Genomic DNA, 453,255 nt, shown 5'->3' on the forward strand with positions numbered 1-453,255 from the left:
AAAAATACATTTTTGCAAATTGCATAAAGTTCCGGATCGCTTATGAGGTTGCAAATTTGTAAATGCATCAGAATAGATGTTTTTGAAGTTTGCAACTAAGTTTCAAAACTTTTGTAATTATGCCGAGACCACCTTACTCGAATAAATGATCACGAATTAAAAAGAATTATAAATAAACATGTTCCGGTCAACGTAAAAGGTTGCAAATTTATACAATCGTTCGGTATATTTTCCGATATATCAGTCAAATTTGCAGAATTTTTGGAACGTTTTCCTACAGTTTAATAAAGAAAAATATTAATTTTTAATAACAACAAAATGTTCCGTACACTTAAATTGGTTGCAAATTTGACACGTGATGTAAAATAATATATTTAACACCACTCCAACTTTGCAGAACTTTTGGAATTTTGGTCTCAAGAACTGAGCAAATTATCATTTATTGCATTTTAACAATGTTCCGGACCGCAGAACAGGTTGCAAAATTTTATAGTTTGTTTTCATACCATTCCCGACCTTACATCAAAATTTGAAAACTTTTGGAATTATAATGAATTAATTGTCTTGACTGACTGGACTATTGGTCATACTTCTTCTTTTCCTTTCTAACATTGCTTATTAAATTATTGATCTTTTTCACAACTGTTTCTTTGTTCGCATCTGGCTCAATTTCTCTCAATTTTTCTATGAGTAATTTATAAGCAGCTTCTTTTTTGTCTCGATTATAGTAATCTTTGTTCTTAATTTGCCAAAGAGATGGATGACTTTTATAAATTTCGATAAAATCTTCAAGGACTTTTTCAGTTGAATTTGGTGGCGCCATTTTGAATTGCTGTATCACGTGGCAATACGATGCGAGCGACGAGACAATCGTCCGAAAGAAACACTAGAAAACAACTGACGTGACCTGCGCTGACCAGGCGACCGGAGTGCACGCACACACGCAAAGGTAACACCGTACGGCGTCACTCGAAAGAATCGATTTTCGATCTTGCGCCGGTCGTCTGCGCAGGCTCAAAAAACTGCACAGGTCTATTCCCACACACATTCCGGTCTACCTGCGCAGGCATACTTGCTCAGGTGGAACTTTCCGGCAGAACGTAGCGTGTATGGACGGCATAAGGAAATCACTAAAATTTAACAAACTACTAACAAATACCAACATTAGAATGCAAAATTAAGGTTATGGAAATAAAGGTTTTATTATTATTATGTTCTTTAGTTTGTTTAATAGAATTTCATGGCTGACTGTATCGAACGCTAAGTTATAAGAATACCAAGAGCTTTTCGTCTATATTATTTTTATTTTGCTACGAGATCGAAGGTGGCAGATAATGTATCGGACATTGGTCTAAAGTCATACTGTCTCGGATACAAGAAACTAATAGAATTTAGATAGGTTTTAAGTCGATTATAAATAATTTTCTCAAAAATTTTGGACATTACTGTTAGCACGGAGATAGGACGATAGTTACTGGGATCTGATTTTAGTCCAGATTTGTAAATAGGAGTCACCTTGGCTAATTTGAGAGACTTGGGGAAGCTTCCACTTTTTATACAGGTTTATACAGTTCATCGATTATATAAATATTAATCGGTTTTTTCCTTGGTTATTTGCCAATGAATTACAAAATAAACAACAGAAATAGTAAGTTCTTATATATAATCAAAACAAATTAAAATTTTAGAACATACAAAATAATAAAAGGTTCAAATATATAGGAAATTGAAACTTATAGACAATTTATTTAAAAACAAGGTTTTACATACCGGAATATTCCATATAATAACTTTGTTCGTTTCATAAATACGAGTACTTAAGCAAACTAAAAGAAATAGAACTCAGTCTTTATGTCTTTGGTAGCATATTTCGTCATAAAGTCCCACTGTCTTGATTTCCAATGTCCCAAAATATTTTAAATATCATTGATCGAGTATCTTCCGATATTTTTTCATAACATTTCTTTCTACACGTTGTAGGCGTTTGGTCGGTCGATGGACTACGTCCGGCCTGAATTCGTAAAGCTTTTGCGTCAGTGCGTCCGCCATTTTGTCAGCTTCGTTGGTGCCCGGAGGTACTTCGAGTATCTGGGTTTCCGTGGCTACTTCTCGAAATATAACAGAGGTCAAGCCAACCTCGCTGAACGCCGACAGGCGTTTGATCTGGCTTTTTCACTTACGCCAAGATCTGCTCGTATTTCAGGCCAGTCAAATGTGGCAAAACTTTGTAAAACGAGTGATATTTTGCCGGGATTGCATGTGATCTACACATATCATTGAGATATTTGTACTTGTTATAAAGAATAGGTATACATTCCCTGTTCATAAATCAACAAAAGTCTTAGGCTCTTCCCCGTTCTTCATATTTGTATTCAATACGGTCGTAGACATTTGCATTAACTTTTACTTCACGGATTTGTGTCCACCTCATCATCTGATTAGTCGTGTCCTTGGTCTAGTTCGTATTGTCCAGAAATCCTTTGAAATTATTTTATTTTTTTTTTTTTTTTTTTTTTTTTTTTTTTTTTTTTTTTTTTTTTTTTTTTTTTTTTTTTTTTTTCGGTTGGAAAATCCTCAATGGAGTCCCTCCGCCCCGGGGGAAAGGCGAAGGGGACTGTCAGACTCTTACTGACTAAAAACCAACCCGTGTCCTCAAAGTACCCGTGCGTCGGAAGGGCGGGTATCGCCGAAGCATTCGTCACTACCCCCCGACGGGTATTGGCTCGCCAGATGGTCAGGCGGGCCCCGTCACTCACTGCGGCTGTCACCCCGGCCGCAGGACTCCACTATGAGGCGCGCGCGCGGAACACGACGCCGCCGCCTCGAGGCCTGCTGCTGATCGGACGACGAGACGCCCCGAGTCTGTCGTCCGCAGGCCACGCCCTAGGGTGGTCGAAGGTCGGCAACCCTACGACGCCCAGTACGTCTGCTACGGGAGGGGAGAGAGGAGGCAGCCTCTCTCTCCCTTTCCGCCGCCTCCTTTGAGAGCATCACGTCCTCGCAGAAAATGGCGACGGCACTCCACCCTGCCTCGCTCCGTAACATCGTTGAAACGACAGTCGGAAGCGAGAGGTTTCCCGCAGCACCTACGGCCGCGACGAGGTCACGGCGCTGCTCAGCCCATGCTGGGCACTCCGCCAACGTGTGCAACGCCGTATCGTCGCGACAATCGCCACAATGGTGGCACTGGGACGTCGGCTCCCGGCCTATGCGACACAGGTACTTCCCGAAGCACCCGTGCCCGGTGAGCACCTGCGTCAGCCGGAAGCCGAGGGCGCCGTGGCTCCTGTTGAGCCACTCCTTCAAAACGGGCCTCACCGCCGCTACGGCGGCGGCTTGCCCTGTCGTGGGTTGCGCTAAGCGCGCGTGCCACTCCGCCACTAAGACCTGGCGAAGCTCTGCCCTGCGTGCCTCGATCTGTCGAGGCACCAGGCGCTCACCCCGCTCGACCGCCTCCGCGCGCCACCAATAGAGCGACGCGAGGAGCTTTGCCTCGAGGTCCCAGGGCGGGGAACCGGCTAGGAGGCTCGCTGCCTCGAAGGAGATCGTACGGTATCCCCTTATCATCCTGACGGCCATCGCGCGCTGCGGTCTTCTCAGCACGGCGACGTTGTTTGCCGTCAGGGCATCCGCCCACACTGGCGCGGCGTATAGCGCCATCGACCGTACGACCCCCGTGTAGAGCCTCCTGCACGAGGAGTTGGGTCCCCCCAGGTTGGGCACCAAGCGCGAGAGCGCTGAGGCGGCGCCCAACAACCGGGGGGCGAGCCGTGTAAAGTGCGGCCCGAAGTTCCACCGACTGTCGAGGACGAGTCCTAGGTATTTCATCGTCGACTCTACAGCTATGGATACCCCTCCTACGATGATGCTGGAACCGGGAGGCGGTTTCGTCCTCGGCCCGTGAAAACACAGGGCCTCCGACTTGTGCAATGCCACCTCCAAGCCCAGCCGCCGGATCCTACCCACGACGTGCGCGACACCAGCAGTCGCGCGTATGGCCGCCTGCCGGTACGACTTCCCACGCGCTGTGACGAGCGTGTCGTCGGCGTAACAAATGACGCCGACGCCGTGGAGAAACGCACCGCGCAGAGCCCAGTCGTACCCCACGTTCCACAGGAGTGGTCCCAGAACGGAACCCTGCGGAACGCCGCACGACGTCTCTCTCCGACCCCATCCTTCTCGACCCGGGTACACGACCGCTCGGTCCGACAGGTAAGCCGCGACCACGCGTCGGAGGTAGTGCGGCACTCCATGGTATCGGAGTGCCTCCCTGATGGTACTCCAAGGGAAGGTGTTGAAAGCGTTGGCGATGTCTAGCGACACCGCCAAGACCACCTCACCCCGGGCGACTGCCTCCTCCGCGAGGACCTTCACGCGCATGATCGCGTCCACCGTCGAGCGCCCCTGGCGGAAACCGAATTGGTTATTTGCCAAATCCGGCCCCACCCTGGTCATGTGCTGAACGAGGCGACTGGCGATGATTCGCTCGAGGATCTTACACACCTCGTCCAGCAACACGATCGGTCTGTACGCAGATGGTGAGTCTGCAGGTCGCCCCTCCTTCTTTATCAAGACCAGCTTTCCGGTCTTCCACCGGCTCGGAAACTGGCCTCGTTCCAGACAGGCGCTCAAGAGCCCTGATAGTCGCGGCCCTAAGTGTCTCATGGCGAGGACCCATGCGCGACCTGGAATGCCGTCGGGGCCTGGGGCGGTGTTCCTGATGCGAGCCGCTGCGACTCTCAGCTCCACCAGGGTCACCTCTGGCACTTCGTCGTCGTCTTCGTCGTCGTCGTCGTCGTCGGGCATGTTCCGAGGCGGAACCATAGCCGGTGGTGTGTGCTCCGGTGTTGATGGAAACAATGCACTCACTACCTCCTCCAGCAGCTGTGGCTGAAGACTCCGGGACAATGGGGGGGCCCACTGGCGCAACTTGCCCCTCACCATCAGGTAGGGGCGTCCCCATGGATCTAGGTCCAGAGTCCCCAGCAGTTCTCCGTTGGCCTGGGCCTTGGCCCGGACGATGGCCAGCTGGAGTGCACTCTTCGCCTCACGGTAGTGAGCGTATAGCTCCGCCTCTTCACGATCTTGATCGGCCGCCGCTGTAAAGGGGCGGCGGCGTCTTCTTCGTCGTCGGCACCTTGTGTACCAGCGTCGCACCCGAACGCAGACGATGCGCAGCTGCGCAATCGACTGCGCCCACCAGTACACTTGGCGCCTAGATGGTAGCGGCCGGACTCGGGGCATGCCAGCGTCGCAGATGTGCGACATGCTCTCCCGGAACCACTCCGCCTCCTCGTCGATGTTGGCAGGCCTGCCTGGAGAATCCAGCCAGGCCTTGACGATTGAGGCCTCCAGGAGAGCCTCCCTGTCCAGCCGTTTTATGGCCCAACGCGGACCGTCTCCGACACCTGCCGAGGCCGGGGCTAGAACCGGCCGAATCGAGGTCTGGGCGGAGACGCTAAACCTGATGTATCGGTGGTCGGATAGCGTCTCGACGTCCTCCAGCACGTTCCAGTCGAGGACGGTGCGCGCGAGAGCGGGGCTAGCGAACGTGAGGTCCACTATTGACCCACCCCGCTGCCGCACGCAAGTCTGCACCGAACCTCGATTCAGGAGGAGCAGGCCCTGCTCGACCGCCCACTCCTCTACTAACTCGCCTCGCGCGTCCGTGGACGGGGAACCCCAAGCTGTAGACTTGGCGTTGAAGTCCCCCAGGACGAGCACGGGACGAGGGCGGCTACGACAGACGACCGTGCCCAACTCCAGGGTGATACTCTCGAGATCTGCGAGAGAAAGGCTGGGGGCGAAATATACCCCCACGACCACTATATCACCCCAGACTGCCGCGATATAGCCCCGCCCTCGGGTGACGGCCTCGAAGGGAAGGATGTCGGCGCCGGATCTCAGAATGAGCGCCACCGAGCGGTTATTGTCGCACACCCAGTCATCCCTGGGTGGCACAAAGTACGGCTCGGCGACGGCAGCCACGTCGATGGACCACTGCACCATGCTCTGGAGTAAGAGATCCTGAGCCCTGGCGCAGTGGTTTATATTGGCTTGGAGAAGACGACGTAGAGCCATTAAATAGTGTCCATGGCCGTCGCCTCCTCCCCAGTCCTCGGCTGATCTTGTGCCGTCGTAGCCGGTGGGTGAACCGGCTGCGAGGAGCTGGTTGCTTTCTTTTTCTTCTTCCTTGTCTTCTGGGTCGCAGTCGGCGGATGAGCCGGCTGTGCCCTGGCAGTAGGTCTCGCGCAGGCCTTCGACCCGATCTGATGGTCGGCTGGCTTGTTAGATGCCGCACAGATGACGCAGTGCGGCGTTTTGGCACAGCAAGTGCCAGCCTTGTGACCGGGTTGACCGCAGCGGAAGCAGATTTGGCTGCGGTCCACCCCAGCGGTGCACCGTGCCCCCACATGTCCTCCTTCTAGGCAGCGGTAGCACCGGTAGGGCTTAGGCGGCAAGAGCGCGACCTGCGCCGAGACCCACCCGACCAGAAGTCTCCCGTCCTTCAGTTGTTTCGCCGCCGCTACGGGACAACTTACGTGTGCGGTCCCGAGACCGGAGACCCCCCGACGTATCGTGCCCACCTTGACCTGGTCCGGCGGGCATCCTCCGGTCTTGGAGATGGCGGCGACGACCTCATCCACCGTCACCGAGTCGTCCAGGCCTGAGATGCGCAAAACCACGCATTTGGTAGGCCTGGACACTCGGACGTCGTCCGATCCTAAGGACGCCCTGAACTTCTCTGCTAGGGCGTCTGCTTTGGGACCACTGGTGGTCCCCGAGATCTCCAATAGGCGACCCCCGGTGGCAGTCGTTTTGCACCGGAGGCCTGTTATGCCGAGATCACTGAGATTGATCTCGGCTTTCGCCTTGGCCAAGATGCCAGCGTACGAGAGACCCCGCTCCTCCGCCCCCGGCTGCAGAGTGAGAGCCACTGCAGTAGAGCGGGGGGTCTTGAGCCTCGCAGCCTGGCGCTTTGCCGCCGCTTGCTCCTTCTGGCGCGCCTTCTTGGATTTTTTGGCGGCGCCCGCAACCGTCCACTCCGCCTCAGGTCTTTTTGAGGGGTTGCGCGTCTCGTCCGCGTCTCGTCTCGCTTGTGCCGGTTGGGCGGCACGGGGCGCTGCGGCTCGGGTCACGCCTGCCTTCTTGGCCGCTTTGTCTCTCTTTTTGGGTTTTGTAACAGCCGCTTGTGCCGGTTGGGCGGCACGGGGCGCTGCGGCCTGGGCCGCATATGTCGGCGGCGCCGGTGCGCTGCGTTGGTCTGCAGCTAGGGGGGGACGTAGGATCCTCCCCTCGAGCACCGAGAAACGGGCGTTGAAGCTCGCCATCTCCTGACGGATCAGGCGAGTCAACTCCGTCTCCTGCGACGACTGCTGCAGAGCGGTTGCGGCGTGTCCAGGCCCACCTCCCGCCTGAGGTGTTCGCGGCGGAAGTTGGCCATCTCAGCCTTGAGCTCGTCGTGTTCCCTCCTGAGGACATCCACCTGTGCTGCGAGCTTGGTGTTTTGGGCTCGCAGCAACGCCGTCTCCTCCGTATTGGTGCGGGTGAGAAGCACCTGGGCGCATTCCAGTATAGAGGCCGTGGCCTCTTTGAGCGCCTTCTGACTGCAGCCGCTGAGTCCCTTGGACACCTTGCCCACCCTTCTGATGGCCGCAACCGCGTCGGTCACCTTTCGGTTAAGGTCAGAGGCAGGGAGCTCCTCTGCCTCGACAGAGTCTATCGACTCCGACAGGGGGGTGGCTCTCCCTTCTACCACCCTCTTTGTCAGAACCGCGATCTGCCGCTCGTCCTCCTTGAGTTTGTCGACGGCTGCTGCGGCCTTCGTTGCAGCCGCAGCCTCTCGCCTGGAAAGGCCGATACCGGCATATTTGCCGGTAGTAGCGGGCCTACCTCTTCCCTTCTTCTCGGAGTCACTCAGTGCTGAGTCCGACCCCGAGTCAACATCCTCTCTCGCGCGTTTGCGTGAGCGTTTGGTGTTATCGCTCACCGCGCTCGCCACACTCATACGACTCGACACGCTGTCGGTATCCGACAGCGCGCCCATCCTCTCCAGTCGTACCACTGGTATTTTCATAGCAAAATCGGTGTCCGTTGTGCATGCTGTTTTATCATCGGAAAAGATCGGTCGTGCGACTTTGTCCCCCTCAGATTTCGATCTGGGACTGCCCGATCCGTGAAGCGGATCGGGGAGGGATTGGCACCCTCCTGAGGAATTATTTTTTGTAGTAGCACTCATTTTTAAAAAAATTTTGCCGGGGCTGCCGGCAGGAAGAAGGAAGGATAGGAGGAGGAAGGAATAAGGATGTGGAAGGGTGGGAAAGGAAATGCAGTCGGGACCGAAATACCCTTCGGCCATGCATCCCATCGCGCTGCGAGGCCACTTGGGATTGGGTGGTTTTTTATCTTAGAGGTGTCCTTCCTCTGGGGCCGGGCGGTTAAGCCAAGCCCCCCGACGGCGGCATTGAATCATGCCTCCGTCCGTTGTTCGGCCAACCCGACTCAGCGGACCCGCCGAAAAGGTTTGCTCCCCCGTAAATGAGGAGACAAACGAATAACTGAATCCCGCTTAGATGCGCCTGCAACCAAGCGGGTGCGGTCGCGTCTCGACCCCACTACAGAAGTAGAAAGAATTAAAATTTACAATAAAAAAAATTTACAAAGAAAAAATGAACAAACAAAACAAACAAACAAAACAAACGGACAAAACGGATCAGATGAAAAAAGAATACGGAAAACAAATCAAATAAATAGAAGAGAAAAAACCAAACAAATAAAACAACAGAAAATAAAATTAACAAACGAAAAACTCCCCCTACTTTGCCACGAAGCCGCTCCACAGTTCACTCTGTTAAAAGAGATGTACCGGGAGCGACCCCTGACCCGCCGCGTCAGTCTTAGCCGTGGCCGGCGAGCAAGCTCAAGCCGGCCCCGTTGCCCAGGGTACGCCACGAGGAGGCGACTGACATATACCCCATTTTTTATAACCTAACATAACCTAACCTAACGCACTAAACAATTCTACTCACCCGGAACATATACATATAATTTTCTGTTCGCTAACTATAATTGAAAGAATTACAGCGGTAACGCCCATTAATCTAGTTTTGAGTGAGCCCTAATTTAAAGAATTTGTGGATTGTTGTAACTCCAAATTATTTTGCAGCAAGAAGATATAAAGCAAATACTAACCGATTCCGGTTCTGCCCTGCGTAGTTGTCTGACCAAAATCTGAATTCCTTCACCCCCTTTCAGCGTTCTATTTTATGAAATCATATTAACAGCTAGAAACTCATTCGCCTTTTAAGCAATAGTCTCATGCCATATATATATATAGGACTTGTTCGCTTAACGCTTCAATTTTGTCCGCCTTTTTAAGGGCTCGAGCTATTTTCTTGTGCTTTAAAACTTGTGCTTGATATTCTTAAAACCTTCGCTTTCTTCTTCATTTTAAAACTGGTTATTGTTGAACACATGACAAATGGCGCAACGATCCTTTTTTGGCCTGAGTGAGTTTACAATTTGCTTCATCATGTCATCGATTACTCTGTGCTTGTGTTCATATTTTTCCCTTTTATCTTCTTCGATAGTTATTTCCCAAAAAAAATTGTCTTTAGTTAATTCCATGTGCTGATTATAATTTTTTAGTATTATAGGACAATCTACTTCAGTGTATTCTTTTTGTTTCTTGCAGCACCGTCAAACCTTTTTAATGAGTTGTTGTCCAACAAAAGACGACGTTAAAACTACGGGCTTTTTATCATACCACATTGCTGTGCCAACTTCTGTTCGATCTATATCAGCTACCCATTCTTCTGAATAGCCCCGTTCTGTTTTAGTACCCTTATATATATTTATATTTTAGTGCCGTATCATAGATATATTATATAATTTCCTTCCAGACGTATTATTATTTTATTAAATATATTTAGCAAGCGGCTTGTAAATTGTAGATAAATTTCAACAATTTCCCTATCCTGTTGGTCACTTGGTTATAATAATTACTAGCAAACCCGGCGAACTCCGTTTCACCACCAGAGTGCTTCGTTTTTTGTAACGTTTGGTCTGGGGATTAAAAGATGAAGAAAACATTTTTTTTTGTTATATATTTGAAAAGGAAAAAAAATATTTTATTTCACAACAGTAATGAATTCATTTCGATTACAAAAATGAAGTGTATTGAACTTATCTAAGTAAAAAATGAACGTGAATCCAAAGTAAATACTGAATCGAAGCGTTATACGTGTCCGCAAATTATCCGTTTCATTGAAGTGCTCTTTGGTAAACCACATTTTTTGTTTTTTGGTCTGATGTTAACACAAACAAAGCGGATGGTTTCCCAACTCGTGAACACGCAACGTGCTGCCCATGTAAAAAACAATGATTTTCTAAATTTATCCCGCAAACACTAAGGTGCTCCCTATACCTACAATAACATTGTACAATATATTTAATTGCACAATAAGATTGAATTGCGTTTTGAATCCAAACGCTCAATTATATTGCCCAATTTTAAGAACTTCGGAAATTGTGCAATGTTTTTGTGTTCAGTCGGAAAATAGTTTGATCCAAGCAACATGTCCGCACAAGATTTAGCTGCAGCTGTACTATTATTGCTTGTGGCTAAGCGTAAACGTAAACGAACACGTCGTTGGTCGAAAGATTGGTACTTGAAAAGGCCAAAATACACTCACGAAAATCTCTTAAAAGTCTTGATGTTAACTGAGGAAAATGACTTCAAGAATTATGTACGACTGGATTTGGAACAGTTTCAAGAGCTACTAAAATTGGTTGCGCCATTGATTGAGAAAAAAAATACAAACATGAGGGAAGCAATACCACCTTTTCAACGGCTTTCAATAACATTACGGTATCTAGCCACTGGGAATACTCTAGAAGATTTAAAGTTTCACAGTGCTATTTCCCCACAAAGTCTTTCCCTAATAATTATGGAAACCTGCGATGCCATAATAAAGGTTTTGAATAAATTAATCAAGGTAAGTAAAGATCATCTTTTTATTTATTAATTAAACTTTATATATTGAGACATGTCTTTATCATCATTTTCTTGTTGAGAATTGTCCATGTTCTGCCGATTATCTTGTTGGGAGTAGTACACGTTCTGCTGGTAATGTGGCAATTCCTCAGATGGAAGTTCAGAATTTTGCTGTGGAGAATAGTTATTGTAATTTGGTGGAGTTGGCGTGGATATGATGTATGTCGGAGATGGAGTTATTGTTGGAGTATTTATCTGCTGGTAATGTGGCAGCTCCTTAGGTGAAGGTGCAGAATTTAGCTGTTGATTTATAAAATAGCGAGGCGATGGCGTGCTGCTGTAATTTGTTGGAGTTGGCGTGGATCTGGTATATGACGGAGATTGAGTTATTGTTAATGTTGGAGTATTTATTTTAACCGAATTGCGATGTAAAAGACCTAACTGTCTTTCCATGAGAATGGCAGCAATAGCACTCTTAGCAAAGATTTGTTGTGTTGGTTCCATTTTCTTTAAATCTGCAGCACAAGACAAAGCCCAGTTTTCATATTCATCCGGTTTCTGTCTTAGACGCTCAGCTGCCAACTGCATAAGGTCATCTTCAGGTTTTCTCTTTAATTTTTTATCTTTTCTCATCGGAACTGCATAGGATGTAGATGCCACTTCATCAGCATCAATGGTTGAACTATTTTCCTGAAAAAATAAACAATTTGTTATTTTGTTTTCAGCTACCACAAACTGCCGAGGAATGGAAACAAGTTGCCAAGGATTTTGAGAGCCAGTGGAATGCTCCTCATGTAATCGGTGCTATAGATGGCAAGCACGTGGACATAAAGAAACCTCCTGGTTCTGGATCATACTACTATAACTACAAAAAAACATTCAGTATTGTGTTAATGGCGGTTGTAAATGCTAACTACGAGTTCATTATGGTTGATATAGGGACTAATGGGCGCGTATCAGATGGGGGTGTGCTGCAGAATACAACATTTGGACAGCAATTAAAAAATAACGCTTTAAATATTCCACCACCTGAATTGTTGCCTGGAAGTTTCCGAAAACTTCCATATTTTTTTGTTGGAGATGATGCCTTTCCAATGTCTCAAAATTTACTGAAACCTTATAGCCAAACTGGATTAACAAAAGAAAAACGTATATATAACTATCGAATATCGCGAGCTAGAAGGATGGTTGAAAGTGTTTTCGGTATACTAGCTACTCGTTTTGGAGTATTTCAAAGAGCATTTCCTTTTGATCCTACAAAAGTAAGAAAAATTGTTTTGACTTGTTGTTATCTACACAATTTTTTGAGGAAATCCCGTTCCTACTTATCTCCATAATTAATGTTTCGTGAAGACCACGAATCAGCAATAATACACCCACCATCTAAAGAAGTATTTCAGTTGAAACCATTGGAAAACATCAATAAAAAAAATTCACTGAATATCGCAAAACAAGCACGGGACAAATACAATGAATTTTGTAACAATGAAGGTGCAGTTCCCTGGCAAGAGAAAATGGTTAATTAAACATACCTACAACTCTATATATTAAAAAATATATAATTAAATACTAGGACCTAAATAAATATGTAAACGTATTCATTAAAATAAAATTAATTAAAACTTACTTGTGTATCATTGTTATCTAAACTAGAATGTACAGTGTGTCCTCCCGGACTACGTACAGTAGACTCAGCATCCATACTAGACTGTGAATCCGATGCGGTTTCCTGATCTTGTAAAAAAACCATTTCATTATAATACCATAAAGTAGGTTGGTATATGTCGTCTGCACTAGATCCAGATTTCATCGACTGAAGGTGTTTCTTGAGTTCCTTTCGGTAATTTGTTCTCAAAGAGTTGAATTTCTTCTTCACGTCATCTTTGCTTGCCTTTGGAAACATCTCTTTATATTTAGACAACAATGTTTCGTAATCAACTTTTTTTTTATCACGGTTATGATATTCTTTGCTCTTGACATTCCACAAAGACGGCAATTCTCTATACAATTGTATGCATTCCACGATAAACTCCCTTTCCTTCACTTTCGTATTGTCTTGTTCGGCCATCTTTGGGATGCGAGCGTGTGCGTGTTCTCTTCTCCTTGCCCCGACGAAACACAGACTAAAAAATATTGCGCAATATTGACCCTATACGATGCAATGGAAAAATATGGTGCAATAAAAATTAAACTCGCTCAAACTTTCGTTCAATCATTGCGCAATCTTCAATATTAGCCCTAGACGATTAATTATATTGCACAATTTACAATATTGCGCAAAAAAATGGATCGTTTAGGGGACGCCTTAGACAATATATTTGGATGCACTAAAATTATGACTTGTTTGAAACAATGTTTTTATAAACTAAAAAAAAATAGAAAAATCTTAATTAATTAACAATAAAATCAAGTTTAGTCAGTCTTATGACATTGAGGACATAAAATAAAAAAAAAAAACAAAAATGGCAATAATTCTATCAAAAAAAAAAGATAATACTAAAATCACTAATCTTCAACAGCCAAACAACTAGAGCAAGTGGGTACTACATGATCAAGACAAAAATTTTTATATTTATGACAATTTAACCTTGTTTTTCGGTTTTTTTGCCAACCAAATTCAAAGCAACGACCATTCCTCGAAGGACCAGCTACTCCAGGCACATCATCGAGCTTCAAAATTTCTGTCAGTCTTTGTCTCAATGATCGTTACAAATTCAACTGCGTCTGTCGTTCTTTTATAAGTGGTTCAATTAGACTCATAGCCAATTTTTCAATGAATTGACGACGTAAAAGTTTTGAAGTTGGATTATTAGCTGTATGTATCACTTGACTGTTTATAGTACTGACGTTCAGCATAGCTTAAAATACCACCATAGGCCAACGTCTCGTTGCTCGAGCACAGTTGTAATTAGCACACAGACGATCTACGACATCGACTCCACCCTTTGTCTTATTTTAACTCAAAATGATATCAGGTTTTATATCATTTTGAGTTACAATGAGCACAGTACTAATCAGAAGACCGTTTTTTCCGGTTTTTGGAACATAAGAAACCAGAACCATATTGTCACGAAAACCAAACATACACTATGATGTACTTCACTCTTCGACCACGCAATTTATTGAACTCCGGGGGAATTTCCGTTTTGTTCTTTCTGATTGTTCCAACCATTGTTAGGCCGTTCTGAAGTAACGCAGTAGCCAAGGATATACTAGTGTACCAATAATTAGTTGTGACATTTCGGCCAGTATTGAAAATGGGTTCGCATAATCTTTGGACAACAGCTTGGCCAGAATTATCAAGATGAAATGGACCTTCCGTTGACTGTTTTCCGGGATAGATTTCCATACTAAACGTATAAAACATTTTAGCGTCGCAGAGAGCCTTAATTTTGATACCATAGCGGTTTGGTAGCCATCTACTGTTACAAAAGCAGACAAAGTATAATTATCCTTACAATTTTTGACAAATATTTCTCTGATATGGCAAAGCTCAATTGCTTTTCTTTGCTGCCTTGTTGTATAGTCATCAAACCTCAAAACTCGCAGAAGAAATTTAAACCTCTGAGCAGACATAGAAAGCCAAATATTTCAATGGCTCCACCATCCGTCCGAAGCGACTCTTCAACATTCAGATGATTAGATTTTTTTACTTCGGGTAATAGAATCAAACCCATGAAGCATTGTACCTCTTTGACGTTAGTGGGCCTCGCATACGTCTCTCGGTTATATTTATGTTTCACTGTGTCGATGTATTGATTAGTATACTTTACAATAATATCGATTATATTGTTGTCAAAGTAGTGTTTCCAAATTGCGAGAGGTTCTTTCTTACCGGCAATAATCCGCTTCGGTCTTGGTAACTGAGTTATAATATTGACTCTTCTAGTACGGACAGATTGACGTTGGGGCACCTTACTCCATCTCGTTGATTTATACTTTCCCAAATAGAACAATGAGTTTTCATTAACTGAATATTCGTGGTCACTCAAATCTTCTTTGCTCTCCGAATTTAGTATTTGATCTGGTTCGAAATTTTCCTGTTCTTAGGAAGCGACTTAACTTCCAGATTCACTCCGAACGAGTGGGTCTTAAAATAAATATGGATAAGACGAAGATTATGTCGAACATCCATGTTGTGCCCACTCCCATAAAAATCGGTGAATTTACTCGGAGTTTCTCTGCGAGATCGAATCAGAAATGAGGAGATCCGCAGAAGAACTAAAGTCACCGACATAGCCCGAAGAATTGCCACACTTAAGTGGCAGTGGGCGGGGCACATTGCTCAAAGAACCGATGGCCGATGGGGCCGACGAGGCCATTCTCGAATGGCGACCATGGACCGGAAGACGCAGCGTGGGTAGGCCCCACAAGGCCCCCACAAGGTGGTCCGACGACCTGGTGAAGGTTGCGGGCTGCACAGGACCGGTCGTTGTGGTGATCTTTGGGGGAGGCCTATGTCCAGGAGTGGACGTCTTTCGGCTGACATGAATGAATGAATCTTAAAGGCTTGTATTTTGAACGTATAATTAAGTATTTATCAGGTATGAGTAAGAAAATGCTTAAAACAATTTCTATTTTTATTTTATATTTTATTTTAAAAAGTGGATTCTAAGTTGGGTCTGTTTTTTGTAAAAAGTAAAATAATTATTTTTTAATGCAAGTGTTCTATTAAGTTATAAGCAAGATTCATTTTTATTTACTTGTTATTAATAATGACTCATTTAGTATTTAGTCTGTTCATGATTCATTTAGTAAAACACATTACGAGATTCAGTGTCAGTTCAGTGTCAGTTTATTCAAAATGGCAGATCTTGAATGAACATAATATTGGCCTTTTTTCAATTATTTAAAAGAAATAAATACATTATATATCAATGTTTTATTGCAGCATCATCGATAAGCAAGATAAAAGTAACAAATTTATTTATAGGTTTTATAAATCAACATAAAATAATTAGGTTCAACTTAAGGAACAAAATCGCGATAAAGTAAAAACAAAAAGATCTAAGAAACTTACTTTTATATAATACAATAAAGCAATGTCTTGCAAATTTAGTTAACACATTCAATGCCACGTTTCCGGCGAGATTCTTATCTCAAATGCACTTTATTGTAAGAAACGTATCAGTGTGGCCAGATGATTTGAGTTTTTGTATTAGTAGTAATTAAGTGTTATGCATTATTTTGATAACAATTATAACAATGCGATACGGTTTTCTTAAAAAAAAATCAAAATCACGGCGCCGTGTACTTGGCCCACAGAGGTGTTGGTGGCCAGTTACACGGCTCCGTGTAATTACATTTATTTTTTACTTTATGGAATTATAATTATATACGATATTAAAAATAAAACCAAAATGTATAATTAAAAGAAATTTAATCAAAACACACATTATTGGGAAAAGTAACGAAAAATATAAATAAACTGAAAATAAGGGTTATATAAAACAAAAAAAACAATGAAATCATGTTAAAGGAACATAGTAAACGTAATTGTAATTGAGAATCATTATCAACTTAATTAAAATAAATCAATCAAACTAAAATAAAATAAAAAACTAAATAACTAAATGAACTTTAAATAAACATGTGCTTAATATGATTATGCTTGACTAAAACAAGAACTTAAAATAAACATAATGTGCCTCATATCACCATAAGTTTAATTTAAAAAAAAAAACACATTAAAATATAAGAAATCAACAAAAGGATAAACTTAAATATTCGGTGCACATCAACTACTAAAAAAAACGAAGGTTATAAATGAACTTTAAAGAAACACTCTATGCAAAATCCTGGACTTCCAACGCAGCTTTTGCATTCGTACAAAGTGGCAACTCTATTTTTCTTTTCTTTGCAACTTTTACACTCTTTTTACCTCTGTGATAGTTCTAATCTTATTACCTTCTTTTTTTTGTCGCATCTTTACGTTTTCGATTTTCGTAAGTGTATGTCTAAGAGACAGTTTTTCAGCTGTTTGTGGTGGTTTTGGTAATAATTTTTCTAAAATATGCATACGAAAATCATAAAAATTAACTTTGGTATTATTACTAAATTTATTATACAAATAAAAAGCATTACTAACACTCATCTGTAGTGTATGGATAAAAATCTTTTTGTACCACCTCATAGTTTTCCTTTCGCAAGGATAGTAGGAAACCATTTGATCCTGCAAATCAACACCAGACATAAATTTATTATAGTGTATAATTGCTGCTGGCTTCACAATAACATTTCGTCTTTTATCGGTGACTTCCATCATTTCGTTGTCATGCTCTGTTGATATATACAGTACGTATCGCTTGTCCCTCCATTTGCCGATATGTACACCATTTAAAAATAATGATTTATTTTCTCCTTTACGGAGTGTAACCGTAGCGAGATCTATCGGATTACCTTTTCGATTTTTATTTAAGGTACCAGTGCAGTAAGTTTGACGATCTAATAATTTTGTAGCCAAATCATATGAATTATAGTAATTGTCCATATAGACGCTGTGTCCTGAGTCCAATTTGTCTTCAAGTAACTTCAGTACAATTTTTTGAGTATGTCCTATGCCGGATGTATCATCCCCTGCACCACCATAGATTTGAAATTTTAGTACGGTACCCTCTGGTTCTGCAAGTACGTACAATTTGATTCCGTATTTGTGCCGCTTATTTTTAATATATTGCCTAAACTGTAAGCGTCCACGCCATAGCACCATCGATTCATCTAGCGACAATTGTTTGCCCGGATAATAAATTTCATTCATTTTTTTATTAAAGTGGTCTACTATAGGACGAATTTTAGCCAGTCGGTCTTCAGTAGATATTTCAGAGGAAAAATGAAGACAACGTAATATCAACATGAAGCGATTGCGTGACATAAATTGCGCAAAGCAAGGAATATTAAAAAGCCAATGCTTTTTCCAATAATCACTTAATCTATTCAGTCGAATAGTGCCTTTGTGCAAGACTAATCCAAGAAATGTTAATAGCTCAGCTCTTGTTAACTCTTTCCAGGCTGTTATTCTAGAGTATTTTTTGACACCTGGAGCCTGTAGTACACGATTGGCATTGACATTAGTTTCACGCACTATCAAATCTAGAATATTATCATCTAATAGTAAGCGGAATGTCTCAAATGGATCAGATGGAGCTGGCACTAACAATTCTTGGGATTTGGTGAACTCTATGATATTCATCCTCCCATCTGTACTCCAAAGAGATGTAGCTCCACTTTCAGATGGTACTTCGTCTGGTCTTACAACTGTAGATTGCGAGAATAATGACGAATGTGCATTTTCGTTTAACGGTAACCTTTGTGGCAAATCTTCACAAGGAAAATTAAACGAAGGGGCATCGGACATTAACATGGATACAGATGGAGTTGCTGAAGTATTCAGTAAATTGTCAGGTATGTGAGGTAGTTCTCCATAAACTTCTAAGATAGAAGGGGAGGTAGCCATTTGGTAATCTGGAGATACTTCTTGAGTAAGTTTCTCTTTATTGCGTTCTTCTCTATCACATAATAATAAATTGTTTACTTGCTCTGAACTCTTCTGACATTCTGGCGGCTGAAGTTTGTCTCTTCTATTACGGCGCCTAGTTTCAAAAATACTATCATCACTGTTATCGCTACCTTCTTGTCTTTCTTGTCCAATTTCGAAACGGGTTTAGACCGGATATTTTTGTCCGATCTTCACTCGAGAGGGGAAACACCGGATTTCAGCTTACCGAGATGGTAGATCTCTGTTTATCAGCTCTATCGGTTAATCACTACATAAAACTTAGTATTTGCGTAAAATAATACCAAATTAAGCTAGATCATTATACCAAATATGAATTAATATAAACGAAGGTGAAAGACCGGACAGACATATTTTGTGAAACTTACCTTGTTTTCTCTATCCACGCGTAGTACATATGGGCGCTCGGCCGTGCTGCCATCTAGTTTCAATGTATGTAACAAATCAAAACTATATACATGTGCGTTCGCCGTGCTGCCATCTGTTGTCAATATAAGTAACAAATCGAATAAAACTTATAATCTGTAAAGCGACATCTATCAGCTAATTTGGGACTTAATAATACAGGAAATATTATTATCTACTCTTCTACTCTTAGCAATAAAGTAAGTAAAATGAAGAATAATAAATTGTAATTTATATTTTAGAATCAATCTTAGATAATACTAAGTTATATTTCTTATTTTGGAATGTAGAATGTATCAAGCAAATCATTAACATTTGTTTTGTACCTATGGCGTTGAGCCTATGATTTCCGGACAGATTTATTATAATAAGTAAGGAATTAAATAAATTAAGATTTAATAGAAGTTTTGGTTAAGGCAATTATTAACTAATACTGTTTAAATAATTTAGAAATATAAATATGATCTATTTTTGTCATAAAATTTGTTTTAATAATTTTGAAATATAAATATGATTTCTTTTTATCAAGAAATGTGTAAATTTGATTAGTCCGGTATATTTTTAATATAGATAGTGATAAATAATTAAGCTAATTACAATATATTTCGATTTTTAATTAAGATCAAAAATAATTTTATATTATTTTTTTATTATTATAAGCCATTAATAGTAATTATGTTTGTAACAAAATAAATATGGTCTTGTTGTTGATATTAAAAAAAGGATGTAATAGTTTAGTTAGTAAAAAAGTATGTTCAGGCGGGCATTCCTAGGACAATTGTATAACGATCCACTATTGATCTTATTAAATTTGTTAATGAAAAGGTGTTTCTCTGCATTTTCCAAATGAATCCCGGGGAGAATTCTGGCGAAACGCCGACACACGTCCACTTTGTCGGAGCGACTGGCGGTAAGGTAACTGCGGGGCGGGGCAGAACATAATGACGTGGCGCACAATGTGGCTAGCATTCAAAAATATTGCCGTATATAACGGAAATTTGATTTCGAAGTTCTTACCCCATCGACGATCTTACCCCAACGCACCTTAAAAAAAAATCATAAAAAAATTAACACTAAATGTTTTTTTTTTGTAGTACTAAATATAAATAAAAATATTTTAAGTTTAATTAAATCAGTTTTATTTTTTAATCATTTTCGAATAACAGTCGAAAGCAATACAAATAATTCTAATATCCTATCTATTTTTATGAGATTTATGATTAAACCTATTATGATTAACCTTTGATTCACCAATGATTCAACCAAATCGAATTGACAATATTTTTTTCTAGTAAATATTTAGATGTTTTTTTTTTAAATTGAATATATATTTTTTTCTTTGTGAACCAATATTAATAAAACGAACAAATATTACGCTATATGTTACCCCACGGTCACTACACTACAGATTTCGAACACTTACGATTTTATTATATAAATAGATCATTAAACTTTTATAAAATGTTAAAAATTGGTATGTTTTAATATTTAGTATAAGAACTAATTGTAGTATAATAATATAAATAAAATAAAAAAAAGGTTAAAACCAACTGTCTATTTTATTGACAATTCTTGTATTAATTAAATCTATGTATACGAATATTATAAAATCACAAAACTTATCCAAAACTTTTCTGAAAGTAATAATTCTTTAAACTGTTTCGTAGTAATCATTTCTCTCTTTAATATCTCTCCTTATCAGTCATATTTCTCTTATAATCAACAATACGTAAAAAAAAAAAAATCTTGTACTTTTAAATCTTACACAAATACCAAAAAACTTACTAATTTCTTTACGAGTATACTCTTAATGCTGGGGCCACACTAACGAGAAATGCCATTAATTATTGCGATAACCGGCGTTAACAGTAGGTGTAGCCACTATTTAACGCGATAATTTGACAACGGCATTAACATTACCGTTTGGCGTTAGGCGATAGCTCAAGTGGCGGTACATCAAAGAAACTAACGCGAGGATTAATGCGATGAAACGGTCACACTACATACTGTCAAGTGTCCGTCGTGAGCGCAACACGATGGCACATGCTTACTTTCGCACATGTTTCCTAAGCACGTTTTTGTTTTTAAATATCTACTATGGCTATGGAGTGGAGTAATGAGAAAGTAATTACATTTCTGGAGATTTTGCAAACGGAACCATGTTTGTGGGATCCAAAACTTAAGAGTTTCAAGAATCGTGGAATGCAAAGTGATGCTTGACGACAAATAATGGAATCATTACCTTTTAAAACAAGTATTGAAGAAATGAAAAAGAAGAAGGGAAATCTAATGGGTTATTATAGAACCCATTTAAACAGAATTAAAAAGTCCTTGAAGTCTGGAGCTGGTAAAGATGAAGTGTACACAACTAATTGGTTTGCATTCGAAACGATGGATAATTTCCTGCGAGGAGTATATGATAGTAGCCGGACATTAAATACTGAGGTAAGTAATTAAATTAGTCAGTAGGTACCAAGTGGGGTTTTAGGTTATAGCGATAGTTTATTCGTATTCATATTTATTTATTTATTTATTTATTTATTCGAATTACCAACAGAGATAATAATAACAATTACAAGAAAATATTAATAATATTTAAGGAAATAACTAATTATACCTCTAATTATAGGTACTTACGACGTGCGTAGTAGGTAAATAAGTTGTATGTGACAATATTAAATAAACCCTTAAATAAATAAAGAAATTATTATTAAATAAATAATTTCATTTGTGTTCAATTCTAATCATATGGTTTAATTATTATTTATTTATAATTGTTTAAAAAATGTATTGTATTTCTTATTTTTAATTATTATGCTTATGTTTAATTCATATTTTCAATAATTACATTGTGTAATATGATAATGCATGGTGAGACTACCTGTAAGTAATAGAACTTTTGCCTTGATAATTTTGAAATGTAATTTTTTATTTTGGATGTGATATTATATCTACTTTTGGTTGTCCTAATGATAATAAAATAAAATAAAAACCCTTAATTCACCACGTCACTAAAAATCACACTAATCACCACCATGAGTCCCTGGGACTCATATTTTGGTTTTTCGAATAAAACATGTGTTTAAATTGTTACTCATCTTTTAAAATTACTTTGTCCTGTGTGACTGTTATATCTGTCCGTCTGTTACTAATTTAAATATAAATATTCTTTCAGACACACGACGACAATATGGCTCAAGAAAGAAGTGAGGTAAAGTGTTATGGAAATAACAATAATCCTCAATTATCTATGAACACAGAAGAAGTTTCGCAAAATATACAAGAAGACAATGGATCTCGTCCAAGAGAAAATAAATATCTGCCTAGAAATTTCCTGTATTATTTGATTGTATTTCTTTGCAGACCCTACATGGTGCAAATCTTTTAAAGCATTTAAGAAAATACCACGAGAAGGAATTTAATGAAGTTTTATTGCAAACTAATGAAAATTACATTTCGGTTAAGAAACCAAAATTAAGTATGCAAGATAAATTACTTCAAGAGTGCACAAATTTAGTGACAGTTCACGGACGTCCACTGACGATAATAGATGACCAAGCATTTCAGAATATAATATCTCTAATACCAAATATTAATGTTTCAATCAACTCACAAAACGTACGAAATACCCTCAAAGATACTGCTGAATAATTACGTTCAAATTTAGCTAATGAGATGAGAAATTTACCCATATGCCTCAAAGTAGATATAGCATCATTGTCGAATCGTAGTTTTATGGGAGTAAATGCTCAGTTTATTAAGAATGGACAAATTATACTAAAAAATCTTGCAGTAATTGAACTATTTAAACGACATACTTCTGAACATTTAAAAGAAAAATTGATTTACATATTGCGGCGTTTTAGAATACACAACAAACAGATTTATTGTATCACTACAGACAATGGTGCCAACCTATTAAAAATGAGTAAATTATTTGCGGCCGAAGCTAATCAGATGGAAGATGAAAATAATTATTCTGAAGGAGGCGATATCTATAGCAGTTCTAGCCAATTACATAATAATGAGAACACTGATTCTGAATCGGACGCAGATGACGTCAATCATATAAATGAAAATTCTTTTAATGACCAAATTGTACAATCTATAATTAATTTTCAATTTAACATTGTTGATGATGAGGATAACCTCCCCATTGCAGTAGTCAGATGCGCGGCCCATACACTACAACTCGCAATGCAAGATGCTTGTAATGATAATGCAATACAAAGTTTAATAACTAATGCCCGAGACATAGTAAAACGGCTTAGAACACCAACATTCACTATGATTTTAAAAGAAAAAAGGAAGAAGAAACCTACATTAAATTGCTCCACGAGATGGTATTCTACGATAGATATGGTTGAAAGTATTTTAAGCCTAAGAGATATATGTGCAACAAGTGAGCTCCTATACTTACCCGATGAGACCTGGAATGATCTTGATTCATTTTTAAAATCTATGCTTCCAGGAAGAAAGCAAACTAAAATTTTGCAAAAACAACAGCTAACCATGGGTGATTTTTATATCGAATGGATGAAATGTATATTTGAACTTCAAAAAATTAACACTCCGTTATCTAGACAGGTTATTTGTCATATGAAACACAGACAAAGTGTCTTGTTTGACAATAATGCTTTCATAAGTGTTCTCTTTTTAGACCCTAGAGTTAATTCTACTCTCACAGATGAACAGCAAAGTATTGCACAAACAAATTTAATAAATTTAAATACCCAGAAAATTATCTTTAAATGTTTCTTCAAGAGTGGAAATGGAAAATATGTCATGTACCTCAAATAACATTCAAGATGCAGGTTCAAGTACAGATTTGGAGGATTACCTAAATGATAGCTATATTGAGAAACATGTTCATAATATTTCAACTCTAGTTAGAAGAAGCGATCCAACTGGCGAAATAATAAATACTCTTAAGGCATCATTTAAAGTATTTTTAGAAGAACCACTTCTTAAGTCGTCGGAAAGTGTTTTGAAATTTTGGGATTAAAAACAGGTCATATATCCACAACTTTATCAATTAGCGCGTGTTGCATTGAGTGCACCAGCAACGCAAGTTAGTGAGGAACGGCTTTTTTCGGCATTAAAGTTCATAGTTTCCGATTTGAGAATGAATTTAAAAGACGATATAATAGAAGATATTTTATTTGTGCGTTGTTACAAATTATATAAAGCATAAAGTACAATTAAATTAAAATTGCAATTTTACATTAACATTTGAAATTTAGACGAATAGCAGTAACCTCAATTTATAGAACAGCTGATATTTTTTACGACTAAGTACTACGGTCTGTCAATTTATTTCAGAGATTTTGTTAGAACTTTACAATAATAGTTTAAAACGAAAAATATTTTATTAACCCTTAAATTGGCAGTGTATGTACTGGCATACATTAACTTTGTAAAAATATTTGACATAGTATAATAAAAATGTCTGTGTCACAAATCATTTTAATTCATTGCAATACTAATTATTTTTATAAGGAAAAATAAAACACGTCTCTGGCAACACTTATTTTGACATTCGGTCTCGAAAATGGCGGCCCGGCGTAGCTCATCTGTGTTGACTAAGGTATTTATATTATTTTAACTTGGTTTGACATGGTTTGTGGTGTTTTTATGAACTATATTTTATGCATAACAGTATAATCGAATGGATTTGATATGTTTTTGTGTATGGTGACTTTGTGTTTTGAGTTTATTTTGGTCGGTAAACTGATGTATGCTGTGGCATACATTGCCAAATTCGTAATGAAAGACCCTTCGTTTTATCTGTATGACACAGCATACATTGCCAAGTTTGTAATGAAATGCTTTATTTGTAATTTGCAAGATACCGCATGTATTTGTGATTTGGGATTGCTTTTTATTTTTGGTTGAAGCATGTTTTTTTGTTTCTTTGTTGCCAGCAAACGCTACTAACTCGAGGTGGTAGAATATTAGCTCTTGTGCCTGCTGAAAATGCACCCTCTGACGATAGCGAGCGCTCAGATGTCGAAGAGGAATTTCGTGTACGCACCCCGCTTTCTTCATTTTCTTCTCCAGCACCTTCTATTCATTCTTCCTTGGAAAGACTAAACATTGTAGATGATGACGAACATTACAACAGCGACAATGTTCCACTTACGCCTATTTTTCAAACAGTATATTCAGGTCCGTCTTTAGAACCAAATTGCAATAAAGTACCGGTGCTGAGTGATATTCCGTCACTCCCAACAACTCCTCTTACTCCAGTAAATCCACCAAATCCAAAAACCAGATCCCGACGTCGTCAGCCCACCGTTCCTGTCCTGAAAAGACCGAGACTAATGAAAAAATTTACTTTGAACTATCAGTGGAAAAAAGCCGTTTTTCGACACAGAGCTATTATAGAAGAAGACTCCAATTATACAGATGTTCCGGATATATCAGCGATGGATTATTTTTATAAATTTTTTTCGCCAGAAATTCTAACAGATATCGTAGAGCAAACAAATTCTTACTCAATAGGAAACACTGGACGTTCACTTGGTTTGACGGAAGATGAGCTTCGCGATTTTCTAGCCATACATATTATAATGGGGGTCGTGAATATGCCAGCATATACGGACTTTTGGAGTTTACGATACAGGTATAACTTAGTAGCAGATTTGATGACACTAAAACGATATCAACAAATACGTCGCAATTTGCACTTCGTTGACAATAATATACAGGATTCCGACCGATATTACAAAGTGAGGCCATTTGTGCAGAAAGTAAGACAAAATTGTCTAGCACAGGAAAATGAACGGAAGTTTAGTATAGACGAGATGATGATTCCGTATAAAGGAACCAAAGCTGGAAAACGCCGTCAATATATGAAGGACAAACCCAACAAGTGGGGTTTCAAAAATTATGTCCGCGCCGGAGTCTCAGGCATGGTATATGATTTTCTTCTTTATGGTGGCGAAGATACATTCAGATTTTACACGTTTTCAGATAAGGAAGTTTCTATAGGTTTCGGAGGACGAATTGTAATCGCTTTATGTCAAAGCATAAAATTCAAACCGGCTTTTGTTTTCTGTGACAATTTTTTTTCCTGCCCTGAGCTGTTTTACATTCTACGCGAAGAATACGGTATATTTGGTTTGGGGACTATAAGAAACAATAGACTTAGAGGAGCAGAAAAAGTGTTGCCTTCAGAGAAAGAGATGAAAAAGAAGCCTAGAGGAAGTTATTCACAAGTAGTGTGCAACAAAAATAGATTATCGGTAGTGAGATGGAACGATAACAAACCTGTTACCCTAATTAGTTCATATGTAGGCGTAGAACCTGTCGAAAAAATGAAAAGATACTGTAAGGAGACAAAAAGCAAAATCGATGTCGACTGTCCCCAAATAGTCAAGGAGTATAATAAACATATGGGGGGAGTCGACTTAGCCGACATGCTTATATCTCTCTATAAAACACCATTTAAAAGTAGGCGTTGGTACATAGGTATTTTTGTTCAAATACTTGACATATGCATAAATAATGCCTGGCTTTTATATAGGCGGGATCAAGCTCAATCAAGCAAGCAATATATACCTCTAAAAGATTTTAGGTACGAAATATACGAAGGCCTGAAAAAATTTGGTCGTGCTGATAAAAATGACAAAGCCAGAAAAGGTGTGCCATCAGCTAACCCAGTGGAATCGTTACGATACGATGCCATTGGTCATTTTATGATAATGACCACTCAAGGCAGGTGCAAGCTATGTCAGAAGCTTACCACTGTATTGTGCATGAAATGCAAAGTGCGGCTATGTTTCGTAACAGGGAAGAATCCCAGAAACTGTCAATTATATTACCATGTAAAGGCGTAAATTAGTCATTTCAGTTCAATAAACGTTTATACTATTATTATCTTTTGTATTTTTTTTGCTATTCCTGCTCCTGGATAAACTCCCGTCGAAATTTCATAAGTTTTAGGACTCACTTCCGTCGGTATTTCATTAGTCACTGCACTTGGCAATGTATATCCCAGCATACACGACTTTGATCCCTTGGTTTTCTATTCACTTGGCAATGTATGCTGTGTCATACATGAGTTTTCAGGAAAACTGAAACGCAAAGATATTTTTCGTATTTTTTTGTAATGCCTTAAAACGTCTTAAACCCGATTTCAATAAAAAAAATCGGTTTATGTAAAAAAAAAAAATTCTGCCAAATTAAGGGTTAATAAATTTATATATGCATTTTTCTTTCTATAAAACACTAATTTTGCGTTAATTTATTTTTAATCAATTTATTTAATTAGTAACTTGAATATTGATTGTTAAAATCTAAATAAAAACGAGTGAAGCCGCAAAAACCTAGTTATAAAAAAAAGATATATTTTTTTAGATAAAACTCACGAAACTTTCTTATGTTTTTAGTGTTAAATTTTCTTATTAAATTGTCCTTTATATATATATATAAGGTCATGGGTTTTTCAAGCATTAAACAATTTGATTCATCTAAAAAATAGAGTTTAATTTTGTTAATAACAAATAAATTTTACAATACAAATGGCTAACTAAAATACAAACCTAAAAAATAGAGAATCGACAATTGCAATGTTAATGCTTTATTTCTTCCTTAAAGAGAACTGGAATTGTCCTTTCCACTCTTAACTGAACTAAAATACTAATTAATAAAAAAAAACGTTTATCACTAAGTTTAAAATGAATATTTTAAATTAATTGACACTTCTTATGTCATTAAAAAATATTATATGGTTTTTTACTGAGACGGCCTCCTTCGACTCAACTGCCAACACTCGAATGTAATCACAAAGCTTACATCTCCCCCCTTCGAAATATAAATGAGAAAATTTATATTTCCTCTTAAGTAATATTTAGCTGTGAAAACTAAAAATCAGTATGCATAGGGATAAGCTTTGTGACATGATATAGTCCAGTTGATCTTGTTCCACGACCAGTATTTATTTTAAAAACCGAATCCGATATTTTTTCTTCTATTTCAAATGGGCCAATTCTAATTTCATCCATCTTTTTTTTGTTTAATTTGTTCCCATAGTCAACATATACCATATCTCCTTTTTTAAAATCATATTGTAATCTATTCTTGGCAAATAAAGTTTTATTATAGTCATGCGATTTTATTGACCTTTGGAGTGCTATTTTCCTGTCTTCTTCCAAACTTTTTGTTAATAACTGTTTTTCTTTTAATTCATGTGGTAACAAGTCTGTAGATTCCCCAGATAACAAATATTTAGGAGAAAATCCTGTTACAGAATGGTCTGTTTCATTATATCTGTTTCTACATTCTTCAGCTATTTTTGACCAATTTCTTTTTCCTTTTGATTCATTCATTTTGCATCTTATTTTGTTTACAATAGTCTGATTTAGCCTTTCGTTTAAACCATTTGAGAACGGTGCATCTACCGCAGTAAATATTAATTGAATGTTTCGGTTCTTAAGATAATTTTTGAATTCAATCGAATTAAAAGCTGGATATTGATCAGAAAGTAAGATGTCTATTGTTTCTTCTTTAGGAATTTTTTCTATGAGTTTAATGAAGTCTCGAGCGTGTTGATTCTTAGATATATAATCTTAGATATATTTCATAGAGTATATGCATATCTAGTAAAGTGGTCAACTAGTAGATGTAAATACTTTTTTGTTGATCTTTGCCCACCAAATCCTCCTATTGTGTCCAGTGACATTATTTGAAAGGGTTTATTAGCTGGGCCCAATTGCGATATAAAGCCATACTTTTTATTTAACCTTGTTTTATTTTTTATACAAGTCTCACAGTTTTTGCATATATATTTGATATTTTCTGATAGATTCGGTGCAGTATAAAAGCGTTTTATTTTAGATTCTGTTTGATTTATTCCAGTATGACAATATTTTTCATGGGTTTTTTTTATTATAATTTTACTGTAATTTTCACTTAGAAGTATTTTTTTATTACTTTTACCACTTTTTTTATAGTAAATTCCATCTTCTAACACAATGTTCTTTTCATGTTCTTTTATTTGCAAATTTTTTGCTTGATCACATTTTATGTCATGAATATCAATAATATTAACCGTCCTTAAATTATCTTCATTATTAGCATCTATGTCCAACACTGGGTTTCTGCTGAGACAATCTGCTTCTGTATTATTTTTTCCTGGGAAATATTTTATTTCACAATTATATTGTGACAGATAATATGACATATCGCCTAATTCATCATCAGGTCTGTTTCTTACATTTAACTTCTCTAAGGGTTTGTGATCTGTATAGACAGTAAAATAGTTTCCAATCAACCAATGTTGCCAAAATTTTATACTCTCTTTTATGGCTAAGCATTCCAAAAATATAGCTTTTTTATTTCTTTGTGATTCATTTATTTTTTTAGAAAAATATGCTACCGGTTTTTCTTCGCCATTGTGTTGAATTTGTTTTAAAACTGCTCCTATTCCTACGGCACTGGCATCTGTATAGATAAGTATTGGTGCTTGTGGATTATAAATAGCTAGTATTGGTTTGGAACACAAATAATCTTTAATTTTCTGAAATGCATCCTCACATTGTTGTGTCCAATTAAATATCTGATCTTTTCTCAGTAATTTATGTAAAGGGTCAAGAACGATTGAAACATTTGGAATGTATTTTCCATAAAAATTAATTTTTCCTAAAAATTGTCGTATTTGTTTTCTATTTTGAGGAGCAGGAAAATCTTTAATTGATTTTAAATTGTCTTTTAGAGGTGTAATCGTATTCTTTTGTAATATATGGCCTAAATACTTAACAGAATCACTTGCAAATTTGCATTTTGTAAATTTCAACCTGAAACCCTCTTCTTGAATAGCATCCAACAATTTTTTTAAGTGTGTGATATGTTCATCAAATGATTTAGAAAAAACCAGTATGTCATCAATAAAATTCACTGCAAACCCCGACAGGTCATTTTTTCTTATAATATTTCCCAAAATTCTTTGAAATATGGCCGTTGATGTTTTAAGGCCAAAGGGTAAACAAGTCCACTGGTAATGGCCTTCCTGTGTTACAAAACCAGTTTTGTATTTGTCTGAAATTTTTAATGGAATAGACCAAAAAGCTGAATTTATATCTAGAGTTGTAAAATAATTACAATTTATTGTTTTTGTTATTAAGTCTTCTATTAGGGGAAATGGTTGCGATTGAGGTATGATTAATTTATTTAAATCTCTGAAGTCTATGCATAATCTACTTTTTTTTCCTTCATCCCTTTTAAAAGCTAAGGTCACAGGTGCCCCAAACGGACTGTATGATTCTTCAATCAATCCATGTTTTAACAGTTGTGAGATTTGATTTTCTATCTCTAGCTTGTCTTGAACTGAACATCTATATGGTCTTTTATAACAATATTTTTCAACTTGTAAATCTATACACGCTTCATAGTTCTTCACTTTTCCAGTGTCAAATTTATTTTTTGCAAAGATATCAGTGTAACTATCCAATAATATGTTTATCTGTTTTCTTTGATCAGTATTTAAGTGTTCTGTATCTATATTAAATTTATTTGTATCTATACCTTCATTAAAGTTTACAGCATATTCTTTTTCTTCTATATATATTCCCATATTTTTAGTTTGTTCGTCTTCAAAATTATTCTTATTTCTTATTTTGAAATTGTCTGTTTTTTGTATTTGGATATTTAAATTCTCATCATGAGTCAACCCAAATTTATGTATTGAATCTAATCCTAGTATTAAATCATACTCAAAATATTCATTTTCATAGATAAATGCATTTATTTTAATCTTCTTATGCAATAACTCCGCATCTAACGTAATCAATCCTTTTGTTTTGCCCCCTCCACTTATTGTTTTTATCGTGTTATAAAAATAATTTGGTTTCATATTCGTCACCTGAACTAGTTTTGAATTTATTAATGTTATTTGTGAACCAGGGTCATACAGTCCCTTGGCTTCTAATGTATTATTTAATGTCACTATAATCTCAATAAGTGGAGGAAATTTTAGTTTTTTGGATCTTCATTACTCAGTTCAACTTTTAATATTGAATTAGAATTAAGGTTTTTATCATCTGTTGTTTTTTTTTCATAGTTATACCAGCAAACACTCTCTGGATGAGATCTATTCATTTTTCCTTTATTTTCACAAATCCTGCATGATTTTTTTTCAGTTTGTTTTATTTCTTGTTTATTGTATTTATTCGCAGTGTTTAAGTTCTTCTTTATGTCGTTTTTTCTTGTTAAACTTTCTAATCCTCTTATGCTGTTAAATAAGTCATTCACTTCTTTAAGGTTTTCTCTGTCTATTCTATCCGTTACAAAGTTTGGTAGACCGGTGGCAATCAAATATATTAAAGTTGGTATATCTATTGATTTGTTTATTTCTAACAACAGTCTCTCCTTTTTTAGAGCGTATTCTAAGATTGATCCTTGTATATATTTAAAGTTCATAGCGTACCTTATTGGTGACCAACCTTTATCAGCAAATGTTTCACTCAAACTTTTCTTCCATACAGACCAATCTGAATCTATAGTATGTTTAATAATCATTGAGCTGTACCAATCTACACAACTATCTTCCAATAGCAATCTTAGAATTTCTATTTTTTGTATATCTGTATCTATTTGTAATCGTGCACATTCATTTTCAAAATTATCTAACCATTGTTTAACATTTGTTGTATTTTTTGAAAACTTCTCTATTGAAAATTCTGATATTAATCTCATCTTATTTTCTGGTTTTTTCAACAATATTGTTTCTGTTGTTAAAGACTCATTTCTTTGTTCTATTTTTTCAAGTAAAAACCCATCAAACTGTAAGTTGTCATCATCTAAATATGTTGATTTCATTTCCTTAGTTAATGTTATCCATACCTGTCTCTTATCGTGCCTTTTTTGAAGAGATTTTTTTATTTTGTCAAATATTTCATGCTTTATTATTTCTTTGTGTAGATGCACTGGTTGGTACTCTCTAGGCACAATATAAGTTTGGTTGTGTATATCCGTAATGGAGGTTATGGCATAAATACTTGTCTTATTATCGTCTGGTTTGGCTTTTATAATAAATTCAAATCTTAATTTCTCCATTACGTAAGTGCAAAAGAAATAATTTTTCCTTTTTTTTTACATGTAAATAAATTGTCGATTTATAAGGTCATGGGTTTTTCAAGCATTAAACAATTTGATTCATCTAAAAAATAGAGTTTAATTTTGTTAATAACAAATAAATTTTACAATACAAATGGCTAACTAAAATACAAACCTAAAAAATAGAGAATCGACAATTGCAATGTTCATGCTTTATTTCTTCCTTAAAGAGAACTGGAATTGTCCTTTCCACTCTTAACTGAACTAAAATACTAATTAATAAAAAAAAACGTTTATCACTAAGTTTAAAATGAATATTTTAAATTAATTGACACTTCTTATGTCATTAAAAAATATTATATGGTTTTTTACTGAGACGGCCTCCTTCGACTCAACTGCCAACACTCGAATGTAATCACAAAGCTTACATATATATATCTTTAATATATGTTAATTCACCCTATGTTATCATATTTTTATCCATTGTAGTAAATCACTCAATATAAAAGACAGATTTTTGTTTACTCGGGGTTTACAGTTGCTAAGTAAAATAACTAAAAATTAGAAAATAAATTAAAAAATAATGTCTTTCTTCATATTTTTTCAACTAACTTTGTTTTAAGTCAATCTTAGTTGATTATTGAAAACATGTAAGTGTAATAAAACTGAATGTTACATTACATTAGGTAACAACTTTATTTATAATTATTGATAAATTATTTAAAAGCCACTAAAAGTTGTGTTCATTTAAAATAATAAAAAATTAATTAGCCGCCTAGCTTCCGTCTTTTATTTATTTTAATCCCGAGCAATGGTTGATCAGTTAATAATGAAAATAATAATATAATAATTCTTCTAATTGATTCGAATCGATTACAGTGTGTAGCTTACATTATTTCTGTGACCGTTAACTCTATTTGATTTGTATGGTAATTTTTCAACTCATTTAAAAAGTTTAGTATTTTGATGTAGCATCTTGTTCTCATACATGGGTATGGGTATTTGAGCTCTTCAGTTAGTAATTGGACAAAGTATTCATTTCTTCTATCGTCACAGATGTTAGTACAACATTCAGGCTTAAATATTTGGACGCTGAAACGTGTTTTATTCTTATTTTTCTCTTCTGTATTGGATCTCGGAGGCCGTAACAACGATGGGGATATTGGGCGATTAATTGCTTCCGGGTCCATTCTATCAGGAGAAATAATTCGCTTCATTCCTAAATTTCAAAAGACATAGATATGTCAGTTAATTCTCATATTGTTCCCGCAGAATCATGTAGGTTTGTAGTAATTGTATAATTAGATAGAATAAAAGTTCGATAAAAACAATTGGACCTTAGACGTTAAACTATGCTACTTCTTATTGCAACAATTATTTTGTTCGGTAAAAAGTTTTTTTTTTATTATTTAGTTTAGAATAACATACAAGTACATTTTTTTACTTTTTTCATGTTTTCTGATTAGTTAGATTAAAAAAACTAGTGTTCGTCCTGCGTTTTCTTTTAATTCAGTATTAAATATTTGTATTGCTATGGTATCTATATTTGATTTAGTTATTTGAAAAATTGTTTGCAAAAGAAATATTAATAAGGTACCAATACGTCATATAACATTAGGATCGCGCGGAACTAATTAACGTTAACACGTTCACTGCCAACGCGGTCAGTGCTGACCGTCAGTGAAGTTTCCCTTTAGGCCTATTAAAAATCATAAATCTGTTTAAAATTTACTAAATTGTTTTTTTGCTTATATGCTTTTATCTTTTACTCAAATGTTACTTGGTTGTAACAAAAATCAATTTGAGTTATTATTTATGAAAATAATTAACGTCAGGCAACATTGACCGACGCGACCTATAGAGAGAAAAAAACGGGTTTCCGTTAAAGGGGGCCGCGCGGGTCGCGGTGTCGGGTAGCCGTTCGCACTCCTCCGTGTTCGTTTGCGCTTGCAGTTGCCGTCCGTATCTTGAGTAAAGACGCCGTGTTGTGCTATTACATTTAATTAACATACGTTACTATTACAGCGAATTAATTGAATTTCAAAAGTATTTGTTATTTTTATCACTATGGATGAATTCGAAGATTTTGAGATTACGCAAGATTTCCTTACACAAATTAACAACATAGAAATCGATCTTCTCAATAAAACTTTAAACCTAAGCATCAGTGATGATGAAGAACATATTCCTCCCAATCGTATGAAAAATAGGCGTTTGCGGATCATGTCTACAAGTGAGGGTAGTGAAGCCGAAATTAATGCCGCAATCCAAGATTTACAAGCTACTTCATCGTCTAAGTGGACAGATCCGAAAGGTAATCAACGAAATATAATTCCCTTTACTGAATGTTGTGGCATGCCGGTTTCTATTCGCACTTCAATGATTGATAAATCTCCAGCTGATTTTTATGCACTTTTGGTGACAGATAGCCTTTTACAAAAAATCGTTGAATGTACTAACGCTTTCGCAATAACTAAGATAAGTAACACTGCTGAAGTTTCGAAAAATGCAAGAATACGCTTATGGTCTGAAACTAATCTTTCTGAGATAAAAAAATTTTTTAGCTTGATTTTGTACATGGGTTTGGTAAAGCTTCCTAAACTTGCTGATTATTGGTCTACGGATGAAATCTTTGGCCAAAATTTTCCTCGATCTGTAATGTCTAGAAATAGGTTTGAGCTGCTTTTAAAAATGATCCACTTTTCCCAAGATGACGATAATAACAAATCGAACCGACTTCACCGCGTTCAACACTTACTGGATATATTGAATGACAATTTCAAAAGAAATTTTATTCCCGGTCAAGACATATGTGTCGATGAAAGTATGGTTCCGTTTCGAGGACGCTTGCTATTTCGCCAGTATAATAAGCAAAAACGTCATAAGTACGGGATAAAACTTTTCAAACTGTGTAGCCTACCTGGTTATACATTTAAAATAAATATATATGCTGGTAAACAAAGCGAAGAAGTGAATGTCACGCCTCAAAGAGTTATAATGAACCTTTGCCAGGACTTACTTAATAAAGGATATTTGTTATACACAGATAACTGGTACACAAGTGTACCCTTAGCCAGAGAGCTCCTGGAAAATGAAACACACTTAATCGGAACATTACGAAAAAATAGAAAGCATTTTCCTAAGGTTGTTGTTTCTACGAAGCTGAAAAAAGGTCAATTTATAGCGAAAGAAAGTGAGGATGGGATAACTATTCTACGATGGAAAGATAAACGAGATGTGTTGGTACTTTCCACGAAACATTCAACACGTTTTGTTTCCGTTACTAAAAATAATAAAACTACGATGAAACCGGCTATTGTTGTGGATTATAACAAGGCAAAAGGAGCAGTGGATTTGGCAGATCAAATGGCAGCATATCAAACACCATTAAGGAAGTCCGTAAAATGGTATAAGAAACTGGCATTTGATCTCATTTTGAATGTCGCAATGGTAAACGCTTTAATATTGTATAAAAGCGTCACAAATAAGTCCATACCTATAGTAGATTTTAGAAAAGAAATACTAAAGAGTTTTATGTCAAAACCTTCAATACCCAGAGCACCTTCGGGCCGAACGACAAGAAGAAAGCACGTTCTTGAGAAAAAGGCAGGACCTTCTTTGAAGGTGCGTCGGTCTTGTGTAGAATGTTACAAGAAACATGTGTCTACATTTGGACGTGTAATAGCCAGAAACAAGACCAAAAAAGTACCTACTTTTTGTAATGCTTGCCCAGAGAAACCATTTCTATGTGTTGAGTGTTTTGCCAACGTTCATATATAATTTTTTTGGTATTTTTCATTACTGTTCCTTTTTATATAGCTATTTGATATCGTTGTTATCTACCAAAATGTTAAAAAAAGTTTTAGTTTTTATTGAGTTTAATTTTTAGAAAAATAAACGTTTTGTTTTTTGTGTTATTTTCATTAAATTTGTTTGTATGGTAATTGTTGTTTTTTTTTCTAAGTTCCTAAATTTTTCAAAAACCAACTTGATATGTAAAAGCTAGAGGGCCATGCGGGTCAATTAACATGATATTTAGTTTGACAGCACTGCCTGCCGGCCTGTAAGAACGTAACGAAAACCGTCGTAAAATGCGGTCAGCACTGACTGACGCGGCTTGAACTGAAAGTCTATATGTCAACCACCACTGACCGACACGGCCTGAACAGGAAACTGCGTTTTTTTTCTCGGCAGAGAACGTGTTAAGTAATCGCGAACGATTTTTTAATAAGTAAAGTTATCAAGTTGAACGAAACGATAGGTATTTGAAATTATCTCCTAACAAAATATGTACTTACGAAAAACTTCTATCTCCAGTAAAAAAACAGACATATAGGATATTGAAAACGGTTGTTAACTACGTAACGAGTATAGCTAAAGATTTTATTATAATTTAGAAAATTTACAAAAATTTTTTAAATTATTTTAAACAAACTCAGAGCTGGTCACTAGTAACATGTAAAAAGATATTTGATTATCTTACCTACGATATTACGAGTTGCTTAAGTCAAATCTTGTCTCAGTTAAATTGCTGCGCTGACGATCACAAATTACGATATTGCTTTAGACACGACGCTCGAAAAAAAAAACGAAAAAGAGAGTAAACAGTATTGAGTAAAAGAGATGGCATAGAACAATAAATAATAACGATATTATTTTTAATAACGATATTTTAGAAACGTTTAATTTAGAAAGGTATCGTAACGTAATTTTAACATAATATACGTTTCAACGAATAGTTCTATGGCATTAGGTTGGCACCCCTGTCTGTCAACATCACTGACACGAGAAGGCGCTTTCGCAGATTTTGTTTAATTTTACTTGATTTTCGACTGCAATCATGCCCAAAACTTTGAAGAGTGGTGAAAGAAGAATCGTGTTAAAGGTGAAGGACTTTTGTGAACGAGAAAAACGTAATGAAGCCCCATTAATTCCTTTAAGATGTGTTCAGGCTCGTGTCGCCGCCATTACAGGTCAGTTATGGTCATTATAATCATATCAGAACCAGGAACATCTGAATTGTCACTAAATTCATCATCTGTATCTGTGACGGACATTATTAACGATGAGTCCATTATATTGTCAATATGGATGTCACGATCCCAATCAGACATAATGTCCCTTTTTATTTTATTCACAACCTTCGACCAGTCTTCAGGCTGAACTTTGTTGATGGCGTCTTGTAATAGGGCCAACATCTTATTTGCCGTAAATGGCGGCGATGTATTATTTCTTACGGTGTGACCTTGAATAATGTGGGTAGCTCCTTTCTTTTATAATAACCATAAATATGATTTCTTATAGCAGCCTTAGCAAAATCATCTAAATCTGTGATTGGCTTCACTTTAGTCCGCTTTTTGTTGGGTGACGATAATTTATTTTCAGACATCCCATCTTGGCCAATTTTCTCACGTGTTATACGTGAAACAGTATTGCGGCCAATATGAAGAGCTTCAGCTACTCGGTCAACAACTTGATTCAATGGTAACAACGCTCCATTATTTTGTTGTTCTCTTTCAAAATAGTCTCGGAGGTGAACAACAAGCTCCCTGGCCTGACTACCCAAAACAGTTTTTTTTGTATGCTTAGGCATGGTAAAAACAACAAACTCAACAAACTTTAACAAATAAAGAACAAACTAATACAAGTAACAATTTAACAAAAATGAAAACAAACAATGAAATAGCAATAAATGTGTGTCACATACAAGGCGCGACTTTCGTACTGACAGCATCGCACGAGTAAACAAAATGGCCGTCGCACCGACGCGTCATAGAGCAAAAATGTTGCCATTAACCAAAGAATTGAATGGAATTGAGCAAAAATGTTGTTACGAAAAAAAATCATAAACCCGATTTTAACCCCTTACCGCATCGCGGATCATATATGAACCAAGCCATATTTTCATGAATATCTTCATTTAGAAAATAAAAACAGTAGTTTTGTGTATAGCGTAACAAATATGTTCCATTCCTCTGTCATAATAATATGAACACCGCCTCATTCAACATCGACGAACAGGTTGCCACTTGAGCGCGTCGGTTTCTGCTAGTTGAAAATTCCGAAAAAAATATAAAATCCCTATACTATTTGCGCTGTAGCTTGGTGCGGGTGACATTTGCCTATATGACGTTGATATCTGTCAGTACCATATGACTAGTGATGTTGCGTAATTCATTTTTATCACTAACGATACTCGCAGTATAAATAATATAGTACTTATATAAAATAATTAACCCCTTACCGCATGAATTATTAAAGAGATGAAATAAATTTTTTTTTTTTGCAAAAAAGTGTTTATTTAACCTTACATTATGAGATCAAATTGAGAAAAAAAATTATTTACTAATATTATAAAAGTTATTAACCGACGCCATATATGTCTTCGTATGCAGTCGAACTAATATTTAGTCGGTCATATATGGCTTCGTATGCAATTAGAAAAAATACAGTTATGCTTCGTGAAATTCTTTATAACAATTGCGTTTATCATTATAACATAAAAACACATTACATTTTTCACATAATGTGAAGGAACGAAACTTGGAACAATATTGGCATAGTTGACGGCTGTTCTTCTTCCAAATTGGGTAATGGCTAATCCCATCAGACCGTATAGAATCCAAGGGAATATCCTGATGTCTGGCAGGAATTCTTCGTGGTTTTTTCACGGGTGCTGGCGAGTCAGGTAAAGTGAAGGGAGTGCCGCCCCGGCTGGATGTTGGTGTTCCCAAGTAGCTTGAGGGACGGCCACGTTTTTTGGTAATAAGAGCTTTCCCTGACTTTCGCATATGCTCTGAAACGGCTAATTTGAAATAATACAGAGGCATGTAGGATGAGTCTGTATTGATTCGGCGCCATAACAGCCAAGCATTTACAAGGGACATGTCCACCATGTGAAAAAAAATCCTTTTGTACCACTGACGAGACCGCAAATGGATTCTATAATAACCTAGCATGGAATCAAGTAAATCAACTCCTCCCATATGTTGGTTGTAGACATCGACAGCTTGGGGAGAAGGTATGTCAACATACTTTTTTTCATGCCGAACATAACGCCGTTTTGTTGTAGTTGGCTCGCTTCCAACGTAGGCAGACAGAAGATTCACGTTCTTGTTATCAAACCAGGAAACCAGACTTAACTTTACTTTATTTATGACTGCTACCTTTTCTGCCATGCTGCCACGACCTTGCTTCTTCAGTTCCTTTTCTGTAGGCATATTTGAGTTCGGCACACGATTGAGTCTCACAGTTCCTAAGGGAAGTAAACCGTTTTGGTAAAGATATACTTGAAGATTTGGGCTATTAAACCAATTATCAAAACAAATCTTGTAGTTCTGATGTCGTGGAACTGTGGATGTCAACCGAGTTACCACATTTGAGCTAACGCCAAGATCTGGCGCATCTGAAGGGTATGAATTGCTCTGGTCTCCAGCAAAGATGTCGAAGTCATAGCTAAAGCCGCTAACGCCGCTCAGGACTTGGTTTTTGTAGCCCCATTTGTGTGGTTTAGCTGGGTTATACTGTTTTAATTCATGACGACATTTGGTAGGGATTATTTGTTCGTCAACGGCTAAAAACTCTTCTTTAGGGACTAACAACAAACGCGCACGAATCATATCCAATAAGGGCCGAATTTTAAACAATTTATCATGGCCATCTTCACCACGAGGTACAAATGTCTCATTATTATTAAAATGTAAAAATATTTTGATAGATTCGAATCTGTTACACGTCATTATTTCATAAACCTGCAACTGACCTACTTCTTTTGACCAATACCTCCTCGTTGCCGGTAACTTCACACAGGACATAAAGATGATGATACCTATAAATTTTTCTATTTCTTCTTTTGTGATCATTGCTGGTTTGTTAATATTATCTTGAATAGACTTAAGGTTAGACTGCTCAGTTATAAAATTAATCATATCAGCTGTAAACAAGAACTCGAAAACGTCTGCAGGGGAATTCAGTTGTTTTATCGTATCCGGTAAATCTGTGTCACCCCTAAATTTAAAATTGTTGACATCGTAAGCTGGCATTTTCCCTTTTTTCCAAACTACCCTTTTATTTTTTGCAGCTTTTATTTTGGATTTGGAAGTAGTTGCAGATTGTAAACTATTCAACGGCACGTCATCTTCTTCAGAAAAATCAGATTCAGACTCGGGTATGATAATGTTTCTTTTTGGAGGTAAACGAATTGATTTACGATCACAATTATCATCACAATCGGAATCTATTTCATCATCACTCACGTTCCCATCACCAGGAATAGTATTTACATGCTTAGTAGTGCCATAGAAGCGTGCTGGATCCATTTCTGAAATAAGCAATAAAAGTAACCTTGAATGCATACGAAGCCACATATGACGGTAAAAGTTTTGAGCGGAATGCATACGAAGCCAAATATGGCAGGTTTGAAAAAAAGCAAAAAAATACACAAATGAAGTAAAAATCAGCTAAAAGAAATGATTTGCCTTATTTTAGAAAGTAAAGAGAATGTAGAAATATTTTTTTTCATGGCTTTACTCACCTTTTTTGTATTTATTTTCTAATTACAAAATGACACTTTTTTCCATGGGCCCGACCCGTCGTACGCGCTGAACATAACCTTCAATATATTTGACAGATGTCATTTGCAACGTGCAAATTAATTGCGTTCCGTTTCACGATAAAATGCTGGTTCAGATATAAGTTAGTTTTTTATTATAATGTTTATAGTTTGCCTATAAAAAAATCATGAACTTCGTCGTCCAAATATGGTTTCGCATGCAGTAAGGGGATAAAATACTCATAAACATCTCTGAAAACTAAATATTATGCAAATTATCTCTTATTATCACTAAACTCTAATCAGTCCTGGTCATAAAATAAATCATGAAATAAAATATGAATAATAAAGTTAATGTAAAACTTTAGAAAAGTAACAACTTAAAAATAAAAAATAGTTCGAAACAAATTACAAATTTTGGAATTAATTTTTTTGGTACATATTAAATAGCATCTGCCTCTAAGTCTTCGATGGTATTTATTATTAGCTTCGTCGCTAGAACGATCGTCCACGCTTATATCATCCTCATCATCATTGTTGTTCACTTCACTATAACAAACATGGCACACGTAATGATCTATTATTATGTCTTCTGGTACATGTTCTTGGTGTTTTTGAGGAACAAATTTGACGTGAAATATCGAAGAGCATATATCACAACATAAACGATTGCTCGTTTTCGTTGGTTTTGAACATATTTTGCAGGTATTTGTACTTTCCTTCATTTTCTTTCTACCTGACTTTACATTATTTTATTTTTTCATTTTGTATTTTTAGTTTGATTTCTGATATAAAGAAAAAGAAACAAAGAAAAAGGTACTGGGTTAATCCTTATTTGCAAACTCGAGATGAGACTAAAGGTCATAGCTCATTAGAGCCACCCGGCACCCATTCCGCACCGCCTCGTCGCACGGCGTCCACTCGTTGTCGACAGGTGGTCCAAGGGTGGACACCGTGTTATCACCAATAAACGTCGTGCGGTCAACCATTGGACCTCGCATCGTCACCCAGTGGACCCCGCGCTGGCCGCTGGTGGACCCCGCGTGGTCTACGACTGGAGACCGGTTAGTCCACGAATTTTCGCTTAGTCTGTTAACAATTGGCACTACGTCTACACGTGTGCTTCATAATGTTAAATTTTACAAACCGTGAATTGGCACTCATAGCTGTAGCGCTTGATGCAGAAGAATTAAAGACCCAAGAGAAAAAGGAAAGCTTATTGGGTGCACGAAATGTTTAAACAAAGAAAAAGAGAGGGTGAATATTGGACAGCTCGTAGGCATTTGCTAGCCGACGAGAAAAAATTTTATTCCTACTATCATATGCCGCAATGTGTGTTTTATAACATACTGTCTCGTATTGAACACTCCATATCTAAGCAAAATACAAGATACAGAGAAGCGATCACACCCGAAGAGAAATTGGCTGTGACTTTAAAGTAAGTAAATAAAGTTATTACGTTATTTTTTTTACCTCGTGGTATGATCCATGTGTTATTTTAATAACAATTTAGTTTTGGACCGGTATATATATTATGTAAGTATGTATGTGTGTATAAGTAAAACAATGTAAGAGTCGCCCTGTAGCTTCAGCGGTACGTTTCCGTATATTAGCCAAAGGACTCAAATCGCAATTATCCATATTGTTCGCTTTCATAAAATTATACTCTTCTTGAAGTAAGTGGTACACGCGGGCAATAATGGTGCGTCCCTGCAAATAGTAGTAAAGTTACATATTGGTAACTACAACAATATCAAAAAACAAGTATAAAAATAAAAAAACTTACCTCGCTATGAATTGTTTTACGTTTTCTTTCACATTTGAGGTTTGACATGCTGACCATACTTAGTGAACAATAGCGACGCGGAAACAATAAGGACAAGTTACCCGAGCGAAGGCTCAGAGCGCTTGTAGACGTCCGTTTTTTTCACCGGATTACGGACCGTCAATAAACGGCTATCCTTGTATACATATTATTTTTTTTACCGGATGAATGTTATTTCCTTGGAGTGCCGTCTATATGCGTTAGTTTTGAACTGGTAGTCAGAGATTACACACGTGTGAAATGTCGAATAATAAGAAAAAAAATCTCGTATTGGCCTACTATTTGTATAAGAAGAAACTAAAAGAAATAAAAAAAAGTAAAAGGTCATCGTGGGTGCATCCTATATTATTGGAAAGGGAAGAATATGGTGCATTTCATACTCTTTTTAGGCAGTTGGAAGAAGATGAAACTAAATTTTACAATTATTTTCGGATGAAGAAAGAAACCTTTCAGCTATTACTAACAGTCATATATGATAAAATAAGTCACGAGGACACTGACATGCGTAAATCTATTACTCCGGCGGAGAGATTAGCCGTTACGCTAAGGTATGTTAAAGACATTTTCAATTTCAAATTATAGAAAAGGGGAATATTATTGTAATACGATTAGTATTTAAGAAGCTAAAAGGCAAAACTAACAATTACCTGTATTAATTAAAACAAAATTAGTAGGTAGTAATTGTATTATTATACTCAAAAAAGAAATTAAGGAGTTTTAGAAAAATCGAAATCGTATTCAGGCGATGTGATTGAACTTAATTCAGTAACAATTGAAGATTGGGAATCATCTTGCTGCATCAGTTCTTGAGGCTTAAGTTGGTATTCATAGGGCATCCTGGATGTCGATGGAATGGGTTGTGTTGGCTGATATTCATGTATCCTGTAGTCGGGTGTAGCCGTAGTGTAGCCTCGATTAATATTGTAATTGTAAGTTTGCTGCTGCATGGACGCTTCATTTCTCCGAGTTAAATTTCTCATAACTTTAATGACTTCATATTTAAATTCTAGATAATCGTCGTCACTATACTTGTCTACAATTTGAGCAATACCTTTGAAAAAACACATACTCTTGCTCTTGTCTTCATCTTCAACAGATTTAATTAAAGTAAGCATTTGTCGATCAACTTCGCTACAATCTGTCTTTCTCTTCTTGCTTGTTTTTGTTCTATCGGTAGTATTGGCTGGTGCGCTAGGTTCATTATTGGTTTGTGAGTCAGTTTCTTTGTTGTGAGATTGTGTGACGGTTTTTTCTGATGTTATACTTGCTTCCGTTGTTCGGCGAGTCATAATTTTACACAAAAAGAGCATTTGATCGTAGAATTTCTATTTTCGTAGACTTTTTGCACCAGAGCCGGATTTACAATCCTTAACTTTTTTGTGATATTTCATCCAGTTATCTCTTGCATTGTTCCATTTTTTTATGATATCTTTGCCTAAAAAAGAAAAATTTGTTACAGATATTTAGCTTCAGGGAACACATTTAGTGATCTACATTACAGTTTCAGAATGGATATAAAAACTATCAGCTGTATTGTACAAGAAGTATGTGAAGCATTGTGGGAAACCCATTCCCCAATTTATATGAAACTACCATCGGAAGACGAATGGTTAACAATAGCAAAAAATTTCGAGACGAATGCAAATTTTCCTCATTGCTTGGGAGCCATTGACGGCAAACATATTCGAATCATCAAGCCAGAAGAAAGTGGATCAATGTTTTTCAATTACAAGCACTATTTCTCAATAGTATTAATGGCTGTGGTAGACACAAATTATAATTTTGTTTTTATTGATGTTGGAGCCTACGGCAAAGAATGCGATTCAGCGGTATTTAAAGAAACAGAATTTTGGAAAAGAATAGTAGACGATAAATTAAATATTCCTCCACCTAAGCAGTTGCCAGGTGAAGAAAGTGAGTTACCTTATGTATTTGTTGCTGATGAAGCTTTCGCTTTACATCAACACGTACTTCGTCCTTATGGTGGGCATCAACTTGACGCAATAAAAAAGTTTTCAATTATCGTCTCACGAGATTATTTCATGAAGTAAGGGGCGGTAAGCTGGCAGGATAATTACATTTAAACAAGCTTATATATTTAAAACATGAACATGAAACATCATTGTTAATATAATATATGTTTAAATAAATAAATAAATAAGTGGTAGGTATATACCGAGTTGTTTTTTTTTTTATCCTGTGGTAAATCAGTTCCATAGATTTCCACCAATTCTTCCCAAGCTTTTTGCCGTAAGTTTCTCTCAGAGTATTCCGTAGATTTTGTATTCCATATTGCCGGCCTATTCTGTATTTCAATTAGAAATTCATTGCGTCCGTTTTTAGCGCGTCAGTAGGTAGGTAAACACGTGCGTTGTCAGTGGCGGGCGGTCGACCGCAAACTACTAACCGCGTAGTGGGTATAGCAACCGTCCGGATGACCGTCAGTCGGGCCGCAGTGCTGAGAGCGACCGCAACGGTTGAGCGGCAGCCGCATGACAGTCCGTATAAATACTAATTTTTCATACATGTTTTTTATTGCGGTATATATGCCCGAAATGCACGTATCCTTGTCGTTCTTACGACAAAAAATGTATTTTCCATCTCTTTTTTTCTTTTTTCTAACCTTCAAATATTAGAATATTAGAAAAATAAATATTAATAAATCAAAGTATATTGCTTACTTACATGTGGTATGAGATCCCTTGTGTTTTATTAACTTTGGTATCGTAATTGGTACACTTTCTAAATACACACGATGGCATTTTGGATAGTTATTACTTATTACGTAGGAGCGCAAAACGTATCACTCGTTTTCGTGTGCGACACAGACTAAAGGCAATACTTCTCAATTAAGACGTTTTCTAGTCTTAATATTTTGCGCGTTAACTAATAATCGACTAAAATTTCAATTTTCGTACTAACAAAAGAACGGCTAAAGAATCAATTACCGGTCGTTTTCGTATAATATAAGTATAAAATTCCCCTCGTTTTCCCCGCATAGTGACAATCCCCACACCAATCCCCGATGATGAATGAATCAAGTTGTGACATGACAAGCATGGATGGCACCAAGTGGAGCACCTTTCATCAGCAGTGGATTGTCCCGTTTCCTCCGAAATATCATCGTCGGTGGAACAAAAGTGCCACCTGCACTCATACATATCACACAAGTGATCGTTGATCCACGTTGTGCTGACGACACGGTTCCTATTTAGTTCCTATTAAACTTAATTTAATAAACCCAATTATAAACTTTAGGAAGATTATTACTCATTTAGAAAGTAACGATTTATATGTTGTTAATTTATATCAAATATAATACGTAAGACCACAGATTAAAAAGAAAAACATAATACAACCAAAAAAAGAATTACGGCGTCGATACACAGTCGAGCAACCTCTCGTTCTTAATTTGAATAAACCATAAATTGAAAATATTTTTTAATTCTTAGAGTATTCTATAACTATATAAATAAAATATTTTAATTATGTTTTTTTCTAATTTCAAAATAAGTATTATCTATACTTAAAATATAAGTAAAAATATAAATATAAGGTCTCTTCTCCTCCATTATTAATAAAAAATCAACATCATTAAGTTTCAAAATATACATTTCTTTATATTTTTTTTTCGAAATTCGAACACAATTTCTTATGCCTGTTTGTTAATCAGAGTTCGGTTTTCGTGATCTCGCAAATTTTGCAATCAATTTCAAAATAATTTTTGATGAGCTAGAACTTTCAATAAAATTGCAAAATTTTAGGTCTATCTTCATAACAGCTACATAAATTTGCCGAGTACTATTCCTGTTGTTTTACTGTACTGCATATTAAATTACATGAAATATAAATTCTCATGTATTTTAAGGACATCTACAGGATAAAACGTGGATTTCTTACTATGTTACTAATTGCATGGATCGAACCCCTTTTTGTTTTCAATTTCACAAGTATTTTTATAGTTATGACAATTTTTCTTAATTTAAATAATTTTGTTAGTTTTTTTTACTGGCTCTATTGAAATCGACGTGAACATTGACAAATATGTGCAAAAAGAACTAATAATAATGTCACTCTCACTGTCAACCGTCAGTATATATATCAACATTCAACAATCACCGAACAGTTAATTCTAAAGTAAATAAGATATCAATAGTGAACCATCTTACTCGATTCACAAAAAAATTTAATAACGTGTCGTAAATTTTATAAGTCATCGTGTGGTATATGTCTAGTAGAAGTTTTCTTTTTAAATAATTACTTAGAGAAATAAAAATGACTCAAGCTCGGCTTGCCTCCTGTATTCCATTGCCTTTGGAGCATAAAGTGCTAGTCACCGTGATCGAAAAAGCCAAAGATTGGGCGTTAATGCATGGTGTCGGTATGAGAGATAAGAAGCACTTTACCAAAGATGCAATACAGGTAAGTTTTATTTGAAGATAATCTAAAAATTTTGATAAAAACAATTGTTTTTAAGCATGTGCATACACAAACAAGTAAAAAAAAATCTCAGGATTATATTTATATTTTTCAGTATTAAAACAATACAACAAACCTTTAATTCCACAAAATTCAGTGATTTGAATTTCATATCTATGAATTAAATAAGCTTATTAAACATATAAAATTTAAATAAAAAAATAGTTTCGATAGCTTGGTAATTATAATTGTTATTGAGAAACTAGTACATACTTAAAAGAGATCTACCTCAAGTAATTATTATATAATGTGTATTTACAGCAGGATTTTCCAGATATTGATTTTATTCATAACCAACCAACTAAATATAAGCACAAATGAACACAAAGAAAGATGAATAGATAATGTTTATATTTATTTTAAGAAGTTCAACAATATTAAGGTTATAGATAACTATAGCGTACACTGTAGAACTAAAGCATGATGGCTTTATCGTTAGTGATCTTGGTACCTAATTCAAATTTTAAAAAAGGTCAAATCAGAAAAATGACCTCTGAATTTAACATACCTTATTTGCGTTTAAAATTAAACTTGTGCTCAGCAGTAAAGGAAAAGATAATAAAGAAATCTATATGTATCAGACAAATTACTGGTATATGTAGATCATCAACACTCAGAAGGTGATGGTGCATTTTCTACCTTTGAGATATTTACAGCTTCTTATTATTCAGCAGGCCCTAAGAATAAGTAGTAATATTATAATGATTAAATACTCTATCTCAAACCAAGAAAATGAAATAAGTATTACAAACAATGCCATCTTTTTACAGCTGTTCAAATATGTGGTCTTATAGCAATAAGCAATTTCTAAATATTGCTTCAAACAAATGAAAAGGTAGTCAGCATAGTTATAAAGATACTAGTCATCATCCCCCGCATAGTTATAAAGATACTAGTCATCATCTGTGGTTTTAGGTGTGTTTTAGGGGTTGATTGTCAAGTGCTAGGCATATAAAAGTAGCTAATGTCCTTCATTGGGACAAGCTTGCTTCTTAATAAATTTTATCAATTCGGTTCAGTGGCTTACACAAACATAGATAGAGTTACGTCACTTTTATAATATTATAGTATATGTGTGCCCACAAAGCACACAAATATATATGTATGTAATAAATTAATGTGTACATATAACAAAACAATTAGACATTATATCATATAATATTTATTATTTGTCATAGTACAATAATAAATAAAGAGTAATTGCTGTATTCAAAAACAATTAATCCTGTCTTAATAATAAAATGAATGTAGGTTGTTTGTTAAACTTTAATACCTTACTCAACTGATCTTGAAATTTTACATACATATTTTTAGGGGTACAGATAAAGAACTAAGTTAACAGCTGACGCCCCCCCCCCCCACATGCGGTCGAAACGATGGACGGAAATTATTGGTTTATATATAAGTTCATATATAATGAGTGCCTTAATATTAATGTCTTTGTTTGTGGCAGTTTTATGTTCTATTTTTAAAATAATCAATATGTATTTGAGCTCGTGTGAACTGACCACGTGTGCCATGGCTGTATGTGGCGTCATTTAAAAAATCGCGTTGCGTATTTACAGTTTAAGATATTGTATCTGTAACAAATTGAGTATTTTCGAAATTATAAATATTTTCGCAAGCCAATAAAGACTCAACCGTAACGGTTGAAATTCGAAATGGTGGCGGCCTAAGGCTTGGGCAATGTGGGCCGCTGTCCAAGGCGAAATTCTGTTCGTCCTCGCGATTAAAGGGTTCTCACGTTACCCTTAAAGGGGCCTCTAAAGTTAAGGGTTACTAGTGTTTTATAAGTTAACCTCAGATTTGAAAAGTTAAAAATTGGAATAAAAGATCCTGTAAGTACGAACGCATTATCAAAAATGTATCTTTCGTATTTTAAGTGCGATTACATATAATATGTTGGTATATTTTTAAATTGTTATTAAAAAATGGATATCCACGATTACTAGAGCCCTGGAATGATACGGTCAATGCGGACTGATATAGATCACAATATGTTAATAAGATCAAGATTAGGAGCACGCTTTCGCCGTAGATAAAAATAGATAAAAACATAACAAATAGCAATAAAATAGTAAAGGTTTTACTTGAAAAAAAGCATAAAACCGCTTATAATACGAGTCGAAAGTTTGTAAAAGCTCATTTAGGAAAAACATTATCACACAGGAAAAATAAACAATGAAATTGGTGAGATGCTGTAAGAGAAGTTCTAAGAAAAAATCATTTAGTATAAAGTAAAAGTGATCGTTGTTAAATGCATTCCTAAAATCCAAAAGAACTGGTTGTAAGCTTATTCTTCGTGAATATGCACATATCATTACTCCTTATAATGAAAGTTTTGTTATGATCGGGACAGAATTTAGATTAGACCGAGTGATAACTGTTGACGAACAAGGCATTCTAGTTTAGAAAGTATTTGGATTGGAATGGACACGGATCAACAGTTTTACGTACTTTTCGAAACACAGAAATATTAATACTGCTTACTGCAAGATTCGGATTTGTCATAAAGAATTTGTCCAAAGAAATACATGTTTGTTTTTAAATAAACTTGATGGTATTCAAATTATTAATGTCGAGCGCATTATTGGATATAAAGAGACTAAGCAGATTATTGTTTCGATTTCGAATGCTTTTGTACATATGGAGATTTAATTCGGAATTGTCGTTTTTTGAATTTGGACGTGATAGGATTTACTCTTGCTATAAATACTTTAAGATCAATCAGTTAGGGTACAGAAAAATGTTAACACTGCTTTCCTAAGAGCTTATAGTAAAACTGAGTAAATAACAAATTATATACGTCAAGATCAAATGAAATAGGCTCTAGAACAGTTCTGCAATATATTTTTAGGGCATATTCCAAAAATCATTAGATTCCTTCAAAATTGGTTTGCATTAGTATTAATAACATGTCATAAAAAATAAATGAAATAATGATTATGCTAAGAAATTGCAATGATAACCTTTTCTTTAAATGAGTTACTATATCACGTGTTATTTTTTTTTAATCATATAGTATTATTTCAGATAGCACCATTTGTTCTCCTGCCATCACCCTTTCCACGAACAGAATTCAACAAAGCCATCGAACTACAACCTATCTTAAATGAACTGATGCATAAGGTAAAAGTAAAACTGAAATTGTTAGTCTATATTTATATATTTTGCATTTTTCCTTAATTGCATATTACATAATGCTCCATTTTAATGTCTGGATATACAAAATATAATACTAAAGACCTAAATACTGTATTTACTTGGTTAGTTTGATATATAATGAATATATTGATTTTGGTGAAATAATTTTAGAGATTTTATTTTGGAACTAGCCGTATACTCGATGGGGTATTAACTCATAAACATGAGCCTTATTTGCCGATTTGTGGCCTAAAAAATGACGAACTTCAACATTTAAAACGCCATTTCTGCGAACCCATAATGTACATCATAGATTATTCAAGCTCTCGGCCAATATCACGTGAAATGTCTTTCAAATGTTGTTTATTTTTCTTTATTCATCTTGAGGTTGGAATAAGGTCGTCTCCACTTGTATATAGCCTATTCCAATAGGAGGGGGTCAGGGGTGAAAATAAATAAATCTTTGTTTACATATTCAATGCGATTGATTGATTTACGCTTGCACGAAACCTTACCACCAAATTAAGCTATTATTTCATCCGTTTACTAATTACAGGTTGCACATGATGACGATTTTCTTGAGCACACCCTGCAGAACACTCTCCAAGTCGACGAGTTCACGGCAAAACTATTCGAAATATGGGTCAAGGTCAAAGACGAAGGCATAACACAGGTGAAAAATCTCTACAGATCATTACTTTATCATGTAACTTGAAATTTAGAAAAAAAAAAATGTTTGAATTGCCATCGTTCTATTTTTGGGTTGTTTTGAAGATTAAGTTTGCAATTTTTATTTAACATTCGCTATTTTATCTTCAGACACAAGTTAGTTATTGTTTTATTCTGTATATTGAAGGGATGATACTATCTATTGTTCACTACACAGATGAGAGACAGGTAGAAAGAGATGGCAATAATTTTAATCCTGTGGAGAAGCATACGATAATGTCTTCTTTATGTTTGAATACAAATGAAATACATTAAGATACATGTCTAGAGATAAAGTCTTTACTCATAGTATCACAATGGAATTTGGCGCAATATGTTTTTTTATAAGTATTCGAATATTGAATTGAATTTATTTTAATTAAATATACATATCTTGCCCATGCTATGTTATGTATTAAGGGTTTTATTTATAATAGAAAGAATAAGTTTGTCGGGAGGGTATTTGGATAAAATTGGTGTCTGTCCGGCGTAGCCGATATCACTAGGGATGCTGAGGTCAGACATCATGCTGGAGTCAAGGTGTCCGCACACAGAGAACCAATGTGCGAAACACACGCCATATTGTTCATGGAAACAAGTGGAGATCAACAGTATTGCGTCCGGTTTCGGCCATCTTGGGCCAGTGTCGCGAGAGATTCAGAGGTAGCCACGTCATAAAACTCGTTGAATTTACAATGGAAACCAGCTTTCGTGGTATGTGCCTAAAATAAATGGATGCTTTTGAAATCTGGTTATCCATGTCCTCATGTTACCGAGTTTTATCACTTTATGCTGTTTAAGAGCACTTCGTTCGAAACTTCGTATTAAGGATCGTACACACTGGCACGAGCAAGCGGATTAAGCCACGCCCACAGTATTATTGTCTCGCTTCGTTGCACAGGTGTGGCCGTTGTTTTATATATAATGCCACGCTTACATTTTGCTTGATCAGAGGTGTGTTCGATCCTTTATCTATAAATTACTTTAAAAACAAAAAGTAAAAGATCTTAGTTTGAACGAATTGTTCAATTTAACTGAATGTTTAAATCGGTTGACATTAATTAATTAACCAGCCATATTTAATGTAAATTGACAGCAAACTAAATAATAGCAATAGTGAAATATAAACAAAAGGGTTTCAAATATATTAGAAGTAATAATAATGTTTGAAAAATAACCTTAAAATGATTATGGTTGAAAATTTATAGAGCAGTTAAAAATTATTAAAGCTGACTGAATTGTACCTTGATACAATACATTACTAAACGCTGATTAAAAAAAAATGTAATTTGTAACCCATTTGTTAATGTAGACTGTATATAAAATATCAGCTTATAATGTATGCAGTTGTTAGATCTTATATTTAAATAGCATCAGCATTAATAAAATTCATTTAAAGATTTTTGAATAATTTTAGTACTGTAAAAATAAACTTTCATTGGTGGTAAGTGGTTAATGGTCAACCACTTTATGGTAAGTGATCTGTGGATTGTCACCTGGTGGTCAGTGATTCATAGATATTAACGATTGTTAGTTTGTAACTAAGTTATTATGTTTTATGTGTTTTTAATTACACTGACTCGTCGATTTTTTACACGTGAACGAACTTATACATGATATTACAATTTTATTAGCGTATAAATGTATTTGGGTGGTTCAGGCTTACTACCACCAGAAAATATATGGTACCATATTCGTCACCACTCTAAGTAATTTTTAATTTTTCGTATTGTTTTATTTAATATACATAAATATAGTAATTTTTATTATTATATATTTTTGTCTATGTAAGTAAATAAATTCTTACGTAATATCATAGTGTACTAAATGCTATAGTGAGTCAACTTCTTGGTCGTGCTGTAAAATGCTGATAGCAAATTAAATATGTTCAAAGTACAAGGGTTGATATGATATTTTTAGTATGTGCGGTTATTATTAAAATTGGATAAGACGGCATCGCGACATGATCAAATATTTTCAGTACCAACTTATCAGTTTTTGAAGCACGGGATTGTTAAGGCGTTTTATAAACTTAAGGTGCTTTAACTTTCTCGATCAAACCTAATATATTTTATTAATCCGACCTTGGTTCGACTTTGAGATTCTGACATCCCTAAGTGACTAAGACAGTGTCGGCGTAAAGCCCGGCGTTGCTTTCAATTCGTTTATGGATTCAGAATCTTTGTAGATAAAAAGTGTCGCCGGCGGTACTAATTTGAAGGATACAGAATTAGGGAATTGCAAACTGAAATTAACACCTTTCGGATCGGCTAGCTCTAGCTCAGTGATTGACCACTTTGGGAATCATTGAGCCAAACTTGTCCAAACTTGCGTATTCGATATTACGTACAATTTCGTGTACAGATTGCAAAGCGCTATCCGCCCGCCCATTTTTTTTTCTCTTCTTCTTCATCAGTTTGAGAGAATCACTAACAAATTCATAGATTTTACTTGCTGAAAAACTCGTAGGGTTACTAAGGATAGAATTAAAATCACCAATATAAAACAAATTTAAATTTAGTTCATATTTTAGTGTTGTCCACGAGAAAAATAAGTTTGGGAACTACTGCTCTAGCTACAGTAACGGCATTCCGACAACCCTTGCTTTAGATGTTTCGATATATACATTTATATATACACCTAAGACATGCAACTCCTTACCGCCACGCTCCATAATTTCGTTGACCTATCAATCGGCCGAGTTGACTCACGAGTAGTATTTATTGTTACGCTAGTTATAAAGATCCGTTATGTATTGTTCGTTGATGTTACGGGTTTTATGTTATTGACAATTTACTTTGACAATCGACAATTGTTCTCTCCGACAAAATGGGATGTTAATCATTTAAAATTCACGTTGATGGCTTACAAATATTGAAATGTGTGTTGTTAAGAATGATTTTATTTTCATTGCTTTAATACTCAACTTTGGAATATAGGCTTTCTTTTGTTTTTTTGAATTTGTATCAGTTATTAGTTTCTTACGCAGTTTAGCGACGTTTGAGGGGTGATGGGCAGGTGTTAGATATATAAATACAAAGTACTACTGTTTGCCAGTGTATATAGTGAGGGAACCCAGGACCTGTTGGTAAAATTACATATTATAATAGATATTATATTTCAAATTGATAATCATTTAATAATTCCATAATTCTAATATTTACTGGAACATCACTTACCGGCGCTGTGTCCGTGGTCACGTATGACCTTTAACTGATTCCAGTGACAGGAGTTGAGGTAAATAGACAGCTTTGACCTTGATCTGAAAATAAATCATTGGTCGAGATCTTTTATAATCTATGGTATTAGCTGTGGATTAGTGAAAACGACATTTGGAATGACAGCAAGGTTTTTATCGGAACTTTGGAAGTAAAATCAAATTGAGTATAACTTGTTTCGTGAAATTAGTACACATTAAGAACTATTCGCATGGATTATTTAAATCTAAGTTTTCTTTATCTTTACTCCTGCCATTGAAATGATGAATGTTGAAGTTTAAATTAAGAGTAACATGACACGCTATACTAAGTTAGACCAAAATTCATCAATAAGTCACACCTTAAGAGGAACTGTTGGGCAAAAGCATCTTGCCTTTAACGAACAGTAGGACAATGGTGTTACTATTATTTTTTTGTTTAATCGCAATGGTGTAAATATTTATTTAATATCTATAATCCTCGCTGCTTTTCTCACGCCGGTTCCTCGCAGATCTGAAGTATTTATTTTAAAAATAAAATGGTGGAAGGTTTTAACAATGAATAATTAATAAATTGTAATGCTTATATTGAATAACGATTTTGTAAGTATTAGATACGACGTTTAATAATTGGACAAAATTGTGGTGAACTTGCAGTCGCTCAGCCTCGGCCTCTTCCGCTCGGACTATCTCTTGCAGTATCCCGAAGGAAACAAGATAAAACAAGTGGAGTTTAACACGGTGGCATCGAGTTTTGGCGCCATCTCGTCGAATCTCCCCGACATGTCTCGGTACCGGCGCTGCGTAGTGATGGGCTAAAATCTTCATCGATTTCATAGTAAATTCGTAACACAGACCAAATATAGTGAACTGCTTTTGTTTGGACGGAAAATATTTAATATAAATTAGATTAGAAATGAAAAACGGAATTTATGTCTACTGCCAATGAAATTGAGGTGGTGCTCCCACCTCCTACCACCAATCTAAATTGGTTAATTAATAAATTTTATAGCCAAATATATGTCCTCTTCGTTAGAGGGATGATTTTTTTATTTTTTATTATTGTGACGTTTGTCTGTCATGCTTTAATTTTTAAGTATTGAGAATATTTTTTTACAAAGGGTTTACTACTATTCAGTCTTAAAAATTAAATTAAGCGTGACATTTCGACCGTACCGTTCTCTATCGCACGTCACATAACGAATTCATCTGCAAATAAAAGAATATTATTTTAATACAATTAGGAATCAGATGCAGTTCATTGTATTTGTTTTTTTTTTTATTTATTTTTTTCAATAAAGGTCTTAACCCATCACGGAGCAGCCATGATATCAGTCAACATCTCTCATGTGACTGCTTATGCATATGCACGCTGTACATTCATGTCCCTCACTGCTTGTATTCTATTGTCTATGCACGCTTCGCTTTGCTTCTTATTCGCACTGAATGTTTCAACACGTACCATTTATTATTTATCTATGATATATGCTATACGAAGTTTATAATGTTTGAAAAAAGAATAAGTTGTTTTGTATATAAAAAAAAAAAGTTTTGCGTGCATGTATTTAAAGCGTAGTTTGATCACTTGAGAGATGTTCCCTGACATTTGTCGGTTTTTAATAATAAAAAAATATTTTAAAAAAAATACATTTTGATATTTAATCATTTATTTCCAATTTTGTCCACTTATAAACGGCTTAGGGTACACATCTTTCAAATTGCATACCATCTCATATGAACATGCACTTATGGATTTTATATGATAAAAAAAAAGAAACTCTATTGACAGAATAATGTCGTAGTTATTCTTGAAAGTAGACTTTTTCATAAAGAGAAAGTTTTTGTTTATTACTACAGACTACACACACACACACACACAATGTTTTTTTTTTTAATTTTACATATTATGTTATGTGGCAAAGGAGCCAACTTAGTATATATTTATTATTTATTTAATAGTCAGTAAACAATCTCAAACTTTTAGGTGCATGAAGGATAAGTTACGTTTTTTTTTTAAACGAAGACGTACGTTTACTAATGTTGGGTTTTCAAAATTTTTGAATACGAACAAGAAAATGGTGTGCTTGTGGAATCATTGTTACGCTTGGGAAATATTCTAACAATGTTGCCTTATATTTTCATTCACATATCTTCATTCATGTTAGTGTTGATTTAAAATAAAAAAAATATTAAGCTTTCCTAATTAAAGCATGTAAATGGGTCTTACATAATAACTCCTGATTTTATATATATATAATAATTTGAGATTACATCAGGTAAAATAAAGTGACCATAGGCCCTCCTCCAATAAAACTACATGTGAGGATTCCCTAAGGTCTTGGGACCTCTAATCGAGCTCAGCGAGCCTTAGGCTTACACTACTACAAATATAAAGAGTTAGAAAATTTATAATAAATAATTTGGACACTATGATTGTGTAATTCTAATTATAAACAATTAAAGCAATTATGTTTTTTTTTAATTGCACTTAGAGACAGTAGTAGATAAACTCACTTTCTTTTTTTTAGCCGATTTTAAAGAGGCGGTTGACTATCCATATATATGATATTTTACTACTAAATATTCCAATTTCAAATATGTTAAATGTATTAAATGTTTATACGTAGTAGGTACGTTACGGTTAGACGTAGGTAACTCTGTTTTACCTTTGCATTAGTTCCCTGTATTACATATTTTGTTCATCCAATGATATTCATTAATACATTTTTTTTTTATATATGTATGTATGTTTCGTCAGATAAACAAAAATTCAACTATAGCACAGATGATGTGAGAGAAAAGTTTACTTTTTTTTTTTAAAGAATCTAAATTTATTGAAATAACAAGGAATACTGAAATACACTAAATGCACTAATTATGCGTTTGTTTAAGATTAAATTAATGAGTCATTCATTTCATTACTATTGTAGTATATAATATAGATAAATATAGCGACAGAGTATTTATTTAAACTTTTTTTCTTGTATATAATGTACAGCATGTTATTCTTTAATTTCTCTATTTCAAATAATGAATTAATTAAAAGTACCCTACTATGGTACAGCCATTTGTATTTTGTCAACGATGAAAATATTTAGAAATACATAATACCTGTTTTAATTACAAATTATGCGAATATGTGTTCAAAATAGGCAAGCATCATTTTTTATAGCTTTTGTCTATGAAAATGTACTGAATCGAAAAATATTCTATATCCTTGTGTATCTGACCCGTAATTGATCTAAACTTGTAGTATATGACGTCACAAAACAACCGCCATGTTGTTTTTTTTAAGTGATGAATATTAATAATATAATTCCGAATTTAGATGGCTTGTTCCATATTTGGGCATTTATTGAGTAACTTTTACTAATTTGTTTTTTGAATAGAGAAAATTTGAAAATAGAATAATATTATTAGCATGTGTAGTGGCATGTGTTAGTCTTGTATTATTTAAAAAAAAAAAATTAACGTTCGAATACCTGTATGGAAAATAATATGTATGTTTATTGTCTTTGTCAATGTATAAATGGTTCTTTTTTATATTATTTTCCACCAGGAGTATTATTGTAGTGGTTTTTTTTTAATAAATTGTTTATTTTTCAGCTACATTCTTCGTCAATTGGGACATGGTGATCTTATTAAAAATGTAAGTGTTATGCTTTTTTTAAATTATTATTTAAAAAATCAATTATTTGAACTTGTCATTTATGATAGAATTTAATTAATGTTAATATACTTAATTGTACACCACAACCTTAAAATACAGAAATCTTAGGACTAATCTCAGAAAAAAAAATAATAGAAATAATACTACAAAAAAATAAAAAAAAAAATTTAAAAAAAATTTGATGTCTTGTAATAATTATGAACTGTAATAATAATTAATAAATATTATAGTAATTTATGTTTTTAATTTGTTTATAATTTGCCAGTTTGCTAACCTAGTAGACTGTCAAATAAGACACACGATGCTGGATAGTGGTAAGAGCTTATAACCGCCCATAGACATGTGAACTGTGAGAAATATTAACCATTACTTACAAAACGCCACCAATTTTGGGAACTGAGATGTTTTTTCATTGGCTTCCAATCGAAACACAATGATATTAAGTAGGTAATGCTGCTGATGTTTGGCGGTAGTTAATTATTTTTTAATTATATAGGTAGGACTAGAAAATGAGCCGCCTGATGGTAAGTGGTCACCACCGTCCATAGACAATGGCGCTGTAACAAATATTAACCATTCCTTACATCACCAATGCGCCACCAACCTTGGGAAATAAGATGTTATGCCTTATGTCTGTAGTTACACTGGCTCACTCACCCTTCAAATCGGAACGCAACTATACTGAGTACTGCTGTTTGGCGGTAGAATATCTGATGAGTGGGTGGTACCTAACCAGACGGGCTTGCACAAAGTTAATTATAAACGAATTAAATTTTATATTTATCACTTTTTCTCATTCGGTTTCGAGTCGCATTTAAAAGAACAAGCTATGCAATGTGATATCATTATATATTTATACATATGTTACTTTCAGATGCCCGAAAACCGTGCATTATCGGGTCTGTGTTCTGGCATAATCGAAGCGTACGATTTATTCGGCGTACCATCCGCTATTGTACTATTCGTGGTCGAAGAGGTCTCGTACAATATATGCGACCAAAGATTTCACGAATTCGAAATATCCGAAAAAAGGCCTGATATCATGGTAAGTTTTTTTTTAAACTTGTGTAATTTCAGGAGTTTAGGATGACAAAATAAAATCACGTTTTATAATAATTCTCCAACAAATATATTTTTCAATAACTTCCAATCATCTCATTATTTCTCGTGACAGTTCAAAATTTAAAAAAGAAAGAAGTATGTATATGTATTTGTGCCAGTCTTAAATAGTGTGCCAAATAAAATAGTATTAATTATATTTTAACAAATTATTAAACAATTATTTATAACAATAATTTTATATGTACATAATAATGTAAAATAAATAGTTTCGATTATAATCGTTATATATATAATAATGTGATATAATTAATTACGACATCCCGTGACGTAACACCGTATACACCTAGGGCTAGTAGCTAACACTTGTATAATTTCATAACGTATGATGACGATGTTCATGGCGTGATTTTGGGTTATATAATTAAACATATATTATATGTGTTGAGTTGAGACGGCCCAGTAGTTAGACTTTCCTAAGCGGGTCGAGGATGTCGGGTTCAGACAGGGCACACTCAACTTAATTTTCACGTGCCCCTACGTGTATTGAATGAAGAACTGCAATTTATATATGAACCAAGTGCAGCAGTGTGGTGATTTGGACTCGTGCTCGTCAATTTTCGAACAGCGTTTAAGAACACAGATGAGTTTTGAAAGAAATTGTTGTCTGGAGCTGAAATTTTTTGGTTAAGCTTTAAAATACACATTAAATAAACATGTTGTTTATAAAATACTGGCTAACCATACAATTACACTATAAAATAAAATTAATGAAACAGTGAAACTATATACCTTGATGAAAACGATAGGGGTTAAATATTTATCAATTGTTTTCAGATTTATAGAAAAACTCTCAATGAAATATTCGAAGAGACGACGCTGAATGATAAAAAACAACTTATGCTGTAAGTATCTGGCGGTATTCATTTACCTATATACTACTATAGTCTACTATAGACTACTATAGTCGAGACCTGCGGCTTTGCTCGTGTTTTATAGGCTAGTGATCAGGTGCTAGGAATACAAAAAGAAACCTCTATCCTTCCTTGGGCTTTATTTATACCAAAATTTATTTTACACAGATTTTAGTCCAGGTTCACATAATGCACTCTTTATTTACATTTCTTTTACATACGTTACAGGGAAGGTTATCCAGTGGCCGTCGTCTACTACAGGTCGGGCTACGAACCGGCTCAGTATCCCTCCTCCAAGGAATGGGACGCGAGGTTACGCGTCGAGAGATCGTCGTAAGTAGAGATAGCATCCGTTACCTCGCGAGTGTCGAGCCGGTCACCGGACGAGAGTAATTAATGTCCGTGGCGCCGTACCGTGGCAGGGCCGTGAAGTGTCCGTCGATCCACTACCAGCTGGCCGGCACGAAGAAGGTGCAGCAGGCGCTGGCGGCGCCCGGCGCGCTGGAGCAGTTCGTGCGCGCCGAGCTGTGCGCGCGCGTGCGCGACATCTTCACCGGCCTCTACTCGCTCGACTTCGACGAGAGCGGCGAGCGCGCCGTCGACATGGCGCTCGAGGACGCCGAGAGGTGCGCGCTTCGATCCTTACCTACAAAGACCATTTTTTTTAATGGCATAATTTATAATCATTGATTTCATACGGTGACAGTGAATCTAATTACGACACTCGAAAACGCCAGGAGGCGATCGTCTCGCTCCCGAGGCGAGTATCGGTATCGCTAAATAAATAAATTTTAAGTAAATACCCCGCTTTTGGAAAATTTAAGCTTTTTTGGAATCCGTTCGATCATACTCGTTAAAGAATAAAGTTAAACGAGCAAATGACCGAAACGAAACATGCGTAAAGTGGCGTCGTGGCGCAGGTTCGTGCTGAAGCCGCAGCGCGAGGGCGGCGGCAACAACCTGTACGGCGCCGACGTGCGCGCCGCGCTGCTGCGCATGCGCCGCGCGCGCGAGCGCGCCGCCTACGTGCTCATGGAGCGCATCGTGCCGCCCACCGTAACGATGCTACTCGATGATAAATTTCATTCGGTTACTTGCCAGCAACGAACTAAAGTTATTCCATGATTCCAGGTGGCGGGGTACGTGGTGCGACCCGGGGGGGCCGTGCCGCCGCCGGTCACTGACCTCGTGTCCGAGTTGGGCATCTTCGGAGTTATCATTGGGTCAGTCGTTTTGATCACTTGTTTTTTTTTAAATTAGTGCCACTCGGGAACGACAGAGCTATCATCGGTAACCCCCCACCCCGCTCATTCTTAAATTAAACCGAAGTCTGTGTCTCGGTCACTATTAACAATAAATCTATAAACTAAAGATGGTAGATTTCATAAAGGAAAACGTTACCGTTGAAAGTATTTATTAGCTCAGGAAATACTTAAAGCTACTCGAGAGAATGTTGAAATGAAAGATTTATTTTCCAATTTTCATAAGAATAAATCTGACATTTAAACATTAATTTGTATTTTTTATGTTCGATTTCATATCAGTCATCCCATTAAGCTGAAACCTTGACCCGTAGATCCTAGCAGTAGCGTAATAAGCTAGCCTTAGACCAGTAGTTCCCAAACTTATTTTTCTCGTGGACCACCTATTGGCATGTGTCCGTAACCACAGTTTGAGAGAAACACTAAAATATGAATTAAATTTAAATTTGTTTAATATTGATGCTTTTAATTCTATCCTTGGATGCAATTAAAATCTATTAATTTGTTAGTGATTCTCTCAAACCGACGAAGAAAAAAAAATACATATTATCTGCTTAGTTAGGTACTTAAAATGTAGGTAGGCCCTTATAAAAACTATGCTTACATTTTTGCTCTTTACTATAAAAAGCAGATAAATTTTCATGGACCCTCATTAACTTCTTATGGACCCTCATTTTTTATTCACGTCTACGTGGTCTACGTAGTCCCAGCAAGTCTCCCGTGGACCCCTGGGGGTCCACCTGGACCACTTTGGGAATTACTTAATACATATACATACTGCAGGACCAGAGACAAAATATACTGCAACCGTCAAGCGGGACACATGCTGCGAACCAAGCTAGCGGATGCTAACGAAGGCGGAGTCGCCGCTGGACTCGGGGCTCTCGACTCGCCGTACCTACTCGATGCATAAATTATACACTCGTAATTATTATATAAATATAAACATAAAAATTGCAAAATAAAAAAAATGGAAATGTTATTCAAATTTTAATTGTAATAAAATAAATATATTATAAATGTATCTGGAAAAAATATCGAGTCGTCAATTTAAAATAAAATTGGTGATTCGGTTTCGAAAATAAATATTAAAAATTATTCCCGTTTGTTGCCATTGCAAAAATATAAATAAAACTTACTTCAAACCAAACAAAGACAATTATGTAATTCAATTAATAATATATATGGCAATAAGATAAATTTGAAATATCTATTGGGGAGGAAGTATTAAAAGATAATATTTTTAGTTCGTCTTTGTTCTACAATCGTTATGATGTCACAATTTCTATTGCAATATTTTGTTTCCTATTACACTTAAAATCAAATAAAAAAAAATTAAATGCAATATTTATTAATAAATAATAGCAGGCAACATAAATATGTACTTAGCAAATTATTTTTGTATTTAATTGTTGTTTAGGGAGTGTATAGTTAAACAATGCTGTCCTCTTCTTTCGAATATCAAATCAACGATACAGAAAGAGACAACAGTGTTTAACTAACGCTAAATGACGTTTATAAGAAAGGCCGTTAGTATTTAACATTCCAATGTGTATCAATAAATGACTATAAAATATAAACGAAGACAAAATTGTAGATCATTCCACGAGTCGAACTCCTAGGGAATAAAATACTCGCACCTCATTGGTCGACGCTTGCCTTGAAATAAGCAAGTCGAATCTGGCTTGTTAAACGATTATATAATGTGTTAACCAATCAGCGCTTAAGGACAATTTCCTTTAGGAGCTCTTGCGTGGAATAAAATTAAGTTCTTGTATTTTATAACCTAACCTGACACACCTAATTAGTTTTAAATGTGTTACCTAATTTCTAATCATAGTGTGTTTATATTAGGACAGTTTTAACCATGTATTTCTTTCACTAACTACTACGTACTAAAACGTACTTAAACTGGTATTTTGGTGCACTATTTGGGCAAGGTTCTGTGCTTGTGCTCACACAGTTAAGGGCAATGTTAGCAACGATATTAGGTACTGAATTTCTGATTTGCATTTCTTTTTATATTACTTACCAATAGCGTTGTGATAATTTTGAGACTTATACTAAATTCAATTTCTCCCAAATATATATGTGTGTGTGTGTTATAATTTTTGTTATGACTTGTTTTATAAAAATATTAAAAAATTCGCTCAGTCAACTTTCAAATATTGTATTTTATAAATAATATACACTATGGCAGTGATTATCTGCGGTGCTATTTGTAAAACTAAATAAACATTATTTTGTAAATTTTATAATGGAATATATAAATGCTGACGAATATTTGTTTTATTTTAATTTTAATGTTTAGGCCAATCTTAATCCAGAGTGCACGGGATGCAAACAACCCGGGCGCGCAATGGGATCCGCGTTTCGTTGATGTCGGTTAAGTCCTGAATCATCGGAATTGGACAAATATTTTTTGGGGGGAGTGGAAATCGGCTGACTTTTTGCATCCGGCCGCTTTCTATACTTATGACGAGACTGAGAATGTGGCTTTAAACTCATTTACATTCACTCAGGAAAGGGTCATTGCCTTTTTATGCGATAATACAGCAATAATTCTACTAACTTATTATGTTAATGATACGTTCCCGATTCGATTCAGAATTAACATCGACTATTCGTCACAAAAAATTGCCTCAGTTTAATCGTAGCTGAGGACCATTACCCATTTCTACTTAATTACTTATAACTCTATTGCAATCATAAGAGGAGAAAAGCCAAATAAAAAACATTTGACAGATTTTTGATTTGACAAATTGACGCGATCTCATTGGTCGAGAGCTTGATTAATCTATGATATTCACTATGGATTGCGAAAAAAATGGAATTTTGAACTTTGACGAAACTGTTATCGGAATTTTGGTAAAATTAAAGTGGATATAAGTAATCAAGTGTAATAGTGTTGTATTATAAATAAAGATATAGTCATTAACTATTGTAGTGCACAATATAGCCGAACTATAAGCAAGTAAATCTAAGGTTTGTTTATCTTTTTTCCTACTTTCATTGGAATAGGCTTTATGTATATATATGGGTTAAGATATGATCCCATTTATTTAACTTTGATCGAACTGCAATTGGATCGTTGTTAGTATAAATAGGACCCCGCATCTGTCAGGAAATTCTACTAACGTTTAATAGTTTATATTTCTCTAGACAAGTAGAGAAAAGGTCATATATCGCTCTAAATACAAATGACCGGTCAACCTAACACCATTTTTTTTGTGATTGACGTAGTTGTCAAATATTTCGTCACGCTAGCATACGAAAGCGATCCTGTGACGCCCGCCAAAGAGACGGAGAGGGTGCCTGATTTTATATACCTAGGGCATTCCGGTGTACATGTGGATAAACGCGTAACGCGTTTTTCCAGTGAGAAAAAAAAAGTTGGTACCAAATTACCAAAAAAAAAGTTGGTACCAGATAGCAGATTGAAATCCAGGCGCATAAGTTATCATCATAATATGCACTTATGACTCGTACGGCATTAAGTTAGGAATTTAAGATTAAAAATAAGTAATATAAAAGATTTTTTAAGTAATTATATTGTTTTATTCACAACTACTATACAGATTGAATATTTTAAATACATTCAGTATACTTGGGCACTTTGTTCTTGAACAGTTGGCCAGAGTCGTTCCTGCCGTAGCCCTCCACGTACTGAAAATCTGGATGATCGAAGATAACCTAAAAAAAAATATTATTATTAAAAACTAATATTATTCGAGAGTGCTGATTGTAATAATCATTAAGATCCTTGTTTTATGTTGACCAATCTTGAAGTATTTTCTCTTGTACGACTCATTACATATCCTTTCATCAAACAATAACAATACTTCGTATTACTGTGTTCCAGTTTGAAGGATGAGTTAGTCAGTGTGACAACAGACAAGTAATGTCTTAGAGAAAATTACAGTCAAACAACATCTGCCTTTAACATAGCTAGGTGACGAGCCAGTTTTTATCTGATAAGTGTTCAGATAATGTATTAGCTAGTAGATGTCCTCTATAGCTATAAAAATATCACTACTTTTTACATTAAATTTGTACAATTATGATCAGGTTTTTAGTTAAACATTATCATACAATATAATTCAACTGAAAATGTTACAGCAATACCCGATCAATCTATTTCCTCAATTATATTTTACAGGAAAATACATCAACGTTTTTCCAAATTTTTCATATATTAAAGAATGATGATAGATTACTTAGATTTCAACCAATCATACTGTCTCATTTCAAGGTCAAAGTATTTAAATCTTCACTCCTCGTGACATTGAAATCGACTATTACCTTGTCTCTTTCATATCCGTCTTCAGCATCAGTGATCAGTTCGGGCACGTCGTACCGAGGGATGTTGAAGAGGTTCATCAGATAGTTCTTGTTATTGGTGTAAATCATCCTCTTATCAGCCCAATCCACTTCGCGGGGCAGACGCCAGTCCTTCATCTTGGGCTCTTCGCGCTCCGTGTACTGATCGAAGTTGAGACGCTCAATATCTTCAACAACCTGAAAATTTAAGTTAAATTTAAAAAGACTTTAATATAAGTACTTATAAATGTATGAACCTATAATGGCTTATGTTCATGAACATTTGATTTTAATGTCTTTCAACATTAACAGCTTAGCTTATAACATTAATTACTTATGAAACCTATAATTAACAAACACTTGCTTAGTCAATTACTAATCTATCACTAATCTCTTTCTTTCACCACAGGTTTTACAAACGAAAGAAGAAGACAACATTAGTTTAACAAATTTCTTCTTAAAAAACTTATATGTACAGCTCTCAATTGCAATTTAACATACTTCCTTAGTAAGACTGTGACATTATAACTAGTTGCAATTTAAGGAGTTAGCTGTCATTAACTTTTAAACTCAAAGCATTCCACTACTGTAAATATGATACAATAAATACATAATAATACAAAACCAAACTTTCATCATATCATACGAGAGCTGGAATCAACCTAAACCCACATTTACATACTTTAAAGACAAACAATATTAATAGTTGTCATGTACAATGTTATGATTAAAAATGTAGGGTACTTTTTTACTTTGTTAAATAATAAAGTAACATAAGTGGGTGTGTAAAAAATAGTGTGTGACAAAATGAAGCTATAGACGGAATTACATGGTTAATGACAAACTCCTGTGTTTTCTTCGTTCATACGAACATAATAGTGGCGACGTATGGTAAAAGTGATCAAAATGGATAAAAAAGCAATAAGTTTTGACGAGTTTAATCCGGACACGGCTAATTGGGACAATTATATCGAAAGGTTAAAATTCTGTTTCGAAGCAAACGGAATCATCGTGGACAACGTGAAACGTGCTAACTTTTTTACAGTATGTGGTTCACGCGTATACGAAACTTTACTTGCGTTAATTACGCCCAGGAAGGCGATCGATGTGACGTTTACGGAGATAGAAACTATATTGGGCAAACATTATAGTCCGAAACCAAATGAAATATCAATGTCTTTCAAGTTTTACAAACGCGACCAAAAGCGCGGGGAATCAGCATCGTCATACATAGCTGAACTGAGAAAACTAAGCTCCGGGTGTAACTTCAGTGACTTAGAAAGAATGCTACGGGATAGACTGGTGTGTGGAATGTGTGACAGTAGGTTGCAATACGAACTATTAAAACGAGAAAATTTACAATATCAACATGTGGTAGATGCGATGTTGTCATCTGAAAGTGCGGGACGTGACGTTCGAATAATCCAAAGAGCAGCGTCTGCCAGTGTTATTTCAGACCTGCCGACACCCGCCACGACACCCGAAGGCGACGCCCCGGAACCGATGGAAGTTAATGCAGTGCAAATGACACCTAATTTAAGAATGTGTTTTCGTTGTGGTAATCGGCACCCGGGAGAGTGTCGTTTTATTAATGCTGTGTGTAGGTATTGCAAAAAGAGAGGACACATCGTAAAAATTTGCATTAAAAAGAAGAAGTCTACTAACAGAAATGTTCATTACACAGAAGAGTGTGACGACTATTTAAATGGCATTTATAATGTTAAGAGCTCAAGCCGCATCCCGCCATTTGAAGTAGAAGTATTTTTATTCGACATGCCTGTTCGCATGCAAGTGGACACAGGAGCTAGCTTCACCTTAATTAATGAATACACCTGGAATATGCTTTGTAAACATCTGCCGTGTAATACGCTGCAACAAGTTCAGTTATGTCTACGAACATGGAATGAAACTCCAGTACACATACTCGGACGGGTTACAGTACCAGTACAGTATAAGGACATAGAGCAAAGCTTAGATGTTATTGTTGCTAAGGGTAGCGGACCAAATCTTCTTGGGCGTGATTGGTTGGCTCCACTTAATATAAAAATAAATATCAACTTTATTTCCAACGAAGATTTTTTACAAATGGACAGATTAATTACAAAATATGAAGAAGTATTTAAGGACGGACTAGGCAGCTACCGTGGTCAGCCAGTCACTATACATACTAAACCAGGGACAAACCCAAAATTTCTTAAAGCTCGCCCTGTACCATACGCAATCAAAGCGCGAGTGGAAAAAGAAATAGACAGGTTGGAACGAGAAGGAGTTTTGAAGCCTGTATCTTTTTCAGAGTGGGCTACACCGGTAGTACCTATTTTGAAAAAATCTGGTAAAGTTAGACTGTGCTGAGATTATCGTAGTACGGTCAATGAAGCGACAGAATCTGACACTTATCCAATGCCGACGGCTAGTGAAGTTTTTGCGATAATAGCTGGTGGTAAATTTTTTACCACTTTGGATTTAGACCGAGCCTACACGCAGGTATTTGTGGATGATGATACAGCGAAATTGCTTACATTAAACACTTCTAAAGGCCTTTATACGGTACATCGATTAGCCTTTGGGGTTAAAGCCTGCCCCGGAATCTTTCAAAGGTTAATGACTTCGCTACTAGCAGGAATACAAGGAGTAGCAGTGCTGATTGACGATATTATAGTTTGTGGTCGTACAATGTTGGAAATGCAAGAAAGGCTTGACATGGTGCTAAGTAGAATCGAAAAAGCTGGACTTAGATTAAATAAAAATAAATGCAAATTTGCAAAAGAAAGAGTAGAATTTTTAGGTTTTGTTATCGACTCTGAGGGAATTCATCCAGCACCGAGTAAAGTTGAGTCAATATTAAACACTCCGGAACCGAAAAATAAAAAAGAGCTACAAGCATTTCTTGGGCTTTACAATTTCTATGAACGGTTTATCCCACATAAAGCTACAATACTAGAGCCTTTACATAGGTTATTAGATTCATCACGGTCTTGGAAATGGTCGGATTTAGAGCAGAAATCATTCATAACAGCAAAACATTTACTTACTTTTGATTTGACTCTTGTACATTATGATGAAAATAAGCCTTTGATACTCACTTGTGACAGTTCGGAATATGGGGTAGGAGCGGTCCTATCCCATGAAATGGAAGACGGTCAAGAACGACCTATAGCCATGGCATCTCGGACACTGCATTCATATGAACGGCGATATTCACAGCTTGATAAAGAAGCCACCTCTATTATGTTTGGTATCACAAAATTTCACAATTATCTTATGGCTAGGCGTTTCCGCATAGTTACCGACCACAAACCGTTACTTGGTATTTTTGACCCGAAGAAACCAATGCCGAATATGCTTTCACCTCGTTTAACTAGAATTGCCATCGCTTTAACTTCTCATAATTATGAAATCGTATATAAACCGGGATCACAAATCGGTAGTGCGGACAGTTTAAGTAGATGGCCACAACCGGTTCCAGAGCAACCTGAACAGCAATTAAGCGACATTCTTTTAATGGCTGAAGCACCTGAAGATTTTCCCTACGACGTCCAACGTATTGCTTCTGAGACAAAACGAGACAAGACATTATCCCGGGTTATGAACTATATTCAGCGCGGGTGGCCTGATAAACTTAATGATACAGATTTGCGTCCGTTTTGGTTACACCGCACAGAGCTTTCATTACAAGACGATTGTATACTACTGGGTTGTCGTGTGGTAGTACCAGAGTTACTTCGACAGGCGGTGTTAAAAATGTTACATAAAGCACATACTGGAATAGTGCAAACCAAAGCGATAGCTAGGAGCTATGTGTGGTGGCCTTCTCTCAGTGAAGACATCGAAACGTTAATTGGCAGTTGTTCTAAATGTTTAGAAAATCGACACATGCCGTCAAAGAGTAGTCATGAATGGATAACACCTTCAAGACCATGGTCGCGAATACACATGGATTTTGCTGGGCCATTTCATAATAAATATTTTCTTATAATTGTCGATTCGTATTCGAGATGGCCTGAATTGTTTATGGTTAATAACACTACGTCGGCTACAGTTATTCGGCTTTTGAGATCATCATTTTCTACACACGGATTATGCGAAACAATAGTATCGGATAATGGCACATCATTTGTTTCAAATGAAATGAAAAAATTCCTACTTGCTAACAATATTCGACATGTGACCACAGCACCATATCACCCAGCTACTAATGGATTGGCAGAGCGTATGGTGCAAACAATAAAAGATAAACTCAGAAAAATGGATGATTTGGAATGGGAGATAAGAATTCCCAATTTACTATTAACACTTAGAAGTACTTCTTGTACCACAACAAACAAAAGTCCGGCCGAATTGTTAATGAAAAGACGTTTGCGCACATTATTAGATACTTTGCATCCAGACAATATACAACGTAAGAAGACTGAAGAACAAATTACTAAAAATAATGAAAAGAAAAACAGGGAGACTAATGTGGAAGAACAAGTAATGTTTAGAAACTACAACCCCAGTGGCCCAAGATGGCTACCAGGAAAAATTATTGACAAAAGAGGCCCATCAACTTACAGGGTACAGACAAATGATGGTGGAGTAATTACAAGGCATATAGATCAACTAATCAAAAAAAGATCTATTACTACACATCCGGAGAAAGAGGGAAATGTAGTTAAGAGTACACAAAACACGGATAACACAGTACATGAAGAAAATAAGGAAGGAGTAAGAAATAGTCAAGAATTTGATAGAATAATTGAGATACCAGATGCTAGCGAATGGGAAGAGATGTTGGGGATTCCATCTACTTTTTCTGATAGTATAGGAAAAACAAGAAATAAATTAAACTAGCATTCTAAGTTACCATATCAAAGACCCTGAATTAATTAAATCCTATTTATCTAAATTTAATTGAAAAACTTGTTCTTTATGTTAATATATATAACATTGTGTACCAAATTGTGTTGATTCTTAACAGTACTTTTTGTAAATTAAATGTTAATCTTAGGGGGGAGGTATGTTATGTACAATGTTATGATTAAAAATGTAGGGTACTTTTTTACTTTGTTAAATAATAAAGTAACATAAGTGGGTGTGTAAAAAATAGTGTGTGACAAAATGAAGCTATAGACGGAATTACATGGTTAATGACAAACTCCTGTGTTTTCTTCGTTCATACGAACATAATAATAGTAAAGAGTTATTTTCCATTTAGAAAGTTACCATTCACAGGTAAAGCTATTGTAATCATTGCAATTATGTCTACATGGATTAAACTTGTTTGAATGATAATAAAATTACTATTTACATATGCATAAGTCGAACAGCTAAAGAGGTAACAGTCAGACAATGTAATAATATATTGATTTGTCATTAATAGATGTAGTTTGTATTAAAATGAAATATATGAAAATATTTATTTATTCATCTATTCAAATTCAGTTTGTTACTCTTTCACCAACAAAATACTGAACCAATTTTAATGAAGTTCAGTATGAAGCAACATTGAGAACAAGGAAGGATAGGATAGGCTACATTTCTATGCCTAGTAGGTATTAGTAGAATTATCATGTGATAACCCCTAAAATACAATAAAAACTGCGAACGACAACTATTATTCCTATTAATTCCTTCAAATAAATGATAGAAATGGAATTTATACACATAGAACAGTTATGTTAGTACTTGATGAATACTTACCACTTCAACGTCACCACCACCGCTCCAGTCGTATACAAGAAGCTCAGCATGAGTTGCAATGTCTCGGAGATATTTGTTCTTATATTGATGTTCTAATTCAGTCAAAAATGGTTTAGTCAAAGCTTTGCCTTCTATCTCATGCTTGAGGGCACGCTTCTTGATTGATTCTTGTACCTTTTGGTGTAAAATTTTGTGATTACTTATATTTATTTGTAAAGTCTAATCTACCATAATTTGTGTAAATTAAATAGTACAATTATAGTATCAGTGGAAAGTAAGAAACAGCAAAATTGTATTTTTGAGAAATGAAGTTTACTAATGTTACTTAAAACCCTTGTTTGCTGAAAGTGCTATATTGATGCTTTAATTAATTTACTTTGTTTCAATTTTAATATTATATAAAATGTTTGAATGGTCTTAATCGTCTTATCATTAGTAGTCGTTCAATATCTATGAAATTAAAAGATAATCATGTGTTGTACCTTATCCACTGCCATGTCAAGGTAGATTACTAAATGTGGTCTCATCAAGTCCTCGATAGTATTAGCTCTTAGCTCATAGTACACAGACTTGATACCCTTGCTGACATACTTCTGAGCAAACATAGCTTCTAGGAAAATAAAATCAGAGTATGGAGATCTTTCTAGAACAACTCCTTGGCCAGTGTTTAGCAGATGAGTAAGAGCATCGATGTATTGACTATATCTCGCAATATACATCATGATCTGGTAGTTGCCCGCAAGACGGTGATTCGGTGACAGGTTGAAATTTACATGGTCGAAAGTTCTCGTGTCTTCTGGAATGTCCTTGTCGAACATACGAAGGTCGATACCATTTGGCCGGATATAGTGAATGTCCATGTTGGCCTCGGGAAAATGTTTCATGCCGAGATCCTCAGCGAGGCTAGCAGCGAACTGCGTCTTACCCACGGCCACTGGACCTTCGACTACCAAAACTTTGGAATTCTCATCGAACCTGTGTGTGGTTCGGTCTACGATGCTACGTAACCAACCGTAACATTTATTTTCGTAGTCAAACGGAGGGGGTTTTGGTGGTCGGGGACCCAGCGATTCCCGCATGGTTTTACCCATGATGGTCCTGTTCTGGACAAGTGTACATCCTGCGATCTTTCCACCTTGAGGGCTGAACTTTACCAAAGTGGTTCTGATTATAGTCGCCATATTTCTTGGCTAGAAGAAATAAAATATTAACTGCTGATTAAATTTGATTATTATTTAAACGGTTTCAATTAATTTCTTACCTTTAATCAATACATAATAACAAAAATTAATTTAAGAGATGTGACATAACACCTCTGTGAAATTTTTGACATTCGCAAGACACAAATTACGTTCCATATAACAGTTAATCCTGTATTCCTAGTAGTTAATTTAAAATTATTAATAAAAGTAAGCAATTCTAAAAAACTTTAGTAATTAACTTAGTCTAATAATATTAAAAACTTTGCATATTGTACATAAATAATATGATAGAGAAATAATAATCTGGAACTATACTATAATATATTGACATTATTTCACTTTTGACATTTTGACGTTTGATACTTTCCTTTACTCTGTGGTCATTTTATTAAACCATGTGAGAATTATTTAATAACAAAAAGAAACACATTTTGCAACATTTATACTTATAAGTGACGCTAGTTTATATAAACACATAAAATGGAAACCGAAAATATTAACGTCGACGAGTTTCTGCCAGCAAAAAATCCCATCAAATTAAGTAATGTTAAAAAAGTGGTTGCGACGGAATCTGGCGAAGGTATGGAGGTGGAAGAACAAAAAGTAATTAAAAAAAAATCTAAAAAATTTAAATTGAAAAAAGTTAAGAAAAACGCTGAACCAAATGAAAGTAAAATTAATATGAGAAAAGTTGCCGTACCAGCTCACAGGTAACCTCTAAATAATGTTATTTATAGTTCCTTGATTTAAATATTTTTTTCGGAAGTTTAATTTAAATTATATATTGTTAATATTGCTTAGATATCTATAACTGTTCATGTATAAATTTATAACAATAATATTTATTGTATAAAAAAAATACTTATTTAATGTGCATGTATTTTAATAGATATACACCCTTACGAGAAAACTGGTTGAAAATCTTCACACCAATTGTAGAACATTTGTTACTTCAAGTCCGTTTCAACACCAAATCACGTAATGTCGAAATTAGAGTCGGTCCCGAGACTAAAGATGTCGCAAATTTACAGAAAGCTGCTGATTTTGTTAAGGTAAAAAAAACTAAATGTAAAAAAAAGCTTAGAATAATTATAAATATATACATTTTCACACAAAAGAACTAAGACAAGCGGGCCAACTTTATTATCTTCGTATGCATGACAGCAAGCCTTGATACTCATCAAATATCATACTACTTTGCTAGTGTACATGTACTATGTATTGAAATGTTGGCCACTGTTTCTGTGAAACATTCATAAAGCTGAGAAGTCTATCTAGACATAAATAATAAGTAAAGATTACTAGGCAAAACAGAGCCACTATAGAAATTACTTATACAGCTAAAAAGTAACTGAATATAGACATAACAATATATTAGTTCTTGACAATATAGTTAACCTCTTATTTCTATCTCTGTCTATCTCAACCTTCTCCTTAAAAAACATTTTTAATCTATTTGATATTTCAGGCTTTCCTCTATGGTTTTGATGTTGAAGATGCATTGGCCCTTCTGAGATTAGATGACCTCTTTGTTGAATCTTTCGAAATAAAAGACGTCAAAACATTACAAGGGGACCATTTGGGCAGAGCTATCGGAAGATTGGCAGGAAAAGCCGGACGTACAAAGTTTACAATAGAAAACGTAACTAAGACAAGAATAGTGTTGGCAGACTCAAAAATTCACATTTTAGGTAGTTACCAAAATATTGCACTGGCGAGACGAGCTATATGTAATTTGATTATGGGATCACCACCTTCTAAAGTTTATGGTAACTTGAGGAATGTTGCTAAAAGAGTTGCCGAAAGATTTTGAATGTAAATAAAAGTTTATTTATGCATTAAATATTGTTTAATTTATAATTGTTAAATTTTCTATGTAGGTTTGGTCATTAAATTTCATACTATTAATTGAAATAAATTAAAGCCCCTATCACACTAAGTTACAATTAGAAGTCCACTTCTGACATTGCTTACAATATTAAGAGATTAATTTAGTAGCCATATACTATCTTATAATAGATTTTACTGTATTTAATTAAGTAGAATGAGTAAGAAAACATAAAAGAAAAAATAACATAAATGTTAAACAATGTAAGAAAAAGAGTGGTATATTGGCTGGGTTTCTTTGATGCAATTAGGTTGTGTAATAAAACAATGTTCTTTCGATGCTAAATAGCACACTTTTTGTAAATGAAATAAAATTATCGCTTAAGTTCTTAGCTCGAATTTTAATTGTTTTTTTTTACGAAGTATGTATAACCTATGCACCACAAGAGCAGAAAACTAAACAACATTAGACAGCGATTTGAAACGATACCATTGGTCGAATTCCTAAACAATCTATAATATTCATTATGGTTCGCGAATCCGCTATGAATGGCGCTATGAATGACGATTAAGCTGTTATCGTAACTTTAGAAAAGGGGGGTACGAGTTAGTGTCAATAGTCCACTATCGATAGACTATCAATAATTATGGTGTTAGAGATAGTATCGATGGTATTACTTTTAACCTAAACTATCGATAGTAGCAATAGTATTGTCGCTATCGATAGTATTGCTCACGGAGAGCTATCGATACTATCGATAGTATTGATCAATACGATACTATCGATATCCTGAACAGTTTCGAGGTCAACTATCGATAGTCAAACTATCGATAGTTCTGCAACGCTGGTACGAGTAGACCTTAGACGGAAATTTGAAGTTCATATAAGTAGTTTAGTGGAATCGTGTTACATTATTAATAAAGATATAGTAATCGAGAACTTTTACTATAATGCACAATATAGCAGAGCTATTAGCAAATCGCATTTAATATGTAATTAAATCTAAGGTTTGTTGAACTTTACTTCAATTGGAACAGGATATAAATATATATTTTCTATTAATATAGTCTGTATTATACACAGAGTAACCACGAACTTTGAGAAACAATCAAATAAAATGTCAACAAGCAAATACATTAATGTTTTATTATATTATTATAATATACATGGTTATAGTAAAATTATAACAGGATTTTATATTTAAAATGTCGGGGCACCCTCGAAAGCACAAGCCTAGCGTCGTAGCTGAGCGAGGCGAATGTCCAGGGCTCCGCTGCGCTCCACTCGGCGCAGTACACGGAGTCCTCGTGCTGTTCATACGACTGGAGGACACCGTCCTCTAGGCTGAACAGGAATAAAAATTGCTATTTTTTTAAATTATTCATATAATAGAAAAAAAAATTGATCAGTAACAGCTAGCTGTTAGCCCACTGTTGGACAAGGGCATCAAAAGGAAATACTTGAAGCATATTCCATCACGTTACTCTACTGCGGAATAATAAAGAATCACGGCAGAATTTCACCCATGCGGTATGTTGCTATTGAAAAATCAATGTATCTGGCATGATTTAAATGAGGCCACTTTATCTTCACTAAAGTCAATTCCACAAAACTAGCTCCCATAAGAAATTGTTTAACCGCAAGACACTCATTAATTAAAATATTTCTTAGGATTGTCTTAAATGATGGATACGTTTAGCTTATCGGTTGTCACGTCGACCAATGAAATGCGAGTAAAGTTTCCTAGGAGTTCGTGGGATGGTCCGTCCCATGTCCCAGTCCTGTATATTAGATAATTTTATTTTAATCATATCTGATAGAAATAACAGTAAAATAGACACATACACTTGACTGAGTCGCTTGCCCTCATCGTCCATGTCACAGATACTGGCAGCGGCCGTCAGCAAGGCCCTCGCATCAGAACTGCCAGTCAGCAAGAGCTGCTCATGGTAGGTGTTGTATCTCACCGTCCAAACCCTGTTTATTATTAAATATTAACACAATGCACGAATAAGAAAAACTAACTTGGTGGTAGGGCTTGCTGCAGGCTGCCAAAAAGAAATAATCAGTAATGTTGTGTTCCTATTTAAAGGGTGAGTGAGCCAGTGTGTACAGACACATTGGTGATGTGGAGAATGGCTCATACTTGAGTATTTGACCAACGGTCACTATCTACAATAATGTTGGCCTATTTGTCTGTCTGCCTACCTAAAGTATATATAAACGAGCCTTACCAATGAGAGTGATCGGTTCTGCTGAAAATGGGCTCTTTTCCGTTTCTGTAATCCCAAATGTTCAAGGCGGCGTCATCACCTGCACTTGCCAAATGGAATTGTCTGAAAAAATATATAAATATATATATTTTTATACAAAATCCCAAATTAATGGATTAATGGATTAATAATCGATGCGTAAACGTTATTTCGAACTAGTTATTTCTGTATTTGTAATATATCGCGGAGAATTTCGTGAACTTGCAGGAAGAAGGCACGACGACGCACTACACGCATACACATAGTCCGGTCTCAAGGAGAAGAAGCGTCTGTATGCAACCAGTGTTTCGACGATCTTATCTGCCCTCCCAAAGATTTTTAAGACCTTCTGAGGCGCCTCGACGATGTCCAATACTTGACTATTATCAAGGAGGCGCCCCAATGCGTGGTGTTCGAATTCTCACATTATCTGCACGCTAAATTAAGACGGGCCTTCAGATCTAAAGAGTGTTAGAGTTAACGACAAAACATAATAATGGACAGGATCGAAGTCACGGATAAAAATTAGTATAAGAATAATTACTAGCTCTTGTATAAATATATTTTTTTAACCTTGTGATGTGATAGACAGTAATGATTTTATTTTAATTAATTAGATTAAAAAAATAAATTACATTAATAATAATAGTTAATAGTTCGTTACCTGTTAGGATTGAAGTCGATGTCTCTGGCCAATTGTCTATGCGCGTTGTCTATGTTCCAGGAGGACTTAATGCAATCTGTTCTCGTGTCGAAGCATTTTATATGCGTGTCTTGTAATACTGTGAACTATTAAATAATTACTGATTTAAAAAAAAAAACCTAATTAATTTTACGGTTACCCTGGCGCCGTTATTAATTTTTATTTAAGGCAACATAAGGCTTATTTATATTTAATATTATCCATATTAAGTAATTTCACTTGGTGTAAGGGTTTTGTTCTACCAACCATTCATCAGGTATTCTACCGCCAAATAGCAATACTTAGTTTGATGGATCAGTGAACCAGTGTAATTATAGGCACAAGGGACATAAGTTCCCATGGTTGGTAGCACATTAGTGATGTAAGGAATGAAATTATAGTGCCATTGTTTGTGGTATTCTATGGTATCATATCTACCCATATGGACTTTCACAAAGCTCTAACACCAAGTTGAGCTATGTATTGATATTAGTCAAGACAAATGGCTTTATAAGTATAGGTTATATGGTTACATTTTATGACCAAAGTTTATTTTGTTTATGAAGACTTTATATGTGTCTCAAAATTATTTCATTTCATTGTAGTATAACTGCAATTTAAGGTTTTATACATCTATATTACTACTGAATAGAATAAATAGATACTAACTTGACAATGTCCCTGAGGACTCCACTTTCCCCCTGTAAACTTCAACCTGGCTCTCCCCTCCGGCGCAACACTTGTCACTTGAGCTCCGGTATCCACGTCCCGGATACTGACGTAGTTTTCCAGAACGATGCCAACACGATTCAAGTCAGACGGATGCCATTCAGCGCAACGTATTTCTTCCTCTGGTTTCTGTTGAAGATTTTAATCATTAACAAAGTTAATTTTGGTGTTGCTTACGTAAAAAAATAATCATGATATAGATTGTAGTAATCTTTGATTATTTATATCTAGATAGACTGTCGTCGAGAATGCATCTAAAAAATTAGTGGTCTACAGTTGTACACGCACACTAGTAAAGTAGTGTAGTGTATGGCGAGTGTCTAGCGTTGCTGTCACCCACACCAAGATGTGTTTTGAAATATGACACTTTTTCTATCTTGCCTTTTTGTTAAATGGGTGAAGAAAGGATAATTTAATCAAATGGATTATCTTCTGAAAGACAAAACAGCTCAATACCACTTTCTCCTATGTATGTCAACAGTATCACCAACAATTTTAATATATAATGGCAGCATATACTGACGTTTGCAAGATTGTAATTATTGGCGAAAATTGTAATTATTGCCAATTGTTAATGTAGTTAATATAAACTAAATTAATCAATATTAACTAGCGAGTTAGGTACCCAAGAGCTACACCGTTCGATGGACAAACAAAATTATAGCCTCAAACATGGATGATTCCGGGTTGATTGGTTCTCTTACCAATATGTTCAGCAGTGACACATGATGAACATACAAAGAATAGAAAATTGTTGTATATATATTTACCTCTGGTGTTATTGTTTTTAAGATTTCCATATCCTCTGCATTCCTGCCTTGTATTGCATTAAGATCGTCTAAATCTTTCGGTATTACCTGAAATTCATTGATTGAAATTTTATTTTATTTATTTCATCCAAGCAAAGCCAGGTTTTCATCTAGGACATAAGTGGTACCAAATTATGTTATGTGGTATTAAGTACTGCTGTGAGTTAAAAGATTTGTAAGAAAAATAATTATTCAGTTTAAATTCATAATTACCTCTGTGGTTGGAAGTTTAAAGATGGATACTCCCATTGTACATTGACAGGTATCAGGGTCATAGGCATTGTGAGTTGTCATCAAGATGGCTGCATCATGCGGAGAGCAGCGGAGATGCCATATTTCACCAATATCATGTTTAAAAACCTAAAAAAAATGTTATTTTAAATAAGATAAGAATGACCTATAATTATCTCAATGCACGGCTAGGAGTCCTCTGCTCTTAAGACAGTTTGGAGATAATTAAGCAATTCTAAAGGTTTTCATTCATTGTCTTTCTAATCTACAATCTTTCAATTAAGATGGAATGAGAGAATAGAGAAGATGAAAATAAAGGTTATTATTTAATTAATAATCAATCTAGGTCAATCTAAATTACGGGTATAAAAAGTAGGCTATGTCCATCCTGGGGTTCCAAGTTTGCTTCATATCAAATTTCTTCAGGTTCTGTGGTTTAGCCATAAAACCATAACAGACAGTGTTCGTTTTCATATTTATAATATTATTATAAGGTGAACAAGGCTCACTTTCGTATGCAATGCCCCTGTATCTTCTTCCAGCTCCACAACATGTACTTGATTAGTTTCAGGTTTCAAGCTTTGGGTACCAATCAGGAATCTAATGGCATCACTTTCTCCATATTGTGGTGACAGTGCTCTGGTCTGTAAATCGAATCATATTTCCTTTGTAGTGTAGGCTGCTTACAAAACATACAAACACAAAAAAACACATTTCTGTGAGTTCTTTATTTGAAAATATAAAAATGAGCTGTTTGTTTAGTTGGAATTAATTTTATTATGATGTATAATGTACCAGTAAAATATTATAATGAGACTAGACCTGTTATCAATTATTTCGAAGACTTTCTGCTTGCAATCTTGTGTAAAATAATTCTGAGTCGGAAAGCAAGTATCCGCGAAAGAATTGTTTAAGAATAAAGAAATATGTTTAATAAAAACATATTTCTTTATTATAAACAATTACTTAGAACTGGAATCATGGTGCGTACAAGGTAGGTTTTTACTGCGCTAGATTATATTGAAAATATAGTTATTATTATAAATACCTGATGTTCAAGTCCATATATTATTGAATTCCCTTCTTCCATTATCTAAGATTTTTTAATACTATTTATACATACAACCTCTTACTTTTCATTTATTACAATTTTTTAGTAAATATGTTTCTTTTTTTTAATGCTTTGGATGCTGTTAGTAAATTAAAGAAACAGATAAACATTTAAAACAACTTTCCAATGATTTACAACATGTCAATGTCTGTGTCTGAAATCCAATTGTCAAAAATGACAATCAGGCAAATCTAATACGTTAGAGTTGAGGGCTTGCGTTTAAAAATATATATACTAATAAATTTGTATATTATTATGCACAAGCAGCTAAATAAATTATATAATTTATGCAATGTGATAATAATAGTTATAATTCATTTATTTACATTAGAATTATTAACAATAAGGCTTTGACTATATATGGTCTTAACAAATAAAAATTAAAAATAATTACTATACAAATAAAGTTCGCGTGGAACGGTGGCACGAGAGTTAGCAGCATTTCCCCGTTAAATCATAATTCCGATCCTCGAGACAAAAAATAAAACAGCCCTCCTGTCACCAGTGGAGGTAATAGGGCGAGGTCTAATAATATTATATTTATTATATAAGATATGACGACAAATAAATCAAACTTCATTTATTCATGTTTTTATATTTAATGTATGTTAATTAGAATTAAATTAATTGTATATTTATATATTGTTATATTTATTAAAATTGTCTGCACTTATGATTTTATTTCGAATTAAAATGTTTTGAAAATCCACCGTTAAGGTTCTTTACTTTTTTGGTTCTTTGGTTGGTTATATTTCGCCATTCGGGATCTAGGATCTTTTAAAATAAAAATACAATTATTATTCCACTTGTAAGAATAAATAAACGAAAGTATTTATATCAAGAACGCGTTAAGAAACATAAATACGTAATGTTGTAACAAATCTAGTTTTAAGTGTTATTAAATTTCAAGCAACGACACCGTGTTATCGATTTTTTCAAGTGTTTACGGTTTTCCCTGAAGTGCATTTATTGGAAGGCGGCAATTACTAGATAATAATCTCGATTACAGGTGCACTTAAAGTGGTTAAAGAAAATTGCTTACCGATAAACACGCGAAACACTTACTAAGGTGTTATTTTTATAACACCTTTTATGTCTTTTAAGGGTTTTATTGTATCCATCTTGTAGAGTTTTTAGTAGATAGCAGTACTGTTCTGTATGGCCAGTTCCAATCATAACAGGAAAAAAGCCAAATAAACAACATTTGACGGCAAATTATCGCGATATCATTGGTCGAGAGCTTGATTAATCTATGATATACACTATGTATTTGCGGAAAAATGCCGAGAGAGAAATGGCGTAGAAACTGTTATCGGTTTCTTGGAAGTAAAATTAAAGTGGATATAAGTAGTTAAATCTAATAGTGTTGTATTATAAATAAAGGTATTTTAATCATAAACTCTTAGTAGGGCACAATTATAGCTGAGCTTTTAACAAATCGCATGAAATTCGTAAATCAAAGGTTTGTTTATCTTTATTCCTACTTCAATTGGATAGAAAGAACTCAGTACATTGTAATATTCTAGCGTTATTTATGATTGCGATGCTACATTTGTTAGACAAGACGTAAATCTTTACCGATCACTCTGAGTTCATAACCAAGCAAGAACACTTAATTCATGTACTTAATTTGTATTTATCAACTAGTGGTCGGCGGCGAAGGAAAACATCGTGAAGAGGAGATCTGCAATGCGTATAGTAGAGAAGAGAAGTGTGGTAGACTAAGCTCCAAATATTCTCCTCAAAAGGGCAAGGAGGCTTTTATTCTGCAGCGAGATATTAACAGTCTTTTAATTTAGTATATGTACTAGGGTTGGATAGGTAGAGCAGTAGTATGGAGCAGTATTCTCTAAATATAAAAACGTCGTTTTGAATCTGACTCGTGAATGTATGTTGTAAATTGACTTACAGTGCGCTAACACAGGTGCACTATTAATATTCTCTTACTCTCGTAAACCGAAACTTTAAGATAGATTGAAAAAAATGACGTATTATGTTTTAATTTAGCAATAGATAGGCAAATGAGCTTCCTGATGGCAAGTGGACACCGCCGCCAACACCAAAGTATCAACCATTAAGGAACTAAGACGTTAGGTTCCTTGCGCCTTCAGTTACACTGGCTCACTCACCCAAACCAGAACACAACAAAACTATCTGATGAGTGGGTGGTACCTACCCAGTGTCTTCGTGCAAACCCTAACACCAAGTAAAATGCCTCCCATTCCTCTTAAGAACAACACGCTGCTTCAGTGAGGGTGACAATTTCTTTGTGATTGTTTGTTGTTCTATTACTACAATTAATTCTAAAATTATTAACAAAACAATTAAGTTTTAGAAAAACGTTAAATTGTACTGATTTAGTCTGAATAGGTCTTTAGGCATGAATGTAGGTAAAAAGATGTGTTGTGAACATAATGCTGAATGGCTTTTAAGTTGGTACCTACAGCCTTGAATCCATAGTTAGATATAATAAATCAAGTTGAATAACTTGTCGATGCGAATAAATAAATGTTGTATATACATTCTAGCTTTTAAGCGCTTAAAGTATGAATAGTTAAAAATGACCATGTGACGTAATATAGTCGTTAATTTAGTTGACTAATCGTTCGAATCTAATAAGCATCCACAGATTTTCAAATTGATTACAATGAAGATTATAATCTTCGTAATATAATTTTTACAAGCTATTTTAACATTGCATTAATAATTGAATGGACACTCCTGTAGAGGTATTCTGTAAAAAGAAACTCGAAACTCAACGCCTAAAATTCAGAATGTCACATGCGACATTGATTATAATAATTATAAAATGTATTTTAGATATACGTTTCAAAATGTCGAATTTCCTGAAGTCAGTTGTCAACATTTCACGAGTGAGACACGAAGTGAATTCTTACAGAATCGCACTGCTGCACGTCGTCACCTAACCGTATGTCGTCACGATACGCGAACTTGAAATAATAATAATTATAATTAAGATTTTTAGCAACCATATCACTACACTTTTTAGTGTTTACTTGGCTAAACCAACCCTCAGTGACGTGAAAGCCCCCCCCCCAAACGAAAATCCGAGGTCCAATTAATTATAAAAAATTTAGTAAATATTCTTCTGACTGTACTCAAACAGCAACACAATTCAAAGCAGTAATAATTCGCATGTTAACCATACAAACGTAACTAATCAAACACATAATAGATTCTTTGAACTAAACCGGATATACAAGAGATATAGACCGGAATACATAGATAGAGCCGTGAGAACATCCTGGAAAAATATGATTATGTTTAGCAATAATTTGTGACGCATTGGCGCCAACAGATACTTTAATCTACAAACTTTTACTGAGTAAAATAATAAGTAAAACAGTCTGGTAATATGACATTAAGACCTCCTTCGTCTGAGGAGGTTAGATTAGCATTCCACCTCACTTTTCCAACGCGCATTGGTGGTGATTTTGTCATCTAAAACATGCAAGTTTCCGTTTATATTGTTATACTAGCGACCCGCCCCGGCTTCGCACGGGAGCAATGTGGGTAATCCCTAAGAGATAGACATATACCATCGCGGACTTTTTTGAAGACCGTTTTAAGGTGTACTATACTGTAGTACATTATTTTGATCTATCTCGTAGGGTTCAGCCAGCGTTTACAATGTAAGCGCAAAAAATGTATAAATTTACGACAACACATTAGAAACTTTTAAAATTATCAGTGTTACTTAACTATATTGTCTATGTATTATATACAAAAACCTTCCTCTCGAATCACTCCATCTATTAAAAAAAACCGCATCAAAATCCGTTGCGTAGTTTTAAAGATTTAAGCATACAAAGGGACATAGGGACAGAAAAAGCGACTTTGTTTTATACTATGTAAAGGTTATAGCATATTCGGATCTCAAGATGAGCAAACACATTTAAACAACTTTTTTTTATTTATTTATGCTTTGTTGCACCAACACTTAATACAACATTATACCGAAGGATTAACACAAAGAGTTGCATGAATGCAACAGGCGGCCTTATCGCTAAAACAGCGATCTCTTCCAGGCAACCTTTGGGTAGAGGACTGGTTGTAAAACAGTTTAGGGAAGGAGTACAACAATTTTGATAATATAAATAAATACGTACATATAGTATATAATATAATACAAAAAAATAATCAACTATTAAATAAAAAGACAAAGAAACAACGAAAATAATTGCTTATGGATATTAAAGCGACAAATAAAAGCTAATGATTGAGCGCGTATAGCTAAAGGTAATGTACCTATTCCAAAGTCGAGAAGCGTCAACAGTAAAGGACTTAGAATAGCAAGAATTTTTACATCGAATTGAAGCCATATCATTGGTCGAAAATTTAAATAAACTATGATATTTATTCTGGATTCGATTCGAAAATAGCATTCCTGACAGACTTGAAAGTATTGCTTCTGTAGCTATTCTGTAAGAACCTCAAAATCAATGCAGAAAACGATCGTGAAATGTGACATATACGACATAATAATAAGTAAAACATTTAAAGAATAAACTGTAAGTCTATTATGAATATATTTTCACGAGTGACATAAAAAGGGAGTTCCTTTTTTTTACAGAATAGCTCCACTGCTCTACCCATCCAACCCTAGTACATATAGTACATCCAAAACCTTAAAGGCGAGGGAACCGACGGGCGACGACGATATTTATTTAACGCGGGTGTAAACGCTAACCACAGTATACTTCTGTTTACTCACGAAGGCGCCTTATTTACGTTAAATTCTATCGATATCTTATTTACGTTAAATTCTATATATATTAGATTATATCCATAAACAAATATAATCTAATTTGTATAATTTCAGTATTTATTCTTACATTAGGCTCACGCACACTCAGACACTGTAAGCACGAGCGTCTCAAACACACACACCGATAATTTAGCATTGGGGGAAGCGCCTTCTTGAGTGAATAGATCTATAACTAAGAAATATTTAATTACTGCGCATTAGATCACGTTGAAATATCTTAGGAAAATATCAAACAAGTTAGAAAATTATAAATCGTCTATGGGAAAGTCTTATTGTCTTTGATCATAGACTATATCAATCTATGAGTAGGGTCTATGCCGAATACCTTTATAATAATCTATATACATATATATAATAGCGAAATACCAGTCACTGATTAATCACGAAATCCAAAAAATTACGACACCTACAAGTTTAAAATTTGGCAGTAGGTTCCTTATAAGGTGTAGACATCCGCTAAGAATTTTACGAAACTCCATCTCTAAGGGGGTAAAACGCGGGTTGCAAGTTTGGGTTTTATAAATTTCGCGCGGGTAAAGACGCAGTTTCATCTAGTAATTATACACGTATACAATGAATTAGTAATTAAACAAGACTAAAGATTTAATAGTGATAACAATACAAAGATTATTATAAAGTGGATAAGTAAGTGTTTATTTAGCGACTACAATTTTATTAACTACTCGTCAAAGATCTAAGTTCGTGCTGTCGGACAGAACTTGTATTTAAAGCAATGACCGATCTTCAATGCAACATTACGAAGGAAATCAACCAATCACAAACTGATAAAAAATGACATGCACAAATCAAATAATTACATTATATTGTTTCATATTCAGAAACTATTCTGTAAATTTGTAGTGCCACGTGTTTTACCCATGTGTGTGTACAAACACACATTGGAGCGGGTTGGTAGACTACGCTCCAAATATTCTAGTATGGGACCCTTTTGCTAGCATATTTACTAAAATTAAAAATCTAGCAAAATATTTAACAAAATAAATAGTTTCCTTGATAAAGCCCGATAAAGATGTTAGTTATTTCTTACAAATTTGGCGATTTCAAAAATATCTATAGCAATCAGCGTGGGCACGAATGTGTGAGAGAATTTTCGGTTCTTCGGGGGCCCTCAGGATGAGGGCCCTGGGCACATGCCCCGTGCCGTTATTGTAAAGACGGTAATCTTTGTCGTGACTTAGACTTGAACAGAGTTACCTTTCGCATTTATTATATAAATAGGTAACTACTTGAATATATGAAAACTAATCATAGACAATGTATTCATGTTCGCGTATAATCTTATTATGAACGAGTTTCTTTACTAAGTGTTTATTGAGAAATGAAGTGGATGATTTATTTTTGGTATCAAATATGATATATGTTAAGTTAAAAGATGTTTAGAATGTATTATCACTCGAATAAGTTATTTAGGTTATTAAGCCATTGTAATCGTATTCTAAAACTAATTTAAACCAAATTACTTGGTTGTAGGGCTTTGTCTGGGTAGCTACTGGGTATAATATCTGATGAGTGGGTCTCATCAGATATTATACCGCCAAAGAGCAATACTCAGTATTGTTGTGTTCTGGTTATACTGGCTCACTCAAAGTTTTAGCTACAGGCACAAGGGATAACATATCTTAGTTCCCGAGGTTGGTGTCGTATTGGCGATGGAAGGAATGGCTTCTTACAGAGCCATTGTCTATGGGCGATGGTGAACACTTTCCATCAGGTGGCCCATTTGGTCGTCCGCCATCCTATACCTATATGTTATTGATATGCAACACATCTTGGCACGCTTTAGAGGTAATCGATCCATACTCCGTGACAGATTTTTTTAAACGGCAATTATTTTAAATTTAACAAAAGAGACGGTTTGAACGTTTTCTGGAAAATTTCCCATTATAAAATCTTATATAAAAATAAAAAGCGTGGAGTTAATGCTTGTTGACTTCCAGGCAGGATAAATTACATACATATATAATTGTATTTAACTAACATGACTGTATTTTTAGATGTTGAAAAAGAGTAACTACTGAGTTTCTTGCCGGTTCTTCTCGGTAGAATCTACATTCCGAACCGGTGGTAGCTTCACTCAGTATAGTTTGTTAAATGACGATTCAAATGGGCTTGTAAAAGTCTACTTGAATAAAGTATATTTACCTATTTGTTTTTTATTTCTACGCTGATTTGCGTGTGCCTTTTTAGTTAAGGCAATGCAGCGGCATTGCTAGAGATTTATAGTCTATTAAAATCTAAGAAACAATGAAGATAAAAACTTCAGATTTACGTATTCCTTGCGAATGACTAATGGCTCAGCTGTATTGTGCACTACTAAGAGTTCTTGATTAACATATCATTATTTGTAATAGAACACTATTTCACTTAACCACTAACCTATATACCTATATACTTTAATTTTACTTCCAAGGTCAAAACGCTAAGTTTTCGCTAAAACACCAAGAATATCAAAGATTATATTCAATGATATCGCATCAATTAGATATCAAGTGGTGCTTATTATGAGCCGAGATGGCCCAGTGGTTAGAAGGCGTGCATCTTAACCGATGATTTCGGGTTCAAACCCAGGCAGGCACCACTGAAATTTCATGTGCTTAATTTGTGTTTATAATTCATCTCGTGCTCGGCGGTGAAGGAAAACATCGTGAGGAAACCTGCATGTGTCTAATTTCAACGAAATTCAGCCACATGTGTATTCCGCCAACCCGCATTGGAGCAGCGTGGTGGAATATGCTCCAAACCTTCTCCTCAAAGGGAGAGGAGGCCTTTATCCCAGCAGTGGGACATTTACGGGCTGCTTATGTATGTTATGCTTATGTGGTGCTTATTTGGCTTCTACGATTAATATTTATTTCACACAAAAATCATCTTTAAAAACAATTACATGGTTGAACTATGACAAAAGTCTTAATGTATAATAACATGGTTATCAAACGCAACACAGAACAAGTACTGACTATCTTAGCTGGGCTAATTAAAAAATCTGTGTTAAGGATAATCAGTCCTCTCCCCGAAAGTTGAAATAATTAAAACACATCAGAAATATCGCCTCGGTAACTACAAAACTAAAGTAGAGTGTGATATTATTGCATCAATTCGATGTTCAATATTGTTTATTTGGCTTTTGTCCTCTTGTAGTTGTTTGGTAGAATGGTGAATGATCCAGTGTAATTATAGACAAGGGATATAATATAACTTCTTAGTTCCCAAGGTTGGTGGCGTGTTGATTTAAGGAACAGTTCATCATCAGCCCACATTCGTCCACTGCTGGACATAGGCCTCTCAAAATGCACGCCACTGTGGTCTTTCTTCGGCAACTCGCATCAAGCTCCTGCCAGCCGTCTTGCGCAAATCGAACGTAGGGACGCTTAATATTTCTTAAAGCGTCGACGTCTGTAGGCAGTGACTTTACATAATTCAGTCTACCTATTATAGATAAAAATAAAAATATGTATTTGTTATGCAATAGACTGTCATAATCAATAAGATAACGAGTGCTTAAGATTCTTTTACTAAATTCATGAAATTAATTTATTGTGTTTCTTATCAACACGCGTCCTCTGATGATATCTAAACAATACTGCTAGACCGTTGAGAGGCTATTTTAATCTTTTATAGTAGAGGTAGGCGGACGAGCAAATGAGCTACTTGGAGACATTGGCAGTTTAAGAAATATTAAACATCACCCTAGCCAACCAACATTGGGAGTTAAGAGGTCCCATGTGCCAGCTCGATCTCCCTTCAAACCAGAAGACAACATTACTGAGTAATGCTTTTTGACAGTAGAATATCTGATAAGTTGGTGGTACCTACCTACCATTTTGCATAAAATCAATGAATGAAATGAGATGAAATGTTAATGGTGAATTCACATGTGGCAGAATTTAATTGAAATCAGGCACACGATGTTTTCTTTCATCACCGAGCTCGAGATGAATTATAAACAAATATTAAGCTCATGAAAATTCAGCGGTTCAGGCCTGGGTTTGAATCCGCAATCATCGGTTAAGATATACGCGTTCTAACAAGTGGACTATCTCAGTAAATATATATATTACAGTAAATTCCGCCTACAACCTCATTTGTATGTAAAAGGGTCTAAGGTTTTTGGGAGCGTGTGCGTTAATTCAGGCAAAAAGCTTTCTTAAAATATTTTTTTATAGACAGACGTGGCCGTTATATATAACAAATATATGTCGGAGAAGCAGGATGCCGAACAGTTGGGTTCGGGGATTGATCCGACATTTGTAAGACTATGTGGGCGTGCAATGGAGATATTCATAAAATAAAACGTATTTAATATCGTCTACTCACTGTATTCATTGATTCAATAATCGTACACCACAATAATATCAAAGGATTACAATAATTCATCTCGATTAAGAGAAAATGGGTTTGCAAGCAACCATCGCATTCGAGAAGCTTGTCAAAACATAACGACTCGCGTTGCCATGGCACTTACAATTCCATTCGGGGTGACCCGCTCTTATAAGTAAATCAGCCATCAAACATTATTGCCAACTATTCGATTCATTAATTATCCAAATCAACAACTAAAGTAACCACGCTCCGATATATATATGTATTTTTGTAATAATTTTGAGTGAAGTCATATGCGACGACAAGTCCTGAACATAAAATGAGGTTTAAAAGTCCACTAATCCAATTTTAGACGTCTGCATCTGGATCTCAAATCTCGATCGCACGACGCCGCGCCGCGTCAAAAGCTCCGTGCTTTTGGTATTGTTTCGTACACACGATACGATAAAATGTACCAGTGTAAAGATATTATTTTATAATTGAACTACCGTTGTTTCTTTGATGATGATATCCTGATCGATTTTGGTCAATCAAGGGAGAAGAACTAACTACGCAGGATATGTGCACAAGTGTGTGCAATCACACATGCAGACTCATAATCCGATGGGACGTTAAATCTGATACGACCGGAAAGATATTATTAGATTTACTTGGTGATAGGGCTTTGTGCAAGCCCGTCTGGGTAGGTACCACCCACTCATCAGATATTCTACCGCCAAACAGCAGGACTCAGTATTTTTGTACAGGCACAAGGGACGTAGCATCATAGTTCCCAAGATTGGTGGCGCATTGGTGATGTAAGGAATGGGTAATATTTCTTACAACGCCTATGGGCGGCGGCGACCACTTACCATCAGGCGGCCTATTTGCTCGTCCGCCTACCGATATCATAAAAAAGGAAGGATATTATAATAAATTGAAAATAAATTTGCTTTTTGTACTAATTGGATTAATTATATATTTTGGACGGATTATGGAAGTACTAATCACTTGATCGCAGGAACGTCTCTGTAACTTAACAAAAAGCATTTTTATATATTATGTGATATAGACCCTTATGGGCGACTTTAATGGACTAACTTTGGAAGTATAATGGAATGCCAATCGTACCAATATAATAAAATCAAAACATTCTTTATTCTTATAGGTTAGTGAAAGCACTTTTAAACATTTTAAATACAGAGTAGGTATGTCAGTAAAGTAAAATAATATCTAAACATATATAGTAAAAAAGTCATACATACCATACATTCGCAGTGTCCAAGCTCAATATTGAAGTTAAGGTTGACCAAATTAAGCTAAAACGTATTTATTAATGATTTTAGATATTTACTATTTCAATTAAAACATTTAAATTTAATAAATTATCATTACTTAGCTTCGCTTTTAATCTATGTCATGTTTTTTTTTTTTTTTATTTTTTTTTTTTAATTGGAAACTGAAATAGTATATATTTTGTTGTCTAAACAATAAAACTCAAACGATTGTCAAAGCGAACCTTTTTATAAATATATCATTCCTAATTCAAATTTAATTATTGTTAATGTTTTAATAATTATTGTATGTTTTTATTCTATTTAATATATTCGACAATAGCTGTATTATTGTAATATTGTCTTCGTACCGGTTACTGGTCGTATCGTTACGTGTAAAGAAATCTCTAACTTTACTGCGCTTTTTACGACAGTTCTTGGTCTCTTTGGAATGTAACCGTTTAAATTTAGAATTCGCATTTTCCCGCTTTTATTCTTGTTTTTAAACCGACTGGCCAGTCTGTTGCTAGCTGCGGTTTTATATTTTTTTTCGCGAGCCTTTGAAGCCTGCGGCTTTAAACATAAAACTTTGAAAAAGTTTTTAATGAGCGAAAAAATAGAAATACGCGCTAAGAATAAAGAACGTACCGGGAATTTTTATTTTGTCGGCATAAAAGAGGTGTAAACTTCAAATATTGGAATACAGATGTTATTTTTGAATAATGTACATTAACACTCTGACGACGTAAGGTAATATTAATGTTCTCTTGTAATAATAAACAAATTCCTAATCACATTGTAACAGTTCGTTATCGGGTTCCCACAATATTGTAAATATTTGGGTGGCATCGAATTAATAGAGTTCCCTCCTATCCTCCTAGAGATCATTAATAACCACGCCCGCTGTCGGACTTTTTGATTACATTCCGTATTATGCGTTTCGAACTATTAAAATTGTAGATAACGATAACTTAACAACATTAATTTTTCATCTGTCGAAATTCGACTAATGAAATATAGACCGTGTAAGCAGGTTTTAATGAGGGGATGATTAAAAAATGTGCGCGATGGCTGTATGATGATAGCATTGCATTGGTCAGTGGGAATTATAAGCAAAGTAGGATCAGTAGTGATCAGGCCGCGACGGGAGGTGGTCGTGCGACCGGTATAGGATTAAATTATTTTATAGTTTTTTGTGTCGTGATTAATTTAAGGACTTTGTGAAATGAAGTGGGTGGTGATAGCCAGCTTTATCGTGTGTTTGGCGACGTTAAGTAAAGGAAGTGGTAAGTTTTGGGATTTATTGGTACTTTGTGTCATATCCGATTTTAGCTTAATTTTTGTTAAATATATATTTTGTTTTTTTATATATATATTATGTCTCTCGGTAAGATTGTCTGTATACGATATTCCACCCACTTAAAGAACGTTGAACGATATCATTTAATTTTAAAATTAATTTATTTTGAAATATTAGTTTGTAATGCTTTATTAACCATATAGCAAATCTAACTTAATTTTATTTAAAAATATATATTACAATGTTATCTGAATCTAAATATTAATACGTAATTCAAAATGAACACTTTCTTTAGAGTGTTTAGTGTGTTTTTAAAAGTTATGTCATACATTTACCTGACCCTAGAAATGACACCAAAAAAACATCAAATTGAAAATTAAAAAAAAAAACAATAAGCAGACGACAATATCGTTACTAAATATTAATTAAAATCTATAATTATATTAATTTATAAATCTCAAAAAATAAGAAGAAATTGAGATTATAAATACATTTTATTGTTTTAAAACGACTTTTAATTATGTTACAAAAATATTTAAAAAGTTATTATAAGTTAAAATTAAAAATAATTTAATGGCTGCCAAAATTAAAATCTTTGCTTTATAAAAAAAACCTAAGACTAGTTCGGCAAGAAATGCACATTTTAAAATTTTTGAATTAAAGGGAAATGTGAAACAGAGTTTATGTAATGGGAAAAGTACTCTGAGCTTGTATGTCTGTTCAGACTGATATCGGAAATGATTAAATACCGGAAATTCCACAGGGAATTTTATTTACGTAAATGTTTGACGTACTACTTCATCATGAACTAACTTTCGTACATGTATGTAGGTACGTCTATACTGATATTATAAATACGAAAGTCGCTCTTTCTAAACGCACGCTAAACCACTGAACCGATTTAGATGAAACTTTATATGGAGATAGATATCGACTTTTTTTAATTCAGCCCTCGAGAGGATAAACGGATCGATGGGGTTTGTGTGTGTTTCATCTGTCACTCGTGAAATGTTCAAAATTAATTTACAGTGATAAGCAAATCTGATGCGTGTTTCCTTAAATGTTAGAATTGTTACGGTCAATATCGCATAACAACTTTTATTTGTCGGTCAGTTATATGTTCAGCGATGAGATTCGAGTTAGCGCTTACGCCTGTGAGCTCTCTGTGATCGAATCGGCTTTCCTTCTAATTGGATTATCAGTAAAAACGAAAATCTTCAAAGAGTTTCTCCCATAGATTCTTCTACCTTCTGAGGTGTTTATTTCCGAACCAGTCATATTTTATTTACACAATCAATAATTACCTTAGTCTGTTTGAAATAAGGATTTGAATTTTACTTGACTTTATTTAAGATTGTGGAATAAAGATGAAAAAATACTTTTTCCTAACGCGACAAAATCAATTGTCTGTAAGAGAGAATATAGAAAGGGTTGAGGAAAAGAGAACAGTATTTTCACACACACACACACACACACACACACTTGTGGATACTGTTACGTAGTAGGCAAGTATCATAATTGGTCACAATACTCGAAAATCGGTCAAGAGGCCATAAGCTTATAACCTTTTTATTTAAAGTCGCGTTCGTTAATTAGATCGTATTATTTCCGTTGAAAAGATTATTCGTTCTTGTTCTTAAATCGAATGTTTTTTTATTGGATAATTGGAATTTTATTTGTTTGACAATCATAATATTAAAAAATAAATGTGTAAAGTTTGCAAAGAAATAAACACAACTGCCAAACCTTGTCCTTGAAAAGGAGGTTTATAGTTATTTTAAGAAAATCCAGAATGAATGAAATAATAACACAAAACGATGAAATGGTTTATAAATATAGAGTGGAATCATTGAAAAAAAAATGTTTTAAATGTGCGTCTGTGCTCACTGGTGTTAAAAGCGCCATCGTTTAATCGTTTTACTGAGACTGAGAAAAAGGGAACTTGATGTGAGAGCTCAAAGAAAGAAATAACCTAAGGGTCTAAGGTCTACTGCGAGAATGACCGTCGGCTTAGGCTGATGTTGTCGAAATGAATAAGGATATTTTAAATTGAACTGTAGCCTATATAACTTTCATTGGGTGGTAGAGCTTTATGCACGCCTGTCTGAGTACCACCTATTCCTCACATATTCTACCAGCGAACAAAGATGCTAACTATCGTTGTGTTCTGGTTTGACGAGTGAACCAGCCAGGGTAACCAAAGGTACAAGAGACATCTTAGTTTCCAGGGTTAGTGCCGGAGAAGTTATAAGAAATGTTCGATATTTCTTACAGGTGATGGTCAGGCGGCCTACTGCCTACTTATTTAATAAAAAATATATAACTCAATTGACATACTAGCTGAATCTGAAGTTTTGACCACTCAAATAATATAAAACTTTACCTATATCTCACAAACCATCGCCCCACTTTTACCTTCACAAAAGTGGTTAAAAAAAGTAGCCTTTGTCCTTCCCCGACATTAAGCCAAGTTTCATCTAAATCGGTTTAGCTGTTTAAGCTTGAAGTTACTGTATTAGTATAGATTTAATACGGCAGCGCAAAAATATTAAGAGGACGTGATCGTGACTTGGGTTCATTTGTAACGCTTCGACCAGACTTGTGTTATTAATAAATACGAATTCGCTCTGTTATTGTAACTACTCGAATTCGCATTGTTCCACCGAACAGATTGAGTTTAAAATTTTCATATACTGCACTTAGTGTTTGTGCATTGTTTGCAAATATTTTATTTACATATATACGTATATTTGGTATACAATTTTAGAAGCATGTGACGTACATATTAAAGTAATTTGCATTCACGTCATATTCTCGCATAAATGTTTTGTTTGTTAAATAAACAAGGTTTTTCAAGTAAAACTTGTTGAGGGAAATTAGATAATCAGATATTGGACGAGAATTGAGAGTCAATTTCAAGGATACGTCACGCTATGTACATTTCGTTACGTCATAAGAGAAGAATAAAGGAAGATAAAGAGAAATAGAGCTACATATACATTTAAGAATTACTTCTTCTGTCTTCTGTACCGTATGGTACCCTATGGTACTGCGTTTTTATTGTGTACAATCTATGTTCATTAAATAAAATTATAATAAATAAATTAATGAAAATTAATTAAAATTTCACAACATAAATATTACTTAAGCCTTTTTTAAAATAAGGTAAATGTAAAATGGGGATTCGGATTAAATAATGGAATAACTATTTAAAGCCTTCAGACCTCTTTTTTATAAACTCTGATTTTTTGGTGACGTCGCAAACACGCGGCTAATTCTACTACTGCATATGTTACGATACTTTCTCGATTCTATTACGATTCAACTTTAATGGAACTGCAACTTTATCTTTTGTAGTAGAATATCGAAACGGCTAAACAACAACTATTACGTTTCGATTCGATTGCGATAAAGTCTCAATTTGTTAGAATTCTCCCCCAGACACTGTTCGCGAGTGTGTCCGAACCATTAAACGGTATACCGTAATAAAAGTTAATCACGTAGCTGTAAACTCAAATATGAGTTAAACAAATAAAAAAAACCTGATCCTTGTGTTTCCAACCGCAAAAGACTTTAGAAAGTTTTTTTTTTACTTTGGAATCAATTTTTTACCGGTTGATAGTTCCACTTATGATATTGATAAGAAAGTAAATGTATATTTTGTCCCCTTTGCCTTAAAATTTTAGTTTTTTTTTTAAATTCTAGTATGTAACTGGTAGTTGGGTATATTGATGACAGGTGGTCACCGCCGTCCAGTATAAACCATTCATTACATTGTCCATGCGCCACCAATCTTGGGAATGATGATGCTGTCCCTTACGCAAGTTACAATAATATTATCGAAGAGTTAAGCTCAAGCACCTCGTTCCAATGGGCCTTGTAAACCGTAAGCCCTAATCGTGAGTCTTTTTGGACTCTCTCTCAATACTTTAAGCTCACTTTACTCCTCTATGGTCTATGGTTAACAATCAATCAAAATATACTTTATTCAAGTAGGCTTTTACAAGCACTTTTGAATTGCCATTTTAAAAACTGTATTAAGTGAAGCTACCACCGGTTCGGATGTAGATTCTACCGAGAAGAACTGGCAAGAAACTGTGTAGTTAAACTTTTTCAACAATTTAAAATACAAAGTAACTTGTTATTGTCGGTTATGCTTTTATATCGATTCGAATCAAAAACTCTATTATTACGCAATTTTATAACGAAAATTATAATAATGCACTCAAATTATTTTTTTAAATCCTGTGCTGCGACATTTTCTGTTTATTATTTGTAATGTTATCTTTATGACCAAAACAGAACGTTCAGGAACGCCATCTCTAAGCAGCTGGACTATTGTGTATAGATATATTATTATTTTATAGGAGTATTTCGTGTTGATATTATCAGGAAAACAGTCTACTGAAATACATGAAATGAGTTTGAAATAATTACCAAAATTACGCTACTGTAATAATACCTGTAATTAATATTGGGATAAAAGTTTGATTACCAGAATACTTAGAAAATTGTGTCGTTTCACGGTGATACTGTCTCTTTAACTCCCATTTTACTGTACCGATCATTAGTACCTTTAAATGTCATCCTCTAGCTCCAGCGCCATTTAAATTTCATACTTTTAATTCACAATGTATACGTAGAAAGTACATCCGTGTTAAATGGCCGACGTCAGTAATTAAATTCCCCATTAAAACCATCGCAAAAAGGATAATTCTCTCGTCTGTCATGGCATTAATCATTTTATTGTGTTGGATCCTAATTATATTGTTATTGACACGCAGACTTATGTAATTGTCAATGAAAAACTTTAAATGGACATGAAATTACCCGCGTTTTCCGCAAATACGTTATAATATTATGTAATAAAATTATGAAGGCTGCGTACTTTTTAATTGTGTAATGTGCGAAAAAAAATCATAACATAAATAGTTGAAATAAAGTAAATTTTAAATAAGAAAATTTATCTGTTTTTCATTACAATGAACTACAGATAATGAGGATACTAAATTTTCAATCGGAGCTATGGTTTCGGAGATCTACATAATGATATAAATCCTCCTTTCGCAACGTAGATGCTCATGCAGGGAGAAAAGGGAAGGATAACTTCGTTTGAATTTAATGTGTAAGGGCGGAGAACTACTTGCATGTAAGATCATCATATGGTATATCTATACGGGTTCCAATATAAGGTTATTTTTTTTTATAATTTATGTGTTTGCCGACGAAATTGAGCATCATGAGGAAATAAATGTGTCGCATTTTGCGACATATAACCAGGAATTTGTATTCGCTTTGGTATTCGACTTATGAATTTTATGAGTTCGACTGTGTATTCGCATTTGGTGCTTCACTAAAACCTTTCGTACGCTCCGTTTGTTTTGTTTAAAAGTGATGAATATATCAATACTTTTTGGAAATATTTAAGCATAGCGTAGTGTTCGTCTGGTGAAATTATGCATAATACAAATGAATTTCAATGGCATGGTTTAGGGTTTTAACCAACATTCTTGGGAAGAGATCTAACTATTGGGCCATCTGGGCTTACACTGAACTATCTCAGTTTATAAATAACATTATCCAGAGTAAATAAAATACATTATTATTTCGATTTAAACGGTTTATAATTAAATATATATAAACTGCATCGAATAACACCGAACGCTAATGTTTAATGATTAGTAGTCGCATGAATTTACGTCACTATCAAAGGTCAGGGGTCGTGTTCATTCATGTATTCGTATGTATGTATGATAACGTTTATGATGTCACAGATAAAAAAAAAGATATTCAAACAATACATTTCATATTTACGTCGTTTTTCTACGTTATAATTTAAGTTGGAACTCGTTTAAATATCTTATAAAAATAATGTATTTATTTCTGTTTTTAAAATTGGACTCAATTTTTTTCTTTTTAATTTTTAATTGCTATTTTATTTAATATATGACATTCCTATTGTTATATAAAATTGTATTTGACTAATCTAATCCGACGCAGATGTCGGAAAAGAGTAACTACTGAGTTCTTTCGGTGGAATCTTCATTCCGAATCGGTGGTTCTACGTTAAGTACAAATCTGTAATATAACGATTCAAAAGTGCTTACCTATTTGTATAAAGTATATTTTGACTTTGATTTTGAAAAAGCAATTTCATATAAAAAATACATTTTACTACAGCGGAGCTCTGTCACCCTAGTACGTTTTTTTTTTTTCTCGCTGGAAAAACGCTTTACGCGCTTCCCCCACGTGATGGTAAGTGGGGGGGTGTGTGGGACTCCCCGGAGCCCTGGACGCGGAGTGCGCCCAGGTACGCCGGGTTTACCCACTAAAAAACCAGCGGTACCCTCTCCGTCTTTCGGCGGGCGCCACGGGATCGCTTACGCATGCTACCGTGACGGCCCTAGTACTTGATAATGTTATGTGGGTATGATTAGTAAAAACATTTTTAGGGTTTATTTTGCCTATCACACACACTAAGATGTTATGATCTCTTGAGAGGCCAACTGCGCAGGAATAATAGTGCACAGCTGCAAGAGTGTGCGTAGACCCGAGTGCACTTTCACTCATCTAATCAGATAGGATTTATATAATGTATGTATGTATGTGTGTGTATATGTTTCGTTTATCAAATGACGAACTTCGATGAATCAGCAGTCTTTAAGTCTTTACTATCTATATCAGTTATATACTATTTTATATTCTTATAATATACTTTTATAATATCTAATAGATAAATAAATATCGGACAACGGATACATTACTCTGATCCCAATGTAAGTAGCTAAAGCACTTGTGTTATGGAGAATCAGACGTAACGACGGTACAACAAACACCCAGACCCAAGATAACATAGAAAACGAATGAACTTTTTCTACATTGACTCGGCCGCGAATCAAAACCGGGACCTCGGAGTGGCGTACCCATGAAAACCGGTGTACACACTACTTGACCACGGAGGTCGTCTAATATTAAGTCTTTACTATATATTTTTTAAATTATTTTGGTCTAATGTTATTAATATAATTTAATTTCATGACACATGACATCCGAGTGATTCGAGTGGTTTGAACGCAGTACCAATGAATTTTCATGTGTTTAAATTGTGTTGATAATTCATCTCGGGCTCGGGGGGAAAAGAACCCGCGTTGGAGTAGCGTGATAAATTAGCTCCATTCCTTTTGCTCAAAGGGTCTTAGCCCAGCAGTGGGATACTTAAAGGATCTTACTTGACTTAACAATTACTTTTTATTTTACCTTGACCTTATAAACACGTGTTACTAGATGAATCATAACTCAATCCGTACTCATATATAATAAAACTTTATAACTTAGTTGCATACATACATATACATATATATTATATGCTCTATATACTATGTTTTTGAAATATTTTGACTAAGATAGATTCAAACTTTTTTAAAACATAGAAATGCACAAAATCTTATTTAATAAAATTGTACCAATTTTTTTACAAACGAAGTTATAAGTAAGAAGCATTCTTAGAGACACAATATGTGTGTACGTATTCCAAAAATAATATATGTCAGAGAAAATCACCAATATACTCTTTGACCTTATTATTATTAGTGGTCAGTTACGGGCGTCATCAGGATTGAATGCGAGCAGAAAACAAAAGAATTAACTGTTACGTAGAATTTAATTATAGTTTGACTATGTTTAATCACTTCGTAATTATTAATTCACTTTTAAAATACTGCTAAGCATTCTTGCCAACATTCCACATGGTCATGATTTGTAACTTATGTTTAGTAGTATAAATAAACAAACATTTTAACAAAAAAAAAAAAAAAACAGACTAAAAAAAAACACTAATTCAACAGATTAATATGCACTATAACTAAAATTATAATTGCGTAGTCTACTACAACTTAATAATCGACTTACTTTTTCTACTCATAGGTAGGTAGGTTACCTACACATTAAATCTAACTCAACACATACCGATGAATACAAACAATGATCAAAATTTTGCTTTTAGAGTTCTCCTATGTAAAATGAAATGAAAAATATTAGACTACTTAAAAGATGATTTACGATTATATAATGTAGTTACAATTATTGTTATTTTTGGAGTCTGTGTCAGTTACGGGCACGCGCCTCGCCTATCAAGAGAAAGAAGCGTTTTGGAGTCGGTTAAAAATTAAAAGACATCACTGTTACTAGTATTAAACTTCAATCAAACAACTACAATCGATTAAAGAATTCGCGATAACGATCTAATTCAACTAAACAACATTATTTTTTAATAACTTTTCCAATGATCCAGGAAAAAGCATTCTGCCATTCGTATTACGGAATTCCCGCCACAGATTATATAGCTACTACACTATTCCCGCCAAAAACGTTAAGATGGCGCTTCGACCCCGCTCGAGACCTAACCTCTACTTTGATTGGTTGTGATGTATAGTGCAATATAATAATTTTTATTATTTCGATTTAGTTCGATCTTACACGATAATTAATGTAACAATACAAATACAATTTAAAGTGTAATCAATTAACTTTATTGCGTCATTTCCTGATATATATATGTTAGTAAAATTAATATTTACATAAGTATTAAGGGTTTTCAAAAATTAAATAAAAATGTACCTCATTCACGTAAGCTCTTATAAGTACTATTAATCACCGGATTTGAGTGCAGATACTATCAAGAAGAATCGGTAAGAAACTCCGTAGTTAGCTCTTTGACACGATTTAACACCCCTATTGCATCCACTGGTTAAAGGCTGGTACATTTTTAGTTAAAGAAAAAAATCAAAGTATACATTTAAAGTACAAAGGTATCTTAATTAAATACAATTATATATGTGTATAATATATCATGCCTGGAAGTCGACAAGTATTAGCTCCACGCTTTTTTATCATCCTTATAATCTTCTATTAAATAATATGCCTTCTTTACTAATGTATTTTTTACAAATTATTTGAATGTATGAAACGGCAAAGTAAAAAATATCTCCGGAATTTTATTATAAAAATGGATACCAAGAAGGATTTATTGATTTTGCGGAGTCGAAAATTTGGCATTATAAGTTTATCCTTACGTCTCGCGTACATACCATGACTAGCACAGATTCTATGAAAGTGATCAATGTTACTGTGAACATACACAATATTGTTGTAAATATATTTTTGTAAATTATTGACTTTGCAAAAACCATCCCGAAGGGAGTCTTTAGCTCATAGATTATAAATAGACCGGATTGCTCTCTATTGTAAAATAAAAACAAATAAAATCGTAATTACGATTCAACGGGGAACTACATTAATAATCGCCGTCTCGATTATATATAAATTTTTAGTTATTTTAGTATATATTTATAAATAAAATTATACTTATTTTTTTTTTTTAATTATAAATATCCTTATTATACTATAAAGAGTCACTACAATATTCCTCGTTTCAGTTTACAGGAATCACTGACGACTTTCCTCATCACGATACTTGGAATCGAACGAAAAGTACTTCTCTGTAAAATGATATTAATTACAATTGTAACGGGAAATCCCAAAATAAAATATTATCTTCATAATAATTGCCAATGGTGCAGGCTATACGGTAAAAGTCGAAGAATTTTCATTAATAAATCGTTATAATATATATATACATGTATAAAAACATGTATATATATAAAAACAATAAATAGCAATACAGGAATCGAGATGGCGAGCATATATATATGTATATAGTGCCTTTGATCTTGTTTATTTGATTTATATTTTTTTAATAGTAAAAAAGGTCAAAAAATCCTTAACACACCTAAGATTACCGATGTGCCAACCTTGGGAACTAAGATGCTATGTCTCTTGCTCCTGGACTTACACTTGCTCACTCAAAACTGAGTTTTGCGGTTTGAAAGTGGAATATTGGATGTTTGAAAGCCCTAATATCCAAGAAGTCCACTTAGATACACTAAATCTAAACTAATATTATCAAAAGGTAAAATTTGTTCGTTTGTATGTAGCGGGGAATCTCCGGAAAAACTAGTTGTTGTCCGCGGCGTCGATCGCAATTTGAGGGTTGGTCGTAGTAGGTATAAAAAGTAGCCCGTGTCCTTGGGGTTGAAGCTTGAACAACAGATTTCATAAATTTCAGTTCAATTTAGCCGTGAACGAAACAGACAAACAGACAGATACTTTCGCATTTATAATATTTAATAAGTACAGTGGTTTTAGTCGTATATTAACAATTTTTTTTGATTTTCATTGAAACTTTGAACTAGGGTAGAGTTTTTTTGGCATTATTTCTTTAAATATCTACCAGCAAATCAAATTAAATGTTTTTTATTCAAGTAAACTTTAAAACAAAGCGATCTTGAATGGTCAATATTTAGACACTACCACCGTTTTGCAAAGCTGCCTCTAACGAGAAGAAACGGCAACGGCATCTCGCATTGGCAGTTGCTCTTTTCAAATAAACAGATTTACAGCTGCTGTTATTCGCAATTATTGTTCAATCAGTCCTGTGATGGAACCCGCGCCTAAATCCATGCGTTTTTTGCCAAAAAATATTATTTTAATTACTAATAACATTTGTGATTAATTTAGTCGTAATAAATTTGTTAAATGGAAATATATCAAATTATCTTTTCCGGTATATTCTACCTTAAATAAGCGGAAAATACGGTTACAAGTTTTTATAGTAAATTTTATTTCTTGTATTAACAGTATGTATATCAGCTTTTAAGGAATATTTTTGTATATAAACATTATATATCTTTGTAAGAATATAATGTACAAAATGTAGCACGAATTGCATCAGGTAATTGTTAAAAACGACACATGCGGGCGTTATCTAGCATAAAATATGTTATATCTCATAAAAGTCATACATTATGTCAAGGAAAAAACGAGGTAAATAAGCAAACGTATGTATTAACATAACCTGAATCGGTGTACCGTTATATCGAGAGAATTGTGACTTACACGCTTTGCATAAGGATACGGTGCAATGCGGGCCAGAAATATTGGATACAAATTAAACGATATTATTTACGAGTTTTATTTATCTGTGTGACATAACTTAGAGCTTAATTATCTGTTGAAAAATACTTTATTATCTGTGCGTACTTTTAAATATTAATGCAAACGTGTTTTTTTAGTTTGGCCTTATTTCATTTAACAGTGACGCCATATTTGAATTTATTCTTTAATTATTTTTAATTTTTCAAATTCTGTAATGGCTTAAAAAATAAACAAAAATTTATGCCCAAGATATAAGTGCATTCTTGAAATCGGGAAGAGGTAAGAGACAGGCTTTAAGTGTTCCTCGAAGCACAGGATAATAAACACTGTTAATCTCAGATTATGGGAAGGACTGCCAGTTTTATCGTCCATTTGACCGAATATTAGTAATTCCTTTCCAAAAATATGAATCATAGTAACTTCTAATAATCAGGCATTGCCATTATCTTTTTTATTATTTAAAGTCTCTGATTTGTCTAAACGCAACGGCTAATTAGACAAAACGCCCATTGTATTACAAATAATACTTAATCAGTTTTTTTAGTAGACTACCCTACATTTACATCACAAAATATCCTCGCATTGTTTGGACCGTTCTGATATTATTAGGTTATTGTAATATTAATCGTATTATCTACGCCTATTCGACTTTAGTTTTCCACTGATTGTTTTGTAATTTTCTCTGTAAGTGATTTAAATGTAAATCTTTTGAGAAAATAAATGTCTCTAATCGTAGATCGTTTCCTGTATTACTTGCTTGTGGTGTAATAAACGAACGTACGGTGTAATAATGTATAAATAAATCATCATCCTCCTGCCCTTATCCCAATTTTACTTGGGGTCGGCGCAGCATGTCCTCTTCTTCCATACTTCTCTGTCGGACGTCATCTCACAAGTAACATTCTTTCTAACCATATCGTCTTCCACCCAATCCATCCATCGTTTCTTTGTTTGTATAATGTATAAATAAATGAAATTCAAGAAACAGTTATTTTAAATTAAGAACTTACAATCAATAAAAGAGGGCTTAAAAATAGTAATAATCTTGATTATACTAAATATATTTATAAATGTTTTATGTTAATTAAATTCGTTTTAAACGGTAAAAGACTTGACGTAAACTTAACATTAGCATACCTTTATACAAATGCAAAGCCTCTGATATTATCATTTATCGAGATCTAAATGTAACACGTATGTTAATGGAAAGCAAGTTTTCATCCTGTTATTCTAGAACATGATCTTTCACACGGACGGAAGAATATTTTTTATTAAACTATCTTTCGAATATATTTTAGAAAGCTCTTTTAACTTTAAATTAACCATCACATGGTAAGTGGTAATATATTATCACCATAATTATGAGCCTTTTTAATGTCGTAAATATCTGGCTCACTCATTGATCTAAGTCTGTCAATGGAATAATCGGTGAGATGGTGGTGCCCACATACACAAGCACAAATACATACTATGGCGACATGAAGCTTAAATAAATATCCAATAAATAAGTTTTCATTCAAAAATCGTTTAAAGGCGAACCGTGGGAAGAAAGACGTCCAATCATAGACTTGTTATGTTAAAAAAAAAACAAAACGTATTACAATTATTATCTCTGTATTTTTTAATTATCATTAAAAAATGCTGTTGCGTTTAATTTCTGCATTATGACTTGTGTTTATGCTAATAAATCATTCCTGTTTCTTATAATTATTGTTTATGTAATTAGTATATCAATAGACGCTTTGACGGTGGAGGAAGGATTGTTTACGAGGAAACGTCATGAACGAAACCGGACATATATCTTACTGTGATAATCTGTACGCATATACAGGCATTTTTTAGGAACTAAAATATTAAAATAATATCGTTTTGCATCTCTCATTTTAAATTTGGCCCGACAATCATTGTTTCAATATTGACAAATAACCAGTGTTTATTCGTATTTATAAATCATAAGAAAATAATAGATTTTAATTGATACTTTTTTTTTTAATAAATTTTTTAAGTTGCTTTTTTGACTTAGTTTGAAAAAATCTACAAAAAGGTGATAACTCAAAAATGGTTCACTTTTGCATCATGCATATGGGGGTTAATAAAATAAATTATTGCATATAGTCACCCCTATTACCTCCTAACGGGAATACGTCCAATTACCAATAACCCTATAGAAACGAAATCTATATCATTATAGAAGTCATGAAATCGTAGTTTCGAAGTCTATTTGGGAAGTTTTAAGTTTAATATATCTAATAGCGTCGATGTTTATGTGTAGCGATGAGTACCAGGTGCTCTCCTGGATTGTTGATATATCTAGATGGCCAAAGTTGAGAAAGCGTCGATAAGCTCGTCGTCGTCGTCACTTTCGCCGGCGGTTTTTCCGAACCGATACTACTTGGGAACCTTCAAGAAAATAGCATTCGTGAGCCTCCTGCTCGCTTGTCACCTTTACATACATACATTAAAAAACTTACGTACGTTACGTACATTAAAAAAATCTGCTAATTATCCCTTAATGGAAATCGATAGACACAATTTATCTGTTTTCCCTTATTTAAGAACTAAGTATAAATGCTAGCAACACTGTTGTGATGATTTTGGTTAACATATGATTATGTCGTTAAGGCTAACAATTTTTTTTTTATAAATAACGAATGAGATGTTGCTTATATAACTAACTATCCATCCCGGCTTAACCCGGGTAAAATAAGGGTCAAGAAAAATTCTTTTTTTTTTTGGAAAATTTTGAAATTCTTGTCTTTGTTTCACCATAATATGCATGTATTATAAATATAAACCTTCATCTCGAAAAACTCTATTTATTGATGAAAAAAAATAAAATCTGTTGCTTAGTTTAAAAGACCTAAGCGTACAGACGGCAACTTTGTTTTATACTATGTAGAGATAGTATTTACTTTTCTTGGTGGTAGTGCTTTGTGCAAGTCCGTCTGGTTAGGTACCACCCACTCATCACATATTCTACCGCCAAACAGCAGTACTCAGTACTGTTGCGTTCCGGTTTAAGGGTGAGTGAGCCAGTGCAACTACAGGCACAAGGTTCATAACATCTTAGTTCCCGAAGTTGATGGCGCATTGCTGATGTAAGGAATGGTTAATATTTCTTACAGCGCCATTGTCTATGGGCGGTAGCGACCACTCACCATCAGGTGACCTATTTGCTCGTCCGCCTACCGATATCAAAAAAAATTACATCAGTATCCTTATTTTCGATCTAGAAATGCTCAAAATTGTAACCTTTTTTTATGTTTTATATAATTAAGATATAAATGTTTCCAAAATATTAATAAGATAAAGAAGGTTTTACTAAAAGCCATTGTGAAATATGTCGCTGCCCATATTTATTTCATTATACTAAGCATATTTATAAATATAAAAAAAAAGAAATTATAACCTCTTTGGAATAAATAAAAAATATATTCGAATCCATTCAAACATGTATATGTTAATTCTGCTTATCTGTAAAAAATAATCCAGTTTAAACCAGTAATATATATAACAGTCCAGTTAATATCATGTGTATACTTATCTTTGCGAGTTAGTACACTTGTTGAATACAAGATCGGCTTGTTCGAGGGCAATAGCCGACGTTGTCCTCTGCGATGGTATCGTATTACCTGCTTCGACTCTATTTTACTATTTTTGTATAACACATTTGATACATCGTTTCAGGGTTCAACTATCGAATAAGTTACATTTAATTATATATTTATAATTTAATAATTGCCGAACGCTTTTTGTAATGTGTTATATTGGAACGTGTTTTGGAGAAATGTTCCACCCACCAGTAATATATGTATACTAGCTGAACCTTTACCTCTATCTGCGCTAAATTTAAAAGAAACTTTAAAGCATACAAACCTTCATCCCAAATTAACAACCTCGAGAGGTGTTTCATCTATATCGGCTCAGCTGTTACTTTACCATTTATAATATTAGTAGAAATGACTAGTTCACTTTGCCCGTTCGTTAGAGAGTAACCCGTTACCCGTTACCCGCTGAGTTTCTTTCGCCGGTTCTTCTCAGGTCAGGGTATCCCTTTTTCCGAACCGGTGGTAGTGTTTAATTTGACCATCAATAAGTAAGTGTAATGCTTCTATGTTGAATAAATGAATTTGAGTTTGAGTCGTAGGCTTTAGGTATAAAAAGTACCCTATATAATTTCTTGAGGTTCTAGCTTAATAGCTACCAAATTTCTTAAAAATCGGGCTAGCTGTGAAAGCGTGACAATTATACAGCCAGACAGACAAAGTAACATTATATAAATGTAGATGTATTTATTTCATATCGTTGATTTTCTCTTTAAAATCTTAATAACATGTATTAGTGTCTGTGTATTGGAATATTTCTGTACCGCTGGTCCAAAAGGAAAATTACTAAGCCAATATACATAAAACTTATATCAGAACTCGTAACGCGTTTCGCAAAGATTTTATTAGGTATATATTATCATCATACTAGCTGCGCTTCGCAGATTCACTCGCTTTAGAATATCAACGTGACAAGCTTTACTCATTCATATACATACATAAATGAGCCAACTTTAGTGTCTTGGTGTGCGTGACCACCACGCGTGACAACTCGCCAAACGTCACACTACTTTACTAGTGTGCATTGACGGTCTATTACTACAAGTATTTGAAAACGGGATATTTACTATGTTTTTTATTTTTATTTGGTGGAGCTCGATATTTCGACATTATATACGAACGTCTTGTTCACGAGACTGTCTCGTGTGTCTAAATATCCCGTTTTAAATACTTGTAGTAATAAAAATAACCATGTTAATTTAAAATCTTATGTCAACATATAAAAATAATCAAAGGTGACAAGCGAGAATTACATTCTCTTGTGTATATATAAATAAGTAAGTACATTATTTAATAGGATTTTGCCGCATATATGTAGATATATTATGTCTATAGCTATATTTAAGTCTGTTTGTAATATTAAAATAACCGCTTTCTACTAGATGCATAAGCATGTAAACACGGTATGTATACCAAAATAACATTTTTTTTTTAAAAACTGTCTTTCTGTTTGTTATGGCTAATTTCTGGAACGGCTGGACCGATTTTGACGGGACTTTCACTGGCAGGTAACTGATGTAATATGTAATAATGCTTTTATTTTAGAATTATATAAAAAAGTCACGCTGTAATGTCCAAATACTGTACAGTACTGCGCGCAGCCCTCGCGCATGCCACCACTCCGGCGTCACGTTGCGTGCCTCCCACCAACGACTTAATATCACAAAAATTAGTTTATGTTAAATTAAACGCACACACAATAGCTTGTCAACAATAAATAAATACAATAGTCTCTTTTATGTGGTAATCCATTGGTGGATGTCCAAGATTGTTGGTAGGGACTTGACCCTCTGGGATTCTGAAAAAACACACAACATTTTATTTTCTTGAAGTAAAATAAAAAAATTTAAGAGCCTGTATATGTCGTACTACTGGGCTTAGACCTCTCACTTTGAGTAGAAGATTTTGAAGTTTATTCAATCTCGTCGCTCCAATGTGGTTGGTTGGCTAGAATTTCATTGAAACTAAACACGTGCAGGTTTCATCACAATGTTTTCCTCACCACCGAGTACGAGATGAATTTTCAAAATAACATGATATTTCACTGTTGCTTGTCTGGACTTAAACACACAAGCATCGGTTAAAACCTTTTTTTATCTTCATGGAAAAACGCGTTAAGCTTTTCCGCCACGTGGATTAGGGAGGGGAGAAGGGGGGGGGTATATGGTACTTGCCGGTGCCTAGGACGCCGACTGCACCCAGCTACACTGGAATACTACTACTACCACTAAAAAACTAGCGGTACCGTCTCTGCTACCGTGACAAAATAAATTAAATCATCAGTTAAAACCTAATCTAACCACGCCCTCTTAAGTAGTGTAATATTATGAATAATAAATCTCACGGAAAAACTAACCTTAGTCTTAAAATTAACCGTAGTCTTAAATTTAAAATAGCTCAAGTAAAGGTCAATGAATAAGCTTATATTACGTTTGACCTTGATGTATAAAATTGATCATATTAATTGTTATACGAGCGTCGGATCGTGTTTAGTTTCACGAACTAGTAAATTGAAACCAAAGGATTATATAAATATGTATATATAATCTATTACAATCGAAGAAGCCGTTGTATTACTATTAAGTTTATCGTCTTATTAAACAACTAATTGCACCGTTATACGTCATCATAACAATACACATGTATTTGCATAAGATTTATTAACGTTAAGGCCTTAACTACATAGAAATAAGAACAAAAAATAGATACTATTGGTCATTATTAAACTATTATTACTATAACAGAGATCTCCGGCATGGATATCTTTTATAGCCTTCTGGAATTGTGTCAAATATAAAAGAACTTATCGAAGACAATGAGATTTAAACTATTTATTCTAGTAGGTACAGTACATATATTTTGAAAAGTTTAATTTGAAATTGTGGACCTTGATTTCCTATGTGCGTTCCGCCGCCATCTTGAAAAGAGGGTTTTTTTTTTTCAATAACTCGGCTGTTCGTCGTGTTATAAGAATTATGATAACATTTTTGTTACTTCATTTACGCTATAATTTAGGTTCTATACATATTTATTACAAGTTAAGCTTTTCTAAGCCCTCCTTACTACGTATTCGAAAATCAGATATATCAGTTCATTTGATAATGATTGTAAAAACATCATGAAGAAAACTCTTTATTTTTAAAGAAAACCTCCTCAAACTAAGAAGAACCAAACGTAACCTATCACTTGTAACACATACATAATGACGACGAACGACGACTTAAAATAGTATTTTAAATGCCTAAATGTAATATTTAATACCTTTAATTATAACGTTTAAGTTTGCATGAGGCCTTAAGAGAGATACAAGATTCGTGTAATTTCGATATTCTAAATTTAAATTATAAATACTTTTTTAATGGCCATGTGTATATTTTGAGACAGAAGTTTAGTTTAGTGACTGAGGTCAATGCGCAATTTAATCTGTGGAACATGATAGCGTCAATAATAATTCGCCGCGATTAATCAGACGTCACGTCACATGTCGCCTGTACGCTTACAAAACTGTCTACAATTTTGTGTACCTACCTTATTATATATTGTATAATATGTTTGCATTATTTTAATAGTTAACCTTAGCTTCGTACGGACAAAATAAGGGGGCTACATAAAATGTTTATACTATAGAATGGAACAAAATAAAAGATTGATTATTATTGATGCAGGACCTTCGTATGAAGAACGCCTCATCCAAGTAATATCACAATCGGATGAATAGTTTAGTTAAGTCATAGAGAACAATTATACAAACTTTTCATATTATATTTGTTTATTACTTTATTACACGTGATTTTTAACTGAAGACCACAGACTAAAATTTAGGTAACGAGATATACACACGTATATGCAACCGACTTCATAAACTTCGTCGTTTAAAAACTTCGTCATTATGACCCGATTTGGATTTTTTTTTTTATTTCTTGTGTCCTGATTATTATTATTTTAAAATTTTTAATGATACCAACACTAAGGCTGATAATATACGGAAATGAATTGAATAAATAAAAGTATATGAATTTTTCTATAGACTCGAATTTCATTTCTAATTTATTTTCTCCGAGTGTTATTTGAAGTTGGTTTTAGTGTTGAAATTTTATATTCTTAATTTTACTTATAATTCACCGTATTTCACGTCAGGTAACCTACATGTGTTGGATAAAAATCTACCGTGTATCTTCATCTCTTAGCTGGGAAACGTGGAGTAAGGTTTAGTCATAAAGAGGAGGATGCATTTTTGAATATGGCAGTCAATTTCGGAAACTAATCATCCGAATCTCTTTTACCAATATTTAGAATAAACACAAAAAGATCTTCATAGGCTATAATTAATAATAATTATTATAATTGTCCAATAAAAAAGTAAAAAATAAATAAAAGTTTTTTTTCATGGAGATGAATTCCGCAACATAAGTTGCTGAGAAATACATTTGAAAAGTTGTAGAGTTTAAAAAGAAAAAAAATCAGTCAGCACGACACAGCATTTACACAAATCGCTTAAATGTGACTAAGAGCAGTGCCGGATAAACCACGCAGCAAGAGTAGCAATTGCCACGGGCCCTAAGAGTGACTAAGAGTTATATTATGTCGCGTTTTATAGTATGAATAAAGTTAGTAGAATCTAAACTCCTAAACCGTTCTTTAAATTTTAGTAGACAATATTATTTAATATTTATCTTTTACCCCCTTAAACGTATCGCACGCGTGCGGTATAATCACGCGTGTTGTAACGGGCCTGCGTAAAATACACGTGGTTCGTACAACGTCACAATCATGCTAGTGTGTTTGGTCCCTAATTAAATATCTTATCATTAACATAACATTGCCCTCTAACCTTTAGTACTAATTATTACAGGAATTTGAGTTAATACACCATAATATAATCGCAGCGAGATTATTTACAAATTCTCGTTAAAAACGATTAACCCCTGTCTGACTCACACATCCGGTTTTGTATGAAACTCGAGCTGATTAAAATATACCGTTTAATTATAATTATGGGTAGCAGCTTCGAATTTATATTATATTTATGTTATCGTAGAGTTGATGGTTCAGTGCTGTAGTCACGTAAATCGTAGTCAAAGAGTGCTGGTTCAAATCCTAACAGGAATGATTAAATTAATTTATCTACTATAATTTGCATGAGCCGAGATGGCCCAGTGGTTAGAACGCGTGCATCCTAACCGATGATTTCGGGTTCAAACCCAGGCAGGCGCCACTGAATTTTCATGTGCTTAATTTGTATTTATAATTCATCTCGTTCTCGGCGGTGAAGGAAAACATCGTGTCTAATTTCAACGAAATTCTGCCACATGTGTATTCCGCCAACCCGCATTGGAGCAGCGTGGTGGAATATGCTCCAAACCTTCTCCTCAAAAGGGAGAGGAGGCCTTTAGCCCAGCAGTGGGAAAATTTACAGGCTGTTAATGCTAAAAATGCTAATTTGCATGAATTATACATATATCTAACCTAACCTTAAACATTCTCTTGAATCACTGATGAAAACCGTATTAAATTCAGTTGATTAATTTAAAAGATCAAATCGTACAGACTATGTAGATATTTAATAGTTCAACATGATTCAAAAATGCTAGTAAGAAAATGTATAAAAATATTGCAGCAAATCTGTGCTCTGAATATAAACAACATCTGCAAAAAAAATTAAATCTTTTTGCACATATCTACAGTAACTCCTTTGATCGATAACTATGTCGAGATTAAATAAAAAAAAAAGAACAGTTGAACGGTTTAGCAAGAAGGAATTCGAACTTTAGCACAAAGCACATTATTAAAAAACTGAAAGGCTTCTCATCAAACTTGCTTATCATGAAGCGAGTCACAGAATACCTTGGTCGTTTTTGGTATAAAAAAATGAGACTTTACTATTAAATTTTTTTTTGAATATATTCTATATTTTGTTATGAAATCTTTATAAACATTACTTATATATACTTTAGCAAATCGAATTTACGAATAAACTATTATTTGTCTTCAGTTCAGGGCTTGATAAATTGCCATTAAGAATAGATTTGTAATTTTTTTTTATATTGAAGAGGTGGCAAAGGTAAATCCAGACGAATCCTAAATATAAGAATTTTCTTATCCTTATTAATTAATAATATCAACGTAAGACTTGTTTTTTTTTTATTAGTTCTACTTTCAACTTTTGGAATAACGGTCAACTTATACGCTTAATACAAAAACACATTTACATATAAGTTTTATCGTCATACTTATTTCATAAACCAGCAAACCGCCCCTACTTTGCACATTTGTATTTAATTAATAAAGAAAATTATATGATTTAAATATAATTCATATTCTTTAGCACTCAGTAATAATGTAGATTTATACCAGTGCTTTTTTTATTTGATGATTTGTTTCATAAAAACAAACAAATTTCACCTTTTTATTATATATCGTTATGTTACAGTATTCAAATAAATGTAAATCTATTAGATTTTACTAAGAAACCGGCAACAATTGACCTTAGTTTGTTAATAAAATACAATTAAATTATTTTAGCATGTAACGATTTATTTAACAATTTTTAAATTAAATCTTCTCAGTGGACAACAGCAAAACAATCTGTGCACTGTTCAACTAAAAAAAAAAAAACAAGAAAGGTGTCTTGGAACACGCGTTTGGAAGTCACTATCGTTATATAATCTGTATTCAATAATAGATACAATGGAATAAATTAACAATATTTAAGATTAAAAATTCCGTGTGAAAGACAATAAAAAAAACATACTTTTAATAATATTCTATGAAACCGTATATAATAAAAAGAGAAGGAAAGGTCGTAGAGCTACTTAACGCTTTTTGCTTACGAGACGTTTTCGGACACTACTGCAAACCGAGTAAAAGAACTTCGTTCAAAAAAAAAATAACTTAAATGAATGAGTTCGGGAACGTTAACGAAATATAACGAGCAAATAAAACAACTAGAAACGATATTTTAATTGTCGGACACGTTAATAAATTGGCGGCGAGACAGACGACGCCGTTCTATTTGTGACTTGCAAATTCACAAATACATCCAGACATTTTAGGTTATTAAAGGAAGCCGCGACGACTTCGTTCGAGTATAATTACTGTTTAAAAGACGGAAATAAAAAAATTTAGTCACATTTTTTTGGTACGAAGTTTTACGCGGCTTACAGTCGACACATCGAACTATTTGGTTTCTCTGTCCTTTAAACTTTTGTTTTGTTATTATACGGACTTTTAATGACAACTTTAAATAAATTTATTCATTGTTATTTAATTACTCTTACATTACATTAGCAGCCTGTAAATTTCCCACCGCTGGGCTAAGGCCTCCTCTCCCTTTTAGGATAAGGTTTGGAGCAAATTCCACCACGCTGCTCCAAAGCGTTTTGGTGGAATACACATGTGGCAGAATTTTGTTGAAATTAGACACATGCAGGTTTCCTAACGATAATAAACGATCATAAACACAAATTAAGCACATGAAATTCAGTGGTGCTTGCCTGGGTTTGCACCCGAAATCATCGGCTAAGATGCACGTGTTCTAACAACTGGACCAACTCCAATCTTAATTATTATAAATTAATTATTATATATAAAAATTAAATTAATTATTATTAATTAATTTAATTTTATCCGTTATTGAAAATATTATATATAATATTATATTATATAGTGACAGCAATTTCGTTCCAAACAGGTGACCCACGATTCCTCACGTTTTTTAATCTAAAGTTACTTAAAACTTAAATTACACGAATAAATATAATTTTATATTGCTCAACGTTTACGGCGGTTAAAACGTTTTTAGGGTCATAATTCGATGGTTTATATTATGTCCGAACTTCAGGATTAAATTGTGAATTTATTGACAGATAAACTTCATAAATTTTATGCCTCGGGATTTTAAAGCATGACTTTTGAATTTAGTCAACCTAATAAGTTAATCCACTAAATTAAGGAGGCAGTTTATAATAAGACGATAAATATATTTACTTATATTTTTTATTTTATAACATTTTATAATATATTAGAATGTGTAATTAATTAAAGTGCGACTACGTCAGCTTATCTGGGGTCAATTTACGCTGAATCCAGTAGGAATAAAAGCTTTGTTATTTCATAGTGAATACCTAAACATGTTATTATATATACACGATAACACTCCATTGATAAGTATTTCTTTGAATATGATTATTTAATTTGTACTTTGATGTTATGTTTACTTATTATATTAAGAAATATACACTCTAAGGATGTCTGTATATTACGTGTATGTTCTAGTTTAGTCCGACTTTGTCGGTAAAATAAGGAGGGATTGGAGAGCGTCATGACGTTTAGCTGACTTACCTTTTTTATAGTAGTTTGGCGGACGTGCAAATGGGTCGTTGTCATCGCTGCATATAGTCGTTAGAAATTTCAAACAATGCGCCACCAACCATAGACTGAGGTGCTATGCCTCTGTGCCTGTAGTAACACTGGTATTCATCCTTCAAACCGAAATATAACGATACTAAATATTGGTCTTTGGCGGGTGAATATGTGATAGGTCGCACCTACCTAGATGGGTTCAAATATTATATATTAGCTGTTTAATTATTTACCATCGAATACACAACACATAGATATATGTATTGTTTAGGTAAGCGATGATCGCACGCCACTCTGCCCCAAGCTTTAGTGTCTAAGAATCCCGCGTAATATCATAATTTGTTCCGAGTTTGTTTATCACTATCTAGCCGCCCGTGATATGCGTGAATGCAATTTATTAATATTTAAAATGATATGAATAGATTTAATTTATTTATACCGTATCGGTTCCGTATATTATATACCCAATATTAGTATAGAATAAATTGCCAGTCAGTCCGAAGTTAGGAAGTTGGGAGTAACATTCCCGTGCATCGGAAAGCATGTGAAGTCGTTGTCCCAGCACCAGTTGCATACACACTTGTGGGCTAATATCTCCTCTATTGGTTAGTCATGACAGAAATTCCTTAAGGAGAAAATATATATTATAAATATATATATATTATATATTATATATTCCGTATATTTTATTTTAATTCATATGATATTATTTAACCCGAAAATTAAACTTACAGACGCCATATTTGAATTTGTGTTACGGGGCATTTTATAATTGTAATTATTATTATAAAAAATAGAATAATTTTTTGACTTTAATGTGGGTGCAACGTTAATATGCAACATTAGAGGGAAACGCTTTTGACGCAAGTTTGACTTCTGACTCATATGCTGAAGTTACTTTTTAATTATTTATCAGTAATTCTAATGAGAAAAAATCAAAAAGGGATTACAGATCTAGTCACTCATAAGGGCTCATCCCTCCATCTTAAATTAATATTTTTTTAATAAAATTTACTCAACAAGTAAATATAAATCTAATATGTATTTTTTGCCGTCTTTATTGTATTTTTTTTAATTCAATTTTATTTGTTGTTTTTTTTTATTTTCAAAATTTATTAATTTATGTCATTGAGTTTTTTAATACATAATTTATATCGACAAATTCTAATGTGGTGTCCGACGCCACTTCTCATTTTTTTTATATATAGATATTATTGAAATACTTAAATCCGTGACTCCTATCAAAAATTTTAATTAAAAAAAAATGTATTAACAACTGTTGTATTTAGTATATCGTATGGTATATAAGTACCAAACGTCCAAAAATAACTTTCGTTCAGAAATATTAATAACGAGAATTAAAAACAACGAATCAGCAATGTTTATTCTGATGTACTCTCGTATTCCTGGACTCGTAATCAAATAACAGACAGAATGACAGCTCTAAATTGGTTCGTTTGAGTTGTTCAAGTTAAAATTTTCGACATTCCCGCCGACAAAGCTATCTTAGTAGTCGAGTAATTATCGAGTCAATTGTTGTGGCTATTAATAGAACTGCAATAATTGCGGGGTTAAAGGGCAATTTGAGGACCGTCGAGCCGATCCAACGAATCGTGTCACGTGACTTTTGGCAGCCATCATTGGAAATTGTGGCGGGAAAGGAAACGTCAAACGTTACGCTATGGTTGTGATGCGTTTGAAAATAGTTTACTAAATGAACATATTATAACAATGACAAATTGATTTATTATTTGTTTTTCTATTTATTAAAAAAATAGTATCAAAAAAGTATTAATTACATTATGTTAATTTTTGTTTTTTTTTTGTTTACAGCACTGAGGAGCACGCCACAATCAAATGATGCAGCGTCATCAAAATATACTGCAAGAAGAGGTACTTTATTATTATTAATTTTTTTTTATGGTATGGGCGGATGTGCAACTGGACCAGCTGATCGTAAGTGGTTGCCACCGCCCATAATCAGCGCTGAAGGAATATTAACCATTTCTTACATCATTAATGCGACATTAACCTTGGGACGAAATATGTTATGTATGCCTGTGCTCACTCGGGTGAGTGTAATTAATTTAATTTACTTGGTGAATACTTAGTATTTTTGAGTTCCAGTTTGGAACCCTCCAAAGCCTTACCACCAAGTAAATTAAATTAATTAAATAAAATAAATATCTATCTTTCAGGCCATTACTTCTTTTCTTAAAATCTGGATCTCCATCGCAGCCACCTACCGATTCTAATCTGTATATAAACCATTCCACTTACTATTTGCTGTATATATCTATTTGAAATAATAAGTTTTATATTTAGTAGTCCCCTCAAGTAAAGTTTTTTTTTTATATTAAGGTCAAGTAATTAAAATTTTAGCCAATGAAAGAAAGAATTCGATCAATTCGAAGGCGTTTTTAAAAAATAACTCAACGATATACAATCGCTTAGATCGAACGATACAGGTCCAATTTTGAATTATAATAATAAAATGATTAGATTTAATTAAATAAATTACAATTAATAAGGTTCTATATTGAATAAATATCTTGTATTATCTATTTTAATAATTTCGTGCAACATAAATTACTGAATGTTAGTTAAATGAAACACGGATCCATCCCAAAAAGGATTCCCTTCCAGCGGAACTTACAACACTGGGGCATTCGTGATCATTCGCTTTGAAACTTTTTTGGCTTATGAAAATAAAACATATCTGTTAAATAAATACATTACATAAAGCTAACATCAATTAGTTCAAATTTAAATTGAAGAATTATTGCTTTAAATACAAAATTATTTCTTATTTTGTCTGTTAAGAAACCAAGTATTCTTAACAGACAAAATAAGAAATAATATCAGGAACCAAAAAGGCTTAATAGTTATCATAGTGTTTTTAATTAGTTAATTTATAAATTTGATGATGGTATTTAGGATTGTTATGTTATTTTTTTATTTTTTATATTAATATTTACTTTAATTAAAATTGCATGTCACATTATGTATGGCAGGTTGTTGGCAAAATTTGATGCACAGTTGACAATTGCAAATGCGTTTTGGGTTCATCGTAAGATTTAAAGTTCGCACGTGACATTGGCGAAATAATCTGTGCCTTTTTGGCACAAATAAAATCCACAAAAAAAAAAGATTTAAAGTGGTCGACTCTTTATGATTATTTGCTTCGCAGTAGTTTGTTTTTAAAACTTGTCAGTTAAGGTATCATCACATTGCGTTTATTTGCATCGCAGAACACTTTTAACAACGAAAAAAAACAATCTACAAATTTTTATATCAAATAAATGGCTTAATAAGATATATTGACTATTTAATATAATAATGATTTTGTTTTTCCTATAATACATAATTTAATATTTTTATTTAGTAAATATCAATTTAATAAATAAGGTGTGATGTTAGTGTTGCATGCTGAAACAAACTTTAACCGTTTTGGTACATACATACTGTACGGGGATTTTTATATTATTTGGCATATTAGAATTGTAATTATTATTTAGTATATTTTTAGACTTTATTAAATTCAAATGTCTGGGGGTCAAATTTGGGTGCCACGTTGATATGTAAAATTGGGGAGAAACACTTTTGGCGCAAAGGGTTTTACTTCTGACTCATGTGCTGAAGTTAACTTTTTAATTATTTATCAGTAACGCTAATGAGATAAAGCCAAAAAGGGATTATAGATCTAGTCACATAAAGGTTCGTACTTATAGGGGCTCGACCTTAGGTTAATATTTTTTTAATAAAATCAACTTAAAAAAAATAGCTTAGTTTCACTCACACTAAGACATCTTGTAAGCACATGCGTCACTCACACAACAAATGCGAGCTGATAAAAATTAATTAAAACTAGAGGGGCGCCTCATCCTCAGTGAATATATTGTCTAAGGGTTATTCTATACATAACTACTCTTTTTAATAGTAGCAAAGTACAACTATTTTTTCTGGTAATTTTCATTACTACCGTTGTATTTTGAACCCTCCGAAACTTATTCATCTGATCAGTGTTTAGTATCTTGAAGATTCAAATTATAAGATATTTATAGAATGAATTCAGCTAAAAATTTCGAATTTATAAATCATAATAAGCCATCAAAATCGGTTTAGTCCATCAAAAGTTATGACAGCTTAAAATTCCCGTGAAAACTAATAACGTGCAGAACATACTGAAAAAAAATGAGGATACAACTCAACTTAGCCCTTGATTTACTTTAAGAACCCTTCATTTTTCTAAATTTTATTAAAGACTAGTCGTAGCTCACGTCTTTGCGATTTAGGGGTGGTAGGTCAGGTCATAGTCAGTAACAAAGGCATAAAAAAGCCTATGTTATTCCTGATGGGTCAAACTTGCCTCATACCAAATTTCATACAATTATTTTTAGTCTTGAAAGAATTGGTCAATTTGAATATATTTTTATGGTATATATTAACAATGGTTTGAATTAGGTTAATATTCATTAAATCTTATCTCAAATTCGAAAAAAATAATAATTATACTCCAAAGTTTCATGATAACAGTAAGTACTTTATTAATTTTTTTTTTTTAATTACAGTTTCCAATAAATTACCAGTCGGCTTAGAATGTTTGCCGGGATCAAGATGGAAGAGCAAGTGTAACAGTTGCACCTGTTCTGAAGATGGTCGTCCTGCATGTACTGACATGGCATGTCCTGGTCAAGAGGATGGTAAATAGTTTTATTCATTAGAAAAGGAAGCAATAGGAAATTTATAACGATTACGTTATATAAGCGTTAAGTCATTATCATTGGAGTCTCTAAGGGGACAAATATTGGCCCCAAATATTTCTAATACTATATTATTGATGCAAATTTTGTTGTTAAGGAACGAATACGTTCTCTATTAAAAGCCATTATCTATGGTCATCGCAATTAGTGTAAGCTATTATTCATTGCCATCGAGCTTCTAATCATGGGATCTAAGTCATTACTATTCTTGTGCCTGTAATTATACAATTTAATTGCCGTTAAATGTAAGTGCCCAATGGAACTACATATAATTACTTGTATAGTTAAACGATTACGATAAAAATAGATAACGAATAGACGGATGCGGCGGTCGAGGAAAATATTGCAAAGAGAACGATGGCGAATTTATATTTGAATCTACATTTTAGGGAGGCTGACTGTCAAATGGGCAACCTATTAACCTGTAAGTGGTTACTATTCATACATAGACATTGCAATTGTTATTAACAAATAGGTAACAAGGTAATACGCAACCACGGTTTCTAAAATTTGTTATTCTTTGGACCTTTAACTCGCTCAACTCTAAAGATTGGCACACAGCTACACAATTTATATTGGCAGTAGATATACATCAAAGGAATATCAGCGAAGATGTTATTAAAAATTTTGAAGCAGAATTTAAATAGATTGAAGTAGTTAAATGGAATGTTATATTTAAATAAATATATATTCATCAACAACTATTTGTAGTACATAATACAGCAGAGCTAGTAGCTAATTCCATGGAATATTTAAATCTAAAGTTTGTTTATCTTTATTCCCCCTGCCCTTAGAACATAACATAACATAGGTCGAATGAGCCAAGATGGCTGGTTGATTGATGATTGCGGGTTCAAACCCAGGGAAGCACCACTGAATTTCGAGTGCTTAATTTGTGTTTATAATACATCTCGGCGGTGAAGGAAAACATCGCGAGGAAACCTACATGTATCTAATTTCAACGAAATTCTGCCACATTTGTATCCATCATTGGAGCAGCGTGTGCTCCAAACCTTTTCCTCAAAGGGAGAGGAGGCGTTAGCCCAGCAGTGGGAAATTACAGGCTGTTAATGTGTATGTATAGGTCGAATAACTGCAAAAGTCACTGATAATCTTCATGTAATTCAACACTTACTAAGCCAATAGGGATTTTGGGAGTAACGTGACTCATGTTTAATAATGAGTAATTGCGACAAGTGCAAATGATCACTAATCTCCAGGTGACTTTGAGAGTATTAGCGTTATTTTAAAATACGTATCTTTTCATGACATAAATTTTATCTTTGAATTAATTTAAAAAGTCCTAAAGTCTTTCTTTTAGGCAAATAAAATAAAAATAGTGAATTTAATACCAATAATAATTAATACTAATTAACTAGCAAAAGCTATAGTTAGGTTACCTAATGGTTCGTTAGGCTGCCTTTGGAGTAAATCAAAGGAATGTAATGCCACGCCTGCAGACGTGCTGCGCCACGAGCCGCGACACGGCACGCGCCGCACCTCACGTTTCATAAATATTGTAGACATTTGACGTACTCAACATTTGTGTAACAGTTCCTCTTTTTAAATGAATTATCGTCTTTACAAAAACGTAATAATTTAATTTAACAAAGTTTTCATATCGCAAGTCGGTGAATTGTAAACGGAATTTTAAAATACGAAAATTCGTTAGTATCACTAATCACTATCAAATATCAGCTGTTTCGAGTGCGAACGCGGGTCACTGGAGGTCACGGGCGTTGACGCATTAGTAACGAGCAGTATTCGTTCGATACCGCGACTGGATATAATTTGATACTTTAATTACTTATTAATTATCATTTTTTATTGACCAGTAGCGTCAAATCAAATTTAAAAAAAAATCCTGATTTTTTTTATTTAATGTACAATTATTTACTTTTTCAGAGCCTGAACTGACTTGTTCTCCGGATACGGCGTGGCAAGTCGAATGCAATACTTGTTCTTGTTCATCTGAAGGACATGCAATGTGCACGAAGATGGGCTGCGGGTTATTTATCGGTAATTCTTAAATACACTTTTCTTTCACATGTCCCTGCAATCGGAGGAAATATCGGGGCAGTAGTGTGGGTTGTTTTATAGATACTTCTATTAGATAATAATTTTGATGATGATAAGTATCGAACATACCACATTAAAGTCTATAGTCTGATAAGAACAAGATGAGTTAGGTTGGGTTACTTTTATATCTTCTTACCGCCTAGCGATGAAAAAAAACACTTTGTGCAAGAACGTCTGGGTAGGTACCACTCATCAGATATTCTACCGCCAAACAACAGTACCCAGTATTGTGGTGTTCCGGTTTGAAGGGTGAGTGAGCCAGCGTAACTACAGGCACAAAGGACATAACAGCTCAGTTCCCAAAGTTGGCGGAGCATTGGCGATGTGAGTTATGGTTAATATTTCTTACACCGCCAATGGGCGGTGGTGACCATTTACTACCAGGTGGCAGCACAAGATATAGGTTCAATTGCTACCTCTCTTTTTAAAAAAAAGCGAATTAGTTAGAATTCGTATTATAATCTCGATAAAATTTTCAGTACTGACCAATTTCGGCCACGTAGTTCTCATCGAAAAATCACTAATTGCAGCCAACATAGTACGTATGCTATAGTATACATTCAGCAACTGTATACAGCTTATAATCGGATGGGACGGTAAACCTAAGGACTCAGGCTGAGGACTCAGAACGAGAATGAATCTAACTTTTAAACTTCGAACAGGTTCTGAAAATCACTGGACAGATTTAAATTTTTCTTTTTTTTCTTTCAGCAACCGATTTCAATCCTTCCGGCGATGAAAACGAAGACGATAAATCTGAACTGGTAGGATGTGCTTCTAAAATCATAAAGTATATTATAACATTCAGCACTTTCACACGAATAAATTCTTTTAGCAACCTAACATTGCAGATTTTTTACGGAATAGTTCTGACAAGTTCTGACTACGCTGACTTCGACATTGGTTCATTTTGTTCGAGAAATCAGAATTGCGATACTAATACGGGCCGCTGTTTGCATTTTTGCTAATTATACGCGGTTGATTTAAATAGGGCTGTTTGGTGGTTAGGCTTTGTGCAAACCCGTCTGGGTAGGTACTTATGGTTTCTACCGCCAAGCAGCAATATTTCGTATGGTTGTGTTCCAATTTGAAGGGTGACTGAGCCAGTGTAACTACAGGCACAAGGGGCATAACATCTCAGTTCCCAAAGTTAATGTCGAAGCGCGATTTAAGGAATAGTTAAAATGTATTACATCACCAATGTTTATGGACATTGATGACGTAATAATAACCTTACCAATGAAAACAATGACAGTTTACGAGTACATCTTATGACGGCAATAAAAAACTTGCAATGTACGTTTTCTATAACACGAACTTCGTCTTTTCTAATTTCAAAAGTAAATTAATTATTTTTTCCACATTATTATCATTAATAACAAATACGTAAAACGTAACCAGCAATATTAATAATAAATCTTCATAAACCAGAAAACTTTTTGGATTGGACGTTTAACCATCACTATCAAAAACTTCATATCAAAATAATATCTGGTAAATTTTTGGGATGAAAATGGTAAACTTGATCATTTGTGATTAAAAGCACTTAGGTTGTGGTACGCACATTCGAGTATAAATTAAAGGATAAGTATATATTTTCACTATTAATTGAAATTTTAATTAAATTTTCGGTATAATTACAAATATCCACTTATAAAGTTAATTATGATAAAATGTTTTTCCAAAATTTTAGGGTGGCGACGATGACTCGGATTATTCCGACGATCACGATTTGGTGAAAAGATCGTCCGTTTGTAAACCAAATGCCTTGCTTAAAGCTGATTGTAATTTCTGTCAATGCGCTTCGGATGGTCAGAGCTACTCCTGCACCATAAACGAATGTATGGAGGCTGACGTTAGCGGTGATGTCGAAGTCTTCAAACAGGTTGAGGTGAGAACAAACTTTGATTATATTTTTTAAAGGAATTGTCAATCTAATATACAAAAAATGTATTGCGGAAGATATCATTCTAATCACGAAGTACATAATAAATATTTTGCATAATACCACGTAGGCATATCATTTCTTAATAATGTATATATCATATTAACTACTGCGCTCCAGGATGATAATGAGGAACAGGCGACTACCAAAGTTTGCAAGCCTCGCGGTACTCTTTACATCGGCTGCAACACATGCCGCTGCAACATTGACGGCACCAACTTCACTTGCACCAACAAACCATGTCCTCTGCCAGATGACGTTGAACTGTTCCACGAATTGCGGGTGAGAGATTAATTTATAAATGAAGTTAATGTTCCACTGCTTGGCAAATGCCCTATATATTCACACTTTGCTACTCTAATGCTCAGGGCCGAATTTCGGGACTACCGAGGCATATGCCCTAGGGCCTCCACGAGGGAGGACTATAATTTATGCATAGATATAGCTACTGATCCAAAAAATAAACATATTATTAATAAATCTGACTGACAGAAATGAAAATGTTCGAATTAATTTGTAAAATAATATATAGAAGCCCATGTTGTGCCAGGACCTCCACTCCTTTGCAGCCCCAGGGCCTCCAGACGCTTAAATCCGGACCTGCTAATGCTCTTTGAATAAATTAGTATTCTTTTATTTACATTTAATTCGTCTTTTTGTTACAGGAAATGAAACCGATAGTGCCATAATTTCCAGAAAAAGTTGTCGTCTATCGGAAATTGTATTTTTTATTTAATAAATCAGCTGGATTTCTTTTTGTCTTTCATTGTTCCTGGCATATTTGTTTTATTAAGTTATTTTTAGGAATTTAATCATTTTGTAGGTGTTAAGGTCATCATCGAATAAATCCGTGGTATGTGCCGCTAATCGAATGTTCGTCAAAGATTGTAATACTTGTTGGTGCAATGAAGATGGCACCAGCTATTTTTGTACAAGAAAAGTTTGCATAGCCGAACTGCCCGATGATTTGAATGAAGAAAAGCCAGAGGTAGTTGGTACTTTAAATTTGGAACGCTGTTTCTTTATCGAATTAACGTTCTTTGGATGCTTTACTCTCAACATTTTAGAAGACTTGCTTTTATATCGTCGCGATAAATTAATTGATATCTTTGACATATTAGTGCACATTCACGTAGAAGTTCCGTATTTACAGGATAGTATTTAATGTTTCCGTCGCGAGATGTTACTGGATCTGGAATACTGTCCTATGCGTGTACTCATTCGTAAAACTACGTATATACGAATGAAGTACCGTTACCGAATAAAATGTAAACGATAAAAACTAACCTGTAAAACGGACCAGAATGTGAATTTAGCCTTAAATATTGTCTGTAATAAAGTCCCTTCTATCCAGAATCTACAGGAAATCAAACGCAAATGTAGACCCGATGAGGTGTTTGAGCTAGACTGTAACACGTGCAGATGTTCGCAAGATGGAACGTCATTTTCTTGCACTAGGAAGGCGTGTATGCCCGACGAAAAGGGCAAGGTGTGTTCAGTTTTCTTTACAAGGGATGTTGGCACTTCTCAAGAGATTGAAACGTCCACTACACTACTCGAGAAGTTGATTCATGTTAAGCAAGAATGAGGGTGGAGAGGGACTTTGATTTGCGTTAAGCAGACTATTCTCGCCTAACTCAATCGGTTTTATATCTGAATCAAATAACTCAGGAGTGTCTTAATTTCGACCATTACAACCGTGATAAGTAGTGTAGGGAGCGTTTTATAGTGATACACTATTTATTATTATAATTTTGGTTGTGGATCCTTCTTTAGTTCTATGTTCAATGTATTGAAATAAAGTGTTATTTACTGGTGGTGGTTTTTCTTATTTAGTGTACCATTTTTAGGTCTTCCTGTACATTATTTTAAATAATTTACTCATTAACCAAAGTATCTTTAATATTATTTTCTAGATTAAGTTTACTATAATATATTTTAATAATAATTATTACTAATATTATTGACAGATTGAAATTAAAACTTGTGATTAATTCTTCTCTTCTTTTTATTGCTTAAAGTATTTTCACATGTCCTATTTCTATTTACAGCACGTCTCGTTGAATAGGAGAATCCGAGCGACTTCGCAGGTATTGATAATGTCATCTTATTATTAAATTTACTTAAAACAATAACGCTTAAGCATTTCACAGCTATATTTAAACTTTAAATATTAATTGTTCTTAAATTTTACTTGTTTAATATTTATTGATTTCATAGAATGTTGAACTAAATATATTAAAATTTTATATTTTATTATTCAACTAACCTGTTCAAAGAGTGACACTCTTAGCATACCGCTTAGTTTCCACTCTAAAAATTTAAATATAATATGAATCCAATTATTAGAAATATCAGAAAAAAACAGTGAAATTCAAATGAATCAAAAGGGCTGTTTTTTAAATATATTGGAGAGCTTAGTAAAGCTTAACTTTAAATGGTCGACCTCGATTTCATATACATAGAAAGTCGGCCATCTGGTTCATTTGTATTTTTATATGTATATAATGACCGGACTAAGTGCAATGTCAAAAAATCTAGAAAATATGTCCCAACAAAAGCTGCACAAACCAGATATAACGCGTTTGGTGTTCAGTAGGGGACGCAGAAGGCTTGCCAGCCAGGTCAAGAGTTCAGGATGGACTGCAACAAGTGCCTTTGTAACAACGAGGGACAGGACTACTCCTGCACGCGTATTGACTGTTTGGCCTTGAACAGCAACGGCAATTCTGGTGTTAGAACTAAGAGAGGTAAGATTAAAAAATACGTCAAAGACAACGAATCAATTGAACCACGTAGTGAGGATGGTGATCCATTAATTCTCAACGGATTCAATTGTGAAAGAGTTAATTTTATAGTAGTCAAGCATGTTTGCAGACACACATTCATCGTTTATTCTCCCAATCTTGCCAACAAATGAGACTGAAGAGAACTTCGGACTATCACATTTACGTGCTTCCATGGCATGGGTTAAATATTGACTTCCAAACTTTTAGCTTAGACGATTTCTTGAAGAAATAGGGTGTGTGAATAATTAATAATGAAAGCATTAAAAGGAAAATTTCACTTACTGCAGTTTGATTATAAAATATTTAGTATTCAAAGCAATTAAAGTTACATTCTGATAAGAATTACCCTTTTTAGCATTTATGTTTGTAACCTAGATATGGCTCTTAATCTAGTACAGTCGGTAGTTCTAATTTAAGTGATTTTCAGAAGCGACAACGAATGTAAAGACGGAATGCGAGCCGGGAAGTGTATTTAATCAAGGCTGCAACCTGTGCCGTTGCACGGACGATGGAAATCACGCGACCTGTGCACTAAAACGATGCAAAGAGGACGCCAATGAAACCGACAAGAATTTACCGGGTATACATTAATACGTTTTTTAAATCAGAAATATAAGAAGTCTATGGGATAGACTTATATTGTTTCCCAGAATAATAATTTTAATTTTTCTATTATTAAATTAAATTTTTGCTACTTAGCGAATAAATATATAAATATAAATATTGGACAACATCACATACATTACTCTGATCCCAATGTAAGTAGTTAAAGCACTTGTGTCTATGGAAAATCAGAAGTAACAACGGTACCATAAACACCAGACCCAAGACAACTTAGAAAACGAATTAACTTTTTCTACAACGAATCGGCCGGGAATCGAAACCGGGACTTCGGAGTCGCGTACCCATGAAAACCGGTGTACACGACCACGGAGGTCGTCAAATGTTTTATCATTCACGGACAATGTTGGAGATTGCAATGTAATTCCTTAATTCAAATAAGATCTTCCACATAATTTAAAAACCACAACAGCCCAGAAATATTAAATAGCATATTTTAATAATATGGTGACCTCTCTTGCAGAATCCGACCCAAGTTTCCGTTGCAACCCTGGCGAGCAGTACAAACGCGACTGCAACGACTGCACTTGCTCAGCCGACGGCAAAAGCGTTTTCTGCACACTTCGATTCTGCGACCAGGACTTAGCGCCTACAATATAATCGCAAACAATCAACCCAAACCCAATCTTAGTGTCCCGACAGCTAAAATAGTTCATACTGAATTTTAGCCATACAAAAAAATATACGGTTGAAATGTTCATAACAAGAAATCCATTACAGTATTTAAATGAAAATAAGAATTAAATTTGACTCTGAACAATAAAATTATAAATTTTATTGTATTTCGATTTTTGAATTTCAAAAGGCCTTCGTTAAATCCTTAATTTCATAAGTGTTTAGTTCTAACACAGTTTTGATGTTCTTGTGATTTAAATGAGCTCGGTAAAGTTTTTGAAACGTATCAAAGTGATCTTAGGACATATGATCATTGACGGCTTTTGCATTTTGTTTAAGGGATGAGTTAAACAGTGCTTTGTCTTCTTCTTTCGACTGTGAAATCCACGATGACAGAAAGAGACGAATCAGTGTTTAACTAAACGCCCGCAACACGATGTTCGCTTGTAGAGCCGTAAAGTTTTAAAGTATTTAATTCGTTCACTTAATTTAGTTTTCATAAGTATGTTTTCTTATATTATATAATAAGTTCAGCTAGTTTTGCATTTCAGTAAACACGTAAATATCATTATTGTCATTTAAATAATTAAATCTTTTTATAGTATCAACTGTTTCTTTTTCATTTTATTATTATTCCAAGTGTGATAATTATTCTAGTACTTCACATACGATCACAATTACAGAAATATTGACATGTTCGACATGTTTCCTGCAGGTTTGCGAGTGCAAAATAATACTGCATGTAAAATATTAAAACGATACATTTTTAACAGTGTTGTATTTAGGTAAGATTTAGTGTAAGATTTAAACGGCTCTTTAGGAATTGCCATCGGTAATTTTCATTTCATCAGTAACTGTTATATTGTCTTCGTGTTTTATTCGATGTCATGGTAGTCGTAGAACGAAAATGATATAAAACCTTTTTTTATTGATTTTATTACAAAAATCAGAACTCGTGTCAAATTATTAATATTTAAATTACGAAGTGCAATATTGTTCGATGTCACAGAATCTGAGATCTGGAATTATTTTTGGACTACGAAGATTTTATTCTAAATTATATTGATTAACACTATAGTAATTTAAAATTACTTCTTCCACGGTTTCCATAGCAACCGATTATAATATTTCATGCAAGCCATGTTTAGTATTGTGAGCGTAATGTTCTTGGTTATTTATCATAGGTAGCGAATTATTTTCGGCTTAAAGTAGCTTTTATACTTTAACGTACTCATGTATTAGACAATATACTTTATATGTGTGAATTTAATCACGAAACGAATAAAGAGTTTTGATTTTATGTTTTGTTTTATTATCCCTATTAATACCTTCGGTGTTTTCTTTTGTTAATTGGTTCACAACCATAGTAATAATAATAACAGTAGATTGTAGATGAGTATTTGACAAGTAATAATACAATTTTTATTTGATATAAGAAAGTTAAACTCAAAGTTTTATGTCAAGGAAAATGTAGAATGAGATTTGATTCATTTTACTTTAAAATTAAATGTATTTGTTGTGTAGACTTAGGGGAAAATGTCGCCGCTTTACAGCTGTCCACTGTCGCAGAGACGAGGGAGTTTCTCTGTCCTTTAGTAAATTAGAGGTCTGTATATGTGGGCCCACCAATCAAAAACAAATGAAAGACAAAATAGACTTTATTCAAGTAGGCTTTTATCAACATTTTACAGAACTATATTAAGTAATGCTACCACCGTTATCAAACGCGGATTTAACACACATAACCCCCAAGAAGCTTTTTTTATCATCTATATAATCTTGTTTATCATCTAAATAATCTTGTGTTGAATAATATGCTTTATTTATTAATGTTTTTTATAATATTATTATTGAATTGACAAAGATAAAATTTATCTGTGCAGTTGTATCATAGAACCTTGCCCCAAGAAGGATTTATTAACATTGCGGAGTCGGAAACTTGGCATTATAAGCTTATCCTTACGTCTGGTGCTCATACAATGTTTATCACTGATACCGAACAGCTCTTTACCGTTACCCCAAAGTAATATGCCATATAACATAATACTATGAAAATAACCAAAATATAATAGACTTCAAATATCAACAAATTAGTCTTATCGTTAACATGAAATTTTGTAGTCATTGTTTAGTAGACATCGTTAAATTGATTGATCCAATAAAATTAGCGTATCAAATCTAATTTTAAGAGCAATTATTTTGGGTGATGTTGATTAATAAATGTGAATCATGCGTTGGATATTGATAGCAATATCCATTTTTCTTTTACATTTATGGAAAGTAGGGACTTTACTAAGTGAGTATTATTATGATTTTTCTAAAATAGGATTCCATCATTATTGTTTCGTTTGATATATCATCGACAAACAACGTAAATCATTAATATCATTTAGATAGACTTTATGTACATCAAAAACAAAAAAGGAATCAAAATTAATCCCTGAGGAACGCCCGCTCATTGTTAGCACATACATAGAAGACATTATTTCATTGAGTTAGTTAGGCATTTACGTCACCGATTGAAGTGTTGCTTACACAATATCAAAAAGACATCGCGTATATAATACCTTCCTCACACGCGCCACTCAAGCCACATTTTGTTAATAAATTGGGGATGGGGTAAATTTCAAATTTTTTTGTAACTTTAAACTTAGAATTTGTGTGTACGCTCAAGACAATGTGGTGCATTTTCCCTTTTTTATTTTCAACGAATGTTATAAAAAATATCTTATGTAGTATTATCATCACAGCTTAAAATTTTGTTCTTGATTAGTTGTCGACCTCAGCTAGCCATAAAAACGTACCCTATGTCCTTCCTTAGAGTTTTGGCTTAATTCATATAGAATTTTATCAAATTCTTAAACTAAAAATTAATTACTAAACAATACCCCTAAAAATACAAGTGTGATAATAAAATAATATTTTTTATAGATTTTTAAATAATTTACATGCCTAATGAAATTTGCTAGTAAATTTGCAGAAAAAATGCATACCTACAGCAACAGCGAAAGGACCTTGTCACACGTGCGTTTGTAATTCAGAAGCTGTGTTTGAATGTCACGCTACTTGTCAGATACCGAAAAATGGTGAGCCAATAATAAAAACATTTAAGATACATCCACGATCTTATTTTTTATTAAATCCTTAAGTGATAAACATTTTTTTTTTAATATTTTTCCACAGTGAATCCAAGAAAATCTGTCAAAGACGAATGTCAAACGTATATGATGTATAAATTAGGAGAACTCTTCTGTACGTGTAACTATAATGGAAGATGGATGTCTTATAACTGCAGAGAAACTTTTCAATATCTTCGAACCAATGAAATTATGGCCAAAGATACCTTAAGATCAAATATTACTTGCACGCCTAACGCCTTATTCTTGGTAGATTGTAACGTTTGTCACTGCGATGATTCAGGTATCATAAAATCATCATTATGCACGAAAAGACCATGCTTCGGAGGACACAAAGCTGATTTCTGCAATTTTGGAGATTTCCTTCGAACCAATGAAGAGATATGTATTTGTAGCGATATTAATTACTACATCGACCGACTTTGTGTTAAAGTAGACGGGGAAACAATCCAAGAATTAAATAATTCAAAAATCGATCAAATAATCCAAAATATAAATCCGAACCGTAAAAGTATGACGAATGATACCTGCTTTCCGTATCAAAAATATACAATAGATTGCAACAGCTGCATTTGTGACAGTGAAGGAGAATTATTTTGTACACATAAAATTTGTAAAAGTCAGAAATTAAAATCAAAAACTAAATATAGGGATAATGATTTCTTTAAGTTAACTGAAGTTGAACACGAGAAAGATGATTGCAATCCTGGACAAAAATATAGATTTAAATGCAACACATGTGTTTGTACTCTAAAGAAGACTTTATCTTGTACCACGATGGTTTGTTTAGAGGATTTTAATGATTAACTTATTTTCAACATATTTTCATTCTCATAAACGGTTCAAACGATTAAGAAGCTAAATAAAATACTGACTCCAATTTGGTTTACAGTCATTGTTAAATATAATACGTTTCGTCATTCAATGATCATCGTTTTATTTTTAATGGTACACTTGCCCAATTTTTACAAACATCTTCCACATGTTCCAATTTAAATTCATACTTATTATGTTTTTAAAACTATATCAACCGTTTCAGTTTATTAACGTAATAATCAAATAATGTGCGATAAAAAACTTAAACTGGTTTACATAGTAATAATTATGACGTCATGTCCACGATACGATTTCGGACACGTTAGCCAATATCAAAGAGACTGGTACACTATAGACTACATATTATATAGTGCCCAAATGTGTGTGCATGCAGGTTGCACTCTCTGTTCCCCATCTCTCTTATAACCTGATGCGAGAGCAAAATAATTTCCGAGGAGCGGGAGTGAAAACCAAATTCCGGGCTGAGAATTTCAAGATTGAAAAACCCAACAACGTGTTTATCGGCCCGACCCGGACCCGACCTCAGGATCCCGGTATGCGTTGTCTTATCTAGCCACTTGACCAACGAGGAAGTCGATATATATAGCAATAATTTAACAAAATGATTTTAATGTCTTCATCAGATTTCTGACATCATGTTAGATCCGTTATAGTTACGTAGTTAAAAGTAATAAAATAATACAATTTATTTATTTTCACAAGAGTACGTAAAAATGCATCATTATGATATATGCGCACCAGTCAATAATTATTTATCAATTAAAACCAATTTAAGGGGATTAAAAACATTTCTATTTGTTTTATTTTAATTTCTTCGCCACTAAAAACAACCTTTTTGTATAGGATTCATAGGTATAGGATGAATAGAGCGGGACCCAATATACGCCCTTGCTGAACGCCTCTATTAGAAGTAACAATCATTATGTTGTATTAATTTCAAATCGAACGAATCGATTACAACACGCTTATGATAACAAACCTAGTACATTAATAACTTTCATTTATAGAAATGTCAAACGATCGCTTGTTAGTGTTAGAGAACTGTGATTTATTTTGTATCCAGATACTATTTCTATCAAAGAAGGAATGGAAATAAACAAACCTTACTTATGTAATCAGCACTAGAAACATATCTTAATTAATATATATGTATTTGTTTATGAACACTATTCCACTACTACTAACTACTTATAACCCCTGTAATTTATTTCCAAAGCTCCAATAACAGCTTCGTCGACGTTCAAAACGACATTTTTTCACAAATCCATTATGAATACGATAGATTATATTCAAGGTTTCGACCAATTATATCGCGTCAATTGGATGTCAAATGTTGTTTATTTGGCTTTTGTTGTCTTCTCCTAGCTATAAAGTTTCACTCGTATCCTTTCAGCCGTACTGGCGTGATTGAGTATCAAATAATTTGTACTATTAAAACATAACTTCATGTCTATGTAAAGAGTGGCGTGTTATTGGTCAAAATCAGAATGTCACCACTGCGCCATGTCAACGACAAATCGCTCTATAGTATAGAATATTAAGAAGATTGATATTATTATTAATAACCGTTACTGGAAGGTGTGTAATACTTTGTGGTAGAAATATATGCATAGATTTTTATAGATATACTTAGATAGTTTTAAATATTTATTAATAGGGCACACATCTAAACTAATCACAATGAGTTTGATGTCTTGTTGTGCCTTTATACTTAAGTAAGGTTCTGTTATTTATTTTTAACATAACCTTACGAGATAAAACCTTCATCAATAGTTAGTATGCAATAAAAGAATAAATTAAAAATTAATTTACTGTAGAAATTACTAAACCTCTTATCGTTAACATGGAATTTTGTATCCATAACAGTTAATTAGCTTTAACGTATGAAATTTGTTTGTTTAATTTAACCTTTAGGGCCGTTATTATTGCCAGCGTTTAATCGTTTATTAATAAAAGTGAAATATGTATTGGGTAGTGATAATAATTACAATTCTTCATGTAAATTTGTGCGAAGTAGAGTCTTTATTATGTGAGTTGTATCATTATTATTTTTTACATTCAGTTTTCCATGAATGGCTTGCTCTTATCTAACATTCAATTTTAACCCATAAAATTATTAGGATTTTTTTGTATATATTTTATTTACCTTACTTATATTAGATATGCTAAAGTTTGGACTAGTTGATGTTTATGTTAATCGCACCAGATCTGCTGAACAGATTTTAATGAAACTTGGCGCAAACATAGATTATAATCATTTTATCCCGAGTATATGCCTTAACACTCCCCCCCCTCCCTAAAGCGTGGGCGGAACCCAACGTAATATCACAGTTTATTAATTACATGATAAACACGCTTAATGAAATTTGTCAGCGAATTTCTAAAAACCATGCGTACCTTCAGCATCAGTGATAGGCCCATGTCACAAGTGCTTTTGTAATTTAGAGGACTTGTCAGAGACCGCAAATGGTGAGCCAATATTGCCGTGGTATAACAAAAATGTCGTCAACTGACATCGGAATGATTTTCAACTTTTGATGGCATATGAATAAGAAAAAAAAATCATCAAATTGACATAACGTTTTGGAAATAATTTTATGGTCTTATCATCGATAGGTTTACATTTTTACCGCGTTTTTTGCTCATAAGAACAACATGTATTATAGTAATTTAATATAATGCGAGTAATATTGGTGTGGTGTGGCGACGAGGCCTTTACCGAGCATTGAAACATTTATGGACTCATATTTATTTAAAATTTCCTATGAAAAATGGTTTTCTATTAGGTCCAAAATAAATCCTTTTTTTTATTTCTTAGGTAGGACAGGACAATATGTAACCTGGATGTGTACCACTGCCCATAGACGTGTAAGACATTTACATCGCCAATGCGCCATCAACCTTGAAAATAAGACGATACGTCCCTTATACCTGTAACTACAATGACTTACCCTTCAAACTGGAACATAATAATATGTGTTACTGCTTGGCGCCAGAATATTGTTTTGAAAATGCGAATCCTTATAAAGGCCTACCAAAAGTTATCTATTTTAATTAAAAATACTAATTTTAAACTTGTTTACAGTGAATCTGAGTAAACCTAATAAATACGAATGTCAACCGCATATGACCTATAGATTTGAAGATATCATCTGCACTTGTAACTTTGAAGGAAAATGGATGTCTCATAACTGCAGGGAAACTTTCCAGTACCTTCGACCCATTGGAGTCACGGCCAAAGATACTCTACGATCAAATAAGAGTGGTACGCTTTTTCTTAGTAGATTGTGCCATTTGACATTATCCAGATAACATACACGATACATTTACCGTTGTGGACGAAAAGACCATGCTTCAGAGATCAAAAAGTTGATCTCTCCAAATTTGGACATAAATTTTGAACTAATAATGAATTTATTTGAAGGTGTTTTTTGGAACCAATGAATAAATTTGAATTTGTAGCAGTATCAATTGTAACATCGACATACTTTTTATTGAAGTATTTAAAAAAACAATATAAGATATTCAATTTAAATTAGTTGATTCCAAAGTCTAGCTCATAAAGGTTTTTGTAAAGTAAATTAATTTTGATTTTTTATTGATTCATCGTCTAATCTAAGATAAACTTTTTATGGTAAATCTCTAAACAAGAATGATGTGACAAGTGACAGTACGACATGAAAAAATAAGCTATAAAAAATAAAAATAAAAAGAGGTCGATTATGAATCGATTCTCTAAACGTGCGGACAATGCCTGTGAGTTAAAAGGACTACTTAATAAAGACTTAGCATATTGGATTTTCTTTCATGCTTTATATGATATTCAAGTGTATTTATATATTTATGGATTTAAAATTAACTTTATTATTTTAGCTAAATATTATCAAGTCAAACATAACGAATTGCCAGAGATTCAAAAAGGACAGAGCTGTGTGCCCGGTAAAATATATAAAATGTCCTGCAACACGTGCAGATGCGGAGACAAGGACACCCTTTTGTGTACCAAAATGGCTTGTCTGGAGAGAACGATACTAAAAGGAGTTGGAGATGTTAGAAAATATTATCGATTGAACATAAAAAAGAAAAGATATAACAAATCGAATAAGAAAACAGAGAAAGAAATGCTTAAGAAAAATAAAAACAGTTTACCACAATTGCCCGAAGGCGACTGTGTTCCTGGTAAAATGTACAAGAAAGGTTGTAATAAATGCTTCTGCAACGATCAAAAAGTGGCTGTCTGTACGAAGATTTGCAGAAAAGTATTATCCAGTAAGTATGGTAGTAATTAAGCCTTACTAGTTTAATTAATGTACAGTCATTCATGTCCTCAGCCGTGGTCCTCCTCTGATGAGACTTATTCGAACAAAAAAGTTCTTTGAAAAAATGACTGTGCTGTTTGGGGTCAAAGATGGCGGTTGCAACAGCCAATGTATATTTGTTAAAAAATGCACCTTCCCCAGTGCGGGTTATGTCAACGTCTGCATGGGATCGAGTCGTATGGAATAATTATTATTTATGATTTCATAGATCGTGTAAATGATGAAGAAATCGCTCAAATCGAAACTCGTTCAGCGATAGATATACCACAGTTGCCACACATGGGCACTGAATGTGAGCCTGGAAAAGTATATCGCGTGTCGTGTAATCTTTGCTTCTGTTCACAAGGACATAACCTCCTTTGTACGATGAAATATTGTTTGAATGTGAACGATTATGCGGAACTCCATGCCCACAAACTCACAGGTATCGATAATATTAAGAATATGCCGATTTTGCTAACGGCGATCACTTAAAAGAAACGGTGGTGTTCTGGAACATATTTTAATTAATAATTCAGACACAAAATCAAAGGCTTCACATATTTTTTGAGGCCATTCTTTTGAGAAATGGAAACAATTTTTTTTATAATTTGGAATATGATACGAAGAATCTATACATATAATAAAATTGGATAGTCTGTTTGTAATGTTAAAATAATCGCTTTTTACTAAATGCATATGTATGTATACACGGTACATATATCAAAATAACATTTTATACAATTCTTGTCTATTTGTCTGTTTATTCCGACTAATTTCTAAAACGGCTGGACCGATTTTGACTGAACTTTCACTAACAGATAGCTTATGTAATAAGAATAACTTAGGTTACTTTTATTTTGAAATTATATATAAAATTAAAATAAAGTCACGCTGCAAAGTCCAAATAACTTAAATTCAGGCGGTGCACGAAGTCGCGGACACAGCTAGTAGGAAATAAAACGAATGACTGGTAATATATGTATGATAATTTTTCAGGGCAGCCATGTACAGAGGATTACAATGAACTTTGCAGTGAATGTAAATGTGTAAACAATCGAAGCGAATGTAATGCGATAGACCGATGTACTCCGTCCGACATACAGACATTGTCTTCGACTCGGGCTAAAATAAAATTAACCCTCGATGTCAAGAAGGATACCTGTGAACCTTTAGCGTCTTATAAGTAATTATATTTGTGAATTATCTTTATTTGAAATATTATGTGCATTAAATTAAGAACATCATAATAAAACATGATACTTTGACCTAATATAAGCCATATAGACTTAACGCACCTGTATTTGTAAAAAGATAGATGTGCTGTCTTTTCCTCTCATGGGTCAATGGAACGGCACACCGACAAGACACAAGAGAGGTTAGGTTCAGGACCAACGGGTTTACGTGCTAGCAAATGTGTTTTTATGGTATTTATATTTTTGCATTTTTCGAGTTTTTATATTTTTTTAAAGTATTAATTAATTAATTACACTAGACGGCGCTTTGGCAATGTAAGCAATGTTTAATATCTCTTACAGCGCCAATGTCTATCGGCGGTGGTGATCACCATCAGGTGTATCAATATCATCAATACCATAAAAATGTTTCAGTTTCCCGTATCGTAGATATTAGTATAATAATTACGAAGAAACATATAGCAAGATGTTTTTTTTTGTTTTAGAATCCATTGTAATGATTGCTACTGCCAATCGGACGGTACTTTACGGTGTACTCAGAAAGTCTGTCTAAATTATTCGCAGACAAAGAATTTGCAGGAGAGAGAAACTTATTTGGAAAAACATGGTCTCTAATTTTGTAATCACATATATATAAATAAATTAAATTGATTCAATTAATTAAATTGTCTCTTTTGAATTAAATAATCGAATAAACTGTTTATTAGTAATTATAGATACTAAAAAAACCTAAACTGAACAACGGAAATGAATTGCCATTTAAGAAGCGGATAAACTGAGAAATGGCAACCCCTTCTTTATTTGGAATAGCTTGATTTCAGAATGCAAAGTTCATTCTCATATTATCAATTCGTTAACTATATTTCCCTTTAAAACATATGATTTTTTATATATTTATAATTATGATTCATACTTATTACCACATTTAAAAAAGCCCATCGGTCTTCCTGTACTAGATCACAAAGCTCAATTGATAAAATAGATTTAAAAAAATTGAATACGAACATAAAAATTGAAACACTTAAATCAAACAATATATTAAATCCGAAAACCTGTAAGAATACAGATGAATTATTTGTATATGAATGTGAAAATAAAAATTGAATCGGAGCAGAACATAATAATATTCTTTTAATGAAAAATCAACTCTTTTCATTGGCAATAAAGTTGTAAATTAAATGAGTGTTGTTATATCATGTTTATCAATTAAAACTTGTTAAAATTAAACGTGATCGATATTAAATCTACTGAGCCATATAAGGTCGTTTCCTTTACCAGAACTACTACAAATTAGTTTTACAAGACGATGGTAGGTTTATATTTGTTAGTAATCGTTTTACATTTAAGTAATTTAAATATAATCAATGCTGGTAAGTATATCGTTAACAAATATTTTTCAATTTATATCATATATGTTTATAAATATATATGTCTTTTTTGTATTCATTAGACTCGACGATCTGTGAACGTAATAAGACGTACAAATTTGAAAATATCACATGCATTTGTAACGAAAATGGGGAATGGCCAAATAATCAATGTCGTTTACGTTTCCAAACATTAAAAGCTAATGAGACAAATTGTGAACCGGGTAAACTTATATTTATTGAATGCAATGTTTGTCGATGTGGTAGAAATGGCAAGATTGATAAAGATCAATGTACAAAGCATGAATGTAAAGCTATGGAAAAATCTAGACGTTCTAGTTCTTTAGAGACTAAATGTGAACCAAATAAATGGTATTCGTTTGCTCCTTGCCGAATCTGCTATTGCGTAAATGAACATAGGTTAATATGCAACAATAAAAATGAAGGCACGAAAGTGAAACTTGGTACGTATGCATTAAGTGAATGTGATGATAACCTTATGCAAGACATGAAAGAACTAAAGAACGACAATAAGCCTTTAAGATATGGGGAACAAAGTGAAAACAATGGCCATAAACAAATTAATAAATCCAGCGTTGAATCAGATGAAAATGAATCAGAGACTATTGAAGAAAATAATACGAAATACAACCAATTTACAGCCAACAAAGCTAAGAACAAACGTGTTAAAAATTATAATGATTTATCTGAATCTGAAAAGTCGAAGATAAAAAAACATGAAGTTAGAAAAGTAACCTTAACCGATGCTGATGGGCAGTCTAAGGAGGACGAGAATCTAAGTAAAAATAAAATCTTAAGGTTCAAACTTCCGAATGTATTTGACAATTTGTTGAATTTAGTGTTAAGAAAATCAATGGTATCTCTTAATTCGGGAAATAATTGTAAACCAGGAAGTACAATGAAAGTTGAATGTAATACGTGCTTTTGTTTAACAAACGGTAAAATGCTATGTACGGAAAAAAAATGCCAATAAATGTTACAATATCTTTGTACTCTACATCAGTTCTTGTTTATCTTTTATTTCGCTCGTCATATTTTCGAGTGATCCATCAAGCGGAGATTTACCCAGACTAACGATGTTTAAGGTTTCTCCTCAGGAAACTCTACATTCTTCTCGAGTAACACTCTCCTCTGTATCCGATCTTTCATCGAAAAAATAAGCGTTAGTTTCTTTAGGTTTTGGACGAAACTCTTCATTTTTAACAAAGACTACATTAGGAACAATGATCGTTGAATAAATATTTCATACTGCAGGAATTTCACAAACAAGATCCAAATATTTGCTTAAATTTTCTTTTTCAGCTTTACCGTGATTATCCTCAAGTGGAACACGATATCAACAATTATTGCTTGGCACGCTGCTCGATCCAAAACCATGGGTTCAGGTTTATTGTTTAGGGTCATCTTGGGAATTAAACGAGCACCTCCTAACAAATTCCTTTGATATTTAATATATGTAAATAATCATATATTGACAAAAAAAAAAACAAACAATACCCGCTGAGTTACTTCGCCAGTACTTCTCTGGTCAGAGTTTTCCTTTCCGAACCGGTGGTAGTGTTTAATTTGACAATCAAAAGTAAGTGTAATGCTTCAAAAGTAATTGTAAATAAAGGAATTTGATTTGATTTGAGTGACTTAAATATATCAATCATAAAATAAAGGATAATAAATAAATAATTGATCCAATGAGCAATGTGTATAATAATTTTCATTAATGCATAGAAAACAATGCAGATCAAATTGTTGATGGATGATTTTTGATACTTACTAAATGAAAATGATTTAGATACGATATTACAGTTTTGTTAAATAGACATTTAGATTAGATATTTCACAAACTGTATTTTTAATTCGTCATAATATTTTGATATCTCGTCTCATCAAAGGTTGGTTAAAATACATTACATATAACATTTTTTTTATGACTGTTCTCTTAAATTGACTAATGTTAGGTATGAAACAATAGTATTTTTAATTTAATGCTACGAAAGTAAAATGTTTATATCATTTTATTGCAGATTGCGAAATTAATTAAAAAAGTCTTTTCAATAAAGTCTTTTATTAATCACAAGTCAATTCTTAGTACATTTTAAGCGTGAAATTAATTTTATAGTTATAGGTTTACATTAAAAATATGTTTTTCTATTAGATATTAGAATATGTTCCATGGTGTGCTATTTTTAGTTTCATTATCACATCTTCCTCATAAAATAAATTTACAAAGTAAGTTAATTTAAGCTCGCATTATATTTTTTATGATAACATTTTCTCAAAATCTTTTTCTTTAAGGTGTTTGCGTGCCGAATACGTATTTTGTACTGAACGGTCGTGTTTGCTTCTGCAATTATCAAGGCAGGTGGACTGACGATAATTGCAAAACGATACCACGAAGGCAGTCATGTGAATCCGGTCAAATAATCTGGCAAGGTTGTAAGCAATGTATTTGTAAAAGCAACAGTCAACTTCAATGCACTAGCGCGTATTGTCATAATACGACAAAATCTTCCAGTCAAAGTCTGTCTGAATATAGTCAAAGATGCACGCCTTTTCAATCATACTATGTCAATTGTAGTCTTTGTATTTGTTCAGCATCAGGGATATCGTCTGATGCTAAATGTTCTATTGACAAATCATGTAATGTAGACTCACAGACTGTCGACATCACAACAGTTACCAAAATGAACTGTATGCCCAGCGTCATGTACTTATTTCCATGTGTGCAATGTCTTTGTTCTGAAAATGGTGACTTCGTCGCCGATAAATGCTTAGAGAAATGTCAATTTCAAGCACATCAGAGTAAGTGTATTGCTGGTACACTTTATAGAAATGATTGCAATGTCTGTCGATGTCCAAATAATAGCATACCAAACGAGAAACTTTGTACAAAAGTTAATTGCAATAATTCCAAACGTGTGAACTTTTTGAGAAGCGGTTCAAAACAATGTGTTCCGTATACTTTTACGGCACCTAAATGTCTTTATTGTGACTGTTCAAACGGAACTGTAAATGAAAATTCTTGTCTTGAACTGGATTGCTCTATAACATCTGATTTCAAATATAACACGCAGCTAGGATCGTGCATTACCGGCGAACTGGTCCCTATTTGTATGGAATGTTATTGTTTTAATAATGGACTGACCAATGAAACATATTGTACCAGAAATTGCTCTTATCAAAGTAAATTAAATATTTTGGAAAAAGTTTTGAAAGATGGTCTTATTGACCATAATCTTAAAGATAAGAGGAATGTAAATAATATTGGAGCAAATGGTACTTGTAAGCCTAATCAAATATATTACAAGAATGGCAGTTATTGTATATGTCCAGAGAATAATTACAAAGATGATAAAAATAAACTATGCACTTCTGTCATTGAAAGTTATAATCAAGTATCTCGCATAAAACATCCAGAAAATATGAATTGTGAACCAAATACATTTGTCAATTTTGATTGCAACACGTGTTACTGTTTCAAGAACGGTAAGATTGATCCTAAATGGTGTACGTACGATGACTGTGAAGCTAAACAAAAAATACAAGAGTCACATAAATTACATCCATTTCGAAATTCTGTTGAACACCCGAATGAAACCTGCGTACCCGGATCTATATCAAAAGTTAAGTGCAATTTTTGTATTTGTACGGAAAGCGGTAAATTAGCGGACAGAGCATGCACGAAAAACATTTGTTTTAGCAGCTTCGAATTCATAGATGACAAATTTACATGTGAACCTCTTGCTTATTATGAGGTCGACTGTAATGTTTGCTACTGTCCACACGATGGACTTAAAAATGTTGATAAATGCACAAGTAACAAATGTGAAAAGAGTTTTTTGAGGACCGATAACTGTGTGCCAGGTCAGCTGTTCAGTGATGAATGCAAGGTGTGTGTATGTCCAAGAAACGGCAATAAAGCCGACAAGGTATGCACTAATAGTACATGCGGTACCCTACCGTGGAATACCATTGAACTAACACCTAGCCTCTTGCAAAATCAAGTTCGTGACCCAACAACAAGGAAACTAGACTTATGTTTTCCGGGTGAGGAATTTACAATCGGATGCGATTTTTGTGTATGTCCCGATTTAGGTTTGAAGATTTATGCAACTTGCGAACCTTTACTTTGTGATGAAAAAAGTGATGAAGGAAATATTTCTTCGGATGTCGTTATGAAACCCTTGAAACAATGGGTAAAGTATTAGTTTCCTGTATATATCTATATTTACATGTATATATGTTTTAATTCAAATGTTGATTGGCATTTAGGGTAGTAGTCATAGAGAACTCCAAAGACCTGGAATCAGAGTTCGTAGAGATATCCACGAAGATTGCTTTTCATACAATATCTCGCACAGCGCTGAAAGAAAAGAATGCACGCCTGGATCAATGTACATCATCAGGTATATTAAATAACTTTAAAGAAATATAAAATATATTATTCATATTTAAATATGTAAATATTATATTGACAGTATATTTAAAATTTATAAATAAGGTGTATGCAGTGCATCTGTCCTTATGTCGGCAATATTAACAATTTTTGTCGTCCGCTGCCCAAATCGTTCTACTGTGAAGAGGCTTTCCCTGGATTCAATTACCTGTCAATGGGCCGAAGAAATCAAAAAAATGGTATATCAATATACTCTTATATAAGATGGTCTAGGTAGATGCCAATTTCTCAACACTTACTATACCGCTAAGCATCGATACTTAGTGTTGCTATATTTTAGTTTTGATGGAATAGTTACATAGATACATTGGCAGCATGTAATTTTCCCACTGTGGGGCTTATATCTCTTCTCCCTTTGAGGAGAAGTTTTGAGCATTAGTGATACAAATATTTTTTTTAAAACAAGCGTTTTAGTAATAGGTCGTCATTTAACTAATTCTAAAGAGCCTACTTCATTATCTTGGAGTGCTTGACAGACATGCTTGACACTCGTCAAACATCGTACAACTTTAGCTGTATCTTTACTTTAGTGTGCGTTTACTAGTGGCCAACCGTTGGCCGCTATATTTTCAACGCGTTCTCAGCTTCAACTGTCTATCGAGACATAAATAATCAAAGATCATATATTGCAGTTACAACTGTCACACACGAAGTTGATAATGTTAAAATTGAAGAAACTCAACTAACACTTAAAATAAAACATATAAATCATACGTTACACAAATGTCATAAATCAGGAAAAATGACGGACGAATGTTTTGTGTGCGAATGCGAAAATGAAAATGTAATCATAGAAGAACATTGCTACAAAAGCGACGAAAGGAAATGTGTTAATGCAAAACCGACGTTTTTCGAATGGGAATAGAGTTGAAAATTAAATGATTCTTAAAACAATTTTGTGATTTAATTAAAACTTGGTCAACGTAAACGTGATCGGTATTGTGTTTACTGATTAATATGAACTTGCTTTATTTGTGAGAAATATTTATACTTAAATTATTAATACAAGCGTGGTGGTAATACAAGTGTTTTTAATTTTATATCAGTGTAATTTAAAAATAATTCATGCCAGTGACATGATACATGAATAATATTCCTCATTATTAGTTTTTTGTATTAGCTACGTGCCCCAGTTTCACACGGGTACAATAAGAGTCTGTATACAAACTTTAGATTAAAAAAAAATGAAAAATCCTTGTTTTTCTGGCTATGAAAGTTAAAATTCTAGGCTCTCTTCCATAATATGCTAGTATTATACATTAAAACCTTCTTGAATCACGCTGTTTATTTATGAAAACCGTATTAAAATCCGCTGCGTTGTTTAAGAGATCTATGCGTATGGAGACTTTGCCTTACACTATATAGAGATAATAAAGATTTAAGTTAATTGGTTTTGGCTATAGTTATTAGTAGGCGTTGTTGCTTAAATGTTTACATTACATTACATTAACAGCCTGTAAATTTCCCACTGCTGAGCTAAGGCCTCCTCTCTCTTTGAGGACAAAGTTTGGAGCATATTCCACCACGCTGCTCCAATGCGGGTTGGTGGATATACATATGACAGAATTTCATTGAAATTAGACTCCTGCAGGTTTCCACGCTATGTTTAAGATGCACGCGGCACTGGGCCATCTCGGCATAAATGTTTATCGCTGTATAATATTCGATAGTCAAAAAATTAACCAATCAACCAAAGGCTTGTAGTGCTGTTCGATCAACTATTAAGATACAATAGGTTGCCCGGAATATGACATTAAGCAAATATTGTGATTTCCTATATGTTTGTACAATATTCACATTGACGACATAGTTATTGAAACATCTAAAGCATTCAATAAGATATTGCTCTACCCATTGTACGGTATCCTCTTAGGACGGTTTAACTCCTAAGATTTCAACAAAGTTTTTTCTAAAAAAGTAATCGCCAGGTTATTTATTTTTGTTTCAACTGGTGTACCCCAAGGTTCGTAACTTGGTCCTGTATTATTTAAGATTTTTGTTAACAATTTTACGCCGCGATTTCATAAGTTTGCGGGTTCAAATCATGCAGATCAATAGTGTTGAAACATTTTTGCAGAAAACGGACCTGCACGAACGCCTATAAAAGTTATTTATATTTCAAAGAGATTTTTTTTCGTAGTGACAGTGCCACTGTTGCAAATTTCTGCACAGCATTGTCAAATTCGAAATGATTAATACCGGATGTTGATTTTTAGGCATATCTGGATTGTTAAATCTATTGACAACTTTATTTTTTAATAATCAAGGTCAAGGAAGGCAATGAAACAAAAAAAAACGATGATAAAGGATATCGCAGCCATATGCCAGCCGCTAAAGTGTCAAGTCAGTTGCTTATATACACATAAAATGTATATCTTTTGCAATCTTATCGTGGTTGCTTTATGTAAATCAACTTTAAAATTATCTACTATATTTATTTAGTAAAATATATAAAGGTTTAATTAATACTTTTATGTTGCCATGATTATACCCATTTTATGATTTGCATTAAAGCCTTGAATAAAATCCCAAAAAATATACACCGTTAGTATATAACAAAAACCGATAAGGACCAGTGGAAGAAAACTGCGTTTATTTTAATCTTGGAAGTAAATTATACTTAAATCAATTAAATTTTCATGTATTGACAGAAATTTAATTATTGTTGGCTTTTTACTGTTAATAGGAGGTTTGATTGGATCTTTTCGTTTGTTAGAATCAATTAATAACATCGTTGTTAATTACTAGAGGTAATTTCATACTGTATTACAAAATAAGGTATGAAGTCAAAGTCAACGATTTGGGTAGTGACACTTACTCACAGTTTTTCTGATCAACGTTTGTGTAAAGAGATTTTCTTTAAACGAAAATTAAATATTATTTAGTCTTGCTATGTATTCCTTATTAATTTTACTACTATTCCACTTAACAGGAGTTCTAACATACTCTCATCAAAAACGTGAGTAAACTTTTTGAATTTTTTATAGAAATTTATATATTGTTGTCCGATTTTGTTAGGGTGGTAAGAATTAAATTTTTGATGATTAAAAAATAATCCTGCACCCAACCGTGTATCAGTGTCACCAACAGGGTACAAACCCATTAAAAAAGACAAGGTATTCAAGGAACACATTCAGGTACAGAAGATTTGAAAAAAAAGAACCGAGATGGCCTAGTGGTTAGAACACGTGCATCTTAACCCATGATTTCGGGTTCAAACCCAGGCAGGCACCACTAATTTTCATGTACTTAATTTGTGTTTATAATTCATCTCGTGCTCGGCGGCGAAGGAAAACATCGTGAGGAAACCTGCATGTGTCTAATTTCAACGAAATTCTGCCACATGTGTAATCCACAAACCCGCATTGGAGCAGCGTGGTGGAATATGCTTCAAACCTTCTCCTCAAAGGGAGAGGAGGCCTTAGCCCAGCAGTGGGAAATTTACAGGCTGCTAATGTGTTACGATTTGAATACTATATAATATAAAATACACGATAACAGCGACGTCAGATTTTGTAATTTATTTCTCAGTATTAAGCCAACATGAAAAAATGAATCACCTAACAGCCTATTCCAGTCGAAGCAGGACTAAAGATAAACAAACTTTAGATTTACGTGTTTCATGCGATTTGCTTATAGCTCGTCTATATTGTGCACTACTAAGAGTTTATGATTATATAATATACCTTTATTTATAATATAACACTATTACACTTAACTATTTATATCCTCTTAATTTTAATTTCCAAAATTCCGATAACATTTTCGTCGACGGTCAAAACGGCTTTTTTTCGCAAATCCATGTTGAATATCATAGATTAATCAAGCTCTAGAGTCTAGACCAATGCCATCGCGTCTATTTGCTGTCAAATGTTATTTGTTTGGCTTTTTCTCCCGTTATGATTGGAATAGAGTATAGATCCACGAATATAAAAATACCGACAAAATTTAAGGTAGACTTTAATCGGGTTTAATTCAATAACTTTACTGAAAATAAATTTTGTAAATGAGAATACATATGTAGATGATCAAATTAGATGGTAGCAAGGATACCACTCGTTTTGGTATTTAATCGAATAAATTTTTTAATCGAATAAATTTTGCCAGTGTACCCATGGTGATCGCAGGAAAAAAAAACGGTAATTAAGTTGATGTCGAAGATGCTAAGTATGAATAATCTTCTTCATGACAAATGCATATATGTGCGGCCTTTCATGATCAACCACATGTTCATCCTGAAGTTTAATTCCCTTGATATATTTCAGCGCTCGAAAACAAATTATGGAGTGAAAAATGTAAAAAAAATTCCGTTGTTTTAAACGATTGCAATTGGTGTTGGTGTGATTCTAGACAACGGTATCAATGCAAAGCTCGCGTGTGTGACGAGATCGATATGTTTGGACACTATAATGGTAACAATAATATATATTTATCATTTAAGGAGCCGAGATGGCCCAGTTATTAGAACGCGTGCAAACCCAGACCGGGACCACTGAATTTTCCTGTGCTTAATTTGTGTTTATATTTCATCTCGTGCTCGGCGGTGAAGGAAATCATCGTGAGGAAACCTGCATGTGTCTAATTTCAACGAAATTCTGCCACATGTGTATTCCACCAACACGCATTGAAGCAGCGTGGTGGAATATGCTCCAAACCTTCTCCTCAAAGGGACAGGAGGCCTTAGCCCAGCAGTGAGAAATTTACAGGCTGCTAATAATTATTTATTTAATAACACAGAACTCCAACAGACAAATACGAATTTAGTAGATCGCTTTAAAATATGTCCCCAATTTTTGGAGAATACAACAAAATACATTGATAAATAATGTTGATCTATTGTTTAGAAAGTATGTACATACATTTATATGTATTCCCAGTGTAAAAAAAAATATATCATAAAATAACAAATATTTTTTAAGAAGATTAAAAACCAAATTGACTTACCTTTAAGGGAAAAACTAAATTGGTCGGTGTTGCACATGCGCTTTTTGTACCCTCGACAAAGTTTTATAATGATCCGACGAATAGTTTAGACGTGTAAGTGCAACAAACAAATAACAATAAATTAACTCAGTTTCACATTTAAAATATTAATTGGCATGCCATTAGACGCCAGTAACGTTTACGTTAGTGCCAATAACTGTCAAGTTCAAACGGTAACATACATAATAAGGTATTAAGAACACATTATTTACAGATGCCATTCGGGACATAGATGTAGGAATGGAAGGACGTGGCGCTTGGCGTTCTAAAGCAACGTCCTGCTCACCAGGAGTGCATTACCAACGCGGGAAAGTGCTGTGTGTTTGCGACGAAGACGGCAACTGGCCTAATCCAGTCTGTAAAGCTCTCTTCCTTGTTCTATACGTGGTTAACCTTACAGGAAAAACGAATTTAACAGATTGGGAACCATGCACTCCCACCAAGCTTTACTTTGTCGGTTGCAATGTCTGTTTCTGCCCATATACAGGCTTTTTGGATCCGAAGTTATGTACAAAAAGAGAATGCGATGATTCACCGTATCCGATTCTAGATGTAAAAGAAGGTCCGCCGTTGATATCGGACACCAATGTAACTAATAACAATTTAGAAGTATACGGACCATGTAATGCCGAAATTCAATACAAGCTCGGCTGTATGAAGTGTTTATGCGTCGGTAATAACAAACTCGTATGTGATAACTGTGTGAACGAAAAAAGCCGTGACATAACGTTTACAGATCAACAACCGATAGCTAGAAACAATTATGACAGCTACTGCAATGGAAAGAAAACCGGTGAAATATTCAAGATGAACTGCAACTACTGCCATTGTGATAGAAAACGTAATCTATTTTGCACCGCAAAGAAATGCATCGAACCGCGTGACGTAAAACTAAAATCACAATTCAAAATTGGTGAGGGTGTTCAACTTAGGAATGCGGTTGCACCCCCGGACGACCAGAGCTGCTTATCTGGTACACAGTACAAAAGAGATTGCAACACTTGTAAATGTGTTAAGCTAAGGGGCGGCACTAAAGTTGTTGACTGTACAGTTGAAAATTGCGGCCTGAGAAGTCCGATGGAAATCCAAAAACAGGATTGCGTTGAGAGATCATACTACAAGGTTGATTGCAAACTTTGTTATTGTTATATGGAGGACGATGTAAAGCATCAAGTATGTCAAATGGATGACCAATGTGTCCAAAATCTGGTGTTAAATGAACGGACGAAAGAAACGAAATTGAAATCAGTCGATACCCAAGACGGTTACTGCGAACCGTTGCATGTGTATCGGAATAATTGCAACATGTGCCGCTGTTTATCAGATGGTAAAACGTATATGTGTACGTCTAAAGTTTGTGTCGAGCGTTCGATCGATAATCTACCGGTAGATATAGTCCCGGTACAGATGCCATATAACGCACCCTGTTCTGCGGGGCGTTCTTATAAATTGGATTGTAATGTGTGCTATTGTCTATCAAATGGCAATGCTGTTTGTACCACTAATGATTGTGCTAACGAAGATGTTTAATAATAAACGATACGGTATTACCTACGGCTTTTTTATTGATTTCTTTGCCCACTTTTTGTTATGCTTTCGATACTAGATTAAATTTTCACACTCATTCATCTTCCTGAAATGAGTCGAGAACTCTACGTCTAATTCCCGACAAATAGCCTTAGTGCAATCAGAACTTTTTATAATAATTAAAATATTATAATTTGACTTAAGTCATTTTTTGTGACGAATTAATATTTTATTTAAAAAAAAAATTAACTACTTTCATGGAGCACGACCTCTTCTAAAAAATTGGCAACATAATGAGGCTTTTCGTGTTTTTTTACGAGGAATTAAGAATACAAAAATTAAAGTTTAGAATACAATATATAATGTCAAAGACAATTAAACCTAAGAATGATATTTATTTTAAATAAGTAACACATTTAATTAAGCAATATTTTATTTCCAACAATGTTATTTTTTTAACAATTACGTCTTTTTGGAATTTAATCAGAAAATAATTATTAAATAAATCTTAAAATTAAAAGATTCAATATTCTATAAAAAAAATAAAATTTGTCTCGTTTGTGCTAAAATAATAAAAAATTAAAAAAAGAACAGTATAAATACAATAATTGTGACATTTGAATGATAAAAAAATAATACCAATAATAAAATCAAAATGTTCAATATTTAATACTTTATACATCATATTCGACAAATGTTCATATTCTAAAACAGAATTGTATATTTTCAGATTTGTAAGCTTAATCTGTGATAATTTTAACCATAGCCGGTTCTGATCACAAAGACATGAACAAAACTTGTTCATTGAAATGATTTTGACATTAAATTGGTTTTCACATTGAAATGACTTTGACATTGAATTAACTTTGACATTCTTCGAGACCTTGAATAATATATGACATTAATTATAGATTCGTGAAATAATTGCGTTTTGAACGTCTGCGTCTGCTTTTATTGGAACTTTGGAAGTAAAAATTACTAATGAATATCTCAGCTATATTCTGCTATATATCACTTAACTAATTTCATTTTATTTCCAAAGTTCCGATAACCGATTCGTTGACGTTCAAATCGCCATTTTATCGCAAACCCATACTGAATATTAAAGGTTATTCAAACCAATGGTATCGCGTCAATTTGACGTCAGGTGTTGGGTTTTTCCTCTTGTGGTTAGGATATACTATATGTGTAAGCATGATAGAGCTATATCTTATTGTATTAAAAGAGATAAATCTAAGAGCAAGTTTTGTTGGTGGAATATGCTTTTCCATAGCATAATATATAAATAAAACAATATTTATGTCAGAAATGACTGACATAGATCAGTATTTTCCTATTTCCTATTCTAGAGTTACTTGATTTACAATCTCAGTTTTTTTATTATTAGATCATTCATAATTGGTAAGTCATCTTTAAAGTTTTTGTTGGCATTATTCGCGTATGAATTTGATCTGTCAAAGAATTATGATTCAATGAATGAATGAATCCTTCATTCAATTTGACAGACGCTATTCTGTCAAAACGGATACTGCCAAATTTTCAGTGATGTTTTTTTTTTTACAAATATTTTACTTATCACTTTTAACGATAGCAGTAATACAATGGCTTCTAATTATTTAAATTAAGCAAAGTTATGATAAAAGTTTAATATCTAAGAATATACTGCTTAGTTTTTTGAAGAGTTCTTCTCAAATTGACATTCCATTGAATTGGACCAAGCTTCAAATGTAAAATGACTGTTAAAAAGTGCTTAAAAGAGCTTGAAATTGTATGTAATAGCTCTGAAAGCTCTAATATTTTTGATGAATAATATTTTAAAAGTTTCAAAAGCGAATATTTGTCTTAAAATTCTTGTACAAATATACATTAAGCTGTATTTAAGAATATAGTAATATAATGTTATTGTAAGATATTTAAGCTTTACAGCAAGAATTTCAAAATCGTGCTTTAAGTAGGAAGGAAGGAAGTTGCTTAAGCAGTGAGAATTTTTTTTTAAATCTAACGCTTATAAGACAATGGTGTTGTTTTCACTGACTAAAAACAGTTCAGAACAGAAAACTAAAATATCACTGCGATTCTATTCGAAGTGCTTGAAAATAACATAATTAAAAATCCGTGCCAAAAAAGGTCTGGGCGTGTGAAGATTCAAACACGTATTCTGTGAGAACATACGGGAAAATTCCAAAAAAATGAGATCTTGTTGTTTATATCTGCCTTGTACAAATAATTGATTTGATCTTGAAATTTCTGAAAGTAATATGCGACATTTTCTATCATAAAATTATAACACAAATGTTAAATGATACATGCATCAAAATCGCGTATCACCGTAAGTCGATTTACCAATTCACAAGTGAGATACGAAGTGTGTTCGTACAGAACAGCATTGTTGATGTGTTCCACCGATACTTTGTCAACTTTATCCAAGCTTTAATGAACGCATAGTTTTTAAGTAATGTTTATGGACTGAATTTGCTAACCCTATGTATGAGCGCAATAGGAGTCTCCATAGTATTTTATTTTAACGCTAATTATGAAATTATTTTTTTGAAATATGTCGAATATTCCTCATTAAGACACGTAAGCGCTAATAGGTTATATAATAATAATATGAACAGATCATTTGATAGAATACGGGAACGGAACGGGGCGCCGGACTCGGGCTGGAACCGACGTCGCGGCGGTGCTCAAAAGATTTAGAGAAACAACCAGAAAAGCCACTTTGTCAGTTCATTTGAAGCATTTGTATTGATACAAAATCATTTGTAACGTTTTTTTTTTGGTAAAATAAATATCACTTGTAGTAAAATTAGGCACAAGTATTTTAATTAATTTATTAAAATTGATGTTTTTGTCGTTTTTAGTTCAAAATAAAACGATTATTATTAAAAGGTGAATATTGAGCCTAAAATTGTATACCTTTGCTTATTCGTGGATAATTTGTCTACATTAAAAAAAAAAAACAATCATCCTTTATGTTGACTTAATAATCAAATATTCCCAGCATTTTTTTAAAACATATTTTTTGTATATTTAAACTAGCAAACATGAATGATGTCAACATATTTTTTTGTAACATTGCTATCTAATTCAGTATAACAATCTGCATTCCATCCCTATTCGATATTCAAAATTTCAACACATCCCGCTCATCCAAGTACCAGGCTACCATGAGTTAAGAGAAGACATCATTCGCTTGTCTACAGCACCTGATGAAGGTCGCTCGCCTCGGGAGTTCCCTTAGCCGGGCCGCTCCTACGTACGTGCACGCAGACCGGAGACCGCCCAGGATATCTTTAACAGTCACTTCGACATCTCCTCGGTATTCCACTTCTACTGTTTTTCCTGAAAGTTAACTTATAATTATTGTATTATATTCTCCTTCGTTCCTCTGCTATCCTGATAGCGTAAAAATTGTTTTAGGAGGGGAGATGATAAATGTTCAAGGGTTCAGACGGGGGGGGGGTCAAGAGTTAGTTTAACTTAGTGACTTAATACGTCATACGAGAACCTCACCTTCAGAGGAACGGTAATCCGCAACGCCACCCGAATGTTTCAACATGGCGGTGGAAGAGGACATGCCGTAGAACAGCTTGACCTTCTTCCCGTCGGGCTTGGTGACCACCTCCCCCCCGCATTGGTCGTGTCCGGCGAACATCCCGCCCGCCATCACGAAGTCCGCGCCGGCGCCGAACGCCTTCGCCACGTCGCCCGGGCACGTGCAGCCGCCGTCCTGCGCGCGGGGGGACCATGACTCAGTTTTTTAGTCTTAAGTGGTGACAATTTTTTTTATAAACGCTTAAAAACGTCTTATGTCTATTCTCCGTACTACTATGTATTGATTAGCTATTGTAAGGTTTTTTCATTAATAAACTTATTTTATTTATGTATATATGTATATTAATTTATCAATTTTTACTGACAGTTGTTACGCATACATGGTTTTATTAATTTCATAACATTGCTTGCTTGTTAAAATCTTATGAGTTTTATTTTTTTAGTATTAACTTACCGAAATGATATGTCCTTTGAGTCCATGTGCTGCGTCTGCGCACTCGATGACAGCTGATAGCTGAGGGTATCCCACGCCGGTCTTTATTCGAGTCGTGCAAACCGATCCTGGACCGATTCCCACCTGGAAATATTACATAAAACTTTATTCGTCTGGTATATTGGGTAGGTTCCCACTGGGGTACGCTCAGTGTCAGATCATCCATTAGACAGTCTAGTCCCCATTTCGGTTGGAGACCCCTTCGCTGGTGCTCGAAGGTCTTAAAAAACCAAATATATCAATTATTTGAATATAATGGTAGCATATCTTCGTAATATAATACAATAACATGGAAAATTTAATTAAAAAAAAATATTTTAAGAAGTTAGAAAAGGTTAATAGGGCCCTGAAATTATTAATATGGTTTTGGTGTTGACAGTGTGTTAGACTTACACTAACAACTAAGTAACTAAGAACTAAGAACACAGTTAAAAAATCAACCAACCATTTGATATCTATGTTTGTTCATCAATTTTAACCTTTTCTATAGACCTTTTTTATATAGAGAGCCGAGATGGCCCAGTGGCTAGAACGCGTGCATCTTAACCGATGATTTCGGGTTCAAACCCAGGCAGGCACCACTGAAATTTCATGTGCTTAATTTGTGTTTATAATTCATCTCGTGCTCGGCGGTGAAGGAAAACATCGTGAGGAAACCTGCATGTGTCTAATTTCAACGAAATTCTGCCACATGTGTATTCCGCCAACCCGCATTGGAGCAGCGTGGTGGAATATGCTCCAAACCTTCTCCTCAAAGGGAGAGGAGGCCTTTATTCCAGCAGTGGGACATTTACGGGCTGCTTATGCTATGCTTATGCTATTATATAGACCTTTATTCTACCCATGCGAAGCCATTGATATCATCTGAAATCGAACCGATACCAGTTGTATAGCTAACTAAATACAGATTTGCTACTTTACTTTACTTTTTTTTTATTATTTAATTTACAACATCCACGGGCTCACAGTTGCCGTGCCTTTTTTTTACATTTTACTTTTATTTTTACTAAATATCAGCAGATCTTCGCTGGTCTTCAAGCTTGTCTTCTTGGGAGACGTGGCCCACACTGACTTTTTTTTTCATTTTAAATAATATATACAAAATCTATAATAAATAATATATAATAATATATACGTAATTCTTTTAATGCTATTTACTAAAATCGGCAGCGGGCTCTGCTCCGCGCTCGATACATTTTTGCATTTGCCGTTTGTCAACCGAAACCCGTAGAATATTATAGTTCTTGCAAAACAAATACCATGTTAATATATTAAGGAATAAGAAACGTCTCCAATCGTTTATTATCAAAGAATAAAATCAAATAATAATATAGGAAGTTTAAATAATATGTATGCATTTAAATAAATATCTGTAGACGTGGAACGGAAATCCGGCTTCGGAAATCTCCCGACGTCAGTCAATCTATTCAAAACACCATCGCGCACTAATCGTATAATAATATCAAATTCAATATGTGAAAAACGTGGTAGGAAATCAGGTCGTTAATTATTTTACTTTGAACCCAGTAAAAGTTGTTTTTCAATTGTAGTACATATTTGCTGAAAGATATCAAATTAAAAATTTCATATTTAAATAGCGCGCGAAAACGCTTCTTTACAATATGGTGCTGCAATGGGATCGGTGACGTCACTTGCCTGTATTGTAATCAGTGGCATATAATCCATATACAGTAGGCAAACGAGGTTAACAAGCAAGCGACGTCATCATAAGCCCGACCAATCAAGAGCGTGTTGTGTCACGTGACAAACGTTTAAAAAAATGCATTGTTATTTATGGAGTTTTGAATAAATTAATTATAAATTTACATCTTTCGTTAAAAAATAACCATTTTTAAACTCATAACATATACTGATTACAATAATTGACACTTTATTTTTGGCATTGTCAAATATATTGTCAATTAGTCGCAATTGAATCGAAACGTGTCCGGTATAAAGAATTAGAATAAGTCCCCCCCCCCCCAGTTACGATAAAGTTGAGGTTTATTTTTGACAAAGTTGGATCGAAATATTTATCGTTATGAGCTGAGTTATAAGTTCAGTCCGCCGGCGCCTGATATCAAGTAACTATTTCGTAAAAATTCTGAATCGCACTAACGTTTGGTTCACAGCAATGTATATAGGGTTTAACATTTTTAATATAGAAATGTCAAAAAGAATTTGGGATCAACAGTTCACACGTAGGTTTATACGCACATTGGTCTCAGTGGTTCTAGCAGCGTGGTGATATATGCTCCAAACCTTTTCCTCAAAGGGAGGCCTTAGCCCAGCAGTGGGAAATTTACAGGCTGTTTATGTGTTATGTTTATATTACGTTAAAATTCCGATTACATCATATATACTTAATAGTCTCAAAAGTTCTAATACCTTAATTATATCAGCTCCTGATAATATGAGCTCTTCAACCATCTCCCCAGTGACAACATTGCCAGCCTGAAATAGAAAAAGATAGATAGAAAAATATCAGTCCGTATGTACAATTAACTATTCATAGCTTTGTATATAAGAGAATTTCATAAACGTTATATTTTAAATTACAAATTACCAAAAAAAACTCATAATATATGTGTAAAACTATGTTAAGAATGAATATGCCCTTAATGTTACTACTGAGAAAAATACATTCCTTGTAAGATTACTCTTCAAGCTTATTCTGTAATTACAAGTTAAGTCCATTAGATACTTGAATACAAGTCTCGGCTGTAATATTTAGTAAGTGTTCGGCGAGGGAAACACACGTCGTGAGGTTACCTGTATGTGTCTGAAATCTCATCACATGTATCACCAATCCTCATTGAAGTAGCGTGGACAAGGAAATTTCCCAAGAGTTGAGATATTTGCCCAACTATGAGACTTTTATTAAAAATCAAAATATACTTCATTCAAGTAGCCTTTCACGAGCACTTTTTTAATCGACGTTTGACAAACTATATTAAATGAACTACCACCGGTTCGGAATGTAGATTCTACCGAGAAGAACCGCCAAGAAATTCAGTAGTTATTTTTTTTCATTTATCCTGCCTGAAAGTCAATAAGTATTAGCTCCACGCTTTTTTCGTCTACGTAATCTTGTGCTGAATAATATGCTTCATTTACAAAATTCAGAAACTTACTATAATTGTATGTGTAGGGTATGCCGCGCGAACTTTCCTGAGATACTCAACAAAGTGCTGAGAGTATCCGTTCGCTACATCCAGACAAATGAATTTGAGATCCTTTACATTGTTCAAGATTTCGGAGAGACGTTCGAAGTCCACTTCAGCTGTACCCGAACTCGCCGCTGTGAATAGAACGAAAATGTTCGTCTATTACTACGATATTGTAGTAACATGTTAACAATAGACAGGATAGTCTTGAACGGAAAGTATGGTTTTTGTTTATGTGTGTGTGTGTGTGTGTGTTTTTTTTTATGATATAGGTTGGCAGACGAGCAAATGGGCCACCTGATGATGTAAGAGGTCACCTTCGCCCATAGACAATGGTGCTGTAAGAAATATCAACCTTGGGAACTAAGATGGTACGTCCCTTGTGCCTGTAGTTACATTGGCTCACTCACCCGTCAAACCGGAACACAACAATACTGAGTACTGCTGTTTGGCGGTAGAATATCCGATGAGTTGGTGGTACCTATCCAGATGGGCTTGCACTAAGCCCTACCACCGAATGCACAAAGCCCTACCACCGAGTGTGTGCATTCTACAAGAGATGTCAAGAAGTCGAACGGGTCGAGTCGGCTTTGTCAATGGACATTGTTATTGTTAGTACAGGCCTCGGTCTTTGTAGCTTACACATACAGCTAACCTAGCCGTAACCTTAATTTATAATAAAAACTTACCCATTTGTTCCAAGCATTCAGGATTTTCTTCCGCGAATTTCTTCCATTGTTCCACCGAGTAGTATTTATGGATGCATGTGAATAATCCGTGCTGAAAAAAGTGACAGAAACGATAACCCTTTGTAAGGTTTCATAAATACGTTACTTTAAAACAGTTTACGATCTAATCAAGGAGAAAGTTTGTAGGTTATTATATTCACACACACGCACTCACACACGCAAGGAACCACGCGCGCCCTCACACACATGTACAGTCTCTCTTCTTCGCTCTTAGTCGCTAACCGCTAACTGCAGATTGGTGGATTGATTTTCACAATTTTCTTTCACCGTCCAGCAAGAGTATTAATCTTAGGTTTTTATTATTATTAACTAGTACTATCCACTCTGTTGATTATTCTCATCAAAGTTACTTAAAATGAAATGAATACATTTAAATAATATTATAAGCACTCACACATCAACGAATGTAACTACATAAAGATACGTCCAAACACAATCAAACATTTATAGATAAACGCGTCTGTTTACAGAAACGTACACTTAAACGTACTTACATTTTTCATTGCATATTTTTAAAAGGTTTCAAGTGCTTAGAAAACATCGACGTCACAAAAATAAAATAGTAAAACCGAATGTTTGTCAGTACGAGCTACGACGTCAGCCTACAGTGAAAAACATAACGAAGGTTTAATTTTACAAGCTTCTATTTAACTTGCAACGTTTGTAAACCAATACTTCTATTTTTTTTTCTTGCGTGTGTTACAACTCACACTGTAAAGCCGCGCGAGGTTTTTTACGCGACAGGACGTGGTACTAAAGAACTCTAGTCTATTCCAACCACAAGAGGATTAAAGTCTAAAAAAATAAATTATATTTGACATCGAAGTGACGCGATATCATTGGTCGAGAGAGAGAGAGAGAGAGAGCGAGAGAGACAGAGAGAGAGCGAGAGAGACAGAGAGAGAGAGAGAGAGAGAGAGAGAGAGGGGGGGGCGAGAGCTTGAATAATCTATGATATTTATTATTGAAATATTTGCGAAACTTTGGACTGGCAAAATAGTTAGCTGGAATAGTGTTGTGTATTTTAAATAAAAATATATTACTCAAGAGCTAACAATATAGCAGAACTATTAAAAAATCGTATGGAAAACGTAAATCTAAGGTTTGTTTACGTTCCTTCTTCGATTCGAATAAACTGTATTGAGAAAATTATACTGTGGGCGTTAATTGGTCAAATCTTGCAACCCGAATTAGAATAGCTTCCTTTTATCCTACTGAGTTTAAACTTTACGACGACAATTCTGACAGATCATTACAGTGTCAAGCTTGTCGGTTGTCAAAGGTTTCTTTGAATATATTCTGCTCACCTTTGACAGTTCCTTCGCCATTTCAAAAGTGCCGACGGTGTCCATATTGCTCGCCATAACGGGGACTCCCCGATACGTCTGACCGGAGTTGCGGAATGTTATTTCTCGGTACATGTCCACCTGATGACAATTATATTTATAAATTAAATAAACACAGTTATTATTCTAAGAAGGTTTTATTCGATGTTTACATTCGTGTATAGTTTATACAGTAAAATATATATTGTTTATGCTGAAGTATTATCGGGGGATCAAATCATTAATAAAACGAAGGAAGTGCTTAACGGTTGTCACTGTTCACAACTATAATTTTATTCGATTGCTTTACATGTACTTTTTTTCGAATATTCAGTAGCTATGTGACATGGCCTCTACAGACAGCGTCAGTCGTAGAAGACTGTCGGGTGTTGAGAGCCCACTGAAGGACACAGAGGACGCGTGTCCTAAGGGTGCCTCCCGTGAGGTTAAATCTACGTTATCCGCCAGTATATCATATTTCTGCTCTGAGACCTTGAGGAAAAACAATCTATAGTGCTGCTAAATTTGTAAAAATTGTAATTTTAATCATTAATTAATTAATTACTAATTTTCCTAATTACCTCTTCAATTTAAGCCTAAAGTTCTTGTGAGCTGTTGGGATGTCAATAGTTCGAAAAGTCACCTGGATTAGATCGAACCTGCATAACACACAGTATTGACGATGAATTGCTACTCTTCTATTTTTCTATTCTTCTAAAAATTTGAATCAATAGCGCGATTAATAATTTTGATAATTTATCAATACATATTAAAGATACAGCAGTTTTATGTAGGTGAGGCTACACGAGGCGACAGCTCATCAAATAGGCAACGATCCATGACCCAAATAGTTATAATCTCCCTGATCAGCGTTTTTCGTGTAAGCAGGTCATTAAATTATAGGTTTTTACTTGCTGGTACCACCCACTTATCACTTACTCTACCATCAATTATTATTAGTGTATTCCTGTTGTTTTTTGTCCAGATGAAAAACTATTGAGGTTTTATTTCAATTAAAAATAAGGTCGATGACCTTTGCTTGAATTATATACATATATATTATCAAATCTAACGTTTTTTTTTGTTGTTATTAAAACTTTAATATGCAAAAGATTTGAATGATTATTCTTTGCAAGTCAAACAACCATAAACATTTATTTCGAAAGACAAATTTCTAAAGGTCACAGTTATAAATTCGAAATAAGAATTTTAGCTTTGATCACGCAAAATACGTAACATTTAAGTAACGATTTCTAAGAAATAACGTAAAATTTTCTCAATTGCACATTTCATGCCAACTGGGCTGTTTGCCAAAATGCCTCGAACAATGTTAACTGAATTGTCAGACTCAAGGTTAAAAAAATGTAGGTTACGGAGTCGATAATATTCGAAATATGAAAAAAAAAGTCCCTCGTCATCGGCGACTTTTTATGCCGTTTTTTGTAATCCTAAATATCTATATTTATTCGAATATGATGTAAGATCCAATCGATCCCTATTTAACCTTATAGAAGCGAGGAGTTTCGCAAAAGTAAATATACCTAACGTCATGAAGCAAACTGAATTTTAACTGAATGAATGAAGTCGACGGATTTTCTCAAGCGAGACTAATTCGAGACTAGTAAAGTGCGCAGAATTTATTATAGCGCATAAATGTTTGCGTAAAAACAGATGCACCCTTAATCTCGACAAATCTATCGTGACCGAAGAGTTCAAACGCAGGATCGATGGCTCTCCGTGCTTTCCCAGGAACTGAAATGTCAACACCTTACAAACTTGGGGCTGTAACTGAAATTTTTTCGACGGAAAAACTAAATAACTTATTTTTTATGGCTTAGATAGGCGGTAGCGAAAATGGTTCACCTGATGGTGATCACCACTGTCCATAGAAATGGTGATGTAAGAATCTTCTATACAACATTTACCTTGGAAAATAAGAGTTTTATCCCTTATTCCTGATATTATACTGGCTCACTCATCCTTTAAGCTGCAACACAAATAAAGTAAGTATTGCTGTATAGCGGGGAAATATTTGATACCTATCTATATATATAGAGCCGAGATGGCCCAGTGGTTAGAACGCGTGCATCTTAACCGATGATTTCGGGTTCAAACCCAGGCAGGCACCACTGAATTTTCATGTGCTTAATTTGTGTTTATTATTCATCTCGTGCTCGGCGGTGAAGGAAAACATCGTGAGGAAACCTGAATGTGTCTAATTTCAACGAAATTCTGCCACATGTGTTTTCCACCAACCAACATTGGAGCAGCGTGGTGGAATATGCTCCAAACCTTCTTCTCAAAGGGAGTGGAGGCCTTTAGCCCAGCAGTGGGAAATTTACAGGCTGCTAATGCTAATAAAAATTTGATACCTATCTAGACAGGCTTGCACAAAGCCCTAACACCAAGCTGTTTTAATGTATTTTTAAGTGCCGATTGCAAGTACAATTTGTTTGAAGCCATACAACGCTTTAAACCGCTTTAATATCTTGTAATACACTTAAGTAGCAAATATTCTTACTCGCTTCATTGATTTCTTCTTTAAAGAGATAACTTCCGTTTACGGCTTTGCTCGCGTATGGGGGGCGTGGGGTGTCATGTGTTGGACTTGTCGTTATCTAAACCCCAGACGACATATATGCAAAATGTCATGATATTCATTTGATTAGTTAAAACGGAAGCTCAACAAAGACATTTTAAAATTTATAATGATACTAGCTAACCACCCCGGCTTCACACGGATACAGTAAGCGTATATATTTAATATACCCTTATATAATATATTTACAACTTTTAGATGGAAGAACAAACATTAAAGGAAATCTTGAATTCCTTGATATTCTCGGCTATTATAATTTGCATGTGATGATGACGTCATTTCATACACGGCGGTCCCATCAATCAAAGGAGGTCTCATCATTCAAATCCCAAGGTAGACCAGCAAACTACGCAGGATATATTATAGTGCAAAAGTGTGTGTGTGTGTGTGTGTGTGTGCAAACACAGGTACACTCTCTATTCCCTCAATCTCACAATACGATGGGTTCAAGCGCAGGACCAACGCCTTCACATACTTTCCGAGGCGCGAAAGTGCACACACGTCCAACTTTCATATTCCGGTCTGTTAATAATAATTTTTCGACTGAAATTCTTAATTACATTTTTATTGACCCGATCTGGGATATAAACCCAGATCGGGTTTAGCGATCATATATCAAAGCACTAGACCAACACAGTCAGACTTTGGTTCAGACGCAAGGAAGATAGCATTTCATAGCTATAGATCAAATAAAGTCGTATAGTCCGCACCGGAACACAACACAGTTTGGCGGCAGACTAAGTGGTACCTACCCAAAAGAGCTTGAATTAATCCCTTCCACCAAGTGACCATGCGCATTAAAATCAACGAAAACAAATCCCAAGGTCTTGTAACGCACATATATTTTATATCATTGTATATTATGTAACATGATAGTTTGATGTACAAACTACCTAAGTTAGACGTGTTTATAAACACTAATGTTATCTAGATCGGTGATGTCCTACGTCATCACTAATCACCGTACCGTGAATCATTATCGTAATTTCAATGTGTCATTAATGTTCATACGCGTGTATCTTTCGACATTTTAATGAAGACAGTTATTATATTACTGTTATTAAATACCTAATTGTTACGAGGTTTAGTTTATAATAAATCAAGATATATATAGATTATGAACGGTCGAAAAATTATGAACAGATTCTGTAATTTTTTTTATTTAAAAGTGCTCGATGCTTGGTTATTTAATTCCAATTTTGTTTGTTACCCTTTACGAAAAAGGCAAAGGGTGCACCTGCACTGAATCCCCATACACACGCGTGCGAAGTCGAGAACGGAAACTAGTTAAGTATGTATTGATTAACGTGGTGTTAAATGTAATTAATCAATACTAATATTACAAATGTGAAAGTAACTCTGTCTGTAGGTTGGTCATTCACTACCAAAACACTGAATCAAATTGGATGAAATTTGGTATGAAGCAAGATGAACTCCAAGGAAAGACAGGTTTTCCACCACCAAGCAACTTAGTATTGTTGTGTTCTGGTTTGAAGGGTGAGTAAACCACACTGGCTTGGCAAAATTTTAGCTCCCAAGCTTGGAGGCGCATTGGCGATCTAAGGAATGGTTAATATTTCCAATAGAGCTTATGTCTATGGGCGGTGGTGACTAATACCATCAGGTGGATTATTCTCCAATCCAACTACATAATATATCGCAAAAAAAATTATGCTCTATTATTAGAGTCACACGACGTTAATCAGTGGTTTAACTGCGCACAATAAAACTAAATGCAATTACGCATTGTATAGACCAGTAGTTCCCAAACTTATTTTTCTCGTGGACCACCTATTGGCATGTGTCCGTAACCACAGTTTGAGAGAAACACTAAAATATGAACTAAATTTAAATTTGTTTAATATTGGTGCTTTGTTAGTGAATGAATTTGTTAGTGATTCTCTCAAACAGATGAAGAAGAAAAAAGGTAGGTTTGGCATCAAGTATATATAGTGGTGATCAAGTTCATGTCTGAACAAGCATTGAGCATTGTCGGGCGGATAGCGCACGAAATTGTACGTAATATCGAATACGCAAGTTTGGCCAAGTAACAGTCGCTTGCCTTATTAAAATATTATCTGCTTAGTTAGGTACTTAAAACAATGTTGCTAGGACCTTATAAAAACTATGCTTACATGTTTGCAGATAAATTTTCGTGGACCCCCCTTAACATCTCATGGACCCCCATATTTTATTCACGCCTACGTATACCCCTAGCAAGTCTCCCGTGGACCCCTGGGGGTCCACCACTTTGGGAATCACTGGTATAGACCAATACTCATCCAAAACTCGATCGAAGTTTTAGCCAACAAGACTTGCTTAATAGGATGTATAAAAACCATTATGATATGACGAAGATCCCACCTTACGAGTTACCGACAAATGTGTAATACCACTACTAATGACGTAAGCAAATTAACACCTTGGTTACGTAGGTCGAGCAGAAGCATTACCATAATTTTGCTACATTTACAGCCTTAGGATGGGTCTGATTTTTAGTCCCCCAGCAGCTTCGTCCGCGTGTTAAGGAGAAGAGCAGGTGATAGGTACTCTTTGTTATTTTCTGTATTCTTGGCAAAGTGTATAACTGGATTTATATGTGGTACCAACTCAGGTAGCCTTGTACAAGACCCTACCTTTACAATTACCGTCGTTATCGTCTATAGATTGCTATGATCAACGATATCCACTCACCGTGAATTGTTGCTAAGTAACGCAAAACAATAAACAAGAACTACTTGCACAAGCCTCATTTTATGAATATGAAACAACAGATACCAAATTATTTTCATATATGCTGTTACTATATTCAAGAAACGTTTCGTTTTGCTTACGGGTAGTAAATGTCAAATGAGACGAAATTCAGCGTCTCGATAAAAAACAGTTTCGTTAGTTTGGAAATCACGTGTTTGTTAATAATAACGAATTTAACGGCTCGTAATTCGCAACTCAAAAACGATTGATTATTATGTACAATAACGATTCGTTAAATAACAGTATTCGTAGCCTGCTGCGTAATAACGCGATATCAAAGCAGTGTAATAAATCTTACGAGATTTATGGATTCCATTGATATTCATTGCAAATTTATCTGTATAGTGGATCTATTCAATAAGAGCAATTTCGAAACTCACCGTAACACGATGGTGAAAAGTCAGAAAGTGGTGACTATCCTAACTAATATTATAGTCAAAGTCAAAGTCAAAAATCTTTATTCAATATAGAAGTGTTTACACTTGCTTATTGATAGTCAAAAATCTACCACCGGTTCGGAATTTAACACCTCGGACCTGAGAAGAACCGGCGAAAGAAACTCAGCGGGATATTTCTTTTTTTGTTTTTGTTTATTTTTCGGTTTTGAAGTCTTAACTGCTCGAGGGATCATACTTTAACAAGAGTTCAGATAGGGACATTGAGTACATAATATCTGAAGATTTCGTTGGCAGATTCCCAGTGCGGGGACTCCCGGAACTATTGCGCTTCGAATGCGTTTTAAACTAGTGAAAATGTTTGCTTATTTAAATAGCACGCGTTAGTAATAGTTCGCAATTTGAATGCGTTACGTCGTAATCGCAGGCCCGCCACTTGTCGAATGAAATAAGCCCAAGACTGTTCCCATATCTTTAGTTTACAGTATAAGTGAACGTTGGAGACAATTTGAAAATCGAAGATTTTTTTAATCCTCATTTTAAAAAAGGAATCTTAACATGGCGATTGTATTTGACTTGATAGTCTGATAATACACGTGTGTACTAAAATATTGTCTTCCCTAACCACATACGAAGTGGAAGAACGTCATTTTTATTGTGTGAATACTATTACTAAATCTCTTATTTAAAAAAAAAATGTTTGTATCACGCATTATCAATTTGAAATATTTTGATAACATTTGAATTTCGTCAATATGGCCCAACTAGGGGGTAGGGGTTTTGTGGCAGCCCGCCTGGGTAGGTATCACCCACTCATCATACATTTCAACTCCAAGTAGCAATACTTAGTACTGTTGTGTTCCGATTTGAACGTAGCCAGTGTAACTACAGGCACAAAAGCCATAACATCTTAGTTCCCAAGCTTATTGATGGCTTTGTGACATATTACCAATGTGAATAGGAATTTTGACGACCTCCGTGGTCGAGTAGTGTTTACACCGGTTTTCAAGGGTACCTACGCTACTCAGAGGTCCCGGTTTCGATTCCCGGTCGAGTCCTATGTTGTCTTGGGTCTGGGTGTTTGTGGTACCGTCGTTACTTCTGATTTCCATAACACAAGTGCTTTAGCTACTTACATTGGGATCAGAGTAATGTATGTGATGTTGTCTAATATTTATTATATTTATTATTATTATTATAGGAATAGAAATGATTAATATTACTTAAAAGCCTCTTCCTTTGGTCAGAAGTGAGACACTTAAACTATGCATTTATTTATTTTACATTTAAATAAAATCCAGCTTTATTTGCTTCTGCTATGTAACTGTATTATTGTTGAGTATTTTTGTACTCTGTATTTTTGTTAAGGCCTGATGGACTTGCAAGTTTCTCTGATCGAGATGTTCAAATGAGCGTTATTGTAGAACTGTGTTTGTTAAACTTAATAAAGTTCATTCCATGTGTGACTATGTCCGTTTATCCGAATTTTCGATTATCCGAATCGACCCCGATCCCAATTAATTCGGATAATACGGCATTCTACTGTATATTAACACATTGTTCTGTATATTATTTTGATAATGTTTATTGATAAAAAGAATGCCGTGGGCTAGACACCCTTATCTATAATATTCTAAAACCAAAGATCAATACATAGTATTGACGTGTTCCGGTTTGAAGGGTGAGTGAGAAAGAGTAAATACAGGAAGCGAGTAAGATGTTTGAAATTAGGTCAGACCATACTAGACCAGGCTAGGCTAGTCAGACCAGGCTAGGTATGAAATTAATATACGGCAAAAGGATGAACTGGGTCAATGTGCAAAACAAGATATCAGACCAGAGACAAATATGGGTTTTTTTATGTAATAGGTAAGCGGTCCGGCAAATGGGCCACCTGATGTTAAATGGTCACCACCGTCCATAGACATTGGCGCAGTTAGAAACATCAACCATCCCTTACCACAATACCTTCAAACATAACAAATAAATTAATTATCTTTTACTCGTAAAACGCAGTAAGTGCACTAGTTAATGTACGCTTCTTGAGTTAGGTAGATAAATTAAATCAAATTGAAATCATTTAAAATGAAAGCATTACAGTAATTTATTAATCAAATAAAATACTACCACCACGAGAAGAAGATATTCTCACCAGAGAAGAACCGGAGAAAAAACTCAGCGATTTCATTAGTTACAACAAATATCATCTAGAAATGTTAATACTTAATTGAACGTCTAGGTTAGCCAAGATGCTTCAGGATTTTCAACGAGGCCTCCCTGTACCTACTGCTACCATTTACCTACTATAAGAAATTCACGTTTATTACGTGAAAGATTATTAATACGATAACATTTGCAATCTGTATTATTTTTCATTTATGATCAGAAAGTTAACGGGAAAATGGTAAATTGACCACGTGATGTATTGATCACAACGTCCAGTATGTTTTCTTCCAACCGATATTTTATTTAACCCGTCTGTACGTACCACCTACTCATCGGACATTCTGCCGCCAAGCAGCAATACTTGGTATTGTTGTATTCCAGTTTTAAGGGTGAGTGAGCCGGTGTAACTTGTGTAAACACAAGGGACATTTTTTTTTATGGCATTGTTTGGCGGACGAGCATATGGGCCACCTGATGGTAAGTAGTCACCACCGCCCATAGACAAAGGCGCTGTAAGAAATATTAACCATTCCTTACATCACCTATGTGCCACCAACCTTGGGAACTAAGATGTTATGTCCCTTGTGCCTGTGATTACACTGGCTCACTCACCCTTCTAACCGGAACACGACATTACAGTGTACTGTTATTTGGCGGTAGAATATCTGATGAGTGGGTGGTGCCTACCCAGACGGGCTTGCACAAAGCCCTACCACCAAATAAAGACATAATCTTAGTTCTTAGGTTGGTGGCGCATTGGCGATGTAAGATTCATATCCAATATATTCTACACCTACCTACATATATCATAAAAAAAAAAAAAAAACAAAAACAATGACTGTATTCAAACACTTTCTGATATCACGATTTCTTCTGTGAGTTTCAAGACATTTTTCATACAATAGCAATTACCGACTGTTATAAATTCAACAATTAGTAAAATGTCGTAAAATGGTTTATGTTTTCGATTTTATTCGATCAATGCGATCGTTGCTGGATGCGTAATTTCGTAACGGGTATGAAAACTACGAAATACGATCAGTGGCGTAGCTAGGTGGACAGGGGCCCCGGTGCATAGAAAAAGAAACGGGCCCTCAACCCCTCTTTAACTTATATTGCGCTTTAAAATTATAGATAGGAATAAAAATAGGATACAGGATACATTGAGACGTACATCAGTAGGCTAAATCCATATGTCATCTCTATTCAAAGCTTAGGTTAGAGGGCCCCCTGAGCTCCGGGGCCCTGGTGCACTGCACCACCTGGCCCTACGATATCTACGCCACTGAATACGATTTAAGTGTTTTATTACATTTTTTAGCAATGTGGTGGGGGGAATAATCTTATTTTCAATTACAAAGCATAAAGATCGATATTCACTTACAATTGTAGAATCGTTATTAATTACGATCGTTAGACATGCCAAATTATATTAAACCTCATTATTTAAAACTAACTTAGAGGCATTAATATTAATAACAATAGCAAGATTATAACTTATACAGCTCTATTATAAAAAAAAAAAAATTGTTTTTTGCCATATTACACTTTTTTTTTCATTGCATTTAATTCTGCTAGCTCACATTTTAATGATTATAATTTTCTTTTATAACTCCGTTACATTCTTATTAATTAAATTAGTTCAGTATAATAAATTAAGTTAGGTATATAATCATAGATTATATTTTTTTATACCATTATTTGAATAAAGAATATTAATGTCAGTTACCGGAGATCTTTTCAACGTCGTTATTTAAAAAACCTACCAAAAAACCACACAAAAATATTACTTTGACTGATAGGTTTACGTATTTTTTTTTTCTAGAGTTCTTACATATTTTTTAGCCGGAGTTAAACTTTTCACACTTATCCTCTGTCTACAATTAATCCCAAACGTACTCGATAAAAAACCTTCACTCGTGCTGTTTTATAATCTTCGCCTAAAAAGAACCTTGCGTTCAAGAAACTAAGGTTTAAAATTAGAATCAGCAAAACGCTTCAGACGATTTTCGCTGGACCTTGATCTTTCAGCGTTTTCATTGAAAATATTAATTAAAACACACACTTACATCATTTCTGCTTTTAAGAGTGCTCCTCTTAGGCCGTAAGAGTACATCCTTAAAATCTAATTTAACCTCATTTATAATGTTTGGCATTATCACTATCACTCAAGTTTATTTGTAAATTAAAAAGTATAATCCACAATGGACGACGCGTCTTCCCGCGCGCGGTATCGACTGAACTGCTCGCTATGTAAACTGTTTGCCAGGTTCTATTTTCGAATTTTCCCATCGCTATCAATATTATAGATAGACTAATGAACGAAGTATTTAAATTGAATTATATTTTAATTTTGAATTTAATTACGTTTAGATAACACGCGATTGGGGTCAATGGATCAAATGTGTTTTATTTCTAATATAATATGCCATGTATTATATTGATTTTGATTGTCTTGTAGTCTTGAATATCCAAGTTCACCTGAATATTTTAATCGTATATTACCGTACAATATTATCATGTTATTATGTTATCAATAATACAATTCTAGGTAATTCTAGGTATAAAATTCTTACATTTTTGGTAAATATATCAGTATTTTATTCTGTTCTAGTAAATAACATTCAAATTAATCTCCAAAAGTTTAGATGAAGAGTTTCTAGACTAGTTTAAATAAACACTATTTTTTTTAAATGTATTGCTTGTGAAATTGTTAAGAATTGTTATTGTAAATATTTTTCATCAATTAATGTACTTATTATACTAATATACACAAAACTTCTATTTTATCATTGAACACTACATATTTCTCTCCACTAAGTGTGGTAATAAATTGATACATGACAACACTGAAATTACCGTAACGTGACAGTGACGTCACAAGGGCGCACAGAAATACTCGCTTCAGCCGCTAGGTGAAGGTTATAAGAGAAAACGAAAAATTTCACTTGTAATTGACGAAATATTCATAAGAAAAAAAACTTCTTTATTTAACATTTGTGGTTACAATATTGACATAACAATCAGTTGTTGTGATGGCTAAAGCGCATGCGCGGGTTTTCAAGACATGGGCTACAACTGCAAAGGATTGCAGGTCGTCTTAAAAAAGTTACGAAACAACATATTTAAGACTTATAAATTAAATTTCTCTAATAATATATATTATTTTAAATAAACGTACAACTATAGACAGCTTTTCTTTTAGAGGTTCAGATTGAAGATCAAACATAATGAAAAGAAAATTCATGTTTTTTGCCGGCTAGGAAAGCTGAAATTCTCGGCTTTTTTCAACTGTATTGTGCATGTTTTATACTTATAAACCTTGGTCTTGAATCAACCTGTTTATCGATGATAACCGCATTCAAACCCGTTACGTAGTTTAATAGATCTAAGCCTGTAGACGGTAGGAAGCGGCTTTGTTTTATACTTTGTAGAGATATTCGATAACCTGCGGATTCACCGTTTTGAATTTCAAACATTTTTATAGAAGTATAAATACGAATGCTTATAAAAAGTATTAGTGATTTTTGCTGCACTTTTGCCGTTTTGCTAACGGAAGTTAAATGTCGCCTTTTCTACAGAATTCCTGGAGAGGTTTTTCACAATCGAACTCAATCGAAATCAAAATCAATTTCAATAATCGAAAATTACTTCGGCTTTATTTTAAGGTTCGCTTACCCATTGGCTAGCGATCGTACCGAAAAGACAATTAAAACCTTTTTAGTAAACCTGCATGTGTGTGCTACTCGTGTACCGCCTTGGAACAGCATGGTCGATCAGCTCGAAACCTTCTCAAATGAAGAGGAGACCCTTAGTCCACACATTTACAGACTTTTACTTCTACTCCAAAAAATGATTCGTTATGCTTACCAATGGTAAATTCTTAACGAGTCGTTTCTAGATTAAAGATTTTTTTTATTGTTATAATTGTATATATACGTTCTATACAGACGTGCTGTTCGTGCCTTTGTGGCTACTCGATTTTAGTTACTGGGCGTACACATGTGTCAGAATTTCATAGACATTAAACTTAGTTTAAACTAGATGTGCCCGCGTGCGCGCTGTTTGAATTTAAGTTATTTGGATATTGTAGCGTGATTTTATTTTCAATTTATAATTCTAAAATAAAAGTAAGTTACTCCTTATTACATCCGCTATCTGCCAGTGAAAGTCCCGTCGAAATCGGTTCAGCCGTTCCAGAGATTAGCCGGAACAAACAAACAGACTGAAAACAGACAAAAATTGTAAAAAAAAAAATTTTATATGTACCGTGTATACATACTATATGTATATATTTAGTAAAAATGGGTTATTTTAATATTACAAACAGACACTCTAATTTTATTATATGTATAGATTTAAAATGTTAGCTTTAAAATAATATATATCGTAAATTAAAGTGAAACTTATTAGTATTGGAAATGAAACAAATGAGTGTTTAACATTGATGTTTTTATTTAAAAGTTACGTTAATGGCATCGTCGGTAGTGCCGCTTCGTAGCCAGTCCTTATTGGTCGGGAACGAGTCGATGTTTTCACTGAGAGAATAATCTGATTAACACATTTTCAAATACGTCTAATAATGTAACGAATTTATAAAGGGGTCGTAAATTTTGGAGAACTATTATAGGTAATTAGTGTTAAGAGATTTTTTTTTTCAATCTTTAAACAAATTTTAGTTTGATTACGAAGAAAACCTCTTCAAAAGAACCAAATTTGAAGAGCAATTTTGTTAGAATATTTATTAAGTAATAATATTTAACCGTCTGCTGCAAAGCACGCTAAAACAATTAATTAAATAATGTTAGAAATAAATCATAGAGATTCGTATTTGATATTTGACTCGTAATTAAGTTATAAAGAGTTTAGTTATTTATGTTTATACAGAGTCGGAAAGGCGAAACGAAGCTGAACTGCTAATAAACCGTAAACTTGTACAAACTTCGTTGGCACACTGTTTACACGACGACGTCACTTTGATACTCGTTACAAAGCAAACACTAACAAACGAACTGAGATCAAAACAACTCATCCCAGTATACTAAATTATCTTTGAACGCCAATTTTTTTTAACATGTGCCTATTGGTCGAAATTTGGTGTGTTGTAAGGAATGGTTATTATTTTTTGTAGCGTTAATATCAATGGGCAGGTGGTGACTACTTACCATCAGGTGGTCCACTTGCATTTTTTAATTTTGCATTGTGTTATAATCCTAACCATCACAAAATACTTAAAGCCAATAGTCTGCTGGCTATAAATTAATTCATTCACTCAGAAAAATACTCATTCGATTTTTTTTTTAAGAGCAATTGCTTAGGAAGAGAGAATGTTAGAATTTTTTTAGAGCCGTTGAGAGGAGAAGCCGTGACTCCACATGATTACCAAATTTTATAATTGAAGCACATATTGGTTATATTATTACCATTAGTCTCCTTTTTCGTGTCCTTTTTCCCTTCGTCACGCTCAATGTGTGCTGTGAACATTGCCTCCTTATAGTTTCCATAACCATCGCAATCCACGTCAGAACCAGTGCGGCATTTCTCACGGACACAGTCTTGAAAGCATAACACTAATTAATTCTGCTATATTTTCATACATAATAACATATGTAAAAGCTGAGATCGACCAGCGGAGACACACGTGGTATTAAACTAAAAACAGAGTGAGGAAACCTGGTTGCTTTGAATTAATTTCTGGTATATTTGAATCCACCGACCTGCCAAGGAGCAGCGTGGTGAAATAAATATCCAGCGTGGTGAATAAATACGTAATTAAAAACGTTGATCATTGATGATACTCTATGTAAAGGCAAATGTTACTCCAAGTGCGTATATGATAATTTAAACTGAATATTTGTTACGTTGTAAAATTATTGTTGTTTTAATATATTAACGTAAATAGTTTCAATATATTTTCATATTACCATACCATACCATACCATACCATACCATACCATACCATATCATACCATACCATACCAGAATTATACTATTAATATTAAAATAAAAATTAGCATTTATGCGCCCCTGGTAATTTTTCACAAACGACTTTGCATCAACGAAAACGAAATGTCAAAAATATGTAACATTACTGACTTTGATCATATAAACTTAGTTTACAATCAAACTAAACGTTAAAACTGGTAACACTCACCACAGTTCATATTTGACACTTCAACGCGTGGGACTTTGATGCCCTGAATAAAAGTGCCATCTTCGAGAGCGCAATAACACACGAATCTTCGACACTGTACGAACACAAATACAATCAATTGAAAGGAAAAAGGCTGAAGCGCCAATATGCTACTTTTGGAATGGGAGGTTCAATGTTAAGAAAATAAAACTTAAATCTCATAGAACAATTTAGGTGCTTCAGCCTTTCTTATTTTCGTCAGACGATTAATAAATATATATATGTATGTATATACATATTTATAATATAATATATTCGGCAGGGGTTTATGCACAGTTTTCATTTTAATCATTTCTGACTTCGCCAATGCGCCACTAACCTCGGGAGAGAAGATGATATGTCCCTTATGCATATTACATTGGCTCACTCACCCGTCAAACCACAACACAACAATACTGAGTATTACTATTTATGTTCACAAATATCAGACGTACATGTTATAATAATTACGTATTAAAACGACAGAAAAATATCCATAATTTCAACTTGACACACAATATTACCAAGCAATGTAACTACAATTGTTATTCAAACTATATAAAGTATGCTTTAGCATTAGCATTAGCAGCCTGTAAATTTCCCACTGCTGGGCTAAAGGCCTCCTCTCCCTTGAAGAGAAGGTTTGGAGCATATTCCACCAAGCTGCTCCAATGCGGGTTGGTGGAATACACATGTGGCAGAATTTCGTTGAAATTAGACACATGCAGGTTTCCTCACGATGTTTTCCTTCACCGCTGAGCGCGAGATGAATTATAAACACAAATTAAGCACATGAAAATTCAGTGCCTGGGTTTGAACCCGAAATCGCCGGTTAAGATGCACGCCTTCTAACCACTGGGCCATCTCGGCTCAGTATTGCTTTATATAGTTTGAAAATACGCAGTACTTGAACGGGCGCGTAGAGCCACAGGGGAGTGCATTGTGGTGCATTGTAATGAAGATGTCCATCTTTTCCGTATTTTTTCTTAAAATACTTCAACTCCCGTTTGCATGGCTCTGTAAAAAAATATTAAATTCTTAGATACCGGTACTTTATTCTAAATGGATAGATAATTTCGTTTCGATGATATAATTTCTTGTGTTATTGAATTCAGACAGACAGATGCTTATATTATTTGATAGTAGGATATTACATTGTGTAAGCCCGTCTGGGTAGGTATCACCCACTCATCAGATATTCTACCGCCAAACAGCAGTACTCAGTATTGTTGTGTTCCAGTTTTAAGGGTGAGTGAGCCAGTGTAACTACAGGCATAAGGGACAAATCATCTTAGTTCCCAAGGTCGGTGGCGCATTGGTAATAAAAGGAATGATTAATATTTCTTACAGCGCCCTTGTATAAGGGCGGTGGTGACCACTTACCATAAGGTGGCCCATTTGCTCGTTTGCCTATCTATATCATAAATATATAATATAAAAAATATGTAGTGGCTAGGATTTTGTTTTATAATATTATTCCAATAATTACTAAGCATTTAATTGTATTCTTCCAAATGTTAAATAATAAATTGATGATACATAGCCAGAATTGTTCAATTTATCAAACTGTGACTATGCAAATCTTGGAAAAGAGTATCCACTGAGTTTTTTGGCAGTTCTTCTCGGTAGAATCGACATTCCGGTGATAAATTTACTTGCCTTGTTGACTAAAGTATATGTTTGTGAAACTAGCCTAAATTATATATATATTATTTAGGACTGGCGTAAATACATATATATTTATTTAAAGATTGATCTGTCATAATGATTATATTATTGGAGAGATTGAAAAATATATTTGTTGGAGAATTATTATAGAGCTTCCATTTTCAATTCGTTACTCTTATTTACCGCAATTCCATACTCATATTTTGATTTTGATTTGATTAATGATGGATCGATTGTGTGAAAGACGATATGGTTCGAAAGAATGTTACTTGTGAAATGATGTCCGACAGAGAAGTACGGAAGAAGAAGACATGCTGCGCCGACCCCAAGTAAAACTGGGATGAGGGCAGGAGCAGCGCCATCTCAAGCTATTTTGGGGCCCTTGGGCACACATGAATCGGGGACCCTTTTGCTATATATTTACTAATTTTAATAAAATTAAACTACTTATTTAATAAAATTAAATATCTAGCAAAATATTTAACAAAAACATTTTATTTTTAATTTTAAAAATCGTCTACCATGTAGAAATTATTAGATAGACTTTAAGTTTAAGTAATTCTTAGGAATCTGATTGTTGGTGCTAAAAATATTCATAGCAGTAAACGTGTGAGAGAAATTATTTATTCCTTGGGGCCCCCTCAAACCGGGGGCCCTGGGCACGTGCCCCGTGTGACCTTATGGTAAAGACGGTAATGGGCAGGAGGATGATGAATGCCGTGAATGAACACGAATATTGAAGGATTCAGTTTGGTACCAACCGTTTGCCTCTAGCAGTCTTTCGTCACGCTTACGTCTGACACCAGCTGACGTTTGGACCGAATGGATATCCTGGCAAACTCCCTGTCTGCACACGAGGCCATCATCACAGCCCGGCTCCAAGAATTCCTCTTCAACCTAAATTATTTAATGAAGAACTATTTTATATTCACGTTTTTAATCGTATTTATTTATCGTAACGATAAACATAAAAAAATATATTTTGTCTTTAATGGGTTCATGTTTATGTGCTCAGCGGTAAAGGAAAATGTAGTGAGGAAACCTCTATGTGTCGGAGGAAATTCTTCCACATATATATGTGTATGGGTGCCTAGAAAGGCGAAAAACTCCCTTTAAGACAGGCTGATTTTTTTTACCTTTAAATTGTATAGTTTATTTCCGTTTGTGGATATTTGTGCATTGGATTAAATATTACGGCTCAAAATATATTAAATTAAAATCTGTCTAAATGTATACAAATATCGCTATTTTTAAATGATTTTTTTACCACTATATTCAGCGTACTTCAGAGGCGTTTTGTGACTAAGATTATCTTTCAATATATTTCAACTAGTAACGCATAAATGGTATTAATTAAATATAAATATATATTATTATTAGTTGAATTACCTAGGTAAAATAAGTAAAATCATTTTGTTAACACTTTACGCCAAGTAAACTTACAAAAGGACGGTGATTAGCGCAAAAACTTATCGGTAGTGATACTATCTATCACTACCTAAAATATATAAAATAAAAATAAAAGCTAGACCAACTTTTTTGTGTTAATTCTTGTTTTCTAAAACTATTATATAGGTTCATTTTAGTATATTCATTTTTACAAAAAAAAAATCAAAGAAACCTTACAAAAATAATTTAAAAAGGTAAAATATTAATTATGTAAAAAAATTAATCACTTGTTATATAATTACCTCCATCTCTTTTGTTCCATTCACGTTATGAACGAACTTTTTAAACTCTGCACACTTTTGATTTAGTTCTGAAACGGAGAGTATGTATAACAATAAAAAAAACATATACCTACTGTCTTATTCCTTACATTGTAAGGCAATAATCCACAACGGAAACTCAGCCGGCTTTCTTTTTTTTTATTTAATTCGAAGACAAAGAAATACTTTAACGGTTTACATGTATACTTGAATTACTCGATAACTCACACTAAATATCTTGGATATTTTTTAGGCAGAACTCGATAATACTGTATCTTGGGTAAACATGTATTATAAAATAAATAAAAATAAATAAATATTGGACAACATCACATACATTACTCTGATCCCAAAGTAAGTAGCTAAAGTGCCACAAACGCCCAGACCCAAGACAGCATAGAAAACTAATGAACTTTTTCTACATCCGGCCCGGGACCTCGGAGTGGCGTACCCATGAAAACTGGTGCACATGCTACTCGACCACGGAGGTCGTCATAATTTGTCACTCGATTTTAAAATAAAATCAATCAATAAATAATTAATACAATTTAAGTTTATTGTACATTTAAAAATAGGTTTTCGATTGAGTCATAATTTTAAGCAAGAAAGTTAATTGGTCTAAAATATCTTATAATATAAAATAACAGCGTTTGATATTGGGTTTGGGCTAACGCATGCTGTGTTAACCTATTGGGTAACCAATGTACTCTATTGAGTACAATGTATTACGAAAATAACTTTTTATGTAGACCCTTATTCGACCGAAGCCGAGACGGTTAGCTAGTTCATAAAATATAATAAAAACTAAGATTTACACACACAATTCCAACGTTATAAGTGTTTTTTATAATACAAATACGTGTTCTATCTATGTTGTGGTGATTTATAATAATATGGAAAGCGTTAAAAAATTAAGAGAGAGTTATGAACCGCATAATAATTCAGACCGCAAAACAAGACGGCTGCGAAACCTAAGCGCCTTGAAGATACTAAATGCTCCTGCTGATTGTCCTTGCAAAGATGGTACTGATGTTAATATTTGTCTTCAAATAAATAAACTCACGATGATAAGTACTGCATTTTCCACAACAATTGCACAGCTCCTTATCTGGAAGATAAGCACCGAGCGGACACTCGTCCTCCTTCACGAGACCGCCGCGGCACTCGAAGCCTCGACATGATATGGGACAGTCGCTACCACCTGATGGCGGTTCGAAACGGAAATTGCGACGGCTAGATAAAACAAGATGAAAACAGCTGAGTAAACATTATACTAATAGTGTTAGATGTACGTGCCGCAACACATACTAACCATTCTTTACTTCTTGAACCTTGAGATCGAAGATGTTATGTCCCTTACTCTGGCTCACTCACGCTTCAAACCGGAATAATTTGTATTGTTGTTTGGAGGATGGCGATATGTGATGAATGGATGGTACCTACCTAGACGGCTTGCACAAAGTACCACCATATTTTCATCAAAATTGAGGCCTCAATTAGATTATGCAAAGGACAAGACATTCAATTGCCATCAAGTATTGTTTCGAATAATGACGTCATCTCTTGTGGCATGTGCTTGTTGCCGCTTAAAGCATAACGAGGTACGATATACACCATGTTTGTCATTGGTGTGATGGTATGTCATCATTAAGGGGGAGTATTCCTGGCACATGATATCAACACCTTTGATATTACCATTTACAATGTACGAACCGCCTACACTTCCGAATTCCAGGCTTGTCGCTTATCTAATTTCGAAATAATCAAATATTCTTAGTATCTTAGTCCAAGTATTCTTAATAGAAAACCTCAATTTTTTGGTCACTTAGTTGGATTTATAGTCAAGTCTTTATTCTTCTTAATGATAAGTTTGACTGTCACCTAACAATGGTGCAACATTAGCAAACAGATCGCTAATGTCTTTTCATCTCACAAAATGTACACTCAGAGTAAGAAAACCTTCGTCAGTTTTCAAATTCATACCTTTATCAAATCGTAAACTCTTTGTACCTTTTGAAACTAAAGCATTAAACAGACAACTGCACATAAAATTAAACTAACATAGTATGATAACTAGGTTCAAAATAGTGTACATAGCGGTGCAATATGTCATACTCAATCGGTAAAGAGGTATCGGTATCGCGCATACTGAGCGCACGAAAATAGACCTTAAGGTGACGAACCTTTTCTTACCCCGACTGTAGTTAGAAGCGCTAAATATAAACTAATAGAAAAATACTTTAGATCGTATACTTTTTACTTACACGCTTAGCGTATCTGTCGGTAATGGTGGGACAGTTACAGGAACACCTGGAAACAACGTTCAGGTGATCTTCAAAGGATATTTTTACTGTCTACTTGTTTATGGTGCTAAATGTATAGTATATTTGATGGCATAAGTTGAGCAACAAATAATCATTTTATGCAATCTTCAAATCAAATCATCCAGTCCAGTATTGCTAAATTTTAAAGTTAATATTAAAATCCATCAGGACCGGATTTGGAGGTTGGAGACCCTCGGAACTTCTATTGGGGGGCTCGCTTGTAGAGTTGCCACGGTTCCCCTCCCCTAAATCCGGTCCTGAAGTCAATGAGATAATAATTATGACTACAATTGCAATACAATACTTATTTATCTTTAACTTAATTTTGCTTTTATGAGTTTATAAAACTAAGACGGAAGATGAAAACTAGTTTTAAAATATCACATTAAATCCTCTTTTTTTCTGTTCTAGATGATAGCTAAGTTGAAAAAGGTAATCAGTTCAGTTTAGAGATTTCGTGATAAATAACTAAAAAATTGGCTCTTGGATGACACTCTAAAAAAATAAAGTGGGTTGAATTAGAATTCGTTAATTATGCACGGTTGTCGTTCCTGCTGTCTCTCTCATGTCAAACATTTTAATGATCGTCATGAAAATTTGCCAATAAGATAAATTAATAAAAAAAAAACAATCTTCAAGATTGATAGATAACATTTAAGTCAAAATAGCGTAAGTATTTGGTCTAATTTTATCCTTACATCTCCGGAGGATTTGGTCACAACGAAGTGCCCTCATTTCTTGCTCTGGATGACCCCAATATGGATTGCAGCCCGCTCTGAAATCTGATTATTTATGTTCAAAGGCGTATCGTTCTCATGTTATTTACCAATGGGGGCAATGATCATCAACCTGGGAATATAATTCCTTAACGCTGCAAAGAGTTCGCGGTGCCTACCCAAATGGGCTTTTACTACTTTTACTTTAATTTGTCCATTTGAGCTTACCCTATCGTTAATTTACACAAGTTTATGCTTGATCATCGGTTGCCACGATCACTTACTATTCAGATAACATTGTAATCAGTTTGATTTCAGAAACAAACCACGCCTATATTATAGTATCGGGGTATTTTTTTCGTATTGTCTAAGTGCATTGGAAACAGTTTTTTTTTATACTACGCAATAGGCGGACGAGAAAATGTGCCACCTGGCAAGTGGTCATCACCATACATAGACATAACATTATTTATATAGCCCATAGCCCCAACCTTGGGACCTTAAGATCTTATATCCATAGTGCCCGTAGTTACACTGGTAGTGATGAGGTACTACAGCATAACCATAATTTTAGGATCCTTACCAATAGTCGTGACTGGTAAAAATTCTTCAGAGTCGAAATTATACTCGTCTTCAACACACGACTGGTCTAATTCTAAAACGAAATAGATATGACTTACTTATTTTGAAAACAATTATCATTATTCTTTAATCAGAGAAGAAAGTGCATCTTTGTAGTATGTACAACCTATTCCAATATAAGTAGTCGTAGAAAAAATAGACAAACCTTAGAGCACATAGACTATGTGATGTGATATTATGCACTTAGAAATTGTTATTTATGAATATTTATTTATTTTTAATACAAAACAATTCAACTTATTAACTTCACATCACGACATTGAATATGCTATTTTTTCACGAATCCATCATGAATATTTGTTTTTATTTTATCTGTATTTTTATGGCATATTATGGCGTGGTCACCACCACCAATAGCATAGACAACCTTGGCTACTAAGAAGTTATGTCGGTTGTCCCTGTAGTACACTGGTTCACTCACCCTTCAAATCGGAACACAACAATCCTGTGTACTGTTGTTTGGCGGTAGAGTATCTGATGCGTTGGTGGTACCTACTCAGACGGGCTGGCCCAAAGCCCTACCACCAAGTGAAACGCTGTACTCATACTTTGGTTGGAATATTCTGCCTGGTCCCGTCCTGGGCAAAATTCTGTCTAATGGAGGGGATATTATTAAATATTTGAAAAAGTACCTCTGTAAAAAACACAGTCGTCACAGCAGCGACACTGACTATAATCAGCGGGTATAAGCATCGCCCTCCACTTGCCGTATTTCTTATCACAGTAATTGCGGTATTCTGAGGGATGCACTTTGCGCTCTCTGGGTACATGAACGAGTCGTTTGGTGACAAAATATTAAATTAAATTAATGAATCTTTAAGCCTATATTAGCTTATTCTATTACAAGGAGCGTTAATAATGATGACAATCTTACTCATAAACTTTGCTTAGCGTTTTTTAACTAAAATACTGATTGATCTCTTTTTGCCATTATTATTATGACATTCAAGAGAAGAGGATTTTACTTAACTCCGTATGTAGTGATCTACCTACTCTACTCTACCTAGGCTTAGGTTAGGCTAGCAGATATCGAAGCCCCCTTCTCTACTCAGGCATATCCTCATAAAAAGCAACAGCTACCTGGTTAATTTGTCTTAATCTAGAAGGTCAAGAAAAAATTATCCCTTTTTCACTAATCACCCCTTATAATACTTCATAGAATTTCTAAATTTCATTTCTTGTTACTTATATTAAATAGTTAATTTGTACCTTTACTCATTTATGTTCTAATCAATAGCTCTCATCTTTACAGTAACACGAAATCATTTGAGCTGATATTGCGTTATAGGAGGGAGGGGAGGGAGCTACGAACTGGTGAACAGTAATAAGTTATCAGGTACTTACTCGTATTACATATCTCTTGTCCAGCAGTGGGACATTTATGGTCAGATAATATTATTGATTAGTGCTTAAAAATATATACTTACACACAAGAGTCACGGAATAGTTCACACTCGGTGCGATTGTTGAAGCGTGGACATTGAGGGCAGAGTTGGTAATCTACAAAAGGTCTTATATATTAAATTTTAAAAAATAGAATTGACACAGAGTTAATATTGACGCTTCAGGTTAAAGATTTATATATAATTCTTTGGTTATTCATATCTTGTCTCAAGATATGCGTGATTTTTGGATGAAAATATTTCTTCACATAAAAAAACGTAGAATAAAATAAGTTTTAATTCTGTTATTGCTATAAAGTTATTGTCTAGTTATCTAATCACAAAGACAATGATATTTGGACATAGACAATTTTACTCCTTACTAATAGTTATATTCCTACCAGTATACACGTACTACCTAGTCTGGATAAAGGAAAATAGAATGAATTTGAATGGCTATAATATAATAATATTATCTAAATAATACTTTAAAAATAATAATTCGATATTTAAAAATAGTCATTCATATTCAGCCATTCTTATTAACAATTATTCGTGGCAGAAATATCTATCACATGTGGAACTTCGTCTGGTATGGGGACTTTGAAGTCTCATGAATGTGACAGACATCTCGAAAGATAACCGCAGCAGCATTCATTTAATAAAACTGTGAGAATACCGGTATCGATTTACCGTAAGTACTTCTACATATCGGCCTCACTGTCCGTCTGCTTGGGAACTGAACCAGTGATCGTTCCGGACTTTTCTGTTCACACTTCTCATAGTCGATATCGAAATCATTGTTCCGGACGAGGGATAGGATTTCCGTTTCGCGCCAATATTCGCTTGTGTCTTGACTACGGTCTATCAACATTATGAATGGGAGAAACTGAAAGATAATAACTACATTCATTTTACCGCTGAATTCCAAAACAAATTCTAATTCCTAAAACAGTTGGTTTAAATACTAAGCACGATGATATATTCTTATCCCAAAAGCAATAAAAATAAGTCTCGTGAACAAGACATCCGAAGATAATGTAGATAATGTTGAAACGTTTCGAGTTTCGAATTCCACCAAATAAAAATTATAAACATGGTAAATATTAAATACTTGTAGTAAATAAAATAAAAGAATTCTAAAGTGGTTAAAGTTTGAATTTTTTTATAAAAGTTTGCTATTTAATTTTCAATCACACAAATTTTCATCAATAGATCAAATTATTAAAAAAGATAAAACCTCAAGAATCCCTATTAATATTTTTCTGTGTCATAAAAGCATTTAAACTATTTAAAAAGCAATACAAATAAAAGCAAATATAATAAGTATATTTATACCATATAAAATAACTTTATTAATAAATTGCACCGTTGCGAAGGCAGGGTTGCTAGTTAGAAAAATAATAAAAGAATATTCTATTACAATGCTTTAGTGATTAGCTATGTTAAGTGTACGAATGTTATGCTTTTTACCTTTAAATGTTGATTAGTAGTTTTATTCTCATATGTACCTCGATGGCTCAAGGACAGCATTGGAACTTTACTATTTGCTAAACAACTAGGAAATAATAACACTAATATAATATAATAAATCATAGTACTGTTATTTTATTCCAGTTTATTTGAAAAGCATGAATGACATCTTCTGTGACAATTTTTTTTCATAAATCTGTCGAAAAAAATGGACTGAGAAGAATTTTAGCAAACAGTTATAGACAAACAAATATTTATAGAACTTTGTATGTTTGTGTTTTAATAAATTGTTTAAAAACAGTATTTTTTTAAATCTGTAATTATAAGCGATTGAGTCTGGATTCAGGACATCTTTCCTTTTGACGCCATTAAATTGATTAGAATACCTACTTTTTATAAATATATATTTCTAGTATCTGAGGGAAAGCAGATTATTAAATTTGATTAGATTAGATTTGGAGTAAAATTTAAAAAAAAATTATATGCAATTTATTTTTCACAATTCACTGTGTATTGTCAAAAATGTGGTTTATATTGAAATTACGTTTATTTACTCTGTACAAAATCTCTCATAGTCAATGGGATCAGAGAATTAAAAAAAAGCAGATGGAGCGCGAGGAACTGTTACTAACCTTCACACTGAAGCAAAAAATCTAATACAAAATCAAAAGCGAAAACCAAATCTCTCATCAGCCGGTTTCGGCCTCATCCGCTCGCAGTCCGGACAGAGTCAACCATTTCGAGTATTTGTTATGTGCGTGGTTATCTCGCATGCGCGGTTCGCTATCACTCAGAACGCACAATTAGGTTCGATTTTGTGCTAACATTTTTTTTGCTATAATACACCCTTCATATAATCCACTTCCGGGCTATAGCCAAATGTGTATCGCGAAACGCGAGCAACGCGAGTTTTCAATAGACACATGCAGGTTTCCTCGCGATGTTTTCCTTCACCTCTAAGCACGAGATGAATTATAAAAACAAATTATTTTAGTGGTATTTGAAAATAAAACGAAATTCGTTTAAATTTATTTATTATCATAATTTAATTATTACAAAATCCTGTTCATTTCATGGCAGTGCATCCATAATACATCGATGAGCAACTTTTAATTATTTTGTTATTACTGACATTAAAATATCATCGCTTAATTCTTGAGTAGGAACTATGGAATAATTATTGCCACAATAAAAAAAAACGTCACTAAAAAAAATACCCATGAATTTTACTCGATACAACATGTACAAGTATTGCAAGTATTACTTAATTTTGTAAGATTAACCAAATGGCTTATGATTTTTGTAAAAAAAAAAACGTATAAATACACAATTAACTTTAATGTTAAAATAATATCTGATCGGTATCATGTACAAAATTAATATAATTTAGGCCAGTCATTTGACAGATATTGGTCAAATATCTAAATAAAATAATAACAAAAATATATATATATTTGTATAAAAGGAAATGTAATTTTAACGATACACAAAATATACAGCCTATTCCAATCATAATTAGACAAAACCTATATAGACAACATTTGACATCGAATTGACGAAACATCATTGGTCGAAGGCTTGTTGGTATAATCTATGATTTATGGTATGAAAAAATGGACGTCGATGAAGCTGTCGTCGGAACTTTGGGACTAAAATTAAAGTGGACATAAGTAGTCTGTAGAAACAGATAAACAAACCTTAAATTTACGAACTCCTTTATTAAACTAACAGTTCTTGATTAATAATATACATAAATTCTTGACATATCTTTATTTATGAAAATCGCTGGGCTACTAGCAAATTAAAAGGACTACGTCAAATTAAGGTTTGTTTAACTTTATTCTGTCTTTGATTGGAATACGCTATAAATTAAGTTTACCCAATTAATCAAGACTACTTATTCACACATCGACAAATCGTATTAATCACGAATCGATTTACAAATGTTTTGTACAAATTATCTGTAATTCGAATTATATTTTGACAGATAGACACTCAGACGCATGAAATAATTTGCCTAATAAATTTATCTAGTTGATCAAAAAACAAAATACACAGACAATAGTATAATATTTATATGACTAGAAAAGAACAATTTTGATATAAAAACTCGACAAAGACATATGAAGTCATACAGCCATACTCTTCTCTCTCTCTGTCGACATGATTCGACATAAGAAAGAAGGAGACAGCATTGTTTAACTAACCATACCAAATAACATTATCATGCAAAGTCGGTAATGTTTTATAAACATAGTGTACAATATATGTAGTCTCATCTGGGTCATATAGGTTGCTTTCATCTGACAGCCAACTCAAGCATCGCGTGCGCTCATTGGTCCAATCAAATATCGTGCTCCCCGGCTTCCTGTTACATACTTCCGTCCCTAATCACGCAATCACTTCCACGTTTTGCAAGAAAGCGAGAAAAAACTACAGATCGAAAACTATCGAATGATATAATTAAAATAAATATACGTTTTTGGTATGTTAACGCAAAAATAATCAAACCATTATTTAGAGACTCTATAGATGTCGAGTTAAAAAAGCAACAAATTTGTCGATTCTCTTGTACGCATAATTAATTATCTAAAGAATTTTGCTAGGAAACTTAAAATATGACATTGAATGTAATAAAAAAAAGTACACATGAAATTTACTCTACAAATGTTTCGAATAATATCTTTAAAAAAAAAAAGAGAATAGATCTATTGCCATCTCATTCTTACGAATTCAGAATAAAGAGTGCGTCATACAATTTAGAAGAATTAAATTTGAGTCAGATATTCTGTATAACAGAATCGACACCATTGATTTGTAAATATTCACTAGTTCAGTTGACTTGACTTTGCCTAACCAAACGGTAATAAAAATTTGAATACAATACTACAACATGTATAATAATATAAATTGTTTCTGTAGAACTCTGCCCCCCAATAATTAAAATTAAATATAATAATAGAGACACCCACATCTACGTAAACGTCACCCTCCAATGGCAACATCGTAAAACACAAATAGTGCAAGAAAAAAATGCCTATGGCTGTTCAATACAATTCTTAGTTTAATGGCTATGTTTTATGGCTTAATGGTGTGCCGACAGGGCACAGATATTTCGCTAGTGAGATTGATCGGTGCGGTTCAGATAACTAAATTAAAAAGTCAATTAAATATAAAGACAAGTACAGTAAGAGCAATTTCCTAGTTAATACTTAACAAGATGTAAAAGTGTTAGTAATATCATTTAACAGAAATACCAACTAAAAGCATTATTAACAATAAAATATATTACAGAAATAAACGTAAACACAAAATCTCTTAACACGTGTGTCAACCAGCGCTAACCGCAAGCGAAAAAAACGGACTATCGCATACCAAAAATCCTAATCTTTGACATTGACATTTGCAGAATTCGTTATTCAAAATGGCGACGAAAGTTTTCCATGACGAAATCTTTGATTGACATTTTAAGACATTTTATTTCGGTCGCTAAACAAAATTTCTTAATAATCGATTAGTTTGCTATCTTTCTTTTTATACGACTATTTGTGTACGGGAAGCCTCTATTTACGAAAACAATCAGTAAGAACTATTTTAATTTAAAGAAGCTAATTAAACTTGCTTAGGAAAATCTGGAAAATCCTAATGAGCTTTGTCAAAGCGATTAGGGCAGTAGAACCACAAAGTTCTGTTAAAATGGTTAGAGATTTTCGAGTATTACGCACAATTTGTGAGCTCAGAAACTAAAACTCTGAAACGATGCTATCATTCGAGGGAGACGATGTTCAATAAATGTTCTTTTGCATAGCAATACACAAAATTGGTGAAATCACCAAGACTAGAGTTTTCAGAGGAGATCATTGCTCTGGAATCTTAAAAACTGGACGAATTTATTGCACTACACTTTTTTCTTTAAATTTAAACAAGAATTTCACAAGACTTCTAAATACGAAATACGTTTAAACCAAAATTAACCTTTAAGTACCGACGCGTGGTGGTCACAAAGACAACGTGACTAATTTTATCTTCCATACAAATGAGCTAATGATCGGCATGCGAATAGATATTAATTTTAAACTATTTGTAAACAATTATCCTGATATGACACTTGCACTATCTATTGGTCGTTGGCCGTCAAGCCACTTGCTTGACACCAGCAACTCAATCGGTAGAACGATGGGTGCATCCGAACAAAACCGATTACATTTCCATAGGTTGCGATGAATGTATAAAATGCGAATTGCATAATCAAAAACTATAAGTCGACTAGTAAAGGTCTCCTGTAACGCCGCCGCCAATCGTATCTATGTATACGAAAATACTAAACTGAATATCCCCTAAATTGGATTAATTCGATGTTAAAGTTTCGAGTAAATGGAAAAAATATTCATTGGCATAAATAATTTTAAATATAAGCTTACTATTGCTATGATATTTATTAAAATTTATCAAGCCTTTTGTGAGATTATATTCTAGTGGTCTATTGGACCACAAGTCGATATTTTTTCGTTACGAAAATAGCCAGTACTTAAAGGTTAAAATAAGACTATTACATTCACAACAAGATTCATCACTATAAAACCTTCAAAACACATTAAAAAAAAACTCCTAAACCTACTAACTCATTACAGAATATTTATCGTATTCATCGGATACTCGTCCTCAAATCCATCAAAGCGCTTGCTGTTATGACTCCATGCTTCTGGTTTCCATAGCAACCATCACCAATCGTTATTGTGGAGAACGACGTGGAATTCCTTCTCTGCTGGAGATTTTTCTTCTCCCCTGAGAATATATCCGACGGATTCGATCTCGCGACTTGGAAGTAATCCCCGTGACTATTATCCAGCCATTCATGGCCCCTGGTCTCAAAATACTTCGTCGCTTTCAGGGGTTTCCCGATGGTCTGGTCCGACCTAAACTCCTTCAATGGTCTATCGGTTGGCTTCGGTTTTGGTCTGAGTTTCTGGTCAGCAGATACGCTTAGCTTAGACTTGGTATAAGATTTGGATACATCAGATGTTTCTTGGAAACTCCTGCTCTTAGTGGACGTTGCTATTATTTGTGACTTGCTGTATGAGAAAAGTTAAATTGATTTTAAGATAATTATTAACGGTCATACTTTTCAAAGTTTTTCAGTAGCAGTTTAGTTATAGAGAATTTTGTCCTCTTTTCTGTCATCGTGGTTTTCGTGGATTTGAATAAAGGAGACAGAATTGTTTAACTAAACAACATTTATAGATGCCAAGTGAAGTGAGGATCGAGAGTTAAAGAGGAGGAACTGGTGTAGTGTGAAGTTGGAGTCGAGTAGAGGTGAGTTGACGGGGATTGCGTGGGTTATATTAGCGTCTATCTCGAGAGAGAATATTTTATTCTGCAGTGTCAGTGTTGTTAAATAATTACAAGTGTATAAATCAATAATTTAAAATTTATAATTATTGCATCTTATCGACACTTTAAAGAAAAATCAAAAACCTTCATTCAATCAAAAGCACTTATCGATTGTCAAATTAAATACAGGTAGTATTTAATTTGACAAAGAAAAATACCCTGATTCGGAAAAGAAAATACCCTGACCTGACCCGAGAAGAACCGGAGAATGATACCCCAGCGGTAATTTTTTTGTAGATTTGTTTTTTTGCATTTGTAATTGTATATATGTCGGCAGGAGAGCATATTTTTTTACTTCTAGACAGAACTTTTATAAATTTAATTGTACTTTACATGACATACTCTATTCTGACATACTCTATTACTAAACTAGTGGAAAAGCATAGCTACTAAGCATCTCGCCGGTTCTTCCCCGTAGAATCTACTTTCCGAACCGGTGTTAGCTTTACGTTTGATTCAACACTGTAACATGTTTAAAATGTGCTTTTATGAGCCTACTTGAATAAAGATTATTTTTATTTTGCTTTTGGTTTCATCAGGTCCACTTCCTCTATTAAAATCTTACCTAGAATAAGTCTTCCTTGGCTGTTCGTTGCAATGCTGGAACCCCTTCGCCATGATGCTGTACAGTTTATTCCTGTAATCGTCTACAGACATCTGCTTATCATCACGTAGAGGCAGCAACACGTCTGATGGTAGAATCAGTTCGTCTTTTTCACGGTGAAATCTATAAAATACCAATTAAAAACTCAAATATAAGCGAACTCGTCCAAAATTTATGGGCATGATCTTAAACTCCATCTTAAATACCTATGTGGGAGAAATATCTGATTTATGTTATATATAGATATACGTAGAAAAAATATAATAACATTACTTGGAGACATATTCATGATGTAAGGCCCTTTCCGCACTGAGTCTTTTCGCTGGGTTAAACACGAGCAATTGCTGGACCAGTTCGGATGCATCTTTTGGCGCACATGACAATTGTGCAGTCAGAGACGCACTCCTCGAATTAGCTGATGCCAACTCTTTGATCAGGGATGATCCGTAGCCGCTACATACAACTCCAATGTCTAAGACAGTAAAACGTACGTTTCAAAATCGATTACGAAAAAAGCGTTAAGCTAGACGAGTATAATATAATTTAGTTTTGGAAAAGTTTGAACAGGATGATGATCATCTATCCACTAATTTCACATCCTGTTTTTTTTTATATATTGGTAGGCGGGTAAACCTAGACCAGTCCTTACATCGTCAATGCACGAGAAACCTTGAAAACTAAGATGTCGCTTGTGTCTGCAGTTAGACTGACTTTGCAGTAGAATACGTGGTGTGCGCGTGGTACCTAACCAGGCGACTATTTCCACTTCATCAGTAATCACGAATACAATTATAATAAATATACGCATGTATAAAATAATAATAATTTTTTTGAATGCTATCGCTAAGGTGGGCATCGTCGGGGCATCACGGTACCATGCGCAAGGAATCCCGTGATGTCCCACTAAGAGTCGGAGTGGGTATAGCTGGTTTTTTAATGGGTAATTTGGGCGCACCAAGCATTCTCAGCTCCGTCGAGTCCCACATCCCCCCCCCCCCCACTTCACGTGGAAGAAACTGAAAAGAGCGATTCCCAGCGAAAAAAATTATCACCATCGATTGGAGTAAGAAAAATTTTCTTTACACCGGTAATGTGCTACCATGAACTTTATGACATTAATGCCCTTGCAACACAGCCATAAAATGTATTCTATTTAGTTTAATTTGCGGATAAATTGCTTGCACAAGAACAGGTTATCAGTGTAAGTGTCATTAGAGTATTTACTTAGCAATTATTTTGAATACCTTCAGAAGATGGTCTCGGTAGCGCAGCCATGATCCTCTCGATCTGGTTCACGGTAGACGTTCCGGGAAACAAAGGCTTCCCAGTCAGCATCTCGCCTAAAATGCAACCGAGAGACCACATGTCTATGCCCTTTGTGTAACTGAAAATTACCAGAATTTCTAAAGACTTGAATCGAAGTCTAACAATACATTTCGTAAGCTGAGCAGCGACAGTATTTAACTTGCTGAACATTGCGTCTCTATTTACGTTGCGTTTTATTTTATTAAACTTCCGTTACCTTATTTAGCTGAATTGATAGATTCCTATATTTATCTTTTTGATTTTTTGTATGTTTAGATAGACTGTTAACGTATCGAAAAAAATATTGTCCAACAGTTGATCCTAAATACACGCACACTGGTACAGCAGTATGAGGTTTATTTAAATTGGCCAGTTTGTTTTAGTTCATTTGTAGTACGTCCCTCTATCTATACATATAAATGATTCTAAATTTTTCTATTTGCTTAAATGGAAATAAACTCTCTCGAATAAACTCAACCATCTCATGTGAATGCTACACGAGCACTTGAGGCGATTTACTTCAAAATTTCGCTTAGAGAATAATAATATTATTCCGTAATAATATTTTGATAGTTCAATCCTTTACCTCATATTGTGACTGACTTTGCGCGTTTGATGAACACAAAAATACATTTTTGACATTTATGACACTCACATTCCCTTCACGCCAAACCCAAAAATGCACAGCATTTCTTTTTGATTATTACATTTTTGTCTGAAGCTAGTGGTACCAACCCAGGTAGCCATTAGGTAGAGCCAAGAAAAATCACTAACTTTTTACTAGCGATGAGTATTTCCGGCGCTCGATACCAACGTGTGGCGACGTAATCCGTCAAGCATGGGTCCGCTCCATCTTCACCCCCAGAATACATCGACGACACTGACCGAGCGAGACCAAAGTCAGCTAACTTCACCCTGATTAAATTATTACAAAGACATCTTTACACCCTAGCAGAAGTTGAGTCAGAAATTAAATTAGAATTTAATTACTCAGAATTTTTCGATAAACAAACGCAATATATTTTTATTGGCTTGACTTGGGATTTGGACCCGCATATTTCCTACATATAACAAGTTAACATAATACAATGTATTCAGTGTATTTTCCACTCACCTACAAGCACTATCGATAAGTACGTTACTAGGTTTTTGGTCTCTATGTATCACATTCCCAGAGTGTATATATTTGGTCGCCTTCAGCATCTGATACATTATATATCTCCTATGTATATCCTTCAATATGTTACCCCGCTTGATGACATTGTGCAAATCAGTCTCCATGTATTCGAAGCCAAGGTATATGTCGCGATTGTTTAACGCTCTAAAATGTAATCATATTTGAAAATCAAATTATATGAACCTTCTTAATTTTCTATAATAATTTAAAAAAAATTCAAATTAAACTTAAAGTTATCACTCCATCGAAATACAGAACCTACTAAGAAAACTAACAAGGTACTACACACTACAAGGTACATACTCGGAACATAATATATAAAAAAATTAAATTGATTACTTCTGCTAACTGTTCAAGCCCGCATTGGTACTCATTTCATTAGATATTGTAACGCCTCAAAGCAATTCTTAGTATCGTTGTGTTCCGGGTTGCGAGCAAGTGTAACTTCAGTCACAAGGGCAGGTATTTTATGGAGCTCCGTAACCGTAACCGAATTTCGGATATCAGAAATAAAAGTCTACCCGTAGCCGTAACTGATAAAAAACGTTTTTTTTTGCATATGCACTTGTCTTATATTTAGAGAGTAGCTTATTGTTCTTTAAACCTATTCGTTTTTTCTGTGTTTATATCTAAAACTAAATAATAACAAATAAAGCCAAATTAATATTTGTATTTTTTTTCTTCTACAAGTACTAAATAATGTAATATCTGCACAAATATCCAGATCCGAAATGACATATACATGACATCCCTGCACAAGGGACATAACATCTTAGCTCCTAAGGTTGGTGGTGGCGCATTGGCGTGATGTAAGGAATGGTAAATATTTCTAAAACTACACATGTCTAGGTGGTGACCACGTACCATAAGGTGACTATTAGCCCGACTGCCTCTCAATTACATACAATACGACAAATATTTACAGCACTTTTAATTTTTTCGTTTTACATTTTTAACTCTTTCGTATACAAAGAAACTTGCTCTACGAGGGTCACATACCTTACAAAGTCAATGCGTCGTCAACCATCCCTACTAATATATTCAAAAGTAACTCTGTCTGTTACGTCTTCACGCTTAAACAGATCAACTTATTTAGATGAAACTTTGGTAAGGATATAGTTCGAGTACCGGGAAACGTTACAGGCTATTTTTTTAATCCATCCATCGAGGGGTAAAATGGGAGCTGTTCAGGTTTGTGCGCTATTGTGTATTGTACAGCTGCGGGTTCAGCTAGTAGGATATAAAAAGACGTTGAGTCCATTGTGCCGATAACAAATGTAGCTCACTTCACCCACCAATCTTCAAATCAGAACATCAATTACCCAATAACTTCGAATTTAATTGAATCCTGTAAAATGCCATTCAAAAATCTTGCAACCGTTCAGTTAGCAGTTTGTCGAATAGATTCCTACTCGAATAAAGTTAATTTTGATTGGATCTAATTATAAATAGTTAGAATGAACTATTATGTGGTACCGCAGCAGGCTTACTCAATGTCGTGCTATCGATTGCCTACCAGAGATTTAATAATAATAGGCAACATTGGGTTCAAGTATTAACGGCGTAATCAGTATTTTTTATTTGTGCGTAGACTTTTTTTCTTGGTAATCAAATTTCAAACGCCATAGAATCTAAACAGTTTTGCCTTTATAAATGTAATGTGCAAAATCACCAATCGACGATTACGTCTATTATTTGCGACAAAAGCTCTTTTATAAAGCTCCAGCTTTGTGTAAAATATATTTACGTCATAATCACATGAAGCGGAGTTTTGGAGCGAATTTTTAATTAATTAATACAGTTATGATAAAAAGAAGCGAGATGTTCCAGTGCTTGCCGAAGATGGATTTTTTTTTATAGGATGGGTCACCTGATTTTAAGTGGTTCCCACCGCCCATAGAAATTGGGGCCATCGCGCCAATGCGCCACCAACCTTGGGATCTAAGATGTTAAGTACCTTGCACTCACTCTTTAAAACGAAACACAACCATGCTAAGTATTGCCGTTTGGCAGTAGAATATTGCCAGGTGGACTTGCACAAAGCACTATTACCAAGTACACAAAGCCCCAAAGTTTTTCCACTAAATAAATCAATCGAAAAATGATCGTTGCCATTTAACCATTCACCTATCAAAGCATATAAAACCGCAAAGCACCTACATAGTATATTATATTCCAAAAATAGAAAGAAATTGACATATCCAAAATATTTTCCATTAGGACGCTTATTATATAACACCTGCGTCACATGACGTCACGTGCGAGACTTGATAGAGAATTATTTTTTTATTTGAACTCATGTAGGATAAATAAACTTCCGACTACGACTTATGAGGCGATGAAAGGCGTAGTACGAATTATTTAAAATAAGAAACCGTTGCGTATTTATAATTTTTATTGACTTAGAAAAATGTAAGTTCAAGACGAGATATTTTCCAGATTGTTTTCCACTCACGGTGTGTTTACGCGACACGATATTTTCCGAAATAAATCGACCGATTAATTATTATATATTAAGTAAGATTGAAAGATTTACAACTAGACTTTATTTTCCATTGAAGTTCGACTTACCTAGGTTCTACTGTAATAGAAAGACCTAACCAGGAGCCGTGTATAAAATTATATAAGGATTTGTGTATATAAAGAGAAAAAAAACAGGGCTAGTGCGATTCGGACTCGCGCACTGAGGGTTCCGTATCACCAGACAGATAAATAAACGCTGATGTAACAACAAATTTAATGTTTTCGGATTTTTTCGGTCAACGGGAAGTGCTCTATAGGTTTGATTCCCTTTGCGAATGTATGGGATATACACAAATCGCCATACACATATTTGATTGGATAGAGGTTTTATTTTTTACAACTTCAAGAGACCGCATGCCTCAGTATTCGGTATTGATTTCAACATAATACCTCTACGGTCCTGAGATAATGTGTTTCGACGGGCAGAGAGACAGACATACGAAGTGATCACAAAAAAGTTTCCCCTCCCTTTTGAGGTACGGAGCTTTAAAAACGCTGTACATACAAGTTTATTCTAAACGACTAGTACAGCTTATTCACGATTCAGTCGTAATACACACAATTGTAAAGTTTTAACTTTTTAAATATTCTATAGTCACTAGAAATAAAGATTTTGTAACCCCAAAGTTTGGACTCCTCGTCATTAAATCTTTCCCGGGGCAAAATATTCGAATCTATAATTAAATACCACGGATACATTTACCTTACCAATGAATAAATTTAGATTATACAGACGAGTAGTTTTCGTTTATCGATAAATGTCTCCTTTTGCAGTGAAACCGTAACAGATAGACTGATGAACAGACAGTTACTTTCACATTGATAATATTGATATACATAATTAAAGGTACAGTTTGTTTGTGTTATTTTTTCAAACAGGTATGTAACTTGTATGAAAATACATATGTACATATCATTTTAGTACATTGATGATAAAAAATGGGATCTACTTTTAAATGGCCTTCTCGATAAAATCTACTTTCGCAACCAGTGATAACTTTAAGTTTAATTAAATCCTGTTAGATAATCGAAAGTGCTGGTAAGAACCAAATTGTTTTTTTTTTTTTTTTATCTAATTAAAATATTTTAGACATACCTGTGTATACTGTGCAGCTTAACAATATTCGGATGATTACGAAAAGACTGTAAAAATATTATTTCACGAAATGTTCTCTGCGCGTCGGTTTGATTGCGGAAGGCGTCGAATATTTTTTTTATTGCCACAACATCCTTGGTCTTTCTATCGATGGCCTTCCAGACGATGCCATAGGCCCCCTTACCCAATCTTTTTTTTATATCAAACCTCTTTAGTATATGTTCATCGATTTCGGACATATTTTTTTCCGGACTTTTTTTCGACACTTTATTTTGTACATCCTTCTTTTTCTCGTCGCGTTTTGCATTTGCCTGAATTTGACTCATTTTTTCACTGTGCGTGTGTTCAAACCACTGCGAAAATCGACTCTAAAATGATAATAAACATTCACAAAGATGTTCCATAACATAGGAACAAATTTACCCTATATATGCAAATTACGGTTAATATCGGCGACTAATTTGAATATTGTAGCATGACTACTGAATTTTAAAATTTTATTGATTATATCCGTACACTAAGCAACCGAATAAGTCAATAATAAGTCAATTTATATCATTGTACGAAACATGTAATACAAATCCACTGAATCAGTACGAGGCAACATTATTCACTCACATGTTATAAATAAAATATATATTTACATTTCTTATACAATGTATTAAAATTGTGCTGTTTATTGTTTGTTGTAAAAATAAATAATTGCACGTTGTGTTAGCACGACTGGACGAGTTTCATTTGTTTAGTGCGGCAAACAAGTTGTTCGTTGTCATGACAACTAAAACTGTCAATTAAAATAATGTTTGACTGTAGTTTTTTTGTTTGATCGATTAAACATTCGAATCGATTTTTTTTTTCATCAAATCGTTTTCTGATTGTAAGAGTCAATTAGGTTTGTTGTCACTGAATAAAAATAGGTAATTTTTTTATGCTTTAATGAAGTAACATGTATTGAATAAACAGGACATTTCAACGTTGAATAACTAGAATCTAATAGTACTTATTTGTTGAATTCACAAGTTATTATTATCAATCTTAGGAATAATTTTATTAAGAACAAGTGAAATATCACAATTACATAATTATGTTGTATTACATCATTGATATATTAATAATAATTCTAATATACATTACGACTATGCAAAAATTAAGTTAAGTAATATCACAACTTGTGTCTAAAAATATATACTTAAATAAGCATTAAAGTAAAAAAAATATTACTAACAGTATTGTTGTTCACGTGAACAAGACATTCGTAGATAATGTCGAAATATCGAGCTCCACCAAATAATAATAAAAAACATGGTAAATATCCCGTTTTAAATACTGTTAGTAATAAAAATAACCATGTTAATTTTAAATCTTATAAAAAAAAATTGTTGTAAATTTAATATAAAGTACACTTTCGATGTCTGAATCGTAAAACTTATATTTTATGTAAGTATAATAATAACAATATCAAAAAAATATATGACATAATAAAACCTATGAACAAAAACAAAAATAAATATTGTTTTAATAAAGCGTATATGTAACAATAATATATCAAATATATTAGATCTATGAACATTTAATATTTAGGAATTCAGTAATTAATACTTTCGGTTAGGAATTTCGATATTTTTGAGATTACATTTAAGAAGCAAACTAGCGCACTCATTGACATATCTCCACAGCTTTCTAAACTATTAAGCAGTGAAGGCACAATTAGTACATGGTGATTTATTCATTCCTTTATGGGAGGGGAGGATGAATCTTGCTCCTCTCTTCCTGATCCAAACGACGTTGGTCGATAGAGGACGGCGTCGGCAGACCACAGGGCACTTCTAACAAATCTGATTCATGTGCCATTATGTGCTCAGCTTCCACTGCAAAAGATTTACTTTATTAAATATTTTGTTGATGGAAAAAGCGTGTACGCCTTTTTCGTTGTCGCTCAAACATAATAAAGAGAAGCGTTTTACTGGTGGATACGGATACTGGTGGATTAGCAGTGGATACCTATCCACTGCTCATTGTTGGCACATTGGCATTGTAAAAATGTTTAATCCCTTCCTGAAATCCCACCGCAAACCATGCGCCACCAACCTTTGGAACTACAATGGCAGTAGAGTGATGAATGAATGGAATTTACCACGACATATTTTAACAAAACAATTTTGTAATAATTTAATTTTTTTTAGATTTCCATTCAAATCAGTCTCAATTTCAGGAACAACATAGAAACTATAGGTACTTACTTCTAAGACGATGCATTTTATTCCCATATGCAAGATCCCAATAGTAAAGATTGACAAATGTAAGAGGCAGAAGAGGAAATAAGAAATAAGCCCTTTTTGTTCTCCTAAACCTGTTTACATAGAAACATATATTTCTTATGATTACTTTCAATCAAATCTAAAAGTATTCTAAAATAAATATTAATAGTTTTTCACATATTTAATAATAATAGCATATTTTAAAAAGGAATTTTAAATTAATTACCCAGTAAATAAGCCAGCCGTAGCAGATACATAAAATACTGAGTACCAAAGGCATAAATCTCGACTTTTGGCCAAGTCCATAGCCCTCTGTCTCTCAGCCATTTGATTCTTCAATTGAATTTGCCTTTCCATCTGTAAAGCAGGTTCAATTTATATTTTAATGTAATTGATAAGTAGATTAACGTAAAAATAGTTGTTTATAAAAATGTAACTTACTGCAATTTCATTTAAATTTTGAAGAAACTTTTCATTTCTTCTATAATGATCTTCTAAATTGATCGAAATATAATTTCCCATTTTCAAAGTTATTAATTACTTTTGAATTTTTAAGTATATAACTTAATATATCTTGTAAAAAGCTATTTTAATTACACAAAGGGAGAGCTTCACACAAATATTATTAATCTTGTGACTTAAAAAATGACTAAGTACATTTTTAAACCATAATTGAACTTAAAATATTCGCTTTTTTAAGTTATAGCTGTTCGATTCTTATCGAAATAAACAGTACACTTTTACTTGATGACTTAGGTTGACAGATCGAAATGATGTCAAAATGTTATAATATTATAAAATATGTAATTATGCATCCGTTTCGTTTTTGCTTCAATTTGTTCTCACAAATTATATAATTTTACGTCAAAGACAGGTGTTACACACATTTAATTACATTTATGAGTGAATACAACAATTTGTGTAGATAAAGCTTTTAATTATTTATATTAATTTATTTGTTATTTAAATTTTACAGTTTTCGATTCGTTTTAAAAATCGATATTTTTTATATGGTTGCACAACTCTAAGCATTGAATGTCATTCTAATTCAATTATTTTTAGTGTCAAACTCAATTGTCAAAATTTCCCGCTTTTATTCAGAGACTAATTGCATAAATACTATTACTAATAATTATTAATTAGTTAAATACGCCAAAATGGGTATTATTGGTTTATCTAAATTAATTGCAGACATTGCACCCCACGCTGTTAAAGAAATGGAAATTAAAAATTACTTCGGTAAGTCGTTGATAATACAAAATGTAAATTTCTAAAACCATGTCGTCTTTTACTCAATAAATATAAATCTTTAACAGGTAGAAAAGTGGCAATTGATGCGTCTATGAGCTTGTATCAATTCTTAATAGCAGTGCGGAGTGAAGGTAACCGATTTATAAAAATAATAATATGTATGTTTCCGCATTACATTGTTCTTACGTTGTCTTCTCAGCGAGATTGTTAAACTTACATAGGAAATTATACCCATTCTTATTTACACCTTGTAGCTTACATTTTTACATAAAATATCTCAATGTCTTCAGGTTTTAAAGTAATATTGTGCTTTTAACCTATATACTTTTTATACTGATTGCATCTTTAATATATTTTAATGTGTATGTTATAAAGTCACATAAAACCAGGTGACTGGTTTGACTGGGAGATCAATAATTGATCAATAATTAATCAATGCAAGACACATAATAAAAAAGATAAAATAATACATTACAAACTTTGTGCTTACATGCTAATTATGAATATATACTTATACTATATAGAGTTAATTAGGACTCTCATACATGTAGCAACTTTATGACTCTAAGATTTTAACACATATTCTTACACATACATTTGATTATTTATTAGACTGTGAAAATGAAACCTATAACTTTATTAATAAGGCGAATATCAATATATTTAGTAGATCTGTTAACTGAAGAAAAATTAAATTATAGGAGCACAATTAACATCCGTGGACGGTGAAACCACATCACATCTCATGGGCACATTTTATAGGACAATCCGTCTCGTTGAAAATGGTATCAAGCCAGTTTATGTGTTTGACGGAAAACCACCTGAAATGAAATCTCATCAACTTAATAAAAGAGCAGAGAGACGGGAAGAGGCAGAGAAAGAACTGCAGAAAGCAACGGAAGCTGGTAAGTTGATTATTAACTATGACTCTTATAAAAAGTTAAATAATGCATCATAAAAAGAAGTAACAGCATGGATTGCCCACTGCTGCTCCCCTTCTTTGAAGAGGCTAGGAGCTTATTCGTCCTTGCTGCTCTAATGCAGATTCGTGGATACACTTATAACAGGATTTCACTGAAATCAGATACATGCAGGTGTCCTCACAATGTTTTGTAAATAATATGGGTGTGAACCCCCAATCATTGGTTAAGATACATATATTCTAACACCTTCATAGTACGAGAAATTCTTAACATGGATATACAAACTTGCTAGATCAAAATGAAACTTATTGATGATTTATTATAAATAAGGATGTAATGCTTGCTTTAATTTATTTGTAAATACTTATCCACTTGCACTCCACCTTTTATTTGTTAATCATGTTTGAACTTGATAACCTTTACAGAGAAAGCTCGGTAACATAAAGCATATCTAGTCTGAATTATTATCAATCACTACTTGAGATATTAAAAAGTACTAACTTACTACTAAACATAGATCTCAAAGTTCCTATTTTTGGTAAATTTCTTATGTATTGTTGATATAGAACAAATGTTACTGTTTATCATTATTGAAACTTCCTCCTGTGAGGTTTAGTGTTTAAAAAGTAATTCTGTAAACAATAAAATTTAATAGGTGACTCAGCATCGATTGAGAAGTTTAACCGTCGGCTGGTGAAGGTGACAAAACAACATGGTGAAGAAGCGAGAGAGCTTTTGAAGTTGATGGGTGTTCCTGTGGTTGAAGCTCCATGTGAAGCCGAGGCTCAATGTGCAGCTTTAGTAAGATCTTATAATCAAAAGTATTATAAATTTATTTATTTAAACTAGACATTTGTCTATACAATTAATATTTAAACATCCACAAACAAAGGTCCTCAGGTTTAGTGGATATCTGGCCCATTTTAAATGTGATATATGATAATGACAAAAGTTAAAGTGTGTTAGAATCCCACATAACCCAGCTCCACTTTAAAGATTTCCACTGCCAACTGAAGAACAACTACCACTGAGTTTTCACTAAGAATGTGATTTGTGTTTGAATATTCACTCTTGCTTGATAGATATTTTTACAAAACAAAATAAAATTCTTTAATATTTATCAGTTTTATATTATACAATAATAAAATTGTAGGTGAAAGCTGGTAAAGTATATGCAGTGGCCACAGAAGATATGGACGCATTGACTTTCGGATCGAATGTGCTCTTACGACACTTGACCTTCTCAGAAGCGAGAAAGATGCCCGTACAAGAGTTTCACCTGAATCAAGTTCTGGACGGGTTAGAACTTAATCATACAGAGGTGAATATATATCTTCTAATCAACAATTTCTTGGGAGGGGTGCCAGATGGCCTGAAATTTGCTCCACAGTTCTACATATTCATACTGTGTTGTACCAAGTTATTGATATGCACCAGGAATAGTTTGGTTCAGAAAACAGACCTGAGATACAACATTTTGTAGTCATAAAGTCAGAAGAACATATTGTGTTAGTCTTAGTTATACTGGGTCACCAAACCTTCAAACTGGAGAATAACAGTACTAAGTATTGCTATTTATAATAGAATATTTGATGAGTGAGTGGAACCTACCCAGACGGGCTTGTATAAACCCCTACCACCAAGTAAAACTACAAAATTTGCTCTATATTTTTTAGTACTTTACTAATCTTTACTATTGATGTTTTAGTTCATTGATCTCTGCATCCTCCTCGGCTGTGATTACTGTGGCTCCATCCGCGGTATCGGCCCCAAACGAGCGATTGAACTCATCAAGCAACACCGGAGCATAGAGCAAGTGCTGCACAACATTGATACTAATAAATATCAACCCCCAGAAAATTGGAACTTCGAAGACGCGAGGAGACTATTCCTTAACCCGGAAGTTACAGAAGGAAAGGATATTGAGGTGTGTTATCTTTCATATATGACAAAGACATTAAAATTACAGCATTAATATAATACAATAAAAAATATTAATTGTCCACAAACCCGAGTGAACGTCGTCGTTAACGAATATTGGTAATCGTGCCTACACGCCATTTACTGGACGCAGCGGCTCGTCAGTCACAAATTATTTGCATTACTCGCAACTCGTGATATAACGATTGTCTTTAAATAATTGTCTTTTTGCTGTTCCTAGTATTTAAGGCAACTTGATTTTTAAATATTTCTTTGTGACATTCCTATTCCTGTGATTCATTGTTATTGTTTAATTTGTATCTATTTACTCCTTCTGACTATTTTTTATTATACTAGTAAATACTAGTTACTCAATCGGACCCTCACTACATAAAGACTACACTAAACTAATTTGAATGCACACAATCTTTGGTTGAGATTAACATACAACAGAATATGGGCCTGAGCATCTCAGTATTATATTATGTTTCTGATTCCAGTTGAAGTGGTCAGATCCAGATGAGGATGGTCTCGTTAAGTTCCTGTGTGGAGACAAACAGTTCAATGAAGATCGAGTCCGCAATGGTGCCAAGAAGTTAATAAAAGCTCGTACTGGATCCACACAGGGCAGACTTGATGGCTTCTTCAAGGTAAGTCTATCTATAAGAAATAGCGAATTACAACCATTAGGCTTTTGGGGCCAAGACAGCATAGCTTTATTTTACATTAAAAGCTTAAAAAAATCTTTCATTGATGTTATGTTTTTAAAAAAAAACCTTTTTTTTTTTAATTTGTAGTACCTATTTATATTTTTTATCCTCTATGTACGCATACATATGTATACTAAACTTAGTATTTTATACACAAGAACATCAAATGCTCACTTGTCATCTCGATAGTTAAAATTTAAAAGGGATGAAACTGCGAAGCAGATCTGCTTATGTTATAATATTATATACTAACCGCTGAAACAATCTGGTACAATTTAAGTTTTTTTAATTATTAAATTATTAAAAATAGGTCTCATTTATACACCAAAGAGGTCGAATAATACGAGAAATGCAATTTCCTTTTAAGAACCATTTTTTTTTTTTTTTATTTCAGATATTATCAACAACACCCAATCCGAAGCGTAAAGCCGAAGAACAGAAGAAGAACGTAAATAAGAAAGCGAAAACGGGTAGCGGCAGGGGCAGGAAACCGAAATAGAATATCAAGCTTTAACAATTAGATTATTAAGATAGTTTTTTAATTATATTTCTCACCGTCGGTCTTATTTATAAACGTTTAGTGGGCACTAGTTAAACATAAATTGATCTTTTTGTTTTTAATTTGAAAGAAAACAAAGGCATCTCTACGTAGTGTGAAATAAAGTTATTATACAGATATTTTAAACTGCGCAACTGATTTGAATGTGTTTTTCATTAAAAAAACAGTGTGATTCAAGAGGAATGTTTATTTGTATAATACATGTATGTTATGGTAGAGAAAATCCTAGAATTTCAACTTTCCTAGCCTTCCTGGCTAGGAAATTCAAAACAATCACACAAGAATTTCCCTTTTTATGTTTCTTCAATCTATAAGTTGTATATTGCACCCATGTGAAACCTGGTCGGGTAGCTAGTATTGTAGTTAGAATCATTTTATAGCTTAAGTTAATATCTATTGATCTCTTTCTGGCATCAATGATTCAACCTCAGAAAGCAGAAGACAAAACATTTAACCATCTCACGCCCTCTAAACATTCATAAATAAAGTCTTAAATGTTTAAGTATCATGGAGCAATTGAACTGAACTGAATTATTATTATTATTGAATTTATTAACATATCTCCCGAGTCTGAAATGCTGGTTTCAGTCAAATTAAGTAATATAATTCAACTGAATGATCATTGGTCAGTGGCAGCTGATAACGTCGTTCAGATTTGTATCTAATTAAATCTGTTTAACTAGTATTTCAGAAACTGAAGATTTAAGTGCATTTTGACTTGTTTACATTTGCTGGTTTTATGACTGTTTTTATAAATTGTGGATGCAAATTTTTGAACGTCATTGAATACAAAATAAACGATTGTTAATTTCTATATATGTTGTTTGATTATTTATATATGTGTGAGACTGGCTTCGGACCATTGATAGAAGGTGGTAGGACCAAGCTGGATGCAGAAAGCGAATAGAAAGCTTGGACCCGCCTTGAGATATGACTTTTTAAAAGATGATTGCTGATGATAAAAACCTTCGTTTAAAAAGATGATTGAATATGTTAACTGTTAATTATGACTGCAAATTTTCGAGGTTATTTTTTTAATATTTTTTTTTATAGTCTAAATCCGAGGTCGAATTTGTAGACACCTGAGCGCTAGACTGATTCGATACGATTAGTACGTGATATATGTTTTGTAATAGAGAATAATTTTATTTTTCACCTTCCCTATCGGATACATATTTGGTGATATATATCACCTGGAAGTGACCGCCTCCCATAGACATTACGACACACAAAAACTTGTAGGTACTTTGCTGGTCTTTAATATCAGTACGCTCTCTCCTTGAAGCCTTATCCGTTCGGAAAACCCAATGGCGAAAGGCATTAACTGCACTATTATTATTTATAAATTTTTACTATAGATAATGTACATCTATATTTATTTTGTAGATACTATGTGTGTATGTATTATCTTTTATAGTCTTATATATAAGTATGTATACTGTCATGTTTTGTCAATTATTAATTACCGCCATCATGGTTTTCTGTTTAACCTAAAAGTTGACTGGCAGAGAACGCCTTCAGGCATTAAGTCCGCCTTTTGTCCCATTTACTTTGTGGTGGTCAATAAAGTAATCAAATAAAAATAATTAAATTAAATGCCTCAAAAATCGTACGAGATACAAAATTACTTGATTATTTATATATTATAATGTACAGAGAACTAAATTTATAAATAAAAGAAGGATATCTTTATGGATGTATAAAAAAGGAATTTTATATTATATTGTAAACGTTTTTAATATTTATTCCAAATTACACATCTAATCATTAACAAATTTGAAATACTTGAGTATTAAATACAATTAATACGTATATCAACAACAAACATAAGAGATCTCTTTCCCAAAAACCTACTTTCATTCGTAAATATATCTTTAACAAAAATTTCATTTTTCAACATTGCAACACTAGTCTTGCATAGTATATGATTTTTTTAACAAAAAGCCTTTTAAATAGTGGATATACTTTCATAACATTGATTATCAAATTACCTTTTCATAGTTTTCTATTACAATCTTATTTAAAAATGTATATAATATTAAATATTTATTAAAAATCTGGATACAATTTAAAAGATTAAAATTGTTACAAGCACTAAATAAATTAAATCTTATTAAGCAAAATTCTCCTTCAAGAAGTTAATGAGACCGTTAGTGGAACCATCATGAGAGGTAACAGGCTTCGAGTCCTGAAGTTCAGGCTCTATGGCTTTAGCGAGTTGTTTCCCGAGCTCCACTCCCCACTGATCGAAGGAGTTGATGTCCCAGATTACTCCTTGGGTGAAAATCTTGTGTTCATACATAGCTGTGAATAAAAAAATCAAATTACTCGCTGATAATATTGTGTTAGTTGATATCAAAATTGATTATTATCAAAATAATGAGTAATTACATAGTATACTGTGTGGTAGGATTTTGTGCAAGCCCGTCTGGCTGTAGGTACCACCCATTTATCAGATATTCTACCAATAAGGAGCAATACCTAGTATTGTTGTGTTTGGATTTGAAAGGTGAGCCAGTGTAACTATAGGCACAAGGGACATAACAACTTAGATCCCAAGGTAGGTGGCGCATTAACCATGTAAGCAATGGATAATATTTATTACAGCACTAATGTCTATGAGTGGTGGTGACCACTTACCATCAGGTGGTCCTAACGCCTTCTAAGAATATATCTGAATTTAAACGAATATTGGCTCTGATCATTGTAAATTTTCAATTAATCTTATTACAAGATATCTAATTAATCTTACAAACCAAGAAAAGACGGAAATTGTCTATTGAAATAGACTAAAAATGAAAATATTTATTTAAGCTCTATCTATACAAAATGCATTGTCAAATTGGAAATAATTGCTTATATTTAAATTTTATTTAACAAAATGAATCATCGGTATGTGTATGTGTGTATGTGTATCTTACCAATAAGTGCTCCGAGGGTGAAGGGGGTAACTTTTTTCACAACAATGGAGTTAGTGGGGCGATTGCCTTTGAACACCTTGTGTGGCAGGATCTTTGAAATCGCTTCTGGTGCCATACCGGACTTTTCTAATTCCTCTTTAGCCTAAAACATTTTAAAAATTATTCTATGATAGGAGTAAAACTAAATCATCACCTTTGAACTTGAATTGTCACGATATCATTGGTCGAGATCTGAATTATCTTTGTTGTCTTAGATTTTCGCGATTATTACACATTGAAATAAAACTGCGGGAGTATATAAACTCGAATGTGAGTGTGGTTTATCTTACATAGGTCAAACAAAGAGAGGTATCGGTACTAGGGTCAAGGAACATATAGGAGATGTCAAAAATAGGCGTTCTTCAAAGTCTGCAGTCTGTGAACATGCTCTGGATAAACCTAACCATTTTATTCGATTTGATAAACCACAGATCCTCGCTAGAGAACACAGATTCATTCCTAGAATGATACGCGAGGCTATTGAAATTCAAAAACATCCGAACTTCAATAGAGAAGATGGTTGGAGAGTTTCTAACACTTGGGATCCACTTATTAAAAATTTAAAATCCCAAATCCAACAGACTGCAAGACCTAAAGATACAGTTAGTGCCTTCTGCGTGCAACCGGAACGCTACTCAAGATACCAATTAAGAAATCGTTGGCGGTAGTTGTAAATAATATTTCTTTTGTAATTCGAACAGACAAATGTCACCTTAGTCTGCCCGTGACTACGAACACTGCAAAGTGCTCGAAACGTCGGGATGTTAAAATAAAATAATTAATATACGCGATTAAATCCGTTAAAAAACTAGTTTTATTTCAATGAATTATCTTTGATTTTTAATGGTGGAAATTAATATCGGAACGATAAAATTAAAGATATAAGTAGTTATATATGTATATCAAACCACTCACTAATTAATCACAAAATCTCAGAAACCAACACCTACAAACTTGAAATTTGGTAGGCAACCTGCCTTTTCCGATATTAATCCCAATAGGGTGTAGACCCTAAGGGGGTAAAACGAAGTTTGGAAGTTTGTGTTTTATAAATGTCGCGGTAGTCAAGCCGCTGGTTCAGCTAGTAGTATTATAAATAAAGATATATCAATCAAGAACTGTTTTAGTTCATTATATAACAGCTTTTAATGAATCGCATGGAATATATTGTAAATCAAAGGTTTGTTTATCTTTGCCTTCCTGCCGTTGGAATATACTAGGATCACACAAACTTTGCAAATAATGCAAGTCCTATTATTAAATAATTATAGTCGGTTCGTTCCTTACTTCGTCCGAAGTTTTCCCCTTCATGAGCGCCTCGGTTTGAGCCAGGAAGTTGGCGAGCAGGATCTTGTGGTGCACACCACCTGACACCGGGTTGTGTGTCTGCGCAGGCGCAATGAAATCGCACGGGATCAATCTGCGAATTGTATTATTTGTTATGATTTTTAACACATCCAATAAATTACTGTATGCGAGCGAACAGTGAACTTAATGAATACACAGTATTTTAAATTCATTTCATCTTGAAAAATACACGAAGCTATGGGTAAAAATATATATGTGCCAATGATTAAATACATGATTAAAAGTACGAAGGTTAAACATTACTAAGTTCTAACAAGTTCTTGGCTATTTCTTGTAACTATTATAGATACATTATACGTCTATACATATATAATAGTTACAAGAAAAATAGTCAAGGACTTTTGTTAGTGGACAGTCTTATCGCTTATTCAAGACAATCCAATAAGAATAACAAGATATTATGACTTGTATGATTAATTTCTGTAACATAATTTGCCTATCACGTTTTTTTTTATAAAACACACTTATTCTAATTATGGTCCTTCGAGCCGGATTAACATTATATTTTAATACTACCTACAGTTATATTTTTTTAGTAATCATTTACTATATTATTAAAAAAATAATAAATTGCTAAAAACTTTCAATTGTTACCCACCTAGTACCCTGATGAATGAGCTGGTAGAAGGCGTGTTGTCCATTGGTCCCGGGCTCGCCCCACACGATGGGGCCAGTGTTGTACTGGACTTGATCACCGCCCCGCGTCACGTATTTACCGTTACTCTCCATGTCTCCTTGTTGGAAATATGCTGCGAATCTGTTACATACAAATTTAATTTATAATATTGGTCTAAATAAATTAACATTGTTTTAAATTTACATTTATTTACATAAATATTTCACTTTAAAATAAAATACAATAAGTCACAAGTTTTTTCAATAAACAAATAAAATCAAAAAATTCTTTATTGAAGTTGGCTCATAAAATCACTTTTGAATCGTCACGTAACAGTGTTGAATTAATTGTAAGGCCGGTTCGGAAAGTAGATTCTACCGAGAAGAACCGACAAGAAACTCAGCAGTTACTTTTTTAGTATGTCAGTAAAGTACACTTATATTACAAGTTAAAATATATAAATTTCCATATACTATATCCTACGGTTGGTTGACTTGGTTGTAGGGCTTTGTGCAAGCCCGTCTGGGTAGGTACCACCCACTCATCAGATATTCTACCGCCAAATAACAGTACACTGTATTGTTGTGTTCCGGTTAGAAGGGTGAGTGAGCGAGTGTAATCACAGGCACAAGGGACATAACATCGTAGTTCCCAAGGTTGGTGGCGCATAGGTGATGTAAGGAATGGTTAATATTTTTTACAGCGCCTTTGTCTATTTGCGGTGGTGACCACTTACCATCAGGTAAGTGATAGTCCGCCAACCAATGCCATAAAAAAATAATAGAATATAGATGTTAATTAAATAATATAATTACCTGTGTAAATACTGGTCGTATGGTAGAAGAGCGTGGGTCTCAGCTCCGTAGAAATTGCTGTACCACACACCCAACAGTGCCAGGATCACTGGAGCCTGGAATAGTGGTTCTAGATGAGGATTAGTCGACATTATTTGTGGTTCCACACAATCTACACTTGGTGACCTTCACCATCATTGATATTGTTCATCAAAAATTAACACCATTTAAGGGAAGAATAACCCCAAAAAAATCTTAAGGCTATATTCACATCTATTCATCTGAGTCTATTTTAGCGGTGTTTTATATCATTTAACTTTTTTAGCCGGCGATACGAATACGTTAAGAATTATTCGAAAGAAAAACCTAATAACTTTTTATCTGCCCGACCTGGGCTTTGAACCCAGGGCCTCGGTTAGCCAAGGGAGTCTATAAATACAGTGTGAAAATACCCTATTTCATATTTTTTAATTAACATTACATCATCAAACTAATATGTTTCCTTACGTTTTTCTCCAAGGGAGCGGTCGTGAAATGGTTATCCATGAAGCTGGCGCCTTCTAGCAGCTTTTCGAAGTTATCGAAACCCACGTGGAGAGATATGGACAGGCCGATGGCAGACCAGAGTGAGTACCTAAAGTTTAAATAAATAGCATTAGCATTAGCAGCCCGTAAATGTCCCTCAGCTGGGATTAAGGCCTCCTCTCCCTTTGAGGAGAAGGATTGGAGCATATTCCACCACGCTGCTCCAATGCGGGTTGGCGGAATACACATGTGGCAGAATCTCGTTGAAATTTGACACATGCAGGTCCTCACGATGTTTTCCTTCACCGCCGAGCACGAGATGAATTATAAACACAAATTAAGCACATGAAATTTCAGTGGTGCCTGCCTGGGTTTGAACCCGAAATCATCGGTTAAGATGCACGCGTTCTAACCACTGGGCCATCTCGGCTCGCAAATAAATAAATAATTAAAAAAAAAATGAAATTATAATTCTTTTATTTTCCATGCTAAATATTTGTAGCTGGTCTGGTCCCTAGCTCTCTTGTATGTAATTATAATGTAAATCCTACATATTAAATATATAATTATTTATACTGTTTTGAACTATATTCATAAGAACTAATTCTCACATTTATATTGTCTATGAATACTTAAAATATACATTTAAAAAAAAACTGTTTTACTACCTGACAACACAAACAGGCTAGAATGTAAAAAAAATCAAATCAAAGACACGGATAACGTTTTTGTTTTTACAGAAGAAAAAAAAACTATTAATAACTCGTGTAAACTCTTAATTTGTAAAACTTAAACGTCACGAGGTCTATATACTTCTAGATAAAATTAATAACAGTAATTATTATTAATCCACGTGATAGATATCAAATATCAAAACCGAAAGTGATGTTTTGTACAAAATGTGTGTGTGTGTCTTACCTGCCTCCCACCCAATCCCAGAATCCGAACATGTTCTTGGGGTCGATGCCGAACGCTGACACTTTATCTCCGTTAGTCGATAACGCCACGAAATGTTTTGATACTGCAGACGGCTGTTGAAGAAAATCATACAATTACTATAATTCCAATCCTAGATATAAAAATACCTAAGATTTATTATATATTTATATCACTATATTTTGCACTGCAAATTTCTTGATTAATACATTATATTTATTTATAATACAATACTATTCTACTGAGAATAGCCGTCACGAGTCGTGAGCAAAGATTGGCAGTTAAAATTCGCGCATGAACACTTTCGGACGAATTACTGTCGCCGAATGGCAAGTGAGAGTCCAATGGACGACAAGCATCGACTGACGGACCAATCGCGTGAGGCCTCGGCGCCCCCGCTCCGTCAGTCCTCCAAAGAGACCCAAATATTAACTACTGCGCAGGCCGAGGCTGTGCTCACGACACTTGCCGCTTACTATAACTAGTCCTGTGTTAGGAATAAAAAGTAGCCTTAACAGTAAGAACTACCTTGGAGTTTAATTTCATCAAATTTGGTTCAGTCATGAAAAAGCAACAGACATACAGACAGAGTTACTCTCGCATTTATATTAGTATAGATTTTTTTTAATTGGTAACACTTAGTGCTTGCAAGCTTTAGTTCTTCTATACATAGCTATCAAATAAGAAATGTTTTGTTTTTGTCCATTAATACATAGACAACAGAAATTCCTTAAAACAAATTATGTGATTCAATAACTTACATCTTTAGCGACTTCAAGGAACCAATTCTTGGCTGTGGTCGCGTTGGTGATGGTCTCCTGGGTTGTGAAAGTCTTCGAAGCAATGATGAATAAAGCTGTTTCTGGGTTCAACCGCTTGAGCACCTCAGCGATGTGGGTTCCATCGATGTTGGATACAAAGTGAACCTTAACAAAAATTTTTATTGTATTACCATGGGTTGATTACCACCTGGTTACCATTAATTATTAATTCTACCACTTAACTGGTTTAAATTTTATGTGAGTATTAATGACGTCATTCATTGTCCGCACTTGGACGTCATGTCATGTTAAATAATAATAAAGTATTGCTGTGTGTGTTAGTTACTATTTTAGTTCTGTTTCGTAAAATGTACCTTAAGATGATTAGCGTAAGGTTTCAGCGCCTCTGTGACCATGAGGGGGCCGAGATCTGAACCTCCGATGCCAATGTTGATCACATCTGTGATTGGTTTACCTGTGTACCTATAAAATAATATAAATTGTTAACATAAAAATAACACACTCAATATTTTTCCATCAAATTAAAAAAAAAACAAAAATGTATATACTTTCCATTAAATACTCCTTATAATATTTAGTGGCACTAAAAAAAGATTTCTCAAATCAGTTCCCTAAGAATGAAGTTCTGCAGTAACAAACATAACTCCTTCTTTTTTGAAGTCAGTTGTAAATTAAATTACAAGTATGCATACCATGATGACATATTACGCTTATGTTATCATTATGTGACATTAATTCTCTAATTATTAATTCTGTACATCAAACATTAACGACAAATGTAGAATTACTCGAGTAGATTTCGATAGTATTTTCCCACAAATGATTAATAAACTTAACAGGTTGCTACCAACTAGTGATCAATGGCTTAAGAAACTCACCCCTTCCAGTTGCCACTGATAACTTGTCCTGAGAACTCCTTCATGTGGGCCAGTACTGCATTTACGTCTGGTGTGACATCCTTCCCATTGACTAGGATAGGCCTATTTTGTCTGTTACGTAATGCAACATGTAACACAGCCCGGTCTTCTGTGAAGTTGATCTTTTGACCTGATTGCAGAAAAAGTGTTAGTGTTCAATTTTCTATATTTATTTTCCTTATTTATTGTGCACTACTAAGCAACAATATTGCAACAATTTGCTGTCAAATGCTGTTTATTTGGCTTTACTCCTCTTAAGATTGGAACACTGTACATATGTATAACTATAGTCTCGGGACGAGACCAATTACATTATATTATGTATACAGATGAATAGTTCGTAATTTGCAAATCCATACAAGTTTTCCTCAAATTTTCAATAATTATTTCATTCAATTCAATCACTCCCTGTAAACTATTTTTATGAACAAATAAAATATTTTTATTAATCACTATAATATGTTTTATGTAAAAATTAATAAAATAAATGTCAAATTCTAGTAAAGTAACCAAAGAGAATACATAATCAAAAGCCAATACACATTCCTGGTAGTGGGAACAATATATATTTTTCTTAATACTCGACAAATCAATTAATATAATTAAAGTTACTGAACTTTTGATGCTCTTTCATCAGTTATTGCTTTTTTATCACATATTCCATTTACCTTTTATTTTAATATCTAAGCTAAAAAAAAAAAAAAAAGTACCAGCAATGGTGTGATATTAAGAAGCATATGCACACATCTAGTAATTACCTGAAAACATAGCATCCCTAGCTTGTTCTACACCACGACTCTTGGCAAGCTGGAACAATAATCCGAGGGTAGTAGCATCCACCCTGTTCTTAGAGTAGTCTAGCAGGATGTCCCCGTCATTGGGAGTTGGAATCCGTAGACTAGAACAAGCATTATAAACTTAAAATTTAATGTTTTAAAAAATTATGTTATTTCATCATGATTTATATTAATAACTGTTCATTACCGTAATATTATTATTTTTTATCTGTTATCATTTTATAAGTAAGGAAAAAATTGTGTCTTTTTTAAACTACATCTTGCAATCCTAGAAAAATATGAGGCAATAGTTTTTTTAATGATACTTACTAGCTTCTTTTCCATTTTAAGCATCGTAAAATAAGTAATATTTGATATTGAGAAACTTTAAAAAAAAAAAAAGAAAGTCTAAACTTTTTTTTTTTCTTAAACTGTTTGACATTGATACGTTACCGTTGACCTTTAAATGTAAATTTCTTGTGCGAACGTAACAAGAATGAAAAAGTTAATACGTTAACTGTAATACATTTAATAAAACTAAATTAAATACTTTTTTAAATATTCTTACGTACCTGAACTTATTAAAGCGGTCTGGGTCTTGTTGAAATAATTGTTGGATGTTAATTTTGTCGGAATTAGCATTGTAGAACTCTTGAAGTTTTGTAAAAGCTGGATCTTGTTTTAAATTTATTTTAGGTTCCATTTTTAAATAAGTTACTTTACGAGTTTTCGCTGTAATAGTATGCCGACACTGCCGTATCAACAAGGTTGATAACGAATGTCCAATTGACATTTCAATGACGTATGAAGGTTATTGGCGTTTTAATTTTCCATTCAATCAAAATGTTTAATTTTACCGGTTAAAATAAAAATGTTTGTATAATATATTAGTATAATAAGAATATAATATTATTACTAGACAAAAGGTCTTATTAATAATAAAACCATTATCGAAGGTATAAACCTATATTAGTTATAACGTTATTGAAGCCTATCAAACATTTTATAAAAATCTTTATTCATAGTCGATTGATAAGCCTCCGATAACTTTAATGCCGTTATTATACATAGAATTTCCATTTCGTACATAAATGGTAAAATGTGAATGGTAGAAAATGGTTTCGTAATTCTACAATAACGTATTTTCGGTAGTAAAATATATATAATAAATTTGATAAAAATTAAAATATATGTAGAAATATACTTTAATATTTTTATATTGAGTCATAAATCGCATTTACATTATAATATTTAGTTTGTATATCACGTGCCGCCATATTTTGGATAGGCAAAAACTGTCATTTCAATATCATCAGTATAATCTGGCCCTTTGATAAACAACTTTTCTGGAGATTTAATGCTAGTATTTGTACATAACACTGCAAAAATAGCGATTTTACTTCATTATTTTCCCAAAAACACCAAATATTTATAGCTGTCAATGTTGAACGAGTACCGACTACCGGTCGTATATACACGACTTTTGTTTTTTACAATCTGACGTCATCAAAATGACTTCAGCGTTTTAGCGGGAATAAAAAAAGGTTAAAATTTAATTTAATTTTATGGCAAGAAAGCGTGTTTATATTGCCGAAATATTTTTTTTGTGGCTTTTTATTACAAAAATCAACACTTTGAAGTACTTTCTCAAACATAGTAGAATACCCTATTTTGCATTTTAATTTAATAAGATTATCTTAAAAGATTTGGTAAAGGAGCGGGTTCTTATTAAATACAATTATATATGTATATAATATATCCTGCCTCGAAACCACAAATATGTATACACACAAAAATTTCTTATTTAACAAAATATTTACATATTTTCAGATAATTATTAATGTGGACACCGCAGAGGCACCAACTCCTTCAATAACTTCAAAATCACAAATACTGGGTCCAAAACTTGTACAATTAAGAAAAAAGTACATATATAAAAATATTTTTATATCCAGAAAAAGATTGTTGTAATATTGAACTTAGCTTTCAATGTTTTTGTTCTCTTATTGTAGTATTTCAGATCCACGAGTAAATTTGTTAAAATATAAAATAGAATTTTACAAAAAAAAAAAAATATTGTTTACCTGCAAGTAAGAACTTTATTGATTGAAGTGCCTTGCAATGAAAGCTTGCAAGATTACAGCATTTCTACCTCTCTAATGGTTTGAGTCCATCTTAATGGGCTGTTTTGGGTAGCCCTTTTAAACTGGGCTCATAATTGTCCTACACGTATATCACGTATATGTGTAGGACAATTGTGTGTGCAAAACTGCAAGTGCGCAAAAGTAGTTTTGACATTGCCAAATTTCATTGGCATGCCATGGGCCAAGCATTGAAAGCGCTGTTTCCATACAGCAAAACAATGTTCTTCAACATTTCTTGTTGCCATGTGTGCCTCGTTATAATTTTCTTCAGCAGTTATGTGGATGTAATATCACGGCTCTAGTCTGTATCCAGAGTTAGCTTGATGCTAACATGTAAGACCCACTACTTATAAAAATTTTAATTTAACCATTTTCATCGGTGTTTTTTTTTTTAAATTAGAACAATAGTCCAATGTCATTAAGCTTTATGACATATTTTAGAATAAGTTTAGATTCTTTTTTAATGATATTATATATGTGAAATTAAATAAAACTAAGCTATTTAAACATAATTTAATTTTAACGTAATCAAAATGTATGTATACATAATAATTTTCTTATAATTAAAACACAAATTATGAGAAAAAAGACTTTTAAACATACATGGTAGAAAATTTGAGACATTTTTCAAATTAATATTTGTATCTCAAATTTCCATATACCAAATGTAAATTTCGTATCTTATCATAATATACAAGTCATTGGAGAGCTGTTAAATGTATTAATGCAATATTTCTTTATTTATTTACAAATTTATTTATCATTCCTTGAAATCAAACATGTTCATATGCAATAATGTGTTGTGTGTTTAAGATTTTAAAATTCAAACACGTGTTTCGGGTAATCTGGATTGGAGCACCATGGTGATATTAGCTCTAAGCCTTCTACTAAAGACACTAACTGATTATTGCTTTTCCGTGAATTAATGGAAATCAATTAGTATATGACTGACATATGGAAGCTTAATAGACACAGCCAAGGTAATAGTATATTTATAACATTACATAATATAATTAAAATATTCAATTAGACACGGATAAATTACGAGACATCGAAACTTTATCCAAGCTTTTTTTTACAGAACCATCGAAAAAATGGAGCGCCGCGCGTTGAGGGCTATCTCACCGAAGAAGAACAAATCTTGAACCAATAAGGAGATTGCCAAAACATTGCTTACATATGGCGCTTGTTGTAATGGAGAACTTTGTTTTAATCTAAGAAATTTCCCTGACTTCACGCAGTCTCCCATAATGATCTCAAATGAAATTCCACACCATATGTTGGGTTGACACGACAAGATTTTATCTTATATATATATATTTATCTGACTTATTATATTTGGCAAGTTGGCTGTGCTGAAAGAAATTTATCCATGTCATACTAAACTACTTTTTTAATTTGATTAATATATATTTCTAACACCTTGCACTAGTGTTTGCGACCTATTATTACTTCCTAATGATTGTCCACCCGACGTTGTCCTTGTAAAATTCATACAAAGTTAACCCTCCCACTTACTTTCTTCGCAAATGGGGTAAAGTTCATGTCAATGTACGTCGAACGTACAGTTTCAGAGTTCACGGAATGTGTCAGTCAGTGGTAATATGACTGATGTATATATTAATAGATTAAGGCCACTAGATGTCTCCATATGTCAGATCCTAGTAACGACTAACTGCTTTGCAATTTGCTAATAACAACAATATTACAAGGTAGTAAAGATTATTTTCCTGTACACTGATGTCTGACCGCAACGATACAATAATTCGTGTTAGTATATATTAGTACTCATTCATTTATCGATAGACGTTTTCTTAATGAAGTAATTCTAAGACGTGGTACATTAAACTGAACTTTAAAGCAATAACGATAGGGTCAAAATTCTACATAACGGTTAATCCCAATAAAACTAAGACTTTTTGTCGCAAATAATGTTACGCTAAAAATAACCTTACTACATGGGAATAGATGCGAGACGCAAAGTCTCATTGATTATATCGAACGAATGAATAATATAGCAAACGAATGCATCGAATATTATAGGTATTAATAATCCGGTTGCTATGCAACAACAATAACGATTAATAATCGAAAGACGCTACGACAAAGTGAGACTTAATGGTAAGTTAATAAGGGCGATATTTCGTCAAGAGTAACGAGAACGACGGCTACGCTAACATGAACAGTATCAGTAGGTAATATGAGTCAGCCCGGCGGGCACGATCGCTCCATCACTAGAGCGAGATGAAGATCCGCTTGCGGTGCAGCGCGACGGCGACGGCGAGCCACATGAGCATGGCGGCCGCGTGCGTGGCCAGCAGCTGCGCGTGCGCCGGCGCCGCCACGCGCACGTACAGCGGGAAGTGCCGCTTCAGCAGCTCGCTGCCCACGTACAGGAACAGCGCGTTTTGTCCTGACGGCGACGGGGGGGTGAGTACACGGCTGCTTGCGAATTATTGGGTCTCGTGGTGACTTCTCTTTCTGGCTACGTACCTGCGTAGTAGAGCGGTCGCCCTCCCCATTTCGTCTTCAGATCCACCAGGAAGTAGAGCACGGCCTGGATGAAGAACGCCATGGACGCCGTCACCAGGCAGTAGGAGACGGACCACAGGTTCTTGTTGATGGGTATGACGCCGCCGTTCTTGGAGAACATGCACAGAGCTCCGCCGGACACGCCGAACACCACCGACCAGAACACCCAGCGCATTATACGAGCTCTGAGGAACAATTTTAATATCATACATTGATATATGTGTATATATTGGTACAATTTTCAGTTGCAACTTCTTTTCTATCCTTTGATGATGAAATGATGTGACATGCTGGTGATATCCCCTCGAGTGATTTCGTCAACTTTAAGCTGACCCCAATTTTTTTTAATACGTACCCTTGTTTAAAACCACCACTTCTAATATATACATCATCAAAATCTTGTCACTGACGGTCAAAGTATCCTATAGAACACTCTCGAACCCATAAACCAACTCAATACATCAAAATACACAAATAACATAAACAATCAACTCTTGTTTACTAAAAGGAGGACGGACACATTTCACATATTTTTAAGTTTCTAATATCATATAGTTATCTCGAATTGTCATTAAACAGCATTGTAGTTATTTCAACATGACGTTCAGTACGAACCTGGCATGATTGTACGCCAGCATGATCCTGGTAGTATGAGCTCCAGCCTGTACCACCAGTATACCGGAGAGGATACCTAAGATTCCTTCAGGGTCGTGGGGTACCACCGTCTGGTAGATCTTCGAGTACGTACCACGGCTAAGAAGATGAGACGGACCGAGGATTAATCTGTAAAAATATATATAAAAAATAATAATCCTACCAATATTATAAAAAATTGTATGTCAGGATGTAAAAATAATTAAAACGGATTTCGATGGAATTTGTACACAAATAGTTTATAACCTGGGATACATTTAAACCCTGTAAATAACGAACAATAAGCGGAAACTTAAAATATATACAAGTTATATACAAAATGGTGTACAAATTAAGAGCCGAGATGGCCGAGATTTCGGGTTCAAACCCAGGCAAGCACCACTGAATTTTCATGTGCTTAATTTATGTTTATAATTCATCTCGCACTCGGCGGTGAAGGAAAACATCGTGAGGAAACCTGCATGTGTCTAATTTCAACGAGATTCTGCCACATGTGTATTCCGCCAACCCAGCAGCGTGGTGGAATATGCTCCAAACCTTCTCCTCAAAGGGAGAGGAGGCCTTTAACCCAGCAAAAATGTACAAATTAAATTTGTCTTTATTCAAAGACTATGAAAATTTTATAGTAACCTGTCAATATAACCAGCAATGCCAGCTGTACAGTTCTGCAAGGAGAAATCTCCCAGAGCGGTACGATGGAGTCCACCAGGTCCAGAGTAACCCTTAGGGCAGCCCGGTGCAGCGACGGAGAGAGTTATGCATACCTGGAAATATTATTAATAATTAAATTATGCTATTATATCCATGACGTAAACAAACATGACATGACAACGTGTTAGCATATTAAAGAAAAAGACTTCAAACTTGCATTCTTTTAATTAATCAGATAGAACTAGTGGTTTAATTTAGTTTACGTGTTTCCTGCTTTTTTTTCCGCTCTCCAACCGGCCAGTAACATTTTTGTCTAAAATTAATTCTTTATTAAATTGTAACAAATTAAGTAAATTGCAATCAAGTATCCTCTTTAATTTTCTGCACATCTACGGCTGGAGCTCTTCAAAATTAGACCACAACCATTTTTTATATGCAGCCAACGTCCCATAAGCACCGGGACAAAAGTCGGCTTACGCTGTGTCTTTATATCTGTCTCGCTCTCTCTCAATCCAAACTTCTATCTATCTCTCTATCTCCCTCCCTCTCTAACCAACTGGATAAGATATGATAAGTTCAACTAAAGTCCAACTAGTTGTATGTTTTTCATCTCAGTATTGAGGATCTAAATATTAATTTAAAGGATAGACATATTCGTCACCTGAATAGCAACGAGCAGTATCGTCGCAAGCCACTGTTGCCAGCCTGCCGCGATGTCGCGGAAAAGTGAACGACCTAAACAAAAAAAAAAAGCAATATTACTTTATTGTTTATTTTTTTATGAAATAGGTCGGGAACCTGGGAAACTGTTATTATCTCCCTTGTGTCTGTTGTTACACTGGCTCACTCGCTCTTCAAATCGAAACACAATACAAAGTATTGCTGCTTGATGGTTGCATCAAGTGAACGTTTTACAACAGTAAGTGCCTAAGGGTTTTAAACAAAATATTTATTTTGAAGACAAATGCATTGCAAAAGTTAAAACGGAATAGTTCCAAACGTCTACATAATGTCAGATCCAAGAACTAAAACAGCCGGTTCAAATTCAGTATAGCTGTGCTGAGCTGTTTGAGCGATGAGACAAACTTCACCGCAACAAGAACATTCCCTTACGTTTAATAATGGAACATTCACGGTAACTAGCAATTACAAATAATAGGGGGAGGAGTGGGAGTTAGGTACCGCGTGCCTCCTATGCCTCTGACAGAGCGTACTCAAGATCGAGGGGAATCGATGTGAAAGAGTCAGATGAGGACGGCTCACCGGGAGTGATGTTCTGGCTGGTCCGCATGAAGGCGCACTCGAGCGCGCCCACCACGAGGTACATGGCGGCGAGGCGCTGCAGCACGCCCGGCAGCCGCACGCCCGCCCACGACACGCCCACCGAGCTCAGGCAGATGCCGATCAGCGACAGCAGCAGCGAGCGCCGCGCCACCTGCGCCCACGGAACGTTGCTGCTTTCGGACTTTCCGACGCGTACGATACGCACGATCTCAATTAGCCGGCTTTCACGGCCACCTGATCATGCCAGGATGTTAACGGTGTTCTTTAGCGGGGTCGACCCTTTCACGTCAAGACTTCGGGGCGGTGACCTTTAGCTGGAATCTCTATGGACCCGTTTAAAATGTTAAGCTTTAAGGTATATATGGACGTCGTTTAAATCTACGGCCGACACATTTGGAATTAAGAATGTGGGGTGATATTCTTCACGTGACCGTTATAGTGAAAAAGTACTCGGGCAGATGGCCCTTAGATTTGTTATCATCTCGGATTTCATCAAGCTTTATACCATAGACGATAATTAAGAATTACCATCATTTCACCAGCTCTAAGATGGTACACCCCTTGTGCTCGTGATAACTTTGGACCCCTAAAACCTAATTATAATTATATTTAAATTATATTACATAAAATCAATACCTGTCCAAACGCCGTCATTCTCGGCATCGAAGTCCTCAGTCTAGCATTGAGGGACAGCACTAGGGCTTCGCCCATCGCGAACGCGAACCACGGGAACACCACATCGGCTACCGTTAGACCGTTCCATGTGGAGTGAGAGAATACACTGTAGCCACCACCGCCAGCGTTAACGAAGATCTGCAAATAATTTGTAACGTCAAACTAATAATCACAGCACAGTTTAAGTTTGCCGCTCTGAATATGTTGCAAATTGCGTCACAGATAATAATTGCTTTTAGATTTCATTTTTTTTTTATTATACTAAATATAGGCAGACGTGCAAACGAGAAACCTAATGGTAAGTACGCTGTCAGAAATATTAACCACTCCTAACAGTGCAAATGCGCCACTTAGCTTAGGATACCAAACTACGTGTACGTGTTAATCGTTACACTGGCACACTTGCCATTCAAACCGGTACACAACAATACAAAGTGTCAGATAGAATACTGTTCGGTATAATATGTGTTACCTACCCTGACTTGCACAAAGCCAAAATTTCAATACTTATTTCTTTAGATGACGATAAATATTATATTACCTTATTGTTGACGTAACGATTTACACGTTACAACAACAAACCTTGATCATTTATTTAACGGGATTATACATTCATACCGACGTTATCAGATTAAATGAAACGACGAATAATACTCGTTAATATAAGGCTGATAAAATTATCGAAAAAACAAATAGACGAGCAATAAAAAAGTTAAATTTTCGAACGAAACAAATCACACGGATATTAAAATAAAATTAAACAGCATTTACGAAATAAGTTCAACATACTCATTCACACAGCAGTCACCTTTGACATCAGCCGGAATTACTTAAGGTCCATAATTTTTTTTTCAACCTCCCATAATGTTACAGAACGTTGTAAATTAATGAAATGAAAATAAATGTCCTGTGGCTAAGTTAATGAATGTATTTGATTGTTTTTTTTTTTGTATTTAGTCTTAAATCGCCATTTATATTATTAAAAGTAAAATTTAATGCGTTGACGTCACAGACACATTGTAAAAATTAATGTAAAGCTATTTAAATGTTTAGTATTATCAAACAATTACATACCATTAGGGCAATGGAGAATCCTCTGAATATATCGAGTGACCGCAAACGGGAGCGGGTCGGCGAACGAGGCACGCTCGCTTCGGTCGTCAGGACGCGAGTTTCCGATCCCAGCTCGTTGTCTTCTCTGGAAGATGTAATGGCAAGTGGATATTTTGCTAATATTTTTTTAAGTAGGCGGGTAGGTAAACTGTCCACCTGATGGTAAGTGGTCACCACCGCCCATAGACATTGGCGTTGAAAGAAATATTAACCATTCCATACGTCACACCAATGCGCCACCGACCTTGGAGACTAAGATGATACTCGTATGTCCCTTTTGCCTGCAGTTACAAACGCCTCACTCACCCTCCAAACCGAAACACAACAATAATCAGTATTGTTTTTAAGCGGTAGTATATATTACGAGTGGGTGGTACCTACCCAGACGGACTTGCCCTACTGAGTAGCGCACATTCTGTATATAGAAACCATCGATAACTTTGTAGAATCTGTTTTAACAGCACGAGTAATCATGAATAGTTGAGTATGATATTGTGCACCAAGTTACGGTCAATTGACCACAACTCATTTAGTCGAATGCGAGCAATCAAGAGCATCAAAAGATTGCAGAAAGCAGCCATTTATTTTTATTCTTAATAGTTTACACTTCTAATGATAAAAGTGATCTTACCTTGCAAAATATCTGCTGTACAGCCTTCCAGCTACCACACGCTTGCCGATACCCTTGACAATGTACCAAAGTGTCGCCATCGAGAGCAGCACCACCACCGCGGTCAGTATCGGTAGGTAGGCCGCGTCGGGCTCCGCTGTCATACGCGGCAGGCATTCGTCTTTCGTCACCTCACTCACATTGATACTGTACTGTCCATACTCCCCGAATTCATATGTTCCTGTGATCAAAATAAATAATCATGTAAATATTTTACAACCAAGGAGTGATTATAAAATTTACTTATATATATACTAGCTATATGTCCTGACTTCGTCCGGGTAAATTCATACACCTCCCATTGCCCCTTTCAAGTTAATATTGTAAAAAAATATAAGGCGAAACTATGCTAAATTTCAATGCAATCGAACCTAGAGATCCTGATTCCTGAGATCTCATGATGTATGGTATTTCCCCTTAATCTATCTTCTATCTATACCTATAAAAATATAATTGTTTTTTTTTATAAAGCGCATAAGGTAAAACCGCTGACACGCTACGTTTGACGTGTACCGAAAACGAGCAAAATTAATCAAACTATTCAAGATAATTCTATACTCAGATACTGTAACTTATTTTGGCCTAAGTATTTTACCAAATCAGCTTAACCAGGTTACTGTTCATCAGTTCAACTTCGAATATTACCCAAAAAATAAACCTCAGCTGAATCCTATTGAAGATAAATTCAATTTATTTACCTATATCGGTAACGATACGATCACGATTCTATTCCGATATTATTTCGAACGAACCGCAACTAGATTGTTGTTAGTTTAATAAGAAAACGACTATGATACGATTCGTTTTCGATTCGATTGCGATAAAAGGACAATTTTTTTGTAGAAATGGCGGAAGAGAAAGATACTTGTTGCAGTAACAGTGATCCTTTGTGTTAGTGTACAAATACATTTTATTTGATTTGAAGTAATTCGACAATCATGTATATATTACAAATAACGCTTTAAATTTTAGGCAAATAAGGCTAAAAAATAATTACACATTTTTAATACATTTTATATATAACAGAATAAAAATAATGTTTGTGCAGGCACGCGTGCGGCACTGATGCGTGTGTATACGTGCGTAAGTGGTGTGCGTTCGTGTAAACATACTTTCATCAATTACGTTATTTTTTCTTAAATATATTGTTATTTAGATTTAAAAAAAACCTATAAGATAATAAAGATGATCTTTTAACTTTGAGATATGAGTTGAGAAATGAAATTCAATTAGCATATATTACACATTAGTCGCTGTTATTTGCTCATATTTAATTTGCTTATGCTCTACTAACATACAGCATCAGATTTAATAAACAAAAACAGTACTTTATTCATTATTATTATTATTTTTAATAAATAAAGCACTAACTAATACCGTTACTGTAAAAATATTTGTTTATTATTTAATATCAATTCACCTTTTTATAAAATTATTAGACCGAGGGGTAAATGAACTATCTGATCGTAGATGGTCAGCACAATTCATAATTTTAACTACAGGCACAAGGGCACATATCAATCTTAGTTCCCAAGGTTGGCGGCGGGTTGTCGATGTTTTTTTTTTATATTAATAAATATTGGACAACATCACATACAGTACTCTGATCCCAATGTACGTAGCTGAAGAACTTGTGTTATGGAAAATCAGAAGTAACGACGGTACCACATACACCCAGACCCAAGACAATATAGAAAACTAATGAACTTTTTCTACGTCGTCTTGGCCGGGAATCGAACTCGGGACATCGGAGTGATGAAAACCGGTGTACACACTACTCCACCACGGAGGTCGTCAAATGTAAGGAATGGTTAATATTTCTTACAGCGCCTTTGTCTATGGGCGTTGGTGACCACTTACCGTCAGGTGGCCCATAAGCTCGTCCGCCAACTAATGCCACAACAAAAAAGTATTAGTGCTATGAGAAATGTTAACCATTCCTTACATTGCCTGTAATACACTGTCTTAATAACCTTTCAAACTGGAACACGACAATACTATTACTGTTTGGAAGTGGCATAATTATGAGACATGATGGATAACGGCAAGACTGCCTTTGTTAACTTAATACTCATACTTTTATTAGCATAAAATGAAGTATAGTTTTTTATTTTTATTATTTGATAATAGGCTATTTGACTGTTTTTTAAAATGCATTTTATACTATTTAGTAGAGGTTAAGGAACCCAGTAAAAGTTGTCTTTTTTAATTCTAGTACATATTTGATGAAAAATATCAAAATAAAAATTCCATATTGAAATAGCGCGCGATACCGTTATTTTGACAATATGGCGTTGCAATGGGGGTCGGTGACGTCACTTGCCTGTATTTTAATCTGTGGCACCTATAATCGACATACAGTAGGTAAACGAGGTGAATAAGCAAGTCACGTCATTATAAGCCCGACCAATCGGGGGCGTTTTGTGTCATGTGACAAACATTAAAAAAAATGCATTATTATTTATGGATTTGTAAATGGATTTTTGAATAAATTAATTATTATTTTCAACTTTCATTGATAATAATTTATACTGATTACAATAATTGACACTTTACTTTTCGCATTGTCAAATAGCCTATTCCTATGTTTATAAGTGATGTTCCATTGACATGTTATTTTTTTTATGCCTAGAGTTGGCAAATGAGCAAATCACCATGGACACCTGCTATGCAAGCTGATGATACATTTCCTGCCGTTGTCATTAACATCCACTTAATATATCCACTAAAAATATATTCAAACGCAAAGAAAAATAGAGACAAAGACTCTTCCTATGTTAGTAACATTATTTAAACTCTATAAAATAAATATAATTTACCTAATATTCATTACCATGCTCATTGTAATATACAAAATGAATGGTTATAACCATTCACTCATTCAGTAAATGTAGTTTGACCTATTTACATATTAATTAAAAGGTTTTAAACAAGTAATATTATTAACGATAATTTATTATATAATGAGAAAATACATTTTAATTACGTTTTTATGATCATAGTTATTTTATCTGATATTTAAACAATGTTGTACCTGCACTAACCAGTTTACCGAGATATACTTTCTACATAACATATTCAATTAAGGAGATTTTTTTTTTTATGGCATTGGTTGGCGGACGAGCATATGGGCCACCTGATGGTAAGTGGTCACCACCGCCCATAGACAAAGGCTCTGTAAGATATATTAACGATTCCTTATATTACCTATGCGCCACCAACCTCGGGAACTAAGATGTTATGTCCCTTGTGCCTGTGATTACACTGGCTCACTCACCCTTCTAACCGGAACACAACAATACAGAGTACTGTTATTTGGCGGTAGAATATCTGATGAGTGGGTGGTAACTACCCAGACGGGCTTGCACAAAGCCCTACCACCAAGTAATTACAATTAAAAATGTTTTTGCATAATTACACATTAATAAAGACAGGGCAATAAGGACAAGGCCAGTTTATCCATAAGGCAGTGCATTCAACTATGGATCCAAAATCAGCTGTATTCCTATCTTGATTGATATTGTGTAATATATGATATCTAGATGTTTTTTTTCTTGTTTATGAAAGCATCCCTATTAAGTTTAGTGATTATGTCTATACAAACATGCTAGCCCTTTTCTCATCTTAGAATGTAGAAATATGTCTTTTTCAATTCAATCAAAAAACACTTATAGTCAATTTCAAGCAGGACTGTCCATTTTATTTACATTTTAATAGTTTCTTCCATTTGGTTTGAATAAAACCTCATTTTAGGGATAGAATTATTAAAAAGTATATTATAGTAAGCGACTACTTCGCAAAGGGAGTAATTAAGCTAAATTTCAAGTTAATTCAGACTTACTAGTTGATGATGACTTGATGATGAGTATATTTATTTATCTACTTACAGTTACACCACTGATTTACATAAAAATGTTTATGACAACAAATACACCATTGACTATAATCATATAACATTTACTTTATAGAATGACCACTATCGGGCAACACAATTTTTTTTCAACTCAACATATACTAAAATATATTAATACCCAATTCATACAAAATATTCATAAATCATATACTACACGCAGTAATCCCTAATGTCAACACAAACAGACCACATGGCGCTCCTTTTCCTTTGAAATATATAAATGATATTCTATAGATATTTAAAGAAGATTTTATGCAGCTAAAATATTTCAATTATAACCTATTTATATAATTTAAGAATATTTTGAGCATTTTATAATACAGGGTTAATCTAATTATGATGAATTAAATATATATTTCATAATCTTTTGTATAAATATATACCGATAAAGGATTCAGAATTTACATGTTTGTATATTTTAATAATGGACTCCATCTGAATAAAATTACAGAGAATCAATATGACTCATTTGACAAGAACATTAATACGCAAATATATAAGTACACAAATGCAATAAATAATGAATAATATGATACAATAATGGATTAGTTAAACCGGTTCTAATAAAGATATGTATAAATATTAACAAGAGATATTTACAATCGTAAGAAAGCAAATACAAACCACTGCAAATAACTCCATTTCCGTTTTTAATCGCATATCGGAGCGGGCTTACGGTATTCAATATCACAGCCCGCGACGTCGGTATTCTTGCAGTCTCCAATAACATGCAGTCTTCGCATTCTTCATATTGACTCCAGAATGTAACTGATTCATTTGTTTTGATCTCCAAACAAGCTTGGTCGTATTTTAATGTAGTCCCATTACAGTTACGTATGAACGAACCGACGTTTTCGAAATTACCGAGCATTTTCATAACTTTACTCTACATTAGGTTCCAAGTAAATTATATTCACAATGAAACAATGCACTTGCGGAATTGCAAAAATAATATTGTAGAAATCTGACAACGCAAAATGTGAATCATCAATGAAACGTCAAATTCTAGTTTACGAATGGAATGACAAATTGTGAAGTGAATGAGTGTGAGTTTAAGCGAACGAAAAACTTTGTAAACAAAGATTATTAACCATACAAATTGCAATGCTGAAAAACAGTGTTGCCAAATGTATTTTATATATTTTGTTATATAAAAAATATTGTACATACATACAAATTTGAGTAACATTATAAAAATTTATTAAGAACCTAACTTACCTAATAACTAAACCAAAAACATTTGTTTTGATAATAACCTCTTTAATGGTATAATATAGAGTAATATGCTTAGAAAATTTCTTACACTTTTTTAAAAAATACTTTTTGGAATAAATCAGTTAAATATAGTACAATAAGAAAATATTTTTACAACTTTAGTATTGGTTTGTTAATCTAGCCAATATGGATATGTATTAAAATTATAACAATTTTTAATTTAGAAAAACCCACATTTAAAAAAGTATATTATTTATTTTAGGCATAAAAATTAAGTATCATATTTTTTTCATATCAACAAATATAAAAACATTTTTACACAGGAAAACCTATGTATATCTTTAATAAATTCAATAGCTTCTTAAGGAAATCGATTTGTACACCGACTGGTATTTCCACATACTTCTTATTATTACTTTCCACTATATATTTATGTTCTCCATAAAACCAACTGGGCAGTGGTGAAGGAGGATTTATGAAATAATGGTACCTCATTTTCTTAGACTTCATTATCAAAGATGTGAAGGGTCCGATAAAATACAACTGAAAAATATAAATTATAGTATTAACAAGTACGAAAAATATTGCCATTTACTAACTAAGTAAAAATATATGAAAATTGTGTGCGAGTTTATCTTGGCTACCAAACCAAGATTAATACACACAATCTTTTGTTTGTTTTGTTATCATAATTTAGTTATTTGTCTAATTAAGCCACTAATTCACTATTTACTAATTATTATATCAGAGTTCTCCAGCATAGATCTTACTCATAGTCATAGCTAGTCATACGTAGCCAGGCAATCTGTAAAATGTAATAGAACTAATCAAAGATAATGAGATTTAAATACAGATAATTTTTTAATACAGATATTTACCTTTAAGCTTCACGTCATCTAACCACTTGACATATTTGTACCTACTTGTTTAAAATGGCGCATGATTTGGCGCTTTTTCTACTTGTTATCTCTGAGAGATGAGATAATAACATAATTATAAAATGAGGCATAGATCGTTCACATACATCTCTTTCATATCGCTCCTCACATACTCCAATGCTCCATCCATGTCTTCTTCTTTCCTTCCCCTCTACGCTCATATTTATCCCTAATTTAGTCACTTTAAAAAAAATTAAAAAATTATTCGTTACCTGCAAAGATTTTTGTTCTTTTCTAGTGACGATATCACTTAGATAGGAATTCGGCTCGCTTAATTGATTCATGCTGTAAATATAAATCATTATTTAATAATATAATTCATAATTTTAGGACTATGACGGTTTCATTGATATCAAATCAAACCAAATAATAAAAATATAAATCAAAATTATGGACTTATGCAGTAGCATAATACTGATTTATCGAATGCAACATTTATAAATCCGCAACAAATATTTAATAGCATCAGTTGCTATGCTCTAACCGTAATAACTCCACACCCACAGGTGAAAAGCCAAACAAACAACATTTGACATCAAATTGACGCGATATCATTGGTCGAGAGCTCGATTAATCTATGATATTCACTATGGATTTGCGAAAAAATGGCGTTTTGAACGTTGACGAAACTGTTATCGGAATTTTTGGAAGTAAAATTAAAGTGTAATAGTATTGTATTATAAATAAAGATATTTTATAAATAAACTCTTAGTAGTGCACAATATAGCCGAGTTATTAGCAAATCACATGAAATATGTAAATTTAAGGTTTGTTTATTTATATTCCCACTTCGATTGGAATAGGCTATAAATGCAGTTAGTCTAAATTAAAATAATAATAGTAGATACTTACAAAAATTTATTCATCAATACCAAAATTTCATGTTTAATGCCTTTCAAATTGTGAATATTGACATTTTCTTCAGAGTTTTTACTTTTTCTCTCAAGCTGCTTATCGTCAACAGGCCGTACCTTTTCGGAATTTTCCTTGTTTATTGTAATTGATCTTTGGAGTTTGTAGCTGCAGAATAATGAAAAATATCGATAAATATAAAAAAAAAAACATTATGGTCAGGTCCGGCCTTAACCATCTAGGCACCCCGGGCTGTATTCGGCACCCTTTTATATTAGACTAGCGTCAGACTGGGAAAGTCAAAGGTCTTTAGAAATCGTGGACGTATTTTTTTCCGTACTTCAAACGTACGTCAAAGTGGCAGTCAAAAATAAGATACGTGATTGAAATAAAATGTTATCCAAATATTACAAATTTTATTATAAACGTTTAAATGCGAATGTACTAACGTAGTTTAATTTTTTTTAATGGTTATCTGGCAAACGAGCAGGAGGCTCATCTAATGGAAAGAGACTAAGCAATATATATATCCGTTGCAAATAAGCTGGAACTTAGACATGCCAGTGTATTGCCGAACTTCAGTAACACTAGTTGTCGCCCGTGGTGGCTTGAGGGGTTGGTCGTCAAGATATAAAAAAGCCTATGTCCCACCACCAAATTCAGTCAATGGTTGTGACCATAAAAGCGTGACAGACAGACAGAGTTACGTTCGAATTTATAATGACGTGATATGGTAGTATTACAGGTAAAATAGTAGTTATGTACTTACTTTTCAATTGCCGGCCAAATAATATTTTTGAAAACTTTCTCGTCAGCTTTGCTCGCTAAATATAATCGCTGAAAATCTAACGAATCGTCCAGTAAATTAAGGATCCATAATGTAACATTTGATTTCAAATTAATATTTCTCTCGGTTCCCTTTAATATTTCCGACGACTGATAATCATTTCTTTCAAATAGTTTGAGCAGATTTTTTGCTATTTTAGCATTTGCTAAGGAGACAAATATCAAAATTGATGCTAATTTTAACATGTCTGATTGGTATACTATTATTTAAGTGATTAAGTAGCCGCTAAGACAATTGTTCAATTAAATGTGTCTACACCTGAATAAATAGCAGCGATTCCCAAAGTTTTATCATAATCAATATTTTTTTCTTTATTTAATTTATGGTGGCAAACGAGCCAGAGGGTCAACTGATGAAAAGTTACTACCGCCGCCCATGGACTTCTGCAACACCGAAGGGCTTGGTGTAGGTGTAGGCTCTTTTTTTGAAAATTCTCAAGTCGTATTTGCTCGTAAAAACCACCGGCGAAAGCTGGTTTCACAGAGTGATTGTGTGAGGCAGAAAATGTCATTAAAAATCGTGCTGTTGTGGATTTTTGGACATCTAGGTGGTTCGGTTGAACTTGGAATTTTACAGAGATGTCCGAATGCGAAATTCAGCAGCCGGGCTTAATCCAAACAATTCTTCGGAACATTTGCCGTGAAAAATGCGGTAGAAGATACAGAGTGATCCAACATCTCGACGCAAAGCCAAAGGATCAAGCAGATCGGTTAGGGATTGATCGTCGATTATTCGAGCCGCTTTGTGTTGAATACGGTCAAATGGATATGGTGCTGACTCGCATCTTGTGCATCAAAGACATGCACCACTTATGAATGAAGCCTTTGGTGTGTTCGTCCGTAAACATGTCTTAACGCCTGTAACGTCTTTTGCTGCGATATTGTAACATCGGAGTAAACCCAGCAACATTCTGAGGTAATAGTTATAGAATACTCGGAGGTCACAACTAAATGTTACAAACATAATCATAACATAATCGTACGCTTAGTTGGCTGTAGTAGATACATCTTGAATAAAATAATGAAGGGTGATGAAGTTTTTCACTCGAGAAATCTCTTTCCGGCCGTGTCGGATTTGTTTCTACGTCGGTATTTTGTAAGCCATCTCCTTTGAGAATGGTCATCTCGGACGAAATCTTTCGGTAAAAACATAGGTTCAACAACTTTTTATTGCTGAATATTAAATACCTATTTTCCATAAGTATTAACATGCATATCAATTAAAATAATATTAAATTTTAATTATAAAAAAATGTTTATGTACTAAAATAATAATGTTAATTTGGGAAGCAGTGTTGTGTGAGATTATTTACTATAGTCTATGTGCTTGTACAATTCCTTTAATAGAACAAAAGGCTTATTGGCGTTTATTGCTGTTATAAATGTTCTTTGGATACCTTTGGGTATGGAGCGCTGTATGATGTCAACTATAGGCAAAGCCATCGAGCTAATTTTTTTATTTTTGTACTTTTTGACAACAAACAGTAGTGCTTATACTAATAATTTATTACAACTCCTAAAGCTTAAAAATGAGTTGTAATAAAGTCATGCTTTAGTTTTGGTAATAGTCATGACATAATACAAGTGTACTATTTGAAAAAGTTAGAGTTACAGATGAGATCAATTAGATTTACTTATTTAATACACTATTCAAGTTTTTTTTTATTTGGTAACTTTAATTTTTTTTACTTACATTTAAAACTAAATGATTTATATTGAACTAATTATTACTCAATAATACATTGCCTATATACTTAATTAGTTTGTTTTGTATCAACTGTAAAGAACGGAAGTATCGGCAGTGAAAAATATCACGAATATCTTCAACATAGAAAGAATGATCTTTTATAAACACCAAAAACAAAAAATGGCCTTAAATATGAACCTTGAAGAACACCAATTTTTTAACGGAGATCCGGAAAACTTTGGCTTATATTATTTACTGCATACATTGTAGTTGTATCCAACTAAGAAGCGATATTCAGTTAGCGACCTAGGGATCTTTTAAGGCTGTCAGTCGTGCTAATTTATTTTATATGGCTCATTGGCGAATTATACAAAATCAAATTGTACTCTACACTATTTGCTTAGTGGTAGGGCTTTGTGCAAACCCGTCTGGGTGGTACCACCCACTCATCATTCTGACGCCAAGCAGCAATATTTGGTATTGTTGTGTCGCGGTTTGAAGAGCGAGTAAGCCAGTGTAACTACAGGCACAAGGGACATATCATCTTAGTTCCCAAGGTTTGTGGCACATCGGCGATGTAAGGGATGGTTATTATTCTAACTGCGCCAATTTCGACGGGCGGTGGTGACCGCTTAACATCAGGTCACAGGTGCTCCATTTGCTGATACGCCTACCTATTACATAAAAAAAACGAAGTAACAAATTGTTGTAATTTATTGTATTGGATAATATACTTATTGCTGACTTTAAAAGTACCAAATTTTCTTAAGATGGAAATAGAAAACAAAGATAATTTGCTTGGATCGCTTGTTTCAGGTTAGTCTGCATAAAATGTGACATTTTAAAATCTAATTAATCTATTTCTATTTTGAATTTAAATGTTTTCTCAACAAGATAATTTTGTTTCATATTTTTAAATATTTATCAAGTATTGTATTTCAGTCATAAATCAAACACAAGTTATTATTAAGGATTAGTTTCTAAAAATAATATTACAGAATTTTAGCAATAATGTACTGTACGTATGTATGTAGACTGGTAGATAAAAACAGAGAATGGGTTACAACATTTATTAGTCTCAACGTAAAAAAAAAACATAAGTTTGCTTAAATATCGATACATTTTTAAATATCTACTAATTATAAGGAAAAGGAAGGAATTTGTACTTAGCTATTCAAATTTACATTTTGAACCAAAAGTGGGTTCCATTATAACAGTTATATTTTTTCTTACTTTTTAGTCAGCTCTTTATATGGAGACTTCATGCACTAGATGAGAATGTTTACAGGCAGTCAGCTATCGATATGCCAATGTATGCACAGCGTAAAGACAGCAGGACTTCATGTCATGTTCTGGTTGCTATGGCTACAGTTCGTCTATTGCACAAAGTCCCTTACAGGGCAACATCTAGAAACACTTTAAAGTATTTAAATATTTTGTATTATGATTGCAATAAAACAAATACCGGTGGTTATCCCATTAAACACAATCTCTCTTGTTTTAGCACTATATTAGAAAGGGATAGAAGTATTTTTAGTTCTGTCAAATTTGGTTAAGAGATTGTGTATAATAGAATTTGTCTCAAACTTCAAATAAAACTGTACTTTATGTGGTAGCAAATAAATACAATAATGCTTTAGCAAATTGCAAAATTTCTGATCCACCAAGTTTGGACTCCCCATACACACGATCGACGAATGTAATTGGCACTTCTCCTATGGTGTAGTCTAATTGCCTCGCTCTGGAAAACAAAAAACAAAATTTAGTATTACAAGATTCTAAAACTAATATACCCATAATAGAAACAAATTTTAACATGAAATCTTTAAGTAAACAAGTAATATTACATTTATAATACACCCCATGAAGAAAATGCTAACCAAGCTTTACTTAACTAATGATATTTTTTAATGATGTCTAATCGAAATAAACAAGACATGTAAAATATATACTTGAATGACAAATAGACATGATAGAGTGCAGTATATTTCAGATGTAAGCTCTCAGTGAAAAATGCAAACATTTCAAGACAGTAAGACAGACATCTAAGTCCAATAACCTTGATTTACAATTGATTATATATTTATAATCAAAGTATGAAACAGGAAAAGACCTTGAAACAGTTCAGAAAAGTTACACCACACAGTCTTAGAAGTATTCCCTCAGATACTTAGTGAAAAACGATTCTAAGCAACTGGGTTCAATGCCAACTCTACTAGGTATAATCTATATTTATAAAGTGGAAGAAGATAGTCTGTTAGGTTCCATTGCTCTTTTAAAATAAGTAACACATCTCAACATAAAAAATAATAATAAACAAATGATACAAGAGTTCATTAAACTCATTAGTAAACTAAACTAAAAATGTAGGATATTGGCCTTCACCATAGAAATGAATGTTGTTTAAAGTGAATGAGTGTGATATCACCTCAAGATAAAACAATAAAATTAAGCACATGTGCTTTGAAGACTAAATGGATCATTACTCAAATATAATTCAATTACAATATTATATACATATTACATATATCTCGAACTGATAACAAAAAAATCTTTTGTTAAACTGGGAAACAACTAAATATTACTAATACTAAAAGACTAATGGTATTTTGAGTGGAACACATGTAGCTATATATATATGTAAGACTATATAAAGGGGGTTAAAGTAGAACTTAATAATTTGTATATACATTATTAATATTAAATATCAAATAGTTACCGAATGATCATCTCCATTTGGAACACATAACCCTTGGACACACAGCTGTCTATCAATTTCTGTAGTATATCCTTTTTATAAAGCCTGCAATTAATACATTAACTAAATAACAAAATATTAAGCGTACAACCTCTTACTAGTTGAATCTTGTATTTTGGTTCATTAGAATTTGTTTATTTTATTTATATTGGAGAACATAAAATTATCTGCTTTATAAATTAAAATGAATGTTGGTATGTTTAAAATTATTTGTTACACTAATCTGAGTCATTCAATTGTTCATAATTATTGCTATTATATTTATGAATACTTTCTCAGTTTAAATAACACATCCATAGAGAATATAATTGGTACTCTCATCATATATTCTGCCAAACAACAATACTTAGTGCTATTGTGTTCCAGTTCGAAGACTGAGTGAGAAGCATTGAAGTTACAAGGAATAATTTATATCTCTTACAGTACTAATGTCTTTGGGCAGTGACGACCACTTACCATTAGGTGGCCCACTTGCCAGTCTGCCTACCAATGAGATTTTTTTTTTACAATGCATGATACTTGGTCATCCTAATTATGTATTTCTTTGACCATATAAGAATTTGTCTTAATAAAAGAATACTTTGCCAATTTGAGTTCAAGATGTGCAATTATGATATATCCTTACCTAAAAGAACCGGTCAAGTCAGAAGCGTTAGGTCTCAACAAAAGTTGTGTTATAAAGTTGGCACCCCTTGAAATTAGTTTCCTCTTAAAATCCCATCCATAAACACCACCCCCATCCTTGTAGCGAGTACCCGATACAAGGTCATAATCATGCTTCTTCTGTAGTTCTATGAACTTTGGAATGAATTGAGGCTGAAATAAATATATATATCAGTAAACATTGAAAAAAAAATGATATTTAATATTTCAAACAATAAAATATTTAATCACTAAATAGACGGATTATCTTAATAGTAGAAGATTATACTGTAAAAAGTTATTACATGGTGACTTAAATCTGAATCCATGATGATAATAAAATTGCCTGTTGCATGTTGCATTCCATGAATATAGGCAGTTCCAAGTCCTAACTTTTTTTCCCTCGGACGTAATAATATTTTATTTGATCCATATAGCTTCTGCAGCTGTTTCGCCACTTCCAGTGTACCATCTGGGCTGCCATCGTCGATGATAATAACTTCGTAATCGTAGCCGCTAAAGATATGAAAGATTGTAAATATAATGCAAGATAAAATCATCATTTATTTAAATAACATTTACCTATTGTCGAGGTATTTAATTATTAGCCATATTATGATCGGTAGGTTCTCTCTTTCGTTGTAAGTCGGTAATAATATGGAATATTTATCACTTTGAGTAATTTCTGAATCTAAGGCCGTGGTCGCCATATTGACGTATGTCAATTGTCAAAACTCAAATTGTGATATGTCTGTAAACATTGAAATGTATTCGTGTTTGGTCGAGGTAACGTGGAAATATGTTATAATTATGTAAATATAAAAAAAATACAGAATTATTTCAATATAATTATACAATTCCTGTACCGTGAATTATTTTTGAATTGAAATATTTTCAAAAGTATTATATTCTGCCCATCAATAACCGTAATGTCTAATACAAAAATAATACTATAATGGATAGAAGAGAATGAAAAGACAAGGAAAGTAATTTAAGGTGTATTGACGACAACTTAGTACCTTTACCAAAATAGTACCTTTTTTAAATATAATAATTATGTAAATTGTATATTGTATATACATCACAAGAATAAAGGTAATTCTAATCTTGATGATTTTTAGATAAATTAAATTGATCATATTATCTCAATTATTAACAGAATGTAGAAAAATTTTACTGGAAATAGTGTCATTTTACGCAATTAATTATTAAATCGTTGACATTAATTTTACGAGGAAGCTTAAACGTCAAACGATATTGACTTTTCGATTTGTCAGTAAATATATCTACGATTCAAAATTTTTAAGTGTATAAAAAATGATCAAATAACTTTAAACATTATGCCTTTAAAAACAACTATTAATTCGTACGGCCTAAAGAGCAAATAACTAAAACAATACATTTTAAAAGTTATTTATTTAAATCATGTCACAGATGTGAAAGTAGCAAAATTTTTAGCAAAGCGACTACTATTATAATAATAAATATGGGAAAAACAAGCAAAGTAGTCGTATGTGGAATGAAAGGCGTTGGTAAAACTGCAGTTTTAGAGCAGCTTATATACGGAAATGTTAATTTAAAATCATCTTTCTACCCGACAATTGAAGACATATACGTTGCTAATATAGAAACTGACCGTGGGACTAAGGAACGCGTATGTTTCTATGATACCGCGGGCCTGGAGCCTCCTCTTACAGGCGAGTTGAAAGGTTTAGTTGAAATTAGTTTTTTTTTTTTATTACAGCCTATACTGCTTGAAGTTTTATTAAAAGCTTTTCAATTAAGATTTGATAAAATACTTTTATGCACCACCCTTGCCACTTATTATTTAGCTCTGCTTTATTGAAATGCACTTACATTAAGGACATTGATATATAGTGAAAAAAAATAAACATTTCCATATTTACTAGACATATCAGCAATATAATAAAAAAATAAACATTTTAAAAAGTAAAAACAATCAAAACATATAATTACAGCTTTTCCATGTTAAAGTTCAGTTTTATTTGGAAATATATATATTTTTTATTCCCGCTGTGTATTGTAAGCTTGTTAAAAGAAAAAGTCCTAATATTTGTACTATAATATAATCAGTGATCGAATAATCGGATGCATATTTACCTAAAGTTGAGGTGTTGGCTGTTATGGAATGCACTTTTGTATCGAAAAAATCCCGGGTGGATTTTGGTTATAGAATTAAGTCGGGTGAATACAGATACTTGTGTTCAGGTGTTTGCTAATATGGAATGCACTTTTGTATCGATCGTAAAAATTCAAGCTATTTCAGAATGATCGTTTAGTGCTTTCTCACTATGTGTTGAAATTCCGACTATGTATGAAAATATGTTTTAAGAAGCCGCTTCCATAATTTCTTAGCGAAAAAATAACTTTAGGTAAATATGCATCCGATTATTCGATCATTGAATATAATAGACATTACCTATTTGTATTAAATTAATTTCAGTTCTGTATCTTTTGCATAGCAATAGCTTAATTCCTCTAATATTGTATTATATACATTTAAGTTTGGTTATAAATAATCTGTGTTGATTTACAATGTTCTTGACGGTATAGATTATTTTTTAACATACTTGTACATATATTCAACTAGCTGTTACTCACATGTTTAACTGGGGATTAAATAGGGATATGATCAACCAAATTCGAAAAATTTAAATCATACAACCACCTAAATGAGTTCTGTGTCTTTTGGTCAGTCTTTATACCAGTGCAGAAGATTTTAAGTGATAGAAAAAAATATCATTTTATATATTCATAAGAAAATGGCTTAAACAAGTGATATGCTTTTGAAATTAAATTGTTCATTAACTGTAATGTTTATTTAATTACATTTAAAATTTATAAAATTTCTATGTAACATATTTATTTTTTAAAAAATTTAATGGTATTGAAATTGTCATATAAATAAAACAAGAAAATACATAGTACAGGAACAGTTCTTCGAAATAATGGTATTATTATGTAACAATCACAGAAACATTTATCTATACTAAAATTATAAATATGTAAGCCTCTGTCTGTCTGTCTATCTGTACATCTTTGACAGTTAAACTACTGAACCAAACCTAAAGAGATTTTTTTTGAAGCAAGCTAGAACTCCAAGAAAGGACATTTTTGTGCTTAATACCTGACGAAAAATCCCCTTGAATGCGAACTAATAAACAACTAGTTTCTAAATATAACAATAAAATTTGCAATAAACAATGTCTTATATTTATTGGCATGAAGCTATCTGAGTACAGCTTGAAGAAGAATATCATACGATTATGTATAAATTAAGGTTCTTGACTTATTTGAACAGGTCCACCACAATCACCGACGATGCAGTTAACAGCCAATCAAGTTTTGCAGCGTCACTACCTTGGATTTGCAGAGGGTTTTGTCATGGTATATGACACTACCCAGCCGGAATCGCTTGATGTATTGATGTATTTGAAAAAGGATATTGATAGAAATAAGGATAAAAAGGAGGTTAGTATTCAGTTCTTTTTATATCTACATCAATTGTCTGACTGCGCTGTTGGACATAGCTATATATATATAAATGAGGCCTCAGGTCCCGAGATTATGGGTATCCCAGTTCGGGCCGCTAAAAGTGATTAGATTTTTCTATCAAATAATTCTCAGAATAGTCTGAGGTTTTTTTTATATACAATCCGAGTTCACACATATGACTCCACTCCACCTGGTTGTAGGTGGTAGTGGAGTCAAAACGCGAAGACGGCCAATACAGTCAGCGAGAATGAGCTGCACTAGTCGCCCTCGCCATACCAGCAAGATGCCTCTTGACGCCTCGTTTGAAGAGATCTCGGGTATAAGATGAGCGGAACAAGTGTGCTGGTAGAGAGTTCCATTTTTGTGATGTGATGTGTGATGGTATCGATGTCACAGTTAGGCGATGACATCACGAGCCAGTACGCGTAAATTTGTGGTCTGGTCTCCCTTGAGATTAGCCGACCAGCCGAAATAGGTCAGGATGACATCATCATTATGATACTTTTTATTAGTATCGACTTATTTCTTTTATAAGTAAGAATTCCTCGTTTTGTTAACCCTTCCCTGTAGCAGTTTGTTAAGAGTACTGTATACAAAACAATGTCATTATTTTTTTTTGACAGGTAGTGATGCTAGTCATCGGCAACAGAACAGGTCCTGATGACATCAATAGCCTCGAGAATACCTGCTCGAAAGCGGCTAACTGGTGTGCCAGAGAGAAAATTCGGCATTTCGAGGTATCCGCCATGGACCGTCCGTCCCTATATGAGCCTTTTATATTTATGACCACGAAGTTGAACCCTGTACAGAATAAAACAGCCTTTCCTCAACTTTCAACTCTTAGTAAGTTAACTCAGAAAAATAATCGCAGCGATGCAATGTAACATTACGTTTTTAATCTATGCCCCTTCTGTTATCAGCCTTGAGGTTCTGATCGCTGGCAACATTGGAAACGTTGTCATTATATATGCAAAGGGTGCATTTTGAAATATTTCAACCAATATTTTTGGATATCCCAAAAAAAAACTATTAAATATTTCATTTTATCCCAAAAAAACGGTGATGTTGATGAAATGGAAATTAAAAAAATAATAATTATTACATCAATAAGACAAATTGCGGAATTCTTTGTATGTCGTTTAGTATTTGCACTGGAAACATTTACAATGTTTGAACGAAATCACCCTTTGTGTACAGCTGCGGAAGGAACCTAAGGATATTCGTTCCAAGTCATACCATTGCATTGCTTTAAAAAAAAATGACTAGCTTTAAGCCTTTCATACGACCACATGTTATCTGCCAATTCTGTCTCAGTAGTTTTTACCGATCAATAGTCTGCACAACACAGGTTTAAAGATTATTTTTTTTATAAGCACCTTTAAAAATCTTCATGATGAATTATCTTTTAATATAGAATTTAACTCTTAAAAGAGTGGTTTTCTGGCAGCCGCGATAAGATATGATTTTTGTTAATTATCATATTGGACTTATGTTCTATTTCCATTGTCTCCGAAAAAAAAACAAAACAAAAATAGAAGGTTAATATAATTGACATATGTGTTTCGCGCCAAAATATATTAAAGTTGAAGATAGAAATATTAGTCAATTCTGAAGACATTAATTATTAGTTCTTTTTAAACACCTCATAATCAACCATATTTGGTTATAGATTTTAATTTATTAAGACTTATTAGAGGTTCTGTATTCATATATGCTTTAAAATAAACATTGTATTAAAGAATCTCATGTATAATCATTGTATTATCTATGGTACAGCAATGACATTTTATTTTATTAGTCTCACTCTTAAATACTTAAATATTTATGTACTTAATTTATAAATAACTTATTGTATACAAAGTACTTTTTTAATGGTATAAGGACAGTGAATTTGATGAAACCATAGACAATTGTAGATGTAGTTTGCTTATGTATGGTATGAGGGATTTTTTTTATTCAGTATTATTTTCTTATTATTTGCAATTTATCGTTAAAAATACGAAATAACTTTTGTAATACCAATCAAATGCACGCTACTTATTTATATAATATTTAATTTAAAATGATGTAATTTTATTTCAAACTTGCGACCCGCCCCGGCTTTGTACGGGTATAATATATTTTAACAAATTATATAAAGAAAATGTTATGATATAAATATATTTTCTACGTTATAACTATGTAGCATACGTTCTGGAGATTACATATTAACGAAAAAATGCTACTTTTATAATTATATATATGTAACATATAATTTGATTGATGTCAAAAAGTCTGACTAAATATGAAAATTAATCTATTGGGAAATTTGTTTTTTACTTGTCGTCTAAAAGGCGGGATAATAACTAGTAAAAATCAAATATTATAATTATATATTGTAATGTTTGTTTGTAAAATTATAAAAATAATCATACAATACAAACAATCAATCAAGAATCAAAGAATTTCATATTGTACAATTTTCATATTTATTATATAAAAAGTTAAAATATGTAATTATGTGGCTGAAAATTACTTTTAATTGTATATTCAAGGTTTTTTCTAAAATTAGTACGACTTTTATCTCGAAATTTAAATCAATGTACTTCCAAAGTTATATTTTAATACCTATTTTATATTTATTTAATTATATTTTCTTCTGTCAAAAGTAATTTGATATAATATATCATTTCTAAGATTTGTACAAGGTTTTCAAACGGATGTATCATTAAAAGCCCCATTAATCTTTCAATCATCTCACCATATTAATAATGTAAGGGGCATAGATTATTATTAATGAAGAATTATTCGTAATTGATTATTATTAGGCGTGCTACTTTGTATCTTCGCTTAAATTTATTGGAATTAAAAAAAAAAAGTTATTTATTATCTGTCAAAATCTCTTCGAAGTCGAATCGTACCCTTTTTATGATGTTTTTTTTTTTTATATAAGACTTTGAAATATTATTAAAAATAAAATAATTAAATCGTACACGTTACGTTTTTTTGCGTTTGAAACATGTCAATAAAACGTTACCTACGTAATATTAAAACACTGCAATCGAATTATATGTTAAATTTTTTCTCTTCTCGCTCAAAGAAAATTCGCAAAAAAAACTAATATTATTACGTCTTAATTTTTTTATATGTTTTTGTTATATGTTGATCAATATTTCAATTAATGATTTGTAATAATATTTTATTGTTATGTACTTAACTCGAATATTAGCTATGTAAATGAATTTTAAGTATTATTTATTTAAATTATTAGTGCAATTGTTTTAGATAGTAAGAATTTAATGTAACTTAATAAATTGATATAATCAAATTATTTACTTTTTAATTGTGTTATCTCTGTAAATTATTACACTGTGGATAAATCTTTTTTTTTTCAAGTTTTTGTTAGAGAACATAAATAAACTGCCCTCGTCTATATGATATAAAAGGCATTGTAATAAAATTATCCCCCCGATATTTTAAATATAAGTCATCAGCTCATCAATGATCCTACATTAACGATGGGATTCCAATTCTGAATATTGTTTTGCTTTAGTCTAAAGATTTAATCAGCCAGTGTTACTACAGGCACAAGAGACGTAACATCTTAGTTCCCAAGTTTGGAGACGCATTGGCGATGTAAGTAAATTGTAGTTGTAGTAGTGTAAATTATTTATATAGGTATCTAGATAGAGTGTGGCAAAGGAATGAATAAATCGAGCCAATTTTATTATCTTAGTGCACGTGGTAGGGACGCTTAACATTCAATAAACGTCACGCTACTTTACTCGTGTGCGTGTACTTAGTGGCTAACTGTTGGCTACTAATTTTTATGCGTTCTCAGCTTAGAGGATTAATATATCTTAGAGGGCTAATGCTTGCGCTGAGGTGGCTCAGTATGCCAGTCGGCGTACTTATAAACCTAAATAAAAAAAGTAATGCTTCCGCCGTCTACAAATTTTGATTCAATCAAGACGAACCGGCAAGGATGTTAATGTTATTAAATACTTGTAAAAAGTAGTAATATATGTCTAAAACCCGTTTGATTAGATGTAATATTTGACAGTACTCCAGAAGGTTATGTCAAAAGGTCTATGGCTTGGGACTCTGCAGTAATATTCAATATCTAGTGTGAATGATAAGTAAACAAGATCAAGAACTCAAAAGTGATAATTATGTAACAATAACAAGGATACAAAGAAAAAAATCTTGTTTTTTTACGCAAATGCAACGAAGATTCATCACAATCGGATTAATGGTATAACGGCCTACGGGTCAAACATTAATTCATTTTTATTTGTGTAGAACATAAATTTAAAACCTTTGAGGACAATGCTATCAAGTCTAGTTATTTCATAAATGCGAAATCGTAAAAAGTAACATTTTTGTAACGCTTGACATTTTTTTATTCACGTCAAGTTTGTTGACTTGCGTCATAGAGGGCGATTCCAACCGTTTTAAAACTAAGTTTTAGTCAGGGCCGGCCTTAACCATCTAGGCGCCCCGGGCTGGACATTTATTCAGCGTCCTTTTATACCGGATTGGGAAGGTCAAAGACCTTCGAAAATCCTTCGAAGGTACTTTTTTTTTCTCGTACGTAACGAGTGCAATTGCAGTGGATCCGACTCTTACAATATGCGCAAGGTAATGAGGACGGGTGCAGGAGACTCCAGATCTCCCCAAAATTTGCCGCACTGGGCCGTCGCCCCATCGCGCCCTAACGCCGATTCCCTAACCCCCTAACGCCGGTACTGGTTTTAAAAATATATTTAAAACTACGTTTAATTTAATTTATTCGAAATAAAAGAGTTTTACCTCAAGCTTTTTTTTTTCAAATAAGATATCATCCGTGCTAAGGTGTGGAACAACACATTTAGTAAGTACTTACAAATGTTTATTTAAATATATCGTTAATTTTCTAAAACTAAGGAAATACAATTTTAATAACCTATTTTTAAGGAAATGCTGGTTGCTCTCCGCTGCAAACATTAATAGTCTCATTTTAATTTATTTTTCCATTACCGGTTCTTATTGAGTCTTCTTCTCTTCTTTCAAACAGGCTGCAGATTCTTGACAGTCAATAAGTCAATACAATGCTTCTACTATATTGAATTAGGATTTGACTTCAACTTTTAAGTCGATAAACAATGACAGAACAGTTTTACCGACGACGTTTTCTGTCTTCTATTATGAACACACTAGAACTCAGGCAACTGTCTGAATTTAAACTGTACTCTGTATTATATGTGTTTGTTATAAATGACCTGCGAATATCTCGTCCAGTGGCGTGATAAAAGGCCACTGATCTCGATGTTCTGGGTTCAAACCCCAGGTCAGAAATTTAAAAAGTTATTGGCTTTGTCCTGGAAGTAAGTGTGTATACTCCCGTGTATACCTCGGAAAACACTTAAAGCCCAAGTCCTGCGCCTGAACTCTTTCCGGTCAGACGGAATAGAGTGCACCTGTTTTGCTCACACACTTGTACACTATAATGTGTTCTGCGTGGTCCTGGTTGGTCCTGGTTGGTCAATCATGACATAGGCCACCGTTACCGAAATCGACAGAACGACATCATCGTCGTCTTACCTGAACAAACAAAGCTATTATTTAGTTCACCTTGGAAACAAATTTGATGTTGAAATATGACTCGTAACTAATAGTTAAACGGTTATAATAAATTAAACTAGAGTTTTATTCATTTGTAACGCTTTGCCTTCGTAAATACTCATAATATATATAAATTATTTACTTGCAAACAAAAGTAATTATTATTTTAATAATTAGAACAACATGAGTTATTTTAATTTAATTTACGTTATTGTTATAGTTTTGTTAATATCTCCCATAGAAAGTAGAGGTAAGTACTTTTTATGTTGTCTTTTATAATCATTCAATTGAATTTTAATAATATTTTTTAATATATAAGGATGTGTCGTAGAATTACAGATGAAAACTTATCAACAATGAATTATAAATCAATGCTTATGAAAAAGTAATATGTCACATGAAAAGTAAATAGTAAACCGTAATCGTTTTTGTTTTTTTATTTTACCCGAGCCGGTTTTTCATCTAGTAAACAATAAAATAAGACTCAATAACTCAATAGTTATTATAATCAGAGCCGTCTCAAGCTATGTTGGTGCCCTTGGGCACTCATGAATTTTGGGCCCTTTTGGTAGATATTTACTACCATGTACAAATAATTTGCTTATAGCCTATATATATCTAATTAGTTGTACAATCTTATGGCTATTTTATAGTATATCTATTTCTATCATGAAGAGTACGTCTTTCGACTTTTAATAGCGACAGTCGTCAATAGCCTTTTTTGATAAATATGTTAGCTATTTCTTACAAATATATCATAATATCACTTTCGAAAATATACATAGCAGTCAACGTGAGCAAAAACGTGTGAAGGAAATTGTTGGTTCTTCGGGGCCCTCTCAGGATGGGGGCCCTGGGCACTTGCCCCAATTGCCCTATGGTAAAGTCGGTAATGATTATAATACGCATATTTAATGCTGGTGATGATAAAATTTGAGATACTAAGTTTTTTGGTTATTAGTTTCTATAAGTCTGGGCCGGATCGTAAGTTTAGGGGGGCCTGGGCTAACACTACTTAGGGGCCCACCTAGGACATGTCTGAACGTAAACTTGAATTAATTGAATGGGTTTGATTAATTGCAGGACTCGCAGGGTCGCAAACCATACGATGTGTTTAATTTAATAAAGTTATGGATTCATTCGCATTATCGTCTATTTTTGACTTTGACTTGACTTAGCTGGGGCCGTCTTGAATCCACGGGGCCCGGGGCTGAAGCCCAAAAAGCCATATATTAGATCCGGCCCTGCTATAAGTGAAGTTTCTAAAATGTGTTTTATGACATGTGGTTGCCAGCGTTTCTATATTTTTATATATCTCTTAAGATGGTAGTGTGAAGACGCAAACAGAGAACCGTTTCGTCCAACCGCTTGTGCACGGCGGAACGAAGACCATCATATATAAAGCTCCATATATGGCGTTGTTATTCGACGTTAAAATAGGCTTTTTCTGTGGCGCCACCATCGTTCGCAGGAGGTTTCTACTGACAGCTGCTCATTGTTACAAGTAAGGTTTTTTTTATAGCTTCGTATGCAGATCACCAAATTACGATCCCATGATGCAACCCTGAAGAGTTGGGTATCGCTGATTTTTGTGGAAGTACGAGGCGTTCTCAGCACCCTCATACATCTTTATGCGGGGGAAATGACCGTTTTTTTAGGCAAATGGGCCAACAGATGACATTCCTTACTTCACCAATGTACCACCAATCTTGGGATTTTAGATATTATGTTCCTTCAAACCAAAAAAACAACACAAAGTATTGCTCCTTGGCGGTAGATTATTTTTTGAGTAGGTTTGACCTACCCAGGCGGGCTTGCACTAAGCCTTACCACCAAGTTTTTAATTCTGATTATTTATATATCAGTATTTTTGTGTTCCGGGTTAAAGGATGAGTGTCATTAGTTCTTAGTTCCTAAGGTTGCTGGCGCATTAGCGATATGAGGAATGGTTAATGGAATGGTGAATGAATGGCGGTGATGACCACTAACCATAAAAAAACCTATAAGTTAGTACTATACTATACTAATAAGCTACAATTATATTATACACTCAATAACGTACTTTGCGTAAAGCTGAACCCGTCCTGCACCTGATTTCTTTCTTGAATCAAACGCATCATGACAGTTCGTTTTTTAAATTTTCAGTCCTTATTCAAAATATTACGTCAAAGTTGGCACCGATACAATTGACGGCGGGTATCGATATGACATCGACAAAATAGTAATCCATCCCGATTTTGATGAGACAATTAACAACAATGATATAGCCGTCATAAAATTGAAGACAGAATTGACATTCAACAAGCGCGTACGACCAATAAAAATGGCGCCAAATTACATAAAATTTAAATCTGGTGTCATGATGACAACTATGGGATTCGGTGCGACTGAGGTAAGTTTTGTATAGTCCATCGCACGTTTCATTGGCGAAATAATCTGTGCCCTCTTGGAAAAAGCCAAAACAAAAAAAAGTGTTGTATATTTTTAGGTTACGGGTTTATAAATAATCTACTACTATTATGTTCTGTTATGTTGTACCGTTCAATAGCCATCGTGTCTCCAACTGTGCTGTACTGGGTGCTGTCCCGGCACAAATAAAAACCACCAAAAAAGAGCTCACTTATATTATTAATGCAAAAGCGAGGCTGTTTGTTACGCTTTTAAGATTTCTTCTCTATTAACCATCATGAAATTTTACATATACGTTGTGAGGATTACAGTAAAGGACATAGGGTACCTATCACCTGCCTTTCCTCTTGAGGTGCAGGGAAAATATCGATTTATTACGTTATGTATCAAGCTTGGTATGTTAATAAATGTATTCAATAACGGCTCCATTTCAATATGACTTCTGATCTCTTAAAAATGTAACCAATGCAAAAACGTAAGGGAGGACTGGAATTTACTGTACTAACTCAACCGGGAACGGAACTGAAGGAACAATGTTCGAGACACTTACATCAAATATTTTACTTATGGTCATGAATTATATTTTCTATGACGTCAATCGCTTCACGTACTGAACGTCAGTAATGTCCGTCCGCTGAGTCTCCATTATTTAGTTCATGTAGATCATAATATCTTATAGTTTGTTTACGAATTTAATGGGTACTCACATACTATGGATTTGATTGTTTGCATATATTAAACCGCTCCTACGTGATATTTAACCCTCCATTTGGTTGAGCCTTACGCTAAATTTGGATAATATAATACATATTCACCTTTGACTACGATTGCGAAATGTTTACGTAAATCAAATACAAGTCCGTAACAATGTCGAAGTGTTTGTAAAGCTGAGTGTCCAAGATTGGCAACTTTTGGGTTGTCACTTGTCGGTGACGAAGGTTTCTATAATTACCTCGTAAGTTGTCCTCAAATAATGGGAAGCAAATGTCCTTATATCTTGAAACCGACTTTTTCGGTAAACATCGGAATACGAGGGAAATAATGAGCCTTCCTCATTCCTATGTGTACACGTACTTAGTTTGATTCTGTAAATCTACGATCGTACTTATACGACTGCTACGTATCTGTGCTGAGTTTGACACCATAAATTCTAATTCAACAAAATGGAAAATTATATTGGTGACCTTTTGAAAAATTACCAATAAAGAAATTACCAATGGTGTCATTGAAAATGAATTTTTAAAGCCAGCTTGGTCAAATAATTTTCTGTGTCGATGTATTTCATTTAACACATTACACTTTAAATTATGTATACATCAGGGATATAATAAATATTTAATTTCGTATCTGCATATGAATACGTACATATGAATAATATTTTTCTGATTACGGATACATTAAATTTTTTAGAAATTGTAAAAGTGTAAATTACAAAATAACACAAATTTTAAACGCCAATTAGCTACTCTTGAGTTTTTTTTTTGGAAATACGACGGTTTTATTTTCTGTTACTGGACTTTCATAGCATCCTTTGGTATATAATTATCTTTCTGTATATAATTATCTTTCTGTTTTAGGATCAGTCCGAATCGCATGATTTATTAAGAGTGGACGTGCCTTACGTCAGTTACAACGACTGTAAATCTATGATACGATTTATTACAAATCGCATGATTTGTGCTGGTGGCGTGAGGGGGCAGGACGCTTGTAGTGTACGTATTAAAATTAATCTGTAAATGCTCTACTGCTGGGTTAAGGCCTCCTCCCCCCTTGAGGAGAAGGTTTGGAGCTAGATCGACTACGCTGCTCTAATGCTAGGGCGATACACATGTAGTCGAATGTCATTGAAACACATGCAGGTATCCTCAGGATGTTTTCTATCACCGCCGACCACGAAACGAATTATAAACACATATTAAGCACATGGAAATTTCTTTGTATGAAATTGTTTTGTTTGCCGGGATTTGAACCCGCAATTATCGGCCATCTCGGCTCTTATTATTTTAAAATAATTAGTTATACATATATTATAAGTCTTAACATCAGGTGTCCCATATGATCATCCGTCTACCGATAGCATAAAAAAAACGACTTTAATTTTACTTCCAAAGTTCCGATAGTTTCGTCGACAAAAGTGGATAATATACACTACGTAGTGGGTATATACACCACCGACGTTTAAAATGTACAAGTATCAAAATTCTTCTCCTCAGGCGAGAATAATAAGAAAATAAACTTTGATTCGTTAATTGGGTTCTCAAATCTCTAGGGCGACAGCGGTGGACCTCTGATATACGGTGATATGATTGTTGGTGTCGTATCATCTGGAATCGGATGTGGGGAAGAGTTGCCAGGAGTTTATGCCAGTATACCCGCCCTACGTGACTTCATTGACCAGACAATAAGACATCTCTCTAAAGCAAGAATCAATCACATGTTTTATCGTACTTGATAAAAGTATGTTATAATTGTATAGGTACTGAAATAAATTGTATTTATTGTCAAATTATGTTTTTTTTTAATGAAAGATTTGGACTATAAAATTAATTCCATGGAGGCTACCTCCGACTACCGCCAACTGTGGTTTATAGTGCACAAGTGTCTGCGCAAATGTGCACTCTCTGTTCCCTCACTCTCAATCAGATGGGACGGGAACTCCAACAAGGCTAGAAAGAGTTTAGGCACAAGAAAATGGCTTTAATTGCTTTTCAAGGCACGAGAGTGTAGTTTAGAGATCGTTTCATAATTTCTTTGGTCGGTTCTCAGGTCGGAGGTTCTTCTTTTCGAATATAGAAATGAGGTCTCAACTTAAGATTTGCCTGTAAGGAAACCGCGAGTGAATAATGCAATTTAGCTTTTATTTGGATACATTGAGTAGGTACTAATGTTGAGGGAAAATGGAAAATGGCGACTTGAAGCTATTTCATACATTATTTATATAACTTATTGGTGGTTGATATTTTTTTGGTGATGCCTTTGAAAACACAGAATTTCCGAAGCTTTGAAACAAGGTCATCGGAATCTTCAGCCTTAAATGCTAGCCACAACCACAGAAGCCAAGCCATTTTTAATTTGTTCAGTCTCTTTGTTACATCGTCATGACTAATTCATTGAACTGATACGCAAAATGGCAATTGTGGTAGTCTATTACTAGCGTAATATTAGTAGGGGATCATAGGTAAATAAATTCCAGGATATATGGGAAAATTTGATGCAGACCTAGTAGCAGAGAACAGCTAACAACTATTTAATAACTTAAATATTTTTACGAGCGTTAACTCCTTAGGCAACAATGCCTTATGCGTTAATAAATAAATTCCTAGTAAATATTCCACTAAGACTTTTTTTAATTTTGAATATATTTGAATTTATTGGCAGATAAAATTTATATTTATTTCGCATAATTTGAAAAATAAATTTAAATAATATGTGAAATTGTTTTAAGGCAGTGCTTTCTACATTTCGTCATTATTAGTTTTGGATCGAACGCAACCATTAAAAATATAATGTAGACATATATAAACACTATATTTTATTTTATCTTTGAACTGGATCCTTTACTAAATCAACCTTTAATATATCTAATCTTTTATTAGCGATTTAGCTTTGTTCCTCTTAAACCGATTAATACGTCGGTCATGCGTGGCTACCAGCGTTCTCCTTGATCATGGAATTCATCTACGAAGCAGTTCTATATAAAGTCGATTCCAATAACAGCAGCAAAGATAAATAAACAACTTTGACCTTGAATTGACTTAACATCATTGGTCGACATTTAAGATAATAATAATGGTATTCACTATGGATTCGTGAAAAAATGGCGTTTTGAATGTCATCTAAATTGGAAATTATTCGGGACTTTGGAAATAAATTCAAGCGGCAATATTAATCAGAGCTATATTCATCTGTTTGTTGTGAAATATCTCCTATATTGCTATCTGTTGACAAGTCGTACGGAATATGTAAATGTTTGTTTATTTTTACTCTGCCGTTGGAAAATTTATACATTTTAGTATGGTTGAATTTAATTGGTGGTAGGGCTATGTGCAAGCTCATCTGGGTTGGTATCACCCACCTATCATATGTTCTACAGCCAAGAAGCTACATTTTGTTTTATTCTGATCCGGAGTGTTGAAGGGTGAGTGAGCCAGTATAACTACATGTACAAGAGATGTAACTTCTCACTTCCCAAGATTGGTGGTGCATTGGTGAAGTAAGGAATTATTAAAATTTCTAACAGCGCCAATGTCTATGGGCAATAATGACCACTTACCATCAGTTTGTCTGATAACCTACATATACAATAAAAAATATACATAGAATAGTAGACTGTATAAATATAAACATAAACATTCTCGGCACGATATAGTCAGGAAAGACGAAATAAAACAAACAAATTAGTGGCAATATTTTTAAGTTTGCATTTCAAAATGTAATCACTATTCTTATATAATATCAGTTCGCTACAACTAGTGCGGGATGTCATCCCGAAGCTAACTACGAAACACTTAGAACTATTATATGGCTCTTTTGAGCGATATTTATTAAATAAATTAAGATTGTTTCCTTAAAATAAACAGCTTTACAACGAATATATTTGTTTTCGATCAAAAATATAACGGATTCAAATTTATCATTAAAATTATTACATAATTCAAACAATGAAAATTTTAATTCAACGTAAATCTTTTTTTTTTTTTTAATAATTCAAGTGCAAAGGAATAACAAATGAAACACTAATATCTTTAAAATTATAACCTTTTTTAATTATATTTGGATTTTATTTCATTTTTGGTATATTTTCAATTGTTGTTTATTTTTATCTAGCTTTATGATTTAGCACGTCTTAAGTACACTTCGTAATGCTTTTATTAATCTCATCCGTAAATACGAGATCAGAATATTGAAAGAAACTGTTAATCTTGTGGTTAATAATATATAGAAGTTGTAGACAAAAGCAGAATAAACACTATTTTAAAACTGTTTTAATATGACTTAGCATAGATAATAACGCATCTTTGGAATAAAACGCTAGCCTAGAGGCAATTAAAAAAAAATATATATTTAAAAAAAAATCGGTAGCTTCACCGGATTTTTTTTTTATTATACCGCTTCTACATTTTTGACATCGTTGTTGAATATGCTATTACATATTATTAAATAAAAAATATCGATAACGAAAGATGAATATCGAGAAATCTGTTAATTGATATGAAAAATATAAAAAACGGTAATTTGTATTTCATGAATTATTTAAATTTGAATCCAAATAAGCAGGAAGACTATATCATAATTATTTAACAAGTTGAATATAAAGTTTATGGATACAATTAGTTTGTATTGATCTGAGACATTTTAAAACGTAAAAATAATTGATACATTATTTAGTTGATAAAAATATTATTTACACTAATATCAAGGCTTTTTTATTTCACGATTTCGTCTTTTATTCTAAATTTTAAGCACAAGTCTACGACGATATTATCAACGAGTTCAAAGATATTAAAATTTTTCTATTTCCGAGGTACCCTGATGGTGTCAGTTAGCGTTGGACGCGTCAAGATGTTATAACCATTTCTTAAAATTTTAGTTCATCGAGGTACATACTTTTATCTATAATATTTTCTTTAAAAATATATTAAAATTAATTACTAAAGTTAATAATTTCTTTAAAAAGAATATCGTAAATTGTCAGTAACTTTCAAAAAAGTAAATTTTTATATTAAACATAATAAACTTATTGAGTAAAATTCCTTTTTTTTTTAAGTCAAAAGTTTACTATTATTTTATTAGTCTGTATTCAGTTACAGTTGGGTCATTTTTAATCTATACTATATTACCTAAACGACTATGACTAGCATGCTGCGAAACAGTTTTTAATTTCTTATAACCTATTAGTGACAACAGCACTTCAAACTTGTTTTTTTTTTCGTTTTTTTTATGTCTTTAGTTCTGCGGTTTCAGCCTATAATAAAACATATAATTTAAATCCAATTGAACAAATGACGGAACTGTCAAATCTTTAATACGCTATTTTTTATCTGTAGTAGAAATCCTATTAGTCATATCAAGCTTTTAAAATTATATTCGAACGTAAATTATTGTTATTTCATTTGTTTGATAATCTCTTAAAAATATCAATACCAACCTCGTATGTCAATTTTTTTTTTTTTTTGGAGATAGTTGTTATTTGTAAACTGCCTAACGATATTAGAAAAAAAGAAATCTATAGTACCGGTAATTAAATTTTCCTTTAAATATTTTATTAAAAATACTAATAAGAATTTTTAATCGAGTACTGTATTATAATGATCAGTAGAGCTACAATCAATAACAGGTATGACAAATGACCACAAGATAAGTTGAAAAAAAAAATACAAAATCTTTTATTTAAATCGAAATAGTTATATCTATGTGCCGAAATCTATTTTACAGTGAAACGCCGGTTATACCAGACCTAACCTTTTTGATAACGATTTATAGTAAAACATCATAATGCTTCTAATAAGCTATGTCTAAACCTAAAATCTCAATATTTAATATAGTAATTCTTACATTTGAAAAAATTGAGTTATTTTTTTGATTATAAGATTAGTTTTTTAATAACTGTTTTAAACGTTCCATTAAAAAAAAAATGTCTGAGAATTGTGTTGCCATTTTACAATTTTAATGAAAATGAAAGTTTACAGTAAAATTTATCTAATAAAATCATTTTATATGTAAATCAATTTTAGGCGCACCATTCGTTTTATAAGTAACAGTTTTTATCGGCGTCATCGAAAGTGTAGACATTTTAGTTAAAAGGGATCTATTTTATACATTTAAATTTAAAGTAATTTCAATTTTCAATAAAGAAATTAAATTGAAAAAAACATTCTTCAACAAAGAGTCAATTCATTATCTACTAGAAAAACAAACTTAAAAGTATTGTTTTTAATGAGTTAATATGAAAATTTTCGTCAAATGTTATTTAGTCGAACTGGAAATATTACTGTAACACAAACTATTAGAACTGCGCTCGATAGATGTTGTGTACAAGTTCGAAATTCAAATACGAATTTAATAAAAAAAAAGTTATTTGTGACGTATTTTTCGTAATCTATTTGTAATCGATTTGTTATATAAGTTTTAAATTAAGACGTAATTGTTCTCATCACCGGTTAGAGCCTAAAATTATTATCAATTTCAAATATAGAATTGAAAATATAATATTAAATTACATCATATTTTGTAATTACTTAGAAATAAACATATATAAAAAAAAAAATATTTTAATAAATATAAAGTGATTTAACACTAAAAACGTTTACTTATTTACTATTGAAATTAAATCAATCAGTCAACGACGTCCATCTTAAATGTATTGGGATTATAATTGATCGGTTTCATGGCTAACCGTATACCAGTTCCGGTTGAATATTTTGCATTTAGAATTTCCTCGTCACTACTGCTCGAATCTTCGAAACGATCGGTCGTGCGTGGAGTTTGCTCTGAATCTGAAGACTGTAAATTAATTTTGTCAGGTAAATGATACATATAATGGAATCTTAATTATTTAAGATATATTATTATATAATATTAATAATTATATGCATAATATGTGATATACTACATTAACCATGACATACAAATTAGCAGTAAATAGCAAAAAATAGCAGAATATTTCAACTTTAAATGACATAAAATATTACTAAGCATAATAAAACAGCAACCAAAAAGTTAGTAGTTGAAGAAAAAAGTCAGAATTTACCAAAAGCTGAAAACAATCAAGATCTGTCCTGCGTGAAAAAAGTTGTGTTAATAATTATAAAAAACAAATACATCCATTCCCACTATTTCCATTAAATACTAAGAAGCCAAAATACAATAAACACACATTTATTTCTTGGGACGTCGCACGATGCTGGTGGGAAGTCTGGTCGGTCTCTCGTCACTGCTGTCCACACCCTACATACAAAATTGTATATACAGAAAGTACACGCACACAGAACATTGAACTCTCATTTCAAAATTGCTTAAAATCTTTTAAATTAATTTAAAAGTGTTTTGAAAATTTATATAACTTATTTATTTAATATATATTTTTATTATGAATGAAAAAGTTACTTTTTATTTATTTCGAATCAATGAGATAAGTTTCTTTTTTTTAATTAATGAATACAATATCCTTAGACCCAGCCAAGTTCATAGACATATCCCTGAATTCCTCAACAAACCAACAACAAAGCAACAGATCTTACATCGAAGTCGCCGATGGTGAACTTGGCGGCCGCGTCTGGCAGCAGCTGAGCTGGCGGTGCGCTCTCCGGCGATATAACCTACCCCCATCACCGCGTTAGTCACAGAAACAAATATCTATTCCACAATGACGTTTTATCACTGGACACGTATTAATAAAATAACTTAGAGAAGCCTTGAATTTGTCATAGCACTTCTTTGAGAAGATATAACCTCGAACGTAACCTGTCCGCCCACGTAAGTCGTGTAGGGTGAAAAATATTCTACTGCTGGCCGCCCAGACTTCGTATGGTAGTCATACAAAGTTACCCCTGTTTTTTCCTCCCTTTAAGGACGAATTTTCCTTTCTTAGCGAATACTTATGTTACAAAATAATTAAGCCTGTTTATTAGTTTTCTAAAATCAGTTTTCGTCGTGCGTTGGTAGTCAGTCAGGACAAACGACTTCATAAGTAGTCTAATCTCTATTTATGTTTATTCAAATTAATTTCGTTTGTATATTTAATTAGGTCTATCATTTCAGTCACACGAGATATTTGTTGGATATGTTTACATTTGGTATAATTTCATGCGAAACATGCAGGCTCGAGGATTTCCCAGAACATAAAATTCTAAAATACATTAAGCGCAAATTAAAGTTACTAGTGATCGGGTTTGAGCAAAATCTCAAAGTGTAACACTGGAGTCGACTGTGTTCTATAATCTATAGGATTTATTTGAGCTCACTAATCCAAGTATGTACCAGACCGATTCGAAAAAAAAATATTTTTACCCTTAACCCAATTTGATGAAATTTGATATGATACAAGTTTGAACTCCAAGTACTACTACTTCATACTTAAGACCTGACGACTAAACCCAAGACGCGAGTAAAGCCGCGACATCTACTCGCAACATGCCACTACGACGGAGGCGGAGAATTTACGTTTAAGGCTGAAACCACGCGCGGCAACTAGTATTAATATAAACGATATCATTGTTAGAAATATATTTCTTAATATATTATTATAATTATAGGAGATACTGACTTTAATACGTAATTGATTTTTCGAGTGTATTCGACGTGTCTTGTGATAAAACCCCATTGATATTTGATAGGAATAAGTACAATATGTAAACAAAATAACAATATATTTAATTGTATTTGAAGGTTCGTTAATGTGTATTAATAAAATGTACGCTGTTTTTTTTGAACGCGCATCATGCAGATACCACAGTGCGTATTTGTATCGGTGTTTGGCTAATTATTTTCATAAAATAATTCAACGTGTAGCGTATGCTTTATATTTATTTGAGTATTAGATTTTGAAACTGCCATGATCGACTTGACTGTGCAAGAGATTATAGTGCTCCGGTGTGTGCGTAAAAACAAGCACATTATCTATTCCGTCACACTTACAAACCGATAGGACGGCGTTCTTTATGTGCTTTAAAAGCACAGGAATGTTAATCTTGCTCATTTCTAAACTTAGAGCTTCTACTAAAACTGTCTTAACAGAAACCTCAACTTCTGATTGATTCGAGGTTTGATCCCAACTTCAATCATCATCCCACTTATAAACTAGTTTCTAAACCAACGAGACACTTATTATAATTGTGTTATAGCCGAATATATTCCTTTTCGCTTTTCTAACACAACCTTTAAGGCATTTTAAGCGCTAAATGATTATTTTATAACATATAAAACTAGGTACATTATTTTTGTATGTAAATATAAGTACTATTGACGTCAGCTGATTATCGATTTTTACATTACATAATAACATTAACAATTAACAACGACAGGAATTTCAATTTAAAAATAGAAAATAAAAATATCAAATTCGCTTATCAAAAGCGGCACGTATTTGTATCAATTGCCCAAACACGACAATGCTTAAAAGGTATGTTTGATTACATTGTTGTTTCTACAATTTGGCAGATATTGTAGTATGCGTTTTATACCTGTCATTAAATTTTTCTGCCGTTTATTTTCTTATTAAAAAAATACGATGCACACGCTACGCTTAGCGTGTTCGCGTAGCGATATCGCATTCGTTAAGTGCTCCGCCATTAAATCTCAGTGTCAATGTCGAACAGATTGTTCGTTTAAAAATAAACTATTGTTTACATTATTTTTCAGTCGTCAATGGTAGATAACGTGACGTAATCGAATAATTGTCATTATTATAAATTTAAATTTGTTGTACTTGGTACGAAGAACTGGTAAAAATCGTCACATAATGGTTTTTACCAAACGTTTCGCCCCCCCCCCCCCCGGGCAACTTTTCCCACTCCTAGTCTCTGACCCTTTCTAGCATATCAGTTTTGTATATCATTATTGTAATTGATTTTTTGTCATTGTTTTAATTTGCTGTTTAGTATTTATTATATTATTTATTTACTTTAAAGTTGTCTTTTAATTATGCTTAAGCTTTGTTAATTTATTTAGTTATGTCTGTTATTTTAATACATAATATAACTTTATCGCACTTCGGTCCAATCGTGTATCGACACATATTTTTTTTATCAGACAATCTTTTATAAATTTTGTTTACATATTGTACGAGATTCATTGGAATAGTATATAGCATACTATGTGATATTGTTAAGTATATAAGAGTTATTTTACAATTACTTATCATATAAAATAACCTTGCAAGAAAAATTAATGTAATATTTTGATTCTTTCTCACTTCTAAAAGAGCTTAATGATAATTTATAATAATTTCTTATGTCATATTTTTTAACTCATTTGTTTTTATTTAAAGTGTTTTCATTTATTTTATAATTCACTATGATCATAATTTATCACTGAGGAAAACATGAGAAAATATTTCATCATATCCGTTAGTTACAGCCAAATAAGTTATAAATTTATAAGATCAATGTCCATAAAAACCGATAATGATTAATAAACAAGCGAATGACGTCACTTTAGCTGCAATTAATAATACCGATAAATTGAAGTGAATGAAAACAACACAGTTTTATCTAGACAAAAAAATCCGGCTCGAAGGACCATCTTTGCAAGGTCATTTTAAGCAAAAGTTTTACAAACAAAATCACATAGTAATCAGTGAAGTATCAGGAAATGGAAAAAAATACAGATAATATTTACATGTTAGCGTTATAGCGACAGTAATTAGCTCAAACGAGTTGTCATTAGATACTATATTACATTTTAGCGGACACAGAATGAGTTAGAATGAATGAATAATATATAAATTATATTATAAACTTCGTCGTCAACAATTTTTTTGCAATGTTTTTTTTTTTTTTGAATTCTCATAAATTAAGCTTAAGTTAAACAATGATTCAAAGATGGTTACGACTTCATGGCATATTCGTTTAAACATTGCTTTAAATTTGTCTTAAATATTTTAATTTAAAATTACTTATTATGTTGATAATTACTAAATTCCTATGGACAAAATTATGGAACAATACTTACGTCCTGATCGCTCATCATCTCTTTGGTGGAAACGGTGGTTTCGATCCTTCTGATAGAGCCCTGGTGGATGTCGACATCCAGGGCGAGGCATTGGAATCTTCTCAGCAGAAGCACCACAGGTATAGGGAGGACGCCTGCCAGAATCATGGCTACTGCGATGCCGAGAACCCATGATGGGTATGGAGTTTTTTCCACTCGACCCTGTTAACAATAGTTATCTTTTTACTTTTAAAAATTCTTCCATTAGTATAAAGTAAAGTAACAGTGCTCTAGGTCTGCCCGCTGCTGTGCTGTCGCCTCAACTTATGAGGAGGACTGGTTCTTTAAATATTAGTATTGTCCAATTTTAATATCTTACTAATATACTTATTTACCCTTCCAATTACGCCCTAATCTTGTGTTATGAGTATAGACCACATAGGCTGAGGAGTCCGAATCGAACTTGCGACTTTTTACATCGTTAGTCGACGCGTAAACCAAAGCGTAATTACGCTTTTTTTAGAGAGGGTAATGAATTGGAAAAGTCTACGATTTACTCTTATATTACATGAATCTAAATTATCGTTAATATAAATAGATACACTATTTAAAAAAAGAACCTAGCTATTTTACTTATCGAAAGAATAATAATATTTGATACCTATATTTTTTAAATGATACGCTGTTATATGTCTTATGATTTGTGGTAAAAATACCACTAAACTTTCATTTTGATATATAGCGTATGAATTATTCTAAGGAAATCTGACCTCTGCAGCATTCCAAGCTCCATAAGTCGGCGGATTGAGCAGCATAAAGATAAGCGAAGATAGCAGGATGCAGGAAACGATGAAAGGTCCAACGTAGCGCCAGGTGATCTGCCAGTACAGTCCAGGACGATAGCCAGTCATTTCGTAGATATCATTAGAGAATCTGAAATGTATTACATTTTTAGATGAAGATTGGTGTCAAGACTTAATTTACATTTTATTTCGATCTATACGACGAGAGAAGTTTTTATTGTTCCAAGGCTTCTTGCAGTGACTGTGAAAAATGTAACACTAGGTCACAGATACTTCAGACGTAAGAAGAACCAGCAAAACTTAGCAGCATGTTTTCTGATGGATTTTGGGTGGAAAGTTATAACCATCATTCGTTTGCTCATAATGTAATTTACTCCAGTTTACAGAGTTGGTGGTAAACGACAAAAGGATGTGAAACACTATTACGGGAAGACTGCTATTGCTGCTAGTCTGCAATTATAGAACTGGTGGATCGCTTTTCCGTCTACAAACAATCCCTTGCTTTGCACTTGTAATAAGGCTGAAAATAATTTATAACTTATGAGTAGAGGAGCAAATCTGACCCAATTGAAAAAAGTTATACAGACTCTCTGATAAAACGCTGTTCAACGAATATTTGGTTGGGCACTGATTTCTCCCTTTCAGTCACCAGTTATTTGATATTTTAAAGAATAATCCACAACATTGTTCAACATATCGCCCCCAAAAAACGTGTATAATCAAGGTCTTCAGTTTTAGAAATCAATGAGGATAGTGAATTGTTTATACTTTTCATGTCCGTAGATGTAGATGACGGCGATCATTTCGAGCAGAGCGATCACGACGAGGCCGATGGTACCAGCGAACGAGTCGAACATCTTCAGCCAATACTCGCCCGCGCCAGTCGTGAAGATGAGGCCCACGAAGAAGCATATGGTACAGACGAAACCTGAGATGAAAATAATTATATAGATATAGTAATAAGTATAGAAAATAATTTCATAAGTAAGTAACTATTCATAGATATATTTGTTATTACTTAGTTGTCTTTTTGATATTATTTTTCATTAGATCATTGTTCGCTTTAATTAAATCAATTATACAATATACTAGATCTTCAATAGTACCCATACCCAAAAACCCAATAGATACCCAAAAATTTATTTTAAGTATTCCGTCTTAAAACCTCCAATACGAATTTTGTTATACTACATAGGGTACCATTGAAGATCAGCGTTGGGTTTTTGGTACCCAACATGAAAGCTGAATTGTACACCCGTTTAGGGCACGATTACTTTTATTGCTTACAAAATTTCTTTTTTTTTTGTTATTTCTTTTATACTTTTTATAATTGTGCCGTGTTCTAAATAAACATTTCTTTTTTTCTTTATTTCTATATAAGCATTTACTGAATTTTATTTTATTTTCAGTAGGACAACCAACAATAGATACAGTACCACAACGACAAAAAAAAAATCAAAATTATCTTGGCAAATGTTCTACTATGGACAGGTATTCTCACCATGTACTATCTTTAACCTTACACAATATGTATTAAAAATATAAATTATTAAACGACGATCCTTTATTTTTTCGATTCCATTATGTTTTTGGCTCTTGGAAAAGTTATTACATTTGGAAATATATCACTGCTGCCATTTCCAATAACGATCATATGATCATTGTTTTCATAGATCGTATGGTCTACAACTAAGTCATAGTAAAAAACCTTAATATTAACTTCAAAGTTCTCACCAGTAATAACGGGCTTGCTGAATCTTTTGAAGAAATCAATATCAAATATGGTGCAGAGCATGCCCTCCATAATACCGATCTGACTGCCGAGACCCAGGGAGAGCAACATAAGGAAGAAGATGATGGACCAGAATGGAGCTGGAGTCAATTTTAGAATAGCTTGCGTGAATACGATAAAGGCAAGACCTGTGCCTTCTGCAGCCTGAAAAAATTAAAAATAATTTGGTCAGTGAACATTTTGACATTAATAAAATACTCAGCTATGTATAAATATAATTAGAAAATTGGAAAGAGTAACAGCAAATTAATGTTCCACCGCTTCCACTCTTCTCGAGGAGTTGGTTGGAGATAACATTTTATTTTTATTTTGTAGAGTCACACGGACAGGACCTTATGGAAAGTGAATACTAGCGCACATAGACATCTGCAACAGAGGGCTAGCAGATGCGTTGCCGGCCTTTAAGAAAGGTGTTACTCCACCAAACTTCTCCGATAACCGAACTTCATGCGACAAATCTCCGATTCCTCCAAATATTTTTCTCTACCGTCGAGTAATAGAATTATTAAATAAAAAACATGAATCAAGTGCTTTTGGTATGAACCCGTAATGTTCGGTTGAGGTTCACGTGTTCCAATTACCGAACCATGAGCTCTAAGTCATGACAAATATATACGAAATACGTTCACCGAAACAAAAGACCATTTAAGGCATTGCAAGTCCTACCTCATCCAGTTGCTTGCTCATGGCACATCCGGTAATGTTCAGTGCGGAAGTGACGTTGTTAGGGAGATTCGGATACTGCTCCTCATAGTATTCTTGCGTCGAATTCAACATAAAACCACCGATATGGTGCATAGCCAGTACCTTTATTTCCCTGAAAAATATTTTATTATTTAAGAGTACGCATATTTTTGTATAAGTTTGAGACTAATATGGACTTTAAACCATTTAACTGACACCGTGTGACTAAGTTTCTGCATAAAACATTTATATTGAAGGGCAGAGATACTTCTAATCTTATTTTTTGAGCTACGGCCATAGTTGCAAACGCAGAACACCTCAAGAAAGTTTAATTATAATCGGATGATGACGTCATCCTGATTGATTTCGGCCAAAGCGTTTTAATTGTTCCGACCTGGGGTTTGATCTCAGGACTTGTGGCCTTATATATATTTATAAGACCAACGTGGTGGTCAATAAAAATAAATAATAACAAAATAAAGTAACGGATACCAATTAAGGTCAACATCAAGGATAAAATAGAAAAAGTCGTAATCTAAGTTCTCAAGGTTAAGTTTCTTTTAATCATTATTTTAATACGTGACAATGTTACAATACAAACATACACCAATAATAACAATGTTTATGAGCAATCAGCATCAATAATTAGGGTTCAATCGTCATGAATGTGTTTACTCCGGCCAATTAACCCGCCGGCTACTTGACCGAATGTTCAGGGGCATCGTTGCATGAAATATTATATTCTATATTTAGAACGATATCGGGTTTCCATATATATGTCACAAGGAATTCATTGTCTTTACTCGTAAATTGATATTTATTATTAATAATATCAGCGACCAATCCTCGTTACGAATGCGAATATTTTATGAGCGCCATTTTGTTTTGACATTAGTTTAATGAAACTGATAACGTTGATTCAATTGCAGTAGAATATAAAAAGATTAATAAAATGCATGATATTTAAATTTGGATGCTATGTTTAAATAACATTTAACATATGTAAAGTATTTTGGTAAAAGGTCTGCCTCCAACGCTAAATATTTCACAAAAATAAGACCTTGTAATAAAAGTGATATTTATATCTACTAATAAATGAGTTTTTTTTTTATTATAATAGAAGACGCAGTGCGGCTCGTTTTTAGGTCTTTCGCGCAAATGAAACGTAATAAGTGACAAAAGTCGAACATAGACCGAAAGGGATTTACAAAAATTTGTAACAATAACCTATTCGATAATATTTAAAAATTAAATCTGTACCGAAATATTATTATTATTATTTAATTTTATCAATTTATTCCATATTAAATTTGAACTACGAAATAAAATTAATCAACCATCAGCGGAAGCGATCAAGCGGCAACAAAATCTGTCAATAATTTCAAACTATATCTACGAATTATTGCCGTTTATATTGAAACCCCTTGGAGTTATAGTGCAAAAATGTTTCTTATGGATAAAACATCCCGTCTCATTGCCTCCTCTGAAGACAGAGCTGATTAATTATTTGCTAGAGCACCAGATTTGCAATTCAACGAGGAAATACTGCTCTCATACAGACAGATATTCATAAATTTTTATTTGTATATATTTTAGATATATTTCCGCTATGTGATATGAGTGTTTAATAATAATTAGTAAACTTTGTACCAGAAAAACTGACACGTTCCATTAAAATACTTGGAAATATAATTAGGGAAAAACTTGTTGGAAACGAAATATTCTAAGCAGTATTTGCTAAATGGAATTTTAGTGTTCCAATTTAGCACAAATTATTCACTATTTCACACAATCCAGGTCGCTTCGGCCGGCGTTAATTAAATATTGGTCTGACTGAACTGTTCCAACACCCATGTCAAAATTGCTCTAGCAGTTCATGTCTTTGATAAAATCAGTTCAAACATTTTTGTGCCTTACTTGTTGGTCTATGGGCTAGTTTGGTTCTAACCTTGGTCAAGCTCATCATTCGATTGGACGGTAATCAGACGCGACCAAAGAGTGTTCAGGCGCAGGACTAATGGCTTTGTGTTTTTCTATTAAGAATTATTTGACATAAAAAATAACTCTTGTTAGGCCAACCCGGGATTTGATAAAAGAATCGTTAAGAAATGTTTGTGTTCTATGTATGAGAGATATATTACAAAATGTAAGACTTTTTAATTGATGGCAAACCTTGAGAATGAAGGTCCCAGCCATTACAAATATCACACAATTATTGCAAAAGATTATTATCATCGAAGGGAACAATTTCTGCACAGTTTCTTTCGCCAGTTCTTTTCAGTTTCGAGATATTTTCCAAAAAGTACAATTATTCCGTAGAAAAAAAAACCGAAACTCACCGTAGAAAAGTGTAAATGTTGGAATTTGATATGCGATATTGACTATAATCACCATAAAGATTATACGACACACGTATCAAAATGGCGTATCACTAAAAGTTAGTTATCAACATTTTACGAGTACGAAGATAATTCATGCAGAATCTCAGTACTGGTTGTAGATTTTTTATCATTAATAAGCAAGCAACGTATGTCGAAGACATTGAATAAAGATTTTCATTTTGATTTAATCAAGGGCCTCCAAATATGCAGCTCCATAAGGAAGTCACAGTCTACGAAGCCATAAATAAATAATTTCAAAACTAGGTCACAAGAACAGTTTCAATGTTAGTATAAAATTCATGTTCTAAATTTCATTTAATATACATAGCTGTTCAAACTTTATGTTCTCAGAATCGGAAACTTGTACCAGAATAAATAATAATCATTTACGATTTTTTTGAATAACCACTATTGTTACCATTATTGATCAAAATTGACGGAATAATTTAATAATATTCTACACTTTGATTAAATAGCCAACTGTTGGCCACTATTTGTTTACACGCACACTAGTAAAGTTTTATGACGTTTGGCGATTGTCAAACGTAGCTGTCAAGCACATCAAAATAATAAATTTGGCAAGCTTGTTTTACTTCTATTTCAGTGTGACACTCTCTATAGATATCTATAAAATCTAAGGTGCTACAGATAAATAAGGATTAAATACTTTAGTAACGTATTAAAATGCGTTTGTTAAACTTTTCTTTTATTATAAGATTTTAAATTAACATTTAAAACTGGATATTTACCATGTTTTTTATTTTTATTATTTTCTTTTTTGTTTCGTACCATGGCTTAAGTGATGTCAATAAATTAAATTTGGAATTAAGAGTTTATAAAGAATTGTTCCAAAGATGGAAATTCATATGTGTTACGATTATGGTCGAATTTCGACGATGGAACGAACACTAATTTGATTAATTATACGGCAGACTTACCTAAACGCTATGAAATAATCGATTAAAATTAAAATGTTTTTATGCAATATCGAAGCGTTAAACTTACTTATTAACAGTGTGTCAAAAAATAAATCTACCGGTTTGGAGAAAAAAGACTCAGAGCTTTAGAAAAACCGATAGAAACTTGGCTGTTTTCTTATTAACTCTAGTAACATTTCTACTGACTTATAACAGTAACGATACGTTATCGATACTATTTCGATCGAACTTCGATCGAACCGCAATTTGATCAGGAATAGGAAATCAGCTAAACAACAATGATTACGTTTCGATATAATTGCGATAAAGTGACAATTTATTTGTAAAATTTGCATTAGAATTAGAATTAACAATGGACGAATTGTACATGAAAACTACACATTTTCTAGAATTTCTGGAACAGATCTCTTTGGAGACATGTTATTCTATTTCATTTTTATTCCTAAGCTTTATTGTCCACGAACACAATACATCATCGAACCTCGGGATATACAGTAATTTAAAAGCATTCAAGGGCGCCCTTATCTGTATAATGATCTTGACTTTTTGCATAATAAACAACAATGAATGAATAATGGCAATAAATAAAACAGACCAACGTATGTGCATTATTATGTAAGCGTTGTCTGTTCTTTTGTACAAATGTAAGTTTGTCAACTACTCTCCCCCTTTTGAGTGAAAATTTTGTACTTTTAAAAAAAAAAATTCACGTGCAGATTTCCTCGAACGCTGGGCGCGTGATGAATTATATAAAAAAAATGGTTAAGACATTAAGTCATAGATTTCTGACGACCTACGTGGTCGAGTAGTGTGTACACCGGTTTTCATGGTGCACCACTCCGAGGTCCGGTTCCCGGGATGTAGAAAAAGTTCATTACTTTTCTATGTTGTTCTAGGTCTGGGTATTTGTGGTACCGTCGTTACTTCTGATTTTCCATAACACAAGTGCTTTAGCTACTTACATTGGGATCAGAGTAATGTATGTGATATTGTCCAATATTTATTTATTTATTTTTCCTAGCATGCACCTGATGGAAAGTGAGCCTCCTGCTCGTTAACCATCAGTGGACATCTGCAACACCGGAAGACTTTCAGGTGCGTTGTATGTCTGTACTTTAAGAAATGAGTAGTCTCTTAAGGTTCCCAAGTCATATCATGATGGATGAATAGTTAATATTTCTTACAACGCCAATGTTTGTGGACGGTGGTGATCACTTACCATCCTATGGGTTGGTCATTTGCCAGTCAGAATGATATCTGAGTAAATGGTGGCCAAAACACCTATCTGAATAATACCTTCACCAATGATGTGTTAAGAAAAATCATAATTGCATTTTGCATTACTAGTAAATAATATAGTCTCCGATTCCGACTGATACTGGTCGGTTTCATCGTCAATTCATCGTATTTAATCAAACATCGTATTTAAGACCTGCTCGTCAACGTTGTCAAAGGCCTGTCTGTTTATATCTAGGTTATTTAAAATGCCATTTACTTGTGCCAATTAAGGCCAATGTCACGTGGGGTGAATACTACGATTGCGTAGATTATTGCCGAGACTGTAATTTGATTATAACAAATGAATTGTCTTTACCGAAGGATATCATTAGAAATTTGGTTTATTACAGTGATCGCCTGTACGTAATTAATATCGTATTTCAGTCGAATTCGTGGTTATTAGTACACCTTGGGAATGAAACGATCACTCGAGGTGATTTTGAATATACGTATGTAAAATCACAAAAAAAAACCAGCTGAGTTTCTTTCACTGGTTCTTATCAGGTCATTGTATTGTTTGATTTGACATTCAATAAGGAAATATAATGCTCTTAGCTATATAAATTCGATAGTAACTGACGGATATAGGCTTCTTTATGCCTACACCTGACGAACAAGATCTAAATTGCAAGCGAAGTCGCGTCCGATAACTAGTTTTGATATCATTTCATTTGTTAAGGTCTCCAAATTTCGTTTGATGTAAAACTTTATTGAGTAAAATTCAAGAATGACATTTATATTCTGTACAACATACGTCACGTTTTATTTGAACTTTAAAATTGTACTCTCTTTATTTTTTCACAGATACATTTTATTTTATAGGTAGCGATATCCGAGCGTTGAATCAACATGGAGCTCTAACGGTCAAAGTCCTTCGTAACAACTTTACGAGCAGTAAAATAAATGGAATTGCTTCATTAAGCTTGGCGTCCATTTAGCTTACTTAGCGAACATTGTGCGCGACAATTTTATATTTATATAAGTGTGATAAAATATTTTCTAATTAAAAAAAAGAAAAAAGTGTTTCATAGATTTATGTTAAGGAAACAAAATGACTAGAGTTTAGGGTGGTCTTTTAAAAAAAAAAATGTAACACAATATTCTGAAATGTACTAATAATTATATTTTTGCCGTTCAATATACTGCTAAATTATTATCCGAGGGGAGTATGACCTTAACCTGCGACTATATGCCAAGGTCTGAGATATTACGTCATTACCTTATTTTAAAACTCATCAAGTCAACACTCCAAAATCTAGCGACTAAGGTTAAATCTTGGCTAACTGGCCATCCAGCTCGTATATTAATCAGCCCTCAGAGTGTAGGCATCGATAAAGGCTTTAATTTAAATACTTTTTTTGAGTTTAAAATAAGAACATTTATTTTCTAACATTCTAATAACATAGACGAATAGCATCTTTTATTGTTAATTTTGTATCCCACATAAATGTTCTCCGCCTTTTTGGTGTATCTATCTCTAATTTGTAAAATTTTAGTTTCTAGTCATTTAATAAGTCTTAAACTTTGTTAATTTATTTAATAGTGTCTTTTATTACATTAAATATAGCGAAAACATCGATCCAACTAAGACGCAACTTTTTTATAGATAATCATAAGCAAAATAAATGTCTGTCTGCAAAGAAATAGATTTCGAACGAACATTCGGAATTGCATACATTTTTATATAATCACTTACTTGGTAATGCACTTTTCGACCATCGTGTAAGCTTTGAAGCCGAGGATGCTGAAGATGACAACAGAAGCGTAGATTGCGGTCAGAGCGTTACAGACGGACACAAGCAACACGTCCCTAACGCAATTGTTGTTAGGGGTGTTGTAGGAACCGAAGGCGATGAGAGATCCAAAAGCTAGACCAAATGAATAAAAGACTTGAGTAGCCGCATCAAGCCATACAGTTGGATCTAGCAATTTATGGAGCTGTGGAGAAAAATATACATGTTAGAAGATTTAATAAGCAGGATAAAATGGGAAGGTCAGTAGATTAAAATACCTTCGGCTTATACATGTGAATGATACCATCAGCTGACCCTGGTAGCGTTATGCCGCGGACGAAGAAAATAGTCAATACGACGTATGGAAACAAAGACGTAAAGTATACGACCTGAAAGAAACAATTGAATTCAGTAATGAAGTTACTAATAATAATGTTATGATTCCTTGGTGCTTTGAGCGAGTTCGTCTGGGTAGGTACCACCTACTCATCAGATATTCTACCGCCAAGCAGCAGTTCTTAGTATTGTTGTGTTCTGGTTTGAAGGGTGAGTGAGAGACAAGAGTTAGTTTCCAAGGTTGTGCATGGGCAATGTAAGGAATGGTTAATATTTCTTACAGCGCTATTATCTATGGGTTCTTACCGTCTGGTGGCCTATATATATATTATTATATACTTCATGACACGGTAGGTCTTTGGTGGTAGAGTATGACCTCTAAGCAGCATCACTTAACATTTTTGTGTTCCGTTTCGAACGGATAATAAGCCATTGTTTTTAAAGCTTTGAGAGACTTCTCAAAGTTGCGTGGACAGCGCCAATCCTATGGGCCTTAATGACCACTTAATCCTAAGATGACCCATTTCCCAGTCTGTCATTAGCAAATCCTACATACCCTACAAGCCTATTCCAATCTAAGGATAAACTTTGTCGTTTTGACGCGATCTTATTGGTCAAAATTTTTAATAAACTATGGCGCTTGACTCATGACTTGAAAAATTGCATTTTGAATGTTGTTATCAGAACTTTGAAATTAATATTAAATTAAAATAAAATGAGTGGAATAGTAATATATTATCATAATATATTCAAGAACCTTTTGTGAATGTTTTGTCTATGGAATATGTTAATCTAACGTTTGTTTAACTACACCTTCAGTTCGAATAGGCAGTAGCGGCTTATACAAATATTGAATAAGACTTCGATTGAACTTAACCGCAAGAGCCTTGCCAACCAATTATCGATTCAATTTGTTTCTTAATAACAATCAAAATCAAAATATACTATATTCAAGTAGGCTCTTACAAGCATTGTTGATTAATATCAAGCTACCTCCGGAATGTTGATTCCATCGAAAAAAACCGGCAAGAAATTCAGTAGCTATTCAGTACAATTACACATATACAGGAAACATATTACATGTAATAATCATATACAATTATGTTTATGTATCTTGTGTGACCTTCGACGAATATTAATACCAAGCTTTTCTATCTTTTATGTATACTCATATAAATCTGCACAGTATATTAGCATTAGCAGCCCGTAAATGTCCCACTGCTGGGATAAAGGCCTCCTCTCCCTTCGAGCAGAAGGTTTGGAGCATATTCCACCACGCTGCTCCAATGCGGGTTGGAACAGTATATGTATATGTCTTTATAGTTTTTTTTTTTAAATTATATTTAGGTATAGGCAATTGCCTATACCGGTTTACATTTGTAAAAAATTCTGCGGACTTTAATTATATAATCAAATACCCTGTCCTGTATTTTCTTTTCCCAATATTATCTCTACAGGCGTATAATGTCTGGGCTTATTAATGTACCTACTTTTTATTACCAGGCGAATTCACAATCTAAATTTTAGTAAGTTGTTAAATTATAAGTATTCATCTGATTTCATGGCAAGAGTTTCTAGAAGCTGCTATTACTTCTGAAATGATTTAATAAAATATTTTATATAATATTGAACAAATCAAAGTATCTTGAATTTGTGATTGGAGTTCCTCTTCTTAGAACTTAAACTCGCCGTCGTAAAATACGCCTTTAAGTATTTACTTATAATTTTAAAATGACTAACTAAAATACGAGTACAGCGCACAGGCTAAGCCGGTATTACACCTAGAGCACTTATTACTTTTATATTCATGTCTTGAGGGAGATAAATTGGGGATGAAAGTTTGTATGGAAAATCGTAATTGCTGATTTTTGAAATAATTGAATAAATCGGTATTTTGTTTTATCTTAATAGGTTGAAGATAGATATTATTTTTTTGAATTCATCACCTAAAGGGGTGAAACTTAGGATGAAAGCTTGTTTGGAGGTTTCTATTTATGAGTAGATATTTTTTATCTAAATAAATATTCTTTATTTTGGTTTAGCATTATAGTAAATTTTAATGACAGTTTACATAAAGCAATAACAGGTTGACCTTAAAACTGAACATCAAATGAGGTATTGCGTGGAATATTATAGCTGATACGTTAAATATATTCTTTGTTTTTTTTTATGGCATTGATTGGCGGACGAGCATAAGGGCCACCTGATAGTAAGTGGTCACCACCGCCCACAGACAAAGGCGCTGTAAGAAATATTAACCATTCCTTACATCACTAATGCGCCATCAACCTTGGGAACTAAGATGTTATATCCCTTGTGCCTGTGATTACACTAGCTCAGTCACCCTTCTAACTGGAACACAACAATACAGAATACTGTTATTTGGCGGTAGAATATCTGATAAGTGGGTGGTACCTACCCAGAAGGGCTTGCATAAAGCCCTACCACCAAGTAAAAATTCATCATAAAAAGGGTAAAATTAGGGTATGGGCAAGCAGGTTACCAAAACATATTACAGGTAAAATTTGGTAGGTTTCTGAATAATGTTTCCGATGGAAAACTCCACTTGACTTTAATAATTTGATTTGTTATTATTATTCTTATAAAAAATGTATTATTTTATATTATTAATTAAAAACAACCTTACCTTACCACTACTCTGGATACCCTTCATAACAATGAAGAAGACGATGATCCAAGCCAGAAGCAGATAAAGGACAATCCACCAACGAGGAGCACCAGGCTCTTCAATACTCGGGGACGCGTCCAAGGCCTCCCTGTACCAATAGTAGACAGTGGCTGAGGCCTTAGTACACTCAGCTTCAGCTGTTCCATTGTCTTGAGGACAATGTGCCCAAGGAAGCTGGTCTGCGCTAAGCTGAAGATAGACATTTCATAAGACACCAGATGATAAATAAAATAAATTTGTATTGGTGACATACTTAACTGTTTGTTATGTTATTCTTTTAGAAGATAGTATTTAGGGCATATATAGTATTAAAGATAAATAAATAGCACCAATGAATTGAATTATAAATTATACGGGAGTTATTTTTCGTAGTAGAACCTCTCTACAATACTTTTTTTTATGGCTTTGGTTGGCGGACGATCATATGGGCCACCTGATGATAAGTGGTCACCACCGCCTATAGACAAAGGGGCTGTAAGTAATATTAACCATTCCTTACATCACCTATGCGCCACCAACCTTGGGAACTAAGATGTTATGTCCCTTGTGACTGTGATTACTCACTCACCATTCTAACCGGAACACAATAATATAGAGTACTGTTACTTGGCGGTTAAATGTCTGATGAGTGGGTGGTACCTATCCAGACGGGATTGCACAAAGCCCAACTACCAAGTTATATAATTATAGGAACTAATAAATTAAACTGAAGTATTTTATAATCAATTTCGTAACCACATTAAGACAAAATATGTATAATTTTAAATTTATCAAAGCTGATTAGATGCAAGTTGAATCGTTTAAAATAAATTTTAAAGGTTTTAGCTGAATAAAGTAATATTATTTTTGATATATTTAATTATGTAGACGAAGTCATATGAAATAACGGACGAGAATAACGGTGAAGGAACTGTCACGAGGGATTATCGTAACGTTATCAATCCAAGAGCACGTCACTAATATTAATAGGGATGTGCATCTTGTTAATGTGCATCTCGATAATTGAAAAATTTAAAATCAGTTTATAATTTATTATAAGTAAATAGTTACAGTAAAACATTTAATTGATGATTTATTCTATAGTTAAATTAACTGTCTGAAATGTCAATAAATATATGGCTTAATATGACTAAGATTTAATTTATGTTAAATAATATTTAGTTCAAAAAGACGATTGATTAATTTATAAATGATAACTTACCCGGATACTGTTGAAGAGATAGAAGAATACCCAAGTGATGATGACGTTGTAATACAAAGCAACGAACAGCGTGACAACGCAGCTGGCTATTCCGATCCCCCCCAACCAGGGATGTATGGTGTTCCAGACTCCAAGGGAGCCGAGGCGCATTTTTTGACCAATCGCCATCTCGATCAGGAACAGGGGGATGCCTTCCAGTATTAACATGATGAAGAAGGGGATGAGAAATGCTCCTAAAAAATATTAATTAATTTAAGTAATTAAAATGTCTATGCTTTGTCATAAACGTGAGATTAGACAATTATATTTATAATATAGTATATTTTGGGAAGTCAATTCTGACATATTATTTTGGTCGGATGATATTTTGATTCTGATGGAATATAAGCATCAGCCTTGGCATATGTGTAATATTTTGTGTAAATGTATTTCGAAAGTCTTGATATTTAAATCTTAGTTTTCCAAAATGATTTGAAGATTAACCACGGGAGAAGACATTGTCTATTGACAGCAATAGACAACGCAGCATGGCAGATGCAGTCGTTAATGTTTCTCATACAATTAATTCTATCAATAAGCCCTGTCATAAGTACTAAATCGAATTATATTGAATTTTAACGTCAAATTTATTAATTTGTAAGTTAACAGTTTTCCAAAACAAACCAAATGAAAAAATAACCATTGAAATCGTTTCGTAAACGTCCTGTATTTACGTATTAACTATAAGTCGATTTGAGTGCTATTTTGAACTAGCGCTACCATCGAATTGATAGACTTACTGTGTATTGCTATAAAACAAATATTATATTACATAATAGAAATATATATCTAATATAATATCCAGCTACAATACTTTGTTTTAATTTACTTCTAAAACTAAATGTTTTTCCAGTTTTATATTTCGAACAAAGTGGATTTGCTTTTGTTTTATTATGCCACGACACGCTCTACAGATAAAAAACCGATCTTGAAAAATTAGGTTGTTCAAACACCGTAAAATCGAAAATTTTATAGTCTATGTTTCTGTTGTCTTAATACTTAGAAATATTTTGATACTATTATAATTAAAAAATATATATTTAGGTTTTGTGTAATATGTTTACTTAGATTTTATTTTCTGATATATGTACGACGCACGTATAGAACGATAAATAAATATCGAATTAAATAACGTTCGAAGTTTCAATAAAATCACTTAAAGATATCAGAATGAAAGTTAAAAATAAAAATAATTTCAGGCTTAACATTCCAAGACCGATATTTCTAAAGTACGAAGCCATATAATGTACGAATGCACACATGACTATTCTAACTAATTAAAGCCTTAAATGTTGAAATATAAATTTAAAAATCTGTCACAATTAGTGGAGTAAATTGCCTTATAAACGATTTAAGTTTTAATGATCATTTAACGGTCCCTAGGTAATCTAAAAAGGCAAACACGAAAGGTCGTAGCACGATCTACAGACTACGGCGTAGACGTAGCTCCGTAGCATCAAAATCAATAGCGCGCTACCTCGCGCTGGTACTGTTTAATTTTAGACTGCAATTTTTATGTACTCAATTCATTCTGAATATTGTTCTCTTCCAATAATATATATTTTTTTAATGCCGAGACATTATTTTATATTTTATAAATCCGTTACTAATTGATATTGAATTTATTCAATGAAATAATTAATATTCTATAAAATCCGCATAATAGAATAAAATTAATAATATAATAAAATAAATAATTGTATATAACATATTATTATAGTTTTAATAATTTAAGTTATTAATTACTCACCTCCGCCATTTTGTTGACACAGATACGGAAACCGCCAAATGTTGCCCAACCCTACTGAATAACCGATAATGGATAAAAAGAACTGAAGTTTCCCGGACCAGGCAGCCCTATCTTCCTCCGGAGCATCTCTTTGTAAGGAGTTCCTCGATCCTTGAAGTACTATTGTGACTCCATGAGGCCTTTCAGAGCCATCTGCCCTCGTGTTTAATGGAGCCAATTCATGACCATTTCTTGGCCCGATTGGTTCCGCCTTTGCCGCCATTTCAATTTAAAAATGGAATCGATTGTGACAGTGACAGATATTTTTTTTTACTATCCCGAATAAAGCTTTTTCACGACTACGAGTTCGTTAACGATTTCTAAACTTAAGAGTGTAATAAATTAATCTTAATAATATTTATTTATTGTCAATATATTATTAAAATAATTGTACATAAATCAAATCGTTTTCAATTTGACAAGGTTCTTCGAGTGATAGTCGTTACCTATGAATATGTTCATAATATATTATCTTAGATTAAGTTTGGTGGATTTCGTAATCGTAGGTGAAGTATCGTATCGCGTCTTTTTTGACGAATTCGACGACTTTAAAGTACGTCGTCGTCCTTTGTAGAAGTTTCTGTCTTAACTTCAGAGAATCCCGAAATACATAAGATGCCTCTCTGTGCATATGAGTTAGTTTTTATTGAACTAAATGACTAAGCGAACATGGCTGCACACTAAACTTATTAGTGTGACTAGTTCGTTTCGACGTCCATTTTGAATTATTTAAGATGATTGAGATGTCAAACGGTGCACTGAAACAAAAAAAAAGCATTGATAATTATGATAAAGTAATATGTTATAGGCAAGGGTGTTATTGATATGTCATTTCGGATCTGACTATGTATACGGATTTGTCAATAGTATTTTAACGGTTTCAGATATGGTTACAGAAAATTATTTCGGATTATCCGGATAGTTTAAACGATACGATAACTACCTTTAAGTTTAACAATATATATATATATATATATAATAAGCAATTTTATTTTATATCGTTTAGGGTTTCGGATAGATTTTTATTTCGGATATCCGATAGTTTTCGGTTACCGAGCTCCATAACATCTTAGACTATGAGTATGTTGTAGTTTAATCTTATTGTCTCTAAAAGGTTAATGTTGTGACGTCCTTGAAAATCCAAGCAAATTAATGACATTTTATGATAGGAGTGGAGGTATAGATGGGTAACACGTGACTCCCCGAAGAAACGGAGTGGGTTACGCGGTTTTAGAGAGTATTCCGCAGTCGGCGCCAAGAATCTCACAATGATAATTTAGATAAAATAATTTCAGTGTAATTGTTCCTAAACAATCACATTTTTTTCCACATTAAAATCCTGTAAATTTTCCACGGCCTGGATAAGGCCTCCTCTCCCTTTGAGGAGAAGGTTTGGAGCATATTCCACCACGCTGCTCCAATGCGGGTTGGTGGATTCACATGTGGCAGAATTTCGTTGAAAATAGACACATGCAGGTTTCCTCACAATGTTTTCCTTCACCGCCGAGCACGAGATGAATTATAAACACAAATTAAGCACATGAAAATTCAGTGGTGCTTGCCTAGGTTTGAACCTGAAATCATCGGTTAAGATGTACGCGTTCTAACCACTGGCTATCGGCTCAATCACTCACTGAATCACACAATTATGATTTTTAGCATGTAAAACATTTTTAATAAATATATTCTACTGGTGACATGAGGTTGATTTTTCAGGTCAGACTCGTAATCGTGATTCAACTGGCTAACTGGCATTCTTGTCCATTCCACGCGATCAAGATTTGAGCAGTGGGTATTTTCAATTTGTGTATACTTTTAAATCTGACAATGTAAATAATTATTATGATTATTGACTATTTGTTACTAGTTTAGCCCTATGATTTTACCCATATTAAATTTGTTTTATGTATAGATCAAATATGTACGTAAGATTTAAGTTTTTATTAATATTGATGAATAGTATGAATCTATACTGCACATCGCACAGAGAAAATAAATAAATACAACATAGATCCAGCCTTAATAAAAGACGCGTACAATTTTGGCGCCCTTATCGCTACATAGCGATCTCTTCCAGGCAGCCAACGGCGTGGGTCAGGATAGTTCATAGAATATGAGATGGCGGGTGTTACAATACTAAATTAAAAAACCTTAATCTATAGCTGAAACTAATAAATAAATGTAAATAAAGAATACATATATTATATATCAAAAAATGTATCTCGGAGTAAATTTTATGATAATTAATTATCAGTTCGTCAGCGTTTAGCATTCATGCCACCATTCTCGGTCATGATTTACACGGTAAATATTTTTTAATTCTTGTTTGTATATATAATAGTTAAGGCCTAAGCATGAGGCACCAAGTTACCATAATAAGATTGATTCAGACCAAAACCCGCGAGGCACCAGGTCAGTATATTTGGTTCTGTGGACACCGAAACACGGGACTTTCGTGTAACCGTCGCTCTTGTTTAAACATCCAGTATTGGCCACTAGTTGTAATTTTTACTAAATAAATTCATTTAATAATTTCGTAGGTCTGGCTGTAGCTTTCGCAACTGACAAACACAGAATTTAAAAATAATAATTGCATTGTTAGCTTGCATATAGACATACCTCTACTAATACTTTAAAGATTTACATTTGTTTGTTTGTACGTAATGTATAATCTCCGGAATTAAAGTATCAATATAAAAAACATGGTAGGAATCCTCTGTAGGGTATTAATAAATTGCAACCTTGCGAAGTCAGGGCGGGTCACGCGTTAACTTATAAAAGGCAGTATGAAATCACAGACGTTTACATTAGTTTTATATTTAACACATGTGAGTGTACCTCAGAATCAAAAGAATTAAAAGCAAATTAATCGTTACATAATATATAAAACTAGGTTAATCACATATAACGTTTTAATAACTCTGTAAGTGGCGCATTGGACAGTTTGCAGAGCCGTTGGCGACCGTCCAATATAATATTGAATTCTATTAACTCAGTCAAACATTGCGATTCAGCAAACGCTCTCAGTATACTTTTAAGATTAATTTTAATTTGTTGTTATTAATTCGTCACGTACTCGGGACATATGCTGAAGTAATCCCGCGTGATTCCCATGTCACAGATATTTATTTATTTATAATAATAATAATAATAAATGTTCATTTCATCAATAACCAACACAGTACAATAACATCACTAAGGTTGACTTCTTCTTTTGTGTGCCATGAGAAGGCGCTCTTCCTTAACACACTCATACTTTAATTCAAATTTATAAGATGAAACAAGCTAAGAATTACAAAAAATGAATGAAAATAGCTAACGGTAGTAACGCGCGTGTGTGTGAGTGTCTCTCTCTTTCTCTCTGTGTGTGTGTGTGTGTGTGTGTGTGTGTGTGTGTGTTTGTTTGGTACGTATGTAAATTTCGCGTTAAATGTTTATGTGTAAATGGCTAACTGTATAGATATCCAATTCAATCTACAACAGATGATAAAGTAATAATTCAGTATCCTCATAATTCAAACTTCTAAGCCAAGCTATTATTTTCGGTTTAAATTCATGCAGTGTTAAAGGGGTCATATTTGTAGGATTTAAAACATGATTCTTGTTTGTGGTCATGTTTTAGGCAATGGTGCAATAAGCTTTAAAACGTCATAAGGAGAGAAGTCCAAAAGAGAGAATGCAGTATTCGACATTATATACTTCTTATGTTTTAAAACTAATAATATTTTATATCAAAACATATTTCAACACATATGATGATGTCACCCGGCCAATCTCAAGGGAGACCATATACACTGGACATATTACATTGCACAAGTGTGTGTGTGCAAACACTCTAATCCATCACTCTCATTATAATAAATAATAAATAAATAAATATTGGACAACATCACATACATTACTCTGATCCCAATGTAAGTAGCTAAAGCACTTGTGTTATGGAAAATCAGATGTAACGACGGTACCATAAAACATCCAGACCCAAGACAATATAGAAAACTAATGAACTTTTTCTACATCGTCTCGGCCGGGAATCGAACCCGGGACCTCGGAGTGGCGTACCCATGAAAACCGGTGTACACACTACTCGACCACGGAGATCGTCAATAATCCGATGGTAAATCCGACAAGACTGGAAAGATTCGTTTCCTACTTGAAACGACCGGTAGAGTTAACAGGACCAACGACTTTACGGGTTTTCCAAGGAATGTACTACACTTCCAGACTTCAGGATTCATATCGGCTCACCTATGGTTTGAACCCAGAAATTCGGGATATGTGGCCTTGCATCGAGCCACTAGACCAACGAGGCAGTGAATAAATGATAAAAATATATTCACTTGGTGGTAGGGCTTTGTGCAAGCCCGTCGGGGTAGGTACCACCCACTCATCAGATATTCTACCGCCAAATAACAGTACTCTGTATTGTTGTGTTCCGGTTAGAAGGGTGAGTGAGCCAGTGCAATCACAGGCACAAGGGACATAACATCTTGGTTCCAAGGGTTGGTGGCGCATAGGTGGTGTAAGCAATGGTTAATATTTCTTACAGCGCCTTTTTCTATGGGTGGTGGTGACCATTACTTACCATTAGGTGGCCCATATGCTCGTCCGCCAACCTATGCCATAAAAAATATATACACCCCAAATGATACAAATATATTGAGAACGGACGCCCTTTGTCTTGAAATTTCTCCGGTCGTGTAGGATCGCCGTCTCGTCGGATTACAGGAGCGCGGAAATAGAGATTACACCTGTGTTCTTACGTACACTTAGGCAGTGTAATACGGCCTGTGTAGTTGTTATTATTCATAGAGAATGGCCGCTCTGACCTACATCGGTCAAGCGAATTTCATCACATTATTACATATATAAACAGAGTAATCTTACAAGTGGGCGTGACAAGGTAATCGCCAAACTATAAGAAAGGATTTTGATAAAAACTTTTTGGGTGAAGTTGCCGTTTTAATATTTTGTTTACTTGGTGGCAGGGCTTTGTGTAAGCCCGTCTGGATAGGTACCACCAACTGACTACAGGGACGTAACATCTTAGTTCCCAGGGTTGGTGGCGCATTGCTGATGTAAGGAATGGTTAATATTTCTTACAGTGCCATTGTATATGGGCGGTGGTGACCATCAGGATAACATAAAAAAAAAGTTGCAAGTAATGCAATTTCATTCAACACTTTCGAAAAGTCAACTTTAATAGCTGAAGGGAAATCGAAAATTTTCATAGTCAGACTTTTGTGAGACTATGCAGAGCTTAGAAACCGGATGATGCTTTGTCAAATTAACTAAAAATATATATAAAGGAACGTTTGTCTGCAAATCGGCATAATATACTGTAATCAGCGAGTTATTGGTCGGTATATAGCATACCTTGGAATGAAAACATTCCGCTGCCGCTGACTATTTCCTTAATATATTAACTCGCTGAATTTTCTTTTACCAGTTCTTCTCAGTATAGAACTGATTGATTTTTTGTAATTTTTAATTACTGTTTGGTACATTATAAAGGTAAATTTAACCTGATATAATATAATTTTGTCCCATTTGCTGCTGAAGCATTTGGCCCTTGGAGTAGTAGTGTAAAAAGATTCATTAAAAGTACACCTCGCGTATTGCCTCCACTGGTTCATTTTTAATAATAATAATAAACAGCTTTATTGCACACAGAAAATAAACAAAATACAAGAAAAAAGCTTAAAATCAAAATCACTACAAAAGTATGCAAAGAGCGGCCTTATCACTAAGTAGTGATCTCTTCCAGGTAACCCTACTGAAAGAGACTTACAAGAGAAAACATAGTGGGCTAGTGCATTAACAAATTAAAAGTAAATATACATACACACAAAATACAATAGGCAATACAACAGATAGGTGCGAGCATATTATCCATTTCAAATAGGACGGGGAGCGAGGATGAAATAGTGTGGAATAAAGGAGCGAAAGGACGTGTAAGTTGCGGCGATGCTTTACTCGGAGCCATCCGAGTTCAGATCGATACTGGGATACATGATCGTATTTTTTGAGTCCAAAAATAAAACGGATGCATAGATTCTGTAGTCGTTCCAGTTTATAAATCAGGTCCTCCGTTAAATCAGGATAACAGGAGTCCGCGTAGTCCAAAATTGGAAGGAGAAGAGTATTGGCAAGTGTTATTTTGGTTTTAATAGGTAAGAAGTTTTTCCATCTTTTTAATGAGTGAATTGTTGAAAAAATTTTGCGACTTATTTCAGCTACGTGAGGTCGCCACGAAAGAGATCTATCCATAATGATGCCTAGATTTTTAACAGCGTCGCTGTAAGGTAATACCGAGTCGTTGAAAACAACATCCGGTAGGCCAGCGTAGTCAATTTTGGATAGCTGTTTAGTGGTACCTACAATACAAAGCTGCCTTTTTTGCCTAGACGATCTGCAACACGATGCGATTCAACGGGGAAATGCTGCTATTATTCTTGCCACCATTCCACGCGGTCAAGATTTATACAATAACTATTTTTGATTTATATTCCTATATATTTATGTTAATAATTCTTACTTAATAGAAAGTCGTATAATATTTATACAATGGTTGTTTAACTTGATTGTTGATACTTGATTTTGATGTTAAGCAATGATGATTAGCTTTGTGAAATTAAATATAAACTTTTTGATGTACAGTTTAATATAAAAGAAACAAATTCCTATGCGCACATATCTACACAGATTGCTTTTACGTTCAGCATACTTTTAGCTTTGTTATTGTCAGGTAAAGGTGTGAATTTACCTTAAGATAAACATGTACTATCATGTAAGCCATAAGCGAGATCAGTGACATAAATAAATTCAAGGCTAAATAACAGCGATGTGAACCTAACTAAATTAATAAGGCGTTAAAAAGGGCCTTCTATTATTAGATAAAAAGTAAACACGGTGACTTCCAAGGTTCATTAAAGATTTAATCTGTTTATTTTATAGATAACAGTAATACGCGTAATCCAATATTTATCCCAAAATATCATGAAGAGGTTATTATTTCTCAAAATATCATATAAATATTTTGTAGGTATATATATCGTATTCCGGTCGTGTTAGATTCCCGTTTCATCGGTCTGTAAATAAAAACATATCATCCTTAGGAAATTAAAGGTTTGTTTGCTCAAGGTTCGTTTTTCTATTTACCTGACTATAGTCGTAACATACTAAATATCTTTCATATAAAAAAGTAAAGTATAGTAACAGCCTGTATATATCCCACTGCTGGGCTAAGGTCGCCTTTTCCTTTGAGAAGCAAGTTTTGGAGTTTATTCCACCACACTGTTCCGATACGGATACACATGTGGCAGAATTTCATTGAAATTAGACACACACAGGTTTCCTCACGGTGTTACCCTTCACCGCCGAGCATGAAATGAATTAGAAAAACAAATAAAGCACATGAAATTAGTGCTTCATGAGATCAGTGGTGCTTGCACAGGATTGAACCCGCAATCATCGGCTTAGATACACGCGTTCTAACCATTGGGCCATCTTGGTTCTTTTATATAATTTTTCATATCATATTAGGTACTTGGTGTTAGGGCTTAATGTAAACCATCTGGATAGGTACCATTTGCTAGTCAACCTACATTTTACATTACATTTACATTAACAGCCTGAAAATTTCCCACTGCTGGGCTAAGGCGTCCTCTCCCTTCGAGGACAAGGTTTGGAGTATATCCCACCACGCTGCTTCAATGCGGTTTGATGGAATATACGCGTGACAGAATTTCGTTGAAATTAGACACATTGATGAATTAAAAATACAAATTAAGCACATGAAAATTCAGTGGTCATTCCCTGGTTTTGAACCCGAAATCATCGGTTAAGAAGCACGCGTTCTATCCACTGGACCATCTCGGCTCAATACCACTTACATGAATGACATAAATAAAATGAAAATAATAATCTAGCGATATCAAAATCGCGCGAAATCTTCTGGCACAAGCATTTCAGCCCGGAAAGAATAACTGATTAACCCTGGGTACTGTAACACTTCGTTTACGAATAATGTATTATTACAGATGAGGCAATGGCGTGTACCTGCGTCTGCGCACCCACTTGTACAGTATAACATATTACGTGTTGGCTAGTCACTTGAGAATACCCGCCGTGCCCTATTTCCTTTATAATATCCATAAATAGAAACCCAATTGCGTCGATATGTTACGTAGAAAAATCTACGCTATTTTTATCAATACGAAGTATGTTTATTTACATATGAATTATTTACATTTAGTCCTTTAATATATACAAATATGAATAAAAAAAAGTTACTGTATAAATCTTGACTGCGTGGAATGGTGGCGAGAATGCTAGCAGCATTCTGTTGAATCGCAATTCGGATCCTCTGGGCAAAAAACGAACCAGCCCTCCCGTCACGTGTTGCGCTACTACTCCAAGGGCTAAGTGTTTCAACGGCCAATGGGACAAATACATAATTTGAAATAAGGTATGAGTATTTGGATCGTTTGTTCGCTTCAGCTTTTGCTCCGGCTCTTAACATTGTTTTTCGGATATGAGACGGGTCCAATGTGTCAATCAGACGTTAAACTGAATTAATATCAAACAATACTATCATTAATAATTTTTTCCTCAAGTCCTACTAATATTATTAGTATGTTTTGTATGTTCGTTACTCAACCTCGCACAAACGGCTGGATTTGGATAAAATTTAAAATAGAGATAGGTTTAGCTTTTATACATTTTTACTAAACATCACCAGATCTTCGCTGAACTTCAAGCTTGTCGTTTTCTTGGAAAACGTGGCTCACACTGACTTTTTTATTTCAATTTAATATAATATATACATAATCCATAATATATAAGTAATTATTTTAATCCTATTAACAATCCATCGGGCCCTGCTCCGCGCTCGATCAGAGAGAGTACAGCCTCGGCGACTCTGATGTCGTGTTTATGTATGGATGCGACCTTCTTCACATTAATATGTACTTGAAGTAACACTATGGAATACCTGCCGATAGCTTCAATTTCCGCCTACGTGGGCGATGCCATAAACGAAAATAAATGTGCCCTAAAATTAATAACTTTCGCGACCGCGGATGTCTGTCCTGCGTTAAAAGTGACCGTTACTACTCTTCAGTCTATATAACTGAAAAAAACGCCTGGCAACTAGAGCAAGGATTATTTGAGTAACACCCCTTTAATAGGGATATACTAGCTCACAGCTCACCCTCATTGGTCGTTAAAAAAACAGGATTTTATTGTTACATCTCCTCTGATATTGTAGACGAATAATATACTAGTTTAAAGAATTAAAACTGAAAAATTACTTTCTAAATACAAAAAACTCTAAACATCCTTCCAGAAGTTTTAGCATGACGTCCGAACGATTAATAAACAGTACAATATTACAAAGATAAAAAAAAATTAAAAACAATCCGTAAATGTCTCTAGGAAGGATTTTTGGTTTTAAGAGCTATTGTTTATCATTTTATAATAAAATAAATTCGAGTCGAGATGGCCCAGTGGTTAGAGAGCGTGCATCTTAACCGATTATTCCGCCTTCAAACCGAGACAAACACCACTGAAGTTTCATGTATTCGTATAAATGCTGTCGCGTTGTAATATTTCCGCACAATATAGTCCATTCCAATCTAACAGCCCGTAAATGTCCCACTGCTGGGATAAAGGTCTCCTCTCCCTTTGAGGAGAAGGTTTGGAGCATATTCCACCACGCTGCTCCAATGCGGGTTGGCGGAATACACATGTGGCAGAATTTCGTTGAAATTAGACACATGCAGGTTTCCTCACGATGTTTTCCTTCACCGCCGAGTACGAGATGAATTATAAACACAAATTAAGCACATGAAATTTCAGTGGTGCCTGCCTGGGTTTGAACCCGAAATCATCGGTTAAGATGCACGTGTTCTAACCACTGGGCCATCTCGGCTAACAAGGAATCTAACAAGGAATTAAGGTAAACAAATCTTAGATTTACACAATCCATGCAATTGGCTAATAACTCAGCTATATTGTACCCTACTAACAGTTCCTGATCAATATATCATTTTTTTTAAATAAAACACACACTTTTGTAAAAGGTACAACACTAATCCACTTAAATACTTTTATCAACTTTAAAAGTTCCAATAACAGTTTCGTCGACGTTCAAAACGGCGGTTTCCGTAAATCCATAATGAGTGTCATAGATAATTCGAGCTTTCCAATGTTATCACGTCAGTTCGATGTCAAATGCTGTTTATTTGGCTTTTGTCCTCTTGTGGTTGAAGTAGACTATATATACAAGCGCTGACAAAAAAACAATTTTTTTTTTTTATGTAATAGGCAGGCGGAACGGCAAATGGGGAACCTGATGTTAAGTGGTCACCACCGCCCATATACATTGGTGCTATTAGAAATATTAATCATCCCTTATGTCGCCAATGCGCCACCAACCTTGGGAACTAAGATGTTATGTCCCTTGTGTCTGTACACTGGCTCACTCACCCTTCAAATCGGAACACAACAATCTTGAGTACTGTTGTTTTGTGGTACAATATGAGTGGGTACTCATCAGATATTGTACTCTACCACCAAGTTATATATAATAAGTTACAAACATTGAGACAGATATTGAAATATTTTATACATGAAAACGTTTACGTACTTATTATGTCGTCTTGTAAAGTATCTTTAAAATTCGTTTTAAAATTTCGAATAGAGATATAGTTATACATTTTACTAAAATTCTCAACATTAAGCTGTTTCAAATCACTTTAAAACATCAACACAAAGGCCTCACTCACCCCTTCGCTAAGCCATTCATAGCTTCGAACCAGTTTCTCAGCCGGGGCACGCTGTGCCTCCCTTTGACCCTCCTTTGACCCCCCGTCCTTGACACAAATCCCAGCGTTATAATTGTTATGCCATACACGAACGATTTTTAGTTCATAAGATTTGGGATAACGGTATTTTTGTGTTAAGCGAAACTACTTTTATACTAACACTAGATGTGCCCGCGACTTCGTGAGCGTTTGAATTTAACAAAAAAGTTTTTGATGTAGCCTAAATTACTTCTTATTACAACAGCTTTCTGCCAGTGAAAGTCCCATCAAATTTGTTTAGCCGTTCCAGAGATTAGCCAGAACAGACAGACAGAAAAAAAAATGTTATTTTGGTATATGTACCGTGTATACGTACATATGCATTTAGTAATAAGCGGTTATTTTAATATTACAAGCAGACACTCCAATTTAATTATATGTATAGATTATGAAGAGTTCGTTGATTAGTTACTTACGTTTACGTTTTTTTAAATTGAATACAAATACATACAGTTGGGTATTGTTATATGTGAGATTATATTGCTTTAAGAAAGACGCTGTTTAATGGCCACCTGATGGTAAGTAGTTATTACCATAGACAATGGCACTTACGCTGGTAAAGAATATTAAACCATTCCTTACATCGAAAATACGCCAACAACCTTGGAAACTAAGATGTTATGTCCTTTATGCCTGTACACTGGCTCACTCACCCTTCAAACTGGAACATAACAGTACTGTTGTTTGGCGGTAGAATATCTGATGAGTGGGTGAGCCTAATATAAAAACATACTCTATGGAATTAAGTTAGAAAGATTATAGGATTGACTTTTGATTATTATCATTATTTAGTAACATTCATTAAATAACGACAAGTATTGAAAACGGGATATTTACCATGTCTTCGATGTATTCGAGACTCGAGACAGTCTCGTGAACAAGACATTCGTAGATAATGTCGAAATATCGAGCTCCACCAAATAAAAATAAAGAAATTCGTTTTAAATACTTGTAGCAATAAAAATAACCATCATGTAAAATCTTATATTAATTAAATAGGTACGTACTATAAAAGTTCTAAATAATACAGATGCTTCATTTTTTATTTGACAAAAAAATAACTACAAACGAATGCGACTAAATAATTAAATTGAACCTTGAACACGTGACCTTTAATTAAAAAAATAGCGCAAGTGCAACTATGACTCGCGTACGGAGAGTTCCATTATTTGTTTCATATTAAAAAAACGCTTCGCTTGGGCCGTATAAAATGTTTTCATGCCAATTTTTTTAATGTTAAGAAGAGTTCTCACCGATTTTATTGATCGATAAATGAACAAATAATAATTACCGTCGTATCTGTATTTAAGATTTATGTTTAATACAATGGTCATTAATGAACAATATCGACTTTGAGCACAAGTTTACTTGGTTGTAGGGCTTTGTGCAAGCCTGTCTGGGTAGGAAACATCCACTCATCAGATATTCTACCGTCAAACAGCAGTACTCAGTATTGTTGTGTTCCGGTTTGAAGTGTGAGTTAGCCAGTGTAACTACATGGACGTAACATCCTAGTTCCCAAGGTTGATGGCGTATTGTGATGGCCCTACCGATACCATAAAAAAAGTGATTTTTCAGAAATAAGTATAGTGTTTACCTAATAACAAAATAATTGTGAATGAATACGGCCACAGCGTTTTTCCAGCAGGACCAGAACACTGCGCACGGCATTGAATTTCAATTTATATGGAAAATAATAGTGGACCTCTTATCATTTGTTGCTCCAAACCTAAGGGCACTTAGAGCTCTAATTTGGTTCCTGACGAGAATGCTAAGTGCAGTTATTTTACATTTATGTGTTATGATAAGTTTAGGTCAGGTTGGTGGCGCATTGGTGATGTAAGGAATGGTTAATATTTCTTACAGCGTAAATTACGCAAAATGGCCGCCTTGATGAAAACCGGACAGGAATACGTCATATATTTATCGAATAACATAATCTCTGCTATAATAAATATACCTCAGAACGATTTGGCATTCGTTTGATCGAATTTGTATCCCTGAGTACTTCACTGCACGGTACCAAGTAATATGAATCATTGCAGTAACATTGCTTCCGAGTAATCATGGAAATGTGTCAATTTGAAGAAAACCATTATGTATGTAGGTTATTTTTTAATTATTTATACATTTAAACGTAGTCACGTTTTCGTTTTTTTATTATTTTTTCAACGTTGTTAATACTACACGAACTTTGATTCGCAATAATAGCACGTTTTTAAATTTTTCGTCCTCTTTAATACTTTGTGTGAGTTAAATTTTGCAACTGAATTTTTAACTAAATCGATCTAAAAGGTTGAACCTACACTTGATGCAAACTTGAGTATTCAAGATAAATAATCACCTTCGTGTTGTCAAATTAAAAAAAAAAACTGATGATGTCCGCGCGTAACTTACTACGTACACTTGACAGAAGCAAAACATTTTTGACAACAGAAAGGAGAGTTATAGATCTGTTCGCTCACGAAAGCGCGCCTTTACCTTAAGTTATCAGCGTGCATTAAAAAATATTACATAGTTTGTAATTTTTTATTGTCTTAATTCTTCCATAAGTCTCCCCATGCACACTTAGACATGTTGGAGCACGACTCATACTAATTAGTGTTACATATCAAAGGTGTTAGTGATAGTATCGATAGTATTATCAAGTGTTAATACTATCGATAGTATCGATAGCTCCCTATGAGCTATACTATCGATAATATTGCAAAAAGCATTACTTTTAACCTAAGTTATCGATAGTCCAAAACTATCGATAGTATCAATAGTATCGCTACTACCAATAGTATTGCTCACAGAGAGCTAGCGATACAAACGGTAGCGATCAAAACGATACTACTATCGATACCCTGAATAGTTTTTGAGGTCAACTATCGATAGTCAAACTATCGATAGTTCTGCAACGCTGATACTAATGCACGCGGGTAATAAAGCACGGAGGGGCGCGTCTTCATGAGCGAATTATTATTTCATGCGATTTGTCGTCATAAGTCGTTGAGTAAAATAGTATTATGTTTTTAAATATATATAATTACAATTATAATACATATATGTTAAAAATATTTAATAACAAATATATAAAGATAATTAACAATTTTAGTAAAACATCGACAGAACTAAAAAAAATTAACAAAAATATTTATTGTAAAATAAAAGCTCATTCCTTAAGGTTAATTAAAAGAGTGATTTTTAATTAATGAACGAAAATACTTTTATTTTCTACAGAAATAAAAACAAAAGTTTTTTACAGCACAAAATATAACATTAATTAGTAAAAGTTAGTGAATTTGATTTCGGTAAGTATTTAATTAAGAGCGCAGTATATCAATCAAGAACTGTTCGTAGTGTATAATATAGCAGAGTTATTAGTAAATCGCTTGGAACGATTTACTAATAACTCTGCTATCCTCATAATATATAGCTGTCCGTCTATCTGTCACCAGGCATATATCTTATGAACCGTGATAGTTAGATAGTCACTGAAATTTTCAATGATGATGTAATTCCGTTGCCGCTACGACAACAAATACTTAAAATATATATTTAAGGGGGCTCCCATAGAGTAAACGTGATTTTTTTGCCGTTTTTTATGGATAATGCTACGGAACCTTCGTGAGCGTGTCCACAATGATAATGGTAATAAGATATAATAATATATAACATAGTATATAACAAATTAAATTTTGATGAAATATTATGTAATATCTTACTGTTTTCATTTGTATAAACATTTATTATTTGATAATAAAAAGCAAATAAAGGCCGTTTGCACGTGTTCGTTTAATGAATGCGAAACGAACAAAAGGTTTTTTTTTTAAAGTTTTTAATTGTCACAGACCTCGCTCGTACTGCTAATTCGATCGAATAATGTAACTATTTATATATATATATATACAAATTGTCTTCTGCAATATTATTTATATTGCAAATGACTGACGCGTTTTTTGAATATATATTAAAATAGTATACTATTTATACGGAGCACCGTTATTGTCCAGTGGTTAGAATGCGTGCATTTTAACCGCTGGCAGGCAAGCACTACTGAATTTTCATGTGCTTATATTGTGTTTAAATTTCATCTCGTGCTCGGCGGTGAAGAAAAACATCCTGAGGATACCTGCATGTGTCTAATTTCAACGAAATTCTACAACATGTGTATCCAACCTGCATTGGAGCAGCGTGGTGGAATGTGCTGTTGTTGTTACTGTACTGTACTGCTGTATGTATATTTATAATATACTCGCAACTGACCGGTGCAATTCATTAATAAAGAAAATAATGTAAATGTAACTTGTACCCTATAGCACTTAGGAATAAGGTAGCTTTCTACCAGTGAAGATATTTTTAGAATTGGATCATTAGTTTCGGAGATTATGCCCTGCAAAGTCAAAAGTTTCTATGATAAAATTCCGCAGACATTTTTAACATTGCTTTTTTTATGGCATTGTTTGGCGGACGAGCATATGGGCCACCTGATGGTAAGTAGTCACCACCGCCCATAGACAAAGGCGCTGTAAGAAATATTAACCATTCCTTACATCACCTATGCGCCACTAACCTTGGGAACTAAGATGTTATGCCCTTGTGCCTGTGATTACACTGGCTCACTCACCCTTCTAACAGGAACACGACAATACAGTGTACTGTTATTTGGCGGTAGAATATCTGATGAGTGGGTGGTACCTACCCAGACGGGCTTGCACAAAGCCCTACCACCAAGTAAATTTATAAATTCAAATCATCGGTCAAGATGCACGCGTTCTAACCACTGGGCCGTCTCGGATCTCTTACTTACATCAGTAGTGCAATTCTGTACAAATCACTTTGCATCTCACTCGTGAATTTCGACGACCGAATTACGGTGATAGGCAATTTTGATACTTTTATCCTTCTGATTAATTTTTACAGTCAACGTCGCATACCAAATACTGACATTACACGTTCAAGTTCTGCGGTGAGTATCGAGTTTATTCTTACATAATAGCTCTATTGTATTTAATTAAATACTCGTTTTTATTTTATGATATATGTAGACGAGTAAATTCGACACCTGATGGTAAGTGGTCACAACCGCATACCATTCCTTACATCGCCAGTGCGCCACCTTGAGAACTAAAATTTTATGACACTAGTGCCTGTTGTTACATTGGATTACTCACCTTTAAAACCGGAAAAATTACTATAAAAAAAAAAATACTAAGTATTGCTGTTTGGCGGTAGAATATACGGTGAGTGGGTGGTACCTACCCAGACGGGTTTGCACCAAGCTTTACTACCTTTCCTTCAAACATTTAAACAATAGTACGGAATCGAACCTTGATCATTGGTTATGATTATCTTTTACCACCCATTGGGCCAACTAGGCTTTATGACATTTATTTTGTCATATATAATTAGAATTACAATATATATGAAAATAACATATTAGTTAAAAAAAAACAAAATAAATCCAGAAAAAACCACTTGTCATTACAAATATGTTTAATATATTAAATAATATAGGAATGTGATCAACATGACACAAGAATATCGACCAACGTCAATAGTACTATTTTTTTTTATTAATAGTTAAAAGCAATTACTATAGAAACATCTTAAGATAAGCGGTCACTTGACCTGGACATTGGCGCCGTAAGAAATACATATCAACCTAACTAAGGTGTTTGAAATATTAATCACGCCGTACATCACCAATGCGCCACCAACGTTGGCTAAGATATTAACCCAAGAAAAAAAATAGAATATTATCATTTTTATACAAAGGGACACATACTCTCAGTTATTTACAATGATAGTTCCTATCACATCTAATATTGAGATTGATAATGATGATATCGTTCTGATCAATTTCAAGAGAGACCAGCCAACTCGGTTGGATATATTATAGTGCACAAATGTGCGCAAACACAAGTACACTTTCCATTCCCCCTTATAATCCGATGGGACGCAAATCTGATAAGACTCGAAAGAGTTCAAGCGCTGAACCAACGGCTGCAACGCACTCGGAGGCACGGAAATGTGCACACTCAACTTCTCGGTACAGTTAGGAACAACTAAGAATTTGTCCAACAGAAAAACCCAATAACCTTTTATCGGCCTGACCTGTGTTTTGAACCCAGGGCCTCGGGACTTACGGCCTTATATCTATTCACTAGAGTATCGACCGACGAAGCTTTATAGTCAGTTTGAGAATTACATAGACGATACACGATATTAAAAAAATATATATCAAAGAAAACCATTCATCCATACATACAACCAGAAATATGGAATTAATATATATGACAGAGGAGCTTGTCCCAGGTTGTTTTTAAAAACCATGCTGACGTCACGAATGAGAGGGAATATCTATCCATCCTCGAAGATATGAAATTAAACTCAGGAAATACTCTTCTCTGATTTATTCCAAACTGAGGAGGTCCGTTCGCTCCGACATCTCGAACAAACCGGCGGGAGTTCGGCCTTTTATAACTTTTATGGACAATATAGACCATAGAGCGATGCGAAGGGGTGACTGTATATGAGAGCGTCATGCCGGTGGCCGTCACGGCATGCGACACACGAGTCGCTCTTGCCCCTTAAGGAAGCCAATAGTCATACTCGTATCACATCAAAAATCACCGCAACACAAATGCAATTGAGATATTCCGTTACTGGGTCACGGATCGATAGCTCTTCCATTGTGGCACACTCGGTGCTTCCTACAGGCGCCATTAAAGATAAACGATTGCTTTAATAGTATTATCACACTCTCGGTAATGTATTGCGTCTTTATTTATAAACATTGGTTAGCGGATTCAGGTAGACTTGTTTGTTTTTTATTGCATCAGTAATTTGACATTCGAATAAAGAAAAAAATATTATTTAAGTAATTACTACCTAAAGAAATTAATAGGCAAAGTTAAAACTTTAATTATAAACCTTTGCTTGTTACTAGTAGGGTTTTGTGTCAGATCGTCTAGCTTACCTAGGTACCACTTGTTAGTTATTCCATCGATAATCTTCAATACTTTGTTTCGCGTGTCAGTTTTTTTATAATAATATAATAGTAAATTTGGTTAAACGAATATGCCTTAAAAAAAATATTAATTGTCGTACTAATATCTTGTATGAGTAATATGTTTCTGAATCGCGCTAACGTTTGGTTCACTCCGATGTATATAGGGTCTCGGCTTTTCAAATGTAGAGTTACCACGGAACTACGGAATGGTTGTTTTGGGATCGTGGAGGGTACATTTAGATGTAATAGTTACCGTATATAAAACAACTAGTTGAATCCGCGACATCGCCCGCGATTCAATTCGAATTCTACAAGAACTTGCATACGATCAAAATAGCAACCTATTTCCGTTCTTGGAATCCAAGCATGCGTCGTACCAAGTTTCATCAACATTGGTTTAGCTATGAAAGCTTAACAGACAGACAGATGTATTTTTCTATATATTTATTGCCACATATTAGACAGGCCAAAATGTCTGGAAACGACAAATGCACGTTATATCGTGATCAGAAATTGTAAGTATTGAATTAGATCATTTATACGAAAGCGAGGGTCGCTTCGTAAATTGTTGAATGCAATTTTTGGGTATTGGTTTCAAGTTTGGTTCAAATCAACCTTTTCAAACATTCATTGACTATTTATATATTTATTAACACGTAACAATCATTATCATCTTAACCACAAGTAAGATTCACGTGCTCAGGGCTCTTGAAAGTCTACTGTAAATTAATTTTGGTAATCTGATTGGCGTTGCGGTTCACTAAGGCTCTGTGAAGTAAGCGGAGCCCCATAGGGCAACACAATAAAATATTTAGGTATGTTTAGTACAAGACGAAAAAAAGTCGTCCGTCACGGCACCCGATTGTCGTGTGCCCCGGAATGGGCTAAGTGTTCTCATAGTGATTATTATACGAAACGGAAAAGTAAGTATTTTAAAAAAAACATGACGTAAATCATTAGTAATATATTCATTAATATAATTTCGGTGTATATACCATTCAAACATTTCTATAACGTCGTTACAAATGTTAATAATGTTCTGAGTAAAAACTAATCGTTAGACCGTATTTTTTTCCAGATATTTCTAGAAACTTCGAGACGATTCTAGTTGCATAAATATTAAATTCTATAAATAGGTAAGTAGACGATGCCTCTTGGCGTATATGAATGATGAATGGCAATAATACTACTGACGCGTCCGATTATTTGCGTATCGCGCTAGTCATATGCCCGTGACTTCAGCCGCGTGCCAATTGTTTGGCATACATACCCCCTTGAACATTATAAACTTCAAATTCGTCGAACTTGCGTGTATAAAAATTAAACCCTCAAATTTACACCCTTGAATTGATGAATTAAAAATGTAGCCTCCCTTCCTAGGTTCCCTTCATGGCAAATTTTATCAATATCGGTACAATGATTTATCTGTAAAAGCGAGAAACAGTTACTTTGGTATTGATTTCCAGTATTACGCTTGCTTCTCACTTGTAAAATATTATATTACTTTACACCCCTACAAATATTAATTTAAATATTTTACGGAACAAAGTTATACTGTTATTTTTTAAATAATGCAGAATTTTGTCAATTTTTCTACAAGATACGATAATTTTCGGCCATTTAATGAGAATTACTTTACGGAAATTTACGGTCGGAAATTTTCATACAACGCATGTGGGGCCAGTGGTGTTCTGAACCTTGTTCTGTCTTCAGGACCTTTATGATGTTTTCCTCAAGCTTGAGATTACAATAGGTATTTTTAATATTGATCTTTTTTTATTAATGAGTCCCTCATATAATTGAGAGATTAATTCTGTGGCCTGATGCTAAAAGGGCCAAAGGGCATTTTTTTAATAAGGTATAAACCACATACGAATTTATACACATATGTTACAATTTGCCAATTCATTACAAAACAAATCAAATCAAAATATGTATACTTTATTTAAGTAGGCTTTTACAAGCACTCTTGAATCGTCATTTAACAAACTATTTAAAGTAAAGCTACCACCGGTTCGGAATGTATATTCTACCGAGAAGAACCGGCAAGAAACTCAGTAGTTACTCTTTTTCGACATCTAAAAATACAGTCATATTAGTTAAATACAATTATATATGTATGTTATGTTTTTTTTTAATGTATGTATGTTATGTAAAAATAATTATTTATTTATTTATGTTATAATGGCATAAGCTTAACATCACGAATACTAATAATATTATGCAGAAGGCATATGTTATATAAACCAACCAACATTCCGAGTTATTGATTGTGACCCATTTTTTAAAGGTTATTGGATATTGGGCCACTTGATAGTAGACAGTGTCACCTGTAGACTGGAAACCAGTCTCCCAGTCAGTAAGAAATAATAACCATTCCTTACATCGCCGATACGTCACTAACCTTGGGAACTAAAATGAAGAAGAAATTATGTCCTTAGGGCTTGTAGTTAAACTGACTCAACCACCCTCAAATCGGAACTCAGCTATACTGAGTATTACTATTTGTCAGTAGAATATCTCCAAATAGATGGATTTGTAAGTCCTCGTTTAGCATCACACGACTGATTTATGAATACCAATTAAAGACGTTCAGTTAAGACTATTTTATTCATTGAGCGATTTTATTATTTAAACTCGGAACGAGCGCACAAAAGGTTTACTCGTGTCCCTTTACGATTGACAGGACTTGTTCATTATTAAAAAGATCGGAATTGCGGACTGCTCAAAGGGCTTGCTTTTAAAGCAACTATTCTAGAACTTTTCAACGGAATTATAGTCGTTTTTTTTTTTAATATATATATTTTGTTATAATACGCAATTTGTTAATTATATAATTGTGAAAATACTACATTAGTTAAACGAAATTGTTAAACATGACCAAATTAATAATAAATGCATAGTTTAAGAGTTTCGTTGAGTTCAGAACTTAGATAGGAATTAGGATTTAGCAATTAGGATATGTCAATCTTGACCTAAGCTTGCGACACTGATTCAATTTTCATGTAAGGTAACACAGAATTTTCATGTGGAAAATTGAGGAAAACTGCATGTATTGGATGAGAAATAGCAGCACGATTGAAGCTCCTATCCTCAAAAGGGGGGAGAAATTTGCCCAACAGTGGGACATTCACAGGCTGTTAGTTTACTTTTACTTTAAACAGCTCGTATAGCATAAATTTATAATTAGATAATATTTTAAAATATAGGTTAGTTAGTTCAAATTTTTGTTGAGATATTAAAAATTGCATTTTATACGAAATTTCATGATTGTTGCTATTTAATAAATTTTTCATATTCTTTTGTTATTACAATATTTTAATAATACGCTAGAATATAAACAGCACTAAACATGATTTTCATCTCAATAGTTTGCGTAAAAACTCCTTACCTTGCGGATAACATTACACGCAATAAATTAATCTATATTTAAATAGGTAAAGACAGGACAGTTCAATTAGACCAGACCTTTGCCTACTTGTCAAACTATTTTTTTTTACTCTTTTGATGAAATTACAAATTCATATAAGTGTTTTCCTAAAATTTTGATTTTCGATTATGTTCGAAATGCAATCGCTGAGCGAACACTTAGCTACGTTTATTTCTTTAAACAATTAGAACAATATTTAAGAATTTGAATATCTAAACCTATAGAGGAAAAATATGATACGTAGTTTTTTTTTTAAATTTGTTATACCAACCAGTACGTGCAAAAGCACACAAATATTCAGCCTTCTATTAAAAGAATAAACATCCTACACGTGGTGAGTTTTCACTCCACGTGATAAGGAACCGATGAAATGATTCCCGACCTTCCTCATACCCCGCACCGCGTTCCCCTCACCGCGCACAATCAATAACACACCTTCAGGATATGTAAAACTCTCAATGCACCAAATCTCTATTGGGATTTTTTTTTTTTAATTTTATACCATAAATATTTTAACGCAAAAGCATAAGGTTTTTATTTTCATTAAAAAAAACGTATGGAAAAAATACTACTACTACCGATTATGAAATATAAATTATATTAAATGTGGGATATTAAATGAATGTTCAATTAAGCATGAATTAATATAAAAAAAAAATACAATTTTAAAGACAACTTTACGTTATAATTTATATTTAACAATGAGTAACAGATAATTCTAATAAAGTAAAATGATATATAAAGACAAAAACTACAACCTTCTTTCATATATTCACGATATGAAACAACACTGGCCATACACAAGACTTATTTTTCTCAACCGGAGTTTTTCCGAAAATGAAATTCAAAACGCGAGCGAACATTCGCGTCGGGCGTGCTACACTGACTGCCGACATCACAGAGATATAGAGATGTCACGAATTCCTCTTCTACGAACTATCGATATTTTAAAGTAAGATTTAAAAATCGAACATGTGACGTGACGTAACTTTTAATATGTTTTATGAAAACACATAGAACACAACGTTTATTATTAAAGATGATCTTGAAACGTACGGGCTAATATTAGATACATATTTATTTTACGATATAAATGATCCATTAGCATCGTTTTGGCGATAATACCTGTAATTATTTTGAGATAACGTAACCTTAAGCAAAATTAGCTGCGATAATATCTCATTACTGCTTCGATGTTCTAGATGTAACCGCTTAAGAGAGCAGTATGTTTTTAATGAATCTGATATCAATAAAGCATTACGTCCCGAGAGCAATAATTGTCGAGTTGTTTTTGTTTTTATACAAAACATAACGGTTAATTATATTAATTATCAATTCATTAATAATGAATATCATCACAACGGTTTTTTTTTTTCTTTTCAGCTCTGTAAAGATGACTGGTACAAGTATTTGATGAGCTCAGATATTTCCGAATCTATCAAAACTTTCTTTAAACACTATTATGCTCTTGCAATGAGAATCTGCGCGAAGATTCTAGTAGATTTGGATTTATAAAAAAAAGTAGTATATAAAATTAAAATTCCAAAACATCGTGTATAAGGGTGAAATTGTAAATGAACATCACTATTTTCAATGACGTCACGTCTGATTCAAGCTGGGGTTGTGCGAATGAGCATGCGCGGAAACCCTCCGCCATTTCTTTTTTTTTCGGTCACACTCGTTCAAACCCGTTCATTTTCGCACAAAGTAAACGAAATTTTTTTTTCACAGTAATAATATACTATATATTACTACAAATTATTCGTATAAATAGTGGTATTAATGAATGAATGCTTCGATACCTTTGCCTAGGTCTTGGCAGCATCTTCGTGACGAAAGTTATGCAACGAAAATCAATAATCATAGTTATGTAACAGACGAGGTTTTGCCAGACGTTGCCTGTGCATAGCAATTCGTTGCATCTTTAAAGCCTATTGTGATTTCTGTAGTCTTTGAGTTTTAGTTTGACCACAAGTAACTTTTATTTAACGCTCCAAAAGAATTCAATGAAGAAAGTCCATCTTTATCGAATTCTTAGCCGTTTTTATAAAACTGAGTTTATGTGATGTTATTAAATTAATAATCTAATTTATATTACTTAGTAAGGCTTTTGGTATACCTGTCAGGATAACACCATCTTTATTCTAACAAACAACAATACTTAGTATAATTGTGTTCTGGTGTAAAGGGTGAGTGAGCCGGTGTAGCTAGTTCGTTAGTTAGTTCCCTAACTAACTCTATAACTAACTCGTTAACTAATCTTCCTGTCTGTGTTGACAGTAAAGTACTATTTATTATTGATCTGTTGATACTGGAACTCTCTAAGATCGTGTATGATCGCCAATACTCGGATTTAAACACATACCAAATAAATGTTACTTTACTAAGTAGGCTAAACATTTTTCGAAAGACTACAGACGACAAAATTATCCCGATAAATCAGCGTCAAAATGTGTTAAAAAATATCGGTTGTACTGTGGTGAAATCAATGTTGGTATCTTTTAGAAATTCTTATAGAATTTTCTAAGTGTATTTTTCTAGCTTTTATAAAGTTACCCTGTCCCAGTGTGTGATAATCTTGAAATTTGACACATTTTTCGTTTCAGCTCCTATAGAAATGCATTTTTTTTGGTAACCATGACCTGATACCATACCTAGGATTGGCTCTAGACGAAGATAAATTTAACTATGTGATGAATGTTGCACTCTGGGTTCAGAGAATTCTTAACAGATTTAGAAATGGATTTTCGAATTGATTTTCGAGCTCCGTAGATTATATTATATTAGATATTTACTCCTTTATAATATTAGTACTGATAAAAGGTAAAGCTGGAAAAGTATAAATTTATATACTCGTACATCTAGCTGAACCTGCGGCATCACCCGCGCGAAATTTATAAAACACAAACTTCCAATAAAGAACTTACTTGCCAAATTTCAAGTTTGTAATTGTTATCGTTTCTGAAATGTCATCATTAATTTGTGTTAATCAGTTTGTGGTATTTCGCTTTTATATATATACTTAGATTAGATTATAAGAAAATACTTTGAATATATTTTATTTAAGGTCACATCAATCCTCGTGGTCATATCAGTGGGAGAAACCAGTTGGGTCATCTCGGCTCATCTTTGCGCCACACACTCACACCATAACATATTTTTCTCAGTCTGTTCTCTCCGTCACCGTTGAAAATGGCGGATGTGATTGTGCAGGAAGACACCGAAGTGCTTGTCGAAAACTTACAAAATCAATCAATGTAAAAATAATTTGATACGTAACTTAACTGGAACTACTTCAGCTTAACTACTGTCACTCTTAATATCGTATATGATTATTATTTTTTTAAATCCAAATAAGCTGTAGAAACTGGCAGAGACAACAGAGTTCAGTACTTTTTCTATTTGTAAAGCAATTTTCTTTTTTTTAATGGGTACCAATAAAGATTTAATAAAGAAGAAAAAATTGTTTACGGTTTGCTATTGTTTTTTTAATTTGCTTGGAGATTACTTCCTTATTCCTACGATATGGTATCAGCTATAAAGCCTTTGGCTTAATACATTTCGACACACAAAGCATATATTTTTTTTAAATTGACTCTTTTTTTATATCTACATATGTATAGGTTTTTGTAACTGAACTCCTCCAAAACGGTTGAGTCCCTGGATGGTTTAGACAGGATCCGGTAGATGGCGCCGCAATAAAATAAATAAAATTCTTATTCAACACGGACGAAGTCGGGACGAGCAGCTCGTATTCTTATAAATTCAGTTTATGAGATAAAATCCTCTTTTGTAATATTTTTAGGGTAAGGTGGTTCAATAGTTGGCACACCTCATAACAATGGCCTTGGACTATAATAATATTTAAAGAAACACGCCGCCGTAAGACACTAATAGGCGCCTCTAATTACAATGTAATTACGTCGTATTACTCATCCTTTAATAAACTAAAATAACGCGATGCCGTGTCGTTTGACTAAATAACTCGAGTGGGTGGTACCACTCAGAAAGGTCTACGGGGCCATAGTGTATCGCAAGAGCGGACATGTCGTAACTTTTTCAATTTTAATGAAAGTTCTAATTAGGGGAGGAATAGGGCGTTAAGGGTCCTCACTACCCTCTCCCCTTACAAAGGAAAAGATTTTATAACGTGATAGAAAATTTAAGATATTTAATTATAATTCTAAATATTTATTATATTAAATAAATGTTAAAGAACTAGTGCGGTGTTTCTGGTCTGTTACTTTTTTTTATATCGATAGACGGACGGACAAATAAGCCATTTGATGGTAAGTAGTCACCACTGCCCATAGACATAAGAGCCGTATGAAATTTTAACAATTTCTTATATATGTATATATTAACCAATACGCCATCAACGTCGAGAACTGAGACATTACGTCCCTTTTTCCGGTTTGAAGGGTGAGTGAGCCAGTATTGCTATTTGTCGGTAGAATATCTGTTGAGTGGGTAGTACCTACCCAGACGGGTTGGCACAAAGCCCTCCCAGCAAGTAATCCATATTCGAAACAATGATATAATTTAACGTTAATTTCCAGGTCTACTGTTTTAATTAAGATGTCTATTAATTGTTGCAATACAAGAAAATACTTTTAAAATTCTAATTGAAATATATAATGAAAAAAAAAAATAGTTCAAAAATAATATTATATCCGAATAAAGTATTTTTGCATAAAGGTAAAAATAAAATTCAAATAAAAACTTAACAATGAAATTGAGATATTGGATTTTTTAATAATATTTCACAAACTTAAAATAAAATGTATGTAGACGAACTAAGATTATACTTTTGTTTCGTTTAACTTTGAGATTTAAGCAATAAGTAGAAATAAGATTTTTTTTTCGATTCAATGAACGTTAAAAAGTCGGTTTTTTGTATTTTCCATTTTTTACATATAATTTTATCATATTCAAAATAAATTGTATACATTTATATGTATGTTTTTTAATATTTATATATTTTATTTTTTTCTATTGCTCATAAAAGGTTGTCTGGCAGATAAAATGCTTTTATCATTAAACCCGGCCTTTGTATACAGCCGAATAAAGAACCTCATCTTTTCACAAACTAAATCGCAGATAAAACTCTTATTATTATTAAAATACATTTTCACTGCACAGAAATTAATTATCTTGACATTGACAAATAATTATTCGCAACGTACTCGTAATACAAGAAGCTTTTGTTCGTTATCGGAGTCATTCTGTCACGAGATTACTTACTGACGATGTGGAGCTTCGTATAATTTTTTAATTTAGCTTTACGATGACGTGTTAGGATTATGCCTTATAAATTAATAAACAGAGATTGTTTATGGGACCATCTTAGTATCTATAACATCGTCGTATTTAGGGGAGGGCAATCCGTGGCAATTGTCTTGGGCCTGAGACTTTTGACCTCCACAAGAGAGGGTCAAGGGAGAGTTAATGTTATACATTAACTCTCCCAGTATGTATAACATTAACTCTCCCAGTATACATATAGTATGTATAACATTAACTCTCCCAGTATACATTATTGATAAACCTTACTGACAGGAAGTCACTGTTGCCACAGAGCCTCCACTCCTTTGTGGCCCCAGGGCTTCCAGACCTTTATATCCGGTCCTGATCTTTGATACTATGGCGTGTTTCTGACAGTGAAAGAAGGCAGTAAGTCTATTATAGAATGATTGGTGAAATATATTATTTTATCGTGAGATGATAGGATTGTATTGTTTTAATTACATTATCTAGTATTTCTGTGGAAAATTTCTAAACAGCGCGGTAAAATTCCCAAAAGTAATTTAACAGCGAAATGAATATGAATACATTATTTTATTATTATTATATTTTAAATATTTTATAAAAATACACTCAGAGAATATGAAACGATCGAAATAGAGTTCCTATAATGAAAGTAAAAACAAAAGTTAAATTACAAAAAGGCCAACGACACGCGGTGTTCCCAGGCGGTCACCCATCCAAGTACTGAACGCGCCCGATGTTGCTTAACTTCGGTGATCGGACGAGAACCGGTGTATTCAACATGGTATGGACGTTGGCGATATAAAATACGAAAATCTTTAATCTATACATATAATAAATATAAAAGAAGAGTAAATTAATGAACTTCCGGTTCGTGGATACCGAATTTCGTCAATTAATTTGGCATTGAGATTCCAATGGGCTGTCTGAGACTTGAAAGATTTCTTGGTGACTCACAATATTTTTCAACATATCGAATTGTGAAAGTATTTTTATCGCTCAACCGATATGTATAGAATTTAAGAACGAATAAAGATAATCAAACCTTTGATTGACGTATTCCTTGCGGTTCGGTAATAGCTCAGCTAAATTGTGCGGCGATAACAGCTACGCCGACATTCAAAACGCTATTTTTTCTCGTATGAATACCAAACATTATTCTTGACCAATTATACCGCGTCAATTCAATATCAAATGTCATTATTATGTCTTTACTCCTCATGTGGTTGGAATAATTTAGTTTATGGTTTGTGTACTCTTCAGAATTCGCTCTCACGAGGGTAAAGCTGGGGGCATAGACACGCACTTCATGCCTGTGCATTATTACAGTCATTGCTGAAATCCCTCCGGGCATACGGTTTCATGAAAAGCACTCTAGAGGTAAGACCGTCGAGGCCAAATAGAGACGGGATTTAACAATGCATTTTCAATCTACAAAAATATACATACAGACGGGCAGACAATATCCAAACGCTAAAAATGTCATATTTACGCTTGTAAGATTACATTCGTAACATCAACGTTACATTATTTTGCATTAACATCTGTGTGTGTCAATGTGTATGTGTGCGTGTTTGTATGTGTGTGAGAATCATGGGTCAGCTATTAGATACGCTAGAAAAACGATACCATATCAATAAACCCGGCCGTACGATAAAATATCTTTTAAAATTAAATTTCGCAAGTTACTAAAAATCCTTTTAAGAAAACTCTTAGATAGTTCAAACGCAAATGGAATCCCTGTGACAAAATTCATGAAAAAAATCGGTTTACGCCGTTCAGAAGTTCACTTGTTTGTTCTTGCAGTGTTTTTGGATATATTTAAGGCCTTTGTTTCGTCTGTCACAGGTCACACTATAAATAAATAAATTATACCTAAATGGTATAATAAAAAAAACTGTAGCTTTAATATAAAAGTTACCTAAAAGTATAACGAGAACTAATCAGAGGTAAAAATAACAGTTGTTAACGAACGGAGATAATTTTAATCTTACTTTAGGCACAATACTATGGAGTACCGCAAGGTAACGTAAATGGACCTTTATTTTTTCTTAACTATATCGATGGGATGCTAGGTGTTATTGTTAAAGTCAGTTAACTATATTCTTGTTGTATTATGTTTTTTCTGTAACATTTACTCATTAAAAAATTAATAATATAAGAATTGAGGTAAATAAAAATAAGCTAAACACGTTTCGTTTAATAAATTTTAATATTAGTACAATTTTTATTTCTCAATTAGAAAAGCCTAACAAATTTAGTTGAAATATGCGTTATAAATAGTATACTAGGTTTCTTCTCTGCGCAATCTGTGTCAATCAAGAAATATTTTTTTTAAGACCTTACCTTAAAAATACTTTCTGTAAATAAAAGTCTTCTGACCAAAGAAGAGAAGGTTTGCAACTGAATCTACCACACTGCTCCAAATTGCAATTAGTTACAATGATTGCCTTTACCGCAAAAAAAAAAACGGATTACAAACAAATATTAGGTATCGTCAGAACACTTACATAATCCCCAATGAGACTGCTTATAAATTGCTCATGCAATAATTCAGGGGATTCGTATTTTTTAACGTTTACGATAAGATATTGTTTTATTTAAATATTCAACCTGTCCTGCGTTTTTCCTGTTACTATAATTGAATTTTTGCTAAAACGATTATTACGAACATTGTCTGAAACCACAATACTAAATGCCATATAAAGTAGAAAATCAATCGTTATATTAAAAACAAAGACACATCAATTTCATGCTGAATGTAAATCTTTTGAATGAGTTTTCGTCATCATTAACTTCTTATTTCTCTTAACCTAAATAATTTATTACTTGATAAACTTCGCATACAACATATTCATAAAATATAGATATTACTCTAAATTAGAACATTCATCTGACAAAATATATGGGCTGATTCAGGTTGATTCGTTTAAACCACGATGGATACGGTATATGTGAAGTTAGAAGTAAGGTGCGAGGCGATAGTCAAAGTCAAAAATCTATTTAATCTAGTACATGCACTCTTGTTGCTGGTTTTTAAAACAATAATTTACATATTAATTAAAATCAAATTATTCTTTATTCAAGTAGGCTCATAAAAGTAGTTTATTATCGGCATGTTACAGAGTTGAAAAAAATGTAAAGCTAAGACTTAAAACAGGAGTAATATTTTATGTTAAGTCGCAGGGACTTCGTGCGCGTTTGAATTTAACTAAAAAATTGTTGTTCAGATCGTAGATTTTACTGTAACTTATTAATTATGTATTTGGCAGCTTTTGTGATATTAAAACTTATTAATTCTTATTATTTAATCTTACTTAGATATTAAGGCGTTGGTGGGAGGCACGCGACGTTACGCCGGAGTGGTGGCATGCGCGAGGGCTGCGCGCGCTACTGGACATTGCAGCGTGACATTATTATTATTTTATATATCATTCTAAAATAAAAGTAGCCTAAGTTGCTCCTTATTCCATTAGCTATCTGCCAGTGAAAGTCCCGTCAAAATCGGTCCAGCCGCGCCAGAGATTAGACGGAACAAACGGACAGTCAGACAAAAATAGTAAAAAATATTATTTTGGTATATGTACCGTGTATGCATACATATGCATTTAGTGAAAAGCGGTTATTTTAATATTACAAACAGACCCTCCAATTTTATTACATAAGGTATAAGGTAGACATGCAAATCATTTTACAAATATTTTATAGTTTTACGTAATTTATAAGGCAACATCAGACAATATTATTTTTATCTTTTTTTTTATGTCAAAATGTGGCAAACGAGCAGGAGTTGTTGTTGTTGTTGCAGTTTAACGTTGCCGGCCTTTCAGGAAAGAGTACGCTCTTTTCTTGAAGGTTCCCAAGTCGTATCGGTTCTGAAGAACCGCCGGCGAAAGCTGTTTCCACAGAGTGGTTGTGCGAGGCAGAAAATGTCTTAAATTATCTATCGAAAGTCGGAACATGAAGTGCCTTAGCGTGAAATTTCTTTAAAAAAGTTACGTTATCAATGTCAACCTGTATATAACTTTTCAATATGTTATTTCGATTGTAAATTGAATGTTTGTTCTGATTAATAAATATGTATACTATGTTTTAATATCAAGCGGTAAAATTAAATTGCTTTCATTAGTCTTTGTTATACACCGTGATGGAGTCGGGCCGGATTATCCTTAAGACAGTGCATCTGTTAGGGGCCTCTAGTAAGAAGGAGAACGTAAGTTTTTAGAATTCATGGTTAATGAAATTTTTGAAGAAAAATTTAATATATATATTTAAAAAAATTCTTGTAGTCAAATATATTTTAGCTAGTTAAAAAAGGGGCCCGAGACGTGTTTTGTCTAGGGGCCACGACAGTTAACCCAGCCCTCTAATGGTTATGTGTTACTGAAGTGTAGAAATAAACTATCTGTTACATACAGCTATGTACTAAGCCAAAGTACATTTATGTGCTTAAAGAATACTACTAATTTTGAGAGCCTTCTCGGTGGATATACTCTGAACCGGCGGCAACGGTTGACGACTCAAAATAATTTCAAGTTGTTCGTAATAAATATATAAGAAAGAGCAAAAACAAATTGCAAAAAGGCCAACGACACGCGGTGTTCCCAGGCGGTCACCCATCCAAGTACTGAACGCGCCCGATGTTGCTTAACTTCGGTGATCGGACGAGAACCGGTGTATTCAACATGGTATGGACGTTGTCGTCATAAATTATTAAAAACATTTATTGTACCAGTATTTACTATTAAAGACAATTTTGTTATCAATATAAATAAATACGCTGTTTAAATGGTTGATTATATTTAAAAATATGAGACTAATTTGAATGCTCTGAATAGCATAGACGTGGTAGAGCTTGGAATAAACGAAAATATATCCTTGCCATTACTGAGGGGACTTGGACATATTGCTATCCTTTTTAAACCCATACATGAGGAAGAGATAGATTTTTGACAGTTAATAAGCATTTGTAATGATTCTATTGAATACATATTTATACATTTTATTTCCGATATCAGGATTATTCATGATAAGTGGGCATTTTACATAAACCGCCTGTAAATTTCCCTGGGCTAACGCCTCCTCTACCTTTGAGAAGAAGGTTTGGAGCATATTCAAACACGCTGCTACAATGCGGGTTGGTGGAATACACATGTGGCAGAATTTCTTTGAAATTAGACACATGCATGTTTTCTCACGATGTATTCCTTCACCGCCGAGCACGAGATAAATTATAAACACAAATTAAGCAATGATAATTCAGTGGTTCTTGCCAGGGTTAGAACCCGCAATCATCGGTTAATATTCACGCGTTCTAACCACTGGGCCATTTCGGCTCAGTGGTTGGAACGCGTGAATCGGCTCAGCGGCTAAATGGACGTATATTCAAACTAATATTCACAAATTCAGTAAGATTTTAATTAAACAATTACACAGATAATTACACAATAGCCATATATATCGTTTCGATAAAATATAATAACAAAATCAGCACCAACTACTTATAGTATATCTACAAATAAAGTCACAAAGAAAGAGGCGCAGCGCAGTTATCTACTATAGTTAAATGTATTTACAAAAAGATTAGTGATATACAGTAAAGTTATTTTAATGAAATTCATTGTTGGTGCGGTTACTCAGTGATAAAATAATTTATACAAATAAATTGACTATTGATTAACAAATAATTACGTGTAAAATATCAATTGTATAATTAAACACTGCTTCGATAGTAACGTTATTTCAAGAATATTATTTTATAATTATGGGACTATCGCCCGTAATTACGACTGAGATTTTAGTATCCCCCTTTGGTTCGTAGGTTATTGGTTCAAATGCGGGCAATCACATTAACTTCTTGTATGTGTTTGCAAATCATCTCGTCTTGTTGATTATATTCACGTATTGCTAACTCAATCAAATGAAAATTTAATTTACACGTAGGTTACAACACAATTATATTTTATCAGGGTGCGGAGGCCCTGTAAGGGCTTTTCCAAATACAAAAACCTAACTACAAACTGCTACTTAATATTAGGGAACAAGAAATAACAGAATGTAAATTAAGAATATTATAAAATAACCAGGGATGCTTGAACAATTTTTTTTATTTAGGCAAAATTATCGTATATGAAGATATGCAGGGCCGGACTGAGTTTAGGAGGCCCTGGGCTAACACTACTTAGGGGCCCACCTAAGACACATCTGAACGTAGACTTGAATTAAATTAATTGAATCGGTTTGATTAATTGCAGGACTCGCAGGGCTGCAAACCATACGATCTGTTTAATTTAATAAAGTTATGGAATCTTTCGCATTGTCGTCCATTTTTAACTTTGACTGGGGCTCTCTTGAATTCACTGGGCCCAAAAAGCCATATGGTAGATCCGGTCCTGACGATATGTGTCATTTAAGTTAGAATCTAAAAGTGCAATATGAGGAAAAATAAAGTAAAATAGGAAACCTTTAAATTAAACGAAAACTGTAGCTATATACACTCTCGGTTGCGAATAGGTATTTTTTTATCAACTTAAAAGCCGTGGGCGTCGCGAGAGCTACGCGCAAAGTAAATCGGTGCATTCAAAGCTTTTCTCTGAAATGCATTTGGTTTGACCTTTATTGTGTTGCTATTTTTAGCTTCATCGTCACGTTAGTCGGTCAAAAGACCGACTCTAGCTTCAAGGGACATCACGTGTACTGCACTCTAGAGGATTGAGAAATGCACCATATTGTATTCCCATATTGTATTAGATCCGAGATGACCCAGTGGTTAGAACGCGTGCCTCTTAACCGATGATTTCGGGTTCAAACCCAGGCAAGCACCTCTGAATTTTCATGTGCTTAATTTGTGTTTATAATTCATCTCGTGCTCGGCTGTGTGTCTAAACCTACATGTGTCTAATTTCTACGAAATTCTGCCACATGTGTATTCCACCAACCCGCATTGGAGCAGCGTGGTGGAATATGCTCCAAAACTTCTCCTCAAAGGGAGAGGAGGCCTTAGCCCAGCAGTGGGAAATTTACAGGCTGTTAATGTATTGTATTCCCAAACTTATTACTTAGAATGTGTGTATAATCGTAAAGCTATTTTGAATATTCACCTTATATGAATATTACATCTGTGGTCTGGTGATAAAATGGCTGACGTACATTTTTCAAATATTAGACAAATGTACATTTTGACATTTGATAGATCAATTTTGAAAGCAATTGTCCTATAACGGTACAATGTTACCATCGCTAATACTAAAAATAAATAAAACAATAGTTTTTTTTAAAGTGGGGGATAATCTCCACGACTACTAATCCAATTCTAAAAATGTATTAATCAGTTTAAAGCTACATTAGTGAGTGCTACAAGGTATAAATCATATTCATATCATATCACTTGCATTCGTGCGAAGCCGGGGCGGGACGCTAGTATGTTATATAAAACAACCGACATTTTCATTTATTTATTTGTACCATAACTCCACAAATACATACATAATAGAAAAAAAATCGGGCTATAACAAAACCGAGCTAAATCCAATTTCGAATTTACAGATAAGGTAAACTAAGTAAGTACAGATTTTATCTGCGAGAAGAAGAAAACAGTTGAAAATTATACAGCAGTTAAAATAATGCGACTCGGCTACCTCGACCGGCTTGAACCGATTTAGATGAAATTTCGTGTGGAGGTAATTTGAGTCCCAAAGAAGGACATATATATATATTTATATATTAAGATGGAGTGGGGCGCACCAGGCGTTCTCAGCATCGGCGACTCCCACATAGCTGGCTCGCGATGTCACCGCCTAACTGTGACATCGATTCCATCGTGCACAAAGAAATTTGGCAACTAAAAGAGTTTGCAAATTTCTTTGTCGCACCACCAAAAAATGGAACTCTCTACCAGCACACGTGTTCTCCTCCTCATATAACCTTCAAACGAGGCGTGAAGAGGCATCTTATGGGCCGGAATGGCGAGGGCGACTAGTGCAGCTTATTCTCGCTGACTGTACTGGTCGTCTCCACTTCCACTTACCATCAGGTGGAGTGGAAGCATATGCCTACCCGGACAGTATATAACTTTAAATTTAAAGTTTAAGCACTTGTTTCGTGTAAAGTCGCTCCTATTAATCACAAAATAATGTAACAATATTATTTAACCATGCGTGCAAATTGTTATCATTTAAAAATAAATGGACAGATAAGTGAATATTATTTATAATTGTATTTTTATGCACACACAAAACCGTTGACGTCGACGTTGTCATGTATTTTACACTAAATCTTTTTTCCGAAGCACGCTGCATCATCTGTTACAAATTTTAAGTACATTGGATTAGTAGTCTTTTTCCAGCTAGGGAAAACAAAAGAAACGTCTCCTCATTAAGTAAGTGATAATGTTTTAGATGGGCCAAGGGTCGGCGATCACGTTAGTCATAACCGTAGATTTCGGGTGCAAACCCGAGCGATCACCGCTGAATTTTCATGTGCTCTGGTATTAAAATTCATGTCATACTCCTGTTGAATGACTAAATCAAAATAGACTTTATTCAAGTAGGCCTCTATAAGCACTGTTGAATCGTCATTTAACAAACTATTAAGTTAAGCTACCACCGGTTTGCAATGTAGATTCTACCGAGAAGAACCGGCAAGAAACTCAGTAGTTACTCATTTTCAACATACAGTCATGTTAGTTAAATATAATTATATATGTTTGTAATAGATCCTGAATGGAAGTCAACAAGTATTATCTCCATGCTTTTTTATCACCAATATAATCTTGTATTGTATATAATGCCTTCTATATCAATGTATTTTTTACAAAAGATTTGAATTTATGAAACGGCAAAATTAAAAATGTCTGCGGAATTTTATTATTACCATTTGCTGCAAGTCTATCTAACCCATAATTATCTCGAAGCCTTCTAAAAATGTGAGGCCTTAGCCCAGTAGTGGGACTTACAGGCAGCATACTCATATTTCCTGAAACCGCAATTGCAATTACGCCGTAACTGCGAACATTAGATTGCCTGACTGGGGTGAATTATGCCCCATAATATACTATAGTGTCTATTGACTCGACCTTCACCTTGCTTCGTTGGCGAAAAGCCAGAACGAAAAATCGATAGCACGTAGATTTGATACGATCATGTCATAAACAAACGCGCTCGGTAAGTATTTTTTATTTTTAAATAATGTTTAGGTAACCTTAATAAGAATATCGACTGTCGAAAGTCCAAATTCGTTTTTGAGTTTATTTAATGTGTATTATTACTTACTATTTATTTTCACGTAAATTATCAATTATAAAGTTTAACAGATAATTGAAACGTTTTATGTTTTATGTATACTTTGCAATTTGTATCATTAGTTTTAGAAATATTAGAAGTATAGATTTTGTGTAATTATTTTACTCGTAAGAAATCGAGACGTATAGACGGTATATAAAACATTTTTAATTACGGAAGCGTAAAAAAAAAAACTAAAATATAATCAAGTAATTATAAAAAGCACTCATTAAAACTGTTCTTATTTCTACACACAAATTTGAATAAGCTTTACAACGTCGTATCGCTTCCACTTGTGAGCTGTTAGCTCAGTAAGCGCTTTTGATAACAAAACCGACGTTCAACTAAAAACGATATTCTTAGACAATTAATTTACGCAACCAGCGAAGAATAATCCCTTATTAGAGATCCGGCGACAAAACTACTTCAAGCTTCTTACCTTTTCTTTTTAATGGATATTAGGAAGAATTATTACGATTCTCTACCTTTACCACCTGTGCAAGCTCGTCTTCCATTCATTATATTTATATTCTACGACCTAGCAGCGATACTTAGTACTGTTCTGGTTTGAAGGGTGAGTAAGACAATGTAAATACAGGCACAAGGGACGTAACGTCATTGGTGATGTAAGGAATGGTTAATATTTCTTACAGCGCTATTGTCTATAGACTGTGTTGACCTTTTACCATCAAGTAGCCCATTTACTTGTCCGCCTATCTATATCATAAAAAAGTATATTACTAATTTAGTACCGTTCAATTTCGTTACTGGGGCGTAGGTCGAAGAATCAGATGATTTAAATCACAGCGGGTAGATAATATTAACATAGTAATTTAAGGAGGAAAAAATTTGAATCACAAAATAGTTTTTTTTTTTATATTTTTACTAGCTGTGCCGTGCTGTGTTGGTGGGAGGCACCAACCGTGACGCCGGAGTGATGGTATGCGCGAGGGCTGCGCGCGGTAATTGGAGATTGCAGCGTGACTTTATTATTATTTTTTATATATTTCTAAAATAAAAGTAGCGTATGTTACTCCTTATTACATCAGCTATTTGCCAATGAAAGTCCCGTCAAAATCGGTCCAGCCGTTCCAGAGTTTAGCCGGAATAAACAGACAGACAGACAAAAATTTAAAAAAAAATCGTTATTTTGGTAAATGTACCGTAAAAAGCGGTTATTAATATTACAGACAGGCACTCCACTTTTATTATACGTATATAGATTTCGAAATAAGGAAAATAAAACTACAATCAACGAATACTATTGAACAAATTTATTTTTGTATCGTCGAGACAGTCCAAATGAACAGAAATACTGGAAATCCTTATATTATACATACATTATTTCCATATTTAAAAGAATAGAGATCGAAAAAATTTAAACTACATGTTTATTGCAACTTACGATATTTATATACCAATATTATTAATACATATCTACGTATTCCTATTACATAATGTTTTTACAACAATGTTTTGACAATTGCATTTTGTGATTTTTTCTATAAAACATTAGCAAGCTCTCGAATCTCCATGGAAGAATAATTCACATTATTTTTGCGGATTTTTTTACGATATACATATTATAAACACTATATTTCGCTTTTATTTTAATAGTAATGGATACCAAGACGTTTTTCTTGTTTAAAATTAAAAATAACTTTGTATTTAAGCTAATTTATTGTTATTGCTAAAAAATGGTCTTAATTTTCGTTTGTTTTAAATTACACGCGTTTCCCGCGCAATCTAATTCCACAGATAACCGAGAGTTTACTGTACATACGTCACTGCACAGATTATAGAATATCTAGAATATCCGAAAAAAAAATGGCGCCAAAACAACAGTTCGCTAACATTTTAATAAATAATATTCCAAATGAATCTATTACTTTTAATTATTAATAAATTAATCATTATTTTTAATTACGATTTACAGTATTATTACGTTATGACAAAAGATTACATAACTCAAAAAATGCAAACCTTTTTTTAAATGGAATTAATTATAATTTGCACCAAAAAGGGTATATTTGTGTAATTATATTTAAAGTTCAGTGCCTCGTTAGTTTTTTTTAATGTTATATGAATTACTATTAACAAAAGACTTAATTCTTTGCTGGCTTTAGGTTGTGTCAATAGGGCACAGATTATTCAGACAATTTTATAAATATTCTTAATTTATTTTAACTTTGTATTTAAATTGACTTTATTAAATGCTCTCATACTGTACACGGTTTGTTTTGAACCTTATAATACCATTTCAGCTAATTGGCACTGATGTTTGTGGCACAAATATCCCATTGTCTTATTTGCAAATTATTTTTAAAGTTTATTAATTTAAAAATCAAATAATTTTATTATATTAAGTATTTAAAATAAATGTTTCATTAAGAGTAATGTAAATCTAATTTGTATAAATATAATTACGAGCCTCTTTTAAAATTATTTTTTAATATTCATAATTATAGAAAAAAAAACATGGAATCTTTAGAATAAGTCTAACTAGAATTTATGTGATGTGATTAGGTATAAAAATTTATTTTAGCCATAGACAAGAATAGACTCATAAAATTGAATTGACAAATAGTCACGATCATGTTACCTTCCTCACACAGTTATTATATTCATTTACGGGATAGAGAAAGCTCAGTCAATTCTATCTATGGTAAAAACTTAAATTTACTCAATAACGGATAGTCGATAAAGACAACTATTTGTATATTTGATACGATACGATAATCCTTATCAATATTATTGTACCATCTCATTGGAGGTGTTGCGGATGACTTATGTACATAATGAATAAAATGTACACGATCGGCTCAGAGACAAAATTCTTATCAAGTCTGACATCACCTTAATAAATATACATTTAATAGCGGATATGTTTTAAATAAACTCTAAGTATTCAGACAGACTGATTATTGCCATTCGTTCCCATTTATTTCATAGGAATATATATTGAAATGTTTAGTGTAAAGCGCTTTATGATATGGTGTTTATTACGAAAAATTTATCAATATTTAATCATATAATATATATCACAAGGAAGAATGTCTTTATAACAAAAAATTACATCGTCGTCCTGCAATTAAAACAGCAAAAAAATTAGCCCATTTTTAAGGAATTTCTAATATTCCTATCCCCTCCAACTAAGCTTGTGCTAGGAGTGGGGACGACAATGGCCCAATGGGGACAGGATCGTACCTATAACTTCGTACTATTACGCCATTGATAGAAATTATTTGAACGTCGTTTAAGGTTATATTGTTGACGATATACAAAATTCCCGCTTATCAAGTCAATAGTATAAATTTCAAGCGCGTGAAGCTGTGAATCGAATCTACTTATACTGAAACCTGATATATAGCTATGAGAACTTTGGGAAAAGTCAATGACGGCAATTTTGATTAAGGAGCAAACTTCGCGACAGTTTTGGTATAATGTAAAAAAATGCATTTACGTCGTTTTGAATGCAGGACGACGACACTTGGAATAAATCAATGAATACTTGGATACAGCATTACGTTTACATTTAATAGTTATTAAATCCGTTCGCTGTTTAAAATTCAATACTTTAATCTGAGCGTAGATAAGAGAGAAATCATGAAACTATATCAAACTAAACATTTATAAAAGAGAAATAATTACTGTGTTTTAAATGTTGCTACTATAAAAAAAAGCTTGCTCTGCTTAAAATGGCTTTTTTCAAACATTTTAAAATGTCTTCGAGACTTTTTAACTGGCACTTCAACGTAGGATGTATTTTAATAGTACAAAATCTATGAACTTTTATATATTCCATTTTTAGTATTACTGTAACTTTTAATTAAATTAATCATTTGCATTATAACGGATAGATATATACAATCAACAAAAAAAATAGCTCAGATTTGACAAAATAACGTACAATTGTACAAGTATCAAGAACGCACAGTTCGATATAGTCGATTTCAATGGCAGGAGCAGTAAAGATCGATAAACTTTGAAGTTCACTTGACATCATTGTTTGAGATCTAAACAATGCCGTATTCATTGTAGATTCGTGAAAAGCTGGATTTTGAATGTTGGAGAAGTTGTTATCGAGATTGTGGAAGTAAAAATTAAAATGGAAATATGTTTTAAATATAAATAAGTATATATTTATCAAGAACTGTTTGTAATTCATATCTAAGGTTTGATTAACTCTACTACTCCTGCCGTTGGGATATACAATGTAAATTACATTAAATACGAAGTCTATTGAATTTTGGCAACAAATATTTCGTTCCAGAACAGTCTATATCTATTCGATATATTACTGGGACGTAATCTATAAAAAATATACTATCCTCAGATGCGTCTATTTAACAACAATTGACGCCATCCTTTGTACTTGATACAAACACATCACAACACTTATTACTCCAACGGTACACATCGCTAATGGCCGGTAACTGTTCTTACGACGCTTTTCGACAATCACATGTAACTGTAATCGTTAGAATATGAATATTGAAAGTTTTGAGTTCTCTATGAATATGCAACGCGTCATTTACTTAAATTTCATCGTTTCAAACAGAATTCACTTTAATTTTCACTGTACTTATAGTTCGTTCGATGTATTGACAACGTCACACAAGGGACAGTTCAAGATCACTTTTTAACCTCCGCAGCGTCGATTCCGTGGAACTACTTCACATCGCCCTTCAAGGCCTGATCGAGAATCGCCTTCGATGCTATTTCGACGGTGACCGTCCTGCTGATGGTGGACAGCTGGCTCTGTTCCGACATCAGGTCGACCGGATCGGTGAGAATCTTCAGCGAGGATACCTTCGCTCGCTGATACGCCGTCACCGTGTTCATGCCCAGGAACCTGATGACAGAGAGTAGTTTTACTTTAGTAAAAGCAAAATAGTCTCTATTCATAAAGGAACTCTTGTCGTCGTTATACTGTGTTGGATTAAATGTGAAGCTACTGCTACCGAAAACAACCGGATAGGAACTCCGTAGTTACGCTTTTCCAACATTTTAATTACAAAGTCAGTAAAGTACAAATAAATTTATATATGTATCTGCCTAAAAATCAAATCAATAATATAATCTCGTATTAATATGCCTTATTCATCAATGACATGACATGGGTATACATTTTTTTAATAGGCCAATTTAAAAACATCTTTTTTTTGAGTCGTGTTTTTGGTGGATCATAGTGAGTGTCTAAGTTGAGTTTCCTCGGGGGACCTAAATCGGAAAACAAAGTGTCAGATAGCCGATAAGTGCACGCGAGTACCTCACGGCGACGTAGCACACGAGCAGCGCGGCGCCGGCGGCCAGCACGCGCGGCACGGGCGACGGGAACAGCTGCACCAGCACCCACGCGCCGCCCGCCGCGCCGCACACGCACGCCACGCTCAGCCCCGTGCGCAGCCACGCGCCGCACGTGAAGCCGCGCTGCCACTCCACCCTGCACGCGCACGCACTCATAAACCACCGGTCACCGAGCGCATGTGACGTCACTGTGTTCTACTTGCCGCCGCGACGTGCGGCCGATGTTATTTAGTTTAGAAACGTTAGTGACGTCACAAACACTCGTAGTACATTTTGTAGTGACGTTAAATGTACAATAAAAAAATATTGTTAATGAATACATTTGAATTTCGATTCGATATTGTTCACTGACTAGCAGAGATTAATTTAAAACTATTATATATTTTTTATATCTACTACTGATGTCTACATTACCATTAAAATAGTGGCAATATCTATATTGTTTGAAAAAAAAAATAACAACATATTTTTCTTGTTGACAACTTAAAGTGATTTGAAATGACATTTTTAAATAAAAAAAACAACAAGCTAGTTAACTTCAACCAAAACCAAGTGGAAAACTTAATGTACACATATTATACACACAAGAGCTTATATTACCAAAGAATGTTTACAAAATAAATTGTCGACTTAAGAAATTTACATGAACATGAATTGTTTTAATACCCCACCTGTTCGTTTCCTGCACGATATATGGAGTGTTGCAAACTTTGCATTTTAATCCATCAGGGCTCGCAGCGCTCTGAAACATTCATAAATTTATTACTTTCAAAATTTAACGTGAAGACATTATTCATTTTAAATATTATAAATAACGTTCTCTTTACACCATTTCGGTAACTTTTTTTAAATGATTGGAAATCTGGCACCTGATGATTACTGGTCGCCAGTACACAAATGAGGGGGAGGGGTAAACTTAGTATTAATTTTACACGTTGGAAGTCCGACCGGACAGTTGGTAATCGTAAAAGCGTGACAATCGTAAGTGCGTACCTCCACGAGCCACCTCCTCAAGCAGTCGTGGTGCACGGCGGCCACGTCGCCGGTGCAGCGACACGGCGTGATGAGCGGCTCCGGTCTCGCGCTGTCGTAGCAGATCCAGCAGTCGCGGCTCGAGCCGACGCTGCCCACGAGCGAATCAGTTTCCACATTCTGGAGAGTTAACCTCGCGATTAGAACAATGAAGTTTCTAACTCTATAAGTTTAAGACAACTCAAATCCACTTTAAAGCGGTTCCAATCAGTTTATCTGGTCTAAGGTTGAAGTTAAAAGAAAATGCCTAATATGTTATAAATTTCATGGCTTTATTAGTTGTTTAACATTAGTTTAGTCCACAGGTTAGTGCACAGATACAAAAAACACAAAACGACCATCCACAAATTCCAAATACAAATTCATTTTCACTTTCCAATGTTTGAAAATATCGATAAAACGTCGAGACGTATAGAATAACACACTCACCGACGTAGACTTATCTTCAATAGACTTCACGGGAATGGTATAAAGATACGTCGCGTAAAAAACATTCCAAAGAGCCAAACGCCAATATTGGTACAGCTCCATTACAAATTGCGCCTTTACGCGCCACGAAAGTTGGACAAACTCCACCACATTCTGGGAAGTCATATTGATTTTAACGTTGGCTTATTTGGAAAAATATCATCCAAATCATTTGTACCAACACATGTGACATACAACGCAATAGCGAAAACAGAAACGAACGATACAAGAAGCGTTAAAGCTGAAGACATAAATAAACCTAACAATGAAAATGAAACATACTTTGTATAAAATCGAGCGACATTTTATACGCCCAATTTTTAACCAAAACAGTCAGCCAAGTTTCCAAGCCTCATGAACAATAAACGACAACAAATCCCTTCAAAGGACGCATTGAATCTCAAACCAGGCAAAGTTATTATAAACACAATATCACGTGAAACCAATACTATTGTAGGAACCTATGTAATCTAAATCTAGGCACATTGCAGTATGTCGTTGATTAGTTAAGTGGTAGTAACTATCGAAAACGTTACGTTACGGTAACGTAAATTGTATAAGATTCGTAACAAAGTTTCAACGAGAAAATAACGTAAAAAAAAGATCTCACTTATAGATCCAGTTTCAAATCTGCAATTGAATCATTAGGAACGCATGACCTGATATGAACCAATGTTTACAAATACGTGTAATTGTATCGCGTTCGTTCCGAGATAAGCGAGTTATTAACGTCGCATTTAATTATTAACATAAACTAATCTATAAATACATTATTTTGTAAATAACAATGATATTATCGCGGGTGTTAATGAGTTTACGATCGAAACTGTTTTAAATAAACTGAAATTCAAACCAGTACGCTCTTGCACACTTTTTTATAAAATAGGCGAACGGTTAAATGTACCACTTGTTGGTAAATGGTTACCGCTGGTAGCACATACCACTTAGACTTTGGTACTTTAAGAAATATTCACCATTCCTTAGATAGCCATTGGGTCAGAGATGTTAAGTTCCTTGTGCCTGTAGTTACAAACGTACACACCGATACGATAAGCTAACTGCTTGGTGGTAGAATATATAAGGAGGGAATGGTACCCAGACAGGCTCGCACGAAGCCTTACTACCAAGCCTTCTAAGTTTGCACACACAAGCACGTTTGAATCGTCATATCATGGAATAACAAACAAGTAACTCAGCTATTCTTTATCACAGATTAAATAAACATTTTAGTATTTAAATGTTTCTTGTTATCTGTTTGTAATTAAGACTTTTACACTAATGAACTATTTAATCAACGAGACAACGTTTAGATGTATTAGTCGTCTCTTGATCGACCATAGAGTACTGCATAGAGTCAGTAACTCTTTCAATGTATACGCTACTACAACAGGATTCCAGAAACTGTTCAAAATGCTTCTGATGCCAAAGTAAAAAAAAAAAATGTTAAGGAACGCTTGTGTGCTAAAGGTTACTATACAATTAGTGAGTTTATGTTTGAAAGCACACCTTGGGAATGAAACGATCGCCACCTGGCTGTTTCTATTCATATACAATTATGTATGTAACTAATTTGACAAAAAAAAAGACCTGCTGAGTTTCTTTCGCCGGTTCTTCTCAGGTCAAGGTGTTCCTTTTTCCGAACCGGTGGTAGTGTTTAATTTGACCATCAATAAGAAAGTGTAATGCTTCTATGTTGAATAAAGGAATTTGAGTTTGAGTTTATTCCGTTGTTAATTCTACTTATATCAGCTACGATACGATACGACTCCGATTGAGCCTGACTGAGCTCTCAAAGATAGACATCTGGAATTTATCTTATATAAAGTATACTCTATTCCAACCATAACAGGAAAAAGGCCAAACGAACAACATTTGACAGCAAATTGACGCGATATCATTGGTCGAGAGCTTGATTCATCTGTTATAGTCGACGAAACTGTAATCGGAATTTTGGAAGTAAAATTAAATTGGTAATAAGTAGTTAAGTGCAATAGTGTTGTATTATAAGTAAAGATATATTCATCATGAACTCTCAGTAGTGCACAATATAGCTGGGTTATTAGCAAATCGCATGAAATACGTAAATCTAAGGTTTGTTTATCTTTTTTCCCACTCCCATTGAAATAGGCTATAGTGACTTATTTCAAATATTGTTATTAAACGTGCCGTATTATCGAATTAGGATAACCATGTCCTGTAATTCGTGTACAGTTTTGATAAATATACCGATCTAATTTCGAATGTACCGCAACTGAATCGTTGTGTTAGAAGAATAGGAACGGCAACGATACCGATTCGATTCGAACGCGATGAAGAGGCGATCTGTTAGTAGATTTGACCTGACTATCGCCCAAGATGTCAACATATAACTATTATGCTTGTAATTAAAAATTATACGATTAAAGGTTATTCAATCGTTTTTATCAATTGATAGATTTTTAAAATGTGGAAAAGAGTAACTACTCAGTTTCTTGTTGGTTCTTCTAAGTACAATCTACTTTCCCCAGGTAGCTTTACATTTACATTTAACATGACGATTCAAAAGTGACTTTAAGAGTCTACTTCAGTAAAGAATATTTTGATTTTGATTAGTATACTCAAAGAAGGATTAGTGATCTAGTGTTTAAAGGGATCAACGAAAATATTGTATCCTAAGACATATTCACGATCGCGGGGGGGGGGGGGGGGTAGGCCGCAGTCGAGTAAACACGCTGATCCCCACACAGTATTGACGGAAGGATGCATGCCTGACTCACTCGATCGCTTGCTTTGCACGATAAATAAAATTAGATGTTAATTAATTACCTTGCTATCCGTGGGTAGCTTGTGCGCGAGAAGGTCCGATAGTCGAGCCTCGTCGAGCTGCCGCGCGAGCAACCGTCGCGGGTTTAGCAACCAGAGCCGCTCGGGCGCCATGCAGTTCCACAGCACGCAGGGGAACCATAGCGCGACACCGATCTCGGCCAGGCGGAACACCACGTCGTGCCAGTTCCGGGATACGACTGGCACTCTACGAATGGAAACATACACATATACAGCACTGATCGCCATGAAACTGTCGAGAATACTGAGACAGTGTGACAAATTATCGAACAGCTTGAGTTCAATTGATCATAGTCATTAATCACTGTTTATTAATATCGTATTACCCCCTTCCCCCTCCTTATAAATAGATAAATTATCATAAATATAATTGGTGTAATTTGTTATTATTGTAATATGATGGAGTCAATCTTTGCGACAGCATTTGACGACGGCGACCAATAAACAGAGCCGAGATGGGCCAGTGGTCAGATCACGTGCACTTAACCGATTATTACGGGTTCAAAACAATGCAAGCACCTCTGAATTTTCCTTTAATAAATCTGTGTTAATAATGTATCTCGCGCTCGGCGGTGAAGAAAAACATCGTAAGGAAACCTGCATGTGTCTAATTTCAACGAAATTCTGCCACATGACGTGTATCCATCAACCCGCATTTGAGCAGCGTGGTCGAATAAGCCCCTAACTTTCTCCTCAAAGGGGGAAGAGGACTTAGCCCAGTAGTGGGGAATTTACAGCCTGTTACTGTGACCAATAAAGGGAGACAAGCTAACCGTGCAGAACAAAACTATTAAACTGCACAAGTGTGTCCACACTTTGTTTGTCTGTAGCCGAGACATTCCCATGCTTACACTTACGAATTCCAAGCTTTTACTGAAAATGTGTATGAAGACTATTTTCGCCCGACCCGGTTATTGAAGTCAGGACGAACTTTAAACCAGTGAGACCATGTTAGATTGTAGAAAGCGAAACACATTAATCTAATTTGAATTAGAACACTGGATAAGTAGATATTAAACGTCAATAAATATAAAATAATCACTAATAGTTTTACTTCTATAATATTGTTCGGTCTATCTATCTGTCATCTTCTTACATATGTCATATCAACAATGAAAGAAAGAGATAAACTATAATAAGAGATAACATTATTTAACTATACAACATTAATAGGTGAAACCTTAAATTAAAAAAAAAGTTTTATTTTAGTTCGTAATGACTAGAACAAATTAACAATGTATAACTTACTTGGTCTTCCAGAATTCGCTCAAAGTCTCCGAAGCCAGGAAACCAGCGATTAGGATGAGCATCAGCGCCTGGCTGACCAGGCCGACGCGTGACTGGTGCAACTGCGAGTGATTCACTGATCTTGGATCCACGGAGCCATCCGAATCGGCCAGATCTGTTTGAATACCCTAAACAAAAAAAAACATATAGATATATACCTAGTTTACTAGTTGTCGACTTCGATCGCGTTTTACGATCTATCCGTTGTGTGTTAGGCATAAAAAAAAAATAAGATAAAAATCACAGATATAGGTGAGATTTCGTGTGGTGAGATTTCGTGTGGTGAGATTTCGTGTGGTGAGTTTCAGTCGCGGAAAAGGATATTCATCATCCTTGAGGGGTGGCAGTCATACGGTTTAGGTATTAAAAAAATCCTATCCTTCAAGCTCAAAGTCCAAGCTTGCTTCATACTAAATTTCATCAAATTCGGTTCAGTGATTTCGCCGTGAAAGTGTAACAAACAGACAGACAGAGTTACTTACACATTTATAATATTATTGTACATTACGAATGCAATAGTAAGTCTTTCTAACATTTAGTCACTTCATCACCGACGAACCACAATACCAAATATTAAATATCATTTCCATTATAGTTTCTAGATTTTACTAGAATAATTCACCTGTTTAGTGACGAGCGTGTCCTGCACATCGTCACCCTCGGCGGCCGTGGACGGACCGGGTCGTGGTGATATTATCGTGCAGACCTTCGTCTCCCTGAGAAATTCTCCTCGAAGCTGAAATAAATTATTGCAAACTTAAAATTAATTTCAAACCTAGTCAACAAGATTTAGACTGTATTCAAATATTAAACAACATTGTCAAAATGAATTTATTTTATATTCCTAGTAAACTTTGGCGGAATGTTTAGTAATCCCTGCTTAAGACGATAAAGTTGTTTTGACAAAACATTCGTACGAAACACATTACCGAAAACAGCTCAATGAACTAATTAATAGTAATAATTAAGAGACCACTAAAATGACAACTACAAGATCATCGATCATTTTACGACAAAACAAAACTAAACCCTAATATAATGTCATAAAGTTTAGAATTCGTTAACACTTCTCAACTCCATAGACATAAAATTCAACAATGGAACATTAGTGCGTCCTCAGGCAGACCACATACGGGACAAATAGATATTATTCTTGATTGTAACCATAAAGGTAACTTTTGTTTGCCATTTATTGTCTATACGACCTTTTTATAATTTATAACGATTAAAATATATTATTTAAACCATCGGATATTCTGCCGCGAAACAACTATACTTGGTATTTTTGTGTTCAGTTTTTAAAAGGTGAGTGAGTGTAACCACAGGCACAAGGGACATAACATCTTAGTTCCCAAGGTTGGTGGCGCATTGGCGACGTAAGGGATGGTTAATATTTCCAACAGCGCCGATGTCTATGGGCGGAGGTGACCAATTAACATCAGGTGGTCGATTTGCCGGTCCACCTACATATTACATTAAAAAAAATGAATGACTCTGTGTACTTATGATTTTTTATTTTTTAAATAAAAGTATCAATGCCTCGAATTAATTAAGGAATTACTAATATACCTATTAACCCCTCATTTAAAGCTTATCACTTGTGTTAGGAGTGGATACGACAATAGACCGATAGATCAGTATTGATCCCGCGACTTTTACATCGCTAGGCGGTCCATAAACCATTGCACTATTGAAAAATAAATATGAATGAATTGAGAACAAATTATTCGTATGGAAAATCAAAAAAAATTAACGGAGACCTCAGGGTCTGTGGCCTTATATTCTAAGCAAGACACTTATATCTTACCTTAAAGTATACTTCAACTCCGTAAATGAGAAAGAATATGACCACTATGAACAGAAGCACCGCGTAGCAGCCGTTGAACACATGCTGATAAAAACTCTGAAACAATACAAAATCAACGTTCAACATTATTTAAATCTATACATAGGAGTCTACGGCTATTTTGTATTAAACCCGATTAAAAAAACTTAAATCTAATGTCAAAAAACATTGACAAATAAGGCATATTATAAGTATAAGTATTAGTGTGTAAATATTTGTATGTAATATGACGGCACCGCCTATTCCGATGGTTTTAAAAAATCTCTCTCAGATCGGATGGTTTGGAAGAGATGGCTAATTAGCCATAAGTCCGCACATTGTACACACATATAATTGGATATATTTTTGTTTTAAGCATTATTTCTATATTTGTTTTTGTTTTTTTTTTTTTGTTAATCCTAAGAAAACTGTATTCTTGTTTGTGGTGTACAAGAACATATTAACGATAAAAAAGCGTAGACTTAATATTTGCTGATTTCCAGACAAGATATACCTACATATAGAAATTAATTGTACTCTATTGACATATTATTTTATTAAAATTGTGGAAAAGAGTACTGAGTTTATTGACGGTTCCTCTCGGTTCTCTACTTTCCGTAGCGGCGGTGGCTTTACATTTAATTCGACACTGTAACGTGACGAGTCAAAAGTCCTACTGCCTACTTGAATAAAGAATGTTGTGTATTTGATTCGCCACGTAGACTGACAACATACGAAATTTAGAAAATAGATCACGAAGGCCAGAATATCGTTGAAATTAGACACATGCAGGTTTTCCTTCACCGCCGAGGACGAGATGAATTATAAACACAAATTAAGCACATGAAATTCAGTGGTGCTTGCCTGAGTTTGAACCCGAAAACATCGGTTAAGATGCACGCGTTCTAACCACTGGGCCATCTCGGCTCTCATTACATTAAACAATGTACAAAATATATTATACATTCCAAACGATTCACGTAGAATTATTTACCATACGAGTCCCTACCCAGTATTAATCGATCGCAATTTCTTATATAACCTATACTAATATTACAAATGCGAAAGTAACTCTTTGTCTATCTGTCTGTCTGTGCTCTTTAACGGCCCAACTGACTAAAGCTCCATCCTTAAGGGGGATAAAACGGGGGTAAGAAGTTTGTGTTTTTAATTGAATCACCTTGATGAAATTTGGTATTAAGCGAGCTTGAACCTTAAGGAAAGTCATAGGTTTTTTCATACCTAAAACTTTACGATCGACCCCTAAAACGCAAACAGAGCCGCGGGCGACAACTTGTATATTATACACCTACAATCTTCGTGGAAACGTACACTCGCCAAGTACGCTCGAGGACGTGCAACATTAAACAATTGACAACTCCCACACACAGTTTACCTGCGAGACGATTGATGTCATTACTAAAACTAAAACTAACTAACTGGAATCATTCATACTTATATTATGAATAGGTAAAATTTGTTTGTTTGTAAGTGGTAATCTCCGTAACTAAACCGGAATAGATACAAATCTTTTTTTTTCTGTGGTAGAAAGCTACAATATTCTTGAGTTCAATTATATTTATACCACCAGCGTCCTTTGTGGTCATTTTATGCTTTGAAATAAGTTCCTAGTTCTGTATAAAAATAATAATTTTTAGAGAGCTAAGAACACGGAAATATTTTTAAAATAATCTGCAGGACAAGTTGATAACGTTTTTTTTTTTTGTTTTTTAGGCATTTTTGTGGAAAAAATAGTAAAAAAAAAAAATATTAAAATAATATCGTTATCCGTCTCGCATTTTTAAATTTGGACCGATCATTATTGTTCTAGCATTAACACTGGTTATTTACCAGTGTTTAATCGTTTTTATAAATCTGAAGAAAAAAATGATTTTAATTGATACGTTTTTTTCAATACATTTTTGTAGTTGCATTTTTGACTTATTTTGAAAAAAATCTAAAAAACGTGATAACTCAAAAATGGTTAACTGTTGCATCATGCATATGGGGGTTAAAATTATCGCAAATAGTACCCCTATTACCTCCTAATACGTCGAATTACCAATAACTCTGTATAATAATATCATATTATTTTCTTTATGAACAAATTGAACCCATGCGAAGGCGGGGCGGGTCGATAGTCCTTTATAACCACTTTACTGTTTCGCAAGACACGATACGCAAAAGAATGATAACACACACGGGTTTTAAGAAACAGAATTTAATAATCTTTAATACAAGGACAAAACACTTTATTTAATAAAAAAAAACGTATTATTATTCAGTGATAATAATACTAGCGAACAAAACTATACTGATATTATATCGAAAGTTACTCTGTCTGTTACCTCTTCAACCGCTGAACCGATTTAGATGAAATCCTGTATGGAGATAGTTCCAGTCCCGGGAAGGACATAGGCTCCTCCTTTAGAATATATTTATTTATATAAATACTTTACTGACTTCAAAATAAATGGGACAAAAGGCGGACTTAATGCCTGAAGGCATTCTCTGCCAGTTAACTTTTAGGTCAAACAGAAAACCATGAAGGCGGTAATTAATAATTAATTAACAATACGTAACAATATATGTATGTAATGTACATACTTATATATAAAACTATAAAAAAACATATACATACATACTCATATCGTATATACATAATGAACATTGATCTATACTGTCAATAGTAAAAACATATAAATAAATAATACAGGCAAAGCCGCAGTTCAACTGGATCAGTTTTTATAAGAGTACAACTTTTATAAAAAATTATAAAGTTTATATAAACGCACCGATCTAAGATTGTATCAGCCGATTTCAAAACACATGTTGACAAGTATTTTTTGATAAATATGCAGTTTTCCTTCCAATAGTCTCCTTCAATATCAACCGCGAGGTGAATTATTAACACAAATCAAACTAGTAAAGATTCAGCGATATACTATCAAAGTTACGATCAACGAGTTTTATCCTCTAAGCCTGCACGTACAGACATATACACTTATGTATACACCCAAAAAATCATTATTGTACATCAGTAATGGATATAGGAGTATCGAGCTCTTAAAATTATTAATTTGTCATGGATACGTCTTCAAAACTATCGAAACTTATATCCATAAATTTTTAAAACACATATCGTAGACAATTCTTGAGCTAAGGGTAAGGAGAGAGCTAGCGCTTATAATCTATGTTTTTCAGGTATATACTTGGTGGTAGGGCTTTGTGCAAGCTCCTCTGGGTAGGTACCACCCACTCATCAGATATTCTACAGCCAAATAACAGTACTCTGTATTGTTGTGTTCCGGTTAGAAGGGTGAGTGAGCCAGTGTAATCACAGGCACAAGGAACATAACATCTTAGTTCCCGAGGTTGGTGGCGCATAGGTGATGTTAGAAATTGTTAATATTTGTTACAGCGCCTTTGTCTATGGGCGGTGGTGACCACTTACCATCAGGTGGCCCATATGCTCGTACGCCAACCAATGCCATTAAACAAAAAAAAGTAATTGAGAGGCGTAGTCCATAATGCTAATGTATTAAGACTGTTGAGTCTGTGCGCCCCAGATACTTTATTAAGTCGGTCCCCAACGGACGAACCAAGTTGCTCAAGGAGGCGCCACTGACGCGCACGTTACGTACCCTCAACGTCATAGCCGACAGGGTGGACTCGTTTTGTTGCAGCCTGAGTGAACCTGTTGCCGGCGGCTTGGCTCGCGTTGAATATATTTACAAATTAACTTGAAATACCACATTGGTGTGTATTTCACCTCTTAGGGTAGAATATCCAGAAACGCTTTAATACGTATCTACTCATTTTTAATTAGTATCCTAAAAATAAAGTTACATGTTTTAACTTAAAAAATGACTTCCTACACCTATCACCTCCTTAAGGGTAAAATTGCCAAAATTCCTTCTTTAGTCTACTCAATAAAATGAACATACTCACCAAATTACATGGCTCTAAAAAAATACAAGGCTCAATTCGGAATGTAGACTCTACCGAAAGGAACCTGCTAGATCGATTACTGTAGTAATTATCTGTCTGACCTTAATGAAATAAAGAGGAGCTGAACTTTCACAATACAGTGTGCCTGTACTTAAAACTGACTCATCCGACGGCCAGGAATGTAACAAACACGGCATTGTTTTAAGTTATTGAATATATTGTGAAATGACACACCACGAAGCATTCACTTAATTCATAACATCAGTAACTTACATTCCCGCAATAATAATATAAATAACTTATTCTCGAAATAATACTCATCTATACTAATAATATATATTCGAAAGTAATTCTGTCTTGTGTGTCCGTCTGTCTGTTATGCTTTCATAATTAAATCACTGACGAATTCGGTGCAATTTTTATGAAGCGAGCTTGAACCACAAAGACGAACGTAACCTAAAACGTATGACTTGGCAACTTTGCTTGGTGGTAGGGCTTTGTGCAAGCCCGTCTGGGTAAGTACCACCCATCAGATATTCTACCGCCAAACAGCAGTACTCAGTATTGTTGTGTTCAGGTTTGAAGGGTGAGTGAGCCAGTGTAAATACAGGCACAAGGGACGTAACATCTTAGTTCCCGAGGCTGGTGGCGCATTGGTGATGTAAGGAATGGTTAATATTTCTTACAACTCCAAAGATAAGTCACAGTTTCCCCCTCAGTTAAAAAAACGTAGCCTGAAGAATGTCTTTTCCCAGGACTCTGACCATTTTGCACAAACAAATGTCACCTATATTGGTTCAGTGGTTTAAACGTGAAGAGCTAACAGAGAGTTACTTTCGCATTTATAAAATTAGTATATATATGTCTAAGTCTTACCTTAAAATCTACTGATAATTATAAGAAATATTTGAATAATACCTTCTTTTCAGCAGAAGTATCAGCAATGTTAGTTGTCAGCACCTCGGCCGCCAGCAACGAGTAGCTGATAACGTTGAACGTCACGAAGGCTAGGAACGACTTCGAGATGAATCTCGGCCTCTCCCAGCGGATGTCGCGGAGATGGAATACCTGGGGACAAGATTAGTCAATTAGATTTCTTATTTATTAGACATATTAGTACGCCTACCGCGCCGAGCCGAGCAGAAAGGCCACTCGGAATTTTCGGGAATTTTGTGAAAATCGAAAAAAAAGTTTCATATGAAATTTATTTGTTTTTTTTTTTTCCGTAAAGCCCGATATGTATTTGTCGACTTATGTCTAAAATCATTAAGAGCTATTTAGTATCTGTAGTAATGGTAACAAAAAGATACATAAACAAACAGCAATTCTACTTTCATATTCATATAAATAGGCGAACAGTAAATGGGCCACCTATTGGTAAGTGGTCACCACCTGCCAAAGACATCGGCACTGTAAGAAATATGACACATTCCTTACATCACACCAAAGCGACACCAACCATGGGTGCTAAGATGTTACGTCCTCTTTGCTTACATTGGCTCAGTCACCGTTCAACCCGGAACACAAGTCTAAGTATTGACGGTAGAATTTAAGTTCAGTGTGTACCCACCCAGACAGGCTTACACATGCCCTATGCTCTAGTAAAGCAAGGAGGCAATCGAGTTTAAGTCAGAAGGCATAGAGCCTAAAACCTGTATAAGACTATGAGTATAGAAATTACGGAATATCTCCAACGGCATACAAAAATCTGACGCAGTTAGAGTCGCGGGGAACAGCCCATTATAAATTATAAATAAAATCGAAATACCACTCACTGATCAATCATGAAATTTCAGAAACTATAACACCTACAAACTTGAAATTTAAGACTAAGATTACCGAAACTCCATCCTCAAGGGGGATAAAACGCGGCTTGGAAGTTTGTGTTTTTATTATTATATATTATAAATTAGGGCATAGCCGCAGGTTCAGCTAGTATTAGCATATTTTGTTTTTTTTTTTTAAACGTCGGCAGACTTGGAAATTAACCATTATCAAGAACAATACAAAGTATTATGTGATGAGTTGGTAGTACCCAGACAGACAAAGCCTTACCGAGTTAATTAGTAAGTCTGTCACAAGCCGTAGTGTGTTTGATTAGAAATACCTACACATATGTTTATTATTTTAACATTAATGCGTTTGTAATGAATCGTGCAGGCATTCAATTACATTATACAATTAAATAACATTTAATCAATCGGTACCCGTGTATAAAACTGAAGAGTTTGTTAGTCTGTCTATTCGCGCTTATCTAAAATCTAAAAATCCAATCATATATATATTTAAAAATAATCACTTTCTGCGATTAATAGCCATTCCATTGATAGCCAAATAGCCTTTGAAGTTATAAACTTCAATAGACATTTCAAAACAAATATAATTTAATATTATAATTTTGAATGTTTGTTAATATAAATCAATTTTTTTTTTCCCGCTGTAAAAACACGTTAACGCCTTTCCACCGCCTGGAGGGGTCTTGTGAAACTTGCCAGTGCTGAGTTCACCGGAATTCCAAAAAACCAGCGGTACCCAGTCAGTCTCTTGAGGGAACGTCACCGGATCGCTTGCGCATGCTACCATGATATATAGCTTACACCCCTTTTTCTGCCGCCAAGCAATAATACTTGATATTGTTGTGTTCCGGTTCGAAGAGTGAGTGAGCCAGTGTAACTACAGTCACAAGGGACATAACGTCTTAGTTCCCAAGGTTGGTGGCGCATTGGCGACGTAAGGGATGGTTAATATTTCTAACGGCGCCAATGTAACGGCGCCAATGTATGGGCGGTGGTGACCGCTTAACATCAGGTGCCCCATTTGCCGGTCCGCCTACCTATTACATAAAAAAGATGTGTGGGCAGTAATGTCATAACGCGGGCGAATCCGCACTGCGCAACTAGCTATTCACATTAACATAGCCTCATGACAAGACTTGATAATGTTAAAGTGTAATAAGATGACAAGATGACGTAATTGGGAGTAACTAATCTTTACATAGTTAATCAAATATATTTCAAGGGTTGTTTTTTTTTTAATTTATTTGATCCGTTAATTACGAATATCCATTTGTTAATCTAATGTCGAAATCGCCCAGTGGTTAGAGTGTGTAAATCTTCACCGATGATTGTGGATTTAAACCCAGGTAAGCGTCGATGAATTTTCATGTGCTTACTAAACCTGCATGGGTTTATTTTAAACGAAATTGTTCCACATGTGTATCGATCAAGAGGCATTGTAGCAGGTGGCCTTAGCCACAAGAGTAGAGACATTAAAAAATATATATAAGATGTGTGTGTCTTCAAGACAATTGTAGCTGACACATGACAAAAGGTTATTAATATTCAAACTGTATGATATAGATTTTAAATAAACGATCAGCGTAGGCGTAGGCTTAGCTTAAATTAAAAATAATATATGTGTGCTCCTCGTGACGCCTGACAGAACTGATAGTTTAAGCTGTCCGACATACGGCTAGCGCTGTGGGTTAGAGTGAGAGAAGAGGAGCTTGCCTGCCGCTACCGTGTGCGTAAGGGGAAAGGGAAGCCAGACTGACTGGAGCCGTAACGCGTTACGTAACGAAGCGGTTTACCCTCCCATAAAAATATACTTCTAACACATCAAAAAAATTATTTTAAAACTTAATTACATACAAACAAAATGCAATTAAACCGGATTATTATATGTCATTTTAGTTTTATCTAAGCAAGTAGCAAAGTCGCCATCATAAATATAACAATCACAATTTTTAAAAATCGCAGCAAAGATATAAATGTACTTAAACATATAATAATTGTACATCTAACATACTATTATATTCAAGAGCTTAACAATTATATTTTAAATTATACTATAGTGTAATATTCAAAAGATACAAATCTTTGTAAAAACTAAAATTTATGTATGCAACGAGTCCAGGTATTGTATTACTTTATTTATATACGAACAGACACCACTGAAATTTCATGTGCTTAATTTGTGTTTATAATTCATCTCGTGCTCGGCGGTGAAGGAAAACATCGTGAGGAAACCTGCATGTGTCTAATTTCAACGAAATTCTGCCACATGTGTATTCCGCCAACCCGCATTGGAGCAGCGTGGTGGAATATGCTCCAAACCTTCTCCTCAAAGGGAGAGGAGGCCTTTATCCCAGCAGTGGGACATTTACGGGCTGCTAATGCTAAAAAAAAATACGAACATACATACTTATTGCACATTATGTTTTCATCCGTATACCGTTTATAAGGGTGAGTTTTTTTTTACAACAACAGCCTGTAAACTTCCCACTGCTGGACTAAGCCCTCCCTCTGTGCTTGCCTGGGTTTGAACCCGAAATCATCGTTTAAGATGCACGCGTTCTAACCACTAGACCATCTCGGCTCTTGTGTGAGTGAGCCAGTGTAACAACAAGCACAAGGGACATAATAACTTACTAATGTTCCCAAGGTTGGTAGCGTATTGGAGATGTAAGGAATGATTGATATTTCTTACGGCGCCAATGTATACAGGCGGCCGTGACTCATGACCACTTATCATCAGTTAGCCCGTCCACCACCACAGACCTATCGAGCGGAAAATGCAAGACTTTTCATCTCTCGGAGTCACCTCAGATAATGCCACGATAATCATTTGCATCAATTCAAAGTTTTTATATTAATTTCCATTTGAGATAATAATGTAACATAGTTATTAGTATTTGAAAACAATATACGGAAAATTTTATAAAACCTCGATTTTTCCTCTCGCTAGAAAATCGATAGCGTTCTTTCCATTTGAGTAAATGTTAAGGAAATTCGTCCGTAAATACATATTCATTCTCGAACATAGTCTAAAACAAAATCGTTTTCCGTGTCCGTCCGTGCGTCCACTAAACATATTTTGATGTGGTTTCACTGGCAAGAGCGATAAACGAACGAGATTTGTATATATAATTTGTGAACCTGTTGTACATAATGGCTGAAGAGTGCAGGCCAGACAGAGTTACTTAATTTCATTTTAAGCTGACCACGTCTGTTTGCGCGTTTTACATTTGATTGATATTTTTTATACAGCCATAGCACACACGGCCAGTAACTTTTTTCCGCACTCTAAAATTAATTCTTAGTTAAATCGTAACAATTAACTAAATTACAATCAAGAATCCTCTTTATTTTTCTACCGTACCGTATCTTTCGACCACAACATAATCACTGGAACAAAAATCGGCTTACGCTATTAATATATCCGATTAAAATCGTATCTTACATTTTAAAATTCGAATGAAGACATTATAATTATGTGCAACGACAAAAACCGTTAACTGCGAAACGCGTAATCAAAAAGCTGGCTGTAAACGTAAAATGTTGACCTTGGACGTTGGACGTGGATATGTTTTTAACTATTAATTAATATATATATATAAACTGAAGATGAAGATGAATAAAGGAGATTATTAGAAGTAATAACACTGCACGGCAGTGGATCCCCCTAACAATCCCCCCTTCCTATCTCACTTCCCCTGTAATGTACGAATCTAAAACTTTCATACGAATACGTACGTACGTACGAATCTATAACTGACCGACGAGCATTCGCCTGGAATATAACAATTGTGATTCGAAATTGTTCTCTTGACAATGGGCCACCTGACGGTAAGTGGTCACCACCACCCATAGACATTGACGCTGTAAGAAATAATAACCTTTCCTTACACCAATGCGCCACCAACCTTGGTAACTAAGAGTTTACGTCCCCTGTGCTTGTAGTAACACTGGTTCACTCAACAGTACTGCTGTAGTAACTAGGTAGTGGTAAGATTGACCACCTAGTAAGTTGAATTTAATGACGGTAAATCGAATATTACAAAACGGATCGTTACTAGTAACGATTAAAACACTATCGCAAGCGATAAACGAAAACTTCTATCGTTACTTGGATTTATCTTAATTAAAAACATTTATGCGGAACCCAATAAAAAAAACGATAAGCGTTTGAAGTTTACGAGGAAATAATAACGCATGAGAAATTGAATTTTGATGCATTCGGTACATTATATTTGGAGGTCGAATATATATTAACGATATTTGATTAAATAAATTAATGAGCAGAGTTTATGCGTGAAATTATTCATTGAATTTTAACACGGTTGATTTATCTCTTTCGAAATAGAATAAAAAAATATATATCATTCTATAGTACAATACCCAGGATGGTGTGGTGGGGACGTACCACCTGCTCACTTGATATTCCACCATAAAACATACTTGGTATTGTTAAGTTGTGGTTTGAAGGTTGTGAAGGCCGTAAAATTACAGGCGTAAAGGATTTATCTCCTTGGTTTAATAAGTTTGGTACTGTTTCAACACCAATGTTTATGGACGGATCACTTACCATGAGATGGCCAATTTTCTCGAAGACTTGAAACCCGAAACTCACTCGAAAACCGTAAGACGGTTGTCAACATTTCACAAGTGTGATACGAAGTGAATTCTTACAGAATCACACTGCCGTATAATCATTTAATTATATTTAATTAACATAAGTAAATAATTTAACTGACGAAAAATTTTAATTACTGTTTAACAAGCAGATTAGCGACATTCCGTATCGGTGTGACTTTAAATTGAATCAAATCTTATACAAAGATTGTTTTATTTTTATTTTAAATGTCATACTTATATGACATTTAAAATAAAAACTAAATCAAGATAAATCGATATGTACTTCGTCTAAGCCTGCTTAGACTATGATTGGATGGCAAATCGAATATGTCAATGAACTCATTCCCAGCCAAACCGGTTTCAATGCTTTCCGAGGCACATAAAAAAAACCCAACATCTCTCGAACCCGAGACCTCATGATCTGCAACCGAACATGCTAGCCGCTAGAGCAACGGGTCCATATCTGACAGATAATATATGATTTATGAACAAGGCCTCAACCACGGTCACGTAATATCCTAATCTAAATAAAAATGCACTTGGAACCTAAACATGCATTTTAATTAAGGTCATCTTTATTTATTAAAATTACTATTCAAATATATATTGAACACGTTTATATTATTGTATTTCCACATTAGTAATAATAGCATGGCTTTGAAGAAAAGTAAAGTAAAGTAAGTACTTGTAAATATCTCACTGCTGGGCTAAGGTTGGTGGGCACACATCCTTCACCGCCATGCATCAGAAGAATTATACACACAAATTTATTTTTTTCACATTAGCAGCCTGTAAATTTTCCACTGCTGGTCTAAGGCCTCTCCCTTTGAGGAGAAGGTTTGGAGCATATTCCACCAACTTATATAAATTGTTGAACAGCTTTAAATGCATTTCTTACATTATATCCAAAGTAAGAGAAACAAGTTTCAACTGCATAGAAGTTATATTTCTCTTTTAACTCAAACTGGTGAATTAGAAATAATAGCGGACCCATAAATGTCCCTTGGTTAACACCTTACATATATAAATCAATTTAGTAGATTTACTTTTCAATTTAAACAATTTGTGTACGATTTTCTCCCACTGTTCTATATTTTAATACGTTACATATTGTATAATTGTTACACTGGTTGTCGCTAGATGGCTCTGTGCGTCATTTAAATCTCTCTATCGTTTGGCTTTGCTACTTTTATAAGTAGAGATGTACTCGATTTGTAATCGTACTTGATTAGTATAAAGATTGTACTCAAATTGTATTCGTAGTCGGTCCTGTACTTGTGGTTTGTGAAATATACAGTCGAGTACCACGATCCATATCACTAGTTGTTTTATTTCAACGCCAGAGGGAGTGAGTGTTATCCCAGAGACTAGTAGATCGAACACATATTAGCTCGACCGATGATTCGAATCGAAGAACTATAGATCCACTACCGAATAACGACGGAACCGAACCGTAATAGCAAAACGTTATTTGACATTATTACTGTAGGAAATGCAGTTACATTTTTTAGTTGGTCACGGTCGTTTAGTTTTCACGGTCGACTAATTAATTAATTAGAAACATCGTTAAAAGGTTTTTAAAATAAAATTAAGTCACTTTGTTTTAATTCAGTAATCATACTAATATTAAGACGGATTCAGAAGGAATTTTATATAAAGATAGCTTATAAATTGACTTGACACCCCCTGCTCCCTACTACGCAGACGAACCCATGGTCGAAAGCTAATATAGTGTAGTTCTACTTATAAAAAATACATCCGTTGGTGGTTTGGTCTTCCTTAATGCTTCATACTCCACAATTTGTAAGAAAACATTTCCTTTACTATAATTTAACTTTTAGTTAATTCAGTTTTTATAGATTGTAAAGTTTTTACATCTGTGTCAAAAAAAACTGAAAAACAATACGGGTATCTGTGTGGAATAGTATCAGGAACAAAAGCATTATTGAGGCCATAAGTTTGTGTCAGAACGTTTGGATAGGCACCATCCAAACGTCAGATATTCTACCGCCGAATACTTTGTATTATTGTGTTTCGGATTGAATTAAGAGTGAGCCAGTGTAACAGGCGCAAGTGTCCCTTGTGCCACAGACAAACACTAACAGTTTAGATAAGAAAGTGCTACTGAGTTTTAACTGTTCATCTCGGTAAAACCTACATTTTGAACCGTTGTAGCTTTTTACATAACATTTAAATTTATTAATAAGCTTAAATAAAAATCTAACTATAACGTAAACGAAGTTAGGTATGTTTTGTGAAATTAGTCACGACTGGCTGCACAAAATATTTTTTTGGTATAAAAAGCGGGTTGAGATAGCAACATCAAAAAAAGAGACAACAATATACATTGCAATACAGACAGATTGTAAGATGTCGAACAGTTACAAGCGGATTCCGAAGTAATCTGACCTATACCCTATTTCAATCGAAGAAGGATTAAAGATCCTTTAAACATTCCATGCGATTTAATAGCTCTGCTATATTATGCACTACAGACAGATCTTGATTCATATATATTAAAACTATCGTTCCGGTAAGTTCCAATAACGGATTCAATTTTTCGGAATATCATAGATTCAATTCAAGTAATCGACCAATGATATTGGCGCATTCGAATTGTTTATTTTGGTACTCCTCTTGTGATTGGATAGACTATAGTTATATACTTTATAAATAAGTAGAAATTGGTCCATTATGTGAAAAAAATATGCACCGTTCAAAAATTTTTAAAAGTTCAATCTATAAAAGATATCGATTTTACTAACGAATTGTATTAACTCGATTAAGTGAATCGCAATCGAATCGAAACGTAATCGTTGCGGTTTAACCGTTTTCCTATTGCCCGCAAAACGTATATCTTCTGAAATGTACTTCAATTGTATTTGCTTTATTTACCTATTTCAACCAAATTTTATTTCAAAAATATCAATGAAAATGAAAATAACTATAACACGACCAATGCGTATTTACCTACATACACATACACCGGCATACATGTAGGTATGTATATAGATCTATACTTATATTAAAATGGAATTAATGCTTGTTGACTTCCAGAAAGGAGGCATAACATACATATATAATTGTATTTAACTAACACGACTGTATTCTTAGACGTTGAAAAGGAGTAACTACTGAGTTTCAGTGGTAGCTTTACTTAAAATAGTTTGTTAAATGACGATTCAAAAGTGCTTGTTAAAGCCTACTTGAATAAAGTATATTTTGATTTTCATTGTCTGTTACCTCATCAAACTTAAACCGCTGAGCTGATTTAGATAAAATTTGGACATAGGCTACCTTTTTTAAATTCACCCCTTGAGGGGGTAAAATGGAGAGGTTACGGTTTGAGTAGTTTAATAAATTTGCAGGTTCCGTTAGATTTATATACGTACATATATATTACATTAACATACATATATAATTCGTTTTCGACCTTAACATTACAATTATGTAATTAATACTATTCAGATCTTGCAGAGGCGATCGAAATTTGTGATAGATCAAATACATACACTTGAATTCAATTGATATAGGAGCTCAATGTCTCATTAACTTCCGGTTGCTGATAGAGTGTGCTACTGGTAATTCGATGCGATCGAGTGGATGTACTTTAGAAGCGGCGAAGAATTTAGCAAGAAATAATATAATTAACTACTCTATCATAATATCAACTTGCATATTTAATTTCCATACTGTTCCGCTACATGCTCATTAGGGTTCCGCATCCAGAGGGTAAAACGGGAGCCTATTACTCAGACTCAGATCTGTCTGTCTGTCACTGGGCTGTATCTCATGAACCGTTATAGTTAGACAATTGAATTTTTTATAATTATATATTTCTGTTGTAACCATAACAACATACTAAAAAAACAGAATATAATTCGTATTTAAGGGGATATACGCCAGACATGATTTTATTTTTTTGCAGAACACTCTTAGTGCATCACTAATCAAGAACAACTGACAGACGTCAAGAACACAGAAAACGTCGGTCAGTTTACGTTTTCTCAGCAGGATAGCGGGATAACGCCTGTCAGGTTTAAGTAGTATACTTATAAATGATAAGCACGTCAAACTGCCTATCCTGTGCCTGTATGTCGGATACAACGTCCCATCGGATTTTAAGAATTAAAGAAAAACAGTGAACTTATGTTTACGTAGATCTATTCACTCTAGAAAACGCGCCATTCCGTATTAAATGAATTAATTTTCAATAAAATAAAATTTACATTTTTTTCTGTCTTTACTCTTGGTCGTAGCACACACCCGAACGTCACTCACTCATACGAACGAATAATTAAACGTGGACAGGCGTGCCTTTATAAGTGAATAGATCTGTACAAAGGCGAACTCATCCGAATGAGAGATTGTTATTACAAAAAGCCATCTTCCTTCTTTATCTCTACAACATGTCCTGCACAGTTGCCTAGTATTTCATGAGAATGGCCAAATGATACGCATCATAAATTACAGGAACGAATACGTACATACAAAAATACCTACACGTGTAAACACTTACTACTAATAGCCTATAAATATTCATAAACATATATTTCGAGGAATGTTTCTTCGTTTGTTCCTGTATGACTTTACCGACTGATTCGCAACTTTACTGCTGACGCATCTGTCGAGGTTTCATACATAATACCTTCAACGCACAATAGGTGACGCGCCAGTCGTATCCGATAATTGCTTCCAATAAAAATAAATATAGAAATACAAGCAAATCTTTAAAACCTAATTTAAAAAAATAATTTATGTCCACCTGGGTAAGTAACAATACTTAGGATTGTTTTGTCCCTGTTTGAAGGACGAGTGAGCCAGTGTAACTACAAACACAATCATATCTCAGTTAGATAGGACGATCGCGCAATCATGACTGTTCGGCGAAGGAACATAAGATGCCACAGCCTGCCACAAAGTTCCACCACATAGGTACCTCGTAAATATCGTTCGCGTACGTAAAACGGTCTTACAAAATACCACAGTGTAGAGCTGAATATTTACTGTCTACTAATCTTAGACGTTGTTATTACGATTCTTAAAAATAACAAAAAGCATTGTCTGCAGGTTCGTAATTGTTTCGTCCTTACTCGCCATAGTTATGTCTTGTCGCATTGTTACTTACAATGTTTTTTAAATTATAATACTTTGTATAATAACTTAATATATATACAGTGTGCGCTCCATGTAACGTCACTCGATTTAACTCCCTAAAGCGTCGAAATCACTCGACTTTGGTTGGTTAAGCTTGTCTTCCATGCAATGATATACACTATATAGCATTACATCCACTCTCAATAATCACAATTAAATAATAAAAAAATCTTTTTTAGTCGCCAAAATTAGTAAAAACTGCGCAGATATATATACACGATATAAACATTTTTAAAGGTTCCTAAGAAAATGGACTTACTAATTCCTAGTATATTTTTATTTTTTTATAAGTTGGACGAGTAAATGGGTAAAAAAACTTTGATAAATATGATTAGTAATAAGCATATTTAATTTCTAGAATGTTTTCTTGACAAACGTTAAATGATTCATGCACAGTGCATACAGTCGGTTTTTTGAAGTATGTAATTAATTTGCATGTGTTCATCGTCGGGGGCGAAGTTTCCTCGTTCGCGAGAAGATCAAACATACTTTAAACAATACTAATTAATATTAAAATTACATATATATTTGAAAATTATTCTAATTTCATTATGATATAATTATTTATTATGTTTATTTATGTTCTGTACCCTAACGTTCGTCCCTCCACATCGAGGTTGCCTGGAGAGATCGCTGTCTTAGAGATAATCGCGCCTCGTACATCGTTCTTGTGTTTTATTTGTATCTAGGCATTTTTTCTCCAATTAAGAAAAGACAAGCCCAATTTTAAGACAATAGTCCAAGGGTCACTATCGAACAACTTTTGACATCGCTAAACGACCCTTAATAAAATTTCGTTATTTAGTGTACAATAGAGTATTTTGATTTTTTTTTATTTTAAATGCGAAAATTACTCTGTTTATTCGTTTGTTTGTTACAATTAACAACGGTGGTAGGGCTTTGTGCGAGCCTGTCTGGGTAGGTACCACCCACTCATTAAATATTCTACCGTCAAACAGCAGTACTCAGTATTGTTGTTTCGGTTTGAAGGGTGAATGAGCCAGGTAATTACAGGCACAAGGGACATATCATCTTAGTTCCCAAGGTTGGTGGCGCATTGGCGATATTTCTTACAGCGCCATTGTCTATGGGCGATGGTGACCACTTAACATCAAGTGGCCCATTAGGTCATCCACAAACCTATACCATAAAAAAACAACAAGTTAATAGCAATCAAGTACTTATAACGCATGCGCGCCACGCACACCAGGGATTTCATGGATATTTAATTTCCGTTTAATTTTAAAATAGTTTTTCAGCGGTTTTAGATACGTATACGAAATTATTTCGGATTATCCGATTTTTTCGAAGAGTTTCGAATACGAATATTAGATTATTTTTAGTAAAAGAGAAAATGACGAGGCAACAATCTGAATTTATTTGTACGCTAACATTTGTTATCATGTACCTATACATAAAAATATAAAAAAAAAAAAAACAATTATCCGTATATCCGATGGTTTCGGTAACGAAGTACTATAACATCCTAGGACTTGAGCCATAAGAGAACATCATTCAGTTTGCCATATGAGTCGCTCTGACATCCAAAGCCCCAATCGATGTTTCACTTAAAAAATCAAACGCCTTACGCCCAACCCAATTTGCCCCTGGACTAACCTAACCCTATTTAGGTTCAAAGATCGAAAACGCTCATTGAGCGTACACTATATAATTAACAATCGTTCCAAGCACGTTATGAGTTCTCTTAATTACCTGGCTATAGTTTTTATATTTATACAAATGTATTTAGGTATCTGTACCTAATCCGTCTGTGATTGAAATACTTCAATTCTGTCTGAACGATCGCAATAAAAGTTGGCGCACGTTTTGTTTTTCTTATTTAATTTTGGGTCTTTTGTCCTCCTCTTGTCCTTTCTTCCTTTTGTTAAAACATTATTTATTATTTATATTTATTGGATAGAATTCCAGGAGCATTCTAGCAGATTCTGATTGAATACTCTGGACTAATCCAACATCGAACAAACATGCTTTTAAATTAGTTAAGAGTAACTTCCTCTGATTCTAAGTCTTGTCATATTCTATCAACAAGTGATGGTGATTGATCACCATCACTTGTTTATGGTGATCAATCTCTTCTTCCGAACTTCCACACTTATCACAATTTCAAATTATCTTTTTGATGGGATATGTCCAGACCTAAGACGATGAGCTTTAGTGTACATTAGTGATAAAAATATTTACACAATCCAAATTATTTTACCGCGACACTATCTGACATCAACTTCCTTACAGTTCAACGGTCGCCATGACATTTGCTGTATGTATAAAGGCAGGATATCATCTCCCGAGATTTGCTAGTAAATAATGAAACTACTTAAGAGTTGATCAACGTGCGTCTAGGGTCTAAACTTGTATGATTACGCTATCATTGATCATGCGTCTAATTTCTCCCGGTCTCTCTAGTCTTGTCTGATTATCGGGTCATCAGAACTATGATATCCGATTCATGACTTCAAAGCATTTGTAAAATCTACTTTTATAAATAGAGCATATTATTCAAAACAGGATTATATAGATGATAGAAAGGCGTGGAGCTAATACAGTAGTAGTAGTTCCTTTCTCAGTAGTTTCTCTCGCCGGTTCTTCTCAGGTCCGAGGTGCTAAATTCCGAACCGGTGGTAGATTTTTGACAATCAATAAGCAAGTGTAAACACTTCTATATTGAATAAAGATTTTTGACTTTTGACTTTGACTTTGACTTGTTGAATTCCAGGCAGGATATATTATATACATATATAATTGTATTCGGTTAATAAAATTTAGTATTTTAAATGCTGAAAATGGGTAGCTACTTCATGCCGGTTCTATTCGGTAGAATCTACATTCCAAACCGGGGGTTCACTTGATATAGTTTGTAAAATGACGATTCAAAAGTGCTTGTAAAAGCCTACTTGAATAAAGTATATTTTGATTTTGATTATGAGGGATCCAAAAGCGCACTGTGCACTTATGTTCTTAATATCTCATACGCTGATGATCGTCGAGAATGTCTGACGTATCCTAATTTGAGTAAAAGATAATTAATCAACCACACCCTATACTAGTACAATGATACCCATGACAAAAATTTCGTTATCTGATCTTTGAGCAAATCACAACGCGTTATTAAATAACAAAACACGAATAACGCCTTACGAATGACTTATGGAGGCCACAAGTCATAACAAGTCATACAATCGCCCTGTCAGCGTTGCTAATTGTTCTCAGTTGTCTCAAAACGAGACAAAACCAAAAAAAACTAATCTAATAACGCGAATTGGTCGAACGTGGACGGGCGAAGGGACCATCGGATGGTAAGTGGTCACCATTGCCCATAGAAATGTGCCACCGACCTTATGAATTAGGTACTTATGTCTCTTGTATCTGTAGGTCCTGGGTCAATCATCCTTCAAACCGAATCACAACAATACGAAATATTGCTGTTTGGGGGTAGAATATACGATGATACCTACCCAGACGGGATTCCAAAGCCCTACAAACCCAAGTGTCATTGATAATTAACATTATAGAGACCAAGAGCATTATTTAAATTAAAACGTACCCAAGGCACAGACTATACCTAGATACTCAACAAACCAACCAATTTAATACCGTTACAAAACATGTTTTTGAAATTCTGCAATTTGTTATTTTCGCTAAAAAAATCTCTTATATTATAAGTTAACATACATTTCGTCCTTTTTTTGATTAACTTTTTTAACTAAACATTTCCTCTTTAAGACTAAGTCGTCAAGGTAATAATCGTTCCATCGTCGAGGAAAAATAACAAAAACTTTGCATATCGTCGTTAATAAATAATAATTTAGTAAATAGACTTATTTAAAGCGTAGTTAGCTTCAGGAAAAAAATGTATGAATCACATTAGCGCATTGGTACGATTTAAGACGTTTCGAAGTCCAACATTCTGTCCATACATGACGAGATCTTTTAAACTTTACGTCCGATTGACTTGAAACTTAGCACTCGAGGGAGAGAACTGAGATCGGTAACCTTGTACGAAATAATTACGAAGACGGGACGAAAAGATACTTTAACATACAACACACCTTTTACATATAATGGCTATAAAATTTTATGAAAACCAACCTACCTCGGATACATTATTTATTTTAAATAATCGTCTGATTCAAAAATATGTAAACTATTCTATAAACATAGGCTCTTAAAAGCACTTTGAATTATACGTGCTTTAAAAAGCCGTTGGTTGCCTGGAAGAGATCGCTATGTAGCGATAAGGGCGCCAAAATTGTTCACGTCTTTTATTAAGGCTGGATCTATGTTGTATTTATTTATTTTCTCTGTGCGGTGAACAATAAAGTATAAAGTAAAGTAAAGTAAAACTTACAGCTTGTTAATGCAAGCACCATGTGCCTAATAAAAAGGAAAACATCGTCATGAAACCTGCACGAGTCTAATTTCAATGAATTTTTGTCAATCATTGGATGTCAAGATGTCAAGCATTGGATGGAGCAGCGTGGTGGAATAAGATTTATACCTTCTCTAAAGAGGTTTAGCTCAGCAGTGGCAAATTTACAAGTTACTTCACTTTAATGACCTTCTTTCTGCTGTTCAGTGGTCTCCTTTCTTCTTGAGAACGTTTGGAGCTGCACACAGATACTACTCCTCGGTATATTGGTACACAACAGAACAGGATTTCTTCTGACAAAACCCTCTAATGGTGTTTTCCACACATGAAAATGCCATCGTTAGTTAACATTGAAACTACGGGGCGAACCGGCCCGGTTTATCAGAAACCGGCGACAATAATATTAAACATATCAGTCATAACAACTCCACTAGTCATGTTAACATGTCCGTATTAAGATACATCAGGTGTTAATTTTAGAGTTTATTTTTCGTTGTTGAATTATTTAAATAAATATTTACTTGCCATCGACAAATATTTAACACTTTTGGGTATTTTTAAAACAATGACGGAATGACAAATCGTTGGTAAACTGGAAAATTATAGTTAGGTTTTCCACTTTTGAATCGTCATTAAACAAACTATATCCTATATGATGCAGATTCCGCCAAGAAGAACCGGCAAGAAACTCAGTAGTTACTATTTTTCAACATTCAAAAATACAAAGTTATGTTAGTTAAATACAATTATATTTGTATGTATGTAATACATAATGGAATATGACAGGGAAATTATGTCGATGATATAATCATGTCCTGCTCGATTTCGGTCCCGATGGTCACCCTCAAGTGACCAAGTGCGCAGGAAATATTATAGAGCACATGTGTGTGCAAACAAAAATGTACTCTCTAGTTTCGTAATCCAACGGATCTTCAAATCCTACACGACCGGGAACAGTTTCAGCGAAGGACCAAGGGCTTTACACACTTTCATCTTTTTTTTAATGGTAGGAGGACCATCAATTGGGCCACCTGATGGTTAGTCACCAACGCGTATAAACATTACTACTGTTATAAATAATTACCATCCCTTACTTCGCCAATGCGCCACCCACCTTGGGAACTAAGATGTTATGTCCCTTGTGACTGTAGTAACACTGGTTCAAAACGGAACACAACAATGCCAAGTGTTGCCTTGGCGGCAGAACTTCTGACGTGAAAACCATCAAGGAAAACTATTTAATTCAAGCTGCTACTGAATTACAGAAAATAAATTATTCGAACGTATTATTGAGATAGCCAATATTTGAATAGCTGCTTATATTTTTAAATCTGACTCTACAGAACACACACAATATACTGCTGCGTATTGCCACGCGGTCATTTATTTATTTATTTATTCGAACGACAACGTTATATAATACAGAGTGCACCTGTGTTTGCGCACAGACTTGTGCACTATTATATGTCCCGCGTAGTTGACTGATCTACCTTGAGATTTCCCGCCGTAGCCGAAAACAGCAACAACATTATTATTATAATTTAAATTTTCGTAGAGAATATACATTTAGACATTTTTAACTTTGCCGTTTCATAAATTCAAATCATTCGTAAAAAATACATTGGTAAAGAAGGCATATTATTCGATGCAAGATTATATTGATGATAAAAAAGCTTGGTGTTAATGCTTGTTGCCTTCCAAGCCGGAGACATAACATACATATATAATTGTATTTAACTAACATGACTGTATTTTTAGATGTTGAAAAAGAGTAACTACTGAGTTTCTTGCCGGTTCTTCTCGGTCGAATCTACATTCCGAACCGGTGGTAGCTTCATTTAAATAGTTTGTAAAATGACCGATCAAAAGTGCTTGTAAAAGCCTACTTGAATGAAGTATATATTAATTGATTGATACACTTTTAAGATTTGTCTCCCAGTTCTGTTACAAAAACATTTATGACAATCAAAACATAAAAAAACTCAAAACATTATCGCTAACAGACGGCAATATTTAATTCAAAGGATACGATTGTATTATTTTTCTGTAATTTAGTAATCGCTGAACCGATTTGGAAAATTATTTTTTTTGTTTGGCCCCTCACTAGCACTCTCATTTTTATCCCTTTTAAAATATCATCCCTAAGGGTGTTTTTTATGGGCTGGAATTTTATATTACGATTCGTTATATGACATTTATAAGTTGAATATTACCACCGACTATAATAAGTTCGGTATACAGAATCTACCTAAAACTGAGAAAAACTGACTAAGATATATTTATATTATATATATATTAATGTAATTGCATATTAAATAATTCGTATAACATATGTACTTGGTGGTGGCGCTTTTTGATTACGTACCATAACATGTTATATTCAAATTTTGTGTTCCGGTTTATAAGGGTGAGTGAGCCAGTGTAAATACAGACACAAAGGACATAGCATCTTAGCTCCCAAGGTGTATGGACGATGTAAGGAACGCCCGTCTACCTAGTAATAAAACAAATTCGTTTATTTGATAAAATACCGCGGATCCATTTAATCGTATATGTTTATATTATAAGTGACTTTTTATAATTATAATGGATGGATAATATGCGTGGAATTAGTACATACTCATTATATATATTTTTATGTTTTTAAATAAGTATAATTTACTTTAAACTTCATATAAAAATATAATATATAATGTTTTATAGGCAAATATTAATTATTCTATCTTAATTAGTATTATGATATTTTTTTCTATATAAATAAAATTACGAAGCGGTGGTAGATTTATATTTAATACATAAACTTGCTTACAGAGCTCACTTATATGAATTTAAAAAAAATTCGACCGGTTGATGTTTTTGTTGCGTATATTAAAATATTTTTAACAAAACCATATTATCAAATATACAATTTTAATACATACTTTACAATTTATTACATAATTAACGAAAAAACATATGTTCGTATATTAGTATCGAAAAGTGTTTTACAAATATTTTTATCAACCTGTAAATTAAACGAGGAAATTTCTAGATATGTTTATTTAACTATTATCATTTACTGAGTTTAATTATATATGATATTTATTCTCGTAACAGTTACCTTCGATAATATACATAAACTCCGAACGCTGAACTCTACCAGAAGAAACATGCAAGGATCCGTTTACTAGCAAAAAACATAGATTTTTATTGTTGAAGTTGTTAACGATTGAGCCAAAGACAGATTTATAAATTAAAAAAAAAAAAAAATAACATACATTTTTCGTCACTCCTTAGTCACATAAACACGACACCGAAATCCGTAAAAAAAAAACAAACAAAATATTTCAAAATATCGATCGAATAAAAAAATATATAATTCAAATTTCGAATTAGTTCTTTCGAACGGCGACGTTCGCTCGCGGCGAATTTATCCGCGCACTATCTACGCTTAGCAGTTGGTACCTCGAGCGAGACCGTGTGAAGTGGTGACTATGGCGGGCCTGTCCAGATTAACAATGCGATTTGAGATTTAAATGATATAATACAAGCAAATGAGGCAAATCGCCAGACTATTCGATAACTAGGATGTCCACTTACAGTGTAGGACTAAATGCTCTTTCTTTGATTTTAAAATAATTACTAACTTTATGACAAAAATTAAACTTCTACATTAATGTAATTAACGTTCACCTACACCTAGAGTAATGAATACTTTAGTTAACAACAACAAAAAAAATAGACATTTCAATTTTAAAAAATTGAGATCGTTTACGTTCTTGTATTTATTTTGTTAAAATTAAGATTAGTTTAAGGATGTACATCATTTCTATTAAGGTTAACAAAATAACTTTTTTTTTAAATTTTGGTCCTTAAATATTTTTTTTTCGTCCTCACATTCACCCTACACACTGTATATTGTTAAGGACAAAAACCCTGACAATCATTTCCAATAATACAGACAAACAAAATTATATGTCAGATAATCTACTTTTTTAATTACAAACGTATTTAAAAACTAATACATTAAAACATTTATATTTTCTATAAAATATTTTCACGGTGGGAACGTAGCCTTCAATCTTCATCACGCAAACGTCAGACGCTAATTATTATCAATTAATTAGATCCTGATACAATAAATAGGCCATCATTAAAACATTTTCCCAATTATATAATTTTCTGAGATTAATTATACATGTAAGAGACGAGATTGCCACTGGGCCATCCCGAAATCATCGGTTAAGGCGTTATAACCCATTTAAACCGATGATTTCGGGTTCAACCACTGCCCCACTGAATTTTCTAATTAATATTTCTAAGTGCTTAATTTGTTTTTTATAATTCATCTCGTGCTCGGCGGTGAAGGAAAACATCGTGAGGAAACCTGCATGTGTCTAATTTCAACGAAATTCTGCCACATGTGTATTCTGCCAACCCGCATTGGAGCAGCGTGGTGGAATATGCTCCAAACCTTCTCCTCAAAGGGAGAGGAGGCCTTTATCCCAGCAGTGGGACATTTACGGGCTGCTAATGTAATGTATGTAATGTAAATCTTGGTGTGCGTGAGTTACGCTTAATACTACTTTAGTAGGTGTTAAAAAGCGCGGAACTAATACTTGTACATTTAAAATACAAAGTTATATCAGTTAAATACAATTATATATACTTATATAATTGTATTTAACTGAATTTGAATTTATGAAACGGCAAAGTTAAAATTGTCTGCGGATTTTTATTATTTTTCTTGTCACGTTAAAATTATAAATTTAAAGCAGGTAAAACTTTGAAGCCACTTACATGATAATATACTAAAACCTTTTTCCGAAACGTGCTGCATTTTCTGGTACAAGTTTTACGCATATTGGTCTCGTTGTATAGATTATTACGGAGAAACAATTCGTTAAAAAAATAAATATGATTTTTATTCGGAACGACTGAGCTAATTTAACGAGGAAAAATATAGATTACTCTCTACCATCAATATCAAAGATGATTCCTATTCAGTGGCGTAGCTACCGTAGGGCCAGGTGGTGCAGTGCACCAGGGCCCCGGAGCTCAGGGGGCCCTCTAACCTAAGCTTTGAATAGAGATGACATATGGATTTAGCCTACTAATATACGTCTCAATGTATCCTGTATCCTATTTTTATTCCTATCTATAATATTGAAGCGCAATATAAGTTAAAGAGGGGTTGAGGGCCCGTTTCTTTTTCTATGCACCGGGGCCCTTGTCCACCTAGCTACGCCACTGTTCCTATTACTATAAACGTAACATTTTAAAATCAGTAAAAGTATAAAAAGAATTTGGAATACCTCTTTTTTGTTATTTAATGTAGAACGATCACCATCGACCGTAGACATTGGTATTGAAAACATATTAATCTTTATCCAGCGCCACCGACCTTGGGTACCTAAGACGTTATGTCCATTGTGTCTGCAGTCATACTACCATACTCTCCAAACCGGAACTCAACGATACTATTGCTGCTTGGTGGTAGAATAAACGACGAGCGGTGGTACCCAATTGGGCACCAAGTGAATATAAATCGATAACTTAATTACAAGCTATTTGAAGTCGACTTAATTATGTTAACATAATGATTTAATTAGAATTCAATTGAAAACAAGTCTTTCCAGATTAGTAAAGAATCGGCGCCATGGACAAGGTTCCCGGCCATATGTTAACCATGATAAACATGTCCATATAAATTCCAATGTCTCATTGGTCTAGTGTTTAAGGCGGGTAACGAGTAACTGAGTAACGAGGCCCAGGAACGACAAGCCCGAACAATTAAAAAAAATATATATATTGGGTTTGAGTTTATTTCAGGAAACGTCCCGGAGCCCATAAAACTGTTTATCTTGTAACTCTTTCGAATCAAGTCCGATTTGGTATTCTATCGGATTATGAAAAAGAGATTGCCTACAAACTCATGCGCTACTAGTTACCGTCCACGACTTCGCCCGCGTGTAACAAATAGTAACAAATCCCATGCTATTGTTGCAGTTGTTAAGTAGCAAATCCAGGGCAAGGGAACCGCTCATTACAATCAGGAGAATATTTCTTTGCCAAATATCATTTAAATAAGTTCAGACGTTCTGGCGGGATTTAGTAACATATATCCATCTAAACTTTCACATTAATTATTAAGGCAACGTCCCGCTCAATTGGCGATTCTCCCTTCGGATTGGTCGCCGTGACTGAAATCGTTCAGGACCTTATAAAAACTATATTAATATCATATTTCTTCATATATTTTTAATATTATGAACATCCATGATGATAACTAATCATTGATATATTGGTAGAAAAAGCGACCTAAATCGCGTAAAAACGGAAAGTACAGAAAAACTGGTAACTACCAACAGTTCGTTCTACTAGTACAATAAGGATCCCGCAAATACTTTTAACTTTGCCAATTGATACATCAAAGCCTCATGTTAAGAAAAAAATTGAAGCAATGTACTCGATAAGGAATTATATAGTTGATGAAAAGGCTCAGAGTGAAGATCGGTTGATTTTCACTCAGGGTAATGCAATTGTACAATATCCCACTGCTAGACTAAGGTCTCCTCTCTCATCTTATCTGCTACATGCAGTTTCTTGTTTCTTTTGTTTCTTTCGCCGGTTCTTCTCAGGTCAGGGTGTTTTCTTTTTCCGAACCGGTGGTAGTGTTTAACTTGACAATCAATAAGAAAGTGTAATACTTCTATATTGAATAAAGGAATTTGAGTTTGAGTTTGAGTTTGAGTTTGAGTTTCCTCACGGTGTTTCTCTTCGATCACGAGATGTATTTAATAACAAATTTAGCACATGAACATTCAATGGTGCCTACCAGAACTATTCACCACTGGGCCATCACGGCTCATTGGTTGAAAGGAGTGATTTATTGTCTGGTTCATCTATAATCTACATTTTAAACCGATTGTAATATTATATTTAATTGAATCTTAAAAACTTACAACGACAACAAAATTTTTAAGATAGTAATTTAAACAAAACATAATTCACGGACCAATCTGACTATATAATTTATATATGTAACGTATCATGTGAAACGTATTTGCGCCAAATGAATTTCATTTCAGTCACGTCTATAGTCACATCTTCATCTTCATCATCGGGCATCTTCGTTGAAACGATAGCATTGCGTATTTGAATACACCAAATACGTATGCAAAGCTGTATTCCGTCGCGAGGTAGTTACATCTGTATATGTATATAAAAACTCGTCCCTCGGTATGCCGTGTTTATTTATTGCAAAACATAAAATAAGTATTTCATTGCAATTCTCGGAATGATCCCACGTCCCGGAGCTGATTGTATTTTAAACGATCTTTTCGAATATACTATTTGTTAGAAACGAATTCGTTAGAATGAACGTCACCTTGTAAGATAAGGATACGTCATTGACATGTATTACCTTAAAAATTATCTTAATCTATATATAAATATTTATCTATTCAATATTTATAAATTGACTTAATGGTAAGCCCATCCACATAGGTAAGGTACCACACACTCAACAACATTCTACCGTCAGCCAGCAATACTTGGTGTGTTCCACTTCGAATGGTGAGTGAGCGAGTCCTGTAGTTATACAGGAACAAGGGATATAACATATTTTGTGGGGCAATGTATACGCTTCTACAACAGGATCCCAGAAAGCGTACAAAATGCTTCTGTTGCCAAATTAAAAAAAAATGTTAAGGAACGCTTGTGTGCGAAAGGTATAAACTATACAATTAGTGAGTTTATGTTTGATAGCACACTTTAACGATCCACGACAACGATCCCCTCCTGGCTGTTTCTATTCATATACAATTATGTATCTAATTAATTAAAAAAAAAGACCCGCTGAGTTTCTTTCGCCGGTTCTTCTCAGGTCAGGGTGTTCCTTTTTCCGAACCAGTGGTAGTGTTTAATTTGACCATCAATAAGTAAGTGTAATGCTTCTATGTTGAATAAAGGAATTTGAGTTTGAGTTTTGAGTTTAAACACCTCCGTGGTCGTGTAGTGTGTACACCGGTAGTCATGGGTACGCCACTCCGAGGTCCCGGATTCAATTCCCGGCCGAGTCGATGTATAAAAAAAGTTCATTAGTTTTCTATGTTGTCTTGGATCTGGGTGTTTGTTGTACCGTCGTTACTTCTGACTTTCCATAACACATTTAGCTACTTACATTGGGATCAGAGTAATGTGTGCGATGTTGTCCAATATTAACACCTTAGTTCCCAAGGTTGGTGCCGCATTATGTGATATAAGGAATGGTTAATATTTCTTACAACGCCATTGTCTATGGGCGGCGGTGACCACTTACCATCGGGTGGCCCATTTGCTCGTCCGCCTACCGATATCATAATATATATATATATATATATGTATTATATGCACTTACTCATCTTTTTACAGTTAGTTAATAACGGTTTGTAATGTATATTCTACACAAAGATAAAGGCAAGGACCTCAGTATTATTTCCAAATTTATGAGACAGTCACGGTACACGGTCAGCCAGAAACAGTCACGGTAGCATGCGAAAGCGATGCCGTGGCACACGCCGACGAGACGGCGAGGGTACCGCTGGTTTTTTAGTGGGTATTCCGGTGTACTAAGCGTCCTGGACACCCCGTAACGTAATACGTTTTTCACACTGTCATACGCCTAGACTTCAACGGATTGTATCGAACAAGGGATGACGACCCCGCAGGTGGCGTCGGTTTGTATGTACTCTGTAACCTAACATATAATCGTTGTCAGTTCATCGGGAGAGTCTTTAAGGACGCCTTTTTGGAACGCCTAAAACGGCCTAGAACGGCTCGGAAAAGGCTGAAAGTCCACTCAAAGACAAACAAGACATTTTAGTCCTCAGAGAGCCTTATTAGAGGCTGATGATCGACTTAGATTGACCATCATCATCGATTCAAATGTTCTCCTTTTTATGTTAAAACTATACCTACATACTTAAATTATTATGAATATCATGTTTTCTATTACAAATATTTCGATAATTATTTACATACAGAGAGAACAAATTATTTAGCCAAAGTCACGTGCCATCCGCACGCACGACAACGGAGATTGATTACACGGTCGAAAGGCATTAAATTTAAAAAACAAATTTAAAGGATAAAAAATAACGACAAGTTAAAGATTCGAAGTTGGTATTTTGGTCATTTTGAGTCTTGACGCGTTTTAATTGGTTAACCGATTCATTGGTCCTCGGTCTTGTGGAACCCCAATTACCTACCTATATTATTTTCTACGTTTTTTATATTCATAGACTATAACAATATCCCTTTTACTATAAATATATAATATAACAAAATTATTAACAACTAAGGCGTATTATAATGTAGAGGTTTATACAAACGATAGAAGAGCTTGGTGTTAATATTCGTTGAAGGTCACACAAGATACACAAATAAGTATATGTTTCGATTGAAAAAGAGTAAATACTGAGTTCATTGCCGTTCCTACTCAGTAGAGTTATCATACCGAGCCCGTGGTAGCTTGATATTAAAATTAGCATTATAAGATTCAAAAGAGCTTATAAGAGCCTACTTGGCCGAAGACCCGCCTGGGTATGTACCACCCACTGATCAGATATTCTACCAACGAATAGCGTTACTGAATAGTGTAACTACAGGCAAAACAAACATAACATCTTAGTTCTCAAGGTTAGTTAATAGCAGTGGCGTAGCTATCGTAGGGCCATGTGGTGCAGTGCACCAGGGCCCCGGAGCTCAGGGGGCCCATTAACCCTAAGCTTTAAAAACTCCTCAAGCTAGAAAATTTCGACCCTGCTCACAAGAGTTCTTTTTTTCCTATCTATAATTTTAAAGAGAAATCTATGTAAGTTAAAGAGGAGGTAGAAAGAGGGGGTGAGGGCCCGATTCGTTTCCTATGCACCGGGGCCCTTGTCCACCTAGCTACGCCACTGGTTAATAGTAAATCGAAACGCGAAGTTTCGCGGGCGATCCGCTTGTAAACCATGAATATTATAAATTTACTTTGTTACATTTAAATACAACTCATACCACTTAAAACTTTATTCGTCGTATCTAATTCCAAAATACATCTTTATACTTTTGATACTTAGCGTTTCGTCCTGTCGACTGATGACGTAGACAGACAGAACAACTTCTGTCGAAACCGGTTAATATATTATACAAAATGGGTAATATACATCGTTAAACTATTAATTATACAATCATATCTTACCGCCTAATGCAACAACACCGTGTAAAAATTAAAAAATAATACGCCTGACCGTCTATCACAAAGACTTAGTTTTACTTTTTCTGTCCGTCTGTCTATTGCTCTTTAACGGCCAAACCACGAAACGGAATTTACTTAAACTCCAAGGTATGAGACGTAGGCTACTTTTTATGACTAACACCTGACAGCGAGCCATCAAAACACGAGCAAAGCCCCTGACGATATCAAGTAAGAAATAAAAAATTAAAAATAAATGCAGTAAGAGCCGAGATGGCCCAGTGGTTAGAACGCGTGCATCTTAACCGATGATTGCGGGTTCAAACCCAGGCAAGCACCACTGACTTTTCATGTGCTTAATTTGTGTTTATAATTCATCTCGTGCTCGGCGGTGAAGGAAAACTTCGCGAGGAAACCTGCATGTGTCTAATTTCAACGAAATTCTGCCACATGTGTATTCCATCAAACCGCATTGGAGCAGCGTGGTGGAATATGCTCCAAACCTTCTCCTCAAAGGGAGAGGAGACTTTAGCCCAGCAGTGAGAAATTTACAGGCTGTTAATGTAATGTTACTAAAAATTACATTTAGCGACATCTAGTGTACAATTTATAAACGTCAAAACACGTATCGATAAGACACTACACAACAAGTTCCTCTAAACACAAACAGATGGCGCTGATTTGATATAACACATCCCATCAAACACATACAAAAACAATCCCACTGAACAAAACCCGTATCGTATTACCTCTGACGTCAATTTGTTATCTTTTAATCCAATGATCATACCATTCCGTTTATCTGGACGCTATCATTTCTGTTGATTAATGTTATTATGGTAGCTGCATACATATTATTACATTGACTTTCTCGTGTGCCTAGTTATCTGTATTTATAAAATAACATGTCCCGACTGACTGATTCTGTTAGGGCCATAAAATTTGGTGAGTAGGATCGTTTTATTGAGTAGACGCCCACTAAAGAAGGAATTTTGGGAATTCTACCCCTAAGGAAGTGATAGGTGTTGAAAGTTTGTATGGAAGTCAGTCATTTTTTTCATTGGAGCTGGTCGTGAACTTCCGCTCGTATCTAATTTTCCGTCCCATCGGATTATGAGAATGACATAGGGTTCGCTTAGATTAGGTGATTTGGTTCAGTATGGTTATTACGGCTAGAGCATATCGCGGATTGATATCAAATCAAATAAAAAAATATTAGCATTAGCATTAGCAGCCTGTAAATTTCTTTAAAATTAGACACATGCAGGTTTCCTCACGATGTTTTCCTACACCGCCAAGCACGAGATTAATTATAAACACAAATTAAGTGCAAGAAAATTCAGTGGTGTCAGCCTGGGTTTGAACCCGAAATCATCGGTTAAGATGCACGCGTTCTAGCCACTGGCCCATCTCGTTTAAAAAATATATATAAATCAGTATTATGGACCTATGCCGTAACATAATACTCCATAATACTGATTTATCGACTGCAACATGTATCAATCCGCAACAAATATTTAATAGCAACAGTTGCTAACCTGAATAGCGCCACTGATGGCTTGTCTCCCTTGGTAATGGTCGCCGTCGAAATCAGGACATCGTCATCGCCGTTACATTAATCGTTTTATAATTTAATTGCTACATTGGATTAAGAGAGGATTCCCTTCGATTTGGATTAGCGTTTTTTTTTTTTAATTAATTTAATTATAGTTCTTTGTCAAAACTGGTACGCGTTAAAATACATTATTTGTAATTCTTCCTGGATATTCTTCAAGCTTTTTCACAAAAAATAAAAAACCTCGTATGTGCGTACAATATACAAAAGTACGGCTCATTGTAATGGTCTATTCTAACAAACGATGAGACATTTTTAGGGTTTCGTACCCAAAGGGTAAAACGGGACCCGATTACATATGAGACTAAGTTGTTCGTCCATCTGTTTGTCCGTCTTTGGCTGAATCTCATAAAACTTGATCGTTATCGTTCAGTTCAGACGAAAAAGCACATTTATTAAAAAAGTACATCCTCTCACATCTTTGTTATATATAAAAGACATGTGTGCAGTATTCTGACTAATTTATTGTCTAACAACTATAATACATAGATATTTATTACTGGGACTATCGTTTCATAATGTAGAGACGACCTCACGCTAAAGCCTGCACCACACCGCCCCAATCAATATTGAAAACTAGTGACATCATTTTTAAAACACTAAGTCAATAAAAAAACATTTATAATTGCGTATCTAACTGAATTATAATAATAAATTTAAAAGTCATTGTTATGACATTCTAAATTGATATCACGAAACTGTGGTGACCACAGATAACTACAACCACAGACGCCACATAAAAGTATGTTTATTTGAAAGATATATATCAGTCTGCCCGTGACCACGAACACTGCAAAGTGCTCGAAACGTCGGGATGTTAAAATAAAATAATTAATATACGCGATTAAATCCGTTAAAAAAAAAAACTAGTTTTATTTCAAGATATATATTTAATTCGAAAAATGTATGTTTATACATATATGTGTAATACAAATGGACATTTTTTTTTAATTGATTTTCAGGCCGGATTTATTACATAATTGTATTTAATTAACAAAATGTATCTCAAATATTGGAAAACAGTAACTACTGTCTTTCTTGACGGTTCTTCTAGATTCAAGCGTCCATAGCGCAATGGTTTACAGGCCGCCTAGCGATGTAAAAAACCGCAGGATCGATCCTGACCATTTGATAACCTGACCACTCCTAACACAAGTGGTAAGCTTAAAAAGAGGGGAAAATAGGAATACTTATAATTCCTTAATTATTTCAAGCATTGCTAGTATTTTTAAAAAAAAAAACTGTTTTTTTTTTGTAACAAAAAAAGAATATTTGAAATGGTGTTCATTTTAGTTGAATTTTTGATCGTCGTTGAATTATTTAAACGAAACCGTACGAAGTTATATCCGAGATTATTTTTACAATGTGTGTCAAGTAACATACTTCCTGAAAGAAATCGTCATAGCAATGAAGCCGCCTTTTAACTTGCTAAATATCCTGTACAGTAAAATTTACAAATAATTATGGGACTTACCTCTGCCCAGAAGCAGACGATGAGTGACGATCCAGACATCATCAGAGGGTAGTAAGCTGATAGTAGACTAGTCGCCCAACCCTCTTGGAATGCAGACTGCGGACAAAAAGTTTTTACATTTTTACTAAGATCTTTTGATTTTTTTTATGGTAAGTCATCCGCTCTTACTAAGCTTAATTATTATTTTAATTTAATTTATGTCATTCATGTAGGTGGACTGGCAAATGGGCCAGATGACGGTAAGCGACCACCACCGCCTATACACAGTAACTATAAGAAATATTAAGTATTCCTTACATCTCCAATGCACCGTCAACCTTGGGAACTATGTAGTTATATACCATTACTAACAACAAACAAACAATAAAACAACAACAAAGAAACACAACATTACTAAGTATTACTGTTTGGTGGCAGCATACCTGAGTGGGTGGTAACTACCCAGACGAGCACTGAACAAAGCCCTACCACCAAAAGACAAGTTGATCGGAGACAAAACACATAATATGTGGATGGTACAGTGGTACTTTGTAATCTTGTATATGAATCAACTTACCGGAGACACAAAATACGCGCCGCGGATCAGAGACGCGAGGAATGCCACCAGATACAACATCTTCTGAGTCGTAACTTTGCAGGCCCTCAGGAAAGTGGGCGCCTTCAGTCGCCTGTACTCGGTGACGACACATATCGTGAGCTGGACTGCGCAGACGAACGCAACCAGTAGGAACACGCCCCCGATGCCTGGAACGAGAAATAATCAGATTCACCATTCGTTCATTAATAGATATAAATGTCCCACTGCTGAACCAAGACCTCCTATCTCGTGGAGGAGAGGTTTGAGCATATTCCACCACGCTGCTCCAATGCGTTTTGATGGATACACATGTGATAGAATTCCAATGAAATAAGACACATGCAGGTTTCCTCATGATGTTTTCCTTCGTCACTGAGCACGAGATGAATTTTATTTATTGAATTATTGACTGTAATATGACGATTCGGAAGCACTTTTTTAAGCCAACCTTTATAAAGAATATTTTGATTTGATTTAATTTTTTTTTCTGTTTTAATACAGTTGACTCTCGGATTCAAAGGTTAAAATATTCATTAATTAAATCTACCCATCAATATTGCCAGTTTTACGCGAATCGCTAGCATATAAATAAATACTATTATATTCTAAGGTAGTAGCCGCTCGCGGCTTCGTTCGTATTTAGGGGTTGGTCGTCTGATGTTAGCCAAGAAAAAGTAGCCTATGTCCTTGCCTGTCCTTCCATGGAATTCATGCCTGCTTCATACCAAATAACATTCATCAGCATATTCGTTCAGTGGTTTCGCCCTGAAAGAGGAACAGGCAGACAGACATACAGACAGAGTTACTTTCGCATCTATAATCTTAGTATATTCATATACATTATGAAATATTATTGACCTTCAGAAGAGGTTCTTGCAACTACACGTGCGTGAAACTTTGTGTTGGAAACGTTACGTTCATAATAGTTGCACATAAACTCATTAGTATCAATCAATGCGCATTGAAGCTACGAGCTGGAGTAGGCCCAAGCCTAGCCCTTATAATAAAAATAAGGGCTTAGCCCAGCAAAAGGTTTATAGGCTTTCTGCATACAAACTTAATGAAGTTTATATTTAATATATTCGTTTATAATTCATATCATGCTCGTACAAACGTAGAGAGCAGCTGGAGAGCAACAGAAAGAGGTTTGGATGAAACCTATTTGTGTAACATTCTGACACATGAGAATCATCGGACACCAGGTACTTACAAGCATGATAGGGCAGGTTTGGCCCCGCGCACTCGTCTCCCGAGTACCGTATCTCACAGAGACAGGTACCGTTCATGCAGTCCCCGCGACCGCTGCATCCAAGCGCACAGCCCGCTCCGCGAGCCGCCGCAGACATCACTGCGTCAGCGTAATACGCTAATAACGAACGCATTTTAACACTAGCGACGGTGACCGCCGCTGGGTGTAGCTGAAAAAAAAAGAAAAATCATATTATTTACTTATCTATATACTAAATATCTTAGACATAAAGCAAATGTGCACACTGTTGGGTGGTGGGGTTTGTGGATACGTATGTAGCAGAATTACTTTTAAATTAGACACGTGCAGGTTTCCTGACGATGTTTTCCTTCACCACGAACACGACGAATAATAAACATAAATTAAACACATATAAATTCAGTAATGCCTGTCTGGGTTTGAACCCGCAATCATCAGTTAAATTCGACCTTGTATTGGTATTTATTTGGTTTGCGTACACTATCGACTTCCTGTTGACCGATATCTATTGAGCAATAAACGAAATTAAAACAAAGTATTTAAAAAAAAATATTAGTCAAAGTTGAAAGTGGCTATCTTATTTAAATCAAATGAATTCCAATCTTAATGACTTTCTTTGATGTTTCGATGAAGCACAAATTATCTCGCGTAGGTCACACACGATGGGGAAAACACGAATGATATTAATAGTAGTTAAATAAAAAAAAAATCGATAAAATTTTTAAAACAAACATAATCGATAAATCAATATCAAAATAGTCTCAACTCAAGTAGGGTCATAAAAGCACTTTTGAACTGTCGTTCGAAAATTAGATACTACCGAGAAGAACCGGCACGAAAATCAGTAGTTACACTTTTACACCATATTAATAAAAAAATATATAAAATGTAAACATATATATATCCTGCCTATACAACAAATACTAACTCCACGCTTTTTATCATTAATATAATCTTGTATTGAGTAAGATACCTTATTTATCAACGTGTTTTTTGACATCAGATAAAAAAAATTAATAGGCCAAGTTCCTTAATTCCTTATCTTAATTCTATTTGATGAAATCATGTTTGGGCGTCGTCGTCTGTTCAAGCGATCTTTCTCAATGAGTTGTTTGGCAAAAATCGACTGAGCGAACGCAGTTTCAGACACAAATATAACCTAACCTTTCATGCTGGAAAAACTTGTTACACTATACTCATTTCTTCCGCGTAAAGTGTAGGACTCACCGGTGACCAGAACGCCGAGTGCGTCTTAGTACACCAAAATACCCGTTAAAAACCCAGCGATACCCTCTCCCGTATCTTCAACGGGCGCCACGCTATCGCTTTCGTATACCACCGAATCAATTATAACCTAACCTAACCTTACCATCGGATTATCATCTACATACTGATTTAACATTAAACAAATGATATTAAAAATTACGAAACCGGTCTTATAAATTAATCTTAAGAATCAAAATCGACTGTGTGAACGACGCCTTAGAGACAATTATAAATTAGGCCACACATATGTCATACATTTTAAAGTGGCCGGTTTAATATTCCATTAAAAATTATTATAGTGTTTACGTTTTTTTTATATCAAACGAGCTGATGCAACTTCGTTCGTGTATTCACTAACTTGTTAAACGGACTCGCGCGTCACAAAACATTTCATCAAACAAACAAAGATACGTAAACATTTGCAATATAAGAAATACTAGTTTTCGCCTGCAGCTTCTTCGCATGTTAGGTTTTAGGTATGAAAAAGTATTTCCTTCGGTTGCAAACTTGCTTCATACCAAATTACATCAAATACCGTTCAGTGATTTAGCCAAGAAGAAAACCACCTGATGGTAAATGTTCACCTTCGCCCATAGACATTGACGCTATAAGAAATAACAACCATTCCTTTCGAAGCCAGTGCGCCACTAACCCCAGGAGCTAAGACGTTACACTGGCTCACTCACCCTTTAAACCGAAACACAACAATACTAACTATTGCTGTTTGGCGGTATAATATCTGACGAGTCCCTAAAATCCAAGCGAAGCGGCGGGCGACAACTAATACATTTATATATGTAACTAATGTACCATTAGAGCAGATTAATTCCGTATTACTGAACACCTTAAATGATCACATACATATCTTCTATATAAACACCGCTTTGAATGGGAAATTAATTTAGAAGTACATCACTTTAATATTTTATTTTTCTTTGACGTAGTTCGAGTTTAACAATGTTACATTGTATGAGCTTGTTTTTGCTCACATCGTTTTGCTGATTAAGATGGACACTGTATACAGTTACAGGCAAGTTTCTGATATAGTAGGTACCTGTAACCCTTTGGGGTTACAGGTATAGTACGACACAATTTGAAGGTAGCATGGAAAAATTAAAAAAAAAAAAACAATTAATCGTCAATTTGGCGAATGTATTTGGTTATATGACCTTATAAACTATTACGTTTGCGTAAAGATTATTTTCGCATAACAAATAAATAGTTGGATGATTTTGAAGACGCACTTAATTCGGATGCGATCGGTTTTACGAATTTTCACAGGATTTTGACAGCTTGTGTCGGGCTATACCTACGGTAACAAACGAGTCATATTATAAATTTTGATTCAATATTTGTAACATAATACTGAGGCGCTTTAAAAGTAGCTCGTTTTTTATGATATAGGTAGGCGGACGAGCAAATGAGCCACCTGATGTTAAGTGGTCACCACCACCCAAAGACAATGGCGCTATAAAAATATATTAACCATTCCTTACATCGCCAAAGCGCCACCGACCTTGGGAACTAAGATATTATGTCCCTTGTGACTGTAGTTACACCGGCTCACTGGAACGGCTAATGGAACACATAAATACCCTTCTTTAACTTCAGTCACTCGCTTCATACAAAATTTCATTCTTGTCACAGTACAAGCTCGTTAAAAATATCACATTCGGGATTAGATAAAGATATCTATCTCGCCGAACATGCACTAATAAAATATATTTTATCCGCAAAGACACGGTTAGTCGTAGTTATTTCATATAACGATTCATAAAAGTGAGCTAAGCGGATATTTGCATTACATTTTTTACATTACATTAACAGCCTATAAATTTCCCACTGCTGAACTAAATCCCTCTCTCCCTTTGAGGAGAAGGTTTGGAACATATTCCACCACGCTGCTTCAATGCGGGTTGGTGGAATACACATGTAGCAGAATTTCGTTGAAATTAGACATTATTTTCCTACACGGCCGGGCACGAGATGAATTATTAACACAAATTAAGCACATGAAAATTCAGTGGTGCTTGCCTGGGTTTGAACCGAAATCATCGGTTAAGATACACGCTTTCTAACCACTGGGCCATCTCGGCTTATATATCTCGGATATTAGCATTAATAAACAATATCACCATCAGAAAATTAATTAATAAACTTCGGATTCCATAAAAACTTAATGGAATATCATGATTATAAAATAATACATTCTATTCCGAGAGCTTCATAAACACCGGAAATCCGAGACAACCGGAAACACAACCGATTTCACGGCCACGATTGCGATTTATATGGTAATTAGGTAAATGTCACCGAATTATGTCGTTAGCAAACTGGTTATCAAGTATAAACGAATAAATGAACAAATACATCATCCTAAGCCTTTAGAACGAAAAAAAAAACAGAGACTGTTGAAACAAACGGATATAACTGAATCTATATTAATATATAAGTAAATCTTTCACTGGTATCATCCTCCTGCCCTTATCCCAATTTACTTGGGGTCGGCGCAGCATGTTTTGTTCTTCCATACTTCTCCGTCGGACGTCATCTCACTATTAACATTCTTTCTAACCATTTCGTCTTTCACAAAATCCATCCACCGTTTCTTTGGTCGTCAGGGCCGGATCTACCACATGGCTTTTTGGGCTTCAGCCCAGGGCCCCGTGGTTTCAAGGAGGCTCAGCTAAGTCAAGTCAAAGCAAAAATAGACGATAACGCGAAAGAATCCATAACTTTATAAAATTCAACAGGTCGTATGGTTTCAAGTCTACGCTAAGATATGTCTTAGGTAGGCCCATAAGTAGTGTTAGCCCAGGGCCTTCTAAACTTACGGTCCGGCCCTGTTCAAACTTCCTTTTATGTACTCATTCCTTACTCCATCCATTCGCGTAACACCACAATGAATAAATATTTCATTGGTGAAGATGATTCGTTAATATTTTTTATTTATTATATATGAAATTTATGATGTACTAATGCACTGTAGGTTTCTATAAAATTACTAAATAAAAGTAAAATAAAATATGAACGTTTCGGGTTATCGATGCAGAACTGTCGAAGCCTTCTAAACTCAAAGAGATATATCATCAATGTTTATGTATTTTTAAATATAAAATGTGTTAGCCCGGCTTCGCTCGTCTATTAGGGGTTTGTCATCGTTAAGCATAAAAAGTAGCCTATGATTTCGAGTTAACTTTGTACCAAATATTATCAAATTCGATTCAATTGGTTTGGCAGCGAAAAAGCAACTGCCAGATAGACAGAGATACTTTTGCGTTTATAATATCAGTATAGATGTACGTATGTACACGTGTACTTAGATGCTCATTGTTTTAAAACATGCGTCACCACCAGCGATTTTATTTAAGAATAATTAAAATTGCAACCGATAAAATTTTAAAATATTTTTGTATACACATTTAACATGCAACCACTGGGGGCGTAAATGAGGAGATTGGAGGTGGTGAGGGATTCGGTTGTGGTTGTGGAGCTGACGATGAATTCCAATTAAATTTCCCAACTATTTTAAAATTTGCACTATAATATAATGCCAAAACAATCCCACAGTGACAAAAAATTTGGGTTTTTTTTTGTCATTGTGGGTTTGTTTGTCAAAAACACATCGTACTCACACGCTCATAATTATTTAAAAATAAAATGTATGCAGTATCATAATTTTATGTGCAGTTAATTTTTTATCTTATATTTTAGCCGTAAAGTTCAATATTGAATAAATAAAAATATATTATATAAAAAATATCGCATGACAGGCAACAAGTTTCGCGTCTTAAAAAGCATTATGACTTTATTCTCAAGTCGCGCAAAAAAGTTTCTGCTCGTTTGTAACACGCAAAAAAACAGATAAGATAAATATAAAAAAGGTAAGATAACCATTACTAGAAAAAAAAAACATTAAAAACAATTACAGTATTATTAATAACAAAATTATCTTTTGAAATCAAAAATCAGTTTGAATATATTATAAATTAAAGTCCGTATGTATGTATTATTGATGTTTTTCAATTGGACCACATGATTGAAATTGGTCACCAACGCCTGTAAACATTGGCTGTATAAGAAAATATATAAGTATTAAACATGACCAATGCGCCACCAAGCTTGTGAACTAAGATGTTGTGATGATCTCTAGTCCCTATTGATTGGTTTACTCGCAAGTATAGCTGTTTGGTGCTAGAATATGTGAGTGGGTGGTACCCAGACGGGCTGGCACAAAGACCTACCACCAAGACTCCATTATTGGATAATGGATATATAAACACTTTGCGAGTCACTTTGGGTGTACACACTTCAAACTCAGGGATGTTACTGAGAATTTTTCGATGGAAACACGAAATAACTTTTTATAGGCCCGAACCTGGTGGTTTGAACCAAGGACCTTGGGATCTGCGGCCTAATATCTAGACACTAGACCTAGACACTAGAGATTATAAGTTATTAAAAAAATTAATACTTTGTTCCAGAAAAGTCGTATTGACTTTACAGAGTCGGAAACTTATTACAAGTTTACCTTTTGCGTTTTGCTTCTAAGCAATGGTCGTCGTCGATTGTACCAATTTTTTTTATAATTCAATTAACTTGATTTTATAACATGCTTTTGCTGTCTCTTTCTAATGCACGGGATTAAGTCTGACAGCATGTCTTATAATTTTAACTTCAAGTTATAAAGGAGCGAGTTATTTTGTTTAATATGTTTTCACACATAAAAAAATCTTAACCTTAAAAGCTATTCAAAGTCAAAGTCAAAATCTTTACTTAATATAGAAGCCTTCAACATGCTTACATATAGTTAAAAATGTACCAAAAATACACCTGAAAAGAACCGTTGAAAGTTTTTTTATTTGCGTATTGGTATGCCGAGATACCCCCATTGGTTAGGTTAGGTAAGCTCAATCATTCTCCAATCCGTGCCGAGGACGGCCATCGCAGTGACCAGTAGGAATCCCACATAAACCGGTTTCCCCCCAGGGAAAAGAAAAACAAAATAGGTAACCTCATTCTTAAACGAAGAGTGTTTGTTCAAATTTTGCTTTATTTGCGTTTATAATTCATCCCGTGCTCGGCGGTGAAAGAAAACATCGTGAGGTGACCTGCATTTATTGAATGAAAATGTGAACCCATCAATCCGCATTAAAACAGTGCAGTGGAACAATCCCAGCAGTGGTCTTGACCACTCGGGTAATAATTAACCTGTTACTTTTTTGCTTTTGTAACAGCAAATGAAGCATTGTTATCATATTATTGATATCCGAACGAAACAAAATGCATCTCAACATATATAAAAGGAAATCGATTCCCGACATCTTTACGCTCAGATCTTTTAAACTACACAATTTAAAACGGATTTTAAAACTGTTTCATCAATAAACAGATTGATTCAAGAGTACGATTTATATGTATAATATTATTATTAAGCCTTATTATACTCGTGTGAAGCCGGGGCGGGTAGCTAGTAGAAGATAAACCACAAAAATACATCGACTTCCGTCCCTGATCTCTTCGTAGTTATTTATGCAACTGAGGTCGTTGCACTTTGTATATCTAAAATTATCATCACGAGATACCGAATGAATAACACGAGACTTTGAACTTACGCAAGTAATTTTGAATAACAAGTCAAAAGATTTAATTAAATGTAAATCTACCACTAACTTAGACTTAGGTGAGAAGTATATCTATTAGTTTCTATTAAAACCCAAAACTTCTTACTTAACCGAGTGCTAATAAACATAGTATAGTGATCGTTATTGTTGATTTAAGTATATGTAATCAGTTTAGTCACTTTCAATAAAATAAGGATGAACCTCGGAATTTGATTTACCATTCTACAATTTTCCTTAAAAGTATCATAAAATCTCGTATCCGTGTCTTAGGCTTGTTCAAGGTCAAAGGACTGTAATTGTAAACATAGAACCAGTAAACTCAACATGTATATAATTAGTACTTTCCCGATTTTCCTGTGGGCTGTACTAGAACTCTTTACGGTATCGACAAAAAAACTTCATTCAAGTAGGCTTTTAAAAACACTTTTGAAATGTCATTTTACAAAACCATATTGAAGCTAACCGTTTCGAAATGTATATTCTAACGAGTATATATAGTACATCCTGCATGGAAGTCAACAAGCATTAGCTTCAAGCTTTTTATCATATACATATATCGTCGAGTTCAGAGAATTAAAGGAACATAGTACACTTGTACACGTATTCACTCACGAAATCACCACTCCACGTTTAATTACCGTTTTAATAAAATAAACTTAACATATAATAATCTAAGTAGCTGAATCTAAGGTTTTACCCGCGCGAAATTTATAAAACGAACTTCCAACCCCGTTTTACCCACCTTAGGTGTGGAGTTTCTTAAAATCCGTTCTTAGCGGATGTCTATACCCTATAAGGAACCTACCTGCCAAGTATTCCAGTCTGCTGCCAAGTATTCCAGTCTGCTGCCAAGTATTCCAGTCTGCTGGTGTTATAGTTTATGAGATTACGTGATTAATCAGCGAGTGGTATTTCGCTTTTATATATATTGAAGATCGGTCTCACACACACTAAGAGAGACAAGTACCACTCATACTAATGCAAGCCGATAATATTTTAACGCGAAGCGTCGCCTTTGTGTGCGAGGAGATCTATACAAAGGACTTATGCCACTAAGAAAATTTAATTACACGAAGTCTTCTTCAGCCTTCATCATATTCGAATTTCAAATTATTGGTGTCAGAATGAGAAAAATCTTCATGTAAAATTATACTTTCATTTCTCATTTCATTGATCGCTTTAGTACTAAAGAATAGTAATTAATTATTCATCGGATCGGTGAACTAGTTACGATTAATTGTTCGAAATTAGATGATCGTAAACGACCCAATGTTCTAATTTGCAGTAACAGATGCTATTAAAAAGCAATCAGGACGTTGGCACACATTCGAGCAATTATCATACTTAACATTTGCCAAATTAATTATAAAATCCATCAGAAATGAACCAATAACTACCGAAGATACTCATAAATAGTCAAAACGTCTCTCCTTTGTTCCTTTTTAGCGATTGTCACAAAAGGTCTCACTGGGTTTCCATGACAAATCTGCATTGGAGTCTATTTTGACGGAAACTTAAATGAGCATTTTGTTAAATATAACGTTAAACTGGTAACAATGCTAAACCTTTAGGGTTACCATATAAATTATAAATGAGTACAATTAAGTAAGTCCAATGCAAAAGATATTTTTTGTTCGTTACGTTTAAGACGTAATTTTAACTTATTAACCGATCGTTATTAAATTTTACAGAAAAGAACAAAATATACCTGCTATCTCAATCACACCTGAAGCCTCGGACGGAAAATAGTAATTAATATGGATTTTAGTATTTATTGATTTCTAGGCAGGCTATATAAAAGTTTCAACTACTAAACTAAACTAAATCCAAAATAAATTTACAAATTTGACCTTTTTGTTTCGTTCGAATTTATTTATGGATTGCCAAAATAATTCGTTCAGTCCAAACTATTTCAGCCTACGGTTATGTAGGTAGCTGTTGAAAGCATATTGGCAGATACAAGGTGATATTGGTAACGATGCCAAAGTCATAGGAGTCGACTATAAAGTCAAACGTATAACGACTACCATTACTTGCAAAAAATCTGTCTAAAACTGTATATACAAATAAATAAATTATGAGGAATTACATATAGATCTGAAAAAAAAAACCAATAGTGTTGCCAGATCAACGTGTTTTAACCTTTACCGTCATCTGCATTGGCAATCACGTTTATATAAATTAATTTCCTTATTTAGAAAAAAAATGTGGTTAGAATAGCTACAATAATCACATGATAGATATCGATCTAACCAGTTCTTCCTGGACAATGAAAAATTACCATTTGATCAATTTCGGCCAAGACTTAAGTCAAGCAAGACAAGCTTAAGTCGCAGAACCAATGCCTTTCCAAATTTTCCGAGGCACGGTGCAATATTACAGTTAAAGGATATCAACTATTATATTTAAATAACCTACACATTAGAAACCTCACTCTACACTCTTGCATAAGTCACAAGATTACCAGTTCCGTAATCAATTTCAAAAGAGCTAATACTCGCCAGTCTTCGTAGGCGGAACTAGTCTAGTCTCGTCTAGTCCAGTATATATTAAAGGAAAACCCGGAACTTAACTAACTCACAAGTATTATTTATGTAGTTATATATATATATATACTTCTTTTTTATTACCTTATTAAGATTATTGTTTTGGATAACCTTCCAAAAACAATCTATACTGATATTATAAACTCGAAAGTGACTCTGTCTGTCTCTTGCTCTATTATGGCCAAATCACAGAACCGAATTTAATGAAATTTGCTATGAAGCAAGCTCGAACCACAAGGTAGGTCATAGGATACTTTCAATCTGACGATCAAACCCCAAACTTGAGCAAAGTCGCAGGCGACCACTAGTTGTGATAAGCTATTGAGCGAATTTAAACCGAGGCTGTCAACATTAAAGGCACCAAATAGACAAGAAACATATTTAAACGACTGTGTATAAAGTACACTCCTATGCACTCTTGTAATTGTATGGGACGAAAATTTTACAAGACCGGAGAGAAGGTGCAAGGTAAACGACTTTGAATACTATCTGAGGTACGTGATGATTACCACAGAATAATGTAAGACTAAGTCAGCGACGCAGATTGCAATATTCAAATCGAAATACAATAAAACGAATAAAAATGCCATCAAGAAATCAATTTCAGAATTAAATAAACCAAAAATATTCTCATCAAATTCCGAAAATAATATCAACACTCAACGATTTATCGCGTCAAAATGTAACAATTATATGCGTATATTATATATGTATACAATGATAACGCAATATCATAACGTATATGTTATGATAGGGAAAAGTAGAACAAAGGATATATTCATTGATACAAACTATTTTCAGACAGGATACAAGCATAAAATAGTTTTATAGTAGTATCTTCTATAAAAGTCGTGTCAATGAGTTTATGCTAACTCTATTTAACAATCCTTTTGAACATTTGTATTCGTCCGTATAAAGTTACCATACGATATGTCAAAGACTATTTCCGAGAAAGGTGTACAAAAATTTGTTATATATTACTGAATTTCATGTCGATTATTTTCGATTCATCACATTCCGAACCGGTTGTAGCTTTACGTTTACTACAATTATGTGAAATTACGATTCAAAAGTGCTTGTAAAAGCCTACTTGAACTATGTAGGATTACGATCTACTTTAATTGACTTTTGACTTATGCCATTTGCCATTTACCAGTATAGTATTCTAACATGATACAGATACGATTTGGAATAGAATCGAAAACTTATCTTAGCCGTTATAAGAAAATAAAGAAAGAAAGATGTACCAAGAATGGCTTAGATTAAGTCAGTTTCAGAACTGGTTTAGCAAGAACAAACAGCAACAGTTCATGTCAATACTATGAGCGACACGTGATCACATATAATACAACATTATTTTTTATATGTAAGTTTCCATAGAGTGACATACTTGAACTTGTAAATAAAATACATACAAGGTGACGTGGAAATTCTAAGTAAATACCGAAACATCTTCCGCGTTTTTCATTATATTCTTAGAAAACAGTATTACAGAGTATTTTGTATTATTATGTTATTTATCACACGTATTTTTGTTGTCTCTGAAAAATCATTACTCTGTAATCGTATCGTTTGTTTTCGTAATCAGTCACGTATGTTATAATCAATGATATAATATATCAGGAGTCTAGTGTATGTACAAGAAAGCTAACACTTTCTATTAAAACAGTGACAGAAAACTCTACATGGTAGAAACCAAAGTCACTTCCCGCACTCTGCACGCTTACATCTTCTACGTAAAGACTTTAAATGCGTTTTTATCATACAACGAATGATATAACAGGAAGGTTTATATATATGATACTTGCATATAACATTAACGAGTAGCCGATAATTTAAATTTTCCTAGCCAGAGAAAAACAAAATTATATCTATATATGTTCTTCAATCTAAGAGTTGTATATGGACCTAAATTTAGCGATTGCCACAAGTTAACTTGGTGGGTACACCACCAGTAGGTACCGCCCACTATATCATATATTCGACCGCCAAGTATTCGACGCCAGTATTGCTGTATTCCAGTTTAAAGGGTGAGTGAGTAATTACAGGCAGAAGGGACATAGCATCTTAGTTCCAAGTACGGGACATTAATAAAAAATAATTAATGTTTCTGACAGTAACAATGTCTATGTGCAGTGACCTGTCACAATCAGTTGGCCCATTTGACAGTCCGCCTTCCAATGACATAAAAAGAAAAAAATAATCATATTTATGTAAATATATTATTTGAAAAGTAATAGAAGAATATTCTGCATTCAGACTAACGATAAGACCATTATGTTGCACGCCCTCAATCGCGTTGAATTGTTCTAATACATTTATACTTCATGCTCCTTTTTTATAGCAGTTGGCGAAGTTTAAGTGGTCACTACTCGCTATAGACACCATTGTAACTATATGCACAAGGGACATAACATCTTAGTTCCCTAATTTGGGAGGCGCATTGGCTATGCAATGATTAAAAAGCGCCACTTTTTATGAGCGATGGTGATCATTTACCATCAGATTTCCATTATCCAGTCCACCTACATATCATTAACATATAAAATCAAAAAAACCACCTAGTACTATCAAAATATAATGCACTGAATCTAGTTTCAACCAACTGACAGTTGTTTCCGAAACTAATTTTTAATCATTTACTTGCCCCAATCCCATTTATTTGGTGTCAGCGCCGTGTTTATTACGTATGTTTTGAAAAACGTTAATGTCTAGAATAATGTATAATTTACCATTGACGTATTATCAGAGTAGTAGTCTGATAAACCGTTAGGCTTTTGGATAATCCTGTTTTATTTATCATGACTGATCTAAGCTTACTGATTAACAGAAGAAGTCCAGAGGGATAAATAACTACTGATTTCAACTACACTGAATATTATAAATGCGAAAGTAACTGTCTGTCTGTTATGTTACGATTTCAGCCAAACCACTGTACCAAATTCGATTAAATTTAGTATGAAACAATCTTGAACCCTAAGGAAGAACATAGGCTACTTTTTATGCTTGACCGACGATCAACCCCTAAAATCCGCAGGCGACAAATGTACTAGTGTTGTTTTAATGGCACATTAATTCAAGATTCATTCTATATTACTGAATACCTCAAATTATAGTCTCCATTACTTTGACATAAAACCATACTTTGAATGGCATAGGATTCTTTTTTATACCTAACAGCTGACACCAGACCCAAAAACGGGCGATACCTATTACACCATATAAATTAGTTTAAATTGCTAGATTATACACTACGTCGTACATCTGTTTAACAATTTAAAATACATTTCTGGAATAAATATAAATGAAATATAAAATTTACCCAAAGCTTTGTAATCAAATTTCAAGATATCTCCAATATTATATTCTTCTTCGTGCATTGTAATCAAACCGCCATGTTTATTTACATTGTTGCCTATCTAATCAGTAAACAAATCTTGTGTAACTTTACAATAACTCATAAAGATAACATTATAAAACCATCCCACAACAATACTTCTATTCTAATATTATAAATACGAAAGTAACTCTGTCTGACATCTTCACGATTTAACTGCTGATCCGATTTAGATGGAATTTCGTATTGAGATAGTTTGAGTCGCTGGCGAAGGACATAGGCTACTTTTTTTAATTCACTCTTAAGGAGGTAAAATCGGGGTGACGATTTGTGTAATTTCGTACGGGTAAAGCCGCAGGTTCCGCTTGTTATTATAAATGAAACTTCATTAATAACGACGTAGCAACGCTTCCGAGACACTCAAGCTGACAATCGAACTCCGTAAATTTAAGTCGATAAGCGTTAGCCAATTATGAAGCCCACACACTATACGGAATTAATTTTTCCTACAGTCACTATAAATGGGCTTTGGTGCTTACCGGTCATTGACCTTTACCGAATATTTTAACATAATTAGGTATATGCACATACAGAGAGAGCTATGTTTGTTAATTCAGCCACTTGATCGATTGTGATAAAATTCCCCATTGAGAGCCTAGAACCTAAATATACTTATATTTGTAATAGGACGATTTTCCATGATGACCAAATACCATCCAGACCGGCTTAGGAATCCAAAGTCTCACAAAGACAAATAACTATTCTTCAAGGAAGACAACTGGCAATCCTAATTTAATGAAAAAGTCGTCCTCGTAGAGTCCAATAAAAACTTGTATTGGTATATAAATACCTCAGTGGTTAGAACGCGTGCATCTTAACGGATGATTGCGGATTCAAACACAAAAACCGCTGAATTTATATGTTTTTTTTTTTTATGGCATTGGTTGGCGGACGAGCATATGGGCCACCTGATAGTAAGTGGTCACCACCGCCCATAGACAAAGGCGCTGTAAGAAATATTAACCATTCCTTACATCACCAAAGCGCCACCAACCTTCGGAACTAAGATGTTATGTCCCTAATTTATATTTATAATTGATCTCATGCTCGACGGCGGAGGGAAACATCATGACGAAATCAGCATCTGTCTAATTTCAATGGAATTCTGCTATATGTGTATCCAACAAAACCTTCTCCTTAAAGGGACAGGAGGCCTTAGCCCAGCAGTGGGATGGCTAATTATAGATAAGGTACAAGACACGAATGTAGGACGGCACATGTAGATACAATTTATTATACATAGCATAAGAAACCACTTGAACAGGACTGATTTTAATTACTTTGTATAAAACATGCACATTACCTTTAGTATACATATATGCATTTAAATTGGGATTCTGCCTCGCTATTAAACCATACCAGTACATTAAAAAAACAAACCAAATTATAAATAAGACATAACGATACGAACACCCCGTCTATACAGAAAGTAAAACAGTACTTAAAAACAAGAGTACATGTACATTTTATTAAAGTCATGTCAGACGAGGCCCTGGCCTCTGACTATTGTTAAATTATTCCGTGTGCATACGCAGCTAAAAACTTAACGTTAATTCTATTTATTGAATTCAAATCTATCTACAGTCCTAAATGTTAAACGTTTGATTTGTAATGTCTTACTGATTAAAAAACTATCGTGGAGGTAATATCGTTACCTTACATTAGCAGCCTGTAAATTTCCCACTGCTGGGCTAAGGTCTCCTCTCCCTTTGAGGAGAAGGTTTGGAGCATATTCCACCACGCTGCTCCAATGCGGGTTGGTGGAATACATATGTGGCAGAATTTCGTTGAAATTAAGACACATGCATATTTCCTCACGATGTTTTCCTTCACCAAAAATTCAGTGGTCTTTGCCTGGGTTTGAACCCGAAATCATCGGTTAAGATGCACGCGTTCTAACCACTGGGCCATCTCGGATGAAATCGTAATGGGTCCAAATACTACAAATTGACAGTTTATGGTAGTTTATCTTTCTTACAAACGCAACGATTTAGTTGCGGTTCGCAAGTTGGACCGGAATATTATCGGGATCGTATAGTAACAGTTATAAACAAGTATAATTAGTCCTCAGTTACGATTGAGCTGAGGTTATTTTTTGTGAACAACTTATCATTACCGTAATAAGTTAGTAGAATTCATCCCCAGATCGAATTACCGGCTGATTTAAGCACCTTTTTATTTATGTAAGTCCTCCAGACAATACAAGGTTGTCACGATAGCATGCGATCGACAGAAAAGACAGAGAGGGTACCGCTGGTTTTAGCGGGTATTTCAAAGGGCACCGGCGAGTCCCACATATCCCTCCCCCCTTCACGTAAACGGGGGAAACGCGTAATGCGTTTCATCAGCGAAAAAAAGACAATACAAGCTCGTATAAAAATGCTTATATTAACTGCAAAACAACATATAAAAAAATGTCGAATCAGTCGGGAATTCAATCGATACGAACTTAACCCTTTGTCAATCTTGTCCTCCACACCCTAAACCCATATACATAAAACTTATATCAGAACGTGCAGCATGTTTACGTCACTAGTAGCACCCCACTGGTGACAGATTGGGGTTCATTTTATGCGTACATTCATTTTTCATTAGTACACTACCAATATTTGCACAATAACTATTTTCAATTTCAGTTTGTATATTTGTATATATATATATGTATATATTTCCTTACATTAAATAATAATATGTAATTATATATACGTATATCGATGTAAAGATTCCACAGACAGACGAGTTACGAGTAAAGCGGATGCGTTATACGAACACGATACCGCGGCCTCTCAAATCAGTAACGAGGACGGATATCAAAGGGTATTAGAGGATAAGAATCCCCAAAACCCGGCCCCCCACTTAAGGTCATAGCTGTCATAATTATCATTTTCTATGTGTTTACATTTCACTTTATTTATTTATTTTAAATATTTTTTGCACAACATATATATATGACAGCTGTCTGTCTGTCCTTGTGTATGCTTAGATCTTTAAAATTACACAACGTATTTTACTGTCGTTTTTTTTTTGAATAGATAGAGTGATTCAAGAGGAAGGTTTATTTGTATAAAACATGCACAATATCGTCAAGTTTCGGGAGCTTCAATTAAACTTTTCGGAGATCCCTTAATTGGCAGAAACGGTGTACTGCGCAACATAGCTATATAGTAGAGAAACACTGATAATTTTAGAGGTTTCTAATATGATGTCGTAAATAAATACATTTTTGCGCTTATATTGCAAACGCTGGCTGAACACTACGAGATAGATCAAAATAATGTACTACAGTATTGTACACCTTAAACACCTTAAAAAGGTCTACAAAAAGTCCGTGATGGTATACGTCTGTCCCGTAGGGACAACCCACAATAACCATTTCTTATCTTTGCCTTTTAAGCATAATAATGGCTTAATTACGAAGCCATTTTAAGCAATACAGCCTTTCATTCATTCATTCATCCTTATCCAATAAAGTATCAAAGTCAAAGTCAAAAATCTTTATTCAATATAGAAGTGTATACACTTGCTTATTGATTGTCAAAAATCTACCACCGGTTCGGAATTTAGCACCTCAGACCTAAGAAGAACCGGCGAAAGAAACTCAGCGGGATATATTTTTTTATTTTTTTTTTTAACCATTTTCCGTGTACAATGAAAATTATATTTTAGTTATTTGAAACAGCCTGTCTTAAATACATTGTGCATTTCATATAGATTAATATAGCCCTTTACAGCACGTAATTTAAATAAATATTTTCTAATATAATACAGATTTAAAATGCAGGGAAATAGCGGTTTGTATTGTATAATGACAAAAAATTATGAACTTTGTATAAAATGACATTCTGTAGTATATTTAGTACCAGAATTGCACCCGTGCGAAGCCGGGGCGGATCGCTAGTAACTGATAACTTCAGAGTAAATGGAGACGATCAACAAAAGGTACGCAAAGGCGATGTTATCGCTTATAACGAATTCGCACAGACAACATTTGGTGAAAGACGTTTTGTAAGAGAACTGCATTTAAATATGAGGGAGGAGATAATAACTATTACATAAAAACATTTATATTAAAGTATATAACAATAAACTACACACAACTACATTCATACTATTTCACACATACACACATCCATACTTTATTTAGAAATGGATAGAAGACAGATTTTTAAAGGATACTTTTTAAAGATGCACAAGGATTTTGATTGCCGAATATCAGTGGGTAGTGCAGTCCAAAGTTTGCCGGTTTATAACAGTAAAAGACTTACTGTATGTTTCTGTTCGGCTGCAGGGATTACAAGTCTTATTTTTACCTTGTATGCAAGATATATTTTCTTATTTATAACTTTGTCTTGTTCAAAGTTATCGTATCGCCGTTGAAAGCGTGGACCGGAAATGAGTATAGTATCAATATTATATAATGTAATAAACTCCAATCCTGTTCAACAATAAAATTACTTTGTTACCGGTTCTCGTGATTGGTTTCGAGAAATTTTATTTCGAAAACCATTTAAACGACTCGAATTTCGATTTAAAATAAAACTAGTTTTTGGTAGCGTCTGTCAAGGGGGTGGGGTGTTAAGTAGTTTACAAGATGATTGCTTGAGGAGTTAAGGAGAGGAATGTTTTTTTTATGGTATGGTGGTACGGTTGGTGGCCGAGCAAATGGCCCACCTGTTGGTAAGTGATCACCAGCGCCCATAGACAAAGGCGCTGTAAGAAATATTAACCATTCCTTACATCACCAATGCGCCACCAACCATGGGAACTAAGATGTTATGTCCCTTGTGCCTGTACTTACATTGGCTCACTAACCCTTCAAAGCGGAACATAACAATACTGAATACTGCTGTTTGGCGGTAGAATATGGTAATACATAAACTGATTTTCGCATTCGTAGTATCAGTTAAGATTAAGATAGATGCGCCACGTGGTCTATATATATATACCTACGTCTGTCTGTTTTATACACACGATGACTACTTAATAGCTTGCATTATTATAAATCTAAGATATCTCCAAACATCGGATGCATTAAACTAATTCGTATTTATTAATTTCATTTAAAATAACAGGTAAGTGGTAAGTGGTCGCCACCACTCACTGGTGAGAGAAATATTAACTATCCCTTAATCGTCAATGTGCTATCAATTTGGGATATAAGAGCTTGTTACACTGGCTCACCCACCTTTCAAACACTGCTAATTTCTGTTGACTAAATTGATTAGTAATAATCATAGTTAACATATATCCAAACATATATCGTTTAAAATTCACGCGAGAATATTTATATGTGTAAAAAACAATTAATAATACAATAACATTGGACCTTGAATCAAAACATTTATGACGAGTATTCCGTCTGCCGCTACCACCGCTGATAGATGAACAAATTTTTATTTTGACATATGTACAATGATATTGTGTTGGGTGCGCATGCGTGTGCGTCTACATTTATATGCGTGTGTGCGTGTGATTTTATTTGATTTGGATACCCATGGAAAATAATTTTATCCGACACTTGTACACAATATATATATCGTAATCTATCTCGCTAGATTGTAAACTGCCGAAATATTGTGAACGGTGATTTAACTCGAAATAAAATGTCAATAAATTTTGATAGTTTATGATATTTCGGTTAGATTAGGTTAGTGTTTATAATTTAACTGGAATTACGCACTTCGATAGATTATAATCTACCGAAAAATGGTGCGTTAATTTATAAGCTGTATGTTACGCTTCACAATCTCGCGAGATTGATTACAATCTAACGTTATTTACAATTTCATGGTGACATGTAACGGAAATTAAGTACAAGTAAACTAAACACTTGACGCCGTTTGAACCCGCAATCTTCGATTACTATTCATGCGATCTAGCCACTGGGCCACATCGGCTCCCGTGTATACTTAGGTAATTAATGCGGTTGTAGGGCAGAGAGCTGTTACGTAAAAGCGGTTTGCCTTGATGGTTATTTCGATACAATTGAACATATACGTACATACTTCTATTGTTTACATAAATCAATAATAATTACATTACAATTGAATCGAGCACTTGATCATTATTATTAGATATATTTATGTAATGGCTTCAACCATTACATTAATGGTTCACATGATGGAAAGTGACTATCATCACCCATGAACATCTAGAACACCGAAAGTCTTGCATGTGTGTTGCTTTAAGAAATGAGTAATTACATTATTATCTTTCTTGCTACATTTTTTTAATATCCTAAAGTTAAAAATATGTTAAACTAGCTGTTTCCCGTGGCTCTATACAATATAATTTGTATAAATAATTTAAGTCAACTATAACGACCCAATGTTTCAAAACAAATAGATAGAAAATAATGTTACTTATTAAAACCTAAATATAATAAAAATGTAATAACTCATGAATATCCATAGAAGAGCAAAGAAAACCTTTCCACTTAATAGTGAAATGTAACTTCAATACGATTAAAATTGAACGCACATGCAGGTTTCCATACCAAGTGTACCCAGATATAAATGTTATTCTAACTAGTTTAACATTTATAACTCACAAACATAAGGTAACAAAAACTTCGTGGGGTCCGAATTTGAACCGACATTCTTAAGTTAAAACCCATGTGCTATCCACTGAACCAAATGTTAATGTTACCAAATTATTCAAACAGCTTCCTGTCGACCGTTGAGTCTTGCGAAAACGAGTTTTCAAATGCAAACACTTTTCCGGTACTTAACGATACATACAGAAAATAGATACCCGTATCTCGTACGTGGACGATTGTACGTTCCGTGGTTGCTTGGAATTTGTAAATAATACTTATTTATTTGGAACACAATAACATACAGTCTGTAAAAGCACCATACTACCATCATCATCCTACCGTTATCCCAATTTCATTTGTGGTCGGCGCACCATGTTTTCTTCTTCCATACTTCTCTGTCGGACGTCATCTCACAAGTAACATTCATTCTAGCCATATCGTCTATCATAAAATCCATCCGTCATTTTTTTAGTTGTCCCCTACATACATATATAGTACCTACTGGTCAAAAGTAAAAAATATTATCAACAAAATTAAAAAAAAAAAAATTTGGTTAATTCAAAACATTTTCATATTATATTAATAAATTTGTTAGGAAAGAAAACCTGTTTATATTCACGATTAAATTTTTATCTATACAAAATTTCGTCAAAATCGGTTTAAGAGGGACAAGGTAACAGACATACAGACACTTTCGTATTTTAATCATAATATTGTTGACATACAAAGACCTTGGCGGATTTTTTATGAAATATCGTTTCTTTATAAAAAAATCGTTCGCGTTTAAAATGTAATATTCAAGGTAGTATCTGTTTATAATTCTAATCCATATAACTATGTACGGCAGTACCGGCGTTAATTTGATTGCAAAAATCATTTTCTTATTATTAGCTCTAAGTATTTGTTTATTATTTACGGGGCTTATATATTGGATCGAGTCAATAAACTTCAATAGGAGCCGAGTGTTTGGAAGTCGGCAGTACGCAAAAAGTACGCGAATCATTTGATACTGTGGCTCTCTCCGACATTTGATATTGCCCTACTATCGGATTATTGGAGTGAGGAGATACAAGTATATTATATGCACTAGAGCTATATGTTATAAGGCTAATCTATCTATCTTTGTTGAGAACGGCTTCGCCCAATATGGATTAGGAAGAACGACTTTTTACCTTTGCTCTTGTTCTCGATATTAAAAAAAAAAAGTTTCTAGCAATGCCATAAACTAAATTTCTGGAAAAGAAAAACAAACATATTTTTTTATATCTGAACCGTAATAAGATTTAAAATTATAACGTACAAAATATTTTTATATGTAAAACATAAATATAAATCTATAATCATGGCAACACTGCTCAACAGATACCGTGCATTCATTAGGTGAAGGCGAAATAGTTGATATCAAAATCATTCGCAACGTGTCTGCCATGAGCGATTGTTTACAAATATTGAATGTCAAGGCATTTGGGTTAATTAGATATATTCGAGAGATCTATTACGATACGGACCTCTTCATACTAACAACGATAACTGCGTTACAAATAATACAAACAAAATGATAACATTATTCCTGAGAACTACTAGACGTCATATATAAATTTATTGAAAAAAAAAATTACGATTAAAATAAACACTCGTTCAACAAACGTAACGTTTAATGTCATGTTTAAATTTTCGTTTTTGAATAACTAATTTTTAGTAAAAAAAAAATTGCTAAATAATTGATTTGATTCAGTTCTGCTGATAAATTAAAAACGGAATGTTGAGATAACATAATTCGTTTTGTACAAACAAACGCTCCGCTGTTTCGAATGCGAACGCGGGTCACGGGTATCACACGCATTAGGACACGAGCCACGAGGGACATTTAATGCTTTGTTTATAATAATACAGACGTGTTCAACTGTTCACACAACGAAACATACATCAATTTATATATTTCGAAGAGTTTTTAAACAATTATTTTACATTTATATATTGTTGTAACCTCTAAAGCTCATCAATTGACAATCTGAGGAGAAAAATGGCACTGAACTGTTTTGGTCTGTTTAATTATATGTACACTATCGAGCGGCCCAGCTTCGCTCATTTTTATTTATTCAGTTAGAAGATAGAACATTGACACTTTAAAACTTGAATTTATTTATTCAATTAAACGAAAACTTAAATAAAATATGTTTCATTCATAAATATCCTTTTTTTAGCAACAAAAATATGCTACGAGTGCAATGAACTTGTCAATATAGGTTTAAAACTGGTTACATAACCTCCGGAATTGCTTCTGGCCACTTTTTCTTGCTCGTTATGTTTTTGCGTGTCTTTCATCTCGGAACGCTGAAGCGGACACACGACGCAAACATATTGAATTCTTATTACTCATTATATGTTAGTACCGTTAGCAGAAAACAATTTTATAGTTGAGTTAAAGCCGCAGGACGGCATTTCGTGCTTTCCGAGGCACGGGAGTGTACAACACTTCTAAGTTCTAGATGCTGGGCTGTTAATAGTTTTCAACCCAAGACCTCAAATTTCACAGCCTAATATTTACACTAGAACATTTTGGAGCAATTTGGTGCGAACACTGGGCAGATTTCAACGTCAAGCACGATAGACACAAATTAAGTACATAAAAAGCTAGCAGTGCTTGCCCTGCCTCCCAATCTCCGTTTAAGATTCAAGTGTTCTAGCTACTGGGCCATCTCAGCTGGATTTTCATATTAGAGTAGCCTTTAAAAAGAAGCCGCCTTGCCATGGCTCGTGATTCAAACAGTATGTCACTCCTGTTAACATATTCAGAAGATTGAACTGTGTCAGATTTTTTTCTGACATAGGCAGGAATCCTGACATTGTTTTCCTTTACCAATAACGAAATGAATCAAAACCAATAAAGCACGTGAATAGCCCCATTCGATTAAAGCTCTCAATTCGAGAGTATCGCCTAGAAACAAAATGGCGAGAAATAACGGTGCCACCATTCTTATCAGAATTCAACGCAGTCATGTTTGATCTTCAAACATATATTTAATTCAGACGCTTATCATATGTAAACATTTTATCTTAAAATTTATCCAGCTGATTATTTTTCGCACTAACAAAAAGTCTACTCTCCGTTTCGTAAACAAAACACGTACCAAAAGCAAATATAGGTACAAATATTTCTTGTAAAACAGCAGACAATTTCGACCAACTTATTTTATTTTTAACGAGTTATTTTTAACACCCGTGGCTTTGCTCGCTTTTAAACGGTTGGTCTTCAAGTTTCAAAATATAATAAGCTATGTCATTTGGGGTTCAAGTTTGTTTCGTACGAAATTTCTTCAAATTCGGTCCAGTGTTTTGACCCTGGAAGAATAACAGACAGAGATAGTTCTTGACATTAATTTTTTTTTATAATATTGGATAACATCACATACATTACTCTGATCCCAATGTAAGTAGCTAAAGCACTCGTGTTATGGAAAATCAGAAGTAACGACGGTACCACAAACACCCAGACCTAAGGCAACATAGAAGACTAATGATTTTTTTCTACATCTAACCCGGGACCTCGGAGTGGAGTACCCATGAAAACCGGTGTACACTGACGACCACGGAGGTCGTCATAACGTAATAGAGTAATTATCTTTAATATAAATGAACATCATACCATAAACGTTTGTAATTAACTGAGGACTTTAGTTTGGAAATTAACTGAAAAAATAAGTATATTTGGCAGATTTCCAACTCGGTTCCAGATGATTCCCAATTGGACTAAAAAATTGAGTCATTTTTCATGCCCGAGCGGTTGATAAAATAATTCCAAGGCTATTAAAACAACGACTACGCAATTATTAATATATAATCACGAATACATTCGATAACGAAGTTTTTTTACACTAGGCTAAATTTTTTTTAAATATACATACGTAAATAATATTCAACCTTTAACTCTTTTATTACACCTACTCATTTGATAACGGCTGATAAAGAGAGTATAATAACGAGGTTGTTAGAGTTGGTAATTAAGTCAGTTAATTACATTAATTAGCAAAATATTTAACTATTTGCAAGGTATCAGACAATTAATATATAAACGTGAGCATATTGGATCACAAATATAAAATAATAATTCTAATACATGGCTATCAAACATCGCCACCACTTTTGGGAACTAAGACTTTATGTTCGTTGTGGCTGTATTTATACTAGCTTACTCATACATAATCGGAACACAAAAAATCTATATATTGCTTTCAGCGGTAGAATATATGGCAGGTGGAAGGCTCAAGGCTCAAAAAGATATAACTTCATCCATTTTGTTACAGACTGTGTTTAGTTTAGTAAATCGGAAATATACTATATTTTAATAAATCACAAAACGATATCACACGATAACAATTTATTATTTCCGTTTAGATTAAAGTAATTATTTCGATTAATAATAATATGAGTTTTATTTTGACTCGAAATTGAACGTATAATAAAAGTCGGAAAACCAGCTTCGTTCGCTAGACACCGAACAAGAAAGGTGAGCTGGCAAATAAATAATTATAATACAAAATTACTAATTGTGTTTAATTATAAATTAAAACCTAACGTCCTCGATGTAAAGTGCAGTAGAGAAAAATAAAGTGTTGTGCAGTCTGTGTGACAACGCTTATAAGAGAAGGCAGCAACAATTTATAACAATTTCAAGAATGTTTAAAGATTAAAGATAAATGTTTCACAAAAATCACATTTTAAAAACAAATATTTAAAAAATAAAATATCTTTTTAAACAGAACGTCTCGCAGAGTTCCTTCGGCCGAGACTTCTGAGGTCTGACGTATTTCTTTCCAACCCGTTGCTTTAGATTTATTTTCTCGACACTCAATGAGTAATTGTCATGACTCTAAATTCAAATAAAGATTTTTGAACTTGACTTTTGATGAGACTTAACTAACAAATCAAATATGACTACCGCAGCTAATGAATTATTAAAATTAAATAATGACGGCGTCAACAATGACCCCTTCGACATACAGCGAATCATCACATTGAATATTAAACATTATACCACAACGACAATACTTACTATTAACATTTGGCGTTAGAATTCATTATAAATGGTACCCCTGGTACCAAGACCTGGTACTTCAAATAATATACCCATAAAAGGGAGACAATATCCAAGAAACTAAAACAAAAATACAATTTCATATTTTTTTTTTATTTTGACAAACAATAAATTTTAGGTATTATTTATTTTTAAGCCATTTAATAATACATTATTATAGTCTTAATAACAGCCCGTAAATATCCCACCGCTGGGAACAAATAATAGATTGGGAGCTTATACAAATAGGCTTCTCGAACAGAAGTCGGTGGATACCGTCCGAACTTAAAGCAACTGCCAACATCATGACGATTACTGGAAATATCTTAACAAACAAAAACCAAACAAAGCTCTAATAGTACGACACGTAATTGAACTAAAGACCTCTGCAGCATCAGCAAGCCTCCAGTGGCAATATACATTTATTTTCATATTAATACTAGTTGTTAATTTAGCGGCTTCGCTCGCGTTTAAGAGATTAGTCTTCAGGCGGTAAGCTAAAATAAGTATCCTATGTCCTTCCATGGAATATAAACTAGCTTTATACAAATTTTCATGAAATTACGTTCAGTGAAAGACAGACGCATTTTTAATATTAGTAAAGGTTATAAGTACGTATTCTCTATTCCAACTATAAGAGGAGAAAAGCCAAATAAACAACATTTGACAGCAAATTGACGCGATATCATTGGTCGAGAGCTGGATCTATGATGTTCACTATGGATTTGCGAAAAAATTGAAATTAGAACGTCAACAAAACTGTTGTCGGAAATTTGGAAGTAAAATAAAAATAAGTAGTTAAGCGTGAATAGTGTTGTATTATAAATAAAGATATATGAATCGTAAACCCTTAGTAGCGCACATTATAGCTGAGTTATTAGTGAATCTAAGGTTTGTTTATCTTTTCTCCTACTTCCATTGGAATAGGCTATAATGACATTGTACTAATCCATTATGTCTCGTGTAACGTAGACATTACGTAGCGTTTCCATTTCACCTTAGTATATCGTGTCTGTCGTTTCCTCATCGCCGTATTTGATGACGTAGATTTACATTTTATATTAATAACACTCTCCTTATAATGCGTAAAATGGAAAGTTTATCTGTGTTCTCTCGCCGTTTAATCAGGATTAGTGATTAGATCAGACCACTGAGTTATCGAAAATAATCCAATAAAAAATAAATATTTATTGTGTACTATTATATTATGTATTTATACTTTTATTTATTCAGCAAGCATTAGCATTAGCAGCCCGTAAATGTCCCACTGCTGGGATAAAGGCCTCCTCTCCCTTTGAGGAGAAGGTTTGGAGCATATTCCACCACGCTGCTCCAATGCGGGTTGGCGGAATACACATGTGGCAGAATTTCGTTGAAATTAGACACATGCAGGTTTCCTCACGATGTTTTCCTTCACCGCCGAGCACGAGATGAATTATAAACACAAATTAAGCACATGAAATAATTCAGTGGTGCCTGCTTGGGCTTGAACCCGAAATCATCGGTTAAGATGCACGCGTTCTAGCCACTGGGCCATCTCGGCTCTTCTATATTATTTAGCAAATGTGTATCGAATCTGTATCCAATTAATGCGACATTTCGATAATGGGACTTCACTTTAGTTGAATCCGGCACTGATTTTAGGTTTTAGGTATAAATAATTATCTTTATATTACTTGGTGGTAGGGCTCTGCGCAAGCCCATCTGGGTAGAGACATAACATATTAGTTCCCAAGGTTGGTGTCGCATTGGCGATGTAAGGAATACAAAAACTTCTCACAGCGCCATTATCTGTGACCGATGGTGTCCACTGACCATCAGGTGGCCCATTTGCTCGTGCGCCAACCGATATCATAAAAACTTATGTCTTTCCTTGGGGTTCATGCTAGTTCTTGGCATTGCTTCGTACCAAATATCACAGAATTCAATGGTTTAGCCGTGAAAGCATAACAGAACGCCAGAGTTACTTTCGCATCTTTAATATTAGTATAAACATATTATTTGAATCGTATTACGTTTATTATTAAGCGATACACGTAATCTGTGTAATTGACACGTTAACTATTACAATTTTATAAATTAAAAATACAGCCCAGTGACAGATAACAGCTTAGTAATCGAGTGCCATCGTTGTGTAAATCAGGGATGTTATGGATATGTCCGAAATGAAATACACGGAATCTAAATCTGGATATACACGGATATATGAATAATATTTTACCGGTTTCAGATACGGTTGCCGACACGAAATTATTACGGATACAATTATTTAGAAATTTTAAAAGAAAAAGTTACAAGATATTAATTTGACTTTATTTAAAGGCAATTATTTAATATTAGGTATAATCACTGGAAAAACTAGTAGCCTTAGAAAACAATTAGCTACTCTCTTTAAGTATAACACTATGCTAAAACAAAATTCATCATCATCCTCCTGCCCTTATCCCAATTTTACTTGGGCTCGGCGCAGCATGTCTTCTTCTTCCATACTGTCGGACGTCATCTCACAAGTAACATTCTTTCTAATCATATCGTTTTTCACACAAACCATCTATCGTTTCTTTGGTCGTCCCCTCTATATCCATCCACATCCATTCTCAAAACCTTTCTCACGACATGGTCCTCATTCCTCCGCATAACACCCGGTTTCCAGATGGAAAAACAAAATTATAATAAAAAAAAAAAATGTTATCGGTTTCAGTCAAGTTTACGGATAAGATTTTATTTTGGATATCCGATAAGTTATAATAACTCCAATAAATAAAGTGAAACAATATATATCGAAATAGTTGCTAAGTTAAATGACCTGTTTTATTCGAGGCGCGACCACAGCACAGCTGTTTACATACAAGCCGTGCCCGCGGCTGCACTCGCTTCAAATTCACTTTGTGACTATAAGTCATTTACTTTAAGATAAAGTTGTATAATAACGAAAGAATCAAAATCAGTTTATTAGTTTGCACGTCGTTTACAAACAAACAAATCCTCTTTATAATATTCGTATAGTTTTGTTTATATGTTACCGGTGTCATTTACTCCACAATTGAACATAGAAACGATTTAAAAAAAAAAAATGGTACAATTATTTAAAGCGTTCATCTTAACCGATGATTTCGATTTCCACTGAATTTTCATGTGCTTAATTTGTGTTTATAATTCATCTCGTGCTCGGCGGTGAAGGAATACATCGCGAGGAAACCTGCAAGTATCGAATTTCAACGAAATCCTGCCACATGTCTATTCCACCAACCCCCATTGGAGCAGCGTGGAGGAATATGCTCCAGACCTTCTCCTCAAAGGGAGAGGAGGCCTTAACCCAGCAGTGGGAAATTTGCAGGCTGCTAATCTAATGTAATAAAATGTATATTATGTTTGTTGGTTTGTATTGAGTAATCTACGGAACTGATGATCCAATTCTACAAATTGTTTCACTGGTAGTAAGCTACATTATTGATGTGTGTTATAGGGTATACATTTATTAATATAACATAATTTTCTCTATTAATAAACTGCATCCGTGCGAAGCCGGGCTAGGCGCTAGTATTTTATTATCAAACAATAGCAATAGCACCAAGTAGGTGTTAGGTATAAAGTAGCCTTTATTTTTCCTTGGGTCTCAAGCTTACTTCGTTACAAACTTAATCAAATTCGGTCAAGTGGTTTGGTCGTCAAAGCGTAACAAACGGACAGAGTTATTTTCGCAATTATAATCTTAGTATAGATTTATTAACGGTTTCATCAAAACGTTTTGAATCGATTAAAAAAATTTAAAAAGAGAACAAAATTTAAACAACTATTTAAACTTCTAGAAAATTCTTTAAAACAATGTAACATATTAATACTCACTTGAACACATTCTTAAACAATCCAAATCCAATTGTAGACTGAAATGCGTAAATGTTGCCAAGAAAAAAAAAGCCGCCAAAATAACTAATCGCTATTTCACTCTGACATCAAAGTCATTCACAATAATTATAAAAATAATTAAATCTTCAAAATCAATATATCACTAACACGACACCATAAAGAACCCGTTTTTATATCATTGATTTAATATAAACCAGACTTAACAGACACTTAACAACAAAAACTTAATATTCGTAAAAAAAAAAAAAACTTATTTACGATTATAATAAATGCGATACTATAAAAAACCTTTTTCTTTAATTTCAACAAAATAATTTTAAATATTCATAATTCGAACACGAGAGACAATAGTGATGCGTCTAATATATATAATCACGTTACGAACGTATGATAGACCGGTCCGAGTATCGCAACTCGACTGCGCGCCAAACACGACAGAACGCTAATAGTGTTATCAAAAGGAATAAATCATATGTATTTATTCTATACGTGTGACACCGTCTTTGTTCTTTTTATATTTAGGTGCGTTGACTTTTGACACTGGTTAAGCCATTAACGTATAGACTATACAATAAAATTCTTGACACAATACATTAAAAAAGAAAAAAGTTTGAAAAAAGAACGAGTCTTATCGTAAAACACGTGGCAAAGACGTAGTTGCTTACGCTATATATAATGTAGGTACTCAACATACACAATGAAATAAAACATACATAATATATTATGAATAATAAATAATATATATTATAAAGTTATGAATATAAACATTTTATTAGTAATAATTATTAAAATATAAACTGAATACATTTTAATCTTGGTAATGATTGATTTGTTGTAACTAATGTAGGGGACACACAATCACACATACAAATAACTAAAGTGACGTTGACGAAGTCCTACAATTGGTGTTAGAGCTTTGTGCAAGCTCGTCTGTGTAGATACCACACACTCCTCAATTCTACCGTCGAAAAGTTATACTTTAATTAGTATTGTATCTACAGGCACAAGAGACATAAGGTCTGTTTCTTGATATCATTGGGCAGTGGTGACTTGATAGTCCCACGTCTTTTTATACTGTACTTAAAAGGTATATTGTAGTATAATAAATTAATACTCCATTACAAACATACATATATAACAATTACGTTTATTATAAGTGGATTCTTTCTGGAACGAAGGTCGATATCGTACGATACACTCTAAGACACTTGTCGGATAAGAACTAGGCTGAAATAAGTCCTTTTTTTTTAACAATAGGTAGGTCGGTCGGTAGGTCGGTAATCTGATGATCAGTGGTGCCAATGCGGCACCAACCTTGGGAGTTAAGATAATATGTCCGTTGTGTCTGTAGTTACACTGCCTCACCCTTCAAACTGGAAAGCAGAAATAATGAGTACTGTCATTTGACGATAGAATATCTGATGAGCGGATGATACCTACCCAGACGGACTAGCACATAGCCCTACCACCCAGGAAAACATGATAGTATATAGTCACCACATCCTATAGACATTATCGTTAAAGGAAATATTAACCATTCCTTACATCGCCGATGCACCACCAACCAAGTGTACGATACGATTCACTTATGCGAGTAGTTAACTAGTTACATCTAATCCGATTCTTCTACCATCAAGATAAAATACAAAAAACTGGCACTAGAATTTATGAAACGAAGTTCTTTTACGAACTGAACTGGCTGTAGACTAAGCTGGCGACATTTCATACGTAAGGAAAAAGTGTTGGCCTCCAGGAGACCTTTCCCCCTCTTTCTTTATCTATTTATTACATACGGCTTAATATAACTTTATTACAACTTATTTTTTGTTATATTTTTTTTTATTTAATTATTTTCAAACGTCATTAAATAATTCAATTGTATTTGTTATTTAATACACAATATACCGATGGTAGCTTTACTTTAAATAGTTTGTTAAATGACGATTCAAAAGCCTACTTGAAACCAAATCAATTTTATTCAAGTAAAGTTCACAACGAAGCGTTTTTCAATCGTCGATATTAAAAAACTACCACCGTTTCGGAAAACAGCCTGCACCGAGAAGAAACGGCAAGAAACTCGCATAGTTGCTCTTTTCAAATAAACAGATTTACAATGCTGTTTATTTTTTTACAATAATTAGTGTCCTGTGATGGAACCCGAGACTAAATCCAGGACTTTTTTTCTAAAAGTACTCTTTTAATGAACAAAATATTGAAGTATATTTTTACTTGATAGCGAAAGCAACTCCGTGCTAACCGGGTATCCCACTACACACCCATTAATTCTATATCCACTGTCATTACAATGTAATGCAATTAAAATTTCACCATCCCACGTCACAGTTACGTTTGTCACTCACGACTCCCGAGCCAGAGCAGACGGTAGATATTTTTAGTTCACTTGGCAACCCTGACTAACGATCCGCCTCTTGAATAACGTAACTTAAAATGATCGAAAGTAAAAACAGCAATGACCGATAGATGATTTCAAATCAAATCACTTTGAACAGTTGCTTACAAAATTATTCAGATAACACAGAATTCCTTACAAATTTTATGAGATCCAATTTGAAATTCGAAAACGATTCGACGACAAAGGAAATAAAGATACATAAAATTTGGTAATATTAAAACGAACAATGACTGGTGTCTCATTCGTTCGTTCGTTCTTAAAACGTAGGGTTACCTATTGTATATCCCTGGAAACCATTCCATGTTAGCATATCATCATAATTCAAACTATGTATTTTACTTTTTAAGATTCCGAAGTTGGATTGAAAAAAGTTTGGCTATTAAAAAGTTTCCATTGATGATAATTCGACTCATACTTTCAATATTTCTTACAACGCTAATATATATGGGAAAGTTGGAATGGAGCCACTTATCATCAGGTGGCCTATTATTAGGGCCACCAAAAAATAAAACATTGTTTAAGAAACATGAACTTATAAAAACATTATAATGTCGCGTCCAAAAATAGACACAAAGATATAATTTGGTAGTTTTCTACGAACGACCTCTTATCTGACGCCTCTTGATACGCCTACGACATTTTACGAATATTTTCCATTTTCAGCAACGACATCTTTAATTTCTTTATATAGATAATGTTGTAAATAATGATAAACACCTGACTTATTATCGACGATGATAAGAGTGAAACCAAAACGAATCAAAAGTGTAAAGATATCAATATATTTTTACCCTTTATTTTATAAATAAAATGTATGCTATCTTGGCTTAGGACATGGAGCATTGTTCTCTGATTTATGAAAAAAGTTTCGAGTGTTTTGAACAAAGTGTGTACAAGGCAACAGATAGGCAAGGCACAATAACGATTCGTATGTATCTATTTTAATTTGTTAACCTAACTAGGATATAGATTGCATCAATCAATGCGTAATATATTTTTATAAACATTAAGAAAGTGGAAGGTGCAGAGCAGTTCTGTAAGAACTCTCTGTACGTCACTTGTGAAAGGTTGAGAGCTTGAAATAAAACTAGTTTTTTAACGGATTTAATCGCGTATATTAATTATTTTATTTTAACATCCCGACGTTTCGAGCACTTTGCAGTGTTCGTGGTCACGGGCAGACTAAGGTGACATTTGTCTGTTCGAATTAAAAAGAAATATTATTTGCAACTACCGCCAACGATTTCTTAATTGGTATCTTGAGTAGCGTTCCGGTTGCACGCAGAAGGCACTAACTGTATCTTTAGGTCTTGCAGTCTGTTGGATTTGGGATTTTAAATTTTTAATAAGTGGATCCCAAGTGTTAGAAAGTCTCCAACCATCTTCTCTATTGAAGTTCGGATGTTTTTGAATTTCAATAGCCTCACGTATCATTCTAGGAATGAATCTGTGTTCTCTAGCGAGGATCTGTGGTTTATCAAATCGAATAAAATGGTTGGGTTTATCCAGAGCATGTTCACAGACTGCAGACTTTGAAGAACGCCTATTTTTGACATCTCCTATATGTTCCTTGACCCTAGTACCGATGCTTCTCTTTGTTTGACCTATGTAAGATAAACCACACTCACATTCGAGTTTATATACTCCCGCAGTTTGTAAAGGGATATTACTCTTGATTGGTCTCAAGAATTGGCTCACTTTCTTATGAGGCTTGTAAATGGTTTTAATCGAAGCTCGCTTCAAGATATTGCCAATCCTGTCTGTAACTCCCTTCACATATGGTAGAAATGCAGGTTGTCGCTCAACTGTGGGTGGCTTGATACGGCTTCTGCGATGCTGGCGAGGCACGGGCAGCTTGTTCTGGTGGAGTGCAAGCTTGACCTGAAGTAGCTCGTCCTCTAGGTGTTCAGCATCGCAGAGATGGTGGGCTCTCTGAAACAAAGATTTGCCAACGGTAGCTAACTGACTAGGGTGGTGGTGCGAGTCACCATTGAGGTATTTATTGGTGTGTGTGGGTTTCCTATAAACTGTGTGACTTAATGTATTGTCAGGATTCCTGATAATAAGGATGTCAAGAAAAGCTAAAGAATTATTTGCCTCTAATTCCATAGTAAATTGAATGTTTTTATTTATAGAATTGAGATGTACTAAAAATGCAGATGTCAGATCACTAGGTAGTATTGTGAAAGTGTCATCTACGTACCGTTTATAAAACCTAGGTGTTATTGGTCCGGAGCGAAGAGCCCTCTCCTCTAGGTCTTCCATGAATAAATCAGCGACCACGGGGGATACTGGGGAACCCATGGCTACTCCGTCAACTTGTACATAGAATTCATCATTCCACAATAAATAACCAGATGTGAGGCAGTGATGTAACAGCTCTGCATATTCAATAGGCATGTTGTGTGTCTGTAGCTTCCTCTTGACAATTTCGATGCAGTCTTGTATGGGTAAGGAGGTATACAATGACTGGACATCAAAACTAACCATTGTCTCATTGTTGGTTAATTTAAGGTCTTTGATTTCACCAACAAACTGGTAAGAATCCTTGACATACGCCGCAGTGTGTCCTCGGAGGGGTGATAGTATCCTTGCTATGTGTTGAGCCAATCTATATGTTGGTGTATCGATTTGGCTTACAATAGGACGCAGCGGAGCACCAGTTTTATGGATCTTAGGTAACCCATACAGTTTTGGTGGCTTTGCACATGTAGGCACGAGTGATTTGATAAGGGAAACGCGACCGTTGTGATGGATACGTGTGATTATAACCAGAAAATTTCCGCGATTTTATCGGATGTAAAAACTTATAAAAAAGTAACTAAAGACCCTACTAATAATATTCTTAAAAAGACATCCGCGTTAATATCTAAACATCAAGAAAAATTAAATCTGGACAAAAAATCACTCGTGCCTACATGTGCAAAGCCACCAAAACTGTATGGGTTACCTAAGATCCATAAAACTGGTGCTCCGCTGCGTCCTATTGTAAGCCAAATCGATACACCAACATATAGATTGGCTCAACACATAGCAAGGATACTATCACCCCTCCGAGGACACACTGCGGCGTATGTCAAGGATTCTTACCAGTTTGTTGGTGAAATCAAAGACCTTAAATTAACCAACAATGAGACAATGGTTAGTTTTGATGTCCAGTCATTGTATACCTCCTTACCCATACAAGACTGCATCGAAATTGTCAAGAGGAAGCTACAGACACACAACATGCCTATTGAATATGCAGAGCTGTTACATCACTGCCTCACATCTGGTTATTTATTGTGGAATGATGAATTCTATGTACAAGTTGACGGAGTAGCCATGGGTTCCCCAGTATCCCCCGTGGTCGCTGATTTATTCATGGAAGACCTAGAGGAGAGGGCTCTTCGCTCCGGACCAATAACACCTAGGTTTTATAAACGGTACGTAGATGACACTTTCACAATACTACCTAGTGATCTGACATCTGCATTTTTAGTACATCTCAATTCTATAAATAAAAACATTCAATTTACTATGGAATTAGAGGCAAATAATTCTTTAGCTTTTCTTGACATCCTTATTATCAGGAATCCTGACAATACATTAAGTCACACAGTTTATAGGAAACCCACACACACCAATAAATACCTCAATGGTGACTCGCACCACCACCCTAGTCAGTTAGCTACCGTTGGCAAATCTTTGTTTCAGAGAGCCCACCATCTCTGCGATGCTGAACACCTAGAGGACGAGCTACTTCAGGTCAAGCTTGCACTCCACCAGAACAAGCTGCCCGTGCCTCGCCAGCATCGCAGAAGCCGTATCAAGCCACCCACAGTTGAGCGACAACCTGCATTTCTACCATATGTGAAGGGAGTTACAGACAGGATTGGCAATATCTTGAAGCGAGCTTCGATTAAAACCATTTACAAGCCTCATAAGAAAGTGAGCCAATTCTTGAGACCAATCAAGAGTAATATCCCTTTACAAACTGCGGGAGTATATAAACTCGAATGTGAGTGTGGTTTATCTTACATAGGTCAAACAAAGAGAAGCATCGGTACTAGGGTCAAGGAACATATAGGAGATGTCAAAAATAGGCGTTCTTCAAAGTCTGCAGTCTGTGAACATGCTCTGGATAAACCCAACCATTTTATTCGATTTGATAAACCACAGATCCTCGCTAGAGAACACAGATTCATTCCTAGAATGATACGTGAGGCTATTGAAATTCAAAAACATCCGAACTTCAATAGAGAAGATGGTTGGAGACTTTCTAACACTTGGGATCCACTTATTAAAAATTTAAAATCCCAAATCCAACAGACTGCAAGACCTAAAGATACAGTTAGTGCCTTCTGCGTGCAACCGGAACGCTACTCAAGATACCAATTAAGAAATCGTTGGCGGTAGTTGCAAATAATATTTCTTTTTAATTCGAACAGACAAATGTCACCTTAGTCTGCCCGTGACCACGAACACTGCAAAGTGCTCGAAACGTCGGGATGTTAAAATAAAATAATTAATATACGCGATTAAATCCGTTAAAAAACTAGTTTTATTTCAATGTGTAATAATCGCGAAAATCTAAGACAACATTAGGTTGAGAGCTGACTAACGGTGATACTCAATTTTGAATTGATTCCTTACATTACATACATTAGCAGCCTGTAAATTTCCCACTGCTGGGCTAAGGCTAAGGCCTGATTCCTTAGAGGTTAAATTTGGTCAATGTCGCATATAACTTTTTACTTAAACTCAACTCTTAAGAAGTCTTTTTAATAACAATAATGTATGATAAGAAAATTAAAAATTGCTCAACTTATTTTTTAATAATTAATTGTTTGTGTTTCTTTGTAATTACTTGTAATCAAGTGAAACGTTGCGATATCTGACTTTAATCCCATGCAGTCAAGCAGTACTCATGTATGGTACACAGCTACACGTAAAACTATATACAGTTTGAAAAGTAGCAACAATCAAAAAAAATATTATTACAATATAGATAACATAAATTTAATGTAACATAATTTCTTACTTAGCGGTAGGGCTTTGTGCAAGCCCGTCTGGGTAAGTACCACCCAGTGTCACGTGTAATTCTACCGCCAAACGACAATATTTAGTACAGTTGTGATCTAGTTTAGAGGGTGCTAGCCAGGTACAAGAGACGTAACGTCACAGTTTCCAGAGTCGGTGGTGCATTGGCGATATAAGAAATAGTTATCTTTTTTGCACCAATGTCTATGGACATTGGTGACGACTTAACATCAGGTGTTTCATTTGCAAGAACTATAAAAATAAAAAATACCGTTGTTTTTAAGACTAACGAGGTAAATTCAGGTAAAAAAATCATTAGTAATAAATTGTTGGACGTGACTAAAACATTGGCCAGATTAGGCAGTGGCTTCCAACGTCTTAACAAAACATTGATAAAATATATTTTATCGAGACATTATTGTATTACTTTTGAATAAATTAATGCGCTTTAATCAGATACTTTCCATTTCACCCTACGATTTCGACAATTAGAGATAATAATGTTTGGACTGATAACAAGGAACACCTGACGTACTATCAATAAAGATTAGTGAACAAGACGAACCAACTGAATCGAGGAATCGGCCCATTATTATATAAACCAGTACTTTTATCTGAACATGCAAATTAAAATTTAATAATAAGAAAAAAATCCGATCTTCGATAAAACATCTCCATATTTAAGTCAATTCACACAAAACATTAATGCATTACACACCTAAGCTTTCCACGTGAATAACTTCGTCCATTTGTGAAAAACTTTTGAAAATTCATTTGTTTAAGTTTTTCGCGTTCAGACAGATATAGGTGGGCGGGGGGGTTGTTTTATAATTCGTTAATATAATCATAGTCAAATTGGTATATTCTTTAAAAAAAAATGTGTGAGTTTAAAAAGTTATCTATGAACTGAAGAAGCATAAACAACTGCACTATAAATACCAAGTATCATGACAGAATAATCAGTTTTACTTTCGGAAACATCTTTGGGAAACGAAGTACAAGGAAGACCTGCGGCTAAAGCACTGAGTATCTCTGGACATTTGTGAAATACTTGATTTCGTTAAAACAAGTTGATTAGTCATTCAGTTAAATTGGCAGTGATTTGATACCGTAGAACTTTGCAATTTCAACTTTTGGTGATTTTATTTGTATTTTACGTTAATTTGTAGGCAATTTAATTATTAATTTAATCAAAGCACTCGTCAATTAAAATCAAAATATAAGATCTGGCTAATACGAATCATTTATTTATAGTCTAAGTGCTATTAATTTATTTTAAATAAAGATTGCACTTTCTATATCAAAATATGTCCAAATTTTCTTGGCACGTTACCTTCGTTTCTTGGGTGTCTTCGATCTAATATAACGAAAGCGTGATACAATCACGACACATAAATCGTGAATCGTATAAAATATTAAGCAATTATGATGATTTTGAGTAAAATTTGATTACCACAACTAGATAGCAACCAGTGAAGCATACTTATTATGATGAAGTGTCTCTAATTTACAACAAGAACCACGCGAGAGAAGAAATATTATCAATTTAAAATGTACGATATTTACGATACATATATAGGTAATATCATTTTCATTAATGCTAAATTTAAATTTCACCTGTGCGAAACCGGGGTGTGTCTCTAGTTACTATATAAAGAACAGAGACAAACACTAACGACGTATCAGATTAAGTGATATCACAAAAATAATAGATAAAAAACTGGTCATATTGACTACAATCTACAAAACCATCATCACCGATACAGATGATAAAGACATACTAAACACACGCTCCATAATTTATTTATTTTTCAAAGTCCTTATGCCGTACAACAAAATCTCTTTAAACACGAATCTGACGAGTGTAAAAAATATCCATTCATTCGATATTATGCGGTACTCGCCGATGCTGAGTGCACCGGAATACCCACTAGAGAACCAGCGGTACCTGCTCCGTCTCTTCCATCGTGCCATCACGGTTGCAAACGTCCTGTTACTGTGCCCATATCCCAGTTATATCAATAGCGCTATTTAACAAGGAATGGCCAAAGACGGTACGATAAATATGTCTAAATCTAAGTATCAAACATTTATTACAAGCACAATAATGTAAAGAAATTCATATAGACCATTAAACCTTATTACCTAACTCCATAAATCATGAAATTATGAAACATATAATCAAAAGTAGCAGCCTCCAAAGATCCCACAGCTGGGCTAAGGGGCCTCCTCTTCTCTTAATTAGAATATTTAGAGGTTATTCCACTACGCTGCTCCAATGTTGGTTGGTTGGATACACGTGGCAGAAATTCATTGAAATAAGGCACGTGCAGGTTTCCTCACGATATTTTCCACGCAAACGCAAACTTTACACTTACCTCATCAAAATATTATACATTAAACTACTTTGTAACAGGTTCAAATTTTTTAAAGAGCACGAAATCACCTTGAAGGAACTGTTAATGGCCCATAACTCGGCTAAGTCCTCGTCTCCTTTTGAAAAGTTTCGGAGCTCATTACACCACGCTGCTCGAATGCGGGTAAATGGAAACATGTTACTAATCATCATCCAATACAGATTTGCTCATTTTCTTTCAATACCGATTAGGAGATGAATTATAAATACAAATTAAACACATGAAAACTGTTTGTTATTATTCTAAGATTCATGAGATTCGCGTGCTTATCACTGGACTTTATTGAGCATCGTAGTATTTTATTATGTTATTGCATCCGTGTTTATTAGATATTTTTATCTTTTAAGATAAGTTGTTTTACCATAGATAAACTCATTGACGAATAAACGAATTATATTCATTCATATAGATATTTGTGTTGTATAACACTACTGACTTTCTCGTTGGCCTAGTGGCTACGTGTAAAGCCACAGATCCCGAGATTCTAGATCCAGACACCAGTTCGCGCCTACAATAAATAATTCGATTTTTCTGTCTAAAAAAATCTTAGTATCTGCCCGGAGTCTGGAAGTAAGGGTTTGCATCCAGAAATTCGGTACCTGTATAGTATATCAATGAGACAATCTAGTTTTAAAACTACCAAAACCAAAGGTTATGTACCTTTATCTGAACCTGCAACGTTCAGTTAAGATCCACGTTTTCTACCCAAATGGCCTCAGCTCAGTTTTTATGTATTCTTGCGAAATTGCAATTCAAAAGTTAATATCGATTCGATTCTCTCTAATCCATCAACAAACGTGGAATAAAATGAATCACTATTTGAATAAATTTATTTTGATCTCGATATATCTAGCAGACACTAACAAAATTTAATAAGAAATGGAATAAACTTACTCAACAAATTTAAATAGGATTAACGATAATGTAAATATTATATAAATAAACACGTGTGCTTCTCGGGAAGTCCGACAGAAATGATAACTTAAACTAATCTAAGTTGATCTATTTAATATTGAAATTGTTTAACTTGAGAAAAGCTTCGGTTATTACTTAAATTTTATGCATATCAATACGTTAATGTAAGGAAAGGATGTAATAAACTCTTTTATAAAATATATCTTATTCTTAATTTGTACTAGTACTAAATTGTAACTAAGAATGTATAAGAGAAAGGGAATCCAGACTGACTGTCGCCGTAACGCGTTACGTTACGAAGCGGTTTACCCTCCCATAAGAAGTTATCACTTCAAAAAACAATATGGCCGTCATGGAATGATAAATATTGAAATAAAGAAATCCATATGGATCTAAATAAATACAAATAGTGATATGACATCAATCCTGATACTCTAGTTGATTGTTAAAGTCGCTTATGCCTTTTAGATATTGTAATATAAACATTATCTCATACGGTCTTTCGTAATTGCGAAATAAATGTCTACGTAAATAATTATATTTTTGAAAGAATCTATCGATCATAAAAAATAAACTTATCTCGTAAATACGTATCGCGAAAGCGGTTTATTTCCATAAACAATTTTATCGTCCTCGAAATTATAATATTAGCTTAAACGAATACGAGAACATGAGACAAAAATATCGATTCAATTCTAGAACAAAATGACTTAAAATAGTCATAGTTATGTAATTTTACTTTCTTATCTATTCTTCAGTGCGATTCTGTAAGCATTCGCTTTGTACCACCACTCGTGAAACCGACAACCGACTTACGATGATGCGCCATTTTGTTACGTGTATCCTTTAGTTTTAATTATTTATAATCAATGTCGCATTTGACATTTTTACATTTTAGGCTCGTCCTCTGCGATTAGTGTAGGTTCGTCTTTTTTTTACCCTTAATAGACTCAGGCAAAGTATTCCATAGTTTTGCGGTGCGAATAATACAATACCTCTATTGATCTTTAAACTCTTGAGGCTTTCTGTATAAATTACTAGTTCTCGCCCGCGGCTTCACTCGCGTTTAAGGGGTTGGTTGTCTTGGGTTCAGCAAAAAAAAGTAGCCTATGTCCTTCCTTGGAGTTCAAGTTTGCTTCATACCAAATTTCGTCAAATTCGGTAGATTGCTTTGGCAGTGAAAAAGAGACAGACAGACACAGAGTTACTTTTACATTTATAATATTAATATGGAAGTATAGATTTTAGGGGGTGATTAGTAAAACAATGTTGTCTTCTTCTTTCAAATATCATATCAATGATGTCAGAAAGAGATAAATCACTGTTTAACTAAACGCTAAACAAAGTTCGTAAGGATATTATTTACAACTGCAAAAACGTATCAACTATGATTCCATTCAATTTTATGTAGCGGGCCGCTCTGCTGCATTGTTTACGTTGGATACGATCTACCATCTGCATTGCAGACTTGGGTTCTGCACGAGCATTAAGCGTTGGCGATATACGATCTCACGTGCGACACTATCCACACGTGTTAAGCTTGACTAGACATTATTTTAGATTATCGAAATACTTCTTTTCATTCTGTTAAAATGAAGATTCGAGCAGGTTAGGTTAGGTTAGAAAGAAGTTTTTTTCAATCAAAATTATATTTATATATTCATTCTTGTCAAATTAACGAGCAGGTTCATTAGTATGTTAAGACCCCAAAATACAGGAGAAAAAAGCAGCTTATTGAAAATAAAAATTAAAACATTAGTGTTATTAAAAAGGCAAAACGAAATGAACACAATCTATGATTTTCCGATGTGAGATATTGTATTAGAGACATTTCCCTCTTTTTACTGAAACAGTGATGTTTACGCTGAACATTAGACTGACTTATATAACTTTAATCTGGACAATCATTGGTCCATACCAATACGGTATCCACTGATGGAATAGTTGACCAATGAGCGTTCAGTATTTAGACAGAATTTTTGTTTTCGGTTAGAATAAAAGCCTTTCTATAATTATTCTACTCTATTCACATTTTATATATTAGTAATCCGCATTGAATGCGAATCGATTTTCCCAAGGCTTCAGTTATAATGGATGTCTAGAAATCAATACACGTGCCATATCGACGCAAATATTTATAAGAAATAACTATTGAGTTTTCAGTTCTGTGGACATTAATAATAAAACAAGTTTATAAGGTTCTACAAACGTTTATATTGAAGGACAAATATAATGTATTTTTCTGGCCTTGCCGCGAAGGCGATACGCAAGTACGAACAGCTCTCGAAAGTTTGTAGTCAAACAAATTAATGGTTTAGAAATACACAAAAGACGAAAAGACAAACATTCATCAAGATTAAACGAAATCTATACTAATATTATAAATGCGAAAGGAACACTGTCAGTCTGTCTTTCTATCGCTCTCACGACCAAACCACTGAACCAACTTTGGCGAAATTTGGTGTGAAACTTCTAAACAACTTCTAAGCAAAGAACATAGGGTACTTTTTTATTTACACTTGAAAACCAAACCCTAAAACGTGTACGAAGCCACAAGAAGATCATTGGTATAGAATACTGCTTTTCATAAGCAACATTGAAAGGAAAATACTTCATTATTTTTGTACATTAATAAAGTATCTTTGTAATTCCATTACGTTCTTACGTAAAATAAATTACGACGGTTATGTCCATCTTGATAGAACTGTTCAAATAAAAAACTATAATCTATTTATAATAGACGTTCATTGAAATGTTATCATAAATAATAACCATGAACCGAGGTCTTGTGTAGATGAAAAAAACTCTATACAAATAACATCGTGTGCCGTGTTTGTATTCAACAGCGATGGCGACATGTCTCGGCGAGGTGTTTTCCTATATAGCGGAGACGTTGAACGTGGTAACAGACACTTGGAAGCGAGCTGATATATGCAAGACCACGTATTTTCAAGTACTGCAGCACCAAAATAAAAACTAACATGGCGAAATAATACAGACATTTGTTTTTGTCAATATTTTTTTATTACAACAAACATTTACTTAGAAAATTTCTTTCTTTTATAGTTTATGGAGCTGAAAGAATTGATTTTCATATTCTATACTAAAATATAGACGATTATGTACGACATATGCAGTATTTAAATTATATATTTACTTTGAGAATCTTCTATATTTTAACTTCAATAGGAAATTAGAATTAACATTGCACAATTGAGGACGGAGTGATGAAAAATTTTAAGTTTGCAGCAAATTTATATGGAAAAAAAGGAATGTCCCAAAGGAATTAAACTATAAAGCAAAGACACTTGAACATCTCTGTAAAATGGGCATCCTAGCTTATGGGAAGTGAAATAAGCTCCAAATTTTCTCCTCAAAAGGAAATACGGTCTAAGACCAATAGTAGGAACATTTGCAGGCTTTTACTTTTCCCATACTGGTACAGTTTTGGTAAATATATACATATTCTATTTTCTCCTTCTAAAATTATTATAAATTAACGTAACATAAATTGTAGCATATAATTTATTTACATTTCTCCACAAAACACTTTACCACATTAGATAAAAAACAGCTTCATATTCATTGAATATTGAAAACGAAAAACGTCTTTAGATCGTATGCAAAAAGCCGCATATTCGTTTGACGACTGCGACACCATTATACACGCATTTAAACAATCATTTTGACCTTTAAACCGTCGTAATAAGGTTCATTAATTAAGTAACGTTTCAGATGTAAACCGAAACGAAAGGGTAAGGATATAGAACGTACTAACGAGCGGTTTTCGAGGGCCTAATTTCAAAGAGAAAAAAGTTTTCAATTAAACAATACATTTTTATTAAAATAATTACAATGCATACTTCTGTTCCTGTGATTTAATTCGCATAACTTATCTTCTTCTTTGAAAACGATAATCAAGTAGATCAATATAAAGAGATCTACTGTAATATACTCGAGGAACAGTTCCAAACGTTGGAGATGATGGTGTTTCACTTTTACTATTGGTTGCCTCGATGCTCCAAACCGTAAAAACATCATAACCCAGTCAGTTCAGGTATTTCCAAATTTTCACATTCCAATCTACGTTCTGAAAAGGTTTAGAGTTAATTTCTAACAAGATTTATAGATAGGCACTATAAACTTGTAAGTCTTTATTAAATTTTCCGTCTAGACAAAAAAATAAAAATAACAAAAAGGTTGTTATTGAAATTGTATAGCTTGACTAGCATTTTACCGGCATATTTAATTGTCATGACCACATATAGTCGGTTTTTATAACTAAGGATTGTTGAAGAATGTTGCTGGCGACATTTTATAATATTCTAACTCAGATGTAGTAAGTTATCAAAAAGCGGTTGCTTTGAGTTTACCTATGGACAAACCTTAAACGGCGGTCGTGATTACATCCAAAAATCGGTTTCAATGAATACCGAAGCGGCTACAGCCACAACCACTTTGTCAAGCCGCTACGTTCCTTAATAGATCCTCAGATATCCACAGTGGTACAAAACAATAAAACCCTGTATACACGTAGTTAATCTTCAGTAACTTTTAATAATTGCTTAATTTGTGTTTATAATTCATCTCGTGCTCGGCGGTGTAGGAAAACGTGAGGAAACCTGCATGTGTCTAATTTCATCGAAATTCTGCCACATGTGTATTCCACCAACCCGCATTGGAGCAGCGTGGTGGAATGTGTTCCAAACCTTCTCCTCAAAGGGAGAGGCTTAGGCCCAGCAGTGGGAAATTTACATGCTGCTAATGTCTAAAAAGTTTTAATAGCTAGTATTAACATATTTCAAGATCTTATTACGACCATATAGGCGATTGGCCATCGAGGCCACTCGAAAAGGTGCTTAATCCTCAGTAGTATTATGTCATTCTGACCAACACCACGGCGATCATTGTTTAAGGAAACTAGCCAAGTGTGCAGAACTTTGCATCGAATGTGACTTTTTGACAATACATAAATGTATTCGCAAATACAAGTGCACTCAGACACATTTCTCCTGACACAGAAAACAAATCCTCCTCGACCTACTGGTTAATCTTCGTGTCTTCTCCATCCTACGTGACATTAGAAAATCATCTGTACTCTTTTAGTACAACTAATGAAATTAAACTAAGAACTTAAATGGAACATATCCTCAATTACGGAAACGGCATCTCCGTTATTCCAATAAAACTAGAACATTTTATTCTTTAATCTGAAGATCTACTTATCCTTAGGTCGGTATATCTTTGCTCAATCGCTCCCGGGCGAAGCTTTACCAAGTCTTAACGTTTAATGTATGTCAATTCACTACTAACAGTTCTTTACTAATATATCTTTATTTATAATACAACACTATTATATATACCAGTTTCGTCGACGTTCAAAACGCCATTTTTGTGCACATACATATATATTGTGAATATATTAGTCACGTCATTTCTTTATGAAATGTTGTTTATTTGGTTTTTGTACTCTTTTGGTTGGAATGGACTATACAATGCTGGTTTCTCTTCTTCAGATGTTGTGGATCATCATCGCAGCTTCTATGTGAGGAAGCCTTACAAATAAAACGCTCATTTAATGTAACCCCAACCTTATTCAGCCCGCGATTCAGTACAAGTGTACCGAATGCACTGAAGAAAATCGACTAGGTTCCATTTAAAAGGTAAATAAACATCGCACACTGTAAATTAGACTTTATTACCGTTACCAGTAAATACATTATCAGTTATCAGTTTGATATTTATGTATCATAACCTTATGAAATCCGGTCGTGAATAATAACTGTACGTATTGTTAAAGGCTTAATGTTATGGATGTTTGTGTACGATTTGTATTGTTATCATCATTAAGTTTATAAATCTTGCTTAACTATTTACTATATACAATTATTATGACGTATTGTTATTCGGCGTCACATAGAAGGCTATTACTGAGTAATCAGCAATAGCCTTCTGGTGTAATGTCAAATATAATACTCAGATCTAATTAATTAAAATTGTCTATGTCAAAGAAAATGATGCTTTGACATAGACAATTTTACTACTTTTTACCAACGGATATCGCGTCAGAATTTCATATTCTATTGGCATCACCTCGATGTCCGAAAATCCACAACAGCGCGATTTTTAAAGCATTTTCTGCCTCGCAAAACAACTCTATGAAACTACATTCGCCAACACTTGTTCCGAACCGATTTCACTTAGGAAACTTCGAGAAAAGAACCTATTCTTACAAGCCCCGCAGTGTTGCAGATGTCCATGGGCGATGGACGGTAACTTATACAATGGAAGTAAAGACATATATTTTGTATGTAAAATTTGGCAAACGAGCAAATATGTCACCAAATGTAATGTCACCAACATTTTTACTAAGTTGACAACATATAATCTCTTTATTTATGTTTATAGAAGGGCTATTAATTATTGAGATATTTACCAAGTCCTAATATTAGCAATTGCAATTTAGAAGACCAGATGCCATACCTTGACTTGTCAGACCTAAACACTGTGAAAACAGTTACATCAGAATAATAACATTTCGACACACGATACTATTTTTAGATTTCGATGATAAACATCTGTTTTGCAACAATAATCCCTAAATATCTTAGGCCTATTACAAGTCCATCTAATTCACTCTAAAATGAAGATTAATGTGACATTTCATTGTAAATATTTTTTATTTAAATGGACATGAAGTTAAAAGTTCTGATTGATTACGTAAAAGAAATAATCTTCATAATTAAAGCATATTCAACGATTGGCAGCAAGCGGCCAGCCCCAGGTGTCCACTACAGAACTACGGCTAAGTTTTTGTCGTCGTTTGAAAATAGACTAAATCGACTTCAGATAAATGGGATAAGGACAAATGATGATGATGTTGCCAAGATTCTTAAAAAAACAAGCGTAAGAAAACTCCTTTCTACGACTACTTTATTCATTTCGATGTTCACTACATAATTTTCATTTTTTGTAATTACTTTTAGTTGTGGCATATTATTTTGCCAGTGTTACGTGCGATGGAGAAGACACGAACGATTGTCCAGTACGGTCGTAGTTACATTTTACATTCAATTAACAGTCTGTAAATTTCCCACTGATGGGCTAAGGCCTCCTCTCCCTTTGAGGAGAAGGTTTGGAGCATATTCCACTACTCTGCTCCAACGCAAGTTGGAGGATTCACATGTGGCAGAATTTCGTTGAAATTAGACACATGAAAGTTTCCTCGCGATGTTTTCCTTCACCGCCGAGTATGAAATGAATTATATACACAAATTAAGCACGTGAAAATACAGTGGTGCTTGCCTGGGTTTGAACCTGCAATCATCGGTTAAGATGCACGCGTTCTAACCGCTAGGCCATCTCGGCTCGTGGTTACATACTTTTAATTATAACAGTAGCTGATTCTTTGTTAACCCTTAACCTAAAACTAGAAAACTAATTCATCAATTTATAAACGACTAAATCCGTATTTTATTCCACTGACAAAAAAAATCAAATTGTCCTATTTGGACATCAGTTGATTTACAAGATAAACATTCCATTCAAGTAATCATAATAGTCGAATAAAAGTTATAAATAAAACCTAATTCTGAAATCATAGCATTTATAGATATGAATCATTTTTTAAAACATACAAATACAATGTCTTTGTTCGTTTCGTTTTATTAACAAACAATGTGACGCTCTAACGTATAATATTCATGTTCATATTATATAATTTATTAGGTTTGTATTACGCACAGAATCCATACAAGAAAAACAAATGAAATAAAAGAATTGACAAACAATTTTATTGTCATTATTAAAGTTTTTAATACTTTTTCTCTCAAAAATAATAATGATTAATAGAATATTATAGCGCGACCGTGATGTCTTAATACTATAACCTTATTATCCATATATTTATATAATAGGTTATAGGACTGTTCAATTGTTAATCTGGTGTTACGTGATCGAGAACCGCACAATGGTCATTGCTACCAGCCTTGGGAGCTAAGTTATTATGTCCCTCGTAGAATGACCTTAGCTCGCATACTTCAAGCCGGAACAAAACAAAACTAAGTACTCTTTGGTGGAAAAATATGGTACTTATCCAGGCGGACTTGCACAAAGCCCTATCACTAAATGAGAAAAGTAAAAGAGAAACAGTTGACATTATATTGATATATAAATCTTAATAATCAATAAGTCTAACCAAACATCTTCCTAACATTAGAATTATTAAGAGGCAACCGTCTCGGCGAGCTCTAGAATGCAACACAAAACAAACGATGTAAAATAATAATATTAAAATAATTCAGGTATCGACTATTGTACGTACGTCAATGTAATAAAAAATTGAATGTCAACAGGACGTTTTTTGTCGCACGGAAGTTCAACCGGCTTATTGTAACTGGTTAGACTAAAGTCGTCACGTATTTTGGTACTAAGACAAGTTTATGTGATAAGTATTCATTCCAATGGAAGGAGGAGTAAAGATAAACAAATCTTAAATTAAGATATTCCATACATCTAATATGATGTAGACGGTTCAACAAGAGGATCATAAAAAGCGTTAAAAATGCCTATGTTGCCAAATTAAAAAAATATATATTAAGGACCGCGTGTGTGTGAAAGTCTATAATTGATAGCACGCCTTGAGAATGAAACGATCGCCTTCTGGCTATTTCTTTTCATATTGAAAATATGTAAATAATAAATTTGACAAAAAAAGACCCGCTGAGTTTCTTTCGCCGGTTCTTCTCAGGTCATGGTATTTTCTTTTCCGAACCGGTGGTAGTGTTGTCAAATTAGACAATCAATAAGTAAGTGTAATACTTCTATATTGAATAAAGGAGTTTGAGTTTAATAGCTTCGCTATATTATGTACTACAGACAATTCTCGTTTAATATATCTTTATTTATAATACAACAGTACTCACATATTAATTACCTCGAAATTTAACATAACAACTTCATCATAATTGCAACGGCATTTTATATATTCATTTATATCAATTCATCTTAAAATTATATAGTAGACTATAGAATCGACTCCAACCACAGTAGGACCAAAGCCAAATAAACAACATTTGACATTGATTTGACGTGATATCATTGGTCGAGAGCTTGAATAATCTATGATATTAATTATGGATTTTCGAAAAAATCTAAATTTGAACGTCGACGAAGCTGCTATCGGAACTTTAGGAGTAAAATTTATGTGGATACAAGTCATTATGTGGAATATTATTGTATCATAAATAATGAAATATTAATAAAGAACTGTTAGTAGTGCACAATATGGCAAATCGCATGGAATACGTAAATCTAAGGTTTGTTTACCTTTATTCCTTCTGCGATTGGAATAGACTTTAAATTGTTTTAGATCACGAACAATAATGTCAACTAAAACCAAGGACGAAGTTGCTTGTTCAACTTTACACCTGTCATTGGAACAGACTATAAATGTGTTTACAATTGCTAAGAAATTTAAATTACATAAGTCGATTCAAAATTCGGCATGAGGCTAACAAAAACTACTATAGACGTCTGTTTATGTATCTGACAAAATAAAATATTCTTTATTCGGGTAGCCTCATAAAAGCACTTTAGAATCGTCATGTTACAATATAGAATTAAATGTAAATGTGTTACAATTCAAGCGGAAGGAAGCAGTGTCTAACAAATCTGTTATAAATATATCAATATTTTTTATTTTATCAAATACGCCCGACAGTTTTGGGTGATCTTCAAATTAGGTATGAAATAAAAAAGATAAAAGTTTGACGACAACAATCACACGGTAACAAGATAAACAATAACACAAGATAAACGGACCAGCTACTATACAAATAGTTGGTGCGGTTCCACACTCACTAAACGTTCACGACATCACGGTCGCGCTATATTACACTATCAACCATTATTGTCTTTAGAAGAAAATAATAAAAACATTAATACTGACACTACAATTATTACTGTTTGTAAATTTCTTTATTTCATGTATTTTTTTGTTATATGGATTCGATATTAGAGCCGTTCCTCAATAAAAAAGGGGATGGGAAACGGGTTCAAATACAGGCAAGCACCACTGATTTTTTATGTCCTTAATTTGTGGTTATAATTCATCTCGTAATTGGCGCTGAAGGAAAACATCGTGAGGCAACCTGCATTTATATCAATTCTTTATAATTCCGTTAAATGTAACCCACGTTGTAAATAGCCATAACTAATTAGCTGTTTTCTTCATAATTTTATGACATTACGAAAACTTTTAAATTGAAGAACAAACCTATAAAAAGAAAATAAAAATTCAAACGAAAGTAACAAAATATTTACTTTAATATTTTTTATCAACAACTAGATTATAATATATTGAATGTTTGTTTTATTTAACAAGCACATTAACTTAAATATGCTGGCTATCGTTTTAATTATTTTGTTTTGCCTCTCTGATGAATAATTGCGTTTAATGAGGTCAGTCGGCAACCCAACGATAGCAAATAAACTTAAATTTGCGATAACTCTCGACCTAACACAGATATAAAACTAAAATACTCAAAAATATATCGTACTAATGACGCGCTCCGGAATCGCACGGGTTTAAATTTAAAAATAAAGAAAATGATATTATATAACATACATACATATATATATTAACAGCCTGTAAATTTCACACTGCTGGGGTAAGGCCTCTCCTTTGAGGAGGTTTGGAGCATATTCCACCACGCTGCTCCAATGCGAGTTGGTGGAATACACATGTGGCAGAATTTCGTTGAAATTAGACACGTGCTGGTTCCTCACTATGCTTACTTCACCTCCGAGCTTGATATGAATTATAAAGACACAAATTAAGCACATGAAAATTCAGTGGTACTTGCCTGGGTTTGAACCCGAAATCATCGGTTAATATGCACACATTCTAACCACTGGGCCATCTCGACTCGTATATAACATAAATATAATATATGTCGTCGATTACGAATAATTAGTAACTCAGATTTGTTGTATCTGTGGGGTGTGAACGCCGTGACGTAATGAGTCACGTGATCGGAATCGTTTGAAGGGACAACTGTTACATTTTTAATTCTTTTGAGAGCGGTGAGTCAAATTTTAGTATAGAGAGCGATACAGTTCGGACCTTCCAAACGGGACCGTTGGTTCACGCAACTCTGATGGTTATAATATACCTACTTTATAATTTGTGATTGCTTGTATCATTGTGGTTAATTGCCGAGACCAATGAACCCTGTACCAAAAGCTCCTACTGATAATGGGCGTGCCGCTGATCTATCACAACAGAGTTTATCGATTTTTTTTATGATATAAGTTGGCGGACGAGCATGTGGGTCTGATGGTAAGTGGTCACCATCGCTCATAGACAATGGGGCTGTAAGAAATATTACCTATTCCTTACCTCGCCAATGCGCCACCAACTTTGAAAACTAAGATGTTATGTCCTTTGTGCCTTTAGTTACATTGGCTCACTCACCCTTCAAACCGGAACACAACAATACTGAGTACTGCTGTTTGGCGGTAGATTATTTGATGAGTGAGTGGTACCTACCCAGACGGGCTTGCTCTACCACCAAGTAAATAATATTACAAACAAACATATCTTTAACACAACAATACTATATATTGCTGCTTAGCGGAAGAATATATTATTATAAGTAAGAGATAGCCACCCAGCAGGACTTGCACAAAGTATGACCACCCAGTAAATTGGTGCAGTAATTTCTACAATAGGTATTTATTGTCAGTTCAATTATTTTCTTGTAGTTATACCAATGACGCAAGAAAATAATTTCGCAAATATCACGTAGAAGATACTAGAAGATTAATCTGTGAACGTCATCTATTTTAGACATTGAACAATTGAATATCTTACAAAAGAAAATTAGTGACTTAAATCTATTTACGATACATGTCCCGCCATATTGTCAAATGGAATTATAAAACAAAATTATTTATTACGCTTTCGTTTGAAGATAACTATTTTGTGATAACACTGTCATAGTTGCATCGGCATAAACACAATAAAAAATAACTAAAACACGTGCAGTTCCGTCCTTAATAGATCTTTTCAATTTGAAGTATTATTGTCATTACCGATAGAAGTTATACTTTAAAAGTCCATATAAAACATTGTTAAAAAAAAAAACTTTCAGTTTCTATAGATAAAACATTTCCAACCCAATTCTTTTTTTAAAAAGATCTTTAAACAGCGATGTATGACCTGACCTCCTTGGGATAAAAGCTTCACTCGTGACCTGGTTGCGTTCTTAAAAAATGCGAAGTAAAGCAAATTACCAGAACTAAATATTTTTTTTAATAAATCCATAGACTGATGATTATAAATTATGATAAGACATTAAATTGATTGTATCAATTATCAAGAGCAAAATATCAGTATTCGTGTATTCTTCCCACTGAATTTTAATTTCACATAAAACTGGCAAAATTCTTTCAAAAAGTACCTTACCTAGAGGTACCTTATACTAATTAAAACATCGTCCTGACCTATTTCTGCTACGGCGGCATATCTTAAGGGAGACAAGCCAACAGGACATATTATATTGCACGAGTGTGTGCGCAAACAGGTGCAATTATATTCCAATGGGACGGAAAATCCGACATGACCGGAAACAATTTAGGCGGTATACCATATCCTACCTTCACTATAGCATATTCCAATGAAAGTCGGAAAAATGATAAACAAACCTTATATTTACGTACCTTGTATTTCATGCGATTTGCTAATAACTTGGCGATGTTTTTCACTACTAAGACTTTATGATTAATATATAATTATCTATAATACAACACCATTGCACTGACATATAATGATAACGAAATTCGATAAATTTGTCAAATTTATCTTAAAATAATGTGTCCATACTATTTCGTGGGATGTTATTTAATTAAACAATGCTGCCCTCTTTTTGAATGTCAAATCAAAGAGTGTCATTATTGTTCAACTATACACACGCTAAACAATATTCAATAAGGAAGGCTGAGACATGATACTGACTTTACAATTCAGTCGTATGTTTCGTGAGACAAGTCTCACCACCAGTTTGCCGAAGACACTGAAGACAAATGCGGCTACCACTATCATACACCTAATTATTAAAGGATATATGAAATTCAATATATGTTCAGTTAGTGTAACGGTTAGACTCATACATAAAACACAGTCATTATTAACATATATTAACACCTATTATGGCTCACTTTCTCCTATTGTATTGTTTCAATATCATGTAAAGTCTGAACTAAATTGCCTCATATATCTAATATGGTTATATGTGGAAAACTTAGGACAGACAATGAAAATGTATGACCCAGTCCAAGAGTTGCCCATCCCCTGAAAGCTCAAATTTACCATCATGTAAGAATGTGGAAATGGACGGTGCAATTTTATCTTTGCACACACCTGTAACATCACATGCCTGTCACAGGTTCTGTCATCACTTGTGAATGGCCACTGTAACGAAAATCAGTCATAAGGACCATCATCATTGCCTAATAATTACTTGAATTTTTTTTAACATTATATATATCGATTGAAGACTTTAATGTTTATAGTCACACAATCAAGATATTCCTTGTTTAAATAATTTAAAAATTTTTAATAATAATTTGAATTTTGGAAGAAATTTAAAGTAGAAATAAGTTAAGTGTCATAGTGTTATATTATAAATAAAGATATATTAATCATAAACACTTAGTAGTGCCCAATATAGCTTAGTTATTAGCAAATTGCATGAAATACGTAAATCTAAGGTTTGTTTATCTTTTTTCCTACTTCCATTAGAATAGGCTACAGTAACTTAAGAGTAATTCCTAATCATCAAAATATTCAATAGTAATCATGTCAACCTACTATAGATTACAAATGTAAATTCTATTGTAACACAAAAATTACACAGGTAAGGTTCTTTTGTTTTTATGACTAATTGAAAGTACATATCAAAAAGTCTTAATTAAATAAAGATAGATACAAAAGTCAGTCAAGTAACTAAAGTAAAATTATGTTTTTTATAAAGGGAAAGGATCGAGCTTAGTCATAGCCAATTTAGTGGCATTCGTAATTCTGAAATGATTATATATGCAAATTTTGCAACCTAAATTACATAAAACTGAAACAAAAATTAAAACTTTGGGCAATGTTTGTTAATAAGGGCAAAAAACAAATTGTTTTTTAAATATACATAGTACTTCAAAAAATTATATAAACTATGATTAGATCATGTAGATTAATATCATAAAACACCTCATTAAAGAAGCAAAAAAATTCTGTATCAACGGCAAAAAACGATGATTATAAAATTGCACTAAAACAATGTTATTGCATACAATTAAAGTTGTATTGAAAAAACAACCTTATTCTAATACATAATAGAAGCCATATTTGATCGACGATTTGAAACTATGAGTAATTCTACAATGTTTTAGTAAAATAGGCTGTAAGACAACCATATAGGGTTGGTTTTTTTTTATTCATTGTTCTTAGTACATTAGCACTAAACTTGCACTGAAAACAAGGGTCACATTTCCTTTCGAATTTACTTTTACTGCAAGTTCAATGGATCTGAATGCCTATAAATGTTTAACACATTACTGATTACTTTTAATAGACCATCATATTATATAATATTGCATGAATTTTAATTATTAATTGGATTTTTTAATAGATCGAAAATTTCTTTTGTTTTTAAATAGTACGATTTTTTTTTACAATTTTAGTAACATATATTCCTTTCGTTATATTTATTTAACACTATGAGTTCGAGTTAATGGCAGTATCAATATGTTGAGGCAAATTTGTGCTTTTCTATCGATTAAAATAGACAATTATTACGATATGTTATTAAATATAAAGATATATATATATTTTTTTAATAGTGGAAATTTTTGATATTTTCCTCCTTCTTCATGTATTACTTAGAATTACAAAGATCATATGTAAATACTACTTACCAGATTAAATGAATAGTGATCTCTTTTGCCACGGTGTTGTAATATTCCCAACTCCTTTGTTTCGACACTTCACAGCACATTTAAGCACAGAACGAGGTCATAAAACACTATTTAGGAATTCAATAACCAAGAGTTATATTTTTAACAATAAAGCACTGAGGATAATTTATGCTTTTAGAAAAATCTCCTACTAGTTTGACAAAAACATATCACTTTTGACACTTATTTTTTTCATTACGCACTAAGGATGTAAAAACCGGTGTTAAAAGTAAGTAATACTTTTTTATAACGGTTATTTTATTTTATTGTGATTTAAATTTTTGAAATATTATTAAAGCAATTTGACCCATGCAAACTAAAAATACAAATATATAACTGAAATAAAATGTATAATTATTGTTTTATTACCATTGGTAACTTTTTATAATCAAAGATTATGTATATATAACGTACATTGGCAATCTTTTTTTATTATTAACTTTAAAATATATATTAATGTTCAATAAGTATATTCTAAGACTAATTATTTCAAATATAATACAATCTTTTATTTACATATGGACTTTATAATGTCGTATAAACAACACTAACAATATAAAAAAGTTACTTATACATATGTCAGACAAAATTCACAAAACTTTACTGGTATTATAGTATAAACTATATTTACGCTTTCCACATTTTTTTGTGATTAGCAACATTGTCAAAGACATGCGCAATAGGTATTACTGTTTCAACAACAAGTGGCATTGGTTATTGATTTGCTTCAGCATTATTCCCTAATCTAAAAACATGCTAGGAATATCATCCTTAAGGTTGTTTTTGATAATGGGAATATTTGATAAATGCCTAACCGATAATGCTGGCGTAACCTTTACGTTTAAAGAATATCAGTATAAGGATTCGCCTAAAAATGTAATGCATGCATTTTGATTTGATATATTTAAAAAAAATGAAAATTTCATAGGATATCCTATGATATGCTACGAATTAATCTACGGATAATTACTTTTCAGGAAATGACCTTTCACGAATTCGAATCAGCCTGTGAACAAAGCAGCGCGTGCAGCCAATTAAGTGGATTGACACGAACACGATGTGTGCGAGAATGTGTGTCCCCATCTTGTTACAGAGAGCTTTATGTATCGGACCCGGTAATTTTTTTTTTTTAATAAGTCGGTTAATAAAAGGTTATAATGCCGTCATAGAGGCAAATAGTGTCTTATTAAATGAGTGATCTGTGACCACAGTGGCCTTTCAACATTTCTATTTTACCGCCTAACAAAGCATAATTATTTAAAATCAATGTGCGTGTACATAGACATGGTGTGAAGTTATCTTGAAAGGTAACTTGACAGTTAATTGACGATTTAGCGAGCAACTTCACGGGCATAATTTTTTCAAATGCGCCAAAACAAATATAACTTCAAAAATGAACCCAACCATTTCATGTAATCATTTCAAAAACTCTGTTTTATGATCACAATTGAATTTATAAGTCTTGCTTAACTCTTTCTTCATTCATTACAGAGTTACCCGGCATAGAATCTGCACAGTCTTCTGTCGTACTGCCAAATATATAATGAGACTAACGAAAGATTCAGACAATTTAATACTTTTCCCAAATTAGATATTATATTCTTAGCACTCTGTAATATACTTCGATAGGAGCTCGCATCTCTTCAAATCTTTTATTGTATTATATTGTAATGAAAATTGTGGGTGTATGACTTTCAAGGGATCAAGATTACATTGCATTTATGCAAAATGAGTACGCACTCTTAACCATGCACATCTTTTAAATCAAGCTGTGCATATAGGACTGTTGGAATATGCTTATTCTAAACCTTTAAATGGATTCCCAACATCTAGCTTAAATATCAGTATTTGTCGAACTCTGTCGATGCATGTAATGATAATGATAAAATTATCTAAATATATACTAAAAATACAAACAGGTTTTAAAGTCGATTTTTATTATGCTGTCCTATAAATGAAATTAATATTACAGCTCGAAGAAGGTGAAATAGACGTCAGATTGAATTCTTTCAAAGGTTGCTTTATTCAAAGAAGTGGTCGGACAAGAAATTGATTTCCCTCGAGTGTGATATCGTCATTTATTTTCTGCTTTAAAAAGATACATAAAATACGCAAAAAAGTTATGTTTTTGACGCTTGTAAGTACTAAAATTAGCTTTACTTATAATGAAATACTTTTTTTCAATACGTTTAAAAAAATCTTTCATCATAAAAAATAATTACCGATTTTTTTTAGCTACTGACAACAACAGCATTCAGCGAAAATGGAATTATTAAAGTTATATTGACAAGATATCATCAAAAACCTTTGTTTTAAATATAAAAAAGAAATTCATACTTTTAACTTATTATTGTTATAGCATTGTACAAAATATTTTTCATTCAATTAAATTAAGATTTGAGAAAATATTTATCGATCCTTTTAATACTATGACTATATGATGGTTAGATCAGATATTTTTGAATGTTAAGGTTTTAAAACTCATTTATTATTAATATTTTGTATTACAAATGTTTTTCACTATCCATCTAGTTATAAATACCGAGGTGATTCTGTTAAATTATCATTGTCCATCTCATTTTATCAAAGAATAATAATTATGAGAATTTATGATTACAAAAGAAATCCATTAAGAATGGTTGAAATTGCTTCACTTACACATCACTATCGTTATTACATATTACAATAAATGTGATTGAGTGTTTCTTATTTATTTTCGTTATAGTTTCAGTAAAATTAGGCAAATAACTATTCATTTATTTTCAAGTGGTAGGAAATATATATCTGTTCTTTTTTTTGAACATAATAACAATAAAATTTTGCATATTCATTAATTAGCTTATAAGTATTTAAATTACGCGACAAATTAGCACAATTTTGCAATTCATAATTATTATGCACTATTTAAACTTATTATTATAGTCAAAGGTCGAAGGATTCATTTGAAGGTTTTAAATCTTTTACGATATTTAACTTTTTATTGTTAAATTTCAGTATGTATTTTGAATAAATAATATAAAGATATTAATAATAAAAAGGAACGTTTTATTTCGAAAACCTCTTTTTACTGTGTTCGCTATATTAAACATAATAAAATGATGATTCGTTTCCTTATTTCATTTCATCGCACAATTAATGATATTGCATAATAATCTCTAATGTGTAAAAACTATTTACCTACGGAATTAATTTTGTTCAATTATTGTGTATATTATTTTAGACTTACTTTTAACTTATTATCTAATTACATTAAATTATCTATCTATTATCATTTTAGATAAAGCTCGTTTCACAATGAATATAGGCTATATTTACACTATCAACATTTTCTCTGCAAAAAGTATTAATTATCATAAATTAAATAAAAATCAATATATTATAATAGTTTAATAAAAAGAAAGTAACAATTTAAAATTATGATACAAAAAACGGTAATTACCGATTTTTGAAATTTCTCTCCCTTTTTTCTATATGACAGCACTAGAGTACCTTAAAATCCACTTGCTATCGTGAGAAGCGGTCTAGTGAGAATAAAGTGAAATGGCTTCCTTGTGTAGACAAATTATTCGGGCAAATGCCCTTAAAACCACCCTTTTTTCCACCGCACGAAGGGGATACGCAGACAGAAGTAAGATTAAAATTGTTAATTTATAAAATTAATCGCCATATCTGTCATTGTTTCGTTACGTAATGTCAAAACTATCTTTATTTTTTTTCCTCAGCTGCAACATAAAAATGTTATGTAAAGTTATGATATGTCCCGATACTTAAACAATACTTAATTTCTATTAATAATTTATTATTTCATTCTATGTCGCATCTCCATGACATTGATAATGTCAATAAGATTGGCACATTTTACATATTGATTTTTCCAATCACTCTAAATTTTTAATTATTTTTACACTGTGGTCATGAAAAAAATTGTAAGTTATTTGGCCTATTTTATAAACATTGTCTTAATGTAGGAATTTATATTGAAATAAATATTGATTTCATGTTTTAGGTTATAATCTTATCTGTTTAAATTCCTGTTGATAATAGTGATGACAATTACTCTTTGTCAATAGACAAGTAATTCTATAAAGTTAGATTTTGTTTATAAGAAAATAAATGATTTATTACTAGTACAATTAATTTTGGATATAATTTTCTAGACCTATGAACATTTAATTACTATTGAATATTACAATTTTTTAAGTAGATTAGTTCCTTTTAACTCTTGAAACAATAAAATTATTGTTTAACTGAAAAATAAAATATTTTAAATGTTATATATTCACCTTTTTTAAGTTAGATTGTTAACATAAAAAAGGTTAATATATAACATTAATAAGATATTCTGATCCTAGTTATATGTACCCTTGAATACTCAACAACTAATGAGACTATTGTGAATATTGATAGGAATATCATAACCGTATTGGAAAACAAATCTTGCCATAAACAATGACACGTAAATTCAATTGTTAGTCTATGCTGGAAATTATACAATAATGTAACTAAATATTATACAGGATGTTTTAAATATGCTACAATGATATCAAGTTATTCTTTATTTGATTCAGTCCATTTATCGATGATACATTCAAATATGCGAAGATTCCACCTTTAACTGAGTATTATGTCATTCATTGAAATAAAATTAGTGACCAATATGATGATTGCATATTATATTATATTCTAGTATTACATTATTATAATTGTTGGATGTAGTCCAGTATTTAATTACTGAATGGTGCCGACCATAGCTTATGAAGCTTCAGATCAGGAGGACCTGGCTTGAAATTCATGAGGATTATAAAATTAAATAGTTTATTGAAATATTCTCAGTATCAATTCAGATTTGGAAACCTTGGAGTGTTACACTATTGTGTCTGAACTCACTCTGGTTGTGCTTGTTCGTATAATTGTGCTTAATGATATCCCTTGCACACTTGCCTTGACAGGAAGAGATTATAATCATACTATAGAATAGAGATATTAAGAGATTATAATTGTACTATAGGATAAGACTTTAAAGTACAGTAGAGTCCTGTTAATCCAGACAAATAAAATTTACAAGTATAATGCAATCAAATTTAATTACATTTTTAAAAAATATAAGCTTGTATAAATAGCAATTAAAATAAAAAATACTTAATTTTTGGCCCTTGATATGTGTATGGCATTTAAAATAAAGTATTTTTTTAACAGTGTTGCCAGACCCCCTGGAACATGCCACTGGTTTGGAAAGGAAGGAGCTGCTAGCCATGCAATCTGGTAACGATGATCCCTTCAACATGAAGGTATTGAAGAAGGCTGCTGGAACCCGTGACAATCCCACACTCGTGCCGTCTTGCTTCGATGCCCGTATTGTAGGATGCATATGTATGTAATCATTTTTAAAGTTTATATGACAATAAAAATAAAAAAAGGATTTTTTGTGACATTACATGTACTATAAAACATTAAATAATACTCTAATGTACATAATTTATTTTATTATAACTCGATTGTCTTATTAATAATACACAAATAATTATTATTTACAGGTGAAGAGCATGCCACCGCTGTCAACTGGCTTTGGGTACACAAGGTATGACAAATTTAAGTTCCTTTTTTCTGCATAAGTATAAAATATCATTTCAAAGATCACTTGATATCCAATTCTAATTTGTGTCTTATAGTAGAAATTAAATTAAACAAAAGCTGCTTGGATAAATTATCTCAAGATTCAATAAAATTAAAAAAAAAGAGTTATGTACTCATTTTACTTTAGTTGTATGAACACAAAATACCAGTTTTATCTAACAGTACATGCTTTATGTCTCTTTCTGGTTGTTACCTTAAGTGTAATTTCAAGTTTAAGTCATTTATGGCAAAAAAAAAGATTGTTCATAATAATCACTTACTAATAGAAAATTAATAATAATGGTAGGATACTTTATCGTACCATTTTGATAATTTCATTAATAGTTTTAACAATTGAAAACTTTACTAGTCTAATAAAAAAGTGTTAAAAAAAAAACAAGTGTTTGTAGGTCCTAATCTGCAATGAAAACTCACAATATTAGTGGCAGCAGTCTATGCTATTTTTTTTTAATTTGTCTTGAATCTATGGTTTTACAAACAGTTCGAGAAATTTTACTTTTAATAGTGATTAAGTGAGTGATAATTTGATCACCCCTCTAAGAGCCTTGGCTGTAATGTTTCGTCAACTATCAGTATAGGCTTCATCGGAAAGAAAAGTCAAAGTACGACCGAAAGTTCTCTACGAGGATATTACGCACATTGTGTCATTATTAGCAAACATGTCGTAACTTTGATGCGTTGACGGGATGAATTTCATTATTTTTTTTATTTTAATACATGTCTGCATGACGCTATAGTAAAGTTAGTCAGGTTAGACAGAAATACCATTCAAAGAAATTCAAACTAATCGTCGCGAAGCGCACATATTAGTCGAGTGAGAGCGGGTAGTTGCCGTTCGCGAAAGACACAACGGTACTAGGCCTAGGCCTAGCCATTAGTAGGCAGGTCTCGTTTTTTTTTCCAAATCCTCTAGAGCTGGCAACACTACACACCACTTGCCTTAGTATTATGTTTGTCTGTATACCGTACAGAGTCACGATAATGGCAGTACCATGTAATAAAGCTTATGTGGAAAGAGTATTTAGCCATATGAACAATTTGTGGACGGAAAACTGTATTAAGTTTAATGAAGGCTGAACTATGTATCCGATGTAATTTCAGTCGCGAAATGCATGGTTCAGTTATAGCAAATAAGAAATTGCTGGAAGCATCATTAGCGAGAAAAAAATTAAATTTTATTTGTTAGGTTAGCTAGTTGCTCTTGTGCAATGATACTTTGTATTTTAAATTAATAATATATGTAAATAAATTATTATAACTCTTTTTTTTTATCGCTGTTCGGTATTTATTTGAAAAAGACCTGGCAACCCTGGTACTGACACTCTAAACATTATCATTGTATACTTAACTAAGGTTTACATTTAGTTTTATAAAAAAATAAAAGTATTCGACAGTGATTTGTGAAGAATTGCCTCTTTCTGTTTTTCTTTTCGATTATCTACGCTAATTTAACTTTAAATATTGTATCATTTACCTTATTATAGAAAAATCATGATCAAATTTGGCTGACAGATCTTTTGTCATATTTTTCAGGTTTGCTAAAATTACCTTATTTATTAATAATATCGATTTTTTTTATTCAGGGTCACCCCCGCCGCTGCGAATGTGGACATTGGTACAAACTGATCGAGAAGACGCCCCTCTAAACGCTGTTTCTACTTAGTTTTACTATTAGTAGTCATTATTATAACTGCAATAACAACGCATCCGCGGTATTATTCCAATGTTCCTGTGAGTAACACGATGCGTTAGAGGAACTATTGATCAGAATTAAATAATTGTAAGCCTTAAAAAGTGTTTCATTCGATCGTTACCTACTGCAGTGTTATGTTGTTATCGGGATTTATTTTATGTAGATAATTAAACATTTAAAATTGAACGAAGTTTTATTATTGTTAGTCCTTATATTTTTAAACTGGTAACATCATCAAACAAAGAGTAAAATAACTGGATTATATATGACCCGGTTACTATCCAAAAATAAGTAAGGAATTATAAACGAGGCGTAAATCAGAAGCTACCGTTGGGTTTTTACTTACCGATCAAGGCTAATTGCTTTTCGAATATTTTAACCGCGCTTAAAGTAGTAGTCAGTCTTTGTGTTGATGGACGGTCAGATTTAATAATCTGTCTTTAGTAAATATTCAGTATATTTTGGTCGATAATTATACCATAAGCTGCCATCGCCTAATTGTCACTTATATTAAGTGTTTTAGAAACTGGAGGCTACCATTCATTTTACCTTAATACATAAAAATGATCTAGCAATACTATTAGTCCCGTCAAATAAGTTAGAAAAAGTAAACCACACTACTACATAATTATACAATATCATCATATGTTTTACTCATTTAATATATTAATCACTTTTTAAACTAATTAATTTTAACGGCTAGTGTTATTTTAAATTAATTTAAAAAGTAAAACAATATTTTTACCTAAATTCCGGACTAGGACCTCCTATGCAAATTTTGACATAATTTTTACTTAAGTAGGTAGACAGGTAAATTAAAACTTTCTATAATAAGAGTCCACTGTTATTGTCTCTTGGCTTATTAAAAATTTTAAAGCTCATGTCAAAAATACATTGAAACAGATGCCTATATTACTGAATTTAAGATTATATTAGATATAAAAAAGAGGACTTAGTATTTATTGATCTCTAGGCAGCATATATAACTACTTATTACTAATACTTTACTGACATACGATCTAATTAAATGGTGGAAAAGAGTAACTACTGAATTTCTTACCGATTCTTCTCGGTAGAATCTACTTTTCGAATCGATGGTAGCTTAACATTTAATTAACCGTAGATCCTATGCAGAGGTAGCAAAAGAGTTGTTCTCTGTTCCCACGTACATCCCAACTAACCCTGGTCCTTCTAAGTCCACCCCCTGTCCTAGTAAATCATACAGACAAACCATTGTCCGCTCTCCCTCCCCTAGACTTCCTCAAGGGAAGGGGTATGATAAACATGCCCATCAAGCCATAGTTGGCAATTGCCTCTCCTCCTCTCCTAATGGTTGTGCCTTAAATGTTGCTAACCCGTCCCCTCCTAATAATAATCCTAACTTATTGGAACTACTCACAAAAATCCTCTTAAATATCCTCAGTACATGCAATGAAATCCCTTTACCGTCCAACGTTGCCAATGACCTAAATCAATTATTTAACATCCTCCACAATGGCCCCAATCAGATTCCTTCAATGGAACTGCAAAAGCGTCCGTCCTAAGAAACCTGAACTCCTCTCACTTATTAATTTGTATAAACCTGTCATTATTGCCATCTCTGAGACATGGTTGATTCCCGGTTCTCGATTTCGGATTCCGGGTTTCACCTGTTTGAGGGATGACAGAAGTGATGGGTATGCAGGTAGTGCCATCTTGATCAGGCACTCCATTCCCTTCTCCCAAATCCCCTTACCTCCTTTTAGCCAGCACATCAATGCTGTAGCTATAAAAGCCTTCAACATTTCCTTTTTATCTATTTACATTCCCCGTCCTACTCCTTCACTTGCTCCTGAGTTACATTCCATTTTATCTTCTCTCCCAAGCCCTGTTCTTGTTATGGGGGACTTTAATGCCCACCATACATTATGGGGTTCCTATTTCTGTGATGGATTTGCTCCCTTGTTGGTGGATATCGCTGATGATGTAAATTTTTGCATTCTCAATGATGGTTCGCCTACTCGTAGAGTTTATCCTAATCAGAATCCTAATTCTGCTGTTGATTTATCCCTAGCATCTCCCTCCCTATCCTCGCAAATATGTTGGAACATCCTTCCATCGACATTTGGAAGTGACCATTTCCCTATCCTTCTCTCATTAAACAACAGATCCATTGCTCCTACCAAATCATCCCCTCTCCTAAAATATAGACTTAAGAACGTTAACTGGTTAGCATATTCTAACTCTGTTGATGTCATGTTGAACTCCCTCCCTGATTTTGTAAATGGTGAAAATGCTGTTGCATACTACGAACTTTTCCTTAATATTATCAAATCCTCCGCTGATACCCATTTTCCACAAAAAAATATTAATAAAAAGATTTGTTTCTCCCCACCTTGGTGGGATGAAGAATGTAATGCCTTGGTCCAACAGAGATCTGAAGCCGAAGAGTCATATACTGCATCTATGACTACACAGAATTTCATCAAATATCAGCGTATAGATGCCAAAATTAAAAAACTATTTTCTAAAAAGAAAAAACAGGGTTGGATCAATTTCTGTGAATGCCTTAGTCCTCGGTCTCCCCCTCAAACAGTTTGGAGAAATCTTAAGAGATTTCGCCGCTCCCTCAATTCAGAAAACCTAAACGCCTATAATCCGTCCGAATGGCTTAATGATTTTACTACCAAACTTGCTCCTCCCTTTGTACCATGCCAAGATAGTTTTATAAACTTTACTCCAACCTCAGTCTCAGATGATATGGATAGTCCGTTTACACTCTCTGAGCTACACACAGCTCTAAATGGACTTAAGGACTCGTCACCAGGGGAAGATGGCGTGCCCTACTCCTTTATAATAAACCTCAGTGACAAAGCTAAATGCGTCTATCTGAATATAATTAATGCTTTTTTCTTAACAGGAATCGTCCCGGAATCTTGGAAGTCGCAAATTATTATCCCCATACTCAAACCAGGAAAAAGCCCTTTGGATCCAAATTCCTATAGACCCATTGCTTTATCGTCTACATTAGTGAAAGTTACTGAACATCTCCTAAAAAACCGTTTGGAATGGATAATGGAAAGCAGGAATATTCTCTCACCCTCTCAATTCGGCTTTCGAAAGGGTTTGAGCACTCTTGATAGTCTCAGCATTCTCACGACAGACATTCGAATAGCCTTCTCTAACGGAGAGTACCTTGTGGGTGTTTTTCTAGATATTTCTTCGGCATATGATAATGTTCTTCTTCCGGTACTCAGGCAGAAACTGCAACAGCTGAGTATCCCTCCGAGGATTACTCATTTCATATGTAATCTGCTATTTTGCAGATCAATTACAGTTAAACATCAAAATTGTATTCTCCCCCCCAGATTTGTCTGGAAAGGTCTCCCGCAAGGTTCAGTCCTCAGCCCTCTGCTTTACAGCATTTATACCCATGATCTCGAATTGTCTGTTAACAACTTTTGTAACATTCTTCAATATGCCGATGACATTGTTTTATATCTTAAATCTTCTTCTATTCAAAATTTAACTTTGCGATTAAACTCTGCTTTGCATTATCTTGACCTATGGCTCTCTGACCATGGCTTATCTTTATCAATAGATAAGACCCAGGCAGTTGTTTTTACTCGGAAAAGACTAATTCCTGTCTTTGACTTGGTTTGTGGGGATCAACGAATCAACTTTGTCAACAAGACGAAATTTCTAGGCATAATACTCGACAACAAACTGAACGGAATTTATCACTCTGAGCATATTATTAAAAAATGTGAAAAGGGCATTAACGTCCTTAGAGCAGTCTCAGGAGTCTGGTGGGGAGCTCACCCCTATTCTCTTAAACTACTGTACAATGCAATAGTTCGTAGTCATTTAGACTATGGACTGTTTGTCTTAGAACCCCTAAATAAAGCCGTTTCTGATAAGATTAATAAAATTCAATACAAATGCCTTAGGATAATTATAGGAGCTATGAAAACTTCTCCCACTAACGCTCTGCAAGTTGAATGTGTTGATCCTCCACTCCAACTGCGAAGACAATTTTTATGCGACCGTTTTGTGGTAAAATCATTACAGTTATCCTCTCATCCTCTCTGGTCCCGTTTAAGCGAATTGTCCCAACTCTGCGTTGGGGCGAACCCCAAAAGTCCATCCTTACTATTAGACAGTTTTTTAAAATTTACGAAACTCCCACATCCTATCTTAAGGTTCCAGTCAAATCCTCTTTTTTCCACTCCATTTAGAGCTCTAGTCTATAATCCATCTATTATCACAGATCTTGGTCTTATTAAAGGGGCCCCTGATTCAAATTCTAAATTTCAAAGATTTTTTAATCAAAATTGGTCAAATCATTTACTTATATTTACTGATGCCTCAAAACTATCCCCTGATAGCTGCGTCGGCTCAGCCTGTTGGATCCCTAAATTCAAAATTGTCCTTCAATTTAAATCCCCTCCTGAAACTTCCATCTTTTCTGGTGAAGCGATTGCGATTTTGGAAGCCATCCTTTTTGCCCACTCCCATGACCTCAGAAATACGGTAATTCTGACAAATTCTTTGAGTTGTCTGTTGGCAATTAAGGAAAATCCGTTTCGTAGTAGGCGAAAATTTTTTATCATCTTTAAGATCAGGGAGGCATTGTTTTCCTGTCATCAAAAAGGGCTGGAAATATCGCTTGCCTGGATACCAAGCCACTCTGGTATATCCGATAATGATGCAGCAGACTCGTTCGCTAGAGCTGCTATTACAACTGGCTCTCTTGAACATTTTAAAAATTCATCTCAGGACTTGTGTGCTCTAGCGAAAACTTATCTGGATAAATCCTGGAACTCTATTTGGAAAGTTTCATCAAAATCTAAAGGTAGATTTTACGCATCTCTACAACCAGATATTCCAAGGCGACCTTGGTTTTCTCTTCACAGGCAAGCTAATCGTTGGGTCACCACAACTATCTGCCGACTACGCCTTGGACATGCATGTACTCCCATACATCTTTGTAAAATTAGAGTCAGAGATCACTCTTTATGTGAATGTGGCCTAGACGAAGGTTCCTTATCCCATATACTGTTTTCTTGCCCCAAACTCCTCCATCCCTTATATGACGTTCTCCCTCCTAAAGCTCCTCGCCCTATTAATGTTCAATGTTTGTTAATGTTTGTGTTCAGTCCATTTTGTAAATTTTTATGTAAATATATTGAGCGTAATAACATTAAGTTGTAAATATTTTTGTGTTTGTTCATATATGTTATCTTAATAATAATTTATGTTTATCTAATTATTTATTATTGTGTTGTTTTAGGTTATGGGCTAACAGAGAGTCAACTTCTATTATGCCTTCAAATTAAATTAAGCCTGTAATCTCGACCGCACCGATCAATCTCCATCGTGTCTTCTCCATCGCACGTGACATTGGCGAAATAATCTGTGCCCTCTTGGCATAAATAAAAGCCAAAATTAAAAAAAAAAAAAAAAAAAAAAAAAAAAAAAAAAAAAAAAAAAAAAAAAAAAAAAAAAAAACATTTAATTAAACTGTAACATGACGATTCAAAAGTGCTTTAATGTGCCTACTCTAATATGGAATATTTTGATATGAAACCAAATACAATTTTTTAAAAGAAATTATATTCAAACTATTTATATAGCCTATATAGGGAAGAAGTACAAGTAATTTTAATAGTCGGTATGTTTTCTCTAACATGTATGCTAGGCGCCTGGGCCAATTCTTTCTCATTCTAACTTTGATACTCTGTTCTCTCCGTTTCTTCGATATGCTTATTTAATACTTGTTTCTTTATTAAAATGTAATCTTTATTAATTAAATCTGTTTAAATTAGGTTCAAAAATTCTAATGAATCCACATTTTCAACTAGTCAACAATATAATAAAAGGATTATCATATCGCATTAAAAAAGGAGAACGTCCCTAAAAATGTCAATTCTATGTCACTGTCATAAACAGCTGTAAAATTTAAAAACACTACAACTTACATAAAACTTATGAAAAAAACGTTTTATAACTTAAAATATATTATGATTATAACTTAGTGATTGTATACTCTTTAACTATGATTATGTTGTTTCAAACGTAGTGATCCAGTTTCGGTGTAATTTGTCATATTTCGTACAATACGGTGTTTAGAATTTCTTGTTTCATAATTAAAAATGGCACGTAAGTATAACTGCAATTTATTTAATGTTACAATATATTACAGTATCATATTTTTGATTAAGAAAAAATTATAATAATTTCGTCTAACATTCATACAATTTTATATGGTACCCTTTCCGACTTATACTATACAGCAATGGTTTTGAGGGATATAAAAATTTGTTAAGGGTTCATACTTAGGCTATTGCCTATACTTGACAACCAATCACAATGCCACACTAATTGGCTCGCCTAGCTAATTGTGATCTGATTTTTTTTTATCCCATAGAAAATAGTAATAACAATGTTTACCAAATTTCTTTATGTTATAGAAAACTTTTCTAATTTTTACTTCCGTTAAAACCTAATTAGGACTATAATGACTATTTAAAAATATAAATAAAACACAGCAGTTCAGCTGTTCTCAAGTAATGTATTTACCAACAAAAACCATCTCATTTTTATTTATTTTATAGATAAATTTAAACTCATTCAACTATTTAAATATAATAATTGATAAGTCTTATAATATTCATTTAAATTGATACATAATTGCAGGATATGCTCATAATATCCATCAAGTCCACATAGCGGACGGCTTTTCTAGTGACTGCGATGAGCTGATTCATAGATGTTTGAAATTACAGACATTACAATATCATTCATTTTGTGATATTTGGAAGGATCTTAATTTTGGTATGATTTATCAGTAAGTATAACAATGAATATTGTATAAGTTTTAAGGAACTTTCATTATAAAAGTAAATAAAAAGTACCTGCATGTTAATTGTAAGTTAAATTAAACTCATTAATTAGAGGTGCATAGACAAAAGATTATTGTTTCTGAATTTCTTTCATCTACACCAATGTTATTCTCTGGTGATATTTCATTGTGACCCAGTGTTTGAACTGACTTTTGTTTGTTTAGTTTTTAAATATAAGATCACATATCTCAATGTCTTGTCAATGAATTCTCAGTTACTATCCGAGTTTAGTTAAGCATCTAAAGCCATTAGAAATAGAGAAAACATTTGAGTGTGTAGTAGTTCTGTATATACCTTGATCTTTGAATTAGTGTTACCTGTTAAGTAAATGGTATACAGTTTTTCCACAATACTGATTTGATGGCTACACAAGCTTTTTATCTCAAAATATCCACTCCTTCAACAGCTTGAGATGAATTATAAGCGAAACTAGAAAAATTACTGATGTTCCTTTAATATTATTTCAATTAAGTACTAGTAGGAAATTAATGAAAGCCATAGCCTTATTGAGGTTTTGAAACTAATTTCACTGTGTTGTTCCAATGCGAGTGGGCTATATGTGAGCCTTAAATTCGTCGTACACATGCAACAAGTTTCCTAATAATGTTATTTTACCTCAAGCAAGAGATGAATTATAAATACTATATAATTAATTATAATAGCTTGTCTAGATTTGATCTCGCAATCTTCGAATAAAATTAATCTGTTTTACCCACTGAGTCATCTTGGCTGTTATTATCAGTATGTATTAGGGTATAAAATATTTTTTATTGCAGGGGCAGGAGTTCCGGAGCTGAAATAGCAGAATTATCTGAGGAAGTAATTCACATAGCAAAGCATTATATGATCAAGGACACTAGTAATTTTGAGGTACAGCTATTTACCATATGTTAAATTTAATAAATAAATAAATATTGGACAACATCACATACATTACTCTGATCCCAATGTAAGTAGCTAAAGCAACTTGTGTTATGGAAAATCAGAAGTAACGACGGTACCACAAATACCCAGACCCAAGACAACATAGAAAACTAATGAATTTTTTCTTCATCGACTCGGCCAGGAATCGAGCTCGGGACCTCAGAGTAGCGTACTCATGAAACCGGTGTACACTACTCGACCACGGAGGACGTCAAATTAAAAAAAAATTAAATAATTAGTGAACGACGGAAATTTCGCTTCCGGACAGTTTTTGCAAAAAAAATACTCAGTAATAAAATAAATAAGTACTTCCGTGATGCAATTTATTTATGACAAACTTCACGCTATTTTATTATCTATATATATATTTATATTCACACAGGAAGGCTCGCCCCTCCACTTATTATTATTTGTTTTTTTTTCCCACGTTAAGTAATCGTTTTTCATTAATATTTATTTGTTAACCTAGAGTGCTTGCAAGATGTTTCCGTGTTCATGAAACGGTTGAAATAAAAAAGTGCAAATTATATGATTACCTACTTTTGGTTTTAAATTTTCTGTGTTAACGTGGTCGGGCGCGACTTCGTAAGTGAATACATATAACGTATAACATTAGGACAAAATATCTTGCAGGAATCCGTAGCTGGCCTCTTCTTAGTTTACGGTCTTTTAACCCTGCAGCCATTTAGTGGCTTTGCATGTCTTCGTTTAATACCCGAAGACGTGGCGTCCATAAACAGGATACAAGTTGTCGCGAGACGAGAGCGAAGGTTAGATGTCCTCTTCATATTGGGCGAGGTTCTGGTTAAGTATACCCAATACCATGTAGCCGAACGTGATCGAGGAATGGAATCGGTATTAAGAAAATATCTAGAGGGTGAGTGTTCATTTAACATCCTACCATAATTGCACTAAAATTATCAATAGAAGATATGTAATATGCAAAATCTGTTATTTGCTGTAGAATTTCTGTGTGAAGTGACTCCTTTTTTTATCTCGCTGGAAAAACGCGTCACGCGTATTCCCCACGTGGAAACGCGTAACGCGTTTTGGGTGGGTGGGTCTGTATGGCTCGCCAGTGCCCTGAACGCCGACTGCGCCTCGGTACACCCGAATATCCCCTAAAAAAACTCCTACTCTCTCCGTCTCTCCGGCGGGCGCAATGGGATCGCTTTCACATGATACCGTGACTAGGTGAAGTGACTCCTTAGTCAATCTGGAGTAAAGAGTCACCTGATGATTTCTTGCTTTTACGTAAATTCCTCTCAGTGTAACGTTTTTGTAAATTTCGTCACAAGTTAATGGACAAATATTATTATAGTTCACTGCGTGATGTGACCCTTTGTCATGAAAAACAATAGGTTCCATCAATCCTTGCTCATAGCTGAATTACAATTCAAGGAGTTTCCAAGGCAGCTTTCCTTTCTGTTTTGTTATCCAAAGTTCAAATGTTTCAGGATACACAAGTATAGACAAGTTGGGGGTAAGACCTCGAGGAGTGTTCTATCGACAAAATGAAGAGTTAGACATTATCAGGGACGTTGGATCCATTACCAGACAATATACTCGTGCGAAAAATTCCCTCATAGGTGAGATTTAGGAATCCAATTGTAGTATAGTAGAGCAAATACATCTTTGCTGTTTAGTAATTGTAATTAGAAAATTATACAAAGAAAATATTCTATGAATTGGTTAGGTAAGGTTAGAGGTCACCACCGCCTATATTGAAGCCGTAAGATATTTTAATTATTCCTTACATCTCCAATGCGCCACCAACCTTGGGAACTAAGCTATTATGTCCCCAGCGACTGTAGTTATAGAAGAATATAGCGGTAGAATATATGACGAGTGGTGGTACCTACACAGGTGGGTTAGCATAAAACGATGATGTTTTGCTAGCGAGTCTAGTGGCTAGCTTATTAGCTAAAGTATATTCAGTATTTCTGTCGGGAAATTCTCATTTGATCTGTACCTGAACACTTACCATTTGTGCTTGATTTGCCGTGCGTGTGTGAGCGAAACTATAGAGCTATCGCTTTTCGGTCAGTGCAACTCTTGTGCAATGTAATATACTATAATATGTCCCGCCCTAATTGCTTTCATTGTTGCAAATGGCCGCCCTGAACGATCAGTCTACGGACATCACCAAGACTTATCACCAGTTTGACCAATTTAAATCGTAATTTAAGTTTGGAAACTTTTTTGCAAATTTATGTTACTGCGTCAGGTACCATAATCGTTGAAAGTTTCCAAACGAGCATCAATAAAACTTGGTGGTAAGTGGTCACCATCGCTCATATTTCCACTGTAAGAACTATTCCTTACTGTCCATGCTCTAAACAAAAAAAACCATTTGCCTTTAGTATTACTGGTGCACTCAACCCTTCAAACAGATACGGAGTGTTCTTGCTAACGGTACAATAAGTAATGAGGATATCCATACACACAAAATATTCTTAAAATAATTTGTGCGTAGTATTTAAATATTATATCAGCTATGCTTAACAAAACATAATGTCTCGTAAAACAGGTCCCGGTAAACGGGACGCGAGTCTTCAATATATAAATGAAAACTTGGCATCTGAGCTCAACACTTCATTGAAGAGAATCATCAACGGCATCATTGATAACGAAAAGAACGACGATGATGATGATGACGGTAAGATGTATAATTTTAATCATTCTCAGTTTTAATAATAAATAAACTGTTTTTTCAACATTATTCGTTAATGTTTTAATTTTCCATTTTGTAATTTACAAAATTAACGTTTCTTCTAAATAAGTTATTATTGTTCATAATATTAATATTGTTATATAATCATTTCCCAAATATAATACCTCGGAGAAAACTTCACGCGTTTCGGTTAGACTATGGTTTTTAACGAGTACGCTTCTTGATAATTAATACCTAAAATATACGTTAATTATAACATCGGAGTCTTTAATATTAAAAATGATGTTGAACCCTGGTGAAGATTTCACAGAAACAATCTATTCTAATTCAAAATCTGGCTTGCTAAGTCATAAACTTACTGTATGATTTTATTTTCACAGACGATGAAGAAACTACGATCGACCATTATGATAATGTGCAGGCCATCAAATCTAGAGCAATGACTAACACGGTTAATTCCATTAAACATCTAACACGGATCGAGGAAAGGTACAAATATAAAAAAAATCATACATAATAAATAATAATAATAATTCCAAATGCAAATATATTTTTTTTTTTCAATCCAGGCAAGCGGCTACCAAAAGTCCGCAGAAGAAAAGCGATCTCAAAGTACCAACCGGTAAAATTAAAACAGGCAGCCCTACCAAACCTGTCACTACACCGAGAAGACGAAAAGCTGAACCAAAGTCAAGGAATAAAAAATGTAAAACGGCGAATAAATCAAAAGTCGATGACCAGGAAACCATTGATATAGATCTTGAATCTTTTCAAAAAGGAGTCTTTGTCGACAATATCGCCGAAGAATTTGGAATGGAAATTATGCGAGAACAAGATTTGAAAATAGAAGATTTAACGGAATCGACGCAAACAGAAGTTATTGACAAGGCAAAGAAAACTGGTGTGAACGAGACGGAAAATAATGCTGATGAATCTGACGTCACAGGCGAAGACTTAAGGAGTACACCTTCGAATTCTACAAGCACAAAGATAACTAAGACTTTTAAAAGAAAACGTAAAGACGATATGCCGGTTCAAATTCAAGGAATGGAATTTTCTGATCCAAACGAAACAAGAAAAAAAATACCACGAGATTTGAAACGAACTAAATTAAAATCGAAATTCAAAAGAATGGGAATGCTACCCGTTGCCAATTTTAATGAACAAAAATGACGTTTAGAAGTCACAGTCGCTTGAAATTGATAAAACTAATAATTAATTAATATCAATCAGATATTCATTATTAAACCGATTTAATCAAGTATTTTTTATATACACTTTGCATATAAAAGTACTGAAATGACTTGTCAATACAGCAATTATATTGTGAGGCACATTATAAATACGGAAACGAAAGTGAAATAAAAAAGTTCTTAATACACAATGTTTTTTATTAATATTTTAATCTCTGGCAACACTCGTAATGTCAACGTAATACAGATCATTTATTTATTTAAATACTAAGTCACACTGACAGAACCATTAGCGTTAGATCTAAAAAAATGTTTGCAATAATAGTATACAATAAAATTATATAAAAAAAAAATTAGGCTATTTCTTGTGATTAGTACTTTTTATATCAACTACATTAAATTATTTTTTCTATAATTTAAAACGTCTCGATCAAAATTCGTTTGAATTGTACAATAATATATTATTGTCAAGAAAAAAACTTTAAATATTGCACGAATATAATATGATAAGCAAGTATTATACTTTTCAAGAAATATATCTGTTTTTTTTTTTTATTTAAAGTTATTTTCTCAAAAAAACTTAAATTAATCAGGCAAGAAAGCAAAATAAATAGTCACTTAATTAAAAATATACATACAAATATATGCTAACTGCCTATTATTTTCGTTTGCGTTAGGCCTATACTATGTCATATTAAAAAAATGTTTTGACTTTAGAAATATTTTTTTAAGATTCTGAAATTTACTTTAAACTGTAAATTATCCATTTAATATATTAAGAGATGTTAATAATAATGTGAATAATAATCCATGTTTATGGCTAAAACATAATTCTACATCTAGGATTGGCTTCAGACGAAGGAAATTCTCAACAATCAACAACATAAAATAGGTTGCTTTTTTGAAGTGTTTTTTTTTAAGCTTGTGACAACAGAGTCACTTTTGTCTGCCTATTAGTAAAACTAATATAAGTTTAAATATTGATAACAATTTAAATGGATAATTTTAGATCGATAAACCATGTGTTTTCATTTAAAACTCATCTCTATTAAGAGGAATGTATTCGTTTTTCTGTTATTATGTACAAAATCTTTTCAATAAACTAGGCTGTTTAGTTTTCGTCTCCTGTCCTCATAAAACCGAAAAAAATCTACTATCTACCTTTCCATTCTTGACCATAAACTTAACATTTGATTAGTCAAGAGTAAAATAAATGAATTTACCATGATACATAAGTTTTGTGTTGTATGAAATATCATATGGTTTATTAACATATTTGACCATTATAAATGCTGTTCTACATCTATAGCTAATATTATTTAAACTAAACTATCACAATTGTTAACAACCTCTAACAAATTCATATCATATATTTATATATTACTAGGGTATTGTAAGCTTATAATGAAAGTACTGTTCTCCTTTCTCTTGATGTTGCTTGAAAGAGATATCTGTCTTAGCATTGACCCTTAATCGGGCAGAACTAAAAATCAGGTTTTCATGGCTTACGAATATATTCTTGGGTCATGTTGGATATCAGTGTATATAAAATAATATATAAATTATTGAAACTGAAAATAATGAAATTAATTTATCTAAGATTATTTTTGTGTAAAAATACAACCTAAAAAATTGCCATTTCATAAATATTTGGGAATTTAGCTAGCTTGGGAGGGTGGGAAAATAGTGTGTGCCTGATTAAGGTTTAAGGTGCTTCTTGTATAGTATTTTCTCTATTTTATGTTTAAGTAATATTCATTGCACATAGAAAAATAACATGCAAATCAATTTATTCGAGTCATGAGTCATTATTTATACTATTCTATTTAACTTCTTTAATATTGCTTCTTAATTTCTGATCTTTGACTTTCAAAACACCAGTGTTCACAAATCCCTAGATTATTCGAGATCATTGTCGTTGATTCATGTCAATTTGTTTTCAAGGTCAAGTTGTCACCCCTTAAAGTAAGCTTACAATCTCCTAATAATAATGTATATTTGTTCTGAAACTTTGATTATTATCGGCTACGAATTACAACTCTACCTCATTTTTAAAAGATATACAAAAAATACTTTTAGGCCAGTTTAATGGATTCATTGTGTCAGAATTTCATGCATCAAATTATAACACCACACTTTGATCAAATTACAAATGCACAACGCGATATCATTTTTTAAATGCTTTGAAATTGTCGGAATGTCAGTGGCGAACTTTATCATAAATAAAATAAAAAAACCGCTATTTTTAAATTCGAGTTTTTCATGATTTTTTTTTTCATGTTATTGTTACAATTTAAATTTGTACTGGATGATATTTAGCCAGGCACTAATGACTATTCACATTTCACACTTATTACAATATTTAGATATTAATTTGGTTTTTAATTCGAACTTTTTATTAGATTTAACTTCTTTTTTTAAATATATAATATATATATATGACAGCTTCAAATTCTCAGAGAATATTTGAGTATCCAATTATATTTATCCAATCAACTAATTCGCTATATGGTAAGTTTTAGACATTTTCACTTCTTTCGACTATTGCTAATTCGTCGTCTTCACCTGATGTATTCGTTTTTGTCTCGTAATGTGCTAAATTTGCTTCAGACGATCCGTTGCTAGATTCGTGGGAGCGTGGACTGACGCTAGTTTTCCTTACATACAGGACGTTCGAGTCCAATCTACTATTATTATGATCGGTGAAGGGTATCCCATAAGCGCTGCCGTCGGATATTCTATTTAATTTGTGTATTTGCTCTCTGAGTTCGCAAACTTGACTGTACAATTTCTTATTCTCTCGCAATATAGCTATGCTTTCCGTTTCCAACAGTTCCCTTTTACTCCACTGTATATTGTTTTCTGACTTGAGTCGTTCGACTTCCATTTTGTACTCTGCAATTTTTTCTTCTAAAACTTGCTTAGCGGCTATTTCGTCTTGCAATTCATTTTGCAACTTTTCGACTTCACTATGACTAGAATCCGAACCCAATGTCCGGTCGTTGTGTGTTAGTTCCATTTTAGTGTTATGTAACTCAGCGGTAAGATTTTCGATTTTCGCTAGAAGGAATGCTTTCTGATCTTTTTCACACTGTAAACTTTTGGTCGTCTCATCCAATCGCAGTCTCATTTCGCTTAACTTATTTGCAAGGGCATTATCTACGTTTGAAAACTTGTGGGAATCTAATGAAGCTCTCTGTCGCATAGGCGGTTCATTAGGCGACACGTAGCCCACATTTTTTCTTCTGAGTTCGACACCGTCTTCGGCATTAAAGTCGCCAGCTACTATCCTACTCTCACCTATTGTCAGAAGTTTTTCATTGTCTCGTTTGAGTTCTATTAACTGCTGTTCGAGATCGGCTTTCTCAGTTCGTAGTGCTGCTAATTCTTTGGACATGACGTCAATTTTATTTTTAAACTGTTTGGCTTCCTCCCTAGCTTTGTTGCGTTCGTTACGTACCTTACTCCATTTTTCCCTCCAATTGGATGTACAATCTGACCACCAGCGCATTGTTTTCTCCATCTGCGTGGCCCGCGCTCGTGCCTCGTCCAGTTCTCGCTGATAAAGGGCTTCTTTCGCTTCCCAATCGGTGTTTGTGTATCGCATTGAACTCCCATCGTGGTCTCGACTGCGCCGGTGACTCCCTCCATGTGAACTTTGCGCCATCTTTAATTTATCTGTAAAACATATATGGTTCTATGATTTTTATTAATGTAGAAGCAATTAAAATAATTTATTTAAATTACTGTTGTTGTTTTGCTGATTTTTCATTAATAATACTTTTAATATATTTTATATATTATGGAAATATGAGGTATAAAACCAGGTGGTGATAATTTGTAAAATACTATAATTGTAATACAACACAATAACTATAAAAACTTTTTACAGCACAATGAGCTATTGTCCACAACCTGATCCCTGTGCTCAAATATGTCCTCCTCCGCCTCCACCACCGCCTTGCCTGGTAAAGCCAATCATGCGAGGCTTACATTGGTCACAAACTAAAAGAGTGCTCGCGCAAGCTCTAACATTATCAGTCTTCGCTGGCAGCTGTGTTTACTTCTTTCTAGGTGTGCCAAGGAGGGCCAAATATAAGGAATATTATGCGTAAGTTGTTTTGTTACTATCATAAAAGGAATCATTTCATATACTCTAATAATGTGAAGGACCGCATTTGGTGTAAAATTAGTCAATTAGTTGAATCACAATTTAATTAAACATATATTGCTGTTTAATTGTAACACTCCACAAATGTTGCACAGTCGAGCAAAGCTTTGTAGTTTATTCTTTCAGTGTCCTGTGCACTGAATGTATCTACAGGCATAGGTTTTCACTGTGAAGCATGTAAAATGCACAAATAGGCACATGTAAGCTCAGTTTTTTGGGGCATCTCAAGTTCATCCTTATTAAATATTACATAATAGTACATTTCTATTGTACACTTGAAATGGTGCAATGTGTTGTAATATTACATGAAAATAAACATCAAAATTCACTCAGCTTTTATTCTTTTAAAATATAAGTATCACCTGCCAGGATTTGTTTTGCCTTACATGAACATTATGACATTTGCTCGAATAAGCTTTAATTACTGGTAATGAAGAATGGCTGATAATGCTTACACGCTTTTGTATTTGAGGACCCATTAAAATGCTAATATACTGAACTCGATGCAAAATCAGACAATATATGTTATAAGTAAAAGTTGTTGTAATAGTACATACTTTTATTATACAAAAAAATACCTAAAATTGTAGATTTTAAAATCAATCAATTTTTTTTTTTACTTAATTGTGACCCAATTTCAATGCTTAAATATTATCTTTTCTTACAAGTAGTTCATACATACATTATTTTTAAAATTTTCCATCTGTAATGCCGAATAACTTTTTAAATAATTTATATTTTTCTATAAGACATACTATTGAAGTAGACACAATCACTTTTGAATACCATTTTTTACAACATTTAAGCTACCACTGGGTATATAGATTGTGATTGTGTGTGCTACATTTCACACTAAAACATATTAGATTAAATACACTTGCAGATATGAAACATCAAAAACTATTTTTTAAATTTTATTTTGTTCAATTCATAAATAGGTAATTGTACATTTTTACGAAAGTTAATAAAAGTACATGGCGAATGTGATTTTATTCATTGTGGTAGAACAGACGTTATTTTATTAAATATCAATAAAACTGAGTTTTATTGAAGACTTCTTGAAGAGGCCGTGGGTCTAAAGCCTACCGCCGTCCTATTAATCGGACACTACTTAAGAGAATAATAAAGGTTTGGTTGAATATAGTAATGTTATTAATATATAACGCTACGATTACCGAAACTTTCAACCTGTTTAGAAAAATATTTAAACGAAACAAACTTTAAGATTAGTAAATACTTTCTTAAATCCTTCTTAACGAAAAATTTATTTTTATATAAACTTCCCGTTGGTTACATTTTTTATAGGTAACCGAAATATAATTTTTGTTTAAACAAAGGAAATATATCGAAACATTTGTTTACATAAATGTAGCTGTACCACTTAGTATATACAATTTTCACGTACCTGTAACTTTTAATTCATTGTAACATTTATTTTCTTTAGGTTTTGTAGACGATTTATTTCACAATTTAAGTTAAAAAAGTTATATTTTTCACTTAAATTACTGAACCATTGTCGAATTTATCCAATTCTTCAATAAAACTGATAGTGAATAATGATAGATGCTACTTGATGTCTAATATTTCATCTTCATATCTAAATCGAGTAAGAAACGTATCGATTTATTATATTATTATACAACAAAAAAAATATACAAAGATGTTTTATATTTTACATATATAATATTTTTTAATATATAACAGAAAGTATAACTAGCATTTTTGAAAAAAAAAATTGTAGTTTCTATCTTCGATCATAAATGTACTTTTTCAGAAATTCAAACATAAGTTTAAGTCTGTCGCATAATCGATTGTTGAGTTATATTATTTATCTGTATGCCATGTTTTTCTACAGATATCCTAATTATTATAGATTAAATCAAGCTTTTTTATATTTTTTTTGAATATGAATATTATATTTTTACTTGTTATTATAAAATGAGAAAATTAAAATAAATAGTGTTACAGATATCCGTATAAGTCTTAACTAGTTAATTATGTGTAATACTTAAACACACAAGAGAAAATCGCATTTAAATTTTCTAAAACTATAATAAATTTTCAGGAGGGGCGAATTTGAAGACTGGGCCGACGAAATGGCTCGAAAAGGTTTATTTCAATCAGTACCAGTTGAATCTTTAAGAGATAATACACACATGGATAAACATTGATATCAATATTTATCTCTTGCAATATATTTTACTTTACGAATGTATTGTTAATAATTAATTTATTAATTTAATTAAAATATTACTGAATTTGAGTTTTAAAATAAAAATATTAATAAAATCTACAATGGTTTTTAATTTTGTCTTTATTTATTAAAAATTATATGTAAGAATAGATCATATTATCGGAAACGTTATTTTAAAGTTTCATTGAAAATTATTTATACAATTTTATTTTTCAATATAGGTTATTTTTGCAAAGCGATTTTTATGTACAGTTCTTAAAATTTTAATTAACTTCATATCAACAGGAAGTGATTCGTGTCCTCACGTTTCATGGCGGCAGCCAATTGAAATCGTCTGTATTATTATAAAAACATAGAGATTACTTTCTGCACCAATCACAGAAGGACTGCAGTGGAGCATGAAAGTTTAAATATACAACTTTGTAAAGGCGTCGAGTTCTTAATTTCGATTTAATAATTAAAAATTATTTACAAAATCTTCGTACACAATTTGATGATATTTACTGACTTATTCGAATTTGTAAATGTATGATAACCACAGAATGATGTTGGAAAATTAAAATTAACTTTAATTTTTTTTCACTTCTTGTAAAAGCTACGTCACGTATGTTTGTCTACTCCGAGTCAATGCGCATGTCAAGTTGAAAATTGCAAATGGCGTCCGTTGTTATTGTTCGTACCGAATAACTATTTGTAAAATATATACTATTCTTTTAGCGATTTTTCTAATGGACTATTATATTGATGCGATGCTTTAACTTCCCATGATTCGGCGCGACACGTTTTATGTACGTTTTAATGTGTTTTGAGTGTTTTTTTCATATTCTATGTGTGTCATGCAAATGGGGTAAGCTGGAATTATCGGATGTCGCTTAGGTTGTTTTGGATAGTTTCAATAAGAAAATGGAGTGAAGTTCTGTGACCTACAGTGTGAAAATGAAACCTCCGTAAAGTAAATTAATTACCGCGTTAAGTTTAGATCGAAGCAAGAGACGGGAACGGCTGTAATTTACTAATGTTCCATGCCGTGACTGCACTCCCCGTACATTTCAAAATGGCTGCTGCTCTTCACGATATATGAGCTTTGCGTCACTGAAATATAAATCTGTGGTTTTGATTCGTGAAGAAATTCGAGTGTTACATGTCGAGTGATTCCATGTGAAAACTCGAAATTATTCAAAGGACAGTGCCCCGGGAGAACCTGGGGCGGGACAATAGTGGCATATCATATGTTTTGGCTGTAGTGGACACTGAGTGACCATAGGACCGATATTGCCTTGCGTCCGAGCCGGACTGTAATGTTGCGCTTGATTTTACAGGATGATTTGGAACACAAGACAATAGAACTTGTGTGTTATTGAGCGGAATGTGACATTGTATGATAGGTGAGTACATTTTTTTTTCGTTTATTTACATTATGTGGGGTGTTCGACCGTATGATGTTGCGAACAAAATGGACACATTGAAGGGTGACAGCAGGTCGGTCAGAGGCGGCGGACGTGCCCGTGCAGTGGTTGAAACAATCGTTCAACTTTACTGTCGAGTCGCGTTGAAAATACTGAAATACGTAATAAAAAAAGTTGTGTAACAACGATGTTTTGCCGACCTTGTTGTTCGAATGGGAATAATTCCATGCCTGACGCACTTCGTAGGGTTGATTAAAACATTTTACACATTTGCATCCCCAAACATGATTTAATTATAAAACTTGTACCCCCATATAACATATAACTTATCTTATTAGTATGTTTGGTGTTTGTCAATAGAACCATTCAAATGTTAGGTTATAGTTAAAGGCTTGAATTTTTTTATGAGGTTGACTTCTAATTATGTTCAAAGTAAATTTATTTCTTTAATTTATTTAACTCTAGTATAAAAGTGTGCATTTGTTATCATATATGTCATTTTTAAAAGACAGATTATTAATAGTATGAGATTATAATTAATCAGCGAATTAAAAAAAAAAGAGTATTAAAACTTTTATTGTATTGATAATTTTATTTTATCCATTTTATAATTGAGTTTTATATTTCGAACACTATATAAAATAAGTGTAAATTTAGTTAATAATTTGTATTTAATAATAACATCTATTGATAATACTATATATATCATAACTAAATGAACTATTTTGGCAATAATAGACTTATTATGACAATCATACTTTATTAGCAAGTTTTGTTACTTAATTATATATATTTATTACCATAAATATTATAATAACATAACAATCATAATAATAACTAGTTTACAATATTTATAATATATTTTATTAATGATTTCATATTTTTACTATATCTGTTATATTTAAATGATTAAATATACAAAATTATATACAATATTCCAATGCCAAATTCAGTGGGTTTGAATTTTACTGTGATAATTGGTTATAATTAAAATAAACACATAATTGATATTAAAAAAAAGAATTATGCCTAAACTCACACATATTATTTCAAAAGAGTTTTTAGTAAACTTAGTATCAAGTAGTTTAAAGAGGAATAGGAGGAGAGAAATTGACAAGTACCAAGTTGAAAATTACAAACTGGAACTTTTTTTTCTATATTATAAATATATAAACATCTCTTAAGTAATTATTAGTTTTATATGTATATATATGTGTTTATATATATATTTATATTTAATCACACAAGAAATATATGGAATGATAATATAATATGATTACACATGATTACCGTTGCAAGCTCTATATTGGAATGATATATATTTTTTAATTTAATCATTTTAAGGGAAACATATAATGAGAAGACACAGATATCATACACAATATATAAACAACAATGCATTAATGTGCTATATTACCGATAATCAAATTTATAATTAGAATTTGACAAATTCTGCCTTTATGTTTATTTATAGTCTTCAATTTCGGTATTTGAGTATTCATAAGTTATTCTTAGTTGTTAAAATAAAAAAAAAAAAACATATCTCTCCTTGTTATCAGTAGAATCGTTACAATAATTAGAAATTGTTATTATTATCAATATTATAACAAGATGATAAATCTTACATCATTTGTAATTTGAGTGATCTGGTTTCAATTTATATCCTACTAGCTTTAGCCCATGACTTTGCCCGTTTTAGGGGTTGGTCTTCAGGTGTTTTGTATAAAGAAGTATGTCCTGCCTTGGGGTTTAGTTTAGTTTGCTTCATACGAAATTTCATAAAAAGTGGTTTGGCTATGAAAGCATAACAGACAGACGGACTGGCAGTAGTTTCGTATTTTTAATATAAGTCTAGATTTTAGTAAAATATATATAATTTCGTTTTATTATCAATTGTGTGTATACAAAGTTTTATGCCTTTGCCTCTAGATGCTTTTTGTGACACTCCATTACTTGCCAAATTAAATTTTAATAAATTATATGTATGTATATATAGTTAAAAATTGTGTTTATTAATTTTTATTCAATTTAAATTAACAAAAATACTGGCAAATATGCTAGCAGTATTTCCTCTACTATTTAAATTCAAATTCATTCTTTTGTCATTATGGTAATAAATATTTGATTGTATCTTATTTTCTATTTGGTGTAACTTGTTATATAGGCTGGTAGAAAAAACTTTAATGCAATTGTTTGTACATTTTGTATTCAATAATGGAAGTCTTTAAATTTATAGTGAATTGATCATAAACTCTATCTTGAAAAAAAATATATATGGTCAACCCGATTTTTATTTAAATAGGCATCATAATATAGGGAAGTGTATCATTTCATTTTGTAAATGTACAGAAACAGCTTTAGCTAATTATAAAACAAATTTGAGTGTTTCCTTGATGTACATTTTTTTTATCTTTTTTGCCATTCACAGCAAATAACTTAAAAGTTATCAATATAATAATACACTTAACAGTTTTGTACAAAGTAAAATTAACTTTGAATTTTTATGTATATAAGGTGTGAGAAGTGAGTATATGAGCTAATTTTATACTTGTTAGTGTATTCTATGAAGCATATCATTTATTCCTAGTTAGTAATAGCATTTGGTACAAGATCACATGGTCTTGTTTATAATACATAATGTTAAGTAAGTTAAAGAATTATTATGTAGCTGTCTTTTGTAAACAGTAATATATTAAGTGTTTCATATGACTGAGAATTATTGTCCAATTCTAAAATTAGTATGAACAACGTTAATATGTGAACTAAAATACTGCTTATTATGTAAATTAGCAACACACACATGTTTGTATACAGTTATATGTTTTTATAAATGGAATATTTTTTATTTAAAAAAACATGGTCTTATATTTAATGTCTTTGGCATTTATTACGGAAAAAAAATTGGATAACTATGGTAATAGTTTATATTAATTATGATAAGAATGTCTTATGATGAGTAAAATGTGATTGTGGAGTTTTCTAAAGGTTTTTTTTCTTCAATACATTTTTCCACGATTTTCCACGAAATAATGAGAATGGTATCAAGAATTTTGTGACCATAGGTTATAATTAAAATTAATCCATAATCTGCAAACATTAATGGTTTTTATTGAATTTCAATTGTTTTTACATTTCCGAATATTAATCATACTATTTTTGCACTGTATTATGACAAGTACATTGAGGATTGAAGACTTATTTTGCATGAACTATGTATAATACCTAATCATAGACCTAAATATGTATTAGGATAAAAAGTAGGCATGTTGTTAACAAATCAATGTTGTGCAAGATTTTTTTTTTTTTAATTAATGAACATATCAATTGTTATATTTAGTGTAACTTAATCTTATTCATGTTTTTGCAGTTGTAATATAGGTTTTTTTTTATAATTGTAGTATGGCAGCGGATAGCGATGGGCTAGGCTCGGCGGGCGGTGGCTCGTGCGGCGTGGTGGTGACATGTGAGGGTGATCTGCGTGATCCGAGGTTTCCCGCGCGACTCCGCCGCCTGTTGCGCGAGCTACGCGCCTTACTCGCCGAGCCGCATCCGCACACGCTCAAAGTTAACAAGGTAAAGTATATGTGGCTAGCCACTGAAATATTATAGACCACAGATTAAACATTATACTTCCTTAAAAAATATTATTACATTAGTTCCTTCCTTCCTTTTATGTTATATTAAGTTATTAAAAAAATAGATATGTAACTTCATTACATGTGAAAATATTGTGTGAGGTAAAATATTATTTTTATTATGATTAAACTTGAAGTAAAATATTAAAGTCGGCTAATTATGTGTTCTATTTCCTTCAACAGTAAAAAAGCTACGCATACTGATGTTGAAAAAGTTTCCTTATTTTTTTTTATTGAGGTCTGATATTTTTCTTGTATTGAATTTACAGAATATTGATTAATAAGGTATGTGTATTTTAGGTGGAGCCTTGGAACTCTGTGCGCGTGACTTTGTCGGTGCCGCGGGCGGCGGCGGCGCGATTGCGGGCGCTGGCCGCCGCGGGGGCGCCGCAACTGCGTGCGCTCGGCATCCTCTCAGTGCAGCTGGACGGCGACGCGGCCGTGTCGCTGCGGCTCCAGCATGGTGCCGAGCTACGTATCAATACTGATGCTGATGGTGAGAACCAGTGTTTCATATTGTTTTATACTAATACTTTATTATTAATTGATTTGCCAGACTATTTTAAAATATATTTAATGCACACGCATCAAATCTCTGGTATTTGTGTTTTTATTTTTATTAAAGAAGTTTCTGGAATACATATAAATATACAAAAAATGATTTATTTTTATTTTTCAGAAGCGAGCACATCACGATCACAATCGAATGAGCTGCTGGCCGGCTTGGGCGGTATCGGTCGACTGATAGCCGACGAGGGCGCATCCACCAGCTCGGAACCCCCTCAGAATAACTTTAAATCGCCGAATACAGTGTGTCCAATGGATGGCAAAATACCGCAGAACATTCCCACCCCAACCACAGACCGCTGTGAATTCCCTTTTGGCAGTATGACTCAAGCGAGGGTTATACATCGGAAGGAGAATACCTTAGGTTTGCTATTAATATTATTTTTTATTCTATTTTACTTCATTAAAATATATAGGATATTAGGATGTCTTTGCTTTAATCAATAGTTATTAATGAAACTGTGATGTTGATAAATAAAAAACTTTTTTATAATGTTAATATTTTTTTGCAGGGATAGGTGGCTGCGCCAATACGCTCAGACCTGGTACAGCGGAGCAATTCGCGCGGCCGTCAACATCTTTTACTGCTCCCCCACCGCCCTACCCCGCGCCCCCAGCGACCCCTACGACGCCGACTCCATCGTCGGCTCCTACGGTGGCCATGTCGTCGCCCCTGCTAGTGAACCTATTGCAGAATGACGCGCCAGCGCCTCAACCGAGGCCGAAACCAGTGCCTCATCCTGCGAAACTTGATCGGCTGGAGGACTCTCAGGTTTGATTTCACTTTAAATGAATTTGGGTATAGCTATTAGTTTTAGATTAATTTTCTTAATCTTTTATTTCTCTACAATTTACAATCATATTATTAATTGTTTTATTTAATTTCGTCTAAAATATGAATTAACAGTTTATTTATTTCTACAGGTGGAACTAGCAGTCGGTCGCGCGCCTTTCGAATACCGTGGAGGCCGAGCTACCACTCCTCGACCAACAGTACCAAGTCCGGCTCCTCCCGCTCCTCGGCCTGCTCCCCGGCCGGCGGCATTCATTCGTCGCGCTTTTCCCCCTCGTCCCCCACCGTCGCCGACACCATACCGCGCACCAGTGCCCAATGCAACTGTTGTAGGGCGAGCGAGGTTTCCTTCACCCTCCTATAGTACAGAAACCTTCCCAGCTCCACCTCCGCCGCCTTATAGGCAACAGGCCGTGCCCAGACCAAGGCAGTTGCAGCCGAGGGTAACGCCAGAAGACCTTCAAGCGTTGCTACCACCTCCTACTACTTCGATGGACCAGAAAACTCAATCTAGTTTTCAGGTGCCCTATTATTTCACAATATAAACAAAATCTAAGATATAGTATATTTATTAAGAACATGTTAAAAAAAATGTTATTTTAATTTCAGGAATTCCAGAGGTACCAACAACAGTACAACGCAAGGCAACGTGCCGCCTCTCGTGCAGCTTCACAGCCGGACTGGAATGAGCCCTATCGGGACACGTTGGGTTTATCGATCCCTGATCTCCCAGACAACTGTGACCTCGATCAGCTGTTACCGACCCTGGGCGGGGACCTCAACCTCGACGATACAACCTTATCGGCCATTTCGGATCTCGATGCCAACACGAAACTAGATCTACTCTACGATACTCCACAGGAATCAATGCCTAACACCACAGAGTCAACTCCAGACTCTCTCCTTCAAGAAATCACCGGTGTTCAATACCCGACCGGTCCGACTTTAAATGGGCCTTATAATCCTGAAATGGCTCCTACCACGAGTCAAACAAACGTGAATAGTGATGTGCCTTCTAAATCCGCGGAATCGTTCGACGCGAATTCGGAGACGGCATTTATGCCGCCGCCACCCGTGCCTCCGCAGTCGACTTCCAAATTCCATGTAAATTCCCCAAACCATACGATAGTTAATACGCAACATACGCCTTTTAAGTCGCCTCCTCCTAATGCTGCGTATTCGGCGTCGCCAAGCAGCATGAATTCCGACAGAATGACGGACAGGAGCACAAATCAGTCGTCATCGATGCCGCCGCCAATGAGACTTCCAATTAGAGCTATGACATCAGTGTCTACGGCTACTGTTGGCTCTCAGGCGACAGCCCAGGAAATTGAGGAGCAAAGTAAGCAGTACCTGATCAAAACTCTTATGAGAGATGACGATACTCCACCCCCTAAAGAGCAAGAAAAGAAAGCTGAAGAAGTAACAGTTGCACAGTGTAAGGTTAAAGAAAATCCAACTGAAACGGCACCAGAAATATTCGGCATTGCAAAAGTTATAGAAGATGATAGTAAAAGGGAAGATGATCTCAAAACTAAAAACAAGATCATTAAGAAAGAAAAAGATGAAAAATTGCTGGCACAGAAAGGAGGCAAGCCAAGAACGGGCGGCGCAAAAGAAAAGCCTGCTACATTAAAAGACAAAATTGTAAGGGATGGAAAATCTACCAAAGTTGCCTTACCGCGGCCTCATGTCGCAAAACCTGCTACTCCTTTGACTGAAGCACCGAAATCGCCTTCTGGAGAAAAGGAGTCAATAAAATTAAGGTTAAAGCTTGATAAGAACGAACCTATAGTTCAGCCTGTTTATAAGGCTGATGTTAGTTTTGTCAACCAACAATTGAAAGGTGAAAAACCCATAGAAGGTGAGCTTAGGGTACCGCCTTTACATATCAGCCTTAGAGGTCGAAATTCAGCAGTAATAAAGAACTCCAAAAAGGAAAAGAAAAAGTTTGGCCCAGGAGACCTTCACTCGAAGAAGATTAAAATAAGAAAATCTCTGGAATCCGATGAAAAGTCTCACAGGCGAGACGCCGATGAGTCGTTAGCTTCAAAGTCGGGAGAAAGCACTGAAAACTCAAAGACTGATGAGTATTTACATGTTAAAAACATTAAATTGAACAATCATTACGAGGGGGAGGCTATCAAAACTGAGATCGCAGGTGATCACAATGTCGTGTACAGAATGAAGACATTGTCGAAGAATGCTCACATAGTGACAAAGTCATGCGATTACAAGGTCTTCAACAACAAGGGACAGTCATTAGATAGTTTGAAAATGAAAAAGAAGTCCAAAATGCTGAGTGAAAGTGGGAAATCGACAGAGAAGGAAAGGGACAAAGAATGGAGGAATGACTTGTTAGATAAGGAGGGGAAATATGCCCAGAATGAGGGCTACAGAGAGACACCAAACAATCATGATGTGAAAAAGAAGTTACCAACGTCAAAAGTTGAGAAGGATGGTGCAAAATGTGATAACTTAAAGTCCAGTGAGGTGAAGGCAGTGTTGGACACTGAATACAGTGAAGTGAAATCTGGTGCTAGTGATTTGGACAACAGGTTATTAAAGTGTCATAAGAATATTGAACGGACGCTCAGTGTTGACGAAGAGAAGTTTGATTGTGACGAGAATAAATTGAAAAGGACACTCACTGATAGTGCGATAACATCACCCAATGGACTGATCTCTTCAGAGAAGAAGAGGAAGACCAGCCATAGTTCCTGTCCAGGTATGTATCTTAATTTGCAGGCATAGATGTAAAACTGTACATAGAAACGAGCATAGTTTTGTCATGGGTAATTGTGTAAAAATGTTATTACGAGTAATTATTTATCGATTCGAAATTCAGAGCTTGTATTAGGAAAATTTTGTAAATAATAAGGAAATGAAAGTACAAATTTAGTAAAATTATGTATATAAAATAAAATAATAAGTTCCGTGTGGACCAAACACATTTTACCATTTGCAACATTTGCTTTTCTATGTATGTTATTATCAGTTAATAATTAATGTAATAAATAGGGAATATATAAAACATTAGAAATATATAGATATTATTATTTTAACATTGTAAATTATTCATTTATATTGAGATATAATAAATTTATTTGACTCAAACACTAGTAATCATTTTATTTTGAATCATTCATACTTAGTTAGCTTGGTTCTTAACTGACTTAAGTGCCATTATACTGTCATCACAATATAGCATTTAAAGAGTTATGTTCTTAAAGATTATTGTCCAACAAATAATTCTAATAATTAAAATCTTAACTTCAAATTTTAAGTTTGCTTTTGCATAACATGGTTGTCATTCATTAAAATATTACCATAAAAACATGAATTTAGCAATTAAAACAAAAATTAACATTAAACTTCGTTTTAATTATTTAAAAAAGACATTGTTTGCGTTCCAGATCCCCCTGGTTCGACAAACATAGGCACAATAGGCGGCAGTCGCGTCGACTCGCCGCCACCCGCCGCTAGTCAGCGCTCGGGAGCTCTCTCCCCGCGCCGCAAAGAGAGGCCCAAGGATAAGACTTACTGCAAACTTGTGGCCGAGAGGACGGCTCGACCGGACGCCGACAAGTTCGGTAATAGTAGGTCGCCCAATTCACAAGCCCAAGGCGAAGACTCTGGGATTGAATCTATGGATGCACTCTCAGAGAAATCTCCTAATCAAGCCAGTCAATCTCCACCCGGTCCTCAAAGAAAAGAACGCCTAGACATGCCTAGATCGACCAGCCCGACGTCAGTGCAAAGGATAATAGGTGTAATAGATCCACCGCCAGCGTCGGACGAGCTTCTAGAGAGGTTGTCACTAGCGACGGGGCAACCGCATTACGATCCCGTACCGCCCGATATAGATGATATGGGCGATATCGAGGCGGAACTGGCGAAAATGCATGCAGACCATATAAACGGAGACGACGCGCCAAGAAGGCCGCCCGAAGAAACGACACAAACCAAAGAAGTGAAAAGAGAAGCTACTCCTATTCTCAGGGACGAGGACAAATCTACGCCGAGCATAAATAGAGGAGATTGTAAGAGTGAATTGAAAACAGAGGTGACAACAAATGATACCGAAATAAAACTCGATTCTAATATTGCTCAAAAGGACGAATCACGTAAAGAAGAAACGATTGTATCGCCGAAAAAAGAGAAAGGCATGGACGACTTTGATCACTTACCGAGCAGAGTCTCCCCGCCTTTATACACGTACTCAAACCAGGAAAAAGTTTGTGCGAACGATTCTTTGGATTCAGAAGAAAACAAGTGTGTCGTTTCAGAAAATGGCGAACCAAAAGATAATGGGACAGAAATGAAGGAAAAGCAAGAACCGAAGATGGAAAGGTTACCGCTTAAGGCTGATTTTCCAGATAAGAGCTTATTAGAACAATTACTAATAGAAATTCCTACACCGGATTATGTTGGTAAGAGGCCGGAGTCGCCGTCTCCTTCGACTTTGGAGAGAGTCGCTCGAAGTAGTGTCCGGACGAGGTCGAGTAGTAAAATGAACAGTCCTGCAGACGGACCCAAAACGCCACGGCTAAGTCCAGGAATTAGCAAACTCGAGCGGTCCGATTCGCCCGCTTTGCAACCAAGAAATTGTCTTAGAAGTGGTTCAGTAGATAAGACGAGTCCGCGAACGGTAAATGCAATGGTAGCAGCAGCCAAACCAGTGCCTGGTGGGAAACGGAAAAGACGGGAGTCGGAGAGCTCCTGTGCATCGACCATCAGCTGTGAAGAAGGCATCTCTCCGGGTCGGCCCAAGAAAAAACCGAGACGCATCGACCAGAAAATGGTGAATCCGGTTGTGGCGATCGATGGCAAAGTTAAAAAAGAGTCTGATAGTGATAGCGATGAACCATTAATATGCAAGGTTCGGGGGAAGGGAGTAAAAGCAGTAAAGCCTGGGGTGAAAGTACCAAAAGGAGCGGAAGGTGTGGGGACTAGACGGTCAGTGCGGCACGGTCCGACGCCCGCCCCAGCTGCTCCTGCGCCGCCTAATAGCACACCCGTGAGACGGAAAACGAGGAGTGCGGGTAAGTAGCATCATTAATATGAAGATTCAGATTATACTTGATACATACATTTATAAATACCACATTTTTATTCTCCGTAATGATATCGGAATCAAATGAAATATAAACTTATTTCTAGGAAACACAAACAGTATTACAGCATGTACCACGTGTCGTTTTCAGTGGGCGAAGGAGGCACGCCGAGCGCCGGGGCGGTGCGGCGGCGGCGCGCGTCCCGCGACGGCAAGTGACGGCGGCGACGCGCGGGCTGTACCGCGCCCTCGCCCCCCCTCGCCTTGCCGCTGCCGTTGCCTCTGCCGCTGCTCTACCCGCTCGAATGACCCCCTCGCCTCGCCCTGCACCTACACATCTGCCCGATCGAGCCGCCTCCGTCGACCTCGTCAGCCGACCGTGCGAGAACGTATCGTCGAATGTTCTCGAACAGTTCAGATGTCGTATGCAAACAGGGACGGAATTGACGTCCGTTAGCACTGAATCTATTCGAACCGTGGGATTAGTGAATATATAAGTGATAATACAATACTGTTAGAGGACGTGACGCGACCTCGGTGCCTGGAAGCTGGAAGCGCGACACGAATGACAAATGTGGTCAGTTATCAGGAAAAGTGCTTTTATCGTGTGCAAAAGTTTTGTGGAATTTTTAAATTTTATGAATCTCAAGAGTTTGTAAAATAAAAAAGAATATTGTGCAATAAAAATGAGAAAGATAATCCTTTGAGGAATATTAACAGAGTTAAATATGTGTGCTTTTTATACTATGTAATTGACGCGGGTGGGTATGATAGTTACGTGAGAAGTGTTCAACCTTGTTCCTGATGCACCGACAGTCAACCCGACCGGGCGCGAGACGTTTTAAGGACTGTTTATTAAATTAGTGAACAAATCATGTTACCATTCACTATAAAGCACTCGACGTTTTGTTGGTAATTGTAAGTTTATTTCTTCTATCGAGTATTTTTAAGAGCGTCTTTTTACCATAAGGCTGGACTCAGTATAGGAGTCGAAAGCCAAAAGTGGAGCCTTAGTTTAGTGTATAGAGATGTATCATTGTACAAAAGAGCACTCGTCTAATAGGCACATTGTTATAGGATAAATACCGAGAGATATAAAAAAAGGAAATGCATAAAGTTTTAAAAGATATTTTCATACGTTTTTGCACGTAACTCTTAGCGTCATCGGTGATCTGCGTCGTAGTTTTAATACATTTTGGCGGGAAATAGCCTAACGAGCTTTAGGCTATTTTGTCGTGCATTTCATACGTGGACATGAAAAAATATATACTTTAACATAACGGCTATTTCCCGCATAAAACACGCCGCTATTACGATTTAACGTTAGCGTTTTTATATGTAAGTGAATTCACGACCAATAATTGTAACTTAAATGTGACAAGATACTTGAATTATTTCTTAGTGAACTGATAATAATCGTGACTGAGTGTTTCAACAGTTTGTCTGTTTGGGCTTCCAGTATACTAAACTATTTTTATTTTAATGCCCCACATATATATGTATGTTTATATTTTTCTTTTAATTTTTACCATCCAGTCTACCACGAACCCTGTCGTCTAAACTTCACAGATAACAAAAATGTCGCAAACCAGTGATCCTTAGAAATTATAGACTAGCTTTTTCTTTGCACTGTATATAAAGATTCGATATTTTTTAAAAATTAGTTGCCTAAGTAGGTATTAGTATTTATTATCACAATTTTAATTATTCACTTAGTGATGAGTTAGTGATTCTCAAATGTCAATCATTGACAGTTTTTTTTTTCGTTTTTCTGCACGTACTTCATTCACGTTTATTTATCAATTAATTTACATATTAAAATGAATTTGTATGTATTTTAATATTGTTTGGCTGAGTTTATTTTGAATCCTTTTACTAGTGATATATATTAACAGAGAGAATTTTATAAATTTTCTTTGCGGTTCCTATGTCTGCGATGATATGATTCAAAGCAATAATTCGTGGATGTGACTTTCCGTTAACTTTTATAGATGATCTATAGATCCTTCGATAGAAAGATAGATCGACTGCCTTAACATTTTTAGTCTTTTAGATATTGTCCCATATAAGCATCGGTGTTTCACATGATTATTCCTTTAAAAAATTTTTTTGATCCCTCGTTTGACAATGTTCAATGTTTCTTAGATCGGACGGTGATAGAGCTACAATACAAAATGTTAGATTGTACGTATTATTTATAGTATATTGAGAATATTTTATAGCTAAATATAAAGAACAATGCCTGATAAATTGTGCCCTAAAACGTGTGCCGTGGTTGGAGGTGTGTGACTATTGCGTAGGTTAGTGCTAGAGTGCGCGGCGAGCCTCTGGATGGGAACTATACGATCAGTTTTTCTGCCTCCGTGTGACGCGAAAATGAGTTCGTTTTTTTTTTTTCGTTTTTAAATTATTAGTTAAAGGTATCGGTTTCAATCCGATGTATAGTCTCTTGTAAATTTCTGTGTATAGATGGGAAAATTAATATATGTTACGAATAAAGTAATTGTTTTTTTCATCTTTTTTTTTTAATCGGAGTTGTCGAATATGCCGCGTTGTATATAGTGGGTCGCGCTGCTGTAACGGGCTCCTGTAGGATTATGCCTTGTACTGTAATATAAAGTATGACTCGCAAGCTTGTACCATATAATTATAGTGAATGGACTCCTCAAAAAACTAGTTATGTATATTGGGTGTATAGTTATCCTTTAGTTTTTGTTTTTTTTTTTCGACTAATGATAGTAATTTATGCTGATAAAAATATCTATATTATACATTTATATATCTATAAAAAAGAGAAATACAAATAGTTTAAACACTATAAATATAGGCTAGGGGTTACACCACACATGAGATAGCATATAGTTTTGGTATGTAAACATTTAATAACTTGTAAATAAACCGCAGAAATAGTGAATAAATAAAGAATTGATACAATAAAATTTAACTTTATGTTATTGTAATATTTTTTCTAGTACGTGTTGTTAGATGCCGCGCACGTGCCTGTGCGCACGCGCGCGGCGCGTTAGGTCAATGATAGCGCCTGTACATTTTTTTGTTGCTGGCAATTAATGAAGTTGCAACTATCCTTTTTTAATTGTGCATTATTTTTTCTGTAAGTTGCTTTCTCTGTCGTTCTTCATTATTTTTAAATCATATAATTATATTCATAAAGTACGATGAGTCATGGTGAATTATTATCATATTATTATGAATGAAAAGAAATAAGGAATATTATTGTTCTGCTATTATTAAATTTGTAAAGTTAGTTTATTAATAAATGAATAAAAAAAATATTTGTTGTTTCTTTTTGTATTTTTTGTTCATAAAACCCGTTGCAATGTTATGAACATTATGGTTTTGGGTCTAACTTGAGGGACAATTGACATTTTGTAGCATAAAATGAATCAAACTTTGGTTACAATTGATTCTATATAAAATAATAAATATATAAATAAATGATGGTCATGGAAAATTAAAAACAAGTATTGTAACTATAATAAATAATTTCTCAATTTTGCTATGGCTTGGCTATTTTAATATATTCTAAATTAAATAATTACATCAACGATTTTGTGATTTCATCTTCATTATTTTATTTCTTATTTATTGAATGGTCTGCTTGTCAGTCTTGTAGAAAGTCCCCTTTGCTCGGTTTATCAACTTACATTTTTTTTTAGTTTTTATATTATGATTTTATTTAATAAGTGTTGTTTTATTTTGGCCATATTAATTGTGTCCCATCCATAATCCGGATCCTAATACAATAAATTAGTGGAAAACACTACAATTCACAAGAACTTGAACTTTACTTGGTGGTAGGGCTTTGTGCAAGCCCCTCTGGGTAGGTACCACCCACTCATCAGATATTCTACTGCCAAATAACAGTTCACTGTATTGTTGTGTTCCGGTTAGAAGGGTGAGTGAACCAGTGTAATCACAGGCACAAGGGACATAACATCTTAGTTCCCAAGGTTGGTGGCGCATAGGTGATGTAAGGAATGGTTAATATTTCTTACAGCGTCTTTGTCTATGGTCGGTGGTGACCACTTACCATCAGGTATCCCATATGCTCGTCTGCCAACCAATGCCGTAAAAAAAAAAGAAGACAAATGAAAGCTCATTTTTTATTAAAAATAAAGTCTTATGTTAAATATAGTTTTAATAAATAAATATAAATATGTTTTAATTGTAGCATCTTTGAATATGGATAAACTGGATGGTGGGGGTTTAGTTCCAGGCATCATAGAGCATTATTCAATTTTTTAATTTGTTAATTGTTTATTAAAAATATTTGGTTTAGATTGCAAGCGAGGTGGGCATGTCAGACGTGCCAAGTATCGATATAAGGGCTGCTCTATATATATATCAGTTATTTTGTATCTGTGACCGCTACTACGACTAAGACTATAAAACATCTGCATTTAGGGCCTTGTGTAAGACAATCTGAGTAGTATTATATATTCCGTCGGCTATTGGATCGTCAAATATAATTTTTTTGATTTGCTTTCTTCCGACAGGAATTATGAGGTATACAACTCAGAGCCCGTGGTGTGCTTGGCATTGGCAGTGAGTGTAAAGGATTACACACCTAACTACTGAGGATTAGTATTTGCCTGCCTTTCTGCTAAATTAATTTAATGGATATTATGACCTTATTAGAGCACGAGATGGCCCAGTGGTAAGAACGCGTGCATCTTAACCGATGATTTCGGGTTCAAACCCAGGCAGGCACCACTGAAATTTCATGTGCTTAATTTGTGTTTATAATTCATCTCGTGCTCGGCGGTAAAGGAAAACATCGTGAGGAAACCTGCATGTGTCTAATTTCAACGAAATTCAGCCACATGTGTATTCCGCCAACCCGCATTGGAGCATCGTGGTGGAATATGCTCCAAACCTTCTCCTCAAAGGGAGAGGAGGCCTTTATCCCAGCAGTGGGACATTTACGGGCTGCTTATGTTATGCTTATGTATGACCTTATTTGGATAAAGTTTAAGACGACAATATATATCCACCAGAAGGCAACGGAACAACGGACTAAGCTTCAAATCTTCTAACAGGAAGCGTTCATGTCGAAGATAGGTTGCATTATTATTAGTATAATAATGTGCACGGAGATAATCGCGATTAAATCTGCATGAAATGAAAAGAATATCTGCGCAGCAACGTATCTCAGAAATACTAATAAAATAAATAAAACAATATATAGGTCAACATAGATTTATGTTTGGCGGCTTATGTCGTTCCTCTATTGAGATCTATTTTCATTTCTCAGGCCCTCTTTGCAGTCAGATAAAGAAGTTCTCTAACTCGTATAACTGACGTCATTCTTTCGGATTCCTTGTTTGTGAACCTGTGTGTACAAATTGTATTGTATCTTACATTATATATTGTATATTCTGTTAGAATTAGAAACTTCACGAACGGTGCCTCGAACTCTGCTTCTGTAAATAAAGGTAACGCCTTTTTCGGAGAATGAGAGTAGTTTCTATGATGCAGACATACTTCAAAGTAATATAACTATACGGCATGATACTATGCAAACGTATTAATCGAGAAGTATCAATGTCAGTTATCTATATAACATTGATAATCGCGTACGTTGCGGAGATGAGTTCACTTGCAAGGAGTGCCAAATAAGAAATCCACTGGAATCTAAACAAATGCCTAAATAAAGCTGTATATAATGGTTCACGAAATGTAATTGGATACCATGGCCCCTTACCGATGATGGTCAAGCCATGGACAATAGGTGAGACGCTCCAGGTTACCAGATAGCCA

The 453,255-nt window shown here is 34.1% G+C and overlaps 27 protein-coding genes and 2 non-coding genes across 44 annotated transcripts; 14 read left to right on the top strand and 15 right to left on the bottom strand.

Annotated features, from left to right (window-relative positions):
- Window positions 1-10,432: 10,432 nt before the first annotated feature.
- LOC125073534 (protein ALP1-like) lies at window positions 10,433-12,333 on the top strand. The gene is made up of 2 exons (XM_047684395.1): window positions 10,433-10,997; window positions 11,722-12,333. Exons 1-2 carry the CDS (start codon window positions 10,578-10,580, stop codon window positions 12,331-12,333), a joined length of 1,032 nt encoding a protein of 343 aa, XP_047540351.1. The 5' UTR covers window positions 10,433-10,577.
- Window positions 12,334-38,376: 26,043 nt separating this feature from the next.
- Window positions 38,377-44,458, top strand: LOC125073266 (protein ANTAGONIST OF LIKE HETEROCHROMATIN PROTEIN 1-like). 3 transcript variants are annotated; one of them, XR_007120038.1, is made up of 4 exons: window positions 38,377-40,137; window positions 41,299-41,959; window positions 42,347-42,894; window positions 43,806-44,458. XR_007120038.1 is itself a non-coding variant. In XM_047684014.1 (2 exons), exons 1-2 carry the CDS (start codon window positions 42,587-42,589, stop codon window positions 44,395-44,397), a joined length of 900 nt encoding a protein of 299 aa, XP_047539970.1. In that variant the 5' UTR covers window positions 42,046-42,586; the 3' UTR covers window positions 44,398-44,458. The 3 variants fall into 3 exon arrangements, 1 of the variants encoding a protein (XP_047539970.1); XR_007120037.1 differs by lacking the exon at window positions 42,347-42,894; XM_047684014.1 differs by lacking the exons at window positions 38,377-40,137; window positions 41,299-41,959 and having other exon boundaries at window positions 42,046-42,894.
- A 1,980-nt stretch (window positions 44,459-46,438) lies between these two features.
- On the top strand, window positions 46,439-63,020 carry LOC125073373 (glutathione synthetase-like). Of its 3 annotated transcripts, XM_047684178.1 has the most exons (13): window positions 46,439-46,768; window positions 49,859-49,954; window positions 50,526-50,642; window positions 51,171-51,320; window positions 54,531-54,664; window positions 57,480-57,522; window positions 58,418-58,588; window positions 59,440-59,507; window positions 59,745-59,849; window positions 59,939-60,142; window positions 60,437-60,572; window positions 60,648-60,739; window positions 61,562-63,019. In XM_047684178.1, the coding sequence occupies exons 1-13, from the start codon at window positions 46,622-46,624 to the stop codon at window positions 61,689-61,691; spliced, it is 1,593 nt and encodes a 530-aa protein (XP_047540134.1). In that variant the 5' UTR covers window positions 46,439-46,621; the 3' UTR covers window positions 61,692-63,019. The 3 variants fall into 3 exon arrangements, with proteins under 3 accessions (XP_047540134.1, XP_047540132.1, XP_047540133.1); XM_047684176.1 differs by lacking the exon at window positions 54,531-54,664 and having other exon boundaries at window positions 51,171-51,340; window positions 61,562-63,020; XM_047684177.1 differs by lacking the exon at window positions 51,171-51,320 and having other exon boundaries at window positions 61,562-63,017.
- Window positions 63,021-64,318: 1,298 nt separating this feature from the next.
- LOC125073289 (NADH dehydrogenase [ubiquinone] 1 alpha subcomplex subunit 10, mitochondrial) lies at window positions 64,319-72,175 on the bottom strand. The gene is made up of 5 exons (XM_047684059.1): window positions 72,039-72,175; window positions 71,260-71,967; window positions 70,778-70,951; window positions 65,081-65,296; window positions 64,319-64,471 (listed from the first exon to the last, which is right to left on the bottom strand). The coding sequence occupies exons 2-5, from the start codon at window positions 71,956-71,958 to the stop codon at window positions 64,367-64,369; spliced, it is 1,194 nt and encodes a 397-aa protein (XP_047540015.1). The 5' UTR covers window positions 71,959-71,967; window positions 72,039-72,175; the 3' UTR covers window positions 64,319-64,366.
- Window positions 72,176-72,345: 170 nt separating this feature from the next.
- Window positions 72,346-73,822, top strand: LOC125073290 (RNA-binding protein pno1). The gene is made up of 3 exons (XM_047684060.1): window positions 72,346-72,689; window positions 72,869-73,031; window positions 73,448-73,822. The coding sequence occupies exons 1-3, from the start codon at window positions 72,460-72,462 to the stop codon at window positions 73,790-73,792; spliced, it is 738 nt and encodes a 245-aa protein (XP_047540016.1). The 5' UTR covers window positions 72,346-72,459; the 3' UTR covers window positions 73,793-73,822.
- Window positions 73,823-74,935: 1,113 nt separating this feature from the next.
- On the bottom strand, window positions 74,936-79,760 carry LOC125073268 (EARP and GARP complex-interacting protein 1). Its single transcript, XM_047684019.1, has 9 exons — window positions 79,559-79,760; window positions 79,020-79,154; window positions 78,493-78,639; window positions 78,241-78,327; window positions 77,411-77,599; window positions 76,724-76,848; window positions 76,042-76,143; window positions 75,653-75,784; window positions 74,936-75,151 (listed from the first exon to the last, which is right to left on the bottom strand). The coding sequence occupies exons 1-9, from the start codon at window positions 79,598-79,600 to the stop codon at window positions 74,989-74,991; spliced, it is 1,122 nt and encodes a 373-aa protein (XP_047539975.1). The 5' UTR covers window positions 79,601-79,760; the 3' UTR covers window positions 74,936-74,988.
- Window positions 79,761-91,108: 11,348 nt separating this feature from the next.
- Window positions 91,109-128,374, top strand: LOC125073267. 3 transcript variants are annotated; one of them, XM_047684015.1, is made up of 11 exons: window positions 91,109-91,290; window positions 116,096-116,155; window positions 118,834-118,965; window positions 120,931-121,044; window positions 121,816-121,868; window positions 123,873-124,037; window positions 124,404-124,538; window positions 125,101-125,139; window positions 125,649-125,799; window positions 126,266-126,418; window positions 126,923-128,374. In XM_047684015.1, the coding sequence occupies exons 1-11, from the start codon at window positions 91,230-91,232 to the stop codon at window positions 127,057-127,059; spliced, it is 1,200 nt and encodes a 399-aa protein (XP_047539971.1). In that variant the 5' UTR covers window positions 91,109-91,229; the 3' UTR covers window positions 127,060-128,374. The 3 variants fall into 3 exon arrangements, with proteins under 3 accessions (XP_047539971.1, XP_047539972.1, XP_047539973.1); XM_047684016.1 differs by having other exon boundaries at window positions 118,840-118,965; XM_047684017.1 differs by lacking the exons at window positions 123,873-124,037; window positions 124,404-124,538 and having other exon boundaries at window positions 91,111-91,290.
- Window positions 128,375-128,610: 236 nt separating this feature from the next.
- On the top strand, window positions 128,611-137,157 carry LOC125073536. The gene is made up of 8 exons (XM_047684396.1): window positions 128,611-128,661; window positions 130,055-130,160; window positions 130,258-130,437; window positions 134,259-134,282; window positions 134,937-135,317; window positions 135,576-135,791; window positions 136,346-136,532; window positions 137,028-137,157. Exons 1-8 carry the CDS (start codon window positions 128,611-128,613, stop codon window positions 137,155-137,157), a joined length of 1,275 nt encoding a protein of 424 aa, XP_047540352.1.
- A 1,068-nt stretch (window positions 137,158-138,225) lies between these two features.
- LOC125073537 lies at window positions 138,226-148,896 on the top strand. The gene is made up of 7 exons (XM_047684397.1): window positions 138,226-138,709; window positions 140,523-140,729; window positions 141,792-141,856; window positions 142,200-142,333; window positions 145,269-145,342; window positions 146,649-146,795; window positions 147,581-148,896. Exons 1-7 carry the CDS (start codon window positions 138,226-138,228, stop codon window positions 148,894-148,896), a joined length of 2,427 nt encoding a protein of 808 aa, XP_047540353.1.
- Window positions 148,897-151,126: 2,230 nt separating this feature from the next.
- Window positions 151,127-168,325, bottom strand: LOC125073435 (GMP reductase 1-like). The gene is made up of 8 exons (XM_047684260.1): window positions 168,169-168,325; window positions 158,168-158,287; window positions 156,801-156,891; window positions 156,079-156,245; window positions 155,333-155,398; window positions 152,906-153,028; window positions 152,410-152,626; window positions 151,127-152,238 (listed from the first exon to the last, which is right to left on the bottom strand). The coding sequence occupies exons 1-8, from the start codon at window positions 168,253-168,255 to the stop codon at window positions 152,069-152,071; spliced, it is 1,041 nt and encodes a 346-aa protein (XP_047540216.1). The 5' UTR covers window positions 168,256-168,325; the 3' UTR covers window positions 151,127-152,068.
- A 2,238-nt stretch (window positions 168,326-170,563) lies between these two features.
- Window positions 170,564-182,308, bottom strand: LOC125073538. Its single transcript, XM_047684398.1, has 14 exons — window positions 182,186-182,308; window positions 181,406-181,601; window positions 180,758-180,830; window positions 179,963-180,090; window positions 179,272-179,343; window positions 178,671-178,754; window positions 177,913-177,958; window positions 176,712-176,881; window positions 175,631-175,698; window positions 174,701-174,836; window positions 173,179-173,288; window positions 172,254-172,347; window positions 171,523-171,654; window positions 170,564-170,637 (listed from the first exon to the last, which is right to left on the bottom strand). Exons 1-14 carry the CDS (start codon window positions 182,306-182,308, stop codon window positions 170,564-170,566), a joined length of 1,506 nt encoding a protein of 501 aa, XP_047540354.1.
- Window positions 182,309-186,830: 4,522 nt separating this feature from the next.
- LOC125073458 (mitogen-activated protein kinase 15) lies at window positions 186,831-194,917 on the bottom strand. Its single transcript, XM_047684297.1, has 8 exons — window positions 194,900-194,917; window positions 194,282-194,649; window positions 190,600-190,806; window positions 190,260-190,400; window positions 189,425-189,564; window positions 188,454-188,652; window positions 188,142-188,303; window positions 186,831-187,257 (listed from the first exon to the last, which is right to left on the bottom strand). Exons 2-8 carry the CDS (start codon window positions 194,605-194,607, stop codon window positions 186,831-186,833), a joined length of 1,602 nt encoding a protein of 533 aa, XP_047540253.1. The 5' UTR covers window positions 194,608-194,649; window positions 194,900-194,917.
- An 859-nt stretch (window positions 194,918-195,776) lies between these two features.
- LOC125073449 (plasminogen receptor (KT)) lies at window positions 195,777-197,289 on the bottom strand. The gene is made up of 4 exons (XM_047684286.1): window positions 196,981-197,289; window positions 196,766-196,896; window positions 196,522-196,631; window positions 195,777-196,149 (listed from the first exon to the last, which is right to left on the bottom strand). The coding sequence occupies exons 1-4, from the start codon at window positions 197,059-197,061 to the stop codon at window positions 196,016-196,018; spliced, it is 456 nt and encodes a 151-aa protein (XP_047540242.1). The 5' UTR covers window positions 197,062-197,289; the 3' UTR covers window positions 195,777-196,015.
- A 312-nt stretch (window positions 197,290-197,601) lies between these two features.
- On the top strand, window positions 197,602-202,710 carry LOC125073358 (flap endonuclease 1). Its single transcript, XM_047684158.1, has 8 exons — window positions 197,602-197,778; window positions 197,856-197,921; window positions 198,492-198,695; window positions 199,369-199,514; window positions 199,867-200,034; window positions 200,422-200,640; window positions 201,134-201,283; window positions 201,738-202,710. Exons 1-8 carry the CDS (start codon window positions 197,697-197,699, stop codon window positions 201,840-201,842), a joined length of 1,140 nt encoding a protein of 379 aa, XP_047540114.1. The 5' UTR covers window positions 197,602-197,696; the 3' UTR covers window positions 201,843-202,710.
- Window positions 202,711-203,723: 1,013 nt separating this feature from the next.
- Window positions 203,724-212,391, bottom strand: LOC125073284 (glucose-6-phosphate isomerase). The gene is made up of 12 exons (XM_047684045.1): window positions 212,149-212,391; window positions 211,559-211,698; window positions 210,762-210,930; window positions 210,237-210,345; window positions 209,863-210,027; window positions 209,084-209,196; window positions 208,148-208,274; window positions 207,662-207,756; window positions 206,829-206,987; window positions 206,150-206,282; window positions 204,824-204,965; window positions 203,724-204,206 (listed from the first exon to the last, which is right to left on the bottom strand). The coding sequence occupies exons 1-12, from the start codon at window positions 212,367-212,369 to the stop codon at window positions 204,016-204,018; spliced, it is 1,764 nt and encodes a 587-aa protein (XP_047540001.1). The 5' UTR covers window positions 212,370-212,391; the 3' UTR covers window positions 203,724-204,015.
- Window positions 212,392-214,376: 1,985 nt separating this feature from the next.
- Window positions 214,377-226,213, bottom strand: LOC125073313 (heparan-alpha-glucosaminide N-acetyltransferase-like). Its single transcript, XM_047684090.1, has 10 exons — window positions 225,837-226,213; window positions 221,261-221,480; window positions 220,591-220,714; window positions 219,478-219,654; window positions 218,821-218,992; window positions 218,219-218,292; window positions 217,537-217,670; window positions 216,868-217,035; window positions 216,214-216,437; window positions 214,377-216,133 (listed from the first exon to the last, which is right to left on the bottom strand). Exons 1-10 carry the CDS (start codon window positions 226,087-226,089, stop codon window positions 215,955-215,957), a joined length of 1,725 nt encoding a protein of 574 aa, XP_047540046.1. The 5' UTR covers window positions 226,090-226,213; the 3' UTR covers window positions 214,377-215,954.
- A 478-nt stretch (window positions 226,214-226,691) lies between these two features.
- Window positions 226,692-229,050, bottom strand: LOC125073577. The gene is made up of 4 exons (XM_047684447.1): window positions 228,987-229,050; window positions 228,218-228,385; window positions 227,578-227,650; window positions 226,692-226,970 (listed from the first exon to the last, which is right to left on the bottom strand). Exons 2-4 carry the CDS (start codon window positions 228,229-228,231, stop codon window positions 226,743-226,745), a joined length of 315 nt encoding a protein of 104 aa, XP_047540403.1. The 5' UTR covers window positions 228,232-228,385; window positions 228,987-229,050; the 3' UTR covers window positions 226,692-226,742.
- A 2,756-nt stretch (window positions 229,051-231,806) lies between these two features.
- LOC125073343 (dolichol-phosphate mannosyltransferase subunit 1) lies at window positions 231,807-234,894 on the bottom strand. Its single transcript, XM_047684133.1, has 5 exons — window positions 234,733-234,894; window positions 234,456-234,666; window positions 234,134-234,324; window positions 233,470-233,553; window positions 231,807-232,491 (listed from the first exon to the last, which is right to left on the bottom strand). The coding sequence occupies exons 1-5, from the start codon at window positions 234,858-234,860 to the stop codon at window positions 232,356-232,358; spliced, it is 750 nt and encodes a 249-aa protein (XP_047540089.1). The 5' UTR covers window positions 234,861-234,894; the 3' UTR covers window positions 231,807-232,355.
- Window positions 234,895-235,417: 523 nt separating this feature from the next.
- On the top strand, window positions 235,418-239,687 carry LOC125073322 (NF-kappa-B inhibitor-interacting Ras-like protein). Of its 2 annotated transcripts, none has more exons than XM_047684102.1 (3): window positions 235,418-235,859; window positions 237,473-237,642; window positions 238,290-239,687. In XM_047684102.1, exons 1-3 carry the CDS (start codon window positions 235,637-235,639, stop codon window positions 238,548-238,550), a joined length of 654 nt encoding a protein of 217 aa, XP_047540058.1. In that variant the 5' UTR covers window positions 235,418-235,636; the 3' UTR covers window positions 238,551-239,687. The 2 variants fall into 2 exon arrangements, with proteins under 2 accessions (XP_047540058.1, XP_047540059.1); XM_047684103.1 differs by having other exon boundaries at window positions 235,418-235,847.
- Window positions 239,688-243,413: 3,726 nt separating this feature from the next.
- On the top strand, window positions 243,414-248,158 carry LOC125073462 (trypsin 5G1-like). Its single transcript, XM_047684301.1, has 5 exons — window positions 243,414-243,499; window positions 244,573-244,753; window positions 245,395-245,641; window positions 247,236-247,370; window positions 247,928-248,158. Exons 1-5 carry the CDS (start codon window positions 243,433-243,435, stop codon window positions 248,108-248,110), a joined length of 813 nt encoding a protein of 270 aa, XP_047540257.1. The 5' UTR covers window positions 243,414-243,432; the 3' UTR covers window positions 248,111-248,158.
- A 4,776-nt stretch (window positions 248,159-252,934) lies between these two features.
- On the bottom strand, window positions 252,935-295,146 carry LOC125073503 (sodium- and chloride-dependent transporter XTRP3). 3 transcript variants are annotated; one of them, XM_047684361.1, is made up of 14 exons: window positions 295,027-295,146; window positions 272,932-273,728; window positions 271,143-271,375; window positions 269,900-270,130; window positions 267,195-267,305; window positions 266,880-267,121; window positions 260,569-260,719; window positions 259,845-260,046; window positions 258,879-259,038; window positions 258,078-258,240; window positions 257,329-257,529; window positions 253,899-253,976; window positions 253,535-253,605; window positions 253,022-253,161 (listed from the first exon to the last, which is right to left on the bottom strand). In XM_047684361.1, the coding sequence occupies exons 2-13, from the start codon at window positions 273,191-273,193 to the stop codon at window positions 253,537-253,539; spliced, it is 2,103 nt and encodes a 700-aa protein (XP_047540317.1). In that variant the 5' UTR covers window positions 273,194-273,728; window positions 295,027-295,146; the 3' UTR covers window positions 253,022-253,161; window positions 253,535-253,536. The 3 variants fall into 3 exon arrangements, with proteins under 3 accessions (XP_047540316.1, XP_047540317.1, XP_047540318.1); XM_047684362.1 differs by lacking the exon at window positions 253,899-253,976; XM_047684360.1 differs by lacking the exons at window positions 253,535-253,605; window positions 253,899-253,976 and having other exon boundaries at window positions 252,935-253,161.
- A 5,069-nt stretch (window positions 295,147-300,215) lies between these two features.
- LOC125073622 lies at window positions 300,216-300,334 on the bottom strand. The gene has a single exon (XR_007120046.1). It is a non-coding gene; the product is annotated as a 5S ribosomal RNA (ribosomal RNA).
- Window positions 300,335-304,119: 3,785 nt separating this feature from the next.
- Window positions 304,120-304,238, bottom strand: LOC125073627. The gene has a single exon (XR_007120050.1). It is a non-coding gene; the product is annotated as a 5S ribosomal RNA (ribosomal RNA).
- A 5,835-nt stretch (window positions 304,239-310,073) lies between these two features.
- LOC125073270 lies at window positions 310,074-410,811 on the bottom strand. Of its 4 annotated transcripts, XR_007120039.1 has the most exons (14): window positions 410,612-410,810; window positions 356,545-356,752; window positions 355,314-355,501; window positions 354,758-354,853; window positions 326,429-326,578; window positions 321,542-321,637; window positions 320,357-320,470; window positions 319,696-319,862; window positions 318,430-318,634; window positions 315,118-315,276; window positions 314,796-314,866; window positions 314,087-314,260; window positions 313,400-313,669; window positions 310,074-313,326 (listed from the first exon to the last, which is right to left on the bottom strand). XR_007120039.1 is itself a non-coding variant. In XM_047684021.1 (13 exons), the coding sequence occupies exons 2-13, from the start codon at window positions 356,714-356,716 to the stop codon at window positions 313,486-313,488; spliced, it is 1,776 nt and encodes a 591-aa protein (XP_047539977.1). In that variant the 5' UTR covers window positions 356,717-356,752; window positions 410,612-410,810; the 3' UTR covers window positions 310,074-313,485. The 4 variants fall into 4 exon arrangements, 3 of the variants coding, with proteins under 3 accessions (XP_047539977.1, XP_047539978.1, XP_047539979.1); XM_047684021.1 differs by having other exon boundaries at window positions 310,074-313,669; XM_047684022.1 differs by lacking the exon at window positions 410,612-410,810 and adding an exon at window positions 384,854-385,134 and having other exon boundaries at window positions 310,074-313,669.
- A 549-nt stretch (window positions 410,812-411,360) lies between these two features.
- On the top strand, window positions 411,361-413,571 carry LOC125073271. The gene is made up of 4 exons (XM_047684024.1): window positions 411,361-411,526; window positions 411,628-411,765; window positions 412,623-412,787; window positions 412,886-413,571. Exons 1-3 carry the CDS (start codon window positions 411,404-411,406, stop codon window positions 412,701-412,703), a joined length of 342 nt encoding a protein of 113 aa, XP_047539980.1. The 5' UTR covers window positions 411,361-411,403; the 3' UTR covers window positions 412,704-412,787; window positions 412,886-413,571.
- Window positions 413,572-414,120: 549 nt separating this feature from the next.
- On the top strand, window positions 414,121-418,163 carry LOC125073287 (cytochrome c oxidase subunit 5B, mitochondrial-like). Its single transcript, XM_047684051.1, has 4 exons — window positions 414,121-414,278; window positions 415,847-416,020; window positions 416,185-416,228; window positions 417,868-418,163. Exons 1-4 carry the CDS (start codon window positions 414,191-414,193, stop codon window positions 417,928-417,930), a joined length of 369 nt encoding a protein of 122 aa, XP_047540007.1. The 5' UTR covers window positions 414,121-414,190; the 3' UTR covers window positions 417,931-418,163.
- Window positions 418,164-423,918: 5,755 nt separating this feature from the next.
- Window positions 423,919-429,808, top strand: LOC125073401 (snRNA-activating protein complex subunit 1-like). Its single transcript, XM_047684219.1, has 8 exons — window positions 423,919-424,118; window positions 424,656-424,806; window positions 425,638-425,731; window positions 426,419-426,662; window positions 427,243-427,374; window positions 428,316-428,444; window positions 428,840-428,948; window positions 429,029-429,808. The coding sequence occupies exons 1-8, from the start codon at window positions 424,112-424,114 to the stop codon at window positions 429,630-429,632; spliced, it is 1,470 nt and encodes a 489-aa protein (XP_047540175.1). The 5' UTR covers window positions 423,919-424,111; the 3' UTR covers window positions 429,633-429,808.
- Window positions 429,809-430,452: 644 nt separating this feature from the next.
- LOC125073573 (coiled-coil domain-containing protein 102A) lies at window positions 430,453-435,395 on the bottom strand. Of its 2 annotated transcripts, none has more exons than XM_047684440.1 (2): window positions 435,229-435,395; window positions 430,453-433,330 (listed from the first exon to the last, which is right to left on the bottom strand). In XM_047684440.1, the coding sequence occupies exon 2, from the start codon at window positions 433,317-433,319 to the stop codon at window positions 432,171-432,173; it is 1,149 nt and encodes a 382-aa protein (XP_047540396.1). In that variant the 5' UTR covers window positions 433,320-433,330; window positions 435,229-435,395; the 3' UTR covers window positions 430,453-432,170. The 2 variants fall into 2 exon arrangements, with proteins under 2 accessions (XP_047540396.1, XP_047540397.1); XM_047684441.1 differs by lacking the exon at window positions 435,229-435,395 and adding an exon at window positions 433,568-433,671.
- Window positions 435,396-436,672: 1,277 nt separating this feature from the next.
- Window positions 436,673-448,499, top strand: LOC125073620 (protein piccolo-like). 3 transcript variants are annotated; one of them, XM_047684528.1, is made up of 10 exons: window positions 436,673-436,805; window positions 437,337-437,402; window positions 440,822-440,996; window positions 441,359-441,554; window positions 441,738-441,989; window positions 442,138-442,397; window positions 442,550-442,939; window positions 443,028-445,146; window positions 445,835-447,463; window positions 447,626-448,499. In XM_047684528.1, exons 3-10 carry the CDS (start codon window positions 440,823-440,825, stop codon window positions 447,691-447,693), a joined length of 5,088 nt encoding a protein of 1,695 aa, XP_047540484.1. In that variant the 5' UTR covers window positions 436,673-436,805; window positions 437,337-437,402; window position 440,822; the 3' UTR covers window positions 447,694-448,499. The 3 variants fall into 3 exon arrangements, with proteins under 3 accessions (XP_047540484.1, XP_047540483.1, XP_047540485.1); XM_047684527.1 differs by having other exon boundaries at window positions 436,673-437,402; XM_047684529.1 differs by having other exon boundaries at window positions 436,673-437,402; window positions 441,741-441,989.
- Window positions 448,500-453,255: the final 4,756 nt, after the last annotated feature.

The sequence above is a fragment of the Vanessa atalanta genome, chromosome 24 (assembly GCF_905147765.1).
Source record: "Vanessa atalanta chromosome 24, ilVanAtal1.2, whole genome shotgun sequence".
NCBI lineage: Eukaryota > Metazoa > Arthropoda > Insecta > Lepidoptera > Nymphalidae > Vanessa > Vanessa atalanta.

What these genes read in the sequence shown, in the direction of transcription:
- LOC125073534 (XM_047684395.1), top strand. Translation starts at nt 10,578, where the DNA reads ATGTCCGCACAAGATTTAGCTGCAGCTGTACTATTATTGCTTGTGGCT. An exon ending in TTTTGAATAAATTAATCAAG is followed by an intron (nt 10,998 to 11,721) that starts GTAAGTAAAGAT and finishes TTTTGTTTTCAG; the next exon opens with CTACCACAAACTGCCGAGGA.
- LOC125073266 (XM_047684014.1), top strand. Translation starts at nt 42,587, where the DNA reads ATGTCGAATAATAAGAAAAAAAATCTCGTATTGGCCTACTATTTGTAT. An exon ending in AGATTAGCCGTTACGCTAAG is followed by an intron (nt 42,895 to 43,805) that starts GTATGTTAAAGA and finishes AATTTGTTACAG; the next exon opens with ATATTTAGCTTCAGGGAACA.
- LOC125073373 (XM_047684178.1), top strand. Translation starts at nt 46,622, where the DNA reads ATGACTCAAGCTCGGCTTGCCTCCTGTATTCCATTGCCTTTGGAGCAT. An exon ending in AGCGCATCGTGCCGCCCACC is followed by an intron (nt 60,573 to 60,647) that starts GTAACGATGCTA and finishes CCATGATTCCAG; the next exon opens with GTGGCGGGGTACGTGGTGCG. An exon ending in ATCTTCGGAGTTATCATTGG is followed by an intron (nt 60,740 to 61,561) that starts GTCAGTCGTTTT and finishes TACATACTGCAG; the next exon opens with GACCAGAGACAAAATATACT.
- LOC125073289 (XM_047684059.1), bottom strand. Translation starts at nt 71,958, where the DNA reads ATGGCGACTATAATCAGAACCACTTTGGTAAAGTTCAGCCCTCAAGGT. An exon ending in GTGGTGGTGACGTTGAAGTG is followed by an intron (nt 65,297 to 70,777) that starts GTAAGTATTCAT and finishes TTAAATTTTCAG; the next exon opens with GTTGTTGAAGATATTGAGCG. An exon ending in ACGGATATGAAAGAGACAAG is followed by an intron (nt 64,472 to 65,080) that starts GTAATAGTCGAT and finishes ATTTTTTTTTAG; the next exon opens with GTTATCTTCGATCATCCAGA.
- LOC125073290 (XM_047684060.1), top strand. Translation starts at nt 72,460, where the DNA reads ATGGAAACCGAAAATATTAACGTCGACGAGTTTCTGCCAGCAAAAAAT. An exon ending in GTTGCCGTACCAGCTCACAG is followed by an intron (nt 72,690 to 72,868) that starts GTAACCTCTAAA and finishes GTATTTTAATAG; the next exon opens with ATATACACCCTTACGAGAAA. An exon ending in AAGCTGCTGATTTTGTTAAG is followed by an intron (nt 73,032 to 73,447) that starts GTAAAAAAAACT and finishes TTGATATTTCAG; the next exon opens with GCTTTCCTCTATGGTTTTGA.
- LOC125073268 (XM_047684019.1), bottom strand. Translation starts at nt 79,600, where the DNA reads ATGGAAGAAGGGAATTCAATAATATATGGACTTGAACATCAG. An exon ending in ATCGACTTCAATCCTAACAG is followed by an intron (nt 76,144 to 76,723) that starts GTAACGAACTAT and finishes ATATTTTTTCAG; the next exon opens with ACAATTCCATTTGGCAAGTG. An exon ending in AGAACCGATCACTCTCATTG is followed by an intron (nt 75,785 to 76,041) that starts GTAAGGCTCGTT and finishes AATAATAAACAG; the next exon opens with GGTTTGGACGGTGAGATACA.
- LOC125073267 (XM_047684015.1), top strand. Translation starts at nt 91,230, where the DNA reads ATGAAGTGGGTGGTGATAGCCAGCTTTATCGTGTGTTTGGCGACGTTA. An exon ending in GACGTTAAGTAAAGGAAGTG is followed by an intron (nt 91,291 to 116,095) that starts GTAAGTTTTGGG and finishes TTTTGTTTACAG; the next exon opens with CACTGAGGAGCACGCCACAA. An exon ending in GGGCTGCGGGTTATTTATCG is followed by an intron (nt 121,045 to 121,815) that starts GTAATTCTTAAA and finishes TTTTTCTTTCAG; the next exon opens with CAACCGATTTCAATCCTTCC.
- LOC125073536 (XM_047684396.1), top strand. Translation starts at nt 128,611, where the DNA reads ATGTCGCCGCTTTACAGCTGTCCACTGTCGCAGAGACGAGGGAGTTTC. An exon ending in AGAGACGAGGGAGTTTCTCT is followed by an intron (nt 128,662 to 130,054) that starts GTCCTTTAGTAA and finishes GTAAATTTGCAG; the next exon opens with AAAAAATGCATACCTACAGC. An exon ending in CTTAAGATCAAATATTACTT is followed by an intron (nt 130,438 to 134,258) that starts GCACGCCTAACG and finishes GAAACTTTCCAG; the next exon opens with TACCTTCGACCCATTGGAGT.
- LOC125073537 (XM_047684397.1), top strand. Translation starts at nt 138,226, where the DNA reads ATGGAAAAATCTAGACGTTCTAGTTCTTTAGAGACTAAATGTGAACCA. An exon ending in TCAATTTCAAGCACATCAGA is followed by an intron (nt 140,730 to 141,791) that starts GTAAGTGTATTG and finishes ACTGTGTGCCAG; the next exon opens with GTCAGCTGTTCAGTGATGAA. An exon ending in GGATCAATGTACATCATCAG is followed by an intron (nt 142,334 to 145,268) that starts GTATATTAAATA and finishes AATATTATTTAG; the next exon opens with TCTTGCTATGTATTCCTTAT.
- LOC125073435 (XM_047684260.1), bottom strand. Translation starts at nt 168,255, where the DNA reads ATGCCAAACATTATAAATGAGGTTAAATTAGATTTTAAGGATGTACTC. An exon ending in CAGGAGCTGATATAATTAAG is followed by an intron (nt 153,029 to 155,332) that starts GTATTAGAACTT and finishes TAATATTTCCAG; the next exon opens with GTGGGAATCGGTCCAGGATC. An exon ending in TCAAAGGACATATCATTTCG is followed by an intron (nt 152,627 to 152,905) that starts GTAAGTTAATAC and finishes CCCCGCGCGCAG; the next exon opens with GACGGCGGCTGCACGTGCCC.
- LOC125073538 (XM_047684398.1), bottom strand. Translation starts at nt 182,308, where the DNA reads ATGATTTATTATATTATATTAGTGTTATTATTTCCTAGTTGTTTAGCA. An exon ending in CTATTCCGTGACTCTTGTGT is followed by an intron (nt 180,091 to 180,757) that starts GTAAGTATATAT and finishes TCATGTACCCAG; the next exon opens with AGAGCGCAAAGTGCATCCCT. An exon ending in AAGACTGCTAGAGGCAAACG is followed by an intron (nt 173,289 to 174,700) that starts GTTGGTACCAAA and finishes ATTTTTTTACAG; the next exon opens with AGCCATGCAAACGGGAGTTG.
- LOC125073458 (XM_047684297.1), bottom strand. Translation starts at nt 194,607, where the DNA reads ATGAGTCAAATTCAGGCAAATGCAAAACGCGACGAGAAAAAGAAGGAT. An exon ending in AAGCTGCACAGTATACACAG is followed by an intron (nt 190,807 to 194,281) that starts GTATGTCTAAAA and finishes ATTACATTTTAG; the next exon opens with AGCGTTAAACAATCGCGACA. An exon ending in CTTATCGATAGTGCTTGTAG is followed by an intron (nt 190,401 to 190,599) that starts GTGAGTGGAAAA and finishes TAATTTAATCAG; the next exon opens with GGTGAAGTTAGCTGACTTTG.
- LOC125073449 (XM_047684286.1), bottom strand. Translation starts at nt 197,061, where the DNA reads ATGGGAAATTATATTTCGATCAATTTAGAAGATCATTATAGAAGAAAT. An exon ending in AAAATTTAAATGAAATTGCA is followed by an intron (nt 196,897 to 196,980) that starts GTAAGTTACATT and finishes CCTGCTTTACAG; the next exon opens with ATGGAAAGGCAAATTCAATT. An exon ending in TAAAATGCATCGTCTTAGAA is followed by an intron (nt 196,150 to 196,521) that starts GTAAGTACCTAT and finishes AATCTTTTGCAG; the next exon opens with TGGAAGCTGAGCACATAATG.
- LOC125073358 (XM_047684158.1), top strand. Translation starts at nt 197,697, where the DNA reads ATGGGTATTATTGGTTTATCTAAATTAATTGCAGACATTGCACCCCAC. An exon ending in CAGAAGGAAAGGATATTGAG is followed by an intron (nt 200,641 to 201,133) that starts GTGTGTTATCTT and finishes TTCTGATTCCAG; the next exon opens with TTGAAGTGGTCAGATCCAGA. An exon ending in GACTTGATGGCTTCTTCAAG is followed by an intron (nt 201,284 to 201,737) that starts GTAAGTCTATCT and finishes TTTTTATTTCAG; the next exon opens with ATATTATCAACAACACCCAA.
- LOC125073284 (XM_047684045.1), bottom strand. Translation starts at nt 212,369, where the DNA reads ATGTCAATTGGACATTCGTTATCAACCTTGTTGATACGGCAGTGTCGG. An exon ending in GACCGCTTTAATAAGTTCAG is followed by an intron (nt 211,699 to 212,148) that starts GTACGTAAGAAT and finishes TGCTTGTTCTAG; the next exon opens with TCTACGGATTCCAACTCCCA. An exon ending in ATCAGTGGCAACTGGAAGGG is followed by an intron (nt 210,346 to 210,761) that starts GTGAGTTTCTTA and finishes ATTATTTTATAG; the next exon opens with GTACACAGGTAAACCAATCA.
- LOC125073313 (XM_047684090.1), bottom strand. Translation starts at nt 226,089, where the DNA reads ATGAAAATGCTCGGTAATTTCGAAAACGTCGGTTCGTTCATACGTAAC. An exon ending in ATTGCTGGTTATATTGACAG is followed by an intron (nt 217,036 to 217,536) that starts GTTACTATAAAA and finishes ATATTTTTACAG; the next exon opens with ATTAATCCTCGGTCCGTCTC. An exon ending in CTGGCGTACAATCATGCCAG is followed by an intron (nt 216,438 to 216,867) that starts GTTCGTACTGAA and finishes ATTGTTCCTCAG; the next exon opens with AGCTCGTATAATGCGCTGGG.
- LOC125073577 (XM_047684447.1), bottom strand. An exon ending in AAGAACAAAAATCTTTGCAG is followed by an intron (nt 226,971 to 227,577) that starts GTAACGAATAAT and finishes TATATTTTTCAG; the next exon opens with TTGTATTTTATCGGACCCTT.
- LOC125073343 (XM_047684133.1), bottom strand. Translation starts at nt 234,860, where the DNA reads ATGGCGACCACGGCCTTAGATTCAGAAATTACTCAAAGTGATAAATAT. An exon ending in ATTAAATACCTCGACAATAG is followed by an intron (nt 234,667 to 234,732) that starts GTAAATGTTATT and finishes TCATATCTTTAG; the next exon opens with CGGCTACGATTACGAAGTTA. An exon ending in ATTCAGATTTAAGTCACCAT is followed by an intron (nt 234,325 to 234,455) that starts GTAATAACTTTT and finishes TATTTATTTCAG; the next exon opens with CCTCAATTCATTCCAAAGTT.
- LOC125073322 (XM_047684102.1), top strand. Translation starts at nt 235,637, where the DNA reads ATGGGAAAAACAAGCAAAGTAGTCGTATGTGGAATGAAAGGCGTTGGT. An exon ending in TCTTACAGGCGAGTTGAAAG is followed by an intron (nt 235,860 to 237,472) that starts GTTTAGTTGAAA and finishes TTATTTGAACAG; the next exon opens with GTCCACCACAATCACCGACG. An exon ending in GAAATAAGGATAAAAAGGAG is followed by an intron (nt 237,643 to 238,289) that starts GTTAGTATTCAG and finishes TTTTTTTGACAG; the next exon opens with GTAGTGATGCTAGTCATCGG.
- LOC125073462 (XM_047684301.1), top strand. Translation starts at nt 243,433, where the DNA reads ATGAGTTATTTTAATTTAATTTACGTTATTGTTATAGTTTTGTTAATA. An exon ending in ATCTCCCATAGAAAGTAGAG is followed by an intron (nt 243,500 to 244,572) that starts GTAAGTACTTTT and finishes ATATCTCTTAAG; the next exon opens with ATGGTAGTGTGAAGACGCAA. An exon ending in GGGGGCAGGACGCTTGTAGT is followed by an intron (nt 247,371 to 247,927) that starts GTACGTATTAAA and finishes TCAAATCTCTAG; the next exon opens with GGCGACAGCGGTGGACCTCT.
- LOC125073503 (XM_047684360.1), bottom strand. Translation starts at nt 273,193, where the DNA reads ATGGCGGCAAAGGCGGAACCAATCGGGCCAAGAAATGGTCATGAATTG. An exon ending in GTGTCAACAAAATGGCGGAG is followed by an intron (nt 271,376 to 272,931) that starts GTGAGTAATTAA and finishes AATATTTTTTAG; the next exon opens with GAGCATTTCTCATCCCCTTC. An exon ending in GTATCCAGAGTAGTGGTAAG is followed by an intron (nt 267,306 to 269,899) that starts GTAAGGTTGTTT and finishes TGTTTCTTTCAG; the next exon opens with GTCGTATACTTTACGTCTTT.
- LOC125073270 (XM_047684021.1), bottom strand. Translation starts at nt 356,716, where the DNA reads ATGCGTTCGTTATTAGCGTATTACGCTGACGCAGTGATGTCTGCGGCG. An exon ending in GCGCGTATTTTGTGTCTCCG is followed by an intron (nt 354,854 to 355,313) that starts GTAAGTTGATTC and finishes TTTTGTCCGCAG; the next exon opens with TCTGCATTCCAAGAGGGTTG. An exon ending in AGCGAATTCTGGAAGACCAA is followed by an intron (nt 318,635 to 319,695) that starts GTAAGTTATACA and finishes TTCCATTCGTAG; the next exon opens with AGTGCCAGTCGTATCCCGGA.
- LOC125073271 (XM_047684024.1), top strand. Translation starts at nt 411,404, where the DNA reads ATGCTAGGAATATCATCCTTAAGGTTGTTTTTGATAATGGGAATATTT. An exon ending in ATAAGGATTCGCCTAAAAAT is followed by an intron (nt 411,527 to 411,627) that starts GTAATGCATGCA and finishes ATTACTTTTCAG; the next exon opens with GAAATGACCTTTCACGAATT. An exon ending in AGCTTTATGTATCGGACCCG is followed by an intron (nt 411,766 to 412,622) that starts GTAATTTTTTTT and finishes TTAATATTACAG; the next exon opens with CTCGAAGAAGGTGAAATAGA.
- LOC125073287 (XM_047684051.1), top strand. Translation starts at nt 414,191, where the DNA reads ATGGCTTCCTTGTGTAGACAAATTATTCGGGCAAATGCCCTTAAAACC. An exon ending in CCGTATTGTAGGATGCATAT is followed by an intron (nt 416,021 to 416,184) that starts GTATGTAATCAT and finishes TATTATTTACAG; the next exon opens with GTGAAGAGCATGCCACCGCT. An exon ending in ACTGGCTTTGGGTACACAAG is followed by an intron (nt 416,229 to 417,867) that starts GTATGACAAATT and finishes TTTTTTATTCAG; the next exon opens with GGTCACCCCCGCCGCTGCGA.
- LOC125073401 (XM_047684219.1), top strand. An exon ending in TGCGAAAAATTCCCTCATAG is followed by an intron (nt 427,375 to 428,315) that starts GTGAGATTTAGG and finishes CTCGTAAAACAG; the next exon opens with GTCCCGGTAAACGGGACGCG. An exon ending in CTAACACGGATCGAGGAAAG is followed by an intron (nt 428,949 to 429,028) that starts GTACAAATATAA and finishes TTTTCAATCCAG; the next exon opens with GCAAGCGGCTACCAAAAGTC.
- LOC125073573 (XM_047684440.1), bottom strand. Translation starts at nt 433,319, where the DNA reads ATGGCGCAAAGTTCACATGGAGGGAGTCACCGGCGCAGTCGAGACCAC.
- LOC125073620 (XM_047684527.1), top strand. Translation starts at nt 440,823, where the DNA reads ATGGCAGCGGATAGCGATGGGCTAGGCTCGGCGGGCGGTGGCTCGTGC. An exon ending in TATCAATACTGATGCTGATG is followed by an intron (nt 441,555 to 441,737) that starts GTGAGAACCAGT and finishes TTTATTTTTCAG; the next exon opens with AAGCGAGCACATCACGATCA. An exon ending in ATCGGCTGGAGGACTCTCAG is followed by an intron (nt 442,398 to 442,549) that starts GTTTGATTTCAC and finishes TTATTTCTACAG; the next exon opens with GTGGAACTAGCAGTCGGTCG.